General features: G+C 38.5%; 2 protein-coding genes, 2 long non-coding RNA genes and 1 pseudogene across 7 annotated transcripts; 1 reads left to right on the top strand and 4 right to left on the bottom strand.

Annotated features, from left to right (window-relative positions):
• Nucleotides 1-220,060: 220,060 nt before the first annotated feature.
• Nucleotides 220,061-221,280, bottom strand: LOC104662700. Its single transcript, XR_748027.2, has 2 exons — nt 221,052-221,280; nt 220,061-220,950 (listed from the first exon to the last, which is right to left on the bottom strand). It is a non-coding gene; the product is annotated as an uncharacterized LOC104662700 (long non-coding RNA).
• Nucleotides 221,281-223,142: 1,862 nt separating this feature from the next.
• On the bottom strand, nt 223,143-241,011 carry LOC115892339. The gene is made up of 3 exons (XR_004052229.1): nt 240,968-241,011; nt 224,968-225,012; nt 223,143-223,403 (listed from the first exon to the last, which is right to left on the bottom strand). It is a non-coding gene; the product is annotated as an uncharacterized LOC115892339 (long non-coding RNA).
• A 21,480-nt stretch (nt 241,012-262,491) lies between these two features.
• ATP8A1 (ATPase phospholipid transporting 8A1) lies at nt 262,492-530,090 on the top strand. Of its 4 annotated transcripts, none has more exons than XM_030921962.1 (36): nt 262,492-262,766; nt 299,901-300,015; nt 301,279-301,378; nt 302,353-302,451; nt 310,930-310,975; nt 326,677-326,717; nt 336,619-336,692; nt 339,181-339,250; nt 341,014-341,141; nt 345,787-345,898; nt 347,241-347,406; nt 348,819-348,946; nt 351,217-351,294; nt 352,223-352,311; nt 373,468-373,540; nt 376,827-376,932; nt 378,151-378,233; nt 380,368-380,417; nt 385,127-385,196; nt 409,776-409,860; nt 411,961-412,100; nt 427,077-427,215; nt 430,775-430,839; nt 453,975-454,147; nt 476,985-477,168; nt 477,261-477,371; nt 486,399-486,473; nt 486,578-486,700; nt 489,947-490,025; nt 495,399-495,460; nt 497,406-497,462; nt 498,370-498,477; nt 518,634-518,722; nt 519,440-519,532; nt 527,606-527,697; nt 529,269-530,090. In XM_030921962.1, the coding sequence occupies exons 1-36, from the start codon at nt 262,718-262,720 to the stop codon at nt 529,364-529,366; spliced, it is 3,450 nt and encodes a 1,149-aa protein (XP_030777822.1). In that variant the 5' UTR covers nt 262,492-262,717; the 3' UTR covers nt 529,367-530,090. The 4 variants fall into 4 exon arrangements, with proteins under 4 accessions (XP_030777822.1, XP_010362070.1, XP_030777838.1 ...); XM_010363768.2 differs by lacking the exon at nt 336,619-336,692 and adding an exon at nt 333,160-333,233; XM_030921978.1 differs by lacking the exons at nt 262,492-262,766; nt 299,901-300,015; nt 301,279-301,378; nt 336,619-336,692 and having other exon boundaries at nt 302,360-302,451.
• On the bottom strand, nt 468,185-468,826 carry LOC104662680 (annotated as a pseudogene).
• A 10,025-nt stretch (nt 530,091-540,115) lies between the features above and the next one.
• On the bottom strand, nt 540,116-545,255 carry SHISA3 (shisa family member 3). Its single transcript, XM_010363720.2, has 2 exons — nt 544,266-545,255; nt 540,116-541,591 (listed from the first exon to the last, which is right to left on the bottom strand). Exons 1-2 carry the CDS (start codon nt 544,540-544,542, stop codon nt 541,152-541,154), a joined length of 717 nt encoding a protein of 238 aa, XP_010362022.1. The 5' UTR covers nt 544,543-545,255; the 3' UTR covers nt 540,116-541,151.
• Between the last annotated feature and the right edge of the window lie 16,136 nt (nt 545,256-561,391).

Here is a 561,391-nt window from a genome sequence, read left to right as displayed (position 1 = left end):
AGGCTTGAACTTTGAAGCCAATGGTGGGCATTGAAAAGGACCTGAGCAGTGGACATATCTCTACTATTCATTGTCCAAACCAGAGGTCAGAGGTAAAATGTGGAACCAAGTTTGTAGGATAAGAGAAATCACAGTTTTCTCACAGCACTTATTTCTTCTTTCATTCACACTGCATGATCTTTCAAAAGGCAGTGAACACGCTGCATGCCTGCACAAAGCTATCTATGTTACTTCTTATTAAACCATCAATTAGATTTCATCTACATTGCATAAGATGAATATCCAACTTACATCTATCTTCATGTTCAAGTAGTTTTACATCTATCTTCATGTTCAAACTTGGTAACAAAAGTGCTATTTTTTAGCTTTTTCGTAAAGACAGAGCTTTTGCTTTGTTGCTTTCCCCCTTCTGCTAGTAGAAAACATTGTTCTCTTTGACAGAGGACAGGTTTGAGAAAGAAAACATATGCAGCAGTGAGGGAAGAATGGAAAAACCCTCCAGGCTAGCCAGATCAGCTAAAGCAATCCAAGTAATCAGCATTGATAAATATTATATCCCAATCACCCATGCATAGAGAAAGGTGCTCCTCATGCTGTGCTCAGTGTATTTTCTATCACTTTGGCAAGCATCTAAGGAACCTGTTACGATATAAGAGCATATTGAAATGTACACTATAGTGAGTGCCCCAAGCTGTCTGCACCTCCTGAGGGAGGATAAGCAGCTGACCTGCACAAAGTACTACACGTTTTTAATTTTTATGGTTTTGGTCTCATTGCGAACTTAATTTACATTTATTTTAGAAAATTCAGAAAAATAATAGCATGAAGTTGAAAACAAACTCATGAAAAATCTCACTAGAGATGTTAATAATTTTGTGTATTTTCTTCCAGTGGGTACAGCAGAGATGCTCCATGGCTCACAAAACCAGATTGTCCAGGCTCTTGCATTTAAGGGAAAAGGGAACAAGTGCCTAGCTTTTGACAATGATTGTGAGCAAAAGTGATGCATCATTTATGCACCAAGGCAGTTGAGACAGAGCCTGCCCTGTCTATGCTATTTTTCTTCCTGCCTCAACTGCTACCTGCATGACCCCAGAGCAATCTGGAAGCACTATACTGAGCTTGTCAGAGTTACAGAGAAATTAATAACCACGACCACCCTGCATTAGATGATGTCATGGGAAAAAATAAGCCTTTATTGTGTTAAGCAATGAAGATTGAAATTTAAGAGTTGTTTGTTAGAGCAGATATCATTACTGAATCTGATTAATATGCTGTCATATATAAAAGCATATTTCATTTATTTAGTATCTTGGTTTTTTTCAGTCAACCTTATAACGTGAATCATTTCCCATACCACTATTTCTGAGAAACATAAATTTAATGTGTGTATTAAGAAATCTCCTGATAACCATGTTGTATTTTACTTTATTCTTTCTGGATTGCCAGATGTTCATTATTTAAAATGTTTAGTAAAATAATGCTATAATTAATATTCTTGCTTAAAAATCAGTGTACATATATATGGTTGTTTAACATATATTTACTTGGGTAAAATTTATGAGGTAAGAATTTTTACAAATTTAAAGTTCTTGATAAAAATTGTGATTTGCTTTTAAGACAAATTGTATGAGTTACACTTCTACTAGTATGTGAATGCCTGTTTTACTGCACTTTTGCCAGTGCCAACACTGAATACAGGCATACCTCAAAGATACCGTGAGTTTAGTTCCAGACTGCTGCAATAAAGCAAATATAAACAGTCACATGAATTTTTTGTTTCCCATTGCATATAAAGTTATATTTACACTATACTATAGTCTATTAAATGTGCAGTACTGTTGTGTCTTTATAGAATGCACATATTTTTATTTAAAAATATTTTATTGCTAAAAAATGCAAACTATCTCCTTAGCCTTCAGAAAGTCATAATCTTTTTGTTTATAAGGGGTCTTCTCTCAATGTTGATGGCTGCTGATAGATCAGGGTGGTAGTTGCTGAAGGTTGGAGTGGCTGTGGCAATTTCTTAAAATAAGACAACAACAATCTTTCATAAAATATTTCTCTGTTGTATGCAACGCTGTTTGATAGCATTTGATCCATGGTAGATCTTCTTTCAAAATTGGACTTGATCCTCTTAAACCCTGCCGCCACTTTATTTACTAAGATTTTGTAATATTCTAAATTCTTTGTTTCCATTTTAACAATGTTCACAGCATCTTCACCAGGAGTAGATTTCATCTCAAGAAACCATTTGCTCATCCATAGGAAGCAACTTCTTATCCATTCAAGTATTATCATGAGATGGCATCAATTCAGTCTCATCTTCAGGCTTCACTTGTAATTCTATTTCTCTTGTATTTCCACCACATGGAAGTCACTTCCTCCACTGAAGTCTTGAACCGCTTGAGTTACCCAGAAGGGTTTAAATCGACTTCCAAACTCCTGTTAATGTTGATATTTTGTCCTCCTTCAATAAATCACAAATGTTCATAATGGCATGCAGAATAGCAAATCCTTTCCAAAAGGTTTTTAATTTACTTTGCCCAAAGCCACCAGAAGAATCACTATCTATGGTAGCTATAGCTTTACAAAATGTACTTCTACAATAATAAGACTTGAAAGCTCAAATTAGGCTGGGTGCAGCGGCTCACACTTGTAATCCCAGCATTTTGGAAGGTCAAGGCATGCAGATTGCTTGAGCTCAGCAGGAGATAGAGACCAGCCTGAGCAACATGGGGAAACCCAAAATCCCCTCTCTACAAAACAAGACCAAAACAATTAGCCAGGCATGGTGGTTTATGCCTGTAATCCCAGCTACTTGGGAACTGAGGCAGGAGGATCACTTGAGCCCAGGCAGTCAAGGCTGCAGTGAGCTAAGATCACACACTGCATTCCAGTCTACATGATAAAATGAGACCCTGTTTCCAAAAAAAAAAAAAAAAAAAAAAAAGAGGAGAAAGTTAAAATTATTTCTTGATTCATGAGCTGCAGAATAGATGTTGTGTTAGGAGGCATGCAAATATTGATACCCTTGTGTATCTCCATCAGAGATCTTGGTTGACCATGGTTAATTGTAAATGAGTAGTAATATTTTTAAAGAAATCTTTTTTTTTTTTTTTTCTGAGAAGTAGGTTCCAGCAGTGGACTTAAAATATTTAGTAAACCATGCTGTAAACAGATGTGCTGTCATCCAGGCTTTGTTGTTCCATTTATAAAGCATGGGAAGGGTAGAATTCGCGTAATTCTTAAGGGTCCTATGATTTTCCAAATAATAATTGAGCATTGGCTTCAAGTTAAAGTCATTAGATTCTAACAAGAGAGTCAGTCTGTCCTGTGAAGCTTCTCCTCCCTGGCTATGAAAGTTCTAGATGGTATTGTCTTCCAATAGATGGCTGTTTTATTCACATTGAAAATCTGTTGATCAGTATAGCCATTTTCATCAATAATCTTAATTGATCTTCGGGATAACTTGCTGCAGCTTCTACATTAGCACTTGTTGTTTCACCTTGCACTTTTATGTTATGAAGATAGCTTTTTAAGCCTACAAACTAACCCTCTGCTGGCTTCAAACTTTTCTTCTGCAGCTTCCTCACCTCTCTCAGCCTTCATAGAAATGAAGAGGGAGGGCCTTGCTCTGGATTAGGCTTTGGTTTAATGGAATGTTTTGTCTGGTTTCATCTATCCAAACCACTCAAACTTTCTTCATATCAGCAATTAGGTTGTTTTGCTTTCTTATGATTCACTATTCACTAGAGTAGCACTTTTAATTTCCTGAAGGAAATTTTCTTTTGCATTCTCAAATTGGCTGTTTGGTGCAAGACACTGCACTTTCAGCCTATCTCATCTTACATCCTGTCTTCTTCACTAAGCCTAATCATTTCTAGATTTGAATTTAAAATGAGATACATGTGACTCTTCATTTCACTTGAACAGTTAGAGGCCACTGTAGGGCTTTTAGCCTAATTTCAATATTGTTGATCTCAGAGAATAGAGAGACCTAAGGAGAGGGAAAAAGACTTGGGAATTGCTGGTCAGTGGAGCAGTCAGAACACACATAATATTTATCATTAAGTTTGCTATCATATGGCTGCACTTTGTGCTGGCCCAAAACAATAATGATATTAACATCAAAGATCACTGAACACAGATCACCATAATGTACATAATAACAATGAGGTTGGAAATATTGAAAGGATTACCAAAATGTGACACAAAGACATGAAGAGAGCACACGTTGTTGAAAAATATGGCACCAATAAACACTGAACACAGGGTTGCCACAAACCTTCAATTTTTAAAAAGTGAAATATATATGAAGCACAACAAAGCAAAGCGCACTAAAAGGAGGTATGCCCACATTACCAATTTTCAATTCTTTTTATTTTGCCGAATTGAAGAACAGTATTTCATTGATGTTATAGTTTCCCAACTTTGAACACTATTGATGACTTTCATTCTAAATATTGTTTTCATAAAGAACTCACAATGAAGAGAAAAATAGAAAAAAAGGAAAATCTCTCCCTCACAAATAAATTGGGAAGTAAAATGATAGAGAAATCTATGTAACACAGAAAGAAAGACAGAGAGAGAGAGAGAGAGAAGATAGGCTAATATTATTACTAAAGGAAGATATAACAAACATACCTAAATGACAGTGTAAGTGGCTTTATCTTAGTAATGTAAAAGAGTATATAGTCTTCTACAAAGTGTATAACAAGAGAACCTAAGTGAGGAAACACTTATTTGCACAAAAGAAAAATAAAGTAATTGTTTTTCCAAATATCCAGATCTTTCAGAATATACAGCAGTGAGTGAGAGGGACATCCTGGATATTGGTCTAACAAGGAAAAAAGTTAAAATTCTATGTTTGTCTCAATTTTTTTGTCTTAAGCCCCTATTTAATCTGCTGCAGTTCCATCTTTATAGTCTTTTGAGTTGGAAACAGTGTGTTTTATCACGAGCAAGATTTTGGAGTTAAAAACACCTAGGTTCATCTCCCAGTATACCTTAGTGAGAATGTTCTTTTTACCAGTTAAATTTTCCATTTTCCCACTAAAATAATGGATACAATAATATACCTCAGAGATTATGCTTGCAAAGTATCTGGAACATATAATCACTTAATTGTAATAACTCAATTAGCATGTACATATACTATGGCATGTACATATACTATATAATATGTGTCCTTGGGATACAAATAACTAATTTTAGCCTGACTATGGTAGGACAAAGCCTTGCCACATGATCCAAGCTCACAGTCACAGATACAAGGGAATATAGATAAACAATACAAAGAAATCAGAAAAACAATTCAAGATATGAATGAGAAATTTACTAAAATGATCAATATTTTTTTAAAGAACCATATAGAAAATCTGGAACTGAAGAATTTACTGAAGAAAAAACAAAAGTCATTTGAAATATTTCACAATAGAATAAACAAAACAGAAGGAAAGAACCTCAGAACATGAAGATGAGTCTTTTGAAATAATTCAGTCAGATGAAAGTAAAGAAAAAAGAATTCAAAAGAATAAATGATGTCTATGTGACTTATGAAACACCAAAAAGTGAGCAAATATTGGAATTTTGGTGTCCCAGACGCAAAGAAAAAAATGAAAGGGAGAGAAAACCTTCTTAACTAAATAATAGCTAAAAACTTTCGAAGTCTAGCAAAAGATTAAACATCCAAATATGAGAAGCTCAGTTATCCCCAAATAGACACAATTCAAAAAGTCTTCTCCACAGCACATTATAGTCAAACTGTGAAAGTCAAAGACAATGAGATAATTCTAAAAACAGTGAGAAAAAAGCAACTAAACACTTATAAGCAAACCTCCATCAGACTAACAGCATAAACCTTACAAGCCAGAAGAGAATAGGATGATATATCCAAAGTGCTGAAAGATAAAACACTGCCAGTCAAGGATACTATATACACACCAGAGCTATTCCTCATAACTGAAGGAGAAATAGTCTTTCCTCGAGAAGCAAAAACTGGGAATTCATTACCACTTGACCAGTCCTACAAGATAGGGAATTCATTACCAATAGACTAACCCCACAAGAACTACTTAAGGGAGTCCTACATCTGAAAGCAAAAGGATGAGATCTACTGTTATGTAAGCACACAAATGTATATAACACCCACTGGTAGAACAAACACATAACTAAAGAAGAGGAAGGTCTCAAAAGTTAACTACAGAAAACCACCAAACCACAATTATAAACAATGAGAGAAATAAAAGAACAAAAGATATATTTTTAAAAGCCTGAATCAATTAATAAAATGACAGGAATAAGTTCTTACATGTCAATAATTACCTTGAGTGTAAATGAATTAAAGTTTCGACTAAACAGATATAGATCAGCTGGATGGTTAAAACCACATGATCCTACAAGAAACTCATCTCACTTGTAAAGAAACACAGAGACTGAAAGTAAAGCAATGGAAAAACAGATGGCAAGCAAACTGAAATGAAAAGTGAACAGGAATACCTATACCTATATGAGTTAAAACAGGTTTTATGTCCAAAATTGTAAAAATAAACAAAGAAGATCATTATATAATGATAAAGAGACCAATTCAGTAAGAGGATATAACAATCCTAAACATATGCACCCAACATTGGAGCACCAAGATATATAAAGTTGATATTATTAGATATAAAGGGAAAGATAAACTCTGATACAATAGTAGCTGGGAACTTCAACACCCTACTCAGCATTAGACAGCTCATCTAGAGAGAAAATTAGCCAAGAAACATAGCATTTAAACTTCACATTAAACAAAAGAGACCTATAGGCATTTACAAAACATTTTATCCAACTGCTACAGAATACACATTTTTCTCATCAGTACATAGAACATTCTCCAGGATGCACCATGTATTTGAACATAGAACAAGTCTCAAAAAAATTTTGAAAATCAAAATCATATTGAGTATCTCAGATCATAGTGAAATAAAACTAAAAATAACAAGAGGATCTTTGGAAAGAATACAAATACATGAAAATTAACAATATGACCATTGGGTCAAGGAAGAAATTAAGACGGAAATTCGAAAATTTCTTGAAATAAATGAAAATTCAAACACAACATACCAAAACCTATGGGATAAAGCAAAAGCAGTGTTTAGAGATGAATTTATAGTAATAAATGCCTACATCAAAGTGTAAAAGTTTTCAAATGAACAATTTAACAATGAACCTCAAAGAAACAGAAAAGCAAGAACAAACTAACCCAATGTTAGTAGAGGGATAAAATTAATAAAGATCAGAGTAGAAATAAACAAAATTAAGGCTTAAAAACTACAAAGAATCAACGAAACAAAAATTAGTTTTTGGAAAAGATAAATGAAAGCTAAGCACCATGGTTCATGCCTATAATCCTAGCACTTTGGGAGGCTGAGATGAGAGGATTCTGGAGCCCAGGAATTCAAACTCAGCCTGCGAAACATAATGAGACCCTGTCTCTACAAAAAAATTTAAAAATTAGACAAGTATGGTAGCATACACCTGTAGTCCTAGCTACTCTGGGGTCTGAGGTGAGAAGACCACTTGAGCCCAGGAGTTCAAGGTTGCAATGAGCTATGATCACCACCACTGCACTCCAGCCTGGATGAGAGTAAGACCCTGTCTCAAAAAGAAACAAAAAAAGAAACAGATAAACAAAATTAATAAAGCACTAGCTAGACTAACAAAAAAAACATGAGAGAAGGCCCTAATAAACAAAATCAGAAATGATAAAGGAAACATTACAACTGGTGCCACAGAAATACAAAGATTTTCAGAAACTATTATGAACAACTATTCACTAACAAACTGGAACACCTAGAGGAAATGTGTATATCTCTGGATATACACAACCTACCAAGATTGAATCAGGAAGAAACAGCAACCCTGAACAGACCAATGGTAGGTAATGGATTGAATAAGTAATAAAAAGTCTCCCAACAAAGAAAAATCTGGGACTCACTGGCTTCACTGCCAAATTCTACAAGACTTACAAAGAAGAAACATCACTTCTCTCACACAATTTCAAAACAAAGCGAAGGGAGGAAATTATCCCTAAGTTGTTCTATGAGGCTAGCATTACCCTGATACTAAAACCAGGTAAAAATGAAACAAAAAAGAAAACTATAGGCCAATATTCCTGATGAACATAGACACTAACAAAATACTAGCAAACAAAATTTAACAACACATCAAAAAGATAATACACCACAATTATGTGGGGTTTATCCCAGGAATGCAAGGACAGTTCAATGTGCAGATCAATAAACATGACATATCACATATATAGAATGAAGAACAAGGGTCATGTTCAATAGACACAGAAAAAAAATTTAACAAAATTTAACATCCCTTCATGATTAAACTTCTCAACAATAGAGGCAAAGAAGAAACATACCTCAACATAATAAAGGTCAGATACGACAAACCCACAGGTAATATCATATTGGATGAAGAAAAGTTGAAAGTCTTTTCTCTACGATCTGGAACAAGACAAGGATGCCCATATTCAACACTCCTATTTAACATAGTTGGAAGTCCTAGCCAGAGCAATCAGGCAAAAGAAAAAAATGAAAGTCATCTAAATTAGAAAAGAGAAAGTCAAACTGTCTCCCTCTTCAAGTGACATATTCTCATATCTATAACAACCTAAAGACTCCAACAAAAACTCTTAGATCTGATAAATTCAGTAAAGTTGCAGGATACAAAATCGACATACAAAGATCAGTAGCATTTCTACACACACTAACAAACTAGCTGAAGAATAAATCAAGATAAAAATCTCATATACAATAGGTATAAAGAATATGAAATACCTAGAAATAAATTTAACCAGGAAGGTGAAAGACCTCTACAAGGAAAACTACAAAGCACTAATGAAAGAAATTGAAGAGGACACAAACAAATGGAAAGACATTCCATGTTCCTGGATCAGAAGAATTTAATATTGTTAAAATGTCCTGAAGCAATCTCCAGATCTAATGTAATCCCTATCAAAGTATCCATGTCATTTTTCACGTAAATAGAAAACATAATCCTAAAATTTGTATTAAACAAAACAAGAGCCAGAATAGCCAAAGCAATCCTGAGCAAAAAGAACAAAGCTGGAGGCATCACACTACCTGACTTCAAAATATGACAATGCTTAATAACACAAACAGAATGGTATTTGGTATAAAAACAGACACAGACCAATGGAACACAATAGAGAACCCAGAAATAAATCCACATGTTTACAGCCAACTGATTTTTGACCAGGTGCTAAGAGCATACATCAGCGAAAGGACACCCTCTTCAGTAAACGATGCTGGGAAAACTGTGTGCAGAAGAATGAAATTGGACCCCTACCCTCACCATGCATAAAAATCAATTCAATTTGGATAAAGACTTAAACGTAAAACTTGAAACTTTAAAACTACCAGAAGAAAACATAAGAAACACATTTCAGAACGTTGGTCTAAGCAAAGTTTTTGTTACTAACACCTCAAAAGCACAGGCAACAAAAGCAAAAATAGACAAATAGGACTATATTACCACAAAGTTTCTGCACAGCAAAGGAAATAATCAGCAGAGTGAAGAGACAGCCTGTTAAATTGGAGAAAATATTTGCAGACTATTTGTCAGAAAAGGGTGTAATATCCATACTAAGCATCAGAGAAATGCAAATGAAAACCATAGTAAGGGATCATCTTATCCCTGTTAGAATGGCTATTAATAAAAAGATAAAAATAACAGACGCTGGTGAGGATTCAGAAAAAAAAGAAACTTATACACTGGTGGTGGGAATGTAAATTAGTATAACCACTATAGAAAACAATATGAAGATTTCTCAAAAAACTAAAAACAGAAATACCATATGATCCAGCACTCCTGGAATTTATCCAAAGGAGAGGAAATCAGATATCAAAGGGATGCCTGCACCCCCATGTTTACTACAGCAGTATTCACAATAGCAAAGATATGAAATCAACCTAAGTGTTAATTAACAGATAACAAATGGATAAAGAAAATGTGGTATATAGACACAATGGATACTATTTGGCTATAAAAAGAATAAAACCATGTCATTTGCAGCAACATGGATGGAACTAGGGGTCATTAAGTTAAGTAAAATAAGCCAGAAACAGAAAGACAAATATCAAGTGTTCTCATTCATATTAAGAACTAAAAAAGACAATCTCATGGAGGTATAGAGTAGAATGATAGATACCAGAGGCTAGGAAGGGTGGGTGGGTGGAAGGGGGAGAGGAAAAGACATTGGTTAACAGACTCAAACGTATAGTTAGATAAAAGGAGTAAGTTCTAATGTTTGATAGACTAGGGTGATTATAGTTAACAACAATGTTATGTATATTTTGAAAGAGCTAGAAGAAAGGATTTTAAATTTCCTACCACATAAGAATAATAAATATTTGAAGTGCTGGATACCCTCAATATCTTCACTTGATCATTACACATTCCATGCATGTAACAAAATATCATATATATCCCAACATATGTACAAACATATGGATCACTAAAAAAAGAAATAAAGATAAAATAAAAATCATTACAAAAATTGTCAAGAAAATAGTGGATAAAATCAGAAATGATAAAAGAAAAGAGCATACTTTAGACTAAGTAAACACAGTAAGCCACTCAGAAGAGAAAACATTAAGCCGGAGTCTACCAAAATTATAAGAGATTGAACATGTAAAACTTTAAGAGATGGGCAGGAGTACTTGGACATAATTTCTTAGCTGCAAGAGTATATGCAAATGTTCTGAAGCAGAAAGCCAGTAGATTTGTTCAAAGAACTAAAAAAAAAAAAAAAAAAAAAAAAAAAAGTAAGTGGCTAAAGACAAGTGTGACTCTCATTCTACAAAGCTCTTCTAAGACAGGAAAACCAGAAAGATTTTTCCTTTCTGACCTAATCCTTAATTTATATAACCCCTCAAAATATAAAACAAAAAAAACTGTAAGTTATATTACCAGTACAGAAACAGTTATAGGTAGGTTTGACATCAATGGATATCTATTTATTTAAAACAGAATTTCAAAAGCTATATAGAGGGTAGGATGCTGTGTTAATCAAACTAGAACTACTTTGGAAAACACTATTAAAGATGAATTTAAAGATTACAAAGTATCTTTTCTTCCATTCTCAGTGTAAACAGTAACCTAACAGCTAGACCTAAACTTGGATATTTCTTGTTGGTGTCAATTTTCTAATTAGAATATCTAATTGTTTATTTATTTGCAGAGAAGGTATGATATCAAAATATGATTATCTCATCTCCAAAATATTGCCCCCTAGTACTATTCTGTATGTGATCATATTGCATGATAAGAACTAGTTTTAACTGTATTCCTGGCTTTGGTGTATAATTTTTTAAAACCCTTGAGTTATACTAAATATATGCAACATTCCTCCATTTGCTACTACTTTATATGTATCACATTATTTTGTTTTTTACTCTTGAAAACATTAAGAACAGATTATTGAAAGAAAGTAAAGCAGAAACTCTGCCAGTTGGCAAAGCATTTGTCTTTTCTCCAGCAACACTTGTCACTGAAGAAGCAGTAATGACTCACTCCCCAAGTGCTGTTCTCACAACTTCAGTATGGATGGGGAGAACTCATAAATTTTTATTTTCTAACTACACTGGTCATTAGAGAAGAAAAAGATTTACTAGCCATCAGTAGACTAGGGAAAATAAGCTTTTCCTGAAACTTTGTGGCTTATAGAAGATTGAACCTTTCTTAATTAACATGCATTCATACATCAAAATTCACAGCTCAATTGTTAATCTAAAGTGTAGAGAATTTCTAATCTGAAAAGAAGCTAAATACATTCAAGAAAGTATTCTTTGGAGACGGGCCCTTTGTTCATATGATAAGAAAGATGGACGAATTATTAGTTTATAGATGAGTGGTTAAGAATATGAGCATTGTGTACACACAATACAGGGTTTGAATCTTAGATCTGCCACCCTTTGAGAGATCCTGAGCAAATCGCTTAATCTCCCTAAGCCTTAGTTTCCTCACCTATGCTATAGTAGTTCCCACCGCATAGAGTTTGGAAGGATTAAATGTAATGATGTATATGAAGAGCTTAGTGTGGTGTTCAAGAGGCAATAGCTATAATTCTAATCAGTTACCTAAAGTAGCTAAATACACACACTCTTTGGAGGACAGTGAGAAGAACGAAGCTAGGTGAGCATAATTAACTTCAACAGGGAATCAAGATACACTCCTGGCCGGGCACGGTGGCTCACGCCTGTAATTCCAGCACTTTGGGTTGCCATGGCAGGTGGATCACTTGAGGCCAAGAATTCAAGACCACCTTGGACAACATGGCAAAATCCCCTTTCTACTAAAAATACAAAAATTAGGCGGCGTGGTAGTGTATGCCTGTAATCCCAGCTACTTGGGAGGCTGAGGCACAAGAATCTCTTGAACCCAGGAGGCGGAGCTTGCAGTGAGCCCAGATCGTGCCACTGCACTCCAGCCAGGGTGACAGAGCGAGCTTCTGTCTCAAAAAAAAAAAACCAAAAAAAAAAAAAAAAAAAAAAAAGATACACTCCTGTTTTTGGTCTGACTTCAGGACTTCAAGGTTTAACCAGTCTGTCATCACATATCACCTAGAGAAGAGCTCCAGCTAACCACAGCCTCGTTCACTCTGTATATCTGTGTGCTGAGTGGTTACTATACATGAAATGCTTTGCTGGGGGCTGGGAATTTCAATGCTGGATTATAGGCAGTCACTGTGGAACCTGAGTGGGCATAGACTGCCACAGAGTCCTGGGGCTGCTCCACTGTGAATTTAACATGCACATAGCAATTCTGTTAGCTAATTATCTAAATTTCCTAAAAATTAACAACCACAAATAAAGGAGGATTAATAAAGAGTCCCCTAAGCAACAGCTTCCCCAAAGATAGACTTTTACAGTTCATTTTCACCTTTCCATCTTACATTGTATCTTAGAGAGTGTTTGGCATATAAATAGTTAGAAAAATGTATTTCAATAGTTAGAAAAATGTTTTCTGAATTAAAATAAACTAAGTTAGATTTTAATGTCAGAACCACACTGACCCCACACTAAAGAGGGAGGGAAATAATCACATCCGTCTTTTTTTGTCTTGCTTCCAGTTTACTAGGTGAGAAATACCATTTATTTACGTGCCAGGCAAAATAACTGAGTCATATAACATTGGTCCCATTAAAGTCACCACCTACATTCCTTCAGAAATTTTTGAATTCTCGAAAGCAAATAGTAAACTCTGCCTATAGAATCCAAGTTTCAGAAAATCAAAGAGCAGGGAGTCAAGTGTACCTAATTCAGTGTTGAAAACTTGACTTGGCTACCTATAATTTATATTATCCAAGTGGCTTAAATATCCATCCCTCTTAGCATCAAGTAGCTAAAAGCCCAAACATAATTCTCAAGCATGAAATAATTCTCACGTATTGTGTGGCATAGATTCTTCAAACTGGAAGGAACAAAGAAATATATCTTTTATGTCCTTCTTAGACTATCACTATGTAGACATAAATATGTTTATTGTAAAAAGACCTTTAAAATAACTGCACTATTACTCCAGTATATTAGTATGCTGGTACTAGTATATGGGTTTCACATCTCTTAATTCCCAATAAAGAGATGATCAATGAATGGAATTATGTATATTTTCATACTACACATGGGAAGTTTGCCTCTCAAAATTCTGCTTGGAACCATACAAATAGTAAATACAACTGCCATGGACTATGACAAAGTTCATATATGGTGAATGAACAAGTCATTCAACAATAAGGATTAATGAATAAAGCACCAGAAATATTGAGTCAGACTCAGAGATATTTAAGATATCCTACTACATATCATGAAGACTAGGGTTCATTCTTGAGTTTCTTCCAGAATCGATACAGAAATAAGAGAACAAGGGAGTAGAGTCGCATTATTAGAAATGTCAGCCTACAAAATGAAAAGCAGCTTTCAAATCAACAGCAGATTTCAAAAGAATGTCAGTACTGAATGTGGTAGCTTGAGAGTGTAAGTCCCTAGAGTGTCAAGTCAATTTCTTTCTCTATAGTGAAAATGTGGTTGTAGAAAGTGTAAATATCCTTAAGAATTTTCACAGCTACTGAGATAAAATGGCAATACTCTCAAGGGCTGCCCTGCTGATAAGTTTTCTTAATCATAATTTTTAAATTGATGAAAAAGTAGAATGTTAAGAGAAACACACAAAGCTAACTGGAAAATACATGATAGAGAAATCCTTACCCTAAAACAAGCTTCTTGTTTTATTGCTGTGGCTGAATTTCTTTTCAAATCACTGAGAGTTTAATGTATATTTTCCCAATAAGTGCCACAAATTTAAAATTAGTAGACACTGTGCCTTTAAAGAATCACAATTATATTTCATAATTGTGTTGTTTTTCTTTTCTTGAAAGAGCATAATGCTCAAATGGCGCCCTGGGATATTCTAATTCTATTATCCTATCATCATTGCCAAGGTAGTAGGGGACTTGATTCTGACATATGAGATGAAGGTTAAAACTGGAGAGCAGAGGGAAAATAGGGACCGGCAAGCCAGAGAAAACCTGTGTTCGTTTAGAGATCAAGAGATGTCTTCCCCTTTTTGGTGGAATTGCAATTTTGAGTCTACAAATAAATGAGAAAGTTTTTCTGAGAGGATGCAAAAGAGACCAATGAGAGGTACCCAGAAGAGGCCAGTGAGAGGAAAGTTCCCCTGAAGAGAAAGCATGATGAAATATTGATTATGAGCTCTGTGCCTGGAAAAGCACATCACCCAAGAAACTACGGCTTTCAGTCAACTCTAGAAAGTTCCAATTACACACTGAAGAGAGGGCTTTTGGAGAATATTAAGATACCTTCTTCTCCCTGCAGCGCCTCTTGCAAAATAAGTTAGTACAATTTCCAAATCTTTGCATATGTAAACTTGGAATTATAAAATAATCTCACTGATTTGGTTTTTATTTTCTCTGTTTCCCAAAGTGCTGGGATCATGGGTGTGAGCTACTGTGCCTGGCCACAAATAGAACATTTTATAGTATGAATATATCAGTCACACTAGAAACTAAGTAAATTTCATTATGTTAACTGCCCACCATTAGAAAATATTCATAAAGGATATTTGAGACAATGCTTGCTGTTAAGTAGTTTATAAACTTAAATTCATTACAAAGAAGGGGAAGTGTGCACAAATTGAGCAAAAGTTCATTCCTGTTGGCTAAAAACAAGCATGAGAGGACATGAATCATTATACCTCCTCTGCCTCTTTGCTTTGCACAAATTGCAATGTACGGGTATCATTCCTATTTGTGGTAAAAGAAGTATTGGTAGACGGACTGGCAGAGGCAGTATTATTGTATTTTGTCAGGGTCAGGCGGGGAAGCAAAAAGGGCATCGATGAGTTCAGATGGTGGGGTGCAAGTCAATAATGAAGATGATATTTTGTATCTGTCTCCCTCTTGGAACCTTGGAATGGTTTAAAGCCCTAAGATTGCAGCTGGACATTTAGAGCCTCTTGGAAGTCTCTATAAACTCTTGGAATAAGCCTTGACGCTTTGGGACCCAGAGAATAAAATAAGACAAGGAGTTGAGGAGAAGACTATTGCCCCCACTTCTGTATGAAAACTCCTATATCTCTGACACTCTGGGGATTAGCAATCCCTGGGAGCATTAGAAGACAGCACCCTTGGCATGGACATTGTAGCCTTGCAAGGGGCAGAGGCAGCAGTTGACATCCATAAGTCATCTCTAGGCAGCTCCAGGTGTGTTGGGTACTGCTAAGCATGAGCCAAATGCGGAAAGCCTGCCACATGGGGCTGGGCTCAGAATATTGTGTGGTTTCCCATATAAGACTCACTGCACTCTCCCTCTCCTGAAATCATGGAGGCTTTGGAGTAGGGCAACCTGAGGCTCCTGCCATCTGTCAGTTGAAAGATCAGAGCCATTTTAATTTAGGAATCATTTGTTCCACCAGGCTATGGAATCCTGCAACATATGTTCCCCAGCACACGCATGTGAAAAGCTCAATCTAGAATGCTATTCAGGTACTTAAAGGAGAATCCTGAGGATCTTAGCACTGTTGAGTATTTATTCCCACATTTTATCAGTTCTAAAGCATGCATTTTGTCTTCACAGTTTAACATCTCTGAAACTGGTGTGCACCTGATCCTCAGATCAGTCAGTGACAGTCATGAAATAGTTGTTATTGCCTGCACATTAAAGCTTAGACTGGGTGTCACTGGCGTTGAAGAAGATTCCAGAGACAATAACAAAGCACAATTTTAAGAAATGATACATCATCAATGCCCTCGACTGCAGGAAGAACCAACAACTTTGAGGGAAATAGCACACATATCAATATCTAAGTGGAAAAGTGATTCAGAAAATTGAGACTGAATATGAATACATTTAGGAACATTGAATCAATTTACTTTATGTTTATTTGCCTTTATATATAGGCTCAAGAGTGACAAATGAGGGAAATCTATGTATAAATACATTCAGAAGAGCTTTTTTGCACATGTTTAAAATAAAAATTTCAAGTGACAATAAAATACTGCCTCATGGTTAAGTTAGTAGGGTTTTTTCTTTTCTTAGTGGTTCATTAAAAAAGGATGCATCTTTCAGCTGATGGCATCTTAGATTCACTGAAACATGGGCATATGCCACAATATTCATACACATGTAATCTTTATTTAGTGTCATGCAACATCCAGATGAACCAGAAATAAATAATTTTATTTATTTCTGCACATTCTTAGCATATCATCAGGAACATACTGGGATCCAGATGCTGGGCCATTCCTTTCTTTGTGATCTCCATAGGGTCATCTTTCTCTCCAATAAAACCAGCCTTGGGAAAGCATTCAGGATTTCCTTCTCCCTGTTACCCTCTTCCTTCTCTGCCTCACTGCCTCTCTGCCCAACTGCCAGGGCCTAAACTCCATTTTGTTGCCGCTCTGTGGACCAAAGCCACTACATCAGGCTCCACTCACCCCTATACAGGAACAGGCTCAAGTCTTGCCGATACTGACCACATCTCACAGCATAAATACAACGTTTTATTGTGGGGGAAATCCCTTCTGGCAGGGGTGAGGATGGAAAAGAACAAATAGGTGAAATCGACAAAGAACAATGCCTGTCACTTTATTTAGTCTCATAGTATTCCTGATAATAGCGAATTATGAAACACACATTTTACAGATGGGAAAACTGGTACTAAATGTTTGAGTCACATACTAACACCAACGTGGACCAACAGAATGAAGATCTCCAGGATCACATTAGCTGTGGACTTACAATGGGGGAACTAACCTTATATTTTACTTAAAATGTAGTAAGTAATACGCAGAGAGAGTGTTAATAATGACCTTTCATATATGTTTACAAATATTTGTTTACAAAGAGTTTATGAAGGTTTACTTATAGGGGAACTGATTTAAAACAAAACAGCTATGATTATTTATATTCAGATTTACTCTACCCAATTCTAATATGGATTAAAAGAAGCCTACAAAAATGCGTATGAGGTAGTTTATATAGCAACGTAAAAATAAATTATGTTATGAAACAACTTGAGGAAAGGAGACATAGGAAAAATAAAGATAGAAGATAAATATTAACATACTCATTTTCAAGACTGGTGAAAGTGAGGCACCACGAGATAAAATTAGTCCTAGTTATTATGTTACTCCTGCCAGTCTGTGTCCTATATAAATGGAGCATTTGACTTGAAGTTGAATGCCAGTAACCTTTCAAAAAGTTAGAAAATCAATCTTCATCTTTATTCTTTCACTTTTCCCTTTACAATCGCAATTAATTTCTCAACCCATTAATTTATTCAGCAGACATGTTTTAAGCACATCTTATGTACATAGCATTGCCCTTGGCCCTGCCCATATGCATATGAACAAAGTCAATTCTCGCCCACCCAACAAGTGGCCTGCTCAGCTTTTTCCTCTTCAGGTCAGCGTGCAGTTCAAATACCAACACAGAACTATTTGAACTTGAATATTTTAACCTCCAAAAGTTTGTAAGCCTACCTTGAATCATTTGTGTGCAAAATGGTGAAATTCTAAAAATAGTGTTTCTTCAGAGAAAATAATTCTCTTTGTTCCAAGTAACTACACAGCAAAAGAATGAGCTATTTCCTAGTCGATAGTCTGCTTTCAGCTCCCTTCTTAAGGAATGTAATTGTCCCTCATAAATAAATTATATTATTCTGATGCAAAGCACAGTGCATAGCAAATTATATCCTATTATCAAAAAGTAATATTTTCATGGAAGTTTATTTCATCTTTTTCAGAAATTTCTCATCCCCCATAAAAGTCTACATTTCAAACAAGTGCAGAGAGTTACATTTTAGAAAGGAATTACAATTAACACCATCATCTTGTTTGTTTCATACACTTAGGTTTTTAGAATTCCTTTTATATATATCACTTTGTATTCTATATAATAGAAAATTTTGAAGTTAAATGTTAAAGACTCTTTTAAAGAACAATTCTTAATCTAAGCATATGAATCTATTTAATTTGTGTATGATAAAGCAAATCTTTCTTCATAGAGATATCTCGTTCAACATGTCAATATTGAATTCTCCAAAGTCAATTTCTGGAAAATCATTGATTATCTAAAACTATCATCCTAGCCCTTAAAGATTTGTATCAGAGATGGCATAAGAGAAAGTATGAATAATCAATATGTACATCAAACACCTAAAAATATTGAATCACTATGGAATGGAATGGAATGTGAATATTGGCTTAAGTCCCCTAAACTGCATAAGGAAACCTGCAGGGAGGTTTAGCATACGAAAAGTAAGCATATTGCTAAAACTGAAGGATTTTATTTTTACAATTCTATTCTATTCTAAGGTAATTCTGGCTAATGAGTCTTGGCAATTATGTTTGGTCTCCCTCTGCATAAGAGACATGATATTCCTCATAGTTGTTTTTTACTTCCATTGACCAAATATATGCACAACAACATGACTGTCATAATACATAATTGCTCTGGAAGTCAAGTTTTCATTTCTTGTCAGTTCATCATTTTATTTATTGAATCATTTATCTTACTTCATTCAACATTTCATTAGTTTCTTCTAACTAAAGAGTTATACTTAGAAACGTTCCAAGATTAGTGGAAAGTGGATCCCTATTCATGTCCAAGTATCAGTGAATTATTTAATTATTAATTTGATAATTATGGTGCTTTACTGTAGTCTTATCTGTGTTCTATATTAGAAGTATGTTTTACCTAAATATAACAGAAAGGATCTCAGTAAAACAAATGATGACAGTACAATAATGAATGTCTAGCCTTAAATATAGACATTAGAATGCTGTTTTAAAACATGAAGAAATGTCCATAGTAAAATAGCTTTAAAAGTAAATTATATAAAAGGAAACTTTCTATTTTAATACAGAGAAAGCTAATTAAATACCTAAGTGTCAGAGAATGGAGAATCTTCCCAAATTACTGATGGGCATGTACACTGATGTAGACATTCTGGTTCCACGACCCAGCAATCCCACTCCTGGGTGTGTAACCCAAAGAAGTTGTCTCACAGAACCATGAGGGGACATGTATGAGGAGGATACTTGTTTCAATATTGTGTGGGTTGTGGGAACCTGGCAAACAACATATTTGTAAAATGTTTTGTAGAAATGGGACTCAATAAACTAAATGTACACAAACCCAGATAAATCCTTAATACTTAGTATTGAATAAAATGATTTCAAAATAGAATGGGTTCTATAGGTAATAACATATCATTTACATAGAATAAAAACAGATTCATGCATGAAGCAATGCCACATATTCTACAAGGGTAATGTAAGTCAAAGTATATCCAGTAGGTGTATGTAAAATAGAGGAGAGAAACAGGAGTGAGAAAAAAGAATGAAGGACAACAGGGGGATTTCCATGGACCAGAAATGATATTTTTCCATAAACAGTAAAGTACAATTAATTCACCCCACTGTGCTCAGAAAATAAATATGTGATTACCTGTGGTTGCAGTGTTATGGTTAGGTTTTACTTTTTTGTACTTTTCTGTATTTTCAAATGAGCATGTATTCTTTTTATATTTAATGAACAAAACATAGCTGTTCCTTAGGTTTTTCTAGTCACATAGGTATAATTTACATACATTAAAATTCACCCTTTTAATGCCACAGATTGATGGCTTTTAACAAATATGTACAAGATTGCTTAAATTTTTAAGTGACTTGCTTCAACCAAATTTTCTATACCCAAAGATAGTGTTCTTTCCACTCCACCAAAATACTTTGGAAGATCACTCAAAAACCTTCGTTCAGTTCTGTTTGTATTTCATAATACATCACACTCTTTTTTGCCTTGAAAAATTAATTACTATAATAAATGCCTCTGTAGAACCGCATGTGGGAGGACATCATTAGACATGTCCTTTGTTAGGTGAAACAATGGAATTGAGGGAAAATAATTTTCAGCAGTGAAAAGAGCAGAAGACCAGACAGGAAATCAGGACACACATAAGCCTGACATTTTCTTTAGTGTATTTTAATGCCTAGCCTTTTTTTCTGGATAGCATTTGACCTATCTTAAAAGTATAGGAAGCTAAGACTTACGTATTTAAAATCCTGCCATTCTAGCAGGAGTGACAATTTCCAATTCATTTATGTTTGTTTTTCTTTTCACTTGCCATGGATAGTTTTGGGGCTCCAGGGAAATTTTTGGAAAAGCTAGAAGCAGAGATAACCAACTAGACAGGCACATAAAATAAAAGTAACATTGAAGGAAAACAACAACAACAACAACAACAACAAGAAAAAAAGTAACATTGAAGGGTAAGAAAAATGAGTTGCTCAGGTCCAACTGCCAGTGCATGGTAAATCTGGACACAGGAAGATGGATATGATATGAGGTCAGCCACCCAGATGACGCATGATATTCCTACAGCTGTTAGGACATTGTCCTCAACTACACTGGCAACAGCTTGTAGTCTAGCTTAGAAATCAGATCTCCCTCACCCAAAATAAATTAATTAACATCCACTCCTTTGAATTAAAGAACTCTGTCTGCCTGCCCAGCTTCTGTCAGCGTTCTTTCTTCCTTAATGCTTGTGCCTTCTCTGAGCTTTCCAATTGCTCTCAGAGCTGCCAAGCAGGCAGTTCCTGTTCTTTAATTCAGTTCTATCATGTCAGGAGATTGCAATCAAGCCCTAATAACATTCTACAGCCTGTGGAGACATTAGCTGTCCCTAAAGCCCAGCTAACTTTTTGTTACAGGCATCTGTTCAAAATAGATCAAAGACTGCCCAGGTTCAGCCTGCACAGGACGTACACTCCAAAGAAGTGTCAAGTGAGAGGTCACAGAAACTGGGCTGTCAACTTTAAGTTTATTCCTTCATTTGGGTTTCTTATTTCTGATAGAAATTTGCAAAGATCATCAAGCGATGTTCCACAGTCTAGAAGATGACTAAGCACAGTTGAGACAAAGATCTTAAGAAGCATTTTCTACTAAGTTATCCAGGTGACATTCAACTCATTATAAAGTTATGATCATGAGATTTGGCATTCGTTTTCTGCTTTAGTTTCCAAATAGCTCTCATATGCTGTGTCTTACACATCAGGTGGTAAAAACAGAATCTGAAAAAGTCAGTTTTGCAAAATGATCACCCATAAAACTTCTTAATGAGAGAAAAAAATAATTTTCAAAGAGGTGATAATGTTGGCAGCCAAATACATTGGGGTAGGCTGTGACGATTCTTGAATGACCTCAGACACACCAGAAAAGAACAGAAGCTGAAAACAAAATCACTAGCTTCCCAATTTGGCTTAATACCAATTATAGCAAACATGTCAGTTTGCCTCCTGTACCAAGTCCCCTCCTGAGAGTATGTGCATATATCATCACCTGATACGTAGCCAGAGGTCACAGAACCTACCTCTGACCATATCCTGATCAATTCGCTTGTCTCTCCAGGGAATTTCTAACTGAGATGCAGTGATTTTCATCAGTCTTTGTGGGCAACTAGAATTCAGGGACTTTCCTGGAGTGATAATTTTCCACTATGTACATGGATAAACTGAGAAAGTTGTTTGTAAATAGAGGAAAAAGGAGATGCACACATCTAGAAGAAAAGAGAAGCAGTGTTTAAGGGGCAGTGGCAGCACAAAGAGAGATTTCTTAGTTTCTGGTCTCATTCCTATGAGTGGTTCCAGTCTCATTCTAGTAAAAGGCAGTTTCCCAGCCTATTTATCTCTAGACATCTTGGGAGACTTGGGATTTAATGAACCTTCATTGAGAAATAATGCTCAGCTTCTAGCAGACCTCTGTTTCACGTCCAGACCACAGCATTGTCCTTGCAGTTCTTCTTATCCAGACCCTCATTTGACTATTTTGTTAATTTCCCTTCTTGATTCCCAAACTCACAGTGCTTTCTTAGTGTTCACAGCTTGGATGTTAGGGTCTCATCCTCTATTCCAGATATTCCAGCACTGGGTCAGTGTTTTTTAGGATCACAGAATTTTACAGGTTCTACGAAGTTCTCTGCTTCGTGTTTCTAGCCTGAAAGCTTTCCAAAGACAGAACCAATTAATCTACTTTATACAGCATCTAGTCTATGAGGCACAGTGGAATAACGGTGAACTCAGGAGCCAACTGTCTTGCATTAAAATACTGATTCTGAGTCCAGATGTCAGAATTTGAAAAGTTTCCCCCTAAACTTCCCTTTCTTTGCCTAAAAAATATTAGGTCTAATTACAGAAAATTGTGATTGCTGTAAGTCAAAATGATGGACTCTAAGTAACTTCACACAGATCCACCTAATAGCATAGACCCATCTCACAGGTAGTAAACGCATGCCCCATGAATAACGACTATGAATCTGAAAATGTTGCTGTTTTTGTCACGTGCCACAATATCTTGTGCCCACAGGTGCTTTATGACGATGAAGAGGAGGAGGAGGAGCCAAACTGCTAGGATCCCCAGCCTTCTAACTCCAGAGTGGGTTTCTTGACAGAATATGATCTTACTGGGCTGAGCAGGGTACGTGTAGAGCAGGAGGCAACAGGAAAGCAGCCACAGAGTGCTCAATAACATGAATCATGACACCCAACAGCAGCAGGGTGAGCACCCAAAGCTGTTTGAGGGCACCTAGAATCAGAGACTCCCTTGTACAGCAATTGGAACACCCAGAAAAGAGAGGCAGCAGCTATCCCACAGCAGCCATCATGATTTGGTCAAGCCAAGTCACCAGACAGAAAGTGATTCTCAAAATAGAGCCACAATTGAGCCCAGCCTTTTTAAAAGCAGTCTCCTCATGAAGCCATCTCTTGTCGAATATAGTTTGGAAAAGGCTGCCATTTGACCAGCAAGACTTCTACTCCTACAAACAATGACCTGCATCAGTGGTCATGCTCCAACAGGGCAGTCCAGATGGTCCTCCTAAGACTCGTCCTTGAAGTGGCATTCCTAGAAAAGGCAACGCCATGGAGATAACTTCTCCTTGTTTTAACAATTATAAAATTACAAATATCCAATGCCCTAGTCCAGGCAGAACGGTTCAAGCATTCCGTCTTCCTGGACCGCTTTGCCTCAGATAAATGCACCTCCTGCTCTCTGGTGTCTCCTGGTCCCTGCTCAAAAGCCACACTCTCTGGAGGGGGACCATGCATTACAGCTTGCCCGTGGAAGTCCCAACTGATGCCTGTTATCCTAGAGATATTACTCAATAGTGCTTGCTTTCATACTCCAAGTATCCCCATTAGACAATAAATTATATCATGACTCTACATATCACTACTGCCTTCCCCTGAAAATAGATAAAATCATATTCCTCTTTCATTATTTCCCTTAACCTGACGTATTATTCTTCATATTTCACGTGTCTTTGTCTCTTATGGTCTGCATTCCCCCACTGGAATGCAAGCTGCACTAGAACAAAGACTTAAACAATTCTGATAAATGCCACATCCCAGCAGTGACTGGCACCTGGAAGATGTTCCAAAAGTGTTTGCTGAATGAATTCTAAAAATTAAGGAATTAGAAAAATTGCCTTTCAAAATATTAATATCTATTTTAATTATCCAATGAAATAATAATAAATTTAATTGACTAAGTCCATACCCAATCTTTTCTTAAAATGCTTTGATAATGCAACAAAGCACTATGTTTTCACCAATTTGTTGTCTTGATGTATTTCTGCCAACCTGCTCTGGACCCACCATCTTCCACATAATCAATAGAATGACTCATCCATGGTATTTTTAGCTGGCATATTTTCAATTGGCTTGCCTTAGTCATGCCTCGTCACAGATCAGTTCCAACAGCTCTCTACCAAGTGGTCTGTGGGTCATATAATCCTGCCCTTTGGATGACCCATCAAATTACATGTAATTAGAACAGAAAACAAGATGGAGAAAACTGCTGCTTCGATTCTTGGGATTTCCAGCTCTCGACTCCTTATGAGTCTTGGCATTATGTTCTGGCATTAGGTCCTGCCTTGTATACCCCTAGTTAATACCCCTCTTTACTTAACCTGGTTTGAATAGCTTTCTGTTGCTTACAACCAACAACCCCAACTGAGGAAAATTCACCAAAATTCACCCCTTTCTTAGTATAACACACCATTCTGGCTTAAACTCCCTGGTGCTCCCTTGTAAACAATCTCAGTTATGTCCTTTCTCTTTATTCTCAGAGTATCCACTTAAGCCCAATCTTCCTTGCAAAAGGAGAACTGCACTCAGAATTGATAGGTCTAGGTTTATTCCAAATTTCCTTACTCACTGGCTCTGGCTCCTATGTTGTTAAATGTAAAAATATAAGCCAGAGACTTGGAGTGGATGAACCAAGAGCAGCAAGCCCAACTAAAACAATTAAGTGGATTAATGACTGTTTCTTATCCAATAAATTCACCCTGCTTAATAAACTTCTAAGTGCATTTACCCATCAAAGTGTTTCCATATGGCTAGATTGTTTTTTCTCTTTTACCTTTTCATTTACCTCTTTCCCTATTTCCATTTTCTCTTTCTATTTGTGAAACATCTTGTTTCAGCTTTCTCCACTTCTGATTTTTATTCCCTGGCACCTGGTGAGCATATGAACAAGTTCCAGTTTTAGAAGATGGCACAGCTGGGCTTTTATGGAAAATGGAAAGGGACAAAACCTCCTTTTGACAATCTGCGGAGCTCATCTGGCTTTTTTGACTGTTGCTTTATGTTTCCTTTTTTTTTTTTTAGGGAACTAAATAACATTCTCATATCAACAAAGCACCAGTGGCCCTGAAAGCAATCCCTTATTGTAAAAGAAGTAAAGATAAATAGCCCAACTTGTACATTTCAATATTTTACAAATGAGTTCTCGCCTCAGAGAACTATCTCAGACCCTAGGTCTAGGTCACAGCTCAGTCAATGATTCACTGTGTATGGTAATTCAAAACTCTGAGTTTCTTCAATTGTATCAATGGTTCCTAACTGTATCACAACCAAAATCCTCTGTTACACCAAATAATTTAATATCTTTTTTTTACTATTCTAAAAAGAACTGCCTAGACACTATATTCCATCTACACAATGATAATACTTTTTTTCACAGTTTCATCTCTGTAATTCTAAAGCCCAATAAGCTCTGAAAACTGAAAACTTTTATCTAAGTTTGGTGCCAAACCTCACATGACTGCATCTCCTCAGCTGAACTGATGGGGAAAATTTATTCTATTTATCCCACCTACTCGTAAATATTTGCTACAGCAAATTCAATGTGTTTGGTTACAGAGAGCTCCCATATTCCACTGAGTGTTACATTATCTTAGGTATTGTATTAGTCCATTCTCACACTGCCAATAAAGATACTCAAGAATGGGTAACTTATAAAGGTAAGAGGTTTCATGGACACATAGCTCAGCATGGCTGGAGAGGCCTTAGGAAACTTACAATCATGGTGGAAGGGGAAACAAACAAGTCCTTCTTCACATGATGACAGGAAGAAGTGCCAAACGAAAGAGGAAAAGTCCCTTATAAAGCCATCAGACCTCATGAGAACTCACTATCACAAGAACAGCATGAAGGTAACCATCCCCATGATCAATTACCTCCCACCGGGAGGACTATGTGAGGATTATGGGAACTACAGTTTAAGATGAGATTTAAGTGAGGACACAGCCAAACCATATCACGTATATGCACTTCATTAGCTTTCTAAAAACTGAAAAAGAATGAAACCTATTTCCAGCAAAGAGATTCTGTAATGGAATCTTGGAATTATATAACCTACCTTCACACAAAAACGCAATCTAGCACTGTAAGTTTACCATAAAGAAGAAATAAATGAATACTAATTTATAAGAAGCCATATATTTTTGGCTGAATTATGACACCTCCCCCACTAAAAAATGAATAAGTTGAAGCTCTAACCCTAAGTATCCAGAGTGTGCCCACATTTGATGATAAGGTCTTTAAAGAGGTATATTAAAATAGGGGTATTTAAGGTGGGTAGCTTAACCCTAACCCAATATGATGGGTATCCTTACAAAAACCGGGATTAGGACAGAGACAGAGAGGCACCAGACACGTGCATGAACAGAGACAGCCATGTGAACACACAATGAGAGGGTGGCCATCTATAAGCCAAGGAGAGAAGCCTTAGAGGAAATCAACTCTGCAGGCACCTTGATTTTGGACTTCCAGCTTCGAAAACTGTGAGAAATATAATTTTCTGTTTCAACCATCCAGTCGGTAGTATTTTGTTATGGCAGCCCTAGCAAATAAATATATATTATATATTTCATTATGTAAGCACTTAGACTTGACTTACACTGGAAAATGTATTATAGTGAGCTGATGGCCTGCACCAGTACAAAGAACCACTCATCACCGGGTATGACAGGCAAACTGTCATGGTTTGCAAACTGGTACCCATGCAAATTAACAGGTGTGTCATGTCAACTGCTCAATTGCATGTCCAACATTGCAGTCTGCAATCAGTGACATGATTTTCCGAAATGACAAATAACTTTTGGTAAATTGCCGAACAAAACAAAATGCTATACTCTTTAATTTGCATGTTGTAAACACTTTGTATTTATATGTCAGATGGAGTTCATTTCTAGGCTAACATGAGAGTTGTACAGGTTACAGCATATCTATTTACTCTTCAGGGCTCTTCCACATCCACACATGACAGGACATCTAAAATGCCTGGATCCTACTTTACTACCTAACAATCGTAACACACCCCTCCCACAATCACCTACCCAATCTTTTCACAACCAGAAAACATGCTGACAATTTCCAGAATAACCTCCAGGGGGCAGTGCTTTCCTTACGGAGAACGGTTGAACTAATTTATCTTCTATTTCTCCCAGACCACTCCAGCCTTAGCAGAGTTTTGAAAATGGATTAAGTTGGGCCTAAACCCTAACCCAGGCCATTTGGGGTACTTTAAGATTCTCAAATACCTCCCTTCCCAGTACATCTCATCCAAACGGAAATTCTGATCTCATGTCTGTTAACAGTATCCCACCAGGGACCTGCATACTCCTCCTGCCTCTCCTCCAAGATCCTGGTTCTGTTCATTTTTGCAACTGTTCGTTGAATTCATTATATGGAGCTCATGTCATGTTAAATAGGAGGGATTCAAAACTCCATAAGCTCCTGCCCTCCAGAAACTTCTAGAATAATTTGACAGCATAACAGAGATCAATGAAGTAGAGAGGAATATGGAAGTTAGGTAGATAAGATGCCTAACAGACATAGGTGGTCAGGGAGAGAATCTGCCAAAAATTAATCACACTTACTGCTGTTATAATTCCCCTGAATGCTGAAGAAACCCTTTACTGAGGAAAAAATAAATCTAAATAGAAATGTCACTTGCACATTTAAAGAAAAATGATTTACTCCTTTTCTTAGTTTCATCATCGATGGAAAGAAAACTGGATAGTAGTCCAATCACATAAAAACATGCTTTTTCAACATCTATAAATACGGATTTATTGCATATCTGTAAATAACTATAACATATTAAATAATTCTAAGTCATTTTTATTTTTTTCCCAAGCTAAGCAATAGATTAGAAAACAACCCAAGTATTTCCTTCTCAAGAGTTAATATTCCACATATGCTGCTGGGATTTCTCACTTTCTATATAAGAAGGATATATAGCTACGACTTAGCATATGTGTATTCATAAGCATCATTTGTCCAAATAGATGTTTTTACCAATTTTATTAATTATCTATTCCGTTTACAAATAAAAAGTAGGTGGCAGGGCAAATTAAAAGCTCAGTAGTGGCAGCTCACTGTTCAATAAATAGGAGTTTTTTAAATAGAAATGTTCCTATTAATTTTTGTTGTGATTTTACAAAGAACATCGTAGCTAGAGCATGCGACTGAGAAGTTGCTTCGCATACTGGAAAGATATTAAAATATATTCCATTCTTGGAGTCTATTTAGATGGTTTAGCTGTTTACTACTTTGAATGTCAAAATATTCTTGTTCTTTACATTTATTTATTTTTTACTTATTTTATTTTTATTTTTATTTATTTATTATTATTATTATTTTGAGACAGTCTTGCTCTGTCGCCAGGCTGGAGTGCAGTGGCGCGATCTCAGCTCACTGCAAGCTCTGCCTCCCAGGTTCAAGCAATTCTCCTGGCTCAGCCTCCTGAGTAGCTGGGACTACTCCACATGCCCAGCTACCACACCCAGCTAATTTCTGTATTTTTTTAGTAGAGACAGGGTTTCGCCATGTTGGCCGGGATGGTCTCGATCTCTTGACCTCGTGATCTGCCCACCTCAGCCTCTCAAAGTGCTGGGGTTACAGGCATGAACCACTGTGCCTGGGCCCCTTTTATTTGTGAACAACATTTTTCTTAATTTTTCAGAAGTCAAATGTTATAATATTACATTTTGAAGTCTAATTGAAGATTAGAACCTGGATACCTTGTGTAAGTTGAAGTGAGGAACTCATTCCAGCCTGTATAGGTATACTTCTTACTGAATAATCTCCAGTCTGGATGCTTCATAAACAATAATAAATAACAATGATAAAAGTCACATTTTGTAATTTCCTATATACAAAAGTAATACTCCATATGCTATCTCTTTGAGTCCTAAAATCAGCCCAGGTAATATGTAACATTGTCCTCATTTTATATATAAGAAAACGGAGGTTCAGAGCCATTAATACTTTACTCAAAATCATTAAAGCAGAGCCGGGATTCAAATGGTTGAAGCTTGCATTTCAGCTTATAGACCTCATGGTGTCAGAACTGAAAGATCAACTCTTTAATGTTCCTTTCTCTCAAATGTCTGGCTGGAGTAAGGTTTTTGCTTCCATCACTAGAAAATGCCTCTTATCCTTAATGTTTCCTTTATCTATGACCAGCACCTTCCCATGACCTCTGTGCAATAAAAAGGTTTCACTCAAATATCTCTTAGGAACCTTTCGGAAGTATCACATGGAATAAAATAAAACTCCCCAGAGTGGAGAACAGCAGCACAAATTCACTTGGTGGTGGTAGACCTTTCATAAACTGGATGCCAAAATGTTGTGATATTTATGAAACCAGAAGTTAAATACTACAGAGCAATAACTACTATTTTACAATTTAGGTGGCTGGTTTCATATACCATCATCCCCAACAACCATAATTTGTTTTCCATTTCTGAAACATTTGCACCTATAAAGCCTTTTAAAAAATCACTTGGCTAAACTGATACTGTACTGGCTCAGTTGTGAGAAGGGGCTGTGGACAATGCTCATAAAATATCAGAACTAGAAAGGCACTTAGAGGTAAAATTTAGTCACATTCATTTTCAAAGGAAAAAAATCAGGGTGGTCACAAAAATAGCTAGCGACATCACCCAAACTAAGACTGGCTTTAGTGGAGACACTGTTCCATTACCACTAGTTCATGGTATCAATTCTCGATAGTGCCTATGAGATCATATTTACACTCTTAGGTTAAGTTTTAAGTTCACTCTATTGCACTACCTTGTTCATTGTTGAATATATAGTCACCTGAGGCTATCAGTATTGTTGTAGATCCTCTTTCCTATTAGTTTCTCCTGATAAATGCTGGTCACCTGTTTCTCTATTATTTTCCCCTCCATTCCACACCTGCTGGGCTCTACAGCATCTGGCTCTCCAAATTTACCTAGTCATTTGTCTTTCTTCCTTCTCCAATTACAATGCAAAGCTTTTATGTGCTTTTATTTGGCAAGACAAGAATGAAAGTAAAGCCTAATAGAGACCAAGGAAAAGGTCAAGACTGAGGAAGAATGTCATTATTCAGGCTGGCTCAAACAAGGGACCTGTCGAGGAGAGGAGAGAGGAAGGGATAAAGAGACAAAACTAGGAATGGACAGCATCAGGGTTGGAGAAAACAGACCAGGAGGAGTAATCAGTCTCCAGAAGTGTGTGACAAATTCGTCTGACATTCAATGATGCCTATATCCAATGAAGAGTGGAGCAGGTGGGCCCAGCAGCAGAAGAGTCCAGGCAGTGGTCATTTTAAATGCAAGGCTAGGGTGATGTAGGGGAGAGGACGGGGTCAGGATTCTGAATCATCATTCTTTAGTAACAGACTCCATCAGGTGCCCCAGAAAATGGGAGATTGTTTTCAGCCATAAATAGTAAGGAGAAAGCTAGCAAGTTGCAAAAGATAGGCCCAAACTAGGCATTTTCTGAGGCCCATCAGAGTACATAAGGATTCAGGACTAAGCTCCAGTACTAGCAGGGACCAATGTAATTGAGACAAGTAGAAACCCAATTGCATGGAGAGAGCCAACAATGTAGAATAAAGCTACAATTCAGTGTCTAGTGGGGGCTTGTACAATTTTATGGCTTTTAGCAGCAAAACTGTCTTGTCCTCCACTGATTGCTGCACTAGAATCTCCTACTTTAGTCTCTGCAATGCCATGTTGGCTCAGGAAATGAGTGACATCTCAATGCCCAAAGCTGAGCTAGGGAAGGCTGAGGTTGTCCCAGGCCATATGTAGCATACAAACCAATGTCAGAGGAGACAAATACATTGGTAAGAAAGAGAAACATGAGAACTGAATGAATATCACAATATTAAAATGGGAGCAGACCTGCTGCCCACAAAACAACTGGACTTTGAACTAAGGCAAAGTGTGCTTTGAGAGTTTTCTATACCCTTCTCCACAGAACAGGCACCAAAGTCTAGCTTCATGGAATCTGACCTTTGCAGGACCCAGGCAGTCCATGCTTGTAAAATATAACCCCCTGCAGTATTCAGCACACCCTGATATCCTAAGAGGAAGACTCCCATGCAGCCCACTTTGGAATGACTTCCTGCATCTATGTAAATCTAAGTCCCTCATCTTAAGCACCCTACAATGCGTGATTACTTCTGAGAGCAGCAGGCATCTTCCCACATATGCTGCAGATCACAGGCAAAGCCAACTTGTAAGTAGTGAGAACCACTTTGTGCCAGGATCATCTCACTATCCGTTCTCACATCATTCACACACAGAAAGAGATTATAACTTTCCTAAGGCAAAGACATTAAAGTAGAAACAAAATTAAAGGTGTGTTTTCAACCATCCTCCCTTTAAGAAGACAGGCACAGGAACAAAAGGCAATTTGCCATAGTAAAGAAAAATGATATCACTAAGGAATTATGTTTATTTTATAAGAACTCTAATAATGTTGAATTTCCTTTTTTTTTTTCCCTTGAGATAGAGTCGCGCTCTGTCACACAGGCTGGAGCACAGTGGCACGATCTCTGCTCACTGCAACCTCTCCCTCCGGGGTTCAAGCAATTCTCCTGCCTCAGCCTTGCAAGTAGCTGAGATTACAGGCATACGCCACCACACCTGACTAATTTTTGTATTTTTAGTAGAGATGGGATTTTGCCATATTGGCCAGGGCTGGTCTTGAACTCCTGACCTCAGGTGATCTTCCCACCTCGGCCTCCCAAAGTGCTGGGATTACAGATGTGAGCCACCGTGCCTGGGCTAAAAAGCTTTTTAAAACATTTTAACGTACAGGCAGACTCACAATCATCTGGAATCGATCCTTCAGATTTGCAATTTTAGAAATGCCATTTCATTCAATATACCTTCACTTAATTGAAATAGATATTAGTGATTCCGAAAAAACAAAAGTGCTATAGAAGAGGAAACTGAAGAGTTTTCCTCTAAACTAATTTCCTCTCTTTTCTGTCAGCCCATGAAAATACCCAAGTCTCTCCATCCTAAATTAAAAATGATGCTCCCCAGAGTTCTATCCTTGACTCTCTTCTTTTGCTTTTTACTTTATATATTTCTACATAGCAGACCACCATTCTTGGTGATGACTCCCAAATGTGTATCTTCATTTCTGATAGCTCCCAGCACATGGATCTGACTGCCTGCTAAACATTTCCATTGTATTCTCATGGGAACCTAGCACTCAACATATCCAGCATTGAATTTAATCACATTTCTTCTGGCAAAACATACTCTTAATTCTATATTTTGAATTCTCATTAATGACACCACAAACAATCTAGCAATACAAGTTAAAAACATAATAATCACTCCAAATTTCCCTCACAATCCCATTACTCATAGGCATGTCTAGTCATTTTCAGATGTTCTGATAATAAATCTATAAAGAAAATCTGTGTAGCTGCTAAAACTGAGTTTGCAAAGTTCCAGGATAAAAGATCAGTGTTCAAAATATCAACTGTATTTCTATATACTAGCAACAGTTAGAAACAGCAACTTTTTTTATAATACCATTATAATAATATAAAAATATGGACTACTTAGGAATATATTTGTTAAAGTATACACAAGACCTAATACTGAAAACTACCAAGTATTGAAGAGATAAATTAAAGAAGCCCTAAGTGAATGGAGAGATACAACATCTCTGTAGATCAGGAAACTAAATTTAGTTAAGTTGGCATTCTTCCAAAATTGATGTAAAGATTCAACACAATCAATCAAAATCCCAGCAGGTTTTTATGGAAGTTGATAAGCGATTCTAAAATTCACTTAGAAATGCAAAGGACCTAAAATAACAAAATAACTTTGAAAAGGAACACAGTTTTTTACCTTACTTCAAGATTTTTTACAAAACTACCATAACTGAGACAAAACTGTTAACTCAAGGTAGATAAATGAATCAATGGAATAGAAAAGAGAGTCTAGAAATAAATCAATCCATATATAGTAAATTGATTTTTCACAAAGCTTCATACACAATTCAGTAGAGAAAGGATAGTCTTTTTAACAGATTTTATTAGAACAATTGTATATTTATACACCAAAAAAAAAAAAATCTTCAATCCATACTTCATACCATATACAAAAGCTAACACTGGAATGGATCATATCTATAAATGTAAAATTTCAAACTATAACATTTCTAAAATAAAACTTAGGACAAAATTTCTGTGCCTTGGGTTAGGTACATATTTTTTAGATAAGATATCAAAAGCACCATTCATAAAATAATAATAAATTAGACTTCAACAAAGTGAAGAATTTCTGCTCAGCAAAAGATACTGTGAAAAGAATGAAAAGACAAAACCACACATTGGGAGGAAATATCTGGAAATTTCATACTGGATTAAGAACTTCTATCCAGAATGCATAAAGAGCTATAATAACACAAGAAGAAGATAACAACCAGTTTTCAAAATGGGTGGATGATTTGAATAGATACTTTGAAAAAGACAATTTACTGATGGTAGGCAAGCACATGAACAATACTCAACATCATCCATCATTAGGGAAATGCAAATTAAAATCATAATATGATACTACTAATCACCTCTTAGAATGTCTAAAATTAAAATCCATACCAAGTATTTGCAGGGGCATTGAGCAACTGAAAGTCTATTGATGGAAATATAAGTTGTCAGAACTACTTTGAAAAACAGTAGGACAGTTTTTTTTTCTTTTTTTGAGACGGAGTCTCGCACTGCCACCCAGATTGGAGTGCAGTGGCACGATCTCAGCTCACGACAACTCTGCCTCCTGGGTTCAAGCAATTCTCCTGACTCAGCATCCCAAGTAGCTGGGATTACAGGTGCCTGGCTAATTTTTTGTATTTTCAGTAGAGACGGGGTTTCACTCTGGTGTCCTGGCTGGTCTCAAACACCTGACCTCGTGATCCACCCTCGTTGGCCCCCCAAGGTGCTGAAATTACAGGCGTGAGCCACCGCTCCTGGCCAGGACAGTTTCTTAAATTAAATATACACATACCATGTAACCCAGTAATTCCAATACTGAATATATATTCAAAAGAAATAAAGGCATATGTTCACATAAATACTTGCACATAAATGCTTACAGCAGCTTTATTTGTTAGCCAAAAACTAGAAACAATCCAAATGTCCATCAACAGGGTATGAATATAATAATTGTGGTCTATCCTTACAGTGGAATACTATTCAGCAATAAAAAGAAATGAGCTACTGATACATGTATCGACTTCGATAAATCTCAAAATAATTATGCTGAGTACCTCATTTTTGTTTTAGCAAACACAAATGTAAACGTAACAATATTTTTTTAACAAATAACTACTCAAAATTACTATATTCTGCACACATTATACCTTGTGATTTCCTACCTTTCATCTAAAGGAATACGCCTACAGGGCAAATGAGTCTTATAGTATTATATACCGGAGGACCCCACCTGCCTCAATGTCAGCAAAATACTATCTTCAAGTCTTATTCCCAACCAGAAGACCATTCCAGTTCTCATTGTTTACCACCATTAATTTCTAATATATTAAAAACTATTGAGTTTCTTTAATAATAATATTTATGAGTGGATTAAGACATTCAAACTTCTGAATACAACCTGTGGTATGTGCTTTGGTGAGCAGAGGACTCTCGTCCTAAAATTGGACTCCACATAACTTTGCAACTTTCAAGTTTCCAAAGCTTTTCACATACATGTCCCATCGGGTCCTTGTGAAAATCTCATATGTAAGATAAGTGAAAAAGGCATTAAAACAGTTATCGGCTCAAGGTAAACATTCCACAGATGATAGCTACTACTAGCTATTTTTATACAAATACTTAAATTACACTTCAAAGGATTTTTTCAGTTCTAGTTCAAATTACCCAAGAGTTCTTGGTTTGTTTCTTAGAATTACAGCAAATAGTCCTAATATTGTTCTGTATGTAGCAATTTCCTACTTAGACATAAGCCTTTATTGACAGTACTGAAATGGTAATTTTTACCAGCATGTAAATTTTCCAAAGAAGAAAATATATAAGCATGGCTTTCTTGTGTGATAAGGAAAGTTAAAATACTTTCTTACTTCTGAAATTTCCCCTTTCTTATAGGATTAGTGAGAACCACTACTTTCTTAGAGGATTAGTGAGAACCACTACTAGTGAGAAGCAGCCTACTTTTGATATCTACTTGGAGGAAACAAATCCAATCTCACATGAAAATCTAAATGTAAAGAGTCCAGGTAATTTTCATTCTAGACACTACTTTCAAGTTGATTATATTTTTATTATGATACCACAGGGGACATTTTAGATAAGGGGTGAAGCAATATGCCCATTTATACTTTTCAAAATGACAATAACCTTCCACTTCTGATTCGTCTTCCTTTATTGCCTCAGATTCCTTCCGTGAGAATTGCCTCCAAATGCTTCATTTCTAATCAAAACTTTTCATATCACTCCTAAGAGGCTAAATATACTTTTTAATTACTCTTAAAATTGATTTATAACATTATAGAATTTCTTACAGCTGGTCCAGTCATATTGAAATTTGTGGCCAAAGTTTCTACCATCTGGAAAGGTGATGTGTAATGAATTGGTCCCTGGGTGTATGCAGAGTATACATGATGGCATTATGTTCATTCTTTTTAATTTTTACTTTATCAATTTAGTATTCTTTATATACTTTCAAAAAGTCCTATACTTGGTATTAGTTTCCTCAGACTGCCATAACAAAGTATCACAAATGTTGGCATAAACAACCAAACTCTATTGGCTCACAGTTCTGAAGGCTGGAAGTCTGAGATCGAAGCATCAGTAGGCTTGGTTCCTTCTGAAGGCTGTGAGAGAGAGCCTGTTCCATGCCTCTCCCCTAGTTTCTGGTGGTTGTTGGTCATTTTTTGTGTTCTTCGACTTGTAGATACATTACCCCAATCTCTGCCTTTATTTCAGGTAGGGTTCTCTCTGTGTGCATGTCTGTGTCCATGTTTCCTTTTTTAAATGAGGACAACAGTCATATTGGATTAGGGCCCACCCTAATGACCTCATCTTAACTAATTAAATTGACAAAGACCCTGTTTTCAAATAAGCTCACATTATTAGCTATTAGGGGTTAGGACTTCAACATATGAATTTTGGCGAGACACAATTCAACCCATAAAACAAATTCTACATAAGAAAGTCTGTAGCATACTATTAGTACATTTATGTTTGCATTCTTCATGCCTTTTTTCATATGATGAAAGCTTAAAATTTTTAAGACCATAAACAATGTGGAACAATAAAATGGAAGGGCTAAGGTTAAGTCACTTCAGTGGGGCTAATGTTCAGCTAATTCTTACAGATTATCCTGTCTGTTGAACTAGACTGTACAATCACACTGAAACAGGGACAGTCTATGTCCACCCTCCCTTTCCTAGTACATTTTGTTGTTTGCCTGCTACTTTCTAACTATAGTCATACATAGACCGTCACTGTCTCCTAATAAATTCTATAAATATAAAATATCATTTATAGCCTGCAGCTATAATACTGCATACAGTACAGTGCACATGATTTTTACCATCAAGTTTTAAACAATAACAGCTTTGTGATATTGAATTAAATGAAACTATTTAAGTTAGTTTCACAAGTATTGACAAGCAGGATAGCAAATCAGGTCCGCTTTTCTCTTAGTGCCACTTCAGTCAATTGGAGAATTAAATTTTAAAGAGCTTAATTGAAGATACTTAGGTCCAAGGGAATAGGAGGTGATTTTAGATTTTCAATATCTATCACTAGTTGGGATCGAAGTGGCTTAGTCATGCCATGAGTCACCCACCTGTCCCTAAGTCACCCTAAAGCACCTAAACACAATTGAAGTCTCCAAAAGACAATTGTCACCTAGATCAGATCTGGGGTCTACATCATTCTGACCCCAGGTCCTGCTTCCCCCTAATTTATTCAGTTCATGAATTATCTTCCTGACCCACAATAGATCTCTCTCTTTCCTGCTTCACTGGTCCTGTGAAAATCAGCCCTGTGCTTCATTCTCTAGATTGCCTCTCTCAGATTTTACACTAATTATCTTCCAGGTGCTGTAGTCTAAAAGCAAATTAAGGTAAGGTAGAGAAATACTGTGACCACTACATTCCCGACTTAAGCTATCATCGCTGGGAAGGAAGGTCATGGAATTATAAGATCTTCCTATGTCAGCATTCCAGTGTCCATTCTTCATTCCATGGATTAAGAGGCATGTTCAGTGACAGTGGAGGTTTCTCCTGAGGTAGTGGCTCCCCTAGTGAGGCAGCTGTGCATTTTCCCTCAAGACATTTCTAAAGGCCTAACTTAGACCTCTTTCTTCAATCTCTCTAGTTATTCTTTTAAATATCCAATTATTTTCTAAGCTCCTCTTTTCTTGTATTAATCCTCTTTCTGTTTAAAATACATGAAGTAATAATCATAAGTATGGCAGATTTTACTGAAAATGAGGGAGGAACAGAGTCAAAATGTGTATGGCACAGAAATGCAATTTCAAACCGAGCATTAGACATTAACTTCTATTATTCTCTTTGAAACAACCTCCTGTGGGAGTTTTTGCTGGATACAAAACCAAGCTTCATACCATCCCGCCCTTCCTTTCCAGATTGTTTCTGACTTGCTAAATTCTCCCTAATTGCAAAGAAATTCATGCTCACATTTCCCAACCCCGAACCTAGATCTCAGGTCAAGTTTGTGTATACATCCAAACTCACAAAAGTGCATAGCAGTTCAGAAGAATTCACCTAACAGGAGCCACTCTCCTTCTGTGGCAGTTTTACTTACATGTAACAACTTTTTCATCCACTAGATAATGACAGTTGATGCGGTAGCCAATGGAACAGGGCTGACATGTCACATGAAAAATTAAAGTGCAACCCAAGGGTGGTGTTATCAGGCGACATCAAAGTTTCTCCATCACATGACAAAAACACAATGTAATTTTTTAGAGTTAAGACTGTCAACAGAATGAAAAGCCTGTATCCATCAGCCTGTTTTGTCTCTTTCTCTCTCACCTCCAACACTCAGTTATGACAATCAATCCTGCCTGGGCATTTTCAATCTGCAATACACAAGTCTTTTTTTCAATCCAGTGTTATTTTTCCCATTCATTATTTAATTGTTATCTTCTCTTCTATCTATTCCTTTTTCTCCTTTTGGAATCCCTGTTATCCAGATTGTAGAACTCTTGATGCTGTCCTCCAAATCTCTTGTCTTTTTCCTCAAGATTTTATTCTCTTTGTATTTTTCTATGTTTTGAAATGTGTCTTGCACTTGACCCTCCAGGCTGCTAATTCTAATCTCTGTAGTGAATTATCTCTCCTTAATTCATCTGCTCAATTTATAAATTTAAAAATTATACTTTTAAGTTTCAGGAGTGTCTGTCAATCTGTAATAGAATCTCCCTGAGTCTTCCTTAAAAAGTATTTTCTTTCATTGTGATTATTCTAGTAGTCATCAGTCTACTGTAACAGTTTTATTACACAAGAAGCTTTCCCATGGATGGCGCTCTCTCACACTCTCTCTCTTTCTGTTTGTCTCTGTCTCCTCTCTCTTGCACTTTCTCTCTCTCTCTGTATGTCTATATATATGTGTGTGTGTGTGGTTTGTCTGTATAGATAGATATGTGTGTGTGGTGTATACATATATACACACATATATGTGTGTATTTGTATATGCATGTTTGTGTATATATATACACACACACACAGCCTATCAGGATCCAGTAAATCACAGCCTATCGGGATCCAGGAAATCACAGCCTATCGGGATCCAGTAGAGCAGTTCTTTCAAAGGGACTCCTCTTCACAGCCCATAGGCTTTGATTTCCTTTGCATACCCATCAGTCTATTCTCATACTGAGTTAATAAAGTACCTGAGAGTGATGAAAACCTGTAAGTGGTAGGAAGTACTACTGTTGACAAACAGGAATGTAAAAACTGGAGAGTCCTCAATCTCTTCAGCAAACTTCAAGAAGAACTTGATTACTGCTTTCATAGGCAGAGGGAGAAGGCTTAAAGATCAGCAAGTCCTCCTAAAATGGATGTGTGGAGAAATTCTTTGTGGGACATGACTGCCACTCTGCCCCAGAGACAGAGGGGAGAGTGTAGGGGAAGGTTATTGAAAATGAGCTGATAGTAGTGGTCAGAAAGATAGGCTTTAGTCTTTTTAAAACAAGTCATCTCAGAATTTGATTTTTTAATTAAAAAATTAATTCTTCCTCTCTTCCCTCCTATATTTCTTCCCTCCTTTGTTCACTTATTAAAAATACATTGAATACCTTTAAAAAATCGCATGTGTGGGCTGGTATGGCTTTTCCTCTTGAGGATCCACAAGTCCTAGATGTCCAATATCTCTTTAGGAATAAAAGAGTTCAAATCCTTAGCCCAGGCCAACCTCCAGGCCCAGAAGTGAGAATCATCCTAAGCTTCCAGCTTGACAGGGTCAGGGTCTTGCAGGGTCACAAACTCTTCAGTTCAAGCACCTGTCCCCCACTGGAGACGTAGTTGGTGGTTGGGTTAGTGTTTGAAGTAGATATCAGGGCAACAGGGATGTATATTCTGGCCATCATCTCGTCAGAATCCTGATAACTATGGGGTCGATGGAAGAGATAAAAACAAAAGCGAAATGCAAGAGGGATTAAAACGGCAAATGTTTATTTGTTTTATACTTTATCACTCTCCACAAAAGATTTAATATGACTTACAGCAAAATCATGCAATGAAACAGCAAAATGTAAACAGAGATCGAAAGAACAAAGCAAAACATAATTTAGAAGAAGAGATTTAGATAAGGAGTAAAAATGAAACCGGTAACTTTTATCTAGAGCTAGATCGATGGGCAAACTAGCCAGGTGGTTGCCTACAACACTTATTTCTAGTGGTTAGAAAGCATCACTGGAATAAATTTACTCATTAAGGTAGGTGGAGCCAAGTCAAAAGGCAAAATAACCCTTACTACACCACCTTACCTTTTAGGATATTTTTTCCCCTGCTTACAGGTAATTTCAATGAATTAGATATCAATAAAATCAGCTGAGATTCTAAAACTAAAAAAAGTCAGATCTAGGTCTGCTTTGGGGGAATAAACAAATTAGCTTGCTAAATTGGAAAAACTTATACTACTATTCCTTCTAAGAAGTCATCTTGTAATTCTATAATTCTATAATATCTCCACATTTAAAAATTATAAAAGAAGAGAGAAAGATAAGAACTAGAGAAAATAGAAACTAGTTTGACTAATATTTTGAATAGTATTAATGAATGAATACATAATTCTGTATCTGTTCTAACTGCTTAGAAAAAATATTTCTCCCACATCCACTATATAAAAGTTTTTAAATATACTTTTTAAATTTCAGTTTGAAAAAGCATCAAGTTATATAACCTGCCTCCTAAGTTCTAATATCTGTCTGGCCTTACATGTAACACATTCAGGAATAAGCCGGCTAAAGCAGTTCTTCTAACTCAGCTTTACCTTTTTCAGAAACCAGAATATTGACTACAATAATTAGGTCTACCTAGTTCAAATATGTAACTATGAAAATACCTAGAATTATTTTTAAAATAATATTGTTTAAAGAAAAAAATTATTTGATTGAATATTATTAATCACACATTTTAAAATAAAAAATATATACATATTACTGTACTGTAAATGTGAATAACAGATACAACTTTATATAAATAATGCTACAATTTCAATCAACACTAAAAGTTTCTTTGCAATAAAGTATTAACATTTCCTTCTAAACATGAAAACAGAAGAATAACACCTGCTACCACAAAAACACACTTAAGCCCACAAACACCATAAAACACATACAATCAAGTCTACAAAACAACATGCTACCAACATGATGACAGGATCAAAATCTTACATATAAGTACTAATTCTGAATGTAAACAGTTGAAACACACCACTTAAAAGGCATAGAGTAGCAAGCTGGATAAAAAGACAAGACCAACTTCTGCTGTCTTCAAGAGAGCCATCTCACATGTAATGACATACACAGGCTCAAGGTGAAGGGACGGAGAAAGATCTACCATGCAAACGAAAAAGAGCAAGGTTTGCTATTCTTATGCCACACACACATACACACACTCACACAAAAACAGAATTTAAACCAAAAACAATTAAGAAAGACAAAGAAGGGACTTTCATAATGATAAAGGGTTCAACTCAACAAGAAGACTTAACTATCCTAAATATATATGTACCTAATGTTGCAGTACCCAGATTCATAAAACAACTTCTTCTTGGCCGGGCGCGGTGGCTCAAGCCTGTAATCCCAGCACTTTGGGAGGCCGAGACGGGCGGATCACGAGGTCAGGAGATCGAGACCATCCTGGCTAACACGGTGAAACCCCGTCTCTACTAAAAAATACAAAAAACTAGCCGGGCGAGGTGGCAGGCGCCTGTAGTCCCAGCTACTCGGGAGGCTGAGGCAGGAGAATGGCGTAAACCCGGGAGGCGGAGCTTGCAGTGAGCTGAGATCCGGCCACTGTACTCCAGCCTGGGCGACAGAGTGAGACTCCGCCTCAAAAAAAAAAAAAAAAAAAAAAAAAACAACTTCTTCTTTTATCTTTGAAAAGACTCAGACAGCCACACCATAATAGTGAGAGATTTCAACACCTCACTGACAGTGTTAGAGATATCATTGAGGCAGAAAACTAACAAGGAAACTCTGGGCTTATACTTGACATTTGATCAGTTAGACCTAATAGACATCTCTAGAATATTCCATCCCAAAATCACATAATATACAGTTTTGTCATCTGCACACTTGGAACATATTATAAGATTGACCATATGCTCAGTCATATGGTCAATTTGGGATGCAGCTAAAGCAGAGTTAAGAGGAAAGTTTATAGTGCTTTCAAACTTCATCAAGAACTTCAAAAGATCTTGGGCCAGGTGCAGTGGCTCACGTCTGTAACCTCAGCACTTTGGGAGGCCGAGAAAGGCAGATTGCTTGAGCCCAGGAATTCAAGACCAGCCTGGACAATATAGTGAAATGCTGTCTCTACAAAAAAATGCAAAAGAATTAGCTGAGTGTGGTGGCATGTCCCTGTAGTCCCAGGTACTTAGAAGGCTAAGGCAGGAGAATCGCTTGAGCCTGGAAAGTGGAGGTTGCAGTGCACCAAGATCACACCACTGCACTCCATGCACTCCAGTCTGGGTGACAGGAGTGAAACTTTGTCTTAAAAAAACAAAATTCAGTTTGAAAAATCTCAAATTAACAATCTAACTTTATACCTAGAGGAACTAGAATAAGAAAGAACAAACGAAACTCAAAGCTAGCATGCTAAATAACTAAAATTAGAGAATAACTTAATGAAATTGAGAAACAAAAATCCATACAAAAGATCAATGAAGCTGTTAGTTTTTCTAATGAGTAAACAAGATTGATATACTGCTAGCTAGATTAAGAAAGTAGAAGAGAGGGGCGGAGCAATATGGCCAAATAGGAACAGCTCCAGTCTCCAACTCCCAGCGCGAGCGACACAGAAGACCGGTGATTTCTGCATTTTCAACTGAGGTACTGGGGTCATCTCACTAGGGAGTGCCGGACAATCAGTGCTGGTCAGTTGCTGCAACTGGACCAGCGAGAGATGAAGCAGGGCGAGGCATCGCCACACCTGGGAAGCGCAAGGGGGAAGGGAATCCCTTTTCCTAGCCAGGGGAACTGAGACACACAAAACCTAGAAAATCGGGTAACTCCCACCCCAATACTGCGCTTTAAGCAAACGGGCACACCAGGAGAATATATCCCAATCCTGGCCGGGAGGGTCCCACGCCCACGGAGCCTCCCTCATTGCTAACACAGCAGTCTGCGATCTAACCGCAAGGCAGCAGCGAGGCTGGGGGAGGGGCGCCCCCCATTGCTGAGGCTTAAGTAGGTAAACAAACCCTCTGGGAAGCTCCAACTGGGTGGAGCTCACAGCAGCTCAAGGAAACCTGCCTGTCTCTGTAGACTCCACCTCTGGGGACACGGCACAGCTAAAAAAAACAACAACAACAAAAAGGCAGCAGAACCTCTGCAGACGCAAACATCTCTGTCTGACAGCTTTGAAGAGAGCAGTGGATCTCCCAACACGGAGGTTGAGATCGAAGAACAGACACACTGCCTGCTCAAGTGCGTCCCTGACCCCTGGGTAGCCTAACTGGGAGACATCCCCCACTAGGGGCAGTCTGACACCCCACACCTCACAGGGTGGAGTACACCCCTGAGAGGAAGCTTCCAAAGTAAGAATCAGACAGGTACACTTGCTGTTCAGCAATATTCTATCTTCGGCAACCTCTGCTGCTGATACCCAGGCAAACAGGGTCTGGAGTGGACCTCAAGCAATCTCCAACAGACCTACAGCTGAGGGTCCTGACTGTTAGAAGGAAAATTAACAAACAGGAAGGACACCTATACCAAAACCCCATCAGTACATCACCATCATCAAAGACCAGAGGCAGATAAAACCACAAAGATGGGGAAAAAGCAGGGCAGAAAAGCTGGAAATTCAAAAAACAAGAGCGCATCTCCCCCTGCAAAGGAGCGCAGCCCATCGCCAGCAATGGATCAAAGCTGGTCAGAGAATGACTTTGACGAGATGAGAGAAGAAGGCTTCAGTCCATCAAACTTCTCAGAGCTAAAGGAGGAATTACGTACCCAGGGCAAAGAAACTAAAAATCTTGAAAAAAGAGTGGAAGAATTGACAGCTAGACTAATTAATGCAGAGAAGGTCATAAACGAAATGACAGAGATGAAAACCATGACATGAAAAATACGTGACAAATGTACAACCTTCAGTAACCAACTCGATCAACTGGAAGAAAGAGTATCAGCGATTGAGGATCAAATGAATGAAATGAAGCGAGAAGAGAAACCAAAAGAAAAAAGAAGAAAAAGAAATGAACAAAGCCTGCAAGACGTATGGGATTATGTAAAAAGACCAAATCTAAGTCTGATTGGGGTGCCTGAAAGTGAGGGGGAAAATGGAACTAAGTTGGAAAACACTCTTCAGGATATCATCCAGGAGAACTTCCCCAACCTAGTAGGGCAGGCCAACATTCAAATTCAGGAAATACAGAGAACGCCACAAAGATACTCCTCGAGAAGTGCAACTCCAAGACACATAATTGCCAGCTTCACCAAAGTTGAAATGAAGGAAAGAATCTTAAGGGCAGCCAGAGAGAAAGGTCGGGTTACCCACAAAGGGAAGCCCATCAGACTAACAGCAGATCTCTCAGCAGAAACTCTACAAGCCAGAAGAGAGTGGGGGCCAATATTCAACATTCTTAAAGAAAAGAATTTTCAACCCAGAATTTCATATCCAGCCAAACTAAGTTTCATAAGTGAAGGAGAAATAAAATCCTTTACAGATAAGCAAATGCTTAGAGATGTTGTCACCACCAGGCCTGCCTTACAAGAGACCCTGAAGGAAGCACTAAACATGGAAAAGAACAACCGGTACCAGCCAATGCAAAAGCATGCAAAAATGTAAAGACCATCGAGGCTAGGAAGAAACTGCATCAACTAACGAGCAAAATAACCAGTTAATATCATAATGGCTGGATCAAGGTCACACATAACAATATTATCCTTAAATGTAAATGGACTAAATGCTCCAATTAAAAGACAAAGACTGGCAAACTGGATAAAGAGTCAAGACCCATCAGTCTGCTGTATTCAGGAGACCCATCTCACATGCAGAGACATACATAGGCTCAAAATAAAGGGTTGGAGGAAGATCTACCAAGGAAATGGAGAACAAAAAAAAGCAGGGGTTGCAATCCTACTCTCTGATAAAACAGACTTTAAACCATCAAAGATCAAAAGAGACAAAGAAGGACATTACACAATGGTAAAGGGATTAATTCAACAGGAAGAGCTAACTATCCTAAATATATATGCACCCAATACAGGAACACCCAGATTCATAAAGCAAGTCCTTAGAGACTTATAAAGAGACTTAGACTCCCATACAATAATAATGGGAGACTTCAACACTCCACTGTCAACATTAGACAGATCAACGAGACAGAAAGTTAACAAGGATATCCAGGAATTGAACTCAACTCTGCACCAAGTGGACCTAACAGACATCTATAGAACTCTCCACCCCAAATCAGCAGAATATACATTCTTCTCAGCACCACATCGCACTTATTCCAAAATTGACCACATAACTGGAAGTAAAGCACTCCTCAGCAAATGTAAAAGAACAGAAATTATAACAAACTGTCTCTCAGACCACAGTGCAATCAAACTAGAACTCAGGACTAAGAAACTCAATCAAAACCGCTCAACTACATGGAAACTGAACAACCTGCTCTTGAATGACTACTGGGTACATAACGAAATGAAGGCAGAAATAAAGATGTTCTTTGAAACCAATGAGAACAAAGACACAACATACCAGAATCTCTGGGACACATTGAAAGCAGTGTGTAGAGGGAAATTTATAGCACTAAATACCCACAAGAGAAAGCAGGAAATATCTAAAATTGACACTCTAACATCACAATTAAAAGAACTAGAGAGGCAAGAGCAGACACATTCAAACACTAGCAGAAGGCAAGAAATAACTAAGATCAGAGCAGAACTGAAGGAGATAGAGACACAAAAAACCCTCCAAAAAATCAGTGAATCCAGGAGTTGGTTTTTTGAAAAAGATCAAGAAAATTGTCAGACCACTAGCAAGGCTAATAAAGAAGAAAAGAGAGAGGAATCAAATAGACACAATAAAAAATGATAAAGGGGATATCACCACCAACCCCACAGAAATACAAACTACCATCAGAGAATACTATAAACACCTCTATGCAAATCAACTGGAAATTCTAGAAGAAATGGATAATTTCCTGGACACTTACACTCTTCCAAGACTAAACCAGGAAGAAGTTGATTCCCTGAATAGACCAATAGCAGGCTCTGAAATTGAGGCAATAATTAATAGCCTACCAACCAAAAAAAGTCCAGAACCAGATGGATTCACAGCTGAATTCTACCAGAGGTACAAGAAGGAGCTGGTACCATTCCTTCTGAAATTATTCCAATCAATAGAAAAAGAAGGAATCCTCCCTAACTCATTTTATGAGGCAAACATCATCCTGATACCAAAGCCTGGCAGAGACACAACAAAAAAAGAGAATTTTAGACCAATATCCCTGATGAACATCGATGCAAAAATCCTCAATAAAATACTGGCAAACCAGATTCAGCAGCACATCAAAAAGCTTATCCACCATGATCAAGTGGGCTTCATCCCTGGGATGCAAGGCTGGTTCAACATTCGCAAATCAATAAACGTAATGCAGCATATAAACAGAACCAAAGACAAGAACCACATGATTATCTCAATAGATGCAGAAAAGGCTTTTGACAAAATTCAACAGCCCTTCATGCTAAAAACGCTCAATAAATTCAGTATGAGGGAACGTACCTCAAAATAATAAGAGCTGTTTATGACAAACCCACAGCTAATATCATACTGAATGGGCAAAAACTGGAAAAATTCCCTGTGAAAACTGGCACAAGACAGGGATGCCCTCTCTCACCACTCCTATTCAACATAGTGTTGGAAGTTCTGGCTAGGGCAATCAGGCAAGAGAAAGAAATCAAGGGTATTCAGTTAGGAAAAGAAGAAGTCAAATTGTCCCTGTTTGCAGATGACATGATTGTATATTTAGAAAACCCCATCGTCTCAGCCCAAAATCTCCTTAAGCTGATAAACAACTTCAGCAAATTCTCAGGATACAAAATTAACGTGCAAAAATCACAAGCATTCTTATGCACCAGTAACAGACAAGCAGAGAGCCAAATCAGGAATGAACTTCCATTCACAATTGCTTCAAAGAGAATAAAATACCTAGGAATCCAACTTACAAGGGATGTCAAGGACCTCTTCAAGGAGAACAAAAGCCACTGCTCAGTGAAATAAAAGAGGACACAAACAAATGGAAGAACATACCATGCTCATGGATAGGAAGAATCAATATCGTGAAAATGGCCATACTCCCCAAGGTTATTTATAGATTCAATGCCATCCCCATCAAGCTACCAATGAGTTTCTTCACAGAATTGGAAAAAACTACTTTAAAGTTCATATGGAACCGAAAAAGAGCCCGCATTGCCAAGACAATCCTAAGTCAAAAGGACAAAGCTGGAGGCTTCACGCTACCTGAGTTCAAACTATACTACAAGGCTACAGTAACCAAAACAGCATGGTACTGGTACCAAAATAGAGATATAGACCAATGGAACAGAACAGAGTCCTCAGAAACAATACCACACATCTACAGCCATTTGATCTTTGACAAACCTGAGAGAAACAAGAAATGGGGAAAGGATTCCCTATTTGTCCGGAGCCATGAGGCCCGGAATTAGCCGACCTCTGTTGCTTGATCTTCGCAAAGCGGAGACAAGATGGCACATTTCCGAGTTCTTCATTATGAACTGTTCCCGCGCGCACCTAAAGCTTTTCCCGCGCGCACCTGAAACTTTTCCCGCGTGCGCCTAAACTGTTCCTGCGCGCGCAAACCTTTCCCGCGCACGCGCAAATCTTCCCCATGTGTGCAAACTTTTTCGCACCCAGGAAGATACGCAGCCTACCGCACAGGCGCAATTCCGTGCCTGGGAAAATTACCAACCCACGGCGCATGCGCAATTGTAATTTGAGAAAACCCAGCCCCCCGTCACCGCCCTGGCCCAACCTCTTCATCTGCTAGCCTATATAAGGCATTGCACCGCCACCATTAAACGAGACTTGATCAGGCTATTTGTCTTGTCTCCATTTCTCGTGTTTTCTTGTCTCCTCCATTCCCACTCCCCCTTCCAGGGCCCGTTTGACTGTCCTGCAGGTCGGGACACGTGGCGCCCGAACAGGGACCTGGACATGGGGGAAAAAGTGAGGAAGAAGGCACTAAAGTCGGCCGAAAGTGAAAGCGGAAGAAATTCCTCCGGACGTCGCGGGAACCTGCCGCGTTGGAACCAGAGGTGAGTAATAGTGTCTGATTATGGGACAAGAATTAAGCCAGCATCAGATTTATGTAGGGCAATTAAAAGAGGCCTTCAAAACATGAGGAGTAAAGGTTAAAAGTAATGATTTATTTAAGTTTTTTGATTTTGTAAAAGATACCTGCCCTTGGTTTCTGCAAGAGGGAACCATTGACATTAAGAGATGGCGTAGAGTGGGAGACTGTTTTCAAGATTATTGTAGTACTTTTGGACCAGAAAAGGTTCCGATAACAGCCTTTTCTTATTGGAATTTAATCAGAGATATAATAGATAAAAAGGAAAAAGAAAAAGATCCTGAGGTAATGGCGGTGGTTAGTCAGACTGAGGAAATATTAAGAGGCAGCTCCCAAACCGACCTCGAAAAATCCACACCTAACAAAGAAATAAACCTTATATCGCTACAAAGTGACGAGGAAGAGGCTGGGGTCCCCTCAATAACAAATATAGAAACATCAAATAAGGAAAAGGCCAAAAAATACCCAGTTTTACCTACAACTAAGGAAAACAAAAGTAAAAATAACCTTAACTCTTCAGAAGTAGACTGGGATAATTTAGAGGAAGAGGCAGCAAAATATCATAATTCTGACTGGCCACAAACTCTTACTTATCCCCCTCCCTATATTAAGGCTTCTGCCCCCGCAGTTATGGCAGTAATAGACCCAAAAGAGGAGCTTAGAGAAAAAATTGCACAACTTGAAGAGCAAATAAAGCTCAAAGCACTACATCAGTCTTTAATCACTAGATTGCAGAAATTAAGGACAGGAAGTGAGAGCATTCAATACCCTAAAGGAATAGAGAAACACACTCACCCTCAGAGACCCGGACAGCATGTCCCAAAAGGAAGGTCACTTGGTAGTAGGGATAGGGAGTATTTCTCTCCTCAAGACGTTTTTCCAGTAACTGAAACTACAGATGTGCAGGGCCGAGCCTGAAGACACCACAATGGGTTTGAATTTACTGTAATAAAAGAACTAAAAACTGCTGTCTCGCAATACGGAGCTACTGCCCCATACACCCTGGCCATAGTCGAATCTGTGGCCGAAAATTGGCTCACTCCCATAGATTGGAATATCTTAGTTAGAGCAGTTCTTTCCGGAGGCGACCATCTGATTTGGAAGTCAGAATTTTATGAAAATTGTAGAGATACGGCCAAGAGAAACCAACAAGCCAGAAATGGTTGGGATTTTGATATGCTAACTGGCTCGGGTAACTATACAGAAACCGATGCTCAGATGCAGTACGATCCTGGACTGTTTTCTCAAATCCAAGCAGCGGCTACCAAAGCCTGGAGAAAACTTCCCGTTAAAGGGGACCCAGGAGCCTCGCTCACGGGAGTCAAACAAGGACCTGATGAGCCCTTTGCAGACTTTGTACATAGACTTTTAACCACAGCCAGCAGAATATTTGGAAATGCCGAGGCAGGGGTGGATTATGTAAAACAATTAGCTTACGAAAATGCTAACCTGGCTTGTCAGGCAGCAATCAGACCTTACAGAAAGAAAACAGACTTAACATCCACCTCTGTTCAGACATAGGACCCTCATATCAACAGGGCTTGGCTATGGCTGCTGCCTTTAGTGGACAAACTGTAAAAGACTTCCTCACTAGTAAAAATAAGAATAGCAAGCGGTGCTTCAAGTGCAGAAAAATTGGACACTTCGCTAGGGATTGTAAGGGAGAGCTAGCTAAGACCTTAGAGGCAAAAGCCCCAGGCCTCTGCCCTAGGTGTAAAAGAGGAAAACATTGGGCCAACGAATGTAAATCTAAAATTGACAATCAAGGAAATCCCCTAACGCCTCAACAGGGAAACGGGTTGAGGGGCTGGCCCCAGGCCCCGAAACAAGCTTATGGGGCGGTCAGTTTTGTACCAACCAACAACAATCCATTTCATGACTTAGTAGAGCAACCCCAGGAAGCACAGGATTGGACCGCTGTTCCACCTCCCAGACAGTATTAACCCCTGAAATGGGACCCCAAGCCTTAGGTACTGGGGTATATGGACCCCTACCCTCAAACATGTTTGGATTAATCCTAGGGAGAAGCAGCGTCACCATGAAAGGCCTACAGGTCTTTCCAGGAATAGTTGATAGTGATTATATAGGAGAAATCAAAATCATGGCCAAGGCTATTAACAACATCATTATCATTCCTCAAGGGGATAGAATAGCGCAGTTACTCCTGTTGCCATTGCTAAAAACAGCTAATAAAGTCCAATCGCCCCTAAGGGGAAAGGGAGGATTCAGATCCTCAGACATCCACTGGGTACAGTCCATTACTAATCAAAAACCCTCTCTCACCTTATGGCTAGACGGAAAGTTATTTACAGGACTGATAGACACAGGGGCTGATGTACAATTATTAAACAACAAGATTGGCCCACCAGTTGGCCCACTTCAGAGACCTTAACAAATTTACGAGGGATCGGGCAAAGTAATAACCCTAGACAAAGTTCCAAATATCTCACCTGGAGAGATCAGGAAAGTAATTCCGGTCTCATTAAGCCATTTGTTATCCCTGATTTGCCTGTTAACCTTTGGGGTAGAGATCTTCTCTCCCAAATGAGGGTCATGATGTGTAGCCCAAATGATAAGTCACTGCACAAATGTTGGCTCAGGGCTACCACCCTGGGAAAGGGTTAGGAAAAAGAGAAGATGGCATTTTACAGCCAATCCCAGTCATAGGAAAATTGGATAAAAGGGGGCTTGGAAATTTTTAACCGTGGCCATTGACATGCCTGCACCCCCAAAAAGTGCTGACCCAATCACTTGGAAGTCAGACGAACCCGTTTGGGTTGATCAATGGCCACTAACCAATGAGAAGCTTGCCGCTGCCCAACAGTTAGCGCAGGAACAATTAGAGGCAGGACACATTACCGAAAGCAACTCTCCTTGGAACACCCCCATATTTGTCATAAAAAAGAAATCCGGAAAGTGGAGACTCCTACAAGATTTAAGAGCAGTAAATGCTACTATGGTCCTTATGGGCGCCTTACAGCCAGGGCTACCTTCTCCAGTTGCAATCCCTCAAGGATACTTTAAAATTATTATAGACCTTAAGGATTGCTTTTTTACAATTCCCCTTCATCCTACTGACCAAAAACGATTCGCCTTTAGCTTACCATCTATAAATTTCAAAGAACCAATGAAGCGATACCAATGGAAAGTGTTACCTCAAGGTATGGCCAACAGTCCCGCCTTGTGTCAAAAATATGTGTCTACAGCCATACACTCAGTTAGAGAGACATGGAAACAAATATACATTATACATTACATGGATGATATCCTCATAGCAGGAAAAATGGGAGAACAAGTTTTACAGTGTTTTGCTCAACTCAAGCAAGAACTAACCACAGCGGGGTTACAAATAGCTCCAGAAAAAATACAACTACAAGACCCTTATACATATTTAGGTTTTCAAATAAATGGACCTAAAATTACCAATCAAAAAGCCGTTATCTGTAAAGATCAGTTACAAACACTTAATGATTTCCAAAAGCTCCTTGGAGACATAAATTGGCTCCGGCCATACTTAAAACTCACCACGGGAGACTTAAAACCTTTATTCGACACCCTGAGAGGTGACCCCAACCCTAAGTCCCTTAGATCGTTATCAAAAGAAGCTCTTTTATCACTTAATAAAGTAGAGGCGGCTATTGCTGAGCAATTTGTTACCAACATAGACTATTCACAGCCATTAACCTTTTTAATATTTAACACAACACTGACACCTACTGGTTTATTCTGGCAAAATAACCCTATTATGTGGGTCCACTTGCCTTCATCACCCAAAAAGTTATTACTCCCCTATTATGATGCCATAGCTGATTTAATCATCTTAGGTAGAGACAATAGCAAAAAATATTTTGGAATTGAACCTTTTACAATCATACAACCTTATTCTAAGCCACAAATCCATTGGTTGATGCAAAATACTGAAACGTGGCCAATTGCTTGCACCTCTTATGCTGGTAACTTAGATAACCATTACCCGCCAAACAAGCTTATCCAATTTTGTAAACTACATGGTTTTGTCTTCCCTCATGTCATCAGTAAAGCACCTTTAGACAATGCCTTATTAGTATTCACTGATGGGTCATCCACAGGAACTGCTGCATATACCTTTGCTGACACCACTGTTAAATTCAAAACCAGCCATACCTCGGCTCAGTTAGTAGAATTACAGGCCCTAATCGTGGTGCTGTCAGCCTTCCCTAATCAGGCTCTTAATATTTATACTGACAGTGCATACTTAGCTCACTCGATACCTTTACTCGAGACCGTAGCACAAATCAAACATGTGTCCGACACAGCCAAGTTATTTTTACTATGCCAACAGTTAATACATAATAGAACAACACCCTTTTTTCTTGGACACATTAGAGCTCATTCAGGATTACCAGGACCTCTATCCCAGGGCAACCAACTGGCTGATATGGCAACCAAGACAGTAGCCATAGCTACAAATACAAACCTAGCCCAAGCACAGGCTACTCATGCCTTATACCATCTTAATGCTCAAACTTTGAGACTGATGTTTAAAATAACTAGAGAACAAGCAAGACAAATAGTTAAACAATGTCAGACCTGTGTAACATACCTGCCAGCCCCTCACTTAGGAATTAACCCCAGAGGACTAGTTCCCAACATGATCTGGCAAATGGATGTCACTCATTATTCGGAATTCGGTAACTTAAAATACGTCCATGTATGTATAGATACATTTAGTGGATTTATACTAGCCACCTTACAAACAGGAGAAGCTACCAAACATGTCATAGCTCATTTACTACACTGTTTTTCCATAGTTGGAAAGCCTAAACAACGAAAAACAGACAATGGTCCTGGCTATACATCCAAAGCCTTTTAAGACTTTTGCCTTAAATTACAAATCTAACACATTACTGGAATACCCTATAACCCTCAAGGACAAGGAATAGTTGAAAGAGCACACCTATCCTTAAAAACCACCATTGACAAAATAAAAAAGGAAGAATGGTACCCTACTAAGGGCACCCCTAGAAATATCCTTAATCACACACTTTTTATTTTAAATTTTTTAAATTTGGACAACCTGAACAGATCAGCAGCTGATCGATTTTGGCATTCCGAGTCCAAAAAACAATTTGCCATGGTTAAGTGGAAAGACCCCTTAGACAATACATGGCATGGTCCTGACCCAGTGTTAATCTGGGGAAGAGGCTCAGTTTGTGTTTTTTCTCAAACTCATGATGCAGCCAGATGGCTACCAGAGCAACTGGTAAGACAGGTACCTAACAATAACCAAGCCAGGGAGTAATTTTCTCCCTGAGAGTACTCTTTTTCTCTATTGCAGAGATGAACTTCAACTACAAGCCCCTCTGGACCATGGTGCTGATTTGCCAAGCATTCCAGGTTTATGCCAGCTTTGGTAATCCCCATGAGGCCCGTATATATATACGACAATGATACAGTAAGCCCTGTGATTGTTTGGGGGGATATGAGACCTCCCCTCCAATTAAGTACCTCTCAACTGTGTCCTGCTCTGCTCACACAGCATACCTGTCTAGTGACTCCCTTAAGTGGAGGTGTGTGTCAACCCCAAGATTATCTAGCAGAGGAGGTACCACAACCTTCCCTTGTGACACATTTAAGGCTGCTATGCATAGTTCCTGCTACACTACTTATCTAAAATGTACCTCTGGCAATAAAACATACTATACTGCTATCTTAACAAGATCTAGAACCCCTACTATAGGGGCCAGTAGTGTCCCTACAGTTGTAGGAAATACCAATAACCTTATATCAGCTGGCTGTACTGGAATTGTAGGACAGCCTGTCTGCTGGAATATTCACCCCCCTCTTCATATCTCTGACAGAGGAGGACCACAAGACAAGGTCCGAGAAATTAGGGTATACAAAAAACTTGAAGAGTTGCAAAGGTCCCTGTACCCGGAAATTCACTACCACCCCTTGGCCTTGCACAAAGCCCAAGGGAAAGAGAAAGTTGATGCCCAGACCTTTGACCTCCTCACTGCTACTCATAACCTGCTTAACAATTCCAACTCTAGTCCAGCTAATGACTGCTGGCTGTGTCTGCAATCAGGAGATCCCGTTCCTCTTGCCACACCCAGCAATGACTTAAATTATACATCCAATACCCCTTGCACCATAATTCCTCCCCTTAAAGTACAGCCTTTAGAATTTCCTAGTTCCTCTTGCATCTACTCCCCTCCCCTTAATAACACTTATGACCTCGATGTAGGATTCAATCAATTCAATAATTGTTCCACCATAGCAAATATTTCCCAATCGTTGTGTGCCCCAAACAGCTCAGTTTTTATATGTGGCAATAATAGGGCTTATACCTATTTACCTACTAACTGGACAGGACGCTGTGTCTTAGCCACACTTTTGCCAGACATAGACATTATCCCTGGAGATGAACCTGTACCTATCCCAGCTATAGATCACTTTTTGGGAAGAAACAAAAGGACAATACAATTTATCCCCTTACTTGCATGATTAGGCATAACTACTGCCGTAACAACTGGGGCTACAGGCCTAGGGGTTTCTGTTACTCAATACACCAAATTGTCTCACCAATTGATCTCAGATATGCAGGCCATCTCAAGTACTATACAAGATTTACAAGATCAGGTAGATTCTCTGGCAGAAGTAGTGCTCCAAAATAGAAGAGGCCTAGATTTACTAACTGCAGAACAGGGAGGCATCTGCTTGGCTTTACAGCGGAAGTGCTGTTTCTATGCCAATAAATCCGGGATCGTCAGAGATAAAATCAGGCGTCTACAAGAAGACCTAGAAAAACGATGAAAAGAAATAACCGATAACCCGTTTTGGACTGGGTTCCATGGACTCCTTCCCTATCTTATGCCATTCCTGGGCCCTCTGCTTTGCCTATTGCTCTTACTCTCTGTAGGACCTTTGGTCTTCAATAAGCTCATGACATTCATTAAGCAACAGGTCGAGGCTATCCAAGCAAAGCCTATACAGGTCTATTATCATCGCCTAGAACAAGAAGATCACGGTGGTTCATATTCACACCCATTATGACCACCTTCCCTATGTGCTGAACTGGACAGCCAATGATGGGTAAGAAAGTATCATCTCTCACTAACCTAAGACAGGAGGGCCATCATAAGCTACTGCCTAATCCCATGACGGGTACCAGTGATGAGATGCATTACTCCAACCTAAGACAGGCGCAGTTCCGAGGGACAATCTTCTAGCCATAATTATATATAAAAAAGGGGGGACCTGTCCAGAGCCATGAGGCCCGGAATTAGCCGACCTCTGTTGCTTGATCTCCGCAAAGCGGAGACAAGATGGCACATTTCCGGGTTCTTCATTATAAACTGTTCCCTTGCGTGCCTAAAGCTTTTCCCGCGCGCACCTGAAACTTTTCCCTTGTGCGCCTAAACTGTTCCCGCGTGCGCAAACCTTTCCCGCGCACACGCAAATCTTCCCCATGAGGGCAAACTTTTTCGCGCCCAGGAAGATATGCAGCCTACAGCGCAGGCGCAATTCTGTGCCTGGGAAAATTACCAACCCACGGCGCATGCGCAATTGTAATTTGAGAAAACCCGGCCCCCCCCCCCCGTCACCGCCCTGGCCCAACCTCTTCCTCTGCCAGCCTACATAAGGCATTGCACCACCACCATTAAATGAGACTTGATCAGGCTATTTGTCTTGTCTCCATCTCTCGTGTTTTCTTGTCTCCTCCATTCCTACTCCCCCTTCCAGGGCCTGTTCGACTGTCCTGCAGGTAAGGACACCTATTTAATAAATGGTGCTGGGAAAATTGGCTAGCCATAAGTAGAAAGCTGAAACTAGATCCTTTCCTTACTCCTTATACGAAGATTAATTCAAGATGGATTAGAGACTTAAATGTTAGACCTAATACCATAAAAACCCTAGAAGAAAACCTAGGTACTACCATTCAGGACATAGGCATGGGCAAGGACTTCATGTTTAAAACACCAAAAGCAACGGCAGCAAAAGCCAAAATTGACAAATGGGATCTCATTAAACTAAAGAGCTTCTGCACAGCAAAAGAAACTACCATCAGAGTGAACAGGCAACCTACAGAATGGGAGAAAATTTTTGCAATCTACTCATCCGACAAAGGGCTAATATCCAGAATCGACAAAGAACTCAAACAAATATACAAGAAAAAAACAAACAACCCCATCAAAAAGTGGGCAAAGGATATGAACAGACATTTCTCTAAAGAAGACATTCATACAGCCAACAGACACATGAAAAAATGCTCATCATCACTTGCCATCAGAGAAATGCAAATCAAAACCACAATGAGATACCATCTTACACCAGTTAGAATGGCAATCATTAAAAAGTCAGGAAACAAAAGGTGTTGGAGAGGATGTGGAGAAATAGGAACACTTTTACACTGTTGGTGGGATTGTAAACTAGTTCAACCATTATGGAAAACAGTATGGCAATTCCTCAAGGATCTAGAACTAGATGTACCATATGACCCAGCCATCCCACTACTGGGTATATACCCAAAGGATTATAAATCATGCTGCTATAAAGACACATGCACACGTATGTTTATTGCCACACTATTCACAATAGCAAAGACTTGGAATCAACCCAAATGTCCATCAGTGACAGACTGGATTAAGAAAATGTGGCACATATACACCATGGAATACTATGCAGCCATAAAAAAGGATGAGTTTGCATCCTTTGTAGGGACGTGGATGCAGCTGGAAACCATCATTCTTAGCAAACTATCACAAGAACAGAAAACCAAACACCGCATGTTCTCACTCATAGGTGGGAACTGAACAATGAGATCACTTGGACTCAGGAAGGGGAACATCACACACCAGGGCCTATCATGGGGAGGGGGGAGGGGGAGGGATTGCACTGGGAGTTATACCTGATATAAATGATGAATTGATGGGTGCTGACTAGTTGATGGGTGCAGCACACCAACATGGCACAAGTATACATATGTAACAAACCTGCACGTTATGCACATGTACCCTAGAACTTAAAGTATAATAAAAATAAATAAATAAATAAATAAATAAATAAAATGCAAAAAAAAAAAAAAGAAAGTAGAAGAGAAGATCCAAATAAGTACAATCAGAAATGACAAAGATGACATTACAACATCCTACAAGTATACAGAAGACCTCCAGATTCATTCCGAGCACCTCTTTGCACATAAATTAGAAAATCTAAGGGAAACTGATAAATTTCTAGAAACACACAACCTCCCAAGATTGAACCACGAAGAAAGTAAAAACCCAAACAACCTGAAACAAATAGTGAAATTGAATCAGTAATTTAAAAAATCTACCAACCAAAACAAACAAACAAAAAAACAAAAAATCCCTAGACCAGATGGATTCAAAGCTGCATTTTACCAGATGTACAAAGAAAAACTGGTACCAATCCTACTGAAACTATTCCAAAAAATCAAGGATGAGGGGCTCCCCAGTAACTCATTCTACAAGGCTAGCATCAGCCTGATACCAAAATCTGGCAGAGGCACAAAGAAAAAAAAGAAAACTTCAGGCCAATATCCTCAAAGAATATAGACGAAAAAATCTTCAACAAAATACTAGCAAATCCGATCCAGCAGCCCATCAAAAAGTGAACAAACCATGATCAAGTATGCTTTATTCCTGGAATGCAAGGCTGGTTTAACATATGCAAATCAATAAGTGTGATTCCTCACATAAGCAGAATTAAAGGCAAAAACATACGATTGTCTCAATAGACATCAAAAAAGTTTTCAATAAAATCCCAAATCCTTTCATAATAAAAACTCTCAACAGACTAGGCACTGAAGGAACATACCTCAAAATAATAAGAGCCATCTGTGACAAACTCATAGTGAACATCGTACTGAGCAGGCAAAAGGCATTCCCCTTGAGAACTGCAACAAGACAAGGATGCCCACTCTCACCATTCTTAGCCAACATATTGCTGGAAGTCCTAACTGGAGGAATCAGGCCAGGGACAGAAATAAGAGGCATCCAGATAGGAAAATAAGGAGTCAAACTCTCTCTCCTCACAGACAATATGATTCTATACTTAGGAAACCCTAAAGATTCCACCAAAAATCTCTTGGAACTGATAAACAATTTCAGTAAAATTTCAGAATACAAAATCAATGTATGAAAATCAGTAGTATTTCTATATACCAGTAATGTTCAAACTGAGACTCAAATCAAGAGCATAATCCCATTTACAATAGCCAGCAAAAAAAAAAAATTAAATACATAGGATTACATCTAACCAACGAGGTGAAAGATCTCTACAAAGAGACCTAAAAAACACTGCAAAAGAAATCAGAGACAACACACATAAATGGAAAACACTCTATGCTCACGGAGTGTCAATAACATTAAAATGGTCATAGCACTAAAAGCATTAAATCAATAGCATTAAAATGGTCATACTGTCTAAATAAATTTACAGATTCAGTGCTATTTCTACCAAACTAAAAATATCATTTTTCACATAATTAGAAAAAAACTATTCTAAAGTGCATATACAGCTAAAAAAAAGAGCATGAATAGTCAAAGAATTCCTATGCAAAAAGAACAAAGCTGGAGGCATCACACTACTTGACTTCAAACTACACTACTATAAGGCTACTGTGATCAAAACAGCATGGCACTAATACAAAAAAAAAAAACAGACACACAGACCAATGGAATGGAACTGAGAACCCAGAAATAAAGTCACACACCTACAACCAACTAATTGTCAACAAAGTTGACAAAAATAAGCAATGAATAAAGGACTTTCTATTCAACTAATGATGGTGGGATAACTGGCTAGCCATATGCAGAAGAATGAAACCAGACCCCTACATTTCACCATCTATAAAAACTAACTCAAGATGGATTAATAACGATTTAAATGTAGGACCTCAAACTATAAAAATTCTAGAAGAACACCTAGGAAACACCCTTCTCAACACTGGTCTTGGCAAAGAATTTTTGACTGTCGCCACAAGCAATTGTAACAAAAACATTGACAAGTGAGGCCTAAATAAACTAAAGAACTTATGCACATCAAAAGAAACTATCAACAGAGTAAACAGACAACCTACAGAATGGAGAAAATATTCACAAACTATGCATCCAACAAAGGTCTAATACCTAGCATCTATAAGGAACTTACATCAATAAGGAAAAAACAAGTAACCTCATTTAAAAATGGACACAGAACATGAATAGACACTTGTCAAAAGACTTGTAAGTGGCCAACAAACATGAGAAAATGCTCAGCATCACTAATCATCAGAGAAATACAAATCAAAATTACATTGAGATACCATCTCACACCAGTCAGAATGACCATTATTAGAAGTCAAAAAATAGCAGACGCTGATAAGGCTGTGGAGAAAAGAGGATGCTTATACACTGCTGATGGGAACGTAAATTAGTTTAGCTAGCTTGGAGATTTCTCAAAAAACTTAAAACAGAGCTATCATTTGACCCAGTAATCACATTAATGGGTATATACCCAAAGGAAATAAATTGTTCTACCACAAAGGCACATGCACTGGTATATTCATCACAGCACCACTCATAATAGCAAAGATATGGAGTCAACCTAGGTGCCCATCAATGGTGTACTGGATAAAAAACATGTTGTACATACACAACATGGAATACTACACAGCCATAAAATCAAAGAATGAAACCATTTTCTTTGCAGTAACATGGGTGCAGCTGGAGGTCATTATCCCAAGCAAATTAATACAAGAACAGAAAACCAAATATCACATATTCTCACTTACAAGTAGAAGCTGAACATCGTGTTTACATGGACCCAAAGATGGAACATCAGCATCAAGCAATAGACCCTTGTAAGGAAACCTGCACATGTACCGCTGAATCTAAAATAAAAGTTGGAAGTATAAAAAATAAATGAATTACATGAAAGCAAAGGCAGATCTTGAGGAAAAAATAATAACATTCTTTACCCAGCCTGGTCAAGAAAAGAGACTCTGTTTTGGTCTAGTTTAAATTTATCTCCTTTCAAAGTCTTATATTTGAACCTCTAACACTTTTAGCATGTTATTCTGAGGCTCTGTAACACAATACAACTTTTTGTATGTCAGTCATGCTTCAACAAAGTGTAATTAAATACATACTTTTTTTTAATTGAGAAGGAAAAGAAACAAGGTTTCTTTAAATGACCAAATCTTTAATAATTGCTTTTGGTGGAAGATGACTTCCTCCATTGTTTTGTATTAAAGGTCATTCTTTCATTCAGGTTTGGCTCTCAACTCTGTCTCTTTTTACTGTTGTAAATATCGTTCTGAACCTCTGTTCTCCGCTTTGGTGTGGAGTCAAGAACTCCTATAGCAAGAAAAGACACCTTCCTATTGGTATCCAAACAGTAAACATTTAGCTAACCCCAAAGGGCACAAAACAGACTGCCATGTCACTACCTATGAAACACATTTAAATATCCCTATTTGCTAAAATATATCAGAGCTGTTAATGTTAAATAATTTAATACCCCAAATCATATGGGCTGCAGACCATAAATGTTATTTCATATTTACAGCAATAAATATTTCCTATTTTCTCACTGGCACCCTCATTTCATGGCTGTCACAATCCTGGGAAGCAGGTTAAAAAGATATAGAATTAGTTTCATCTTACAACTGAGGAAACCTGGAGTCTTAAATCTGTAAGTCATGGCAAATTCATAGTCCATAAAGTCAGACAGATCTAGGTTCTAATTGCAGGGCACTCCCTTGATGTAGGTTCTAAATCTCTATTCACCTTAGCTTCATCCAACCTCGTAAACCTGTTGTGTGGTTTAAATTAGGTAATGCATATAAAGCACTGGTATGATTCTATCATTTTACTGCTGTTTGTTCAATAAATAGCATTTTTCTCCCTTTTTCCTCCCTCAAAAAGCTGGATCTAACCACCTGACCAATAAATGCCAGAGTTCATAAGAGCACCCAACTTTTCTGAGTCCTGACCAAGTGAGAAACTTGGTCAACTCAGAGACTACATTTCCTTCTACGTTTATAATTTATGGCTTGCCCATACCATGTGAAAATTTCTCCAGCAGAGACATAGAGGCCGACCCAGGTTTTATGCAGCCTGACACAACTTAGGAGCTCCTTCTTTATGAAAAGAATACAAAATTGAGGACTCAGGATCACGTATAAAAGCACTATTTGTTTTGAATGAGAGAAGAAATCACAAAGAATTATAAATTTTAAAGAGCTGACTAAAAACTACAACATTGTTTAAAGCCAGAAAAATAATATAATAAATAACCTTTTACTATTACACATACCTCTATCATACGTTTTTTGGCTGCATACTTCATATAACAATTTTGAAACATTTTTCAAACATGGAGATTACTGGAATAATTTGGTCATTCATCTAGCATAGTTGATGATTGTTTGACTGTATTTAAGGTTGTAGTATGTGCCGTTTGGTCTAGAACTGCCAAACTGCATTAAGGTAAGAGATGTCAGATACTCTAAGGTACCATTCGATGCATTAGAATGTATAAAATAAGCAAGCTCACCAGTTTGTCATGCTGCTACAGATTTGTCTCCTATAAATACAAGAATTCTGATAAGTTCTATTTCATGTGATAACCATAAAAAAAAAAAAAAAAAGATGGAATGTTACTGACTAGAGATAACTTGGGTTTTCATTAGTCATTAATACGGACTGGATTCCCCACTTACAATTTTACACGTCTGACAATTGGGAGGATTTTTCATATAGTAGTTTCTAGCGCCACACATTTGAAGCTTTGCTTCACTTTCGCTTCTCTCATCAACATACTTCAGGAGCAAGGTTTATATCATGATACTGCACCCTTAGGTCATGATGGTGAATGAGTCACATAGTGAGCACAAAGTGCATTTTCCTGGGAGCTACATGTATACTGGGATATCTAGCAATAACTTAGGTATACTCTGAAGTGATTGCAAACCATGCAAATTATCTCATAAATCTTTTCAGCCAGATCCAAATAATGCATGCAGTGTCTCTAATACCACACACCACGACAGGAAGTATGTACAAGGAAATTTTAGAGTGGAGAGAGTAGTCCTAACTAATTGCTGTTAAAATATCTTCTAGGTTTGCTTGTTTAATATTACAAAACCTGTGACCATTAGAAGTCATTGCCAGGGTACCTCCTTCCAGGGCCTTAGATGGGATGAGTGCAAGTGAGTGGCCCTGAAGCCTCCCTCAGCTTTGTACCCTTCACAGAAAATCCACCTCAGGAAGAGACCTAACCCAAAGCGATGTCAGGGAGCCAATTTAATCAGATGCTTTCGTTTTTGCTTATAAGGGAGAAATATGTTTTAGAACTCTCAAGCAATTTAGAAGGATGAGATAGCTTCTTACAAGGACTACCTTCACCCCACTTTTAATTGACTCTTCTTTGATCAGTTCTGTTGCTTTGAAAAACTTGTAGAGTTTTTAGGCAAAGAAGAGCAAAGGATTTATAGCAAGAAAGAAAAAATATCTAATTGGTTGTTCATTCCATGACATTTTGACACTGGAGCATATTTTTGACATTTGAGCTATAACCCCAACTTTGCCCCATGTTGTATTACCATTTCAGATTCACTCTGGCACTGAAAACACCAAGCTAAAATTTAGTTTCTGGGTCCACTAGCCACAGGTTATAACTATTCTGACTTATTTTCATTCCACTGTGGATCTTTCAGCAGTCACTGAGCTAATTCAATTTTCAGGCCCATTAATCTGGAACTTCAAATCAAAGGAGAGACGGTGCATCTCCCTGATGTGTTTGCAGAGCAGCAGCAACTGTAGCAGCCCCATCTTAAAACTTCTTTTGCTGCCTACAGATCAAGGGTGTTCGGCAAACCATTTCCCAGGGCCCCTGACCTACATACAGATGGCTCCTTAAATGCCAGAGGGAAGGGAAGAGAAAGGAAGAAAAAGATGATAATACTTGTCATTTCCTCATTGTTTGCAACTAATACTAACAACACCCAGCCTTCCAACAATGCAAACTAGACGGTGCTTATTTTTGAAATCCCCATGCCTCCCACTCTCAGTCTAACTTTGGTTTGAGCTCTCAGTTTCCACCACAGCCCAGAGTTCTCTTTCCTTGGTGTCCTTTTCCTCTCCAGTAATCTGTTTTTCAGAAAGATGCCTGATTTAAAAGAAAACAAAACCAAAATGCCCACACGTAGATATCCCAGGTGCAAATGGATACGGTTTAGTGTCCCACTCACACAGTGTTGTCAAAACCGCCCACACATCAAAATCTCTCAGGGAGTTTTTAAAAAAATACCAATACCTGGGCTTCTATCCAGATTAATAAAAATGGACAGTGGAGGTAGAGCCCAAGTGTGGGGATTTTTCTAACAGCTCCCCGGGTAAATATCTTTTGTTATTTTATTTTCGTAGGGAAAATAAAGCATAAGGAAAATCTGGAACTCGCATTTGTAGAATTTCAGGCAACAGAAAGCAAGGGAGGTATTTCAGAGACCAGATGGAAGAGGGCTTTCCCAGCAGCCTTAAAATCCCTTAAGTAGTCAATTTACTTCTCCCATTCATAGTTAGAGCCTGCTCTGAAAAGGCTTCATGTATATCAACCAAATTTGAATTAAGCTGACTGAAGCGCCAATATAACAATCAGACCCACAAAATCTATAAAAAACAACTTCACATTTCAAATATGAGCTTCATCAAGTTAATTTTGTGCATATCACAAATAGTGACAGCAGATGTCATTAGAGGACAGAAATTTTCTATTTCTGTCAATGTTGTTTATTAACAAGCACTAGGTGAGCAGCCATTGTAGATAACATGTACTGGTAACATGTTAGGGATTAAGAAATAATTACAGAGATAATCCCTTCTTAACTATAAAATCCTATGATGCTGTGGTACATCTCTTCTCTAAATGATGAACACTTTAGAGAGACCTCTTACGAGTGGGCTTTCGCAGGCATCAAAGACAAATTATTCTCCCCCAGTGTTCCCTTTCTGATCTGCCTGAAATTCATATTCCTTCTATGAGTCAACGTTTAGTTTCATGGATTTGACTTAGAAAAGATGACACATTACGCTGTAGCAGCTCCTGACCCCTTAGCCTGATATTGATCACCAGATCACTTATCCACAAGGCTTAGGCCCTTGAACAGGGACATTCTGTAGGGAAAGAAGAGATTAGGAAATCCAAGCCTTGATGAGACAACGAGACCTGCAGGCCAGGAAAAATCACAGACACCCAAGAGAGAAAAGAAGAGCTGCAAGAGAATGGTCACAGAGAGTACAGGAGGTGGAGGGCAAAAGAAATGAACATCATAGTCTCTGCCTACTTCTCAGTGTTGCCTTAGAGAAGTCTAGACCTGGTGAATGGCTGGTTTGGACCCTTTGGCTTTATGGTCATCACTTTACATTGATTGTTCTCCACCAGTTTCACCCATCTCCTTGCAACCTAGCTCCCAACTTTTGTACCCACTTTGTGTGCTCCTGGTTTCTGCCTAACCCCACCTTCCACTAGCTTTCCACACCACTGACTGACCCTAGATGGAGGATAGGATGATGCTTTTTTAAAAGAAAGTTTAAAAGCAAACTATGGGTCATTGTGAAGCAGAAAGATAGTGGAGATAATAGTATTACTAAGAATTGCATGTGTACTAATGAATAGGCAATGTATAATACTTTGCTCTGTTATGCTGTAACATCAGCAGTGAGCACCAAGTGTTCCCTTTTTTTTTTTTTTTTTTTTTTAAGACAGAGTCTCGCTTTGTTGCCCAGGCTAGAGTGCAGTGGCACAATCTCGGCTCACTGCAACCTCTGCCTCCTGGGTTCAAGCAATTCTCCTGCCTCAGCCTCCTGAGTAGCTTGGACTACAGGTGCACGCCACCATGCCCAGCTAGATTTTTTTTTTTTTTTTGTATTTTTAGTAGAGACAGAGTTTCACTGTATTAGCCAGGATGGCCTCAATCTCCTGACCTTGTGATCTGCCTGCTTCGGCCTCCCAAAGTGCTAGGATTACAGGCGGGAGCCACCGCACCTGGCCAAGTGTTCCCATTTTTAAGTACATATTCCTATATTCTTCCCTTTTCTCCTCCTCTTCAATGGGATATTCTTCTCTGTCTAGAAAGAGAGTATTTAAAGCACATGTGAAAAACACATGTAACTTCCAGTCTAGATGGAAAAGATCTGGGTGGGAGCTTCTTGCTGCTTGGTGGCTGAGGCATGAGTCCAAAAGAATGCTTTTACTATTTTTATGTAGAATTTCCAAGGCTTATGTAATCTGAAAAATTATGGGACACACATATATAAGGTATTTTTATGATGTTGCTTTTACAGTCTACTTCCTTCAGGAAAAATTTGCATTTGTTAGAATAACTGCCTCCGTATCTTAAGATACATCTTAGTCTGTTCAGGCAGCTATAACAAAACAACATAAACTAAGTGACTTATAAACAGCAGAAATTTATTTATCACAGTTCTGGAGGCTGGGAAGTCCAAGATCAAGGTGCTAGCCGTGTTCACTGAGGGCTAATTTCCTGGTTCATAGATGGTGCCTTCTCCCTGTGTCCTCACATGGTAGAAAGGGGCAATAATGTCTCTGGGGTCTCTTTTATAAGGACACTAATCACATCAATTGGGTCTCTGTTCTTATGACCTAATCCTCTCCCAAAGATCCCACTCCCTAATACTATCACCTTGTGAGTTAGGATTTCAGTATATGAATTTGAAGTTGGGAAAACAAACATTTAGATTACAGCAGATGTCATTATAATTAGACATTTAGAATACCTGATTGTGAATGTCAGAAGACATATTCTCTACCCCAACCAAGAGCATTAAATCACACTTGCTTTTTGTTCACTACATGTAACTTGTATAAAATAAAGTTACTTTGAATGCACTGCAAAGTAGGCCTAGATTGGTGAAACAAGCTGAATTCAGAAGTTGCCAATCAATGGTAAATGATGTTGAAAAGGATTTTAAAATGAAGAATTGGACATATACCCTGGATATTATGAAGGCATAAATAATAACATCCCAAATGAATCAGACCCAAATTATTGACTTTAATTTTCAAATTTAATTATAAATACAAATGATTTGGCCACAATATCATTGACATTTAAGGTTCCTGTAGCTTTTTAAAAATTACTCCATAAAAATGTTAGTTTTTTTATAGGACTAGCTGGCTCAAATACAATAATAGTAATTCGATAAAAAATAGAGTAAGCTTTCAAGGGTAAAATGAGTGGTGCAAATTTTCTTTTTCAATGGTTATTTGAATTAGCTATGGAAGATATTGAAACAATAAGACTTTTTCTGCAGGCAGCAAAGATAATTGGCATATATTAAAAAATAATTCCTAGTACGTCATCTGAATAAATATAGAACAGTAAAGCCAAGTTTCAAATATTTTAGTAAGTAGTCTACTTTATAGACTTTCCCTAATTTGATTTAGACCATTAATTAAGGCCAAAGCTATTATATCATTTTGTCTAAATATAAAGAGACTCAATAAAATGTCAGCCCAAAAAGTGTCCCTACTATGATGGGATTTCACTAAGGATAAACATCTAGAATTAAGATGAGTTAGTGAAGGGATTTTCAATCAGGCATCAGATTTGCTCCAGAAACAGAGTTGAGATAAAAGCATCATCAGTGATGGGTCTATCTCATTTGTTCATTCAATGAATGTTTTTGTGTATTACTATGGGTTCAGCATTGTGCTAAGTTCAGAGGACACAGTGGTGGCTAAGACAGACTTGACAGAACTTACTCTCTAAAAAGCAGTCTTCCGTTTGATGTATCATAGCTCTGAGAGTGCAGGATCACTTTTCAATAGGTACATGGACTGGGGTGGTTTTAAGAATATCAGTTTCTAGATTTTCAACTTCCATATGTACTTCACGAAAATTGTGCTATCTGAGAACCTGACTGCGGTCCAGACATCATGCTGGCTCTCTTTCTGCAATACCTATTTCATGACCATCTCTCTCCTACCATATAAAAAAAGGCATAACTCCCTCCCATTTCAAATTGTATTATGTGCCCATGTGGCCAGACTGTGGAGAGAACTGCGGGATATAACATGTGAGGGCAGGAGCGGTCATTCACATCTCTGCTTTTTCCAGCAAACATTTAGGAACTCCCTGTTATGTGCCAGGCACTGTCCTAGGAACTAGGAAAGTACAAAACAATCAGTTGTGCTCACTTTCCTCAAAGAAAAGGCAAACTATTACAAAAGACAAATTTGTTAAAGTTATTAAAATAAAATGTGATGAAAACTAGAGTAGAAACATTATTTGAAACAATTCATGATGGCATGGGAATAACTGTTAATTGTTTGCTATATCTCCCAGGTATTAAATTTTATCAGAAATTATAATATTAATTTATATCTACTTGTGTATTTCAGTTTTAAGAAAGTAATAAAGACATTTGGACAATGGAATCATCGTCTTCCACCGTTTCGTTTACACAACTCTGAGTGGAAGGTTCCTTTAAATCAAGAAACGTATATAATAAATGTCTCCACCTTCTACTCAGTTTTACCTCTCAGGGTGACACATAAAAATACTTCACTCAGTGGATAATAAATCTCAGAGCCTTCTATAGGGTTTCCTGTTATGAATTAGCTCTACTCAGCCTTCTGAATTTGGGAAATAATGTAAACAGAATAAAATGTAAAGAAGAGAAGGTGGAAAATGTCTATTTTCCTAATACAACCGTCTTTATGGCTGCCTAGTTGCCTGGAGCCCCAAAGAGATGAACTTTTATTTATTCATTCATTCATTAAACAACTATATATTAATTGCTTACTATGTGCCGTGCACTATCCCAGGCACTGGAATTACAGAAGTAAAAGAATAAATATATAAAACCTTTGACTTCTTATAATTTTATATCCTTGTAGGGAAAGAGCAAATATTAAAAATTTAAAAACAGCATGCTAAAACCATTAAATTGATGAAATGTTGAGGTATATTAAAGAGAAATGAGTGCTATAAAGAAAGATAAAACAAGCAAAGAGAACATTGGGCTGGTAAATAGAGTTCAATGTTAACTAGCGTGGCTAGGATAGACCTTCCTGAGAAGGTGACATTGAGCAAAGACCTAAAGGAGGTGAGTAAAATAAGCCTGGAAGGCAACTGAGGAAAGAGAGAACAGCAACACCAAAACCCCTAAAGTGGAAGTATTTTTAGCACATTCAAGGAACAGCAAAGAACCAGAGATGCTAGAGGGAAGTGACCATAGAGAACATAAAAGTGCAGAAGGTCAGATAAGCTAAGCGAGGCCAGAGTGACTAGAGCCTGTGAAGACATGATAATGCTGATCCATTTTACTCTCATCAGATGGGAAGCCATTGAGACTTTAAGCAGAGAAGTCATATAATGGGATCTATGTTTTTAAAGGAATCATTTTAACTTCTCAATTAAGAATAGACTTTATGGTGTGAGAGTGGAAGAGAGGCCAATGAGAAGGTATCTTAGCCTGGTTTTCCCAAAAGCAATGCCTGAGACTGTGGCTTACCCCAGGTAGCTTGTTGTGTAAAGCACAGTAATCACAAGGAACAGAACTGGAGAGCTAAGAAGAGGGAAACAGAAAAAATAGAAAAAGCAAATTAAAAGTGTTGTATGAAGCTAGTTGCTGTGGGCAACTGGGGCTCCATACAGGTAAGCCTCTGAGGAGTTACACAGTACATGCCTGAGAATTGTCTACCCAAAGAGTATAGAGGGGAGTTTTTCTCCAGTTTTCATTCCCCACTGGTCAAGTGTTGGCTCACAGAGAGTTAATTCTCTTGAACTCCCAGTGTTGATAGCATGGCTGAGCATGTACACACAGGCATCACACTTAGTGGTAGCAAAGAAGCCTTGGTGGAAAACCAGAGATGAGTTGAGGAAGGTGCTGTCAGACTACTCTTGGAAGCATCGGTTTCTAAAGCAATGGCTGGAGTAAAGAGGTGAGATGAGAGAATAGGGGGAGGGACACAAGATATTTCCCATACTAAGAGCTTTTGCAATGATCTGCAATGATGGCTTGAACAGAAGTGGTAACAGTGGAGTTTGGTGACAAAACGTCAGGTTAGAGTAGATTTTTGAATATACGGCCAAAAAGTCAAGGTGACTGACTTGACAAAAGATGTTTAAAAGAGAAAGAGAGAGAGAGAGACAAATTTTTTGGATAATATCAAGCCTAAGCCACTAGAAAAACATAGTTTCTGTTGAGTGGAGAAAACTGCAAAAGAATGAGGTTTGGAAGAAACAATGGAATCCATCTTCATATTAAACAGACAAATGGAGATCTTGATACATAGTTCTAGAGTTAGAGTTCAGTGGCGATATCCGAGAGGGAGATATAAATGGTGGAAGTCCTAGCACATGCATAGTACTGAAAGCCAAAAAATTATGTAAGATCACAAGAGAGTGCATATAGGCAGACAGAAGTGGTTCAAAAACTGAGATCTGGAGCATTTCATCATTAGGATGTTGAGTATAAAAGAAACTAGCAAAAGAGGTTGAGAAGGAGAAACCATTGGTGTAGAAGGAAAACCAGGAGCTTATGTGCTAGAAGCTACATTGGGAAACTGTTTCAAGGAGGAATGAGTGATCAAGTCTATCAAATGCTGCTGAAAGGTCAAGAATTGACCACTGAATTTAGCAATGAGGATGTCGTCAATGACCTTGCATGAGATGTATTTTGCCAGAGTGCTTGGGTCAAAAGTCTAATTGATTTGGGTTCAAAAGGCAGAGAGAAGTAACACTTAGGAAGCATTACAGAGTCAGGATCATGAGTTTAAAATGCCATCAGTCAGCCTGGTTTTGTGCTTTTCTCCAGCAAGATCCAGGTCTCCAGGTAAGACACAGAGAAGCCAGAATTGGATTTAACCAGGGCTGTGGTTTAGCCTAACTATAAGGAAGTTGAAGAGAGAGGGAGAGAGACAAGGAAATTAGGAATGTATGGAAGAGAGTGATTTAAATAATTACCATGTACCATGTGATTAGCCTTGATACAAAGGGATATGAGGACACAAGATGGGTGAGAAACAGTGAAAAGTGTTAGTGGAGATAGCAAGATCTACCATGACTCTGCTTGACTACAAATCCAGGACCACTATTTAGAGCCTTACATACCAGAAGCATTTTTTTAAATTTTGAAGTAATTATTGAGGTCTCATATACCCTTTATCCAGCTTCCCTCAATGATGACATCTCATATAATGATAGTGGGACACCCACAAGCATTTTTAGGATTTTGAGTGTCTTGGGAATGAAGTAAACTCAATGAAACAGGCAGAGAGGCATGAAAGAAGAAATATACTTAGTTGTCTTCATAAACTTAGTCCTCTCCTTCATTTGCATCTAATGCATGGACTCTGAGCCAGATGAACAGACTGGGCCTGACACACTTAGGTTCAAATCCAAGCCCCACTTCTCATTGGCTTTGGAAGCTTGGGAAGGTTACACAGTGGAATAAGGACTAAAATTGAGGCTCACTGTCATGTGCTGTTTTTTAAATTTGTGGATCTGGTAAAACCAGGAGGTTCTCAAATGTCTAACAGTAAGATGCCTTCCCTGCCCTGCTTCTCCTCTGTTATAAATCCCCCTAGCCAAACAACACTTCTTATCAAAGGAACGAGACACAGTTTCTGCTCATCCCTGAATAGCAAGTTTCAGTTCCCGGAAAGACCTGGGAATTATTCAAATAAGCCAAATCACATCCTCCTGCGGGAAACCAGGGGGCACCCCACCCTCCTAATGCTACAAAGCCTGGTTCCCACAGCCCCTGGTTGCTCACTGTGTTCCTAAGAGCAAGCCTATGTGACCCCAAATGGCGTGCAGTGTTCTCTTCCCCTGGACTGTGAATATATGTGACTAAGAAGCTGCTGTGGAGCTCATCTGTCCACTGTCAATGTCACATGCTCAATCATCTCATAATCCTAGGGCAGGAGTCACTCCCTCACCAACAGCATGAATAGACAGTAATCAAAACATATATAAAACATATCCATCACTTGTCCCCTAATCTATAAAACAGGAACTAAAATATAACGCCATCCAAAGTCAAACAAACTATCTTGTAATGTTTCTGTCCAACAGATATTGCATCCAGCTTCCTAAAGATGGAGGCCTCAGATGCAGCGCAACAGCCACTTCTTTACAGTGACTTACCTCTCCTTTCTTGAAACTCTTACAGCAATTATGTCTACCACTCTAACAATACATACATTATATTTCATATGTTTCTAGCATTATTGCCACTCCAAAACTATAAAAGAACAAAGACTGTATCTTACACTTCTTTTCTGTGCCCCAAATATTGTATGTGATTATAGTAGATGTTGAAGAAATAAAAATAATAGCTAACATTTATTGTTTACTGACCTTCACATTAAAAGTGTTTTACTTACTTATTAATGCATAGCACACTACCCCTAACATGCTAGCTTAATGCAAAAATCATGTTATTGTATTTCATGATTGTGTGGGTTGGAAATTTCGGCAGGACTTGGCAGGGTAAAACTTCCACATGATGTTGATGAAGGTCACTGTCTTAGTCTGTTTGGGCTGCTACAACAAAATATCATAAATGAGGTAGCTTATAAACAATAGAAATTTATTTTCACAGTTCTGGAGGCTGGGAAGTTCAAGAGCAAGGCACTAGCAGATTCAGTTTCTGGTGAGAATCCACTTTCTTATCCATGGATGATGCCTTCTAGCTATGTCCTGACATGGTGGAAGAGGCAAGGCAGCTCTCTGGGGCCTCTTTTATAAGGGCACTAATCCACTAATCCCATTCATGTAGGGTCTTCCCTCATCACCTAATTATCTCCCAAGTACCTCACCTCCTAACTGCATCCCATTGGTGGTGAGGTTCTAACATATGAATTTGGGCAGAACTTAAACATTTTCACCATAGCAGTAACTGAGTGGTATTTGGCTGACAGATAGGCTGGTCTGGAGGGTCTGAGGTGGCCTCACTTGCATGTCTAGCACCTTGGTGAAGATGGTCAGAAGGCTAAGCTCATCTGAGACTGTCAACTGGAGTACCTGGTTCCCTTGGGGTCATAAGACTTATTACATTGAAGCACAGAGCTCCAAGAACAAGTCTCTCTAAGAAGGCAGTCACATGACTCCCATTACCTAGCCTCAGAAGGGACACACATCCACATTTTTGATGGGAGGTATGTCATAGAATTTGTGGCCAGATGTTAAATCTGTTTCAGATATCATCCCCATTTTAAAAGTAAATAAAAATTCAAACTTGCAGAGGGATAGAATAACTTGCCCTTTGCCATGCAGCAGGTTAACTATGTTTTCTGGAGAAGTTGTCAACCAACAACTCCAAGATAGGGAAACTTAAGGCATCTGCATTACTTGTTAAATTAAGATACTACATGTTGAAATATTTTAATGCTCTTCAAAGAACTGATAGTGTAAAGAAAGCTGACTCCTGTAGCCCATGTATTCCCTAGACAGATAATTCCACAAGTATAAGCATATAGCTTACAGTAGAGATTTATCATTTTGCCAGAGCTAGCATATGGTTGTGACACATTTATAGGTGTGATTGAAATGATTTAGAAAGATATATCTAAGTTGTGTCACACCATCAAAGATTATGAGGCAACCTAAAAGAAGACTGATTTAGAGGGAATATGGCTACTATGTCACTGGTGATTGCTTTGGGTTTGCATATATGTGCCTTGCAAAGAAAAAAACTACTGTAATCTGATTTTTCCTGAGACTGCTTAATTAACATATTGAATATTAATTTACCTAATATTTGCCCCTAATGCCAAAGACAGTGTGTGTGTGTGTGTGTGTGTGTGTGTGTGTGTGTGTGTGTGTTTCTGGTGGAAGATGAAAATAGGGGCTCTTAGAGATAACTCCGTACAAAAATGTCCCTTTCTGTGCAGAATGCAAAATTCTGGCAAGAGAAATGACCTAGAATAAAAGTAGCAACAAAACAGTGGCAAAAAAATTGCAGAAGATGGTGGCACTGGGACTTATGTTCCTGGTGAAAAATCCACTGCAGAATTGAGAGGCATAGTAATGAGCCAGCTATGAGGCAGCAGAACGTCTTGCAGGCCAAGGCCTGATTCCTAGTCAGGCAGTTGATAGCTAGTTGATATCTGAACAATTTACTAAGTGTATCTGAGTCCCAGGTTCCTTGTAAAGAGTTGCTGCAAAAATTATGGAGACTATACAGCAAATACCTAGAAATGGGCCTGGCACTTTCTAATTAATAAATGCTGCTTCATGATTATTACTCCTTCTGAAATTCTCAGTCTCCTCTGATCAACTGTAAGTTCTGTGAATGGAAGAAATACATATCCAAAAAATTCCTGCTATATGAACAGCATGTAGCACAGAGCATGGCACAAATTAAGAATCCCATAACAGCCGGGCGCGGTGGCTCAAGCCTGTAATCCCAGCACTTTGGGAGGTCGAGACGGGCGGATCACGAGGTCAGGAGATCGAGACCATCCTGGCTAACACAGTGAAACCCCGTCTCTACTAAAAAATACAAAAAAACCTAGCCGGGCAAGGTGGTGGGCGCCTGTAGTCCCAGCTACTCGGGAGCCTGAGGCAGGAGAATGGCATAAACCCGGGAGATGGAGCTTGCAGTGAGCTGAGATTCGGCCACTGCACTCCAGCCTGGGTGACAGAGTGAGACTCCGTCTCAACAAAAAAAAAAAAAAAAAAAAAGACTCCCATAACTATTTTGATACATAAAGCATACATGACTAAATAAATAAATAATTAAGACAGAAGTAGAGAATATCAAAAAATAATGGGACTAGGAAAGACTAGCATCATCCCCAAGTGAATAAAAACATGGGCTTTGAAAGAGATCTGGCTTTGAACATCAGTTATGCCTCTCAATAGCTTTGAGCTGCTGTGGGGATGACAATAGCTCCCTAATGGGTTATTGTGAATGAAGTAAGGTGTATTAGTCTGTTCTCATGCTGATAATAAAGACATACCCAAGACTGGGTAATTTATAAAGAAAAGAGGTTTAATTGACTCACAGTTTCACATGGCTGGGGAGGCCTCACAATTATGGCAGAAGGCAAATGAGGAGCAAAGTCACATTTTACATGGCTGCAGGCAACAGAGCTTGTGCAGGGGAACTCTCCTTCATAATACCATCAGATTTTGTGATATTTATTCACTATCATGAGAACATCACAGGAAAGACCCACCCACATGGTTCAATTATCTCTCATTGGGTCCCTCCCTTGATACGTGGGGATTATGGGAGCTACTATTCAAAATGAGATTTGGGTGCAGACACAGTTAAACCACATCATTCTGCCCCGACCTCTTCCAAATCTCATATCCTCACATTTCAAAACCAAGCATGACTTCCCAAGAGTCCCTTAAAGTCCCAACTGTTCCTTAGAGTCTTAACTCAAAAGTCTACAGTCTAAAGTCTCATCCTAGACAAGGCAAGTCCCTCTGCCTACCAGCCTGTAAAATCAAAAGCAAGATACTTACTTCCTAGATACAATGGGGCAGTGGATAAATATATCCATTCCAAATGGGATAAATTGGACAAAATGAAGGTGCTACGGGTCCCATGCAAGTCCAAAATCTAGTGTGGAAGTCAAATCTTAAAGCTCTGAAATGATCTCCTGTGACTCCCTATCTCACATCCAGATCATACTGATGCAAGAGGTGGGTTTTATGGTCCTGAGCAGCTCTGCCCCTGTGACTTTGCAGGGTACAGCCTCCCACCTGGCTGCTTTCACAGGCTCATGTTGAGTGTCTGTGGCTTTTCCAGGTGCATGGTGCAAGTTGTCGGTACATCTCCATTCTGGGGTCTGGAGGACAGTGGCCTTCTTCTCACAGCTCCACTAGGCAGTGCCCCATTGGGGACTCTGTGTGGTGGCTCCAATTCCACATTACCCTTCTGCACTGTCCTAGTAGAGGTTCTCCATGAGGGCTCTACCCTTGCAGAAAACTTCTGCCTGGATATCCAGGCATTTCCATATATCCTCTGCAATTTAGGCAGAGTTTCTCAAACCCCAGTTCTTGACTTCTGTGCCCCCACAGGCTCAATATCACATAGAAGCTGCCAAGGCTTGGTGCTTGCTCCCTCTAAAGCCATGGCCCAAGCTGTACTTTGGCCCCTTTTAGCCACAGCTGGAGTGACTGAGATGCAGGACACCAAGTCTCTAGGCTGCACAGAGAAGGGAGGCCTTGGCCTGGCCCATGAAACCATTTTTCCCTCCTATGCCTCTGGTCCTGTGATGGGAGGGGCTGCCAGAAAGGTCTCTGACATGCCCTGGAGACATTTTCCTTATTGTCTGGGTGATTAACTTTTGGCTCCTCATTACTTATGCAAATTTCTGCAGCTAGCTTGAATTTTTCCTCAGAAAATTGGCTTTTCTTTTCTATCACATCATCAGGCTGCAAATTTTTTGAACTTTTATGATCTGCTTCCTTTTTAAACATAAGTTCCAATTCCAAACCATATATTTGTGAATACATAAAACTGAATGCTTTTAATAGCACCCAAGTCACCTCTTGAATGCTTGGCTGCTTTGAAATTTCTTCCATCAGATGCCCGAAATAATCTCTCTCAAGTTCAAAGTTCCACGTGGGGCACACCAAAGTGGCAAGAAGCCCCATGAGGAAGGTAAGGCTTGAAAGGGGAGGTTTGATTAAATCAACACCAGTCTCTCTCTTTCTTCCTTAATAAAAACAAAATAATGCAATGCTAGATTAAAGGAATAGTGTAGGAAATCTTTGTCAATACATTTCTGAAAATGAGATCATAAATGAATAGTCATCCCTCAGTATCAGCAGGTGATTGCTTCCAGGACCCCCGTTGAATGCCAAAATCCATGAGTGCTCAATTCTCTTATATAAAATGGCATAATATTGACATATAACCTATGCATAGATATGTGTCCTATACACTTTATATTGTACTTAGATTACTTATCATTCCTAATGTAGGTTGAGCAACGCTAATCGCAAAATATTAAATCTAAAATGCTCCAAAATTCATTTTTTTAGCACTGATGACACCAAAAGTGGAAAATTCTGTGCCTAATCTCATGTGACAGGTTTCAGTCAAAACATAGGTGCACAACACTCAGTTTTTTCAGCATCCTCAAGGGAAAAAAGACTCCATCTCTTTCAACCGTGATATGTCTTTTCTATGCAAGCCCAGATTGCCCCATGCAAGTACAGCTACAAAAGGTAATAAAATGGCACGTGGACCTGACACACTAACAGCATGCTCCCCACAATTGCCCAAATAGGGCCAAAACCTATGTGCATTACTCACCATGGTTTTTGCTTATTCTCTGCTCTGTTGTGTAAAGATATTGCTGAAAATGTCAAAAAGGCCTGCAGACACCCCTATGGGTTACAGTGATTAGAGAAAAGGAAGTATTTATGTTTAGCTATAGCACAGAGAGTCAAGTTGTTGGAGAAGCTGGACAGCAGTGTAAGTGTGAAACATCCCACAGAAGAATATGTTGTTGGAATGATCACCATATTTGACCTGAAGAAGCAGAACGAGAAACTGTTGAAGTTCTATGCTAAAAGTGATGAACATAAGTTAATGAAAATACAGAAAACACTGCATACAGCTGAAAAATAACAATTCCAATCATGTATTGAAAGAGTATATCCATGAGCATCAGTGAACACGTGCCACTTATGGTATACTAATCATGAAACAAGCAAACATCTATTACAATCAACTGAAACTTTAAGGGAACTGTGAATATTCAACAGGCTGGTTACAGAAATGTAAGAAAAGACATGGCATTAATTTTTTAACAATTTTGTGGTGATAAAACTTTACTGATTATGAAGCAGTGGAGAAATTCATTGATGAGTTTGCCAAGGTCATCAGTATGAAAATCTGATGTCAGAACAAGTCTATAATGGTCACGAAACATCACCATTTTGGGATTATTGTGGCAGCCCTTACAGGATTTAAGAACAGCCAACAGACACATGAAAAAATGCTCATCATCACTCGCCATCAGAGAAATGCAAATCAAAACCACAATGAGATACCATCTCACACCAGTTAGAATGGCAATCATTAAAAAGTCAGGAAACAACAGGTGTTGGAGAGGATGTGGAGAAATAGGAACACTTTTACACTGTTGGTGGGATTGTAAACTAGTTCAACCATTGTGGAAAACAGCATGGCAATTCCTCAAGGATCTAGAACTAGATGTACCATATGACCCAGCCATCCCACTACTGGGTATATACCCAAAGGATTATAAATTATTCTACTACAAAGACACATGCACACGTATGTTTATTGCAGCACTATTCACAATAGCAAGGACTTGGAATCAACCCAAATGTCCATCTGTGACAGACTGGATTAAGAAAATGTGGCACATATACACCATGGAATACTATGCAGCCATAAAAAAGGATGAGTTTGTGTCCTTTGTAGGGACATGGATGCAGCTGGAAACCATCATTCTTAGCAAACTATCACAAGAAGAGAAAACCAAACACCGCATGTTCTCACTCATAGGTGGGAACTGAACAATGAGATCACTTGGACTCGGGAAGGGGAACATCACACACTGGGGCCTATCATGGGGAGGAGGGAAGGGGGAGGGATTGCATTGGGGAGTTATACATGATAAAAATGATGAATTGATGGGTGCTGATGAGTTGATGGGTGCAGCACACCAACATGGCACAAGTATACATATGTAACAAACCTGCACGTTATGCACATGTACCCTAGAACTTAAAGTATAATAAAAAATAAAAAATAAAAAAAAAGAATAGCAAGGATAGAATAACTGCTGGGATGTACTAATGTAACAGACATACATAAGTGTAAACTTGCTATGATAGGCAAAGCTTGTGTTCTCACCATTTTTAAGGAGTGAATTTCTTACCGTTTCACTGTTCTGCTAACAAAAAGGCATGGATAATCAGGGACATCTTTTCTGATTGGTTCCACAAACATTTTGTAACAGCAGCTCCTGCTTACTGCAGGGAAGCTAGACTGAATGACAACTGCAAAATATTGCTATTCCCTGACAACTATTCTTGTCATCCCCCAGCTGAAATTCTCCTCAAAAATAATGTTTATGCATGTACTTCATGTGCTTTCTCCCAAATCCGACTTTGTCAGTTCAGCCATGTGAATAGAGTATCCTTTGATTAGGAAGTATAAATATTAAAACTCTTTAACAGCATGCTAGCAGCAGCAAATAGAGGCATGGGTGTGGCAAGGTTTTTAAAAAGAGTTTAGTATGAAAGATGCCATACATGCTGTTGCCAATGCTAGGATCACAGTGGCTAAAGACACTTGGGTATATGCCTAGCACAACCTCTGCCCTGGGATTATGTTCAGTGATGTGATGAACAAGGTAGTGTTGTTGAAGGATTCCATGTGTCATGTGAGAAATAAAATGATGTTGGATATTCTTATATATGCAAAAATATGGAACTTAAGAGTAAGTTCGAAGCAGTAGATATTGGAGATGTTTTTAACATCGATAATGAGGCTCCAGCTAATTCATTGACCAATGGTCAAAGAGCCCAAATGGTTCTGAATTAAGGTGATCATGATTACAGTGATCATGGAGATGACGTTAAGACTGCAGAAAAAGTGCCTATAGACAACATGATAAAAATGTGTGAAAGGTTATTGAAGGACTAGAGAACTGTGTGTTTATTACAGAACAAGAAGTCTTCAGTTTATAAAATCAAAGAGAGACTTCTAAAACAAACAAATCAAAAAAAAGTCATTAATGGGAAGATGACTCAGGAGGAAAGATTTTTAAAAACCGTGAAGCAAAATGCCTCCTCATCCCTGGAGGACCCACTTCTTGATCTCTCAGCTGCTTCTGATGTTTCTTCTCACCTGAAATAAAATAAAATACTGCATATAGCAACCTTTTAACTAAAACACAGCCTTGTAGATGGAAACCAAAAGCCTGTCCTGTTTGTTGTTTCTGTTGTTTAACAACTGATATAGGTAATTTCATGATGCTACCTTGTTGCTGAGTTACCCTGAACACGGTATTTTTTCATTGTATTAATGGTATGTTTTATTTTACTGTTAAGTACTTATGCATGAATAAGTGTAAGAAAATGGTTGCATACTGGTAGTATATAAATTCAGAGTCAGGAATGATGAAAATGCCACAAGAGCACAGATTTTTCTATATGGGTGGCTGGAATAGTGATATCTTTGTTTTCTGATTGTTCAATGTACACAAACTCTTTCGTGCACAAAATTATTTAAATTATTGTATATAAAACATAAACATACAAAACATAAATACATTTTGTGTTTGGACATGGGTCCCATTCCCAAGATATCTCTATGCACACATAAATATTCCAAAATCTGAAATTTGAAACACTTCTGGTCCCACGAATTCCAGATAATGGATATTCAACCTGTACAGTGTAAATGCTATGTAAATAATTGTTTTATTGTATTTTTATTTGTATTATTTTATTGGCATATTGTTATTTTAATTGGGTTTTTAAAAATATTTTTGATCCAGTTGGTTGAATCAGTGGATGCAAAACCCACAAATAAGGAGGGTCAACTGTAGTTACAAAAGAATACAAGTGGCCAAAAAACACAGAAAACAATGCTTATCCTTACTAACAAATACATAAGAATATAACCAGCATCTACTGAGTGCTTACAATTGTCACGATAATTAATTGGGAGGCCGTTTAGACTGAGGCGACTCCAGTACCCTGGGTCCCTATGTAAGCAAACTGAGGAAAAACACACTCAAACCATGTTTTTGTATTCTCTCACTTAACAAACAACAATCACAACAGGATTTCTGTGACCAAACACATGGCTGGGGGAGGGGGGTTCAATACACACCAATTAAGCAAGCTGTCTGCAGCAGACACCAGCTGGGTGTCCTCCAATTCAATTTTGACACAATCTACTTGGAGATAGTGTCAGATCCTGCAGGTAGAGGGCTCAGTTCCACAAGAATACCCCCAACCCATCTCTTCCAATGCTAATTGCAAGTCCTAGGTTGTTTTACCTGTGCTATCAACTACAAATTGGAGTTACCATGACCTCCTCCCTAGGATTGACTAACTTGTAAGAGCAGCTCACAGAACTCAGGAAACATTTGCCAGTTTAATATAAAGGACATCGCTAACGATACAGATGAAGAGATGCATAGCACAACTGAAGGGAAAGGGGCACAGAGCTCCCATGCACTCCCCAGGAACACCACCCTCCAGGACCCCGCATGTATTCAGCTATCCAGAAGCTCTAAGAACACATTTTTTAAATGTTTTTATGGCAGTTTCATTATGGAAGCATGATTGATTACATCATTGGCAATTGGTGATTGCCTTTAGCCCCTCTTCCATCCCTAGAGGTTAGAGTGTAGGACTGGAAGTCCCAACCCTCTAATCCCACTTTGGTGCTTCAGTTGACCAGCCCCTATCTTGAAGCTATCTAGGGGCTGCCAACCATCAGTCAATCACACAAAATTTAACTCAGTTTAAATGATCTTAACTATCAGAAACTGCCAACTAACCTCTAACTAGGGATTTTCTACTGAAATAATCCTAATAAGGCTACTGCTCCACTTTAACCAATCAAATACTTTCTCTGCCTTGCTTCACATTCACTCTATAAACAGTTCCCCTTGTTCCCTTTGGCAGAGTCCCAATCTACTTCTGGTTTGGAGCTGCTCAATTTATGAATCACTGTCTCTAATATTGTAATGCACCTCAGTTCATCTTTTAGCACTATATACAAGGCCTATTCTAGGTGACTTTCATATGTGGATTCATTTAATTTCCATAATCATCCTATAATTAGATACCTCTGGACTCAAATAGAGGTAAACTAGAGACAATGCTGCAGTCTAAAACACTATGATTCAGAAGAAATGCAAATAAAGCAACATAAAATGCTAAATGTAGCCTATCAGATTAACCAGAGATTTTTGCTTATAACTTGATGTTGATTAAAATGTAGTAAGAGAGATGTGTTCCAAGATGGCTGAATAGGAACAGCTCTAGTCTACAGCTCCCAGTGTGAGTGACGCAGAAGACGGGTGATTTATGCATTTCCAACTGAGGTACCAGGTGGTTCATCTCACTGGGGCTTGTTGGACAGTGGGTGCAGCCCACGGAGTGTGAACCAAAGCAGGGCAGGGCATCACCTCACCTGGGAAGCACAAGGGGTTGGGGAATTCCCTTTCCTAGCCAAGAGGGAACTCATGACAGATGGTACCAGGAAAATGGGGACACTCCCACCCTAATACTGTGCTTTTCCAATGGTGTTAGCAAACAGCACACCAGGAGTTTATAGCCCATGCCTGGCTCAGAGGGTCCCACACCCACAGAATCTCACTCACTGCTAGTGCAGCAGTCTGAGATCAAACTGCAAGGCAGCAGCAAGGCTAGGGGAGGGGTGTTCACCATTGCTGAGGCTTGAGTAGGTAAGCAAAGTGGCCAGGAAGCTCGAACTGGGTGGAGCACAGCACAGCTCAAGGAGGCCTGCCTGCCTCTGTAGACTCCACCTCTGGAGACAGGGCATAGGTGAAAAAAGGCAGCAGAAACTTCTGCAGACTTAAATGTCTCTGGCTGACAGCTTTGAAGAGAGTAGTGTTTCTCCCAGCATGGAGTTTGAGATATGAGAACGGACAGACTGCCTCCTCAAGTGGGTCCCTGACTCCCGAGTAGCCTAACTGGGAGACACCTCCCAGTAGGGGCTGACTGACACCTCATACAGCCGGGTGCCCCTCTGAGATGAAGCTTCCAGAAGAAGGATCAGGCAGCAACATTTGCTGTTCTGCAATATTTGCTATTCTGCAGTCCCTGCTGGTGATACCCAGGTAAACACGATCTGGAGTGAACCTCCAGTAAACTCCAACAGACCTGCAGCTGAGGGTCTTGACTGTTAGAAGGAAAACTAACAAAGAGAAAGGACATCCACACCAAAACCCCATATATACATCACCATCATCAAAGACCAAAGGTAGATAAAACCACAAAGATGAGGAGAAACCAGAGCAGAAAAGCTGAAAATTCTAAAAATCAGAGCACCTCTTCTCCTCCAAAGGAACACAGCTCCTCGCCATCAATGGAAGAAAGCTGAACAGGGAATGACTTTGAAGAGTTGACAGAAGTAGGCTTCAGATGATTGATAACAAACTTCTCCAAGCTAAAGGAGGATGTTCGAACCCATCGCAAAGAAGCTAAAAACCTTGAAAAAAGATTAGACAAATGGCTAATCAGAATAAACAGTGTAGAGAAGACCTTAAATGACCCAATGGAGTTGAAAACTATGGCACGAGTACTACATGATGCATGCACAAGCTCCAGTAGCCAATTCGATCAGGTGGAAGAAAGGGGATGAGTGATGGAAAATCAAATGAGTGAAACAAAGCGAGAAGAGAAGTTTAGAGAAAAAAAAGAGTAAAAAGAAACAAACAAAGCCTCCAAGAAATATGGGACTATGTGAAAAGACCAAATCTACATCTGATTGGTGTACCTGAAAGTGACGGGGAGAATGGAACCAAGTTGGAAAATTCTCTTCAGGATATCATCCAGGAGAACTTCCCCAACCTAGCGAGGCAGGCCAACATTCAAATTCAGGAAATAAAGAGAATGCCACAAGGATATTCCTTGAGAAGAGCAACTCCAAGACACATAATAGTCAGATTCACCAAAGTAGAAATGAAGGAAAACATGTTAAGCGCAGCCAGTGAGAAAGGTCGGGTTACCCACAAAGGGAAGCTCATGAGACTAACAGCAGATCTCTTGGCAGAAACTTGACAAGCTAGAAGACAGTGGAGGCCAATATTCAACAGTCTTAAAGGAAAGAATTTTCAACCCAGATTTTCATATCCAGCCAAACTAAGCTTCATTAGTGAAGGAGAAATAAAATTCTTCACAGACAAGCAAATGCTGAGAGATTTTGTCACCACCAGGCCTGCCTTACAAGAGCTCCTGAAGGAAGCACTAAACACGGAAAGCAACAACCAGTACCAGCCACTGCAAAAACATTCCAAACTGTAAAGACCATCGATGCTAAGAAGAAACTGCATCAACTAACAAGCAAAATAACCAGCTAACATCATAATGACAGGATCAAATTCACACATAAAAATATTAACCTTAAATGTAAATGGGCTAAATGCCACAATTAAAAGACACAGACTGGCAAATGGGATAAAGAGTCAAGACCCATAGTTTGCTGTATTCAGGAGACACATCTTATGTGCAGAGGCATACATAGGCTCAAAATAAAGGGATGGAGGAAGATCTACCAAGGAAATGGAAAACAAAAAAAGGCGGGGGTTGCAATCCTAGTCTCTGATAAGACAGACATTAAACCAACAAAAATCAAAAGAGACACAGAAGGCCATTATATAATGGTAAAGGGATCAATTCAACAAGAAGAGCTAACTGTCCTAACTATATATGCACCCAATACAGGAGCACCCAGATTCATAAAGCAAGTCCTTAGAGACCTACAAAGAGACTTAGACTCCCACACAACAATAATGGGAGACTTTAACACCCCACTGTCAGCATTAGACAGATCAATGAGACAGAAAGTTAACAAGGATATCTAGGAATTGAACTCAACTCTGCACCAAGCAGAACTAATAGACATCTACAGAACTCTCCACCCCAAAATCAACAGAATATACATTTTTCTCAGCACCACATCACACTTATCCAAAAATTGACCACATAGTAGGAAGTAAAGCACTCCTCAGCAAATGTACAAGAACAGAAATTATAACAAATTGTCTCTCAGACCACAGGGCAATCAAATTAGAACTCAGCATTAAGAAAATCACTCAAAACTGCTCAACTACGTGGAAACTGAACAACCTGCTCCTGAATGACTACTGGGTACATATCAAAATGAAGGCAGAAATAAAGATGTTCTTTGAAACCAATGAGAAAAAAGACACAACATACCAAATATCCGGGACACATTTAAAGCAGTATGTAGAGGGAAATTTATAGCACTAAATGCCCACAAGAGAATGCAGGAAAGATCTAAAATTGACACCCTAACATCACAATTAAAAGAACTAGAGAAGCAAGAGCAAACACATTCAAAAGCTAACAGAAGACAAGAAATAACTAAGATCAGAGCAGAACTGAAGGAGATAGAGACACAAAAAAACCCTTCAAAACTTAATGAATCCAGGAGCTGGTTTTTTGAAAAGATCAACAAAATTGATAGACTGCTAGCAAGACTAATAAAGAAGAAAAGAGAGAAGAATCAAATAGATGCAACAAAAAATAATAAAGAGGGTATCACCACCAATCCCACAGAAATACAGACTACCATCAAAGAATACTATAAACACCTCTATGCAAATAAACTAGAAAATCTAGAAGAAATGAATAAATTCCTGGACACATACACCCTCCCAAGACTAAACCAGGAAGAAGTTGAATCCCTGAATAGACCAATAACAGGCTCTGAAATTGAGGAAATAATTTATAGCCTACCAACCGAAAAAAAGTCCAGGACCAGACAGATTCAGAGCCGAATTCTACCAGAGGTATAAAGAGGAGCCTGTACAACTCCTTCTGAAATTATTCCAATCAACAGAAAAAGAGGAAATCCTCCCTAACTCATTTTATGAGGCCAACATCATCCTGATACCAAAGCCTGGCAGAGACACAACAAAAAAAGAGAATTTTAGACCAATATCCTTGATGAACATTGGTGCAAAAATACTCAATAAAATACTGGCAAACCGAATCCAGCAGCATATCAAAAAGATTACCCACCATGATGAAGTGGGCTTCATCACTGGGATGCAAGGTTGGTTCAACATACGCAAATCAGAAACGGTAATCCATCATATAAACACAACCAAAGACAAAAACCACATGATTATCTCAATAGATGCAGAAAAGGCCTTTGACAAAATTCAACCACTCCTTCATGCTAAAAACTCTCAATAAACTAGGTATTGATGGGACGTACCTCAAAATAATAAGAGCTACTTACAACAAACCCACAGCCAATATCATACTGAATGGGCAAAAACTGGAAGCATTCCCTTTGAAAACTGGCACAAGACAGGGATGCCGTCTCTCGCCACTCCTGTTCAACACAGGGTTGGAAGTTCTGGCCAGGGCAATAAGGCAGGAGAAAGAAATAAAGGGTATTCAATCAGGAAAAGAGGAAGTCAAATTGTCCCTGTTTACAGATGACATGATTGTATATTTAGAAAACCCCATCATCTCAGCCCAAAATCTCCTTAAGCTGATAAGCAACTTCAGCAAAGTCTCAGAATACAAAATCAATGTGCAAAAATCACAAGTATTCCTATACACCAATAATAGACAGAGAGAAAATCATGAGTGAACTCCCATTCATAATTGCTTCAAAGAGAATAAAATACCTAGGAATCCAACTTACAAGGGATGTGAAGGATCTCTTCAAGGAGAACTACAAACTACTGCTCAATGAAATAAAAGAGGACACAAACAAATGGAAGAACATTCCAGGCTCATGGATAGGAAGAATCAATATTGTGAAAATGGTCATACTGCCCAAGGTAATTTATAAATTCAATGCCATCCCCATCAATCTACCAATATCTTTATTCACAGAATTGGAAAAAACTACTTTAAGGTTCATATGGAACCAAAAAACAGCCCTCATTGCCAAGACAATCCTAAACCAAAAGAACAAAGCTGGAGGCATCACGTTACCTGACTTCAAACTACACTTCAAGGCTACAGTAACCAAAAACAGCATGGTACTGGTACCAAAACAGAGATATAGACCAATGGAACAGAACAGAGTCCTCAGAAACAATACCACACATCTTCAACCCATCTGACCTTTGACAAACCTGACAAAAACAAGAAATGGGGAAAGGATTCTCTAATTAATAAATGGTGCTGGGAAAACTGGCTAGCCATATGTAGAAAGCTGAAACTGGATCTCTTCCTTACACCTTATACAAAATTTAATCCAAGATGGATTAAAGATTCAAAAGTTGACCTAAAACCATAAAAACCCTAGAAGAAAACCTAGGCAATACCATTCAGGACATAGGCATGAGCAAGGACTTCATGTCTAAAACACCAAAAGCAATGGCAACAAAAGCCAAAATTGACAAATGGGATCTAATTAAACTAAAGAGCTTCTGCACGGCAAAAGAAACCACCATCAGAGTGAACAGGCAACATACAGAATGGGAGAAAATTTTTACAATCTACCCATCTGACAAAGGGCTAATATTCAGAATCTAAAAGAACTTAAACAAATTTACAAGAAAAAATCAAACAACCCCATCAAAAAGTTGGTGAAGGATATGGACAGACACTTCACAAAAGAAGACATTTATGCAGCCAACAGACACATGAAAAAATGCTCATCATCACTCTCCATCAGAGAAATGCAAATCAAAACCACAATGAGATACCATCTCACACCAGTTAGAATGGCAATCATTAAAATGTCAGGTAACAACAAGTGCTGAAGAGGATGTGGAGAAATAGGAACGCTTTTACACTGTTGGTGGGACTGTAGACTACTTCAACCATTGTGGAAGACAGTGTGGCAATTCCTCAAGGATCTAGAACTAGAAACACCATTTGACCCAGCCATCCCATTGCTGGGTATATACCCAAAGGATTATAAATCATGCTGCTATTAAGACACATGCACAAGTATGTTTACTGTGGCACTATTCACAATAGCAAAGACCTGGAACCAACCCAAATGTCCATCAATGATAGACTGGGTTAAGAAAATGTGGCACATGTACACCATGGAATGCTATGCAGCCATAAAAAAGGATGAGTTCATGTCCTTTGTAGGGACATGGATGAAGCTGGAAACCATCTTTCTGAGAAAACTATCTCAAGGACAGAAAACCAAACACTGCATGTTCTCACTCATAAGTGGGAATTGAACAATGAGAACACTTGGACACACAGTGTGGAATATCACACACCACGGCCTGTCATGGGGTGGGGGGGAAGGGGTAACATTAGGAGATATACCTAATGTAAGTGACCAGTTAATGGGTGCAGCACACCAACATGGCACATGTATACATATGTAACAAACCTGCACGTTGTGCACATGTACCCTATAACTTAGAATATAATTTTAAAAATTAGTAATCTAAATATTCCCATAAAGTGATGTGAGAATGTACATTGGCACGTTTTTTCTATAAACTAAGTTCCTCAATAACTTCATTCCTTTAATCAATTCATTACACTTCTAGAAATCTATCCTTAAGAAAATTTTAGAAGATGAGATAAAAATTCTGTGATGGCTCTGAAGACCTTGGAGTCAGACTGCTTCAGGTTGGATCCAAGCTCTACCAATTCCCAAGTGTGTGGTCTTGGGCAAAGTAGCTAGTTTCTCTGTGCTTCAGTTTCCACAACTATAAAATAAACACCATAATAGTACCTATCGTGAAGGCCTGCTGGAAGGATTCATATGATTAAAAATGTAAAGTGGTTAAAAATGTGCCTGGCACATAGTGCTCTATAAATGTTATGTATTATGAATCAAATATTATACAGTATTACTTACAACAGGAAAAAAATGTGAAAACCTAAATGCCTAAAATTTATTAATAGTTAAATACATTGGTTCATTTTTTAATGTTATATTCTATACAATGGAATAGTACATAGCCTAAGACAGGAAGAAAAAAGCAGTAGTATGATCAAAATTGACAATGCAGTAATAAGGAAAAGTAGGAATTGTGTTAGTGGACCTTCAAATTAACTTTTTTAAAAAATATATGTGCTTACGGATTTAATAAAGCAGAGAACCTCTGAAGTACAGATGGCAGTAAAGGGCAGTGTCATTCATTGAATGTCCACTCTATAATTCGGCTTTCAGGACACATAATAAAATTTTAATGCCTTCCAGTAATATAATTAATCACTTGAATTTGACAGTATGTCAACTCTTAATCACAAGAAGGGTTGTCATTTTCTGGCTGAAATGCTTATTAAGTTGCACATTTTTCTCTACAATCTTTTGCAGAGCTATATTAATTTCAATCCAGCCACCTGTGTTTTCAAAATATTACTACAGCATTTTGTAAATATATTTTAAAAATGTATATGAAGGGAGAGAATGCAAATTTTGGAAGGCATATAAATTTGCAAAATATAGCTAGGCTGTCAGGGAAAAAAAAAAACACTGGAAACATACACAGAAAATCCATTTTGCAATCAACCTGGGTCTTATCAAGGTTCTGTTTGCTATACAAACATTGATGAAGTAGAAATCTAAGAAGTGATTGAGGTTATTCACTAAGTAGTGATCTAATGTTCTGTGGTTGAATCTGTGGAATTAGGTAGAGTCAACAGAAAAGGAACTCAACAACCCAACACACATCCCTGTTTTATCTACAGATGACGAAAAAGGAAAATGCTATTTTCACTTATTTAATGTACCAATCAATCTAACACAAAATAAATAGTTGGGCAACAGGATTCTGTTTATCTTTAGAACATTTTTAAGAGCCAAGAGGCAAAGGCATGAAAAATCTATTTATTCAGTCTTGCCCATAGAGATGAAAAGACGACACTGGAGATTCACAGAAAGCAGACTTGCAAGGGTTTAGTGAGCTGAGAGAGTGGAAGTGAATATCTCCTCACCTAAACACCTACAGCTACGAGGGAAGCTATAATGGAAGACAAAAAAGAAAGGACAATTAGCCAGTTGGCCAAGTGGTTGGTGGCAAAGTGGTCCTACATTTCCTCGATAGATTCATCCAGCATTTGGTCACCAGATCTGAGGACTAAAATAAACCTGGTTTTTTTAATATACTTTAAGTTCTGGGATACATGTGCAGAACACGCAGGTTTGTTACATAGTATACATGTGCCGTGGTGGTTTGCTTCACCCATCAACCCATCATCTATATTAGGTATTTCTCCTAATGCTATCCCTCCCCCAGCCTCCCAACCCCCAACAAGCCCCAGTGTGTGATGTTCCCCTCCCTGTGTCCATGTGTTTCCATTGTTCTTTGTTCCTGCTGGAAATGCTTGTGAAGTGTGTTTCAATAACCCTTGGTCAGAGTGTATGTTAAGTGACAATGTTCTTGCTTGGATGTACTGGAATCCAGGCTCACAGACTAACTAGGCACAAATAATATTCAAGTTGTATACGTTGCTAATGTTAAAACACATATGATACAAAGATAATAACTGCTATTAATTTAGTGTTTAATATATAGTTTATCTTGTATGTGGTGCTTTAACTACATTGTTTCACCAAATCTTCACTGAATTTTGAACCCTTAGAAGATACTATTTTCTGCACGTTCCCTTTGAGAAAAGTAAACTATGGAGAGTTTAAGTATTTGACCCAAACTACTAGGTCTGTCTTTTTCAAAAGACCCTGCTCCTAACTATTAAATGAATGCATTAAATTTTAACTAAATTGTGGTGTAAGCCTGGAAGCTACCTGGCACATTCAGATAGCATATTGGGATTTAATACTATTCCCATGAAGCTATCATTGACTTTCTTCACAGAATTAGAAAAAAACTACTTTAAGTTTCACATAGAACCAAAAAAGTGCCTGTATAGCGAAGACGATCTTAAGCAAAAAGAACAAAGCTGGAGGCATTATGTTACCTGACTTCAAAGTATACTACAAAGGTGCAGTAACCAAAACAGCATGTTACTGGTACCAAAACAGGTGTATAGACCAATGGAACAGAAAAGAGTCCTCAGAAATAACACCACACATCTACAACCATCCAATGTTTGACAAACCTGACAAAAACAAGCAATGAGGAAAGGATTCTCTATTTAACAAATGGTGTTGGGAAAACTGGCTAGCCACATGTAGAAAGCTGAAACTGGACCGCTTCCTTATGTCTTATATAAAAATTAACTCAAGATGGATTAAAGACTTAAACATAAGACCTAAAACTATAAAAATCCTAGAAGAAAACCCAGATAATACCATTCAGGACATAGGTAAGGGCAAAGATTTAAAAACTAAAACACCAAAAGCAATGGCAACAAAAGCCAAAATTGACAAATGGGATCTAATTAAACTAAAAAGCTTCTGCACAGCAAAAGACACTATCGTAAGAGTGAATAGGCAACCTACAGAACGAGAGAAAATATTTGCAATCTATCCATCTGACAAAGGTCTAATATCCAGAATCTACAAGGAGCTTAAATAAATTTGCAAGAAAAAAACAAAAAACCCCATCAAAAAGTGGGTGAAGAATATGAACAGACACTTCTCAGAACAAGACATTTATATGGCCAACAAACTCATGAAAAAAAGCTCATCATCACTGGTCACTAGAGAAATGCAAATCAAAACCACAATGAGATACCATCTCATGCCGGTTAGAATGCTTATCATTAAAAAGTCAGGAAACAACAGATGCTGGAGAGGGTGTGGAGAAAGAGGAACACTTTTACACTGTTGGTGGGATTGTAAACTAGTTCACCCATTGTGGAAGACAGTGTGGTGATTCCTCAAGGATCTAGAACCAGAAATAGCATTTGATCCAGTAATCCCATCACTGGGTATATACCTAAAGGATTACAAATGATTCTACTATAAAGACACATGCACAAGTATGTTTATTGTGGCACTATTCACAACAGCAAAGACTTGGAACCAACCCAAATACCCATCAATGATAGACTGGATAAAGCAAATATGGCACATATACACCATGGAATACTACACAGCCATAAGAAACCTGACTTTTTAGAAAACATATTTTTAAAAATAAGACTTTCTTTTATTTCTTAATATTACTAAAAAAGTTTTTTTCTTTTCATGATGGCCGGATACTAAAGAGAATAAAAATTAACTGTAATTCCCAACACAGAGAAAAAACTATTGTTCATCTTATATTTCCAGGCTTTTTCCTATGCACAAACCCATAGACAATATGCTATCTGAATGTGCTAGGTAGCTTCCAGGCTTATGCCACAATTTAGTTAAAATTTAATGCATTCATTTAATAGTTAGGAGCAGGGCTTTTGGAATAAGACAGACTTAGTAGTTTGGGCCAAAATACTTAAACTCTCCATAGTTTACCTTTCTCAATGGTAACATTCAGAAAATATTATCCTTTTAGGGTTCAAGATTCAGTGAAGATTTGGTGAAACGATGTGGTTAAAACACTGCATACAAGATAAATTATATATTAAACACTAAATTAATAGTAGTTATTATCTTTATATGATATGTGTTTTAACATTAGCAGTGTATACAACTTGAATATTACTTGTGCCAAGTTAATCTGTGAGCCTGGATTCCAGTACATCCAAGCAAGAACATTGCCACTTAACATACACTCTGACCAAGGATTACTGAAACACACTTCACAAGCATTTCCAGGACCAGCAGTTGACAAAAGAAATTCGGCCCCAAATCTGCAGCCACTATTGGGAAATAATGTAAAACCAGTGCATTGTTTTAAATAAACACATATTTATTGGCAGATGCCCTCTTTAATATGACCTACAAAATGTAGTGATAACCTTGTAGCTAGAATCCCTTGGTTTGAACTCTCACTACTAGTTATAGGTCCCTAGGCAAGGCACTTGACCATCTACAGCCTGTCCATGACAGGGTCTCTCTTGGTCACATACAGATGGCTGCAGCAATTTCAGACATCACAGGTGTATTAATATTTGGTGAAGGAGAACAGAATTTATTTCCATGAATATACATGAATATATTTTTGTTAACAAAGAAACCTTTTCCAGAAGCTCTCAGCAGATTGCCCATCAGATCCCATTGGCTATGTGATGGTTAATACTGAGTGTCAACTTGATTGGATTGAGGGATATGAAATCTTAATCCTGGCTGTCTCTGTGTGGGTGTCGCCAAAAGAGATTAACATTTGAGTCAGTGGGCTGTGGAAGGTAGATCCACCCTTAATCTGGTGGGCACATTCTAATCAGCCTCCAGCGAATATAAAGCAGGCAGAAAAAAGTGGAAAAGAGAGACAAGCCTAGCCTCCCAGCCTACATCTTTCTCCCGTGCTAGATGCTTCCTGTCCTCAAACATTGGACTCCAAACTCTTCAGTTTTAAGACTCAGACTGGCTCTTCTTGATCCTCAGCTTGCAGATAGTCTATTGTGGGAACTTGTGATCATATAAGTTAATGCTTAATAAACTCCCCTTTCTGTATGTCTATCTATCCTATTAGTTCTGTTCCTCTAAGAGAACCCTGAGTAATACAGGGAGGATTGGGTCACTTAACAATGCCTAAACTAATCACTGGCAAAATGAACAAGACGACAAAGGTGACCTAGACTCATCCTCAGCATATAGAATGGTAGAAATCTCAGACAAATTTAAAGAAGGAGAAAAGTTTGTCAAGAAAATGAAGCAAGGGAGGGGGGAAGGAGGCTAGGAGAATGGCTGCTATTGTCAAGCTACAAAATCTACCACCAAATTATTATTTCTCAGTAACAGCTACCATATCTTAAGCATATACTGTCTCAGAATGATTTACATATAAAACCTGGGGCTTGTTTTATGTGGACTGCAATTCTCATAACAATCCACTCCAGCCTGACTTTTGTCCCCATCACTTCAGTGAAGTGCTCTTATTTTGAGTCACTGTACAAATCTGAAGTCCACTTCTCTAACCTCATATTTACCTCTCAGCAGCAATAAATACAATTAACTCCTCCTTAGACATATCAACATCTTTGTGTGTTTTTCCATTTGCTAGTTACTTCCTTTCCAACTCTTCAGCTGACTCTTTCTTTCAATATGCCATCTAAATTTTGGAGTGCTTCAGGGATTATCCTGTACCCTCTCCTGTTCTCTATTCATTCTTTCTCCCTGGGTCATCTCTTCCACTCCCCTGGCTTTAAACATCAGCAAAGCTAATGATTCCCTAATTTCTGTCTCCAGTCCAGAGGCCTGCCATGAGCTCCAGCTTGCATATTCTGCTTGACATCCCGTTCATAGGCACCCATATGATAGCTCTACTTGGACCCAAAATCCTACTTAAACTTAACACGTCTAAAATGAAACTCTTGGTTTCTTTGCACCATCTGGTTTCTTCCCAAGTCTTCCCTCATTTGATTTATTTGTCTTATCAAACCAAAACCCACAATCTGTACCAGATTTCTCTCATTCCTAAATCCCTCACATTCGCTGCATCAGCAAGTCTTGTCCTTTCTACCTCCAAAATATGCCCCAAATCCAACTATTTACCTTCATCTCCATTGTTATTTCACTAGTTCCAACCACTATCATCTCTTATCTAGAATACAGTAATAGCCTCTTAGCTGTTCTTCCTATTACCATGTTTAATATTATCCACAGCCCATTTTCTACACAGCAAAGTTAGCATTTTAAAATACAAATCAAACCATGTCATTACACTTCTTCAAAATCTCCAATGATTTCCATTGCAGTCAGAGAACATCCAAATCCTTACTATGGCTGAAATGCATGGCATGGTCTAGCCCTGCCTTCCTCTAGGACCAAGTTTCTTTCTGTTCTGAAAACACTCTAAACTCCTTCCTATACCAGAGGCTTTGCATTTGCTACTCCCTCTGCTTACAATACTTTTGCTCTGATCCCTCACAAGGCTAGTGTCATTTTATCATTCAGGTCACCCTCAATGTCACATCCTCAGGGGAGCCTTCCCTAATCACCCTTCTCCTGGAATGCTGCCCTTTTCAGCCAAGGCATTATTGCTACATTATCCCGTTGCATATTTAATACTTGAGACTCTCAGAACTGGTTTATTCAATTATTTATTGTCTGTCTTCCCCAGCTAGAAGACAAACCCCTGAGGGTAGGGATTTTTCTCTATCTCATTCAACATTGCATTTCAATGTTAAAACAGTGCCTAACACAGAGTAGTTAGCTACTCAATAAACATTTCGGGAGTAAATAACTGACAATCTAGAAGATAACTATTTTTGTCCCCAAAGTACAGACATTGACATTGAGAATCGAGATGTTAAAATCATTTTTTCTCCAAGGTCACTCAGCTTGTTGCAGGCATATCTACATTTTGACACTATGGATGGCAAACTCTAAAGCCAGTGTTTATTCCACTACACCCCTGAAAATTTAAATAACTTGTTTAGAACCAACATTAACTTTATTTTCTAACTACACTATATTTTCTAATATGAGCAAAGTTTAAATATTGCTAAATTGGCAGCAATAGTTAATTACACAAGCAAATAAGGGTTAGGACCTGGAACACTGACGTTAATCAACCTGCTGAGACAAGGATCCTAGGACTTGTGACTTCAATCAAATGTTATCACTAAGTAAATAGAGATTAAATGCAATAGTATGTTAAGGATCAGAGGAGATATGTGAAAATTTACAAAAACACTGTAAAACCACTATGAAATTTAAGACACTTTTAACCAGAAGTCTCAGCTTAAACCCAAATTATAGGAATGCTTTTTTCATAAATCATATTTTGATTTTATAAAGCATATTCTTTATTACCTAATGTCTATAAGGCTTCCTTTTATTTTTTCCAAATCTGAGCGGCTAGTTACAAAAGTCTAGTCCATCACAGTACACATTGACTGAGCACATTCTCCTCAGCTGAAGGCTGTGACTGCCCAGGGACCAAAAAGCCTACTGTAACTTATGATCCTTTAAAGTCTTAAAAGGGAATATCAGTTAAACCCAATGCAAATCTGACATTCTGGAAGCTTGTTAACAGCTCGTCCAGTGCTGCCTCCAAGATCAGAAACCTCTGAGAAAACTCAAATTCATCAGTAGCTCTGACATATCAGAAGGAAGCTAATAATGTTGGGATGTACTGCTGGTCAACAGTCCTCTGGTTTCTCTTAAATCATTCAAAATATGGCACTATCAGTCACTCAGCCAGCCTTGGAGAGCCACATGATAGAACTGTCTCTGCTTGCAGCTATTGATTCAAATATGGGTTTCACGGATAAGCAAAATGTATGTTTCAATAATGTGAAGCTCTGGTTCCTAATGAAAAGAAAGCCAGCATTTCATTTGCTGCAATGCTTCACTCATTGCCCCGGGATACCTCCAAACACTTGATGTGGCAGAGCTGAATCTCTTAAACATCCAGTTTTATACACATCCTCCATCTCCTTTCATATGTCATCAGGTTTTAACTCTCACATGAAAATGCTTTCTCCTGGGACATGAAGTCGTCACACCTTTAATTGCTAGTATGCTGGTTTGCAGAGTTGTTGCTGCAGTACTAACAAACTGCCACAGGAGGGGACAAGCCTGCCTGGCTACTTGGGCCCTGTGACTGTTTCTGAGAGCAAAGCACTCTGATCAGATCATTTCCCTCAGCATTAAAAAAAAAAAAAAAAAAAAAAAAAAACTAGAAATGTAACTGCAAAGTCCAAGAGCTATGTATGTATACACATATTAATGTATATTTGCATGCAGAAGCCTTTCAGCTAAGACTTAAGAAACCCCACAGGTACATCTACTCCATTCAAATACGTCTCTCATTTTGCCTATTCTTTCTTCTCATCTAGAAATTGAAGTTGCTTCCAGGGAACTCAGAACAAAAGGACGGCCTCACCTCTGGAAGACCCTGGCTACCTTTTACACGTGAATGGAGTCAGAGATACTCGAAAGTCAGAAGAGCGAGTTTGAAAAGATAGTGGTGACCCAAGTATTTCTGTACTAAAGCATTCAACCCATGCGATCATTTGTTCACATTCACTTTGAATCACATTCTTTTCTTTCTTTTATTCTTTCATTTCTTCTTCCTCTTTTTTTTTTTTTTTTTTTTTTGGTAAACATTAAAAAGGAAGTGTCAAGCACATCTAGATAAATTGTGTGGTAGAGCGAGCTCCCATTTCTCCACTCTCAAGTCCCTGCCTCCCTCTTTATTCACTTTGACATGAGAACCTTTATTCCTGTAAAAGAGAGCCCGTTGAGGTGAAAATGATCATTTGTTTGTATGTCATCACCCTGAAAACTTAAAGAAAGGAACCAAATTATCTAAGAAGCCCTGTAAGATAAAAAGTCAATACTATAACTTTACCTGTTCAGATAAAACTCTGAACAGCTTTTTTTTTTTTTTTTTGGCTTTTCTTCAGAAGATGACCAAAGAGTATATCTTATCATAACAGATCTTGTATCTCAGAAAAGCCCCCTTAAACCACAAACACAACCTTATGCATTTACATGCACACATGTGTGTGTACACATGGACACGCACGGCACACATGCATGTGCACACACATACACACACACACAAGAGGTCCTTCAAGCAAATGATTAAAAAGAAAATTAAGGTCAAGATAGGACAAGTACTGGTTGATACTGTCTCAAATATCAGGTAATGCTTACTTATTAGAAAAGAATCATTGCCAGGATCTGAGAATAAGGCTAGCATTATAAACAAAAAGCCCAGAATAAGGTAAGCCAATGGCATTTTCTTCTATGCCAATTACTAACCAATCTCAGAGACTCTGCAAACAGCCTCTGGAAGGCTGTACTAAGTATTCATAGCTGCCCTGGCAAGAATAAGTATTCATAGCTGCTCTGCTTCTCTTTCCTGTTCTGCCCAGAACAGGAAACACATTTGCTCAGTGTCTAATCCGGCTCAAAAAATAAGCACCCTGAGTAGTTCTTTCCACTCAAAGGTCAGGCTATCTTGTCTGAGCCCAGACCTATTCCCTGTTAGTGCAGGGAATTTCCTTAGAAAAATGTAAATGAACAAACAAACAAAGAAAAATGAGTAAAAATAAAAGATGAGGGAAAATCAGTCATCACTTCAGGGCAGGTTCAAGTATAAGGAAGCATATTTCATTATGAGAGGTAACCTTCATTTAAGTTAAGCTGAATAAGGTAATAGGCAGGAGTTAATGGGTTTTAATAATTCTTTGGTAGGTTAATTGGCAAGATTCCTTTTCTCTGCTTATTTTAAGATCTTAGGCTCTGGAATAAAGTTGGCTCAACCTGGGTTCAGGAATGAGTTCCATTACAGTCTAAGCTCTGCCACTTAAACAAGTTACTCTAACCCTGTTTTCTCATCTCTCCAGTATGTACACTAACAGGATTTATTTCACAAGTTTTGGGGAGAAGATTAAGTAAGATAAACTATGTAAGAAGCCTGACATATCATAAACCCTCAGTAAATGTTAGCTATCATGATCAATATTATCATTTTCTCTGTGATAATAAAAAAAGCTTATTTCCCCTAGTAAATTACTAGCCAAAAGTGTCATACCTACCAGAGAACTTCCGTGAATCTATTATTCTCTTTCCTCTATTTTCCACTTCTCTTATTATTTACTGGATCATTTTCTAGCAACATTTAATCATGTTTTTTACTATCATGTTTTTACAAAGGCCCCCACTGATGCCACCTCTCCTTTTAGTCAATTGCTTCCTTCCTCCTCACTTGGTTGGAAAAAACTCTTGAAATAATCGTGTACACACGTGATTTTCCAACTTTCATTCTCATTCCAGCCCACCCCATTATGATTTCAGCCCCTTCTACTCCATTAAAAATCTGTACCCACCAGCTAAGTTTTACAGTTACCTCCCTTTTTGCCAATTCCAATGGATACTTTTCAATCCTCATATAACTAGAACTTTGAGTCATAGTCAATTCACTTTACTACCCTCTTCTTGAAAAGCATGCTGGGGTGTTTTTCCCTTTTCATGACGTTTTCTGCTGGTTTTGGAAATAATAGTTTTTTCTATGTTCACTCCCAAACTCTCTTCTGTTCTCATTTACATTCTCTCAATCAGTGATCACATCCAAATCCCATGGCTCTTCATATTTCCAGCCAAGATCTCTTGGTACAATAAGTAACCATCTCCTTGATATCTCTCCTTGAAGTCTTCGAGGCATCTAGATTAACTGTGTTTAAAACAAACTCTTAATATTTCTATACATGCCCCAAATATTCTCCTCAAGTCGTTGCATTTCTATAATCACATATCCATCTACTCCCTTGATCAAATGAATGTCATTCATGACACCTTCCATTTCCTTATCTTTCCACATCTAATCCGTTGTTTGTATCTGTGAATTATCCCCTTAATATGGTGGCTCTCAATTGAGGGCAATTTTACCATGCAAGAGACATTGGGCAATGTCTAGAGACATTCTAAATTTTCCCAAATTGATGGAGGGCATTGGCGGTTGGGCTGGGGAGTGCTACTGGCAGAAGAAAGGGTCAGGAATGTTGTTACACATTCTACAATGAACAGAACAAACCCCACAACAAATAATTATCTGGCCCAAAATTTTAAAAGGGCTGATATGGTTTGGCTGTGTCCCCACACAAATCTTATCTTGAATTGCAGCTCCCATAATTTCCATGTGTTGTGAGTGGCACCCAGTGGAAGATAATTAAATCATGGTGGCAGTTTCCCCCATACTGTTCCCATGGTAGTGAATAAGTCTCATGTCATCTGATAGTTTTATAAGGGGAAACTCCTTTGGCTTGGTTCTCATTCTGTCTTTTGCCTGCTGCGATGTAAGATGTGACGTTTGCCTTCTGCCATGATTGTGAGGCCTCCCCAGCCATGTGGAACTGAGTCCATTAAACCTCTTTTTCTTTGTAAATTACCCAGTCTCTGTAATAGACTATGGAATATGTCTAGTGGAATATGTCTTTATTAGCAACATGAAAACAAACTAAGACAAGGCCCAAGGTTGAAAGACTCTGCCCTAACATTTATTGTGAATTTGTCAAGTTTTCTTGGTCTCAATTGTCAGTACTCTGGTTTAGCACATGACCCTCTCTGGCTTTATTCTGTCAGTGGTGTCCTAAGTGGGCTGTCACCTCCTTCACTCTTGCTTCCTGCCGTCTCATCCTCTTTTCTGCACAACAGCCGGAGTAATCCTTGTAAAGTGTTAATTTGATCCCGTTGGAACCCTGCCACCAGTATAACATCTTTTGGCGGTTTCTCTACTGCACCTAGAATAACCCAGCTTCTAATCATTCCTAAGCCCTTGTCCTCCTATCCAACCTTGCCTCTCACATCACTCTGTCACCACTCAGTCTTCCTGAAGCAAACTGTCCTTTTTTCTCTTCCTCAGCACACCAGCCCCTTTGCTTCCTCAGGTTCTTGCCCTAGAATTCTCTTCCTCCCACTCTGTCTAATCCTTACTCAACTTTCATACCCTATAGAAACATCACTTCACATTCAGCCTCTCCTCTAAAGCTCCATGATTCTCCCCAGTAGCACTCTTTTCTTTCAATTTATGGCTCTTGGGCAATTTCTAATTATATTTTTGTATACCTATTTATTGTTTAGTACTTGTCTCCCCAAATATACTATAAGTGCTTTGAGGTCAAGGAACAGGGAAATGAAAGGAACTCTAGCAGTTCTGGGAATGTGGCACATGTGATCTGAGCAATTCAAAAAACTGAAAGGATTAAAGCAATCTTCACTTATTTCCTTCATAGCTTCGTCTGTCTCATACTATTGTGAGTTCACTGGCTTCCCTATACTCCAGCATAGAAGAGGAGCACACCCCTGTGCCTGCTGAAAGTAGAGGTTCACAAGGGGTGTACCCAACTTCATCCACATTTCCCATCTCTATTTTAAGTCACCTCGTCTTCACTCTCCTACCACAGTGATGGGCATCTTTAGAGTATTATCGCTGGTACAAGCACATAAAAACTTTTATCACTTTCCTTTTGAAATAATTTGTCATGAAATATTAAATTTTAAACTTTTCAGAAAGCACATTGTATGTGAACCTTTGTGGAGATAGTGAAGAATTCTTATAACCTTGAAGAGTTAGAATTTTTATAATAGAAAATCAAAAAGAGAACAATCAATTTTCAGGGTATTCTTTTTAAGTTCACAGAATAAACTCTTGAAGTCTTCATCAGAAGCAATAGCTTTGAAAGTCAAAGTCATTGATTTGCAAAGAGCACTTTTTTTTGAGAACAAAAAAATACATATCTTGAGCTTTAAAAGGGAAGATTCTAGTGGAAGTAGTAACTAGTGGATGGTTTATGCTATAACAATGCATGGAAAAGAGCAGGAATTCAAATTATCCAAGCCCTGGGGAGACTGAAAGAGCTCTTCCAGATGGAGATAGGACAGCAAGGTGAAATAGTACCCAATGTGAGCCTGGTAGAGGCCAGTGGGTTCTGAGACCCGACAAGCTCTGGTGAGACCACGCAGAGGCGAACAGAATTACTATTGTGATAGAACTGAACCCAAATGGCCTCTAGCACTAGAAAGCTGCTTGGGAAAAGAGACAAGTCCATAGATTTGCATGTCCAAAATGGTGGTTACTAGACACATGTAGCTATTTAAATTTTAAAAATTAAATAAAATTAAGAGTTCACTTCCTCAGTCTCACTAACTACATTTCAAAGCCTCAATAGCCACATGTGGCTAGGGGTTACTGTACTGTACTATATAGAAACACTTTCATGGTTGCACAAAGTCCTGTTGGACAGCACTGCTATGTATCTCTGGTCATGCTCAGGTGCACCCCCAAACATTCTGGAACCTGGGGCAAGAGGAGGCACATATCACATGTCTACATATTGAAAATGTATATATCACGCTACAAACTGTTAAATATAGTCATGTTTTATCTGCCTCTGTTGACAAATATGTTCTTAATTACCTGGAAGTTCAAGGACAAACAATTCTCAGGCTGCTTTGACTTTCACACTGGCTAAAATGTGATGGTATCCAGAAAACAAGTCCCTAACCCTCAAATCACAGCCCAGACCTTTCCCATCTTACTTGTACATGACACTGTAAGGGGCCTTCCACACATACATGGACAGCCCAGCCTATATGTGCAAGTTCCATCACATCCTTGCAAGCTAGGGCCTCAGAGTGCAGACACCTGCAGGGTAGTCCACCCAAAGGAGAAAGGACTCAGAAAAATATCCAACATGGATTCGGGAAATAGGATCCGGGTCATTTGGACCCCAGGATTCTAATTATTCTGTGAACTTAAAAAGAATACCCTGAAAATTGATTGTTCTCTTTTTTATTTTCTGTTATAAAAATTCTAACTCTTCAAGGTTGTAAGAATTCTTCACTATGTACACTATGTACACAGAACATAATCTAGATAGAGGAGGAAAGGATAAAAGCTCCTGGTGGCCATGTCCCCTCAAGCTCGTAGGTTCTTTGTTTAGGGGTCATATCAGAAAGGGCCAGAACAGGGCTCTCTAAAGGACTGGACTCAAGCTACTGCTCTTCTCTGGGTCTAATGGTGATGCTTGCCATATTGGATGAGGCTACTACTACAGATTTCAAATGGATACTCAATACTGCCTGATAATCCTATGATATTCTTCTAGTATATTTACTCTCTCACTTTCTAAAATGGTTATTATATGCCTCTCCTCTTTTCCAACCTCCAGTACATTTTCCCTTTCCTCATTCTCAGCTTGCCTCATAGTTCACTGAAAATGCAGAGACCACTGGAGGAAAATTCCATTAATTTTCCAACAAATCTGCCTGCTACCTGCATCTGTACCCACTCTACCTTCTTTTGTTACAGTGAACAACCTCTTCCTACCAAGGCCAAGGTCACCTCTACTAAATCCCATCCCTCTTTCCTTTTTCCTCAAAGACCCTGTTCTTATAATTACTACTTTTTCTGCTGGGTCATTCTCAATCATGCACTTTGTATCCCCTTCCTTTAAAAGTAGAAAAAAAATTAAAAGCAAAACAGACAAACAATTAAAAAATCTCTCACCTAAACGTATGTTCTCTTTATAGCAAAACCCTCACTAGATTTCTCTACAGTTGCCAACACCCCTTCTGGACTTTTCATCCTGTCCTCCACCAACTTTCATCAAGGTCAACAATATCCTCCACCTTGCCAAGTCAAATGGTTACTTCTGGGTTTTCACTTATGGGAATATGCAGGAGTATCTCTTCCCTGTCTTAGGATCTGGATCATAACACTCTTCGGGTATTCTCTTACCTCACCTTTTCAGTTCTGTCTGTAAGATTCACCTCCTCTGCTCAATCTCTAGAGGCTGGGTCCCAGGTCATCTTATCTAACTTATCTACAGCCTCTCCTTATAAATGTTAATGCATTCCAATGGATTCAAATTATACTTATATATAATTTAAATATATTACAGAGAGAGACAGTCAACTCAGTGGAGCCCACCAGATTTATGTATCCAACCGCTTATTTGACACCACCACCTAAATGTTGAGTATGTGTCTCAGAACAAAACTTTGCTTTCTTCTCAAACCTATTCTTACTCCAGTCTTTCTCACCTCGATAAATGGTGCCACCACTCACCTATCTTCTCATTCCAAAACTGATAAACCATTTTTATTTTTCTTTTCACTCATTTACCATATGCAATTTAACAGCATTCTTGTCAATTACTCCTCCAGGATATACTTCAAATGGTCCACTTTTTACCATCTCCACTACTTCCACCTTAGTACAAACCAATGTTATATTTCACCTGGGCCATTAAATAACCTTCAAGCTGATTTTTCCACTTCTACACTTGCCTCTCTACAATCTATTCTGCACACAGTGGTCAGAGTTCTTTTTTAAAAATTCAATTTGATCCTATCTTACTCTTATTAAAAGAATACTAGGGCCCTGGACTCTGCAAGTCTTCAGAGGGAAGGCATAGAGCGTGGATGGAGGGAAGGCACAGAAGCTAGGCTGAAGGGGAAGAAAACTGGGAACCCCACACAGGTTACTACACACCAGGACTCATTTTTGAACCACAACAGCTCCAGGAGAACAGGTGAGTTGAACCCGCAAGGAGAAACCTGCTCTCACCATGACCCTCTGGAACCCCAGCAGGAGGGAAGCCCTTGACCACCACAGACACTTGAGATGGCAGGGAGAACTTCTTAGACAAGTGGTGGGGCAGCACACCAGCTGATGCAGAGCCCAGAGGCAGGGTTTGATGCTGGAGCATCTTGTAGTGGAGCACTGCCAGGGCAACAAATGCCCCTAGGCTTGACTTCCTCCCATAAGAGACTTTAACCCTAGAGGAACTGTCAGACCTGGTATCTGCAGGCAGGTCTGGCACATCAGACAGAGCTGGTCAGATCTGAGCACTCCTTGGTCTATTGGCCTTTCCTGGGGCCCCAGCCTGGCCACACCTGCTTACAGGGCAGTCTTGGGTGCCCTGGGGAACCCACACCACAACTTCTGTGCCAGATGACCATGCCTGACCAGTGGAGAGCTCCAGCGAGGCAGCCCCTATGGCTACACACCAGCCCACATGTTCCTTCTCCATACTGCAGCTTCCCCCAACCCCATAGCAACTCCCAAATCACTTTGCTAGTCATTGTCTTTACAGGTGGGTTTTGCTTTACTTGACGCCCAGCACACGGAGTGCAGTATGCCCCCAGATACCCCGCAGACTGCCATTGCAGATAGTCTTGGTAAGCAGAGAGCCAGCAAGCCCCACCCCACCAGTGACCTGCCCTTGCACTAACACTGCACAGAGAACAGCGGATCTTCCCACAGCCTGAGTGGTCACAACTGCTTGCAGGGCACATAGAAGGCACTCAAACCTGCCCAGCACCCCACCCCAAGCCACCACCAAATAAATAGCCTACCAACCAAAAATACGATTCCCTGTTCAGAAAATGGGATAACTGGCTAGCCATATGCACAAGATCGAAACTGGGCCTCTTCCTTACACCATATACAAAAATTAACTCAAGATGGATTAAAGACTAAAATGTAAAACCCAAAGCTATTTAAAAAAAAAAAAAAAAAAAAAAACCTGGAAGACCACCTAGGCAGCACCATCTAGGACACAGCACAGGCAAAGATTTCATGATGAAGACACCTAAAGCAATTGCAACAAAAGCAAAACTGACAAATGAAATTGAATTAAACTAAAGAGCTTCTGCACAGCAAAAGCAACTATCATCAGAGTGAACAGACAACTTACAGAATGGGAGAAAATTTTTGCAAACTATCCATCCAACAAAGGTCTAACGACCAGCATCTATAAGGAACTTAAACAAATTCACAAGAAGAAAAGAACAAACAACCCCAATAATAAGTGGGCAGAGGACATGAGCAGACACTTTTCAAAGAAAACATACATACAGTCAACAATCATATAAAAAAAAAAAAAGCTCAATGTCACTGATCATTAGAGAAATGCAAATCAAAACCACAATGAAATACCATCTCCTACCAGTGAGAATGGCTATTATCAACAAGTCAAAAAATAACAGATGCTGGCCAGGTTGCAGAGAAAAAAAGGATGCTTATACACAGTTGCTGGGAATGTAAATTAGTTCAACCATTGTGGAAGACAATGTGGCGATTCCTCAAAGTTTTAAAGACAAACATACCATTCAACCCAGCAATCTCATTACTGGGTATATACTCAAAGGAATATAAATCATTTGTTTAAAAAGGCATGGACACATATGTTCATGGCAGCACTGTTCACAATAGCAAAGACATGGAATCAACCTAAATGCTCATCAATGATAGACTGGAAAAAGAAAATGTGGTACATATACACCATGGAATACTATGCAGTCATAAAAAAGAAAGAGATTGTGTCCTTTCCAGGGACATGGATGGAGCTGGAGGCCATTATCCTTAGCAAATTAACACAGGAACAGAAAACCAAATATGGCATGTTCTCACTTATTAGTGAGAATTAAATGATGAGAACACATGGACACATAGAGGGGGACAACACAAACTGGGACCTATTGGATGCGTAGAAGCTGGGAAAAGGGAGAGAATCAGGAAAAATAACTAATGAGTACTAGGCTTAAGACTGGAGTGATGAAATAATCTTTACAACAAACCCATGTAACACAAGTCTACCTATGTAACAAACCAGCACATGTACCCCTGAACCTAAAATAAAAGTTAAAAAACAGAATGCTAAAAAGTATCCAGCAGAAAGAGTAATAATTACAGAAGCAGGGTTTGAGAAATGAAAGTACTGGTTTGATGGTGAGAAATAGTCACATTTCACATATATATTAAAGGGATAGATGGTAGGACTGCAAATCAATTGGATGTGCTTCCCACTACCCTTAAAATAATATTCAAGTTCCTTGTCTGGGTCCACAAGCCCTGAATGAATTGCCTTCTACCTACTCTTCAATCTTATTTCATACTATTCTCCCTTTCAATCACCTTGCTTAGTCCATACTTATCTTATGTCTCTTCCTGAAAATACATGACTCTAGCACTTTGGACTTTCTCTTCCCTCCACCTGGCATACTGTGTCTCCAGATCTTTGTGTATTATTCTGGTATCAGCTTAGATGTCATCCTAACAAGGCATCCTTAACCACCCAAGCTAATGTATCTTCCCAGTCACTCTTCAGCACCTCACCCAATTTCACTATGTTTTAGAATTTGCTTCTTCACACTTTGCTCACTTTTTGTCTCCTTGTAAACAATGACGGCAGAACTTTATCTTGTTCTCTGTGGTCCCTTAAGTCTAGAAAAATCCCTAGCATGTGGCAGATGTTCGATAAACATTTGTGGAGCTATTAAACCAGTACATTTAAGATAATATCTTCATGCCACCTTTGTTAAAAAGCCATATAAAGCTGCTCTTGTTGTCATCTGGTGAGGGTATTTGCTGATGAAAACAGTCACTTAACAATGGTATCCATGTTATTCATGTAATGTTCATCTGTAACTGAGATTTTGCTCAGCCTAATCTGAACTATGTTGGGTGGACACATTCCTTTTTGCAATGATCCAGGAAAATCATAAAGCCCTCAAAATAGGAAAGGGACTCTCTGACACCCAAAGGAACGCTGATGATATGAAAGGAAAAACCCTGATATTTGTACTTGGGAGGGATTTAGGCCAAGGTGAAATGCAAATGCATTACACATCTTGCTCTACACTTTCATACACATCCCAACTAAAGGTCTAGCACCCTCAGTGACATAATGTATTGGTTTCATCTGGTAAGTGCTAGTGGCCAGATGACCAATATTTTATACATACCCATCAGGTCTAAATGAAGTATAACAGAAGGAAAGAACTTCAGAAGAATGTTTTAATTTACTTCAGTGACTGATTACAGTCTACTTATATAGCTAGTATTATAATTAATGGTAAGATACATTTGGATACATTTGAGTTGAGCTGAAGAATTTATTAAGTTTTCCTCCTATGATTGTCAATAAATTTAAAATATCAGCTTTTTTTGTTGAAATATGTTGAGAGAGTCATGAACAATTCAAAGTACATTGTGTTCTCTGTCAAGAGAAAGGACAAGTATATACTACTTCCTATAGCACAATTTCTCAAATGCCAATGTAAAAAATATCCTTTTCTTTTAAAATTTCATTTGAAGTCCGTTAATAACAAAGCCCTCAGCCAAAGTCTAACACAGTAATCGGCTGTGACTGTGTCCTTTGTCACAGCATTGGGAATATGCCAAATATGGAAAGTTCCTCTCTGAGTCTAAATGCTCCCAGAGTATGTCATCATTACTAAGCCAAATCCACACAGTACCAAGTAGAAAGCACACCATGCTTTCCTCGCTCCAGGACAGATGGCAAAATAGCATGCACTATGGGGTTCCTTGACCCAGCCCTAGAGGAGTGCAGAAGCAAGAGGGGAGTATGGATTACAGGAACTGGCACACACAAAAAACACATAGGCTCGTGAAAACCTTGAGGGACCAAAAGCATTCTTTAACGGGAGTAGGTATAAGAAGTAGATAACTAATTGCAGCCTGGGATCAACAAAAGCCAAAACTAACAGTAGGAGGATATAAAAATCTTCTAGATTGGCTCTTGCCTCTCTCCCATATTAGCCTGAGACAATCATATCCTGCCCTTTCGCTATCAAAATTGACAATGTCAGTTTAAATCACCCTGCTAAGGTGAAAAGTAATGAAAATGTGTGGCCAGGAGCGGTGGCTCATGCCTGTAATCCCAGCACTTTGGGAGGCCAAGGCGAGCAGATCACGAGGTCAGGAGATAGAGACCATCCTGGCAAAAACTGTGAAATCCCATCTCTACTAAAAATACAAAAAATTAGCTGGGCGTGGTGGCGGGTGCCTGTAGTTCCAGCTACTTGCGAGGCTGAGGCAAGAGAATGGCTTGAACCTGGGAGGCGGGGCTCACAGTGAGCCAAGGTCATGCCACTGCACTCCAACCTGAGTGACAGAGCGAGACACCGTCAAAAAAGAAAGAAGAGACAGAGAGAGAGAGAGAGAGAGAAGAAAGGAAAGGAAAGGGAAGGGAAGGGAAGGGAAGGGAAGGGAAGGGAAGGGAAGGGAAGGGAAGGGAAGGGAAGGGAAGGGAAGGGAAGGAAAAAAGAAAAGAAAAGAAAAAAAAAGAAAAGAAAAAATGTGTGAGCTACCTGGCCAAACCAGGAAACTGACTTCTCCAATCCCTTTTCCATTAAGCCCTTAAACTGGTAGTTTACAATCTAAAGATACTGCTTTATTGCAAAGCTGCTTCTCTTTATTAATTTAAAGGTAAACTCTGAATTGCTTGGTGGCATGATAGCAAATGGGAGTGATATCAGCAGTAGTTTGTTGGTATCTGGAGATCATATCTTCCCCTTTCCTTAAACTTGCTAAGATGAGCATGGATTAGGTTCTGGGCTTTGTCCCCTCCTCATATGCGTTACTTGACCCAAGGAAATATGAGTCCATGAGTCAAGAAACAAAAACAAACAGGCAAGGAAAAGCAGATACTTGAGAATTTACCATTGCTAATGAAAAACAACAAACTGAGCCAGATAAATTGTTTCTCTGAGGCAGAAATTTTGAAAAAAAAAAATTGGCCAAGAATTCAAAATAAGCCAAAGAAGATAGCGAAGATATCAGTAACATGGAACAATAAGTAGAAACTATAATGAAGAACCAAGTAGAAATAATGGACTTTAAAATATAATAGCTAAAATAAATAGCATAGTAAGTAAGTTGACTACCAGGATAAATAAGTTGAATAATGAAAGAGTGAGCTATAAAGAATAATGTGTGAACTCTCTCATAAGGCAGCAAAAAAGGATAAAAGATTATACATATGTGTGTATGCTTATGTCTGTGTGTATTATGTGTGTTTGTACGTATGTTTACAATGGTAACATATAGATAATAGAGTTTCTAGTAGTAGAGAAAAAACATATAATTATAAACATTTGAAGAAATAAAGCAAATTTGCCAGAATTAAAGAAAGAAAAGTTCTCAGATTGAAAAAGTTCATAAGCTGATAGATTATTGTTATGGACGAATATTTGTTTCCCCCCACCAAAAAAAAAAAAAAAATCACATGTTGAAATCTAATTCCCAACCCTATGGCATTAGGAGGTGGTGATATCTTTGTTATAGCACCCTGAATGGGAAAAGACAATTACCAAACAGGAGAGATAAGAAAAAACTCCCACCTAAGTACATTATAATTAAAATGAAGAATATCTAAGACATATTATGATACAATAATGAAATTTACAAAAAGAAAAAGGGGATCTCCTACAAAAGAAAATATTCAGACTGGCATCTGAGTTCTCAACCAAAATACTGAAAGCAAAAAATCAGCATACCAAAACTCTGATAAAAGAAATCAAAGATCTAAATAAATGTAGAGACATTGCATGTTCATGAATAGGAAGTCCCAATGTTGTCAAGATGCCAGTTATTCCCAATTTGATCTGTAGATTCAATGCAATCTTGATTTAAAAATACTAGCAAGTTATTTTGTGGATATTGACAAGCTGATTCTAAGGTCTATATGGAAAGGTCAAAGACCCAGAATAGCCTACACAATCTTGAAGAACAAATTTGGAGAGCAGACACTATACGAGATTTCAAGGCTTACTATTAAGCTATACTAATCAAAACAGTGTGGTATTAGCAAAAGAAAAGACAAGTAAATCAATGGAACAGGATAGCAAGCCCAGAAATAGACCCACATCAGTATAGTCAACTGACTATGCTGGCATTTGTTTAAACATTTGAAGAAACATTGTTTTGCTTATCTGTCTACAATCAGTTGGATAAAAATTATGATGGAGAAAATATACAACGGAGAATAGATATGATGCTGGAACAACTAGTGCTGTAACAACTGGACATCCACATGCAAAAAAATTTATCTAGACACAGAATTTATGGCCTTCACAAAAATTAACTCAATATAGATGAGACTTAAATGTAAAATGGTAAACTACATGATAGGGATTGGATCTGTGTCCCCACCCAAATCTTATGTGGAAACTTAATCTCCAGTGCTCGAGGTGGGGCCTGGTGGGAGGTGACTGGATCTTGGGTGTGGTCCCTCATGAATCCTTTAGCATCATCCTCTCAGTGCTGCTTTTGTAATAGTGAGTGAGTGTGCATATCTGGTTGTTTAAAAGTGTGTAGCACTTCCCCCCGTTTCTCCTGCTCCAGCCATGTAAGATGTTCCTGCTTTCCCTTCACCTTCCACTATGATTGTAAGATTCCTGAGGCCTCCCTACAATCTGATGCCTCCATGCTTCCTGTACAGCCTGCAGAACCGTAAGCCAATTAAACCTCTTTTATTATTAAATTACCCAGTCTCAGATATTTCTTTATAGCAGTGTGAGAACAGACTAATATATAAAATTGGCACCAGGAGTGGGGTACTGCTATAAAATCTATAGGAAATGAGGAAGCACCTTTGGAACTGAGTAATGAGCATAGGTTGGAACAGTTTGGAGGACTCAAAAGAAGACAGGAAAATGAGGGAAAGTTTGGAACTTCCTAGTGAATTGTTGAATGGTTATGACCAAAATGCTGATAGTGATATGGACAGTGAAGTCGAGGCTGAGGGGGTCTCAGATGGAGATTAGGAACTTATTGGGAACTGGAGCAAAGGTCACTTTTGTTATGCATAACAAAGAAGTTGACTGCATTGTGCCCCTGCCCTGATGATCTGTGGAACTTTGAACTTGAGAATGATGATTTAGGTTATCAGGTGGAATACATTTCTGTGCAGCAAAGCATTCAAAATGTGGCCTGGCTACTTCTAACAACCTATGCTCATAAGCATGAGCATAGAAATGAGTTGAAACTAGAATCTATATTTAAATGGGAAGTAGAGCATAGAAGTTTGGAAATTTTGCAGCCTAGCCATGTGAAGTGCGCTCTCAACTAAAAGGAAGGCAAATGCTGACAGCCAAGACAATGGGGGAAAGGACTCCAAGGCATTTCAGAGACCTTTGTGGCAGCCCCTCCCATCACAGGCCCAGAGGCTTAGGAGGGAAGAATGGTTTCATGGGCCAGACTCAGGGCCCTAAAGCCCTGTGCAGCCTAAGGACACTGCTCCCCATATCTCAGCCACTTCAGCTCCAGCCATGGCTCAAAGGGGCCCAGGTACAACTTGGGCTGCTGCTTCAGAGGGTGTAAGCCATAAGCCTTGGCAGCTTCCACATAGTGTGTTAAGCTTGCAGGTGTGCAGAATGCAAGAGTTGAGGGTTGGGAGATTCCACCTAGATTTCAGTGGATGTATGGAAAAGCCTGGATGTCCAAGCAGAAGCCTGCTGCAGGGGTGAAGTACTCATGAAAGCCTCTACTAGGGCAGTGCAAATGGGAGATGTGCAGTTGGAGCCCCCACACAGAGTCCCCACTGGAGCACTGCCTATTGGAGCTTTGAGAATAGGGCCACCATCCTCCAGACCTCAGAAAGGTAGATCCACCAACAGCTTGCACCCTACACATGGAAAAGCCACAGGCACTCAATATCAGCCCTTGAGAGAAGCCACTGGTCCTGAACCCTGCAAAACCACAGGGGCAGGGCTTCCCAAGGCATTGGGGGCCCACCCCTTGCATGAGAGTACTTTGGATGGGCAACATGGAGCCAAAAGAGATTTTGGAGCTTTAAGATTTAATGGCTTCCCTATTGAGTTTCAGACTTATATGGGGCATGGAGCCCCTTTCTTTTGGCCAATTTTTTTCCTTTTGAAATAGGAGTATTTACCAAATGCCTGTACCCCCATTGAATCTTGAGAGTAACTAACTTATTTTTGATTTTACAGGCTTATAGGCAGAAGGGACTTGCCTCATCTCAGATGGGACTTTGGACTTCAGACTTTTGAATTAATGCTGGAATGAGTTAAGACTTTGTGGGACTGTTGGGAAGGCATAATTGGATTTTGCAGTATAAGAAGGGCATGAGATTTGGAAGGAACCAGGGATAGAATGATATGGTTGGGATGTGTGTCCCTGCCAAAATTTCATATTGAAATGTAATTCTCAAGGCTTGAGGTGGGGCCTGGTGGGAGGTGACTGGATCATGAGGGTGGTCCTTCATGAATGGTTTAGTACCATCCTGTTGGTGCTGCTGTTATGATAGTGAGTGCTCACAAGATCTGGCTTTTTAGAAGTGTGTAGCACCTCACCCCTCTTGCTCTTTCTCCTGCTCCAGCCATGTAAGATGTGCCTGCTTCCCTTTCTCCTTCTGCCAATATTGTAAGTTTCCCGAGGCCACCCAGGAAGCTGATGTTGCCATGCTTCCTGTACAGCCTGCAGAACTATGAGCCAATTAAACCTCTTTTCTTATTAAATTGCCCAGTCTCAGGTATTTTTCTATCAGTGCAAGAACACACTAATACACTATATGACTCCTAAAAGATAAGACAGTAGAAAATCTAAATGACTTAGAGTTTGGTGATGACTTTTTATATATGATACCAAAGGCATGAGTCATGAAAAAAAGAATGGATAAGCTGAACCTCATATAAATTAACATTTTCTGCTCTGCAAAATACACCATCAAGAGAATAAAATGACAAGCCACAGAGCGTGAGGAAATATTTGAAAGACATACATGATAAAGGACTACAAAATATACAAAGAATTTTTGAAACTCAACAATAAGAAAGAAAACAACCTGAATTTTAAAATGGGCAAAAACCTCAATAGACTCACCAAACAAGATATACAGATGACAATGTCAAATAAGCATATGAAAAGATTCCCCAAATCATGCATTACCAGGGAAATGCAAATAAAACAAGATGTCACTACATGTCTATTAGAATGGCTAAGATTGGCCAAGTGTGGTGGTTCATGTCTGTCATCTCAGCACTTTGGGAGGCTGAGTGCCGGAGAGGATTGCTTGAGCCCAGGAGTTTGAGACCAGCCTGGGCAACATAGCAAGATCCTGGATCTATAAAAAAAAATAATAAATTTTTAAAAAGAAAAAAAGGAATAGCTAAGATCAAGAACATTGTCTCAGGATAAACTGCTTCAGGAAATACAAAAAAAGGGGTTGATATCTTCTGGTACTTTTACTAAGTTGAAAGAGTATCCTCAAAAATTTTTGTCCACTCAGAACCTCAGAACGTGACCTTACTTGGAAACGCTATAGAGTCTTTGAAGATGTAACTACTTAAGTTAAAATGAAACCATACTGAACTACAGTGGGCCCCTAATTTAATATGACTGTTGTCTTTATGAGAGGATACATAAAGACCCAGGCACACAGTAAAAATGGCCCTGTCTAGAGGCAGAAATTAGAGTGATGCATCTGAAACCCAAAGAATGCCAAGGATTGCCAACAACCACCAAAAACTATGAGAGATGCAAGGAAGAAGTTTTCACTTGCCTCTAGAAGGAACATGGCTCTGTTGACACCTTGATTTCAGGCTTCTAGCCCCTACACCTGTGAGATAATAAATATCTGTTTTTGATGCCACTCAGATTGTGGTAATTTGTTATTGTAGGCCTGAGAAATTAGTACTGTAATATGTACTGTTGTCCTTAAAAAAGGACAAAATCAAAATCTAGGACCAAATTTGTAAGCACTCAGCTTGTTTAAAAGTGTTTGCTTTGAATAAGTCCAAAAATGCCCAGCTCACTTTGAAGGCCAGAAAAAACAGATAACACACAAGTAAAGGATATAGCAGCCCATTTAGCTAATTGCAAAAAAATCTTATACTAATAAAAGATAGGTTTTATTATGCATCAAGCACTCATCTATGCTCTGACCATATATAATTCAAAAACAACTCTTTGACTATTATCTCCATTTAACAGATAAGAAAGTCAGGCATAGAAGGGTTATATGACTTACTCAAGGTCATAAAGCTAGCTAACTGAACCTAACAATTCGCTTTTTAAAAACTGCTTCATGCTCATATGAGGTTAATAAGAGATATGCAAAAATTGTTTTACATCATAAAATCCATGAATACCATTTTCTCATTAGTAAAGGGGAAAAGATCATGTTATTATTTAAATGATGCAAAAAAAAAAAAAAAAAGACCTTCATAAAGTTCAGGACTTTTTTTTAAGTTCAAAAATCTTAGCAAACTGAGATTAGAAGTGAAATTTTTTGCATCAGTAAACATCACATATCAAAACCTTTTAGCAAACACTACATTTAGTGCAGAAACATAGATGGCATAACCTTTAAAATATTAAAAAATACCCAGTATCACCATAACTGATTACACAGTTCTAGAAGTCTCAATAATTCTAAAAGGGAGGAAAAATCATTAAGAGGAAACAAAAAGGCCAGGCACGGTGGCTCACACCTGTAATCACAGCACTTTGGGAGGCTGAGGCAGGCAGATCACGATGTCAGGAGATTGAAACCATCCTGGCTAACAAGGTGTAACCCCGTCTCTACTAAAAATACAAAAAAATAACCTGGCATGATGGCGGGCGCCAGTAGTCCCAGCTACTCTGGAGGCTAAGGCAGGAGAATGGTGTGAACCCGGGAGGCGGAGCTTGCAGTAAGCCGAGATTGCGCCACTGCATTCCAGCTAGACTTTGTCTCAAAAAAAAAGGAAAAGAAAAATGATCATTACATGCAAATAATGATCTCCTAATAAAACCATATAATATTCACCTAATAAAGCAATTAGGAATAAGAAAGTTTAGAAATTTAGTTGGCTGTAACAACTTAAGGTATCAATAGCACAAATTTACCCCATCAGTAACTAAAAAATATGATAATAGCAAAAAGGAGAAAAAATATATAAAATATCTAGAAATTTTCTCAACCAAGAACACACAATAACTTTATAGAGAAAACATTAAAACTCTAATAAAGATATAGTAGAGGATTTATAACATTAAACAGACATTCCCATTTTCTTAGATAAGATGACATTACAAATATATTTATTTTTCCTAATTATTCTGTAAATTCAATGTAATACCAATAACATTTCCAGCTGGATTTGTTAAAGAACTAAGTAAATTTACTCAATTACTTAATAGAAGAAAACCAATCTTGAAAAAGATGAATAAGGAGGGGCAATATTAATACATACTTTAAAAGCATAATAATAATAAAATTAAGGTATTCTTATAGAAACAATCATATTGACCAATGGAACACGGTAGACAGCTCAGGGACAAACCATATACAAAACTATCACTACAAATTCATTAAGAAACAGTGAATGGGTTAGTAAAATTTGGGGGGAAAAGCAAATCCTTACTTAGCCAAAGTAGACTATTGAAAGAATACATGCCTGAAGATAAAGAATACAACTAGAATGTTGGTAAAATAAAATGCAAAGTAGTTACAGACCTTAGTGAGAGAAAGGTTGTTTAAACAAAACTTTAAAAGCACAAAAAAGGGAAAAAACAAATGGCTTCTAACAAAATGAAGAATTTCTGGTCAATGAAAAATACAATGGATAAAGTTACTGCATAGCTGACAGAAGGAAGCAGAGATTTGCAAAGTACAAAACCAACAAAGAATTAATGTTTAGAACACACAAAAACTCTTACAAATCTATAATGAAAAACAACAGCTCAAATAAAAAAAACGAGAAATATGAATATCCAATATATAGAAAAATGACAAACAGATGACAAGTCAAAACAAATAGGTACCAAAAGAAGTTCTCACAAGATCCATTATGAAATGTACAGAGTTCTTCATCACAGCCCTAGCAATGATGCAAGAGTTTCCTGTAGGCCATGTGGCCACCAGAGAAGGCATCTATGCTTGAGCAATCTTGGCAAGACCTGACCCAAAGGTTCAGTTCACCCATGACAGAATGCCACCCACAAGAAGCTGAGAAAGATGGCTTGTTTTGACTATTGCTGAGAGTGGAAGGAGAAGGGTCAGAGCTTGCACCTCACACAGCAGTGAACAGTGCAGTGACATCTCCCACAAAATCCTCCCAGAAACTCATACATGTGTCCCAAGATGAGTCAGTATTTGGTCACCAACCACAGAGAGGGCATTGATTATAAGTTACCATTAGTCAAAAAAGCAGCAAAAGAAGGGCATCACTACCAATCAACTAAAGAAAGGAATAATTATCTCTTTCCTACTCTTTCCTTCTACCCCAAAACAGTGGGGAAACAAACTTTAAAGAGCTTGCAGAAGGATGTATCTCAGAGATACACCTCACCTACTACCCTTCAAGCAATCAGACCCCAAGGTTATGTCTGTGCTACGGTGAGAGCAAAAGTTGAAGAGAGAGTCCTTATAGTGCTTTTTAGCTTGGCAGTGTTTTTTCTCTATGAACTGCAATGGAAGCATGAAGGTGGCTCACCAGATGCTGGAGGTAGGAAATAATCTAATTTTTCCTTGTTTTTATTCCACATAATTTCAAAAATTATTTAAAACAAGCAAAACATAAACTCTTAATGGTGGTTTTTCTCCCAACCAATATTTCAAATGACACTCTGACCCTGCAACCTGAAAATCAATATTCTGTGTAGAAGCTACCGGCTTCTTTCATGGGGTTTGGGGAGGTAGCCTGTTCAATATGTGTCAAATTACAGCAGCTCCATAAAAATAGAGATGAAGATATTTTTTGCCAGACCACAGCACACAAGTTTGCCTCATATCATAAATGGGCCAAAGATTTCAAAAAGGGCTAGGAAGAAGAGAAGAGTAACAAGTAAGACTATAAAGTCCTCAAATGTCTTCCACTTGCTAAGTTTTGGAGGACACAAGTTTTGGCTTCTAGAGTTTGAAATGGAAGCCAATGGTTTAAAATTTATACAGAAAAAAATGAGAGTTAAATAATAAGAGAAAACATTACAGAGTACAAGCAGTTAAGTAATTAGACAATGTTCATTTTCATCATCTATACCTATGTGCTCAAAGACAGAATGAGATGTGACCAAAAAAGGGGTAAGTCCTATTTCTTCAGAATCACCTTAATAGTTTACAAAAGCCATGAGTTACTGTGTTCAACTCTCCAAAAAATCCTTTGAACAACTAGGCTGCAACAAAATTGAGCATAATGTGTATTTTAACCCTAACTTGTTCTTGGTTACATAGACCCAGCCACGAGCTATCAAATTGCTTTGTCTAAGACCAGACATCAAAACATCGCTTTCTATTACCTTGATTGTGGGTCTGATGTTCAAGCTTTAGATGCCCTTGAGGGCTAGCTAAAACGTAATTATTGTACTGAAATCAATGCACTATCCCAATATCTTCAAATACTAAGTTTGCTGTGAAATTAGACACATACAAATGTTATAATTTGGGCCAGATGCCTTAAACGAAGTATATAGAAAAGTAGAGAAAAGATGCCCCAGGTATGGATAGTTAATAATAACCACCAGCACAGTTGCTTCTCCAATGAATAATTAAAATTTGGCAATATAACAATAAATATCATGTCAGTTCACTCCTTTTGACTTTAAGATAATCCCCATATCATGAAGGAAATTTTTCTTGTTGAAATCAAAGTTCTCAAAAGCAAGAGTGGGTATAAAATTCTATTCCACTTAGTACTACTGATGTAGTTGGTTGCCATTTTATCTATTACACTGGTTCACAGCTTTATATTAGGAAAGGAAAATAATATTTAATACATTAATTGAATTCAAGGCAAAAGGTATCTTTGATGGTCTTGAAAGTCTAAGTATAAATAAAAGTATCAAATCATGTTTCTGAATTTTTATAAAACCATAATTATACACGTATTTAATAACCCCATCAGGCAAGATGCTTTAGAAAACATTGAAGACTTAGATTATTATAATTAGCATAATAATTAGGTCATTCATCAGAAAAGCTATGAATAATGCATTCTAATTAAGTAACTGATAGAAAACTAAATCAACCATCAGGGCCAGAGCCCAGTAAGTTATGTGTTACAGTAAATTACATAAAACTAACTTCTGAGTACAACATAGTAAATTACAATGTTATTAAATATTTGTCCCAGTGCAAGAAAAATCAGCAACAATTGTATTTTGGATTTTGCATTTTTTACATTCAGTCGATTTGCCCCAGGTATATGACTCACTTTGCTGCATTACTTGAAGAACAGAAAAAAAGATTACACGTTAAAAATATGAGAAGAAAATGTGTCTCTTTTTTAGACGATAACTGTAGCCATTGTATTTTAATTCGCTTCCGGCTATGCCAGGTGACTAACTTTTGCAATTAGACAAATGAATATGTATTAAGTAAGGAAGAAATCGCTCACAGAAAGAAAACAAATCCTCCAGTCAATTAAAGCTAGTGTAAATGATTCTGAAAAGAACAAAAGATCCTGTTCCCACATCTGTTTGCCACTATGTAAAATGGATGCCAATCCTCCCAGGGAAAGCAAAGAGCCCACTTATAAAGCCTGTTGAGATCCTGGCTCTCAGAGCAATCTATTATTAAATATTCTGCTGTTGTTTCTGGTTTTGCCTGAAGGAAAACAGCTCAAGAGCTATATTTATTTTCCAGGAGAGAGATAAAGAATATTTTAAAGATTTTAATAAATGATGCATATCAGGTTTTAGGAGAAGCCTAGTAAGCAAAGTCCTACCTAAGTTAGAAAAGTATTAGTTTCAAGTTGCAATAGCCTTCAAACCAAAATGTGTTTTCATTTGTTAAATTACAATCTGTAAGATTATAGATGGTCAAGTTGACTCCGGAATTTGGGAAGACCAAATAGAGTCTTGTTTCAATGTGAGAAAAACTGAAAATAAAGCATTAGGGAACATGAAGAATGTAAATTTAACATGAGAACGTGGGGATTATTTTCTTGGGCAGGGGAGGACACATTGAATAGATAAGCATTTTGCTCCAATACAGACTGCCTGATCCATTCCCCAGTTAATCCTATGGCTAAACCCATAGCCTCAAAGATGCTACTACTGTAACACTAGATGAGCTTCAGAGTAGCAGCAGTCTCTGACCAGTAATCCAGTATTCACGGCAGCCAAGAAACACTGCAGTTGGAAATTTCCACACCACCATTCTCCAAGACAGCCAAGTCACAAGCATGGGAACAATTTCTAACTCCTTCCTCTCAACTCCCCATCTTACAGGTTCCCAGTACTGTGGATTTGATCTGCAAACACTGTCTCATGTTGGCCACAGCCATGGTCCTCATCGACACTACTTTAGTTCATGCACTAATTATTTCTACCTTGTATTGATATCACACTCTCCTATTGGCTTTTATGCCCTCCTACGTAGCCCACACCAACATAAATGTGATCACAGCAATCTATTACTAAAAATACTTCAAAATTTCTAATTTTTTTGCTTACAGTTTGGTGCCTACTAACTACTAACTTCCCCAGCACCCATCTCACCAACCTTTGCAGATCTCAAAATATGACAAGCTCAAGTCTCCAAGTCTTTGCACATGTATTCTGGGTTTGACCAAATTGAAGCATTTAGCCCTGTAGCTAGTACTTCAAGGCCAGATGACACTTAGATTATACATTAATAGTTAAATATAAGACTCAACACTATGACACCAAGTATAGTTCTGTTTAACTTTTCTCTTCATTTTCTGTTATTTACAACGCTAGCTATTAACAGCACTGAATTTTTTCCCTCTCCCTAAAGATAGAAAACTTCCTCTACCCATACCAGCCCAGAACTGCAAGATCATGTTGGATGAGAACATTTACTACTAAGGACAGAGTATAGAGGGATGGCCTGAAATCCGTAGCTAGGCCCGTCTAGACATAATTAGACTAATGAAGGAAATGCAGAAACTCCCCCAATACTTCCAATAGTTTGTATTACTTTACTCAGGAACAAAATCAAGAGTCCATAGTGACTTCCATTTCTTACATTTTTGTACCTTTTTGGGGCATTAAGGACAAATTTTTTTCTATTCTATTAATAAATACACCTATAAAAAAGGAAGCTAGATAATTTTTCAAGAAAAGGGGGAATTTCAACCAAGAACTTCAGAGACTGAATAATTCTCTTTTCTCATTAACATAGTCTGAAGTAATCTAGAGCCTATCTACTTCCCAGCAAGTGTTCAGCAACATTGACCTAGTTTGTTCAAAATGAGGCATCAGTATTAAGGACTTAGCATTAGTGTGTGTGTGTGTGTGTGTGTGTGTGTGCACGCCCGTACAATAAAGGTATTGTGATTAATCAAAAAGAGTGTCAATTAGAGATCACTAAAGTATTTATAGATAATATTATATGTGCCTTTATTGTTTTAAAATAATGTACTTGGGGGAGGGGTAATCATAAGTAAAACAAGATTGGCCAGTTTATTTTTAATATGAGTGATAGTACATGAGGGTTCATTATAAATTTGTCTCTTCCCTTGTATATATTTTAAAATTCTATCATAAAAACACTCAAGACCATGCTTCGATCTGTAAGATCCCCAATAAGCCACCCTTTACCAACAAACTGGATTTTTTTTACCTCCTTCTTTGGTGTCTTAGCTCCTTCCACACTGGGGGCTAGCTTTGCATATATGTCCTTTCATGGAAGCTCTCTAACATAACAACTCGAGCTTATTTTCACTAGGGCCTTTAGCTCACTGAATTGTATATATTTGCTTACTTGTCTCTCTCCTCTACTAGAATCTACAACAGAATCCAAGGTTTTTGACGTAGAAAACATGTCTTATTTATCTTAAGAAAGGATCTACACTTGATTTTATCTTTAGACTATGATTTTTTTGTCGGTTCTCTGAATTTGATATCTGTCCTGATAACCTTTCCTACTTTGGAAACAAGAAACTACTTTCTTTCTGCCATGTGGGGAAGCTAGGAATGAAACAGTTTTACTTCAAAACCAGCAAATCCTTAATTCTTTATATTTTATCTACATTATGCTTAATAAGGGAACTGTTTTTTTTAAATCTATTCCTAAGAAGCAAGTTGACATTTTTAATATTCTTCCTGGAAATCTCCTTAGCTAGATCATTGGATTCATTAGCAATATGGTTTGGATTTGTGTCCCCACCCAATCTCATGTCAAATTGTAATCCACAGTGTTGGAGGAGGGGCCTGGTGGGAGGTGATTGGATCGGGGGACGAATTGCCCACTTGCTATTCTCATGATAATGAGTGGGTTCTCACAAGATCTGGTTGTTTAAAAGTGCGTAGCACCTCCCCCCTTCTCTCTCTTCCTCCTACACCAGCCATGTAAGATGTGCCTGCTTCTCCTACTACCATGATTGTAAGTTTCCTGAGGCCTCCCCAGTCATGCTTCCTGTACAGCCTGAAGAACCATGAGCCAATTAAGCCTCTTTTATTTATAAATTACCCAGTCTCAGGCAGTTCTTTATAGCAGGGTGAGAACAAACTAATACAATTAGATACATTTTCTATCACTGCAGGAAACAGTGCTGCTAAATTTTCTTCTGTTATATAACAAGAGTCACTTTTCTTCCAACTTCTGATACTATTTTCATTACCTGCTTTTAATCCTTCACCAGCAGCCTACTTGGGGCCCTTTTAGCATCTATCAACATGCTCCTCATGGTGTTTAAGATTTTATTAACAGTCTCATCAGCTCTACCCACCATCGAATCCATATATTTTTGGGTTCCTTTAATAGCAGCATCCTATTTCCAAATACCGTGTTCCCAATAACATGTTCATGTTATCTACTGATTCATAACAGCTCATTCCAAAACTAGGGGCTTAAAACAACAACAACTGGTTCAATATTAGTGCTGGCTGAGGCACTGTGGGGAAGAAATGCAAAAGTGTACCCAGAATACATGCTATCGTTTTCTAGAGTGGAATGGGTGCGATGTAACTTTTCACCACATGGCTGGTTGATCACCTAGAGTAATGATATCATATTAGAGGATTGGCATTGGTTTCTGTTACTGACAGTTTGAACATTCAGCAATAAAATTTGTGTATCAGCCTTAGGGAGAGGGAGTCTATGCAGCTGGGACCATGCATAGGCTCTATCTCTGTCACCATGCTGCTCCTTTCATGAAACCATTGAGCAAGCACTGGAATAGTTAAGATCATAGGCTGGCTACAGTCTACTCACCAAGCTCTTCTGCTCATTTGGTATAGAAGCTCTTCTATAGTCACTGTTCTCTGGTAAGTATTAACATGCAATACAAAAACCCTCACACTTTGTACTCACTCAGGTAGGTCCATCCATATGCCTCTTCCCCATACTTCTTCATCCCTGACCTTCTAATCTTCCTCCTTTCATCAATCTAAGCAAAAAACTAAACTACTTGCTATTTGCTGACACTCCCCACCCTCCTAGTCATTTCTATTTGAAAGGAGACCATAATGGCACCTTATGTTTCTAGGTTTTGGCATCAACTTATACCCTATGTGTTAGGCCATTTTTGCATTGCTATAAAGAAATACTTGGGGTTGGATAATTTATAAAGAAAAGAAGTTTAATTTGGTTCACAGTTCTATGGACTGTACAGGCAAGGCACCAACATTTGCTCAGCTCCTGGTGAGATCTTAGGAAGCTTACAGTAATGGTGGAAGGCAAAGAGGACCCAGTGTATCACATGGCAGGAGCAAGAGCAAGAAAGTGGGGAGGTACCACACACCTTTAAATAACTGTATCTCACATGAACTCACAGCAAGAACTCACTAATCACTAAGGGGATGGTGCTAAGACATTCATGAGGGATCTGACACAACGAGTGCGTCTGCCCCCATGATGCAATCACCTCCCACCAGGCCCCACCTCTGACACTGGGAATCACATTTCAACTTGAGATTTGGAGGTGATGAGCATCCAAACCATATCACCCTATATTCAGTTGTTCTTGTATGTAACTCCAAATGAGGTCCTTAAAATATCTGGTTATTCCTCTTTTCCCAGTGTACATTTCCCCCAAGTAAATGATGATAAAATCCTTTGAGAAAGAACTGGGAGAATCACTACTAGACATGCTTGTCAGGGTGTTGAAAATCTTTTCATAGAGGGAAATCAGCCTCTCCATCCATTGATGAGTTCCAGATCTGAAAAAAACTCAGGTCTAGGATTCAGGGAAGGGATTATGACTTGCTACTGGAGTATTCTTCCCATCCAAGCTGGATCTCTTTGATTACATGTTAAGCAATAACTTTGTTGGCTGCCTATATATCTTTTTTTTTCTTTCAGTAATTTTTATTTACCATTCTATTTATTTGTTTGTTTTCTTTTGCCCCAGCTTTAAGGTATAATTGGCAAGTACAAATTATATAGGGAGGCCAAATTGGCTGACTAGAAGCAGCTAGAGAGAGCTGCTGTCATGAGAAAAGAAAAGAGTGGTGACTAAAAACTAGCTCTTCAACTGGAACATCCACGTGGACACATTAAGATTCATCAATGAAAAAAGGAGACCCATGGAAAACAGAGAAGAGCAAAAGAGGACAACTGCCCACCCAGGAGTGGTATGGAGCCAAAGGAGGCTCTCTACCGTGGGGAAATGGTGACTGACTGAGAGTATCTGGGGACCCATACTTTTACCACAGACCTTTGCATCCGTGGGCTCAGGAGATCCCCCATGCATCCCTTAACTGGGACCTTCAGGCTGACACAAAGAGCTCTGTGGAATCTGGGCAGAGCTGCCACTCAGGCACATGGCAGAATCTCAGAAGTCTTGGATGCCTGGGCACCCCAGCACCAGCAGCTGTAGCTCCAGCAATAGGGGAGGCCAGGCTCTCTTGCACAGCACCCCCCAGGAAAGGTGTCAAATTCAAAGGGGCTGAGCAGGGATGTGCTGTAGGCCTTGCATCCACTGCACCTTGCAGGACACAGGCCACTCCAACCCCACCTAAGTTCTCCACCAGGAGCAGCTCAGCACTTCCCTGGGATGGAGCTCCCAGAGGGAGAGGCGTACCACCATTTCTGCCGCTCTGCAGCCCTCACTCCTGTTGCCCTCATACTCTAGAGGGAGTGAGGTGGTCGGGGACTGGTGCAGACCCCTGGCGCAGAGCAACAGCCTTATGGAAAAGCAGCCACACTGTTTTCCACATGGGTCCCAACCCTGCTACTCATCACTGGCCAATGCCTCTCGAACTGGGTCCCTAGAATAGCTATACTGCCCCCACCTGAACACTTCAGTCCTTTCTCTGAGGAATAAATCCCTTAGGCAAACCACAGCCCCGCTGCCATTGCTGCTGCAGTGATACCACTCTTACTTCCTTCAGGCTGGGGAAGAAATAAAGGGCCTGGTTGCTATGCTGGTGCCTCCAGCATGCTTCAGCCACCATACAGAGAAGAGCTCAGTCTCTCTTCCCTGTGAGACCCACCCCCAACTCTTCACCAGGCAGGTCCCCAAGCTCTGGACCACAGAACAGCTGCCCTACCCCCAGCTGAGCATTCCTACTGCTAGTGGCTCTGTGTTTGCTGAGGAGGGGCTCCCAGAGGCAACTGACAGCCCCTCTGCCACTGCCATGGCAGCAATTCTGCTGCTGGTGTCCTCAGACTGAAAAAACAAAGAGCCTGAAGGCTGTACTCATGCTTCCAACCTGCCACAGTCACCATATGGAAAGGAGCCCAGTATCCCCTCCCTGTAAGCCCTCAACTCCCCACTCTTCATCAAGTGGAGCCTCCAGCTTCGACCAGCAGCACATCTGCCCCACCTCCTGGCTGAACATTCCCAGTAGCTGTGGCTGTGTTATTCGCTGAGGTGGAGCTCCCAGGTGAAACTGAAAGCCCTCTGCCACTGCTACTGCAGTAGTACTGTCCTTGCTGCTCTTGGACCGGGAGCAGGAAAGGAACAAAGGTACCACTCCTAGATGGGCAATTGTCCTGTTTCGCTCTTCTCTGTTCTCCTGAGTGCTTTAATTACACCTCCAGCAAGCTGCAGTTGCCTTGAGGAAAGAGGCCAGTCTGTCTCCCAACAAAACTCCAGCCCAGCTTTGTTCCACAAAGTAGCCATTCCACCCCAGGCCAATTGCACCGATTGACAGAGGCTCTGCATTTCTCTGGAGTGGAGCCCCAAGAGACCAGTGAAAGGTCCTCTGCCATAGCCACTGCCAAAGTCCCTTCTGTTGCTGCCTCCAAGCTAGGGAAGGAACATAAATCCTGAGCTCGTCCCAGGACTGCAGTATGCAGCAGCTAAAGAGTGCCAAACCAAGATCTCCAGCCAGCCCTCAAGTGGAAAAGGAGCCCACACTTTCAGGACACTGAGTGACACGGTAGCTGCAATTGTGAGGAAACACAGAGGAGTTACAGCTGAGCAAGAGCCTACCTACATGCCATTACCTTAAGTGCCATCGACTGGATCAAAGCCCAAACTTCAGCACCAAAAATACTTTGCTAATATACACCTCTGTGAAACCAAGGACAAGTACTCAGTTACAAATGAAGACCCTGGACAAAGCCTCGACCCTCTGAAAATATCCAGAAAAGAAGTCAGCTGACTGTACCCAAATTTGCCTCAGTTAAAGGAACATCAGCCCACACAGATGAGAAAGAATCAATGCGAGAACTCTAGCAACTCAAAAAGTCAGAGTGTCTTCTTTCCTTCAAAGAACTGCACTAGTTCCCTAGCAAGGGTTCTTCACCGGCTGAAATGACAGAAACAGAATTCAGAATATGAATAGTAACGAAGATGATTGAGATTCAGGGGAGAGTCAAAATCGAATGCAAGGAATCTAAGGATTACAATAAGGTGATACAGGAGCTTATAGGCTAAACAGCCATTGTAAGGAAGAACCAACTGATCTTAAAGAGCTCAAACACACACTACAAGAATTTCATAATTCAGGGGCGGAGCAAGATGGCCGAATAGGAACAACTCCAGTCTCCAACTCCCAGCGCGAGCGACACAGAAGACCGGTGATTTCTGCATTTTCAACTGAGGTACTGGGGTCATCTCACTAGGGAGTGACGGACAATCGGTGCTGGTCAGCTGCTGCAGCCTGACCAGCGAGAGCTGAAGCAGGGCGAGGCATCGCCTCACCTGGAAGCGCAAGGGGGAAGGGGATCCGCTTTCCTAGCCAGGGGAACTGAGACACACAATACCTGGAAAATCGGGTAACTCCCACCCCAATACTGCGCTGTAAGCATACAGGCATTCCAGGAGAATATATCCCACACCTGGCCGGGAGGGTCCCACGCCCACGAAGCCTCCCTCACTGCTAACACAGCAGTCTGCCGCGATCTATCCGCAAGGCAGCAGCGAGGCTGGGGGAGGGGCGCCCGCCATTGCTGAGGCTTAAGTAGGTAAACAAAGCCGCTGGGAAGCTCGAACTGGGTGGAGCTCACAGCAGCTCAAGGAAGCCTGCCTGTCTCTGTAGTCTCCACCTCTGGGGACAGCGCACAGCTGAAGACCAACAGGGGAAGTAGCGGGAGCCGGTGCAGACGCGAACGACTCTGTCTGACAGCTATGGGGAGAGCCGCGGATCTCCCAACGCGGAGGTTGAGATCTGAGAACGGACAGACTGCCTGCTCAGGTGTGTCCCTGACCCCTGAGTAGCCTAGCTGGGAGAAATCCCCCACTAGGGGCAGTCTGACACCCCACACCTCACAGGGTGGAGTACACCCCTGAGAGGACACTTCCAAAGGAAGAATCAGACAGGTACACTCGCTGTTCAGCAATATTCTATCTTCGGCAACCTCTGCTGCTGATACCCAGGCAAACAGGGTCTGGAGTGGACCTCAAGCAATCTCCAACAGACCAACAGAGAGTCCTTCTGACTGTCAGAAGGAAAACTATCAAACAGGAAGGACACCTATACCAAAACCCCATCAGTTCGTCACCACCATCAAAGACCAGAGACAGATAAAACCACAAAGATGGGGAAGAAGCAGGGCAGAAAAGCTGGAAATTCAAAAAATAAGAGCGCATCTCCCCCTGCAAAGGAGCGCAGCCCATCACCAGCAACGGATCAAAGCTGGTCAGAGAATGACTTGGACGAGAGGAGAGAAGAAGGCTTCAGTCCATCAAACTTATCAGAGCTAAAGGAGGAATTACGTACCCAGCGCAAAGAAACTAAAAATCTTGAAAAAAGAGTGGAAGAATTGACAGCTAGACTCATTAATGCAGAGAAGATCATAAACGAAATGACAGAGATGAAAACCATGACACGAGAAATACGTGACAAATGCACAAGCTTCAGTAACCGACTCGATCAACTGGAAGAAAGAGTATCAGCGATTGAAGATCAAATGAATGAAATGAAGCGAGAAGAGAAACCAAAAGAAAAAAGAAGAAAAAGAAATGAGCAAAGCCTGCAAGAAGTATGGGATTACGTAAAAAGACCAAATCTACGTCTGATTGGGGTGCCTGAAAGTGAGGGGGAAAATGGAACCAAGTTGGAAAACACTCTTCAGGATATCATCCAGGAGAACTTCCCCAACCTAGTAGGGCAGGCCAACATTCAAATTCAGGAAATACAGAGAACGCCACAAAGATACTCCTCGAGAAGAGCAACTCCAAGACACATAATTGCCAGATTCACCAAAGTTGAAATGAAGGAAAAAATCTTAAGGGCAGCCAGAGAGAAAGGTCGGGTCACCCACAAAGGGAAGCCCATCAGACTAACAGCAGATCTCTCGGCAGAAACTCTACAAGCCAGAAGAGAGTGGGGGCCAATATTCAACGTTCTTAAAGAAAAGAATTTTCAACCCAGAATTTCATATCCAGCCAAACTAAGTTTCATAAGTGAAGGAGAAATAAAATCCTTTACAGATAAGCAAATGCTTAGAGATTTTGTCACCACCAGGCCTGCCTTACAAGAGACCCTGAAGGAAGCCCTAAACATGGAAAGGAACAACCGGTACCAGCCATCGCAAAAACTTGGCAAAATGTAAAGACCATCGAGGCTAGGAAGAAACTGCATCAACTAACGAGCAAAATAACCAGTTAATATCATAATGGCAGGATCAAGTTCACACATAACAATATTAACCTTAAATGTTAATGGACTAAATGCTCCAATTAAAAGACACAGACTGGCAAACTGGATAAAGAGTCAAGACCCATCAGTCTGCTGTATTCAGGAGACCCATCTCACATGCAGAGACATACATAGGCTCAAAATAAAGGGATGGAGGAAGATCTACCAAGCAAATGGAGAACAAAAAAAAGCAGGGGTTGCAATCCTAGTCTCTGATAAAACAGACTTTAAACCATCAAAGATCAAAAGAGACAAAGAAGGCCATTACATAATGGTAAAGGGATCAATTCAACAGGAAGAGCTAACTCTCCTAAATATATATGCACCCAATACAGGAGCACCCAGATTCATAAAGCAAGTCCTTAGAGACTTACAAAGAGACTTAGACTCCCATACAATAATAATGGGGGACTTCAACACTCCGCTGTCAACATTAGACAGATCAACGAGACAGAAAGTTAACAAGGATATCCAGGAATTGAACTCATCTCTGCACCAAGCGGACCTAATAGACATCTATAGAACTCTCCACCCCAAATCAACAGAATATACATTCTTCTCAGCACCACATCGCACTTATTCCAAAATTGACCACATAATTGGAAGTAAAGCACTCCTCAGCAAATGTACAAGAACAGAAATTATAACAAACTGTCTCTCAGACCACAGTGCAATCAAACTAGAACTCAGGACTAAGAAACTCAATCAAAACCGCTCAACTACATGGAAACTGAACAACCTGCTCCTGAATGACTACTGGGTACATAACGAAATGAAAGCGGAAATAAAGATGTTCTTTGAAACCAATGAGAACAAAGATACAACATACCAGAATCTCTGGGACACATTTAAAGCAGTGTGTAGAGGGAAATTTATAGCACTAAATGCCCACAAGAGAAAGCAGGAAAGATCTAAAATTGACACTCTAACATCACAATTAAAAGAACTAGAGAGGCAAGAGCAATCACATTCAAAAGCTAGCAGAAGGCAAGAAATAACTAAGATCAGAGCAGAACTGAAGGAGATAGAGACACAAAAAACCCTCCAAAAAATCAATGAATCCAGGAGTTGGTTTTTTGAAAAGATCAACAAAATTGACAGACCGCTAGCAAGGCTAATAAAGAAAAAAAGAGAGAGGAATCAAATAGATGCAATAAAAAATGATAAAGGGGATATCACCACTGACCCCACAGAAATACAAACTACCATCAGAGAATACTATAAACGCCTCTACGCAAATCAACTAGAAAATCTAGAAGAAATGGATAATTTCCTGGACACTTACACTCTCCCAAGGCTAAACCAGGAAGAAGTTGAATCCCTGAATAGACCAATAGCAGGCTCTGAAATTGAGGCAACAATTAATAGCCTACCCACCAAAAAAAGTCCAGGACCAGATGGATTCACAGCTGAATTCTACCAGAGGTACAAGGAGGAGCTGGTACCATTCCTTCTGAAACTATTCCAATCAATAGAAAAAGAGGGAATCCTCCCTAACTCATTTTATGAGGCCAACATCATCCTGATACCAAAGCCTGGCAGAGACACAACAAAAAAAGAGAATTTTAGACCAATATCCCTGATGAACATTGATGCAAAAATCCTCAATAAAATACTGGCAAACCGGATTCAGCAGCACATCAAAAAGCTTATCCACCATGATCAAGTGGGCTTCATCCCTGGGATGCAAGGCTGGTTCAACATTCGCAAATCAATAAACGTAATCCAGCATATAAACAGAACCAAAGACAAGAACCACATGATTGTCTCAATAGATGCAGAAAAGGCTTTTGACAAAATTCAACAGCCCTTCATGCTAAAAACGCTCAATAAATTCGGTATTGATGGAACGTACCTCAAAATAATAAGAGCTATTTATGACAAACCCACAGCTAATATCATACTGAATGGGCAAAAACTGGAAAAATTCCCTTTGAAAACTGGCACAAGACAGGGATGCCCTCTCTCACCACTCCTATTCAACATAGTGTTGGAAGTTCTGGCTAGGGCAATCAGGCAAGAGAAAGAAATCAAGGGTATCCAGTTAGGAAAAGAAGAAGTCAAATTGTCCCTGTTTGCAGATGACATGATTGTATATTTAGAAAACCCCATCGTCTCAGCCCAAAATCTCCTTAAGCTGATAAGCAACTCCAGCAAAGTCTCAGGATACAAAATTAATGTGCAAAAATCACAAGCATTCTTATACACCAGCAACAGACAAGCAGAGAGCCAAATCAGGAATGAACTTCCATTCACAATTGCTTCAAAGAGAATAAAATACCTAGGAATCCAGCTTACAAGGGATGTAAAGGACCTCTTCAAGGAGAACTACAAACCACTGCTCAGTGAAATAAAAGAGGACACAAACAAATGGAAGAACATACCATGCTCATGGATAGGAAGAATCAATATCGTGAAAATGGCCATACTCCCCAAGGTTATTTATAGATTCAATGCCATCCCCATCAAGCTACCAATGAGTTTCTTCACAGAATTGGAAAAAACTGCTTTAAAGTTCATATGGAACCAAAAAAGAGCCCGCATTGCCAAGACAATCCTAAGTCAAAAGGACAAAGCTGGAGGCGTCACGCTACCTGACTTCAAACTATACTACAAGGCTACAGTAACCAAAACAGCATGGTACTGGTACCAAAACAGAGCTATAGACCAATGGAACAGAACAGAGTCCTCAGAAATAATACCGCACATCTACAGCCATCTGATCTTTGACAAACCTGAGAGAAACAAGAAATGGGGAAAGGATTCCCTATTTAATAAATGGTGCTGGGAAAATTGGCTAGCCATAAGTAGAAAGCTGAAACTGGATCCTTTCCTTACCCCTTATACGAAGATTAATTCAAGATGGATTAGAGACTTAAATGTTAGACCTAATACCATCAAAACCCTAGAAGAAAATCTAGGTAGTACCATTCAGGACATAGGCATGGGCAAGGACTTCATGTCTAAAACACCAAAAGCAACGGCAGCAAAAGCCATAATTGACAAATGGGATCTAATTAAACTAAAGAGCTTTTGCACAGCAAAAGAAACTACCATCAGAGTGAACAGGCAACCTACAGAATGGGAGAAAATTTTTGCAACCTACTCATCTGACAAAGGGCTAATATCCAGAATCTACAAAGAACTCAAACAAATATACGAGAAAAAAACAAACAACCCCATCAAAAAGTGGGGAAAGGATATGAACAGACATTTCTCAAAAGAAGATATTCATACAGCCAACAGACACATGAAAAAATGCTCATCATCACTGGCCATCAGAGAAATGCAAATCAAAACCACAATGAGATACCATCTCACACCAGTTAGAATGGCAATCATTAAGAAGTCAGGAAACAACAGGTGTTGGAGAGGATGTGGAGAAATAGGAACACTTTTACACTGTTGGTGGGATTGTAAACTAGTTCAACCATTATGGAAAAGAGTATGGCAATTCCTCAAGGATCTAGAACTAGATGTACCATATGACCCAGCCATCCCACTACTGGGTATATACCCAAAGGATTATAAATTAGTCTACTACAAAGACACATGTACACGTATGTTTATTGCGGCACTATTCACAATAGCAAAGACTTGGAATCAACCCAAATGTCCATCTGTGACAGACTGGATTAAGAAAATGTGGCACATATACACCATGGAATACTATGCAGCCATAAAAAAGGATGAGTTTGCGTCCTTTGTAGGGACATGGATGCAGCTGGAAACCATCATTCTTAGCAAACTATCACAAGAAGAGAAAACCAAACACCGCATGTTCTCACTCATAGGTGGGAACTGAACAATGAGATCACTTGGACTCGGGAAGGGGAACATCACACACTGGGGTCTATCATGGGGAGGGGGGAGGGGGTAGGGGGGAGGAGGGAGGGATTGCATTGGGGAGTTATACATGATATAAATGATGAATTGATGGGTGCTGACGAGTTGATGGGTGCAGCACACCAACATGGCATAAGTATACATATGTAACAAACCTGCACGTTATGCACATGTACCCTAGAACTTAAAGTATAATAAAAAAAAAAAAAAAAAAAAAAAAAAAAAAAAAAAAAAAGAATTTCATAATTCAATCACAAGTGTTAACAGCAGAATAGACCAAGCTGAGGAAAGAATCTCAAAGCTTGAAGACTGGTTCTCTGAACTAAGTCAGAAAAAAATCAGGAAAAAAGAATAAAAAAGAATGAACACAACCTCCAAGAAATGGAAGATTATGTAAAGAGACAAAATCTATGATTCATTGGCATCCCTGTGTGTATTAGGCTCTTCTTGCATTGCTACAAAGAAATAATTGAGACCACATAATTTATAAAGAAAAGAGGTTTAATTGGCTCATGGTTCTGCAGGCTGTACAGGAAGCACAGTGTTAACATTGCTTGGCTTCTGGGGAGGCCTCAGGGAGCTTTTACTCATGCAGGAAGGCAAACTGGGAGTTTGCACATGGAAAAACTGGGAGCTTCACATAGCAAAAGCAGGAACAAGAGAAAGAGTGGAGACAGAGGAGGTGCCACACACTCTTAAATGACCAGATCTCACAAGAATTCACTATTATGAAGACAGCAACATGCCACAAAGGATACACTCCAATGATCCAAACACCTTTCACCAGCCCCTATCTCCAGTAGTGGTTATTACAATTCAACATGAGATTTGGGCAGGAACAAATATCCGAACTATATCAAAGGAGGAGAAAGCAAGTAACTTGGAAAATATATTTCAGGATATTAACCTTGAAAATTTCCCCAACCTCACCACAAAGGCCAACATTCAAATGCAGAAAATGCTGAGAAGCCCTGTGAGATACTACACAAAAGACCATCTCCAAGACACATAGTAATCAGATTCTCCAAGGTAGAAATGGAGCAAAATAAAATATTAAAGGTAGCTAGAGAAAAGGGGCAGGTCACCTACAATGGGGACCCGATCAGGCTAACTGCAGACCTTTAAGCAGAAATCCTCCAAGCCAGAAGAGATTGTGGGTCTATATTCAGCATTCTTAAATGAAGGAATTTCCAACCAAGAATTTCACATCCGGTGAAACTAAGCCTCATAAGCAAAGGAGAAATAAGATTATTTCCAGACAAGGAAATGCTAAGAGAACTTGTTACCACCAGACATGCCTTAAAAGAGGTCCTGAAATGAGTGCTACCTATGGAAAGCAAAGACCATTACCAGACACTACAAAACCACACGTAAGTAAATAGACCAGTGACATTATAAAGCAACCACTCAAACAAGTCTGCATAATAACCAGCTAACAAAACAATGATAGAATTAAATCTACACATATTAATATTAAACTTGAATGTAAGTGGACTAAATGTCCCAATTAAAAAGCACAGAGTGGCAAGCTGGATAAAGAAGAGTGGTATGCTGTCTTCTGGAGACCCATCTGACATGTAGAGACACCCAAAGACTCAAAATAAAGGGGTGGAGAAAAATCTACCAAGCAAATGGAAAACAGGAAACAAAAACAGGAGTTGCAATCCTAATTTCAGAGAAAACAGTCTTTAAACCGGCAAAGATTAAAAAAGACAAAGATGGGCATTACATAATGGTAAAGGGTTCAACTGAAAAAGAAGACCTAACTATCATATATATATATATATATATATATGCACTCAACACAAGAGCACCCAAATTCATAAGGCAAGTTCTTATAGACCTAGAAAGAAACTTAGATTTCTACACAATAATACTGGGAGATTTCAAAACTCCACTGACAGTAATAGACAGACCATTGAGTCAGAAAACTAACAAAGATATTCAGGATGTGAACTCAACACTTGACCAAATGAAACTAATAGACATCTACTGAACTCCACCCCAAAACAACAGATTATATATCCTTCTCATCTGCACATGGCACATACTTAAAAAGTGGCCACACATCAGACATAAAAAAAAACCCTCAGCAAAATCAAAGAAAACTGAAATCATACCAAACATACTCTTGGACCACAGGGCAATAAAAATAGAAATCAATACTGGAAAATTGCTGAAAACTATACAACTACATGAAAATTAACCTGCTCCTGATGACCTTTGGGTAAACAATGAAATTAAGGCAGAAATCAAGAAATTCTTTGAAACTAATGAGAACAAAGATGCAAGACACAGCTAAAGTAGGGTTAAGAAAGTTTATATCGGCCGGGCGCGGTGGCTCAAGCCTGTAATCCCAGCACTTTGGGAGGCCGAGACGGGCAGATCACGAGGTCAGGAGATCGAGACCATCCTGGCTAACACGGTGAAACCCCGTCTCTACTAAAAAATACAAAAAACTAGCCGGGCGAGGTGGCAGGCGCCTGTAGTCCCAGCTACTCGGGAGGCTGAGGCAGGAGAATGGCGTGAACCCGGGAGGCGGAGCTTGCAGTGAGCTGAGATCCGGCCACTGCACTCCAGCCTGGGCGACAGAGCGAGACTCCGTCTCAAAAAAAAAAAAAAAAAAAAGAAAGTTTATATCACTAAATATCCACATCAAAATATCAGAAAGGTCTAAAATGGACAACCTAACATCACATCTACAGGAACTAGAGAAACAAGAGCAAACCAAGCTGAAAGCTAGCCAAAGACAAGAAATAAACAAAATCAGATGAAGTGAAGAAAATTGAGATATGAAAAACCATACAAAAGATCAACAAAACTGGGAGTTCATTTTTTGAAATAAATAAGACAGACTGCAAGCTAGACTAACCAAGAAAACAACAGAGAAGATCCAAATAAACACAATCAGAAATGACAAAGGGGACATTACCACCAACCCCACAGAAGTATTAAAAACCATCAGGGACTACTATGAATACCTCTATGCACATAAACTGGAAAACACAGAAATGAATACATTCTTGGAATCACCATCTTCAAAATGAATACACTCAGGCTACACTCCCACCAGGGCATGAGGATCGCTAAACCCCCACATTCCTGTCAATGTTGCCATTATCCAACTGGCTGGAGGAAACAATTACAAGAGAGATGTCTGATCTATTTCATATCTTCTGATTACCAATTATTTTGAATAGACATTGTGACACATGATTGTTACCTTTCTCAGTTTTTCTTCTCTAACTTGTGTTTTCATATCCTTGGTACATTTTCCAAATTTCAGTTAAAATGGCACTCCCAACTCAACTTTCTCTTAACTAGATTCCAAAACTGTCCATGCCCACTCTAATACCATGAGAAAAAAGGGACGTGCAATGAAGAGGAAGTCAGAGTGGCAAGAGCTAGTGTCTTAATGAAGCAAAATTATCTTACTCTTGAAATTTTTACAAAAACACGTAACAATATGAATATCTTAGGAGAGTCCCCACCCAGTGTAAGTAAATAATGAAGGCTAAGTTTTGTTACCTCCACTGTTAACTCATGGTAGCAGGTATGTATAGTTCTAACCTGAGTTTGCTATTTGATTCCCCTGACCTATTGGTCAGTGTGGCACACTTGTGCCACTCTGGTTTCTTACTATGTCTTCATAGTTGCTTGAAATTTATCAAAAAACATTTATTAATATATTTTAAAATGTCAAAACATCACCGAGAATTTTAGAATCTTCAATAACATGTTGTATCTCCAATTCATTTTTTTATTATTTTTTATTATTATTATTCTTTAAGTTTTAGCGTACTGTGCACAACGTGAAGGTTTATTATATATGTACACTTGTACCATGTTGGTGTGCTGCACCCATCAACTCATCAGCACCCATCAACTTGTCATTTACATCAGGTATAACTCCCAATGCCATCCCTTCCCCCTCCCCCTCCCCATAATAGGCCCCGGTGTGTGATGTTCCCCTTCCCAAGTCCAAGTGATCTCATTGTTCAATTCTCACCTATGAGTGAGAACATGCAGTGTTTGGTTTTCTGTTCTTGCTATAGTTTGCTGAGAATGATGGTTTCCAGCTGCATTCATGTCCCTACAAAGGACACAAACTCATCCTTTTTTCTGGCTGCATAGTATTCCATCGTGTATATGTGCCACCTTTTCTTAATCCAGTCTGTCACTGATGGACATTTGGGTTGATTCCAAGACTTTGCTATTGTGAATAGTGCTGCAATAAACATACGTGTGCATGTGTCTTTATAGCAGCATGATTTATAATCCTTTGGGTATATACCCAGTAATGAGATGGCTGGGTCATATGGTATTTCTAGTGCTAGGTCCTTCAGGAATCGCCATACTGTTTTCCATAATGGTTGAGCTAGTTTACAATCCCACCAATAGTGTAAAAGTGCTCTTATTTCTCCACATCCTCTTCAACAACTGTTGTTTCCTGACTTTTTAATGGTTGCCATTCTAACTGGTGTGAGATGGTATCTCATTGTTTTGATTTGCATTTCTCTGATGGCCAGTGATGACGAGCATTTTTTCGTGTGTCTGTTGGCTGCATAAATGTCTTCTTTTGAGAAATGTCTGTTCATATCCTTTGCCCACTTTTTGATGGGGTTGTTTGTTTTTTTCTTGTAAATTTGTTTGAGTTCTTTGTAGGTTCTGGATATTACCCCTTTGTCAGATGAGTAGATTGCAAAAATTTTCTCCCATTCTGTAGGTTGCCTGTTCACTCTGATGGTAGTTTCTTTTGCTGTGCAGAAGCTCTTTAGTTTAATTAGATCCCATTTGTCAATTTTGGCTTTTGTTGCCGTTGCTTTTGGTGTTTTAGACATGTAGTCCTTGCCCACACCTATGTCCTGAATGGTATTGCCTAGGTTTTCTTCTAGGGTTTTTATGGTATTAGGTCTAACATTTAAGTCTCTAATCCATCTTGAATTAATTTTCGTATAAGGAGTAAGGAAAGGATCCAGTTCCAGCTTTCTACTTATGGCTAGCCAGTTTTCCCAGCACCATTTATTAAATAGAGAATCCTTTCCCCATTTCTTGTTTTTGTCAGGTTTGTCAAAGATCAGATGGTTGTAGATGTGTGGTATTATTTCTGAGGGCTCTGTTCTGTTCCATTGGTCTATCTCTCTGTTTTGGTACCAGTACCATGCTGTTTTGGTTACTGTAGCCTTGTAGTATAGTTTGAAGTCAGGTAGCATGATGCCTCCAGCTTTGTTCTTTTCACTTAGGATTGTCTTGGCAATGCAGGCTCTTTTTTGGTTCCATATGAACTTTAAAGTAGTTTTTTCCAATTCTGTAAAGAAAGTCATTGGTAGCTTGATGGGGATGGCATTGAATCTATAAACAACCTTGGGCAGTATGACCATTTTCACAATATTGATTCTTCCTATCCATGAGCATGGTATGTTCTTCCATTTGTTTGTGTCCTCTTTTATTTCACTGAGCAGTGGTTTGTAGTTCTCCTTGAAGAGGTCCTTTACATCCCATGTCAGTTGGATTCCTAGGTATTTTATTCTCTTTGAAGCAATTGTGAATGGGAGTTCACTCATGGTTTGGCTCTCTGTTTGTCTGTTACTGCTATATAAGAATGCTTGTGATTTTTGCAGTTAATTTTGTAATCTGAGACTTTGTTGAAGTTGCTTATCAGCTTAAGGAGATTGTGGACTGAGACGATGGGGTTTTCTAAATATACAATCATGTCATCTGCAAACAGTGACAATTTGACTTCTTCTTTTCCTAACTGAATACCCTTGATTTCTTTCTCTTGCCTGATTGCCCTAGCCAGAACTTCCAACACTATGTTGAATAGGAGTGGTGAGAGATGGCATCCCTGTCTTGTGCCAGTTTTCAAAGAGAATTTTTCCAGTTTTTGCCCATTCAGTATGATATTGGCTGTGGATGTGTCATAAATAGCTCTTATTATTTTGAGATACGTTCCATCAATACCGAATTTATTGAGAGTTTTTAGCATGAAGGGCTGTGGAATTTTGTCAAAGGCCTTTTCTGCATCTATTGAGATAATCATGTGGTTTTTGTCTTTGGTCCTGTTTATAGGCTGGATTACATTTATTGATTTGTGTATGTTGAACCAGCCTTGCATCCCTGGGATGAAGCCCACTTGATCATGGTGGATAAGTTTTTTGATGTGCTGCTGGATTCAGTTTGCCAGTATTTTATTGAGGATTTTTGCATCAATGTTCATCAGGGATATTGGTCTAAAATTCTCTTTTTTTGTAGTGTGTCTGCCAGGCTTTGGTATCTGGATGATGTTGGCCTCATAAAATGAGTTAGAGAGGATTCCCTCTTTTTCTATTGATTGGAATAGTTTCAGAAGGAAGGGTACCAGCTCCTCCTTATACCTCCGGTAGAATTTGGCTGTAAATCTGTCTGGTCCTGGACTTTCTTTGGTTGGTAGGCTATTAATCATTGCCTCAATTTCAGAGCCTGTTGTTTGTATATTCAGGGATTCAACTTCTTCCTGGTTTAGTCTTGGGAGAGTGTAAGTGTCCAGGAAATTATCCATTTCTTCTAGGTTCTCTAGTTTATTTGCATAGAGATGTTTATAGTATTCTCTGATGGTAGTTTGTATTTCTGTGGGGTCGGTGGTGATATCCCTTTTATCATTTTTTATTACGTCTATTTGATTCTTCTCTCTTTTCTTCTTTATTAGCCTTGCTAGCAGTCTGTCAATTTTGTTGATCTTTCAAAAAACCAGCTCCTGGATTCATTGAGTTTTTGGAGGGTTTTTGTCTCTATCTCCTTCAGTTCTGCTCTGATCTTAGTTATTTCTTGCCTTCTGCTAGCTTTTGAATGTGTTTGCTCTTGCTTCTCTAGTTCTTTTAATTGTGATGTTAGAGTGTCAATTTTAGATCTTTCCAGATTTCTCTTGTGGGCATTTAGTGCTATAAATTTCCCTCTACACACGGCTTTAAATGTGTCCCAGAGATTCTGGTGTGTTGTATCTTTGTTCTCATTGGTGTCAAAGAACATCTTTATTTCTGCCTTCATTTTGTTATGTACCCAGTAGTCATTCAGGAGCAGGTTGTTCAGTTTCCATGGAGTTGAGTGGTTTTGATTGAGTGTCTTTGTCCTGAGTTCTAGTTTGATTGCACTTTGGTCTGAGAGACAGTTTGTTATAATTTCTGTTCTTTTACATTTGCTGAGGAGTGCTTTACTTCCTACTATGTGGTCAATTTTGGAATAAGTGCAACGTGGTGCTGAGAAGAATGTATATTCTGTTGATTTGGGGTGGAGAGTTCTGTAGATGTCTGTTAGGTCTGCTTGGTGCAGATGTTCTCTTATTTTTTTGAATTTCCAGCTTTTCTGCCCTGCTTTTCCCCATCTTTGTGGTTTTATCTCCCTTTGGTCTTTGATGATGGTGACGTACTGATGAGGTTTTGGTGTGTGTGTCCTTTCTGTTTGTTAGTTTTCCTTCTAACAGTCAGGACCCTCAGCTGTAGGTCTGTTGGAGATTCCTTGAGGTCCACTCCAAACCCTGTTTGCCTGGGTATCAGCAGCGGAGGCTGCAGAAGATAGAATATTGCTGAACAGCGAGTGTTCCTGTCTGATTGTTGCTCTGGAAGCTTCATCTTAGGGGTGTACCCTGCCGTGCGAGGTGCGGGGTGTCGGTCTGCACCTCGTGGGGGATGTCTCCCAGTTAGGCTACTCAAGGGTCGGGGACCCACTTGAGCAGGCAGTCTGTCTGTTCTCAGATCTCAACCTCCATGTTGCGAGATCCACTGCTCTCTTCAGAGCTGTCAGACAGGTCATTTACATCTGCCGAGGTTTCTGCTTCTTTTTTTAGCTATGCCCTGTCCCCAGAGTTGGAGTCTACAGAGACATGCAGGCCTCTTTGGGCTGCTGTGGGCTCCACCCAGTTCGAGCTTCCCAGCGGCTTTGTTTACCTACTTAAGCCTCAGCAATGGCGGGCGCCCCTCCCCCAGCGTCGCTGCTGCCTTGCAGTTAGATCTCAGACTGCTGTGCTACCAATGAGGTAGGCTCCGTGTGCGTGGGACCCTCCCAGGTGTGAGATATAATCTCCTGATGTGCCATTTGCTAAGACCCTTGGTAAAGCTCAGTATTAGGGTGGGAGTTACCCGATTTTCCAGGTGTTATGTGTCTCAGTTTCCCTTGGCTAGGAAAAGGGATTCCCTTCCCCCTTGTGCTTCCCAGGTGAGGTGATGCCTTGCCGTGCTTCAGCTGTCACTGGTGGGTCTGCACCAGCTGACCAGCACTGATTGTTTGGCACTCCCTAGTGAGATGAACCCGGTACCTCAGTTGAAAATGCAGAAATCACCTGTCTTCTGTGTCACTCAAGCTGGGAGCTGGAGACTGGAGCTATTCCTATTCGGCCATCTTGCTCTGCCCTCCAATTCAAATTTTATACACCACCCCCTTGCTTTGCTCAACAGAGAATGAATTATCTGAACAACAGGGGACCAACTCTACAAGACACTACTTATCTCTATGCTCCCAAGGGCATTAATCTCTATAGTTTTCAGTATTTTATGAAGGGTAGAATCTACCAAATAAGAAATTGCAAAGAAAAACTCAGTTTGTGCATTATTTGTTTAGTATATAATTCTTGAGTTCTCACTATGTTTTTAAGTGTTTTGAATTCAACAGAAGGGAAAACACCATATATTATCCCCATGGAGTTTGATTTTTAGTGTAAATAATTTCCTTAGCCAAAAAAAAGTAGAGGATATATGGGGGATACACAAGTATTTTATTTCTTCCTCTTATGTGAAATAATTAATAATAATATACCTTTCTTTGATATCTGTGCTGTAAATTTTCTAGACGTTGCAATGCATCAGTTGTAGTTTCTGCAAAAGCAAAGCTTAATCTTTATTCCTTTTCCATAGGTCAGCTCAGCACTCTACACCATTACAGTCATGTACATCTATGTCAAAATGATTCACGCAAACTGTTAAGTGCTACTTCTAATGCCTACCAAGAAAATGCAGTGTTGATGTGGATACTATCTTATTGAATAACAGGTTTTTTTCCCAGTGCATTTATGGCTCCCTCACTATGCTGTGAAGTGGTGTAACTTCATAAGCCGTTTCCCTATTGAGGAACATAAACCGATCCTAATGAAAAAGAGAAAATACTTTTACAATAAGGTTGAAACATTCATGCAATTTTCTTTTAAGCCAATGAAATTTTTTTCTAACGTACAATTTATGGTGTCACATACCTATAAATAATTTAAGTATGATGAGTTTGGTAAATATTTTCCAGAGACTTTCACACTGGGGCTCTAGCTTTTCTCTTCGACCTCATCATATGCCTCTCTTACATTATAATTTGCATCTTGGCAAAGTTTCCAGAACAGACCATGCTGTTTCACACCATCAGCATTTATATTTTCACTATAACTTCAACTTAGAATGTTTGCAGCATTCACTTATTTACTTAACTCCCCTGCTCATTCAAAACAAAATCTAAGATTCACCTCCCGAGTGAGGCTTTCTTTACTCCCATCCAATCATACAATGCCCATCTCCTAAGACCCACAGAACTCTGAGTATCCCTCTATCAAAACTCTTAAATTATTTTCTTGACATGCTCTGTTTAGTGACTTTCTAGCCCAGCAGCCCACACATTCCTGGAAGACACGGACTGTGTCATATTCATTTTTGTATGCCCAGCTCCTACCACAGTGCTTGACACAAAGCATGCAATCAATAAATATTGAACAGAACTCAAGTCAACTAAAATAACTCCTCGGAACAGAAGTTTGAGTTCACGCAATCACAATCACCACCAGAATGAACCCTGTGGATAAACAAAATAGCCAGCACCCTACACAAGCAATTCAAGAAACAGAGAAAGAAATAGAATCACTGACACACTTCTATTGTTAAAGTATTGTTCCATTCATATACCATATACCAACTGAAACACATTTATTAACCTATTTTTTGTGATATTATACTGCATGGCCTGGCAAAGTGTCTTTTAAATTCGGCTTTTGGGGGTTGGGGTGGGGATTATTCTGTGTTTTTTGTGTGTGTGTATTGCCATGGTTTGAATGTGTCCCCCCCAGATTTCAGGGGTCGAAACTTAACGGTCAATGTGATAGATTTAAGAAATGGGGTGTTTAAGAGGTAATTAGTTGATAAGGGCTCTTCCCTTCGTGAATGATATTAAGGCCCTCGCAAAAGAGGCTTCATGCTGCATCTGTTTCTCTTGCCCTTCTGTTCTCTGCCACATGAGGACCCAGTGTTCCTTCCTCTTGGAAGATGCAGATATCCCAACCTGCTGGCACCTTGATCTTGAACTTCTCTACCTCCAGAACTGTGAAAAATAAATTTATGTTCTTTATAAATTATCCAGTCTCAGGTATTTTGCATTTTGTGGTAGCAGCACAAATGAACTAAGACATGTATATATTTTATAATGTGATTCTTTTGCGTAAATAAAGCATGCGCAGAAAATGTGACAGATGAAACAGATAAAAGTGAATGAATTTATTGAGACTGAAATGGGGCAGTGAGGGAAATTCAGCTGTGGCTTAGAAGCCTATTGCTCTTTGAAGCTCATGATAATCATAAAGAACATGAACTTAACAAACAATGACTCTTCCTCCAGCACTCCTAACTAGATGATCACTTATTTCGATTTTCTTTTGGCTGTCCCTTTTTTTGAGTTGTGCAAGTGGATTCTGAAATTGCCAACTTCATATGTCTTCAAAAGTTTCATTGCTTCTAGGATTGGGATGTTACTAGGGAATGTTGAGGAGGTAAAGAAATGGCAGTGAAGATGATTTCATAAATAATAATTATTTACCTCACATACTTTATTATCTTCATTACTATTTAATATGCATTGTTTCAAAATTGCTGAAGAGCAATGTTGCTCAATTTTAAATGTGCACACAAAGCACCTAGAGAGCTTATTAAAATGCATATACTGTTACAGTAAGTCTGGAGCAGGGTCTGCCATTCTACAGTTCTGACAAGCTCCGTGGTGATGTCTCTGCTGTTGGTCCACAGATTCCACTTTGAAGTGCACTTAAAGGATGCAAAAAGTGGAGAAGATATTGTCTCTAGCTCTCATGGAGTCCATAGTCTCACAGGAGGCACTGCCTTAAATGTTAAGAATTCACATATAAGGCAGCAAAGAGTGAGTACAGAGGAGAATGCAAAGGAACCAGGCAGCCTAGATGTCTTAAAAGAAAATTAGTAACGTGGACAGTTTTCAAAATCTCACTTCAGATTCTTTAAAGAATAAACATAAAAAATCAGGAGGATCAACAAGAAATCAGTCAATTCTCCCAGCCTTCTGGTCCCTTTCTTGCTAAAAACACAGTTGGATATTGCTGACTTTCTTTACTACAAGAACAATTCTGCTTTCTTGTTCCAGAGAAGTCAGTAAAGGAAGATGGATCGCAGAGGTGGGAAGCTGGAGAATGCTCACTGGAGAATGCTGTCTTTTGGATCCTGAAAACAGCTTCCTAGACTGGGTAAATATTCACCAAGACAAAGATGCCATGCTGCAAGATAGTAAAACTCAGGACAGAAAGCATACTTGTTATTAAACAGTGTGTCCCACCCTTATGCATGGATGTCCAGGTGTGAAACTAAAAATGAATCCAGACCTGCCCACACACAGAGCAGCGGATTGCTTTAAAAAATTCTATGGTACATGACAGACTGCTTTTCTGTACTCTCACATTTTGTTAATAGGCAACAATATCAAAACTATACTTTTAAAGCACAGTTTTATCAGCTTGGATATCTTTGCACTAAAACCTCAAGGTCACAGAATTGTACTGCAACATTGACACCATCCTGTGAGTGTTCATCAGGACATCCACTTCCAGTCAATATCTACAAGAGCTGGATTAACCTTCACCAAGCAATGAGCAAAAGATCCTATTGCTGTAAGAGCTCTATCTGAATATTATCTGGTTCTGACTATTGCTCAATGCTGTGTCACAGCGTTGCTTTTTGTTTTTTCTCCAAAAAACAAATATTTTTCATATTTGATATTTCAGTGACATGAGGCCTCCACAGAAGAAAGTACATGGGATTTCAGAGAACACTAGGCTTTAGGTTTTGGGCAACTCCTTCTAAGTCCATGTTTCTCATCCATAAATCAAGGATAATAATCTATTATAGTTATCTAACAGGATATTGTGAGAAATTAATAAACAAATGTCTAAGGACTGTAGAAACTATAAAATAATAATCATGATAGCCTATATGTATGGTATGATTACTATGAGCCTCAGATTGTCCATATATTATTTCATTTAATACAATAATCCAAGAAAGTAGAAATTGTTATTGTTGCCATTTTATAGATAAGAAGACTGAGGCTTAGAAAGGTTACATAACTTGCCAATCATCATGCTGCTAGTAAGTAGCCATGCATAATGTATATTTGTTGCTCTTTGGCCCCCAATATCCATTATCCCTTTCTTGCAGCACTCCAATTTCCTCTTGGGGAATCATATCTGACTCATTTAGAATATTTTAATAGGTGGCAAATTGATAACTTTCATTACAGGAATTGAAGGAGAGGATCCTCTTTCCACTAGACTGGTACTAGTTGGGGAACAATATTTAGTCAAATATTCTTTTCTGGTACTTTAACCCTTGAGGAAATGGTACAAGGCTTTTTTTTAAAAACGGTGATATTCCATTTCTTCAGAAGCAGCACCCACATCTGACTTTTCCTATCTTGAGAAATTTTCTTTAGTTCTTATTTTCTTGACTCACGCAAAACTATTGGTTTCTGCCAATTTCAAGAAGCGGTTCTCCAATCTTCAAGTTTGTTGTATCTTAAAACTTTGCCAGTAAGTTTCCTTTTTGCTTAAGTTGGGCAATATTTGTTTCTCTGCAATCAAAGAAAGCTAACTGATATACCAAGCCAGGATCTCAACACAGGACAGCCCAAAATCCAAAGCCCATGCATTGGCCCATAAATTACACCGTTCATTAAGAGATCATACATTTCAAGTATTAAAATATACAGTGCTTCTCTTCTCTAACCTACAGTTATGTTAATCCATGATCTTTTGACTTCTAAAAAATGTGAAAATTATTGCTCAGGCAATAATTTAGAAATTCTTGTAAGTGTCATGGATTTAAGATGAAATAATTGAGTCATTGGGGATATTGAATTATAGAGCTGATAGAAACCTATGAGGTCATTTTTACCTAACTTTGTATAAATAAAAACATCATAATAATTTAATGAGAATATCATCTTGTAGACTTTAACATTCCTCTTTCATTTGGCATAAGAAGCAACAGCAACACTGCCTAGAGGCAATGCACTGTAAATAAGTTCCACCCAATATAAATTGTAAACAAAGGCTACAGAGACAAAATTTGTCTTTCTGAGCTTTGTCTGTTTCAAATTTAAGAAATATCCACGCTCTACTAAGTCCAGTGGCTCGCGAATTAGTCTAAGTGATCATCATGGACATCAAACAATGAGAAGTTTTCTAAAACAAAAAGGGTTAAGCAGTTTAAAAGGAACGTATATCCACTGAGATGCTTGGGGAAGGACTTTCTTCCATCCCCTTGATACTTCTTTGTTTATTCTAGATGAAAAAGAGAAGTAACAAACTGTTCTGGGTACTTAGATTCACAGTTTTCTGAAGAAGAGATTGCAAAAATGAGCACGTTTTACATGGAAGAAATGGAGGGAAGCCGTAGCAATGCGCTGGTGAATTTGTTTGCAGCAATTACCTTTTACCTCAAGCTATGGACAGTTTTTCATGAAAGAGACAAAATGGAATACAAATGCATCACATTGGAATGTATATGTGAGAGTAAATGATAGAGGGTTTTCAAAATACCCTGCTATATGCAAAAAAGCACTCACAATTGTAAAAGAGCATTCTCTCCTACTTCAGCACTAAAAGATTCCTTCATTCCACAGGTATTTTTTTTTTAGGACTTTGAGAGACTATGGTAAACATTGTGCTAAAATCAAGAACTCTTTCTGAAGTTCTAAGATGAAGGACAATTTTATAAAATATTTTAAGGTCCTTTTAGTAATGCTAGTAACCCAGTCCTGTTGAATATGCTCAAGTGAAAACCGTAGAACACTGAATTTCATCATATATAAGATGCTCTAAGAAGGTAGGCTTTATAAATTTAAGTTCTAGCAAAGTAAAAAAATAATAATAATTTGGTCAAATAATTTTGTGTCTATTTTTATTAAATTGTGACTGTTTGGAATCATATAAGTGTTATAAATTACTTGGTCTAATACAACGAATTCCATCCAAACAGAAGTTTTGAATAAATACATGATAAAAAAATCAGAAGAATAAAAATATTGCCATAGAATCTCCTCAGTAATCTCAGATGCAATTAGTTGATGGATATGGAGCATTATTAGACAAATTTTTATTCAGTTCTTTGAAGATATTCAGAGTGAAGTTTAGAAGTGTGAGTATACATGGGGGATAGGATCCTTCTACAGATAGGATCCTTCTATTGTATATGTGTGAGTGTGTGTGTATGTGTATAAAATGAAATTTGATAAAATATTATTTTTCTCCAAAGAAATTAACTTGAATACAGTACCATTTATCTTACAAGAAAATAAAGTTCCATTTTCTTTTTAACATCCGATATAGTTTGATTCTGTGTCCCCACCCAAATCTCATCTCAAATTGTAATCCTCATGTGTCAAGGGAGGGACCTGGTGGGAGGTAATTGGATCATGGGGGCAGCTTTCCCCCTTGCTGTTCTCCTGATAGTGAGTGAGCTCTCATGAGATCTGGTTGTTTGATAAGTGTCTGGCCCTTCCACTCCCACCTCTTTCTCCTGCTGCCATGTAAGACTGTGCCTTGCTTCCCCTTCACCTTCAACCATGATTGTAAGTTTCCTGAGGCCTCCTCAGCCATGTGGAACTATGAGTCAATTAAACCTCTTTTGTTTATAAATTACTGAATCTCAAGTAGTATATTTATAGCAGTGTGAAAATGAATTAATACAGCATCATTATAAATTACGGCTTCTTTTGACCTCTGCTGTTTTAATATTTGCAATTTTAGTTTTATTTTTGATGCTCAAATGGTCACATTTTGGCAGTGGTAGCTCTTTCTAAGTTGGCTGTTGAATTCTGTCAATACAATATCACAGCATTTCAAAGCATACTTGTTTTTTGGCAACAAAAGTTTCTAGTATAATCTTGAAATATTTCCTCCCAAGGCATAGAATAAACTCTTCCTAAAAGCATTAATATTTTAAGTTGAGTTTTATAATTCCTGTATAATCTACCTATACTTGAAATTTTAAATCCTCAAAAAACTATAATTGAACCACTTTTATAATCTGACAAACCAAATAATTTTTTACTATTTTTATTAAATTGATATAACCACTTGATTTTTAAAATCTGCTCATAAAAAATTAAGTATAAAAATAGCACTAGTATTTGGGACTTGTAATATTTTTATTCTGCAACGATTTCACGTCCATTTATCTCCATCACTCAAGTCTCATTTCAGCCAAATATTTCTATATTTTCAGAAAGTTTCATAATTATTCTGATTTTTATGCTTTTTTAAATTTCAGTAGGTTTGGGGGAAATAGGTAGTATTCAGGTACATGGATAAGTTCTTTAGTGATGATTTCTGAGATTTTGGTGCATGTGTCACCTGAACAGTGTAAACTCTACCCAAAGTGTAATCTTTTATCCCTCACCCACCTTCCACACTTTCCCCACCCCGAGTTCCTAAAGTACATTGTATCATTCTTATGCCTTCGCATCCTCATAGCTTAGCTCCCACTTGTAAGTGAGAATATACAATGTTTGGTTTTCCATTCCTGAGTTACTTCACTTACAATACTGGCCTCCAATTCCATCTAGGTTGGTATGCATGCCATTATTTCATTCCTTTTTATGACTGAGTGGTATTCCATGGTGTGTGTGTGTGTGTGTGTGTGTGTATCACATTTTATTTATCCATTCATTAATTGATGGGCATTTGGGCTGGTTCCATATTTTTGCAGTTGCAAATTGTGAGCTATAAACATGTGTGTGCAAGTATCTTTTTTGTATAATGACTTATTTTCCTCTGGGTAAATACCCAGTAGTGAAATTGCTGGATAAAATGTTAGATCTACTTTTACTTCTTTAAGAAATCTCCGTACTGTTTTCTATAGTTATTGTACTAGTTAACGTTCCCACCAGCAAGGTAAAAGTGTTCCCTTTTCACCATATCCACACAAACATCTATTATTTTTTGATTTTTTGATTATGACAATTCTTGCAGGTGGTATCATATTGTGATTTTTTTTATTTGCATTTCCCTGATAATTAGTGATGCTGAGCATCTTTTCATATTTATTGGTCATTTGTATATCTTCTTTTAAGAATTATCTATTCATGTCCTTAGCCCACATTTTGATGTGATTTTTTATTTTCTCATTGCTGGTTTGTTTGAGTTCCTTGTAGATTCTGGATATTAGTCCTTTGTCAGATGCATACTTTGTGAAGATTTTTCTCCCACCCTGTGGGTTATCTCTTTACTCTGCTGATTATTTCTTTTGCTGTGAAGAGCTTTTTATTTTAATTAAGTCCGATCTATTTATCTTTGTTTTTGTTGCATTTGCTTTTGGGTTCTTGGTCAAGAAGACTTTGCCTAAGCCAGTGTCTGGAAGGGTTTTTCCAGTGTTATCTTCTAGAATTTTTACGGTTTCGGGTCTTAGATTTAAGTCTTTGATCCATCTTGAGTTGATTTTTGTATAGAGTGAGAGATGAAGATCCAGTTTCATTCTTCTACATGTGGCTTGCCAATTATCCCAGCACCATTTGTTGAACAGCGTGTCCTTTCCCCACTTTATGTTTTCGTTTGCTTGGTCAAAGTTCAGTTGACCATAAGTATTTGGCATTATTTCTGGGTTCTTTATTCTGTTCCATTGGTCTATATGCCTATTTTATTTATTTATTTATTTATTTATTTATTTATTTATTTATTTATTTATTTAATTGAGATGGAGCCTCGCTCTGTCACCCAGGCTGGAGTGCAGTGGTGCAATCTTGGCTCACTGCAAGCTCCACCTCCCGGGTTCGTGCCATTCTCCTGCCTCAGCCTCCCAAGTAGCTGGGACTACAGGCGCCCACCACCACACCCAGCTAATTTTTTTGTGTGTATTTTTAGTAGAGACAGGGTTTCGCCATGTTAGCCAAGATGGTCTCGATCTCCTGACCTCATGATCCACCCACCTCAACCTCCCAAAGTGCTGGGATTACAGGCATAAGCCACCGTGCCCAGCCTCTATATGCCTACTTTTATATCGGCACCATCCTGTTTTGGTGATTATGGCCTTATAGTGTAGTTTGAAGTCAGATGGTGTGGTGTCTCCAGATTTGTTCTTTTAGCTTAGTCTTGCTTTGGCTATGTGGGCTCTTCTTTGGTTCTATATGAATTTTAGGTTTGTTTTCTCTAGTTTTGTGAAGAATGATGCTGGTATTTTGATGGGAATTGCATGGAATTTGTAGAGTGCTTTTGGCAGTATGGTTATTTTCACAATATTGATTCCACCCATCCAAGAGCATGGGATGTGTTTCCGTTTGTTTCTGTCATTATTTCTTTCAGCAGTGTTTTGTAGCTTTCCTTGTAGAGGTCTTTTACCTCCTTGATTAGGTATATTCCTACATTTTTTGTTTGTTTGTTTGTTTGTGTGTTTGTGTGTTTGTTGCAGCTATTGTAAACAGGGTTCAGTTCTTGATTTGATTCTCAGCTTAGTCACTGTTGGCTTAGAGCACTGCTACTGGTTTGTGTACATTGATTTTGTATCCTGTAACTTTACTGAATTCGTTTATCAGTTCTAGGAGATTTGGGGATGACTCTTTAGGGTTTTCTAATTGTACGATCATATCATCAGCAAACAGCAACAGCTAGACTTCCTCTTTACTAATCTGGATGCCCTTTATTTCTTTCTCTTATCTGATTGCTCTGGCTAGGACTTCCAGTACTATATTGAATAGAAGTGGTGAGAGTGGGCCTCTTTGTCTTGTTCAAGTGCTCATGGAGAATACTTTCAACTTTTCCCTGTTCAGTATAATATTGGCTGTGGGTTTTTCATAGATGGCTTTTGTTACCCTAAGAAATGCCCCTTCTATGCCAATTTTGCTGAGGATTTAATCACAAAGGGATGCTGAGTTTTGTCAAATGCTTTTTCTGTGTCTGTTGAGATGATCATGTGATTTTTGTTTTTAATTCTGTCTATGTGGTGTGTCACATTTATTGACTTGCATAGGTTAAAGCATCCCTGCATCTCTGGTATGAAACTAACTTGATCATGGTGGATTATCTTTTTGAAATGCTGTTAAATTCAGTTGTCTAGTATTTGTTGAAGATTTTTGCATCTAAGTTCATCAGGTTTATTGGTCTATAGGTTTTCTTTTTTTGTTATGTCCTTCCCTGTTTGGGATATTAGGGAGGTTTCCCTCTTTTTTTTTTTTTTTTTTTTTTTTTGAGACGGAGTCTCCCTCTGTCACCCAGGCTGGAATGCAGTGGCCAGATCTCAGCTCACTGCAAGCTCCGCCTCCCAGGTTTGCACCATTCTCCTGCCTCAGCCTCCTGAGTAGCTGGGACTACAGGCGCCCGCCACCTCGCCCGGCTAGTTTTCTGTATTTTTTAGTAGAGACGGGGTTTCACCAGGTTAGCCAGGATGGCCTCCCTCTTTCTTTATCTTCTGAAATAGTGTCAATAGGATTGGTATCAATTCTTCTTTGAATGTCTCATAGAATTCAGCTGTGAATCAGTCTGATCTGGGACTTCTTTTTGTTTGAAGTCTTTTTATGACGATTTCAATCTCACTGCTTGTTATGGATTTGTTCAAAGTTTCTGTTTCTTCCTGGTTTAATCTAGGTGGATTGTATATTTCCAGGAATTTATCCATCTCTTCTTGGTTTTCTAGTTTGTGCACATACAGGTGTCTATAGTAGCCTTGAATAATCTTTTGTATTTTTGTGGTATCAGTTGTAAAACGTCTCATTTCATTTCTTTTTTTTTTTTTTTTTTTTTTTTTGAGGCGGAGTCTCGCTCTGTCGCCCGGACTGGAGTGCAGTGGCCCGATCTCAGCTCACTGCAAGCTCCGCCTCCCGGGTTTGCGCCATTCTCCCACCTCAGCCTCCCGAGTAGCTGGGACTACAGGCGCCCGCCACCTCGCCCAGCTAGTTTTTGTATTTTTAGTAGAGACGGGGTTTCACTGCGTTAGCCAGGATGATCTCGATCTCCTGACCTCGTGATCCGCCCGTCTCGGCCTCCCAAAGTGCTGGGATTACAGGCTTGAGCCACCGCGCCCGGCCTCATTTCATTTCTAATTGAGCTTATTGGTATCTTCTCTCTTCTTTACTTAATCTCATTAATGGTCTACCCATTTTGTTCATCTTTTCAAATAACCAGTTTTTTTTTTTCATTTATCTTTTATTTTTTGTTTGTTTGTTTGTTTTAGTTTCATGTAGTTCTGCTCTGATCTTGGTTATTTCCTTTCTTCTGCTGGGTTTGGGTTTGGTTTGTTCTTGTTTCTCTAGTTCTTTGAGGTGTGACCTCAGATTATCTATTTGTGCTTTTTCAGACCTGTTGACACAGGCATTTAATGCTATGAACTTTCCTTTTAGCACTGCCTTTGCTGTATCCCATAGGTTTGATAGGTTGTGTGACTATTACCATTCAGTTCAAAGAATTTTTTAATTTCCATCTTGATTTTATTGTTGACTCAATGATCATTCAGGAGCAGGTTATTCAATTTCCATGTATTTGCATGGTTTTGAGGGTTCCTTTTGGAGTTGATTTCTAATTTTATTCCACTGTGGTTTGAAAGAGTATATGATATAATTTTGGTTTGGTTACATTTATTAAGACTGGTTTTGTGGCCTACCATATGGTCTACCTTGGAGAATGTTCCATGTGCTGATGAATAGAATGTTATATTCTGCAGATGGTGGGTAAAATGTTCTGTAAATAACTGTTAAGTCTATTTGTTCTAGGGTATAATTTAAGTACATTTGTTTGTTGACTTTCTGTCTTGACACATCCAGTGCTGCAGTGGAGTATTGAAATTCCCCACTATTATTGTGTTGCTGTCTATCTAATGTCTTAAGTCTAGTAGTAATTGTGTTATAAATTTAGGAACCCCAGTGTTAGGTTCATATATATTTAGGATTGTGATATTTTCCTGTTAGACTAGTCCCTTTATCATTATATAATGTCCCTCTTTGTCTTTTTTAACTGTTGCTTCTTTAAATTCTGTTTTGGTATAAGAATAGCTACTCCTCCTCACTGTTGGTGTCCAATTGCATGGAATATCTTTTTACATTCCCTTGTCTTAAGTTTTTTTTTTTTTTTTTTTTTTTTTTTGAGACGGAGTCTCGCTCTGTCGCCCAGGCTGGAGTGCAGTGGCCGGATCTCAGCTCACTGCAAGCTCCGCCTCCCGGGTTCCCGCCATTCTCCTGCCTCAGCCTCCCGAGTAGCTGGGACTACAGGCGCCGCCATCTCGCCCGGCTAATTTTTTGTATTTTTTAAGTGGAGACGGGGTTTCACTGTGTTAGCCAGGATGGTCTCGACCTCCTGACCTTGTGATCCGCCCGCCTCGGCCTCCCAAAGTGCTGGGATTACAGGCTTGAGCCACTGCGCCCGGCCCCTTGTCTTAAGTTTATGTGAGTTCTTCTGTGTTAGGTGGGTCTCCTGAAGACAGCAGATACTTGGTTGGTGAATTCTTATACATTCTACCATTCTGTATCTTTTAAGGAGCATTTGGGCCATTTACATTTAATGTTAGTATTGAGATGTGAAGTACAGTTCTATTCATTTTGCTAGTTGTTGCCTGAATACCTTGCTTTTTCTTTCATTGTGTTGTTGTTTTATAGGTCCTGTGACATTTATGACTTAAGGAGGTTCTATTTTGGTGTATTTTGAGGATTTGTTTCAAGATTTATAGCTCCTTTTACCAGCTCTTGTAGTACTGGCTTGGTAATGGCAAATTCTCTCAGCATTTGTTTGTCTTTGAAAGACCATAGCTTTCCTTCATTTATGAAGCTTAGTTTCACTGGAAACAAAACTCTTGGCTGATAATTGTCTTGTTTAAGGAGGCTAAATCTAGGACCCCAATCTCTTCTAGAATATAGGGTTACTGCTGAGAAATCTGCTGTTAATCTGATAGGTTTTCCTTTAGAGGTTACCTGATGCTTTTGCCTCACAGCTCTTAAGATTTTTTTCCTTTGTCTTGGCTGTAGGTAACATGATGACTATGTGCCTAGGTGATGATCATTTTGCAAAGAATTTTCCAAGTGTTCTTTGAGCTTCTTATATTTGGATGTCTAGGTCTCTAGCAAAGCCAGGGAAGTTTTCCTCAATTATTCCTTCAAATATGTTTTCCAAACTTTTAGATTTCTCTTCTTCTTTAAGAACACCAGTTATTCTTAGGTTTGGTCGTTTAACATAATCCCAAACTTCTTGGAGGCTTTGTGTATTTCTTTAATTCTTTTTTCTCTGTCTTTGTCAGATTGGGTTAATTTAAAAGCCTTGTTTCTGAGCTCTGAAGTTCTTTCTTCTACTTGTTCGATTCTGTTGTTGAGACTTTCCGTTTCTCTCTATGTAGCCTTCATTTCCAAAAGTTGTGATTGTTTTTTATTTATGCCATCTATTTATCTGGAGATTTTTCCATTCATATCATGTATCATTTTTTTTCTTTAAGATGGACTTCACCTTTCTCTAGTGCCTCCTTGAGTAGCTTCATAAGCAACCTTCCAGATTCTTTTTCTGGCAATTCAGAGATTCTGTCTTAGTTTGGATCCATTGCAGGTTAGCTAGTATGATCTTTTGGGGGATGTTAAAGAACCTTGTTTTATCATATTACCAGAATTGTTTTTCTATTTCCTTCTCATTTGAATAGACTATGTCAGAGGGAAGATCTGAGGCTCAAGGGCTGCTGTTCAGATTCTTTTGTTCCACAGGGTGCTCCCTTGATGTGATGCTCTCCCCACTCCCCTAGGGCTGCCTGAGAGCCAAACTGCAGTGATTATTATTTCTCTTCTGGGGAGCTACCAGGCTCCAGGCTGGTGCTGGGGAATGTCTGCAAAGAGTCCTGTGATGTGATCCATCTTCAGGTCTCTCCATCATGGATACCAGCACCTGCTCTGGTGAAGGTAGCAGGGGAGTGAGGTGGACTCTCTGAGGGTCCTTGGTTGTAGTTTTGTTAAGTGTGCTAGTTTTGTGTTGGTTGGCCTGCAGCCAGGAGTTGGCGCTTTCAAAAGAGCATCAGCTGCGGTAGTATAGGGAGGATACAAGCTTGCCCTAGGTTCACCTGGATAAATATTTCTGTTTCTCATGTGGTGGGCAGGGCCATGGAGCTCCCAGAGATTATGTTCTTTGTCTTCAGCTACCAGGGCAGGTAGAGAAAGACCATTAGGTAGGGACAGGGTTAGGTGTGTCTGAGCTCAGACTCTCGTTGGGCAGGACTTGCTGCAGACATTGTGGGGCTTGCGGATGTGGTTCTCCATCCAATTGAGTTATGTTCTCAAGGGGATTATGGCTGCCTCTGCTGTGTAGTACAGGTGGCCAGGGAAGTGGGGGAAAGCTCGCAGTGACAGGCCTTACCCAGCTTCCACACAGCAGAAAGGTAAGTCTCACTCCCCATCAATAGCACCTAGTTTATTTCTAGGCAGCCAACCAGCAGGACTGAGAACTTGCCACAGGGAAGCCATTTATGACTTTTTCTTTCAGAGGCCTTTGGGGAGGGCTGCCAGGAGAATTGGGGAAAGATCACAGGAAGAAGGAAACTTCTAGCTTAACTTTGTCACAATTTCCACTAAACGAGCAAAGTTTCCTGTACAGAATCCAGGCGAATGGCAAACAGGGATTGCAGAAATGAGGAAGCCTGAAGCCTGAAAACCCTACCTGTTTTCTCAGCAGGGGAGGCTTGTAGCCTGGGGCAAGTTCTCAGTCCTGCTGGTTGGCTTCCTTTATATGCTTCCCTGGGGACCAAAAGTGCCCATGGGGGTCTTCCCACTGCTTCCTCAACCCTTATATTTAGCCTAGCTCTCTAAATTTGTCTCAAATCCAGGTAAGGTTAAATCCTTCTCCTGTGATCTGGACCTTCAGATTCCCTATTGAGGATGTGTTTTCGGGGACAAACGTTCCCCCTTACACATGTAGGGCACTCACAGTTTTTCGGCTGCCTCAGAGCCCATGGCAGCAAGTCATTTCCTTTAAAGGGTCTGTAGATTCTTTTGGCTTCCCTGGTATGTTTCTGTGGTAGTTCTTGGAGCACGAGTTCATGATGTGAATCTCCACATGCTGCTCTGTCCATCCCAGTGGGAGCAGCAAGTTAGTTCTGCCTCCTATCCTCCATTTGTTCTCTGCAGGTGCCCTAGGCCTATATCTCTAAGAGTTGCTATTGTCTTTAGTAAGTTTTATGATTACTTTTCATTTAACCTTGGGATTAAAAGTTTAAAGCCAATTGGCAAATTCTAAGAAATATGCTGTATCCCTCTATACACAGAGACAAAAATGTAAATCTTTGATAGTTCATTTTTCTAATTCAAATAAGAGTCATATCTATAAGACATATAATAAGACAAACTAAACTGGAAAACACTTTTCTGTTTTTGCTTGTAAAGAAACCAAGACTCTAGTGTATGGATAATTCATCGTGGAAGTTCAGTATCTAAACCCTCACAGAAAAAGCATCTTTAGGCCAGGCATGGTGGCTCGTGCCTGTAATCCCAACACTTTGGGAGGCTGAGGCAGGTGGATCACCTGAGGTCAGGAGTTTGAGACCAGCCTGGCCAACATGGTGGAACCTTATCTCCTCTATTAAAAATACGAAAAAAAAAAATAGCTAGGCATGGTGGCAGGCGCCTGTAATCCCAGCTACTCGGGAGGCTGAGGCAGGAGAATTGGTTGAACCAAGGAGGCAGAGGTTGCAGTGAGCCGAGATCACGCCACACTCCAGCCCGGGCAATAGAGCAAGACACAGTCTCAAAAAAGAAAAAAAGAAAAAGAAAAAGCATCTTTAAATCCCTTTGATGATATTTACAAAGGCAAATGGTACCCTCTCGAGCAAAACTAATTAAAACTGACACTCTGAACTTTGTGACTGATCAAATTGGAAGAAGCGCCCCTGAGGATAAAATAGAAATATTCAATTAAAGTTTCCTGATTGTTACAGAAAGTGATACTGATTATCATGCTGCTGAATCTCAAATTAATTAGGCAAGGTAATTCTCTGAAATTTAAAATTGCCTTTATTAAGTGATTTATTGCAACTATCTTGAACCCCTCAGTCATTTTTAACACATGACTTTTCAATAGTAATTGAGAAATGTGTTTCTTTTCCTGGCTGAAACCTATTTAAGAAGTTTGAGGACAATAACTTCAGATGCATGCAATAATTATAATCTATGTTTGGCTTTGCCAAAACCGAGCTACATTTAGAATCCAAATTCTTCACCAAACCATTAAATTACTTAAAGTTTAAATACCAAAAGTGACTTTGTCTAAACCTGAAATAATAAATAATTTGTCCCAAATAGTGTCATTAGGTCCCACATTCATGACCACGGGAAAGCAAAGTGGTGAGATTGAACATACATTAAATGCTAGGCTTTCCTGAATCAGTTTCTATACTAGTATTATCATTCAATGTATAATTAGATATTTTGTTAGAGTCACTTTTGTGATTTTTGTTTTTCCTACAACAATGCAGAAATAGAAATTTGGTTGTGTTGCATGTGCTAATTCTGATTGTTGGTAATGGGTAACTCTAATACTGTGTTGAGGAGTATTCTGAGGAAGAGTCTGTTGCTCAGCTGTAAGGAGTGCAGCCCAATATTAGCTAATAGTGGACGACTGAATAAATATTTTTGGCCACCCTGACTCCAAAGCACTGAAAAGGATTCCTTAGGACATTACTTCTACCTTTAAAAAAGTGAAATAATTTCCTCTTCTGCTTTTGAAATGACTTGAAACATGTGAAACACTTTGGTTTCTATAAATACCTTTAAAACTAAATTTCTATAATATCTAACCACATGCAATTTAATTTTATTGGAAAAATGTGTTATTGATGCCTACTATGAGCCCAGATGCTTGGAACTGGAAGTAAAACAGTGAATAAAACAGACACAATGGGCCGAGCACGGTGGCTCATGCCTGTAATCCCAGCACTTTGGGGAGCCAAGGCAGGTGGATAATGTGAGGTCCGGAGTTGGAGACTAGCCTGGCCAATGTGGTGAAATCTTGTCTCTACTAAAAATACAAAAATTATCCAGGTATGGTGATGGGCACCTGTAATCCCAGCTACTCGGGAGGCTGAGGCAGGAGAATCATTTGAACCTGGGAGGCAGAGGTTGCAGTGAGTCGAGATCGCACCACTGCACTCCAGTCTGGGCAACAAGAGCAAAACTCCATCTCTAAAACAAAACAAAAAAATAGACACAATCTTGCCCTCATAGAGTTCTAAACTAGCAGGAAGGTAATAATTTTGGTAATGATAATCTAAATGAACAGTTGTATCATGCCTTATAACGTACTTTTTAGTGTTAAAGCTTCCTAAAATTCCTGGGAAATATTCATTTTGTCCATGATGTATTTTTAATACATTGTAAGATTTGGTTTGCTAATACTAAATTTTCACCTCTTTCTCATGGCCAAAAATACTATAGTGGCTGATTTTTAAAGTCTTTCTTCTTAAATCTTTATTCACAAGCCATGTATTTCTTTTTGAAGGTTCCTTTGAACTCTTTCTGGGGTGTCTAAATATCTTTTAAATTTTGAAACCCAGAGCTTAATATTAGGCTCTAGAACTACCTGACCAATGGTGTGTGAGATGAAGGAACAATCTTACGAACCCAAACACCTAATATGTTGTCTTTCTTTCATACTGTTTTAGAAGTGCCAAATTTGGAGACTGTGTAAAGGGGAGAGTAGAGGCAAATCTGTATTTCCTACTATATTAGTTATAAAGAAGTTTAGCTGCAAGTAAAAATATATTATTATCAGTAGCTTAAATAAAGTTTCTTTTTCACAGAAGCAGAAGTTCAAAGGAAGGTGGTAACTGGCATTCACTTACTCACTGATGTCACTGGAAACTCAGGAACTTTTGTCTTCTTGCCCCTGTGCCTTTGCCACATAGACCTTCTTTTCCTCATCATCGCCTCGTGATTCCGCAGTGCAAGGATAAAAGAAAGAGACTGGAGCAAAGTGAAGAATGAGGCAGAAGGGGCAGCCGGCTGTGCTTGTCCTTCCTCATCACAAAAACCGTGGCTTTCTGGGAAGCCTCACTCAACTGAGTCATACTTACATCTCAATGGATGGTACCATGTTATGTAGGGAGAAGGCTCCATATATGGGCATTCAGTGGGCAAACTGCTATGTTTGCCACACTCACATTTTTCAAGTCACAGTCTCACCTGCAGTTACCCTTTAAGAAAGAGGACAACAGCCATTTTTCCCTTGGGCACCGTGTTTCAGTGATCTTGTGACAGACAGAAGAAAGATTTCCTGCCATGTAAAATTTCACTGGGTTTTAATGGTTTTAGGTCTAACAGTTAAGTCTCTAATCCATCTTGAATTAATTTTTGTATAAGGTGTAAGGAAGGGATCCAGTTTCAGCTTTCTACTTATGGCTAGCCAGTTTTCTCAGCAGCATTTATTAAATAGGGAATCCTTTCCCCATTTCTTGTTTTTGTCAGGTTTGTCAAAGATCAGATGGTTGTAGATGTGTAGTATTATTTCTGAGGGCTCTGTTCTGTTCCATTGGTTTATATATCTGTTTTAGTACCAGTACCATGCTGTTTTGGTTACTGTAGACTTGTAGTATAGTTTGAAGTCAGGTAGCATGATGCCTCCAGCTTTGTTCTTTTGGCTTAGGATTGTCTTGGCAATGTGGGCTCTTTTTTGGTTCCATATGAACTTAAAGTAGTTTTTTCCAATTCTGTGAAGAAACTCATTGGTAGCTTAATGGGGATGGCATTGAATCTATAAATTACCTTGGACAGTATGACCATTTTCACAGTATTGATTCTTCCTATCCATGAGCATGGAATGTTCTTCCATTTGTCTGTGTCCTCTTTTTTTTTTTTTTTTTTTTTTTGAGACGGAGTTTCGCTCTGTCGCCCAGGCTGGAGTGCAGTGGCCAGATCTCAGCTCACTGCAAGCTCCGCCTCCCGGGTTTACGCCATTCTCCTGCCTCAGCCTCCTGAGTAGCTGGGACTACAGGCGCCCACCACCTCGCCCGGCTAGTTTTTTGTGTTTTTTAGTAGAGACGGGGTTTCACCGTGTTATCCAGGATGGTCTCGATCTCCTGACCTTGTGATCCGCCCGTCTCGGCCTCCCAAAGTGCTGGGATTACAGGCTTGAGCCACCGCGCCCAGCCCTGTGTCCTCTTTTATTTCATTGAGCAGTGGTTTGTAGTTCACCTTGAAGAGGTCCTTCACATCCCTTGTAAGTTGGATGCCTAGGTGTTCCATTGTCTTTGAAACAATTGTGAATGGGAGTTCACTCATGATTTGGCTCTCTGTTTGTCTGTTATTGGTGTATAAGAATGCTTGTGATTTTTGCACATTGATTTTGCATCCTGAGACTTTGCTAAAGTTGCTTATCAGCTTAAGGAGATTTTGGGCTGAGACGACGGGGTTTTCTAAATATACAATCATGTCACCTGTAAACAGGGACAATTTGACTTCCTCTTTTCCTAATTAAATAACCTTTATTTCTTTCTCTTGCCTGACTTCCCTGGCCAGAACTTCTAATACTATGTTGAATAGAAGTGGTGAGAGAGGGCATTCCTGTCTTGTGCCAGTTTTCAAGGGGAATGCTTCCAGTTTTTGCCCATTCAGTATGATATTGGCTGTGGGTTCGTCATAAATAGCTCTTGCTATTTTGAGATATGTTCCATCAATACCAAATTTATTGAGAGTGTTTAGTATGAAGGGCTGTTGAATTTTGTCAAAGGCCTTTTCTTCATCTGTTGAGATAATCATGTGGTTTTTGTCTTTGGTTCTGTTTAAATGCTGGATTATGTTTATTGATTTTCATATGTTGACCCAGTCTTGCATCCCAGAGATGAAGCCCAGTCGATCATGGTGGATAAGCTTTTTGATATGCTGCTGGATTCAGTTTGCCAGTATTTTATTGAGGATTCTTGCATTGATGTTCATCAGGGATATTGGTCTAAAATTCTCTTTTTTTGTTGTTGTGTCTGCCAGGCTTTGGTATCAGGATGATGTTGGCCTCATAAAATGACTTTGGGAGGATTCCCGCTTTTTCTATTGATTGGAATAAACCTAGGCAATACTATTCAGGACATAGGCATGGGCAAGGACTTCATGTCTAAAACACCAAAAGCAATGGCAACAAAAGCCAAAATTGACAAATGGAATGTAATTAAACTAAAGAGCTTCTGTACAGCAAAAGAAACTACCATCAGAGTGAACAGGCAGCCTTCAAAATGGGAGAAAATTTTTGCAATCTACTCATCTGACAAAGGGCTAATATCCAGAACCTACAAAGAAGTCAAACAAATTTACAAGAAAAAAACAAACAACCCCATCAAAAAATGGGCAAAGGATATGAACAGACATTTCTCAAAAGAAGACATTTATGCAGCCAAAAGACACATGAAAAAATGCTCATCATCACTAGCCATCAGAGAAATGCAAATCAAAATCACAATGGGATACCATCTCACACCAGTTAGAATGGCAACCATTAAAAAGTCAGGAAACAACAAGTGCTGGAGAGGATGTGGAGAAATAGGAACGCTTTTACACTGTTGGTGGGACTGTAAACTACTTCAACCATTGTGGAAGACAGTGTGACGATTCCTCAAGGATCTAGAACTAGAAATACCATATGACCCAGCCATCCCATTACTGGTTATATACCCAAAGGATTATAAATCATGCTGCTATAAAGACACAAGCATGCATATGTTTATTGTGGCACTATTCACAATATCAAAGAGTTGGAACCAACCCAAATGTCCATCAATGACAGACTGGATTAAGAAAATGTGGCACATATACACCATAGAATACTATGTAGCCATAAAAAAGGATGAGTTCATGTCCTTTTTAGGGACATGGATGGAGCTGGAAACCATCATTCTCAGCAAACTCTTGCAAGAACAGAAAACCAAACACCGCCTGTTCTCACTCATAGGTAGGAATTGATCAATGAGAACACTTGGACACAGGAAGGGGAACATCACACACTGGGGCCTGTTGTGGAGCTGGGGGAAGGGGGAGGGATAGCACTAGGAGATATACCTAATGTAAATGATGAGTTAATGGGTGCAGCACCCCAGCATGGCACATGTATAAATATGTAACAAACCTGCATGTTGTGCACATGTACCCTAGAACATAAAGTATAATAAAAAACAAAAATAAAATAAAGAAAATTTCACTGGGGTGCTGGCAAATACACGTAGTAGACTTGCTATTGTACTCATTCATTTGAAGTCTATGGTAACCAAATCAATAGCAGATCTTTGAAATTTAAAAATGCAAATACAATACATGAAACGTTTTCAAATCCTGGCCGTTCTTATCAGTTTAGAATTTAAAATACTGAGCTGTTTGTTCCAAGTGAATTTGATTCCTCATGAATTTAATTTGTCATTTCAGTCCAGAACAGTAACGAAATAGAAGTATTTTCCTTATGTATACTCAGTGAATACAACTGAATATGAATACTATCACTTTCCTTTATGAAGGCTTGGGAAAACACAGAAAGTTTGTTAGACAAATTATGTATTTTCTTTTCAAATTCTTTGGACAATGAAGTATAGTTCACATTTAGGATTCCTAATGATTTAGTTTTATTATATATATGTAATTATATATAATATATATTATATATTTATAATTATATATAATACATATTATATATTATGTATATATAAGCTGAAGTTTAAGTGATTTATTATTTTATTATATATATTATAATATATATAATATATATTTATATATATATATAATTTTATTATTTTTGTTACCTCTGCTTCCCCTTTAGTTGATAATCTTGTATTCTGTAGAGAACATAGAAAAGGGTTTCTGGATATTTATAAACTTATAGCACAGCATGTATTTTAGTAGCATTTATTGTGTTTTCTTAATTACATATATAAAATCATATATATGTTACATAAGTATATATATTTATAAGTACATATGTAAGTATATGTAATATATCTTATATGATGGTATATTAAATTAAGTTTATATAATATACTTTCATAAGTATATATTAAATTAAGTATATACATATGTATACACAACATATATATATGTTGTATATGAATTCCCAGGATAAAAAATATTAGTCTAAAACGATATCTACCAAATCTACCAAACTATGAACAGTAGTGTCTTCTGGATAATGGAGTTAAAAGTATTTTATGTGTGAACGTGGGTGGGCATTCATGTGCACTGGGCACTTTAGTGTAGTTGTATGCTGAGTTTTATCAAAAGTCTTATTACATCATCTTAGAAATGTTTGCATGTCAGTCTCTTTCTTCAGCTGTGAGCTTTGCAAGACTTCAAGGATCTTGTCTTGTATTTCCATATTCTTACTTTCTAGAGTAGTGCCTGGAAATCTGGAGGTGCTTATTGTCTACAGAATGAATTAATGAAAAGCTGGGTTCAATTTTGGACTTCCTCATTCAGTTCACTGTCCATACATCCTTTCAAATACTCTAACCAGGATCTGACAATCTATGTTATTGTGGTTGTATCAATACATTAGAGGTGTTGATTTATTTTTGAAAAAATAAAATAATAAATCACTTAAACTTCAGATGCCCTGGAGAATCTGAGAATAACATGACTTCACATTCCTAACACAGCCTTAAGTATCATGATTGTGAATTAGAAAAAGTGGATACAGAATGCTGACCTATCACTACTGAGGAATGCTTCAAAGTGGGGGTGTCAGATGCCGTTGTTAACTGGGATCATCATTGGTTATTTTGATTTCCTTTTCAGGAGAAAAGTGGAATGTGATCAACATTTCTTACAATGATGTGAAAGCAAAAGAACTACCTACTTTAAAAATATAAAACATTCAAGTTGAATTTTATTTACAAGTTAACAAATTAGCCTTTTGTTCCTTCCCGAATGTTAGCCAAAGAGATAAAATTCCTGAGTAAAAAACAAAGGATTTTATTTTGCACAGTGCAGCCTGCAGTAGGAGCATCTGCAGATTCGCAGTGATTCCTCTTGCCCCAAATCCCATGGGGGAGACACTGAGGAGTTCAGATGGATGCTACACAAGCAGAGTATCTGCACCCCTGCTGAGGAACACTGAGACTGGAGAATCCAGCACTTTCACAGAAAGGAGGAAGCAGACTTGTTCTCTGACTGGAGTTAAGAGAAGATGCTACGTCATCTTTCAAGATTACCAACTGCATAAACAACCCTGAAAAATGGCCCCAGTAAAGTGCAGCCAGTTTTTACAATCTTGGCACAGCCAGAAAGAGGTACAGGGCAGCAAGGGGCCTGCAAGTAATAGCTTTAATTTCTTCGAATTAAAACTATTGTTATGTAAACTCAGTTTATCAACTACAATTTGCAAATATATTTTTATTATTTTTGTTACCTCTGCTTCCCCTTTAGTTGATAATATTGTATTCTGTAGAGAACATAGTGCAAGCCTATTTCAATGAAGCTCAGTATTTGGGTCTCACTGGGCCTTTATACCCCCTTCTATGGCTGGAACAAAGAGTTGGTGAATTAAATAGCAAGAAATGTGATGGTAGCAGAAGGCAGGCTTGGAAGATGAAGGAGCATGATATGGACTTTGGACTTATCCAAAGGAAATAGGAGGTATTTAAGGGTTAAAAGTAAGTGAGATTGTTAAAATCGCACTTTAGATAAATGGCATAGAACAGGCAAAACAGAAGTAGGGAGGGTAACTAGGGGCAGGTTGAATGTTTGCAGCCTAACCCAAAAGGTAGGAGTTAGGGTGCAGACAAGAATAGATCTGAGAAATAGTTAAAAGGTAGAATTGTCCCAATTAGAGTCTAACTGAATATATAGGCTAAGGTAGAAAATCCAAGAAAAGTGTCCAGGTTTCTGGTTTAAGTAACCTAGTGCTGGTGGCACTATTCAATAATTTAGGAAGCACAGAAGAGGCAGCAAATGTAAGAATGTTTAGTTCTTTTGTGGCTATTTGGAGTCTGAGATATGTTGGGACATCCAAGATGTCTGATAGCAGTTGGATGTGCAGATCTGGTGCTCTGTAGATAAAGCTAGGCCTGTACCAGACAGCTAAATTAAATGGTAATTGAAGTTGTGAAAAAGAACAGAATCATGTGTGAAGTATATGGAGAATAAGAAGGAAAAAACACTACTACTTTACCCTTTGTTATTAAAAATTATCTGGTGAAGCTGGGCATTGTGTTGCACATCTGTAATCCTAGCTTCTGGAGGCTGAGGTCATATAATCATTCGAAACCAGGAGTTTGGGACTACCCTAGGCAACACAGCAAGATCCTGTCTCAGCATATATTGTATGATGCTGAGGTTTGGGGTACAGATGATCTCATTACCCAGGTACTGAGTATAGTGCCCAATAGTTCGTTTTTCAACCCTTGCCCCCTCTCTCGCTCTCACCTCTAGTAATCTGCAGTTTCTATTGTTGCCAACTTTTTGTCCATGAGTACCCAGTGTTTAGGTCCCACTTATAAGTGAGAACATGCAGTATTTGGTTTTCTGTTCCTATGTTAGTTCATTTAGGATAATGGCCCCCAGCTTAATCCATGTGGCTGCAAAATACATAATCTCATTCTTTTTGATGGTTGCATAATATTCTATGATGTATATGAACCACATTTTCTTTATCCAGTCCACTGTTGATGGGCACATAGATTGGTTCCATGTCTTTGCTATTGTAAATTGTGCTGCAGTGAACATGCAAGTGCATGTATCTTTTGGTAGAATGATTTCTTCCCTTTTTTTAATGTGACAGGGTCTTGCTCTGTCACCAGGCTGGAGTGCAACGGCATGATCTCAGCTCACTGCAACCTCAACCTCCTGGGTTCAAGCGATCCTCCCACCTCAGCCTCCTGAGTAACTGGCACTACAGGTGCATGCCATCATGCCCAGCTAAGTTTTGAATTTTTTGTAGAGATGGGGTTTCCTCATGTTGCCCAGGTGTCTCCAACTACTAGCTCAAGCAATCCACCTGCCTCAGCCTCCCAACATGCTAAAATTACAGGCATGAATGACTGCGCTCAGTCTGATTTGTTTTCTTTTGTATATATACCCAGTAATTATTACCATTACTGTGTCAAATGGTATTTCCAATTTAAGTTCTTTGAGAAATCTCCAAACTGCTTTCCACAGTAGCTGAATTAATTTACATTCCCACCAACAGTATATCAGCGTGTTCTTTTCTGCACAGCCTCTCCAGGAACTATTGTTTTTGACCTTTTAGTAACAGCCATTCTGACTAATGTGAGACAGTATCTCATTGTGGTTTTGATTTGCATTTCTCTAATGATTAGTAATGTTGTTGCTTTTCCATGAAGAAGTCTGGTAGACATCACGTTAACCAAATGAGCAAAGTTAACATCACTAGTCAGAAAATCTATGGATGTTATGGATGTTATATAAATTCTGATGTGATACACTACTTCTCTGGTGTTTTTTCCAAAAAGGCATACTTCAGTCTAATCCTAGAAAACTTCAAATAAGTGCAGATTGTGGGACATTCTACAAAATGACTGACCAGTACACTTCAAAAGTGTCAAGATCTTGAAAGACAAGGAAGGACTGAGGACCCATCACCAACTGGAGGAGACTAAGAATTTATGACAATTAATTCAGTGTAGAATCCTGGATTAGATTCTAGAAGAAGAGGACACATTAGTGAGAAAACTAGCGAACCCGAATAAGGTCTGTAGTTAATAGTATTGTATCAATGCCAACTTCCTGGTGTCAAGTATTGTACTATGGTGACGGAAGATGTTAATATTAGGAGAGACTGAGAGAGGGGTATACAATAACTCTATTTCTGCAACGTTTACATCAAGTCTAAGTTATATCAAAATATAAAGTTAAAAGAAATTGTGGAATTCCAACTAATAAAATCCATGGGCTATTTTTCCTCCTCACTTTCTCACTTTACTCCAAGCAGGAGAAAATAAAAGATCAAACTGGAAAAAAAGAAAAGAAGGAAAAGAAGGCTCAGGCAAAAATCTTGAGGCATGACCACTCTTATTATTATTATTATTATTTTTTTTTTTTTTTTTTTTTTTTTTTTTTTTTTTTTGAGACCGAGTCCGCTCTGTCACCCAGGCTGGCATGCTGGCAGGCAGTAGCGGGATCTCGGCTCACCGCAACCTTCGCCTCCTGGGCTCGAGCGATTCTCCTCCCTCAGCCTCCCAAATAGCTGGGATTACAGGCATGTGCCACCACGCCCAGTTAATTTTGTATTTTTAGTAGAGACAGGGTTTCTCCACGTTGATCAGGCTGGTCTCAAACTCCTGACCTCAGGTGATCCGCCTGCCTCGGTCTCCCAAAGTGCTGGGATTACAGGCGTGAGCCACCATGCCTGGCCAAGTACAACCACCCTTAAAAGCAACAAAAAGGCTTAAAATTTCAACCAGAAAGAAAAAAGAGACTAGACACGGTGGCTCATGCCTGTAATCCCAGCACTTTGGGAGGCTAAGTTGGGTGGATCACCTGAGGTTAGGAGTTCGAGACCAGCCTGGCCAAAATGGTGAAATCCTGTCTGTACTAAAAATACAAAAAAAATTAGCCAGGTTTGGTGGCATATTCCTGTAATCCCAGTTACTCAGGAGGCTGAGGCAGGAGAATTGCTTGAACCGGGAGGTGATGATGTCAGTGAGCCGAGATTGCACTACTATATGCCAGCCTGGGTGACAGAGCAGGACTCTGTCTCAAAAAAAAAAAAAAAGAAAAAGAAAAGAAAATGAAATCAATAATGCAAGATTCTACGAAAAATAAATAAATAAATATATATATAACGAAAAGAGACAGCATAGTCAAACAGAATGATGAAATTGAACAGCTTTAGAACTTAATATGTTTATTAAATTGAATAAGAGGTCGTTAACTGCCTTGACATGAGGAGTTTCATTAGAATCATGGAGGAAGAAATCAAGTCAGTAGAAGGAGAAGTAAATATGAAATGAAGAAACGAACAATTCATGTGTATGACAGCAACTCTTGCAAGAAGCATAAAGTATAGGTGGAAATGCAGGAGGCTTTGGGTTTTTTGTTTGTTGGTTGGTTGGTTAGTTGCTTTTCTAATGATAGAGATTTGAGGATGCTCAAATGCATAAGCGAAGGAACCAATAGATAAGGAAAGATTGAAGCTGTGGGGATAAGACAGGAAAGATATTCAAAAGAGGTGCTAAAGCGGAATTTTCATAGAGGTAAAATCTGGATTCTAATGCAGATATAAAGTAAACATGTATTAAAGGCATCATTTAATTCATTGATTAATGAGGTAACCAGGAAAATGTTAAGACCTACTCAAAGTGATTTGAATAGCTGATGTATTATAAGAAATTTAACAAAGGAATGTGAGGATAAGATTGTTACATTGTGAAATTTATTAATAGCCTAAAAAACCTGGAAGCTTTGGAGTTATCTTTTTATGAAAGAGAAAACTTGGACAGAAATTATTTGTAACATTATAGAGCAAGAATACATAAATTAGCATGTAACTTCACTAAGCATGTCTACTCCATAATAAACCGTGAGGTGAACAAAGTACATCCCCTTGGATAATCCTTGGGTAGACCAATAAAGCAAACACCTATAAGACAATGAAAGATCACGTTGTTCTTCCTTTGTCCTTATTTCCAAGTTTGTAATAATTTTTTTGACAGAGAATAGTTCTTAAGTAAGTAGGAAGGAAGTGTATCAGTCAGGGTCTTGTCAAGTAGCAGCAACTCAAAAAAAAAGCAGGGAAACAAAGTGAGTTAATAAATGATCCATTGACAAAATTATGGATAGAATAAGGGAAAGAAACCGAAGACAGTGATGCACTCCTGGTATCAGCAACAGGTTCCTCAGCTATGCCTGATAAGAAACGAAACATGGCCAGGCACTGTGACTCATGCTTGTAATTCTAGCACTTTGGGAAGCCAAAGCAGGTGGACCACTTGAGGTCAGGAGTTCAAGACCAGCCTGACCAATATGGTGAAACCCCATCTCTACTAAAAATACAAAAATTGGCTGGGCGTGATGGCACGTGCCTGTAATCCCAGCTATTTGGCTGACAGAGGCAGGAGAATCGCTTGAAACCAAGAGGTGGAGGTTGCAGTGAGCCGAGATCACAGGCCACTGCTCTCCAGCCTGGGCAACAGAGCAAGACTCTGCCAAAAAAAAAGAAAAAGAAAGAGATGGTTACCAAAGACTTTGAGAAATGTATGTTATGTATGTAGCTATAGGAGCCAACTTCCCAGTGTAAGTGCTGTGGCCTTTGATGCAGGAACACAGTGATGCCAACTCTGCAGCTTGGAAAAGAGGAATAAATATCGCGGCCTCACCATTCTCTTAATCTCTAATCAAATGTTGGTGACTTCCATTGACCACGTCCAACCAAATGCCAGCGGCGAGGTAGCATTTATACAGGTCATATAGATCAGTCTCCTGGGACAAGAGCAGGAGAAAATGGTGGAAAGTGGACACCAAGGGTCAGATAGAGAATATCCATCCCAAAAAGAGACTTAGAGGATAGGTACTAAGATAAGCTTTAGAAAGGAGAGATGATTTTCAGTTATCACAGGAAGAGAGAAGGGTGAATGGGTATAGTTATACCCCATTCACTGTTTTTGCCAGGTTTGTTGAAGATCAGGTGATTGTAGATGTGTGGTCTTACTTCTGAGACCTCTATTCTCTTCCATTGAACAGATGGGACATTTATGTGTTGGAAGAAATTAAGAGGCTCTCTAGTTAATGAATTACATTTTCTTTATTATCATTAAAGTTATTCTGAGAATGAGTATATCATTGGCAGAAATGAGTTTAGTCAGGTTGGAGTTTGAAGAAAAAAAGAAAAGTTTGGAATGGTTACTGTAGAAAAGTGTTAGAAGGAACTGACTAGATAAATCAGAGTAAGATTTCTTGACGGGGTGTGGGGATAGTTACACCTATTCTCAACAAATGTATGGCAGAACCCATTTTCAAGGTCATTTGATTTTTCTCCAGAATTATTCAGTAAAATGGGTACTCTTTTCCCAACTTACCCATGTTTCTTCCCAATGAGAGTGGCTGTATACTTAACAAAACCTATCTATTTAGGAAGTCACTTCTTAAAAATTGACCTCTCCCAAAAGCTCCTTAAGCTAATAAGCAACTTCAGCAAAGTCTCAGGATACAAAATCAATGTGCAAAAATCACAAGCATTCTTATACACCAACAATAGACAAGCAGAGAGCCAAATCATGAATGAACTTCCATTTACAATTGCTACAAAGAGAATAAAATACCTAGGAATACACCTAACAAGGGATATGAAGGACTCTTCAAGAAGAACTGCAAACCACTGTTCAAGGAAATAAGAGAGGACACAAACAAATGGAAAAACATTTCATCCTTGTGGATAGAAAGAATCAATATCATGAAAATGGCCACATTGTCCAAAGTAATTTATAGATTCAGTGCTATTCCCAAAAAATTACCATTGACATTCTTCGCAGAATTAGAAAAACCTACTTTAAAATTCATATGAAACAAAAAAAAAGAGCCCATATAGCCAAGACAATCCTAAACAAAAATAACAAAGCTGGAGGCATCATGCTACCTGGCTTCAAACTATACTACAAGGCTACAGTAACCAAAGCAGCATGATACTGGTACCAAAACAGACACATATACCAAAGGAACAGAATAGAGATCTCAGAAATAAGACCACACATCTACAATCATCTGATTTTCAACAAATCTGGCAAAAACAAGCAATAAGGAAAGCATTCCCTATTTAATAAATGATACTGAGAAAACTGGCTAGCCATATGCAGAAAACTGAAACTGGACATTTTCTATAAACCTTATACAAAAGTTAACTCAAGATGGATTAAAGAGTTAAATGCAAAACCCAAAACCATAAAAATCCTAGAAGAAAATCTAGGCAATAACATTCAGGACATAGGCATGGACAAAGATGTTATGATGACATCACCAAAAGCAATTAAAACAAAAACAAAAATTAACAAATGCAATCTAATTAAACTAAATAGCTTCTGCACAACAAAGAAATTATTATCAGGGTGAACAGGCAACCTACAGAATGGGAGAAAATTTTTGCGATCTACCCATCTGACAAAGGTCTAATATCCAGAATTTACAAGGAACTTAACAAATTTACAAGAAAAAAACAACCCCACCAAAAAATGGGCAAAGGACATGAACAGACACTTCTCAAAGGAAGACATTTATGCAGCCAACAAACATATGAAAAAAAGTTCAACATCACTGATCATTAGAGAAATGCAAATCAAAGCCACAATGAGATACCATCTCACACCAGTTAGAATGGTGATTACTAAGAAGTCAAGAAACAACAGATGCTGGCGAGGCTATGGAGAAATAGGAACACTTTTACATTGTTGGTGGGAATGTAAATTAGTTCAACCGTTGTGGAAGACAGTGTGACAATTCTTCAAGGATCTAGAACTACAAATACTATTTGACCCAGCAATCCCATTACTGGGTATACACCCAAAGGAATACAAATCATTATATTATAAAGATACATACATACATATGTTTATTGCAGCACTTTTCACAATAGTAAACATATGGAATCAACTCAAATGCCCATCAGTGATAGACTGGATAAAGAAAAATGTGGTACATATACACCATGGAATACTATGCAGCCATAAAAAGGAATAAAATCTTGTCCTTTGCAGGGACATGGATGAAGCTGGAAGCCATGATTGATTGCTACTATACTAAAAGGATACTCTTGATAAATTCTAATATTCACAGATGTGGTATCTCAAAGCATTCTGTTACAAATGAATGCATTTTAATATTGTTTCTCAGGAAAAGAAACAGATAATAGTTATGATTGGAATGCATCAGTTTTGCAGGATACCATGATCAAGCTATTTCAAGTCAATGTGCAACCAATACATTGCATCTTTGGTATACGTATTTGTATTATTTTTAATAAATTAACCAAATCACCAAAACTTCTCAGTGTATCAAATGTTGTTATCAGTTCTGAGAAAAGGAAATATGATATACAGCAGTATTCCCTGATGGTAAGTTCTTGGGATTATTTGTAAAATAGCAACTGGATTAAGATACATGAATTAACAAAATTTATTTCTCTTATTGCTTTGTAGTTTCAGACATTACCTCCTTTATAAGGATTTTTAGTTGACCTCCAGAATATTTGGTAGAATGATGGAAAAGGAAAGGTGACAATTATTTCCAAGGAGATGTTGGTGTGTGTGATGATTAATACTGAGTGTCAACTTGATTGAAGGATGCAAATTATTGATCCTGGGTGTATCTGTGATGGTGTTGCCAATGGAGATTAACATTTGAGTCAGTGGTCTGAGAAAGGCAGACCCACCCTTAAGCTGGGTGGGTACAATGTAATCAGCTGCCGATGAGGCTAGAATATAAGCAGGCAGAAAAATGTAAAAAGAAAGGCTGGCCTAGCCTCCCAGCCTACATCTCTCTCCTATGCTGGATACTTCCTGCCCTTGAACATCAGACTCCAAGTTCCTCAGTTTTGTAACTCGGACTGGTTTTCCCTGCTCCTCAGCCTGCAGATGGCCTATTGTGAGACCCTGTGATCATGTGAGTTAATATTAATAAACTCCCCTTTATATATTACATTAGCTCTGTCTCTCTAGAGAACCGTAATACAATGTGCAAAGTACATTCAAATAAACTGGACAGCAATGTAGGGTGATTTTTGTGTGTGTGTCAAAGTATAATCATATAGCTCCATAAGGCACAGGATTTGGGCTTCTGGAACTAGCTGCTACCACCACTTTCAGATCTCTTTGGCAATTATTATGCACCACTGTAAGATCTTTAACAATAGCATCTTTAAAGAGCAATTACTTCCTACTTGGATCCTTTAAATTTTCCATACCTAAATAAATATCGCTTTTTTTAATTCATCTCAACAAATTCTTATTGAAATACCAATAAGAATTTGTTGAGATAAACTGGGAAAACAATTTGTTGAAATATTGTTGTGAGCAAAGAATCTCTGAACTCACTGAGGCTATATCTGAGTCTCATTAAAGGTCATTCTCACTTTCTACCATGTATTTCACTGATTTGTACACATATCCTTTCTCCTCTACCAGAATATGAATTCCTTATGTGTAGGTTCTTTCTTATTTACCATTGTGTATCTTGCGGGAAAAGCACAGAATTGGCACTCATAAGTATTTGATAACTATTGGATGAATGGATAGATACATAAACACAAAAGAAAATCAAAGGGTCTATTAATCAGCCAATATTTAAAGAGCTTTCATCTATTTACTAACTGAAAGCTAGAATTAAAATGTGCTATTGCTAATTGTGTTTTCAGAAATATCAACTGAAAACATATCTATATTGTATCCTTCTATACCTATGGCATAAATCAATAAGACATCTGAAATGATTTCTTCAAACTTACAAACATAGAGCATAAACTCTAGTTCTGTTTTACAAATGAAGTTACAGCAAGATTTAATTGGCTTTAAAAAGCCTTTACATGAATTCTCACAGCAACATTATCCACAATATCTAAAAAGAGGAAAAAACCCAGATACCTACTGCGTGATAAATGGATACATAAAATATCATATATCCATATGATGAAATATTATTTGGCAATAAAAAGGAATAAAGTACTAATACATGCTACAACATGGATTAATCTTAAAACATTATATTAAGTGAAAGCAGCAGTCATAAAAGTCCACATAATACATGGCTCCATTTACAAAAAAATGTTCAGAATGGACAAATCTTTGGAAAGAGTAAGTAGCTTAGTGGCTGCCAGGGGTTGGAAGAGTAAAGAATTAGGGAATGAATGACTGCTAATGGGTATGTGGTTTCTTTTCGGGGTGATGAAACACTCTAAATTAGATTGTGTTAATTTTTGTTCAGTTCTGTGAATATAACAGAAAGCATTGAATTGTACACTTTAAGCTGGTGAATGTTATAGAATGTGAGCTATATTTCAATAAAGATGTTTTTAAAAGTAAAGATTAAGTGGCTTGTTCACAATTCCATCAATTGTTGGTGAAGCCAAAACTGGAATCTATATTTTCCCAACTATCATAATGCTTTTATCTTGCTTTGCTATTGTTTTGTGTGTAACAAAGCTGGCTCTTTAAGCTTTTGTTTTCTGAAAATCTTCACTTCTGTTTTGTCATTTGTGCATTTATTTCCAGTCCTCTTTCTTTCCTCCCACTCGTTAACCTCCTTAACAGTATTCATGCTCTCTTCGTCCAGCTATTAAATGGCCTCCATTTTAATAATTGCCACTCTGCTTTATTTTTTATTTAGCTGAATTACAGGCTGACTTCTGATACTATTGATCTATTTTGTCGACCCAAGGGACATATCAGACTAAGTATGTGAAACTTGGTGGGGAAGACATTGAGGAAGAGGATGACTTTAGCAGTTTGTGAGCAGCAGGTGGGAAACCACTGAACAAAAGAATGATTCTATTGCCAGAGTCTTGTTACATTCATAGAAATGAGAGAACGGCAAGGGTTGCTTAACCTGATACTCCCACCCAGGAGATTGGCTTACAGACAGTGTGTGAGAAATGTCATTTTCCAGATGACTTCCTCTCCTGTTACAAAGTCAGGCTATAGCTCTCTGCAAAGTGCTGGATCTTCTCCATGTTTGGGTGTTTGAGACACTTATCTTTCACTACTGGGCTGGATTTTTCCACTCATCTTTTTTTAATTTTAAGTGTTCTGCTGTAGAAGGATTAATTAGTCTCCATTGAACTTCATGTTTTTTAAAAAAAATATAGCCATTGTGGTATCCACAGCTGGGAGAGATAGAAGTCATAAGGTAAATAGCAGTTCACATTATTTTAAAAAATTCATAAGGCAATATATTTTCTCTCTCTGTGGGACAGGACTGAATAAACCTACTCAAATTATAGAAATAAAAATAGATATCTCCTTGCCCACTATTGACACTCTCTAAGAATATGATTAAGTGTTATTAGCAGATGACTTTTTCCTTTTCCCAAATGAAGATGTCAAATGTCTTATACTTGTTCAATTTGTAAATTGGATAGATTTTTTCCACTGTTGAAGACATTCTCTGGAATTTTAAGCAGATTATATTCACTTGCTATCCATGGTGTTTCATTTTCTATTAATCCCAAGTTATTTGGGTAAATTATGAAATTTTTGTGAGAAGAATATGTTAACATTGGTAAGTTCATGTCATTCAACCTAATATGTAGTAATAAATATATAGTAGGACTTGCTCAAATCCACTGGGTGGGGACAGAGAGTTGTCATGAGAAGGAAAGGTTACGTTATGGAGAGTCAAGGGGGAAAAGGGAGAAGTGAGGTTGCCCTGGGTACAGATATAGCAGAAGTAAACTTCAAGGTGGAGCCTTTATGTAACTCTGTTACATTTCATATAGTTAAACGAGAAGAATTATATGTAGTAGACAATGTTAATTGCCTACATAACAGCTATTCTCTCCCTTCCTTCTGGCTAACACAAGCTCAATTATGTTTGGGTTGATAATATGCCCAATCCCAAGGACTGAATTATGATTAGTCTTACCAACCATGATTTAATGTTCCCTTTTGCTTCCCTTCTACTTGGGATGATGTTGAGTCATAGTGATGCTCAGAACATCAACAACCATCTTGCCACCATGATGCAATAAAGGAGGACAAAAATTAAATATGCCGAGGCCCATGAAAGTGCAAAGAAATAGGGTCCTTGATGACATTACTAAGCTGGTGAACTAACTTACTGCTTCCTCCAGACTCTTTGTAATATAAGAGAATTGTCTCAAAAGCTTAGTTGGGTGTTTATTAACTGCAGATCTACACATTCTCACTAATATAGCGCCAATGTATTTTCATGCCATCAAGAACATATATGATGTCACCAATTACATATAAGAAAATATAAGCCTTTGATCAGGCTTAGACAGTAAAAGCCTTTCAACAAACTTACCCAATATGAGGAGGTAAGGGAGTTTCTTTCTCATAAACACCGTTTGGACAGGACAGCACAACGGAGTGTGGAAGGCACAGTTGCGGATAAGCACCAGATACTGCTTTGGGTCCCCTCTGAGTCTTTAGGTAGAATTCACAGCAAGGACCATCCTTTAGGAAAATACTGGATTATTATTAAGATTTTTAGGACTCTTATCAAGAAGAGAGGCTATTGGATCAACTGCTCTCACTTGATAATCTTTTTAAATAAATAAATGTGTGTGCGTGTGTGTGTCTCTGTGTGTGTGTGTGTGTGGTTATTTCTGCACATAGCATAAGACACATGCTTTAGTACCTAAAAGAAAGGGGCATATTCACAAACAAATCTTGGTCTAGGGTTGTGTAGCCATGGTAAATAGTAGGCATCCTCTTCCCTCTGCTCAACCCCTATTCATACCCTCAGCCAAACACTTTCATTCAATAATGAAATTAAATAATATAAAGATGTGTGAATACACCAATACTGTTTTATATGCTTCAATTCCCTACTATAAAATAAATACAATGACTATGGGTTTCCACCATTTTGGGTTAACATTTTGGTCTGCAGGACTCTTGGGAGCAGAAATGTAGTCTAATAGAAGCTTTAACTCTATAATATAAGGTTTATAGTCATTTATGTGGCTAAGAGTTATTGGACACCTAAGTGTATCAAGGATTGTATTAAGCACTGAAACACAGAGGTGCAAGGTGTGATTCCCAACAGCAGTTTCCACAGATGAGAAGGAAACCTAGTTATGTACCTCAAAAATTGCATCACCTTGTGTTTGGTTACTATGACAGAGGTTTGGGACAGAGAAGAGAGATGCAAGACTCAGACTGGGGTGTATGGGAAGGCTTGGGATGGAAGAATATGTTAACTGAATCTTGAATAACTAATTGGAATTTTCTAAATGAGGAGAGAAGGATATTTACCAGCAGGCGGAACTGAATGTCCAAAGATCCCAGGGCAATATAGATGCAAGTAGTTAATAACAGCAGGCATGAGGGATCCATGTGAAGGTCAAGTAATAGATGGGAAGGGAGGGACATTTGGGCTGCACTAAAATGCTTAACCCCAAAGGTTATGGGGGATCTTGAAGGATTTCAGGCAGTAAAGTAAAAGAAGTTTCTGACAGCTTAGGGTAAGACAAATTGGAATGGCAAGAGTCTGGAGATAGAAAGAAAACAATTGCAACAACAACAAAAAAAAAAAACTATAATGATAGTGGCAATGGGCATGAATCAAGAAATGTCAAGAGATAGAACTGAAGGATTTAGCAATCAATTGAATATAAGGGTACCACCACCTAAGAGGGCTTTGAGGATGACTCAGATCTTCCGACGACTGACTGGAATGAATGATTATGACATCCTTTAGGATAGGGAATAAAAAGGAAGTAGGGTTTTATGTGTAGAGGGAGGAGGAAATAAGAAATACACTTTTTACAGTGTTGAATTTGAGGTGTTCATGGTTTATTCAAGTAAAGTTGTCCAATGGATGAGAGGTTCCTAAGCTTTAAGTGTTCACATGCCAGCATAATTCATATAAATTTGAGAAATCAATTAAAGACTGCCAACTTTTATTTTGCTAAGTCAAGATACATCAAAACAAAACCCTGTCATCTACTAATAACAACATTTCATTTTTATAAAAGGGTAGTTCAATATGAAAAATTAAAAAGTGAGTCAATATAAAAGGCAATTTATTAAATTAATTAAATTTGCCTTTATTTTAAAAATCAACCAAGAGTCCTTATCGTTTTCAATTCCTCTTGTACCAGTATAATGCCAATCACTGACTTACAGCAAGCTACAAATTGGCATTTGGAAACCACTAAAATAGACTATTGCATATTGAGATTTGGAGCCCAATTGAAAAGATTTAGCTAAAGATACAGAGTCATAAGCACACAGTTTGAAGTCGAAAAAAGTGAATAATCTTTAGTACTGTTTATTCAGCATCTTCTATGTGCCAAGCACTATAATAAGGGCTTTATATAATATCTCATTTTAACATCCCAGCAATTCTGGGAGGTGAAAGAAGGTGGCTTATTTTTATAGACAAGAAAATGAGACTAGAAATATTAAATTTTCCAAGATCACTGGAGGTATTAAGTTTTCCAAGATTACAAAGCAGAAAGTGACAGAGCTAATATTCAAGGTTTCCCTAACTTGAAATTCTGTACTTTTAATTGTGACGCTACATTGCCACCCTTGAAAGAATACATCACATGAGAAAAAGAATCAAAGACAGAGCCTTTGAAATACTGACACTTAAGAAGATGTTCCTGACAGCCCAGAAGATGAAAATGAACTGTGCCATGTAGGCAAAGGAGAGAAGAATTTCTAAAAGAAATATATTATCAAAACCGCAAAATGTCACAGAGAAGATGTGGGTATGTATACAAATCTAGGCTGAAAAATTTGTAAACGGCATCTACTTCTGAATAAAGTCCAGCAATAGTGCTCAGCAGTCCTACTGACTCTTTCACATGTTCAGCAGTCACTCAGTTACTAGGCTTATGACTTTACTCTGGAACCCAAGTTTCTAACTTCTTTTTCAACTCTAGAACAAATCTGCATCTCCTTTCAGTTATGCACGAATTGTAAGAGGCTTAAACATGGCATACCTGAGAAGCTGGGTAAAAATAACATTTGACTCTTGATCTTGATATTAAAATAAATCTTTCAGGATCAAATCAAATGATATTCCAATTTATACAAATCATATTCCAATTTATACAATAACATCTATGTTGCAGGCCAAGTAGCTCTAACACTAGGAAAACATGGGCTCAGCTCTTCTCTACATAGGGTACAGAACAAATACATTATCTTTTAACTGTGGTTCTCCAGGGCTTTAAGATTGAAAGTGTATAATCCAGGTGACCACAATAAAATTATGAAAAAGCATTCCTGTCACTATTAAGAAATGGTTATTAAAATTCATTATTCATTTTCCATAGGTCTAATCGTTTTCAAAATTCATCTTCTATCAAAGGAAGCTTCTATTATTTTGACAAACCATGGTGAATAGCACTTAAATTATCACTGAATTATATCACAAAGTTTTGGTACAGAAAATTATAGTGCCCTACATATTCAAATAATGATTTTGTTCGTATTACCCACCCTATTTTTTAAGGCCCTCCAAGGTTTGGCTCTAACCTGCTTTCTAACTTATCACTGACTACCCATCTACATGGCCCTCACAAATCTATAAAACTGCTCAGAACACTTTTCTGACAAATCCCTTATTTCTATACATTTCCTTCTTCACTGCAAGATAGTAATTTCATCATTAGGCTCTGAAGGAAACAGGCTGGATTCAAGTTCCTCAGCATCATTATGAAACATAGCCCAAATATCAGTATCAATTTGACCATAAATATGTCATTATATACCTTTAAATATAAAGGTCATTTTTTCAAACAAAGCTGTCCGGAGCCATGAGGCCCGGAATTAGCCGACCTCTGTTGCTTGATCTCCGCAAAGCAGAGACAAGACAGCACATTTCCGGGTTCTTTATTGCGGACCCTTCCCGCGCGTGCCTAAACTGTTCCCGCGCGCGCCCAAAGCTTTTCCCGCACCAGCCTAAGTTTTTCCCGCGCGCGCCTAAACTGTTCCTGCGCGCGCCAACCTTTCCCGCGCGCGCGCAAACATTTTCCCGCCCAGGAAGATATGCAGCCTAGGGCGCAGGCGCGATCCCGCGCCCGGGAAAAGTACAAACCCACGGCGCATGCGCGATTGTAATTTGAGTAAGCCCAGCCTCCTGTCACCGCCCTGGCCCAACCTCTTCCTCTGCCAGCCTATATAAGGCATTGCACTGCCACCATTAAACGAGACTTGATCAGGCTATTTGTCTTGTCTCCATTTCTCGTGTTTTCTTGTCTCCTCCATTCCCACTCCCCCTTCCAGGGCCCGTTCAACTGTCCTGCAGGTCGGGACACATAGCTATGATTTCATTTATTATCACATCTAAATATTAAAAATAATTCTCAAATTGGAAGTCAGTGTTTCAATGTTGTCATCTTACACATTTTATTTAAAGTCTTTCATTTGAATCAGAATCCAAATAAGAATCATACATTGCATTTGATTATTTTTACTAAGTCTCTCAATATTTTTTCATGCTTGCTTTTCTCCCTTTGCAATTTTTTGGTTCTTAAAAAATCAGATCATTTGTCCTGTAAGGTTCCCTACACTCTAAACTTTAATAACCACTTCCTCATGGTGTCTTTTAACAAGTTCTTCCATCCCCTGTATTTCCTGTAACCTGGTAGTTAAATCTAGGAGATTGATCTAATTCAAAATAAAATGTTGGCAAGAACACTTCAGAGGTGGTGGTATATACTTCTACTAGGAAATATATAACATCTGGTGGTTTCTCTTTTTATGTTGGTAACGACTATGAATGATCATTTCCTAGATCAACTACATCATTAAGGATTTAAAATTAACATTGTGTCCTATTTCTTCTTTATTCATTATCTGTAATACTGTTATGGAGTAAAACTTACCCTCATTAACTATTTGACTTCCCTGAGGTATAGTTTACACAGAAAAAAATAAGCAAAATGCTTGATTCTTTCAATAGGAAGGGAATTTTTAAAGATGATTCCTTAGGAAAGAGCTCTGCTAATGTGTTGCCACTAATGGGGAGATTTGCGGTGCCCATTCTTACCTGAAAACTAGTTAGAGGAGCCTCGGTGAGACTACTTGGTGAACTTAACATGTGAACACACAGTATAAAAAACCCAGTAGACTGGAATGTGGCTCCTACCTGACAAATTAAATGAGCTACAGGCAGGGTGGTTAGCTGTTGATGAATGAGCCCAAGGATTGTGAGGTCTGCCTCCATCCCAGAGTTTATTAGGTCAAAGGGGATGTGAAGGATTCCAGTGAATCAGATATGGGTCATGCATGAAACAGAGAGACTAGCAAGGTTCATATTATGTTCTATCCAACAGAACCCATTGGATAGGCAATGGGACTTACATATAAGACCCATATGGGACCCATATAAGTTTCACACAGCAGTAACTGAGGAGGGAGTAAGTAAAGAGCTAGGGGAGAATATATAACTTACATCAAGAAAACTACAGTTGAGAAGTTTCTAAATATGGGAGGTGGTGTCTGAATACCTCATTAGAGAACATTTCATCTTTAAACACCTACTGGAACCAGAAAGTGCAAAGCCGTATTAAGTCACTTTAAAAACTTACTTCATCTAATGCTTAAACACAAAGGGAGTTTATTGGAAGAATTTAACAAGTATAATTGAAGAAAGAATTAGGCAATTAACCCGAAGGAATAACAAAAATGCAGCCAAACCTTAGATGTGATAGGAAGCACAGGCTGAAATGCCATAGAACTGCTTACTTGCGTTTGCTTACTGTTAAATGTTTCATTCTCAGCCATTTTTCTTGGGACTGTTTCTTTACTTCTTCTCTTCAGTCCATTGATTGCTTGATTTTAGGTGCCAAGAGTTATAAAGGTTTACCCATCACACCTTCATCCCTCTGGAGAGAGCGTGCCATCTCTCTCTTTGCCCCAAGCCCCCAAGTTCCAGGGATGGAACTCATTATTGTAGCATGGCACCTTCAGAGTTCAGAGCATCCTGTTGAATGAGGAGAGGGACACTGACAGACACAACTCATTAGAAGACACAACTAATTCCATAGATGCCTACTGCAGTATCCCACCACAAGCATTGTGAGTACCAGTTCTGCCACTTAATACCTACGAGACTAAGGATAAATAACTCACACTCTCTGATACTGAACTTCCAGATAGGTAAAATACAGGCAACCTTGTTTCTATTTTTATCTGAGGTTTCTGTGATAAACCATGGAGTGAAGATTCTAACAACCTGTTGTAAACTGAAAGCAAGATAAATATGAGACGGTGGATCATGGTAATGACTATATAATACCCTACAATAACAAAATATAATATCTTTCTCTGTATACTTATGGGCCATGCAAATTGTTCCATATAGTTTGCCATGAGAGTGTTTCTTGTCAGATATTACTCTGTCTCATATGTAAAATATCTTTTCTGTTTTTCCAGTCATGCAGTTAATGTTATGATGATAAGAGGTGTAGTCTAATTAGGGATTACAAACTGATGGAACACAGATGTGCTTTGTCTTTAATATCCCTAACCATTACTCTCTCCCCAGATCACAGAATCAAACCACTCCTTATTAATTCACCCGTCTCCTCATACATGCCTGGCTAATTTGAAAACTGTTTAAATGCTGGAGGGTGTAATTTGGGCTATAGGCCAAAGTGTATACCAAAGTGTTCATGCGTGTCTGGGAAGTAGGATCTTTTTCCTAATAAAATAGCGGGATCTGTTTCCAAAACTTTTACATTTTTTTTAAAGCAAACATTAAAAGTTATAGGGATTTATTGTTTAGGAAATGAAAGAGTAAATTTGTCCAGGCAACTAAAGGTCTGTAGCTTGGCTTAAAATCATCTTTGTATTGATTTCCCTGGTTCTGCTGTAGGCCATTTGCAGGACTGCAGCTAAAACCCATCCTCTCCTGTGACCATTTTCTGCCTAGTCATTTTGTATTTAAAAATGCTGCTTTTTTAAATGGACTTCTGGGGATGGAAGATCAACTTCAATAAAATTATAGTAAATTAAATTAAGGAACTAAGCCATTAATAAATTCTAAACTTGTCCTAGTTTCCTAGAACATATTATATTAGCATAGCCTCTCAAGATTTTAACATATTTCTGTGTATATTAATTAATTCATTTAATAATTAAATGTTTAAATTTATCAAATGCTTTTGCTGCATCAGTTGAAATAGTCATATTTTTTGCCTATTAATATAGTGAATGCTATTGTTATATTTTCTCTGTGTTGAGACTTTAGTACTTCCTGGAATAAACTTGATTTGAACAATGAATTATTATTTAATAGCCAAATTTTTGATTAGCTAATATTTCATTTAAAATATTGGAATGTACATTCACAGGTGAAATTGGCTTATAATTTTATTTTTTATTTTAATAATTTATTAAAATTATTTTAAGTTTATTTATCTCATATAAGAATCAAGATTGCACTAATCTCATTAAATAAGCCAGTAGCTCTTCTACTTTTCTAAAAAGTAAACTGTAAGATTAATTTTTCTCTAAAAATTTTCTGCGAAACAGACTAAGGGTTTTAAAGTTTTGGTGGCAGAAAGGTCTTTTGTAGTCATTTTGTCAGCACTACTGTTTACTGACCTGTTCAAATTTCCTACTTTGAGCAGGTTATATTTTTCCAAATATGTCATGTCTTCTCATGTACTATCAACTATATTCTTATACAGTTGCCCATAATAATGTTTTTATTTAAAATAGGTATATCTGTAGTTATTTTTCCTTTACACTGTGTGCTTATTTTTCTATCATTTTTCTTTTTTCTTGCTCAGGCTTGCTGCAGACTTTTAAAAAACAATTTTAACTTGTATTTAAGATTAATAGGATACAAACACAGGTTTGTTACATGGGCATATTGTGGGATGCTAAGCTTTGGGGTTTAATTGATCACATCACCCAGGTAGCAAGCAGAGTATCCAATAGCTAATTTTTCAACACTTGCGCCTTCCTCCTTACCCCCACCAGTAGTTCCTAGTGTCTATCATTCTCATCTTTACGTCCATGAGTACTCAATGCTTAGCTCTCACTTACAAGTGAGAACATGTCGTATTTGGTTTTCTGTTCCTGCATTAATTCACTTAGAATAATGGCGTCCAGCTCCATCCATGTTGCTGCAAAGAACATGATTTTATTCTTTTTTGTGGCTGTGTAGTATTCCACAGTACATATGTACCACATTTTCTTTATCCCATCCACCATTGATGGACATCTAGGTTGATTTTATGTCTTTGCTATTGTGAATAGTGCTGCAACGAATACCTGTATACATGTCTTTATCATAGAATGATTTATATTCCTTTGGGTGTATACCCAATAATGGAATTGCTAAGTTGAATGGTAGTTCAGATTTAAGTTCTCCAAGAAATCACCAAACTGCTTTCCACAATGCACCAGCAGGGTATAAGTGTTCCCTTTTCTCTGCAACCTTCCCAGCATCTGTCATTTTTTGACTTTTTAATAATGGCCTTTCTGACTGGTAATTATGGTAACTCATTATGGTTTTGATTTGCATTTCTCTGATGATTAATGAGGTTGAGCATTTTTTCATGCTTGTTGCCCACATATATCTTCTTTGAGAAGTGTCTGTTCATGTCCTTTGCCCACCTTTAATGGGGTTTTTTGTTGTTGTTAAGTTTCTTATAGATTCTGGATATTAGAGCTTTGTTGTATACATAGTTTGCAAATATTTTCTCTCATTCTGTAGATTATCTATTTATTCTGTTGATAGTCTATTTTGCTTTGCAGAAGCTATTTAGTCTAAATAGGTCACTTGTCAATTTTTTGTTTTGTTCCAATTGCTTTTGAGGACTTAGTCAGAAATTCTTTCCCAAAGTTGATGTCCAAAATGGTGTTTCCTAGGTTTTCCTCTAGAATTCTTATAGTCTGAGATCTTACATTTGAATCTTTAATCCATTTTGAGAAAATTTTTGTATTTATGTAGTAAAATGTAGGAGTACAGTTTCATTCTTCTGCATGTGGCAAGACAGTTATTCCAGCACTATTTATTAAATAGGGAGTTCTTTCACCACTGCTTATTTTTGTCAACTTTGTCAAAGATCAGATGGCGGTATGTGAGTTGATTTCTGGGTTTGCCAATATGTTCCATTGGTCTATGTATCTGATTTTGTACCAGTATCAAGCTGTTTTGGTTACTGCAGCCTTACAGTATAGTTTGAAGTCAGAGGGTGTGATGTCTCCAGCTTTGTTCTTTTTGCTTAGGATTGCTTTGGTTCTTTGGGCTCTTTTTGTTTTTTGAGTTTCGTATTAATTTTAGAATAGTTTTTTTTCTGATTTTGTGAAATATTATATTAGTAGTTTGATAGGAACCACACTGAATCTGTAAATTGCTTCAGGCAGTGTGGCTATTTTACTGTTATGTATTCCTCCGATCCATGATATTGGAATGTTTTTCCATTTGTCTGTGTCACCTATTATTTCTTTCAGCAGTGTTTTATAGTTATCCTTGTAGAGATCTTTCACCTCCTTCATTAGATATATTACTAGGTATTGTGGTGTGTGTGTGTGTGTGTGTCCATTAGAAATGGTATTGCATTCTTTATTTGGCTCTCAGCTTGAATGTTATTTGTGCATGGTAATGCAACTGATTTTTGGACATTGATTTTGTATCCTGGATTGAAGTCATTTATCAGTTCCAGGAGCCTCTGGTGGAGTCTTTAGGGTTTTCTAGATGTAGAATCATATTGTCTGTGAAGAGAAGTAGTTTGACTTCTTCTTTTTCTATTTAGATGCATTTTATTTCTTTCTCTTGCCTAATTGCTATGGCTAGGACTTCTAGTATGATGTTGAGTAAGAACGGGCATCGTTGTTCCAATTCTCAAGAGGAATGCTTCCAGTTTTTGCCTGTTCAGTATAATATAGGCTGTGGGTTTGTCATAGATGACTCCTATTATTTTGAGGTATGTTCCTTCAATGCCTAGTTTGTTGAGTGTTTTATCATAAAGGGACATTGGATTTTATCAAAAGTTTTGTCTTGTCTACTGAGATAATCATGTGATTTTTATCTTTAATTCTGTTTAGGTGGCAAAGCAATTTTATTGATTTGCATATGTTGAACCAAGCTTGCATTCCAGGAATGAAGCCTACTTGCTCATGGTGAATTAACTTTTTGATATGCTACTAGATTCAATTTGCTCATATTTTGTTGAGGATTTTTGCATCAATATTCATCAGGGATATTGGCCTGTATTTTCCTTTTTTCACTGTGTATTTGACAGATTTTGGTATCAGGGTGATGCTGCCTTCATACAGTAAATTAGAGAGGTGTCCCTTCTCAATTTGTGGTAAAGTTTCAGTAGAATTGGTACTAGCTCGTCTTTATATGTTGGTAGAATTTGGCTGTAAATCCATCTGGTCTGGGGCTTTTTGTGGTTGGTAGGTTTTCTATTACTGATTCAATTTCAGAACTCATTGTTGATCTGTTCAGCTCTTCAATGTCTTCCTGATTCAATCTTGGAAGGTTGTGTGTTTCCAAGAATTTATCCATGTCTTCTATACTTTCTAGTTTATGTGCATAGAAGTGTTCACAAGAGACTCTGAGAAATTTTGTATTCCTGTGGGATTGGTTGCAATATCATCTTTGCATTTCTAATTGGGCTTATTTGGATCCTCTTTCTTTGTTAATCTAGCTAGCAGTCTATTGATCTTATCAGTCCTTTCAAAGGACCAACTTTTGATTTTGTTGATTTCTGGTATAAATTTTTGGGTCTCAATTTTTTCAATTCTGTTCTGATTTTACTTATCTATTTTTTTCTGCTAGCTTTAGGGTTACTTTGTTCTTGGGTTTCTTTCTTTTTTTTTTTTTTTTTTTTTTTTTTTTTTTTGGTTCCTCAAGGTGTAATGTTAGATTATTAATCTGAGATCTTTCTGACTTTTTGAGGTAGGTGTTTAGTGCTATAAACTTACTCTTAACACTGCTTTTGCTGCATCCCAGAGATTTTGGTATGTTGTGTCTCCATTTTCATTTATTTCAAGGAATTTTTTGATTCTGCCTTAATTTTACTGTTTACCCAAAAGTCATTCAGGAGCAAGCTGGTAATTTCCATGTAAATGTGTGGTTTTAAGAGATCTTCTTGGTATTGATATATGTCTTTATTCCACTGTAGTCTGAGGGTGTGGTTGGTAAGATATTGATTTTTTTTTTAATTTATTGAAACTTACTTTATGGCCAAGCTTACTTTATGGTCAATGTTGGAGTATGTTCTGTGTACAGATAAGAAGAATGTATATTCTGTGGTTGATGGGTGGAGTATCATGTAGATGTCTATTAGAGCCTATTAGGTCCAATTGGTCAAGGCTTGAATTTAAGTCTAGAATTCCTTTGTTAGTCTTCTACCTCAGTGATCTATCTAATGCCATCAGTGGGGTGTTGAAGTCCCCCAGTACTAGTCTAAAAGTACTTGTTTCATGAATCTCCATACTCCAATGTTGGGTGTGTATATATTTAGGATAGTTAAGTCTTTTGGTTGAACTGAATCCTTAATTATTATGTAATGCTTCTCTTTGTCCTTTTTTACTGTTGTTGACTTAATGTCTGTTTTATCTTATGTAAGAATAGTGACCTCTACTCTTTTTTGTTTTCCATTTGCATGACAGATCTTTCTCCAACCCTTTACTTTGGGCCTTTGGGTGTCATTACATGTGAGATACGTCTCTTAAAGACAACAGACAGATGGGTCCTGTTTCTTAATCCTACTTGCCACTCTGTGTCTTTTAAATGAGGCATTTAGGCTGTTTACATTCAAAGTTAGTATTAATATGTAAGGTTTTCATCCTTTTCTGAAACTGTTAGCTGGTTACTTTGTAGTTTCTAATGTGTGGTTGCTTTATAGAGTCTACTGTGTGCTATGTACTTAAATCATTTTTATGGTACCAGGTATTTTTCTTTTGATTCCATATTTAGAACACCCTTAAGAATCTTTTATAAGACTAGTCTAGTAACTAGTAAGGTAACAAATTATCTTAGTGCTTGCTCATCTGGAAAAGATTTCATTTCTCCTTTACTTACGAAGCTTAGTTTGGCAGGATATGAAATGCTTGGTTGGAATGTCTTTTCTTTAAGAATGCAGAAAATAGGGCCCCAATCTCTCCTGGCTTACAAGGTTTCTGTTGAGAAGTCGGTTGTTAGCCTGATGGGCTTCCCTTTGTGCATGATCTGACCTTCTTTTCTAGGAGTTTTTAAGATTTTTTTTTTAAAGCATTGACTTTAGACAATCTAGTGACAATATGCTTTGGTGATGTTAATTTTGCATGGTATCTCACAAGCGTTCTCTGGATTTCTGGTATCTGGATGCCTACTTCCCCAAAAATATTAGGGAAATTGATCTGAATAATTCCCTTAAATGTTTTCCATTCCTTCTCTCTTGGGAATCCAAATAATTCATAGTTTGGTCACTTTACATAATCCCCTATTTCTCAAAGGCTTTATTTCTTAAATTCTTTTTTCTTTATTTTTGTCTGACTGTGTTAGTTTGAAAGACCGGTTTTCAAGCTCTGAAATTCTTTCTTCTGCTCAATTTAATCTATGATAAAGCTTTCCATTGTATTTTGAAATTCCTTAAGTGAGGTTTTCAATTCCATTAGCTCTGATTGATTTCTTTTTAAGATGTTTATCTCTTCCTTCATTTCCCGGATTTCTTCAGAAGCTTCTTTGTGTTGATTTTCAACCCTGTCTCAGATCTTGTTGAGTTTCCTTGCCATCTATGCTTTAAATTCTTTCTATGTCATTTCTGAGTTTCCATTTTTGTTAGGAACTATTTCTAGAGACTAATGTGACCCTTTGGTGGTGTTACTACATTCAGAATTTTTGTAGTCCCAAAATTCTTGTTCTGGTTCCTTCTCATCCAAAGACACTGGCACTTCTGATTTTTGTAATTATTTTTATGCAGGTAGGATTTGTTTTCTTTTTTCCCCTATAATATTACTGCAGGTTTTTTTCTTTTCTTTGCCCCACTCCCTAGGAGGTGTGACTTTAGAGAAGGCTGGGTAGGGTTTTTGGGCTTTGCTTTTACAGGCCTTTGCAGTTCTATCAGTAGGTTTTATATTGGGCTGAGTGGTTTGACCTGCAATCCAATAGATAGATGGCACTTACGGGTAAAAGCCAGCTGCAGCCAATGCAAATGAGTATATACTTGATTCTTGTTTACTTGGAGAAGCTTTCTGTTGCCTCAGGCAGTGGTGTGATCTGTGGAATGCACAGTGGCCTGAATTCCCTGCTCAGCCCCATGACTGTGGGGAGCAACATGGACAGGAACAGATCAGGCAGGCCTACCTACAGGTCCCCTGATAGCAGGCATAAACGCGAGTGCCAAAGGAAAATCCAGTGCACTGGGATCTCCGCACAGGAAGGGTGGGGTTGCTCAGGCTGCTGGCCCAGGCAAGTGAGTGCTCTGTCTGGAGTTCTGCTTGCGGGTGGAGTAGAGGGGGCCCTGCTGCACAATGAGCTCAGAGGAGCAGGCTGGGGCATGCAACAATGACACATGTAGACCAGTTCCAGGTTGCCAAGCTGGCCTTGGCTACAAATGTCATCACCCAAGAGAAACCATAGCTATAGCAACTGTCCTCCTGACCCACACCTGAGACGGGGAAAACAACAAATTGAGCACCTACTGCTGAGGTACTTTGCACAATTCTGGCTGTGGAAGCCCGTACCCTGCTTCAGAACAAGAGCTCCAATCTCTGGTCCGAGACTAAAATGCCTGCATGGCCACACTGCCAGGTCACCAAAGAATGATTCACTCTGTATGTGCCCTGAATAAAAATGGTGCCCTGCTTTAATCCATGTCTGGGAAAATCTCTGCACCTTTTACCAGTGTCTTTCCCTCTCAATATCTTCCAGCCTCTTGCCAAGTTAGCTCCAGAGCTTGGGAGAAATAGTGTTCTCCTCTGGCCTGGGTTGATTGGATCCCCAGTGGAAAGATGAGTCACAGAGGGAGTCTCTGTGCCTCTCTCATGTACTGGAGCTTCATTCATTTTTGTCAGCCAGATGTTGTCACAGGGCCTGTTTACCCATGTTCTCCTTGGAATCTGGGGTGTCCTTCATGATTCCAATGGACTTCCATTTTCCCTATTAAATTAAAGCTCACAGAGTTGACCTTTTTGCACTATCTTGCTATTTTCAAGTGGCTGAGGCATGCTAAATGCTTCTAATCCATCATCTTGGGGGAAAAACCTAGATATTTTTAGTTTTGTTGATGTTTTTATGCTTTTTGTTCTTTATTGTATTAACTTTTTATTGTTATTAATTCCTCCTTTCTTGTTTCTTTCAATTGATTTCTTTGGATTTTCTCTGTTGCATTTTAAACTTTTTGGATTGAATGTTTAGCTTATTCATTTTCAAACTCTCTGTGTCCTGGTAATTTTATTTGACATTTCTATCACAGGACTATTTCAGCCATGTCTTTCAAATGGTGGCATGTGAGTCTTTACTGTTGTTTCAGTCCTCAAATTTCATAATTCTTTTTATGATCTCTTTAACCCAAGAACTAATTATTAACATAAAGCCTGGCATTTGGGTTTACATATGCAAACTATATTTCTTTTCTTTCTTCTATAGATTCTTCATGGACATTGAAGGAAGAAATTGATAATCCATGCGAGTTTTTTTATTTTGTCAGCTTTCTTTTCTACTATGTCTGACAAATAATTCTGGTCATCTCTCTGTGAATATAGGGTGGTGGTTTAAGTGAGTGTATAAAACAACATTGGAAAAAACACAGGATTTTGTGTGGGTATGCAAAGTACCTCACTCCAGAATAAACATGCCTCATGTAATTTAAATATACCCAAATAGCTAGATACCCTGATTTTATAACCAGTTTCATTTGAAATAAGTTTCTTTGTGACAAACAATTGGGTTTTTATGACGCTAATGATCTTCAGTTTGTCACTGGACTCATGCTATTGGTTGTCTTACTTGATGTCTTTATGATGAGACATTTTGTGGACAAATTTCTTACAAATGTGCAAAGCCAGAGCCCAGCCCACTCATCTCCTACACTTGTGCATGTTATTTGAAAATGCCTTTTCCATACAACTCCTTTGTTTATATGCTTTGAATAATGTTATATCCAAACTACTTTTAGGATGTCAACCTACCCATATGAAGCAGTAAAAATGAAAATTTCTCCATGAAAGAAGAGTTCTGAGAGGAAAAACAATATGAATTGATGTCTATCAAGTTTTTCTTCATACAATTTAACCTTGTATAGTTAGTGACTCCTCTACAATTAAAAGGGAATTGTTAGGAATCACTTTGCTTTGCTTTAAATGAATGATTTATAATTTGATAAAGTATTGCTATGGCCCTATGAGATTAAGAAACATAATTATAAACACTCTTATTCATAAGTCAAAATAATTAGACTCCCAAGAGTTAATAATAGAAAGACAACGAGCCAAACAATACATACACATGAACTAGAACTATTGGAATAAATGGGTCAAATTTAAAAGAAGCAAAAATCCTCAAAGAAATAAGGGAGAAAATATATATATATAAATCATCTAAGATTTCCTTCATGTTCTCCCTCCTGTCACCACCAAACATAACTCATGCTGTATGTATTTGCTGTATCCATGCTGGCTCAGCATTCTTACTGATGCATTTTATAGCAGGGATATAGGTTTTTTTTTTTTTTAACCTCTGCATATAATAACCAGATCCCAGAAATGCCAATTATACAAAAACAAAGCATATCATTCCTCAATAGAAAGTCCATAGAAAGAAAGTGGCCAAGGATTCTGGGGTCAGTTTCCCTATTTTCTTTAGGCTTTCTCCAGATACATGCTGTCTTTTCTGTGTGTCGAATGATGAGCAATACTGAGCATACTCTGAGCATTTTATAAGCATGGAGCTGTTCATTCTTTCCAAATAAAAGGCCATGTACTCTGTGCCTCATTAAAGAGGCAGCTTAGAAACAGCATAGACTAGGAGTCAGGAAACCTGGTTCTAAAAATTCCAGGTTTTCTGTGATCAAGCCATCATGCCAAGGCTCTAGATCGAATTACCAGTTTTCAGAGGGAGGGAGGAAAACAGATACATGTTAAATGATGCCACAGAAAGCACTTAGAAAAATCTTGAATTCAGAAAACTCTACAAGATAAATGGGTTGGCTTCTTCACCAAATAAATTGTAAAGAGAAAAAAAGAGACAAAGAGAATCTACTGATTAAGAGAGACTTAACAGACACATGAGAAGCAAATGTATGTGAGAAACTTGCTTGGAAATTGATTCAAACAAATCAAAATTTAAAAATCATTTTCAGGCTAGGTGTGATGGCTCACACCTGTAATCCCAGCACTTTGGATTATCTGAGGTCAGGAGTTCAAGACTAGTCTGGCCAACATGGAGAAACCCCATCTCTACTAAAAATACAAAAATTTGCCAGGTGTGGTGGCAGGCACCTGTAATGCCAGCTACTCAGGAGGCTGAGGCAGGAGAATGGCTTGAACCTGGAAGGCAGAGGCTGCATGAACCAAGATTGGGCCACTGCACTCCAGCCTGGACAACTAAGCGAGACTCTGTCTCAAAAAAAAAAAAAAAAAAAAATCATTTTCAAGACAATCAGGGGAACTCAAACACTGCCTGGGGACATTTGTTGACCATTACAGAATTATCCTTAACTTTGTAGTTGTGATAATGGAATTGTGGTTATGTTGTTAAGCACTTCATTATCTTTTAGAGATACAAATTGAATTAGTAATGAATGCAGTGATGTTATGCGTGGATTCTCCTCAAAATTGCTAGAAGGTGTGGGTGGGAGGAGTTGTATGCAGGAAGAAGTGGGCAGGGGCAGTCATGAAACAAAACAAGAGTGGCTATGACTTGATGATTGTTACAGAGAGGTAAGGGATCAATGGGGAGAGAGGAGGGAGGTTGATGGCACTATTATTTTCTACTTTCCTATGTATTTGAAAATTACTATATTAAAAAGGTTTTTTTTAAGTGGTAAGGGTCTGTTTAAACATGTTTCATTTGTAACCACACAACATCTTTAAATATCTTTCATTTTGGTAATTTCTCAAACTGCAAAGTTCTTCCATCCAAAGCAGGAAACAAAAAACATGTGAGTGTGGGCCAGGCGCAGTGGCTCACACTTATAATCCCAGCACTTTGGGAGGCAAAGTAGGGGGATCATGAGGTCAAGAGATCGAGACCAACCTGACCAACATGGAGAAACCCTGTCTCTACGAAAAATACAAAATTAGCCAGGCGTGATGGCATATGCCTGTAATCCCAGTTACTCGGGAGGCTGAGGCAGGAGAATCGCTTGAACCAGGGAGTCGGAGGTTGCAGTGAGCCAAGATCATGCCACTGTACTATAGCCTGGCAACAGAGTGAGACTCTGTCTCAAAAAAAAAAAACAAAGTGTGTGAGTGTGTGTGTCTGTGTGGTGCCTTCTCACACACCCTTGCAGCTATGTTTCTCATATGTGGTCCAGATCTGATTAATGCAGGGAGTAGTAGGCTACACGGTTGACAGAGCATAGTCCAGAGAGGAAACGGTAATAGTGATCTCATTAAACCAGTCTTTCAATACAGGTGGGCATTTTTTCCTGGCTGCATAGCTTCAAGTCTGGCTCTCTGAGCCCCACAGAGATTTTCTATACTCGTTAAATATCTTTTAATAAACGTATTAAATTATTCAGTGTCAATTCTGTTATTTGAAACTAAGAAGTGTGATTTACGTAGTGCCCTCGAGACACAACTCTTGTGAGAGATCAGAAAAACTGATAGTATCAGAAAATTCTCCCTTAGAAAATGATCTTTTGACTGATTTTTGAAAGGGTCCATAGAATCTTAAAAAAATACCTGGGTGAGAAGTGAGAAATGGAGAGGGTACCTTGCAGGGGATACAGTATAAATAAAAGCGAGAAGCAGAAGTTACAGACATGGATCTAAAAGGAATTCAGCTTGACCATACGATAAGCAGAATGAAGATCAGCAGGGGAAACTACTATAGGAAAAGTATGATGGAGACAGTTCATGGTAGTTTAGACTAACATAAATCTGCTTAAAATAATAGACTCATTGAGCTCTTACTATGTAACATGCTGATTATGTGACTCATCTCTTCCTATATTCATAATAATTCTATGAATGGCTATTATCATTTTTGTTGCTATTGAAAACTGAGGCTCTGAAAGATTAAACAACTTTCCCAAACTTATACTACTGATAAATAAGAAAATCAAAATTTGAAGCTTTGTTAGTCTCCAGAGTTCAACATTTTCCCCTCTGCCCTATACTGCCTAAGGATTTTGAACCTCATTTTAGGGACAATAAGGGATCACAAAATATTTTCAAGCAAGTAAATTATCTTATCTGTGCTTCCAGAATTTTAAATAGACAGCAAGATACAAGACTGATTTCTTGAATAAATCTTACTCCTCCTTATATCTGAAGCCACAATATAGTTCTTATTGAACTAAATCTTATCAGTTTCTAGAATTATATGGAATATCATATTCCATATATTGTACAATACTTGGGATAACAAGAGATTTAGAATAGCAATTGAATGTGGGGAATAAAACGACAGCTTTGGAATTTTTAGTATATATATTTTCTTTAATAAATTTTGGTAACAATTTATTTCCTTGCGATGCAGTTGTCAATCATCAAGAACTATAAACATGATGAGACAAGGATAGATTTGAAGGTTGTTTCGTTAGTTAAATAAAGGGGTATCATTCAGTCTGTAACTGTAGTTTTTATATAATCATTCTCCTTTGGTTCCTCCCTAGTTACACATTTAATTGTTTAAGATATTTTTATATTTTTTTATGGGTTTTTAATTCTAATATCATTCAAATACATCCTGACCACCAGAGGACAAGTCTTCACAGCCGAAGGCCTGAACTGTTGTACAGCCTTTTTTGGCTCTTACTGTCCAGACATTTCCTCTTCCAGTCTATTCCGCGACGATCTTTCAAGCTATCTCTTTCTGTCCTGATGATTACAGAATTGTCCTTCTCCTAATATGGAGAGCTCTTCATAAAAAATCTGGCTCTCTCAACCAATTCAACCTACTCCTTTTCATTATCACCAAACGTATAAGGATTTTCAAAGCCTGCTTTTTCTCTGGGCCCTTTCTCTTCCTCTTCTTTACCTTCTTGTAGCCCAAGCCCCACTTCTCCACTGACTCTTTTCAGACCACCCTGATTCATGACAACTCCCTCTTCTAAGATCTACTTCCACAGTTTTTACGTAACAGTAAGTTAAAACATGGCTCCCTACCAAATGTTTATCTTTCCATAGGTTTCCTTTTAAGGCCCCAGATAAAACCCCAGAGGACAGAAACCTGGTGTGTCTTTTATTATGCCCTGCTCCTTCTCCAAGCATCTTACACAATAGGTTGAACATAGTAGAAAATATACAACAAATATTTAATTAGTATACGATGTTTTAAGAAATAGTAGGAACACAAAAATGAATATTCTTTCAATCTTTGATTTAAATATACATAAATATCCCTGATTTTTAAAATGTTATAGGATATTTTATGTATAGCATGGAAGTCCTCTCCTAGTAAACACACTCACTGAACTAAAATAAGAAAATTATAAGCACAGTACATAAAGTATAGAGTAAATGGATAATCTTTATAAAATCTTGAGCATTTCATGCTCCCTGTGGAGTGAATTGATAGTCACTACCACAAACATACTTAACACTATCACAAGTTCTAACAAGAGCTCAGGAGTCAAAAATGACAAAGCATGGAAATTTATCACTTTTTAATATTGAGGCAGGAAAACTGCACCCCTGCACGCCAGCCTGGGCAACAGAGCAAGACTTCATCTCCAAAAAAAACATGTGGCAATGAGAGAAATATCTGTTGATTTCCATTGTGGACAGAACATTTTCAGGGATACCAAAAGTCTTTTACTTTGTACATATTTCTATTTTGTATCAAAGTATAATTGGAAGTGTGGACTTCATCTTTTAAATAGTTAATAAGATCTTAGGAACTCTGGTAAGATCCGTGCTCACTAACAATAACCCTTAAAAAAAGTGTTCTCAGGCTACTTTTGAAAACTGGTTTGTGTCATACCATTTGTTCTTCAAGCTCCCTGGACCCTTGACCATGCATGTCGCAAATACACTTCAGGTACAAATTATTTGCACTGTTAAACTTTAGAGTTCATGAAAACATCCAGGCTGATGAAAAAAAATGAAATATCAGATTTCCAGTAAGAAAGATGAAGGTAAATTACCAACCAACATTTCTAAATTTAGAAAATTAAATAATATAGATTTACTTACCAGGGACTTCAAAGCATCTAGGCTTCATAAACACATCCTAAAAAATAAATAATACCAGAACATTTTGGAACAAGTTGTATATAGAAGAAAACAATGTCTCTTTAAACACTCAACCTAAAGAATTTTTAGTAGCACCCAGGCCTCCTAGGCACATACATCACATTCAGCTTCAATCTCTTAAAACCCATAGCAGTAAGAAAGTGGTTGTATAATCAGATAATGTCCCAGGCAAAATAAAGATAAAATCTCAGCCGGGCGCCATGGCTCACGCCTGTAATCCCAGCACTTTAGGAGACCGAGGCGGGCGGATCACGAGGTCAGGAGATCGAGACCATCCTGGCTAACACGGTGAAACCCCGACTCTACTAAAACTACAAAAAAATTAGCCGGGCGTGGCGGCATGCACATGTAGTCCCAGCTGCTGGGGAGGCTGAGGCAGGAGAATGGGGTGAACCTGGGAGGCGGAGCTAGCAGTGAGCCGAGATCGCGCCACTGCACCTCAGCCTGGGCGACAGAGCAAGACTCTGTCTCAAAAAAAAATAAAATAAATAAAATAAAATTAAAAAAAAAATCCCAGTCATTCCACCACGCCAGATGAATCTATCCTGTCTTCATTACATGATAGGAAATGGAATAGTTTGTGATATGGTTTGGCTGTGTGTCCCCAACCAACTGTAATCTTGTATTATAATCCCCATATGTCAAGGGAGGGACCTGTAATCCTCACGTGTTGAGGAAGGGAAGTAATTGAATTATGGGGGCGGTTTCCCCTGTGCTGTTCTCGTGATAGTGAGTGAGTTCTCACAAGATCTGATGGTTTTATGAGGGGCTCTTCCCCCTTTTCACGCACTTCTCTCTGCCTTGTGAGGAAGGACATGTGTGCTTCCTCTTCTGCCATGATTGTAAGTTTCCTGAGGCCTCCCTATCCATGCAGAACTGTGAGTCAATTAAACCTCCTTTATTTATAAATTACCCAGTGTCAGGTATTTCTTTATAGTGGTATGAAAATGGACTAATGCAGTTGGTGAGGGCCACTATAACAGATTACCACAAACTCAGAGGTTTGAACAACAGAAATGTGTTGTCTCCCAGATCTGGAGGCCAGAAGCCAGACACCAAGGTGTCAGCAGAGTTGGTTCCCCCTATAGGCTATGAGGAAGAATCTGTTCTGTGCTTCTCTTTTGGCTTCTGGTAGTTTTCTAGAAGTATATGACATTCCTTGGCTTGTAGAAGCATCAACCTGGTCTCTGCCTCTCTTTACATGGCCTTCTCCCTCTGTTCATGTCTATGTTCAAATTTTTCTTGCTATAAGGACACCAGTAATATTGGAATAGGGCCCATCCTACTTCAGTATAATGTCATCTTAAGTAATTACATCTGCAATAGCTCTATTTTCAAATAAGTTCACGTACTGTGGTGTGGTAGATAGGGACATCAATATATGAATTTGGAGAGTAAACAACACAATGCATAACAGGAATTAAGATAATTTGTTCATGTGGTACACAAAATTAATCATCCAGAACATACATAGGACAAAAAAATGAAATTAGAGGGAAGACTTCTACATATAAAAGTTGTATAGATTTCTTACATTTCAGTAATTTATTCATACATGCATTTTAGAAAACCTATTGAATAATATCAGCAATGTAAAGGCACAATGGGGGATAAATGCTTGTTCAACATTTATTTGGCAGCAGTAGAAATTAACTGATGTCCATCAATGGACGAATGGATGAAAACTATATGGTTTATATACACAATGGAATACTATTTAGCCTTTTTAAAAAAGAAGAAAATTCTGTCATTTGCAACAATATGGATGAATCGAGAGGACATTTCACTAAGTAAAATAAGCTAAGCACCTGAAATACAAATACCACATGATTTCATTTATATGTGGAATCTAGAAACATCAAATTCATGGAAGTAGAGAGTAGAATGGTAGTTACCAGGGGTCAAAGGTGGACAGGAAAAGGGGAGATGTTTACAATCTCCCCTGAAAGTGCACAAAGTTTCCATTAGGAGGAATAAGTTCTGGTCATCTACTATATAACATGGTGACTATTGTTAATAATAATATTTTATATTTCAAAATTGGTTTTTAAAAAGTGGATTTTAAATGTTCTCACCACAAAAACTAAGTATGTGAGGTGATAAATATATTAATTAACCTAATTTTGCCATTCCACAATATATTCATGTATCAAAACATCACATCGTACCCAAAAAATATATACCATTATTATGTCAATTAAAAATAAAATACAATTTTTTAAAAGAAAGTAACTGATGTTCCACTAATAAAATTGTGTACTTTCTTCATTTCAAAATCACACATTAAATCTAAAATAACATTTGCTTTTATTTGGAAAATGTCTGTTCACAAGTTTTTTATCATTTGTGATTGAATTATGCTAGTAATTAATACTCATAATGGAACCAAGTTGGTTATAAGACTATAGTAATAGATAATTGTCCAACATGTATGTGAAAGTCCTTTTTCTCTTGGCCATGATGTTGGCAAAATAGTTCCAACTTTTTCTGTAGTTCTTAATATTTCCTCAGTTTTCTTTTGCAATTTTCAAACTAAAAGTCTTAGGAGGTATACTTAAAGTTCAAAATTTACATAATAAAATAAATTGCTCATTCTCATTAAATACAACTGCATCATTACAGAAATTCAGCTGTGACTGATGACTTCAGGGAACTATTGCTGGCTGGTTTCAGAGCAGGCAGCACAGCCCAATGTACACATATATCCTAAGCATATTACATGGAGATAAAAGGATACCTCAGAGGAACCTGTTAAACTGTCTGTTTGTTGTCCCTGTATGGTCAGAGACAGAAAGCAGGAACAGTATGCATTTTTCTGGTTGTGTAAGGGATTATTCATGGAACTATGAGTTAATCAACACCGTATTTCCTGTTCGTTGCAGTGAGACTTCAGTAGCCGCTTATGAATTGGAGCCCCAGTAAGGTCTTTGATCTGATCCTTAATCTGCTTTGCAAATTAGCAGAGGGAATGGCCAGATAAATCAGGGAATCTCAAAGTCGGAAACTACCTTGTAGTTGGAGGAAATACCAGAATGCCATTATTGTTTGTCTTTCCCCAGCCATATACACCAGGAAAATGAACTGTATAAAATTGTCGTGCATAAAGACTGGGCGAGGTGGCTCAGCCCTGTAATACCAGCACTTTGGGAGGCTTAGGCAGGCAGATCACCCGAGATCAGGAGTTGGAGACCAGCCAGGCCAACATGGCAAAACTCCATCCACTAAAAATATAAAAAATAGCCTGGCATGGTGGTACATGCCTGTGTTCACAGCTACTCTGGAGGCTGAGGCACAAGAATCACTTGAACCTTGAAGGCGGAGGTTATAGGGAGCTAAGATCGTGCCACTGCACACCAGACTAGGCAACAGAGCAAGACTTCTCAAAAAAAAATAAGTAAACAAAATAAAATTGTGGTATGCAGACTCTGGAATAGGTACCTGGGTCTGTGTCCCACCTCTGGCCTTTATTAACTATGTGACTTTGAGCAAATCCTTTGACTTTTCTGTGTCTCACTTGCCTCTTTTGCAATATGGTAATAACAATAATACTGACTTCATTAAATTTTGTGCAAATTAAATATGTTAATACCTGTACAATATTTAGACCAATTCCTGGTACATACAAAGCATGAATGTCTCCTACTATTAAAAGTATACAACTGAACTATGTTTTATGATGTTAAGTGTTGATTTCAACCTTAAACAAGTATTTCTTAGTTGGCTGGGGTGAAAAATGAGGCGACTGAGCCCATATTCTACCCAATAAGGCTCCTATAATGAGAAACACTCATCTCTCCAGGGTAGCTCAACCCACAGCAAGGTGCTCTCTGGCCATACTGGCCCTATCAGACATGTTGTGAGAAGCAGTTTGCTAAACAGAAGAGAATCACAAGTATCCTAGTGCAAACTCAGCTTAGCAAGCCAGCCTCCTATTTTACCTCTATTATTAGCATGCATAGACTTCTGCCAGATAGTTGAGACTGTGGGTCCCAACATCTACTAGGGACTTTCCCTTTATCCCTTCTGGATCAAGGAAAGATGACAGCCATCGTATTGTTTTGTCATAGCTGTTTAACCTGAAAGCGTGTGTATATGGGTTTCTTGGTGTTAGGCGCAACCAAAAATTACAAAAATCTGAAACACATCTATAACCAAGTCTGAAATCTAAGAGCGCCCATCCATCCAATGATACACCTTAAAATGGTCACCTAGTTCAGTCACACAACAGAAGCTTATATCAGTAACCATAAAACAGGCAAATAATTTTTTAAAAATTTTAATAAAAGGCCACAAATTAGAAATTTCACAAGAAGAACCAAAGTATGGTGTCCAGAGTTGCTTCCTTCCGATAGGTTTGTAGTCTCGCTGACTTCAAGAATGGAGCTGCACGGTGAGTGTTACAGATTTTAAAGATGACACGGACCTAAGGAGTGAGCACTAACAAGGTTTATTGTGAAGACTGAAAGAACAAAGCTTCCACAGTGTGGAAGGGAACCGAGCAAGATTGGAACAGAGTAAGAAGAAACTGTGGGACTGTAAATAATGGAGCTCTTGACTTTCAAGGGGACAAGCAGCAGTTCAACAGTAACCGTGAAGAGCTAAGCCCAGAGGCACTCTTCAAATGTCCTGAGTTCCTTAAAATAGGGAGGATTTTTTTTTTTAATAACTGAAAGTAGTTGTTTTCACAAACTCTGTTTGATGAGGCCCAAACCAATCAAAACTGATTTAAAATAACAAATAAATGGGATGTTTTTTCACAACTGAGGGCAATGAAGCATATTCATAACCTTGCTCTATTTGACTTCTCTTATTTTCTTGAAGTAGATTATCTTTCTTCCTGAATAAAAAATGTTTTCAATTTCTATGGTATACTCTGTGATGTAAAGATGGTAAAGGAATAGCCTCATAGCCAAATTAGATGACAAGATTGCTGGGTATGATATTATGCTAAAGATTCTGTTACTGAAAGATAAATTAGAAGCAATGATCAATTCCATGGAGGGAAAGCGGCATGAATGAAATTTACGTGAATCTCCAAATTTCTTTCCCTTGGGTCATCCTATATATCTTTACGGTTTGTTCCTTGTTTGATTGCCCCAAGTCAATTTTACCATTCAGGAATTGTCAGGTTCTTTAGTATAAGAAGATTTTTGTGGTCAGTAGTGGGTGAGAGATACCTAATTACTTCAACTTTTTCATTGAGTGGCTTTGACTATGAAAGCAAGCCTTAACCTAAATACCCCAAATGTTTAAATAGTTATTATCAAACAGGCACAAAAACAGTCATACACCTGTTTGTGTGATGCCAAGGAAAGTGCCACTCTCTGCTCCCAGGTAGATTGATTCATGCCTTGCATGAAAGCTTCATTCTGATCCAAATATGATAATATTCGAAAAGCAGAACCAGCCAGCCTGGAAATGGAGTGAGGCAACTGAATCTTCCATGAATCAGAGGAATTCAGGGTAGGCAAGGGGCCAGAATCTAGACCCCCACTATTGAGGTGTTACATCATATAATTAGTGCAAGAGTAATGGGGCCCATGCAAATGTATAACCTGCCATGTATGTCGAACATCACATTCATCACGATAAAATTATTTCTATCATCCTTATGTCAATTGACAAATTATCCAGTATAAATTTTGATAATGATGCTTAAAATGCTAAGTAACTCTACCTCAGATGGTTGTTGATTCTTCTTAGGGCATTTCAGATGTAATATAATCATTCCTAAGGTATAGATCAGAGTTTATTTGTACATGCACACAGATAACAGTATTTACACTGAGGTAATTGTAAATAAATTAAGACAACAAAATATTAGGGTGCTATTTTCTGTGTATTCTTTACCAATAATTGTTCATCTACATGAAATGGTTTAGCTATTACTAGGATAATTAAATATCTATCTCAAAGATGAGAGAACTGATGTACTATTTAGAAATCTACTAAATAGTTTGGTAACCTTGAGAAAGCTGTTTAACCTTTCTAAGCCTCAGATTTTTCATCTGAATAATATAGTTACTATGATAAACACATATGATAATGGATGCAAAGTTCTTTTCCCAGTGCCAGGCATTCAATCAATTCTAGTTATAACATTCCAAATGAAATATTAATGAATTAAAGACATTTTAAGCCTCAATTTAATATCTGATATTACTATGTCTAGGCAGTAATAGAATTTTTCTATTAGGTAAAAGTTTGGAGGTCATCTAAGACCAATTACTCTAAGAAACTGAAGTTTAAAGAAGTTTTTGACTTGCCAGAGATAGCATAGAAAATCTTATTACAGCTAAACCCTGACAAGAGTGTAATATTGACCAATAAAACAGAACTAGCATACTTATTAATTAAATTCTTTTCATGGTAGAGTTAGCATAACTATACTTAATGTACTCATCTCAAGAATGTTCCACCCCAGATATCTGTGTTCCTTAGCAGCCATCTGAAGACTCCTATTATGTCAGGTTTTTCAGTTCTCCAAGGCTCATTTCACTATCCTGCTTCCTTAAGGTGGTAAATGATATTATTCCAGAGGGCTGCCTGAAGACCCTATCTCTAGTGTAGTCTACCACTTTCAGGCCTGGCCCAATCCTAGGTTTAGTTCCATACTGATTCACCAGTTGGTAAGAAATCAGAGTGTTTCTAACCCTGGGAACAAGACGAGGTAAAATGAAATAGAGAAGGCAATGAAGAAGCCCAAAGTCAAAGGCTCAATTCCAACTCATGGTCCAAGGCTCAATTTATGAAGAATATGTGCAATAATGCCAGTCAACATTGTGAATTTTAGAGAATATGCTGTGTAATTTTTGGTCTTTCTACAATTTTTAGCATGAGCAATGCATTAAAAGGATATTAAAGTATCAATAATTTTTCCCATTTCTATATCTCTAACATCCAAACACTTTTTCCATAAAGTCTTAGATTTGAAATGACTATTAGAGGTTCTAATTAGGTCTCCCAAATAACATCTTCCTTTATCACACTCCCCTCGGGGGACAGTCAAGTACATCGTCTGACAAATCCAGTTATTAGAAAGTTCTTTGTTGCATTCAACTGAAATATTTATTTCTGTAACTTTTATGTAATAGTGAGAAAGTCAATCCTAAAACCACAGCCGCTCAAAGTTGGCAAGAATCTCAAAATCATTCCGCTCTCTGGAATATCCCCAAACAAATAAACCCCCCTTTCCATTTCAGAGCCCACATTAGTTCACTTTTGCTGCATGATAAATCATCCCCAAACAATAATTGTTATTTTATTATAAATTATTTTATTATTTTATTTTATTTATTTTAATATTTTATTATTTATTATTTATTACAAATAATATAAATATTATTATAAACAATTCATTATTTTCCATGATTTCATGGGTCAGTCAGGTGATTCCTCCAGTCTGGCCAGCTTGACTATGGCTGGATGGTTTAGAATGGCTAATTCACATGTCTGGCAATTGTCAGGCTGGTGTTTCTAGGGGTGGCCTCAGCTGGGACAGTTTGGCTTTGCTCCACAAGGTCTCTCATCCTCCAGTAAGTCAGACTGGACTTCTACTTACAGTGGTCCCAAGGTTGCAAAAATAGCACTTTACAAGTCTCTGATGTACTATTTGCTAATATTCTTTTTGCCAAAGAAAACCACATGATGTACTGGGTCAGATAGTGCCTCCCACCCCAGTCCCCCAACTGCCAATTCACATCCTTCCTAGAACCTCAGAATGTGACCTTGTTTGGAAATTGATTCTTACAGATATAATTAGTTAACTTGAAGTGAAGCCATTCTGGAGTAAGGTGGTTCTTTAATCCAGTATGACTGGGTGTCCTTATGAGGAGAGAATAGACACAGAAACACACAGGGGGAATGCCACTTGATTAGTGGGACAGAGATTGGAAAGAGATGTCTATAAGCCAAGGAACCACAGGGACTGTAGGTCACAGCAGAACCTAAGATAAGGGTGTGGAACAGATTTTCCCCTAGTTACTTCAAAGAAAGCATGAGCTTGCCAATATCTTGATTTCAGACTTCTAGTTTCAAAAACCATGAGAAAATAAACTTCTGTTGTTTTAAGCCCACTAGTGTGTGGTAGTTTATTATGGCAGCCCTAGGAAACTAATATACATGGCCAAATGGAAAGTCAATGGATGGATGGGAACAACTGAAATGTCACATTGCAAAGTAACCTGCACCCAAGGATGGCAAGAATTTGTGGATGCTTTCAACCTATCAGAGAGCCCTTCAAGTATATTACATATCATAATATTTTTTCTTGATCGTCTTTTCCAGGATAACCCCTCCCAGTTCCCGTAACAAGGTTTCAAAACCCCTTGCATAGAGAGAGGCTGATGTCATGGTATTGCAGATATCTTCATCTCTCTTAAAAGGTAGGCCCATGATTTTACCACACACGACAGATGTTTTCTCTTTAGTAGTACTATTGAGCTCTGTTTTAATTAGACTGTGTTTGGCTACAAGTAAAAGAAATCTAACAGGGGCTTAAAGTGTAAGACTATTTATTGCTGTGCTTCACAAGAAGTCTGGAGATAACCAGCTCCAGGTTTGGCAACTCCACAATGTCAGAAGTTGTGTTGAAATTTCTGAAATTCTTTTAGTGTGGTTGCAAGAGGTCTGCCTTACCTCTGAATATTATATCTTCATGTGGCCATGTCCAAATGGGGGCAAAGGGCGGGACAGAGCAGTGAGAGAAAAATTTCATAACTTCCCTTCCTGATGACATAACAAAGGCAACAGCTTCCCCGAGGTCTCTCAGAAAATGTCTTACAGTTTCTTTGGCCAGAACTGAGCTCAATAGAGGCTTTAAAAGCAAGTCTGCTTTGTCAGCTCTATTGCGGGTACCAGCAAGGGAGAAAATGTTTTGGAATGGCTATTGGGCATAGCTCCTGGGCCACCAACCAAGAGTGTCAGATACATCTTTCCAGAAACACATGACATTTTGAGGCAAAATCCCTTTTACGTAAGGAATTTTTAGAGATGACAGAATTTTTAACCAACTCTTTAAATTAACAAGTAATGTACTCCTTATAGTAACTAAGCATGTGGGCTCTGAAATTGGACTGTCTGGGTTCAAATCTCAGTTTATAATTTACCAGATGAGTGACTGTGGGCAAATTACTTCACTTCTCTGTGTCTCAGATTCTACATCTTAAAAGTAAAGATAATAATAGTACCCACTCAAAGTGTTGTGAAGATTAAATTCATAGAACTTATCATAATGTCTGGTGCATAGTAAATATTCAACAAATATTATTTATTATTATTGTTCCAGTGCCCACTCCCACTACAAGATAAGGAAAGGAACAGAGATGTTAGTGTATATATATTTACACAAAGAAAACTGGAAGAACACATAAGAAACTGGTGGGGGAGAACAGAGACTTTCTCATATTTGAATTATATCAATATATATACAATTGGGTCAGGAAACATTTAAAGTTTCCATTCTATATCTAAGTCAACTTGGTTCAAGATTTTACAAAATTTAAGCAGAAATATTTGCCAAAATGTTAACAGTAGTTATCTTTGAGTGATTGAATTCAGATTGTTTATTTACATCCTTTTACTTTTCTGAAACTCTCCTGCAGCAGGCAAGACAATGCCCCGGAAGATGCCTGTGTCCTAATCTCTGGAATCTGTGAATATGTTAAGTTACATGGCAAAGGGGAATTCAGGTCATGGACAGAATAAAGGTTGCCAATAATTGCCCTTAAAATAGGGAGATTATCCTAGATTATCGAGAGGATCCAATATAATCACAACAGTTCTAAGATGTGTAAGAGGGAGGCACAGGAATCGGTGTCAGAGCGATGCCATGTGGTGAAGACTCAACTGGTCACTGCTGGTTGGGGAAGATGGAAAGACACAATAAGCCAATGAATGCAGGCAGCCTCCAGAGGCTGGAAAAGGCAAGAAGACGGATTCTCCCCTAGAGCTTCCAGGAGGGAACATAGCTCCGCAGACTCCTAGATTTCAGTCCAGAGACACTCATTTTGGACCACTTATCTCCAGAATTGTGAGATCATAAATTAGTGTTGCTTTCAGACACGAAGTTTAAGGTAATTTGCCACAGCAGTAATAGAAAACTAATACAAACCACCCCCCACCCACACACACATATTGAGTAATCAGCATATATTAACAACTAGAAAAACATAAGACTTTTTAACATCTTATATATACATACAAACTTGAAGTGTGACCACGGGAATACATTACATTTACTTGAAGAAATACATATGTATATGAGATGATATATATTCAGCATTAGCTTGTAATTATTCAGAGACTTAGCCCCAAGGTATCCTGGCAATCTTCAAAAGGCAAAAAGAGGGTAAGTGTGGGTTCCCAAAATCCTGGTGTTGATTTTTTTCATTCTACGCCTTCCCTAGTTTTTCAACAACTGCCCCACAGGTAGCAAGCATCCCAGCCTTTAGCCTGAATGTAGGCCTAGGCCTGTATATAACTAGCCATCTGCAAAAGTGCCAACTTTCCAAGAAATAAGAAAATAAAACTGTAAAAAGGAAAGACATGTATAAACACAACATTGTTGAAGAGCAAGAAATGTTCTGAGACACCAGTCAGAAATCCGTTTCTAATGTGATGTACCTTGTTTTCCAGAGAACAGAAAATTGCCTGTTATAAATGCATTGTCATGATGACAGTGGAAAAAAGAACAAAAATTGCACCAGATTTCTTTGTATTTTATTATATCCTTGAAACCTAGAGACCTAAGGAAGCTTTACATTTTAGTAGCTTCATTTTTTTATAGATGAAAAATAATAGCAGTTGGAAGATCTTCTTTTAAAAATAGAAGCTAAGTAGTCCTTATAAGAAAATTGTTAAACTTTTTCTCAAATTGTTTCCTTCCTGATTATTAAGATAATACATGCTCATTTCAGGAAATTTTAAAAATATAAAAAAGTATATAAAAAATTTTTCTTATTCAGAGAAAAATATTGCTAAAATCTGTCATATCTTTCCATTTTATATTTTTCATAGTAAAATTAAAACATATAGCATATATAATATTTTATTTTGATACTTTCTGTTAGTATTAAAACAATAGCCTTCTTTTGAAGTATAAAATTATATAGCCATAATTTTTATATTGCATAATTTTTATATTTGCATCCATTGTGAGGATATACTAAAATGTATCCACACTTTTCTAAGTATTGAATAATAGGATTGCTTCAAACTGTTCATTATGTATGATGATAAATCATACATAAATAATGCTGCGAGTATATAAAGATTTCTCTACATTCAGAATTATCTCTTGAAGCTTAGGCTTCACCACTATGCAATGTATCCATTCGACAAAACTGCAGTTGTAGCCCCTGAATCTGTCAAAATAAAAATAAATAAACAAATAATAAAAGAATTATTTCTCTGGGATCAATGCTTAGAAGAGGACTAGCCTAGTTGAAATTTATAAATATTTTCAAGAACTTAATACATATTACCATAATTCTTCATAAGGGGGTATATATCTATCTTCAAGCAATACTTGAGACCATCTATATCCTCAACTCTCTCAAGCACTGGGTATTATTACTTTTAAATCTTTGTAAATTTGATAAACAGAAAATAATATTTCTTTATATTTATTATTTTTTAATTAGGTTGAACACTTGATTCACTCTCTATGTATATGTCTTCTTTTGTAAACTTTCTAGTCACATTCTTTGTCAATTTGTTTCTTAGGGTTAATTTATTAGAGTTTATAAAGGAAGGCAGAGAGATACTGAAAGCATGACAAGAGCAATCGTTTATTACGTGGGGTTAGTTTGAAATCAGGCACATCCAGGAAACATCTTCCCTGACAAGCAAGATGTAGCCCTTCCAAACATCACCCCAAAACTCAATGCTTACATCTATTTTTAAAATGTCTAGTGAATGGCAAGAAATAAGTCACTTGTCAGCACTTTTCTAAAATAGTCTTACTATCAGGAGCAAGTTCAGAGGAAGTCCAGACATAGCTTCCCTAGGAAATCTCTAATAGAAGGAAATGAAGGTAGGCAGAGCAGAGCGAAGAACATGCTATAGGAACGAGAAGGTTCCCAGTCTATTAGATGTTCATGGAGATACTTCTGCAATCTACTCATCTGACAAAGGGCTAATATCCAGAATCTACAAAGAACTCAAATTTACAAGAAAATAACAAATAACCACATCAAAATTGGGCAAAGGATATGAACAGACACTTCTCAAAAGAAGACATTTATGCAGCCAACAGACACATGAAAAAATGCTCATCATCACTGGCCATCAGAGAAATGCAAATCAAAACCACAATGAGATACCACCTCACACCAGTTAGAATGGCAATCATTAAAAAGTCAGGAAACAACAGATGCTGGAGAGGATGTGGAGAAATAGGAACGCTTTTACACTGTTGGTGGGACTGTAAACTAGTTCAACCATTGTGGAAAACAGTGTGACGATTCCTCAAGGATCTAGAACTAGAAATACCATTTGACCCAGCCATCCCATTACTGGGTATATACCCAAAGGATTATAAGTCATGCTGCTATAAAGACACATGCACACGTATGTTTATTGTGGCACTATTCACAATAGCAAAGATTTGGAACCAACCCAAATGTCCATCAATAATAGACTGGATTAAGAAAATGTGGCATATATACACCATGAAATACTCTGCAGCCATATAAAAGGATGAGTTTGCGTCCTTTGTAGGGACATGGATGAAGCTGTAAACCATCATTCTCAGCAAACTATCACAAGAACAAAAAACCAAACCCTGCATGTTCTCACTCATAGGTGGGAATTGAACAATGAAAACACTTGGACACAGGAAGGGGAACATCACACACCAGGGCCTGTCGTGGGGTGGGGGGAGGAGAAAGGGATAGTATTAGGAGATATACCTAATGTAAATGATGAGTTAATGGGTGCAGTGCACCAACATGGCACATGTATACATATGTAACAAACCTGCACTTTGTGTACATGTACCCTAGAACTTAAAGTATAATAAAAAAAAAAAAGAGAGAGCATCCCTTATTATATGGTTTGCCTGTGTGTCCCCACCCAGATCTTATCTCAAATTGTTATCCCCACATGTCAAGGGAGGTACCTGGTGGGAGGTGATTGGATGATGGGGGCAGTTTACTCCTTGCTGTTCTCATGATAGTGAGTTCTCATGAGATCTGATGGTGTTATAAGTAGCAGTTTGCTCTGTGCTCTCTCTCTCTCCTGTAGCCATGTAAGACATGCCTTGCTTCCCCTTCAGCTTCTGCCATGATTGTAGATTTCCTGAGGCCTCTTCACCCATGTGAAACTGTGAGTCAATTACACCTCTTTTGTTTGTAAATTACCTTGTCTCAGGTAGTATCTGTGAAAATGGACTAATATACCTTATTTGGCAAGATACTTTATATCTACATACTATATACCTGTATGATATCTACTCCCTGAAACATCTGTTTGCCCAGTTAAAATCATATAAGTGCAGCAAAATACTACTCCTTTCATAGAACCCTGTATTTAAAAGTAAAAAGTTATGTATTACTCTTTAGAAGACTGCAAGACAGAGACCATGCATGCCATTTAGAATTACTTTGATTTCAACTAACACAGAACCAAACTAAAAATGGCAAAAAGGGTAGTAAGTTAAACTCTTCCAGTTGTGTTGGCCCACTGAACTGGCCACCCTGGAAGAGTCAGTTCTGGTCACCCAGAAGAGTCTAACCTGCTACCCTTATGCAGTAAGTCACTTGTCAGCACTTTCATAAAACAGTCTTACTGTTTATGTGACCTGTTCAGTGGGCCTACATGACTGGATTCCAGCTGGCGTCTCTGTGATTTTTGAAGCTGTCATATTAGGATTTTCAAATAGCTTCCATAACTGCAAATACCATATCCTCAAACAACAATGTCCACTAAGACATTTTATCCATTTTACCAAGGAAAAAAACATTCAGAAGCCTACAAGATAATTCACTTCACAATGAATGGGTAAACATTGCTTACAAACCCCACTCTAAACCAAAGCTAAGGAGACCAGGATTACTATAATTATCTTAGACCAATCAAGATTTGTCCCTGTGCTGGGACTTGTTGCTCCCCAATGTCTAGACAAAATCTAATTAGTGATAGTAAGAAAAAAGCAGAGAAATAGCTGGCATGTTAGCACCCAATTGTGTCTACCACATTGTGTCTTTTCTATTTATATTCCCCCAGAACCTAGAGAAGTATACTTTACATAGTATGCACAAAGCAAATATTTGTAGCCTAAGTTAATACACAAAAATAAATGTTTGGAATAGCTTTGTAAAATATCACTGGTGCATTACTTTTACCAACATTACTCAAGAACTATGAAATATTATTCCATTTTGTAGAATACTAAAAGGTAAAGCTCAACAAAATAAATGTATAATTATTTCCATGAACAAAGAAATATCCTGAATTTGACAGCATCAGAATCTTTGAAATTAAAAAAAAAAAAATCAGTAAACAAAAGTAGATGGTACTGGTTTGACAGATTTGGCAGATTTGGGGAAATTAAGTTGGGTGAAACATAAGGGAAATATTAATAATTGTGCCACACTACCTTTGCTGATCACTTTTAAACTGACATCAACATTGATGCTGTTTTCTATTTTATTTTAATATAATTAAGCTACATAGATAGCACTTAATTCATGAAGTAAAGAATATTAGATTCGCTACCTATAGGTTCCCCTGTCTATGCTCCCATAGTACTATGGTCGTAATTATGTTGGTTCCTTCATCACATTATTTCTTCTATAAATTGGACTTCCTGCCTCCAACTTAAGGGGACAGAAAGATCATATTCAGCTCTGTGTTTCCAGTAGCACGCAGTAGATGCTCTGTAAAGTATTTGCTCAAGACTTAGCCACCAATGTTCACTACATACCCTGTTATGATTCACAATATGTGTGTCCCAGTCATTAAATAACTAGCTGCTCTAAGCCCCCACCCTTCTGTATATCTTGCTTTGCCATGCAGGGGTTGGGACTCAGCAGCTTGCTCCTGCCAAAAGGGACAGGCTACAAGGCTGAAGGAGGAAAGAGAGGCTTGCTCTTTGCTGTCTGCATCCTGTTTGGTAAGCATCACTCCAGCAATTTTTCTTCACCCCAAGGGCAACAGTTTTTTCCTGTAGTAGCAACTAAATCCAGTCGGCAGTTTTTCAGTATGTGAAGAACCAGCCTCATCAAGTCCCATCCATCCCTAGGGACCCCAGCACCAGCTGGGCCAGCACCCGCTCCACAGTCTGTCAGTCCATTCTGGCTATTATAACAAATCATCATAGACTGAGTGGCTCATAAACAACAGAAATCTATTTCTCAGTTCAAGAGGCTGGGAAGTCCAAGGTCAAGGAACTGGCAGATTCAATGTCTGGTGAGGGCCCACTTCCTGGCTCATAGAGAGCCATCTTTTCACTGTAACCTCACATGGTGGCAGAAAGGGCAAAGAAAACTCTCTGGGCTCTTTGTTATAATGGCACTAATCCCATTCATGAGGGCTTTACTCTCAGGACCTAATCACCTCCCAAAATCCCCACCTCCGAAAACCTTTACGCTGGGGATTTGTTTCCAGCATGTGAATTTCGGGAGGACACAAATATTCAGTGTATAGCAAGGCCACTCCTGTGAGCTCAGAGACATCAGAACCAACTGAGAAGAACCCCTCCTCAGAGGTCTGAGTTTCAGCTCCTCAGGGTGTGTCTTCTAGAACTCTAAATTATTTCAGTAATTCCAGCCTCTTCCTTATCTTCCCTGAGCCCTAACTTCTTCTTGCAATTACTGCCTCAAGGATACCTTAGATTGCCTTTTGACCTTTTCAGTTATGTAGTTAATAACTTTATACTTAGTTAACTTTTATATTAAATTCTCTCTGTTCAAATCACTTGGTCCCTGACTGATACAAATTACAAGTTCCCTATTGTGGGAAGTCAAGGACCCTGAATGGAGGGACTGGCTGAAGCCATGGTGGAAAAACATAAATTGTGAAGATTTCATGGGCATTTATTAGTTCCCCAAATTAATACTTTTATAATTCCTTATGCCTGTCTTTACTGCAATCTCTGAACATAAATTGTGAAGATTTCATGGGCACTTGTCACTTCCCCAATCAATACTCTTGTGATTTCCTATGCCTGTCTTTACTTTAATCTCTTAATCCCGTCATCTTCGTAAGCTGAGGATGAATGTTGCCTCAGGACGCTGTGATGATTGCATTAACTGCACAAATTGTTTAAACAATATGAAATCTGAGCACCTTGAAAAAAGAATGGGATAACAGTGGTGTTCAGGGAATAAGGGAGATAACCATTAGGTCTGGCTGCCTGAAAGCCGGGTGAAACAGAGCCATATTTCTCTTCTTTCAAAAGCAAATAGGAGAAATATCGCTGAATTCTTTTTCTCAGCAAGGAATATCCCTGAGAAAGGGAATGCGTTCCCAAGGGGTGGTCTCTAAAATGGCCGCTTTGGGAACGTCTGTCTTTTATGGTTGTAGATAAGGGATGAAATAAGCCCTGGTCTCCCATAGCACTCCCGGGCTTATTAGGACGAGGAAATTCCCGCCTAATAAATTTTGGTCAGACCAGTTGTCTGCTCTCAAATGCTGTCTCCTGATAAGATGTTATCAATGACAGTGTGTGCCCAAAACTTCATTAGCAATCTTAATTTCACCCCGGTTCTGTGATCTCGCCCTGCCTCCATTTGCCTTGTGATATTTTATTACCTCATGAAGCATGTGATCTCTGTGACCCACACCCTATTCACACACTCCCTCCCCTTTTAAAAATCACTAATAAAATCTTACTGGTTTTGCAGCTGGGGGGGGCATCATGGAACCTGCTGACATGTGATGTCTCCCCTGAACACCCAGCTTTAAAATTTCTCTCTTTTGTACTCTTTCCCTTTATTTCTCAGACCAGCTGATACTTAGGGAAATAGAAAATAATCCACAAAGAATTATCAGGGACAGGTTCCCCCAATATCTCCCTCAATTTACTAATCCATGGCATGACTCATATACACCAGGTAACCTAATGAATTGGTGCAGCATGCTAGGCAAATACCGTTTGATAGTTCAGTGACTCTGGAGCTTAGTGGTGCTTGGGGAAGGAGTGGAGAAAGACCACTGATAGGAGCTCTCCACCTTTTCACCATTACCATCAACTGGCCCACATTTGCATTCACAAAGCAGAATCCTTACGGTTACAGGACTCTTTCCTGAGAAGGTGACTTCACAATCATCTATTATTACTTGAGCACCTTTCCCAACCTAGGTGCTTCATTAAGGCACCCCTTTCATCAAAATACAATACTCCCACAAGGAATTCCAATAATCACATCTCTCTCTTGCTATAGTTCCAGTGATGTTTCACCATCCCTTAGAGCCTGGCACCTTGGGCAGCTGTTTGGCTTCTCTGTTCTCTTGATGCAGCTCTGCAGATAAGCACATGAGATATTGTTCTGCATTAAGTAGGAACTCAATGTTTTATATTTCTGAGATTGTTGTCTAAAAATTAACTTCTAGAAACAACAGGCATTAGCTGAGTGTGGTGGCATGAGCCTGTAATCCCAGCTACTTGGGAGAGTGACACAGGAGGATTGCTTGTATCATGAGAAAAAGGGCTTTGTCTCAGACTCCAAGAGCCAGTTCTTGGCTCTCACGTGAGAAAGAATTCAGGGCGAGTTGCAGAGTAGAGAAAATTTAAGATAGTCTTTCACACACTGCTCAATTACAGAGTCAGGCATCCTCAAAAAGCAAGAGGAGGAAAACACCCATTTCAAATACAATGTCTTTTTATATAGATTTTAAGGACAGTATACTTTATCACAAAAGCTTGTGATGCAGTTGTGACAGGCTATCAGTATTGATGCTTTTCTATGTTACTATCCTTAAACTAAGAATACTCCTTGTTCTTAAAGTACTGGGACATTTCTATAAGTTCTGGATCTTTATTTATTTAGTTAACATCATTAACTCATTCCCTCAACTATAAACATCTTGTGATCAAGAGTGTTCAACACCCTAGGAATGTAACCCAGCAGGTTTGGCTTCATCCAGCCTTTATTCACTCTGGTTAGGATGTCTTTGACACTTAAACCCAGGACTTCAAGGTTACAGTGAGCTATGATCACACCACTGCACTCCAGCCTGGGCAACAGAGCATAGACCATATCTCGAGAATAAATAAATAAATAAATAAATAAATAAATAAATAAATAAATAAGCAAATAAAAACAACAGCATACTGAATCATAACAGCTAATCCCAAGGACTAGTCATTGTTCTAAGCAAAAAGCATGGGTTATTTCACACTAAATAAGGAAGGTATCACTATTATCTCAACTTTCTGTGTAAGAGGTTACATAAGTAGCTCATTTTACTTTAGACCAAGATCTCATTTTCAGGCAGGAAAACAGGGTCTGGAGGCAAGGAACATGAGGCCCATTCACACTTCAGCTATGACAGGAAATATCCTCTCCATAGTAAATGACGTTGTCACTTTACTTTATCCTCCTCATTTACATAGGGCATATCCCAAGTAACCAATGGAATCCTCTAGAGGGTATTTAAACTCCCAAAAATTCTGTAATGGGGCTCTTGAGCCCGTACGTTGGGCCCACTGCCACACTGTGGAGTGTACTTTCATTCTCAATAAATCCCTGCTTTGGCTCTTCATGCTTTGTTTGTGCATTTAGTCCAATTCTTTGTTCAAGATGCCAAGAACCTGGATACCTTCTACCGGTAACAATTTCAGGTCATCTGACTCTTTACCTCTCTACTAGAGACTCATTCTCATTTTAGACCTTGACAGCAAGCAGCTCTGGCCCACTGGTTCATAATTCTCTGAAGAACAAATCCAACCCAGTGCTTCCATTTCTTTAATTGTTTTGGTTGACAACATGGAAGAATGACCTATGAGCACTAAATAAGCCTAAAAAAAAATGCTTTTAAGAAAACTTTGTTAAGCAATGGTATAATAGTGGACTTTTAAGCTAGATCCATACAATTTGGCTTTAACCAACTAACTTCTTGGAGAGTTTGTCACAGTTTAAGACATAGTGGCTTCTTAAGAAGAACAAGGCACAGGATTAGACAAAACACATAACTCTACAAAGCAATATCACAAAATTAAGTGCATTAAATTTAACGATGAAGACCTCCCTGAGGGCTACAGTACTCTGGGAAGACTTCATATAGGAACCAAAACTAGAAGGTGCCCATTATCTGATGTATAGGAGTTGAATAGGTAGAGTGTCTATATTGTTTGACTTGTATCAAGTTGAATTCCAAGTATAGAATTTTACTTGAGTCTATCTTTAAAAGGACAACAAAAAATAGAAAATTTAGGCAATAATCTGATACTATCAGGAAACAGTCTGGAAACCTATAATCTTAGAACTATTGCAGAGTATGTTGACCAGAATTTTTAGAATGGACCAAATTGTATATTGATTTTCAACTTTCCTCAATTTGCTTCCATAAACCTATATCTCTAAGCAATGCTAAAATTGTACTATCTGAAAAGATATTTTGATCTACACAGTGCAAAGTGTTCAAAAGCAGAGTAGTGTGAAATAGAAGATGTGTGTATGTACACACATATGCACACACGTGCACATGCACCCACACACCCACAGGCCGTGGCCCTGTTTGCCTGGAGATCTATCACTCACCCTCTCCCTTTCTGCTTTGTATAGCAGCGGTGCTGGCCCTGCAGGCTATTTTCCAGGATTTCCTATTAGTTGGCTGTCATCTAAAGTGAGCCAGTGGGAGGCACTGGAGAGAGATTGGAGGGCTGGAGGAAGGAGAAGCCAGGGTATTTCTCCTCGTGCCTCAGGAAGTGTTCAAGTAGCTGGAGCTTCTGCTGCACAGGCCCACCATGGTTCCAGCTCCTGCTGGGTGACTCCAGCCCTTGGGCTCTAGTAGTACCATCTTCTCCCTTTGTTTAAGGAGGGCATCCCCAATGGAACTTCTTTGTTTCAGGAGGGTATCAACAATTGAATTTCTTAGCTCCTACATGATCTGAGGAGCCAAATAAAACGCCCTCTGTTAAAAACTCTAAAATTAGTTTCTGTGTTAATGGCTAAAAAATGGTACAGAGGGGAAGGCTTTTCCTTTGCTTCTATTCCTTACCTTGTGGAAAGAGCTCCATTATGAAATAATCCTGGCTCTTCTCTGTCCTGTCTCCACTTACCCACTTACAGAGCAGTAAGTTAACTTGGTTGATAAGTATGGAGGAGTAGCCAGGCATGCAGAGCCCAGCCTCCTCCTTTCCCTTTCTTTTGGAAGTCAGTCTACTTTCAGTCAATGTGTGCTGTGCTCTGCTCTTGGCCATATGGAAAGAGTCTGGCCCTCCAGAGGATGCTCGTAGGTTTCCAGGGTCAGTATGTCTGCCTAATTTTAAATTTCTGGATTAAGAAGCCTATTTGCATACAGACACAAGCATGTTGTGCTTTATCAGCATTGTCAGTAATAAAGGAAATATTTTTATTCCCCCATCTGTATCACTCTTGTTTCTTATATCTTAGTTCATTCAGAATTCAAACAGGGAAAAAGTTCTTCATTAGAACCCCTCAGAAACCCACCATATCTAATATTTAAATATATAATATCTTAATTAATCCTATTCCTAAATTATTAGATCAGTTAGAAACAATAGCTCACCTTAGAGATTACAATGTGCCAGGAATTATTCTAAGTGCCTTAAATATAACTCATTAAATCTTCAAAACAATGCAATATGTATTATTAAAATTCCTGTTTTACAGGCAATAAAACTGAAGATGTTCTATAATTTTCCCAAAGTCACACAGATAATAAGTGATAGAATCTGTAATCAAGCTCCAATAGTTGGGCTATAGGATCTGTACTCTGAAGCACCATGCTATGCCGCCTAAATTTAGGTTTTTAATAGATGATTCGGTACTTCATCTAATGCAATTTAATTTCCAGTCTTAGGTAACATTGTTTTCAAATACCTCTTATAATCCAGCATATAGTCTCAGTCACTTCAACTATGATTTAGAAATCTACATTATTTTCCTCTCAAACAGAATCCATTCCCACTAAAGACACTAATAAGCAATGTAGATTTTACCAAACATTTCATATAATAAATGAAAACAGAGATTTGTATCAAGTACCTGAGGGGAAACTACAGTGTTTTATGTGATTGATGCATTTCTGAGAACACCAATCATTCTACTCAGGAAACTGGAAAGATCATTATCCCATAGAAATAAATGTAAAGGTATATTATAATATTCTAAACTTTCTATTACAAAAAAAGTTAGTAATATTTTTATGTCATACTATTCCAAATTTGAAAGTTCAACTTTGCATAAAATAAATAAAGTATATAAATATTCCCCCTGGTTTTCACAATGAGGAAGGAACGTTCTTTTCCATCCTTCTGTCATAGAGCAAGCTAACTCTTGCCTCCAGCTTCCTAAAATCTTAGTACTCAACTGCCCACACACAAAATTTTGTCCTTTATTTCACTCAGCAAATTAGTCCTACTTCTTTCCCCATTCCAGCTTATCTACACATGAGGTTAAACAAAGATCTCCCCACCCACAGGAGCCCACTCTTCTTAGAAAAGGGAAGGAAGTGCATAGAAGTATATAGATTAATACAGTGTTGTATGGGAGCCAGTTTATCCCAGCTTGAAGAAGCCAACTGCTAAATTTTCAGGAATTTTACAAGTGGTTCTTAAACATGGCCATTATTAAAAACTGAATTATGGCTGGGAGTAGTGGTTCATGCCTATAATCTCAGCACTTTGGGAGACAGAGGCAGGAGGATCACCTGAGGTCAGGAGTTCGAGACCAGCCTGGCCAACATGGCCAAACGCTGTCTCTACTGAAAATACAAAAATTAGCCAGGCCTGGTGGTGTGCACCTGTAATCCCAGCTAGTTGGGAGGCTGAGACAGAAGAATCACTTGAACCCAGGAGGCGGAGGTTGCAGTGAGCCAGGATGGCACCACTGCACTCCACTCAAAGATTATCAATACTCAAAACTGATTGCTTTCTAGTTATTTTACTATTTACTTTTATCTGTGCCCTGGGACTTAAGTCTTTCGTATCTATGTAACACTTATGTGGTGAAAATACCATATAAAGTATTCTGCAGCGCATCACTTCCCAACTCTGTGTTCAGTGTTGACATACTGGTAGCTTGAAATGAACCACGATGGAAGAAACTATGCTACAGAAATTGACAACGTTTATAATTAGAGCTTTTTTCCGTCTAGAAATCCTGTGGTTAAACACTTACTAGCAAGCCACTAGATACTTGGTTTGATAGAGATGGATACATAAATTCATATACATACATACATATAAATGTACATACATAGCATTGTAGATAGATCAACACTGGCTTCCTACAGAAATAGCTCTGTATGTCCTTTAATAAAAATTCTTGCAAATTTCAGTGAAACCACTGCATATTATATTTCCCACTGGAATATAGAGCACGTGGCTTCACAGAGGGTATGAAAAGTCAAACTCAAACAATACACTGAATCTCCTTTCATGTAAACAGCCAACAATAGAGAAAAGAAACTAACAATACAGACCATGTATAGCAGGCACAAAAGGCTCTTTGACGAACTAGGAGGAAAATGCTGAACCAGCCCAAGTTCCCTGGAGCAGATTTATGTATTCTAAATTATAGGTGGTCAGCATAAACATTCTCCAATAGTAGGGCACACTTAGAAACCTCCTCTCTAAACAAGAAAAATGATATTTTAAGTTGCAGGGAATGGTAATCAATTTCTACACAAGAGAGCAAGACCAAGCAAATTTGAAAAACTTGCAACTAGAGAACTGGGGGCTGACTTTATGAAGAAATTTTCTACACTCCAACCTAAGTAGGCAAAATACCTTTCTCAAAAATGTAATGACACTGTATATCTAAGAAGTTTATTATATTGCTGATGATAATATACAGTAGTAACTGCAAATTGAGACCCCAAAGAGCAGAGACAGCCCTGCTTCATGTTTTATTTGAAGTGGCTCCTACCTGCTACAGGCATGTTTGTAAATGGAAAATACGTTTTTATACAAAACGTTTAAATGTTACATGTTTTATGACGGTAGTTATAAACATTAAAATAAACATGGGATAGAAACAATTCAATTCAAATATTTACAATGTTCAAATCACCGTTCTCATCACCAGAGAGATATAAAGATTATTCCCCACATTGCAGACATTCACAGGGTCACTGGGGAGACAACTAAGTGTAACCTGGAAAACCTGCTTAACCAGCTTGGAGTACCAATATGGTCACACTTTTAACAATTGAATTACCCCATTTCTGAGTTATCTAAGCTCTTTCTGCAACAGGAGTCTTGGGAAGAGAGGCTTTTATTCAGTTCATGGAGACTGTTTGTAGTTCACAAGACAAAATTAGAGAGTTTGATCAGGGCACTGTGAACTTTTATTTATAATTTTCATTACTTTTGTTGCTACCACCTGGTGTCACTATCGAAAATGCGTCCTTGCTTTTGGTTGCTAAGTCATCCTTGCTGAGTCAGGTTCTTGAAGAGGCTGCAGTGATAATTCGTGCTTGGGCTCCCAAAGTCTCATCTCCTTTAGTCTGCACTCACAAACCCACCACGACAGGATGTCAGATCAGAGAAGTTTCTAGCCCACACTCAAGCTCTGTCACAAACAATTGACCTCCACAAATAGGGACTGTGGTAATGAGTCTGGATCGTTTTAGTCAGGTCTTCCCTTATCAAAGCGAGCTCCCCTTCCATCCTTCACAGTTTTTGTGACTGGGAACCACAGCAGGACCTTCTCGACCTATCAGAAAATTCTACCTTTAAATCTCTTAAAGAAAGGGATGGCATCTCCACATATCTCCTCAAGATATTCCTTGGCCTCTCTGCAAACATAGCTACCTCTTCACCAAGGATTAGTTCTGAATGTTGAGGGTTACTAGAGGGACAGGGGTTACATATGCTTCACACTGCAAGAGCAAATTCACCTTGCAGTTGTACAACTAAGAGAAAATATTTAGGTTATTCCTCAGAATTTTAAAAAATAAAAAAATCTGCAAAAAAGGTAATATTCTGCTTCTACAAAGATTGATGGCCACTTTAGTCCTCTTAAAAAGTACTGTCTCACCAGATACACTGCAACTTAAATAATTTAGAAGGTAATCTGGGCTATGATAAATGTGTGCACAAATTCAATAGGAGCATAGAGCACCCGGCAATTAAGTTTGACTGAATGGATAAAGGGAGCTTTCAAGAGCCAAAGATATTTGATCTGGGACTTAAAGTGTGGGTTATGTAAACAGAGAGGGAAAGGTGTTTATGGGCAAAACAGCTCAAGGGAAAGGATGTGTAAATATTCCAAAGTAAAGGTGAGCCATTTACCTGGGTGACAGAACACAGGCTTCATGGGCAGCCAGGAATGAAGAGTGGGGAAAAGAAAGTTTACTGTAGACCTACCTTGTGGTCAGCTTTGAATATCATGTTAATGACTCTATTCCAAAGATGATGGGAAGCCACCCAAGGATTAAGAGCAGAAGAAGTAATGTATTTGAATCTGTAATTTAGGGAGATAACTGATACCTATGCAGAGGATGGACAGGTGAGAGGCTGGAGCTGTTCTCAGCATCCAGGGTAGAGAAGGTGCAACCCTGAGAGTAGAGGCAGTGGCAACAAACAGAGAAAACTGATTCTGGGCCGGTCACGGTAGCTCACGCCTGTAATCCCAGCACTTTGAGAGGTCGAGGCGGGCAGATCACATGAGGTCAGGAGTTTGAGGCCAGCCTGGCCAACATGGTGAAACCCCTTCTCTACTAAAAAATACAAAAAATAGCCGGGTGTGATGGCAGCCACATGTAACCCCAGCTACTCGGGAGGCTAAGGCAGGAGAATCACTTGAATCCAGGAGGTGGAGGTTGCAGTGAGCCGAAATCGTGCCACTGCACTCCAGCCTGGGTGATAACAGTGAAACTCTGTCTTCAAAAAAAAAAAAAAAAAAAAAAAAAAAAAAAAACTGATTCTGGTAACATTGCAGGACGGATTAGCAAACACTGAGGAATAGCAGAAGAAATGCAGAAGGAAAGTGATGCTGAGGTTTGTAGCTAGGGAGACTGGATGAAAGCTACACCATTAACAGTATTGGGTAACATTACAGGAGGAGAGTTGTAATGAGGCTACAAAATAATGGGTTTCTTTTAGACATACTGAGTTTGAAGTGCTTACAGGACCTTCATGTGGAGAAGCATTTTCTAAATTCACTTTTAAAAAAAGAGAGAAATGCTTTTATCTCTAGGTAATAAGTGGTAATAACTGTGCCCGGAGGCTATCCAAATACTTTTCAACAAAATTTCTCATCACAAGCAAATATTCTGCTACAAAAACATTTCTGGCACCAATGAAACAGGGTAAGTTAAAAATATATATATTATTTTTGTTTGTGTAATTATATAATGAATAAGACACTACAAATCAATGCAAAAGAAAAAGATTATTTAATAAATAACAGAGATTTAGAGTGGGTATTTAGAAAATAATTATGGATTTAGAGCCTTTCCTCATACCATATACCTAATTAAGTTAAACAAAAAATAAAGTAGAAGAAAATGAAGGCAGTTATTGATCCAATCTCTGGATCTCAGGATGGAAAACATTTTGTACACTTAAAAGCAATGAGAAAAACATCCCAATGTTTATGATTAGTAAATTTGACAACATAAGCATTTTATATATCTCTTTTAATAAACATTGACTGAATATAAAAGACTTTAAAAAGTAGCTTTGAAATTTGTTAGTCACAAATATGACAGAAAAAAAAGTATTGTTTATATATAAATATCTAGTATTATTCTTTAAGAAAATCAATAAGAAACAAAACAAAATGGAAAAACCTAGCCTCTATAGTATCTAGAGCAAACTATTAAAAGGTTATTGCGGAGACGGCTAATTGTGTCCCAATATTCATCCTCTCCTACTTCTTTGGTAATGGAACCACTAATTTCTAGCTGGGCATATGGTTGTCCAAAATAAAATTTACATTTTAGTCTTCCTTATAGCGATACATGGCCATATGACTAAATTCTGGCCAGTCGGATCTAAGTAGAAGTACCAGCTCCAGGAAGTGTTCCCCCTTAAAGGAAAGGTCAGACCCTTCCTCCTTCCTGCTGGGAGTGCAGATATGAGATGTCCATCTGGAGCAGCTATCTTGGAGTTTGAGTTGGAAGCCATGTTAGGGTGGCAAAAAGACCTGGTAGGATGAACCTGAGTCCCTCCCGATTGTGGTGTCTCTTTACTAAACTGCCTATTTCTGCCTCCTGTTAATTGACAGAGAAATAAATGTCTGTCTTCTCTAAGCCACTACTGCTTTGGGGCTGTCACTTGCCCTCAGGTGCTAAATGTTACAAATATCAAAATCTTACTGTTCTATGTTCCCAAAATTATCAGAAAGGAATATAGGCAGTATAATATCTACTACTATGAAAAAATAAGTACATAATGAAAGGAATTCACTCACAATGGGAAACAGTATGACAGGTCAGCAACATTCCCAATATCTCAAAAATCTCGCTTTGTTGTTTATCTCCTCTCGTATTTCACCAAATTGTAAATCCTGTGATTTATGATTTATGAAAGCTCCTCAGTTGTACCCTCTCTGCTGACCCTGTAATAAAGCAATGAAATCGCCACTTTGTTATTTTATAGTGGGCATTGGAGAATTAACAGCCTCCAATGTTATAACAGTAAAGTCGTAAATATAGCTACCTTCAAAAATCCGTTGTAAACCTTCACGGTGGCATCAAGAATCTAGCAATTGGCCAAGATTTAAAAGTATTGAATATTTCTTCGTAACCAGAAAAAACATACCCCAACTGGAGGTGTGAGAAAAGAAGGAGCTTGTCTCCTTCTCTTTGAGTTCCAGTGAGAAATTTGCTTGATTATAAACCAATTTGAAAAAGGTTACTCTTAGTTACCCCAACACACTTGCCTCAGGTATATGATCACACTGAAAACTACAAACCAGGGTAGAATGTAGGCAGTATCTCCAGGGTAGCAAGTTAAGAGTCAACACGATGCAAGCAATCATCTGGCCTATCTGGCATGGTAAGGAGGCCTTTGGAGGTGGAGGGGCAGTGGATTGGGGAGGGAGTGGAACAGACACAGCTATTGAAAATTACAAAGGTGTCCGGGCACAGCGGTGCATGCCTGTAATCCCAGCACTTTGGGAGACTGAGGTGGGCAGATCACATGCGGTCGGGAGTTTGAGGCCAGCCTGACCAACATCGTGAAACACCATCTCTACTGAAGAAAAAGAAAAAAAAAATTAGCCAGGTGTGGTGGCGTATGCCTGTAATCCCAGCTACTCAGGAGGCTGAGGCAGGAGAGTTGCCCGAACCTGGGAAGCAGAGGTTGTGGTGAGCTGAGATTGTGCCACTGTACTCCAGCCTGAACAAGAACAAAACTCCGCCTCAAAAAGAAAAGAAAGAGAAGAGAAAAGTACAAAGATTTGCAGAGATTGTGGGAACTTGGTTAGCTATAAATGATCTATACCTGGAAATATTGTTGCTCACATGTATACAAGGAAAAAGGTAGCTCAACAGGCATATCTCAAAAAAAACTGAATGACTATTTTCAAAGAATCACCATTATTTCCCAGTTTTCCCCTTCAGGGATGTAAACACAATTAACATCAGTGCAGTATTTGTTAGAGGTTGCTATCATTGGCAATCATTCTGACCAGAACAGTAACTGTAATAAAAACCAATGTAAAATTGCTTAATTAATGCTTAAATTGCTTAATTAATTAATATCTTGGGGACATTGTATTCCCCAGATATACACACTTTAATGGAATAATAGGTGAAAAGTTGAAGAAATAAATTTCTGGGAGCTTTCTTTGAAGTAACAGAAGATTTGTTAAGAAATTTTCCAAAAGTACTTCTAATATTTTAATATTGAAGTCTGATAAAGAAACAGACTAAACTGTTGCTTTGCCTTGCTTTCTTTCAAAGAGAGTAACAGTGAAAATCAGCTATATTAGGAAAGATCAGATAGCCAGCAACAGAAAGAGAAAAAGAAAATAGCAATAAACACTTCTTTAAGATTTATTACTGTTGTTCCTTTTTCGGTTCCTTAACTTTTTTGGTAAATATTTTCTTTCAAAAGCCATTGATTATTTTAAGCTGTCCTAATGTGATTACAGAGAGTAAAAATAAAGAATAAAAAATTCTTAGGTAGTTAAAAACTTACCATAAAGGATATTTTAAGTGCCTTTATTTTGAAATTCCAGTATCATAGGAAGTAAAACTCAAAGTAGAAATCCCCCAAACTAAGATTCCATTAATAATGTGTCACTCAATTTGAATACTAGAAATATTTCTTTAAACATAAGTACTGTTTTTCACTGGAAAAAGCTTTATAAGACCAGTTTCCTCTTCTGGAGGGACCAGGGAAAAGTGATTATCAATAATCACTTCCTGTCTTTTTTTTTTTCTTTTCTTTTTTTTTTTTTTTTTTTGATGGTGTCTCACTCTGTCACCCAGGCTGGAGTGCAATGGTTCAATCTCGGCTCACTGCAACTTCAGCCTCCCAGGTTCAAGAGATTCTCCTGCTTCAGGCTCCCAAGTAGCTGGGATTACAGGTATGTGTCACCAAGCCCAGCCAATTTTTGTATTTTTAGTACAGACAGGGTTTCACCATGTTGACCAGGCTGCTCTTGAACTCCCTGACCTCAGGTGATCCACTTGCCTCAGCCTCCCAAAGTGCTGGGATTACAGATGTGAGCCACTGCGCCCTGCCAGTACCTGTCATTTTAATGGAGGAGTATAGCCTTCATCTGCCACTCACCATCTCTGTTCCTGAGTCATGTGGGAATAACACTTAATGGAGAATATCTCCAAATTGCATCGATGTTGTAAATTTGGCTAGGGTTAACAGCCCATTTGTGTTCTTTGCATAAATTATAGAAAGGCCCTCTGGGCGGAAGCCTCTTGGTCCTCTTGAAGCATCTGCTCACAGTGCATGGCTTGGCAATCCGTTTGGCCCCATTTTTTTCTTGGCTAGGAGCCAGTGTGCAGGGTACATCTGTCCAGTAGTTCACGGTGACACTGTTTGCACCTGAAAGATCAAGATGGTTTGCCTCAAATTCTGAAAAATTCAAACTCTGAAAAATTTTCTCCACCTAAGTGAGCTGCATGGGACAGTGTACCCCCCAGATATACACTCTTTAATGGAAGAATGATGAAAAATTTGAAGAAATAAATTATTAGGAGCTTAATTTAAAGTAACAGATTTGTTCTGAAGTTTTGCAGATACACTTCTAATATCCAAACCACTAACTCAACCACAGATTTGGGCTTTTTCTGGGTCTTCCCAGCACTAAGAAGCCACAACTTTCAAGAAAACCAGAAGGGCACAGCTGGAAAATTGTTACACTCAGCCTGTCTAATTTCTCTTAATTTCTACTTTATAAATAATCCTAAATTACTTTTCCCAGTTTTTCTTGGTTTCCTACACATGCTTTTTAAATATATATATTATTAATTCACAAGAGCAAGTCTAAATGATCATGAAGTGACTTTTTCTTATAATTTTTAAATGGCATTTTTATAAAAATAGTAATTTACTACTTTTAATCCCAATTCATCCACTGTATCACAAAATTTACTTTCTCACAATTCATTGTGTTTATACTTTCTGCATACTCTAAAAGTTGCTTCCAATTGTTGTGATTTGTTTTCTCACTTTTATTCAAGAAAGAACACAGATCATTTGCACCTTAGTTATTTATTTTCCCTGTAGCAATATTAAAACCTGGTGGTGACTCATATTATCACATAAAATGCATTCATGCACCGCAAAACAACATTTCAAAGATGGACCACGTGGGTTATAATGGAACTGAGAATTTCCTATCGCCTAGTGACATTGCAGCCATTGCTAACATTGTAGCACAACACATGATTCTTGTGTGATGCTGGTGTAAACAAATCTACTGCACAGCTAGTTGTATAAAAGTCTAGCACATACAATTATTATTACATAGTAATTATTATTACATAATGTAATAAATTATGTACATGATAATGATAATAACTATGTTACTGGTTCCTATATCTTCATTGTTGGAGCACATTCCTTCTATATATAGTTGTATAAAGTTAACTGTAAACAGCCTTCAGGAGGTTTTCCAGAAGAAGGCATTGTTATTGAAGATGACTGCTCCATGTGGTTATAACTGCTGGAGACTTTCCAGTGTGACAGGATATGGAGGTGGAAGACATTGATACTGAGGATCCTGACCCTGTGTAGGTTTAAACTAATGTGTGTGCTTGTGTCTTAGTTTTTAACAAAAACACTTTAAAAAGTAAAAATTAGAAATTTTAAAAGTAGAAAAAAGCTTGTGGAATAAGGATACAAAGAAAAAATATTTTTATACAGCTGTACAATGTGTTTGTGTTTTAAGCTAAGTGTCACTGTAAAAGAGTGAGAAAGATTTTAAAATTAAAAAGTTTATATAGAAAAAGTTTACAGTAAGCCAAGGCTAATTTATTATTGAAGAAAGAAAAATATTTTTAATAAATTAAGTGTAGTCTAAGTATACAGTGTTTATAAAGTCTACAGCAGTGTACAGTGAAGCCGTAGAGCTTCACATTTACTCACCTCTCACTCTCTGACTTACCCAAAGCAGCTTCCAGTCATGCAAGCTCCATTCACGGTGAGTGCCCTATAGAGGCATACCATGTTTTATTTTTATACTGTATTTTTTTACGGTATCTTTTCTATGTTAGACGTGTTTAGATACACAAATACTTACAATTATGTGACAATTGCCCACAATATTCAGTACAGTAACATGCTGCGCAGGTTTGTAACCTAGGAGCAAGAGGCCATACTATCAATATAGCCTATCTGTAGAATACGAGATACCACCTAGGTCTGTGGAAGTATATTCTCTTATGTTGGCACAATGATGACATGGCCTACTGATGCATTTCTCAGGATATGCTCCCATCATTAAGTGACACATGACTGTATAAAGATTTTTTCTCATAAAAGTTAAATGTATGTGTATATATATATATATATATATATAAAGCATATTGATATAATATATGCCATACTCACTTGTATATATATAATACTTCTGAAAGATGACTAAAATCACAGAAATGTAGAAATCCACCAGACATCAAGTCTGTGACCCAAATTCTAAGCAGATCTTTTAAAAGTAGGCTACTATTACAAGAATTTGAAAAAATTCAAACATAAAAGATTGTCTCTGGCCATTTTTTCCTATATGCCACCCAAAAATACTTCAAAGAAGCTGGGCACGATGGCTCACACCTGTAATCCCAGCACTCTGAGAGGCCAAGGAAAGCGGATCATCTGAGGTGAGGAGTTTGAGACCAGCCTGACCAATATGTTGAAACCCCATCTCTACTAAAAATACAAAAATAAGCTGGGCATGGTGGTGGGTGCCTGTAATCCCAGCTATTTGGGAGGCTGAGGCAGGAGAATTGTTTGAACCTGGGAGGCAGAGGTTGTAGTGAGCAGAGATCGCGCCATTGCAGTCCAATCCAGGTGACAGAGCAAGACTCTGTCTTAATAATAATTGGGGAAACTTGAATATGCACTGTATATTTGATTGTATTGTTGAATCAACGTTAAACTTGTTGGGCATACTAATAATATTGTGATTATGTAAGTGAAAGCTCTTGTTATTAGAGACATATACTGAGTTATTTAGAAATGAACTGTTATAATATCCGCAGCTTACTTTCAAATAGTTCAGGAAAATGTGCATGGGGAATATATAAACATACACCTGTCTATACACAGAGAGAAATAAAGTAAAAGTGACAAAATGGTATTTGGAAACTAGGTTAAAAATGTAATGGTGTTTATTAGACTATTCTTTCAATTTTTGTAGCTTTGAATTTTTTTTCAAAATAAATTATGGAAGAAAAAGAACTGAAGGGAAATAGAAGGGAAATGGTTGATCAGAAAGATTTTCCAGATCATTCCATGCTGAAGATGGTTCCTGAAGGAGTTATGAACATGCCACCCCAAGATATGCTGCTCTGGCATATTGACTTATCGGGAGAACCCGCTCGCGATGTTTAACATGGGTTCTTTTCTATTTCCCAAGTGTCTCGGCTGGGTTGAGAAATAAAGGGAAAGAGCACAAGAGAGAGAAATTTAAAGCTGGGTGTCCGGGGGAGACATCACATGTCGGCAGGATCCGTGATGTTCCCCGAGCCGTAAAACCAGCAAGTTTTTATTAGCGATTTTCAAAAGGGGAGGGAGTGCACGAATAGGGTGGGGGTCACAGAGATCACACACCTCACAAGGTAGTAAAATATCGCAAAGCAAATGGAGGCAGGACAAGACCACAGGACCACCGGATGAGGAGAAATTAAAATTGCTAATGAAGTTTGGGGCATGCATTGTCATTGATAACATCTTATCAGGAAACAGGGTTTGAGAGCAGGTAACCTGTCTGACCACAATTTATTAGGTGGGAATTTTTGTCCACCTGATAAGCCTGGGAGCACTATAGGAGACCAGGGCTTATTTCATCCCATCAGCTTCAACCATAAAAAATGGGACGCTTTAAAAGGGGCCGTCTATAGGCCTACCTTCAGGGCGCATTCTCTTTCTCAGGGATGTTCCTTTGGAGAACTAATAAATGTCCATGAAATCCTCACAATTTACGTTCTTCTGCCGCGGCTTCAGCCGGTCCCTCCGTTCGGGGTCCCTGACTTCCCGCAACATTGACTATTTTCAACCAAAGGTACTTTAAAAAAAAAAAAACAGTAGATGGAAGAAGATCACTCTGACCTTCATTTTACTTTTTAAAAGCAGGAATTAAAATTCCCATGTGAGAAATGTTCTCCCTATACCAGAAGGAAAGCATTATTCTTATCAAGGATGGGAAGTTGAGACTCAGGGATATCTTTACAAACGAACTTGGTTAAATTAACCCTTACCTTCCTAGTCACTTCTCTACCCAGTTAACTACCCTAGCCCAAGCCCCTCTGCCATACCACATCCCACAATTTGCTATCCTTTGTCCAATTCAGTATGTAAGTGATAGACTTTAACTGCTTCTCTGAGTCTTCACTTCTTTATGAGAGCTCCTGTACCACCTAAAACTTGTGTTAGATAAATTTGTATGCTTTTTTCCTGTTAATCTGTCTTGTGTCAATTTAATCTTCCAGCCCAACTGGGACCCTAAGAGGATGGAAGTGGAGTTATTGCCTCCCCTTTCGCATATTATATCATTTCAGTGCTAGATGAAAAGCAAAATAAACATATATTATCAAATATATGATATGACATAATTATCTCTAGAGAAAATGTTCAAATGGATTACATAATTAAATGCAGTTGATAGTTAAAATCATCTGGAAGTAGCACGGTATATAGATTCTGGAGCCTTATAATGATGAATTTTAATCTCAACTTTGCCAGTTACTAGCTGTGTGATCTTGAACATAATACTTTTCATTAATTTGACATTTCTTGGATTTCTCTTCTGTAAAACAAAGATGATCATACTTAGCTCATATAGCTGCTCTGACAATTAAATGGTGTAATGCTGCAGATCAGTGCTTCTCAAACTTTTGTTGCACCACAGTCTCCTGGAAGACTCGTCCCCACCCCCAGAGTTTCTAATTCAGTAGGTTTGGTGTGGGGCCTGAGAATGCATTTTCAAGTTGATCCAGTTGATTCTCATCCTGTTGGTCTGGAGATTACACTTTTTATATTATTGCTATAAATATTCAGATCAAAAATGTGCATACTCTGACAGTGGCAATACAAAAATAAAGCTGGCTCACTACCTTTCAGAGTGACATTTATTAGCTTGAGTATACCCTTTCACCATTATACTGTTACTTGAACATGTTTTTCTTTGGCTGGAAGATCCTCACCATTCTCATCTCTGCCCTGAGACTGAACACAAATAAATCTCTCATCAGCCAGGAACTGAATACAACACGGAAGCTTCGTTGACTTGGCTCCACTGCTGTCTCTTTTTTGGAGTAGTTGTCAAATATTTCTACAATATATGTAAAATAAACTCGGACTGAGAAAGAGAAGTAATTCCACAGAACATAAAATCCCTGTTAATGGTGCATATAAATACCACTCCAGTGGGTAAGTGAAGTCTGTGTCTTATGACTCACTTAACAGCCCAGGTTGATGAATTTCCTCTCTAGGTTCCAATCCCATGAGAGCACCTGGCAGTGTATTCAGAAGTGAATGAGCTCTGTGATCAGTCTGTTACATCAATGCCTGTTGTAGGAGGTTCAGAGTGAATTATGCTCTGTGGTACCTCCATGAGCATCTAGCATAAATCATAGAGGTTTCTTCTCTGATTCCTAATTTTCATCTATGTTCGCAGCTAGACAAAAAGTACAGCCCTGAACCTCAGCCTGGGGACCCTTCTAGCCCTACTCCCAGGGCATGGCCTTGGGGATGGTCAGAGGAATCAAATTCCTTAGTCTTGGACAATGTGAACCAGAAAGCTCTTTACCTTAAACCCCATGTGCCCCAGCTTGGACCCCTCTTCTCATGCCACCCTACAGAGCACTTTCCATCTTGTTCTGCACTCTGACTTGGATTTTGGGACATCAACCCTTCCTGGATGTTTATCAGAAGAATAGCGTACCAGATTGTAAACAGCATGGGCTCTGGACACCCAAAGACAAGTTAGAATGGATTGGAGGTCCTTGACCAAATTACACAAGGTTAGTATTAACATTACTGAGGTCAAGCCTCAGTTTGCTAATCTGTACAGTGTAAATAGCATAATTTGATTCATAACATTAAATAATATAATGCATATGAAAGCACTGAGCTCAATGTCTATAGTAGGCATGACATATGTTATATTTTGTAAAATTCTTAGTAATGGGCAAAGATAATAATGACAACTGACAGAGAGAGGTTGAGGAAAAGAAAACATGCCCATTGGTGAAGTTAAATCATTAGCTATTTTCTGGCCAGCTTCTGGTCTGCTTTCATTCCTCTACCTCAAACTCTTACCATGCCTCATAGCCCAGTCAGACTTTACAAAGGAAATAAAAACCCCTTTCAACGGCTGTCCTAAATCCTAGGACCTATTAATGAGCATTCCATTCTTCCCATGGTAGAAAAGACTTTTATTAAAATGTAACGGGGACAATTACTATGCCTTATGGGATTTTGTAATTGTAGAGTTGTTCCTGATTTCTGCAGGGCCATGAGTCTGGAGGTTGGAAACATTGCCTCTAATAAGGCTAGACCACACAGTACTCTATCTTCCAATCTCATGAGATGGGATCCTTAATGGGAGATAGTATGCAGCAGATGAAAGAGCAAAGGGTCAGATGTTAGGCCAGGTGGATTTCACCATGCTCTCTCATCAATAACTAGTAATAATTGTGTGGCCTTGGACATTATTTGGGGGGGTCTTCACTTTCCTCATGTGTAAAATATATACCCTGTAGGCTCTCTTTTATCTTTCAGAAATTATGGTTGTCTCTGTTTTAACTTTGGCCCTGGCTTAGCCTTCCAACCTGGAAGAAGAATCATGATTGACACTGATTTGTCAAGTTTACAGTTCAATTCATGAAAGTCCTGACATGCACCAAGAAGCTGGCATCAAGTCTCAGGTCATCATTATGATGAACTATCTTAAATAGAGAACAGAAGAAAATAATGCTGTATTGAGGTGAGTGAGTTTTATGGAAATTTAGTCAAAAATATCAACAATATACATTTACTGTATTGACATTTCTGTAGCTCCATTTTTTACCTTAAAGAATAAAAACAAAAGCTTTTAAACTTTAAAAAAGCTACAATCAAGTAGCTTTTGCATGGCGTGATTTGATTCTTAAAGAATGTATGTAGAGTTGTGAACACCAAGGTCATAGCGGTGTTTACTACTCAATGATAGTTATAAATTTCTAAGTTTCCTTTATTTTCTTTGATTATTAATATTTTCTAGTTTTCTAACATGTGCACATATTGCTTTTGTAATAATAAAACACTGTATTCTGAATCCAACTTCACTCACTCTCTGGCAGTCTTTTACAGTTTCTCTGTCTGGAAAATAATTCAGAATACTACTCCTCAAATATTTTTATGGATAAAAAAGAAGAAAAACAAATTATAGTTCCCTTCTTCCAAGCCAAAGACATTTTTCCATTAAATTCTGTCTCCATCTTTTAAAACTCCCTTATTGATTTGCTCTTAGGTTACTATTCTTGTTTGTGACTGTTTCTCATCAAGAAGCAGTATGTGCTCAACCTGCCATAAAACAGGGTGGTAGGTTTCAGAGCTCAGATTCGCCTGCTTTTCCTGAAATCAGTTATGAAGGTTTTACACAGAGTTCTTCTTAACAGCCTGAGGGAGAGCAGAATTGAGAGCATGAATTCAAATCCTATTCTAGATTGAATCATGACTCTGCTATTTGCAAAGCTGTACAACCTTGAGCCCTTTATGTGATCTATGTGATCTCTCATATCTTCAGTTTTCCAATCTGTAAAGTGAGTGTAAAAATACCCACCTTAAAATGTTGTCAGGACTAAATGAGACCTTATTTGTAAAGAGGCAGAGCTCAATGCCTGGAAATTAATCATTGCTTATTGGAACATTTGATGGCTTGATAAATGTAGCTACAATTAATTCTTTAAAAAAATTAAGCCTATTCTCAAATAACTTCAGAAAACTAGTCAACTTACTACAAAATCTCATCTCATCCTCATTAGCTTTCCTTATTTCTGAGAAAAATAAATATACTTGAAAAATATTTTAGGAAATCTTTCTGCTTTGACTTTATTATATCAAAACTCTACCTAAACAATTTCTCAATTTGAAAATCCTTTAAATGCTCAAATGAGCAAATTATTATTTTTCAAAGGCAGAATTAGTATCTAATCAATCTAACTATATGAACACAGAAATTTTATGAGCTGGAGGGAAATTAAGAAGTAGCCATATTAACAAGACATGGTGGTGCACGCCTGTAATCCCCGTTTCTCGGGAGGCTAAGGCATAAGAATTGCTTGAACCAAGAGGTGGAGATTCCAGTGAACTGAAATTATGTTGCTGCACTCCAGAAGAAGACTCTCTCTCAAAGAATTAAAAAAAAGAAGTAGCCATGACTTTTCTATAAAGATAGCTGATTATTAATAAAAATCCATGTTTTCATATTCAAGAAAACTATTTTTGAAGTTTCAAACACTAAAACAAAAAGAAATATTATTCTATTTAGTATTGAAAAGGAACAATATAGGGTCTGTTAGTTTATAAGCATAATCTTCCTTAATTTTCAAACTCTACTGATGGCAACTGAATAGGGAGTTCACTATTAAATGAGAGTGAAGGAATATTGACAGGATCATCCCCATTTTCCCTAATATTTTGTTTATTTACTTATTAATTTGTTGTTCTCAGAGAAAATGATTCTCGTGGTGAATCTTGTCAGTAATAGATTAACTCTGCTATATGAATGGGAAAAGCACTTTAGCCCATCTTTTAATGTGGTTTATAATAACAACTACTTCATAGAGACATTGTGAGAATTAGATGAGAAAATATATAAATCATTGAGTAGAACCTGAATATAATGTTCTTATATAATATTATCATTATTTGTATTACTGCAGAAATAGGAGTGTTAAAGAAGTTAACTGCTCAGGTTTTTTTTTTCTTAAAGAAGACTGTATCAGAATAGATTAAGTTCGCATGAGAATATCTCCTTTAAAAGTTCACTCACTGATAAATTAATTCCTTTAGCTACTCCATGCCCCGCTTAGGAGAAAGCCTCTTCAGTTCCCCTACTTCAATTTTGCCCACTAAGGGAATTACATTCACTTGGTTGAATGCAGCCTTTCACTGAGTGAACACTTAGAAATTTTTTTCTTTTTCATGATGAAACCATTTAAACACATAAAAGAATACAGAATATAATGTGAAAGACACTTGTAGGTATAACATTGTTAAAATGCTAAGATTAAACCCATGTTAATATTTGGCTTTCTTTGCTTTAATTCGCTCACTTTGTCTTCTTAAAAATGAAATGTCACAGGTACATTATATCTTCAACCTACCATCATCCTTCCCAGAGGTAATCACTATTCTAAAGCTGGTGTGCATTAATTTCATGGACGGTTTTGTACATTTGTTATGTACATAGCATCCACAAATAAAACTATGTTTAACATTTAAATGAATGTATTATACTTTAAGTATCCTTTGCAACCTTTTAAAAAACTCAGCATTGCATTTTTTAATCACATTTATTCGTGTAGATCTGGATCATTCATTATAAAATTTGCATAGTAATTGTCTGAATAAACCATGATTTATATATTTATTCATTGTTAAGTGGATTGTTTCCCTTGTTACAAACTTGCTCAAAGAATTTCTTTGTGCAAAAATACCTTGTTTTTTCTAGGGTAGAGAAATCCAAGAGTGAGATGGTAAGGCGTGTACATCTTTTAATTTGCAAGGTACTCCCAAATTGCTCTACAAAATGGTGAAACTAATTCACACTCCAATGAACATGTATATGGTTTCATCTTCTCCCATAGCCTCACTAATGCTTGGTGTCATTATATACACTGAATTTTTCCAACTTGTTATTAATATATATTTCTCACATCTTCCTGAATTATCTGCCAATTCACTTATTTCCAGGAATCTCATATCATTTTCTGGAAAAACCTCTTTGTAAATATCAGGAGAAAGAGCATATGAACACATAATCTAAGAAATCAGTAATTCATGAAGGATGTTTTCTTCTTTTCCTTTCTTTTTTTCTTTTTTTTATTTGAGACAGAGTTTCACTCTGTCACCAGGCTGGAGTACAGTGGTGTGATCTCGGCTCACTGCAATCTTCGCTCCCGGGTTCAAGCAATTCTCCTGCCTCAGCCTCCTGAGTAGCTGGGACTACAGGCGCATGCCACCAAGCCCAGCTAATTTGTTTTTTCTTTTTTTGTATTTTAGTACAGATGGGGTTTCACCATGTTGGCCAAGATGGCTTCGATCTCCTGACCTCGTGATCTGCCCCCCTTGCCTCCCAAAGTGCTGGGATTACAGGCGTGAGCCACTGTGCCCCACCAGGATGTTTTCTTAAATAAAAAGACAAAATAAAAGAACAAAGGGGATGAATCCACATGTGGAAGCATATATATGAATTTAAAATCATGTCCTTATGAGATAATCCAAGGCAAACCAAATTAAAGAAATCTTAAAATTCAACTCCTGCTCTAAAGTTTTTGGTTAACTGGATTGTACTCATTCCTTAATAAATCAGAAATGCTGGAATTCTCTCTGTATCTTTAAGATGTAGAAGAGAAATGTATAAAGACCTCATGGAAATTAATAAATATTGCCTGTTGGGATCTCATTTTCATATTCCACTTATCTAGCAAAACAAGACTGGTTCAATAATTTATACATGGTTTGAGGATAAATTAATGAGCTCTGGGTATGAAGTTGCTTATATGTAAAGTGAAATGAACCCAACTCTTTCATATTACAAATGTGTTTGTTACTGAGTTTTAACAAAAATGAAAACTACAGTGCTCCTATGAATGTAAATGCCAATATTATTTCACACGAGGGAATATTAAGCACAATAATAAGCTATTTCACATTCTTGCCTACCAATATTATACTCATCTTCAGATATAATAATAAGGAATAGCATAACTCTGATAAACATAACTCTTAAGATTTAAAATTTATGTTTTTGTTCTTCTGTCATTTTTGTTATTCTATTCTTGGTTATATTCTGTACCATTGTAAATTGACAATATACAGTTGTGTAAACTGTGTCTTTGTTTGGTCTAATCATTGGTATGTATTCTAGGTAACCTTACAACAAAATACATGGAAACTTCTAGAATTCATGTCTATACAGACACATAGAAAAATAAAACTGATGCTTGTTACTGACATATATCTCTTTTTTCCAATTTAAAAAAGTTCATTTTAATGAATATCATAATGGTCTTTCTGTGCATAATTTTTACATACATGGATGCATTTTTAAAAACAAAACAAAATGGTGTTGCCTCTACATGCTGTTGTTATAATTCACTTTTTTCACTCAGTAGCAAAGTGTACTGATACATATTCTAAGGCAGCCATGAAGCTGCTTTGATCTTGATCTTAATAAGACTATTAAAATAATTTCCCAGAGATCTATTACTTTCATATTGGATAGAAGTACATTGCAAGTCCTTTAATTTTCGTAGTTTGTTTCAAAGGGAAGGTAGAGGAAAGGCTGCTTTGATTTAAGGCCCTTTTTAGTTGACAACCCTTGATCACTTGGTGTTTAATAGTCAATGATTCAACTAAAGCTATATTTGTAAATGCAATAATATATGAAGAAATGATTTCTTAAAGCCCAAGCGTGCATAGCATTAATAAAGCAACACAGTGGTATTAGTTATTCATTTTGAAAACAATATTGCAATTACATGTCTTCTAATGAAAAACATTCACAGGCAAAATGGTTATAAGTTTGTCTAAAGTGAAATTGTATAACTAGTAAAAGAAAATAGAACCAACTCCACAGATTATATTCCTAGGTGAATGCAGTTCACATAAGAATTAAACAGGATATAGCAGAAGACAAGAAATAATCAAAATCAGAGCTAAACTGAAGGATATCAGGACACACACACAAATCAAAAATCGAAAAGATCAATGAATCCAGGAGTTGGTTTTTTAATAAGATAGGCTGCTAGCTAGATTAATAGAAGAAAGGAGAGAAGATCCAAATAAACACAATCAGAAACAACAAAGGGGATGTTACCACTGACGCCACAGAAATAAAAATAACTATCAGATGCTACTACAAAAACCTCTATAAGCACAAACTAGAAAACCTAGAAGAGATGGATAGATTGCTGGACACATACACCCTCCCAAGACTGAACCAAGAGGAAATTGATTCCCTGAACAGATCAATAACCATCTCTGGAAGTTGAATTAGTAATAAATAGTCTACCAACCAAAAAAATGTCCAGGACCATGTGAATTTACAGCTGAAATCTACCAGATGTACAAAGAAGAGTCGGTACCATTTCTACTGAAACTATTCCAAAAAATTGAGAGGAAGCATTCCTTCCTAACTCATTCTATGAGCTCAGCATCATCCTGATACTAAAACTTGGCAGGGACAAAAGAAAAAAAGATTTCAGGCCAATATCCTTAATGAACATTGATGCAAAAATCTTCAACAGAATACTTGCAAACTGAATCCAGCAGCACATCAAAAAGCTAACCCACCATGATTGAGCAGGCTTTATCCCTTGGGGACAAGGTTGGTTCAAAATATGCACATCAATAAATGTGATTAATCATATAAACAGAACTAAACAAAAATAACATGATCATCTCAATAGATGCAGAAAGGCTTTCAATAATATTCAACATCTCCTCATGTTCAATTCCCTCAATAAACTAGGTATTGAAGGAATATACCTCAAAATAATAAGAGCCATATATGACAGACCCACAGGCAACAACATACTGAATGAGAAAAAGCTGGAAGTATTGCCCTTGAAAACTGACACAAGACAAGGATGCCCTCTCTCACCACTCCTATTCAACAGAGTAATTGGAAGTCCTGGCCAGAGCAATAAGCCAAAAGAAAGAAATAAAGGGCATCCATATAGGAAGATCAGAAGTCAAACTATCCCTGTTCGCAGAGGACATGTTTCTATATCTAAGGGATAAGAACTAAAGGATAAGAAAGTGATTTTTGGAATGGATAAAACATACCTAAATCCCATGGGTACATTCTAGTGGGAAAGGACATCTCCTATAATAAATATGCCAATGCAGATCTTTAAGTAATTTCTATAAACTGCTACCAGGAACCACTAAGAATTGGACAACTTAATCTCTTTTTAAAGCAAAAAGTGACTATTGTTAATTCTACCTTGAGTGATAGCTAGGCTCAGCATGCCTACCTTCTCAAGTTGATCTTTCAAAAATAAATATACATTGTTTATTACAGTCTGTCTCATAATTTTGCTCAGCTAGGCCTACCTTAGTTATTCATGAATAGAACCTAGTTCTATTCATTTGTAAATATTTTTAAAATACTCTTCTAATCATAAAACACCAGGGACCTTCTTTGTGTTCTTCTGAGCCCAGCCCTTACAGCTCTGAGGTGACCAGGCTCTTCAGTCATCCTTACAAACCACTGAAGGTGGGAATAAATCTGAGGGCAGAGATAAAAATTATCAGCAAACTCTGCAAAACTTAATTAAGAGCCACCTCACATCTTCACCTTAAAAACAAACAATGGCTAGGATATCACATCATTTAACTTTCTTCTCATTTCTAGGTGGCCTCTCATTTTTCAGATATTTGTATTAAGGTATCTGGCCTAGAATGAAGTTATTCTCCAACAGGTAAGGTTATTCAAAAGGTAAAATGAAAATAAGTCTTCTGCAAGGACTGTTTTGTGACATATCTTTAATGATTATTTTTAAAAATAAAATACCTTTTCTAACTCTAACTTTATTTCTGTTCGGCTGGGGTTCATCATCCTGCACCATTCTATAAAGTTACATAACATTCATTGGTAAATTTAACTAACTTGCCCAAATAAAAATTAGTTTGGGTTTCCATATGTCAAATTACCAGAATATCCAGTATGTTACTAAGGAACTTTCTCTACTAAGTGGTGTAAGAACCCATGAAGGTGACTCAGGTCAAAAAAGCCAGTGGTATTTCAGCACTAGACACTGTCAGTTGCTATGCCAACAGCCATTATCCATTTCCCCACTTCTTCCTTCTCACAGAACCTTGATTTTATTAATTGCCCTCCAAGTAGCTGTTCGGTTGGTGCAAAAGTAATTGAGGTCTTTGCAATTAAAAAAAAAAAAAAAAGGCAAAAACAAACCACCTTTGAAAAAATCATAACTGAGGAAATTATGTCAGTGAGAGAGATCAGACCTAACCGACCCCATCTTCCTTCAAACCTCTAAACCATCTTTGCTCATTCCTGGGTGTAGGCTGAACTAGCCATGGGAAGGAGTTTAGCTTATAGTTTAAACTCTGAAACAAAATGGATAATAGCCATTTCCTGAAAAACTCCTTCTTGCCTGGGGACCAGTCTGCCTTTGTAGGATTAACAAATTAGCTACAAGATTAGGTATCATGGTTTAGGGGCCATGCAGCCTCTGACCAAAAGAGTCTGAACCTCCCCAAATTGTTCCTGAGAATAAAATCACTATTGTAAAACCTAAGATCAGTGCTTGAGATATTTTGCAGACCCTGCAGCAGATGACACCACTCAGACTGATCATCTGGCTCAACCAGATATGTGATCCCATCCCAAAGTCAGCAAGAAGAACTCACTTCGACCCCCTATGATTTTATCTTCAACCTGACCAATCAGCACTCCCCACTTTCCGAGCCCATACCCACCAAATTATCCCTAAAAACTCTAATCCCCAAATGCTCGGATAGACTGATTTGAGTAATAATAAAACTCCAGTCTCCCGCATAGCTGGCTTTGAGTGAATTATATTCTTTCACCACTGTAATTCCCTTGTCTTGATAAATCGGCTCTGTCTAGGCAGTGGTCAAGGTGATCCCATTGGGCAGTTACAAAACTACAATTACTTTTGCACCAACCTAATATTTCCTTCTAGGAAGACAGGACCCATCTTCATCCCCAGCAATGACTCCTGATTGGCCAGAGCCAGCCATGGTTATTTATCTCCCTTGGCAAGCATTTAGTTTGGTGTGGGCACTGACCAAATTCTGTCTGATGAGACATAAGAAGTAGGCTGAGGGACTTCGAAACCATTTTTCTTCTCTTAAAAAAGACCAGGACAGAAACATTTCTTTATTTTCCCTCTCTCTTGACATTAGTATGAAAGGATGTGATGACTGAAGCTGCTACAAGCATCAAGCAACTATGAGGTAGAAAAATGGCAAGACCCTCAATTTCTGATGACTTTGTTGAACCACTGAATTAACCGCTTCTGGAATAGTCCTACCTTCCAGGATTCTGATTGTATGAGGGAATCAACCAAGGAATGTATTCTGTTAGAAGTAATAGAAAATCCAACTTGCAGAGGTTTAAACAAAGAATTTTTTATATTTCTCTTGCAACTCAAAGCCCAAAGACAGGTACAGAGTGGGCCTGGAAGATGACTGCCATTGGATAAGGTAGAAGGTGCCTATGTAAAACTATCTAGCAATATTGAAAGAAAATATAAGTTTAGAACAGGAAACTAAATGTGAGGGAATGAGAATTAACTAGACCCTAAAGGTTGGTCTACAGTGATGACTTGGGCTGTGTTTAAGGTTGTGTTTATTTCCATTTACTAGTGAACAGCCAAGAAAGCAATGCAAAAGATCAACCTGCAATCAAAGAAACAAGTGAGTCAATATAGCTCCCCATGACAGCCCAGTTTCTCACAAAAGTGTACTCAAAGTTATCTGTAATTTAGTAGAGTGGGGAATTGATCACATCAGAAGAGGCCAGAATCATGAGCTTCCTGACTCATATACTGTTAATCTAAGAAGCAGCAGCTCAGGAATCAAGGATCTACTCTGTTACCAGAAAAGAAAAGAGACCTACCTCTCCTCAAAATCTTTCTAGACCTAATTCTGTGAACACTTCATGGCTTATACAGGATTTTAGAACTATATTGACAAAAGACAAGACCAGATTTGAATAAATAGATAGAAAACAAGAAAGCAGACACACAGCACCAGGCCCTTGGAACTATATTCCTGAGTTGAGGAAACTAAAAAGCCAAGTCAGAGTGGTCTGCTAGATTTTCCTATGATCTATTGTAGAATAATCTTTGATGGTGATAAAAGAAAAACTTCAGCTGAATTAAATTTGTAAGAGTTTAATTGAGCAATGAATGATTTGTGAATTGGGCAGCCCCCAGAACCACAGCAGATTCACAGAGACTCCAGGGGTACCTCGTGGTCAGAATAAATTTACAGACAAAAAAAGTATAGTGACATACAGGAATCAGAAGTGAGGTACAGAAACAGTGAGATTGCTTACGGCTCGACTTTTGCCTTTTTTGAACGTAGTTTGAACGTTCAGCCTCTGTGAGTGGTTGAAGTATGGCTGCTGGGATTGGCCAACACTCAACCATCATTACAAATGCATACTATTAAATTAGATTTTCAATTTCGTCTGACTATTAAGCTAGGTTACAGTTCATCCACAAGGACTCAAATATAGACGTACAGAGTCCTTCTCAGGCCATATTTAGTTTGCTTTAACAATCCCCCCTTTTAGTCATTTTCTCAATTTTTTGAGAGATTGACCAAAACCTTAGTCATTGATGTTACTATCACTTTTGTAAATGTACTTATATGATTTTGAAGCCCACTGAAAAACAGTAGAACAGTGGGTTTTGCAAGGAGGCACTAAGGACTGAATAGAGGGTACTTCCTTATGCTGGAACATCCTGTTTTCAGGAGGAAACAAAACCTGATCTGTTCTATGACCTATGTTTTCTTAAAGCCTTAGTTTGATTATGTCACATTTAGTATGAGTGACTCCATTTTAGTTTGGTTTGGTTTGGTTTGTTGGGGCCTAGTGCATGAGCTCAGTCCAAAATAATGGCCTCCATAATCTTATTTTAAAAAAATTCTGCTTTTTGGCCAGGTTTCACTTTATCAAGAGTGTAACCAATACTTAGGGCCCTTAGCACCACTCTCAGTTACCATCATTTTGGGTTTTTGGTCTCAGCATGTCATTCATAGTTTACAGTGTCTTCATGGTTGCACATTTCTTTCAACTTTTGTCATTCCAGTTGAAGAGAGATCATTTAATGTTCTAGAGATGGCTGCCTGCAAACATTTAAAACCTCTGAGAGAATACAGTGCACCAGGGAGAATATTATTATGACTATTGGGAGGATAATACCAAGAGTTTGGAGTATGGTCCCTTACCCAAGGTCCCCATACACCAAACCATGTAAAATTAAATACATTTAATAATGAGCTGAATGAAGAGTCTACTCACTTGACTAAGTGGTCTTTTCATTAATACCCTACAACTGAATTTTAATAATCTACATTGGATGTATTTCTCCATAGGCCACAAGTGTCAGCAGCTGCACAGGTACTTTTCTGTTTAGCTACTTCTATTAACTTAGCATAACTTCCACAAGAGAATTTGAAGTCTGTGTGTAACGATAGCTTTTAAAGTAGAATTTGCTGTAGAGCCTATTATGAGGGTGACAATTCTAATTATTGTCTTTTATTCTGAACTATGGAAAAAGGACCCAGAAAAATGTTGTCCTGCTAGAAGAGTGAAGGCCTCCTGGCAATAGTCTCTTTAATCCATAAAGAGGAGTTTTGAGTGATGATGAGGCAACATATGTACCACCAAAGTTTCTCACCTACATTTTGCCTCCATCTTTTATGTATTAAAGTATAAGGTTATTCATGTATAAGGCTGGCTGCAAAATCCTTCACAAATAAAACTATACCCTATAAGTGCACACAATAGACCCCTTTTCATTCCTATTATTTATAGAAGCAAAAACAAGGAAAAAATATTTAAAGATAAGAGTCTTGTGATAGTAGAAGTCATGATCTATAATCTTGGGAAAAACTGTTTGAATCAAGGATGCCGTCTTCTTCTGGGGAGAAACTTTCCTTGTTAGTTTTACCTTAAAGGTTCCAATGGGTGTACAGTTCCAGGAATGTGGAGGGACCCTTCTCAGTTGTGAGATTATGAACCCAAGGCTCAAGGCTCCAAAGTTTTGCTGAAGTATGGATGGGAAGGACAGTCTTTCTCTAATGTTCTCAGAAGATCCAGTCTTAGGGCTCTAGATTGTGAAGGGATTGTCCTCAGTGAAACACAAAAAGCTCTCTTTACCTGGTGAAAATACACTGTAGTATAATAATCCACTGTTATAACACCAGCCCTCTTGCATGGGAAAGTTTTTATGCTACCAGAAAACATGCATTGAGAATGACAATTGAATGAAATCCCTTTATAAATGTTTAAATGACCCATCAGGTAGCCAAACGTACATGAAGCTTTGATTGTCTTCCCAGGAAAATGGAACCAAAACATTGGTTTTAAACTACTCCCACAATTTATAAGTCACCACATCAATATATTCAATTTGGATTGTTTTATATTTTCCATGCTGAGTCATGAAATGCAGAAACCTTAATAACAAAAGCTTTAAGACTCAGGAAGGACAATACGGCCATCCTGGTTCTTCATGAGTCCTTGCTTAACACTGGAATTATGTCCTCTTGAATACTAGTTGTTTCTAAGATTTAGGTGCATAGCACTGACAACTTATGTGTTATCAGAGGTAATTCGACTTAGACCATGGAGTTCATTCAAACTGTACATTTAAACAATTTTAGTATTGGCTGATTTAGCATGATGATCTAGAGCTTGATTTTGAACGGTTTGTTAAATATTAAAGGTTTGAAACATCAGATATTACAAAATAGAATCTTAGGTTACCATAAATCATCCATTTAGCCAAAATGATAACTCAAAAATTTTTTAAAGGAAAAAACATTATTCTTATACAGAGTAGACTCAGCTTTCTAAAATAAGACCCAGCGGAGACAGCATAAAGCCAACTGACTCTGTCTCCTTTCTTTCCCTTCCTCTCTTTTTCTTTTGTAGTTTACTTAAAAGGTAAACAAAAATCCTTCATTATCCTTTAATATTACATAAAAATCCTTTTTAAAACAGAAAACCAAATTGTATGTCTCCATTAGCATATTTTTAATGTTAAAGCTAGTTTTAAGTAACATTTTACAAATCTATTCAGTTTTAATTAGTTTGACCATAAGGTAAGATTTTTATAAACCTTTTATAACCCTTTATAATTTTTTTTTCTCAGAGCAGAACAATGGTCTAAGAAAACTCTGCTGCACAGAGAGAGAGAAGCCCCAAATCTGAGTGGTAAGAAATTATTATCTTTTTGCCAGGATGCCAGGCTTCTGGTTTCCCTTTCCCTGAGCGGCCCTAGTGATTCAGCTTCTCGCAACATAGCTTTGGGGGCCAAGCTGCATCACAAAGGAAAATTATCTTTTTTCATTCTGGCCAGAGTAAAATATGGTGACAAAACATAGACATTAGCCGCTCTGCTTAGCACCCAATATCAAATTGGCAAGGCTCCAACTTGTCTCTGTTTGGGCCCCACCATCGTTAATCCAACCTCCGACCAGGAGTTTCAACATGTGGTCTCTGGGCAAGATGGTTGCCCTGAGTAATAGAAAAGATAAGGGAAAGGTGAGAGAGAAAAGCATTGCCCGTGGCAGGGTCAGGAAGGCAAAATGATCAGGGAGGCCAGAGAAAAACCCACCCATTGCAGCCACACTGAAAAGTTCAGGTGGCTGCTTCTCAGTAGATAGGGGATCTTTTCCAGCAGTCTCATCAGCTCTCAAGTTTCCCCTTTTAGGGGGGAAAAAGCTCCCCATGTCCCATGATCCTGTACATGCCTAATCCTGTCACCTACAGTCACCAGCAAAGAGTGCAAGGCAGATTATTCCAAAGACAATAGCAGTTGACTTCCTGTAGTGCCAAACTCGTTCTTAGCCGAAAGGGACTTTACCAAGAGCCTTCATTTTTAAATGTACTTCAATGCATTGTTCATTCGGAACGTTCCACTGTAAGTTATCTTTAGTAAGATTTTGTCATTTCTGTAAGACTTCACTGCCTCCCAGGCCTAAAGTATAAGCCAGGAGGAACTCAGTTTTCAAGAAATTAAGGATCCCATTTTTACCTAAAATATTGGCTTTACTCTCAGGTTCTCTTGATTAACTTAGCCAATGATTTTTTCCTACGTAAGTGCACAAGAAAAATTAAACAAAGGGGTGGAACACAAAAATCCCTGTGAATTTTTAAAAGTCAAAGTTTATAACCCCTGCAATATTACAACTTACTACCAATTCTTTTCTGACCAAGCCAGAAGTAAGAGGCCTCTAACTAGATCCAAGCCAGTTAATTCTTGGATCAAATCTGTTCCCAGACCCAGTCCAGTTTCTGTCACGACTCCAAACCCAGTTTAGATCAGAAATTTGCTCAAAGAAACTCAGAGAGCTCAAAACACAAATCCGTGGAGCTCTGAAATCTGAGAGTGAGCTTACCCATGATCCCCAGTGGCTCTGAGAGATCAATGGACACAAGTGGGTCCTGCAGGTACCTTGCGTGTTCACTTAGCACTGCTGGGGCATACTAGAAGCTCCACTTCAGATCCTGCTTCTGACACCATCTGATAAAAGAAAAACTTCAGTTGAATTAAATTTAAAGAATTTAATTGAACAGTAAAAGATTCGCAAATTGGGCAGCCCCCAGAATCACAGCAGATTCACAGAGACTCCAGGAGTGCCTCATAGTCAGAACAAATTTATGAACAAAAAAAGGAAAAGTGGCTTACAGGAATAGGAAGTGAAGTACAGAAATGGTGAAATTGGTTACAGCTTGATGTTTGCCTTACTTGAACGCAGTTTGAACATTCAGCCTCTATGAGTAGTTGAAGTATGGCTGCTGGGATTGGCCAACACTCAGCCACTGTTACAGGTGCATACGATTAAGTTAGAGTTTCAATTTTGTCTGACTATTAAACTAGGTTACAGTTCATTCACAAAGATTCAAATATAGAATCACAGAGTCCTTCTCAGGCCATATTTAGTTTACTTTAACAATGGGCATAAAGTCCTCAACATTGGGAAGGGGAAAAAATGGCATATGATAGATATTTACATTCATGAATCTTAGTCACTCAATACTTTTCTATATTAAAATTAAAAAAAGCAATATTTAAGAAGAGAAGTCAAGGTCCTTGTGGCGTTTATGAGCCAAGTGCACCAGGGAACTAATTAGTGATTGAAAGGAGTCTCTTAAACAAACAGCAACTGCTGTCATAAAATCCACAAATAACACAGGAGGTGGGTTATAGAGAGTTTTTAAATGGCTAAATGTGCATAGAATACTGTTTAAAAGCAAAAGAATACATTGATAGCTTCAAGCAGCAACTGATAGTAAAGAGAAAATAAAAAATAATTGGTATTAAATATTGTCTGGAGTCATTTAGTGAAAACATTGGTTCTCAAGGTGTGGTTCCTGTGGACCAGCAGCATTAGCATCATCTAGCAACTTAGAATGCAAATTCTCAGCCTCCACCCCAAAACTACTGAATCCGAGCCTCTGGGGTGGAAGTCAGAAATCTGTGTTCTAACAAGCCCTCCTGGTGATCCTGTGGGATACTCAAGTTTGAGAACCACTGTTGTGGAGATGAGGAGTCCTGACCACAAGGCAGTGTGGTAAGGTGTCCAAAAGTACCAGCGTTGAAGTAAGACAACCCTGAGTTTGTATCTCACATCTGGTTCTAGCTGTGTGAAGTTGGGCAAGTACTTACACCTTCTAAGTCTATTTATTAGTGTGCCTATCCTAGAGGTTTTTTTGCAGGGATTAACCAAGAACATTCATGAAACCATATTAGCTACTGTTTCATCATCAGCGTCATCTTAGGACTCTCTGAAGGCATGACTATATTCTTTCCCTGAGTATGAAGGCACTGCGTAGTCAATGTTCAATATATTCTATAAAAGATAACAAGAAGATGGGTACCATTTCATGGTAAGATTTGCATATGAATGGATAAATTAATAATAATAACAACTTCTATATGCTTACTATATATTTGACGTCGTTTTAAATGTTTACATATATTAACTCACCATAACCCTGTAAGATAAGGTCTATTATTATCTCTACTTCATGGATGAGGAAATTGAGGCACAAGGAGCTAAGTACCTGAAGTTACAAAGGTAGAAAGTGATTAAATACAGTCAATTTGCCTCAAAGTCTGTGTGCTTAACCATTGTGCTACATCATTTCTCAAAGTTAAAAACAAGTTTTGACATTTAAGGCATGGATTTCAATTGTCTAGAAAAATACACTCACATGGAATATCTCATTCTCCAAGAAATCAGCAAAAAAATGAAACATTTTATTCTTGTTTCTACTATGTGCCCTCTCAGCATCTCTTCCATATGCATTAAATGCATCCAACTGATTCCAAAGAAAAGGTGGTAGCCTGAAAAGCAGGATGACTATTCCCTCTAAAATAGAAGAAGTAATAGAGCTAGGGAGAGCCAGTGAGAAATCCACAGGATGGGAACATACATTGAGTTGCCCAACTTTTCATTTTCTCAGTGCAATGGCATTCCAGGATAACAGAACAAACTATTACCCTCTGGCAGCAGCAGTATCTCTGCTATGTCTGAGTCAGATGCTCAGACAGTTGAATGTACTATGGGGAAATAAGAACGGAGCTCAAGCCGGGCAGCCTGCCTTGCTTTGAGTGGCACTCTGTGTGCCTGAGCAAACTGCCTGGATACCTATGACTGGATGAGAGGAAGCACTTTCCTTGACTTTGCTTGATAGATTTTACTGGCATTTGTCAGGGCTTTAAAAACTTCTCAGTGTTTGAAACAAGAGAGTTTAGACTCCAAGACTACAAAAAAGGAGGCAGCTTTTAGATAGAAAGCTGCAAGACAGATCAATTTTACCCTTAACTCATTCAATCTTCAGTTTTTGAATGCCTGCCATGTTCTTTCAGCTTCTTCAAGGTGACCAATCCAAACAATTCACTCACTGTTTCAACACTCTCAATTGCCAGTATTTTAAAGACATACAGTGTTGTGATAAGAAAAAAAAAGAAAAACTCCCTCTGTACTTCCCAATGCCAGAAAACAATCTAAAATGAAATTGAGAGAATGTGAGATTAGCTTTTCCTCTTATTATTTAAGATGAAATGTTCATTGGACCGGGTTTTTGGCAGAATGGAAATTTCAATGTGTGCTTACTCCTCTTGTTAGCTCTTACTGAAAATGCCATCTCATTTCTCACACACACTCCCTGAACATCTTAGCTAATATGTCTGGGAAAAGGCATTCAAAAGGAAATATCTATGTTTTACTCTATAAATTTTTCCACTATCTACTCTGTAAAGAAAAACTAGAAGCAATAAGATTTCCTGTAGGTCAGAGTAAAATGCTTCCTTTCACCATTGCTATACATTTACACCAATCATAAGAGTTTTTCTCAATGAGAAAATTTTATCCAGCTTTGATACCCAACATTGTGCAAAGAATCACTAAAAGTTAAAGTACCTTAAGCTTCTCCTGGATGTGTAACAATATGAAAGAACTAATATTAGTTTTTAAGTGTGATAATACTGGTTTTGTTATTTATCTGATCTCATGCAGGAACTAAGCTTCCCACATAACAGAAGAAGAGGTGTATATAAGGTCTACAGAACAAATTGCCTCAATGTCTTTTGTAACAAAGGTATGAGGTAAACTATGCCTTTGTATAGTTTATAAACCTTTTGTGAGTGTAATGAATTTAAAGGGAATATCTTCTTATTTTCCACCTTATAGAATTTCTTTTGGTAACCCCCAAAACTCTCAGTGAAGAATATTTCATGTAGTTTTTATGGTTGTGTTCTAGGTTGAAGAGATGAGGGAGCAATGGGAGCTGTGGCTTCCTCCCTCTGCCATCAACACTCTGCTAGTATGGGCAGTTGCCAGTGTGGACAGGGTTGCAGGCTTGGGCCAAGAAAGATGTAAGGGTAGGTACCTGCAGCAGAGCTGAGAATAACCAAGTAGACAAGTAAGACACCTTTGGGGGAAAGAAAAATTAAAAAGTAAAAGAAACAACAACAAAATTTTCATTCCAAATATACAGAGTGAAATTACAATGTAAGATCGATTAATAGTGTAAAACTAATCTTCCCAGATAACACTAATTACCAAAGGATAAATAGTAACCTTACAGTGGACAAACCTGGCAGTCCCATCTTAATTAACCCAAGTGATCAAAGTTAACATCAACAGGAACGGGGTATTCACATCATAGTGATCAAAGTTATCATCAACAGGAACGGGGTATTCACATCATAGTGATCAAAGTTAACATCAACAGAAACAGGGTATTCACATCATGTGCCTTCTGGTAGGATGCCCTGACAGCAACGTGACATGACTTCCTGCCAAAGCCACAAGGTGACATCAGACAACTCCATACTGAGGGGTAGTCTACAAAACAAATGGCCTGTACTATTCAAAAAAGTCAATATCATGAAATTCAAAGGAAGACTGTTCCAAGTGAAAGAAATTAAAAGGACATGACAACTGAATGCAACACATGATCTAGAGAACATTATTGGAACAAAATATAAAATCTGAAGAAGGTCTGTAAGTGAGATACTAGTATTGTTTTAATATTAAATTCCTGATTTTAATCAGTGTGTTGTGGTTATGTAAGAGAATGTGCTTGCCTTAGGAAAACAAACTCTGAAACATTTAGGAGTAACAGGATTCATGTCAGCAACTTTCTCCCAAACAGTTCCAAAAAAACAATACAGAGAAAGAAGAATAAAGCAAAAACTGTAGAGTAAGAATGTTCTTTGTTGGATCCTAGCAACTTTTCTGTAATCTGAAATTATGTCAAAATTTTTAAAATTGAAATGCAGAACTTTAGGATAAATATGATGTCACCACAGTTCAAGGAAAAAGGGAAAAAAATAGTTCACTCTCTTACAGAGAGTCTCCTTGAGGGCACGTGCCAGTCTCTAGACTTGCTTCCCTGTCATACTGCTCATTCATCTTTTCCCCACGAATGTTCTTACAGCTTCTCACTGCCAACCCCTTTTCCACTCCAGAAAACCCTTACCATCTTGAGACCAGTGCAATACACTGAACTCAATAAGCTAGTGCTCAAACACTGGGTAATTCTGACCGGAATGAAATAAACAGAGGGAGGGGGCTAGAGTGGATGAGGGTGGCATATTAAGAACATGCCTGAGATGAGGTCCTTCCATTGGTGTGACATGCCTCCCCATCCTTCCTGCTCAGTTAGAAAATAATTATTGTATCAAACTGGCATATCTATTTTCTTGACACACACATGCAAAAGAACAAGAAATGATTTTTCAGAAACTACAGAATAGGTTCATACTGAAGAGGAGATTGTTCTATACAAATTGAATGATCTTCACACACTCCCTTTTCCAGTCAGGAGACAGCACTTTTTGTTATGAATATTCATTCCAACTACTACTCTCATACTCATCCTCTAGTTTCCAAACACAGGGAAAGGCTTATTGGTGGGTAAGACAAATCTATCTCTTCAAGAAACAGAGCTGTCAGTCCTTGCTTAGCAAATTCTGGCCACCAAAAGACCCAGGGAAGCTCTGAAATTACAGATTTTCTATACCTTAGTCTAGATAAATATTTTAGGTTGGGTGTTCCCACAGGAATGCAGCAGGAGAGGATATCATCCTTCATCCATAATAACTGCCGGGGATGTTGGGAATGGGCAGATATGGAGTGAGGGTTTGGGGCTGCCAAGTTCCAACTTTCCTCTGGTATCTTTGTTCAGTATGGTCTCCTCTTCCTGGAATCCATCCCCAACCTTAGAGTCTACTGTCTATTCTCCCTTCCTAATACCTTTCCATTTTGCAGTTTGTTTCGACCCAGTTGCTGTTACCCTCATTCAGGCTGTAAGCTTAGCCCTTAACCTAAAAGGTACCAGTTAGAGGAAGCACTGGGAGGTAAACAAAATCCAACTCAATGTCATTAAAAGAACCATACCTGCCAGTCCTAAAAAGAAAAAATGTGAAAATAGTTTAGAGTGGAGTGACACAGTTATAGACTAGTTGAAATCAACAAATGGACCAAATGTGGTAGAGAAAAGTATTAGGTAATGATGACTTGAATCTGGAGAACTCAGGCACATTGACAAACAAAGATGTCACAAAATTTTCAAGGATATCTGTGATGCTAGAGCTCAAACGTCTCAGATGACATATCTGGTCAATGTTCAACCTCAGCCAGCTAAAAGTATAACCTCCGAAAGTGCTTAGCATGCTAACCCTGAAATTGTTTGGATAGCATAATTGTTTCCAAGAGAATCAATAGCTGTAAACCTGTAGAATTGCATATATAGGATTAAGTGAATCAAACTTATAGTACTAATATTTTTAGTAAGGGTTAGAAATAGTCACTATATTTAGGAGAATTTGACCTGCTACTAAAATCATCTGTGTAATTCCAAATTAAAGTGATGAGACTAATTGACAAAGATTCTATGTCAAAATTAATCAGTATTAGAGACTTTTAAAAAGTCTAAGACATATCTTCCTTAATTTAAATTTATCCTATTATGATAGTTATTGAAGTACCAAGAAGGCTTTTTCAGATGACTAAAGAACTTAAATATGAAAAGGAAATGTATCAACTTCATCAGTATAGTTTAAGATGTTTAAGGGGGTTTAAGCTTATAAATGGAATCAAACATTAATTGAACACCGCTTTAAAAGTAATTTTTAAAATTTGCGAGATGTCTAAGTAGAATAAAATATTTCTAGTTATTTTACTAGATGTCTAAGTAGAATAAAATAATTAAGTTAAATCTACTTAGATGTCTAAGTATACTAAAATAAGTTAAATTTCAAAGCTTACAGAAGAGCTATGTTTGTTACATAAAAATTTAATAAATTGAATATTAAATTTTTTAAATGAAGTTTGATTTGGATAATCCTTTTGGGACCCCAAAACTACACATAAGAACAGAAAACTTCCGTTGACAAGATGGCCACAGTCGCGTCCTAACTGGGATCTCCTTCTGTGTTTTCCCTCACGGTTTAGTTTGCACATAGCTAAGAGATGATGTTCCCAAAATGCTGTTATGGAACCTGTCTCTTCAAAAATCAATAAAATTTTTACTTTTCCCTTTTTTGTGTGTAAACAAGGGAAAAACTAAAAGAAATCTGTGTTTTACTTCATCCATTGTTTTGTTAATATCTTATTCACCTCCAAGATTGCATTTATTTTTATCCAGAAAGTCACCTTAATAAGTTACTACCTCACAAAATCAATTTCAGCCTCTATTCTCTATTGTACTCAGTTTAATACTATTTTGGTTCACATTTAACAAGTTCTTTGCTCAGTGTCAGCAATTTAAAACCCTGTTTCATGTAACCTGTTTCTCGGATGATGCAAACTCTGTTTTTTTCTTACATTTAAAAACACAATTTGGACAAAATGTATTATTATGTCCATGGAAAGCTCCAGAATTTTCATAATGCACCCTTGAGAAAGGTTTCTGAGATTTATTGAAAAGTTTGGCAGAGAATGCTGGCTGCCTACCTGCTAATCCATCTCTCCTTCTCTTAAGTATCAGAATCCCAAATTTTTATCTAGTTACATTACTGGCTGAATAAATAACTAATTTCCCATCCTCCCTATCTGCTACACATGGCCAGGTGATGGGCCAATAAGAGCTGAACATAACTTTTATCTGAGACTTCAGAAGTAGATGCTGAAAGAGTCTGACTCGGTGTGCTAGGACTAAGAGGTGACCTTGAGGATGGAAGCTGTGTGTTAGCATTGCAGAGTACAAATAGAAGTCTCTGGTTCTCTGAAGGCAGTACAGAGATATCTTCAGACTTTTTTCTATATGAGAGACAAATAAACCTCTACCTTGTTTAAATCACTGCTACTTTGGGATTTTCCATTATGTGCAGTTGAATATTTGGGGATACAATCAATATATACAGTTGCAGACTCCCTTTCCCAGAGTACGATATACAGTTATGATTTTATATTTATTTATTTATTTACATAATGACCCAAAGAGACACATTGTTTTAAATATTACTAACGAGCATTTTTACAGCAAGTTTCTTGAAACCAGTAAATAGAATCCTCCATCACAGTTAAATATCTAACATTGATGCCTTTTGTCATACAAATGATAGATTACATAAACTTACATTATTAGACTTTACCAAGAAAGGCATGATTGAAGAAAATGCCTCTAGTAACTATAATCATTAACTTTATGTCACTCACACAGTAGGAAAAAAATGTTGGATGTACTAAATCAAAATAATAACAGCAGGCTGGGCACGGTGGCTCAGGCCTGTAATCCTAGCACTTTGGAAGGCCGAGAAGGTCAAATGACTTGAGCTCAGGAGTTTGAAACAAGCCTGGGCAAATGTTGACACCCCGTCCCTACTAAAAATGCAAAAATTAGCCAGGTGTGGTAGCAGACGCCTGTAATCCCAGCTACTCAGCAGGCTGAGGCACGAGAATCGCTTGAACCAGGGAGTCAAAGATTGCAGTGAGCTGAGCTCGCACCACTTCACTCCAGCCCAGACAACAGAATGAGACTATCAATACATAAACAAATAAATGCCACTAAAATTTGTATTATACATTGCAATAAAATATCTCAGTACTTCTCACAATAATCCTATGAAATAGGCGTTATAATTGTCCCCATTTGACAGATGAGGAATCTGAGGCACAGAAAAGTTGAAGCATCTGGTAAGTGGTATAAACTGGATCAGAGGCTAGCAGTTTGACTGCAGAGCCTGCATGTTGCCCCACTGAGCTAATCTGAGGTTCAGAAAGGTCTTCAAATGACATTCCCATGATTAAACCACTCGAAAGTTCCAGAACAGAGATCCAAACCCACATCTTCTGATTTCACTTCTTTTCATTAAGTCAGGTACTCTCCCCTCCTCAAATGTCAGAATTTCTGACTCAGTAGGAAATTAACCCAACATCTAAAAAGTTCAAGTATATCTATATCTATATTTATACCTGTAACTAGAGAGGGAAGATTATCTGTTTTTTCTACAGATAGACTATTGTCCTTTATTGTCCATAGTCCCAGAAGTATTACTATAAATGCCTCATATTATATTCAGACTTAACTTTTTAAAATCACCATTTCCTCTGTTAATTGAACAGACCTTTATCATCTCCAGCCTGATTTCTCTACCTCTAATCCATGCTTCACATTATATGATCACCATAAAAACCTTTTCAAAGCACAAGGTTAACGTGTGTCCCAGAGTCTCCCTACAATGACTACCTTTCGTTCTGTGCATTCATTCCTGGCACCTTTGCTGGTTTGCATAGGTCTTCATAATCTGGCTCCCATGTACCTATTCAAACTTTTTATTAATATTATTTCCCAACCTACAGGTCTCCCTTTGCCTTCTGCACTGTCAGTTTTAGATCAAGAACAAACCAGAGGGAGCCAAAAGGGGCCAGGACTAGGTGCAAAATTAAACCAGTGGGCATGGGAAACTGATTGGCTACACAAAGCAACAGAATACAGCTGCTTCAATTAGAGAATACATGGCTGCTGAAGCTGAGGAGGCAAATTGGAATCAGAATACCATGGATTCAGGAAGAAGAGAGAAGAGGTTCCAATTTAATAGGCTAAGGTCAGTGTTCAGGTGTTCAGACCAAACGTAAAACAGACAGGAGGATACAGGCAGGGAAAAAAAGCTGCCATTTGCAGTCTGGCATAGACAAGGAGATCTATACAAGAGGTGTAGACTCTTGCGTCCACACTTAGCACGAGTTCACCTGTGCTCATACCTTCAATGTCTCCAACTTACACAAACCTCCATTTGCTTCCTCTATATCTTTTCCTTAAAGTGTCTGCCCCTGACCCCAGCTTCTATCCTCTGGGACAAATACCTAAATGTAATCCTGAATTAAGTATTGATTCTCTTTCTCCATTTGGTGGATTTCCTCACAGTTCAAAGTTGGCAAGAAGCTACAGTGATAAACGATCCCTCTTTACAGCAGATGTTGTTTCTGAGATTTTTGGGGTCAGAGGGAAAAAAAAGTTGTGATTTTCCAGTAAATCTACTAAACACTAAAGTGAATTATGAACTGCTGAACAGGAGCTATATCATCTAAGAGGCTCAAACACAATTGGCAAATATTTTATATTTGAAAGCTATAGTTTATTTCAATTCATCAGACAATGATCTTACTTAAGCCTGGCATTCTTTCTAAATTAAAAGTCATGGAATTATGGAATTACAAAATTGTACTTGATAATCATCTTTATTTCATTTACTATGCTTGCTTTTTTTTCTTTTTCTTTTCCTTTTTTTTTTTTTTTTTTTTTTTTTACACGGAGTCTCACTCTGTCACCAGGCTGGAGTGCAATGGCGCAATCTTGGCTCACTGCAACCTCTGCCTCCCAGGTTCAAGCAATTCTCCTGCCTCAACCTCCCTAGTAGCTGGGACTGTAGGCACACGCTACCACACCTAGTTAATTTTCATATTTTTAGTAGAGATGGGGTTTCACCATGTTGGTCAGGATGGTCTTGATCTCCTGACCTCGTCATCTGCCTGCCTCAGCCTCCAAAAGTGCTGGGATTACAGGCATGAGCCACTGCGCCTGGCCTATGCTTGATTTTTAATAAAAATTCTGGACTTTCCCCCCTCAATATTTTTTACCTCATTATTGTGACTTTGTCTCCTTGAAATAACACCTAATGTAACATGGTGAGAAAAAAAAGCAAGATTTTCTTGGGAGGTTTTTTTCCTTTCCTTTTTCTTTTTCAGTATTGACTTTCTGGTCAACATCAAGAAAATAAATTATATAATAATATTTTTCTCCACTGGTTATCCTTTTCATACATCAAACATCATACTATACTGTTTTCAAAATAAAAGGCATAACATGCAGTAGAAACAAAATGTTTGGTGTAAATGTTTAGATACATTGCAAAAGCCTTATGAGCAACATTAAAGGGTTTCTGATATAGGTGTGGAGGCCTAGAAATATTTGGGGATACAATCAATATATACAGATATAGACTAGCTTGCCCAGAGTACAATATACAGCTGTAATTTTATATTTATTTACATATTTACATAATAATTTGATTAGTATTGGTCTTCCTGATGCAACATAAGTTTTATAAGGGTCTGGATCCTGTCTGTTTCAGCTGACCACTCAATTTCCAATATCCTGCTCATTATCTAAAACATGGTGGACACTCAATAAATTGTGCTGAATGCTGATGAAAAATCTTATCTAGTGACAGATAAGAACCATTCCATGGGTCAAGAGGAAACTTTTGGAAGGAATGGGTATGTTTCTTATCGCGAATGTAGTGATGGCTTCACAGTTATATACATATATCAAAACTTAAATTCTGTAGGTTAGACACATGAAGTTTATTGCATATCAATTCCACCTCAATAAAGCTGCTTTTTAAAACGTCTGAATGCATGGCAATATTATGTTGATTGTCTTATACACAAGTTCAGAGAATATTTCCACATCTTGGCTCTGATATGCAGGAAACTTTTAAAGTAAAAAAAAAAAATCATTTAATTAATCTCCTTTCATCTGTTTGAAATAACGCTATTGAATGTAAGATCCAACACTAGATATTATGATACAGTGGATTGTTTCCCTTTGAATGTGCATTTACTTTTTGAATAAAATACTCAATAAGTGTTTTTCTCCAAAAGATTGTGTGTCAATTGAACTTGATTTTAAATATTCTGGAGATACTTATTCTTTAAAAATGTGTTTCAAGAGTTCTTTCATATAATACAAAACTGCATTTTATTTTTATTTTATTTTATTTTTTTTGAGACGGAGTCTCACTGGTCGCCCAGGCTGGAGTGCAGTGGCACAATCTCGGATCATTGCAAGCTCCGCCTCCTGAGTTCACGTCATTCTCCTGCCTCAGCCTCCGGAGTAGCTGGGACTATAGGCGCCTGTCACCGCGCCTGGCTAATTTTTTTGTATTTTTAGTAGAGACGGAGTTTCACCATGTTAGCCAGGATGGTCTCCATCTTCTGACCTCGTGATCCGCCCGCCTTTGGGATCCGGCCTCCCAAAGTGCTGGAATTACAAGCGTGAGCCACCGCGCCTGGCCTTACAAAACTGCATTTTAAAACTCTAGTTTCATTTAAACAGGAGCAGAATATTTTCAATTATATGGAAGAAAACATTGTACTTTTTGGTTGGAAATACCCAGTATATGAAGAAATTAATAACATTAAAGACACTATAACTTTGTATTAAGACCTTGCTAAGGTGCTTGGAAAGAGAGTAGTACTACTGGTATGAGAAATGAATCATAATTGTGAGGGAAAAATATTGATTTTATCATTATGAGTAAGAATAAGTGACTAAATTATTCAATGACAGCAAATTTAGAACGTTGGTTGAAATTGGTTTATCTTTAAAATTTGATCACTTAATTTTGACATTAATTTTTGTGGTACAAGGTTTTGCTCATATCAAATATTCCAAAGCAAATATGTTCTAAATTATTTCACGCAAATAATTCTCACAAAATAATATACCCAATATGAAGGACATAACTTATTATGTCTTTGGATGAAACACTACCTATCCTTCTACTCATTTCCAGTTTCCAATCTGAGGGATTCAGTTCATTTACATTCATTCATTCAACAACTGTGTATGAATCCTGGACTGTATGACAGACACTGTTGTTAAGGTTGAACAAATTGCAATTAGCAAGACAAACACAGCAAGAACTATTTATCATAAACAGGTAAACAAACAAGAAAACTCCACATAGTGATAAGTACTATGAGAAAAATAGAATAAGGCAATGTGGCAGTGTCTAGCATTGGGGATAGTGGGACAATATTAGCTGGAGTAGGCTGGAATCATCTGAGCCCTGTGAACAAATGAGGGGCTAGAGAAGATGAGTCTGAGAAGCAGGCAAGGGCAGGATCATAAAGATTTGGTTTTCTTCCTGAGTGCCATGAGAAGCTACCAAAGAGTCTTAAGAAATAACATGAACTACTTTGTGTTTTAAAGCAATAATAATAATGGTGACTCCTGTGAGATGAATGGAAGACAGGCATAGAAGCAGGGAAACCCGTTAGAAAGCTACGGCAGGCAAGCGATTATGGTGACTTGTACACGGGTAGTAGAGGTAGAGATAAAGCTATGTGCATAGAATGAAGATACACTCTGGGAACATAGCCTAAACACCTCACTCGTGTATTGGATGGTTGTGCATATAAGGATGGTGACACAAAGAAAGCAATCAAAATGAGGAAGGCTGGGGCAAAGAAAGTCCCTTACAAGTCTAACAGAATGATACTTTAACCATACACTATGCATTGAATTAATATATAACACCCATGATTATAGATACTAAAGCCTAATCTTCACTTGGAATAACCAGGTAGCTTTGCTATTACATAGAATTTTACATCTCAACCTAAATTTTAAACTAAAAGATGTAATTATGTAAAACTTAAGATTAATTTACCCGTTTCTTTCGTGCTTCTGCAGAAGAATTGGAAGTATAGTGACCAGCACTGCTTAGTGTATGTATTGTATGGTTGTGTGGTAATCCACTTTCCATGCCTTAATCTCAATCACAAGCAGGGTTCTCAGCCATGTCTACAACAATCCCCACGACATGAGTTTCCAAAGCACTTCCAGCTGCATTGTGAGTTAATAAATTAGTGAGCAAGCTTCTCTCACCTACCTGTTTCTCCCAAAGGGAACCAATTCATAATTGTGGGGGTCCCAGACAATGACAAACTCAGGTAATATCAAGTAATTAATAAGTGCACGTCCTCCCAAGACAGGAATATCCTCTGATATCTCTTTTTTATTTTCTGGACTTGGTCATTTTGTGGCTGATGCCTTTGGAGATTTAATTTAAAAAAGAATTTAACAGCTTTATTAAGATATAATTCACATAACATACAATTCACCTGAATATAATCCCTTAGTATATTCAAAGAATTGTGCATGTATATCACATGGAAGATGGGTATCACAATTTTTTTTATTACCCTAAAAAGAAACTCTGCATCAGATTTCATCTCCCAATGCTCCCATTCCACCCCTCCCCCATCCCTCAGCAACCATTAATCTTTCTGTTAATGTAGATTTGCCTATTCTGGATGTGTCATATAATTGGAATCATACAATATGTGAGCCTTTGTAACTGGTTCTTTCACTTAGCATAATGTTTTCAAAGTCATCCATGTTATAGCATGTGTTATTTTATTACTTTTTACTGTATAATATACCATTGTATGAACATACCACATTTTATTTATCTATCAGTTGATGGACGTTTGCATTATTTCCCCTTTCTGGCTACTACGAATAATGTAACGTTTGTGTATATATTTCTGTGTGGACATCTACTTTTCTCTTAGGTGTATACCTAAGAGTGTAATTGCTAGACCATATGGTAACTCCATGTTTAACGTTTAATGAATTGCCAGACTATTTTCTAAAGCAGCTTCACCATTTACATTCCACCAGCAGCATGTGAGTGCTACAACTTCTCTACACCCTCTCTAACACATAATTATCTGTCTTTTTGATCATAGCCATTCTACTGAGCATGAAGTGGCATCTCAGGTTTTTGATTTGCACTTCCCTATGGCTAATGACATTGAGCATCTTTTTATGAGTTTATAGGCCATTTGCATATCTGCTTTGAAGAAATAACTATTCAGATCCTTTGCTCATTGCTCATTTTTAAATTGGGTTGTCTTTTTATTAGCGAATCATAATAGTTCTTTTTTTTTTTTTTTTTTTTTTGAGATGGGTTCCTGCTTTGTCTCCCAAGCTGGGGTGCAGTGGTGTAATCACGGCTTGGCTCGCTGCAGCCTCAACCACCCCAGCTCAGTGATTCTCCCACCTCAGCCTCCAAATAGCTGGGACCGTAAGCATGCACCATCACACCTGGCTAATTTTTTTTTTTTTTTTTTTTTTTTTTTTTGAGGCGGAGTCTCGCTCTGTCACCCGGACTGGAGTGCAGTGGCCAGATCTCAGCTCACTGCAAGCTCCGCCTCCCGAGTTTACGCCATTCTCCTGCCTCAGCCTCCCGAGTAGCTGGGACTACAGGCGCCCGCCACTTCGCCCGGCTAGTTTTTGTATTTTTAGTAGAGACGGGGTTTCACCGTGTTAGCCAGGATGGTCTCGATCTCCTGACCTCGTGATCCGCCCGTCTCGGCCTCCCAAAGTGCTGGGATTACAGGCTTGAGCCACCGCGTCCGGCCCTGGCTAATTTTTTAATCATTTGTAGAGACAAGGTCTTAACATGGCCCAGGCTGGTTTAGAACTTTTGGGATTAAATGATCCTCCTTACTTGGCCTCTCAAATTGCTGGGATTACAAGCAAGAGCGAGGGCACCCAGCCTCATAATCGTTTTTTATATAATCTAGATACAAGTCACTAATCAGCTATATGGTTTACAAAAGTTTTCTCCCATTCTGTGTGTTCTTTTACAATTTCTTAATGATGTATTTGGAAGCACAAAAGTTTGAGTTTTGGGGTTTTTTTTTTTTTTTTTTTTTTTTTTTTTGAGACGGAGTCTTGCTCGGTGTCCCAGGCTGGAGTGCAGTGGCATGATTTTGGCTCACTTCAACCTCTGCTTCCTGGGTTCAAGCGATTCTCCTGCCTCAGCCTCCCAGGTAGCTGGGATTACAGGCACCCACCACCACGCCCAGCTAATATTTGTATTTTTAGTAGAGACGGGGTTTCACCATGTTGGCCAGGTTGGTCTCGAACTCCTGACCTCAAGTGATCTGCCCGCCTGGGCCTCCAAAGTGCTGGGATTACAGGCAAGAGCCACCATGCCCAGCCAAAAGTTTTTATTTTGATGACGTGCAATTTATCTATGTTTTCTTTGGTTGTTTGTGCTTTTGATGCCATGAGCCACCGCGTCCAGCCAAAAGTTTTTAATTTTGATGATGTGCAATTTATCTATTTTTTGTTTTGTTGTTTGTGCTTTTGATGCCATATGTAAGAAACTATTATCTAAGTTAATAAATATTTACTATTTTTCTCTGAAGAGTTTTATAGTTAATTTAACTTTTACTTTTTGGGTGTTTGATCCATTTTGAGTTAGTTTTTGTGTATGGTACAAGGCAGGGGTCCAACTTTTTCTTTGGCATGTGGATATCCAGTTGCCCCAACATCCTTTGTTGAAAAGACTATTCTTTCTATTTAATTTTCTTAGCATGAAAACTTGATTTCCAATCTGTTTGGTTCTAGTAGTGACATCCTCTTAGTTCTTTTATTGTACTGTATTTTTTTCCTTTGTAATTTCAACTATCATTTACCTGACTCTGGGTACCTGACAGTCACCTCTGATTTGACTGAAGTTTAAACCTAACTCTTTAGGCCATTGAAGTTCCATTGATGTCCACACCCTGCTATGACAGAACAGAGTAGATGTATTTACACATACTTTTATTTTCTCTAATTACTTAATAAAACAGCCATCCTAATTCAAAGAGAAAGCTAAGGACATGTTTTCCCATTTAGTCCTACATGGCACAGTTACTGGGAATGTAATGAATATCTGCCACACAATGTTCATTATATCAGAACATAATTTACTTAGTAAAGTTGAGGAAAATTTGTGGCAAAATTCAAGGGAAAATGTCAAAAAAAAAAAAAAAAGCTTAAAAGTGGGCATATTGGAATTCCTAACACCATTCATTTAGAAGGCTCATTAGGAAACAAAAATATCCTAAGATGACATTTCAGACTCTCCCAAATCTGGCACCTTTAGTCTCCATACATGGATTCCCAATGAAAAACCTTCATTGTAGTCAAGTCAGTCTCTTTGTTCCTGCCAAATATATATGCTCCTCTATCACTCCAATGACCTTAAACATTCATTAAACAATGACTACCAAGCATTCCCACTAGAAAGAGGTCTCCTTTTTATATCTATAGAATTAACTCCTACTTTAAGATCTAGCTCAACAATGTTGATCACCCCAGCTCTTAGAAACTTAACTTCTCTCAAAGTCCATAGTTGTTGCTTGTCTATTTGGCACGACATATTAGCCATCTTGTTGCTACTGCTGGTTAGCTTTCATTAAGTGCCTCTATAACCTAGTTCTCTGGCTCACCACCTCACACACGTTATGTATTCAACGTATATTTTGTGGAGGATAAAACCCGGTTCTTAGAGAAGATGTCCTTAAATAACCCTCTTCCTTCTAAGTCTATCAGCAGTATAGTCATATGACCTGAAAGTTTTTAAATGATCTTGCTGACATCTTAATTCTACTACAGATTCTGTGACAAAGTCATGTGGCTGGAACCAGAGTTCCCTGCCAGGGGCTGGCACATTGCACTTCTCACACAATAGAAGGTGAGAAGATCTAAGAGCCTTAAAATCAAGCAGATGCAGATTAGTGCAATCCTCAAGTTCAATCAAGTTCTGAGCCAATAAAAACGTGTGATTTCTAGCAATCAGGAATGAGTGGTTTTTAAGAAATAAGGTAGTTGGGATACGCTTGCCATTATGGATAAAGTGATAACATCTGGGAAAGGACACACGGTAATCTGTAGACTATGTCATGCAATATTCTTCTCTGTATAAATGACTTGTTTCCTGTATGAATGTTTTCAACTTTTCTGATGAGTCAATGGGACACACATGTAAAAAATGGATTGCTCTGTAGAAAACAGAGGTAACTTCTGGAACTTCCTTCAGTTATTATTTGTAAATAAGCAGAATTGAACCTCAACTCCTTCTGAGGACTAATTAGGAATTACAAATAAATCAACTATCGTCATGCTGCTGCGCACTGATTTTTAATAAGAACTGGTTATGGCTTCATATAGAACTACACCTAACATGTTAATCAGAAAAGCACTGCATTTCCTCCAGTTTCTGTTCGCTTCTAAAGCTGATTATTATTTTTACTATTTTCCTTGCTATATTAGCCCTTTAATTTGTTTCAGACTTATGTTCGTTAAGCCAGAGAAAGCCTGCTTTATACAAGGAGACCCTGGGCCTTGGAAGAAATAAAAATGGCCAGTGATGACAGTCCAGAAAAAGCTGTGTTCATTTTTTACGTTTAGAAGACCATACTTCTAAATCATGACTATCACTGAAACAGAGATACATTCATTTATTGTTGAGTCCTGCTTTACCCTGAGATGTTCCATGAACACTGAGAATGCATTTCCTTTGTTCTAATTCCAGTCTCTGAATCAGAGCCAACTAGAGTGGGCTCTTCATAAATATGCATTGAATGCCTGACTGAGTATTAATGTAGGGCAGGGCTCTGATTAGCAAGTGCTACCTGCAGGGAGCAGAAAAAATACCACAAATGGAGGTAGGACGCTATTAGCAGATTTTATTTCATTTTTTCCTGAGGCTTGGAAATAATCACTTCTCTCTCAGGTCAAACTTCTCCAGCTCTCTCGCTTCAGGAGGTGAAAAGATCTCAAATAAAAGGCCTCTATATGAGGATCTCTTTCGCTGGTTGCTGGAGGAAGAGCATGAAATGAGGGAAGAAGCAAATTGCTTCTAATTTATTGTTTCTGGTTTATTGCTTTCCTGCCAGAAACAGCACAAAACCTTACATCTTAACTTGAAGGTGAAATACTTGTTTTGACAACTTGTTAGCATAGATCTCGGTATACAAAATAAAAGGTAATGAGGCTATGACAGTCTGAAGGACATCGGCAAATTAAAATTTAACTTATTTATGGATTTTATACAAAGATTCCTCTCCCCTTTGCAGATAAAACGACTGCATCCAACTTTATGCAGATTTAACTAAAAGAAAAAAAAGTCTTTTGTGAACCACCTGGGCCAATACTTAGTTGGCTTAACTGCAATTTCAGTGCCTTGTCAGGCTGCAGAGCCTGAACTAGGGAGATGCACCGGGCCCACTTGCAGGCGGGCCCCAGATGCACCCAAGACCCACGGACCATGGGCACCCGGGGCCTCCCGACCTCGCAGCCTGTTGCTAGTGGGTGAGGCAGGAGGACAAGTGCGACTCAGGCCACGAGTCAGGCTGGGCGTGCAGAGAGGTTAGAATTACACCCCGACGGTGAACAGTCGTTCCTTTACCCTGCTCTGGCTAAGAGCTAAACCTTGTAGTCCCAGACCCTTTCGCTTTCCTGCTCAGACCCAACAGCACTTTCCGGACGACGGGCGGCTCCACTGCGATCAAAAGCCAGGGGGTAGCGGGAGGGAATTCGTGAGAATGCAGCAGACGGAGCATTCTTTCCTTTCTGAGCAAGACGTGAGAGAGTCCAAGTAGCTTGGAGGAGGGACCGGGTCAACTAACTCTGCAGGGCGGAGCGAAAACGCTGGAGGACTAAAGAGCTTAAGAGCTGATCCCCCCCTTTGAGTCGTGATACGGTCCGAAGCGGGGAGGGGCGGGGCGAAGGAGGCTCCCCCTGGCTCTCCCCGCCCCTCACCCGCCTTCCTAGCAGAGCGGCCGCGGGTGGGGGAGCGCTCGCCCCGCAGGCCCCACCCCCGGCGCCGGCGTCCGAGCTCCGCCCCTCGCCGAGCCGCCCCTCCGCGGCTGCAGCGAGAGCTAGCCTACCTCTGCGGACGCCGCCACCGCCGCCTTTCTCCTCTTGTCGGCGGGCGGGGGCCGCGCCCGGCGGCGGCTCTGCCCTAGGTGGGTGGCGCTGCCCAGGCTGCAGCTGAGCGCCCTGCGCGGCGCAGCCGGGTCTCCAGCGTGTACCGCGAGGTGACAGGTGCAGAGTCCGGGCTGAGGACCCACCTGCAGCCGCAGTCGCCGCCGCCGCCGCGATGCCCACCATGCGGAGGACCGTGTCGGAGATCCGCTCCCGCGCCGAGGGTGAGGGGCCGCTGAGGCTCGGGGCTAACCCGGGTCGGGCGGCGAGTGTGCGTGTGAGTGTGTGTGTTTATCTTGGAAGAGACCGCATCCCACCTCTTCCCCGTCGGCAGTCCGACTGTCGCGCCCAGCCCCTAGTGGACCCTTCCCCCCGCGCTGCCCCCAGTGCACTCGTAGACCCTTTCCAGGCTCCAGTACCTTCGAATGGGTGTTCTCGGCGGGAGCCCCGAGGCGTGTTTAGCACCGCAGTCACTGAGAGCACTCGCCCTGCCCACCTCCCTCCCCACCAGCTCGATTTCCACTCAGCTTCTCCATCCTATGTGAGCAGATCCCCAGCCCTCTGCCTCTGTCTCCAGCGCCCACCGTTTTGCAACCCCCTATCTGAGCTCCCAGCGAAGCGAGTTTGCTTTTCCCGGGCTGCAGAATCCTTTGATCCGTAGTCCCTTGCCTCTCGGAGCGCGTGGAGCCTGCATAGGGGCCGGGTGCCGAGTGGGTCCCCTGCATTACAGCTTCTGCAATTCTGCCTCCCGCAGCGGAGTCCCACCAGCTCGCGTTTGAGGTTTCGTTTTTGTTTCCCTTTTGCCCGAAACCCTCACTTCCACCAGCTGACCTGACTTTTTAGCCAGGTGGAAGCTGTTTTCTTTGCTCCACCTGGGGCCAGCTCTTGAATGGCCACAGTTGTCAACACTGAGCAACAGATGCTCCGGGGTAGAAGCAAGTAAGCTTTCCCAGGGCCCAGACTCTTCATCGTATCCGAGGAGCCATCAACATCCTGCCTGCCATGTGGCAGGCACTCTGTAAATATTATTTGATTTTGCTCGCGTCAAAGCCAAGACCATAAATATCCCAAGGTTTGTTTGTCTTCTCCCATAAACCTGTACTTGAATCCTGCAGAGGGTGAAATAACATGTTTTTCAGAAATCTATCTTGCCGTCATCACTGATTCCCGCTCTTCCTCCCCACCTCCATCTTTTAATGTAAGACGGTGGTAAAGTGGTTTTAGAAAAAAAAAAAAGATATATAAGTTAGGAGAATTGGATTTCAGGGGTGGAGACAGGTCATTTTTTCTCCTTAGGGTCTCCCTGAAAAATAGGGTCCCTGAAATTTTCTGATTGCAGTATTTCGGAAGTATTAAATGAAACTGCTGTGGGGAGAAGGCCACACAAGAGTCAAAACTGGCCTATGTACTACATAGGAATTTGGTACACACTGTCTTTTGTAATACGCCAAAAAATATATAGGGCATTATAGTTTTACATACACAGTTGAATACATTATAATATTTTTAAAATGCACACTAAAAATTCATTTTTTTTACATTTCTGAGTGAAATTAGTCATAGAGGTATGAAAATATAACGGTAATAGTTGGTGGTGTTCTTTTAAATAACAGTAATTGATGGGTCATATATTGTGGGAAATAGGGGGAAGAGAAAAAATCTGAGAGCACTGCAAAACCTGTGGCATGTGAGGGGATTACAGGGCTGCAGTACTGTTCTTGATTGACTTGTGTATTTTTCAAAGTACTTTTACAATGATTACCTTATGGAACCTTACAACACTCCTGGAGGTTGGTGAAGGTGGAGTGCCATCTGATAGTTGAGGAAACTGTGGCCCATTATGGTTTAGTAATTTGCTCAAGGTCAAGTAACTAGTTCAGTGACACATTTGGATTAAGAACTCTGGGAAAACAAGAACTGCTGCTTGTTTAATCTTCGTATTCTGTGTGCGGCCAGCACAGTGTCAGGGCCATAGTGGTGCTTGGTGAATAACTCTTTCCCCTGATATTGGTTGATTCCAGTTATTATAGCTTCAGCATTGTGCTTGGGACGGTGGTGAAGACAAATGATGATTCTGTGGGGCTGGCGTTGTAGCTCATTGCCTGCTCTGCCCACACTTTTCTTTCCTAAGAAATATAGTCCTACCTTTCCTAAGGAATATTCTCCTTTGAGAGAGGCCCATGCTGCCTAGATGGCCTTGTTCTGAACTGCAGCCTTTTTGGCCTCAGCTGATTGGACTATGGTTGGCTCCTGACCCAGGGGCAACCAATTCTTATGTGACTCAGACACTTGTAACCTTGTGGTTTGGCTCAAAAAGAGTCTCTGTGTTAATCATCTCTCTCTTGGAAACCTTAAAGTTAGAGATTTAGAGTCAAAGCAGAAGGGAACAGAGGTAAATAGGCTGGTAGGGGAGAGAATGGATGGCCATAATAGGTCATGGGAATGCTGCTGATAGAAGAAAGCAGAAACTGGGTGAGTAGAGAGATAGCAAAGAGAACGGAATTGATGGGCAGACACAGATCCTGAGAGAGGGTGGCCAGACCTTAAAGCCTGCCCTCCCCGAATTTTATAGCCCTAGTTCCCAAGTAGCATTAAAATAAGCTCTTTTTCCCCCACCTTGAAATGACTTGAATGGGTTTCTGTTCCCTGCATCCAGATTGGCCAGATGTATGACTGTCATGCCTGTAAGTTGTTTACAACCAAACTGAGGAGAAAGGACTTAAAAGGGAATAAATAGTCTAAGGGGATGTTGTTAATGGAACATTGTGCATGCCGTGGGGGGACGCAGGACCTGTGGATGATTAGGAATTTAGTACATACTTGTTCCTGAACATGAGGCCTGCCGAGTGAACATTTCATTGAGGTGTGATTTGAGATGAGCCCTCAAACAGTGCTTCTCAAACTCAAAGGTTCATAGGAATCACCTGAGGATCTTGTTAAATGCAGAGTCTGATTCAGGAAGTCTGGAGTCGGGCCAGAGTTACTACATTTCTGACAAGCTCACAGGTAATGCTGAAGGATGCTGGCCTGCAGATCACAGTCTAAGCAGCAGGATCCTAAAGGATACTGACATCTATTTCTATAGTTAGGAGAGTGTTGAAGACAGTCCTGATATGAACAAATGGAGAAAGTGAACACGGCTTATATCAGAGTTCTTAAGGAAATTGGCCGAGAGCATAGGGAAACTTGGAAGGAGTAGGCTGTAAGTTTGGATAGGTAGACTACTGCCAGATTACAGAGCATTTTAAATGCCAAGGTGAGTCATTTGGACACAGGACCAAATATATGAACAGGATCGTAGAGTTCATTGAATCTAATTTCTTATTTAAGTGTAACTCCAATATATAATATCTAACAGGGCCAGTTGGGTGCCACATCGTTATAAGGGAGGGACATCCTGAAAATAGTAACTTAGTAAGTCTGGAAGTGTGTTGGCTGGTTTGGAGGAAAGGGTATTGTAGATAGACTGTTGCAAAACAGTCTTAAAATGACAAAAGTCAGAATTAGTATTGGAGTGGAACAGTGAGAATGGGAAGGGAGGAATCAGATTTCTGACTGAATCATTAGCTAATTCAGCAGTTGTCTACTGAATTTCAACTACTGTTACAGGCAGGCACTTGGGATACTTCAGTTAACAGAAGAGGAAAAGTGTGGCCCCTGGAGGTGCTTACTTTCTAGTGAGGCAGGAGACAAAACACATACAAAATACGCTAATTATAGAGTTTGTTGTGTGGTAAATGCTATGAGGAAAATGAAGAGAAAGTGAAATGTTTAAGGTGGGTGGACGGATTGCAATTTTAAGCAGATTAGTTAGGCTAGTCCTCATTGAAAAGTTGGCATGAAGGAAATAAGAAAGTTGGCCTGGTAGGGATCTGGGGGAAGGGTGTTCCAGCCAGAGCAAATGCCCCAAGGCAGGAGAGAATCTGGAATTAGGAGTAGTGAGAGGAAGAATAGTAGGAAATGAGGTCACAAAGGTCATTATATTAGTCTGGTCTTAGGCTGCTAATAAAAACATACCCAAGACTGGGTAATTTATAAAGAAAAAAAGGTTTAATGGACTCAGAGTTTCACATGGCTGGGGAGGCCTCACAGTCATGGCAGAAGGTGAAGGAGGAGCAAAGGCAAGAGAGCATGTGCAGGGGAACTGCCTTTTATAAAACCATCAGATCTCATGAGACTTACTATCATGAGAACAACACAGGAAAGACCTGCCCCCATAATTCAGTTGCCTCCCACCAGGTCTCTTCCACAACACTTGGGGATTATGGGAACTACAATTTAAGATGAGATTTGGGTGGGGACACAGACAAATTATATCAATCATATTATAGGACTTTGCTATTTAGTGAATATTTAGTAAACATAGGGCAGGAGAGAGAAAGACTTTTTTTTAAAAGGCAATTCTGAAGCAATAATTTAGAATTCTAATGTTAATAAGTTACCATGGATCTTACTGGGAATAGCATATTGATATTTCATTGGTAATAACATATTGGTAATGTGTTCATAAATTAGCAGGGATCATATTGGGCTGGCTCATGAAGATTTAGTTGAGTAAATCTGTGGTGGGCCTGGGGATTCACCTTGTTAATGAGCCTCCCAAGATATCCTGGTGCTGGTGAAACACATTTTGAAGAAATTCCCATTACAGTCTTGAACTTGATTGGTTGAGAAAATCTATTAAGCAATAAGGAAATTGGGAAGAAGGATTAATAAAATAAGAGATTATACTAATTCAAATTTTGAGGTAACTGGGACATCTAGATGGACATGTTTCAAAGGTAGTTGGAAATTTTGAGATGAGATGTGGGAAACCTCAAACTTGGGAATCTTGAGTTGAGAAACAATAGTTGAAATCTGATAGTGGAAAAATTTGCCAGAAGGCAAGAGTAGGTAAAGCAGAAGACTAAGAATTTTAGGTCTCTTTATTTAGCTGTCCCAGATAAATCAAATGGGTGTTTGAACTTAGCATTTGTAATCTGGAAACAGACTGAAATAATGGTAGCTTACACTAAATAGTTTTTCTCACTCCTGTAAAACTAGTATGGAGGTAGACGGTCAGGGTTGGCTGTGCTTGCTACACAAAGTCATAAGGGATGTTGACTCCTTGTGCCTTTCTGCTTCACCGTCCTGAGAGTTTGACTTCCATAAAGTCACAGCATGGTTGCTGGGGTGCCAGCCATCATGTACAATAGTTTTAGCCAGGAGAAAATGGAAGGGTGAAAGACAAACAGGTTTTCCAGAAAGCGCCACACAAAAGCTAATGCTTATTTTACATTGGTTTCCATTTGCAGGGCAAGCTGGGAAATGGAAATTTCCAGGTGGACACATTACCCAGTGCTGTGTTACAAAAGGAAAAGGGTGTATGGTTATTGGGCAGTGTATTAGTCCATTTGCACACTGCCAATAAAGACAATACCCAAGACTGGGCAATTTACAAAAGAAAGAGGTTTAATGGATTTACAGTTTCACATGTCTGGGAGGCCTCACAATCATGGCAGAAGGCAAGGAGGAGCAAGTCATATCTTACATGGATGGCAGCAGGCAAAGAGAGAGAGCTTGTGTAGGGAAATTCTCATTTTTAAAACCATCAAATCTCATGAGACTTATTCACTATCTCAAGAACAGCATGGGAAAGACCAACCCCCATGATTCAATTACCTCTCACCAGGTTCCTCCCATGACACATGAGAATTGTGGGAGTTACAATTCAACATGAGATTGGGTGGGGACACAGCCAAACCATATTCCACCAACTGGCCTGTGCCAAATCTCATGTCCTCACATTTCAAGACCAATCATCCTTCCCAACAGTCCCCCAAAGTCTTAACTCATTTCAGCATTAACTCAAAAGTTCACAGTCCAAAATCTCATCTGAGACAAGGCAAGTCCCTTCTGCCTATGAGCCTGTAAAATCAGACTCAGGTTAGTTAATTCCTAGATACAGTGAGGGTACAGGCATTGGGTAAACACAGCCATTCCAAATGGGAGAAATTGGCCAAAAGGAAGGGGCTACAGGCACCATGCAAGTCCAAAATCCAGCAGGGCCATCAAATCTTAAGGGTCCAAAATGATCTCCTTTGACTCCATGTCTCACATCCAGGTCATGCCAGTGCAAGAGGGGGGTTCCCATGGTCTCAGGCAGCTCCGCCCCTGTGGCTTTGCATGGTACAGTCCCCCTCCTGGCTGCTTTCACAGACTGGCATTGAGTGTGGCTTTTCCAGATGCACGGTGCAAGTTGGTGGTGGATCTACCATTCTGGGATCTAGAGGACGGTGGCCCTCTTCTCACAGCTCTACTAGGCAGTGCCTAAGTAGGGACTCTGTGTGGGGGCTCTGACCCCACATTTCCTTTCCATACTGCCTTAGCAGAGGTTCTCCATGAGGGCCCTGCCCCTGCAGCAAACTGCTGTCCAGGCATCCAGGCGTTTCCATGCATCTTCTGAAATCTAGGCAGAGGTTCCTAAACCTCAGTTCTTGACTTCTGTGCACCTGCAGGCTCCACACCACGTGGAAGCAGCCAAGGCTTGGGGCTTGCACTCTTTGAAGCAACAGTCTGAGCTGTACCTTGGCCCCTTTTAGTCACAGCTAGAGTGGCTGGGACAAGGGACACCAAGTCCCTAGACTGCACATAGCAGAGGGGCCCTGGGCCCAGCCCATGAAACCGTATTTTCCTCTTAAACTTCTAGGCCTGTGATGGAAGGAGCTGCCATGAAGTCTCTGATATGCCCTGGAGACATTTTCCCCATTGTCTTGGTGATTAACATTCAGCTCCTCTTACTTATGCACATTTCTACAGCGGGCTTGAATTTCTCCTCACAGAATGGAATTTTCTTTTATATCGCATTGTTAGGCTGCAAATTTTCCAAAATTTTATGCTCTGCTTCCCTTTTAAAACTGAATGCCTTTGACAGCACCTAAGTCATCTCTTGAATGTTTTGCTGCTTAGAAATTTCTTCTACCAGATACCCTAAACTATCCCTCTCAAGTTCAAAGTTCCACAAATCTCTTGGGTGGGGAGAAAATGTTGCCAGTCTCTGCTAAAACATAACAAGAGTCACCTTTGCTGCAGTTTGCAACAAATTCCTCATCTCCATCTGAGACTACCTCAGCTTGGATTTCATTGTCCGTATCATTATCAGCATTTTGGTCAAAGCCATTCAACAAGTCTCTAGGGAGTTCCACACTTAAAGGCGTACCCGAGACTGGGCAGTTTACAAAAGAAAGAGGTTTAATGGACTTACATGGCTGGGGAGGTCTCATAATCATGGCAGAAGGCAAGGAGGAGTAAGTCAGATCTTACATGGATGGCAGCAGGCAGAGAGAGCTTGTGCAGGGGAACTTCCATTTATGAAACTATCAGATCTTGTGAGACTTATTCACTATCACGAGAACAACATGGGAAAGACCTGTCCCCATGATTCAATTTCCTCCTACTGGGTTCCTCCATGACATGTGAGATTTGTGGGATCTACAATTCAAGAGATTTGGGTGGGGACACAGCCAAACTATATCAGGCAGGCAACAGAATCAGTCACAGTGAAGTTCTCAGATTACCAAAGGCTCTTGCTTGGATAAAATAGAAACTGCTCTGGAGCTCCTACTTTACATATAATAAGGATTAAATTGTTCAAAACTAAAGAAGTGCACACACAGAAAAACTTCACATACCTATCCAGTGGTTTGCGTTTTCTTCTGTTGAATACTATAATGCTAAAATATAACGACATTTATTTTATTATGTAAAATATGTGCTAAGCGATGTGTCCAGAAGTTGTTTTAGGAATTGTTTTTCTAAATGGCAACTCTAAAATGTTTTAACTATGTAGAATACTATGTTTTATTTACATAAAAGGTAACAAAAGGAATAAAAAGCAATTTTTATAAATTTTATAAATAAAATAATTTATAAATTTTATAAATAAAATAAAAATCTTAGGAGGCTATTCTAGGTAAAAGATGACTAAGGTTTTTGTTGCTTTAAAAATCACTTATTATGCACCAGCTTTGTGCCAGCTAAATGGGTGGTGGGACAAAAGGATGTGGTGGATGAAGGAAGTCCCAAAGGAAACATGGAGATGAGTTCAGATATACCTTATACCTGAAGTAGCACTGTGTGAGAAGGTGTGTATGAGTATAGCGATACAGCATGTCATCAATATTTGAAAGTCTCAAAACAGGTGTCATTTTACTTAGTGTAATTTTGGAGATATAAGTGTATTAGATCTAATTATTTTAGGTTTTGTATCTTCAGTGCAGAATTCATGTTTTTTTTTTTTTTTTTTTTTTTTTTTTCTGTCAGTTCAAAAACAGAGTTGAAGCATGTACCTATGTTACAGCTATGGGAACGTTTGTGTGGGTCAGACAATGCTTTTGAAGTTAATGAAATGTTTGCTGTGTGGATCTCTATTCACATGGTTTCATTAGAATGTCAGTGACGTGAAGGCCACCGCTTTCCCCTTCGTTCTTTACCTCTATAGTGAAAGGAACCCAGACCTTCCAATGGTTGTATTCTCCAGGTAGTAAGCTCCCTAAGGGCAGGGGTTTTTGTCTGGTTTGTCCACTGATATATTGCTCCCCATGAGGACATTGCCTGGCACATAGTAGGAGCACAAGCATTGGTCAAATGAATGAATCTATGCCCTAAAGATGAAAATGCCTTATAATCCAATTTGTAAAATACTCTGAACTAAATCTAGATGTGCTTGGTACCCTCCTACTGAAACCTTAGCACCACTAAAGGAGCGTTTTTGTGAGATTTGTTCATTGTCGTACCCTCTACACCTAGTTTTGTCTGCCACATAGCCACCACTCTGTATTTGCTACATGAATGGATTACTCTGAGCTTTGTTTTTAATGGAAGAGCTTAACTTTAGTCTTGATAGAAGTACTACCTGCTCACTGGGAAAAACTCATGCTTCAAAAAGTCTTGCAGGAGAGAGTAAAATTCATCTCAAACTATGCCATCCAAATCACATTGTGATTATAAAATTTTATATACTTCATATAAATTTATATATTTACAATGTTAGAATTTTAGTATACATCCTTTCTGTTTTCCGGAAAATATATATTTGTTAGGAAGAATGAGGTAATCTGCATTATTTTTAGTAATTTTTATGGATATCTGTGGCAATATAGATTTGTGTAAATTTTGTCTGTTGCTAGTTTTATCCTTTATGCCTGGAATAGTGCTTGACACTTGGTAGCAGCTCAGTAAATCTTTGTTGAATGAACAGATCAATTTTATTAATTTTATAACAGCTTAGCATTTTTATGTTAGTACAGAATAACTTACTAAAGAACCCTATGGGTGGGCATTTAGGTCATTTCAGTTTTTTTAAACTCTTGAACAAGCATCTTTATATCTTTTTGTACACCTTTCTGATGGTTTTTTCAAAGTCCCTAGACGTAGAATTTCTGGGTAAAAAATATATATCTTTCTATGACTTTTGATACATATTTGAAAATTGCTAGAAAGATTATACTGGTTTACACTCCTACTGAAAGTGAATGAGAGTGCCTGTTTATCCCTTTTGCAGCATTGCATAGCATTTTTCTTCATCCTTATGAATATAGAATGTAAAAAGTAAGTCTTTAAGTTTACATTGCTTTATTAAGTTGAACATATTTTGGTAAATGTAGTGATTTTTTTCTGAATTGTTTATAAAGTTTTGTATTGAAGTTTAAGAACTTATATGTTAAAGATATTACCTTTTTCCTCATTCATAGTTTGTCTTAACTTTGTAGTGCTTTAGCAGTATGTAAGTTAATTTTTATGAAGTGTAATCTTTGTTTTTTTAAATTTCTGCTTTACTGTCATATTTTTCATTTCAAGATAATTTTTCAATTATGTTTTTCTTTTAGTACTTTTGGGTTTCATTTTAACAGTTATATTAGTAATTCCTGTGGTATTTACTTTGTGGTGAAATGTGAGTCCTGGATCTAATTTTTTCCTCAAATTATTTACCTGACATAATAACCACGTATTTAATAATCCTTTCCTCCCACACTGATTTGAGGTGCTTCCTTATGTATATATTTGAGTTGTTTTCTGGAGTCAGTCTCTCTTTCCCTTCCCTCCCACCTCTCTTTATTTTGGTCCCTTTTAGCTCCTGGTATCAAATTCCTTTATTGCAACATAATAAAAAATATTATCTTAGCTGTCCCATTTTCTTTGCTCTTTTCTCTAGGTTTTTCTGGGTTTTTTTTGTTTGTTTGTTTTTGTTTTTCCCCCCATAGGTGTATTTTTCTATCTGAATTTATGAGTACATCATTGAATCAAGTTAAAAAATGTTGGAATACTTATTGGAATTGCATTGTTTATAAATTTATATTAAGAGAATTGGCATGTTTCTTATATTGAGTCATGTATGTTTAGTTTCCCTCTTCAATTATTGCTACTTTGATATTGTTTTTCAGTTACTTTTTGTCTCTGTAGGTTTTAAAATTATATTGTATACCTTAAAGCAAAGTATCTTAAAATGAGGTTTTAAATTAATAAGATTTGACCAGGTATATGTTGGTTTTACTACTTTTTGAGAAAGAATGGTTCATTTTTATCTGCTGATGTGTTGTGGACTCTGCTTCCAACTTACTACTTTTATGGTTTCATATAGTGGCTCTGACATGATAGCTGAGATAATACTCTTTTTTCTCCTTTTTGCTAGGAATAAGGTGAAATTTAGACCAGCTAGATTTAACTAATAGTTCCATGGAATCTACTTACTGTATCAAATCGGCATTTATATCTGAGATCAGCACTAAAAAAAAAAACATGATCCACAATCAACCAGCTACATTTAAAATGTAAAAAGAAATAAGTTAAATGAATTTTAATACTATATATTTAATGTTAAATAATATAAGTAATAGTGTATTTAATATATAAATACTAATATGTATTGTAAATATGAATTTTCTTGGGCTCAATATATCCAAAATATTATTTCAATATTGTTATAAAAATTTACAAGTGATAATTTACATTTTATGTGCTACGTTTTCGAAATCTGGTGGGCATTTTATATGCATCTCAATTTGGACTATTTCATGTGCTCAGTAGCTACATGTGACTAGTGGCCACTGTATTGAACAGCATAGTTGTAAATTATACCTCTAGCGTATGCTTATTTTGTTAGGATTTACTAGAATTTTTCAGAATACAAAATTTTGTAATGGAAACTCATAGCTCAAAGTAAGCTTATTAGAAATACATACATAGATCTCGAGATTTAAGTCTTCAGCTCCCTTCCTAACAACAGAAGGCAGTCATGTGTGTATAAAACCTCACACATTATATTGGTGCTTAGATAATACTGCCTTTGACTTGGTCCTTGTGGCAATTTAGAGATTTTATGTAAGTACATTGTGGCATCTTTTGTAGCCTGTTTTGTTTCCATTTTTTAAATATCTTATAAAACATATTTGATAAAACACCCTGCCATGTCTTCCTATTCATTTTTATTTAAATGCTAGCATGAGATGTGAAGTAGGTAAAGCTCTAAGTAGTATTCTTTTATGTACAGTATCACCATCACTTGTTCTAAAGGGACAACTATATAGAACTTGGCTTCATGGATTAATTAGACCTCTAATTGACTTGGCAAAGAGAGGTGTCTGTTTTTAAATTGAGCCTCTGTTCATTGTTTTGTGTGAACTCTCTTTGAAGGAGATGACTGATCTTGATCCATCTGGGGCTGTGCTTAATAATATCAGATTAATTTGAGTGACAGCTCAGAATGTCACTAAGAAGGCCAAAGTCAGCCTGGGTTCTGGACCAGAATACCACTTTAGTGGGCCAGACCTGTTGAGAGTACAAGATTGACCTTTGTGAGTGAAGCAAGCAAACAGTGGTATGCATGCAGGAGTGAGTCAAAGAGATGGTTTGTTCTGATGTCAGCCTAGACCAGTTCAGCTTCTGTAATTGACCTAGGTCCCTGTGGATAATTCTGGTCCCGAAATAAAGCTAACGTTGTATAAAACAAATCTTCCAGCTTCTACAGATCATCTTTTTCCCTTGTCCCTTCCTTAACCCCACATAGATTTAGTCCCAAAAATCTTTACCATCGACATTTGAAGAGCTCTGATTTAGCACTATAAAGATGAGGCATGCACACCCTGTCACCACTTCCCTGACCCTGAGTGCCTGTTCCAGCAGCTTATAGAGCTCCAGGATGGGGGCCCTGCCTTGCTCTTGGTAGGAGGAGATACTGGTTCCCAACCCTAGCTTGGACTCCAGTGCTCAGCATTTGTGATCAGTTTTGATGCCAGACCAGGTCTGCCAAGGTTTCTGAGTATCATTTGCTTGCACTTTACCCACGATTGCTTTTGACCAACTCACCTGAACCCACATTGTTGCCCCATGCAGGAGATCTTCGGTTCTGAGTGTAGTTGTTGCCCATTTCCATTTTTCCTGGATCTCTTGCTCTGCCACTGTATTGTCATCCCAGTGGCTGTGACTAGTTGGCCCTTTCCAGTTCCCTTCTAGTCTGTCTCACTCTACTTTTTTTTTTTTTTTCTAACCTAGGCCATGTTCTGTCTCTGACCAAAGAAATGAAATGGGTTTAAGTTTTACCCAATCCTGGTGGCTGCTCTATATGTTAAGTTTAAGTTGGGTTCAGTCTACCGTCTATGCCAGAATGGCTGTGATAAATATTCTCAGTGGACTTAAGTCAGCTTTCCTAACTTGATTTTCATTGTTGTGGGTAAATGTTAGAGAAATGACATGAGGAGGAATGCCTCTGCTATCTTTAATGAAAAGTGTGTCTAATGTGGATAGGGCAGTGGGAGACTTGTGAAATGTGGGTTGTTTTTATAGCCACATCGTGTGATGCTCAACCCTGACTTCATAATTAGGGAGCTTCTAAACAATACAGATTCCTAAACCCATCCCAGAATGGTGGAATCAGTTGGTCTGGTCTATAGGGATAGGAACTAAGCATTAATATTTTATCTCCTAGGTAATTCTAATGTGCAGTGGTGTTGAAAACAGTGGTGTAGAACCTTGAATTTACTTGCTGGCAGAGAGGATAGAAATAAATTGTATACAACCATATAGGTTGTGAGCCAAGAAACCAAGAGCATTAGGTAGCTGGGTGATAAACAATTCACCAAAAATATTTATCAAAAAAACCCCAATATTTTTGGTAAATTGTATGTCATCCAATTAGCTAATAGGACTGATTATACTCCTAATTTCCCCTCTCAGAAATGATCAAGGTCATACATTAATACTATTTATTAGGTTTTGAAGACTTTCTTTAAAATTCTGAATTGAACATTCAATTCAGTGCAACTAAGTGAAGAGTACAACACATTTAGTTTATTTTTAGCTGGTGTTATATCTACTCTGGGAGCTTGTTCAATATGAGCTTTTCTGCAGTGTCATTACTAGTTTTTTGCTAACCTGCTTGCTTTTAGTATGTTGTAGTAATTAGTTGCTTTATTCAGCCTATATTTGTAGCCCAAATATTTAGTCATTTGCAGCTGAAAAAATAGCATAATGACTGGGTAAAAGTCTTTGAAATTTCTGTGGCAACTTTTTTTTTTTCAAGAAGTATGTTTTCATTAGTCTAGATTTATTGATTTATCCCATTATGACATGAGATAATCTTTTATAGGTTAATGTACAAAATGTGAAAACTCCCAATTTACCTGCCTTCCCTAGTTGCTGAGATGAGGCCAATTTTCAAGACTCCTTATTTGGCCAGTGTGTTTCTCGGTGGCCACTCTGATGGGCGCTGGGTTCTGGCTTTAGGATGCTGCCGGTGGCCCCTGCTGGGTGGGAGGATTATCACGTGAAGCTCTGGGGATGAGAAAAACACCATAGTACTGTAGATCAAGTGCATTGTGTCCAGTATTTGTGATTGCTGTTTATTTTATAGTTCTCTTCTGTCCTTATTTGTCTCTGCATCTAGAGTTTCCTTTTATTAGGTGATAATGTGATTTGTACTTTGCAGATGGAAATTCTTTTCAAAAGCCAGAATTTGATCTTGTAGAGGAGGGAAAGTTCTGAATTTGTTGGCTCAATTTAACCCCAGATGGCGACTGATTTCTATCTTTTTGTTTAAAGTTCAGTAAAAGAATCATTACATGAGTTGGCCTTTTGTTGACTTCCAAGTGAATACAATTAGCAAAAGAAAAAAAAAAACCTCTTAATTTCCCCAGGTACCAAATTGAATTCCCCCTTGAACTTATTAAGTGAATTTCCCTGTGGAATTTATCCTTGTGATTGGTGAACCACTCTCCTATATATTTTCATTTTAACTAAGCCTAATACGAAGGCCTTCAGTCTGAACTTAGTAGATTTCTTTGTAGAAGGTCAGACATTTTTCCATATGTTCAGCCAAAATTGGCCTTTTAAATAATTCATTGAAGCAAATAAATCACCATTGTTACTGTTTGTTTCATGTGTTTTTGGTCTGCTCAGTACCAGATGACTTCACATGGTAGCCACCTAACAAGTAGGGCATATTTTTTTTTTTGTGGCATGACTACACTGGAAGCTATCTTTAACATCCTAAGCTAATGCCCTATAAATAATTGACTGGCAAGAAAGTGAAACGAGGTACTGGGACTTCCTATAGGCCTGGTGTGGTATGTGTGTTCTGGCCCTTCAAAGCCACGTGGCATTGAGCATGTCACTTAACCTCTGTTAGACTCCTGTTTCTCTTTGATAAAGTGGTAATACCTACCAGCGAGTCATCTGCCTGTTGTATAGTGAGGAGACCACGCCTGGGTACACATTGGAATCTCCCAAGGAGTTTTCAACATGCTGACCCCTGGTCCTACCCCAGGGATTCTGATTTCATCTTGGGGGTAAGGGTTGAAACAAGGAGAAATGATAGTGGCTTCAACTACTAAGCATCAGTGGACATGAGGGGCAGGGGTCAAGATTCAGAATATAGCTAGAAGATAGATCCAGCAGATTTGTTGATGGATAGGATATGGAATTTTAAGAAAAAGGAGTCAAAAATGACTAAAGTTTTGGGCCCCGAGCCTAAAACAATGGTGCCATTTACCGAAATAGAAAACACTGGGATGAAGGAATGAAAACCAGCTTGCATCTTAGAAAGGAGTGAGAAAAGTCCCATGTGCCAAAAATACATATGTTTGTAGACATTTATTTTATTCTCTTAGAGTATTGCATTCATCCTAAAATCTGGATTTCAGAATTTCCGTCTTCTGTTTCCCCCATCTTCTTTTCTCTGAATATTCTTTAGAGTTTCAGTAAATGTACCTGTTAGTGTAATACATGTTCCCCATCGCTATGAATTTTAGGTATCTGAGAACTGTATGGATTTATTCTGTTTGGGATCGATAATTACGTTGCCAGGACTTTTTGCTGCCCAATCAGAGTTGATGAGAGCAGTCTTTCATGTCATCACTGTGTTCTTTTGGCTCTTGAGGTGCTCCAAACTGCAGGGACATTTTCCAGACTGGATATATTAAATGAAAACACTTACTATAAAGTAGGTGCTAAGCAAATGTTCCTTGAATCTGCATCTGGTGAGTGACTGGGATAAGATCAACCTGTTCAGATTTTGGAAACTGAGCTTTTAAAAATGCTGAAGTGGTTTTGAAGTCTCGTGGAGTTTTCTTATATTCATCTGTATGCCCGTCATACCTTGCATGGCAGTGGTCAGATGGTATATCAGCAGGTCTAGAGAGCTAATTTCATGATTCTAATTAGTAGTAGTAGCATCTCGAGGTACAAATGTTGCATTAGAAGGTACTTTCTGCATGGGGTGATTTTTTTATGGCTTTAGAAGGTTTTGAAGCATTTGTTTCATCCACCCTCGCATCGTTTTTGTTCTACCTGTGGATTGAGTAGGGCGTGCGGCAATCTCACACATGTGTAGGTGTCATTGCTTTAATGTCACTGAGCATTGGGCTGGGTCTTTTAAATCTTTGCAGCCCACCAGCTGTCATTCACACATCCTTGCTTAATCTGTTTAGTGGAGGTTTCTGTCTTCTTCTTTAGCTACATCCTGACAAACTGAAGGATGCCGACCATTCCTTACTTTGTTTTGTGAAAATGACTGTTGGCTCATTGAGCCAGTCTCATCTGACTAGTCTTGGTGGGTTCTTCAGTACTGCCCACAGTGCTTGTCGTAGATGAGCCATCCCAGAGCCACACCCATTCTCAGAGTCTGAGTTAGTGCATGCTGGAGTTCTTGGATGCTCTTTTGTGGGTTTCCTCTTTTTCTAGCTTTGTTTGATGAACTTGTTGGTATTTTGCAAGACTGGTTGTGGCACCGTGTTATCAGCAGGCAGATGAGAGTGTCACACTTTCCTTACCCTGGGTAGTGTCTGGTTCTGTAGGATAAAACACTTGTTCTTGTTTGTGGACAGTGTATGTTGCTGTGTGTGCTGTACTGATGTCCCTAACAAAGTTGTAATGGGCAGGAAGACTTTAGTTTCTTCACTGGATGATTTTGATGATTGAGACTTTGTTTAAAAAAAAAAATGGTGAGCTGTTTTTCCTCTCTTGCAAAGTCACAATGGAGGTAAGAAGCAGGTGCCAGTTAAACTCCACTGACTCATTCTGAGATTAATGTAGCAGCATAATGATGTTATTTGGGTGTTTCTGCATCTTGTAATAAAACGAGGACTAGTCTGTTGGAACCAATCATATATCTACATGTTTGTATGTTATAAAATGCGTAAATAGCTCTAAAAATGAAAGTTGTAATGATTCAGATAACTTTCATCATTGTTCATTCATTTTTTCTCCAGTGCCTTTTAAGGCCTAGCTCATTCAGAGCTATAATTCAGTTCTATCTTCCTATGAACACACTGCTACTGAAATCAATGGGGTTAACTATCCTACAAGCATTTATAGTAACTAATTTAATAATACTCTTTTCCATGTACAGAATGATGAAAACTTGCACCCTACACTATATCAGTGGTTCTCTCGATAAGCTTATAGTTGTCTTTAAAATAAACAAATAAATGAAAGGATAGAATCCTTGGATTCTAGAGTTGGAAGGGAACTTAGTAGTCATTTAATGCAACACAGTAGCTGATACAGCTTGAATACTTCACAGTGAAGGGAACACACCCCCTTTTATGACAGCCCATTCCATTCTGAGACACCTCAAATTCTTAGCAAGTTTTTTCTTGATAAGAAAGCAGTAAAAGCAGTAAAAACATTTATACACTACACGCCTCGCTGGGTCAGGTGTCTCCCATATTGTATTTACACAGTTGATTATTTAGGCCTTTAGTATAGAACCTTCAACTTATTCAGCCTGTCAAAATCTTCTTGAATTCTGATTTTTTTTCATGTCATCTGTACTTTGATTAATCATGTCATGTGTCCTTATCCTGTCATTGGAATCCAGGCAGTCTGGACCCAAAGCCCTTACTAAGTTAGGCATTTACTCTAAGGGATCCTCTTGTATCACAGCTGAGGTTCATTGAACTGGGTCTTTGGGATCTCTCACTCTGCCCAGCATTGCCTTTTTTTTTTGTCTCTGTATGTCTGCTCCTTCACTTCCTAACTTTGGCGTACATGTGGCTTCAGAAAGCCATAATGCTCCCTCCAGCCCAACTGTCCATGATGTTACTTGCTTGGTGCTGAGTTGGCTGACCACAAATCCGCATTCTCTAAAAGGGAGCTGGCTGGGCTGGCTGGTCAGGTGTTCCATGTTGACCCTGACACCTAGGGCTCAGGTACTAGGCCAGGAAATGGAAGGAGAGACAGAGTCCAAGGGTGACCCAAGGGAGGCTCTTTCAGAAGGGCTCATAGGCAGGGATGACCAAAGAATGGCTTTAGTACGTAAGACCCCTCCATGTATGTTTGTCAACTATGTAGTTGTGAATCCATATTGTTTCATAATCATGGAATCATGTGTCTTCATTTATAACAATAGGGCCTACCCAAAAGCCTTCTTGAAATCCAGATGTTAAGGGTTCTATTTTTGAAAAGAAAGAAAAGAGATTTGGTCCTCACCAGTCACCACCTCCCTTTTAAGCAGTCTGTTAATCAGCTGCACTTAATGTTTGACTAGCATTGGCCTCAAACTCATTGGCCAATAACATTATTCAGATTTATCCAGTGTAAAGGACCTTTTTTAGAGGGAACATTTCGTTTCGGTCTTTGAGAATATATCCTTTGTATGAGAAACACTGCTTTCAAAATAATTAAGGTCAGTTCCATGTTTAACTGAATTCTCAGAAACGTTCTTTTAACTTCTGAATTTTCAGATCTTTCCCAAAAATCCTTTAGAAGCAGTGGATCCCATTTTGTAAATATGTGAACTTTGAAAGCACATCTGTAGACTCCCATTTTAAAAAACAGTGGTTTATGATCTTCATGATCTATTTACCTTTTAGAACACTGGGAGAGTGCAGGTGGCCCTCCTTATCCCTGAGTTTCATATCCATGGGTTCAGCCAATCATGGATCAAAGTATTCAGAAAAAAAAAAAAACAAATTCCACAGTTTCAAAAAACAAAACTTGAATTTGCCAGACACCAAGTACTATGTTGAATCCATGCAAATGATGTGTGGTATTATAAGTAATCGAGAGATGATTTTAAAAATACAAGAGAATGTGTGTAGGTTATTTGAAATACAACACCACTTTATGTAAGGTAATTGAGCATCTGCAGATTTTGTAAGGGGTCTTGGAACCAATCCCCCATGCATACTGAACAATAACTAAATTGTCTTCATCTTTTAGTTCCTCTCTTATTCACCATAGTTCATCTCTGATTAGTAACAGTTCACTTAACTATTTTGAAGGTTCTCACAGTTCTGTAGTTTAGAAAATAATTATATATATATATATACCTACATATATGTATTTGCTCTAAGTTAGGAATTCATTTAGAGCAGTTAGGTGCTGATTTTTCTTTTTTTTTCTCTTAAGATAATCCCCTACCTTGTCTTTTGGTTTAGTTCTTCCAACTAATGTTCATTCTGACCTTTCCAGTCTTAAGATGATTATCCTTGATAGACAATTGAAGCAAAGTAGAAGTTGGAGCTGAGAAGTTCTGCCTTTTATTATCTGTTAACAACATTGCACCTAGGCAGCAGGCTTATCTCATCAATTATTTGTGTTCCAAATGAAAGGGGGAAAATTGAGTGGTCTCTAACATTTTTTACAATACCTTTCCTCCAGTCTCAGATGTCTGTGCATCTGTTAATATTCACTGTTGAACATGTGAACCTATTTTCAACCTTTCCTGTGCTCTATTTTTAATCTTGTGCTTGTTCAAGTACTTCCTGTGAAGCAGCAGTGGTCTCTAAATACAACTCCTTCACCCCTCCCTGACCACCTCCCCCACTTGTCAGGGCCTTCCACAATTACTCAGCTTGTGGCTTTGGACAACTGTTGGGGCTTCTGCACTTTGTGGGTCTTGATAATAAATTGCAGTGTGTCCTCCTGAAATCCGGAATACAGATCTGACATGGCCTGGTATTCCCCTCTTTGACAGTCAAAAACTCTTTGATACAGTTATTTTTTTAAGAGTGTCATTACTACTTTAACACTTTTGCTTGGATTAGAATCCAGTCCGTAGTATCAGTCTGCCTTGTTTCCTGTGGATTTTTGGAGATGAACTTAATGCCACTGTAAGTCAGTGGTGCTTTAAGCTAATTGAGACTGCTAGGAGATGCTTGGTAGATGTCTGGTGGTTGCAACCCCTCATTTCTGGTGCAGTCTGCTTCTGTGTCAATTTGTAAACACCTATGTTGGCAAATATACTACTTAATTCTTCTATCAGATGAAGTTATCTATGGGTTATTCCCAAGGAGATGTCATTAAATTCTTTCTGTCTTTCATTGTTCTGGTTCCTTTTCCAGTTAAGCATGAAATGGCATCAGTAAATGTTTTATTATTTCCAAGCAATTCAGCATGCCGAAGATGATGATTATTTTAGGTTAATATCCAAGGCTGGCTGCCAACAAGATTGAGTGCTTACTATGTGTGAGGCCCAACTCTAGGCATCCTATAGATTTCCATGTAATACTGCTTAAGGATATCCTTTCTTCTGAATGTCAGGAATACTCTTTAGAATCCACCACTTAGAATTTGTAGTGCTACTTCAGGGGCTTGTCACAATTTAGCATGAGTTCAAGAAATGTTAAGCCATTACTTTTTTCCTTTTTTAGACAGTAACTGCTGTGGTGTGTTTTACACTTGTTTATTTTTAAATCAATTCCCGCAAAGGCACTTAAACATGTCACTTACCATGTCTACTAATGACAGGTCCTGATGAGAAAATATATTAGTGGTTGTTAGGATAGAGACAAGACTATAAAGTTCTGGGAATTTTGGGATGCCTTATATTGGAATAGAAAATTTAGTAAACATTTAGTGCACAGAAGGGACTTCCCTGAAGGGTCATTCATGTTACTTCCTCATATTAGAGCTGCGTACCTAATAGATACTTACCCGTACCCTTGTGCCTGTCCCATCCCCTTTACCTAAGCATTTTTTACCTATAGCATCTATTATTATTGAGCTAAGCATATAGCTGAAAAGATTAGTGTCAGACATATAATGGTCTTTTACATGGAGAATATGTTCGAAACTTTTGTAGGTATCACTTCAAAGAAGAATGGCCAACGAGAGTATTTTGATGCTTAAGTAGCATCCAACAAGGCTGTGAAGGGGTAGGGAAAGGTCTTGACTGGAAATACTGTTGAGTAATGGATCAGCAAAGGATAGAGTTAAAGGGAGAGGTGAGGTCAAATTTAATTGTTGAATGAATGCATGAATCTATCTATCAGTGTCAGAGCTTTAGATATGAGTTGAACTTTATCAATTTGGAAATGTTGTCTTGGCTTTGGTGCTCACCGACTCTTTAACCTTGAGTAAGTCTCCATATGACAAGTGACATTTCCTAATCTTCATTTTTAGAATTCTTTTTAAAAGTGAACCCTTTTGTATAATGCAAAACTATCAATTGTTGAAGGAGATAACCATGTTTTACATGATCGGGGGTATATAACATTTTGTTATAACTCAGATGGACTTGGAGGTAATGAGCTAGCATCACAGTTGCATGAACAAGACGGTGATGGAGAGGGAGGTAGGGATGTGGAAAACATTTTGGCTATTATGCAAGTTCCTTAGAGTTGCAATCTACAGTTGTCCCAGAACATGCTGGACTCAGAGCTTGTGTAGGGCAGCTGTTAACATCAGAAGAGATCTGATCCAGCAAGTAAGGCCTGTTGGGAAAGTTTCCAGGTCCTACTTATTCTTAAGCAGGAAAATTGCACTGTGGTTCCAGGTCATCATTCCATGCCGATCAGAAAAGCCAGCTAGTGGTTGAGGTACAGGGAACAGGGCTTAGCTTCTTGAAGAAGGCTAGCCAGTCTGGGTAGGGCATCAGTGCCCACCTACATTAGATGGGTGTTGGGACAGTATTTGGCTTCCAGCAGAGGACTAAAATGATTCTGCCAAGATTCCATAGTATAGAGGCTGAGCATATTCTTTAAGCAGGTAGGTGGAGTAGTTCCTGGAATCACATGAAAAGCTTAGAGAAAGGTCAAGGAGGAGGTAAGGCAGCTTGACTAATACCACAGATTCATTCCTGTTTGTGTTCAGCTTTTTCATCTCTCCAGATGGCAGATTGACTGATTGGCTTAGCATGGGCCATGTGCTGACTTTTAAGTCAATGAGGAGCATGGAGCCTTGATGGAGCAGTCCCCTAAGACTCTGCGGGAGGGGGAGTTCTCCAAAGGAAAGCAATGGGCTTTTTGCAGGAGAAGCAGATGCCCAGCTGGAAAGAGCAGATTGTCCACTGCACAGAGCCTGCATTAACACTCGGTACAGGGATGGTGTATTAATGCAACTGAAAATTTCATTTTTCCTCTGATTACTGTGGTCATGATCTAGAAATTTGAGAGGTATTGCTAAATAGTTTCCACTTTAGTTTCCATGCTTTTAAGGGTGTTTGATTTCTTCAGTGCCATATTTGAAAATGTAATTTGTAAGTCTTTACCTTTCAAGCACTCAGTTTATTGTTTCCAGAGTGGTGGTTCCTTCTTTTCATGAGCTTTCTTCCCTCGTCTCTGAACAGCTGCTGTCACGCTTGCAATCGAACATTTGAAGTGACCGTTCTGCTCCAACAATGCAGAACATAGGATTTCAGACCTTCTTTGTCACTGCAGTAATTGCTTCTGCATTTATAATTAAATGAACTATCTGACTAAGATACCACTAAAAACAAAATAAATACAAACATCTAAATTATTCAGCCAAGAATTGTTTTGATCCAGCTTAAGAAGCTTGTGTGTGTGTGTGTGTGTGTGTGTGTGTGTCTATCTATGCATTAAGCCCATTGCTTTCCTTTGGAGAATTCCCCCTTCCCCTATAGTCTTAGGGGACTGCTCCATCAAGTTACCATGCCCCTCTTTGACTTAAAAGTCAGCACATGGCCCATGCTAAGCCAATCACAGTCAATTTGCCATCTGGAGAGATGAAAAGGCTGAACACAGACAGGACTGAATCTATGGTATCTTGAATTGATTGTCCATTAGTAAAGCTGCCTTAGATCTACCTCAGCCTTTCTGTAAGCTCTTCATGTGCTTCCAGGAGCTGCTGCAACTGCTTAAGAAGCTTATACACACACACACAGACACATATATATATTCTTAAGCTTCTGTATCAAAACAATATATACAAATATGTGTGTGTATATATATTCAGGACTTTCAATGATTAACTAACTTTAATCACACCTAAGTTCTGCAGTTGTACCTGTAAAGTCTCTGTCTAGTTTCCCTGTTAATATTCTTTTATTAGATTCTTTGACTGTTGCAAGCATGACTGCTTGTTTAATGACCTCAACCTAAGTCAAGAAACGAGCAGCTAATATGGTCCCTTTAATGCCTAATCTTGGAAACCATTGAGTGAAAGGTTATATAATTGGACTCTCCTAAATATGTTTAGGAAATAATATAATAGATATTCTGATTCCAATTACAGACTTACTTATAATTGCAATAAAGTTGAGTCTGCAAAAAACTTAATGGTTCTATAACCGTATTACCAGGCAACAGAATGATTTTGTATCTTGTTCTTGTCTCCCTCCTACCTACCACCCCTGCATTTCTGTTGCATAACCCCATACAGATGACAATTTTGTAAAAAAAAAAAAAAAAAAAAAATTTACCAAATTGTATGGCAAAATTTATTTTGCTGTCTATATTGATTTACACTGGTCACAACTATAAATATTATCCAAAATAAGTAAATGTTAATACCTACATTAGAGTCTTTTAGACTTTTGTTTTTCCCGTATCAAGTATTTTGAAGGGGAGAATAATCTGTGGGGAGGATAGGGTAACAGGAACTGTTTGAATGACAAGTATTGTGCTACATTGCAAACATAATGTCATCCTCACATTAACCATATTTTATGGGTGAGGAAGCTGAGACTCAGAAGATAAAGTAATTTGCCCATGTAGAAGTGTTATAATCTGAATTTGAACATACATCTGACTACATAGCCTATTTATTTTCTCCCACAGTCTGCCCTTCTGATTTCATAATAAAAATAATAGCTAGAATTTTTGCATATGCATGAGGAGCCAGGCACTTTACACATGCATTATCTCAGGTAATCCCCAGAAACTCCTGTAAGAGGGTAGGCAGCTAAAGGTTAATTATCTTGTCTGAAGTAACCAGAGCTCATAATTGCTAGACCGAAACAGTCCCTCTCATTCTTAGGCATGATTCTTTAATGCCCTCCTTGATTATATTCTGTATTTTAAACATTATTGATTACCATGTAATAATGAGAAAAAGGCTGCATGATATTTAAGGATTAGAGTTGTTTGACTGTAAAGAGAATTCTGTTCATTAAGTGGTTATTTGTTGTATTTACAATCCTATATTAAAAGTAATGGGCAAAATTAATTTGAACCATATATTTAACCCAACACATCCGAAATATTGTAAATTTAGCATGTGATCAAAATAAAACATTATGGGTCAGATTTTTGAAAATCCTACGTTTCTTTCCTGTCTTGGGCTTTTGTGTGGAGTAGCATCAGGTGGTAGTACTATGGGGCATCATACAATCATGAAGAGGTTCTATGGCTCATGCCAGCTCTGCCTCCAGAGTATAATGTATGCGTCCACTTCCTTTCATCTCTGTCACCACAGTCTAACCCAGGACTCATCATCTTTTACCTGGATTATCACAATGTCCTCAAAATGGTCTTTCTACTTAAACCCGTCAGTGAATTCCTACTGCATAAATAATATAAATTCAAGCTGTTTATTGTTTCTCCCAGTCTGGCTCTGCTTTTTGTTTTATGCTCTGTTTACTCTTAGTGGCCCTCATGTTCCTGGAAATGCCAAGCTCATTCTCCCCTCCAGGGCTTTTCCTGCTGTTCCCCCTTTTGGGTTGACACTGTCCCTTATCTTCCTTTATGTGTCATCAAGGTCTCAATTCAGCATCTCCTTGAGATGTCTTCTCTGACCTCTCAGTGTAAAATAGCAGCAGCTGTAGTAGCATCACTAGCAGTGACAACAACAACAATGAAAATAGCTCACACTCATCACTAAACTCTTACTACGTGCCAGGCATTGTTCTTTATATTTACTCGCTGAGTCCTTACAACCACCCTTTGAGGTAAGGTACTGTTATTATTTCTATTATACACATAATGAAACTTAAGCACAGAGAATTATGTCAGTTGTTCTACAATCACTTGTTTATTTTCTTCCTCTTACCATGATCTGTAATTATCCTACTCTTCTCTAGAAAATAAGTTCCTGAGAAAGAGGACCTTATCTTATTTCCTGCTGTTTCTATAGCATTTTTTAAATGCCCAAAACATAGTAGATTCTTAAGTATGTTGAATGAATGAATAAACAAATGAATGAACAACAGGTCTTATTAGATCATGATATTTCAGATGAAAAATGGAATATTTCAGAAAGATACCTCTCATATGAGCAGGTCAGAAGCCTTTCACTTACACTATTGAGCATCTTCCTCTGTTACATTGTACTGTGTGCATGTAAGCATGTGATGATGAATCTGGGCAGATGAAGAAAGGAAGACTCTATGCTGTCATACTCGGCAACCCAGTAGTCACTGATCAGTAGGTACCACATAGTTGTTGGCAACTGATTATAGTCACTGCTTAGCTTTTCAAATATGGAAGTTGAGTTACCGTCACAGAGCACCATTTCACTTCGTGACTGAGTTTTGGCTGCAGATTAAGGAAGGCAATTGTTGCTGTGAAACATCTCAAGGCTCAAGAAGGGAAATTTTTTTACTTTGTTTTTCAGAATTTCCCTGCTCTTCTGAACACAACTATTGATTTTTTTTTCTGCCTGCTGCTCAGCAGATATTAATTTCAGAGAATTTTAGAGCTGAGAGTGAATGTCAGATTATTAGCCTAGCCTGGCTTCCCCATTTTACAAAGGAAGAGAATCACCCCCAGGGATGAAGTGGTTTGTGCAGGGTCACGTGGGTAATTGGTAGAAGAACCTGAGCTCACCTCACAGCCCCTAAGTGGGTTAAGTGATGAAACACTGTTTGGGGAAGATGAGCACTTGCTCACTTCAGAGTCATAATTAGGATAGTGACCCACCAGCATCCTGTGTTTTCTTGATAAATAAAATTATTGCTGGAAGCTAAAATGATCACAGGAGGATGTTGCTTGTATATTTTTATTTGGTAATACAAAGTAATCTTATTAGCATATTCAGTAGTTAAAAGTTATATGTGACTATTCCCTATACTGAAATTCTTGGTCCTTCAGAAGTTTAGAAATAGCATTTGGCCATTTTATAACCAAGAATGCAAAATTTGGCCTCTTAGAGTTTCCGGTTTAACATATGCATAGCAAATACTGGATAATTTTTTTATTGCTTGAGATAAACCACAATTCAGAAAACAAAATTGCTTTTCTGCTGGCAGGGGGAATAGGAATCAAGCAGAATATTACAAACACTATATATGGAATTTTCAATATAGCTGGGATTCTGAATGACTGAATCATAATTTGCATTTGGCATGAATAAGGAAAAGTCTTTTCCTTGCTCATTTCGATAAAAGCTACACCAGAATCATTTTTCTGGGAGACTGGTTTGATTATTTTTAAGAGGTTTCAGACCTTGGAGAACCCAATGTTGAAAGAAGCTAAGATTTCCCAGAAGCCACTATACAAATGTGCTTTCATACATAGAAAAGGATCTTTGCTCAGTTCCATCCCTCAAAGTGATAGGTGTATGAATTTGCCTGCCAGTTTGCTCTGTGAAACTTGATTTAAGAAGACTAATAATGCTATTAGTGGATGTCAAATGTCTGACTGAGCACCAAGGACATTAGGGTGAATGCCTGAGTTAGTCTCCTGGAGATTCCGAGATGTGAGGAATGAGCATGTATCTGGTGTTACTATCATCATTTACTTTGTGTGTCTGTACTTCTGGGCCATTTTGAGATGTCTCCAATAACTTGGAAATTTGGGAACTGAGTATACCTTCTCATTTCTTTCTAAGACTAACATTTGCAGAGCAAAGTCACCTGTAACGGGGCTAGATTGGTTCCTAGGCCTGCAGGATTTGATAATCCCAATGGAAGATTAAATATCAGTTTGTGGGGGCGCGTCCAAGATGGCCGAATAGGGACAGCTCCAGCCTCCAGCACCCAGCATGAGCGACACAGAAGACAGGTGATTTCTGCATTTTCAACTGAGGTACTGGGTTCATCTCACTGGGGCGTGTTGGACAGTTGGCGCTGGTCCACAGGTGCGGCCCGAACAACGAGAGCTGAAGCAGGGCGAGGCATCGCCTCACTTGGGAAGCGCAAGGGGGAAGGGAATTCCTTTTCCTAGCCAAAGGAAATTGAGACACACAACACCTGGAAAATTGGGTAACTCCCACCCTAATACTGCTCTTTACCAAGGATCTTAGCAAATGGCACACCAGGAGATTATATCCCACACCTGGCCCAGAGGGTCCCATGCCCACGGAGCCTCTCATTGCTAGCACAGCAGTCTGAGATCTAACTGCAAGGCAGCAGTGAGTCTGGGGGAGGGGCGCCCGCCATTGCTGAGGCTTAAGTAGGTAAACAAAGCCACAGGGAAGCTCGAATTGGGTGAAGCCCACCACAGCTCAAGCAGGCCTGCCTGCCTCTGTGGACTCCACCTCTGGGAATAGTGCATAGCTAAAAAAAAAAAATAGCAGAAACCTTGGCAGAGGTAAATGCCCCTGTCTGACAGCTTTGAAGAGAGCAGTGGATTTCCCAGCACAGAGGTTGAGATCTGAGAACGGACAGACTGCATTCTCAGGTGGGTCCCTGACCCCTGAGTAGCCTAACTGGAAGACATCCCCTACTAGGTGCAGACCGACACCTCACACAGTGGGGTACACCCCTGAGACAAAGCTTCCAGAGCAAGAATCAGACAGCCACACACTCTGTTCAGCAATATTCTATCTTCTGCAGCCTCCACTGCTGATACCCAGGCAAACAGGGTCTGGAGTGGACCTCAAGCCAACTCCAGCAGACCTACAGCTGAGGGTCCTGGCTGTTAGAAGGAAAACTAACAAACAGAAAGGACACACACACCAAAACCCCATTAGTACATCACCATCATCAAAGACCAAAGGCAGATAAAACCACAAAGATGGGGAAAAAGCAGTGCAGAAAAGCTGGAAATTCAAAGAATCAGAGTGCATCTCCCCATGCAAAGGAATGCAGCTCATCACCAGCAACGGAACAAAGCTGGATGGAGAATGACTTCGACGAGTTGAGAGAAGAAGGCTTCAGTCGATCAAACTTCTCAGAGCTAAAGGAGGAACTATGTAGCCAGCGCAAAGAAACTAAAAACCTTGAAAAAAGAATGGATGAATGGATAACTAGAATAATCAATGCAGAGAAGACCTTAAAAAAACTGATACAGATGAAAACCATAACATGAGAACTACGTGACAAATGCACAAGCTTCAGTAACTGACTCGATCAACTGGAAGAAAGAGTATCAGCGATTGTAGATCAAATGAATGAAATGAAACAATAAGGAAGTGTAGAGAAAAAAGAGTAAAAAGAAATGATCAAAGCCTCCAAGAAATATGGGATTATGTGAAAAGACCAAATCTATGTCTAATTGGTGTGCCTGAAAGTGACAGGGAAAATGGAACCAAGTTGGAAAACAGTCTGCAGGATATCGTTCAGGAGAACTTCCCCAACCTAGTAAGGCAGGCCAACATTCAAATTCAGGAAATACAGAAAACACCACAAAGGTACTCCTCAAGAAGAGCAATTCCAAGACACATAATTGTCAGATTCACTGAAGTTGAAATGAAGGAAAAATGTTAAGGGCAGCAAGAGAGAAAGGTCGGGTTACACACAAAGGGAAGCCCATGAGACTAACAGGGAATCTGTCGGCAGAAACTCTACAATCCAGAAGAGAGTGGGGGCCAATATTCAACATTCTTAAAGAAAAGAATTTTCAACCCAGAATTTCATATCCAGCCAAACTAAGTTTCGTAAGTGAAGGAGAAATAAAATCCTTTACAGACAAGCAAATTCTTAGAGATTTTGTCACCACCAGGCCTGCCCTACAAGAGATCCTGAAGGAAGCACTAAACATGGAAAGAACAACCAGTACCAGCCGTTGCAAAAACATGCCAAAATGTAAAGTCCATCGATGCTAGAAAGAAACTGCATCAACTAGCGAGCAAAATAACCAGCTAATATCATAATGACAGGATCAAATTCACACATAACAATATAAACCTTAAATGTAAATGGACTAAATGGTCCAATTAAAAGACACAGACTGGCAAATTGGATAAAGAGTCAAGACCCATCAGTTTTCTGTATTCAGGAGACCCATCTCACATGCAGAGACACACATAGGCTCAAAATAAAGGGATGAAGGAAGCTCTGCCAGGCAAATGGAAACAAAAAAAAGCAGGGGTTGAAATCCTAGTCTCTGATACAACAGACTTTAAACTATCAAAGATCAAAAGAGCCCAAGAAGGCCATTGCATAATGGTAAAGGGATCAATTCATCAGGAAGAGTTAACTATCCTAAATACATATGTACCCAATAGAGGAGCACCCAGATTCATAAAGCAAGTCCTTAGAGACTTACAAAGAGACTTAGACCCCCATACAATAATAATGGGAGACTTTAACAGCCCACTGTCAACATTAGACAGATCAACGAGACAGAAAGTTAACAAGGATATCTAGGAATTGAACTCATCTCTGCAGCAAGCAGACCTAATAGACATCTACAGAACTCTCTACCCCAAATCAACAGAATATACATTCTTCTCAGCACCACATCGCACTTATTCCAAAATGGACTACATAGTTGGAAGTAAAGCACTCCTCAGCAAATGTAAAAGAACAGAAATTATAACAAACTGTCTCTCAGACCACAGTGCAATCAAACTAGAACTCAGGACTGAGAAACTCAATCAAGAATGCTCAACTACATGGAAACTGAACAACCTGCTCCTGAATGACTACTGGGTACATAACGAAATGAAGGCAGAAATAAAGATGTTCTTTGACACCAATGAGAACAAAGATACAATATACCAGAATCTCTGGGACACATTTAAAGCAGTGTGTAGAGGGAAGTTTATAGCACTAAATGCCCGCAAGAGAAAGCAGGAAAGATCTAAAATTGACACTCTAACATCACAATTAAAAGAACTAGAGAAGCAAGAGCAAACACATTCAAAAGCTAGCAGAAGGCAAGAAATAACTAAGATCAGAGCAGAACTGAAGGAGATAGAGACACAAAAAACCCTCCAAAAAATCAATGAATCCAGGAGCTGGTTTTTTGAAAGATCAACAAAATTGATATACCACTAGCAAGACTAATAAAGAAGAAAAGAGAGAAGAATCAAATAGGTTCAATGAAAAATGATAAAGGGGATATCACCACCAACCCCACAGAAATACAAACTACCATCAGAGAATACTATAAACATCTCTATGCAAATAAACTAGAGAACCTAGAAGAAATGGATAATTTCCTGGACACTTACACTCTCCCAAGACTAAACCAGGAAGAAGTTGAATCCCTGAATACCAATAGCAGGCTCTGAAATAGAGGCAATAATTAATAGCCTACCAACCAAAAAAAGTCCAGGACCAGATGGATTCACAGCCAAATTCTACCAGAGGTACAAGGAGGAGCTGGTACCATTCCTTCTGAAACTATTCCAATCAATAGAAAAAGAGGGAATCCTCCCTAACTCATTTTATGAGGCCAACATCATCCTGATACCAAAGCTTGACAGAGATACAACAAAAAAAGAGAATTTTAGACCAATATTTCTGATGAACGTTGATGCAAAAATCCTCAATAAAATACTAGCAAACCGAGTCCAGCAGCACATCAAAAAGCTTATCCACCATGATCAAGTGGGCTTCATCCCTGGGATGCAAGGCTGGTTCAACATATGCAAATCAATAAACGTAATCCAGCATATAAACAGAACCAAAGACAAAAGCCACGTGATTATCTGAATAGATGCAGAAAAGGCCTTTGACAAAATTCAACAGCCCTTCATGCTAAAAACTCTCAATAAATTCGGTATCGATGGAACGTATATCTCAAAATAATAAGAGCTATTTATGCCAAACCCACAGCCAATATCATACTGAATGGACAAAAACTGGAAGCATTCCCTTTGAAAACTGGCACAAGACAGGGATGCCCTCTCTCACCACTCCTATTCAACACAGTGTTGGAAGTTCTGGCTAGGGCAATCAGGCAAGAGAAAGAAATAAAGGGTATTCAGTTAGGAAAAGAAGAAGTCAAATTGTCCCTATTTGCAGATGACATGATTGTATATTTAGAAAACCCCATTGTCTCAGCCCAAGATCTCCTTAAGCTGATAAGCAACTTCAGCAAATTCTCAGGATACAAAATCAACGTGCAAAAATCACTAGCATTCTTATACAGCAGTAACAGACAAACAGAGAGCCAAATCATGAATGAACTCCCGTTTACAATAGCTTCAAAGAGAATAAAATACCTAGGAATCCAACTTACAAGGGATGTAAAGGACCTCTTCAAGGAGAACTGCAGCCACTGATCAGTGAAATAGAAGAGGATACAAACAAATGGAAGAACATACCATGCTCATGGATAGGAAGAATCAATATTGTGAAAATGGTCATACTGCCCAAGGTAATTTATAGATTCAATGCCATCCCCATCAAGCTACCAATGACTTTCTTCACAGAATTGGAAAAAAACTGCTTTAAAGTTCATATGGAACCAAAAAAGACCCTGCATTGCCAAGACAATCCTAAGCCAAAAGAACAAAGCTGGAGGCATCACGCTACCTGACTTCAAACTATACTATAAGGCTACAGTAACCAAAACAGCATGGTACTCGTACCCCAAAACAGAGAGATAGACCAATGGAACAGAACAGAGTCCTCAGAAATAATACCACACATCTACAGCCGTCTGATCTTTGACAAACCTGACAAAAACAAGAAATGGGGAAAGGATTCCCTATTTAATAAATGATGCTGGGAAAATTGGCTAGCCATAAGTAGAAAGCTGAAACTGAATCCTTTCCTTACTCCTTATACAAAAATTAATTCAAGATGGATTAGAGACTTTAATGTTAGACCTAATACCATAAAAACCCTAGAAGAAAACCTAGGTAATACCATTCAGGACATAGGCATGGGCAAGGACTTCATGTCTAAAACACCAAAAGCAACAGCAACAAAAGCCAAAATTGACAAATGAGATCTAATTAAACTAAAGAGCTTCTGCACAGCAAAAGAAACTACCATCAGAGTGAACAGGCAACCTGCAGAATTGGGAGAAAATTTTTGCAATCTACTCATCTGACAAAGGGCTAATATCCAGAACCTATAAAGAACTCAATAAAATTTTCAAGAAAAAAACAAACAACCCCATCAAAAAGTGGGCAAAGGATATGAACAGACACTTCTCAAAAGAAAACATTCATATAGCCAACAGACACATGAAAAAATGCTGATCATCACTGGCCATCAGAGAAATGCAAATCAAAACCACAGTGAGATACCATCTCACACCAGTTAGAATGGCAATCATTAAAAAATCAGGAAACAACAGGTGCTGGAGAGGATGTGGACAAATAGGAACACTTTTACACTGTTGGTGGGACTGTAAACTAGTTCAACCATTGTGGAAAACAGTGTGGCGATTCTGCAAGGATCTAGAAGTAGAAATAGCATTTGACCCAGCCATCCCATTACTGGGGATATACCCAAAGGATTATAAGTCATGCTGCTATAAAGACACATGCACACGTATGTTTATTGCAGCACTATTCCCAGTAGCAAAGACTTGGAGTCAACCCAAATGTCCATCAATGACAGACTGGATTAAGAAAATGTGGCATATATACACCATGGAATACTATGCCGCCATAAAAAAGGATGAGTTCATGTCCTTTTTAGGGACATGGATGCAGCTAGAAACCATCGTTCTCAGCAAACTATCACAGGAACAGAAAACCAAACACTGCATGTTCTCACTCATAGGTGAGAATTGAACAATGAGATCACTTGGACACAGGAAGAGGAACATCACACACCAGGTCCTATTGTGGGGAGGGGTGGGGGAGGGATAGCATTAGGAGATATACCTAATGTAAATGACGAGTTAATGGGTGCAGCACACCAGCATGGCACATGTATACATATGTAACAAACCTGCACGTTGTGCACAGTACCCTAGAACTTAAAGTATAATAAAAATAAATACATAAATACTAATTTGTATTCGAAGATGGAAATGGGGCTAGAGATGGTCAAGGAAGGGGTAAGTCATGGGGTTAAACATTATCAGCACTATTCTCAGTCCTGCGGAGGGGAATAGAAGCATTAGCCAACAGACTTGACGTATCATGGCCTCATTGCCAAGATATTGCAACAAACTTTTAAGAGGTTGGTCCTACAGATGCATCTACCCCTTTAGCAGGATTGGTTGCATCAGGCTGTACTTCTCCAAAGCTATGAGAGTCTTAGTTCATCTAACCACTGGTGGATGGGTTGCTTTGGTCATTTAACTTTCTACATAGGCCAATCTGGGAGAGTTGAATTGATTATGGAACTTCAGTTACTCTAGTTCATATGGCAATTACTTCTCATCATAAATTTACTAATTGTTGTTTGGACATCAGTCCTACAGGGTTGGACAATATATGTCTACTTGAAAGAGATCTGTTTCTAGTATATTGCTAATCTGGTTTTGCTCACTTGTTAATTCATCAGGCTTTGAGGGCTTACTATGAACAGAGGTATAATAGGTAACTTACCATGTAACAAGGGAAGCAGGTGAATTGTCAATTACACCACAAGGTAAAGAATTACCACCCCACAGTATTCTTCAACCTCTAACCCAGAAGCTGCCTGCCATTTTTATGGGGCTCAGCCTATGACTGTATCATTATCCACCCTGTTAACTCTTTAAGTGTAATAGACTTTTACAATATATATTACATTTATTGTAATACAAATTACATGTATTGTAATCTGTTACAATATTAGGTGTTTTAAGTACATTGCATATGTATTCCTTCATTTACTATCAACTATTCCAGGAGATGAACATATAATATTTCTCTTTGAAAGATGAGGAAACTGAAGCCTAGTGAAAGTAAGTAACTACCTAAAGTCATGTTTTATTCTTGGCTTTGCCATTTACCAAATACTGTTCATTCGACTATACTTAATACGGGGTTTGAACCCATTACATGGTGGGCTTCAGAGTTCAGTCTGAACCTAGAGAAGATGGGTGGGTCACTGAGTGGATCTCAGAAGCAGTCAGTCGGATGTCTTGCAGTCCATTTCCATTAAATATGCGAGTATCATATGTGCTCTGTGCAAGATTGTGCTAGGAAAAGCTAAGAGAGATATCAAAGAGCATGAGTAAGATGCGTTTCTTTCTCTCAGTATATTTCACCTTTAGCATGACTTACGGACAAAGAAGGCTTCTGAAGGCCTGCCCTATGGGGAAGACTCAGTGAGAAGTGTTACTAGATCCAGAACGGCACTCCCCTTCCTCCTGCTTTCTGTGAGGGGATGATATAAAAGCATCACAGTTTTTAGTAGTCCTTAGGAGTTCAGACAGGTGGATTAAAAGCTACTAGTAAATTTTAATGACTTATGTGAACGAACCCTCCAAATTATTAAACAAATCGCAAGGGACATGGGTTCCTTCCTTAAAACGAAGAATAGAACCGTGTATAGGAAGGAATGCTATCCTAGTTTGACCCTCTTTGGGGCAGGGTGGTAAAGGATTCTCCTATTTTGATTGCCTTTGTCACCACTCTAATAGCTTAGCTTAGGCATTGCCCAGGTGTGCACATGTAGCTCTTTATGTGGTTATTATAGCTGATGAAGGTGGTGATATGCAAAGGAAATAAAAAAAAAAGAAATCATAAAATAGAATTATCTGGTGCATATTGAATAACTGTCAATTTTGAATGTAGCGAATGTGTTTTCACCTCTAACCCAGAACTGTGAGATCAAAATTGCTACTTACCTTCCTCAAAGTGTTGGTTCATTAATCAAATAGAAGAGCCTGTTTCTCTTCTACATGGAAAGAGTCTGGACTGACAGGTTACTTATGTTAAGTCCAGACCTAACTTGCCCATTTCTGCAATGTAAGATGATTTCATTGAAGAGTTTAATTATAGTAGTTGCAAACTCTCACTTCCAAATTAGCAAAAATGCTAGTCTTTTTCCCAGGTACCTTCATCAGAATATTCCTGAGGATCTCTGAGGTCAAGTGTGTTCACTGAGCTATTTCTGAGAACCTCTGAGATTGCTGTGCCTGTTTACTGCTAGCTTGCTGTCACCTGCTAGGAGTAAACATAGAATTGGATACATCGTAGAAGGTGATACCTGCAACCTCTGACCTTCAGAGTGGGCTTCAGGTGCCTGTTGGCTCTCCAATTCACTGCTGAGGAGACAGAGGAGAGGTGACTACCAGCTTACTGGCTGAGAGTCTCACTCCCTGCTTTCAGTGCAGATCTCCCTTCCTCAGTATCACACCTGCTCAGGGCACACCAGAGCCAAGCATTCTGCAGACATTCAGCTTCATGTACAATATCTTACCAAAGCTTTTCTGTAGTGCCTGGGTAAAGAAAGCCTATGTTATCTGTGACAGCCTGTGCTCAGAGCCATCCAGTCTCTTCGATGGTCCTACCCCTGGCAACAGGTTACAGTTTAGATTTTTCCCCTCATTTTGGTGAGTTTTCTCTTTAAAGATCCCTTATTATCTGATGTAGGTTGGGCCCCTACTAAATCCATTAGGATAGTTTTAATTACTCTGATTCCCACTAAGGGATGGGGTTAATTCCAATCCCTTTAGTTCAAGGAAAATCCTTTGCCCCACAGAAATTCTTGAATACAAATTAATATCTGAGGGAGAAATGCAGTATCCAACTGCTTTCAGTGCATAGCAGTATCCAGTGCTCTCCCAGCAGCATTTGAGACCCCAATGTAGGTATGTCTAGAGGGAGTGACACCCAGCTCCTCAGCTAAGGACATCCCAGGGCCAGGCCCTCAAAAGTCCCATTGCATAAATACAACACTCAAAAGTCCAGTATATAAAGTAAATACAACACAACCTGAGAGCATCAGCTCAGAGTGGAGTGGAGAGCTGGTTTTTGAGGCGCGCTCTCTCTCATCCAGAGACTGGGAACAGCACACTCTGGTCTTCATGCTACCAGGAAGGAAGACCTAATAAAGGACTCAATTTTTTTAAAGATTGATCTCCCTCTATTTGATAATCCATGTGTGAAATTTCAGTTATACAAAACTGGAGGGTAACGTGTGTGTTTAGAACATGGTGTAGGGAAACACTGTGAGCAAAGCTGTCGACTGGGTCTGAAACCCTAAAATGGGTGTGACAGTACCTACCAGAGCATGTGACCTCCAGAGTGATAAGGATATAATGTGCCTCTCACCCTGCGCCCCTGCTACTTGGAAAGCTTTCAGTGGCTGGCTGCCAAGCAGAGCGCAGGGTCCTCGGGGACCTGGCCTGTGTGCTTCCTCAGCGTGGTTTCTAGTCGGCCGTCTGTCTGTGCTCCAGCAGCACTGCCCTGTTGGCTCTCCCCTGCACACATGACACTGTTTCTCACACCCCAGTCCCTGTGCTCATGCTTCTCACCTTTGTAGAACACCTCAGTGATTTTCTGGTTTCAAACTGTAACAAACCCCACAGGCCAGCTTTTCATGTAGTTTGTTACCAGCACTTGGCCAACAGTTGTTTTTTTAATCAGTGGGTGGAGCAGCTTTTCTTGCCCTCAAAAAACAGTTAACCACTCCTTTTTCATTGGGTATATGTATTTGGCAGACATTGGGTACCTGCTGTTTGTTGGCACTGGTGTTGGAAAGATGAATAACACACCTTCTGTGGCCCTAGGGAGTTCCCATTCTGGTAGGGGGAACCTGACTCAGACAGCAACAAAACCTGCTGGTAAGTGTTTTGCTGAAGAGTGGGGAGGTTCAGAGGGTTGTGGAAACACAAAGACGTTTCCCTAACTTGAACGTCATAGAACACTTCAGAAGAAACCACATGTCAGCAGGTCTTATAGGAGGAGTTGGCGTTGGCTAGGCAGCAGAGAGAAGAAAAATGGGTTTTGGAGATACAGTACTGTTGTCACCCCTTTGATTTTCACTAGAAGGTACAAAAAGCTGTTTAAAATACTATCTGTTCATATACTGTTCTAGAACTTGTGTGTATTTTTTGAAGTGTCAGCATTGCAACAAAGTACGTGGTTGAATCTGGCATATTGTTTCAATGATTATGAGATGACTTGAAGTGCTCTTGAGAAATTTAAAATTCATTTGCGAACATGAATTCTAACTGGAGAAACAAATAGGTGATGATAGTGAGTTGGATCACTGTTGCAGTTCCCTATTTAAACCTTACTATTTATCTTGTCTTCTGTCTTCATCTGGGAAAAAACCCAGAAAAGTATTAAATGCGTATGCCTGTATTTTTGACTATATTTTAAATTACCTTTATCTTGTTAGTTTAACTAAAACTGTAATTTAAACCAGTTTAAAAATAATTTTTACTTCTGGGCATCTTTTTATATAATGGAAGGAAATAAGTTGAACACTTATGGGGGAAAGGTAAAGTTGATGTTATGTCTTGTTTTTGATATGGCTCAGTTTTTACATGACTATTAAATGCTGCCCTTTAAATCTAGTAGAAATGTTAAATGTGAGGATGTTACTTTTTATTATAAAAGAAACAGCAGTAAGGGGAAGCATGTAGCTTTTAACAGATTTCATATTCTAGACTAGTTATGAAATGTGTTTTTGGTCTGGACAATAAAACATTTCTTGTCCAATAAGAAGATGATCTCTTTCTAAGGTTATGAGAAGACAGATGATGTTTCAGAGAAGACCTCACTGGCTGACCAGGAGGAAGTGAGGACTATTTTCATCAACCAGCCCCAGCTGACAAAATTCTGCAATAACCATGTCAGGTAGGAACTTCCAAAGAATGCCATGAGACCAGCCAGCAGAGCAGAGCTGGTTAGGTCAAAATGAAAATGCTTGCAAAGAAATTTCAGTGCAGTCAGTTAATATTTGAGAGCTCCCTGGTGGCAGTGTGAATAGGCTGTTTCTCCATCTTCTATCCAATAGAGAAATATTAATAAGAATCTGGAAATAGCAAGGAGCAGAAAGAATAAGCACCTATCCTCTTCCAGTTCTACATAGATGGTCTGAATAATGGAAGCTGCTTATGTGTAAATGCCTGTGTCCTAAACCTGTTAATAGAGCGATGCATTACTGGTTTTGGATAACAAGTTTTAACATTTTAGAAGAGGTCTTTGCAATTCTGCACCAAGAATTCCTTCTGGTTATATAGTCTTTAAATATTGGTTTTTAATAGTTGTGAAGTTTAGTATGGTGGGGAGGAACGGAGGGCTGTGCGAATTACTTCACTGCACTGTTGTGTTTTTATTCCAACAATAGTGTAAAAAGTATCTGTAAGCCCTGGCCACTTAAGCGGCTTCTGGGACCACATAAACACCTTCAGTGCCAGCAAAGTGTTTCCCCAGTGGCAGAGTTACTAGATTTGAGAAGTGCTCACTTAATATGTACAACTTCAAATTCTAGAGGAACACCTCTCAATTTGGGTAGTGTGGCATGTGTCTGCTTTAATCTCCTTTCTATTTGATAAACAAGAGGAAGATCTGGATGTTTCTAAGAGCTAAGTGGTGATATCTTACTGATGTGGGCATATCTGGTGTGTTTAATGTGGATTTCCAGCCAAGTTCCTGGAGTGGCAGTGAAGAAAATTAAAGCAGAACCCCAGAAATCTCCCTGAAATTATCCAGGAAAGGCATCTCTGTTTACAGTCAATTTGCTGATTTTGGGGGATTTTTTTTGCAAGATTTTGTTTTCTAGTCACATGTTGTACTCTGTCTTATGGAGGACTGGAGCCCTTTAACTCCAAAGTTGCTCTTCTTTGTAAGCTACTTCTAGTAATGTTAAGCAGGATAACTGGCCAAAGAGGACAAAAGATTATGCAAAAAATAAAACCTGTGGTATTCACTGTTTACTATTTATTTAACCTTTTCACTCTCTTTCATTTAGGTTAATAACCCTTTGCAATATTCTCCCAGTTTGAAACAGCGGCAAATGTTCCTTATCTAACTTTTTATATGGTAGTAACAGAACTTTGTAAGTATGGGTGCTAATTATGGAGAAGTTTTATACTGCTTTTCATTTTTGTTTTCTAGCACTGCAAAATACAACATAATCACATTCCTTCCAAGATTTCTCTACTCTCAGTTCAGAAGAGCTGCTAATTCGTTTTTTCTCTTTATTGCACTGCTTCAGGTAAAGTCATATCATAAAACCTTGTCAAATGTTCAGGTACTAATAAATGTTAAGCCCGTGACCAATCCCCTGAGGTTTATCTAAATGCCGAGAGATAAGCTGGTTTTGGTGGACATTTCTGGCTCCTGCTGCAAGCAGTGCTGGAATTCACTACCTTTTCCAGCTTTTTGCTTCATTTTTATCAGCTTATTTTGGATGTTCTATAAATTTGATGTGGCTTCAAGGACTGTTCATTTTGGGTGGTAAAGGGGATGGTACGTTTTCTTAAAATATTAATTTTCGTAGTAAAACTGTCAACTCTGAACCTTAGAATGCAAGAATTTAAATCTTGTGCTTCTCTTTGTATGTAAATTAGTTGTAGTCAGAAAAAGTTCTAGTTTATTAAAAGTAGCTTATTTAACATATGCTTAAATTTGAAAAAATATTTTCATTGACCTTGAAAATAAAGAATTTTTAAAACACCACAAAACACAAGGAAAAAAATTTAAAACTTACTAGTCTACCACCAGAGACAACTACTCTTAAATTGTGGGTATATATCCTTCTGGTCTTTCTTTTTTCCTTCCAACCATTGTTTATTGATTTAGTTTACAAAAAGGGGATCATAGAATACCTATTGTTTTGTAACCTGCCGTATTCATATAACAATGTGTGGATATTTTCCCAGTTATTCATTGTGTTTCTAAAATGTCATTTTAATAGTTATATTTTAGTGGATAGATATACTGTAACTTATGTAACCAATTTTCCAATGGAGGTGGTGGTCCTGTATACAACTGCTTACCATGAAACTAATTAACATGCTTTTCCAGTACTTATTAGATACGAACAAATTACCTCACCCAGCATTAGTCCGCCAAGATACTAAAATCAGTGAGGCATATTTTAGAAGGCACTAAGACTGTTTTCTTGAATCTATTATAAATTTTCTAGTTCTCATTGGATTTCTCTTATTTTTTTTTTTTTCCAAATAGCAAATACCTGATGTGTCACCAACAGGTCGTTACACAACACTGGTTCCTCTCTTATTTATTTTAGCTGTGGCAGCTATCAAAGAGATAATAGAAGATATTGTAAGTATTCTATTTTTTTCATAAATATATATGACTTTGTTATTTATATATGTTTTAAATGCTAGTTTTTCCTTAAATTATTTAATTCTTGGCATGGGCTGTTTAAAATATCCATTCAACTTCAAATGTCTAGAATATGTTCCTACCCCTGAAGTTAATTTTTGTTTTCTATAATACTGCTAAATGTTTGTTACAGTGTTCTATTGCATTTATAGTCTAGAATATGTTCCTACCCCTGAAGTTAATTTTTGTTTTCTATAATATTGCTAAATGTTTGTTACAGTGTTCTATTGCATTTATAGTTTAGCAAATAAAAGAAATTAATTTACTATAATAATTGACTTGAGGAGAAAAGTACATTTGAACATTATTTTCAATTAAATGAAAAAACCTCCAAATTAAGTGATTTTTTTGATATTTTCTATTTTTTAATTTAAATAATTTTAATAAATTTCACTTTATTAAATGCCTTTGATTCCTTCTCACTTTAGTAGTTCTAAGCTTCTTTTTCCTTTATCTCATTTTTTAAAAGAAAGTAACCAAATTTGCTGTTTTTATTCTGTAGTAATAAGAGAAAGGAGAAGTCACTTTCTCCTTTATAAAACTAACTCTCCCAGATAAATTCAGGCCTTTTTTCTGTTTTATCTGTTTTAACTGTCTTACTTGAGGAGACCAATGTTTTGTTTTGGTTTGATTTTTTCCTATTCTTTTAAAATACTTCATATATATATACACACCTATATATATATATAGAGAGAGAGACTTTTAAGTTCAGGGATACATGTGCAGGGTTGTTACATGGGTAAATGTGTGTCATGGGGTTTTATTGTACTGATTATTTCATCACCCAGGCATTCAGCTGAGTATCTATTAGTTACTTTTAGTTATTTTTCCTGATCCTCTCCCTCCTGCCACCTTCCACCCTCCAGTGGGCCTCAGTGTGTGGTGTTCACCTCTGTGTCCATGTGTTCTCGTCATTTACTCCCACTTACAAGTGAGAACACACGGTATTTGGTTTTCTGTTCCTGTGTTAGTTTGCTAAGGATAATGGCCTCCATCCAGCTCCATTCATATCCCTGCAAAGGACATGATCTCGTTCTTTTTTATGGCTGCATAGTATTCTATGGTGTATATGTACCACATTTTCCTATCCAGTCTGTCATTGATGGGCATTTAGGTTGATTCATGTCTTTGCTTTTGTGAATAGGGCTGAAATGAACATACACATTCATGTGTCTTTATAATAGAATGGTTTATATTCCTTTGGGTTTGTACCCAGTAATAGGATTGCTGGGTCAAATGGTATTTCTGTCTTTAGGTCTTTGAGGAATCACCACACTGTCTTCCACAATGACTGAACTAATTTTCACTCTCATCAACTGTGTATAAATGTTCCTTTTTCTCCACAACCTTGCCAGCATCTGTTATTTTTTGACTTTTTAATAAATGCCATTCTGACTGGTATGAGATGGCATCTCATTGTGGTTTTGATTTGCATTCCTCTAATAATCAGTGATGTCGAGCTTTTTTTGTGTTTGTTGGTCACATGTATGTCTTCTTTTGAGAAGTGTCCGTTCATGTCCTTTGCCTGCTTTTTTTTTTTTCTTTTTTCTTTTTTTTTTTTTTGAGACAGAGTTTCGCTCTTATTGCCCAAGCTGGAGTGCAACGGTGCAATCTGGGCTCACTGCACCCTCCACCTCCCAGGTTCAAGTGACTCTCCTGCCTCAGCCTCCCAAGTGGCTGGAATTACAGGCATGCACCACCACCACACCCAGCTAATTTTGTGTTTTTAGTACTGACAGGGTTTCTTCATGTTGGTCAGGCTGGTCTCGAACTCCCGATCTCAGGCAATCCACCCGCCTCAGCCTCCTAAAGTGCTGGGATTATAGGTGTGAGCCACTGCACCCGGCCCTTTTCCTACTTTTTAATGGGTTGTTTTCTTCTTGTAAATTTAAGTTCCTTATAGATGCCAGATATTAGACCTTTGTCAGATGCATAGTTTGCAAGTGTTTTCCCCCATTCTGTAAGTTGTCTGTTTACTCTGTTGTGTTTCTTTTTTCTTTTTTTTTTTGCTGTGCAAGAGTTCTTTAATCAGATCCAATGTGCCAATTTTTGCTTTTGTTGCAATTGCTTCTGGCATCTTTGTCGTGAAATCTTTGCCCATGCCTATGTCCTGAGTGGTAGTACCTAGGTTTTCTTCTGGGGTTTTTATAGTTTGGGGTTTTATATTTAAGTCTTTTTTTGTTTGTTTGTTTTTTGTTTTGTTTTTGAGCTGCATTCTGAGTAGCTGGGATTACAGGTTCCCACCACCATTCACAGCTTTTTTTTTTTTTTTTTTTTGTATTTTTAGTAGAGACAGGGTTTTGACATGTTGACCAAGCTGGTCTTGAAGTTCTGACCTCAGGTGATCCACCCACCTTGGCCTCCCAAAATGCTGAGATTACAGGCATGAGCCACCATGACCAGCCTTCATTTAAGTCTTTAATCCATCTTGAGATGAGTTTTGTATATGGTGTAAGGAAAGGGCCTAGTTTCAGTCTTCTACATATGGCTAACCAGTTCTTCCAGCATCATTTATCAAATAGGGACTCCTTTCCCCATTGCTTGTTTTTGTCAGCTTTGTCAACAATCAGGTGGTTGTAGGTATGCAGTCTTATTTCTGGGTTCTCTGTTCTGTTCCATTGATCCATGTGTGTTCTTCTATTAGTACCATGCTGTTTTGGTTAATATAGCCCTGTAATATAGTTTGAAGTTGGGTAGCATGATTGATACCTCCAGCTTTGTTCTTTTTGCTTAGAATTGCCTTGGCTATTTGGGCTCTCTTTTTGGTTCCATATGAATTTTTAAATAGTTAAATTTTAAACTATTTAAATGGGAATAGCATTGAATCTGTAAATTGCTTTGAGCTGTATGGCTATTTTTACAATATTGATTCTTCTATCCAGGAGCATGGAATGTTTTTTGTTTTGTCATCTCTGACTTCATTGAGCAGTGGTTTGTAGTTTTCCTTGTAGAGATCTTTCACCTCCCTAGTTAGCTGTATTCCTGGGTATTTTATTCTAAAATAGTTATTTGCCAGTCTGAGATGACAATCTGTTAAGCCTTAGGAAAGTAAGATGGTAAAGCAAGGAGATGCTGAGAAATTGTTTAGAATGCTCCAGTTTAAAGTTATACAAACATTAACATTTTTTCTATAGAGGATCAAATTGGGATCTTATTAAGACGGCATGTGCCATATTAGGAATGGATCAATTGAAGATTTAGATCATCAGTTTCAAAAGCATCCAAGTATTTAAGAGTACAAACAGGTGTTGTACTTGTGTGTGCATGTGTGTGAAACAGCATAGTCCCCTTGATTGGAAATGACACACTTGATGGAGACACTAGCTGAGAAGCGTAAGAGATTCCTACCTGTATTGCTCCACACTGACTTGCCAACTTTTAAATTGTGATAGGACTTGGCAGTCCATGGGGATTGGTCTTTACTACACTTTTGTCACTTTCTTTGCCTTATGGACTTCCCTTTTCTTTGTTTAGCCTAATTTTCGTTGAGTAACTTTAGTTTTCTAGGCATCCTGCTAGTGTTTTGCAAATGTTTTTCTCATTTAACTTTTTCAGTAACTTTGAAAGCTGGATGTTAACCCAGTTTAAAGGTAAGGAAGCTGAGGCTTAGAGAGGTCACGTAACTTGTCCAAGAAAGTGATAGAATCAGAATTCCGTCCTATCCAGTGCTCTTGGCTCTGCATGATTGTGAAGAGTCACCAACAGTAATATTAACAACATTTATTGTGCTTCTAGGTTGTACTTACTCTATGTCCTTTACATTTACTGAATCTTATAACAACCCTTGAAGATGTTATTGATCTCATCCCTATTTTACAGATAAGAGGAGGCAGAAGGGGTACGGTAACTTGTCCAATGTCACAACTGGGGCTGTCAGGATTCAAAAAAGGCATTTTGGCTCCAGACTCCTGACATATAATCACTACTCAAAACTGCCTTCCTGTCTGTTTTGTTTTGTTTTGTTCCCTGGCAAAGCTATAATCTCTCTAGCTATGGTTTCTAGTACTCCATCTTTGAAAGTACATGGCAAATAAAATTGTATTCAAGAAGTTTTGTTTTTGTTTTTGTTTTTAACAGAACTCTTTTTGGCATAATATAATAATTGGGTACTATTAGAAAGCTGCTAATCGTGCAGTCCTAAAGAATGTAATAATAGTATTGGGATACAATAGTATCATATGGAGTAGTTTTCCAGTGAAATCACTGTTAGGAAATTGGCTAGAAATTGTAAGAGTAGCTTAACAAGAAGTTTGTGTAAAACTGTAAAGTGATAGAAAGTTTGAAAGAATACTCTCTAAAATGAGGGACAAATCAAATAACAATTTAGAGAGTTGGACAAAGAGCTATCTTTATCAGTGAGAATAATGAACACATTTATTCATTCGTCCATTCAGCAAGAACATTTGAAGAACTCTTGAACTACCAGGCATTCATTAGGATATGTATGAGGATGTGTTAAACTTTGCTGTGCTGGTAATCATGTCTCATATGTCAGTGGCTTAATACATTAAGTTTATTTTTCAGTTACTGAAAGACACATGATGGAGGGCATCAGGGAATAACTTGAATCAAGATTCTGCTTTGTGGAATATTGGTGGTTATTGTAGCAAGGGTGGGGAGAGAGGATGGAATCTCACTTCTTCTATGTTTTGGCCCAGAAAGGGAGCACACATCTCTTTATAGCTCAGTATTAGAACTAGTGACATGACAAAGAGAAGGTGTTATCTCAGGGTCCATGGAAGTGGAGAGCTGGATATTGGTGAAGACTGGTCATGGCTGCCACTAATACATCAGTGAATAAAGTAGTGATTGCAATCTAGTAAACTTTCCTACATTCTATTAGATAATGTTTTTAAATCTATATATAGAGATTTAAAATTTAAAAGATAGATAGATAGATAGATAGATAGATAGATAGATAGATAGATAGAAAGAAATATAATAAGAATTGCCTACAGGGAAGATACTGAAGATTTATCCACTCCAGTTCATTTTAACTCTTGATGCTTTAGACAACATAGTATCATTTTCTATTTTTATGTGTTAATAGCAATACACATACTTGAAAATACTCTAAAATTGATGGAGAACTCTTTCCTAAAAAGCTGTATTATCCTAAATGCTAGTTCCTATGATAAAGATCAAATTTGTTAAATTGATATTTACCACTAAAAATGTTCCCTCTTTGCTATAAACTTGTTAATTTAAGTACTAGTACACTCCATTCGTTATAAAACAGTTATTCAAAGTCTACAGTGTGTAAGAACCAAATACTGAGACTATGTTAGTGAGTAAAAGTAGCCGTGATGGAGCTTGTATCCAGTAGAAGAGATCGACATTAATCAAGTAATCACACTGGTGAGAATTGCTTAAACCCTGGAGGCAGAGATTGCAATGATCCAAGATCCCACCACTGCACTCCAGCCTGGGCGACAGAGCAAGACTCCATCTTAAAAAAAAAAAAAAATCATACTAGATTATTAATGAGAATTAAATGATGCACGTGAAGTCCTTAGAATAGTGCCTGGTATATAGTCAGTGATGAACAGATGTTAACTGTATTATTATCTAGAGATCCTTTTGGCTAAACAGTGGAAAATGGATTACAAGGAAAACAGCATTTGTGCGGACAAGAATTCTCCAGTTGTTAGTGTAAAAAATATATATAAGATATATTAGACTCAGCATGTATGGTAGACATGGTGAAAAGAAAGAAAATGAATTTACTACATTTTTAAGTATAAAACTGACAAGACTTAACCACTCTCTAACATGCTACATACCCTATTCTATCCACAACCACTGGAATGTAAGCTTCATGCAAGGAAGGGGTTTTGTCTCGGCAGCAGTAACAGGGCCTGGCACATAGTCAGTGTTTAGTAGATATTTATTGAGTGAAAGAATGGCTTGGATAGGAATGAGAGGAAAATGAAGGTATAAGAATGAAGTTCCTGGTTTGAGTAAATGAATGGCATGTGTTGCCATGTCTGAGCCAAGTACCAGGTCTTAGAGATTAAGGTCACAGGTTGCCTTGTGGACAGTTTGAGATGCCTTTGAGATTGCCAGAGAGATGTTAAAGAGATATATATCGTGGAGCTCAGATGAGAGTTTTGACTGCTATGTATTTATTTACTGGTTATAATTGAAACTGCAGGTATGAAAGAGTTGTAAGAAGAGAATGTGGAGTGAGAAGCAAGGAGGGCCAGGGAGTAAGCCTTGAGCAATACCATTGCTGAATAGCAAGTAGGAAAAGGAGACAAGAAGGGGTCAAGGTGCAGATTGTAAACCTGGCAATGATGTAATAAGAAATACCTAGGGAGGGAAGAGTTTCCAGAAGGAAGGAGTGGTCAGCATTGTATACTGTGTATTCTGAAGTTCATAATACTGTTTATACAATACAGTTTATTGGTGTGCTGTCAATCTAATACTGATGATATCAAATAATTCATTAGCCTTCAGTCATAGTAAATGAATTCTGATTATGACATAGTTGAGGTATTTGAACTCAGAGAATAGCTTAATTTTTTATGAATTATTAGTTTTAGAAGGAATAATCTCATCAAGACACAAGTTAGATGCTTTCTTCTTGTAGTCTTGGGATTAAAATCTGCCTATTGAGGTAGATCCTTAGTATATTGAACACACTTGTTTCATGACAAGTAACCTAATTTATTCTGTGATGGGAAGACAGAGGAAAGAGATGCTCTTGTGCAAGAATTCTCTGTAGATGGAAAGTGATGTTTAAGATCGCCTTGGGTTTCACTAAGATTAAATTTCCTCTTTGAAGTGCAATGTTTCATTAATTAGCTTTTATTTGTCTCCTTTAGTTGGAAATCTAACCATTGTCTCATATTTTGGAAACATCTGTGCCTCTTTTAAATATCTAAATTTACCTTGGACTGTTATTTTTGATCAAAATTTATTTTGAATCACTTTCTAATTTTCTTATAATCTCTACTAACAAGCAAAAAGAGTATTTTCAAAGTTCTATAACTAGAAAATCTCTACTGGTGCTACATATTTAACAGAACTTTAAACATTTAAGAATCTTTTTTGGCAAACTGTGCTTGCTTTTGGAAGCAATAATATGCCTATTAAAAGTCTACATTAATACACTTTTATTAGTGAGTATTTTATACTGAAAAGGAGTTCTAATTGTGTTCCTGCGTGTCTATGTGGGAAGAATCACTCTCAATAATTCTTTCGCAGAGGCATTTTGAATGTTTTGTTTGTATTTTGTGCAGTTCAGTAGCTGATTGTTTCCACGAACTGGGTGTACACTGCCAGCTCTTATCTGTTCCTCTTGGGTGTTGTCATATCCTGGAGGAGTGCTAATCCACACCTCTAGATTTTTCTCTTGCAGTGTTTTCATATGTGCACAGTGATTCTGAAGACTGTATTTTTTCTCAAATGGAGAAATTAGGAATTCATTTGTTTTACATTTGTTCCAACCCATATTATAGTCAGGTATGCACAACTAAATTCAACTTCAGGCTTTACATGACAGGATCTTTGAGCAAACATAGTTACACTAAGCACTCTTCTGCAGTGTTAACAGAGTTTGATGAGTTATACTCGATGCTGTAAGTTTAGATGAAAACCTCTAGGTGAACCGGAGAGAAAATAAGCTTCCCTGGCCACTCAGATTCTCACCTTTCCTCTGACCTTCTGTTTCTTTTTCTTACCCACTGCTGTAAAACCTTGGCTTATGCAACTCTTCAAACTTACCTAGACTTAGACTAACTCACTTGCTTATTGTGTAATTTTGTAGGTGCTCTTGGGAGGAAGGAAAATATGATGAGATTATGTAATTCAACGGCTTTCAGTTGCAAGTAGTGAGAGGAGGAAATGCAGGAGAGCAGTGAACAGGAGTGTCTATATGTCAATGGTAGACGTCGTTGGTTCAAGTCATTGGCAAACATCAGCACATCATTAAATTATAGAGGATGTGCTCAGCTTAATTTGGTGATGAATTTCATAAGAAGCTGAAAATATTTCAATACCATTATTAAACGGTAGTTATTATAGATAATTCTCTCAGGCAATCTCCTTTTTAAAGTGAGTTATTAAAGCAAAATACTAAATCAACCTTTCATACTTTTCTAGGACATTAAAATTGTAATCCTACCTATGTGCTGAGGTAAGATCCTCGTGAGGACCACAAACTTGTGCTCTCAGAAGAGGGGCACTGTATGGAGATACTGGGAATTGTTCTTTCAGTTTTAAAATTCCTAGGTATCCTCTAATTCTTCCCATCACCATTCCCCCAGCAATGCATACTTTAACATTGACATGAATGAGAAAGGATAGAAACCTTGAGAAACATAAGCTAAATCTTTTTTGGTATGAGTGTTCTCTTGTTTTAGTAATCTCATTCACATTTTCATAGTTGTTCTTTTTGCTTTTAAACCTTAGAAACGACATAAAGCCGATAATGCAGTGAACAAGAAACAAACGCAAGGTAGGAATTTTACATTTTTTTTCTCATATTTGTCAAACCCACTTGTGGTATATACAAACACTTTAATTACATATAATTCAGTTGCAAATACTGTGCATCTCAAGTTTTTGTTTCGAGGTAGATTGATTTTTGCTTTGTGGCATTTGTTAGGATGACACTTAAACTCACTTTAGAGTGATTTATGGTGATAACACTTTTGAAAGCCAACATTTTAAATATATTTAAGTGTGTCATAGCAATATTCTCTCAAATATAGTCCATAAAAGTCTGCAGTTGTTTTGACAGTGTTTAATATTATAAAGTGTCTTTATTTTGCTTGTAATCTACAGATGTTATTCTAGAAAAGATGTATAGAAAATAAGCTGATGTGATGTCACTTGAGTGAAAAGCATTTTAGAAACACTCTGAGTTATACATGCAGATGACAGACACTCCAGAAATAAAACAAATACAACCAGGCCTGCTTCTTACAGTGCATGGCATTTTGGCACAGCTCTTTTTGGATGGGGCTCATTTTGATACAGCCAAAAGCAAAATGATCTTTAATACAAGCAAATGGGCTGTCATGTTCTAAGATTTTGTTTTTAAATGCCCAGGAATGTGAGAAACAGACATCTTAGCTCATCTCTGAATGAGTTTGCCCCATCTGAGAATCTCATCTCTGAAGTTCTTTGATGAGGTGAGGATCAGTGATGTCTGCCAACATTATCTGATATTTAGGAAGACTATTTTTATACTGCTAATATTTCTATGGAGTCCTGTCAAAATTCCCTGCTTCTTTTTCAACACCTCCCACAATAGGCATTATATGCCGATTTTTAATACACTTAAGGACGATATATTTACTAATTAACCTAATAAATTTGCAAAATATTTACTGCGATTATTTTATTATGGAACATACAAGAAAGTATAAGATGGGAACTTCAGCTTACAACTTATGAAGAGCTTATAACATATTTGTTGAACTAGGTCCGTGTAAAAACATGTAAAAGTGCAAAGAGATGATCTGTGTGGAAGATGAAGGATTTGGACTACATGATCTCAATTCTCTTCAGAGTTTTGTGGCAAATCGTGGTTTCTATGTCAAGTGCTATAAAAATTGGTAAGGAGAGAAAATTGTGGTGTATCATGAGCTAGACCTTGAATGTTAGGAGGACATTGGATGAACAGAGAGGAATGGAGAAGATATTCTTATGTGTGGGTTGAGTGGGAAAGGAGGAGGAGGGGTTTTTCTGGAAAATAAGAAGACTGTAGGACTGCTTTGCTAAATCATTATTAGACTGCCAGATGCAGAAAGGAGATTTGCATCAGAGAGAAACAAAATCATGATTTAAAAGGTAGGCTGAGGTTGAATTGTATAGGATCTTGAATGCTAAGCCAAGGGGATTTCAACATTTCTTGTGGTTACTGAGTCACTGTTGAAGGTTTATGAGCCAAAATGAGACAGGCCGAGCATGTGGGTTAAAGATGTGAGGCAGAATGAACTGGAGTAAGGGACTGTTAGAAGCCTGGGACAGAGCTACTCCAGGAGTTTAGTTGTGAAGGGACAAACAGGAATTGAAAGGGAAAAATTCCAGATGTTTCAAGCCTGGTATTTTTGGCAATATGCAGTTTTTGCTTTTGTTGCCATATTGCTCAGAAAATTTAGTAACAGCTTTTGAAACAGAAGTACATAAATGCTTTTCCAACGCATAATGTATCTTGTAGCAGAGGGCTTCTATGTTCAGTGACTGGCAGTTACTGATTTTCAAGCCTTGGCTCAAGAAGTCAGCATAGTACAGTGGAGGTGTGGTCATCATAGCTATGATGATTTTGGGCTACCACACGGGTGCTCCACCCTTCTGGGTATTTGCCAACCTCCAAAAAAAAATTCCTTTTGTCTACCATTCAGATAAAATTGTATTTCTTGACTATCCATCTTGGTTCATGAGTCCCCTTCATTGATTAACAGGATTGGCCCTATGGCTAAATACAAGAATAGGCAAGTGAGAGGAAAAGCTTCTATAATAAATGTATATAACACGCAATTCAAAAATAAAATATTAGGACTTAGCTATAAAAGCCATTTTAGTCAATAGAATACACTCCGTATCTGTAGGTTTCTCATCCTAAGATTCAACCAATTGACGATCAAAAATAGAAAAAAATGAAAAACAAAAAAACCAACGAGGCCGGGCGCGCTGGGTCATGCCTGTAATCCCAGCACTTTGGGAGCAGAGGTGGGTGGATCACCAGAGGTCAGGGGTTCGAGACCAGCCTGGCCAACATGGCAAAACCCCATCTCTACTAAAAGTACAAAAATTAGCTGGGTGTAGTGGCAGGCACCTGTAATCCCAGCTACTTGGGAGGCTGAGGTAGGAGAATTGCTTGAACCTAGGAGGCGGAGGTTACAGTGAGCCGAGACTGTGCGCCCGCACTCCAGCCTAGGTGAGAGAGAGAGACTCGATCTTAAAAAACAAACAAACAAACAAAAACTGCAATGATAAAAAAATACAAATTTAAAAATATAGTATAACAACTATTTACATAGCTATTTACATATTTACTATTTATGTTGTGTTAGGTTTTATAAGTAATCTAGAGATGATTTAAAGTATATGAAAAGATATGCATAGGTTATATGAAAAAATACTACACCAGTTTAATTAAGGGACTTGAGCATCCGTGGATTTTCGTATCTATGGGAGGTCCTGGAACTAATCCCTCATGGATATTGAAGGAGGACTGTACTTTCCTTCAGACTGTATTTTAAAGTCCTGTATCCAAGAAATTATGGCTTTTATGTTGGTAGTTGAATTTGTTTCCTAAGAGAATGGTATATTTTTGTTTTCCCCTTTGCTGCCTTTGAGTATTGGTCTTCTTGGTTTGGCAGTTGATAGGAGATAACAAAAATGTTCAAGTAGGATACTGTTTGCTGTCAGATAATTCAGATTGCTTAGCATGAAAGCCATCTGTTATTAGACCAGGATGAAATTCAATTTGCTTTTCTGAATTGAGGCAGAAGTGGGTGTATAGGAGCGGGGAGGGAGGAGTATTGGGAGGAGTATTTTTGACAGGTAATTAATTTTTGACGGACATCTAAAGCATCCAACTCAAATTTTCATTTTGTCAATGTTTATCAAGTCCACATAATGTGTAAGAGACATTTTTCCCTCAGTCAAATGTTAACCCTTTTATATTCACAGAGAAATGAATATTTTCTCTCCTTATGTGAGGCATCAGAGGGTAACACTCTCATTCCTTAGCAACTTCGGAAATATAAACTTGTCATTTTATTTCCAACATTTTCAACCATTTAACTGAAAACTGGTGCTTATTGGATGCCCTGTTTTCTCTGATAAATTAACTCAATCAGGGATTGAATTATGGAGCTGAGACCTAACTCAGAACCTCACGGTTGTTTTGGAAACAAGGTTTTGGAAACAAGGCTTGCCCCAGAGATATATAAGCTGGTTTGGTTGATCATTCAGTGACCCGACAAGTGTACAATTGTGTATTGTTTTCCAAGAACCTAGTTGCAGAGGGAGGACAGAGTAGATTGACGCTCAGAAGTCCAGGGATGTGAGTGAGTCTTGATGAGTTTTATGGTCCACTCTGCCCAGAGCATGGTGGCTGCTTCTCTTTGCTCCAGGATTTTTGTTGTGTGATGGTTTGTGCATACTAGATAGGAACACTACAGAATGAAGGTCCGATTCTTACTCAGCTTTGTGTTCCCAGTAGCTCCCAGACCAGGGGCCTGTCTTAGCAGGTACTCTCTATGTGCATGGTAAATGAACAAGTAAATGAACCACTCTCTGGATAAATACTTGAGTCTACATAATAAAGGAAGAAGAAAGACTGGAAATCAAAAGAGGCCTTCCTGAAAATTCATTATCTGGAGTGCAAATCAGATGAAAAGCAGTATTTTCATCACACTGTCCCAGACTTCCATAGTCACTGATAAAATAATATGGCAGAAGTTCTTGCCACTTTTTTATCTTCTCTGTCAAAGTCATTAGATTATTTAACCCTTGCTTCACCTTCTGTGAACACAATACTTTGTCTGCTGATCCCTTCCACTACTCAAAGCACTGCCCTGTTGAGAATGCCCTCATTTTCCTTGTATCTAACCTTACTTTCATTTCCTCTGATCTCTTCCCTCGATATTTGAACTCAGATTTTGGCACAGCCTCCTCCATGTGTCTACACACACGTGAGAGACCATCTCTCATTGTTTTCTCTGAGATGAGTTATTCTGCCAAATATATCTCTGCAGAAATTTATAAATTACAAATTTATCATTGTTACTCTAATATGTACATTGAAGCCAATCTCCATATGAATTTATTGTGGTGATTGAGCTAGTTTTTATTTTAACTGATAAAAATATGCTGTCATTTCTTATGAAACGCCATGATGGCGAGTTTGCCAATATTTCAAGTGGAATGACAGCTTCATCTAAAATCACAGCATGGAGGCCTAGGAAAGGATTGAGTTCAGGTGCAAACTAAGGTATTTGGGAAAATTTGTAAATGCTTCCTAATGACTAAATTTGCTTTTTTAAAACCCAGGTGTATTCCCTGGAGTATGGTCTGTATACATTCTGCATATGAGAATGTGTGGAAGATAGAGTTGCAATACTTGGCAGCCCATTGATTAAGTGGTTTGATGCTATAGTTGAATGAAGGCTACATTGTTTAATATTGTGCCTTATTTTATTATGATACTAAGCATTAGATTAGAATAAGTAACAAAGCAGTTTTGTTCTAATTATTTAGAAAAGGTCACATGAAATTCTTTTAAACTAGGCACATAGCTAAAAATAATAAATCGACTCATATTCACCTATATCTTCCTTCCCCAGAGCTACATCAGTCAGCCTTTTCTGAATGGAGTTGAGTGAGTGATGGCTGAGAGCCACTAACAAGACTACTTCCCTGCAGGGCACGTAGTTGCTCATCTCCCACTGGAAACCATTTCACCTTTAAAGTCCTTTGTGAAAAAGGTGTTGAGTTGATGTGGATTGAATGTGTTTCAGGTTGTTAAGCATTAAATGACCTACTAACAAGGCAGAGTTCATCTGGTTCAATTCATTTGAGTGCTGTTCAAAGGGATGTATTATGCTAAGGGACTTAAAATAGCAACACATTTCTTGCCTGCCAAAAAAGAGAGTGTTGCTCCCTTTTTGTCTCTCTGGAGGTACCCCCACATCTGATCCGTTCAGTAGACCTGAACATACCCCCTGCCACATGTATGTTGGCTTACCTATAAATGGTTTTTAGAAAGTAGTGTTTCAATGATCCTAGGGACTTAAAATTAAGCATATTATGGCCTAAGTAATTTCAGACATCTATAAGATTTTTAATATTTTCAGATTATCACAAAGATCTGAGTTTTATGCAAATACTAAGATCTAACCATTGAACTGGGTAGATGTCTTCAGCAGTAGCTATGGATGGAGAGGAGATATTTGTGGGGAAAGACAGCTCCAGATTGTCTTTCGTTTTTTTGTTTTTAGAAGTTGCACACAAAGGAGCGAAACCCATTGAGGTAATGTGGGAAGATGGTTAAAGTGAGAGGACTGATTTTATGGTTGGCTTTATGACTTTGCTCTGCACTTTATTCCTGTATGGGCATACTCCACTCACACTGTCCTTTATTTTTAAATTTCAACCAGGTAGTCTGCTTTCATGGGAATTTTTCTCTCTCCTGTTTTTGCCAAACCCAAATAAGTTGTATTAACATATTTTCTGGGGAAAATGGGTGTGATTCAAAGTTAGAACATTTGTTATTTTAATTCAGAAAGTCTTTATTGAACATCTTTCTCATGTAGGACCCTGTGTAGAAAATGCAGAGAGAAACAAATCATGCTCGCCCTACAGGAAATTATAATCTTGTAGGGAAGATAAGATGCAGACTGATAGAATTCAAGGTTAAAAAAAAAAAAAAAAAAAAAAAAAAAACACCAAATGAGAGATGTAGGGATTCCAAAATGCCGTTTGAGGGGTTCGTGAAATTAAGAATGGAACTTTGGTAAGCAGGTATCAGGGTAGTAACTGTGAGTGATGCAGGGTGAAAGGACTAATATGAGCATTACTGTGGAAGTGGGAAGACATGAGATGTACTCTGGAAATAGCAATAGTCTGTTTTGGCCAGGGCATAGAATCCATGTCATGAAACAATGAAGTGCAGGGACAGGGAGGCAAGTAAGAGTCATTTTTCTGAGTCTTTTGAAAACCAGGGTGAGGAACTTGGATGGAATTCTGAAAAGTATGGATAGGCTTCCACTTGTACTTTTGAAAGAATTTGATGGCTCTATGGAAAGGTGGCAGGGAGAGGCACAGAGAGATTGATTTTCTTATTAAGGAGAGGGGACAGACTGTGTCAATTAGAAGACAAAGGAGAGCACACAGTGGATAGATTCAACTGGACCTGGCAATGGAGAGAAACCCAGTCAAATACCAAGTGCTGCCAAATCTAAAGACCAGGACTGAGACACCTACTAAATCCAGCATTTAAAAGAAGTTGCCATTGTTCATTTTTCTTAACTAGAGAGTAGTTGTGGAGCTCTGAAAACTGAAGCCAGATCACAAGGAGTTGTGGAATGACTGATGGGTGAGGCAGTGGAGGGAGATTTTTCTTTCAAGGAATTTCTCAGTTAAGCAGAGGAAAAAGTAAGGGACTCATGACTGTGGGCAGGAATAAGGGAAAGCATTTTGAGAACAGGGTATTGCTGGTCTTTGTGCTCCGATCACATTGTGCCACTTATATTGATTTTTAATAAGCCATTCGTTCTCAGATTTGTGTGTCAGAATCCCCTGGAGCTTTTGTTAAAACACAGAATGCTGGAACTCACACCTAGAGTTTCTGTAGGCCTGGAGTGGAGCCCCAGAGTTTCATTTTTAAACTCTCAGTGACACTGCTGGTGAGGGGGTCATACTTTTAGGACAGCTCATTTAAAGGTTGTATAAATGAGGTGATAGAAGTAGTATCAACCAATTGGACATCAATATATGTATTATTATATGTATTACATGGTTGAAAGAGGAATCCAGGAAGTTTCCTTTGTCTTTTGTGTCAGTGGACACTAATGGTTCAGCCAAGCACCCGGTGGTTTAATGTAACCTTTATAGACAAGTTTATACAAGAGACCCTTCCTGTGCCGTGTCAGTTTGTGCCACACTGAGGCTTTTGACTTAAAGTTGTCTTTGGAAGTAAGAGTCTATATAGTGAATAAAATAATGTTTTAATGTTGGCATATTGGCTTTCGTTCTTTGCCCCAGTCAAAGCCATAGTCTCAGCTGTACTCCAGTCCTTGATGACCTAAAATTCCTCTTAAATGCTGACTCAGAGAAAGGAAGGTGGAGCACACTACATTTTCTGTGGTTTTACTTTTCCTCTATGGCAACAGTAGTGTCCGTTGTCTTTTTGGATGACTTGCCTCTTCTTACCCACTTAAGAAATGATAGGCCGGGAGTGGTGGCTCACACCTGTAATCCCAGCACTTTGGAAGGCCAAGGTGGGTGGATGACGAGGTCAGGAGATCAAGACCAGCCTGACCAACATGATGAAACCCCATCTCTACTAAAAATACAAAAATTAGCCAGGTGTGGTGGCGCACACCTGTAATCCCAGCTACTCAGGAGGCTGAGGCAGGAGAATTGCTTGAGGAGGTGGAGGTTACAGTGAGCTGAGATTGTGCCACTGCACTACAACCTGGGCGACAAAGCGAGACTCCATCTCCAAAAAAAAAAAAAAAAAAGATATTATTTCCCAAGTAGGACCCCCAGTGACACTTTCGGCAGTGGCCCCAGCAGTAGACCATTCTGATTGGGGTGGTGGGTGGGTGGCATGCTTCTCTCAGAGAAGCTGGTGTTAGAGTGTAAGTTAGCACCTGCACCTGTGCAATATTTGATAGAGTCCTGAGAAACCGGCCACTTCCTCCAGGGCGTTTGATTGAGGAATTCCGAATGTACTTTAACAGAATGCTTTCATTTCAAAAAAGAAACCTATTACAACAAAGCTGTTACCTTGTATCCTGCTAAATGAAAACAAGTTACATTTGAGGTAATTGTTTAGTCTGAACTCTCCCATGGCGGGACTGTCAGACTAATTAGGCTGTTTGAAAACTATAGCAGGTGTGTGGTTGGAACCGGAAAGATGCAGTGGAGGAGTTTTGCATTTTTTTTTTTTTTTTTTTTTATTATACTTTAAGTTCTAGGGTACATGTGCATAACGTGCAGGTTTGTTACATATGTATACTTATGCCATGTTGGTGTGCTGCACCCATCAACTCGTCAGCACCCATCAATTCATCATTTGAGTTTTGCATTTAAAACAATGAGCTGTCAAGGCACCACCGGCCATTCTGACAATCCTGCCGTAACTTATTCCTACTCCCCTTCACCAGGCTTCTTTAATCATCTCTGCTAGGCTCACCTTCTTAACGCTTTCCATATATTGGAGGAATGTCATCTTCCTAAATGAAGGTTATTTGGAAGAACACAGTCACCTCCTTGTTGAAATCTAATCCGGTTATATTGTGACTGGTTTCTTGAACACATTCTAAATGTACAAAATTTTGGCCTTGGCTGTGTATTGTGAGGTTTACCTAATTCTCTACTGAAATGAATACATTAAAAAAAAAAAAAAAAAAAAAAAAAAACTCTGGAATCAGAATAGCAGCTCTGTTACTTTTGCCCAACAACCCTAAATGCTCATCACAGGCCCGGCATTGTTTGCTTTCTCTAAACTTAGGTTAGTGCCGGGTCAGGGGAGGTCGGTGATTTAAAAATAGCTAGATTGCTAATTCAGTCACCGGCATAAAACATGTAGTGGTGTTTATTTTCATTGTTCCAAGGACTGGGTGTTTAAGAACCATTTCTAAAAGATAACAATGAATTATAGGATTGACTTGTTTCCTTGGCCAGTGTTCAAGTCTTGGTTTGTACGGAAACTTTTTTTTATGTTGTGAGCTGACTTTTAACTTCAACAGAGTATACTCATCTATATTCCAAGATGAGGCTAGCCTCAAGTTTGTGTATTTCCTTTCTTCATTTCTGTGTTCTGGTTTTGTATTTCAAGAACAAAACAAATGGGGGGTGGGGTAGAAGTATGCTCTCATTTCTAAGGAGCCTACAGCACTGCAGATGCAGCAGGCCCATGCAGCAAATGTTGAGCAGCAAGGTTCTGTAATACTTTCAAAGAAGCGTTACTCTATTTAGTTAGGATTCCAACTCAGCATAGGGATGTAAAGGTAGTTTATACTTTGATTAATGCAGACCACTACAGCCTTCAGAATAAATATCAAATACTCATCAGATTGACAAAATTCATGGAATTGTTAAGTTTGTGCTTGTCTCAGTTTATAGTCAGTGGAAATTTATACATTGCTGGTAAAAGTGTGGAGTGCTGTAGATTCTTGGGTATCTGGTTGTATCTGATGAAACTGCAAACTCAAATGTCCTGGAGTTAGCAATGTTCTTTGGGGCATTCTATCTTACAGGATATAACCATGTGAATATATTTCATTGCTTGGTAGTAGAAAAAAAATAGAAGTGAGAATTTGCTCCGGGGGAGAATAGTTGAATGCTTTATGATGCAGCTGTTGTGGAAAATTGAGTTGTCGCACACAGGGCAAGGACAGCTCTGTGCCTACCCCTAGGACACCTGGAAGTGTGATGCTGAACACTGCCTAAGACAAGGGCGAGACGGACTAGCTAGTGATTTATAGTATGCTGTCTAAGATTTGAAACTCCCTTGTAGCCACCCCAGACTAACTTCTCTACTTAGTTTAAGCATATACAGAGATTGATGGCTTAACTAGTTTTACTGGCTGCACAGTTTGCCTTGGCTAGTCAACTAGAGGGTGGAAAAGACGCCACTGGAAACTTGCCTGGACTTTCCTGAAATTCAGATTTCACATACATACCATGGAGCTTCGAAATTCATGTTGAGGATGAAAGAGAAGGGCTCCTGGGGAGCTGTACCTATCAGTCTCTCAGGCCTCTGATGCTTTTGTGGGCTTTCATTTTCCTGCTGTACCATATCCTTTGCCTTGAGTAAAGTCTTTTGTGAATACATCCTGTGAAGTCTTATGAGTTCGCTTAATTATCCAACCCGTTGTAATTGACACATCTATGCCACGGAGTATTTTCCAAAAAAGAATTAAATATCTCTGCTTTTCATTAAAGTATTTATGGCATGTTGAGTGGAAAACCAAGTGGCAGAGAAATTTTAAAAGGGAAAGAAAAAGCAGGAATGTCCATGTTTGTCTAGAGGAAGGTGTGCAAGGATTCATCAGTTAGCACTCCTTCTGTGAGAAAGTGGCCTTGAGAAGAGGAATGTCAGCTTTTACCCTGTATACATACCTGTCTTGCTGGAAACATGTATTGATTTTGTCATTTGGTAGAAAATATTGAATATATATTTAAAAGTTTCTTAGATGTGTACATTTGGGCAGTATGCCACATTTTTCTAAGTATTTCTCCAATAATGAATTGAGAGGGAACATTTGGGTGGAGAGGAGAATGCACTGCTTGACTGGAGGCAAAGATTCGCAAAAGGTCAGTTGGAGAAAGGAGGTAAATAAGTTTAAACCTGGAGAGAAAATTAATCGGAGCAAGGTTGAGGGAAAATGAGCACATACAGAAGATGGAGGCGTCAAGCAGATTTGGAGCAGGACGGCAGAAGTGCAGCCGTTTTGGAGGCGGTTTTCCACGTGAGTGCCACTGGCTTCCACTATCCGTTATTGAGTGAAGACTCTGGCATAATCTGTTGGATATGAGAAGCCTGTTGTGACACTTCCTATGTGTTAAGTGGAACCCAACAAAGTGGATCAAGGCTATTTTTACGTGTGAACTAACAAACATCTGCAAAGTCGCAGCATATTGAGGAGGGCTAGATTAAATTACAGAGCTGGAAGGGGTGGCCCTGAGCTGATACCAGAGAACAGTTTGTGTTACTGCCTCTGAAGGTTACATAACCATTTCTAACTGCTTGCACTGAAAATCAGTTTAGTCACTTATAAAACTGAGATGTCTATTTTAAACAAATGTTAAAATAGTTCATTGGCATCTTTTTATATAGCTATTTTTTTAATTCAGTTATAGTTCACATACCATATAATTCACCATGTTGAAGGATACAGTTCAGTGGTGTTTAGTGCATTCACAAGGTTATGCATCGATCACCGCAACCTTAATTCTAGAACATTTTCGTCAATCCAAAAAGAAACCCTATATATGTAAGCAGTCTTTCTTTCTTCCTTGAGTCCGTTGCAATCACTAACCTACCTTTCGCTCTGCGAATTTGTCTGTTCTTGGCATCTTCTGTACATGGGATCATACAGTACGTGGCCCTTTGTGTCTGAGTTCTTTCACTTAGCATATCTCCAAGATTCAGTCACGTCATTGTATCTGTACTTAAATTCTTTTTATGGCAGAATAACATTCCATTTAATGGCTATACCACATTTTGTTTATTGATTCATCAGTTGATAGACATTTGGGTTGCTTCTACTCTTTGGCTATTATGAATAATGTTTCAGTGAACATTCATATACAAGTTTTGTGTGAACATATGTTTTCCATTCACTTGGGTATATACCTAGTAGTAGAATTTCTGGGTCTGTAGTAACTGTGCTTAACTTTTTGAGGAACTGCCAAAGTATTTTCCTATATAACTATTTATTAGATGTCATCTGTATGTTATTTTTAACATGAGCCCTACTAGGTAGTGGAGTTGTATCTTTAGTAAATTTATAACTGTTACAGTGGTCTCATATGATCCTATAACAGGTAAGAATATTAGTGGATCCAGCATGCCACCCAGCTAGTGCTTACTGAGCACCTTTATGTCGGTGTGTGCTGTGTGATAACACCGGAACGGTAACAGTGAGTATAACAGAGAAGGTTTCTCTTGTCATGGATCTTACAATCTAGGGGAAGAGACAGCCCTTAAATAATCCTATTTAATTAAGTATACAGTAAAACTGTGACGCTGTGATAAGTGCTCTAAAGGAAAAGTGCACGGAGCTCATTTAGATTTGGGGGTGAGGAGGAAGGACTGGGTGTCAACACAATGTCCCCTGAAAAAGTGCTGTTAAAGCTGAGATCTACAAGGTGTATGTACAAGTTAACTAGGTAGGGATGGAGGGAAAGAGAATTCTTGGCATGGAAACATGTGCAAAGGATTTGAGATAGCAGAGAGCATGGTGAGCTCACTACAGAGGGCATAAAAGGAGAGTGTGTTGGGAGTGGCAGGAAGTAATGATGGGAAAAAGGCAAGAGCTGCTTCATGAAAGGCCTTGTAGATGTTTGGATTTATTTTTTGAGCCTAGGGAAGCCAATTGAAGAGTTCTGAGCAAGGGTTGACCCAAGTTTGTGTATATGGACTGATACATAATAATGTGTAATTATTACATTTATGTAAAATCATCATAGATAATACTTATAGCTACATTGTAGAAACTGAATTTGAAAGCGATTAAGAATGAATGCAGGAAACTAGCCTGAGGCTAATACAGACATCCAGTTGGGAGGGGGTGGTTCCTGGAACTAGGGGTGCTGACACTGATGATGGTAGAGAAGATTTTAAAATATTGGCAGATTTTGAGATGCTTGAGGCACAAAATCAACAGGATGTTTTTAGTAGTAAAAATTATTCCAGATGTTCAAAGGCATTTTTCTGTAAGAGTTTTAAAAAGGGTTAAACAGGGAGGCATATGAGCATAATAAAACTGCCAAAAAATCATAATGCAGCATTATTAACAAAGAGAAATTAAGTTGCTTCAAAAGCATTGCTACAGAAACAACAAAACAAAGGTTAAAAAAAACTATACCCAAACTAATAAGTGAATGTAACAAAATTACAGGATGATAAGATCATTGTACAAAAATTTAATGCATTTCTAAATACTGCCAACAACTGGAAAATAGAATAAAAAGTAATCCTCATGATATTAAGGGAAAAAAATCAAGAATTAAATCTAGTGAAAGACCCATTCACAGAAAACTATAAAACATATCTAAGAAAAATTAAGATGTGAATAAATAGAGAAAGATAGCTTGTCCATGAATTGGAAGACTTGAGACCCAAATCAAATTCCAGGAAGATAGTGTGTTCTCCAGAGTTTATTCATCCTGTCTAATCTGAAGTCTTATTCGTCATGTCAAATATCTTGATTTTAGAAATATTGGACACTGATAGTTTTTTTAAAAACTAAGTATTACAGCTGGGAGAATTACTGAGATAGGATCAGAAGGAAGTAAATGGCAATAAAGAGCTCTAGACCCTATTGACCAGTTTTTTTCTAAATTTATGCAAACTTATAGCCCAGTCATTCTGTCAGTTGATCTTGGGTGTAGTTGATTGGAACAGGACTTTACCATCTCTTTTTGTTACCATCTCTCTCATTATATTGTAGCCACTGGGTTACATGATTAAAGGGGAGTGTGCTCTTATTTACTTATTTATTATTTATTTATTTATTTATTTATTTATTTATTTTGAGACAGAGTCTCACCCTGTCGCCCAGGCTGGAGTGAAGTGGCGTGATCTTGGCTCACTGCAACCTCCCCCTCCCAGGTTCAAGTCATTCTCCTGCCTCAACCTCCTGAGTAGCTGGGACTACAGGTGTGCACCACCATGCCTGGCTAATTTTTTTGGTATTTTTTAGTAGAGACAGGTTTCACCATGTTGGTCAGGCTGGTCTCGAACGCTTGACCTCAGGTGATCCGCTCACCTCGGCCTCCCAAAGTGCTGGGATTACAGGCGTGCGCTACCGCGCCCGGCCCTCATTTATTCTTTATGCTTGGTTACAACTGATTTTTAGGGACATACTGTTGGACTCTGGCAGAGACAGCACCTCTTGCTTTTCTACCAGAGGTTTTTTTGACTCCGAGTCAGAAGCTCCAAACCCCTACTGCTCCATGATCAACGTCAAGCAGGGGATTTACTCCTGGGATCAGTTTGGGTGAGCTCTGCAGGCATTAGAGTTTTGTTTTGGGATAGTGATCAATTTAAGGTGCCTGTGCTTTAGATCCTTGGTCCATACCTGTTTAAGTACTGTAAAAATCAGCACTTTAACTTATACAGTTAAGATATTATACTGGAAATACTTTATTTTAGCTCTTTAGCTTGAAATTATTTTTTTAAAATTAACAAAATTGATTCACCAAAATGCACTGTGAGGTATTCATTCATTTGTTTTATAAGCATCTGAATATCCTATATACCAAAAGTGCTGCAAGTACAAGAAATAAAAAATGGTTAAGACACAATGCATATGTTCAGGGAATTTAGAGACATAAAAAGATAATATTTTAATTTAAATAATTTATCTTGTGACACTGATTTCAAAACATTTTTGTTTGTAATTAATATTAAATTTGCTATTTAACATTTTGGATATTATTGTGATACTTTTAGAGGGTTCAGCCTTCATCTATCCCAACATCAAAAGAAACTGAATCAAATGTTTTTGTACCTATGCATTATTCATTTTGCAAATATTTACTGAGTAACTACTGTGTGCCAGGTACTGTGCTGTTTCCAGGGAATGTAATATTAAAACAAATATTAAATGCTTTTCCCTCATAGAATTTACATCTGGATAATTTGTTGATGGGCCTTGACATATTTCTCTCCATAAGTACTAAGTGCTGTGCTTGCTACCTCACATACTCTCTTATCCTGTTTTATTTTTATTTTTATTTTTTGGTGTTTATTAGCATACTCAGTGTTATAGATAACATCGCAGGAAAAAAAGTATACTGGGTAACCCTACTGATGTGAAGCAGTAGCAAAACCCTACCCCCCATCATAATTTAATTCTTTTGCTTTTTTTTTTCTTTCCAGAAAACCAAATATAGAAAATTTGGATTTTTAGGGCCAGGCACGGTGGCTCACTCCTGTAATCCAAGCACTTTGGGAGGCTAAGGCAGGCAGATCACTTGAGGTCAGGAGTTTAAGATCGGCCTGGCCAACATGATGAAATGCTGTCTCTACTAAAAATACAAAAATTAGCCATGTATGGTGGCGCACGCCTGTAGTCCCAGCTACCTGGGAGGCTGAGGCAGGAGAATGGCTTAAACCCGGGAAGTGGAGGTTGCAGTGAGCCAAGACTGCGCCATTGCACTCCAGCCTGGGTGACAGGGCGAAACTCCGTCTCAAAAAAAAAAAAAAAAGAAAAGGAAAAAAAAGAAAAGAAAAAAATTGGGTTGTTTTTTGTTTTTGCTTTTTGCATTACTGTAAACCTAAAGGTGCAAATTATTTCTATGTTGGCTTTCTGTGTTAAATTTTTGCTGAACTATTAGAAATCTATTACTCTGTGCTTGTGATTCTTCTTTTTAAACATTGCTACTCTTGTAGCATCTGAAATGTTTTTAAGCTTGTCACTTCCTTTTTCACATCATTTTTGTGGCTTTCTCCTCCAGCTGAGCCCCATAGTTCCTCTGTGTGCTAAAGAAAGCCCTTAGTAACACCAATGAGATTGCTCTCTGTTATAGATATGTTATTGTAGGATCTAAAATACGTTGGTTGTTTCTAATTCTTTGTGTAATTTTACATATTCTTGCTATCATAATTCGATTTGTAGCCTATAAAAATTGCTACTAGATATTTTGACTGAAGCTATTTGTTTAAAATGATTATTCCATCAGAAACGGCCTTTTCATAGTAAAAAACTTTCTTTAAAATGTCACCTTTTCTCTTTCCAGTTTTGAGAAATGGTGCTTGGGAAATTGTCCACTGGGAAAAGGTATGCATTGATTTTTCTTTTGTTGCAGGAGAGGAAATGCATAGCGGTGTACTCTAGTAGATATAATATTTTGTATAATATAAGCAAATGTCAAGAATTTTACTAATATAAAAGCTTTTTAGTAATATAAACATGCATGGAGTCTTCAGTCACATTCATTTAGTATTTCTGCTATATTATAGAAAGACTTACTTTGAAGAATAATATCTAGAACTTTTTGTTTTCTTCATAGTATATTTTGAGTACTGTTTTCATAGATTTTATTTAACCATGACCTGTTTTGTGTTGTAATTTTTTGCTTTAATCATCTACTGTCCAAGTAAAAATAAGAATTTGAGTTCTGATATTTTACTTCTGCATATTTTACTTCAAATTCATATAGTGAGACTAATTACATTTGCTTACCACTGATTCCTTTAAAACAAAAATCTTACAAATTAAACAGTGTTTTCTAATGAAATCAGTTGTATAACATCAAAGGTTAATTTGTTTATAGGACCTCTAACATGGCAGTTAGTAGGTTAAGTCATAATTTAACAAATGTTATTCAGGTGTTTATTCTTTTCAGACTTCCCTTTCAAAAGGTAAGCAATTATTATTAGTTCTCCCTTAGTTCTGGAAGAAGATTTAAAATCTAGTCATCCACAAATGAATAGCTTTGGTAACTTGGTAAAAGACTTGGAGGCTGCGCTGCCCTTCTTAGGCCACTTTATTTCCTGGGATTGCCAGGACATTAGAGGTGTATCTCACAGGACAATATCTTGCTAGGACAATCGAAGTGTAACCAGTAGTTTATTTGCACTTCAGTACTTCCCAGCTGGTTGAAGTCCATGCCCTTGATTCTACCTTGTCATGATCATCTTTTATTTCTGCAGGGGATACCTTGTACCCCCCAATCAAAAATTAATTAAATTTCCGTTGATTTTCCATCAGTGGCTAGAATAGAGACTGACATCTCCCCTTTCATATAGTTGAAAATTGACCCCTCTTTTTTCTTTGGTTTTCGACATGAGAGCAACAAACAGGAAAATACCTTGGTGTGCTTTATTTATTTCTGTGACAGGAATCTCTTTTTCAGAATAACAAAATAAACAAAAATGCTAAAAGCAATTTCAAAATAAATTTCTTTTCTACTCTTTTCTGGCACCTGTGAATTTAAACATTTTAGAAAGAAGACAGATAGGATATAATCAGGTAGGATATAATCAAGTATAATAAGTTTAATTTTATTATAAATATTATTTTACCTAGGGTTGTTAGTGTAGTTAACGTAAATATGCATGCTAGTAAATAACCTAGGCTGCTTGCTCAGAAAATAGAAAGTCGGGAAATAATAATGTACTACTTCACTCTAAACCTTTAAAATGTCTTATTTTCCTAATAAACAAGCTTTATTTCAAGATTATGCTAACCTACCTGGATTATTGTGACTCTTACTCTTCCTATTTTTGACAGACAAATCACCAGCCAGGATTACCCATAATAATAGCATTTTCAGTCATCTCACGGGTCAATGGCACACCTAACCTGGGCATCCCATTTTGAGATAGAGAAGGACAGAGTTTAAAGTGTTGCCAAAGTCATCCAGCCCCAAAGAGCTGAAGTTATTTAATAATTAGAATTATAGAACTAATTAGAATCACTAAAAGTTGGTTCAGTGATGAAATCATGAAAATATTAAAAAATTAACATCACTCTTAAGTTGGCAGCATCAAGTTTGAAAATAAAGTGAGGAAGAGGTCTCATTCCCAGTGGCCTTATGGGATGCCTGCAAGTAAGTTTAACATATGTGTATGACTAAAGAAAGCATCCAAACTTTGATATTCAAGATTCATACAAATTTACAAATATGTCATATTCCCAGAAAAAAGTGAAATATCACTTGTTCCAAATTATGAAGTAATATAATCCCAGGGAAATTATTATATTTTCCTCAAGAATTGACTAAATTTTTCATCTGATTTGCCGAAATAAACAGTGAAGAAAGTAGAATATATGTTGGAAAAATGAGCAGTGTGCTAAGATTAACTACAGGTGAAATAGAAAGCAAAAGTTATTAAAATACTGTGGATTGTTTGCAAAAATAGACATTGATGAGTAGAATAACATGGAGCAGATTTAAATAGTATAGAATAAAATATAGTGCCCTGAAATAAAGCCTGTTTAATATTTGAAAAAGGCAAAAATTATTTTTTAAAGAATTATGTTGTCACAGATTAGCAATTTTAAGAAATAGTATTTGAATATTTAGTTTGTAACTAAGTCACAACCTATGCTAAAATAAATTTCAACTGACTAAAAGAGTTAAATGTTAAAACATTGTTTTTAGAAAACATACAAATAGAATAAAGGCTTTAATATTTGAAGAGGAGCAATATCTCAATCTATAGAATTAGGTTATATAAATTTTAAAACTAATACACAACAAAAACTGCCACAAATAAGTAGGCAGGCTATGTGAAATATTTGCACCAAATAGGACAAATGATTAAGATCACTGTTATATAAAAAAAGAAAACTTGACAGTAAACCAGAAATATGATAATCAGATTCAGTATAATATTCAACCTAATAAAAGTTGCAAATTTAAACCATATTGAAGTTTCATTTGCTACCTATTCAATAAATAAAAAGAAACTTGTATTTCAGATTTTTTATTTTTATGAAATATTTTATTTACATCCTATTGTGAACGAGCAGTTTGGCTATTTATATTGAGAACTGTAAAAAGGGGATTCTGGAAATTTATCCCAAGAAAAGAATCATAAAGTTGGAGAATATCTCCACTTGTATAAAAATGTTTATTGTAGCATTATTTACTTACAATAGCAAAAAACTACAATATATGGAAATACAACAATAGGGAAGGTTTTATAAATTATGGCATACTCATATTTTGTGACAAGTAAAATCTGTAATGTCACATGGTATAGCAACACAGAAAAAATTATACTATTCATTTGACAAGTATTTATTGAGTGCATATGCCAAGCAGTGAGCTTAAAGCATCAAGCAAGACAAATCAGGGTTCCTGTATCATAAGATATAATCATAGGTGAAAAAAAATAGTACTATGTACCCTGAAATACTGGCTTTGTAAATTGTTCGTTGAACAAGTGAACAGGCACAAAAGCAGCCTTACTTGTTGGGATAACAAGATTGTGAGGTGAGTCTTTTCTTTGGCTTATATGATACTTTGTGCAATTAAAAATAAAATCAATAAACCAGAACCAAGAGTGTCATCTACATGCCAAGGCAATATGATAGACCTTAGTGTAAATGGGCTTTACTTCAGGGCTCTTTCTCTGCCTTTCTAAATGTGTGGCTGCTGTGGTTGCTCTTCAACGGCCCTCAAAGGACCTACAAATTTGCCTAGCATACATCTAATCATTCACAGCTGGGCAGACTTCAGCTCTGAGGTGTTAATGGTTTCTCTCTCCAGTTACTGCCCTGAAACCTTTTCCCTGTTGCAAAAGGTTAGCTTGCAGATCCATAGTTTTAAAAGTAAGTATTGTAATCACAAAGCCCTACATGTAGGAAACTACATTGTGACTCCTGAACTGTAAGCTGCTGGTTTCATTGCTCTCACCACAGATTATTTCTGTACAATGAGGTGCAGCTAACACTGTTCACAGGTTTTTGAGATGTACACAGGTGGAGAATTTAGCGGAAGAATCTTGGAATCAACATATTCTTCTGACTTATTAGGGTAGCATGACATGGTGGGCTGAATGCATGTGTAAAAGTTACTCTGTAAAGCCACTTTAATGCATGAAGCCTCCACCACAATATGTATGTATTTTTTCTTTTTTCTTTCTTTTTTTTTTTTTTTCTGAGACAGAGTCTCACTCTGTTGCCCAGACTGGAGTGCAGTGGCGTGATCTCGACTCACTGCAACCTCTGCCTCCTGGGTTCAAATGATTCTCCTGCCTCAGCCTCCTGAGTAGCTGGGATTACAGGCACCCGCCACCATGCACAGCTAATTTTTGTATTTTTGGTAGAGACGGGGTTTCACCATGTTGGCCAGGCTGGTCTTGAACTCCTGACCTCGGGTGATCCACCCGCCTTGGCCTCCCAAAGTACTGGGATTACAGGTGTGAGCCACCACGCCCAGCCAATAGTTGGATTTTTAAATAAGGCTGTTGCAGTCTTACTATTTTACATAATCCTCAATGTTGTTAATATCAGTGACTTCAGAAGGCTGTAGGTAGTGGACTGAAAGCCCTAAATATTTCCTTAACTTTGGCATTTTGGGGACTAAAACTGCTTTATCATGACATTCCTCCGATTGGAATATATATGATCAAAGCATTTTTGTCATCTTGACTTTTTCTTCTCTTGGTTCGTCTTGTGCACACACTAGACTGGAAGGGGAATGCTGTATTGGGAGCTCAGAACCCAAAAGGAAAGACAGGTGTTTGGATGTCTTTTGAGAAATTGATCTTAAACATAGGCATCCTAAGGAGTTAAGTTCCCTGCTTTCCTTACAGTAAAGAACTTTAGCATTCATTGATTTAGCATGCTTTAGTAAGAACTTCAGCATTTAGTAAGCCCATGGTTTTCCCAGGCCACTGGGGTACCATATAAATTGTTACTATTTTATTGAGTTTAATAACCACAAGCCCTTCTTTTGTCTTGCAATGAGTAAAGATGTTGGAAAGCAGCACAATCAATAAGGGATTTAAATCTGACTGTTAGACTCTAACATGATAGTGTAGAGGGTATGATTCTGATTTTGTGAAGCACATAGTTGAATTTAAGAGGAAACATTAACACACAGGAGGTGATTAAAGAACAATTAAATGGTAACCTGGATGCATTCTAAGTGTCATGATTACAGAGAATTTACATTTTATTATCTTTCTGTCAGTGAGTAATCACAGTATTATCACAGCACATTATTTTAAGGACCAGTTCATTTATATTGGACTTTTTAATTTTTCATCTTTGCCCTTTTTTGAGGTAGGGGGTGTTTGATTCCGAGATCCCTGGTAATTTGCCAGTTTCAGCTAGTCCGAATTTCAGATTTCACCTGAATTATTTTTTGAATCAAGAGACCCAGAACTTCCGTACTTGGACACTAAACATACATGTCATAAATGAAAGGACAATACCCCTGCCCCAACCTTTCCTAACCTCTTCTTTTGGTAAATAATAGACCACAGTGGGCTGCCTCTGCAGTAATTTCTTATTATGATTCCCACAAAGGACACTATTCTGTTCTTACCCTCAGTAGTGTTATTTTAGAGTTCAAGGAAAAGTAGGGAGGGGGAAGAACAAACAGGCTTTAATTTAAAAAGTCTTTTTTTCATCTATTACGTATTGAAATTCATATTTAAGCTCATTTGTCTACTAAGAGATCAATTTTTTTTTTTTTTTTTTTTTTTGAGACGAAGTCTTGCCCTGTTGGCCAGGCCGGAGTGCAGTGGCGCAATCTGGGCTCCGCCTCCTGGGTTCACGCCATTCTCCTGCCTCAGCCTCCCCAGTAGCTGGGACTACAGGTGCCCACCACCATGCCCGGCTAATTTTTTGTATTTTTAGTAGAGGCGGGCTTTCACTGTGTTAGTCAGGATGGTCTTGATTTCCTGACCTTGTGATCCGCCCGCCTCGGCCTTCCAAAGTGCTGCAATTACAGGCGTGAGCCACCGCGCCCAGCCAGGAAGTCAGCTTTCGTGATGTAAGGGGAGCGGCTAACAGTGTAACTTGGTCAGCTCAGTTAAGCCAAGTTGTTGCTTAGTTATTGTATTGTTTGCCAAAAGCTATGTGACACATCTGTCACTTAAATTATTACTAACAGTTTTTGAACATAGTATGTCTTTGTCTTTATGCCGGGCTCAGAAAAATGCTAAGAGGTAGTAAAATGAAGAGATTAACTTTTAATTTAAAATGCATTGATAGTTTCACAAAATTATGCAAAATCAGGATTTGCAGACAGTCAGACGTGGATTTGAGTCTAAGCTCTTCAACTCCCCATCATCTTAAGCAAAAATCTCAGAATCTCAGACTCATTTTCTTTCTCTCCAGAGGATGAGTTATAAGCAATACTAGTTTCACAAGCATTATTGTGAGGAGCAGTTATATATAATAGCGTCTCCAGTTACAGTGGGATTTCCTTAAATAGGATAAAGATTTATATTGGTAAATTCCTCCTTTATGTTTTTATGTTAAAGAGAGGATATGAGAAGTTGAGATGTCAATTAAGTGGATAGAATAGATTGATTTTATCAAGATAAGTTATATATCCAATATATAATGTCCAATTTTTAAAGGATTCCTCCATCCCTGGTCTCACTCCTAGATAATTTTCTTCCATTTTGTGAAGATAAGAGGTTCTTGTTTGCCAATAACTATTTTTACTGTATTCTGTGCTTTTTACAATGGGTTGTATATTTGTAACTATCTTTCAATGCAGATAATTAACCAATTCCCAGTTTTCTTTCAGGTAAATGTTGGAGATATAGTTGTAATAAAAGGCAAAGAGTATATACCTGCTGACACTGTACTTCTCTCATCAAGGTAGAGATGCCTACTGATGCTCAAACAGTGTAGAGGATGGTTTCTCTACCCTGCATTGACCTTGTGATTTCTCCAAGGAAATAAGGAATAAACGAAGAATTAAAAACCTCTCTAATAATTTTTATTTAAACATTTAAAAAATTGATTGGACTTAAAGGGCTCTTTCATGTTTGCCATATAGAATAAGTGATAGGTACTATACTTTATCATTCAAATATAATTAAGAGTCTACTCTCCCTCTGAATCTATCCAGATCCTTTTGTGGGGATCATAATTCTTTTAAGATTTCCTGTCATTTATTTTATATAATACATGGATTGAGTTCTATTGATTTTTTTATCTTTCAATCCTTGTTCATCATAAATCCCTGCAAAGTTTCTTGATTATTGTGATGGAATGGTACTAAAAAATGGATGAATGATTCTTTTTGCCATCATGCCTTTTGAAATGCCATACTCTTCCAACAGAAAAGTACTTTGCTCTTTCTTTTAAGTTCTTTCAGTTACTTAATTTAAATAATTTTCATTTTACTCATATTTTAGTCATGAATTAGTATTCAGTATGAATTAGTATTCATATGGCACTGTTACCCTTTAAAGAATGTGACTTTCAAATGGTTTTAGGTTTAAAAACTATAAACTAGTCCTATTTTAAATTAAGAAAAATTGTTTTTAATATTTTAGAGGTTGTTTATCATCATTTCCTTGGACAGTTTTATTTGTAAATCCACATATGAATATGGATGGTGTCCTTTTTTCAAAATCTATTTAATCAGGTCATCATTTAAAGTGATTCAATTCATGACAAGTTAGTGAAACTTAGCTGAACAAGTAAAAGTAATCTAGATATTTATAGAAGTAAGTCTACAACCAATTAAAGTAACTGCATGTAGTTATATTTCTGTATCTTTTTGTGCCATGTACCTATAGGTTTTTGTTTTCAGAAAAATTGATGTAGATGTTTTCAAATCACCCTTTCTGTTCTTAGTTTCCTTTGCTTATAACTTTATCAGGATAAATCTCTAAAACTGAGTGAAGCTAACCATCCATTCTTGGCATCTTGAGAATTAGCTTGAGGGAGAGCTTATTGTCATTGTCTCAGGTTCTAAGTAGTATCTAGAGAGAGCTCTCCTTAGGGAGTGAAAAGCCGGGATTCTTACTCTGAGTTGGTGATTTTGAACCAACTGCTTAATCTCTCATGCCTTGGTTTCACATCTTTTATATAAAGATGGCTTAAATGATCAAATTCTAATATTCCCCAATTCTTTTTGTTTACATTGATAAGCTTTAAGAGTACCCTACAGAGTGGTGTCCATTCAGTTTTACTAAGTAAAAATGTGATGAATGTATTGCACAGTGGGCCACCTGAATGTTTTACAGTTGTGTGCTGCATAACAGCATTTCGGTCAGTTACAAAACACATACACAACGGTGGTCCCATAAGATTATAATGGAGCAGAAAAACTCCTATTGCACAAATACTCACTATTGTGTCACTGTTTCTTTACACTATTCCGTACAGTAACATGCTGTACAGGTTTGTAGCCTAGGAGCAATCTGCTACACCATATGGCCTATAGACTATACATCTAGGTTTGTATAGGTACCCTCTATGATGCTCGCACAGTGACAAAAATGCCTAACAATCCTTTCCTCAGAAGCTGCACCTGTCATTGTCACGTGACTGTATAAGCAAGTTCAAAATGATAGTAACAGCTTCTAACAATTTGGGAAAGTATTGTTTTCCCGATTAAACTCTTAGAGACAAAATTATAGAATGAATCATATACACTGAACCATTAAATACAATTTTTATTTTTGATGCTCAAAAATGTGAAGATAATCGACTATACTGCCCTGAATTTATACTTAATTTTAAGTTGGAAATTTCCAAAATCTTTACTGTCTGACTCTATCCAATTTCAGAAACTCCCCAGCAAGCTACCTGTATTTCTTAAACTTTAGACCATTTTTACAGAACTTATTTTATAAACATTAAAAACACTTACTGGTGGTTATGAATATCAGTTTATCAAAACAGTTTCTGTGTCTTAATATGGTCTCCACAGTGATTAACTTCCTCCAAGATTATATTTTTAAAAGATTATCTGATTCGTTGCTTTTTGTTATTGAGTGGAATTCAAAATAAAGGCTGTGCTGTTAGACATTTCAATCCAAGTAGCAGAATACCACCTTTCAGGATTTTTTTTCCCTCAAAGAATTTTAGCATTACTTAACTCCTTTGAATCTACGTTAACCTCACGAAAGAGGTAGTAGTGTTTAATCATTTAACAGAAAGAGAAATTTTGACTTTAGGTAATGACTAAGTCAGGGTTGGAATACTCCTAATCTATCTTTACACTGTCCACTGTCAAAAGAAGTACATGATGATTTTCACCTGCAAGTGAGCAACCACTTAGCAGTAAGAGTAAACAACTGTTAATAATATTTTAATTTTCAATTTCTTTAAATTTTAATTACTGAGAGTGCATCTTCTGTGAGGTAGTTTGAAATTAAAGCATGAATATGGTTGAAAATTACTGTGTTTCATAGGCTTTCATTTTGAAATGAAACCGATTTTAGCATTTAATAAATAACGAATACATTTATGTGTTAAAGTATAAAGTAGGGTAAAATAACTCAAGCTGTTAATTCAAGTCCATATTCTTGGCATGTCTATTTCATACCCTCTCTGAAAAAACTTCTCTGAATTCAAAGGCTTACCCTTCCAAAACAATGCATTAATTGCTAAGTAACTCAAAAGGCTGCAGTTATGCCTTCTGACTTCCTAAGGCCTGTGTCTTTGCAGCTTGGCATTAAAGTTAATAAGATATTTATTCAATTAACTTTGAAAATATTTTGGAGTCAGAACGTTTTTAATAGTTGTTTTTTTTTTAAGTGGGGCAGGAACTAGTATACTTTTTTTTCAAAACCCTATCACAACCCTAAAAAATAATTTTCATCATTATTTCTTTCCTTCTTTGGTAATGGCTAAGTCAGGGTTGGAATACTGTGGACATACAGTAGATGGCATGAGGTTGAGAAATTTGAGAAAGAAAAATCTAGAATATAATGTAGTTCTCTATAAAATATGCTTTAATTTTATAAGCTTATGAGTAAACTTTTAAAAATTAAGTTTTTATACTAAAAATTTTAATTGGGCTTGAAAGCAAATAAATAACCCTCAAATACTAAATGTTTTCTTATGCTTCAGACCTGATCAAAATAAGTTTTGAAAAAAATGGCATTAAATGTTTTTATTAACATGTATTATTTTCTATAATAATTTCGAACTTTCTGTCTCTTTTGTCCATTTGTTTGTTTGTTTTTTTCTCTGTTCATTTTTTTTTTTTGCCATTTTACTTATTTTATACTGGGACATGTAGGTGGCAGTAGGGGAGATAGTGAAAGTGACCAATGGGGAACATCTCCCAGCAGATCTCATCAGTCTGTCCTCAAGGTTAGAACCACTGAGTCATATAGGATGCGTGTATGTGGGTCCTCACCGTAAACCAGAGAACAGTTGCACCCAAATGTGGTTGAATTCTGTGTCTCTTCCTTTAAAACACAAACTTTTTATACTGCTTGGTGATGGACATTTCACAGATGTTTTAAAGGGATTTTGGAATACTGTGTTGAGTGATGCTTGTCCTTCAGCTGGGCAGATTGAACTCCTGTTATCAATAGGAGTCTAAGAGGCATGACAATGAAAGTAGATTTTAATCTCCTATGTACCATTAATATATATTCATATTTAATAACATGCCTAAGTACTAAGGCTTAATTTATTATCTCTCCAGAATATTATTTTGAACAATGTTAAGCTTTTCATGAAACAGTCATTGAAAATTGATTAGATTATAAATATGTCTTATTCTTGTATTTTAAATTTTTCTGTAAGTTCTGTAAAATCCTTCCAGCGATTATGACTATAATTTGGGCTCATAGGGTTTATAGAGGACCCCCTGCACAAAGCTGGATGTTGCACATTTTGTACCGCATGCTTTGCGATCAACTTTTATCCCACTTGTATCTACTGACAAAGTGCACGTTCCTGTGATCAATTTCAGCTGTCTACTAGTGTCTGTATTGTGATATGCATCTTGTTTCATTTTTCACTTACTAATCAGAAAGCCTGCTTTGCCTCTCTTGACTAGTTTGTGTTTTAGATGTCATCATAATTTGCTGAAATATTTATGATCTAGCATGATTCCTTATCTGAGACTTCTTGCTGCCTTTTCACAGCACTATTAAGAATTGCTTCAGTAACTGCTGTCTTAAGTGATTGTTGAGAATGTTCTCAATTTCGATGCATATTTTATTAGCCCAGCTTCAAATAGAACTTAGCTATTTGAACTTCCTAACTTCCTAGCCATTTAAAGACCTACCTAGATAAGTTACTTTATGGACAAAAAAAAGTAGAATTAGAATGTTATTCTAATTGTCAGAATATGGAATCAACATTGTCATTTAGTATTTTCTTTGTCATCATGCTTCTATATTATCGGAAGATGTGTTTTATAAATTCATAAACTATGTTTCAAATGTATACATAAGTAAATTACAAATTTGGAGCAATTTCCAGAGCCAAATTGCTATTGTGACAGTGATTTAAAAACTAAAATTTTGAATAAGGGATAGAGTGAAAATATAAATATTGAAGGACTTAATTTTCAGAAAAAGTAGCAGCTTTTATGAAAGAAAGCTCATAGAGTAAATTGAAGAACTTGCAGAGCTACTTTAAAATGAATCAGTAAAATATTTTTGATTAATGTCTGTGTGTTTAAGCAATTTTCACAAATCTTCGGGCCAAAGAATTAAGCTACATGCCCATTTCTAAAACTTGGAATAGTCTGTTTTGCACATGTACAGGTTGGAAGTTGATTAGAAAATTCCAGGTGTTTGTAATTTGTAAATTTTTTTCTTTCTAGCTGAGTACACATGCTTATAAGAGATTACATTTATAATACTTATGTGATATTAGTAAATTAGGCCTGTTATATAACCAGGCATTAATGAGATTAACTTTAGAATGCTTTTCTTTAGAATTGAGGATCAGACTGTACCATTGGGCTACAAACTCACATGTCTGTAGTTGCTGGGCAGGTCAAATCAGCATGTGAAAAGGAAAGATAAGACAGTCTGGGCTGTGGTGGTATGATAAAACTGGAAACATGGACCCCTAATGCCAACCACCACACACCAGATTTTACTAAGACACACTGGTAGGGAACCCATGAAGTATATCTTCTAGGTTCAGGTCAAGGAGCAATATGGCCTGGCTGACTGATTTTAGTTTTAGTTTTTACCGCTGTGAGAATCTCTTAAGCAACTTTAATAGGAGAGCAGGAGTGGAAAACAGAGGGAGAAAGCTATATATCCACTTTCACTGTAAAATTTGTTCATACTACTTTTTTTTAAATAACCTTAACATTTAAATATTATGGTTTATATGATCCTATTCATCATAGCTAAAGGGTAGTAAACGCAGGTTTGTAGAACTAGCAATCTGGAATTTTCTCATCAACCACTTTCTTAACCAATTTACATGTGTGCCATGAGCATGAAATCTCATGTGGTGTTTTTGAGCTAAAGATAAATCCAGACACAAAACTGCTTTACGTTTCAGATACAGTCTGTGTTGTGTCTATGTGGATGAACAATTTAAATATGTGCAAATCTATTCATTTGCATTATCTTGAAGACCATTACCAATTGTTGTCAGGAAATTGCTTTTGGTCCTTCTGGCTGAAAAGCTAATCCATGAGTTGTCATGCATGGGTTCTGCCTCACAGCATCTTGCTGTTAGAATGAAAATCATCAAGAAGCTAGGTAACTATTACTTTGTCTAGAATGAAAGGCTTCAGTGAGTCTAAGCATTTAAATAAATTGTTGTTATGCTTTTCTTCCCCGACTAAATCTTTGTGCTTCTCAACTCCAAACTACAGTGAGCCCCAGGCCATGTGCTACATTGAAACATCCAACTTAGATGGTGAAACAAACTTGAAAATTAGGCAGGTAAGATCTAACACAAGTATATAGAATCACTGCTCTTTTATTACATGGAATTAAGGCTTCTTTCTTTGTGTTATTGTCTTGAAGTAATCTGTCCTATTGCAAATATGTTCCCATGGAACCACAACGAAGATGTTTTATAAACTGACATTGTTAAGTATTATGGAAGACTCCTATGTATTTGTCTGGGTAAATGTGGTCTGTCTTATAGATACTATTTATAATATTTTTAATTATGTAATAGCTAACACTCAGATAATAGTAGTTCTAAGGCTTTGATATGTTTTAACTTTTTCCTATTCACCTGGTTCAAATTATAATTTGACTTCACCATGTTAAAAAGCTGTACAAGGCTGGGCACAGTGGCTCACATATGTAATCACAGTTTGGGAGGCTGAGGCAGGCAGATCACGAGGTCAGGAGTTTGAGACCAGCCTGACCAATATGGTGAAACCCTGTCTCTAATAAAAATACAAAAAGTAGCCAGACATGGTGGCACACACCTGTAATCCCAGCTACTCAGGAGGCTGAGCCAGGAGAATTGCTTGAACCCGAGAGGCAGAGGTTGTAGTGAGCCGAGATCATGCCACCGCACTCCAGCCTGGGCAACAAAGTGAGACTCCGTCTCAAAAAAAAAAAAAAAAAAAAGAACAAAAAAAGGTGTACAAGAAGCTCCCATAACACAAGTTTACCTACATAAGCTCCATTGTATACCCCTGAACCTAAAATAAAAGTTTTTTAAAAAGTCATACTTTCTATTGCCGTTCAAAAACTCATCTTGGGGAATAGTTTACATTTCTATATTTACTTTTCATATCATCTCAAACAAAAACAACTGTGAAGTTTTTAAAGTTTTAAGAGGGACTCTAAAAATATATGCCCTTGGTTTCTAGATGAAAGATGAAAATGACATTTGGGAGGGTCGGGATGTGTTGGAACTAGATCATCACAGAGGGCCTGGACCCAGACTGCCACTGTGTGAGGGCCCTACTCAGTGGCAGCTGCTTCTGGTGGGCCAGAGGGAAACCCTGTTTTGGAGTTTCCTTTCTCAGTGGAATAAAAAGAAACAAAGCTATGTTCTTTGAACACAAATTCCATCTATTTTTCATCTTTTTTAGTTTCTGAAGACAGACTGTATAGTGCTAAATATTACTTTTATTTTCAGAAACAAATGGTGCTTTGGGGACTCACTTCAAATTATCTTTGCAGACTAGCTTATAGTCTCTTAAACATATTTAAGAACTCTCATAAAGGTGCCCTATTCTTTTTTTTTTTTGAGGCGGAGTCTCGCTCTGTCGCCCAGGCTGGAGTGCAGTGGCCGGATCTCAGCTCACTGCAAGCTCCGCCTCCCAGGTTTATGCCATTCTCCTGCCTCAGCCTCCCGAGTAGCTGGGACTACAGGTGCCCGCCACCTCGCCCGGCTAGTTTTTTGTATTTTTTAGTAGAGACGGGGTTTCACCGTGTTAGTCAGGATGGTCTCGATCTCCTGACCTCGTGATCCGCCCGTCTCGGCCTCCCAAAGTGCTGGGATTACAGGCTTGAGCCACCGCGCCCGGCCAAGGTGCCCTATTCTTGTGCTTAAAACCTGTGCTCAAGTCAGGGAGGAAGGTATCTCTTAATTATGATTTGACAGAGTAAGGGAGAATTGCTTATAAAAATAATGAGATCCCTTAGATCTCAAGACTTGGATGAATTCAAAATTCCTCCTCTTTTCCCAGATACAACTTATTTAATATACTTTTTACTTATTTAAAAATTCCAAACAGGGCTTACCAGCAACTTCAGATATCAAAGACATTGACAGTTTGATGAGGATTTCTGGCAGAATAGAGTGTGAAAGTCCAAACAGACATCTCTACGATTTTGTTGGAAACATAAGGCTTGATGGACATGGGTATGTAAAATCAGTCTTCTTAAAAACACAGAATCCATTGTGTCATAGTTTATTGCTGTGTCATCCAAGTCTGGATACATATTATTTTCTTCTGTGCTAAGTTTGAGTACTCAAAACCCTTTTTAAAGCATTTATATTCTACCCTGAGTCTTTCTGTGAAGATGTTGAATCTTATCCATTCATGTAGTGTAGCTGATGACTTCCCAGAGTTCCTGCCAATCTGGCAGGAGGATATTTTCAGAGATATTCCAAGCTTCTGGGACATTGTTTCGTGGGTAAACAATGGGAGTAAGAATTACCTGTGGCTTATTCTTTGGCCAAAATACTCATGTTATAGGCTTAACTATTCAATCTGCATGGCCTGGGTCCTTTCCTGTGATCTTGAGATGCTTCAAGGAGCTCAGACTCTACCTTCAGAGGGTCTTTTGTACTGGATAATTTATTGTCTCCTCCATGAAATTTCAAATGCTCTTTCTAGCCTGTGTTATTAATTATAGTCATCTCATCTCTTTTTGTTACCTGCTTCCTGCCTCTCTTGTTTCTTCTCTTCTACCCCTTTCCTCATTCATTCAACCAGTACATATTAAGCACCTAGTCAGCCAAGCCAGTTACAGGTGTTAAGGGGGCAACAGTGAACAAAGCAAATAAATATTCCTGGCCTTAAGCCTTAGTCTGTTCAGGCTGTTGTAACAAAATATCTTAGACTGAGTAATTTATGAATGACAGTAATTTATTGCTCACAGTTCTGGAAACTGGGAAGTCCAAAATCAAGGTACTAGAAGATTCAGTGTCTGCTGGGGGCCTGTTTCTCATAGGTGTCACCCAGTATGTGTCTTCACATGGCGGAGGCCCTCAGACCTCTTTTATAAGGGCATGAATTCCATTCCCAAAGGCCCCACCTTCTGATACCACCACTTTGGGAATTCTGTTTCAACATATGAATTTTGAGGAGACACAAACTTCATTCAGACCACAGCACCTTGTGAGCTTACTTTCTTGCAGTAAGGTAATGGCAAACATACTAACAATAAGATGAGAAATAAGAAAATTTTATACTATGTTAGAAGGTGATAAATACTTTGGGAAAAAAATTAGCACAGCGTAAGGAAGATTGGGTGTCTTTGGAAGGGAAGAACTTTTTGTCAGGGTGGTCACAGTTAGCCTCATTGAAAAGGTAACGTTTGAGCAGTGATTGGGAAGTGAGGAAGTTTGCCTTTTGACTATCTGGAGGGAGATGATTCCAGATGGAAGGAGTAGTCAGTGTAAATTATTAGTTCTATCATTACATGACCTTCAAGTGGAAAAATGCCTGGAATAATTGTGGATTGTTAGGGCGGTGTGGTTGCAGTGCTGTGATCCATAAAGAGAGTAATAGAAGAAGGGCCTAAAGAAAATAGAGGGCCAGATCCTATGGGCTTTGTAGGCCATTGTGACAATGTTACTCTGAGTGAAATGGGAATTCGTTGGAGGATTTTGAGGAAGAGAGATCAGCAGTTCAGTTTTGGAATTTATAAGTTTGTCTGGTCCAAACAGAGATGTCCAGGAGGCTGTTGAATATATATGTGAAGTTTGGGACAGAAGTCTGGGTTCATGAGATATATTTGGAAGTAGATGGCATAGATATTTAAAGCTACGAGGATGGAAGAAATGACTGAGAATGGAAAAGTATAGACAGAAAACCAAAGAGACCTAAGAACTATCCTAAGACTCTCCAACGTTATGTTGGGAAAAGCAAGGGCACTAGTGAAAGAGATGGAGACCAAGTTTATAGGATGGTAACCGAGGGAGTGAAGAAACCATACCAAGGCAGAGGGACCAAAACTGAGTCTGATATTGCTGATGGTCAAGTACAATGAGACTGACCACTAACATAATTACATTTAGAAAGTGGAGATCATTGAAACTGATTAGAACAGGTGTCTGATGATAGTAAGTTTGAGAAAATGGAAGAAGAGGAGTTGAAAATAGCAAGTATAGACTTCTTTTTCAATGAGTTTTGTTGCAAAGAGAGCAAAGAAATGAGGCAGAAAAGGTGAAGTCTTTCGTGCTTCCCTTCTCCCCTCTTTTCTCCTCCATTCCCTTCTTTCCCTACTTCCTCTACTTTATGGTATACCTTATCTCCCAGGCATTTGTAGTGGCTAAATATTGGCTAAATATACTAGTTCAACTCACCAGCCTGAGAGAATGTTTTTGGTGTTTTCATTATTTTGTAATTGCATGATTAGAGTGTTTGAATTCTAAAGGACATTTGAAGTATACCCTGAACTGTCATCTTCATTCAGATCCTCCAAAAGCTTTCCTGTAATCCTTGAAGTAATTACATGTTGTTTTAAAATTTGCACAGTGATCGTTCCGTGAACATATGGTGAAAGACTAATGATAGATTTGGCCATTTATGCCAGTATTATTTCTATAGTCTGACATTCTTAACTGGCCAGCTTCCATGTCTTAACAGTTTTCTGTCAAATTGATGCTGAGCAAATCTATGCCATGAAGGAGAAACTTTGTATGATGGTGCCAAGATTCAGGGTACAAAGGGAATTTATATAATATGCTGTATTTCATATGAAAGGTAGAAACAGATTTTCAAGACCTTTGTATCTGTAGCACATTTGGGGTTTACAATGATTGCCCAAAGCTCTTGGAGACCCTTTGGAATGAGTATACTTTGTTTCCTTTAAGGATGAGGGTCATAGTCTAATGCCAGAAGCCTTGGAACACCAGCTGTGATGAAAACTAACTAATTCTTCTTGAGTCCTTGTAATTGAAAAGTGGTATGTTTTGCCTTTGAAGAGTTTGTATCTAATTCCAGTCAATCCACACCACCAGTGCTGAGGTGACAGTTGCCATATTATACCCCATTGGCTGGGTAAGGAACAGTTGTCTCATTTGTGTCCCAGAGCATAGTCCAGCTTCCCAAGAAGTTATTGGAAACCCACTTTAGGCCCAAGGCCCCTTTCAACTCTGAAATGCACCCCTACTCTTGAGATATACACTGAAGGGGTTTCCTTCCAGGTATGTCCTAAAGGCATGCTATTGTACATAACGAATGAGAGTTGCAGTTGCATTGTTCTTTCTCTAAATTGGAATATAGTATTTCCTAAGGATTCACTCAAGTACTGTTGTTACCTACCCATCTGGATTGATTTAGCTGTGTCAGTAGAATTTGTGTAGTTCCTGAATGTCCGAGGCCCAAGCTGCTACTAGCCTTCCAAGCCTACTGGGCCAGAGCAGCTCACCAGAAATGAAGACCTCAGCCTCGCTTTGCCTCCACTTACAGAGAAGTTCTGTGTTGTCTGTAGACTTTTCTTGTGGAATTGTTTCCTTCTTTTTCCAGAATTTTAAAATATATTTTCTTTATATTTGACCTTTTTTCTCTTATTAAAATGAAGACTTGGTAATAGTAATCCATGACCCATTAAAATTTATGTATTACATTTTCCTCAAGAACTCCAGTATATCTGTGGTGACTTTGTTCCTTCTTATGTCCCTGTGTGAGTTATATCACCCAATAACCTACCATAGTGGGTAGCCTTGTGAAAAATCCACAAAAATACCACCTTGGACCTTATTCATGAAAAATGTGGTTTAAATGATAGGGAATGAACAGCTCCAAAATGCTTACTGTTCTTTGAAATTTATTCACAATTCTTAGGGAACCAATCTTCAAATACTATAAAAATGAATGTTCTAGAGGTTTTAAGTACAGGGACTTGTCTGTAGGGGGTCAGGGCTGGCAATGCAAATAAGTGGTGAGAGCTGTGTATTTATCTTAGGAATTTTTTTGGCCCTTTATTATGCACAAAGCTGTTTTTAATTCGGGTGGGATGTGGGGGGCGGGGGGGGGGGAGAGAGAGAGAGAGAGTGAGTGTGTGTGTGTGTGCGCGCGTATGTGTGTGTGTGGTGAGGCTGAGGTGGGCAGACAAATTCCTTAGCCCCATCACTTCCTAACACTTTTAGAAACCTAAATGGACTTACTAATTTAGGAAAAGTTATAAATAGGTGTGTAAATTAGCCTCTGAATTCCAAAACATTACCTGCTGTTTTGGTTAATGTATTAGTTTGCTCAGGCTGCATAACAAAACACCATAGACTTGGTGGCTTTAATGATGGAAATTTATTTTTCTCACTTTTCTGAAGGCTAAACATCTGAGATCAGAGTACCTGCATGATTGGGTTCTGGTGAGGGTCATCTTCCTGGCTGGCAAAAGGCCCCTTCTTGCTGTGTCCTCACAAGGACAAAAGCAAACTCCTCGAGTGTCTTTTTATGAGGGCATTAATCTCTTCATGAGGACCCAACCCTCATGACCTCTTCTATATCACATTACCTTCTGAAGGGTCATTTCCAGATACCATTATATTGGGGGTAAGAACTTCAACATGTGAATAGTGGAGGGACACAGTGTAGTCCATAGCAGATAGTGAAGTTACAGAAAATGACTGGCTTGGTGTTAAGGAAAAACAACTTAAATACTTGTGTTGTTGCTGTTTAAGAAAATTATTTGTATTGGAGGGAAATTACTTTCTAAAAATTAAATATGAGAAGGGTTATTTTAATAATGGGAACATTTGTAACTATGTGGTGACTAGAGTGCTTAAGCATTTTAGAAAATATTGTTTCTAATGTCAACATAATCCATCCTAGCACTGTTCCACTGGGAGCAGATCAGATTCTTCTTCGAGGAGCTCAGTTGAGAAATACACAGTGGGTTCATGGAATAGTTGTCTACACTGGACATGACACCAAGCTGATGCAGGTGGGATTTATCTCTTTGAAACCTTTTGGACCTAAGGCTTTTGTGAGTGTGTGATTTGTAGATCTCAGTGCAGTGGTCCCAAACATAGGAGACCATCTGTCACAGATTCCTGATCCAACCCTATACGTTCAGAATCTGGTACTCCTGTGAGTGGGACCTTGAAATTACCTCCCTATAAGAACAGCTCACTGCACACAGGAATACTGGAAGGTTCACTAGAGATTATGCATGAACTCTCAAGAATTTTGTGTATGGGTCTATGGCAGCATTTACTAACTATTAGAGTGATTATTACAGTTTGTCTATGTCAGGATAAGTGATCTGCATTAAAATATGTGTCTTGTAATTTTAATGTAATAGTCATATTTTTAATTTTCTATCTTTTTAAAAAATTTTTTAGAAATTTGAATCAAATGACTGTTTTTCATAGCATTTATACGCAAGGCTGTTTTTGCCATCAGCTTTAATTCTTGCATTGATCTTCACACGTGCCTACAGTTGCTCCGTCTCTATGTTATACCATCAATATTAAATAGATGGGTGTGGAAAATAGTTTTAAGAAACTAAATGAAAATCTGCTCTCAGAGCTAATGCCTTTGTACCTTGTACAGGCATGAAGGTATTATCAATAGGCAAGCAAGATTGCTGTTAGTGATTCCGCCCCTAGCCATTTTATAAATTCTATAAATCTTCATTTTATATTGATTATGACATTTAATTTTCTGTCTGGTGGATTTTTTGGTTAGCACAGGTCTACATAACCATTTGAATCATCAAATACAACTGAGGAAACTTGCCTCTGTTATTATTTATAGCCAGGTCTACTTATATTGCTGCTGCATTCAGTAAAACAATTGCTAAATGCCACCAGAAATTTGAAAGCCGGAGATACTTTAAATGTTGCCTTCATATGTTGAAATTTCCAGGTGCCTATTTGGGGGTGGGGGCATGGGCTGCCTTGTCTGCCTCTCTTCCTGAGTGGAAACACTAACTAAATGTTTCTAGACTACCCTCTTTGCTTACATAGTCAAGTAATGCATTATTCATCCTACCTGCCACAATGCAAAAGCTGTTTTTGCAAAAGGAATGTAATTTCCTTCTCCTCTTCTTTCTTATAGTTTACTTCCTAGAAAAAGTCCTGGGTGGTGTAGTGGCCTTGAAAAAAAGAGGTGGTTAAGCATTGACACCTTATTGCATTTGTCATGGGTTTCGCATAATTTTCAAGTATCCACCCACAACTAGATACCGAGTTGTGACTTTGTCATCCTCAACAGAATACTAAGTATACATTGCTAAATCATTGGTGTACATTTTTTATTACTCATCTTGTTTCTTTTTACAGAATTCAACAAGTCCACCACTTAAGCTCTCAAATGTGGAACGGATTACAAATGTACAAATTTTGATTTTATTTTGTATCTTAATTGCCATGTCTCTTGTCTGTTCTGTGGGCTCAGCCATTTGGAATCGAAGGCATTCTGGAAAAGACTGGTATCTCAATCTAAACTGTAAGCAATCAAGTGCTTACTGCACTTTTTTAGATTAAAACATGTATTTGTTTCACAATTGATCTTGATTTACTTTATGGAATTTCCTATTGTTTCTAAAAAGAAGACCTTGTTGCCAAGATATCTGGACGTTTGATCTTTGTTTTTCAATGAGATTTCTAACAAGTGTAAGTAAAATTTGGGAATCCTAAAATTTCAGAATCCTTAAAAACATAATGAGAACTCTATAGTGGTATGAAACGTTCACTGAGTATAGTCATTTATGATATACATCAATGAAAACTATTCCTTAAAAATATTTTTAACATAGATGGTTAAGTGTATGGTAAAGAAACTAGATTGACCATGTGTGGATATAATAAAACATAATATATTTAAATATATAGTATATATTTATAAATATATAAAATATTTTAAATATATTTAAATATAATATAAATATTTAAATTTTAAAAATTTAAATAAAAGCACCAAAAAGTTGTTTATATGGTTTAAAAATGTTTAAACCAAATGTACTTTCATTTGAACTCAGTAATGTGGTAAGTCCCATATTAAATGTTATCTTAGAGAAAGTGCTAGTAAATAGTTTGCTTTTAGAACATTTATCCTTTTATTATTGTGGTATTAATGTACAACTCCTGGATATTTCTGTGAAATGAGTTTACATTTTTATTTCATGAGTACTTAGCCAATAAAGATTTAACTTCCAAAAGTGTGAAAGCAAATTCTAGTAAAGTCATATAGCAAAAACTGGTACTTTAAAAGTTTTTTTTATTACATTGATTTATCTTTGCTGCAGTTACAAGTCATTTTTATAGTTGCTGATTTATTATTTCAATATCAGAGCTGCTACTACCATCAGTCTGTTTCTTTGTATACTTTACAATTATATCTGGTATAGCTGTTTTATTTTCATTATTGAGGAAGAAGAGTAAAATGTACCTAGGAGAATAATTTACCTAGGACTGAATAGTACTCATATAGTTTGGATTGTTTTTGCTGCTGCTGTCTTGATTGTTTGCTCTTAAAGCATGCCTTAAGTTGGAAATACTTTTAAGAATTTATATAAAAGTGACTCTACCCAGTGGAGATTTTATATTTATAAACCCTCAGTGCTCTCTCTAATATCTCTAAACTTTGTGTTTGGAAGAGGATTTGCAATATTTGACAGTCCTTTCACTGTCTTAGTACTTTTATGCCACTCTTACCTGGATTAACAATATATTGAACACAAATAATGCAATTCTGTCTTGAAGGATGTACTTGAGAATTAGGATAGATTATCAGCAAAGTGTTCCTCCCAAATTATCAAATAAGCTACGTAATATGGAAAACTTGTATTATGCTAATTTGGGGTCAGTGCAAATAAAATATAAAACTGTAAATGACATTCTTCCTGCCTCTCCCAACAGATGGTGGCGCTAATAATTTTGGACTGAATTTCTTGACCTTCATCATCCTTTTCAACAATCTCATTCCTATCAGCTTGTTGGTTACACTAGAAGTTGTGAAATTTACCCAGGCATACTTCATAAATTGGGTAAATATGAATTATGATTGTCATCACCCTACAAAATAATTTTGTCCTTAGGATGTTTTGATATCTCAGGAGAAAAAAGGTTTTAATTATATCTACCATTTCTTGACTACAGCATCAGATTTTTGAACCTAATTTGTTGCAGAGTTCCTCATCTCAGAATCATGCAAGTTTACATACCAGACATTGTGGGGAAAATGGGTCTCTAGTTCAGGAAACCTATTTTAGAATACATAGTGGTCATGGGAGATAGAGAACGATGAGTTTGGAGTTAAATATGTGAATTGTCATTCTAGTATTATAATTTACTAGGTGTATCAACTTTCTCAAGTCACTTCTTTTGAAACTTATTTTCTTGAACACAGACATAGGGGTAATATGCCTTACCTACATCTCACAGTGGTTTTATGGACTAAGGAATCTCTTGACATAGCAAAGAGCCTCATAAATAATCAAGCACTATACAAATAATACTGTAATTGTTACTGATATCAACCAGATTAGTATATTATACCATGTTATTTTCCGCACTGTAAACAATTTTAGCTTCACTCAAATTTTTATTGATAATTGTCTTCTTGGATATTGTTAAATATTGGAAAAATGTTGGACATCTATTTTCTAAATATTTTTAAATGTGGTCTTACAGTTTTATCGAAGTTAAAATTAATGCATTTATATAAATTAAATCTGTGGGCCTAATCTGCCAGAAAATTTAATTTTTCTTTTATTTTGAGAAACTTTGTGTTATTTTTGATGTTCCTTTCTTTTTCAATCATTGCAAAGTCTTTCAATATAAACAAATTAGAATTTTTAATAAATAACTGATAACTTTTGTAACTGCTTAGTATCTTCTTGTAGCGAATGTTCTACCTAAACTATCAATCTCTTAATTCATTGGTAAGAAGTCAGTGTAATTTAGAAATATAAAATGAGCTGCAGGTGTGGCTCTCTTCATGCAGGAGATATATGGCTAAAAAATTGTATAATAGGATATGTACAAATATAAGTAAGACTTACTGAAGTTTCTTATAGCAATAATAGGGTAACTCATTGTGAGGATCACATAAGTAAGCTAGGTAATCACTTTATTGTTTCCATTTTCAAAAATAATATTTTTCAAACAATTATATAATTTTAATGTTGGATTAACCCAGCAGGCTTATGCTTTCAACCACCTTTCTAATATACAGAGATTTTATAACATCTGACAGAATGCTGACTTTCCAGCCTTCTTTTACAAGACAACTTTCTTGTGTGAAAATGAGATTATAACTGTCTTCCTTTGATTCTGGTTCTTCCCAATGGGTCTGTTATGAAAGTGCTGAATCTTGTTTCTGAATGATAGTCTTGCAAAATAGCTGAACTCAGCTATCATGCCAGTTTATCCTATCTTTTCCTTTCTAATTAAACATTCCCCATTGTCTTCTGTTGTCCTTCAGTTCATATGACTTCCAGATTAATCTCTATTCTGATCACTTTCTCTTCTGTACGAAGGCCCAGTTGGTTAATATCTCTCTTAAAACATGGCACATAAAACTCAATAGCCTATTTCAGAAGTGATGTTCATCTGTTCAGAATACAGAGATGGGAGAGACGGGCTTTGAATTTTGGCCTTTTAATTTGATGTGAAAATTTGTGAACTACAGCCCTGACTTGTTAATAAAATAGCCTACTATAGAAGATATTTATTTTGTAGGATAATATAGTCAAGTCTCATGATTACTGGGCAAAAGGCAAGTATAAATAAGTACAAAAACTATACATTTTTATGTTTTGAGAAGTGCATTTTGTTTTTCCTTCTTGACCCAGAAAGCACAACCAGATAGAATCTCTTGGGTACTTTTTCCAGGGGTTTGAAGACCTAATTATTTGAGCAGTGTTTAGTTGCTGAGTTCTAGCTCACATTACTAAATACTTGCCTTGTGTCAGACACAGTAGGAAGCACTTTGTGTGGTGTCTTTTAATCCTTATGATAGTTCATTTATACAGAAAATGGTGGAATGATAGTAAACCTAGATTGCATGATTCATAGACAGGCTCTAACTACCATACTGTTCTGCCCTTACTGTGGAATATGATAGTCTATATTAAATACTTTTCAGAAAAATTGAATTAAATGGTATAGGGATGACAAGAAATTAGTGCTTAAATATAGTTCATCAAACAGTGACTTATTGAAGTATGAATATACCAATTGTTTTCTTTTAAAATTTCACCCAATTACTTATTACCAGTTGTATTCAATGATTTACTTAATTTTTTTTTTAAAGGATCTTGACATGCACTATGAACCCACAGACACTGCTGCCATGGCTCGAACATCTAATCTGAATGAGGAACTTGGCCAGGTAAACTCAATTTATTGTTGATTATGTGTTGAATTAAAAAGTCAGATTTGGTGTGGTATCTGCCATGTATGATAACTTCAGATGAATGGGCAGCTTTTAATTTTCCACTATTCAAATAATACATTTGTTAGAGCATGATGAATAATTCTCATTTTTAGTAAATCAATTTTTAAAAACACTGTCTAAAGCAGATTTTACTCTCAAGGTAAAACACTCCAACAGCTTAGAGATGTCCCTCGGTATATAGTCTAGCTAGTCTGCAACATATTGGCTCTTTTCAAGTTATGAACGTAGTTTTAGAATTTTTCATACCTTTCAAGCAGGAAGGGAGGAGAAGCTCATCAACGAAGCTATGTGAGTCTAGTCAATAGGAATGTTAGATTTATAATTCATACTATATTCACATATATGTATATTTGTAATCCATTTACATATTCTAGCTAAAAAAGGTTTTTCTTTTTTTGTATCGTTGCCATATTCCAACTTACACTTTACAAATAGCCTATAGTCCAGAATTATTCTTGTTGCTTACCAATTCAGATGTTGCATGAAGTTAGTTGTGCAAGCTGTTATAACTTCTACAGTTGACTGTTGCATTGAGAAATGCTGATAGATGTTTCAGTGCCCTATAAATGTTAAGTAGTGGTAGTGGCACTTTCTAGTGGAAATTCAGATCATACTGAGGCATGTGTCTATATAATTTAGTTGTCTAGTATGGTGATAGTGTTTAGTATTCATATGTGAAAAGATTCATTTGTAAAATACTTTTTAAAAAGCTGAATATATTTCTTGATGAATGTGCAGAAAGTAATCCCTTAGTAATATTCATTGTGCCCCTGCAATGTTAATAAAAAGCATGAGAATTTTTTTTCTCTATAAAAGACTGGCATATTTTGAAATATTAATGAGAAATTTTAAACTTTTTTAGGTTAAATACATATTTTCTGACAAAACTGGTACTCTAACATGCAATGTAATGCAATTTAAGAAGTGCACCATAGCGGGAGTTGCTTATGGGTGAGTTTTTCCCTTTAATTAGGACATGAAATATATGTTTAATTAGTGCTAACAGTTTGGTATATTTGGGAGTTCTTATTAGGGGAGGGTGTGGGTTTTTTCTTTTTAGTCTAAAAAGCAGCTGTTATAATTTTAGGACACATATATATTTTGCATTTGTAGTTTGGCATTGTTTTCATTTGGGATGACATGAGGTGGGTGCTCTGCCCAATGGTATCTTCAGTGTTTAGTGTTGCTGAAAGTCTCTCTCTTGCCCTGGCAATAAGGAACAAACATATTTCCCTTGACACTACTGTAAATCAGAGTATAGCTTGGATCTGGTAAGGACAGGTAATCAGACTTTGGGCAGTTTTCAAGTTAAAATAGTGACAGTTACCCTTTTTGGTACTTTTTTTTTTCTTCTATCATCTCCCCTTTTTGCAGTCATAGAGCAATCTAGAATTCTGATGATGGAAAGGAGGTAGAGACGTGAAACTCTTGAATCTGGAGGATAATTAATATAATCAGAAACTTTTATCAAGCTGTTAATATTCTTTAGAATATGCTTGTTGAGCACCCATTTAATGTATTTCTTATTTCCAGGTATGCTTACAAGCTGTTCCATAGCCTTCTCTTTAAAATATTTTATAGTGTAATGTGAGAAAATTAATTTCTACATTTCCTAGAAAAGACATCAAAAGGTGAAACACTCTCCTGGTTGGTTGACATTGGCCTGTTGTCAAACTTGCCAATTATCCTTATCTACCTACAAGTGAGACTAGTAAATATCAATCTCCTACTCATACAAGCATGGACACTTCTTCTAGGTTTTCTGGCTTGCACCCACTCTTCCCCCACTCACTCTGAGCAGTAAGCCAGTGACAAAGAGTGTTACATTTTGAAAATGCCTTAGTTAAAATTATAAATAAGTAACTATTTCATGAAACATCCCAAAAGTGTGTGGTTATTCCTAGATATCCTTGTTCTTTGGGTTATGAGAGCTTGACTAAAAATGACTAAACTCTATGTATAAATGAGGTTAAAAAGACAGTTGATTGAGTGGCTTTTTCACACTGTAAAGACAGGCTGTTGATTTAAGAAGCATGCTTACTGTTTACTGGGCTGGATGCTGTTTTTCATCTTTATCTGAAGACGTCCTCATTTCCTTAGATGAAAGAGGCTCGCCTGGCTCTTCCACCCTCCCCCCAACAAATTGCTACTGAAGCAGGACAGTTGCAGCCACACTTTTTGACATCTTGTACTTATATATTCGACCCACAATCATCCCAGTAGAGAACATGAAAGTCTTGCAATTCTAGAGTTTGTCACGTTGTCAGATTTATGGTGACTTTTTACACCAATTATGTATTCATTTATAACTAGTATTTCCATAGTGACATCTTGAATAATTGGCGTTGTTTTTTACTTTGTATGATTTTTAATTCAGTAAGCAGGTTCATCAAATTAGTAATCATTGATTGTGAAATTATCAGAACAGAAAGCTAAAATCAGATCTAGCCTCTCTTTTCTTCTGCATTTTATCAGGTTTTCTCTTATTCTTGGAAGAGGTACTTAAACGCTCCTAGGCAGTAGCTCTAAAGAGCAGTGCTATTCTGTGTCTGTTTCAATGATGTCATCATTAACAACTGTTATAGTATAGGATGGGTCTGAGCTTAGTATTGTCATTCAGATTAAATTGCCAGTGAAGTGAATTTCCTCTTGAGGAAATATTTCTTAATACTGAGATGCAGTCATAAGCCATGAGTTCTGGCTTTGTCTAGAATTTACCATGTAATCCTAGAAAATTTATTTTCAGATATTTCCTACTCTTTAAGATGTGGATAGTGAAACCAAACCATTTATAAGCTCCTTTTCCAGATATGAAATCTAACATAATGTTTAGAAATAAAAAACAAAAGTTTCTGTTTGCAAATTTTAACTGCATAAACCGAAATCTGTTTCCTCTTTGGTTATGGTATCATATTTTCAAGAATACCAGAAGCCATGTAGAGTAAAGCTAGTTCAACTGCTGCCGATGATCGTGTTTGTGTATGTGCTTTTAGGCATCCTTAACCTTGAGTTTTTATCAGTGTCCCCTCCCAAACACATCCTGGTGGGTTATTAGATTGTTAGCATTGTAGAGAGTTGTTGATGTCTGAAGGTTTTGGAGAAACCATGACTTCTGACTTGACCACATGTTTACAGCAGAGAACATAACACTGTTACTTAATTACAGCCAGTCTCCATGGTTAGATATGAAGGAGTGAGAGAAATTACTGTCAAGCACTTTTCCATGTGGATTTCCTCTGGGCACTCTTGGCTTATGGGAATCTAGACAGGGGAAATCACCTGGTTTGCTATCCCATTTTCCCCAGAGCAGCATTTAACAATTACTTGATGTGGCAACTATTATGTATGAGAACTTCTAATCACAGTGGAAGAAACCAAGGTGTTAATCCCCCCAGGAAGATGGCAAAACCAGAGAGTAACACAAAATTTCATATCCTGACAAAAGCATTTGGAGTTACAAGTGCAGAGCTGATTTTGCCTCAATGTTGCCAAAACATCAGGTACAGCTCAGTTTCACCCCAGATAGGGTTCAAGTGAGTTCTGTTGTGTCTTATCAGTTAGAAAAATAAGGCTTGAAGTTTTCTGATAGTATAATTCCTAGCTAGTTCTGTGTATTCCATACATTTGTAAGAAAATCATAATTAACACTTAAAACAGTACATCAGAATTTAATTTTAATAAATTTTCTTTCATTTCCCTGAACCTTTGCCCCAAATTGGATTCATGATAGGCAATAAAATAAAAAAGATTTGTACATAGTTGCCGATGATGATTATCTTGTAGAAATCAACTTTTAGTTAGGAATGCACTATGTGCTTAAAATTATTAGATTATTTCATTAGATCTTTTAATGGGACAATTACAGTAAAATGTAAGTGAATTGTGATATTTGTAAATTTAATTTATGATAAACTAGATATTTTACTGTAAATATTAGTTATTAAAGTATCATTTCAGCTAATTGCTTCCTATAGGGAATAAGTCAGTTTTATAATAATTACTTGAATACCCGGAATAGGTAAGCAGTTTCTCTGTTCAGTGGCTACAAATCTCAATAGAGTAAAGATTCTGGGATACAGCCCTAAGTGCCATCTTTGTAAAAAAAAATTTAGACCTTACTTTTAGAATAAGTTGGATGAGGCTTAACAACGTACACTCTCTAAAAAGAAATTCTGTTAAGCAAACTGAATAATGCCTTGTGTGTGTGGACAAGGCATTTAATTCATATTAACATCATTTGCATTTTCCCTTTAAATGAAAAATAAGTTTTTAAAAGCAATCTGTATACTATGTGAATAACTTTACTTGACAGTATTTGGTTTAGCTATATATTTGCCGAAAGGATTGGCTACTTCTTTAACCCCGAGAAGAGATTCACCATGGAAATTTCACAATTATCATAATACCCCCAAGATCTTGTTACAACCATGTTTATCTTACTGCTTACCATGACTTGTGATGAATGCTAGTCAACCCCATTCATTTATTTACTGCATATCTGAAGTGTTGATGCATGTGACACTTTGACAAATAATGGAGGTAAAATAGGCGAAAGTTCACATGATTTCCTCCTGCCTAAAGTGTATAGTCTAATTGGTAGTTAGTGGATGCTAATTAAGTAATCGTATAGACAAATATAAAGTCCTAATACAATATAGAAGTCTATGTGAGGCTATGATGGGTGGTTTGATCTAAACAGGGAAGGCAGGGAAATATGCCCTAAGAAAGTGATTCTGGAGTTGAGATCTAACAATGAATTTGATGCCGGGCGCGGTGGCTCAACCCTGTAATCCCAGCACTTTGGGAGGCCGAGACGGGCGGATCACGAGGTCAGGAGATCGAGACCATCCTGGCTAACACGGTGAAACCCCGTCTCCACTAAAAAAAATACAAAAAACTAGCCGGGCGATGTGGCAGGCGCCTGTAGTCCCAGCTACTCGGGAGGCTGAGCCAGGAGAATGGCGTGAACCTGGGAGGCGGAGCTTGCAGTGAGCTGAGATCCGGCCACTGCATTCCAGCCCGGGCGACAGAGAGAGACTCCGTCTCCAAAAAAAAACGAATGAATTTGATTAAGTGAGGAACTTACCAGGTAGATATTGCAGCACAGGCACATGCAAAGGCAAAAAGCCAGATACCACGTAGACACCAGAGCTTCTGGAGCGGCAATCAGAGGGAAACTTGCATATAGGATCAGTGGCAGATGTGCCGGCCACCTACTGCTCACTGGGCTCTAGGTAGTCCTCAGAATTCTTCCAGGGCTGCGCCAGAGTTGGGGAGAGGGTCTCTGACACTTGCGCTCTGGAGCTTTTAAGCTGCATGACTTGGGAAATTTTATCCCGTGCCCTGGTATGAGATCGGGGCTAGTGCAGCTTGGCAGGACCATGCTCAGTGTTGCTTGGGTAGTACCAGGCCCTTCCCTGGCACAGCCCATGGGCTAGGGTCCAAGCCTTGAGGTTGATCAGAAGTGATTGCTTTAAACATGGAGTTGCAGCCAGTTTCCACAGAGCTTTGCAGCATGCCAACTCCTTTTCTTGGAGTCCAGCCTGCAAAGGGCTTGATTAGCCCTTCTTTGTTAACAGGCACAAAAGCCCTTTGGTAGGAGAGAGAATAGTGAGTTAAAAGGGACCACCTCCATTGTGATAGGAGTGATATAGTGGATACTGCACTGGAAGCAAATTAATGTTTTGGTAGTGGAAGAGGTGCCCTGGAATGACGAAGTCCCTGCCTTGGCTGGGTTGATGAAAGGTTGAACTTTTAGGGAGAGAAAGGATCCCATGAGTTTTTAACAAAGTTTATTGTATATTTGTCAAAAATAACAGTGACTTTTCATTTGTACTGAACTCTGTATTTTAAAACTATATATCTAGTAAATTTACAGGAAAAGTATCGAATGATTATATTACGAAAGAAATGGAAAATAAGAAAATCTGGTCTGTCATGTATTATGGGCCCCTTCCAGTTGAATACATGACTGGCTGAAATGAAATACATCTATCAGACTTTCCTAGTGTTCAGATGAGCAAATTGATGAAATTAAAGAAGATACTGATGAATATGTTTTCTGTTTGAGATAAAGAGTGTTTTAATGAGTGAATTATAGTTTAAGTGAAAATTTTTGAATATCATTTAATCTCTTAAACTAAGATTCCATTTAATTATAGAAACGCAGGTAACTTTTACTTTAATGTGCCTTTTGAAGTAACCATCATCTCATGGTAGCCAAAGTTACTTCTAAAATGTATTTAACAAATTTTATTAGTGTGATAGTTTGTTACAAGATATTAGCATGTTTGTTACCGTAAAATGTTTTATTGTGATTATATAACACATGATTAATTTTCCATTGGCTTTAGCATGTATTTAAACTGCTAAGTTCAAATAATTCCTACTGAATTATGAATTTTGTGGATAAAATAAGTAAATGTTGTAGTGAAGAGGCAAATTGGCTATACAGTTACAGGATAACTTTGTAAACCTGCTTGGCTACCGTGAATCATTATGTTCTATTTACTGTACTAACTGCCGTTCTTTCAGATTCAGCTAAAAGCTCGTTTTGTTAACTTTTCAGTGATCCATCTTTTTATACTTCCCTTCTTCGTGGTTTTATGTTTCCAGCCTTTCTGTGATTATTTTTCCTCTCTTTCTGCCTCTCTTCTTGCTTTCTGAAGCCATGTCCCTGAACCTGAGGATTATGGCTGCTCTCCTGATGAATGGTAAGCTCTATGGAACTTTCCGCTTCATTGATCCCTTTAAAAGGTTTGCATTTTATTGTTTTGTGAGACACATTTCACTATCTTTTGTTTTTATATATATATATGTATGTGTGTATATATATATATAGTATATTGCTGAGCCGGTAGGATAACAATGCTGTAAAGTAGATGTTTCTTGAAATCTATTGAATATTCCTGATTTTTGATTGAGAAACTTTAGTTATTTTAGAAACATGTAGTTTATAGATTAGGTTTGCCAGAGTTTTACATTATTTATCTATAATAAAGTCTAATGATCAATTCCAGAGTGTGGGCTTTGGACTACCTCAGGTTTCAGCTACAGCTCCTGAAGCCCTCTGAGGTTTTTCTAGCTCAGTACTGCCACCTTCTGCCACTACTTATGTACTTTACAGAGCTACTAAAAGACGCTACTGAAACATGCCCAAGCAGTGGAAATTTCCTTCTATGTTTCTTACGATTATTCTAATAAGTCTGTATGCAGGCTATAAAGTGAACATTTTAAAAATTTACACCAAATGTTAGAAAACTATGCTACCAAGCACTTTAATGTGTTTAATTTTGGCATCATTAAAGACAGCGTGTTACAAGTTTAACTTCACTACTTTATGAGTTTTTGTTGGTTTTAACCTTAAAATTCCTCCCCTTTGTGAATTTATATTTTCATCTTGGAGAGTCCAAATTTATTTTGATACTTCTATAATTCATCATGAGTTGGTGGGCAAATGAAATTTCAGGAAATAGTTTATTTTAATGTTGGTAACTTTAGAAACATTGAGAATTTATAGGTCATTACATTTTTATTTTTCATATTACTCATGTATTTGATGATGAAGCCACATTTTCAATATACTTTGAAGTCGAATAACATCATTTAAATATTTTTCAACAGGGAATTTATTTCAGTGAAGTGAAGCTTTGGTAAAAATTTTCAGTAAATCTCACAACACCTAGGGTTAATGACAGGCAGCTGTTTGGTTCTTGTGACAACTGATGAGACACCACACACCCATTGCTTGGAGTGTCATACATTTTGACACCTACATACAAGTAATTTTTAACATTTTTTTAACTTTGTTTTTATTATTTTACTTTAAGTTCTAGGGTGCATGTGCACAACGTACAGGTTTGTTACAAATGTGTACATGTGCCATGTTGGTGTGCTGCACCCATCAACTCGTCAGCACCCATCAACTCGTCATTTACATCAGGTATAACTCCCAATGCCATCCCTCCCCCCTTCCCCCACCCCACAATAGGCCCCGGTGTGTGATGTTCTGCTTCCCGTGTCCAGGTGATCTCATTGTTCAATTCCCACCTATGAGTGAGAACATGCGGTGTTTGGTTTTCCGTTCTTGCGATAGTTTGCTAAGAATGATGGTTTCCAGCTGCATCCATGTCCCTACAAAGGACACAAACTCATCCTTTTTTATGGCTGCATAGTATTCCATGGTGTATATGTGCCACATTTTCTTAATCCAGTCTGTCACTGATGGACATTTCGGTTGATTCCAAGTCTTTACTATTGTGAATAGTGCCGCAATAAACATACGTGTTCATGTGTCTTAATAGCAGCATGATTTATAATCCTTTGGGTATATCCCAGTAATGGGATGGCTGGTCATATGGTATTTCTAGTTCTAGATCCTTGAGGAATCGCCATACTGTTTTCCATAATGGTTGAACTAGTTTACAATCCCACCAACAGTGTAAAAGTGTTCCTGTTTCTCCACATCCTCTCCAGCACCTGTTGTTTCCTGACTTTTTAATGATTGCCATTCTAACTGGTGTGAGATGGTATCTCATTGTGGTTTTGATTTGCATTTCTCTGATGGCCAGTGATGGCGAGCATTTTTTCATGTGTCTGTTGGCTGTATGGATGTCTTCTTTTGAGAAATGTCTGTTCATATCCTTTGCCCACTTTTTGATGGAGTTGTTTTTTTCTTGTAAATTTGTTTGAGTTCTTTGTAGGTTCTGGATATTAGCCCTTTGTCAGTTGAGTAGATTGCAAAAATTTTCTCCCATTCTGTAGGTTGCCTGTTCATTCTGATGGTAGTTTCTTTTGCTGTGCAGAAGCTCTTTAGTTTAATTAGATCCCATTTGCCAATTTTGGCTGTTGTTGCCATTGCTTTTGGTGTTTTAGACATGAAGTCCTTGCCCATGCCTATGTCCTGAATGGTATTACCTAGGTTTTCTTCTAGGGTTTTTATGGTATTAGGTCTAACATTTAAGTCTCTAATCCATCTTGAATTAGTTTTCGTATAAGGAGTAAGGAAAGGATCCAGTTTCAGCTTTCTACTTACGGCTAGCCAATTTTCCCAGCACCATTTATTCAATAGGGAATCCTTTCCCCATTTCTTGTTTTTGTCAGGTTTGTCAAAGATCAGATGGCTATAGATTTATGGTATTATTTCTGAGGGCTCCGTTCTGTTCCATTGGTCTATATCTCTGTTTTGGTACCAGTACCATGCTGTTTTGGTTACTGTAGCCATGTAGTACAGTTTGAAGTCAGGTAGCGTGATGCCTCCAACTTTGTTATTTTGACTTAGGATTATCTTGGCAATGCGGGCTCTTTTTTGGTTCCATATGAACTTTAAAGTAGTTTTTTCCAATTCTGTGAAGGAAGTCATTGGTAGCTTAATGGGGATGGCATTGAATCTATAAATTACCTTGGGCAGTATGACCATTTTCACAATATTGATTCTTCCTATCCATGAGCATGGTATGTTCTTCCATTTGTTTGTATCCTCTTCTATTTCACTGAGCAGTGGTTTGTAGTTCTCCTTGAAGAGGTCCTTTACATCCCTTGTAAGTTGGATTCCTAGGTATTTTATTCTCTTTGAAGCTATTGTGAATGGGAGTTCATTCATAATTTTTAACATTTTTAAATGTACCAAAGCATCTTACTATTAGTGGATAATTCAAGTTTAATATTGTACATATTCCCTCTTATTTAATCCTTTGAGAAGTAGTTAAAATTTTGACTATATCTGCTTTTCTGTAACATTAACATAATTCTGTTAATTTTAAATATTGTTCATTAGTGTAGAAGTGATATACGTATCCTCTAAAATAACTCAATTATTCCTAATAAGAAATTGCCTTCTCCATATTTTTCTTAATATTGGAAGGAAATGTTAAGAATTGGTATTTGTTCACTCAGGTCATTCAAAATATTCTACTTTCTTTTTTTTTTTTTTTTTTTTTTTTTGAGACAGAGTCTCACTCTGTTGCCCAGGCTGGAGTGCAGTGGCTGGATCTCAGCTCACTGCAAGCTCCGCCTCCCGTGTTCACGCCATTCTCCTGCCTCAGCCTCCCCAGTAGCTGGGACTACAGGCGCCCGCCACCGCGCCCAGCTAATTTTTTGTATTTTTAGTAGAGACAGGGTTTCACTGTGGTCTTGATCTCCTGACCTTGTGATCCGCCTGCCTCAGCCTCCCAAAGTGCTGGGATTACAGGCGTGAGCCACCGTGCTCGGCCAAAATATTCTACTTTCGATAAAGGTTGTTTCATAACTTTTATTGGTACTGGAAAGAGAGGATGTCATTTTATCTAGTTTAGTAAGTTCTTTTTGTAAAACACCCTTTTGGAAAATTTGATATTCTAAACTAGGTAACTCCAAATAGGAAGTGTCAGCTTTGTCATAAGTTACTTGTACATTTCCACTTATAATTACATATAAACTTAGATAGTAATGATTTTAAAAAATAACAATAGGAAAGCCTTTCACTACCATTACAGTAAAGTGAGTTGTTTGTTTATTTGTTGAGATGGAGTCTCACTCTGTCACCCAGGCTGGAGTGCAGTGGTGCAATCTCGACTCACTGCAACCTCCACCTCCCGGGTTAAAGTGATTCTCCTGCCTCAGCCTCCCGAGTAGCTGGGACTACAGGCACGCACCACCACACCTGGCTAATTTTTTGTGTTTTTAGCAGAGATGGGGTTTTACTATGTTGGCCAGGCTAGTCTTAAACTCCTGACCCCAGGTGATCCGCCTGCCTCAGCTTCCCAAAGTGCTGGGATTACAAGTGTCAGCCACCATGCCCAGCCTCAAGCTTTATTTTAAATATATACTTGGATTCTCCATCTATAAAATAATTAATTACCTGTAGGCCTGCAAAAATGAAAGAACAAATGTTTCCTGAGCTGCCACTGTGTCCAGGGTTATGTGGAGTGATCAAAGATGTGGGCTTTGGATACTAAGCAACCAAGTTCAGATTTTCATTCTTCTGGTGCTGTTGAGCAAGTTACTTAACTCTCTGCCTGCATGTCCTCATCTGGAAGAATGTAGATTATAATAAGTAGTTGCATCATCAGGAGGTTTTGAAGATTAGATGAGCTCTGTTTGTATAGCGCTTTGAATAGTGTCAGCACATAGTAAGCCCACACTGAGTGTTAATTCTGGTGCTCTCACTTACTCCTCATGACATATTTGACATGGCCATTTTAAAGATGGTGAAATTCAGGCTAAGAAGCTAATAAGCAGTTTGCCCAAAATTATAAAACGAGTAGATGTGAGAGTTGAAACCTACATCAGCCAAGTTATAAAACAGTACTGGTTACATTACATCCTATGGACTTTAAAGAACTTTAAAGACTATCTGCTTTTTAGATCACAAGATAGCCTTGCAATTTCAGTCATTTTATCTTGATATTTCTGTTTTTCATTTAATATTTTTCAACCTAGAATTTCTTCCAGTAGATTTCTTGTGGTGTTAGGCAAGAGCGGATGAAGCAGGTAAAATTTAACACATTTGAGTAGAGTTAGCTGAAGGCATACAACTTTGCACAACTTTTAGCATTTGCTCAACCTCATCCACTTGGTTTCACATTGCCAGTGAGACCAAGATCAAAAGTGTGATCCCAGCTGAATCCTGTACTCCAGGCATCTGACTGCATCTTCATGCTGATCTTCAGGAGTAAGGAGTGTAGATGACTCTATAAATCCAAAATCTGAAAGGGCATTCCAGTATGGCTGTTTGGCAGCTTCAGTTTCATGTAAAGTTCATTAAATTCCATGTATAAAACCCATGAGCTTATATGTACTTTACTGCCCTACTTGAACCAGTATTCACAAAAATGCCAAGAAAACATAATTACCTCTTACATATATGTAGATTACATATTTACATTTAGTTGAGTTTGAAGGCAACCTATAATATATTAAGTCTTTCCACATATTCTGTTAACGTTAAAGATAATCACATGATGGTTGTAGCTCTACTCACTTAGGTATATTAATATAAATAGTATATAGAGATAAAACTGTTTCCCAACCAGTAGCTACCAACTGCAAATTAACCTGGTTTTCTCATCATTGCCAAGAACCATCAGCTGGCATATAACCTTTTTATGCCAGATTAATTCCTTTTTATTTAAGGAATTAATTAACCAGATTAATTCCTTTTTATTAAAAATCGACTTCTCTAGATTGATAGTGTCAGTATTTTGGATTGGAAGGGAAAAATCTATTTATTCTTAACATCAATGTAGCCCTAAGATATGCTCATTTTCTAAAACTGTGTATTTCTATAATTATTTTTTCTCATTTTCTGTCTTCTGTTGTGGAAAATTTTAAGCATGAACAAAAGCAGACAGATGTAGTGATCCACCTGCTTCAGTAATATGCACTTAAGACTAGTCATTTATGCCTTTCCCCCACTATCATTTTGAAGCAAATCCAAAATAACATATGATTTGTTTTTTCTCAACTGTTTAATATAGTTTCTCATTATTCTTGTTGATAATTGTTTAAGTAAATGCTAATGAGGGTGATTCCCCAGAGGATCACCTTAAAGTGTTCTGTGCTTAGTCATTTCATTGTGGATTTTAGTATTATCACAATATCAGTGGGTAGTACTACACTGTATTTTCTATCCTCTGGTCTTACTTATTTTCTCATTTCATTGTGGTCTATAATTATGTATGAAGTGAGTGGTATTCATTTATTCTGCTGCAAAAGCTAGGCTCAATGAAACATCCTTCCAGGTGTGACTGTATAACAAAGAGATCTAACACATCCAAATTAATGTTAGGCTTCAAAGCAGTCACCTTGGCAGGTTATTTGTTATTCCAGTAATGCAGCCAGTTCACAGAATGTTTTTAAAATTCCTGTTTTGTAATTGCCTTTAGAAATATGTTGAGTCACATAGTGTATTAGTGCATTTTCAAGCTACTGATAAAGATATACCCAAGACTGGACAATTAACAAAAGAAAGAGGTTTAATTGAACTTACAGTTCCATGTGGCTGGGGAAGCCGCACAATCATGGCAGAAGGCAAAGAGGAGTAAGTCACGTCTTACATGGATAGCAGCACGCAAAGAGAGAGCTTGTGCGGGAAAACTCCCCCTTATAGTAACCATAAGATCTCGTGAGACTTAACTCACTGTCATGAGAACAGCACAGGAAAGACCTGTCCACAGGTCTCCCACCAGGTGCCTCCTATAACACGTGAGAATTCAAGATGAGATTTGGGTGGGGACACAGCCCACCATTTGGGTGGGGACACAGCCCAACCATATCATTCCGCCCCTGGCCTCTCCCGAATCTTATGTCCTCACATTTCAAAACCAATCATGCCTTCCTAACAGTCCCACAAAGTCTTAACTCATTTCAGCATTAACTCAGAAGTCCACAGTCCAAAGTCTCATCCAAGACAAGGCAAGTCCCTTCTGCCTATGAGCCTGTAAAATCAAAAGCAAGTGACTTACTTCCTAGATATAATGGAGGTATAGGCATTGGGTAAATACAGCCATTCCAAATGGGAGACATTGGCCAAAACAAAGGGGCTACAGGCCCCATGCAAGTCTGAAATTCAGCATGGCTGTCAAATCTTAAAGGTCCAAAATCATCTCCTTTGACTCCATGTCTCACATCCAGGTCACACTGATGCAAGAGGTGGGTTCCCATTGTCTTGGGCAGCTCCACTCCTGTAGCTCTACAAGGGTTTCACAGGCTGACATTGAGTGTTTGCAGCTTTTCCAGGTGTGTGGTGCAAGCTGTCAGTGGATCTAGCATTCTGGGGTCTGGAGGACAATGGCCCCCTTCTCAGCTCCACTAGGTGGTGCCCCAGTAGGGAGTCTGTGTGGGGGCTCTGACCCCACATTTTCTTTCTGCACTGCCCTAGCAGAGGTTCTCCATGAGGGCCCTACCCCATAGCAAACTTTTGCCTGGGCATCCAGGCGTTTTCATACATCTTCTGAAGTCTAGGCAGAGGTTCCCAAACTTCAATTTTTTTTTTTTTTTTTTTTTCCTCCTCCCAGACAGAGTTCTACTCTGTTGTCCAGGCTGGAGTACAGTAGTGCAATCTTGGCTTACTGCAAACTTTTCCTTCTTGGGTCAAGTGATTCTCCTGCCTTGGCCTCCCGAGTAGCTGGGATTACAGACATGTGCCACCATGTCCACCTAATTTTAAGTATTTTTAGTAGAGGCAGGGTTTCCCCAGTTGGCCAGGCTGGTCTCGAAATCCTGATCCCCGGTGATCAACCTGCCTCAGCTTCCCGAAGTGCTAGGATTACAGATGTGAGCCACCACGCCGGCCCAAACTTCAGTTCTTGACTTCTGTGTACTCACAGGCTCAACACTGCGTGGAAGCTGCCAAGACTTGGAGCTTTCATCCTCTGAAGCAACAGCCCAAGCTGTACCTTGGTCCCTTTTAGTTATGGCTGGAGTGGCTGTGACACAGGGCACCAAGTCCTAGACTGCACACAGCATGGGGACCCTGGCCCTGGCCCATGAAACCATTTTCTCCTAGGCCCCTGGGCCTGTGGTGGGAGGGGCTGCTGTGAAGACTTCTGACATGCCCCGGAGACATTTTTCCCATTATCTTAGCGATTAGTATTTGGCTCCTCCTTGCTTATGCAAATTTCTGCAGTCAGCTTCAAATTCTCCTCAGAAAATAGGTTTTTCTTTTATATCACATTGTCAGACTGCAAATTTTCTGAACTTTTATTCTCTGCTTCCCTTATAAAACTAAATGCCTCTAACAGCACCCAAGTCATCTCTCAAATGCTTTGCTGCTTAGAATTTTCTTCCACCAGATACCCTAAATCATCTCTCTCAAGTTCACAGTTCCACAAATCTCTAGGGCAGGGGCAAAATGCTGCCAGTCTCTTTGTTAAACATAACAAGAATCACCTTTGCTCCAGTTCCCAACCTGTTCCTCATCTCCATCTGAGACCACCTCAGCCTGGACCTTATTGTTCATATCGCTATCGGGCTTTGGTCAAAGCCCTTCAACAAGTCTCTAGGAAGTTCCAAACTTTCCCACATTTTCCTGTCTTCTTCTGAGCCCTCCAAACTGTTTCAACCTCTGCCTATTATGCAGTTCCAAAGTTGCTTCCACATTTTCAGGTATCTTTTCAGCAATGCCCCACTCTACTGGTACCAATTTAATGTATTAGTCTGTTTTCACACTGCTGATAAAGACGTACCTGATACTGGGCAATTTACAGAAGAAAGAGGTTTATTGGACTTACAATTCCACATGGCTGGGGAAGCCTCACAATCATGGCAGAAAGCAAGGAAGAGCAAGTCATGTCTTACGTGGATGCCAGCAGGCAAAGAGAGCTTGTGCAGGAAATCTCCCGTTGTAATAACCATCAGATCTCTTGAGACTTATTCACTATCATGCTAACAGCACAGGAAAGACCTGCCCCCATGATTCAATTACCTCTCATCAGGTCCCTCCCACAGCATGTGGGAATTCAAGATGAGATTTGGGTGGAAACACAACCAAACCATATTGCATAGAAAACCAAGCCTCATTACTTTGGTCAAAACCAGTATCTAACAAAAATATTATTATTGAATTCAATCACTCGCTCATATTTTTGGACTTTACTTTGAATAACAAATTTATTTATAAAAATTAAATCTCCCTACAATGAATTTTGATTTGCAGCCAACTGTGCCATTGAAAAGCAGGAGGTACAGAACTTCCCCCCAAAACAATGCTTTATTGGCCGGGTCCCAAGGCCAGAGGTCCCAGAGACAGCAGCAGCAGCAGCAGCAGTGGGTCCTCCAGGAGAACCTCCAAGGTGACACAGGGTGCCCACTGCAGACAGGTTATACTCCATGGTGCCTCTTCCCTGACAACCACCTCCACTTCACACCAGCCACAGCAAGGAGCTTTGACACCAGCATGGATCTCTGCCTGCCGCTGATGGCCATGGCTGTCGAATAGGTGGTGTTCCATCAGTTCTTTATACCAAGTCCTTTATGAAGCATTCCACAGAACATGTGTCAATGGCGTGTGTTCACCTGGCCTTCAATATAGAAGAGACTCCAAGACAAATAGGAGATATCATCAGCATGTTTCATCACCTCTGACCTCTGAGAGAGGAAAAAAGAAATCTGAGCCTCTACTATTGTATCAAAATTATGTTAACTTAAAGAATCAGATTATAAAAGCAGAAAGATGAGGGCCCCGAGAGCCAGACTTTTGTCATGATACCTACCATTAGATCATCATTATAATACCTTCAGGTGTTAGAGTGTTAGTGCAACTAACACCTGGCCCATACCTCATGGAATTGCACAGGAGGGCCCAGGAAAGCCTCATGAATGTCTTACCAAACAGAGAGAGAGATGGAGGTGGTGCAGGAGCTAGGAGCAGTTTTTAGGTCCCTATTTAGATCCACTCCTTCCAAGAGGAGGAAGAGCCACAGAGCTCAGGTCCCTGCAGGTCCAAGTTGAAGATCCAGGGACTTCCTGTTGAGAGAGCTGGTGGTGCTCCCTGCAAAGGCTCCCTGTGTCCAAGGACTACAAGCCCCCTGCAAAAGTCTCGCAAGTCTTAGAGACAGACCTCATCCAATTCATGAAGCCACTCATTGGAGTGGGCAGGTAATTCTGAAAATACAAGAAGAAAAGTTGTAACTATAGAGATCAGTGTCAAGGTGGTTGAGGTTGTGAGTGGGCCATCACTGTGAGTGGGACTACTTGGGGAACAGCAAACATCAAAGGGTAAGCCAGGGGCCCCAGAGTCACTGGCTGACTTCAGGCCTTTGCCCAGAGGGATGTCTGGAGGGCTGCCTACCCTTTGAGCCATTGGCATGTACACCTCAGTGTGAGTGGCCCCGCATTGCAGCTCTTTCTGGAAGTGATTATTGACCCTGGACCTTGTGATGAATTTTGAAATGGAATTGAGGAGACCGTAAGTACTCTTCAGGCTGGCCCAGGGCCCAGTGCACACCTGTCCCAATGCGGACAGGTGTCCTGTCCTGAGCAGCAGCCCTGCACGCGCTGGATAAAAAGCAAGTGCACTTGTCCCCATTGATGTGGCTTGGTGCTAACAAGCTGTCTCTTCACTCCCAAATCAATACTCAGTTACATTAGACCAATGAAATGGCTATATTAGCTTGAATTTACATACATATTTTGCAGTGCCTCACACTATGAGAAAATGATCTTAATAGCCCCATTATCTATCCGTGTTGTAAATAAACATGTTTAAAATAAGTTAAAGCTACATATGAAAACTCAGAACTTGAATTTTCTACTTAAAACTTGTTAAATGTGAAAAAATATTAGGTTGGTGCAAAAGTAATTGCGGTTTTTGCATTTTTTTTTTATGGCAAAAATCTCAAATTACTTTTGCACCAATCTAATATTTAGATCTGTGTTGAAAATCATATACTTTTCTCTGTGCACCCCTAATTGCAGGCTCCCAGCTCCTAAATAAAGAAGTTCCCTGTATGTACATGTTATGTAGTTAAACAATTCTGTCTACTCAGGACATTTGGAATGTTAAAGAACGTGTAGTTTGTCATTCTGTTTGCGTAAGTGTTCAAATGTGTACACAACCGTGAGTTCCCATTCTAGTGGTATGTCTGAGCTGCCCTCCCTGTTCCTTACTCATTAAAGTGATGAATTTTGTAAAAGCAAAACAAAAACCCAAACAACAAAACAGTGTTATTTTAAAGTTATACTGCTTTTTTCGTGTGTGCATGAGTGTAATATGTATATGTGTATAATGTACATTTATGGTAAGGTGTTTATATATTTCACATGACTAATGGGTTTTGTACTTGTTTTAAATTTGATTTTTTTTTAAGTTCACAAGGCATTAACATGTTACAAATTCAAAGGGTGTAAAAGAAAAGGTTTTGATCCCCTCCCTGTGATGGAGCCCTCCGTTTCCCCTACCAAAGACAGCCTGTGCAACCAATTTCAAGTGTATCCTTACAGATCTCGCCTATGAATATTCATGCATTTATTTTTTCTCTTATTTTTACAGAAAGTAAAGCATACTGTACACACTGCTTTGTACCAGCTTTTCATTTGACAGTGTATCTTTGAGATTTTTTCATATTCCATAAAAAGCTTCCTTTGTTTGTAAATGCACCACAGTATTTTTAAGCAGCACTACTGATGAACCTTTGGATTTCCTAACTCTTTGCTATTAAAAATGTACTGTAGGGGTTGGGCCCAGTAGCTCATACCTGTAATCACAGCACTTGGGAGGCCGAGGTGGGTAAATCACCTGAGGTCAGGAGTTCGAGACAAGCATGGCCAACATGGTAAAACCTTGTCTCTACTAAAAATACAAAAATTAGCCAAGCGTGGTGACACATGCCTGTAATCCCAGCTACTTGGGAGGCTGAGGCAGGAGAATCGCTTGAATCCAGGAGGTAGAGGTTGCAGTGAGCTGAGATTATGTCACTGCACTCCAAGTGAGCCAAGATTGTGCCATTGCACTCCAGCCTGGACAACAGAGTGAGACCCTGTCTCAAAAATAAAATCAAAACAAAAGTACTGCAAAGTATAAATTTGTACATACAGTATTTTGTACCAGTTAAACAATATAAATTCCTAGAAGTGGAATTACTGGATCAAAGTATTTTAAATTTTAAATTTTGCCCAATTGCTTTTCTTTTAGAATTTGTACCAGTTTATGTTCTCACCAATGATATTTACTTTACTATTTTTCCCACAATTGCAACAGCACAAAGTTGTCAAGTTTTATTTTTGCCACAATGATACATTTAAATTTCACTTCTCTCATTATGAGGTAAAGTTGAATGTATCTATAAAGCCATTTACATTTCCTTCCTTGTGAACTGTGTGTTTATATCCTTTGCTCGTTGTTGTACTGCCTTGCTGATCTTTTTGTAAATTGATCTCTGGGAATTCTTTTTATTCCCTAGAAATTAACCTTTATAAGTTGGAAATATTTTTTCCCAGTTTGTCATTTAGATTTTGACTTTTCTTGCAGAAGTTGGTTTTGTTTTAAGAGATGGTCTCCCTTTGTCACCCAGGCAGGAGTGCGGTGGTACCATCATAGCTCACTGCAGCTTCAAATCCAGAGCTCAAGGGATCCTCCCCATTCTGCCTCCCAAGTAGCTGGGATTGCAGGTGCACACCACCAGACTTGGCTAATTTTTTAATTTTTTGCAGAGGCGGATCTTGCTCTGTTGCCCAGACTGGTTTCAAACTCCTGGCCTCAAGCAGTCTTCCTGCCTCAGCCTCCAAAAGTGCTGAGATTACAGGTGTCAGCTACTGCACCCGGCCTGTTGCCATAGTTTTTGCTGTGCAGAAATATTTAGATTTATGTAGTCAGATTTGTGTATTATGTTTTCTGAATTAAGCTTTTTCCATTCATAAGTTTTTTAAAAAATATATTTCACATATCTTTAGTACATTTATGAACTCATTGATCCATCTGGAGTTTATTTTGGTTTACAAGGTGAAAAGTGTGGATTCAGCTCTTTTCTTCCTTTTCTCTGGTGGCTCTCCTGTTGACATGAATTTTGAATTAAAAAAAAGTCTTTAGTACATACTGTCATATGCAAGAACAGCTAATACTGATTAAGCCATATATTCTTTGAATCTTTTTTTATTGCTATAGAGATTCCTCATTTTTGTATGATCAGAAAATGAGTAGTTACAATGTATCATAACTTTTAAGTCAGCCCAAAGAAGCTGCAAATTATATAACATTGTGGGTTCCCTGCTGTGTTCTCCTTACCTTAACTGTGATACTCCCTGCCTTATTGCTTCTTGCAAAATACCGTGATGTCATTGTCTCCTTGGAAGCAAAGTGCCACTTGAAAATTGCTAGGCAAAAATGTAACCAAATGTTGATGTTGGCTTGCATTTTTATTTGTGAAAGTTTATGAATCGTATAGATTGTCAACTAACAGTCCTATTATTTTTACTTTTAATGTGATGGTTCTTATTTTTAACTGATATAAGCTTGCAAATTTTTTCTGTTCATTTTTACTAAAAGTAAATATTTTGTACAATTTTGGAGAGGAGTGATGGAAGCTCCATGCCCGAGTCATCCAACCCAGGCTGTCTGATTAGAGGATGAGTTGTTTATGCTTTTTGTTTCTAGTTTTTTTGTTTTTGTTTTTGAGACGTAGTCTTGCTGTATCACCCAGGCTGGAATGGAGTGCAGTGGTGCAGTTTCGGCTCACCAAAACCTCCACCTCCCAGGTTCAAGCAATTCTCATACCTCAGCCTCCCGAGTAGCTGGGACCACACCCGACTAATTTTTATATTTTTAGTAGAGATGAGGTTTCCTCATGTTAGCCAGGCTGGTCTCGAACTCCTGACCTCAGGTGATCTGTCCACCTCAGCCTCCCAAAGTGCTGGGATTATAGGCATGAGCTACTGCGCCCAGCCTGTTTTGGGTTTTTTTAATTATCTTGGGAAGGAAGTCACTTTCTAAATGAAGAGTTCTTTTTTAGCATTATTCTTGACAGAACCTTCATTAGTGAATGGAAAATGGGGTATGTCCATGTAAGTTTTTCAATTGCATATCTAGAGCTACTCATTTATAAATATGTTTGAAAATTAAGTCAATTATAGTAACTGATTTATAACATGAAAGAATTGGTGAGATTAATAAGGTGTATCTTCAGATTTAAACAGCTTTTAGTCTGGAATTCTTTGGAAAGAAAATAGACTTCTTGCGAGATGTTACTGTGCGTATTCCTTGACATTTCAGTTTAACAAGTAGAAAAGTGCAGCTGCACACCATTTATGAATATATTTTAATAGGAAAATTTCATAAAGCCTCAAGTAATGAACTCTTTTTTAATAAATGGTAAATTTGGAGGAGAGATATATGCTATCTTTTTGTCTACACATTGATAAGTCATTTAAAAGTTCTCAGTTTTTTTCTTCCATCTTTAAACCTAGAGAAATAATAATAATGATAGTGATGATGAGGTGTTCACTTTGGCCCCCAAGGATATTTTGATCATTCTAAACTACTACCTGCTAATAAAGATGTATTTTTCTTATGATTTGGAGACTTAATAGACCAAATTACTACATGTAAATATGTGTTCCATTATAAACATTCTAACTTCCTCCTTCAGTTTACTGGAGAAATGTGTTTGATTGAAGACACTATATATGTTCTATTCTTTCAAATTCTATTTTCTTCAATGAGTTTTCCTTCCTGTCCAGCTGCTGTCTTTACAATATGACAGTCTTGATATCTGACATGTTGACATTGATAATACTCTTTGTAACCTGTAAATGTTGTGATTAAAAGCTTTCTGGATTATAATTGTTTAGTATTGGCCACATTTTTTTCCCTTACTGAAATCTGAAATTTTCTTCTGTGCACTAAAGCTCAAATGTATATATTTTTACTAAACTTTGCAAACTGTACCCTTTTGACATTCCCACTTGTGTTCCTTGTTTTTCCTTTGAATCTCAGTATTTGTGTATTAAATTGTATGGCCATGAGATTAATGATAGTTAGTTTGCAGAGATAATTGACTCCATTTGTATCATAGGAAGTACATAATACATTTGCTCATATGAAGATAGCCACAACACAAAAATTCCATACTTTCATTATTTGTTCTTACATTTGCAGAACAAATGTAATATGTTCATAAATATTTGCTCAGATATGAATGATAAATGTTGATATACTCTGTAAATGGTTTATTCATGTTCTTATTTCATATGATTTTCATCAGTACATATAAAAGATTTTAAAGATTTCTCATGACTAAAATAGAAGACTATTTTGTATAATAGCTTTCGTTAATTCTTAGAATCCTAAAAATTGAAAATATTATGGAAATGGAAGAAATTCAATTCCAGGTGTTTTAATAGTTTTATTTTTTATATTTTTTAAAATTTCATGTGGCTGCAATATAATTTAACTCCAGAAAAAATGAACTATAAAATACTATTTTTCATTACATTGCAAACATCTTTCACATTTTAGAATGCTTGAATGTATTTTATGATGCAGTCATGAAATCTGTGATGTTATTTAGAAATGCAGGCCAAATTAATTTATTAAGGGTTTGGAGACATAACACTTTACTTATAAAGTACGTTAACAAATAGATCAGTGGGCTTGTATAAATGAACTGGGTTTACTCTATTTTTTACCCCCTTCAGGCAGAACTCACAGTTTGGAGACGAAAAAACATTTAGTGATTCATCATTGCTGGAAAATCTCCAAAATAATCATGTAAGTTACATAAAACCATTATCTTTTTGTTAATGAATAAAACTAATGAATGTTTCTCTGAATTATCTTCTATGTTTATATATTTCTCTTTTTTTTACTTTCATGATTATTTATTTATTTATTTATTTATTTATTTAGAAACAGAGTCTCACTCTTGCCAAGGCTGGAGTGCAGTGGCATGATCTTGGCTCACTGCAACCTCTGCCTCCCAGAATCAAGCCATTTTCCTGTATCAGCCTCCCAAGTAGCTGGGATTACAGGCACCCGCCACCATGCCTGGCTAATTTTTGTATTTTAGTAGAGACAGGGTTTTGCCATGTTGGCCAGGCTGGTCTTAAACTCCTGACCTCAGGTGTTCCACCCACCTCAGCCTCCCAAAATGCTGGGATTATAGGCATGAGCCACCATGCCTGGCCTCATGATCATTTTTAATAATTATCAAAATCTATGCCAATTCCTTTTTACTTGGCCAACATTAATTCATGGTTGTTATTAATTTGGTTTTAATATTATCATTCATCAATATTCTGTCTTTTCAAATTGTTTCATTTTAAATGATTATAGAACCCTCTGTGATACAATTCAATATTAACAATTTTAGAATATCTATAGAAGTAAGTTATCTGCTTAGTACCATAGGCCGGTGCTAAATCTACAGTAGAAACTCCAGCTTCTGCCACCCAATGTGAAAATCCTGCTTATGAAGTTACTGACTGTATTAGGGTTCTCTAGGGGCCAGAACTAATATGATATATATAATATAGGATATATATATAACTAATAGGATATATATATATATATATGAGTTTATTAAGTCATATTAATGTACACAATCACAAGGTCCCAAAATAGGCCATCTGCACACTGAGGAGCAAGGAAGCCAGTCCAAGTCCCAAAGCTGAAGAACTTGAGTTTGATGTTTGAGGGCAGGAAGCATCCAGCACGGGAGAGATGTAGTCTGGGAGGCTAAGCCAGTCTAGCCTTTTCACAGTTTTCTGCCTACTTTATATTCTGGCCATGCTGGCAGCTGATTAGATGGTCTGCCTTCCCCATCCCACTTACTCAAATGTTAATCTCCTTTGGCAACACGCTCACAGACACCCCCCCCAGATCAATACTTTGCATCCTTCAATCCAATCAAGTTGACACTCAGTATTAACCATCACATTGACACTCAGGTTTCATAAGATCAAGTTAGAGAGTCTTCTGGAGTTAAACCCCAGAGCTTTTTCTCATAACCACTTCAAGCCCAGTATGTCAAAACTTGAACTCATAATTGTTACCCCAAAACATGCATCTTCTCTAGCACAGGTGGGCTTGACACTTTTGCCCGAGTGGGGCCCTATCAGTATGTTGATATGGGTATTTTTGTATCTCTGTTTTCTACGCGAGCCTTTGACAAAATATTAACTTCAAGATCTACAAAACCTAGACCTAGACCACCTATTCCCTCTTGAAATCTCAGCTTTCAGTAAATTGTACCATCACCTATCTTGTGACTCTTCCTAGGAATTAGAGGATTGTCTTTGATGCCTTCTTTTCTCTCCATGTCTGGACCTCTGAGTCACCAAGCAGTTGTCAGTACTGATTGCTAGAATGTATCTTGGGTGTCAGCTGCAGCTAATCCTCATTTTCACCCCCCAGTCCAGACTGCCAGTACCCACTCTGTGGATTACCGTGGTAGCCTCCTGGCCACTGTCCTGGGTTCCATTTTTACTCCTCTCCAGTTATTGTTGCATGTGACAGCTAAAAAATGCAAATGGAAATCAAGTCCCCTCACTGTCCTGTTTAAGCCTATTCTCTGCCTTTTCTCTTCACTCATAAAGTAACATGTTCTGGCCCCTTCCTAAGCTGTCACCCTCATTTTGAGCTCCTTTTCTTTCTCTTCATCACACTGATTGCCTTTTATTTTCTAAAACGCATCATTTTTTCCTTCTTTATGACCTTTCCTGCTTGATGGAAAGCACTTTGGTCAATTCTTCATGAGGCTAAAACTTCATCAGCTCAAATATTACATTATCTTGAGAATAACCACAGACTCTCTCAAGTCACATTACATGATATTTGCATATTTCCTTATTTACAGTGCTTGTCACACTATAAGTAAACAATACGTGTATATTTATTTGTGTTTGGTTTTCCCCACAACACCAAGCTTCACATGGCAGGGACCATGTCTGTTTAGTCCACTGTTCTAGCCTGAACACAGTTTTTTCAAATAATGTTCTGATATATCTTCCTAGTCACTTCACATTATTATTATTTTTTTGTTCAAGAGCATAGAGAAATGTTTTTCCTTTATTAAATTGAATGACATTTCTCTTTATTGAGAGCCAGACAGGAATATATTTAATTTAAAATATCTGGCTTCTCTCCTATGAACCCTAAGCTCTGTGCAGAACGGATACACCCTTCTGTCTTCTCAGGCTGTAAGAGTCCACTAGACATAGGAGTTGCTCATAATTTTTCATTCATTAAAATATGAATAAAGTTACCATTTTTGGAGAGGAAAGACAAAGCATTATAGAAAAATCCTCAGTCATTATCACCCCAATGCGAAGTATCACGCCAGTGCAGTAAGATTGTATGCCTAAAATTTAAATCTGATCAGGAATTACAGATAGGTAAATGAACATTTTCAAATTTTTTTCCTGTCCTCCAAGGACAAGATTCAGCTTCATCTGCCTTTCTCACTATACTGTTTCTCTTTGACAACACCAAGTTGTCTTGTATAAATGTTTAGAAAATGAATGAAAGAGTAGAAAAATAATTTGAATTAGAAAGCACATTTTCTTTATAATTGATGTTGGCTTCTTAGTTGGCTGTAATCCCACACCCCCATGTGTAACAGCTATGTTTTTATGGGTTTTTGTTTGTTTCGTTGGGTTTGTTTTGTTTTGTTTTGAGACAGAGTCTCACTCTGTTTCCCAGGCTAGAGTACAATGGTGCAATCTCAGCTCACTGCAACCTCTGCCTCCTGGATTCAAGCAATTCTCCTGACTCAGCTTCCCGAGTAGCTGGCATTACAGGTGCCTGCCACCATGCCTGGCTAATTTTTGTATTTTCAGTAGAGTAGGGGTTTCACCAGGCTGGTCTCAAACTCCTGACCTCAGGCGATCCACCCGCCTCAGCCTCCCAGAGTGCTGGGATTACAGCACTGGGATTACAGGTGTGAGCTACCACATCCGGCCAACAGCTATGTTCTTAATAGACATGAAGTAATATTACTATCAGTGTCAAAATGTTCACATGAGAAGGGCTTAAATTATGTGTTTATTTTTCACAGCCGACTGCACCTATAATATGTGAATTTCTTACAATGATGGCAGTCTGTCACACAGCAGTGCCAGAGCGAGAAGGTGATAAGATTATTTATCAAGCAGCATCTCCAGGTACAAATGAAGAAATTGTAAAGTATTTTTTTGTGGAAAATTGTTCTGAATGTAAAAGTCAGTTTAATTTTAAAAAGCCAAATTGAGTGTTTTTTTAGATAAAAATTTTTATTTACCAATTAGAAAAACCTTGGCTTTCAAGGTTAAATATATATGTGATATTTTAAAATGTGTAACTTTGTATATGTAATTTTTGGTATATGACATAAGTTACATGAAAATTTGAATAACATAATTCTCATAAGTGAAAAATGTACTTTTTTACCTACGCATAATAATTTTTCCCTTTATAAATACCTAAGAACTCTTAGTCAAGCTGGTTTTGCACGGGTACAAATAGGAAAAGGAAAATGTGTTTGCCTAAATATAATAAGCATATATAACTTTAGAACACCAATTTTGATTTCCTCTTTTGTTAATGATAATAATGAAGTTTGTGTATTTATTTGGGTGAGGAAAGTTTTACACATTTGAAGGGATTCCATAAAATATTATTAGTGCAGTTATCAATATTAAGTACTTAGGCTTAATTTTGGATCTATTTTCAATGTAAAATTGGGCAGATAGTCAGTTTGATGAGAACTTTGTTAGAAGTGTTTTAAACTGTATTCTAAACCAGCATCTGTGACTTACAGGATATACTAAATTCCTTAAAAGCGTAAGAATTGTTATATCTCATTATTAGGATAGAAACTGTGTGATGTTTTCTTATGCCATACCCTACTCTAGCAATAAAAAGGTTTTATTTAACATGATGAAATTCATAGACATTAAAATCATTATTAGTTCATTTAAAGCTGTTTAAATTGAATCCTCAATGAGCAATATTAGTTTCTCTAGACTCAACAATTTAGGAGGAAAAGGATAAAAGTTCAGGAGGCAGTTTTCTCTGATTCCTTTTGAGAAAGTTTTCTGGCAAATATACTGGATAAAGAGGTACATTTAAATTAAGCTTCTTAGGAATTTATGACTAACAGTGAGACTTGACATTTTGGAAATGTAACTCTGAGTTCTATATGTGTCTCCAACACTTAAGATTATTCTCTTCATTTATTTGGAATTGTCATGTAATTTTAAAATAATTAGATTAATAACAGGAGCCAGAATAAAAAGAACTTTAATTAAACAGAAAATTATATTACCTTAATGTACTTCTCTTGTACTAAGAATATTTTTTTTTCAATCATGTATTTGCTTTTACCTCTTTTTCTAAAACAGATGAGGGAGCATTGGTCAGAGCAGCCAAGCAATTGAATTTTGTTTTCACTGGAAGAACACCCGACTCGGTGATTATAGATTCAGTAAGTTAGTTGTTTTTAAGGTTCTTTTTAATGCAAGTAATACATTTGCATAGCTTCAAAGATAAAGTAATACCAAAAAGCTTATAATAAAATAGAAGTTCCCCACTCCAGAAGCAACCACTGGGTGTTCTTTTAGCTATTTCTTTAGGCATTTATACAATCTCGTATTTTCAAAAAAAAAAAAAAAAAAATGGTGATTATTAATACATGTTTTGACTCTTCAATTTTAATGTATCTTCTGATTCTGTTACATGAGGGTGTATCTCTTGAATCATCATCCTTTTTGTTTATCCTTCCTCATATTCCAAAATTATTATGATTTTATTCCAATTAGTTAAATACTGAGGCCCAATTTTTAAAGTGGGCAAAAGACTTGAGCAGACATTTCACAAAAGAAGCTATATGGATGACCAATAAGCATGTGAGAAAACATTGTTAGTCATTAGGGAGATACAATTAAGACCACAATGAGATAGCACTACATACCTACCCAAGTGATTTTCCCACCTCAGCCTCCCAAAGCACTGGAATTATAGGCATGAACCACTGCACCTGACCACTTTTTCTCTTATTTTCTAAAGACTAAAATTTAAAAATGGATAGCACCAAATATTAATGAGTATGTAGAACAAGTGGAGCAATCATATACTGCTAGCAGATGCATAAAGCGGTACAGTCCCTTTGGAAAATCTTAGAGTTGTCTAATTGAGGTAAACTTACACCTGAGCCAGCAATTGTGCTCACAGTTATACAGCGGAAATGGAAGTTTCTGTTTCTAAAGAGACTTGTAACAAAATGCTCATAGCAGCTTTATTCAGAGTAGCCAAAAACTAGAAATCAAACCAAATGCCCATCAATAGAAGAATGGATAAACAAATTGTGATATAGTCTTGATGGAACATCTAAACAATAAAAAGGAATGAGTTATTGATTCATCAACAGCATGGATGAAAAATGAATCAAAACAACCAAAAACATTATGCCGAGCAAAAAAAAAAAAAGCCAGACACAAAGGAGTGCATCCTTTTTAATTTCATTTTTATGCAGCTCAAGATGCAGGAAAAAGTGATTTATGGTGATAGAATGCAGAACAGCGTTTGCCTCAGGGCAGGGAGGAGATTGATTGAAACAGGGCACAATGGAATTTATAGGGTGGTGGGAATGTTTTGTATCTTGATTGGGGTGCTAATTACCAAACTATACAATTTTCATTTGACTCTATCTTAAAGGTCTATGCATTTTATTATATATAAATTATGTCTCATTTAAAAAATTTTTATTTAGTTTCTGTGTAGTATTGCCTTCTCTTTTACCTGTACGGTATTCATAGCTGAACATTGTTGTATTTGATAATTTTTTTTGTTTTTTAAATTTTGTGTTTTCCAACACCAATTTTTTTTTTTAGAGATGGCATCTTGCTCTGTCACCCAGGCTGGAGTACAGTGGTGCAATCATAGCTAACCGTAGCCTTGAACGCCTGGACACAAGTGACCCTCCTGCCTCAGCCTCTAAAATAGCTGGGATTATAGTAGGCATGTGCCACCACACCTGATTTTTTTTTTAAATTTATTTTTTAATAGAGATGGGGTCTTGCTGTATTGCCACAGCTGGTCTTAACTCCTGAGCTCAGTTGATTCTCCCACCTCAGCCTCCCAAAGCACTGGGATTACAGGCACGGCCACTGGACCTGGGCACTTTTTCCATCATTTTCTAAAGATAAATCTCTTACCCGTTTGTTCCATTGCTTCCCTGTTTTATTCTTATTATCTATATTAATTGTTCCCATACTTTCTAGTATACTTTTCTCAATACAATCACACCATATAACCTGTTCATTGGCAGTTCTTTCCTTTCCACATCCCTTTTGAAGCCCTCCGTTCTCTTGTCTGGGCAGGTTATATTCTAAGAACTCTTCAGCGACACTTTGAATTCCTTTTGGTTTTCTCCTGTTTTGGATTTTCTGTTTCCTGTAACTCAGTTAATGTAAAAGTTAGTAAGCTCCCTTCCATATTTCAGTAGGGAAAATGTGTTCATGTTGGCATTTTTTGCAGTAAAACTTTATAACTAGGATTTATTTCCAAGAAGCTTAAGACATTTCCAACTGTATTTAATTATATATTCCTTTACTTCTTAGCTGGGGCAGGAAGAAAGATATGAATTGCTCAATGTCTTGGAGTTTACCAGGTAAAACATCTGCTCAGTTATTTGTATGGATAAGACAAATTTATATCCATTTTTATTTTTTCCCTTTCAAATAACTAGAAAGTGTGCTTTGTTTTTATTTGACTAAATTTGTTTAGACAAAATATTAAATCAAAATCTTTAGTACATTTTTGATTCTCATTATCTGTAGATAAATCACAAACCACTTTCTTCAGAGTATTGCAATGCATGACTACTGGTAGCAGTTTTAAAGTGTTTTTGAAAGTTGGTCTCATGGAGGTAGAGAGTAGAATGATAGATACCAGGTGATGGGAAGGATGTGTGGGTGGGGGGGAAGGGATAAAGAGAGGTTGGTTAATGGATATGAACGTACAGTTATGTTGAAGAAGTAAATTCTGATGTTCGATAATAAAATAGGATAACTATAGTTAACAACAATGTTTTGTGTATTTCAAAATAGCTAGAAGAGAGGACTTAAAATGTTCCCAGACATACAAGTAATAAATACTCAAGATCATGCATATTCCAAACACCCTGATGTGATCATTATAAATTCTGTGCATCTAACAGAATATCACATATACCCCATAAATATGTACAAATACTATGTATCAATTTTCAAATTTAGAAAAAGAAATATTTTTGGAATATAACTGCCTGATTCACAAGCCCAGGGTATATGGCCAGGCGTCTTGTGGCTGCTGATCTGGAAACACAGTTATGTTTAGAGGCATCAGATTTATGTGGGGTAGAGATGAGTCAGGGTCAGGAAGCCAGCATTCTAATTATATGCTCATTATATCTAATTGTCTTCAGGATTTGGGAAACCATATTCGTGTCTCTGTTAAGTATAAGACCAGTTACCATATATTAAGAAAGAATAGAAAGCAAAGTGATTGTCCTACTTATTTTATTTCTTAAGGTCAAATAATAGATCCCTTCGGTTATAATCAGTGATAAATCTATGAGTGTTCAGCCTTTTACTCCCACATGACGATGTAACCTGCTTACCTGCATTCTTGAGGCAGAGAGGCCCTTGCTGCAGGGTCTTTAAAGACTACATCACCATTCACAGGACACTTCACAGAATTAAGGCCATGAGGAAGCAATGCTGTTGTTCAAGGAAATAAGTGTCCATCATTTTTCTTGAACTTTCTTCTGCATAAGGCAAACTTGTACATTGCTTAGGAAAGGCATTTCTCTTTCTATGCAAATTTTGGTTGCTTCTTGATTGGGAGTGACCACATGCCAGTGGTTAATAACAAAAATAATGGGGTCTGTCTGATTTATTATTTAAAGTTTTTTTAACTTATATGCTCTGAAAAGTCCAAAGAAGATGAATACATTGAATAAACCGAATGGAGTATTTTCAAAGTGCACCCCTCATCTCTTTCTTTTCATGTCAAAGTGATTGTTTTTCCCAAGCTTATTTGTATTGTATCTGTAGACTGTCATTAAGTAGTCTGTTAATTGCCATTTAGATACGTTTTTTAAACCACACTTAGCACTATGCTAGGTGATGAGTGCCATGAAGAAAAAAATAAAGCAGGGTTGGGAGTTTCCGTTCTTTCAGGATTCACTGATGAAGGTGGGTTTAAGAATTAACATGAGAAAAGTGAATATGATGCTGTTAAAATAGTCCCTATGAAAGACATTTGTGGTTTAGACTAGGATGATGGTAGTGAACATACAAAGAAGTTAATAGAATTCATGTACTTTGTAGAGGAATATCTGAGGGACTTTGTGAGGGATTGGCAGTGGAAGGCGAAAAGAGGAAGGCGTTAGGTTCTCTGGCATGAACAACTGGGTAGATAGAGGTACCATTTACACAGATGGCAGAAGTGGGAATAGCAATAGATGTGGAGGTTGAAATGTTTAAAGTTTTAGGTTTTAGATGCCTGTGAGACATACAAACGGAGGTGTCAGGTAAGCAGTTGAATATAAGGGCCTGAAACAAGTCTGTGGCTGAAATAGCAATTTGGCAGTCAGTGGTTGGTAAATGGTATTTGAAGTCATAAAACTGAATGGGATCTCCTGAAGAGAAGATATAAAATGAGGGGAAAATGGAAGGCTGATGATTAAGCCATGAGGGTAAGGGTTGATTAGAAAAAGAGGAATCAGCAAAAGAGATGACCTTGTTGTTAAAGATGTAGAGGACAGCGAGAGGGTCATAGCACAGAGCCAGGAGAACAGGGTTCAAGGAGAGAGTGGTCATCTGTGTCGGAGACTGCTGCAAGGTTAGGTAAGAAGTTTGAGAAGTATTTGTTGGATGTAGCTATTCATTGGAATGGTGAGAGAAGAAAAAGGAGAAGACTAGGAATGAAGCGGGTAGATGAGTGAAGACACTGTATGTAGTGATGGTTTAGAGAAGGTGAAATGTGAAAGAGTTGAAAAGGGATGTGGCTTAATGGAGGGGTTGTTGCATTGGGTGAGTTTTGTAGGGGAGAGAACAGAGTGTGCTTAAATGCTTATGAACAGGATCCTTACAAAAGGAGAAGAGGCAGATTCAGGGGAGAAAAGCATAACCTTTGGACCAAGGTTACCGAGAAAGTGAGAGGAGGTTCACAGACATGTGGAAGGAAGGCCTCTGATAGGAGGAAAATGTTTCTTCCATCATTTCAGGAAAAAAGATGGAGGGGATGGTGCACACATGGATATGCACATTTTAATGGCAGAAAGAAAAGGGATTTCTTCCCACCCCCAAAACAGAGACAGAGTGTTACTCTGTTGCCCAGGCTATAGTGCAGTGGTGCAGTATCAACTCACTGCAACCTCCGCCTCCCAGATTCAAGCTATTCTCGTGCCTCAGCCTCTTAAGTAGCTGGGATCACAGGTGCACATCACCACGCCTGGCTAATTTGTATTTCTAGTAGAGATAGGGCTTCACCATGTTGGCCAGGCTGGTCTCGAACTCCTGACCTCAAGTGATCCCCCTGTCTCAGCCTCCCAAAGAGCTGGGATTATAGGTGTGAACCACCATACCCAGCCAAAAAGGGATTTCTTATCTGAAGTTTTCATCAAGGTGATTTTTTTCAAGGTTTTGGGGTGAGGAGGGAGCATGAGAGACTTGGAGAATGGAGACGGTATGCTGTAGCCCTGCACAGGGCGAGAGAGCAAGCTTGTTGGAATGTGATGGGTTACTGGGCAGTAAGGAGCACCCAGTTGGTGTTGTATATCATGTATTTGCTAATCCCTATGGCCGGGTAACTTTCCTTCGGCAACTTCTACTTACTTTGATGTACCACAAAAGAGAGTTCTCATTCACCCAGTATTTGGAGGTTTCACCAGGAAAAGAGAAGAGCAAGAAGTTAAGTTTGGGACCACGTTATCAAAGCTGGAGTAAAAGAGGCATGAATCAGGAAGGGCTAATGTAGAATGTATAAGTGTCATTACAAAGGAAGGCCCAATTAAATGTATTCCTGATGTACAGGGATAGAGATTGGGGTAGTAATACCAGGAGCATTATGGATGAAGAAAGAGGGAACTTAAATATTTCTTTTTTCTTTTTTTTTTTTTTTTTGAGACAGTCTCACTGTGTCACCCAGGCTGGAGTGCAGTGGCACGATCTCGGCTCACTGCAACCTCCACCTCCCAGGTTCAAGTGATTCTCCTGCCTCAGCCTCCTGAGTAGCTGGGATTACAGGCACACGACACCATGCCTGGCTAATTTTTGTATTTTTCATAGAGACAGGGTGTCACCATGTTGGTCAGGCTGGACTCCAACTCCTGACCTCGTGATCCGCCTGCCTCAGCCTCCCAAAGTGCTGGAATTACAGGCGTGAGCCACCATGCCCAGCTGGGAACTTAAATATTTCTGAATACCTCTGAAAGAAACTCCTGACTGTACACTATGATACCATAACTGACTGCTGCTGTATATTGAATTCATCTCAGTTTTTTAGCAGGTAAAACAAATAGATACATTTGAGTAGTCCTTTTCTGCCCTCAGTTCTGAGGGAGGATGCTTATACACTCATGGTCCAAATGAGTCCTATCCTTTGTAATGCTGTCCCAGTTTCTTCCATTCACTGTTATTTGCTCTCTCTTTTTACTAATGCATTGAAAGATGTACATTTGACAGACAGTTCTTTTTAAACGATGTCACCAACACAGTATTAAAATGTTTGTGCTCATTAGCTTAATTTTGCTGCATAAAACAGGTTTTTAACATGACGCCAGTGGTTTGCTAGTCATCATTGAAGAACAATAGTTGTGAATGCTTACGTTGTTTTTTAAAGTACTAGTATTTGCCTTCATGTGTGATGGGGTGTCACTGATTATCATTTCTATTTTTAATAAAAATTGATTTGTATTGATATTTCTATTTTTAATAAAAACTATAACATAATTTATCCTTTAAGAAACCAACTTAAATATTTTTCACATCCGAAAACCTTGAACTAGGACTTTACTCTGGTGGGTATGAGCTCTTGCAGGTTTCTTAGGAACTGTTTTGTCAACTATTCCACTAGAACAGTAGATGGTACCCTGGTGCCTTAAAAAGCATAATGTCTCAAAAAGCATAAAAAATGCCTTCAAAAGCGTAAAGCACCTTTTACAGGTGCCCAACTGTTCACCCAGGGGATAGTTTGTATATGTGGAAGGTTAGGCCTCATGATTTTGTCAGATTTATTTTTGTTACTGTGAATATTAAATATGTGAGGCATGACAAACATATAGATGCATATCCTTGGTACTATGACACATTATGCAAAACCTCTTTCTTTCAGTGCTAGAAAAAGAATGTCAGTGATTGTTCGCACTCCATCTGGGAAGTTACGACTCTACTGCAAAGGAGCTGTAAGTTTTTATTTTTATTTTTTACAGTTTTGATTTATGATGGTTTATAATGTACGTGTTAGGCATTCTATGGAAATGTAACACAGATGTTTAACATAAAGTTGCTGACATACACTTTTGTTGGTGTTTTATAGTAATAGTGTTCAGCCTCTTCTGGTGAAATGTGGAATTCCTTCTGGGTAAATTTGGTGCTTTGAAAAAGTTTGGCCTAGGTTATTTTTATAATTCAATTTTTGATACATAATTTTTGAAGTTTATACTATATAAACTGAAGACAGTTAAATACAGAAAATATTTAAAAATTGTATTAGAATGTGATTCTAGTTTGAATCTAATTTTTTAAAGAACATAGAAATGGGAGAAAATTAGATCACAGTTACTACGATAATTATGTGATTAGTTTGTCTTACATTGTTTTAATTATAACAATTTCTGACTTGACTTTGGTATACTGGCAGCTTATGTTGACAGAAATAGTAATATGTTATTCTAACTGAATTTTTCAAGTTAAATATATTTATACTCATGGTAAAATGAGAAATCTGACCAGGGCCCTTTTTTTTATTGAGATGAGTCAGTGTTTTCCTTCTGAACTGTTCTTTCCAGTTACCTAGTTTATAAACTTCCCAACTTGAAACATTCCTATTTTAAATAGAATGAACAACCTTGCTTTATCGCATAGAAACTTGGAAACTGAACTTAAGCTCAAGCCTATTATTTAAATTCATTTTGAGAATGTTAAATGCCTTGGTTTAAAGACAATGAGCAGTTTTTGAATACCTTGATTTTAAAACATTTTGGTAGAATTATTTCATCATGTCCCATGAATTTAGTTTTAGCATTCCTTTGATTTTGTGTTCTCATCGATTCAAACACCTAACATTTATTCATTGTATGCATTCTACCGTCACAGTTTGAATTGGATTTTGGAGATAGGAAGATAAGACCTAACGTTTGTCAGGAGCTTAGACTAGTTAGAGAAATATTAAATAAAAAGAAGATTAGGATACAATTTTAAAGTGTACTGTAAAGGTGTTCCACATTCCAAGAGTAATATTCGTGATAAGGGAATAAAGAGAGCCTTTAACACATACACACCATGGAATATGATGCAGCCATAAAAAAGGATGAGTTCGTGTCCTTTGCAGGGACATGGATGAAGCTGGAAACCATCATTCTCAGCAAAATATCACAAGGACAGAAAACCAAACACCACATGTTCTCACTCATAAGTGGGAGTTGAACAATGAGGACACATGGATGCAGGAAGAGGAACATCACACACTGGGACCTGTTGTGGGGTAGGAGGCTGGGGGAGGGATAGCATTAGGAGAAATATCTAATGTAAATGATAAGTTGATGGGAGCAGCAAACCAACATGGCACATGTATACCTATGTAACAGACCTGCATGTTGTACACATGTACCCTAGAACTTAAAGTATAATAACAAAATAAATATTTTTTTTTAAAAAAGAGACCTTTAAGACCTTCCACTTTAAATGGTTGATAAATGTCCAGTTTACAAAACCCAAATCACATCCTTTCTTGTATAGTTCAGAATCATCTTCTACCTAGAAACTTGTTTGAGGAGTTAAAGCTTTGAATAAAAAATAAAAATATTGGACTTCCATTTTTAATAATCATAGAATTAGCTTGCATATATTTTTGCTGTTCTGAAAAAAAATTTTTAATGTATTTTATATAGACTTTATTTTTATAGCAGTTTTAAGTTCCCAGCAAAATTCAGCAGAAGATAGAGTTCACGTTTGTGCCCTGCCATCACACACATACGTAGCCTCCCCATTATCAACATCCCCTACCAGAGTAGTACATTTGTAACAATCCATGATCTACACTGACGCATCATTATCACCCAAACCCTAGACTGTACATGAGGGTTCACTGTTGGTATTTTAAATTCTATAGGTTTGGATAAATGTGTAGTGACATGTATCTACCATTATGGTATCATATACAGTATTTTCATTGCCCTACAAATCCCCTGTGCCCCACCTAGACATTTATCTCTTCCCCCAAGGCCCTGGCAACCACTGTTCCTTTTACTGTCCCCACTGTTCCTTTTACTGCCTTTTCCAGAATGTCACATAGTTAGAATGATATGGTATATAGCCTTTCTGGAATGGCCTCTTTCACTTAGTAATATTCATTTAAGGTTCCTCCATGTCTTTTCACAGCTTGAGAGCTCCTTTCTTTTCAGCAGTGAATAATCCATTGTCTGGATGTGCCACAGTTGATCCATTCACCTGTTGAAGGACGTCTTGGTCTCTTTCCAATTTTGGCAATTATATGAATAAAGCTACTACTGTAAACATGCATGTGCATGTTTTTGTGTAAACATAGGTTTTCATCTCATTTGGGTAAATACCAAGGAGAATAATTGCAAGATCTTACAGTAAGAGTATGTTTCATTTTGTAAGAAACGGACAAACTGTCTTCCAAGTGGCTATACCATTTTGCATTCCCATTAGCAGTTAATGAGAGCTTTTGTTGCTCCACATCTTCACCCAGATTTGATGTTGTCAGTGTTCTGGATTTGGGCTATTCTAATAGATGTGTATTTTATTGTTGGCTTAATTTCCAATTCCCTGATATATGATGTTGAACATTTTTTCATATGCTTATTTAACATCTATATGTCTTCTGTGATGAGGTGTCTTCAGATCTTTTGCCCATTGTTAAATTGGTTCTTCATTTTCTTGTAGTTACTTTTTTATTCCTTAATTTTCTTTATTCATTTATTTATTAAATTTTAGAGACAGGGTCTCACTCTGTCCACCCAGGCTGGAGGGCAGTGACGTGATCATAGCGCATTATAACCTATAACCTCAGATTCCTGGGCTCAAGTGATCCTCCTGTCTCAGTCTTGTTTTTATTACTTGTACAAATTTATGGGGTACATGAGAAATTGTTACATGTATATAATGCAGAGTGATCAAGCCAGGATACTTAGAGTGTCCGTCAGCTTAGTACAATACATTTTTTGTGGAGTATAGTCACCCTACTCTGCTATCAAACATTGAATTGATTCCTTCTATCACACAGTATGTTTGTACTCTATAACCCCGTCCTCTTTATCCTCCCTCCTTCCTTCCTCCTCCCTGTGTCTCACCCTTCCCTGTTGGTGTTTGTACTCTCTACCTCTATGTGATCATATTATTTTAGTTATCACATGTAAGTGAGAATGTGCAGTGTTTGTCATTTTGTGCCTGGCATATTTCACTTGATAATGACCTCCAGTTTCATCTATGATGCTGCAAATGGCATGATGTCATTATTCTTCATGGCTGAATAGTATACCATTGTGTGTATATACACTTTTTTTTTTAACTATTGGTCTGTTGATGGACACAAGTTAATTCCGTATCTTTGCCAACGTGAATAGTGCTGCAGTAAACATGTGAGTGCAGATATCCCTTTGATCATTGATTTTTTTTTCCTTTGGGTACATACCCAGTAGTGGGATTGCTGGATTGAATGGTAATTCTAGTTTTTTTGAGAACTCCTTATGCTGTTTTCCATAGTGGCTGTACTAGTTTACATTCCCACCAACAGTATGTAAGAGGTCCTTTCTCTCCACATCCTCGCCTATATCAGTTATTTGTTGTCATTTTGACAATAGCCATTCTGACTGGGGTAAGATACATCTCATTGTGGTTTTGATTTGCCTCTGATTACTACTGATGTTGAGCATATTTTCATATACTTGTTGACCATTTGTATGTCTTCTTTTGAGAACTGCTTACTCATGTCCTTTGCCCACTTTCTAAGGGAATTACTTATTTCCTGTTGTTTCAGTTTCTTGTATGTTCTGGCTATTAGTCCTTTTTAGGGTGAATAGTTTGCAGATATACTTTCTTCTGTTCAACAGATTCTCTTCACTCTGTTGTTTCTTTTGCTGTGCTTTTTAGTTTAATATAGTCCCATTTGTGAATTTTTGTTTTTGTTGCCTGTGTTTTCAAGATCTTGGTCATACATTTTTTGCCTAAACCAATGCCCAGGATAGTTTTCCCTAGGTTTTCTTCTAGTATTTTTATAAGTTTGAGTCTTATGTTTGTTTTTAATCCATTTTGATTTTTTGAGTTTTTGTATATGGCAAGAGATAAGGGTTCAGTTTCATTCTTATTTAGGATGGGTTTTAGATTTCCCAGCACCATTTATTACAGAAGAAGCATGACCTTTCTCCAGTGTAGGTTCTTGTCAGCTTTGTCAAAGATCAGTTGGTTATAAATATGTGACTTTATTTCTGGGTTTCCTATTCTGTTCCGTTGGTTTATGTGTCTATTTTTATGCCAATACCATGTTGTTTTGGTTACTGTAGCCTTGTAATAAATTTTGAATGTGGGTAATGTGATGCCCCCAGCTTTGTCCTTTTTGCTCAGGATTATTTTAGCTTTTTGGGCTCTTTTGGTTCCATATGAATTTTAGGATTATTTTTTTCTAACTGTAAAGAATGACATTGGTATTTTGTTTTTGGGGGTGTGGGATATTTTATTTTACTTTTTAGTACATGAATACATTCTTCAGTGGTGATTTCAGAGATTTCCATGCAGCCATTACCCAAGCAGTGTACATGATACCCAATATGTGGTGTTTTATCCCTCACTCACATCCTCATAGCTTAGCAGTCACATATGAGAACACATGATATTTGGTTTCCCATTTCTGAGTTACTTCACTTAGAATAATCATCTCCAGTTCCATCCAGGTTGCTCCAAGTGCCATTATTTCACTCTTTTTTATGGCTGAGTAGTATTCTGTGGTATATACATACACCACATTTTCTTTATCTACTTGTTGATTTATGGGTATCTGGGCTGGCTCCATATTTTTGCAGTTGCAAATTGTGCTGCTATAAAAGTGTGTGCAAGTATCTTTTTCGTATAATGAATTATTTTCCTCTGGGTAGATACCCAGGAGTGGGATTGCTGGATCAAATGATAGATCTACTTTTACTTCTTTTAAGTAATCTTCACACTGTTTTCCATAGTGGTTGTACTAGTTTACATTCCCACGAGCAGTGTAAAAGTGTTCCCTTTTCACCACATCCTTACCAATGTCTGTTATTTTTTGAGTTTTTGATTATGGCCATTCTTGCGGGAGTAAGGTGGTATCACATTGTGGTTTTGATTTGCATTTCCCTGGTAATTAGTGGTGTTGAGCACTTTTTCATGTTTGTTGGCCATTTGTGTATCCTCTTTTGAGGATTGTCTGTTCATGTCCTTAGCCCACTTTTTCATGGGGTTGTTTATTTTCCTCTTGCTGATTTGTTTGAGTTCGTTGTAGATTCTGGATATTAGTCCTTCATCAGATGCATACTTTGAAGATTTTCTCCCACTCTGTGTGGGTTCTCTGTTTACTGTCCTGATTATACGTTTTGCTGTGCAGAAGCTTTTTAGTTTAATGAAGTCCCATCTATTTATCTTTGTCTTTGTTGCATTTGCTTTTGGGTTCTTGGTCATGAAGTGTTTGCCTAAGCCAGTGTCCAGAATGGTTTTTCCAATATTATCTTCTAGAGGTTTTATGGTTTCAGGTCTTAGATTTAAGTCTTTGATCCATCTTGAATTGATTTTTGTATAAGATGACAGATGAGGATCCAGTTTTATTCTTCTACATGTGACTTGCCAACTATCGCAGCACCATTTGTTGAACAGTGTCCTTTCCCCACTTTCTATTTTTGTTTGCTTTGCTGAAGATCAGTTGGCCATAAGTATTTGACTTTATTACTGGGCTCTTCATTCTCTTCCATTGGTCTATATGCCTATTTTTATACCACTACCATGCCGTTTTGAGGACCATGGCCTTATATAATATTATAGTTTGAGGTCAGGTTATGTGATGCTTCCAGATTTGTTGTTTTTGCTTAGTCTTGCTTTGGCTTTGCAGGCTTTTTTGGGTTCCATACAAAATTTAGGATTATTTTTTCTAATTGTGAAGAATGGTGGTGATATTTTTATGGGAATTGCGTTGAATTAGTAGATTGCTTTTAGCAGTAGGTCCTTTTTACAACATTGATTGTACCCATCCATGAGCATGGGATGTGTTTCCATTTGTTTGTGTTGTCTATGATTTTTCAGCAGTGTTTTGTAGTTTTCCTTGTAGAGGTCTTTCACCTCCTTGGTCAGGTATATTCCTAAGTATTTTAATTTTTTTGCAGCTCTTGTAAAAGGTGTTGGGTTCTTGATTTGATTCTCAGCTTAGTCACTGTTGGTGTATAGCAGAGCTACTGATTTGTGTGCATTACTTTTGTATCCTGAAACTTTGCTGAATTCATTTACCAGTTCTAGGAGCTTTTTGAAGGAGTTTTTAGGTATATGATCATGTCATCTGCAAACAGTGACAGTTTGACTTCCCCTTGGCCAATTTGGATTCCCTTTATTTCTTTCTCTTATCTGATTGCTCTGATTAGAACTTCTGTATTACGTTGAATAAAAATGGTGAAAGTGGGCATCTTTGTCTTCTTCCAGTTCCCGGGGGAATATTTTCAACTTTTTGCCGTTCAGCATAATGTTGAGTGTGGGTTTGTCATAGATGGCTTTTATTACCTTAAGGTATGTCTCTTCTATGTCGATATTGTTGAGGGTTTTAATCATAAAGCAATGCTGGGTTTTGTCAAATGCATTTTCTGCATCTGTTGAGATGATCATGTGGGTTTTTTTTTTTTTAATTCTGTTTATGCGGTGTATCACATTTATTGACTTGCAGATGTTAAACCATCTCTGCATCCCTGGTTATGAAACCCACTTGATGCTGGTGGATTATCTTTTTGATATGCTGCTGGATTCAGTTAGCAAGTTGTGTTGAGGATTTTTTGTGTGTATGTTCATCAGGGATATTGGTCTGTAGTTTCTTTTTGTTATATCCTTTCCTGGTTTTGGTATTAGGGTGATACTGGCTTCATAGAATGACTTTGAAAGGATTCCCTCTTTCTCTATCTTTGGAATAGTGTCAATAGGATTGGTACCAATTCTTCTTTGAATGGCTGATAGAATTCAGCTGGGAATTCGTCTGGTCCTGGATCTTTTTTGTTGGTAACTTTTTAATTACCATTTCAATCTTGCTGCTGATCTGTTCAGAGATTCTATATCTTCCTGGTTTAATCTAGGAGACTTGTATATTTCCAGGAATTTACCCATCTCCTCTGGGTTTTTTAGTTTATGCACATGTAAGTGTTCACAGTACCTTGAATGATCTTTTGTACTTTGGTCGTGTTGGTTATATTATATCTCCTGTTTTGTTTCTAATTGAGCTTATTTGGAGCTTCTCTCTTATTTTCTTGGTTAATCTCACTAATGGTTTATCAATTTTATTTCTTTTCAAAGAATCAACTTTTTAATTTATACTTCGTATTTTTTTGTTGTTGTTTCTATTTCATTTAGTTCTGCTCTGATCTTGGTAATTTATTCTGCTGGGTTTGGGGTTGGTTTGTTCTTGTTCCCCTGGTTCCTTGACGTGTGACCTTAGATTGTCTATTTGTGCTCTTTCTGACTTTTTGATGTAGACATTTAGTACTATGAACCTTCCCCTTAGCACCGCTTGTGCTGTATCCCAGAGGTTTTGATAGTTTGTGTCACTGTTGCTCAGTTCAAATAATTTTTTAATTTCCATCTTGATTTCATTGTTGACCCAATGATCATTCAGGAGCAGGTTATTTAATTTTCGTGTATTTGCATAGTTTTGAAGTTTCCTTTTGGAGTTGATTTCCAATTGGATTCCACTGTGGTCTAAGATAGTACTTGCTATAATTTTGAATTTCTTAAATTTGTTGAGACTTGTTTTGCAGCCTATCATATGGTCTATCTTGGAGAATGTTCCATGTGCTGATGAATAGAATGTATATTCAGTTGGGTACAATGTTCTGTAAATATCTGTTAAGTCCATTTGTTCTAGAGTATAATTTACATTGTTTCTTTGTTGACTTTCTGTCTTGACCTGTCTAGTGCTGTCATTGGGGTATTTGAAGTCCCCCACTATTATTGTGCTGCTATCTCCTTTCATAAGTCTAGTACTAATTGTTTTATAAATGTGGGAGCTCTTGTGTTAAGTGCATATATATTTAGGATTGTAATATTTCCTGTTGAACTAGTCCTTTTATTATATAATGTCCCTCTTTGTCTTTTACTGCTGTTGCTTTATGTTTGTTTTGTCTAGTATAAGAATAGCTACTCCTGCTTGCTTTTGGTGTCCATTTGCATAGAATATCTTTTTCCACCCCTTTACCTTAAGTTTTATGAGCCCTAATATGTCAGATAAGTCTCTCAAAGACAGCAGATACTTGGTTGGTGAATTCTTTTTTTTTTTTTTTTTTTTTTTTTTTGAGAAGGAGTCTTGCTCTGTCGCCCAGGCTGGAGTGCAGTGGCGTGATCTCGGCTCACTGCAAGCTCCGCCTCCCAGGTCCACGCCATTCTCCTGGCTCAGCCTCTGGAGTAGCTGGGACTACAGGCGCCCGCCACCACGCCCGGCTAATTTTTTGTATTTTTTTAGTGGAGACGGGGTTTCACCGTGTTAGCCAGGATGGTCTCGATCTCCTGACCTCGTGATCTGCCCGTCTCGACCTCCCAAAGTGCTGGGATTACAGGCTTGAGCCACCGCGGCCAGCCTTGGTTGGTGAATTCTTATCCATTCTGCCATTCTGTATCTCTTAAGTGGAGCATTTAGGCCATTTACATTCAATGTTAGTATTGACATGTGAGATTCTATTCTATTCATCATACTATTTGTTGCCTGAATACTTTTTTTTTTCATCATGTTATTATTTTACAGGTCCTCTGAGATTTATGCTTTAAGTTCTATTTTGGTGTATTTCAAGGATTTGTTTCAAGATTTAGAGCTGCTTTTAGCAGTTCTTGTAGTGCTGGCTTGGTAGTGGCAAATTCTCTGAGCATTTGTTTTCTGGAAAAAACGGTATCTTTCCTTCATTTATGAAGCTTAGTTTCACTGGATACAAAATTCTTGGCTGATAATTGTTTTGCTTGAGGCTTAAGGTAGGACCTCAGTCCCTTCTAACTTATAGGGTTTCTGCTGAGAAATCTGCTGTTAATCTGATAGGTTTTCATTTATAGGTTACCTGATGTTTTTGCCTTGTAGCTCTTAAGATTTTTTTCTTCATCTTGACTTTAGATAATCTGATGACTGTGTGCTGAGGTGATGATCTTTTTGTGATGTATTTCTCAGGTGTTCTTTGAGCTTCTTGTATTTGGATGTCTAGATCGCTAGCAAGGCCAGGGAAGTTTTCCTCGATTATTCATTCAAATATGTTTTCCAAACTTTTAGATTTCTCTTCCTTAGAAACACCAGTTATTCTTAGGTTTGGTCGTTTAACACAATCCCAAACTTCTTGGAGGCTTTGTTCATTTTTTTTTTAATTCTTTTTTCTTCATCTTTGTCAGATTGGGGTAATTTAAAAGCCTCGTCTTTGAGCGCTGAAGTTCTTTCTTCTACTTGTTCAAATCTGTTGTTGAGACTTTCCATTTCTCTAAGTGTGGCCTTCATTTCCAGAAGTTGTTATTGTTTTTTATTTATGCCATCTGTTTCACTGGAGATTTTTCCATTCATATCCTATATCATATTTTGGATTTATTTAAGTTAGACTTCACCTTTCTCTGGTGCCTCATTGATTAGCTTAATAATTGACCTTCTGAATTCTGTTTTGGCAATTCAGGGATTTCGTCTTGAATTGGATCCATTGTGGTGACTTAGCATGATCTTTTGGGGTATTAAAAAACCTTGTTTTGTCATGTTACCAGAAATGTTTTTCTGTTTCCTTCTCATTTGGATAGACTATGGCAGAGGGAAGAGCTGGGGCTCAAGGGCAAATGTTTAGATTCTTTCAGCCCATGGAGTACTCCCTTGGTTTGGTGTTCTCCCCCTTCCTCTAGGGATGGGGCTTACTGAGAGCCAAACTGCAGTGATTGTTATTTCTCTTCTTTATCTAGCCACCCAGCAGAGATATCAGGCTCTGGACTGGTCCTGGGAAGTGTCTGCACAGAGTCCTGTGATATGATCCATTTTCAGGTCTCTCAGCTGTGGATACCAGCACCTGCTTTGGTGGAGGTAGCAGGGGAGTGAAGTGGACTCGGAGAGGGTCCTTGGTTGTATTTTTGTTAAGTGAACTGGTTTTGTTTTGGTTGGCCTCTAGCCAGGAGGTGGCACTTTCAAGAACTCATCAACTGCAGTAGTATAGGGAGGATGCAAGCTTGCCCTAGGGTCAGGCAGTAGGTGAAGCGATAGAGCTCTCAAGAGATGTCCTTTGTCTTCAGCTATCAGTGTGGGTAAACAAAAACTATCAGGCAGGGGCAGAGTCAGGCATGTCTGAGCTGAGACTCTCCTTGGGTGGGACTTGCTGAGGCTGCTGTGGGGGATGGGGGTGCGGTTCCTAGGCCAATGGAGTAATGTTCCCAGGGGGAATATGGCTGCCTCTGCTGCATCACACACATCACCAGGGAAGTGAGGGAAAGCTGGCAGCCATAGGCCTTGACCCAGCACCCATGCAGCCTACAGCCCAAAAGGCTGGTCTCACTCCCACTGTGCACCCCCAATAGCACCAAGTTTATTTCCAAGCAGCCGGTGAGCAAGGCTGAGAACTTGCCCCAGCTACAAGCTTCCTAGCTGAGAAAGCAAACTGTGACTCACAGTTCCTCAGCTGTCCCATGAAACCCACAGTGGCAGTCTACCTCCTTCAAAAAGTGTGGATTCTCTCAGCTTTCCTGGTATGTTCATGTGGTAGTTCTTGGAGCAAAAGTTCATGTCACGCACGTCCGTGTGAAGAGAGTCCACCAAACAGGCTTTGTATGAGCAACAGACTGTTTATTTCACCTGGGTGCAGGTGGGCTGAGTCCAAAAAAGGAGTCAGCAAAGGGTGGTGGGATTATCATTAGTTGTTATAGGTTTGGGATAGGCATACAAAGTACATTCTTAAGGGTGGGGGAGAATATTACAAAGTACCTTCTTAAGGGCGGGGGAGAGTATATCGTATCAGTTAGGGTGGGGCAGGAACAAATCACAATGGTGGGATGTCATCAGTGAAGGCTATTTTCACTTCTTTTGTGGATCTTCAGTTGCTTCAGGCCATCGGGATGTACACGTGCAGATCACAGGGGATATGATGGCTTAGCTTGGGCTCAGAGGCCTGACATTCCTGTCTTCTTATATTAATAAGAAAAACAAAACAAAATAGTGGTGAAGTGTTGGGGCGGCGAAAATTTTTGGGGGTGATATGGAGAGATAATAGGTGATGTTTCTCAGGGCTGCTTCAAGTGGGATTAGGAGCAGCATGGGAACCTACAATGGGAGAGATTAAACTGAAGAAAGATTTTGACGTAAGGGGTGATATTGTGGGGTTGTTAGAAGGAGCATTTGTCGTTTGGAATTATTGGTGATGACCTGGATGCAGTTTTGTATGAATTGAGAAACTAAACAGAAGACAGAAGGTCCAAATGAAAGAAGGAGAGACACAAGGTCCAAATAAAAGAAGGAGAAAAATACGTATTAAAGGAGTAAGAATTGAGAGTACCCAGGACATCCAATTAGTGTCCAAGGGGGTTCAACATAATTATTTGCTTGGTTGGCGAGATTTTGGGCTCTATCCTTGAGTTTTTTATGTTGTCATATACCAGGCCATATTGATTTAGGTAAAAACAGCATTCTTCATTTAAAAATATACAGATTCCTCCTTTTCAGCAGTGAGTAAATTGAGACCTCAGCGATTTTGGAGGAAAGAGAAATGCAAAGCCAGCAATTGTTTGTTAAAGAAAGATTAGAAACGGCTGGAGAGAGTGAGTGAGTGAGATAGTGTGGTGGAGATAGCTGGGGAGAGGTATAGGGAGGCTTAAGAACGGGAACGAGAATAAGAGTGAATATAAAAGTAAAGAATAGAACTTCATCAGGGTGAAAGTATTGGAGTGTACCCTAGCAAAGATCATCTGTCCACTCCAAGAGGGAGTCAAGAGTGGTGGATTGGGGATCGAGTTTCACAATGGAAAGGAAATGAGAGGTTTTAAGAGGTGGACTAACAGCTTGTAACCTACATGGAAGAGGTTATGAAATGATGACAGAATAGAATGGGCCTGTGAGGCTGGAAGATTTTTTTTTTTTTTTTCTTTTTTTGGTCTAAGAACCATATGCCTTGAGTGGACAGGGATTGATAGGTGGAAACTTCAGTGGGAGAGTAAATAGGAGTGACCAATGAGAAGGAGAAAAACTGGCCACAAGGGACAGAAGTTGGAACGCTAGCTGCTTCTTTAGCTACCTTATCAGCATAAGTGCCCTCAGCGATGGGATCTGATGCCTTTTGATGGCCCTTGCAGTGAATGACTCCAGCGTCCTTTGGAAGTAAAGCGGCTTCAAGAAGAGTTTTTGTTAAAGAGGTGTTAATGATGGAGGACCCTTACATAGTGAGGAAATTTCTTTCTGCCCATATAACAGCATGGTGGTGCAGGATATGGAAGGCATATTTAGATGCAGTGTAAATATTGATGTGTATTCCCTTTACAAGAGTGAGGGCCAGAGTTAAGGCAATGAGTTTGGCTTGCTGAGAGATAATAGGGGGGGAGCAGACCAGCAGCCTCAGTGATAGATGTGGAAGATACTGTAGCATAGCCTGCCTTTGCTGTTGAGTGGAAATTAGGCCTGGTGGAACTGCCATCAATAAACCAAGTGTGATCAGGGTGAGGAACATGAAAGAAGGAAATATGGGGAAATGGCATGAATGTCGGGTGGATCAGAGAGAGAACAGTCATGGGCGTCAGGTGTGGTGTCTGGAATAATGTGGGAGGCCAGATTGAAGTCTGGGCCAGGAACAATGGTAACTGTGGGAAACTCAACAAAGAGTGAGTACAGCTAAAGGAACAGGGGAGCAGAAGGTATACATGTCAGGTGTAAGGAAGAAAATAGATTTTGGAAGTTATGAGAACTGTAGAGAGTGATTTGAGCATAGTTTGTGATTTTGAGGGCTTCTAAAAGTATTAGGGCAGTGGTGGCCGCCACATGGAGACATAATGGCCAGCCTAAAACAGTAAGGTCAAGTTGTTTGGACAAAAAGGCTACAGGGCACAGTCCTGGTCCTTGTGTAACAATTCCAGCTGCACAGCCCTGCACTTCAGCTGTGTGTAATGAAAAGGGTTGGGATGAGTCAGGGAGAGCTAGTGTGGGAGCAGTCTCTAAAGCTGCCTTCAAGGAACGGAAAGTGGAGTGGGGAAAGGATTTATGATCTATGGGGTCCTAGGTTTCCTTTTGTGAGTTTATATAATGCTTTTGTTAGGATGGCAAAACCAGGTATCCAACCATGAAAGGAAAGGAGTTGTTGTTTTGTAGAAGGGGTTGGAGTTTGAGAGTTCAGTCAGACATGATTGGCAGGGAGAGCACATGTGTTTTTGTGAAAAATTATGCTGAAGTAGGTAATGGATGGAGAAGAAATTTGAGCTTTGGAAGGGGATACCCAATATCCCTTGGAGAATAAATGTTGAAGGAGCAGGAGGGTGTCTTGTTGAGAAGATTCAGAGGAGGAGCTACAAAGCAGAAGGTCATCAATATATTGAATAAGGTGAGAAGCGGAGGGGAGGAAATAAAGTAAATCTTACGAAAGAGCTTGGCTGAAGTAATGAGGGCTGTCTCTGAAGCCTTGCGGCAGTACAGTTCAGGTAAGCTGCTGGGACTGATGGGTGTCAGGGTCAGTCCAGGTAAAAACAAAGAGAGGCTGGGATGAGGGGTGTAGGGGAACAGTGAAAAACGCATCTTTAAGATCAAGAATGGAATAGTGTGTGGTGGAGGAAGGTATTGAGAACAAAAGAGTGTATGGGTTGGGCACCACAGGGTGGATAGGCAAAACAATTTGGTTGATAAGGCACAGATCCTGAACTAACCTGTAAGACTTGTCCGGTTTTTGAATAAAGTGGGAGAATTGTGAGGAGAGTTTATAGGTTTTAGAAGCCTATGCTGTAGCAGGCAAGTGATAACAGGCTTTAATCCCCTTAAAGCTGTTGTGGAATGGGATACTGGCATTGAGCAGAACAAGGGTGATTAGGTTTTAATGGGATAGTAATGGGCATGTGATCGATTGCCAGGGAGGAAGTGAAGGTGTACCATACTTGTGGGTTAAGGTGGGGGGATACAAGAGGAAGATGCGAGGGAGGCTTTGGGTTGGGAAGAAGGGTGGCAATGAGATGTGGCTGTAGTCCACGAATAATCAGGGAAGCCGATAATTTGGTTAAAATGTCTCAGCCTAATAAGGGAACTGGGCAGGTGGGAATAACTAAAAAAAGAGTGCATAAAAGAATGTTGTCCTAGTTGGCACCAGAGTGGGGGAGTTTTAAGGGGTTTTGAAGCTTGGTCGTCAATACCCACAACAGTTATGGGGGCAAGAGAAACAAGCCCTTGAAGGTAATGTGGAGTGGGTAGCCCTCGTATCACTTAAACAGGGGATGGACTTACCCTCCACTTTAAGAGTTACCCAAAGCTCAGCGTCCGTGATGGTCCAGGAGGCTTCCAAAGCGATCAGGCAGCATCAGTCTTCAACTGCTAAGCCAAGGAGATCTGGGAAGGAGTCAGCCAAGGAACGTTGGGTTTGGGCTCCAGGGGCTTTAGGAGCGGCGGCAATGTGAGTCAGACAGTCCAGCCTCCAGTGGGGGCCCGCACAGACAGGGCACGGCTTAGGAGGAATCCCAGGCTGCGGGCATTCTGAGACCCAGTGGCCAGGCTTTTGGCATTTGCAGCAAGGTGCATGAGGATGTTTTGAAGGAGCCCTGGCTTGGATGTTCTGAAGTTTTTGTATGCTGGAGACATAGTTGTGGGTTGTCTTACAGCAGAGGCAAGTAGCTGTAACTCAGAAGTACGTTGCTGTCTGGCTACCTCCTCTCTATTGTACACCTTGAAGGTGAGGTTGATTAATTCCTATTGTGGAGTTTGAGGACTGGATTCCAATTTTTGAAGCTTTTTTCTAATGTCAGGAGCTGACTGTGTGATAAAATGCATATTAAGAATAAGGTGGCCTTCTGGCCCCTCTGGGTCTAGGGTGGTAAAGCATCTAAGGGTTGTTGCCAAATGTGCCATGAACTGGGCTGGGTTTTTATATTTGATTAAAAAGAGCCTAAATGCTAACTGATTTGGGAGAGGTGAGATAAAGAAAAAAGGAGCATCAACCTTGACTATGCCTTTAGCTCCTGTCACCTCTTTAAGAGGAAATTGTTGGGCAGGTTGGGGAGGGCTAGTCACAGAATGAAACTGTAAGCCAGACCGGGTGTGAGGAGGGGAGGTGATAGAAAGATTATAGGGTAGGGGAGCAGAGGCTGATGAAGAATTGGGACCTGGCTCGGCCTGGCAAGGAGCAGGCTAGGGAGAAGGGGAGAGGTCAGATGAGTCCGTAGAAAAGAAGGATTCAAAGGACTCAGAGCTTGGGGTGGAGACTGAAGGAACAGACAGGAGAGAAAGAAGAAAGATTTGGGATGAGTCGCATTGGGAGGAGAGACTAGGGAGGGACCAATGTGTAGCAGAATGCCTGGACGTCAGGTACCTCAGACCAGTTGCCCACTTTTTGACAAAAATTATCTAGATCTTGTAGGATAGACAAATCAAAAGTGCCATTCTCTGGCCTATTGGAACTACTGTCAAGTTTGTATTGGGGCCAAGCAGTATTGCAGAAGAAAATTAGGCAGTTAAGTTTTAGGTCAGGTGTGAGTTGATAAGGCTTTAAGTTATTGAGAACACAGCCTAAGGAACAAGAAGGGGGAATGGAGGGTGGAAGGTTGCCCATAGTGAAGGAGGTAAGCTTAAAGAGAAAGGTAGAGACACAGAGAAGGCAGGTGGGGAGCAGCCAAAGCAGGCATCCCCACAGTTGACTTGCCACCAAGGGAATGTGGGTGAATGACCAAGGCAGACATCCCTGCAGTGATCAGACACCAATGTAATGTGGGTGAAAAATCAGGCAGGTGTCCCCACAGTGATTAAACACCAAGGGAAGGCTGTCTTCCCGAGTCCGTGACCGGCACCAGAGTTTTGGGTCCATGGATAAAATGTGTCTTCTTTGTCTCTGCTAGAGAGGAAAAAGAACTGGAATTGGAAGGACAGGGAGATTGAAGGGTAGCGAGAGAGACGGGAGAAGAGCGAAAAGACCGCTTACGTGATTTGAAATTGGTGAGATGTTCCTTGGGCTGGTTGGTCTGTGGACCCAAGGTCATAGGAGGATCTCCTCATGGAGTGAGAGCAAGGACAGGGGACCGGTCTCCCAAAGGAGTCCTCATGTCCCGGATCTTTGGCACCAAATGTCACAGGCATATGTGTGAAGAGAGTGCACCAAACAGGCTTTGTGTGAGCAACAAGGCTATTTATTTCACCTGGATGCAGGCGGGCTGAGTCCAAAAAAGGAGTCAGCAGCGGGTGGTGGGATTATCATTAGTTCTTATAGGTTTGGGATAGGTGTACAAAGTACATTCTTAAGGGCGGGGGAGAATATTAGGAAGTACCTTCTTAAGGGTGGGGCAGAATGTATCTCAGTTAGGGTGGGGCAGGAATAAATCACAATGGTAGAATGTCATCAGTTAAGGCTATTTTCACTTCTTTTGTGAATCTTCAGTTGCTTCAGGCCATCAGGATGTATACGTGCAGGTCACAGGGGGTATGATGGCTTAGCTTGGGCTCAGAGGCCTGACAGTTCACAATATGAGTCTCCACGCTGCTTCAGCCATCTGAGTGGGAGTTGCAAGTTAGTCCTGCTTCCTATCTGCTGTTTTCAGCCTTGGTATTTTGATAGGGATTGCATTGAATCTATAGATTGCTTTGGGCAATATGCTCATTTTAGTGATATTATTCCAGTCCAGTGGGGCATGGGATGTTTTCCATTTTTGTGTGTGTCACCTTCAATTTCTTTTCTTTTCTTTTTTTTTTTTTTTTTTTTTGAGATGGAGTTTGTCGCCCAGTCTGGAGTGCAGTGGCGTGATCTCAGCTCACGACAACCTTCACCTTCACCTTCTGAGTTCAAGTGATTCTTCTGCCTCAGCCTCCTGAGTAGCTAGGATTACAGTCACCTGCCATCATGCCCAGCTAATATTTTGTATTTTTTGTAGAGACAGGGTCTCACCATGTTGGCCAGGCTGGTCTTGAACTTCCGACCTCAGGTGATCAGCCCGCCTCGGCCTCCCAATGTGCTGGGATTATAGGCGTGAGTCATCACACCTGGCCTTCAATTTCTTATACCAGTGTTTTGTTTTTCTTGTAGAGATCTTTCACCTCCTTGGTTAAATTTATTCCTATGTATTTGTGTGTGTGTGTGTGTGTGTGTGTGTGTATTTTTTTGAGACAAGGTCTCACTCTGCTGCCCAGACTGGAGTGCAGTGATAGGATCATGGCTCACTGCAGCCTTGACTTCCTGTGTTCATATGATCCTCCCACCTCATACTCCCGAGTAACTGGGACTACAAGCATGCATGACTACACCTGACTAACTTTTTTGTATTTTTTGTAGAGGTGGGGTTTTACCTTGTTGCTCAGGCAGGTCTTGAATGCCCACCTCAGCCTCCCAGAGTGCTAAGATTACAGGTCTGAGCCACCGCACCTGGCCCAGGTGTTTTATGACTGTTGTAAATGGGATTGGCTTCTTTCTTTCTCATCTAGATATTATTGGTATAGAGAAGTGCTACTGATTTTTGTACATTGATTTGGTATCCTGCAACTTTACTGAATTGTTTATCAAAATCTAAGTTTTTTGGTAGAGTCTTCAGGTTTTTGCAGATATAAGATCATCAGCAAAGAGGAACAATTTGACTTCCTCTTTTCCAATTTGTATTCCCTTTATTTCTTCCTCTTGCTGATTACTCTGGCCTCGACTTCCAGTACTGTTTTGAATAGCTGTGATGAAAGAGGGCTTCCTTATCTTGTTCCAGTTCTTCGAGGAAAGCTTTCAGCTTTTCCCCATTCAGTACGATGTTAGCTGGGGAATTGGTGAGGAAATACTCATGACAGTTACAGTCCTTGTTTCTGCAGCTGGTCATGTAGTCATAACTGGTATTGATGACTGCCTTCTTCTGCTACCCATTCTGTATTCCCTTTGCCTTCAGCAAACACCTCAGCAAGTTGTGGGTTTTTTCCTGGTGGAGTGACATAAACCTTCATTCCTAAAGGATCTGGACCATTTGTAGTCCTGCCTGCATTGGGCTGTTGTAGTTTCCCATTGATCCCATTAATCACAGGGTGCGGCAATACTAAGAGACACCCTAATGAATCTCCTGTATTCCATGCATACTCTTCCCTACTTCTGTTATGGAGCAGTAGACTGATTTCATCTTGGTAGTCTGGGTCAGTCACCCCAGCCAACACTGTAACTCCCTTCTCAGCCTGTTGACTTAAAGGTAGGAGGAGCCCAAAGTGTCCAGGTGGTAATCTTAACTTCCAGTTTAATTGAATCATTGTTGTGTCTCCTGATAACAGTGTTTCTCCCTCTGGAACTAAGACCTCTGGGCCAGCAGAACATAGTGTCGCAGGAAAAGGAAGCAAATATGTAGCTAGTGGATCACTAGGGGTGATGGTGAGTGGTACCACTTCCACCCCTTGATTCTTGGACCCCTGACTCCTGACTATGGGAGAAACAGTACCATATATTGGATGCTGATTCAGAGCATACACGGCCTTCTGGAGAACTTTGCTCCAGCCCTGCAAAATGTTGTCACCTAGTTGGCATTGTAATTGTGACTCAAAAGGCCATTCCACCATTCTATCAGTCCAGCTACTTCAGGATGATGGAAACATGGTAAGACCAGTGAGTTCCATGAGCATGAGCCCACTGCCACACTTCTGTAGCTGTAAAGTGAGTGCCTTGGTCAGAGGCAGTGCTGTGTGGAATACTGTGACGGTGGATGCATGAGCCCACTGCCACACTTCTTTAGCTATAAGGTGAGTGCCTTGGTCAGAGACAGTACTTTGTGGAAGACCGTGAGTCCACAGATGGTAGTCTTGGCAGAAGCACTGCTTGCAGGATAGGCAAACCCATATCAAGAGTAAATGTCTATTCCAGTGAGGACAAACCTCTGCCCTTTCCATGATGCAACAACCCATATCAAGAGTAAATGTCTATTCCAGTGAAGACAAACCTCTGCCCTTTCCATGATGCAACAATCTACCACCAGGTGGCTGGCTGATCACCCCAAAGAATGATGCCATATCAAGGGCTCAGTGTTGGTCTCTGCGGCTGGCAAATTGGGCTCAGCAGTGGCCGTAGTTAGGTCAGCCTTGGTGAGTAGAAGTTCATGTTGCTGAGCCCATGCATAACCTCCACCCCTGCCACCATGGCCACTTTGTTCATGGGCCCACTGGGTGATGACAGGGGTGGCTGGGGAAAGAGGCCGAGTGGTGTCCACAGAACAGTTCATCCTATTCACTTGATTCTTAAAATCTTCCTCTGCTGAGGTCACCTACTGGTGGTGAGCACTCACATGGGATACAAATGTCTTTCACAGCTTTTGACCACTCAGAGAGGTCCATCTGCGTACTTCTTCCCCAGATTTCTTTGTAACCAATTTTCCAGTCATGCTTCTTCCACATCCCTGACCATCCAGCCAAACCATTGGCTACAGCCCATGAATCAGTATATAATCGCACATCTGGTCATTTTTCCTTCCATGCAAAGTGCACAACCAGGTGCACTGCTTGAAGTGCTGCCCACTGGGAAGATTTCCCTTCACCGCTGTCCTTCAGGGATGTTCTAGAAAGGGACTGTCATGCTGCAGCTGTCCAATTTTGGGTAGTGCCTGCATATTGTACAGAACCGTCTGTGAACCAGGCCCTAGTCTTCTCTTCCTCTGTCAACTGATCATAGGGGAAACTCCCCCTGAGGCCATTGCTGCAGGCTGGGGGAGAGAAGACAGAGTGGGAGGAGTGGAGACCATGGACATTTGAGCCACTTCCTCACGTAACTTGTGCATTCAGGACCTGATCAAGCCGCATCACATATATACCACTTCAATTTGATGATGCAATGCTGCTGTGCACGGCCCACTTCATGGCTAGATGGGTCAGAAAGCACCCAGTTCATGATAGGCAGTTCAGATCGCACCATGACTTGATGACCCATGGTCAAATGTTCAGTTTCCACCAAAGCCCAGTAACAAGACCCAAGAGCTGTCTTTCAAAAGGAGAGTAGTTACCTGCAGATTATGGCAGGGCCTTGCTCCAAAATCCGAGATACCTCCGCTGTGATTCACCTATGGGGGCCTACCAAAGGCTCCAAACAGCATCCTTATCTGCCACTGACACCTCAAACACCATTGGATCTGCTGGATCATATGGGCCAAGTGGCAGAGCAGCTCATAGAGGACCTGTCTCCTGTTCTGGACCCCACTCAAAACTGGCAGCCTTTTGGGTCACTTGATAAATGGGCCAAAGTAACACACCCAAATAAGGACTGTGATGCCTCTAAAATCCAAATAAGCCGAGTAGGCACTGTGCCTTTCATTGTAGGAGGGGCCAAATGCAACAACTTATCCTTCACCTTAGAAGGAATATCTCAACAATCCCCACACCATTGGACCCCTAGAAATTTTACTGAGGTAGAGGGTCCCTTAATTTTAGTCAGGTTTATTTCCCATCCTCTGGCATGCAAATGTCTCACCAGTAAGTCCAGTGTGTTTGCTACATCCTGCTCACTGGATGCAATCAGTATGTCATCAGTGTGATGGACCAGTGTGATATCTTGCAGAAATGAAAAGCAATCAAGGGCTTTCTGAATAAGATCATGACACAAAACCAGAGGGTTGATATACTCCTGAGTTAGAACAGTAAAGGTATATTGAAGGCAAATTGCTTGGTGGGCCTTATGGGCAGGAGTGAAGAAAAAGGAATTTGCCAAGTCAGTGGCTGCATACCAGGTGCAAGGAGATGTGTTAATTTGCTCGAGCAATGAAACCACATCTGGTACAGCAGCTGCAGTTGAAGTCACCACTTGGTTAAGCTCATGGTAATCCACGGATCATTCCCCAAAGATCCATCTGTCTTCTGCACAGGCCAAATGGGAGAGTTGAATGGGGGTGGTGGGAATCACCACCCATTCGTCTTTCAAGTCCTTGATGGTGGCACTAATCTCTGCAGTCCCTCCAGGGATATGATACCATTTTTGATTTACCATTTTTCTAGGTAGAGGCAGCTCTAATGGCTTCCATTTGGCCTTTCCCACCATAATAGCATTCACTCTACCAGTCAGGGAGCCAGTGTGGGGATTCTGCTAGCTGCCAAGTATGTCTATGCCAATTATGAATTCTGGCACCAGGGAAATGACCACAGGATAAGCCTGGAGACCCACTGGACTCACTCTAAGTCAGAGCTGAGCTAAAACTTCATTAATTACCTGACCTCCGTAAGCCCCTACTTTTAACTGGAGGACCACAGTGACATTTTGGGTCCCCTGGAATCATTATCAGCTCAGAGCCAGTGTCCAGTAGTCCCCAAAATGTCTGATCATTTCCCTTTCCCCAATGCACAGTTACTCTGGTAAAAGGCCGGAGGTCTCTTTGGGGAAGGATGGGAGAAAGATTAACAGCATAAATTGTCAGTACTACAGTGGGGTCCTTTTTCAAGGGTACCCAGCCTCCCCTTCATTCAGGGGGTTCTGGGTCTGTAAACTGGCTCAAGTTTGGAAATTGATTGAGAGGCTGTGATTCTCGGTTTTTGTAATTCAAATTAGTCTTTTATCCATTTGACCTAGAAGTTTTCTGCTTATATAAATTGGAAAACTCAGGCAATTCTTTTTTAGTGTAGCGCATCTACTCATGAGTCACACTCTCATCCTCACCTCCAGGGGCCCGCTGGGACTTTAGTCTAGTTATAGTCTAGAAGCAAACAGGGGTGTTGGGGGTGGCTCCTGAAGAGAATCAACATCATCTTGCCTGGCAACTGCCTCAGGGGAGGACATCATTGTTACCGCAGGCAGCACAGGGTTTATCTCCTCAGACAGAGGTGGAAAGGCTGATGGCAGCATAGTTCAGAGAGGGGATGTTGCCACTCCTGGGGATGGGGAAGCTGTTACTTCTGGCAAAAAAAGGTTCATCAGAGTTTACAAATTCAGTGTCCGCAGCTTCATCAGGGTCCTCTCACATGTCCCTGCAGGATCCCATTCTTTTCCAATCAATGCCCTCACTTTAACAGTAGACACCTGTAGAGGCTGTTCATGCATCTTTCGTTGCAGGTCAGCCACTCGCATAATAACAGCTTGTGTCTATTTTTCCACAACTTCAGTTCTTTCACTGCAGGAGGTAAGACTCTCACTCAGGGCAATCTTAGCAGATTTGAGACTCAGTATCTGCTTCTGAAGCCAGGAGATAGAATCCCTGAGTTCATCATTTTCTTTCATTACTTTGTCCACTGAAATTAGGAGCAACCAACCAGCTTCATTATGTTCCTTGGTTCTCCACACATGGCCAAAGGTATTATGTATAGAGTCACTAAACTCATTGCCTCTCATGAACGAAGAATCAGGAATGTCAAATGCCTTTATTTTACATAACTCTCCAAACAGTTTACACCAAAGACTATCAGTGTTCTGCATACTACTAGAAGTAAGAGTCCTTAGCATTTTGGGTTCTAATCATATTAAGCAGCCAGAAACCCCGAAACCAATGAAAGAACTCCATCTTAATATTCTGTTCCTCTAGAACCACTCTTGGTACCAAAATCTGTATTAGGCTTCTCTAGAGGTACAGAACTAATAGAATAAATGCATATATATAAAGGGGAGTTTATTAAGCATTAACTCACACAATCACAAGGTCCCACAATAGGCCGTGGGACCTGCAGGCTGAGGAGCAAGGAGAGCCTGTCCGAGTTCCAAAACTGAAGAACTTGGAGTCCGATGTTCCAGGGCAGGAAACATCCAGCACAGGAGAGAGATGTAGGCTGGGAGGCTAGGCCAGTCTTGCCATTTCATGTTTTTCTGCCTGCTTTATATTCGCTGGCAGGTGACTAGATTGTGCCCACCCAGATTAAGGGTGGGTCTGCTTTCCCGAGCCCACTGACTCAAATGTTAATTTCCTTTGGTAACACCCTCACAGACACACCACATCCTTCAGTCCAATCAAGATGACACTCAGTATTAACCATCACAATGTTTATTCATTTTTCAAGTGTAGGCATGGCCAGCCGATTGCGATTGTCGTTTTAGAAACGTACTATACATTTAATGCAGAAGGCCACGTCTTTCTTCTGCTTTTTCTCAACACTATAAAGAACGTATAAAATTATTTTTTCCCATTCTAAACGTCAACTTCTTCCACTAGAACGTTTGGATACACTACATAATTTAATCCTTTTAACTATATTACTTATCACTTTTGTTTTCATGATTTTAATGTTTTCAAATATTAGTTTTCGAGTGGACTGTATTAACATCATTGAAAATATTATTTTAAAATTCTTAAAAGAAGAATTTATAAATTATTCTTCTCATTCTCAGAAAGGAGCCATGAGGGGAAGCTATCATTTCCTTGTGCTTTACCGCCTTTCCCATTCCATCACTGAAAAAATGAAAAGAAATTCATAATTGCAGCTTGGAATACTCCATCTGTTCTGAGGTCACTAAGTTCTGTTTCTCTCAAGGGTTCTAAATCATACTCCATTAGTCTGCTTCCAAATAGCCCTGAGACTGGAGACCCCAAAATGGGTAATACCACTGAGAGAGTAATTGCAGATAAATGATTTATTTTTTCCTGGTCTAATAAAACCATGAAGGTTGAATACGAAAATTCTTAAAGCACTAAACCAAAGCTGCATAATAACTAAAGGAATAATAGGCAATTTATAAAACAGCAAAAACTAGAGAAGCATAAGTGGTACATGAAGTTAAAGCTGAAAAGAACTTGAAACATAATCCGGTAACCAAATTTTACAGATTAAGTAAATTGAGTCTTAAAGCTAAAGTGATGCAATCAGAAATATATGGCTATTTAAGGCATTTCGAGATTTGTCCAAGGTTCTCCCGACAATACCCACTGGCCCTTTCAGTGGATTTAGTCCTGTATTTCTTAAAGTTTGTTCTTCTGTGAGCACTGGTCTCATAAACATGCTCTAAACCCTGAAAAGTTCTGTGGTTCAACGAGTTTGGGGCACATATCATGTAGCCCCTTCAAGATCCACTGTGCACACTGGCATTTTAAAGTCCCCAAGGATTGTTACAGCAAGACAAGCTCTGTTGCTTTGCTCAGTCCAGTGTTTCCCAAACTTACTTGAGTTCTGGACTGTTCTTCCTTGCAGCACCTATGAACACCTATGAAGGTGTTCTGGAAAACCTTCTAGGTTGGGGTAGATCTTGCAGCATGTGGAAGGTAAGTGAAGTGTAGAATATGAGATATGAACATGGGAATAACTACAATTTTATTCAGAAAGGAAAGATGAAGATGCAAGACTAGAGACTTATTACTTAATGTCACTAGGGAAATAGTATTATTAGACAAAAATATCTTGTTCTTTAAAATGAATGCTAAAAGAGATTGGTGGTTGTTACACTGATTTCCTTCTACTGTTGTTACCAACATCAACTTTATTAAACTCAGAATGCTTAATGAAGTCATTTTACCCTCTGTTTGTTTTCCAGGACACTGTAATTTATGATCGACTGGCAGAGACATCAAAATACAAAGAAATTACCCTAAAACATTTAGAGCAGTTTGCTACAGAAGGTAAGTATAATTCGGCAATAAAGCATGATTAAAAGGAAATCATATATTTCAACTCAAGACTTTCTATTAAAAACTTATGTAGCTATTAAAATTGTTATTCAGTGTATTGCAACTCAAGGCTTTTTTAGAGAGCCCCTACCACAAGCCAGGCTCTGTGTGAAGCCTGAGAATCCAAAATAAGATAATCAAGCTTTGCCCTGCCTCTCTGTCCTCCTGAAATATATTATGTGCAAGGCAACGCAGTACCTAGTCTAGAGAGAGGATCTAGGTTAGATGAAAGGCAGCAAGGATTGTTAAACATGAGAGTCAGTTACTACAAGAATTTGTAGAGTCTTATCTCATACTTGACAATGGTAGTTATAGCTGAATCTAAATCTCCAGTCTCAATTTTCACTCCTATCTGTTTCAGCTGAAACTATTGCCAGTGGCACCAAACTGACCTGATCAAATACTTTTTTTCTGTTAATTCAGGCAGAGAAAAGATAGGAATGCTTTTTAAAACACTAGGCAAAAACAAACAAAAAGATGGCTTTTGAAAAACCTCTGTATGGTTCTTCAAAATGTAAAAGCATGGAAACATATATATTCATAGAATTCAGATTCCTTAAGGCCCAGCCTCAGACCTTGGCAGGTACAACCAACCCAGCATACAACACAGATTCTTTTTGTTTTGGAGGAGAACTGAGGGCATCTTTCTCCTCTCTGGATGTGATGTTAAAGATACTCCACTCTTAGATTTTAATGGTTTGGACCACACCTCCACCCTATTCTTTCTGGCCCTGGGCTGGATGACACTTCTCCCCATGACTACCCTCCAGTAAGTTTTCCAGCCAAGTTTCCAAGAGAGAAAAACATGTCCTAAGATGGCCCCATGATTTGAGTTCCACTCTCAGTGATCTGGCAATAGACCACCCTTTCTTGGAAGGTAGAGTTCTCTGGGAACTTTGTATGTTCCTTGCTTCTTTCTTCTGACGTGTTCCCTTAGACACGTTTTGTCTTGAGATCACTAAGCCTAGCATCTGGTCCTAGTCATTCTAACAATTAAATGACCTGGAGTGAGGGCAGTGTCTTCTTGCGAACCTAAATAACTGCTTCCTTGCGTAGCTGACGAGTGCTTTGGCTTCTCCTTTCTTCCAATCCATCTACATTTTTCTGGCTGAGAGAGATGTGAGTTATGAAATTGGCAGGCACCAGGCACAGGGGCGGGTCACTTTAAATATCAGCTTTGATTGTTTTCCCGGGATGTATCTGCTGGCAGTTCTTTTTTGCCACTATCCCTCAACTACACTTAGACTTTTAAACTACAGATTTATGGTGACAAAGAATAGTAATAAATGCAGTCATATATCCTAGTAAGAGGAAGGTGGCTTTCCCAGTAGACCCCACCGGGGTCTCTCTTCCTTCGTAAACATCTGTGAGGCCACTATAAGAAGTCAGCCACTATGCTTGGTACTGAGTTACTCTGAAGAACTCTGGGTCCCTGCTTTCCAAGTGCTTTAATAGAGGAGACACACAAGAAAAACTCTAAAACATTGTCACTCATGCCATAAGAGTGTTTCTGCCTTTGGCATCTGGGTGAGAGGAGGGTACATCAAAGAGATGATTTGCAGATCTGAGTCTTAAACTACTTGCAAGGCAGACAATGGGCAGTCATTGGGAAAGCAGAATGGAGAAAAAGTTACCAGCATGTGCAAAGACCCCTGTGTGTGGGAAGTGAATTGCAGGGAATGAGAGTGAAGGCACCTGATGAAACATATATAAAGCGTACTTTGGGGCTTAAATTTTGTCCTGGGGAAAAATTGGAAGATTCAAAGCAAAAGAATTGCTTGATAAGATTAGGATTTTAGAAATGCCACACTAGGCATGGAAGATGGATTAAAGGGTTGGGTATTAGAAGCAGGGTACCAATTTTAAAGACCAGGGGAACATTAATCTACAGTTTATACTAAGTTTTTGTCATAATTTAATTGGACTTCAGCATATTGTTTGTATGGAATCACTTTTTTCAAAATGAGACTTTGTGAAATAAAAACAGAAACCTCAGACTTCTGAACAAAATTTTCTTTGATGTGTTGGGGTGATGTATGCTACCTTTTTCAGGGTTAAGAACTTTATGTTTTGCTGTGGCTGAGATTTCAGAGAGTGACTTTCAGGAGTGGCGAGCAGTCTATCAGCGAGCATCTACATCCGTGCAGAACAGGCTGCTCAAACTCGAAGAGAGCTACGAGTTGATTGAAAAGGTACATGGATGATTCTGTTGATCGTACAGGGGGTTTGGTTTCCAGAGAGTTTCGATCTTTATTCAAGGAACCAATGGAATAAAAGTCAAAATATATTTTGACATACCATTCACTACTGAATACCGTCTCATCATCTAAGCATTAACAAATCTTAATATGCGTTAAAATGTTGCTGAGAAGTCTTTGGGGTTAGATATTATTTTGTATAGATCTTCACCCTTTTCACAATTTTGGATCAAGGTTTGGCCAGTCTAGCAATCTCCTTGCCAACATATTTCAGTTTCTGGATCTCTGAGGATATGGAACGTGCCCCCACATACACTCACACATTACGTACATGACATGTGTACTTTGAGTTAATAATATAATATGCAATACAATGTAAAATAGTACTGTAATCACACAGCTTGCATAGCTGATAATAATATATAAGAGAGTAATCCAGTGCTTACACTTGCCCAGTCATTGTGACAAACATACGCCTGTATTATTTCTGTGACAGCCGTAAATGTTCTCATTTTACGGATAAGGAAACCAAGGCTATTAAGCCAGAAAGTGATGGATACATTTTGATTGATACTGTATAAATAGCAAGAATCTTGCTTCCTTAATTAGGAAAACATTTTTGTGTAGCACTTGCTGTCTGCCAGGTGCTGTTCATAGCACTTTCATCTATTAATCTAGTCAGTCCTCACAACATCCCTTTCAGATGCTAATTATTCCTATCTTATAGATGAAGAATCCAAGGTAACAGAGAGATTAAGTAATTTGGCTGAGAGTACACAGCTCCTAATAGGGGGAGCCAGAATCCTCACTCTTCCTCCAATATTCATCCTCTGAATCACTCAAGTGTCTTCATTCTAACCTCTAGCTTGCCACTAGATAACTCTTCAATAGCACTCATGTTTGTGTTGCATAGAATCAAACTAGCCTGTCTGCTGCAGTTTACTTGATCTTTTCTCCAGGTAAGTAAAGACTGATAACTTTGTTCTTCTTTCCTCTCTCTCAAACTGTGTACTTCCTTGTGCCTCTGTCTTGAGAAGTGGCTAGTGTTACCAGTACCTCCCTGGACTATTTTCCCCCTCTGCTCCTCACCTCCCCTCCCTTTATGTAGTATGGGGATACCATGTTCTAGCTGCAGATGGTTTTCTTTTTTCCACAAGGTCGCCATATGCAACTGGAGATATTGGTCTCCTGTCTCCTCAACAGATTATCACTTTTTATGGAAGGTGATTGTTTCCCATATAGCCTTTATATTTTGTAAGGGGAAGATCCCTAAATATAAATATAAGCTCACATATATCATACCTGTATATATAGAGATAGATATGTAGATATATCTAGATATCTCCTCCTTATATTTGAACTTTTTATTCTGCTTATTTATAAGAAGACATGCAATAGCATGTGTGGTGTCTTCCAGGATGATACTCGCACCCTAAATTTTATAGGTATACACACACCAGGGGGCTTGTTATCAATTGACTTATTTCAATGTGTCTCTCGCCTATCTTCCCCACTCCTTCCCTACCCACTCCTTCCCTCCCCCGTCCCTCCCTCCACCTTCTCTCTCTCCACTTCCTAACATATTTATATATGATCGTGTCTTTGGGGTATTTATGTAGTGAAATAAAATAATCTGAAGCCATAATCATAATCTCTTTTAATCTGCCTAGCTAAAGTCATATATCTTAAAGCATTAGTGCTATTGATTTTTAATCTTTGCTTCCCTTACTTTTTTAAGAATTTAAAAAAAAAATCCAGTTGGAAATGATTTTTTTCCTGTCTCTGAATGTAAGTAAGGCAGCCTTGCCTCCCATCCTCATGAGACAGAATTAGTATGTAATAAGTCAGAATAAAAAATATATATTTGAAAATGGATTCTAAACATATTACGTTGTTTCCACTTGAAGCACAACTTCAGTTCTAGAGTTGAATGTTTAATGCACCTAATATCCTTACTCTCTGGATGTCCTAGAGTTTTTTATAGATTAAATATTCTAGGTTTAACAGTTACGTTTCTTGTTCTTTTAATAACTGATTAAAAGCCTTGCAACCTCCAGCTTTTAACTGAAATAGATGTTCAACGTTTTCCCAGCAGATGGCGATCATGAGCTACATTAAAAATTTAAGTTGACAGGCAATCCATTAAAAGTGGGGGGGGGGTGTATACACATATACGCACACATCTATATATGTGTCTATATGCATCTATATAAACTATAGTTTACAGATGATAGAAACCTCCTTTATGGCTGCTTTTTACCTAAAATACATGAAAACGGGAATTTATAAGTAATTTGTCTTTACTTCATAGTAAGCCATGCCTCTATTGTTGAAAATCTAAGATCCAGAAAGATTAAGAGATTGGGTCATTTACTCGGCCAACCTGCTCCAAATGAAGACTAATTCTGTGTCCATCTCTACTCCTGAAACCGGAGCTTCATTTGGTGATCCATTTAAATAACTTTCATCAAGCAGTTCATGTTTACATGCTCATGCACAGGCAAATGAGGCCGTGGCCCTCTGGGTACCACAGTCTGAGCAAATTCCCCAAATGAAGAAATCTGGAGGAACCCAGAAAGGTGACCCACAAATTTGATCCAAAGGAAGCTTTTGGAGAGGTGGTAACTTTTGAAATGGGCCTCCAAGGATTATTTTACCAGTTAGAGGAGAGCAGACATCTTTTTAGGGAAAAAGAATAGACAAAATAGACCAGATGTGATGGCTCACACCTGTAATCCCAGTATTCTGGGAGGCCAAGGTGGGAGGATCATTGAGCCCAGGAGTTTAAGACCAGCCTGGGCAAACATAGGGGGAGACGCTCTCTCTACAAATAATTTTTAAAAATTAGCTGGATGTGGTAGCATGCACCTGTGGTCCCAGCTACTCAGGAGGCTGAGGCAGGGAGAATTGCCTGAGCCCGGGAGGCTAAGGCTGCAGTGAGCTGTGAAAGTACCACTGCACTCCAGCCTTGGTGACAGAGTGAGACCTTGTCTCAAGGTTAAAAAAAAGTAATAATAAAATTAAAAAAAAAAAAAAAAAAGATAAAATAACACAGGGATCTTTGTGACCAAGCTGTTTTTCTGAAGTGTTTCCATTAACTGCAATCATAGGAGGGCTGTAGGATTTTTAATATAGAGAGCCAGAGTTATATCACTTCTTTTTTGGTCTCAGATTCTATTCTTTGTTAAAATCAGCTGGGATGAGTGTTCAGAAGTTGTGATTTACTGCCATTAAAACCACCTAGTGAGGCAAGTTTCAGCATGTCAGACCACAGATTCTTCCAGCATGTTACCCTGGCTTTAAATTGAGCAAATACAGTCCTAGGGTTCATCCATTGTCTTCTTCCTTATCTACTTTAACTGAGACATGCCGTTTATGTAACTTATTTTTTATGTGATTGGAATCCATGTTTATGTAGACCATAATATTGGTCTTAGCATGTCATTATTGGACTTAGCATATCAGACAGTGAATTTTTAAACTGTGAGGGTCGTTTTCACTTTTTTTTTTTTTTTTAGAACAGAATTTTCCAAACAAACTGCCTAAATCATAATATATATAATTGACGAAAGCAGGGCTGCTTTGGCTGGAATGGAAGAGTAGAGAGGAGATCCAAACTGGCTTTCCCCTCGGCCTCTACCTTGCCCTCATGGGTGCTCCAGGCGGGGCTTGTTGTGACTCTGAGGATCCACTAAGCACAGTTTGAAAACCATATATTACATTTGTATGTGGACTTTTTAGAAAACGAATTCCAGAAAAGATGAGAACATCATTGTGCCCATATGCAAGCTGTTTCTGAACATATTTGAATTGATATGTCATTGCCACATTAATGGTAGTATTACATTCACAACATTCAAAATATAAAAGATTTGTAAAATTTTTCCTAAAATAATATTTTAGTACAAAATAAGAGGAAATGTTACAATAGGATTAAGGTTGTACTTTTAAACCCTGCTGTCTCCCTCTTGTCCCTCCGACGTTTGTTCAAACTGGTAATTCAGTTTTTAAGATTAAGTTAAATCCTTATTCCTTTGGGTACTGTAACTCGTAGCATAAGCTGAAAAAAATATCCAAAGAGACCGAAAATATACAAGAAGGCATTTGTCCTTTGGTTGTGATGCTTAGTTACTCAGGTATGTTACTACCCAGCATAATGAGTGCTAGAATGTGCTGCCTTCACTCTCAGGGCACACTACGGGAAGGAGGATATGGAAAGTTTGAAAAAGACCACTGGGTATTGTTATCCCTATTGACAGTCATCCTGAGATGAGAGGATTTGGGACTTTTAAATCTATCTATAAAATATAATTATCAGCTCTGTTCCAAAACTGTACTGTTTGAGATCCAGTACTTGCATTCATATGGTAAGCTTTTCAGGATATTTCTGAAAATTGTAATGCTGAGAGTTGTTTCACCCATCAGTTGCCGACACAGCTTTTTCCTTTGTTTTTTCTTTTGCTGTTACTAAATAAATCAAGAGGTGACACTGATTACTAGGAAGGCCTAACTTGTTCAGGAATAAGAAAGCTCACATGGTTAAAATGCAAATGGGACTATCATATTGGATACTTCAGTTGTCTGGACCCACTTTGCTAAGGAGAATTGCAGGTTCATAGTGGGTATCGTGGACAGTAACACCTCTTAGTCTCTTTTTGTCACCACTTAGGAGAATTTACAGTAGTCTCATTCTTTCAGACAACAAACTTGAACTGTTTTATCTCACCCTCATTCTTTTGAAAGGTAGTCAACATATTTGGACTCATAATTTTAGATTGGGAAACCACTTACAGTGTCAGCCTATATTTTTTAAATCAGATTTTTTTTTTTTTTTTTTTTGAAATGGAGTCTCGCTCTGTCTCCAGGCTAGTATGTAGTGTCGGCTCACTGCAACCTCTGCCTCCTGAATTCAAGCGATTCTCCTGTCTCAGCCTCCTGAGTAGCTGGGACTACAGGCTCCCGCCACTACGCCTAGCCAAATTTTTGTATTTTTAGTAGAGATGGGGTTTCACCATGTTGGCCAGGATGGTCTTGATCTCCTGACCTTGTGATCCACCCACCTCAGCCTTCCAAAGTGCTGGGATTACAGGGCTAAGCCACCATCCCTGGTCTAAATCAGATTTTTAAAATTAAAATTTTGTATTTTCTCAAGAAGAATTGTAAATAACAGAATAATTATGAAGTTTTATGTTTCATTGGCAGGGGTTTCTCTGATTATTTCTCACGTTTGATCTGTCACTTTAATATATCAGGAGCCAGGGTGATATCACTTCTTTCTGGTCTGAGCTTCTATTCTTTATTAAAATTTATTTACTTTTATTCTAACTTATTTCTAAGACATTATAAATTATGTTTTGTCTCATATTCATACTATGCTACTAGATTCCTTTGAAAATTAGTAGTACAGAAGTCTGATCTTTCTTCCTTATTTTATAATTAAACCATTGTTTGAAATATGAAGGTGTGCCTTCGTGGAATACATGATTTTTTGAAAATGTTTAATATTTATCTGCTTCAACAGAAAAATGCAATTATGTCTTTAGTACTGCATAGATTACCTACTAATAAATTCTGTGTTTCTGAAAGCAAATCATTTATCTTGAGCATTACAGAAAACAGTGTAAGCTATATAATACCTGCCTAGATTCATCACTGATTAAAGCAGATTTCCCTGGTGATAAGATTTTGCTTTTTCTCTTATTACGATGCATGGATTTGGAAACTTTTTAAATGGAACTTATCCAATGCTTTCATCTGTTCAAGTTCTTCTGAAATAGGTTATGGGTTAGAGGATCATTTCTGAGCTTAAGAGTAAACTCAGAACACTGTAATTCTGTTGTCAAGCCTTTTTTGATCAGGTAGCAGTGTTGTGTTTTATGTGCATTTTGTAGTTTGTGATTGATGTATGTCATCCACTAGATGGAAGTTTCACGAAAGCAGGGACTGTGTTTATCATATTTATCACTGTGTCTCCAGCGCTTGACTGACTAGCCTATGTTAACCACTCAATAAATATTTGATGACTAAATGAATTATTCATTTAAATAATTAATTCAGAAGTTGGAGCTTAATAAGTGCTTGCTTAATGAAAGCCTGCCCCCATTAACAAATCTAGTTCATGCTTTCCACGCATTGAAGGCACTGGTATCAAATGTGCTATCACTAAGGATTAATTTAGGGGTATGTTAGAAAAGAAGCCAAGACTTTTACAGAAGGCATTCTTTAGAAATTTAGACTCGTTCATTTATAAAACCTGTCTTCAAAGTTGCTTAATATATAAATGTGAGAAAATCATGGGTTGGAAAGATTCAGCAACAAATATCTGAGCACCACTGCGTGGCAGGCTCTGTTCTAGGCTCTGGGGCTCAGCAGGGAGAGGATAGAAGAATTTCTGCCTTTTGTTTCAGTGTTGGGAGATAGGTAGTGAATGTGTAAACTAAAACAACATCGTTCCAGACAGGCTTTAGTGCCTTGGGCACTGAGATAAGGCACTAAGATAGGAACAGTGAGGTAGTGATCCTTTTTTACATTATTTCCTTTACCACTGCTCAAAACGTGGTTGGCATTTGGGGGATGGTTAAAGAGTCCCTTAATGTGGCATAATATAGATCAACCATTACATTCAGTGTGACTAAACAACAATTTAGCGCCCTTTGCAACATATGGCAACAAATGGTTTAGAGGATTCCTAGAGAAATATAAAACTTAATGGAAAACAGGACTTTTCTTGAGCATTCATGACTGCGAAGTTCACAGTAACTTCTGTATTAGAATGGAATGCTTTTTCAGATAAAACTACCACATCTATTCTTAGTAGCTGCACATATCACTTTCATTTGTGCTGAAAGCGAAATGAAAATTTACGTGATGTACAGGTGATTTCATGGTTTAAAATTCCAGTAGTTTCCTGTTCTATTTGCTTAAGAACATTTGTAGTTAGCTCATTTAATAAGACCTGCCACTTTCTGAGCATTTACTAAGCTCCACATCTTCTACTCTTCACCCTGATTATTTAGTGGGAGGGCCTCTAAAATGATACACAACATGATCCACTGGGGTGAGCAAGAAAATGTTAGAACTTCTGTTTGTTTTGTCTCATCTTTTTTAGTTTTTGCATTTTATAATATGCATAATTTATTAATTTTAATGTTTTACAAAAATATAACTGTCATAAGTATGTATTCAACATTTTTTTCTAATATACTCAAAAATGTTTGTGATAACTGATGTAATTTCATCTGCAGAACATCCTTATTAAAGTATGTTATTAGGCTTATCTTGCTGTTGTGAAAGTTGATTCTTTGGTAAGTTAAGTTACTTACTTGCTGAGGGACCCATATCCAGTGGTTGGCAGAGCAGGGATGCAAATCCCAGTTCTGTCTTAATTCCAGATCCCATGTTAATAATCTGTAAGTTATGTTGCCAACTTGCTTTCGAAGAAAGTAAGAATGTGTACAAAATATTGGAGACTTGAAAAATAAAATGAAATCAATTGTGCAGTTGCATAATCACTAGATCAGCACTCAGGATGGGAAATGGGAGTCACTGGCCTGTTTGGGACTCGATGACTTAGTGAGGCAGCCTCTATGTACTCTATATGCTGTATTCCATTTTCCTTGAAAATAAGATGGAAATATGTTTTTCATGATTTTCCCTCAACTGGCCATTAGAATCTTCTTATTTAAAGTACTTAAGATTTCCTTAGATCTCTAATCACATGCTCCTCCTTTCTGGTATGATAGGTTCCTTCTTATGAATGCTTCGTGGTAGATTTTCCACCCTGGGTATTGCTGTCTTCTCACTCAGATAAGATGGATATGTTGTTTTTGCAAGTTACACCCAGTCACCTCTCATATCCTGATTCCTGTCAGCTGGGTGTGTGAATTCTGGCCTTATAACTAAGCCCTTGGCTTTGTGAGTTCAAATGTGATTTCTAAGGTTTGAAAAGCACCAAGTTAAAATCTATTTCTTGGCCTTAGAAAAATTAACCAGTTGAATGATTTCTCCAGAAGCAGGCAAATGAGCCATTCCAATGGTTTAGTGACTTAATGCTGTCAGTCTTGTTTTTTGTTTTTTTTTTTTTTTTGAGGCGGAGTCTCGCTCTGTCGCCCGGACTGGAGTGCAGTGGCCGGATCTCAGCTCACTGCAAGCTCCGCCTCTCGGGTTTACGCCATTCTCCTGCCTCAGCCTCCCGAGTAGCTGGGACTACAGGAGCCCGCCACCTCGCCCGGCTAGTTTTTGTATTTTTAGTAGAGACGGGGTTTCACTGTGTTAGCCAGGATGGTCTCGATCTCCTGACCTTGTGATCCGCCCGTCTCGGCCTCCCAAAGTGCTGGGATTACAGGCTTGAGCCACCGCGCCCGGCCAATGCTGTCAGTCTTAGTACTGTAGACCAGATTAAAGGGAAAGGAAAGAAGGCGTTAGGTCTCTTTAAAACAAGGATGATACCCAGTGGAATGCAGAACACAGGGGAGCCCAGCAGCCTCTGAGAACCAGTGTTATAGAATGGCTCTGAGAATCCCACAGCACATCCTAATTCCAGAGTTAACGTATTTTAAACCTCAAGAGAATGGTGACTGCAGTGGCCTCTTAATTTATCATGCAGGCTTCTTTTGTCCTAATCCAACCCCAGACAGCTGCTAGTGACCTTTCTGAAATGTAAATCTGATCCTGTCTCTCCTTTTCTAAAATTTGCCAGGGGTCCCTTGCCTTTGGGGTTGTCAGCATCACACACAGACCTTTCCATTTCCATTCCCTGCTGGCTTTTCCAGCCTCATCTTCCTCACTGCCATACCTCACTTCGTCTATCATTTCCATACTGACTAAATGGCAACTTCTCAAAGATTACATGTCTTTTCATACATCTGTCTTTGTACGTGTGATTTCTTCTCGTTTGGAATTGCCTCCCTTATCCTTCCCCACCTCTCCCCATTTCTTGGCTAAACCTTAATTCGTTGTTTAGGATTTAAAGTCAAGTGTCAGCTCATGGATAGATTTTTTTTTTGAGCCATCCAGACTAAGATAATACCTCATTCCTGTGTTTATCTTTGTACTCACACAAAAGTACATATATAGCGTATAACATACAATATGTATAACATTTTTTAAGATAGGGTGTAACATATAATGTGATTCTTTCAGGGGAGCACTGTTTCTCTCCGATGATAATCCTGTATTATAGTTTATTGTAGTTTGAAACTGCAAGGAAAAGAAAGAGAATTGGTACCTGAGGGTCTAAGGCCAGGCTAAGGGAAAATGGTAGGAGTTGGACATGGGGATGTCTGTAGTGATCAGAGAAGCTGGACCCAGGTGCAAAGATAGGACGCTCACAAGCATTCTACATCAGGAGTTGCAAACTCCAGCCCAAGGGCTAAATCCACCCACTGCCTATTTGTAAATAAAGCTTTATTGGAACACAGCTACATCTATTTGTTTACATGTTGTCTTTAACTGTTTTCATGCTACCACAGCAGAATTCAGTAGTTGCAACAGAGAATATATGGGCCTCAAACTCTTAAAATATTCACCATCTGTCCTTTTGCAGAGAAAGCTTGTCAGCCCTGCTGTAGATCAGCAATTCTCATAGTTAGGTTCTCAGACCAGCAGCTTTGCAACCACTGCATGTTTCCAGGCTTCACCATAGGCCTATTCAAGTGAGGAATTCTGGACGTAGGGCCCAGCAATCTGTGTTAATAAGCTCTTCGGGTGATTCTGAAAATTAAAGTTTGAAAAGCACCATCTAGATTTCTGGCCCAGTGGCTAATTACTTGGGACTTAATGACAACCAGGCAGTCAGGGTTTAGGAGAAACACCAGTAAGGCAAGGAGGTACAATTAGAAAACGAGGCAGCCAGGAAGCCAAGGAGAGTTTCTAACGAAGCTTTCTGAAATAAAAATTTCATGCAGGAAGGAACTCACTATTGTATCCCCGGCACACGTACCTGCCCAGAAGTACCTGCTTAGGGTATATTTGTGAATGAATGCAGGCATGCGTGTGTGCTTGCAAAGGAGCTAATCCCGAAATAGGACCCTGAGGCCTGCAGGTAGGAATAGGGAAATAGGTACACCTGACAGGGGTGCCTCAGGACTGAGGCTGAAACCCACCATAGAAATGAAGTATTATTGAAGACCAAGAACAGACACAAAAGTTTAAAAACCTGATGATTTGAACAAAATTCTAATTTTCATCTGATCTCAGTTTTACATCCCATTTGCTTCCTTGGGTATGCATTAGTTTTTAGTGTTTTGTCCTTACGGTGGTAGCTCAGCTGTGCCTCTAGTTGACCTTAGACAATTTACTCCATCTCCACAAAGCTATTAACTGAATTAATAAGTGTAAAGCACTTAGCCGTGCCTGGTACAATTTTTCTATTCATGAAATGCTGGTTTCCTCTTCAACATCTTCCTAGTCATAATCTTGTTTCATATGGAAATAAATCTTACTAGTATTTATGCACATTTACTCCAATGGTACAATTTTGTTTAATAATATTACTTTGTCTTTAAGGACATTGCTACCAAATAGCCCATGTTGTAATCTGAAGCCTGGGTTGATAAGAGTTTGATTATTATACTTTTCTCATTTAGGAGCACATCACAAACTTTTAAAAAATATGACATCATCTAAGCACTGACATAATGTTTGCTAATATGGGAATAGGTCACTTTGAGGTTCCATTATTTCGCAAAATATATAGGTATTGGGGAAAAACCATAATTTCTAAAACTATCATAATACATTTTACCAGTCTCTACCTGAAGCTTTCTGTCCTCACTTAGAGTAGAAATGTTACATTTATGTGCCTTTTTAAAAATTCTGCATACATTAGGAACATCTGAAAGAGAAAATAAGATTACTGGAGGCTTTACTAGGTGAATAAACATTATTTTATGATTTTTTCAGTGATAACTAAATCTATATTATATCAAAGAGTCATCAACCTTGAGCCTTTATAACATTTAGCATGGTGACATTTAGAAAGTAAAATTAGTGTTTGGGGTTTTTTTTAATTCCATAAATGCCATGGGAATTTTATCGCATTTCAACACTTGCTGAATATGTAATTCCCCTAGTGCCCATTAGTGGCCATCTGTGTAAGGTAATACATATTTGGGATGAAATTGATTACGGCCTAAACACTCTTGTGTTATGATCAGGAAAAGCACGCAAAGTTCAAATCTTTTTTTCTAATGATCATTATATAGCTAACAGTATTAATTTACAAAAGCAGAACAGCCTATCACTCAAGATTCTAATCTCATCATAAATGATACCAGGGCAAAAGGAAAGGAGTCTGCAGAGCCTTCTGCTGAAATTAACCAGTGCTGTTCTCAAGGAGCTCTTAGGATAAAGGGAAAATTAATACGCTTTTGGAGTACAGTGTTTCCTTCATAGGCATCAAAGTAGCACCATTACAATTTTGCTGAATATTCAGAAATGTTTTATTCTTCTTCTTAAGGATTTGTGTTAAAACCACCAAAACACTCCATGTTAACCTACTTGTGTGACTTTTCTCAGCATACCTTGCTGGCCCTACATCTTTGATCCTTTATGTTATTTGTGCCTGCTTTGAAAATGTTTCTCTTTTACCTGTGCAAAACTAGATGCCTTCTTTCTTTCAAATGATTTCAATGTGATCTCTCCAGTGAAGTCATTTTATTTTTATAGGTATGTGAGTGGTAGTGTATATTATATTGGTATACTTTCTGAGCTCATTTTCCCCCTTAGACACAGAAAATATATAAAATATTTGTTTATATATTTCTAATGAATGTGGTCATATCTTGGCTCCCACATTATCTAGTTACCCCAGTGTTTTGGGAAACATATTGCAAAAAAAATTTTTGCAGGAAATTTTGAGGGCTTGTATTACTAAACTGTCCCCATGATCACTAAAAAAAAACCTTATCATGTCTTGGGTAAAATACTTAAAATTTGAACACAACTATATCCTGATCTTCATTGGGATGTGAGCCAGAATGATTTAACTGCAAATGCCCTAAAAGTAGCAGAAGATTTGAAAGAATCATTGTGTAAACATTTAAATTCAATAATTACGATGCTGGCATCATTGATGCTGAATTTTTCTTCATTTCCTTTCTTGAACTTCTTGATGATAATTATTCATCAGGTTATGGTAGATTTCAAGTCTGCTTCCCATTAAAGGAAATAAAATAATACTATCTTCTTGAAGGAAATTTGCCTTCCTGTATCATATATTATATACTAAGAAGTCATGCATCAAGTGTGTCTAATAACTATCCATATTATTTGGAATATATTGAAAATAAAATGATCTAGATTGCAGCAGTATTTTTATAATTTCTGGATTTTGCTCTTGTCATTAGCTCACTTAGCAAACATACTAAATGCTGACATTCAATGCTGTGGAGTCATTAAGATGAGCAAGACATGGTCCCTACTTTTGAGCAAACATACCTTACTCTTGCATTTACACTTCTCTTAATGTAAGGTATATAAAGATGAGCAAAGTTCTGTAGGAGAACAGCAGAGGGGAAATTTTGTTTTAAGAAATAAAGGAAAGCTTAAAAGAAACAATAACTTTTGAGTTTGGTTTTGTAGGAGGAACCAAGTTTCACTAGGCAAGGCAATGGGGGACGTGTGTGTATCTACTTAGATATACATACTTATGTATACACAGACAAGCACTATGCATATGCATGCCCATCCTGTATGGCCACTATAGCAGGGACTGTTGCCTGGGCAATTTAGCACTCATTCCCATCCCCCTTCTTCCTCAACAGCTCTACTATGGAGCCTGGAAAAGTTAAATAGAAATAGTTAGGGTTAGCCTTGTAAAACTATCTGGCCAACTAGTATTTGGAAATATGCTGAGGGCTTTTCAAAAACACTTTGCTTTTCATATAAGAGATAGATACAGTTGGTATTTTTGTCTTCTATATGGCCTTTATAATTATACCTTGGGACATTGGGAGAGGTCAGGAGAATTAGTTGACATATGGTCGAGCTACAAATTTAATGTCCACAACTGCACACTTCAGTACTACTTAAGTGAGGAAAGTTAATTTATTTAAGCCATTGTTAGATTTTTCTATTACTTGCAGCCAAAAGCATTCCAAACTAATGCAGGTATAAATTACATGCATGCATACACACACACTTTCTCTCTCACTTGTATATTTATATATATAGTTAACTTATTTTTCTTGCCTAACCAAAGCTTGAGACTAATTTTAGACTTCAATTTTGGTGAAAAATAAGGAAAAGTAGAAAATGGCTTTCTTTGTTATCACCACTTCTGGCAGTATCCTCAATACTTACTTTCCCTTGCATTCATTCTGCCCTCAGCTATATTTTAAATGGAAAAAAATGAAGGCAAGAGAGGAGAAAATGAGAAGAAAGATAATTGCTGACGAGGATCACGCTGGAGATTGAAACAGGGCAAGACTGAGAATCAGTTGGTTGCGGCCTGCCAAGCACTGTTAGGAAGGGTACCCCACTAGCAACAGTGCCTAGGCACGTGATGGAAATAAAATTTTATATCTTAATCCATCACTGCATTCTTATGTGTATTTAGGACCAAGAACAGCATTACCTATGTCCACTTGGCAAACCAGGTTTCCCTCACAGCCAAGACATTGTTCTCTCCCCCTTACCACCTCCGTTTAAGAAGATGGAAGTAGAAACCATTCTTTCTCATGAGAAATTAAAACAGCTTTTGGCTGGGCGTGGTGGCTCATGCCTTTAATCCCAATACTTTGGGAGGCCAAGGTGGGCAGATCACTTGAGGCCAGCAGTTTGAGACCAGCCTGGCTAACATGATGAAACCCCGTCTCATATAAAAATTAGCCCAGTGTGGTGGCACACACCTATAATCCAAACTACTCTGGAGGCTGAAGCAGAAGAATCACTTGAACCCGGGAAGTGGAGGTTGTGGTGAGCCAAGATGGCACCACTGTACTTTAGTCTGAGCAACAGAGCAAGACTCCATCTCAAAATAAATAATAAAAATAACAGCTTTCCCCAGAGCCCATTGGTTGTGTTTGTTCTTATAGCAAAGACATGATATCTAATGAGCAAGAGATATTTGAGTCCGATCTTCTGCTACACAAATGTGGAACTATGTGAAAAACATCCAACTTGTTCTTCCTTGTAGAGACTAATATCACTTTGTTGTTCTTTTCCTCATGGTTTCTAATTGTTGTGTATACATTTTCTGACACTGCATCAAACTGCAATTTAATAGTATTAACAGGTAACCTTACTCTTTTTCAAACAGGTCAACAAGATTGCGTCTTCACTGTGGTGGTCTCCCATAGGGGTGTGTGTGTGTTAGAATGCCTATCCTTTTTAACTGACTTTTTTTTTTTTTTTTTTTTTTTTTTGAGACAGAGTCTCGCTCTGTCGCCCGGGCTGGAGTACAGTGGCACAATCTCGGCTCACCTGCAATCTCTGCCTCCCAGGTTCAAGAGGTTCTCCTGCCTCAGCCTCCCGAGTAGCTGGGACTACAGGCACATGCCACCATGCCCAGCTACTTTCTTGTATTTTTAGTAGAGATGGGGTTTCAGCATATTAGCCAGGTTGGTCTCGAGCTCCTGACCTCAAGTGATCCACTCGCCTTGGCCTCCCGAAGTGCTGGGATTACAGGCGTGAGCCACCGTGCCCAGGCTGGTTTTAACTGATTTTGGATTTTACTCCCCTTCTATGCAAGTTTATTTTAGAATCTGTTCCTTACCTTAGGGGTTACGTTAGACAGCTTCAGGGAGCCTCAGTCTAATGCCTAAAGACTGGATGAAAGTCAAGGATATTTCCGAGAGAAAACTCAATGGGATAGTTGGAATTTGCACCAAAGTCCGTGAATTATCATTTAGTCTCTGATTTTAAAACATATACACACTTCAATTTTTTGTTTTTGAAGAATGTGAGTGGATTTTTTTTTTTTTTTTTTTTTTTTTTTTTTTTTTGATTTCTACCACTAATTTTTTTCAGAATCTTCAACTACTTGGAGCAACAGCCATTGAGGATAAATTACAAGATCAAGTGCCTGAAACCATAGAAACGCTAATGAAAGCAGACATCAAAATCTGGATCCTTACAGGGGACAAGCAAGAAACTGCCATTAACATTGGTAATTCACCTAGTTCAAGTTTTACGTGTTGGTGCTTTTTAATAAGTTGATATATTTTAGAAGATGGATTTGAGACATTTCAAGATTCAAAAGATTTGATATGTCAAGATTGGAATATTCCAATCTTTTTTCACCTTTGCATCTCTGCCTCCCACACATTCCATCCATAAGTGGCACATGTGGATAACATTTCTGCAGTTGTCTGGAAATTGGGCTTATGGAATATTTATGTATTGACACTTGATATTGTGACCAAAAGTTATTTTAAGATAATAGGAAAGAAGAAGATTGCCAGTTTGTATTCGTACTATGTTAATCCCATTTTTTGGAAAGACTTTATAGTAGCTCAGGGTGCCATGAGAAAATACCACACACCAAGTGGTTCAGGCAACAGAAATTTATTTTCACACAGTTCTGGAAGCTTCAGATCTGGAAGTTCAAGATCAAGGTGCCTGCAGGGTTGTTTTCTGGTAAGGCCTCTCTGCCTGACTGTCGTCACGTGGCTCCTCTTCTGTATACTACTCCTTATGTCTCTTCCTCCTGAGACACCAGTCCTATTGCATTAGAGCACTGTCTTAGTCCATTCTGTCTGCCATAACAAAATACCATGAGCTGGGTGGCTTATGAACAACAAATTTATATCTCATCGTTCTGAAGGCTGAGAAGCCCAAGGTTAAGGCACCAGCATATTTGGTGTCTGATGACTGCTGGCCTTCTGGTTCATAGATAGCACCTTCTTAACTGTGTTCTCACATGGCAGAAGGGGCAAGGCAGCCCTCTGAGGCCTCTTTTATAAGGGCACTAATCCTATTCATGAGCTCTCTGCTTTCATGACCTAATCATCTCCCAGAGACCCCACTTCCTACTGTCACCATACTAGTGATTGGGTTTCAGCATATGAATTTGGGGGAGCACAAACATTCAGACCATAGCAGGCCTCACCCTTATGGTCTCATTGAACCCTAATTACCTCCTTAAAGACTATGTCCAAATATAGTGTCACTGGTGGTTAGGAGTTCAGCATAGGAATTGAGATGAGTGGTGGTGGGGAGAACAATTGAGTCCCTAACAGAGGTCTTACGCAGGGAAAGTTATTTGGGATTAGAAGCCTGTAGTACCAGCAATATGCCAAAAAAGAAAAAAAAAATGTTTTTTCCCCAAATTTAGTAAAAGTAGGTAGCTTGAGCACTATAAACCCTGACATAGATTTAGCCTCTTGATATTAATCATATATATTACATAAAAAATTCCACCCAAGTTGAAGGAAGTATTTTAGGGGAGTTCACAGCATGAAACCACATTTTTAGAATGTCATTTTAAAATATTCTGTATTTTTAAAAATTTTAGCTAGTATTTATTTTAGAAGTATTAGCAGTCAGCCTAACATATCCTGTAAATATAAAACTCTACTTCAAATTTATAGCAAATTGATGTTATTAATAGAAAATTCATTTGTTCTTTAAAAAACTAGAACTTTACAAACCACACAAGTTGTTAATTTTGATTGTAAAAATTATTGCTGTTATTAGAAAATGGAAAGAAGATGTATGAGAAGGAAAATAATGGTGAAATGCAGAATGTATTAAAATTGGGAGACCTAAAAACACAAATATGGTAAGACAGACTACAGATAGAAAATATATGACAATAAAGGGCGGTAATGTGGAAAATAGGCAGTCAAGGGTACCAGTAGTTCAGGATATGTTCACTATTGTAGATGTTCATATGAAAAAAGAATATGGTAGTGGTTTCTGGCAACATTTAACATTCAGAATCTTGAGCCATGATTGGTTCCTAGAAAAAGGTAGGGAAGATTCACCCATTCAGCATAATTGTGGTATCTACAGTGCCAGGTACCAGTTAAGTGCAAGGAGGAGAGCAGGAAACAAAATAACCCAAAAAAATCTCTGCCCTTGTGGAGTTCAGATACTAGTCAGAGAAACACAGCAATAAAGTAAATTAGAAAAGTACATAGTATAATAGATATTAGTGATCGCTATAAAGAAAACTGAAATGGGAGGGAAACACAGGGCATTGCACAGAGGGATTTGGTTTTAAATAGTGAAGTCAGGAAGAACTTATTGAGATGGTGACATCTGAGGAAAGACCTAAAAGAGGAGAGGGAGCTTGTTGCGTGATGATTAGAGAAAAGCTGTCTTCTGTTACAGAAACAGCACAAAAGCAAAAGGAAGAATAGTAGTAGAAGAGATCTTCAGCATAGCAGTGTCCAGGGTGGATGGGGCCTCCCAGGCCACTGTCAGGACTCTGCATTTACTCCAAGTAAACAGGGAAATCACTTGATGGTTCTCAGCAGAGGAAAGACATGCTCTGACTTTCCTGTAAAAACAGTCACTCTGGCAGCTAGGCTGAAAATGGACTCAGAGGGAAGCAAGTGTAGAAGCTGGTAGACCAGGAAATAAGCTATTACATTAATCCAGGGGAAATATAATGGAGGCTTGGACCAAGGTGGTAACAAGGGAAAGGGTAAGAAGTGTTTGGGTTCTTGATGTGTTTTAATGGTAAGAAGTGGTTGGGTTCTTAATATGTTTTAAAGGTAGAGACAACAAGATTGATAGATGTAGAGTATGAGAGAAAGAAATAGATCAGGTTCCTTCAAGGTTTTTGGCCTTAGCATCTGAAGGATGGAGTTACCATTAACCCAAATGATGAAAACTGAAGGGAAAGTAGGTTTTCTTGATGGAGGTTGGAGGAGTGTGGTCAGGAGCCTGGTTTTTGAGTAGGCTGACTTTGAGATGATGGAAATGCCTACTTCCTACCTAAGTGTCTGCAGTTAAGTAAGCACTTGCATATGAGAGTGTGGAGTTCAGGAAGGAGGGCTGAGTGGAACTTAGGAGTTTCAGAATGGTCGACATTTGGATGATATATGAAATCATGAGATGGAATGAGATCACAAAGGCCATGTGAGTATAGATGGAATTATTTTAAATAGCATGGTATTTTTAAAATGTGACATCAGCAGAGTTGCCTCTTCTTCAGACACAGCTGTAGCGAACAGGTACAGAGTAGGCCAAGTTGGATTTAACAAAGGGGGGATTTTTGCCCTGCAGTAAGTATAACAAAGCAAGAGAAGGCAGGAAAGTAGAGGATGTACTGATTCTCCCAGGAAAGGAGACGGTGATGGGATCAGCGGATCCAAGAGGCAGCCACCTGCACCTTCCCTAGGTGTCTAGAGAAGGGTTCTGTTATTCTATTTTCTAGAAACAATCATTGGCCTATCTTTTGCTCTTCATGTTGGTCATCATGAAGGGTATTACAAATCCATTTGTCAGTTTTCAGGACATCAAGAATACTTACCACCATCTCTTTCCAGATGTCTTTGTAGCCTTAACAGGCCAGATGTATTTGTTGCATATCCCTTCTATGGCAAGCAAGAGCATTTCATTTTTAACTTCCTACAAACCTGGAAAACAACTGGTTGCCCTCAGTCCTTGTAAAATCATCTTTAGGTATTTTCATAGTACATATCATTGTTTTAACATCTTTACCTATTATCTGGAGAAATTAGTTATCAATTAATATACTCTATGTTTGGATACAGGACACTCCTGCAAACTGTTGAAGAAGAACATGGGAATGATTGTTATAAATGAAGGCTCTCTTGATGTAAGTAAAATCATGTATTTTTAAAACTCCTTTAAAAATGTATTCATGTTATTTTATTTTATATTCAGATAGCTGTGGAAATATTTTATCTTCCTGAGGTTCAAAGGTACCTTATCACTGTAGTTCTGTTTTAATGTAATGTACTCTGTTTTGAATCACATTGATGTAAATTGATTCAAGCTTTACATCTGTGACAGCTAAAAGAAATTGCAAAATGATTTGCGTAATATTGTGAGACAGAAAAGTTGTTTTACAAAAGCATTATGTCAAGAGGTTGCTAAGTGACTGCAACTTGCTCATATCCAAGTATTCTGTATATTAAACATTTTATATCTGCTTTAACTTCCAGTGTTAATATATATTTTACCTCTTTTTTAAAAAATGTGGAAGCTATTGAACAACACAAAACAACCATTCCTAGTAAGACAGACTTTCTTTAATGTCCTAACTTCTGGAATGAAATATAAATTCCTAGGATGTCTTTTTTCATGGCTGTGATCACTTGATGTCATATTGGGGAAATGAGGAAAGATTTGTTAGGAATACAGTGTAAAATAGTTAGCAAAATAATATGTAGGTCAAATGACCTGTTAATAGTTTAAAGTAAAGGAGACTATTTGTAATTTTAGGTGGAAGACAGAGCAGTAGAGGTGATTATACAATTTCTTAAAATAGTCATTATGATGCAAAGAACAGAGAAAACCTTGGTAATTAGGGTTGTTGGTGAAGCTGAGAGGCCACATGCATGGAAGGGATGGTGAAGCAGTGACTGAAGAAGGGATGGTGTTGATGCCTTTGTCAGTAACATGGGTTACAGGTGGTGCACAGTTTTTCTTATACCTGAAAGAAATTAGAGACAGGCCCTGTGATGTGGAAGCAAAAGCAGGGCAAGCCACGCTTCCTTTGATATGGTATCCTTTCTGTCTGGCTTTGGGCATTGACCTTCCGTAGCATATGGTAGCCTTGCTTCTTTTGTCTTATTCTTGCCATCATCTTTCTCCAATTCTTGGATAAGCATGTTCTTTAAATGTTTTAAGTATCAAGCAGTGTGAATAGTAATCTTAAGAAAAATTAGAGAAGTGAAATACCAAAAATATTCGTTGTATTGTACCAGTGTGTTGTTAAGACAGTGGCATTTATTTTCATTTTGAGGTTTCTAAGATGGTAACTCAAAATTAATAAACACTTCAAAGATCCTTGGACTACCTGTTTCTACCAGAGCAAACATTGATAGGAGTTTCAAGTTGAATACTAAATTTCAATAAAAGCAAGAACTATGTCTGTCTTTTCTGGTTTATCATTCTTTTTCAGTGCCCTGCAAATGGCCTAGCACATAGTAAGTACACTATAAATAGTTGAGAAATGAGTCACTGAGTAATTTTTAATTAAGGGCTTCTTTAAAAAAAAAAAAAGTATATCAGTTTTAAATTTGGTTATCATTGATCATATCTGATATTTTTTAAGTAAAGTGGCTAAAAATCTCCTTAGCAGTTCAAATAGCAGTTTAAAGATCACAGGCAAACACTGTGGCTGAATGGATTAACACTAATTTGTCCAGCTCCAGACTGCCAGGCATTCTAACACTGCTGTCTGGGGAAGGCTTTTCTCCCAGGGAGTTAAGTGGTGACTTTACAAATCTGACTGTTTAGGGTCAGACCTGCTGCGGTGCACTCATTTGTTTCTCAGCAGGAAAGGAAACATCACTTTGCATAGCTCCTTCCGATCTTGTGTCATAAAACCCATGGCTGAGATTTCAGGCAAATCATTAGATGTGCTAGAGTGCCTGTAGGTAAATCATTATTTTTTCATTGATATGGAAAAGAAAAGCATCCAATCTGTGTTCAAATTGTACTGATCAGTAATGAATAGAATTATTTTATTAGCACAAAGAATAATTAGCATTTAAGTAATGAACTTAGGAATATAATGTCTTAGGAAATGTGAATGTGTGTTTTGTCAAGTGACAATTTTAATGAGTGTACTCAAATCATTCTGTGAAATAGCACAGGGTGAAGAGCACAGTCCCAGTGTGACTGTGTCCCAATCTGACTGTGGGACCTTCAGCAAATTAAAATCAGCTTCTCTGAGCCACTTTTGCTGCCTAGAAAGTAAGGAGAATGTAACCTTTGGCATAGGATTAGCATAGTTAGCACAGTACATGGCACATGTGAAAAAATGAGATGTTATAAAATTTTGTAGAAAAAATATAACTTCAATAGCTTATAAGTTGTTTTGCATAGTGATCATTTTTGTTACTAAAAAATACTATTTCCCTCTATCTTTTACTTTTTTCGCTAAGGTGGCAAGTTACAACTGTAGGTTCTCTTTCACATGACTGATACATATTGAGCATTTTTCTATTCAGATTTTCTACTAAAATATTATTCCTAAAGCTGATAAAATTCAGAAGCTGAATCTCTTTTTCTTGCGTTGAACTTTTATAATGTATCATATTCGGAGCTCTTAAAATTTCAGATAGAAAACCCTTTCTCCTAGTGATCATGATGATGGAAATCTTTGTCTTCCATAATCTAGATCACCACCAAAGAAATTCCACTGGGCTTTCTAATTTTTTCTTTTTGAGTTTCACTATGAGCATCCTTCTTAAAAAAAAAAGAAAAAAGCTCTTCAGCATTTTTAAAAACATTTAAATAAATACATAAGACCAAACTACAGTTGAAAATACAATCATAATGGAAGTCTCGCTCTACAGACCTGATAGGGAAACCTGACAGGTCTTTCTGCCTTGGTTCATTCTTGACTCTTTTCATAGTAAGAGCAGCGGCCCCAGCTAGAATGTTGTCCAAGAGCAAAGCCAGGTGTTGTCACCCAGTTACCCACCAGGTTCTTGTAAAATTGCCAGGATCAGCAAAAGAGTTGGGCAGAAAGCTTGATTTTTTTTTTTAGAAAAAAATTTCATGGATAAATGTAATTAAGAATCATCTAAAGTTGACCAAAACCTATTAGGTATTTGTAATAAATTTTTTTTTAATTTGAATAACTTTCTGTAGTACTACTTTGAACTACTTTATTAGTATTTGATTGTGTTCTCATATTGAGATTTTTTTTTTTTTTGAGACCGAGTCTTGCTCTGTCACCCAGGCTGGAGTACAGTAGCAACCTCCGCCTTCTGGGTTCAAGGGATTCTCCTGACTCAGCCTCCCAAGTAACTGGGATCACAGGCATTCGCCACGACACCCAGCTAATTTTTGTATTTTTAGTAGAGATGGGGTTTCACCATGTTGGCCAGGCTGATCTTGAACTCCTGACCTCAACTGATCCGCCCACATTGGGCTCCCAAAGTGTTGGGATTACAGGCGTGAGCCACCGTGCCCGCCTGAGACATTTCTTTAAGCATCTGCAAAGGCAGAATTTCAAAATACTGACTTGAAAGGGGAATATTTTACTTCTCTACCTCCACAGCAATGCCCACGAAATGTCCCACAGACTTCTAATTAATGATAAACCCTTATACCTAGTGATAGTTTTGCATCTCTTTTATATTTTTTATTTTGTTGTAAAGTAAATTTTTAAAGTCTGTCTGTTAAATCCGGAAACATCTAGAATATGAGCTAAGCACTAGAGAATCTCATACTGTGGTCCATCTTTGGCTCCCAATTTCTAATTAAATTCTTTCAAAACGCACTGAAACAGTTGTGGAAGGATTGGGTTTCTGCGATATTATTTATATCCTCCATGGCACATCAACTCCAAATCTCTGGAAATACTTTCAGGCAACTTAACATATTATGTTTTTGTATAGGTTTGGTCTAAGTTTCCTCTTATGGGAGAAAAATTTTGAAGACATGTTTCATTGAGATAGCTCAGGATTTCACCACAATTTCATCTAAATCCAGAGTGGGTGGGAGGGACCATCACTTTTTAAGCCATTAACTGTGTGATTTAAACAGGTTTCTTAGGAGTGTCAAAATTGACTGTGTTGAGTCTCTCGTGATATACCCTTAACCTTGATCTCTCCTCCTTCTGGCATCTCTTTTATATGAGGAGTTGTGGGATCTGTCCCCAGAGGTGCAGCTACATCTCAAATCCATTTTTTCTATTTTTCATCCCCCTTTCTGTACTGCCAGGCTTTCCTAGAAAACAGAAAAGGCATAGAAAGGGAAAATATACACTATACATTTATTCAATCAACAGGCATGATGTTTGGAAACATAAATTTCCTACCCTCAAAAGCTTCCAGTCAGTGTTCCCAAGCTTAACTTCTGAGAAGCCCTGCCACTTCTCCTTCTGATCATCCTGGCAGTTTTTCTAGATTGTCTCTGCTGTTGTTGATGTTCACCTTCAGCCTGATTGGGAGCCACTACCTAATGTATGGGAAGTCATGTTTGGATCCTGCAGGAAAATGCAGCTTTCTGTGTATTTTGTAACAGGTATTGGCTTGAGGACTTTACAGGGAGAATCACATTTATACCTGAAACTATTAATTTATATGTTATAGGCAGATACTATTATGCCCATTTTATGGATAAAGAATCTAGAAAGGATAACTGGACTGAGCACAGGTAGCTCGGTGGCACTCGGGGATATATCTAAGGCATTTGATTCCAAAGTGCGGGAAGCAAATAGGTTTTTCTAGCCTTCATCTACTACATTTGTAAAACAAGAGTAATGAAAATGTCCATCTCATTTAGGGGTGGGATTGTAAGGATTAAACACAACAATACCCGTTAAGTACTTAGAAACAATTCTGGACATCATCATCATTTTTTTTTTTAGTATTATTATTTCTAGAGGAGAGTTCTTCACAGCTAGCTGCTGTAACAGATAACTTTGAACAGCCATTCTGCTCTTAGATTACTTAAAGTTCTCTGCTTGAGAATATGACCCCAAACCAGCTGTAGGTTTGATTATGGATACCAGTGTTTCACTTCACTTATATATTTTACAGAAAATGAATTGTTAGCCACATTGGATATTAAGTTAACAAGCGTTAGAATATATATTTTTCAACGCTGTGGTAAAAGAAAACCCTTCATGGAATTGCTAATTTTTTTCTAGCTGAATTTGACATTCTAACACCATGTAAGTTTTTACTATAACTTATAGGACATTCAGGACATAAAGGCTGAAGTTGTCATCTGTACCCTTTTAAGCTCAACTTACATGTATTATGCAGACAGACCTCACTGTTTTGGGAACAGGCCACTGTTGAATGGCTTCTGAAAGAAATCCAGAATAAGCAAGTTATTGACTCTACTCCAGAAAAGAAGGGAAAAAAGAGAATTTGGGCTACTTCAGGTTTTGTTTTGATATGTCCCATGAGTCTCATACAATGTGTTTTGTATTGCTTTGAAAATAGTTTAGGCAAGTTTTAAACCACAATGAGTTTTCCTCCACTGCCAGCATTGGTGCTTCAGTACTGTGAATTTTCTTTTACCATTAGCAAAGCTGTTTCAGCTTTTTGGCTTGAAATTTTAAGATCAAAGTTTAACTTTGAAGGTGTTAATGTACCCCTATCAGAAGCAAAGATACTTTTTTATAATGTCCTAATTCAAAAAGATTGTTCAAATATTGTGTGGCGCACTGCTTACTCTAAGTAGCTCTCAGTAAAGAAAGCCAACTTTGTTACATTTGAAATAAATGGGTTAGTAAAAACTGTAAACATTACCAAAAAATGAAAATAACATATGAACAAATAATCTGTTCTCTTTTTCCTGGATTTAGACAATGTCTGCTGCAAGCCAAAGTATGTAGTTGAAAAACTTCCATCAAACCCATTGTTTGGGCTCATAGAATTAAATGTGTCCCTTTTTTTTAAACAGAATTCAGCGAGGCTGGCTTGTGCTGAGAACCTTAAGTGAGGTTGTTCACAAATTTATAGTGTGTCTGTTTTGAGAACTTCTTCCTCCCCTCAACCCTGAATATTCTTTACCTCATTTTTGGCTAAATGTCTGAACTCTTCCAAGAGCTCCCTGAGACCTAGAATTACAGATAAATGCTTTCTAAGTAGTCTGCCCCCTTTCCATTCTCCCCCACAAGTTTGTTGACATTTCTGAGGGGAGTACGCCATGCCTTGTGCCCTCTTTGCATCTCTGCCACCCACACCTTCTGATGAGTCAGCACACCCATAAAATGACAGTTTTTAGGAAACCTACTGTGTGCCAGTATACCTGGTGTATCGGCATACGTAAACTGTGCTCCTGTAGGGCTGGTGGTGTTTGTCTCAATTCCAGATAGAGACTTTGAGTTCCCATGGCTAGCAAGTGCTGGAATCTTACATGTAAACCTTGATTGCTTGAAGTTCCAAAGTGTGTTTTGTTTGATTTTGGTTTTAAATAACCATACCTTCTCCAGTGGCAGCAGTGACTCATTTGCAGAAACAAATATTCTAGCAGCTATCTCCCAAACATATTAACTTGTTTCATTTTCATTATCCACCCAACCCTTATCCCCCTTTCCCATTTTCCCACCTCCTTTACCACTCACCACCAGGACAACAGAACCCCTGAAAGAGGGAGGCTCTTCTGGAATATGGCAATGCCCAAATCTTGTGATAATGGAATTCTGAAAAGACCTCATATTTAATTTCGCTAATACAACTGTACATAAGATATTATTGACTCTTTGTGTGTATATATGTACGTATATGTGTGTGGGGGGGTATATGTGCATATATATGGTGTGTGGGTATATGTGCATATATATGTATGTGTATATATGTGCATATATATGTGTGGGGGTATATATATGTGTGCATATGTGTGTGTGTATATATGTCTATATAAAATAATGGAAATTGTGTGCCTTTGGGATTTGCACTGTGGAAATACGGCAGATAATGATTCTTCCGTTTTCTTACATTAATTAATTTAAATCATTTAGAAAATGGACCCAACATTAGCTGTCTCTGTGGTTCTGGGTAACAATTTCTCACAGGCCCTAGTTGTTACCTTCTCCAAACCATTGATTTGTAATTTGCTTATTTTGAGAAAGCCGGTTATATATTCTGAGCAGCCTCTTCCTGGCTGAATTGAAGGCAGTGAGAGAGACTGGATGTCTGTCGACCCAGTTCCTCCCAGCATGCTTCCTTCTGCATTCACTGCTGCCACTGGAGAATAGTTAATAACGAAGTCAAAATAAGTGTTTAGGAGGCTTTCAGTGGTGATTTAAAATAATAACCATGGGGGCTTTGGTAAAAGCCTTTATCTGTAAAACTCTTTAAATTATATAATTATATCCCTTATCCCACTCTTCCTTCCTTTCCCTGGATTTGTCTGTCTTTGCTACATGTCCCCACCCCCTGCTAAAACACAGACTGCACACAGATTCAGCACTTTGCTGCCTCTCTCTGCATTGTACCCTAAGTGAGACTAGATGCCTCGCAAGCAGTTATTTGCCTAATGGAACCTATCATAATCTCAAATCTCAAACCTCTGTTGAGGGACCAAGAGCAATTTACCCAGCACTACAACTTCCTCTTCTTACCTGCCTCCATTTTGTGACCCTTGACCTTTTTCAGATGGCATGGCCCTTCTGGGAGATTGGACCACTTCCTCAATTACAGTATTTCATATCTACCCCTGTCCTGGGAAACCTATATTTGTGTATCAGCAAAGCATGGAATTTTTTTCTCTTTTCCTCTCCCCATTATCTTTAGCAATATATATTGATTAAATGCGTTCGTTTGGCCGCCTTCCACTAAGTTGTTTGGAGGACCTCTTTGACCATGTGTTTTTAATGACTTCACCTGTCTGCCTTACCCATTTTGGAAAAATTACTTTATATTGGTTTGATTCTATACACATATGTTTTTCAACATTATGTTCTAGTACAGGCTAGGAGTTTGGAAACACCAAAGCTTTTTGATCAAAAACTACATTTAAAAAAACCCTAATAAATATAATTTTTTAAAATAAGTTTTAATTTTATAATGTGTTGGGGGTTGTAGGGGAACTATGTCAAAGAGAGCTAGTGATCCTGACTGGGATGAATACTAAATGGGCCAGTTGTACATAAATGTAGTTTCTCCCTACTCTCTGGCATATGTTCTTTTACTACCGCCTGCAGTAGCTGGAGTATTGATATATGTGTTGCGTAGGAGTATATGGAATGCCCAGTGTTCCACTGAATCAATAACACATTGTAGAAAAGCAAGTAATACCCAATGGTTTATCCATGTGTTATTATGGGAGCCATAACTCACTCTTTAAGAACGTGCTAACATTGTCCATACTTGATATGGTCATAATGTATTATTAAGAATGTTCCTAGAATGTTCCGTTAATTCATAGTTTTAAAGTGTGAACACTTGGAGAGTGTAAGAGTAGAGACAGAATGAAACATTATTTGACCATAAATTTGTAAATACCTCATGTCTTAAATGATGATGAGGTAGGGCCACAAACCGCCAAAACAGCTAATAAAATATGTGTTAGTTTAAGATTATTATGTATATCCTCTTATTTGACATTTTAAATTAATCTATAGTAGATTTTAAAAGGTAGATCCTTAGCAAACTAAAGTAAGATGCTGGTGGTGGTTTTGTTTTTTACTCCCAGTAAACGTTTATTTCTCTGCTTTAAAAACAAAACCTAAGAATTAACTTGATGGTGTTATGTCTGAAGAACATGTCAGCAAAACAAGCCCTGGGTGTCATCTTTATAATTAATTATTTTAAACCAAATACATACATTGATGTGGTCACCTATGCAGAACTAGACAGATAATAAAAGAGAAATGCCCATCAGTTTATAGCTTTCCAGTTATTTTCAGTTAAGAATTATATCAGGTTGGAGACATTAAGAGATAAAGAAAATCAGTGGTTAGTCATATAAATATTTATCCTCCTATCATGTACCAAGAACTATATGTCACATGAGACTAGATAATGCCATCTTTCCCAGATTTGAGAAGACATGTTTCCAGAAGTAGCTGATAGTACTGAATGTTGGCAGTGAAAAGGTAAATTGAAATAAAATTGCCATTGGGAGATTTCATAAGAAAACTTAAAATTATCCCAGCAATATGAGATGGAGTCTCACTCTGTGGCCCAGGCTGGAGTGCAGTGGTACGATCTCGGCTCACTGCAACCTTCGCCTCTCAGGTTTAAGCGATTCTCCTGCCTCAGCCTCCCAAGTAGCTGGGATTACAGGTGCCTGTCACACCCAGTTAATTTTTGTGTTTTTAGTAGAGACAGAGTTTCATCATGTTGGCCAGGCTGGTATCGAACTCCTGACCTCAGGTGATCCACCCGCCTTGGCCTCCCAAAGTGCTGGAATTACAGACATGAGTCACCAAGCCTGGCCTCTGGTTTTTTTTTTTTTTTTGGAGCGGGGGGCGGGCGGTGGCGTGATCTCGGCTTACTGCAACGTCTGCTTCCTGGGTTCAAGAAATTCTCCTGCCTCACCTTCCTGAGTAGCTGGGATTACAGACATGTGCCATCACACCCGGCTAATTTTTTTGTTTTAATAGAGATGGGGTTTCACCATGTTGGCCAGGCTGGTCTCAAACTCCTGACCTCAAGTGATCTGCCTTCCTTAGCCTCCCAAAGTGTTGGGATTACAGGTGGGAGCCACCGCACCTGACCCTTTTCGTGTTAGTACCTCTGTTAGACCTGATACCAGAGGAACAGCAGAACTAGCCTTTCCTGGATGTCACTTCATGCCAGGCACTGGACAGGGTACTTTATTCACAAATAAAGGAGTTAGCACATCTTATCACTATAATCACTCTACAAAATAGATAGTAATCCAATCTTATAAATGAGAAAAATGTGATTCAGAGAAGTTAAGTCACCTGCCTGAGGAAAGACAGCCAGTATGCGGCAGAGCAAGGATTCGGAGGAAGCCTTTCCGATACCACACAGTTGCCTTCTAGAGTCAGTCAAACCAAAAAAATTACATAAAATCGTGAAGAGGTACATTGAAATACATACATACCTCTGGCGAAGAGTTTATGATAGGCCATGAAATGAATTTACCCATAATACTTTTTGATATGTGTGGTATAATCCTTTCTAGAACTCTGAGCCCACGTAGCTACCCAAGATCCAAAAGGGTTTTGGAGTTCTTGCTGTCTTAAGTGGTTGAAATATTTCTTATTTTTTGTTTAACTTTCATCATTCATTAGGGAATTTTTTCAAAGTAACATTTAATTTTCCCTTTTCCAAGAAGGTGAAAAATGTTTGATTAGCTTATCTTTATCATACTCAACATCCACCAGAAGTTGAGGAAAACCTGGAGTTCTGAGCCATAGGGTATGTTTCAACTTCTGGAACCTAGTTCTTTACAGCGTGACGTCATTTTATTTCAAATGTTACCAGTGTCCAGAACCATTGTATGCACTCTCCGGGCCAGCCTGGACTTTCTCACATCTCACTTTTTCATGGCTGCACGTTTGTACGATATCTGCAGACCACTGCTTTCTCTACACTTTGGTAATTTGCATGTGTCTGCTGACCAGCTATGAAGAGTTGTGTCACAGTGGCTCTACCTCCAGACAGTTACCTTGTTTCAGTAGAGTCACCATCTTTGTTCAGCAAGATTACTGCAGGTGTTATAACATTCTGTTGCATTTTTTCCTCTCTAAGGAAGGGAAGTGAAAACAGAAACTTGTGTTGCTGATATTATAAAGGGAAGCGCAGGCTTCCTGACCTTACGTTCATCCTGACAAAGGTGAAAGGTGTATATCTTCCAAAAGTGATTTGTTGTTAGTTCCGATCATATGCTCATTTGCTTAACTGGTGGTAAACTCATGAAGAAAAACAACAAATCCAAGAATAACAAAATTGTCTTAGTTCATTCAGGCTAACAAAAGCACCATAGACTGTGGGGCTTAAACACCAAGTGTGTTTCCCACATTTCTGGAGATCAGGGAATTCAAGATCAAGGTGGCAGCAGATTTGGTGTCTCTTGAGAGCCTTCTTCCTGGTTCATAGATAGTGTCTTCTTGTGTCTTTACATGATGGAAGAAGGGAGCTCTCCAGAAATGCTTTAAGGACCCTAATCCCATTCATGAGGTCTCCACCCTCATGGCCTAATCACCTCCCAAAGATCCTACCTCCTAATGCCATCAAAACAGGAGTTAGGATTTCAACATAAAAATTTTGGTGAGATATAGACCCTCATTCCGTAATAGAAATACATTATTAAATGATATGTCTGAAACTCAAAGTATAATGCAGAATTTTGACATTTTTTTTTCCTTTCTGGGAATAGAATCCTTCTTGTAACATAAGTTTATCATTTGACCTGCACACATTTAACAGATTCCTAGAATAAGTGTAGATGCTGGAAACTTGTTTGTATTTGGACCTAAATGCCAAAGTATACTTTAAATAAGTATAAACAGGCTTTTTTCCTTTAACTTTTTTGTTTGGGGTTAGCCTTGCTGATAGACCCTCTGGGACATATATGAGAGATCACTTGTTAGTTACTGAAGCCACAAATAAGTAATTACAGCCTCAGAGCAAGATCTGGAAGCCACTCCCATTAGCTGCTTCATGTTGGACTATTTACCCATAATCTTCACCTCGTCTCTGCTCTCTGAACCCCTGGCTAACCAGTCATCGACTCAAAAGGTAGAGGCTTTGCTTTTCCTTTCCTTAGGGATGTTTCCACATTCTCTACTAGGGTGTTCCCTGGATTTGTTCCTAAGTAATACTGTCTTTCCTGTAAACTTCTGAAAGGAATCGGGGGAGAAAAGGCTAGAAAACTGAAAAGGACCATTTTTATGCAGGTGCTTTCTGAAGCATTACTTTTGGGGCCATCAAAAACACAGTTCTTAGGTGGCCTCATATGTTCTTTGCATATCTGGCCTGTGGGTTCTTTAGCCTGTTCCAAGCAGAGTTTTGCCAAAATGAAAATGACAACTTGCATACTATGATGCTTTCCAAACAAATCAGGGATTTATTTCACCATAAAACTGTGTCAGATTTCATTGTCTAGTGCACCCTCTGGGATTTTTATCAAGGGTTTCCTCAATATAGATCATGAACAAGTAATGAAAAAGATTGCCATAAAGCTGCTAGTCTCTGATTTCTTAAAGATTGCTGTTACATTATTTTATTGGAGTGTATTATATGAACATATTACCTGTTTGGCCAGGTTATACCTTAATGATTCAATGTGAGGAGTTCTACTTGGCCTCATTATCTGCCAAGCATGTTTCTTTATTTTTATTTCCCAGGCATGTTTCTTTTTTTTTTTTAATATATATATACTTTATGTTCTAGGGTACATGTGCACAACGTGCAGGTTTGTTACATATGTATACATGTGCCATATCAGTGTGCTGCACCCATTAACTCATCATTTACGTTAGGTGTATCTCCTAAAGCTATCCCTCCCCCCTTCTCCCACCCCACAACAGGTCCCAGTGTGTGATGTTCCCCTTCCTGTGTCCAATTGATGTCATTGTTCAGTTCCCACCTATGAGTGAGAACATGTGGTGTTTGGTTTGCTGTTCTTGCGATAGTTTGCTGAGAATGATGGTTTCCAGCTGCATCCATGTCCCTACAAAGGACATTAACTCATCCTTTTTTATGGCTGCATAGTATTCCATGGTATATATGTGCCACATTTTCTTAATCCAGTCTGTCATTGATGGACATTTGGGTTGGTTCCAAGTCTTTGCTGTTGTGAATAGTGCCACAATAAACATATGTGTGCATGCGTCTTTATGGCATGCACGTCTTTATAGCATGATTTATAATCCTTTGGGTATATACCCAGTAATGGGATGGCTGGGTCAAATGGTATTTCTAGTTCTAAATCCTTGAGGAATCGCCACAGTGTCTTCCACAATGGTTGAACTAGTTTACAGTCCCACCAGCAGTGTAAGTGTTCCTATTTCTCCACATCCTCTCCAGCACCTGTTGTTTCCTGACTTTTTAATGCTTGCCATTCTAACTGGTGTGAGATGCTATCTCATTGTAGTTTTGATTTGCATTTCTCTGATGGCAAGTGATGAGCATTTTTTCATGTGTCTGTTGGCTGCATAAATGTTTTCTTTTGAGAAGAGTCTGTTCATATCCTTTGCCCACTTTTTGATGGGGTTGTTTTTCTCTTGTAAATTTGAGTTCTTTGTAGGTTCTGGATATTAGCCCTTTGTCAGATGAGTAGATTCCAAAAATTTTCTCCCATTCTGCAGGTTGCCTGTTCACTCTGATGGTAGTTTCTTTTGCTGTGCAGAAGCTCTTTAGTTTAATTAGATCCCATTTGTCAATTTTGGCTTTTGTTGCCATTGCTTTTGGTGTTTTAGACATGAAGTCGTTGCCGATGCCTATGTCCTGAATGGTATTGCCTAGGTTTTCTTCTAGGGTTTTTATGGTTTTAGGTCTCATATTTAAGTCTCTAATCCATCTTGAATTAATTTTTATATGAGGAGTAAGGAAGGGATCCAGTTTCAGCTTTCTACTTATGGCTAGCCAGTTTTCCCAGCACCATTTATTAAATAGAGAATCCTTTCCCCATTTCTTGTGTTTGTCAGGTTTGTCAAAGATCGGATGGCTGTAGATGTGTGGTATTATTTCTGAGGGCTCTGTTCTGTTCCATTGGTCTGTACCCCTGTTTCGGTACCAGTACTATGCTGTTTTTGTTACTGTAGCCTTGTAGTATAGTTTGAAGTCAGGTAGCTTGATGCCTCCAGCTTTGTTCTTTTGGCTTAGGATTGACTTGGCAATGTGGACTCTTTATTGGTTCCATATGAACGTTAAAGTAGTTTTTTCCAATTCTGTGAAGGAAGTCATTGGTAGCTTAATGGGGATGGCATTGAATCTATAAATTACCTTGGGCAGTATGGCCATTTTCACGATATTGATTCCTCCTATCCATGAGCATGGTGTGTTCTTCCATTCGTTTGTGTCCCCTTTTATTTCATTGAGCAGTGGTTTGTAGTTCTCCTTGAAGAGGTCCTTCACATCACTGTGTATTGGATTCCTAGGTATTTTATTCTCTTTGAAGCTATTGTGAATGGGAGTTCATTAGTGATTTGGCTCCTCTGTCTGTTATTGATGTATAAGAATGCTTGCGATTTTTGCACATTGATTTTGTATCCTGAGATTTTGCTGAAGTTGCTTATCAGCTTAAGGAGATTTTGGGCTGAGATGATGGGGTTTTCTAAATATACAATCATGTCATCTGCAAACAGGGACAATTTGACTTCTTCTTTTCCTAACTGAATACCCTTGATTTCTTTCTCTTGCCTGATTGCCCTAGCCAGAACTTCCAACACTATATTGAATAGAAGTGCTGAGCGAGGGCATCCCTGTCTTGTGCCACTTTTCAAGGGGAATGCTTCCAGTTTTTGCCCATTCAGTATGATATTGGCTGTGGATTTGCCAGAAATAGCTCTGATTATTTTGAGATACATTCTATCAATACCGAATTTATTGAGAGTTTTTAGCATGAAGGGCTGTTGAATTTTGTCAAAGGCTTTTTCTGCATCTATTGAGATAATCATGTGGTTTTTGTCTTTGGTTCTGTTTATATGCTGGATTACGTTTATTGATTTGCATATGTTGAACCAGCCTTGCATCCCAGGGATGAAGCCCACTTGATCTTGGTGGATAAGCTTCTTGATGTGCTGCTGGATTCAGTTTGCCAGTATTTTATTGAGGATTTTTGCATTGATGTTCATCAGGAATATTGGTCTAAAATTCTCTTTTTTTGTTGTCTTTCTGCCAGACTTTGGTATCAGGATGATGTTGGCCTCATAAAATGAGTTAGGGAGGATTCCCTCTTTTTCTGTTGATTGGAGTGGTTTCAGAAGGAATCATACCAGCTCCTCTTTGTACCTCTGGTAGAATTCGGCTGTGAATCCGTCTGGTCCTGGACTTTTTTTGGTGGGTAGGCTATTAATTATTGCCTCAGTTTCAGAGCCTGCTATTGGTCTATGCAGGGATTCACCTTCTTCCTGGTTTAGTCTTGGGAGAGTGTAAGTGTCCAGGAATTTATCCATTTCTTCTAGGTTTTCTAGTTTATTTGCATAGAGGTGTTAATAGTATTCTCTGGTGGTAGTTTGTGTTTCTGTGGGGTTGGTGGTGATATCCCCTTTATCATTTTTTATTGCATCTATTTGTTTCTTCTCTCTTTTCTTCTTTGTCTTGCTAGCGGTCTATCAGTTTTGTTGATCTTTTCAAAAAACCAGCTCCTGGATTCATTGATTTTTTGGAGGGTTTTTTGTGTCTCTATCTCCTTCAGTTCTGCTCTGATCTTAGTTATTTCTTGCCTTCTGCTAGCTTTTGAATGTGTTTGCTCTTGCTTCTCTAGTTCTTTTAATTGTGATGTTAGAGTGTCAATTTTAGATCTTTCCTGCTTTCTCTTGTGAGCATTTAGTGCTATAAATTTCCCTCTACACACTGCTTTAAATGTGTCCCTAGAGATTCTGATATGTAGTGTCTTTGTTCTCATTGGTTTCAAAGAGCATCTTTATTTCTGCCTTCATTTCATTATGTACCCAGTAGTCATTCAAGAGCAGGTTGTTCAGTTTCCATGTAGTTAGCAGTTTTGTTTGAGTTTCTTAATCCTGAGTTCTAGTTTGATTGCACTGTGGTCTGAGAGACAGTTTGTTATAATTTCTATTCTTTTGCTTTTGCTGAGGAGTGCTTTACGTCCAACTATGTGGTCAGTTTTTGAGTAAATGTGATGTGGTGCTGAGAAGAATGTATATTCTGTTGATTTGGAGAGTTCTGTAGATGTCTATTAGATCTGCTTGGTGCAGAGTTGAGTTCAATTCCTCGATGTCCTTGTTAATTTTCTGTCTCGTAGATCTGTCTATTGTTGACAGTGGGGGTGTTAAAGTCTCCCATTATTATTGTGTGGGAGTCTAAGTGTCTTTGTAAGTCTCTAAGGACTTGCTTTGTGAATCTGGGTGCTCCTGTATTGGGTGCATATATATTTAGGATAGTTAGCTCTTCTTGTTGAATTGATCCCTTTACCATTATGTAATGGCCTTCTTTGTCTCTTTTCATCTTTGTTGGTTTAAAGTCTGTTTTATCAGAGACTAGGATTGCAATCCCTGCCTTTTTTTGTTTTCCGTTTGCTTGGTAGATCTTCCTCCATCCCTTTATTTTGAGCCTATGTGTGTCTCTGCATGTGAGATGGGTCTCCTGAATACAGCAAACTGATGGGTCTTAACTCTTTATCCAATTTGCCAGTCCGTGTCTTTTAATTGGAGCATTTAGCCCATTTACATTTAAGGTTAATATTGTTATGTGTGAACTTGATCCTGTCATTATGATGTTAGCCGGTTATTTTGCTTGTTAGTTGGTGCAGTTTCTTCCTAGCAGTGATGGTCTTTACATTTTTGCATGTTTTTGCAATGGCTGGTACCGGTTGTTCCTTTCCATGTTTAGTGCTTCCTTCGGGAGCTCTTGTAGGGCAGGCCTGGTGGTGACAAAATCTCTAAGCATTTGCTTGTCTGTAAAGGATTTTATTTTTCCTTCACTTATGAAACTTAGTTTGGCTGGATATGAAATTCTGGGTTGAAAATTATTTTCTTTAAGAATGTTGGATATTGGCCCCCACTCTCTTCTGGCTTGTAGAGTTTCTGCCAAGAGATCAGCTATTAGTCTGATCGGCTTCCCTTTGTGGGTAACCCGACCTTTCTCTCTGGCTGCCCTTAACATTTTTTCCTTCATTTCAGCTTTGGTGAATCTGATAATTATGTGTCTTGGAGTTGCTCTTCTTGAGGAGTATCTTTGTGTATTCTCTGTATTTCCTGAATTTGAATGTTGGCCTGCCTTGCTAGGTTAGGGAAGTTCTCCTGGATAATATCCTGCAGAGTGTTTTCCAGCTTGGTTCCATTCTCCTCGTCACTTTCAGGTACACCAATCAGACATAGATTTGGTCTTTTCACATAATCCCATATTTCTTGGAGGCTTTGTTCATATCTTTTTACTATTTTTTCTCTAAACTTCTCCTCTTGCTTCATTTCATTCATTTGATCTTCAATCACTAATGCTCTTTCTTCCAGTTGATCAAGTCGGTTACTGAAGCTTGTGCATTTGTCATGTAGTTCTTGTGTCATGGTTTTCATCTCTATCGGGTTGTTTATGGACTTCTCTGCATTGGTTATTCTAGTTATCCATTCATCAAATCTTTTTTCAAGGTTTTTAGTTTCTTTGCACTGGCTTCGTAGTTCCTCCTTTAGCTCTGAGAAGTTTGATCGACTGAAACCTTCTTCTCTCAGCTCATCAAAGTCATTCTCTGTTCAGCTTTGTCCCATTGCTGGTGAGGAGCTGCGTTCCTTTGGAGGGGTAGAAGCGCTCTGATTTTTTGAATTTTCAACTTTTCTGCACTGGTTTTTCCCCATCTTTGTGGTTTTGTCTGCCTTTGGTCTTTGATGATGGTGACATACAGATGGGATTGTGGTGTGGATGTCGTTTCTGTTTGTTAGTTTTCCTTCTGACAGTCAGGACCCTCAGCTGCAGGTCTATTGGAGTTTGCTTGAGGTCCACTCCAGAACCCTGTTTGCTTAGGTATCAGCAGCAGATGCTCAGTTGGAACTGCAGAAATCACCTGTTTTCTGTGTTGCTCATTCTGGGAGCTGGAGGCTGGAGCTGTTCTTATTCAACCATCTTTCCCAAGCATGTTTCTTATAAACCAAATAAATATTATCTCTCCTTGGCCCACTGTTTTACAAGTAAGGTTGATGACTAAGTAGCTGATCTAAATATACACTGTATTACATTCATTAGACAATTTAAAATATTTGAGGCTGAAATAGATGCTAGATCATAACTACCTCTTTTTCATTTTCTCTATGAGATAAGCACATTAGCATTTTCTTTATTATGAATCAGCGTATTTAAGATTATACAGGAGTTTTACAGGCAGCAGAAAACAATCCTTAAAATGGTCACACAAGAAAACCACTCTAACTTCCTATAAGATATTCTCTAGTCATTAATAATTTGATTATTCTGTTATTACCTGTTCATCAAAGACCTCTGTTCCAAAGGGGTTATAGAGATATAAATAGATCAGCTACTCAACATCATGCTACCTTGTGTGAGTATACTGCAAATGAAGTATTTCAGGGATCCAAAAGATGGAGGTATTGATGTCACCTAGAAGACTCAGGGAAAGTAGGATCAAGGGAATGTGTCTTGGTTTATTTGTTCATTATTTTTAGAATAAGAAAATTGTGACCTTTTAAGTAGGCTTAAAGAAAAAAGAAATAGTGCCAATGGGGAGAATGAAGATGCAAAGAGAAGTGAAAGAAACAAAGGTGAGAAGGCAGGTGTTCCCCCAGCTCAAGAATAGAGGGGATTAGGTAAAGGGAAGTTTTGAGGTTAAGGAAGGAAAGTTGAGGGAATTCTTTCTGCTATAAATGTATAAATGTTATCAGTAAAACAGGCCGATGTTTGCTGAAGTGACAGGGGCCAAATGTGGATTCTTGAGGAGAGAAGAAAAGGTCTGGAGTAGCCTCTGGGAAACATGGAATCCACTAGGCATGGATAAAAGTGTAGACCAGCAGTGATGAGCAGCCACATAAGAAGAGGGAGCTGGAGTAGATCCTGCCCTCGCAGTGAGGTGGCTTTTTCCTTTCTGTGTTAACAAGACAGAACTGAGAAGTTGTGTTGGGTGTGGCCTAAATGGTGAATTTGCAAGGCAAGAAAGCATGGTAGGAGGTTCAGGCTAAGGGCTTCCAGTGAACACTGGGCTCTGTGTGGTGCTGTGGGTATGGGAAGAGCAGAGCAGAATGGTTGTCCAGAATGACCACACAGGGTGCAGGTCAAGGAAGGGGCACAAGAATCTCACTTTCCACTGTGATCCCTCCCTTGCCTGGCTGAGTGTCTGAACCCCAACCTTTCCTCTTGCCTGTCCATCTCCCCAAATTGCCTTTACCTTACAATGTGTCTGATGCTCCTGGACTTTCAGCCCACAAGTGAAAATATGCAGAACAAGGAAATAGAGATCTTTTATTTCATTGAGGCTGTGGTCTTTGATCCTTTTTCTGATTTAGCTTCTCATTACTATATTTTCACTTTCACAAGTCACTAAGTTTCAATATTTAAAAATTTCCCCCTTCAGTAGCCAAAAAAAACAAAACAACAGCTAATATAGTAATAAATTTATCCTTAGCTACAGGAGATAAGCTTCAATGCAATGCAGCCATAAAGTATGGCTCCTGGACTTAGGGGAGAAGTAATAAACTTTCATAAATAAAAGAATTTGAAAATACTCCCAGCAGTAAATAAGGATAAAATATAACTTGTAACTGGCAGCACACAGCTAACAACAGAGCTTACAAAAGAAAACTATAAACTAAAATGAGAAAATGTTTGCAGCTTTTTTTGTTATTGTTACCTTGCACCCTAGGTGGGCTGACGAGTGAACTCACAGTGAGAAGTTTTTGACTCACCTTCTGAAATGTTATTTCTATCACATCTCTTGACACCTTCTGATTTGCCAGAGATGTGTGATAGTCACCAGCAAAACCTAGGGGTACTGATGTCATGAATTTAGATAATTTTCAACAAATTTTAAGGTGTTAGAGAATGCCTTAGAAAGGAGGGAGAGTGGGGACCGCGGGACTGCATACCCCACGTTGGTTCATGAAGGTGTTTCACAGTTCTGGGATTTACTTGACTTTCAGTCTTATTTTGTAGCTGAGCTTTCAAGAAATTTGAAGTCCTCCTGAGGTCCATCTCAGGTTTCATTTCAGGTTTTCAGCTCAGAAATCACTTGGGCAATAGCTTAAAAGAAAATACAGAGGCATTTTAGTGAGCAATGCCTTTGTTTGAAAGTCTGTTATAGTAATGGATTATTTGTTCCCTAGAAAATTAGGGAGCAAAGAGAAGACCTCTCTCTGTGTGTGTCTCTCTCTCACTTTCTTTCTCTCATCAGAAAAAAGGGAAATGGAGCATTGCCAACAGGATGAAATCAGAATTTATCAGTGGTCTCATTCAATAAATATGTATTTCCTGAGCATCTGTAATTGAAGATACTGCCTTTGTTGCTGGGAAACAGGTTAAACGCGGTCTTTCCTTTCAAGAAACTCTGAGGGTTTTGCTGCAGTAGAATGAGTTACACTTGGTAGCAAGGACAGAACCCGGGAGGGCTTGCAGGGTAAGCTTGCTTTTTGAAGGCAGCGGATGATCCTCTGGAAAGGAGGACATTCCAGGGAGAGGGAAACAAAAGGAACCAAGATTGTGAAGGGCACTGGGAAGGAAAGTTAGGCTCAGAATGTAGAAAGCCTTACATGCCATTTTTAGAAGTCTGGACTTTATTGTGTCAGCTGTAGAAAGCCCTGGAAAATTTTTAAAGCAAGAAGAGACAAGATGTGTGTTTTAAATGTGTTGTATAAAGAGAAATCTCTGTTGGCGGTAAAGACAAGATGAGAGACAGATGATGAGGGCTTGAGGGAAGCAACAGAGGGACTGGTGTGGGCATTCCATTTCTAACTTGCGGTGCCTGGTACTGTATGAAGTTTGGTTTGTTGTTTTGTTTTGTTTTGTTTTGTTTTGCTGGATTGTATAGAGAAAGACAGGCTACCACTGAAATTTAATTCTCACTTTGATGTCACTACTGCGGAATGGAGATAACAGTAGTGCCTCCTGCTTAGGGTGGTAGCAAGTGTTAACTTAAATGTTGCATCTCTATGTGTGGCCCTCAGAACTAGGCCTAGTGTGTAGTATGTGCTAAATATTTTTTATCAGTTCACTGACTTATTTATTCATTTACTCTATATGAATTTGCTGTTAAGATAATCCAGGGGAAATCTGTTATAGATTGCCATTAGTAAATTTTGCTTGTGGAATTATTACCAGCATTTTTCACTTCTTCAAGTCCTCTTGGGCCAAAAATTTCCAGCAGGAAACAGGAGGGTGAGGCTTGTAAATTAAAACAGCTACTCTCCCCCCACCCCTGATGTAAAGTGTGAACAGAGAATTTTGCAAAGAATGCTGTTATATAGTGGTCCTTTGTGTCACTGTGTGTAATGGGGAACAGGGCAACTGCTAAGTGAGGCTTCAGCATTAGGAAAGTTGGGCAGTCTTTCCTTATAGTACAACTTGGTTCTGTTATTTTGGTAAAAGGATTCTGATATTCCAGAATATAGTGTGAACCATATTTGCATACAAATGTAAAAACACCTTCAAAAATCCCCAACATAAAAATTTAATTACCTATGCCTTTGCTTCTCTGTGAAATAACTATAAAATGACTATATATATAAAACAACATGCTTAAATTGGAACAATAATTGTAAATCCCATGAATATAATAAAAATTGTTATATAAAGGTACTGTGTTTTTATTGTAGGTATATTTTATTATATAAATATATATTTGTATTTATTTTATAAATAACTGTAGGCTTAATACTCAGAACAGAAATCTGATAGGAGGGGAATTACTCATTATATTTCCTTGTGCCAGGCCAGTGTTGTGTTTCTTCACCATGGTAGGGTTCTTGTGAAATAGGAAATTGGCTCCATTAGGTTATAGGAAGAATCTATAGGATGTGGGGAGAAAAACTAAATATATTGAAACTTTATCCCTTTGAAGAGCTGGGAAAGCAGTTCTTGACAAAGGGAGAGAAATACATCCCTTCTGTATAGTTGAGGTGAACAAAGCTGTCCTTGACACTAAAGGCTTTTATTGTCCCTGAAAGTGAACTCTTCATTGATAGAAGGGGTTCCTTTATTTGATCCATCAAGATTACCAAGTCACAGGTCACCATCCCCAACTAAAATACAACATCATGAAATCATGATTAAAGTTACAAAAGCCAGTTCATAAAAGTGGCAAGAGTTTACAGATTCTATATTTCCTCCTCTTAGTTACTAGGAGTTAAATTCAATAGCATTGAGGATTTTTGAAAGACTGCCCATAAATTATTTAAATTACAGTTTGCTTAATGAAGTGATACATTCTGAGAAACATGACATTAGGCAATTTTGTCATTGTGTGAACATCATAGAAGGTACTTGCACAGACCTCGATGGCATTGCCCATTTCAGACTCAGGCTACACGAGATAGCCTATTACTCCTAGGCTACAAACCTGTACAGCCTGTTATTGTACTGAATACTGTAGGCAACTGTAACACAATGGTATTTGTATATCTAAACATAGAAAAGGCACAGTAAAAATAGGGTCTCACAGTCTCGTGGGACCACCATGGGATCTGCAGTCTGTTGACCAAAGCATAGTTGTGTGATGCATATATTCCCCAACTTTTTCCCTTGATTCATGGAGAAGCAACTTTGACTAGCTCATAAATTAACACAATTTTTTAACGAAATAATTTACTGAAAATATGTTTGCAGTATTGTGATTGCAAGGTCGTGTAAAAAGTACAGGTTCCTCTTCAAAGACTTTCCTCCCCGTCTAATTAGGAAGAAATAGTAACTTCTGTTAAAAGCAAAATTTATTCAAAGACCTAGGCTAACATTCTTAAATATCTGCTAGCCGTAATAAAGAAATCATGTACTTTATGTTCCTAGCTCGCACAGTTTAGCCTAAATATTTGCCCTGGCATGCTTATACTGGTCCAAGCAAGCATTAGGTCATAGCCTGTTCCTCTTCCTTATTTAAAAGTGTTTTTACCTTTCTCAGCATTCCACAAGTTACTTTCTCCTTCCTTTGTTCTCCTTTACCTTTGCCTCTTTTAAAAGGTTCTAAGTTGCTAGCCAGTCGGGACAAATACTGAATGTGAGGTCATTCCAGCCAAGGGAAACCGGACATAGCAGTAGGGTGAACGCGTCAGGTTATACACGACCCTGTCTCCTTTGTTCAGTGTACTCTTGTGGCAAAACTGCTGGCGAGTGTTTACTTTCTGCAAAAAGTCAAAATGACCTTACTAAATAAATTTATGTTCAAGTGCTGTTTCTTTATGGCACCGGGGAACAAGCATTTCAAACAGTTGTGGTTAGAATAATGAGCAAAGACTACAGAATCACCTGAGGAACAGGGGACTTACAGTCTAGTCCCAACTGTGCTAGGAACAGATGTGTGACTTCAAGTAACTCACTTTTTCTGATAACAGTTGTCCAGGCTTCTGAGGGGCTAGTGAGAATCAAATGACTGGAAGTATATGAAAGCAATTTGAAACATAAAAAGCACTGAAAATAACTAAATGTAGTTGCCAGATATCCTTAAGGCATCATAGTAGAACAAATGGGAGTAAATGTTGATGGCATTTTTGCTTGTTTAATATTCCAGGGAACAAGGGAAACTCTCAGCCGTCACTGTACTACCCTCGGTGATGCTCTCCGGAAAGAGAATGATTTTGCTCTTATAATTGATGGGAAAACCCTCAAATATGCCTTAACCTTTGGAGTACGACAGTATTTCCTGGACTTAGCTTTGTCATGCAAAGCTGTCATTTGCTGTCGGTAAGTTCTCCTTAACATTGTCAAATTTTGGTAAGGAGTGACTTCATCCTAAGTTCTTGATTTATAAACGTCAATGAAAGTAATCCAGAATTTGTAAAAGTTAGGTTACCTACTAACGTCTTCACTCAAGACCCGAGGTTCACAAACTGGGATGGAATTTGTTAGTTTTAAAAAGTGAGTCCTAACAATCATTAACAAGTATTGTTCCTCATTTGAATCTACAGGTTTCTTACGATTATCTTTGTTTAAAATTCATTATCTACCTGCATTTCCACCTGGGTCGTTTCTTTAAAGGTCGTGTTTTCTGTATTTAAATCTTTGATCCAGCTGCTAAGACTTATTTTGGGGGAATAGCATGATGAAAGGTACAAACTGAATCATTTTCCAAATAGCTGGGCATTTTCCTGAGAGGTATTTATTGGCTATACATTCCTTTGCCTTCTAATTTATAAAATTGCCTGTATCCTAAATTAAAATCTCATTTGAGTTATCAAGGCCTAATTCATAGAACTGCATTTTTGTAAACGACATAGCTCCAGTCCTTCCTGAGTTTTTCGTCAAGGAATCTTCCCCATATTTATGTATAAATGGTTTAAAATCTGCCTTCCTAAGACCTAAAGTAGGTTCATGAATATGATAAATATGCCCAGGCTCCTCTTTTCTGATCACCATGAAAACTGAGGATTTCTCCTTTGTCATTCACTGTTGAATCTTAGGAGTTGATCAGTCTAGATCCAGGGTAGCAATTTCTCAAATTGCCTTCTCTTCCTGGGAGATAAAATATTAGCAGGGATTCTGAAAGATTTCTCAGAATCTGTGCTTTTGGTATTATCTTTAAAACTATTCTACGTGCTTTTATCGTTTTCTTTAAAAAGACATTTACTAATAAAGTTATGCTTTTTGTACCTTTTTTGTCTGGGTTTATTCACTTAAATATTTTGTATATGATATTATGAATTAGCCATACCTTATAGACATTTCCTAAGTTTCAGCTGAGATATACTTTCTGAAATATAATTTAAACTATTCTCAATATCCTTTATAAGCATCATGTTAGCCTATAAAATTATACCATATTCAGAGAATTAAGAGTTGCTTATCTTTCCCAGGAGTCTAATTATTTTAGTCATATAATTTCTTTTCTTTTCTGTGGTATGTATTAACAAATAATATTGCTATAAAGTTCTTGGACAATATAGTATACAGATGTTTAATATTAGTCATCAGGCTCTTTGTTTCATCATAAAGAGATTGGAAATTGTTTCGACTCATTTTTACTTTGATATTCTCATGCTATTTAAAACTTACTTTTACAGTGATTTTGCTTGATTCCTTGCAAATATCTTGACTAAGTGTGACTAACGTTCAACTTTGACACTTTTCATCAGAATAATGTTGTGCCAGATTTGGTCACTTAATCACTCTCACTAATGGGATCATAAGGATCAACAAAAGATTGCTCAAAAGCACAAAAGTGTTATGATTGCTGGCTCCTAGTTGGAAACATGAAACAGAATACAGAAGTATTTAGATAAGATGGCCAGTTCCCTAGAGTCATCTGTTATGTGCCTACTTTCTGTGTGCTGGGCACAGTGCAACACATAAAAGATGAGTAACACTTGATACCTGCTCTCCTTCATGTATCTTTCTTTTTAAGTCAAATCACAATTTGGTTTGAAAGATGTGGGAGGCCAATTTTCATATTGCAGTAATTGCAGCGGGGCCTCATTCTTAAACCATTGCTTAACACAGTACCTCCCACCATTCCTCAAGAAGTCGAACCACAAAATTAAACAATAGCAGAGGGAAAGAAAAACTAGAAAGCAGAGTCAAGGGAGAAAAAATATGTTCTGTGCTTGTGGAATTCCCTCCCAGAATCCTTGTTCTGGATGTTCACAAGTCACATGGACCTCTGGGCTTCTCCAGGCCCCAGACCCCTGGGAGGGAATCACACCCTGCCATGCACGTGCGACTCAGCTCTGAAACCGAGCTTATAAAGATGTGTGTGGCCCCTTCCTCCCTCGGTTCTGTTTTAGGCATATTTCAAGACCATGAGGTCCCTATGCAGACACTGAGTTTTATTTCTAAGTTTTAAGGATTTTTTTTTTTTTTTTTCTTAAGTCACATATCTTTCCTCAGCTTTTTTCTTCTAATTACCTTCATACTCTCTCTTTTCCCATAAGAACTGTAGTTCAGCTTCCGGCATGTTTGAGAATTGTTCTAAGCCCATAATTACATCAGTGCCACTGCCAGATTTATGTCTGTGCACCTACTTGGCCTGGTGCCTCTTGGCATTTAAACTATTGGCACAGATCATCTTCTTGTCATTTTGCTTACTGACCTCAAAGTATAATTTCCATGATAATGCTTCTATCCCTGGATAGGAATAGGTGGGCCATTCTGCCTATCATTCTTTCCAATTAAACCCAAGTGTCACTGCTCGTTTCTCGAATGATTACAATCTCCTGGCCTCAGGAAATTCTCTATTTTACTCCATTAGAAGATAGACGCTCCAGATAAATACTGATTATTATTTCAAAATACAGTTCGGTACTGTTTCCCAAACTCATTTATGCTCATGCTGGCTTTATGGGCTTTTCTCTTAAATTTAAACTATTTTCCAATCTACTGCTTGTCATTCCACACACATGCAGATAATTCAGAATCTGATCTTCCTCTGCAGTCTTCTCTTTAGCCCTAGGTAGAGTGGAAGTAGAAGGGAAAGCCTTCCTATAACAGGTAATGAGAGTCTCTGTATTAATTCCATCGTCAGGATTGCGTCAGCCACTTTCTTCCCTGATACTATCAGCACAGGCGGCAGAATGAGGCAGTTTTTAGTGTTTGCTTCATTGACACAGTTATAAAGATGAGTGTTGTCCCTCCAGAGTCTTCAGCTGAATTGAAAGAAACAGTTGTTCCCAGGCTGCAGACATTATGTCTCTCTCTTACCACTGTTTGCTGAAGGAAATTTTCAGAGACAGAACTAATCCCCCCACCTCAAATTTATTCAGGGCTCTGGAGTCCTGGTGGTTTTGGTTTCCAAAGTATAGGTTGAATGTTATGCCTCAAATATTTTTCTTAAGAATATAAAACCCAAGAAGTAGAATGAAATCTGTTCTTATCAGTCTAACAAGCACTGTATTTTCTTTTCTTTCTGTTTTTTTTGTTTTTGTTTTTTGTTTTTTGTTTTTGTTTTTGGAGACAGTCTCACTCTGTCACCCAGGGTGGAGAGTGCAGTGGCGCAATCTCAGCTCACTGCAACCCCCGCCTCCCAGGTTCAAGCAATTCTCATGCCTCAGCCTCCCAAGTAGCTGGGATTACAGGTGTGTACCACCATGCCCAGCTAATTTTGTATATTTTTAGTAGAGCCAGGCTTTGGTCACGTTGCTCAGGCTGGTCTCGAACTCCTGAGTTCAGGCAGTCCACACACTCGGCCTCCCAAAGTGCTGGGATGACAGACATGAGCCACTGCGCCTGACCAAGTACTGTTCTTTCATAGATACGGTGCAGCTTTTGTTTTTAACATTGTGAGTATTTACCTGTGTAACTTGAATAGTTTGATAGGAATCAGACATCTAATTTATAGTTTCTGATACATTTTCCCACTTATAAACTGCTCCTTTGTGGTTCTTCTTCCCCTGTACTCCCTCACTCAAGCTCACTGATTCTCATGATTTGGTGTGATCACAGATAATTTTGGAGAATAAATGAAAGTTATAGACAATTCCCTCCAGAAGAAGCACACATGCACACAAACATGTAAAATTGCATGAAGCCCTTCAGGGGTTTTACAGACTCACTGAAACTCCTTGGAGAGGTAGACGTAGGGAGAAAAGCTTGTTCTAAGACTCATGGAGATTTATGGATACAACTGAAATCAAGGGCTATCCTGGGGAGTAACTGTACTAAATAAGTAATTCTTAGTCTCAGGGACCAGTGCTTTATGCCCTCTGGTCTTACAGCCTGTATAATTGGCATTAAAGCATTTTATCTAGAGATTCACAGAATGCTTGTTCTAGCTCTACTGCTTTGGCAGTTTGGATATCTGATGGAATCTCTCTGGCCTTGGTTTTGTGACCTATAAAATGAAGAGATTGGAATATCAGTGATTCCAATCTTCCGGGGACCCTGGATGTAGAAAGCAAATAAAAGTGGACCAGCTTTGTCATAGTAGGGTGGGAAATACACACAAGCCCCCTTCCTGAGTTATCTTGTCCCAGCTGGAAAGCTGCTGGCCAAGGGACCTCTCATAGCCCTTTTAGGTTTTGGATGAACCTTCCTTCTGTTGGCCACTCTGCTTGGAATAGTCTTTCTACTGCTGGGATCAGCTTAATTTGGGGAAGCATCTGTTCTACCTCTTTTGATATTCCCTCCAGAAGAGAGTGGGAATGTTGCAGTGAAGTATTACTGTGTGTCAAATAGCATGTGGTTTCTGAGGTCCTCATCAGTTCACATAACCCAGCCTTTCAAAGAATCTTACATTTTTTCTGTAGTTGTCAGTTTAGTTTAAACATATTTTGAAACTTATGTTCTGTGACAGTTGGTTGAAAATTGGCTTAGAGCCTCCAGCTTTTAGACTGTCTAGTAATCATCGTTCTTCTACATAATTTATGTACTCATGTCTTCTGAAAAGCAAAAGTTAAATTGAAGTAAGCATTTTTTCCTACTTGCAACATCTCTAATCAAAGTTTAACCCCCTTTTAGGCCATTTTCCCCATAGTGTATAAAAAACACTTGACTTCAGTGAGTGTTGTCGTTTGGGAGTGGCATTCCAGGCAAAACCTTTCACCTTACTCCTATCAAGGGGTCCTGCAAGAAGTCTAAAGGGACACTGAGTATTTGCTGTCATAGCATGAGTGCATTAAATAAAGGCAGATCTACTTCTTAAATCTTTGGAGATTGTCTTTAGCTTTAAGAATTTCTCTAAATATATGTTCTACTTAAAAAGTAGTCATAAAGTACAAATGAAGCTAATAAATGCTCAACAGACATTCCTTTAAAGAAAAAAATTTGTGAACACCATTGGATGCCAAGCAGATGTTTGGCTTTGAAAAGACTTACAAACTGTTAATGAATGTCAACCCTATATTTGCTTCCAAGAAAATATGAATAAATGTTGGAAATATTGAGAGAATATTTCTTTCATACGTGTACAGCTAAAAGAGGACACACTGAATAAATTTTATAACTTCATAAAATGCCAATAGTTTGCTTTAACATAATAATCGTCTGCTCAGCCCTGCCCATCTCCTTTGCTATTCCACCTTGACTGAGTAGTGTTAAAGGCACTGCAGTGGCTATATTATAGCCTGTTAGCCAATTATGATGACCACCACCAGAGAAGTCGATATTTGACAATAAAATGTCTAAAAATATATAAGAAATCTAAATGCTACAGAAGCCTACTGTAATTCAACATTTTAAAGTTTTAGGTGTGACTCCTTTTAGGTAAACCACTATCACCATTGCCCCCATCACCAGTACACACACACACACACACACACACACACACACACACACAATCAGAACTGCAGATTATGTAATTCTGATGAGATAGGTAACCTGTAATGGAAAGTACATAGAGTATAAATGCACAGCTTGGGATTTTTGCAAAGTGCACACACTCCTGTGACAAGCACCCAAACAGGACCAGCCCCCAAGAAGCCCCTTATGCTCCCTTTAGTTGAGGCGCCTCCCAAAGATAACTGTTACCTTGATTTCCATCACCATCCCTCTTGCTCATTTTACTATTTTTCTGTTTTGTTTCATACTAACTTTGAATAAGCAAATATACCTTCCACAACCACATCCAAATTCTTGATGATTATTTTCTGTTCCGTAAATTTTAAATGCAGTGCTCTGTAGCTTTCTACTGAAGGCCTCCCGAAAGCTTTACAAAACCAGTACATCAGCACTCTCCTCTATTCTTCAGTCAAATACATATCTACCTAATAGATTGCGTACAGTTCTCCGACAGTTCTGATTTGCTAAGGACATGACGTGTGGAACCTATGGCATTTCTCTGACCTGTCAGCCTACAGACCTCATTGTGTGGGAAAGGGAAGCAGAGTTAGCTTGTTGTAACTGGTTCTCCCGGAACCCATGATGGTTTCCAGTGATTACCTCCTTTTCAGTAAACCTTTGTGAGCCATTTTGACTTAGGACAAGTTAAAGAAGGGCCTGGTGTTTTGAGCAGGGTGGGGCATATGTTTTCTGTAAAGGGACAGATAGTAAGTATCTTTAGGCTTTGCCATATAGCTTTCTCTCTTACAGCTACTCAACTCTGCAGTTGTAGCATGAAAGCAGCTCTAGATGATATGTGAATGAATGGATGCGGGCTTGTTCCAATAAGACTATAAGTACAAAAACCGCTGTTGCCTAAATTTAGCCCTGGGGCCATAATAAAGTGTCTGTAGCTCGTGAATGAACATGGAGGGAGGTAGTTAAAACAGAACTTTCCTGCAATACTGATGGAATTCTCGCTAAGGTCTCCTAGTCTCTCCAAGGAGAGTAATTTCTAGACTGTTCCTTTCTTTTCTCAAAAACTGAAACATTTCCTCATCTCTCCTCACTGGCAGGTGTCCCTTTCTCCACAATTCCTTGAAAAAAAACGGACATTCTTTTTATGGTGCCAGCTGCACAATCTGGTGGTTCCATTAAACTTATCCATGCCATTGTAACCAAGAAAATCCCTAAAAATAAGGACATGATTTTGTTTTACAATAAGGTCTCAATACATATTTACATATAGCAGCAAGAGAGAAGGGAAAAACCCAGGGCCATAAATATCTGACCCTGCTCTGTCGCTGCAGTGCCTTCCCTCTGTTCTAGGGAAAGCACCAGCAAGGTGCTAGAGGACATGCCAGCAAAAGAACGAGAAGATGTGCAAGCAAGCCATCTCCCTAGAATCTTGAAGTAAAGCAAATTGCTCTTTGATTTTTATGTGCTTTTTGTGTATTCCCCTTATCCCCAGTCCCATTCTATTTACTTCACCTTAGAAAAAATATTCTCGAGTCTTTCATATGTTCGCATCTATTTGCTGTACTTTAGTTCTATATATGTGATTCTGTGAAAAATATCTATTACATGTGTATTGAATTGAAGAAAAGGTTTGTGTTTATAATGATACTCCAGTAAAAAAAAAATTTGAGATGGAGTCTCTGTCACCCAGGCTGCACTGCAGTGGTGCGATCTTGGCTCACTGCAACCTCTACCTACTCCACCCCCCAGCCCCAGACTTAAGTGATCCTCCTATCTCAGCCTCCCAAGTAGCTGGGACCACAGATGTTTGCCACCACACCCAGCTAAGTTTTTGTATTTTCAGTAGAGACGGGGTTTTATCATGTTGCCCAGGCTGGTCTCGCACTCCTGAGCTCAAGGGATCCACCTGCCTCAGCCTCCCAAAGGGCTGGGATTACAGGTATGAGCCGCCCGCCCAGAAATTTTTTTACCTTTATTTGTTTTTGAGACATATCCATGTCACCATATGTAGAACAAATTTATTTTTTGTTTGTTTTTGTTTTTGAGAAGATAGAATCTTGCTCTTTTGCCCAGGCTGGAGTGCAGCCTCATCTTAGCTCACTGCAGCTTCGACCTCCAAGGCTCAAGCTGTCATCCCACATCAGCCTCCTGAGTAGCTGGGATAACAGGCCTGCGCCTCTACTCCCAGCTAATTTTTAAACTTTTTTTTTTTTTAGAGACAGAGTCTGCCTTTGTTGCCCAGGCTGGTCTCAAACTCCTGGGCTCAAGCGATCCTCCCACCTAGACCTCCCAAAGTACTGTGATTACAGGCATGAGCCACTGTGCCTAGCCAAGTTTGTTTATTCTTATCACTGCTTGTTATTACACTAATGCATATACATCATTTTATTTATCTCTTCTCATAGGGATACCACAGAGTTTTCCTCCGAATCTTTACTACCATGAGAAGTACTGCAATGTATATCCTCTCTGTGCCCCCCAGGCAGGAGTTTTTTTTAGGAGATATTTATATATGGTGGGGTGGGGGGGTATGGGAATGCTTGGCTGTGGGGTATATGTATATTTCTTTCCCATCAGAATTGCCACATAGTTCCAAAACAGCTGTACTAGTATGCCAACCCAGATCCATGGAACAGAGTTGCTGATTCCCTGCCTTAATAACAATACATAGTATTACTGAATTTATAACTTGGCCAATTTGATGGTTGTGAAATGACACCTTGTTGTTTTGATTTTCATTTCTCTGATTAATAGAGAGATTGAGCTTCTCACAGGAGTATTTACCTTTCTCAGTTTCTGCTTTTGAAATTTATTCATTCACTTACTCATTCAGCAAGTGTTTTTTGAGTGCTCATTGTGTGCCAGTAACCTTAATAAGTACTAGAAATAGAGTGGTGAACAATGGGAAAAAAATAATCCCAGCCTTCACATCATAACTGTTGTTCAATAACATAAGTATACACACTAATATTCAAAAGACAATAATTGCTGTGTGTGTGTTTGTGTATATATGAATGGTAATAATTGATGTATATCAAATAGACATATATAAAATTAGTGGTAATACTTGCTATGAAGAAAAGCAGTACATTGAAGAGGGGAAAGGGATGCTGAAATTTCAGTTGGGTTTCTTCTCTTTTTTCCTGCTTGTGTTTGAGAACTCTGTGTATTCTGGACATTGATTTTTTTGTTGTTGATTATTGATGTGGCAAGTGTCTTCTAGGTTGGCTCCCTTCTTAATTTTGCCTGTGATACCCTTCCTTAAACAGAAATCATTGGCTTTGACATAGTCACACTACATTAATTTTTTCCTTTTATGGTTTGCACTTTTTGGATATAAAGGACTTTCCACTCCTGCATTTTCTTCTGTTAACTTTTTTTGTTTGTTTGTTTTTTAATCTCACTCTGTGGCCCAGGCTGGAGTGCAATGGCACAATCTCAGCTGACTGCAACCTCTGCCTCCAGGATTCAAGTGATTCTCCTGCCTTAGCCTCCTGAGTAGCTAGGATTACAGGCATCCACCACCACGCACTGGCTAATTTTTATATTTTTAGTAGAGATGGGGTTTCACCATATTGGCCAGGCTGGTCTCAAACTCCTGACCTCAAGAGATCCACCTGCCTCAGCCTCAGCCTCAGCCTCCCAAAGTGCTGGGAATACAGGCGTGACCCACTGCACCCCACCTCTTCTGTTAACTTTACAGCTTTAGTTTTTTCATGTAGGTCTTTTACACATATGGAGTTTATTTTCGTATATGCTATGAAGGAGGGGTGATCCTTTGTTATTCATTTCTGCATCATGAGCAAATTCTTTCAATAGCATTTACTAAACAATCCACTCTTTTTCCCTCTGCTAGTGTTGCCCTGTGCTGTAGTGCTCAGGAACTGAGGCCAGACTTTCCAGAGCCTGGACTCTACCTCTTAGTAGCTGGACAACAGATCACTTCTCCCGTTTTAGTTTTTTAATCTTTTTTTTAGAGATGGAGTCTTGCTCTGTCACCCAGGCAGGAGTGCAATGGTGTGATCTCAGCTCACTGCAACCTCCGCCTCCTGAGTTCAAGTGATCCGCCTGCCTCAGCCTCCCGAGTAGCTGGGATTACAGGCACCCACCACCACGCCCAACTAATTTTTCTATTTTTAGTAGAGATCTGTATTTTACCAGGTTGGTCAGGTTGGTCTCAAACTCCTGACCTCAGGTGATCCACCCACCTCGGCCTCCCAGAGTGCTGGGATTATAGGCATAAGCCACCCCGCCCGGCCCTGGTTTTTTGATCTTTAAAATAGAGATAGAAATTGTTCTTCTCATAGGGTTACGAAGAATAAATGAGCTAATACATGGCACCTATTATTAAAATGTTTGTTGCTCTATAAATGATATCTAATTTTCTCTTGTATAGCCTAATTGAACATTTCACGTGAAATGTATATTTTGTCTGACAGTATATATTATATACTGTCATATATAAAGATTCCCCTCTGATATTTAACTTGCTAACCTGGCTTTCCTTTGTTTCATTATGTCTTGTCTTTTGCTTTTTCTCCAAATGGTTATGTTCAATCCTTCTGTATAATATAGTGATTAACAATGCTGTGTCTGTCCAGCCTGAGCAACAAAGTAAGACCTTGAGTCTCCATAAAAATTAAAAATTAGCCAGGTGTGGTGGCATACACCTGTGGTCCTGAGACAGGAGGATCACTTGAGCTGCGGAGGTCAAGGCTACAATGAGCCAAGCTAGCACCACTGCAGTCCAGCCTGGCGACAGAGTGAGACCCTGTTCCAAAAAATAAAAGAATGCTGTGTCTGAATCCACACTGCTTGGGATTGAATCCTAGCTTCACCACTTGCCATTTTACCTTAAACCTTAATAAATATTGTTTATCTGTGCCTTGGTTTCCTCGTTTTTAAAATGGTGACAGTAGTAACTTATGGGGTTGTTCTGAGAATTCAATGTGTTAGGTGCAAATAAACATTATATTAACTGTTATAATTATTGCTATATTGGACCTCATTTCTTCCCATTTGGACCTCATTTCTTCCCATTTATTTTGGTGTCTATTATAATTTTGTTTCATTTTTTTTTCCCTCCCCCTGACTTTCACTCTCTAGATCAGATTTTCCTATGCCGGTTTGAAACTATATTTTATTCTATTTCTTGTGTTTTGGTAACTCTATTTGTGCCAATTTTTCCCCTTAAGTGTCCATATGTTTTAGTGTGTCTTCCTTTCCTGCCCCCACCTCTCCAGTAAAGAGACAGGAACTGTAGATAGTGATTTTGTGTGTGTATCCAGGGTCAGTCTGATCTTATATTTTTGTAAGCTCCTTTTTCTCTCCAAAAGCTTCTAGAAATTTTTCTTATTCTTTAACTATAATGTGTCTAGGTATAGGTGTCATTTTCTTATCTATGTTTTTGGCCCTGTGTGAGCCCTTTCAATCTAAAGATATATGTCTTTCTTCTGGAAAATTATTTGTCATTACTTTTTATATTTTCCTTCGTATTCTTTTCTTGGACTCTCATTTGTATACATGTAGTCCCCTCTGTTCCTCTTTTCCCCTTTTTCCACAATCTTTCCTTTAATTGGCTGATGTCTTGGACAAATTTTTGATTTGAACTTTCAGGCTGCATCATCTTTATTTTAGCAGTTACATTTTCATATTACTGTTTTCAGTTAGTTCATCATAACTGCTTTTCCTGGTTTCATGTTTCTCTCTAAGGTTGGTTATTATACTTTTTTAAAATTCTTATATCTGTTTTTACTAGGTCCTGTAAGTTGTATTTCTTTTTCGCTCATGATTCTCTCCTGTCTTAAAAGCTTCCCTAAAGGACCCTTTTCCCTATTGTTTCTAACAGGCATTAATATCCCTTTGGAAGAACATCAAAAGCTAAGTCCTAATTAAGTAAATTTGGAGGCAGGGCCCAATCTCATTTTATTAAATTCCTGTTTCCCCCTAGTTCCATTACCTGAGCACTCCTCTTGTTAGAGGCAGCTGCCCTCTGATGGCATTCCCTGTGTGAGGTGGTATTCGGGGGTCTGTCAGCACAGCCATATTATTGGTACCTGTCCCTGCCTGGCTCTGCGCCTTCAAGTTGACCAGAAAGATCTGGCTTTCCTGTTCCGAGGCATGGGTAGGAATTCTTTCTACAGTTTTAGCTTTAGGGCACTGAGGATGTACTCCTGGAATTGGAGTGTTTTGTTTTTTAAGCATGTTATTTTGGGTTTGTTTTCATAAGCTCCAAACCTAAGCCACACTCGACAGTTGCAATGAGAGAGGCTCCATCCAGCCCAGTCTCACCCCCCTCATGCTGGTCAGCTCAAACAGGGTGCTATGGGCAGAGAACAGTGCCGCCAGAAAGCTTCTCATCTGCGTGTTCTTCCATTATCCCTCGCACACCGCTCTTTTCCTCCATGCTGCTCAGCTTCTCCCAAGTATTCACCACTTCCTATCGCCGCAAAGGTTTCTCTTGGATTTTTAGTTGATAATTATGACCCTGAAATTTACTGGCCTCCTGTTTTAACTCCTGACATCTTCAGAGTTGCATTTTAGTTTCTGTCAATAGTCTGTGCTACCAATTGTTCCATCTTCCACTAGGTATTTTTAAGGTGAGAGAAGGTTCCTTGGAGAAACTTACCTACATAGCACAGAAAGGTCATGAGGCAGAGAAGAGCAAGCTGATTTTCTTCCAACCTAAACCTTCCAATCTGGGCCGTGCATGATGGCTCACACCTGTAATCCTAGCACTTTGGGAGGCTGAGGTGGAAGGATTGCTTGAGGCCAGGAGTTCGAGACCAGCCTGGGCAACATAATGAGACTCCATCTCTACAAAAGAAACAGAAGATTATCCAGGCATGGTGGTGTACATTTTTAGTCCCAGCTACTCAGGAGGCTGAGGTAGAGGATCACTGGAGCCCAAGAGGTTGAGGCTACAGTGAGCCAAGATTGTGCCACTGCATTCCAGCCTGGGCAAGAGAGCAAGACCTCATCTCAAAAAATTAATTTATCAGTTTAAATTAAAAAAAAAATTTTGTCCCTTCCTTCCCTCCCCAGAGTCACAGGAAAAGAGATCACAGGGCGTGTGTGCTCCAGTCACACACTGGGAATGGGAAGAGAATGGAGGCCACTCTGAGAGCAAGGTCACAACAGGGTAGAGCTGAAAGGAGAAGCACTCTATGCCTTCTTGAATAGAAGTGCTTCCCAGTTGAGAGCACACCAGTCCCATTGGCAAGACTCCCTAAACAGGTGGCATGGCCTTGTTCCATACAGGAAAAATTTCTATCTCTTCAGAGCAGGTGTACAGAGAGGGACTACTATCATATAGGCTAACAATATTTAACTCCCAGGATAGTAGCTCAATAAAAGTCCTTAATAACTCTTGGGGGCAGAAGAAAGGTCCTGAGATCTGCTTTCTTCTCCTTCTGTTCTTCCCCAGAGATTTAATCACATACTAAAGGATCACGAAATACTTGAATGAATGACACCTGAAGGCACATTCCCAACTCGGCAGTCTTTTCCAAGTCCAGTTCCAACTTTTCAGTCAGCCTACTTAAATGAGTCCACTAGGGTATCCCACTACTGTCTAAACTTCTGAGTATCTAGAACTTCCCTGATACTTTTCCGCTGTCAATATTCTTCTTGCCTTTTCCATTTATGTTTAGACCCTCGTTCTCCCAGTCACCCAAATTTGAAACCTCAGAGTCATTTTTGAAGCCACTTTTATTTGGAGCCCTCTGAGTTTTTATTTTCATTTTCATTGTCCTTTCCCTAGATCATATTCAGATATATATAAAACATACTTTGGGCAATCCAAATTAACGTTTTTAGGAACAGCCTCAACCATGCTCTTTTTTTATATCAAAAACTGTTAACATCTCCTGTTGCTTAGAGCTGACTGCGACATTACAAGTTTGTTACTGTGGCATGTAGAGGCATGCTGTCACCTGGCCCTAATTCATTCTGAATATACCCAATTCTGAATATACCTAATTCATTCTTCTTTCCCATGAAGAGGTGAATGTTTCCTTCTCTACCTAATAACTTTTTTCCTGTCTTCCCTACACATGGAAGAGAGCCTGGAGAATCCAATGTCCATAGTTCCCTTTATACTCTAGGTATGAACCTTATTAAACAGATTTTGCTTCTTAACAGTGAATAGTCAAAAATGAATGAGAATGGCAATGTTACTTTCTCTTTCTTTTTCTTTTTTCTTTTTTTTTTTTTTTTTTTTTTTTTCTTTTCTGAGATAGAGTCTTGTACTGTCACCTGAGCTGGAGTGCGATGGTGCGATGTCGGCTCACTGCAACCTCCATCTCCCTGGTTCACGCAGTTCTCCTGGCTTAGCCTCCTGAGTAGCTGGGATTATAGGTGCACATCACCACACCCAGCTAATTTTTTTTTGGATTTTTAGTAGAGACCAGTATGTTGGCCAGACTGGTCTTGAACTCCAGACCTCATGATCTGCCCACCTCAGCTTCCCAAAGTGCTGGGATTACAGACATGAGCCGCTGCGCCCAGCCAAATGTGTCTTTCTTGTAACATTTCCATTTATTTAGTTCCACTACCTTTTTTTTTTTTTTTTTTTTTTTAACTGTGAATATACTTTAGCCAGTTTTGTTTACAATTGAAACTCTGGGAATTCAAAATTAACATCCTTGTCTGTGAGCTTCTTATAGACACCAGAAAACATTTCAGCCTTGCATTCCATGTTGTTCTCTTATGCTTTGTCCAAATGAACCTTTATGAAACTTTTTTAAATTTAATTAAACTGCCATCCAGTTTCACACAGATTCTCTTGCCCACAATTTCACTTGGGAAGATCAAGTCCTCAAAAATTGTGTCATATACAGCTCCTGGGATGCTTTTGCTTATTTTTTGTGTGGCTTTTTCAAGTTGGCTTAGGCAGAATTCTCCTCTGAGCAATAAAGACAGCATGCTTCCCACTGAACTTTTTCTCCAGTTCACGTACTAGCCGGAGTTGGATTTTCTGGAAAGATTTCAGTTGAGGAACAGGAACAAAGATTATGATCGCTTTCAGGCCACCACCAACTTAGGCTCCTTGGCTGCTGTAATACTCAGCTTCCTGAGCTGAGCCTTGAGGTCCGAGTTTATCTCCAGCTCCAGAAGAGCCTGGAAGATGCCAGACTCTTCTAACTCATTTGGTTTCTTGCTGTTGGGCTTCACAGTCTTGGTGTTTGAACTGAACATGGCCTTCTCCTTGCTAAGCACCAGCTTAGGAAGAGCCTGCTACCATTTTTAAATCTGCTATGTGCTGAGTACAGTGCTAGGTTCAACATAACTAGAAGATATTTTCTGAAGAGAAAATGAACAGCAGTATTGTAGATAAACTAAGCTTTCTGGTGTGAATACCATAATAAATATCTATACTAGGCGGAGTTTCCTTTTTAGTGCCTTTCATAGGTCTATTTGCTAATTAGTGCACACGTGCACATATATTTATAATCAAATACCATCAATAGAAATGGTCCCTATTTAAACTACTTATCTGAATCATTGAAGCAGACGGCAGTACGTTTACCTATAACCACATAAATTGCACAAAAGAGAAGTTTTATATCTAAAATGCATTGCAGAAAGGAAATCTTTTAAATTTGCTTTCCTTTTTTGTCCTATGGAAAGGCTATCTGTATTTTATTTCTGTAGACTCAGTCCCTATATTGTAAGGTCTCCTGAATGCCCACAACTGCACAATACATCAACAGATGTTGGTTTTGGAGGCTAGGAGAGCTCTCACTCATCAGTCATTTGAATAGCGCAATTTCTAACCAAAAGTGGTTGAATGTTTCATTATGTACCGTATTGCTAAGTATCATTTTTAACACTTGCCATGTAAGCTGCTGTTTTCATTCCAGTAACAAGTTGATGGTGAATTAACAATATTTTGTAGTTTTTGTATATCAGGTTTTTTTTCTTTTGCTCTATCTTAATTTCTTCTCAATGTAAAATTTTATAAATGAACCTGCCAAATTTTACTTCAGAAGGATTCAAGTAAGATCTTCTAGTTTACGTTGTTCTCTCCTTTTGTAATTTCTTTAAATAGTCAACAAAATATGAGTCAGTAGGAAATACACTGATATTCACAGGAGAAATCTTAGGAAGTTTGTTGCAAAGAAAAGCAGAGCAGATCCCCTCACTAATGATTCTGACCTCTAAACAGGCACCTGGAACAGACCTCAAATTTAAAGTTTGAGGAAGTTAAAGAAATTTAGTAAATACTGGGCTTGGTCACTATATAAAACATTTCAGGAGAACTAGAAAATACTATATTCCTTCATAGTCTTCCTAAAAAGTTTTCTAGATTTACCTTCTAAAGGCAACTTTATAGTAATTTTTAAGTTTCCAGTATAAGTCTTTGAGATCATATTGTGTTAGTATAATTTTGTGTATATGTAAGAATTTTTTAGGTTATTAATCCCAAAACACAATCCAGTAGGATAAATTATTGTATTCTTTTTGGCTACCTATAAGCAATTCTTAAATTATCCTTTATTATACATCTATCTATCTATCTATCTATCTATCTATATATATATATACACATATAATCTTCATATTTCATTTAGAAAGGTGATTCATTTAGCTAATCCCATCAAAAGAGTGCAAAACAAGCTTCATATAAGATGGACCACCTATATATTTCTTAGCTTAAGTGGTAAACATTTCCAGTGCTCTGGTCTAATGTTCACAGGGCAGTGAGAGTTACTGCATAGCAAATAAGAAAAATAATGAATAACATGTGCAGAAACTACAGCCAAAATAATATCTGAAAAGCATATTACACTTAGTGCACGTCTAGGTTGTATCACAAAGGACCACCCTCTGTTTGTGGAGCCACAAGGAAGAGAAAGGGACGTTTACAGTACACATTTGATACGTAGTCTTTTTCCATGGAGTCTCTTCTACCCAAGAAGAAAAAGCAGCAGTGGAACAGAAGAGAACTGTGAATAATTTAAATCCTGGATACAGACCCACAGATGGTTAAAAAAAAAACAATCTCAGGAAAGAAAACAGTGCCTTTATGATGTTTCAGAATTATACGTTGAGTCACTATTGGCATTTGTTTAGGTTTTAGATATTCTCAGCCGTGGATATGTGATTTTTTGATAGACATAGGAAGAATTAACTTGTTGTGTGGTAAGGTAGTTCTAGACTCATATGGAAATTGTATGGATCTAGAAGCAAGTGTACCAACATCAAGAAAGTAAATAAACTCTGAGTAGAGTAATCTTTTAAGAGGTGGAGACACAGCAGTAGAAAAAAATATATTCTGGAGAATTTTGAATGTGAAGTTAAAATTTATTATGTGCTATTTCTATTACCTGAGTGAATTCTCCTCTCCTTTCCAGTGCCAAGTCAAACTCTAACTTATCAAGGGAGGCCTCTTAAAGCTCATGTTGATTTCTGAAATTATCAAAGAGGGGCAATCATATCAGAAAGCTTTATGGTACACTCATTTTTAATGTCTTATAATTTTCTTTTGCTGTATTGTAACCCCCTTGTAGCAAGGAACAATTTTTTAAATGGATGCTGTAAAAATAGTGGATCTTTTTTGCTGACTTCAGCTTGACAAACCTGAATTCCTTTCAGCCACATTCCTTCCTTACAGCCTTCTGCCAGGTACTCACAGCACGCTATGCTCACACCCAGAGGCTCTTAGGTGTGTACATGCTCTTTGGCTTCCATGAATTGACTTGGTGCTTTGTAAGTGGGGCTTGTTCCCTAGTATGCTTATTCCTGTTGTACTTCTTGAAATAATCATTTAATTAAATATCTCATAACTCATCCAAATAATCGAGTAAAAGTTATTGCTGGTAAATCCAGTTATAATGCTCTGGAAAGACTTTTTGAGTTGCTAAAACATTGCTGTCGAATTTTGGAGTAAGCTAACTATAAACTGGGGTAAAAGGAAACGGTACATTCTGGTCTCCATTTTAGTGAAGCAAACCATCGACTATGCCTGAGTGAGATTTCTGCTACAAAAACATGCAGAGTTTCAAACAGCAGACCGCTATGCAAAGTAAGGTTCTTTGCCCTGCATCACAATTTGTACATTTATACTTTGAGTTAAATACGTTAAGAATGTGTATTTTATTTTTTATGAATCTCCACTTAAATCCAATATCTTTGTTTAGCAACCAATTGATATTTCAGATTCATCAGAAAAGAAGGCTTTCATTATGTCTCTTGTTTTAATTTTTTATTTCCATAGGTTTTGGGAGAACAGGTAGTATTTGGTTACATGAATAAGTTCTTCAGTGGTGATTTGGAGATTTTGTGCACCTATCACCCAAACAGTATACACTGTACCCAATTTGTTGTCCCCCTCCCACCCTTTCCCCTGAGTCCCCAAAGTCCATTGTATCATTCTTATGCCTTTTCATCCTCACAGCTTAACTCCCACATATGAGTGAGAACATACAATGTTTATCCATTCCTGAGTTACTTCACTTAAAATAATAGTCTTCAGTTCCATCCAGGTTGCTGTGAATGCCATTCATTCATTCTGTTTATGGTTGAGTAGGATTCCATCTCATTCGTATATGTGTGTATCTGTATATATATACACACACATATATATATTTACATCTGTTTACATATATGAATATATTTCATATATGAACATATATTTACATGTATATTTGCATATATTTACATATACATATGTGCATATATACATATATATACACACATATCACCGTTTCTTTATCCACTTGTTGATTGATGGGCATTTGGGCTGGTTCCATAGTTTTGCAATTGCAAATTGTGCTGCTATAAACATGCATGTCCCAGTATCTTTTTTGTGTAATGACTTCTTTTCCTCTGGGTAGATACCCTATAGTGGGATTGCTGGATCAAATGGTAGTTCTACTTTTAGTTCTTTAAGGAATCTCCACACTGTTTTCTATAGTGGTTGTACTAGTTTACATTCCCACCAGCAGTGTAGAAGTGTTCCCTGATCACTACATCCACACCAACATCTATTCTTTTTTGATTTTTTTTATTATGGCCATTCTTGCAGGAGTAAGGTGGTATTGCATTGTGGTTTTGATTTGCATTTCTAAAGAGCTTCTGCACAGCAAAAAGACCAGTCAGCAGAGTAAACAGACAACTCAGAGTGGAAGAAAATCTTCACAATCTATATATCCAACAAAGAACAAATATCCAGAGTCTACAAGGAACTCAAACAAATTAGCAAGAGAGAAAACAATCCCATCAAAAGATGGGCTAAGGACATGAATAGACAATTCTCAAGATATGCAGATGGCCAACAAACATATGAATGCTTGACATCACTAATGGTCAGGGAAATCCATTATGTCTTCAATCTTATTCCAAGACGGTCATCCACTTTTTTTTTTTTTTTTTTTTTTTTTTTTTTTTTGAGATGGAGTCCCACTCTGTTGCCCAGACTGGAGTGCGGTAGCACCATCTCAGCTCACTGTAACCTCTGCCTCCCGGGTTCAAGTGATTCTCCTGCCTCAGCCTCCCAAGTAGCTGGGACTACAGGCGTGCGCCCCTGTGCCCAGCTAATTTTTTGTATTTTTATTTGAGACTGGATTTTACTGCGTTGCCCAGGCTGGTCTCGATCTCCTGACCTCGTGATCCGCCCACCTCAGCCTCCCAAAGTGCTGGAATTACAGGTGTGAGCCACCAAGCCCAGCCAGCCATTCACTGTTAAAGCTTGGTAATGGAAGCAGATGCTCTGGCTAGTAGCAGCTGCAGTGTACTTTTGATCTCTCACTATATCGTTAATCTTTTTTCTTAAATGGGCATTGTTGCTAATGGCAGTCCTACTCTTTGTTTTTAACACCTAGTTTAACCATACAGAATTGAATGAAAATCCTCAGCCAATTTTAATTTGGGTGTTGAAAATTACAGTATCAAGCAGAAAAAGCAGTGTTTGATTGTGATCACCATGAAGAAAACTAAATTTAGCTGTGCAAAAGCTCTTTAGTTTAATTAGATCCCATTTGTCAATTTTTGCTTTTGCTGCCGTTGCTTTTGGTGTTTTAGACATGAAGTCCTTGCCCATGCCTATGTCCTGAATGGTACTACCTAGATTTTCTTCTAGGGTTTTTATGGTATTAGGTCTAACATTTAAGTCTCTAATCCATCTTGAATTAATCTTTGTATAAGGGGTAAGGAAAGGATCCAGTTTCAGCTTTCTACTTAGGGCTAGCCAATTTTCCCAGCACCATTTATTAAATAGGGAATCCTTTCCCCATTTCTTGTTTCTCTCAGGTTTGTCAAAGATCAGATGGCTGTAGATGTGCGGTATTATTTCTGAGGACTCTGTTCTGTTCCATTGGTCTATATCTCTGTTTTGGTACCAGTACCATGCTGTTTTGGTTACTGTAGCCTTGTAGTATAGTTTGAAGTCAGGTAGCGTGACGCCTCCAGCTTTGTCCTTTTGACTTAGGATTGTCTTGGCAATGCGGGCTCCTTTTTGGTTCCATATGAACTTTAAAGCAGTTTTTTCCAATTCTGTGAAGAAACTCATTGGTAGCTTGATGGGGATGGCATTGAATCTATAAATAACCTTGGGCAGTATGGCCATTTTCACGATATTGATTCTTCCTATCCATGAGCATGGTATGTTCTTCCATTTGTTAGTGTTCTCTTTTATTTCACTGAGCAGTAGTTTGTAGTTCTCCTTGAAGAGGTCCTTGACATCCCTTGTAAGCTGGATTCCTAGGTATTTTATTCTCTTTGAAGCAATTGTGAATGGAAGTTCATTCCTGATTTGGCTCTCTGCTTGTCTGTTACTGGTGTATAAGAATGCTTGTGATTTTTGCACATTAATTTTGTATCCTGAGACTTTGCTGAAGTTGCTTATCAGCTTAAGGAGATTTTGGGCTGAGACAATGGGGTTTTCTAAATATACAATCATGTCATCTGCAAACAGGGACAATTTGACTTCTTCTTTTCCTAACTGGATACCCTTGATTTCTTTCTCTTGCCTGATTGCCCTAGCCAGAACTTCCAACACTATGTTGAATAGGAGTGGTGAGAGAGGGCATCCCTGTCTTGTGCCAGATGACCCAGCCATCCCACTACTGGGTATATACCCAAAGGATTATAAACTATTCTACTACAAGGACACATGCACACGTATGTTTATTGCGGCACTATTCACAATAGCAAAGACTTGGAATCAACCCAAATGTCCATCTGTGACAGACTGGATTAAGAAAATGTGGCACATATACACCATGGAATACTATGCAGCCATAAAAAAGGATGAATTTGCGTCCTTTGTAGGGACATGGATGCAGCTGGAAACCATCATTCTTAGCAAACTATCACAAGAAGAGAAAACCAAACACCGCATGTTCTCACTCATAGGTGGGAACTGAACAATGAGATCACTTGGACTCGGGAAGGGGAACATCACACACTGGGGCCTATCATGGGGAGGGGGGAGGAGGGAGGGATTGCATTGGGGAGTTATACATGATATAAATGATGAATTGATGGGTGCTGACGAGTTGATGGGTGCAGCACACCAACATGGCATAAGTATACATATGTAACAAACCTGCACGTTATGCACATGTACCCTAGAACTTAAAGTATAATAATAAAAAAAAAAGAAAACTAAATTTAGTCTAACTCTTCTGATGCTTTTTTAAAATCACTAATATCAGCTCACCTTGCAGAGATTTCTCCTTAATCACAGGTTTAGTTTATGGAAAAAGTACCACTGTTTCCTAGTTCCATTGAACCCTTGGTGTGACTTCATAATGTATTCATACTGTTAGACTATTAAAGGGAATTTGATAAAGCTTTCAAATACTTCTCTCTATTCATGCCCATTTCCCATTCTAGATCGCTTATTGGTGAGCATTCCTTTTTGACATTTACTAAATGTCAATGATAGTCCATGTTTAAACATTGGCCTAGAGCCAGTGGACTTACCAGTGTATATTAACCTGGTAAGAAAAATTACATAAAATGTGAAAATGAAATGAAAATTGCTTTGAAGAAAAATGAAGCTAACAGTGAAATAGCCTGCTAATGGCTCAGCAGGCATTCATTTCCTTGCTGAGTTCACAGTTGTGTCATTTTGTACTATTGCCAGATTGTGGAAAAATTAAAAATAGTTTTTTCATATAGCAACCATTTATTGAGTATCTATTTTGGATCAGGCTAGATCAATTAACTCTACAAGCAACTCACAGTCTAATGCAATGATTCTCAGACTTGAAATAAAAACCAGAGCTACTCTGGCTGAAGCAGTTCATAGGGGCAGTGGGGCTCCTGAGGGCACGTATCTGTGCAGAGTATCTACCACGAAAAATTCTTCCTATGGAATGATCAGGAAAACGGACAAAGATGTATCGATTGTCTCAAAGTAATGATCTTCATTTTTAAATAGAATAGTAAATGATTTTTCAGATGTTTTAGCAGGTATTTATTATTAGACATCTATGCCACATAACCTTGATAAATAATGTAGCTCTGAGATGTTTTTCTTGTATCAACATTATGTACATTAGTTATCTCTTACTGTCTAATTATTAGCTTAACAGTTTGTTAGACCAGTTTATTGTATAGTTTTCCTGTTTTTCTCTATAGTTTCCAATACAGCGTATACAGTGTATTATGCTGATGCATTCTGTCGTTGAACCCTTCTGCCCTTGTCCTAATGTTTATTTCTTAAATGGCTTTAAAAAGTCTTTGAAAAGTAATTCCAAATCTAATACCAAATATGATTTTAATAGAGATACTGGTGTCTTCTGTTCCCAGTCCGCATTTGTATAAGAGGTTGCTTGATTTCTACTTGACTGTTAGTGGCTTTGGAAGAAAATGAAGCCCATGAACCATAATCAGATATTTGGCATTTACCATGGTGTCTGAGAATTAATTTAAGTAGAGTTTTAAGCATATAGTCCATTATGTAAGATCAGATTGCAGAAGCTCAAAACTTTTCATTTCCAGCTACTGTATAGGATTTAGTCAGTGTTTGACAGCATTTATGACATTGTTTTTAATTTGCAAGTGAAGAATTAGAAAATCTAATGTTTGTTAGGAAGTAAAGGCATTTCTGAACTCAAATGTTATTTCTTTAACATATTAATGCAAGCATTCTGGCAGGCTAATGCCTAACAAAGCATTCTCTCTTCTAGCTGTCACCTAGGGGTTTATTTATTTGTCTTAATTTTTCTTAATACGGTAACCAGGTTAACAGATGAGTAAACATTTGCAAACCTAAAACTTTTTCATAAGGTTTCTTCAGAGAACTATTCATTTAGGTCTTTTGCATCTTTTATCCTTCAACACAGTGGCCTTTCAAAATTCCTTTTTTCAGAAAACAGTAATTGATAATATGTTTCAATTTAAGGGTTTCTCCTCTTCAAAAATCTGAAGTTGTTGAGATGGTGAAGAAACAAGTCAAAGTCATAACGCTTGCAATCGGTGATGGAGCAAATGACGTCAGCATGATACAGACAGCACACGTTGGTGTTGGTATCAGTGGCAATGAAGGCCTGCAGGCAGCTAATTCCTCTGATTACTCCATAGCTCAGGTAAAGCGTCATTTCTGCAAAACACATCATTCCTCTCAGTCAACTGATGCTTTGAAAAGGAAAACACTAATTTTTTCCCACTCTCGTTTTAGTTCAAATATTTGAAGAATTTACTGATGATTCATGGTGCCTGGAACTATAACAGAGTCTCCAAGTGCATCTTATACTGCTTCTACAAGAATATAGTGCTCTATATTATCGAGGTAATAGCAGGTTAAATTTTAAATCCTTGTCATTTGCATACATATTTAAAGAAATTTCCTCTTTGAAGACATTTTCTCATTGTTTTAATTAATATTTTGTTTGCCAACTTTTTATAAATTCTAAATGTATTAAAACAAAAAGGTGGACTGTAATCCCAGCACTCTGGGAAGCCAAGATACGTGGATCACTTGATAGGAATTCAAGACCAGCCTAGTCAACATGGTAAAACCTCGTCTCTACTAAAAATACAAAAGTTAGCCAGGCATGGTAACAGGCACCTGTAATTCCAGCTACTCGGGAGGCTAAGGCAGGAGAATCACTTAAACCCAGGAGGCGGAGGTTGTGGTGAGCTGAGATTGTGCCACTCTACTGTAGCCTGGACAACAGAGTGAGACTCCACTTCAAAAAAAAAAAAAAAAGTTTGTCAGCCATGGAGAATTATGTTTAAATTCTAGCTAAAAATGTTATGTTGCTTTGATAAGAAGTGTTGAATTAGAGTTGCTAATGAGATAATAATGTATTTAATTTTAAAACTACATTATTACTAATGCATAAATTAGTCTGTAAACTTGACTGCATTTTTAATAAAACTCAAAAACATACAGAAGAAAGCAATACACCATGGAGGGATAATACACATGTAGAAAACCTATTTTTAAAAAAAGGTGAGGGAATGGGAAACATTGAACTAAGCTAGCACTTCTAATTCTGAGGGGAGACAAAGTAGTGCAATCAGGAAAAATATGCAGGTAGCTTTGCTAGTATTGTTGCCTCATTGTTCCTATTATGTTTCAAAACTTAGATCTTTGTTATATACAAGGATCCCTCTCTATCCAGATCTGTTTTTATTTCTGTGTTTGGTGAGTAGCAAGAGTTCAGATGATGAGAAATTTGTCTAAAAATTATCAGAATCTTTAGTTTCTGTGTCGGGATAGCAAGGGATTTGTATAATCCGTTTTATGTGTCAAACATAACATAATTTTAAAAATGAAAACCCGAGTCAGGAATACCACTTAAAAGGATGCATTTGTTCTGTGAACAATTTGTAGCACCTACAGAGCCCGGGCACCAGGCTTAGTCCAACAACTACAAAGTAAATCAAGTGTGGTTCCTGTCCTCCAGGAGCTTGCTGTATTACTCTGTTCTCACACTGCTGATAAAGACATACCCAAGACTGAGCAATTTACAAAAGGAAGAGGTTTAATGGACTTACAGTTCCACATAGCTGGGGAAGCCTCACAATCATGACTGAAGGCAAGGAGGAGCAAGTCGCATCTTACATGGATGGCAGGAGGCAAAGAGACAGAGCTTGTGCAGGGGAACTCCTCTTTATAAAACCATCAGATCTCGTGAGACTTATTCACTGTCACTAGAACATCATAGGAAAGACTTGCCCCCATGATTCAATTACCTCCCACTGGGTCCCTCCCACAACACATGGGAATTCCAGATGAGATTTGAGCCAAACCATACCATTCTGCCCCTGGCCCCTCCCAAATCTCATGTCCTCACATTTCCAAACCAATCATTCCTTCCCAACAATACCCTAAAGTCTCAACTCATTTCAGCACTAGTTTAGAAGTCCACAGTCCAAAGTCTCATCCGAAACGATGCAAGTCCCTTCTGCCTATGAGCCTGCAAAATCAAAAGCAAATTAGTTAGTTCCTAGATACAATGGGTGTACAGGCAATGGGTAAATATAGCCACTCCAAGTGAGAGAAATTGGTCAAAATAAAGGGGCCAAAGGCCCCAGGCAAGTCCGAAATCCAGCAGGGCAGTAAAACCTTAAAGCTCCAAAATGATCTCCTTTGACTCTGTGTCTCACATCCAGGTCAAGCCAATGCAAGAGGTGGGTTTCCATGGTCTTGGGCCACTCCGCCCTGTAGCTTTACAGGATACAGCCTCCCTCCCAGCTGCCTTCACAGGCTGGTGTCAGGTGCACAATGCAGTCAGTGGATCTACCATTCTGGTGTCTGGAGGACAATGGCCCTCTTAGCTCCACTAGGTGGTGCCCCAGTGGGAACTCTGTGTGGGGGCTCTGACCCCACATTTTCCTTTTCCTTCTCCACTGCCCTAACAGTAGTTCTCCATAAGAGCCCAGTCCCTGCAGCAAACTTATGTCTGGGCATCCAGGCATTTCCATACATCTTCAGAAATCTAGGCAGAGGTTCCCAAACCCCAATTCTTGAATTCTGTGCACTCACAGGCTGAACACCACCTGGAAGCTGCCAAGGCTTGGGGCTTGCACCCTGTGAAGCCACTGCCTGAGCTCTGTGTTGGCCCCTTTCAGCCATGTCTGGAGTGACTGGGATGCAGAGCACCAAGTCTCTTGGCTGCACACAGCACAAGTACCCTGGGCCTGGCCCAGAAAACCACTTTTTCCTCCTAGGCCTCTGGGCCTGTGATGGAAGGTGCTGCCATGAAAACTGCCATGAAAACCCTGGAGACATTTTCCCCATTGTCTTGAGGATTAACATTTGGCTCCTCGTTATTTATGCAAATTTCTGCAGCCAGCTTCCATTTCTCCTCAGAAAATGAGATTTTTCTTTTCCATTGCATTGTCAGGCTGCAAATTTTTTTTAACGTTTATGCTCTGCTTCTCTTTCACAACTGAATGCCTTTAACAGCACCCAAGTCACCTCTTGAATGCTTTGCTGCTTAGAAACTTCTTCCACCAGATACTCTAAATCGTCTCTCTCAAGTTCAAAGTTCCACAGATCTCTAGGGAAGGGGCAAAATGCTGCCATTCTCTTTGCTAAAACATAACAAGAGTTGCCTTTGCTCCAGTTCCCAGCAAGTTCCTCATCTCCATCTGAAACCACCTCAGCCTGGATTTTATTGTCCATAGCATTATCAGCATTTTGGTCAAAGCCATTCAACAAGTCTCTAGGGAGTTCCAAACTTGGACACATTTTCTTGTCTTTTTCTAAGCCCTCCAAACTGTTCCAACCTCTCCCTGTTACCCATTTCCAAACTCACCTCCACGTTTTTGGGTATCTTTTCAGCAGCACCCCACTCTACTGCTACTAATTTATTGTATTAGTCTATTCTCACGCTGCTGATGAAGACATACCCAAGACTGGGCAATTTACAAAAGAAAGAGGTTTAATGGACTTACAGTTCCACATAGCTGGGAAGGCCTCACAATCATGACAGAAAGCAAGGAGGAGCAAGTCACATCTTACATGGGTGGCAGCAGGCAAAGCAAGAGAACTTGTGCAGGGGAACTCCCGTTTTTAAAACCATCAGATCTTGTGAGACTTATTCGCTATCACAAGAACAGCATTGGAAAGACTTGCCCCCATGATTCAATTACCTCCCACTGGTCCCTCCCACAGCACATGGGAATTCAAGATGAGATTTGGCTGGGGACACAGCCAAACCGTATCACTTGCCGACAGAAATACAATGCAATCGACATTAGCAAAAAGCAAAAAAAAAAAAAAAAAATGCCAGAATGTTTTATCTAGCTCAATGTATTCAAAAGATTATCATTGTCACCTGTAATCACTGTAAAAAAGAAAAAAAAAAATCTGGAGTATATTTTACATTTATACCACATCTCAATTTGGACTAATCACATCTAAGTGTTCAAGAGCATGTGTGGCTAGTGGCTACCATGCTGGGCAGCACAGCAATGGTAGATAAATAAGTGAACTGAATGATTAATCAAGGCATAATAAATATGTTATTTGCCTTTTTTTTAAAGTGGCCTTTTTATTGTCAGAAGCTATATTTATAATAATTATAGGTGTTATCAGTTTCATGTTCCTGTTGGAGCTCTGCAGATCATGACAATGGCCTTCCCATTGTTAAGAAACCTCCATCTCCCACTCCTATCAAGGACCCACCACGCCCTCATAAATCTGCCGAGGGTTCCCTTACAAATAGATGTTTATTCCTGCCACTTTACCATTTTATCTGTTGACTGTTTCTACACATCTGTCAAAAAAGATACAGCCAGGCCGGGTGCGGTGGCTCACGCCTGTAATCCCAACACTTTGGGAGGCCGAGGCGGGTGGATCACAAGGTCAAGAGTTCAAGACCAGCCTGGCCAACATGGTGAAACCCCGTCCCTACTAAAAATACAAAAAATTAGCCGGATGTGGTGGCAGTCGCCTGTAATCCCAGGTACTCAGGAGGCTGAGGCAGGAGACGTGTTTGAACCTGGGAGGCAGAGGTTGCAGTGAGCCAAGACCACACCACCACACTCCAACCTGGGCAACAGAGCAAGACTCTGTCTCAAAAAAAAAAAAAAAAAAAAAAAAAAAATCCAGCCATCTACTGTATGGAAATCATATTCTATCCTTTACTCTGAGAAGTAACAGTATAAACAAAGTCAGTATGTTGACACTTTCATTGGGGGTTGGTGTATATTTGCTTCACCTGTTCTTTGTGCCTCTGTCAGAATGCTTATCTCCTTGTTAAATGTTGACTGAGCATAGTTCTTATGAGTCAGGCTAGTAAAATTGAAACTTAGTTTTGAAATGTACAGTCAGTTTTGTGTAATGGTCACTAAAAAGGTTACAACCTATTAGATAAAATAACTTAATACGTGGAAATATAAACAAGGTACTTAAATGAACTTACTTGTTCATTACTGCTAGATTTGGTCTGGAATAGTCTGTATTTTGAAGCAAAATGCACTTCTAAAATAGTTTATGAGATCCAAAAAAAATTCTTTGTTGTTTATATAAATGTGTAGTTCTTTTCTAAAGTTAATTATTTTTCTATTCTCAATCCCTTCTATATATCTAGCTTTTCTATTTATATGTTCTTCTCATTCCAGAACACTGACATTCAAACAAATATCAATTTATACAGTTTATTTACATAGATTTATCAAGATACCAGGAATTTAAAGCCACTGCCAGCAATAAATCTGCTTATAAAAAGATAATTTTATAAAATAAGAATGCTCAACTTGTCGCTTTTTAAATCTAAATTGACAACAATGAAGTAGACAAAATTTATGTACTAATGAGAAAATAAAAACATTAAACTCAAATGAAAACAATCTTCATGCCCTGTTTCACACCCAGAATTATGTGGTTTGTGGTTGATTAACCCTAAACTTCACTTGCCTTTGATTTTAAAACCTCTTCATGAGATATTTGACACTGATCAAATTCTTTACACATTGAAAAGGAAGTGAGTTCTAAACTTTACTTGAAATCTCATTTTTATTTTTCTCAACAGTTTGTGGAAATGTGTTTTGAATATAATTCAACTGTCTTGGAAATGACCTTTTAAATCAATTCCCAGATACCCAACTTTTGCCAGCTAAAACAAGTTCTGCAGATGTTAATGGCTCATGTCAATACTGTGAATGAATAGACAGAAAACACATCATTGAATGTCTCTAGTGAGGACAACTGCCAGTCTCGAATCTCTCCTTTCAGTTTTTTGTGCTGATCAGGCGTGGGAGCAGAGGACTCATTGACTATTTGTAAGCTGCTGTTTAATATGCAGAAATGCTCCATCGGGAAAATGAATGTGAAGCTTTAGCTGCCACGCCTCTACTGGGAGGTGGAATTTAGAAAATAATGCCAGGAGAAGCAGGTCTAAAATTTCTTTGCTAATAAAGGAACAGTCTTGAACACTATGCGTTTTATGGATTTAAAACTACAAACACTGCTTTTCTCATTGCTATATTGCCTAGGAATGTCACTATCTAAATATTCCATTGCTGAAAATTACAGCCAGACGAATACAGATTTGTCAGATGGTTGTATAAAGGCTCTTTCTTACAGGAGCTGCCCAGGGGCAGCTCTAGATGTTTGTTTAAATTATTGGCTCTTTTTAAAGAGAGATTTTTTTATTTCTCTGATATGTCTGACTCCTTCCTCGTAAAATAAGACCTCTTCTTTCAAATGATTGGCCACATCCAAGTTTTCTGGGAAGATCTCAAAACCAAGTTGTGTTTCTAATTTCCAGAAGCTTTGATAAAAGTCAATAAGGTGATACTGTCCCAGCAAGTGGTGCTGGGAGTTGAATTCCCTGTGAATTTAAATAACCTAAACACCTCCCCAGAGGGAGTGGTATTTTCTTTCTGAATCCATGGCTCTGGTTGAATCAGAGGAGGTGCTTTTATGTATTTAGGATAATTTAAGTGTTGTTTTATTTTGCATGGAATATGTTCCTAATATTAACTGCAATCTCAGCCTAACTTGAAATCAGCCTGTTGGTAGACTTTCACTGTTAAAGACCTTCTCTTTCTCCTTTAAGATATGTAAACTTGAATGTCAAAATATTGGTGTGAAAATGTAAGGTACCCTATTTAAAGTTTCTGTTCTTTTTTTTTTTTTTTTTTTTTTTTGAGACTGAGTTTCGCTCTGTCGCCCAGGCTGGAGTGCAGTGGCCGGATCTCAGCTCACTGCAAGCTCCGCCTCCCGGGTTTACGCCATTCTCCTGCCTCAGCCTCCCAAGTAGCTGGGACTACAGGCGCCCGCCAACTCGCCGGCTAGTTTTTTTGTATTTTTTAGTAGAGACGGGGTTTCGCCGTGTTAGCTAGGTTGGTCTGGATCTCCTGACCTCGCGATCCACCTGTCTCAGCCTCCCAAAGTGCTGGGATTACAGGCTTGAGCCACCGCGCCCGGCCAAAGTTTCTGCTTCTTACCTAGTCATTTGTTCTTCTTTAAAAATAAATTTAAATATTAACTCTTAAAAATCCAGGAAGTACATTTCTAAAAACATGTTCACCTACCTTTCAGTAGGAAAAATAAAATGATAAAAATGTGTTGATAGCTTTCAACTTAAAAACTGCCATAAAGCATAAAGCAGTTCATGCATTTTAAAATACACTTTGGAAACAAACATGTTTACTTGCAAATTATTTCAAATTTGAAACTTGTAAATAATGATTTGAGGGAGGATTTTAAATTTCAAGCTCGTAGTAGCCTTTGAATCAGCACCAAATATTAGGTACAAAGAAGCTAGGGGACCATTCATATTTACTAATGTTTGCCCACACACAAACTTACTAACATAAACTTCTCAATGTACAGTATTGATGATTGCAAATGCATTTAGAACTACAACCTTTGAGCCAAATCATGTCCGTTAGACGAATTTAGTATGCAGAGCACTTCGGCTTTCTTCAGACCAACAGAGGTTAGACTGTGTCTTCATAGATTAGAGAGGCTATAATTGAAAGTTTGTTTTGAAATTCCTTATATTTCCATCATACCTTAAGAAATCTGAAAGAGCTTTTTAGAATGAATTACTACAGTAGATCACAGTTGTCTTCATGGAAAATAGCCCCATCACTCTGAGTATCCCAAATAGGTATTTACATAATCCACATCTCAGGCCAAATGTGAAAACACAATAGAGAGCATTAATGTCTGTTTTGTCAATTTGTGTATACTCGCCAGGAAAGAAGAAACTTCACTTCATGTGAAGATGCTCAGTTCTTTTAAAGTTTGCATGCATCAAATGATCTGGCTGTTTGTTTAGGGCAAATTATCAAAAATTTTCCATAAATACATGTAGCAAAGCAAGTAAGAATTTCAGATTTGACTCTAATTTCTCTGCTTTTGTTTTATTGTTGTAGTTAATATGTGTTACAGCTCTAACACAATTTGGACTTATTTTTAATGTGCTGTTGCTACTTTGTTTTCTTTTCCATCTTATAAAGCAGACATTAGTTTTTATACATGCTCAATCATTCCTTTCCACTATAAAAAGGAAGATCAGTGTGGGTACAGAACCTGTTCATAGGGAGGCCAGCCTGGGTACATATTGATAAATGGTGAATTTGTAGCAATTCATGCTTCCATAATGAGGTTAAATGAAACGTGAAGTGTAGCAAATTCCCTGCAACTCTGATTCAAAAATTCACTTGAGCCGCATGTCAAGACTGCTGTCCTCTAACAGTTTTGTCCTTATCGTTGTTGTTAGGTTTTGTTTTTGTATTTGTGCTTATGTAATCTCATTGCTGGGCCAGGCTTTGTACTCTCCCAGATCCATTTGATTTTTAGTTATACTTCAGGTCTACTTTTTAAAAACAATAATGTAGGTACTATTGTTTACTAATAGTCACTTTAATTTTTCTTATGTTTTAAACATGCTGGAGAAACTTTTGTCCGTATTGTCCCTTAATTTTGTTTCCAAAGTTAAGATTTCTGGTTTAAAGAGAATTGTAAAATATGTAAGAACATCATGCTCTAGTCAAGATAAGGTTTTATCAATGAATAAAATTTAAGTAAAATATTTTAATATATAAACTCAAATTTAACATTCCAGCAGCAGTGGTTATCAAGAACTGTTAAGAAAACTCATGTACTTTGACCTATTCCACCTTGAGAATTCACCCTAAGGGAAAAGAGATATGTATGGTTTCAGTTTAGAGTTATTTATAATAGCAAACAACTGGAAGCCACCTAAATGTCCAAAATAGTTACATCTGCACTGTAGAGGTTATACATCCATTAGCATCATTTTAAAGGACATGTGACAACTTAAGAAAATGCATATTACATAATATTAAGGGGGAGGAGAAGAGTATGACACTCGCTGTATGCAGGTTTCCAGTAAAGTAAATTCGTGAATTTAAGTAAACTATACAACCAGTGCAGATGAAAATAGTGATTGTATTATTGCAGGAAACTATTTCATAAATAAACAAGTGTTACTTTTATAATTTTAAAAAACAATCTTTAAATAACTGCATCCTGATATTTTTAAGGGAATTGACGCTGAAAAATTTAATGAGATATACATATATTCTCTAAAAGTACTGTTAAGAAAAACAAGATTGTTTCTCATTTTTAAATCGTGATTTCCTGTTCATATATTTATTTTTTGATTCAGCAAGCAGGACCAATTCTGACATAAATAACAAATACCCTATGAAAGCATCTCTTTGAATCAGAAAGTAAACCAAAGAAATGTCATTTTCAAAAGAGTCATGAGTATAATATGTTAATGCTCCTATTATGCAGCAGTTGAGTATACAACAGATTCTAAGCAATGCATTTATGTTTTTGTATTCTAATTTTGGGGGTTTTGGGTTTTTTTCCTAGATCTGGTTTGCCTTTGTTAATGGCTTTTCTGGACAGATCCTCTTTGAAAGATGGTGTATAGGTCTTTATAACGTGGTAAGTTTAGGACATTTGATAAGTCCTGTTTCATTGAATACTTGGAGATAAAGGTTCACCCTGCATTTGGCTGCTTGACATGATGACCAGTTTGTGTGCTTTAGATGTTTACAGCAATGCCTCCTTTAACTCTTGGAATATTTGAGAGATCGTGCAGAAAAGAAAATATGTTGAAGTACCCTGAATTATACAAAACATCTCAGAATGCCCTGGACTTCAACACCAAGGTAGGACGCAGTGCCCTGGCTGGGACATGTTTGGTGGGTCTGTTTTTACCGCCCTCATTACATGAGGTATGTGGTTTTCCAAGGCCAAGGATACACTAGCCTGAGACAACTCCAGGGTACTGACTATGGCAAGTCATATTTCTTAAGGTTCTGATACAGGCAGAGAAGGTTTTTTTGTTGGTTGGTTGAGTTTGGGGTTTTTTGTGCGTTTTACAGTTAAAATGTAACCAAATACACTTGGGTTTGCAAGGCAGCAGTAAAGCTGGCCTGACGTATAAAAATCATTGTCCTTTTGGTTCTCCCGCCTTCTGTTTTTGCAGTGTTGTGGTGACATGCTCACTCCTCACAGGGGCTAGTCATCTAGGACTGGTAAGGACTGGCTTTATGTGTATAAAGGAGTGAGAAGTATTTTATTGTTCCTTAACTGATTTTCCATTTTGTGAAATATCTTTGTCCTCATTAGAATTTTGGATCGATTGTGTCAGGCATTAAAATTACAGTCTCTGGGAAATAGTACTCAGTATTTCCAAGCCATAAAATTAAAAATACAAGATAAAATATCCAACAGTTTATCTAAAATCACATTCTGGGTGTAATCCAATAGCATTTATCCTAGCCACAAAAAAAAAAAAAAAAAAAAAAAAAAATCATTTTCTGTGTAGTTTACTTTCCTGCAAGTATATATTCTAAAGTGTTTCCATTGGTAACAATTTCTTGTTTAATGTGAGTGTGGAGGAAAAAATTTAATATTACAACAATCAAAGTAGGTGTCATTTTGAAACTAACATTTGTATATTTTATTGGTGTTATGAAAGCAACAAATAAAATACACCTTCACAGAATTGTTTCTGTTTAATATAGTGCATGTTTATTAACATGTTACTGATAATTAGATATAATCTTAACTCAGTGTCTTGAATTTAGTACAGTTAATGTAGGATATTTTAAATATTTAGGAATTCATAAAGCTTTTCAATGGCATTTTCTATATGCCGGGAGAATAAGTGAAACAGGTGTTTTGGTGCCTTTAACCTCACAGCATAAATGATAGCACTAGGTTTATGGACAAGACGTTATTCTTTTTCTGAGATGTGATCTTCATGAACACACTGTGCCTATGTATCCAGCTGTGCACATGCATACAACTTGATGGCACTGTTTTAAATAAATGAATTTGGCTAGCTCAGAACAGACAGACTGAAGGATTATTTAACTTATGCCATTGGTTCCAAAAAGTATTTTTAGTGGGCTCTCTTAAAACTAATACTATTTATAATATGCAGTATCTCTGCTTTCATTTTTAAATGTTTAACTTTTTGATTTTTAAATTTATTTGTGATACCCAGTTTGTATTAAATTTCATCACATTGCTGTAATGTTTTTCATTACTTGTGGTGGGCATTCACAAATGATGGCAAGCCACAATCAGACTATGGCCTCTGTTCCCCTGAAAAAGTGATCTGAGAGCTAGGGAAGTTCCAGGCCTACTAGTATATTAACAATAATTCTCACCAACCAACCTCAGCCACAGGCCTAGCCACAGCCCACTAGAGCGTGGGCTCCATAGTACTGTCTCTGAAGTTAGCCTCCAACCACAAACTTGGCCGTGCCATTCTTGCTTCAAAACATAAATTGATCTTCACAGAACTACCCAAAATCATTCCTGCAAAGGCACATTCTTCTGTACATGGCAACTTGGACACATTTTGGTGGCCAGGAAAAGGGTATAGCGGGTAGTATATTGTTTTAATGTGGGGGCATCATTCCTTGTATCTTTTATTGTTGAAAAAAGTTTTTCATTATCTGTAGAGCCCAGGCATTCAGACAAGTCATCAGATCAACCCGAAAGGGTTATACAATTTCTATACCCATTTGAGTATTTATAGTTTATATACATGAGTTGCCAACCCTGTTTTACAGGGTTTATGGATTTTTCTAGTGATTTCAGTGAAAAGTCTTTGATTCAATCTAATATAAGTGTTTGAAAATTCAGGGACAAATGGCTACAAAATGCATAGTTGTATACACAGCAGTTGCTGGGGGTTCCAAGTGTGGGAGCATTGTTGCCCTGAATGATGATGCTTACGTTTGTTATGGTAAAAAGGGTCGGAGGTTCTGAGGTCGTGACAGGGGTTAAAGGATTAGCATGTGACAATAAGTATCAGTCAGGAAAATGGAAAAGTAGAACTAATTTTTCTTGCACCCACCTGTGCTTTCTGTCAAATAAAAACTTGTGCTAATGACATAGTGAGGAGAAGAGACAAAGGTTAATGAGTAACACAAGTTCAAATGTGTAATGTATTGGAGCGTAAATTGGATCATACAATCCAGTGTGGCTGGGAGAACTAACAAAAGAGATTGAGCTCACAGTGGAAAATTTTGGGAGGCAGGCAACTTAATTTCTGTTGTTTGAACAGCTTAAAACTATTAATACATGCCAATTTTATTTAGCATAAGTTTTGTTTGCAAGAAGCACTTTTAAATGACAAAACTACAACTGTTCAGAGGGGCCATAGAACTCTAAACAGTTTTTCTATAACTTAATCTTTCACATCCATGTTACAAAGAAAGTACCCGTGATGCTTGCTCTCTTGTTCTTAAAATAAAATATATATAAAAAGTGATAACTATTATATGATGTTATAATTATACAAAACTTGGTATTAACAGGTGTTAAATTGTGAAAGCCTTTAGTAAAGCCATAGTCACAGTGCTTTATTTGTATGATTATATAATTTAAATGTTATACTGGCTATAACAAGTATATATCTTGATACCCTGCAGAGTATACTATAGAGTATCTTTCTATCTCTTGATAAGAGAAAGCATTACATCTTTAGCATTGGAAAGTTTATAGTTGTACATGGGGAAAAGAAAGGGATTTCACCAAATTATAATCTTTTAAAAGTCTATTCTTCTGGAATTATGAAATAGTCGCACTTAAGGAATTTCAGAATCTGCATTTTTTTATTTTAAATTTTATTTTCTTTTTCAGGCAGAGATTTAAATTTCTTTTTTGAGAAGGAGAAAAAAATTCAAGTGAAGCTGAATTTTGAGAAACATAAAAATAAATAAATGACCCATGAAAGTCTAAGAGGCAGAAAGTGTCTGTCAGTTCTATCAATTCACAGTGGTGGCCCGACAGAAACACGTTTTGTGAATCTAGCTCATAGATAAAAAGAAAGGTCAGAGTTCACGGAGCTAGTTTATCGCAAATGGTTCTCATGGATTTTTGTTTTCCCTCAGGTTTTCTGGGTTCATTGTTTAAATGGCCTCTTCCACTCAGTTATTCTGTTTTGGTTTCCACTAAAAGCTCTTCAGTATGGTAAGTAGAAGGGATATGAATGCAAAGAGGTGACTTTTTACTTTTTTAGAAAAATAACTCATTGTCAATGTATGTTAAAAAGTATAGCAGTTTCATTGTATGATATTTCTCTTAACCTAAAATGCATGCATCCAAAAATTGTACACACTTTGAAGATTTTTATTATTCCTTTGGGAGCAAAGTGATTTAATATATGCAAAGCCTTTCTTCTTCTCATGTTTTCCAAAGTTGCAGAGAGTCAAATTTTAGGGCTTTTTTTCCCCTCTGTTGATGTATAGTTTGAGGACAATAAGTGCTAATATTTTATGTAGCCTATTTATTATACCTGTGAGGCTTGTATCAAGCCCTTTATACTGAAACTAATCAGACATGCTGGTATTTTCAAGTATACTTGAGCCAGTGTTTTGGATGAGGTTTTTAATATGTTTTTATGTTCGTCTTGGAGTATTAGCTCTGCTTATTTTGAGGGGAGTGATTTTATTCTCTCGGTTTGGAGAGAGAGGATCATGGTGCATTTCCTATACACATAAAAGTGATTAAATAGCTACTTTAGAAAAGAGATCCCTGTGATTCTTAAGCTGGTGCTGCTCTGTCTTGGAGCCGACTTTGCCTTGAGATCTGGGGAAGACACCAACCATTCAGTGTGCCTGCTTCAATACTACGGTAATCAAAAACACAACACACAGTATACCCAAGGAATTGTCAGTCCTTTATAAATACAGGCCATACCTACTGTCTGTCAGTTAATGGTTGCCAACAGAAGAGAGTGCTGCCTGCTGCTGCCCACTGTTGATCTCCTCTCCATAGGTAGCCAGAGTGATCCCTGCAAAACATGAATCGGGCCAGGTGCCTCCCTCCTCAGAAGTACATCAAGATTTAGCATACTTAGAACAAAATCCTCCACCTCCAAATTGTTCCCCATTCTTAACAGATATTCGAATTGACTCTGTCCCCGCCCATGCCTCAGGTCTGTGCTCAAGAAGCCTTCCCAGATCATCCTGTCCAAAAGAGCAACCACCACCTGCCCCCACTGCTCCTAGGCTCTATTCCCTTGTCAGTCTGTATGTCTTCATGGTACTTGTCAATCAAGTTTTGATATGTTTGTTTCTTTTATATGGTCTTTCTCCTCTTTTAGAATTGAAATTTCAGAAGGGCAGGTAATTAGCAGTTTCATTGCATTCACAGTGCTTAGAACAGTGCGTAGCTTGTAGTAGGCACTCAGCAAATTGTGAATGAATTACCAAGAGCATGTGGCATAAGCAAGGTGAGTATTGCAAAGAAGCCAGTGGTTTCATATTCTAGCTAAGATTTTAATATCCTTTATTGATTGCTCAGTAAATTACAACAGTAAATGCTTTTCAGTGTCTAGGCCATGGAATGAGCATGGTAAGAATATTTAATTAAGGTGTAGAATATTGACCCAGGAAGCCAGGAAAATTACAGTGAGTTAGTTTGCTTGCTTGTTTGTTTGGCTTTGACATATAATTCACATACCATAAAATTTATCTCCTTTAAAGTGTACAATTCAGTGGTTTTTTAGTATATTCACAGAATTATGCAGATGTCACCACTATCTAATGCCAGACATTCGTATCATCCAGTAGTATCATCAAAACCCCATATCCATTGGCAATCACTCCCTGTTTCTCCACACCTTCCTTACCAGACCCTGGCAACTACTTATATATTTATATTTATTTTGTCTCTGTGGATTTACCTATTCTAGACATTTTATATAAATGGAATCATTATGGGACCATGGTTCATCCATGTTGCAACTGGAATCAGTACTTCCTTTTTATGGCTGAATAATATTCCATGGTATAGATATACCACATTTTTTAATCTATTCATCAGTTGATGGACCTTCAGATTGTTTCCACCTTTTGGAGCAACAGGATATGGAGGTCCAGGGTACAATTCAAGACACCCTGACCTCAGACAAGCTCTCCAAGTAAAATTTATTTTCAAAACGCAAAATCGATACAGGTTTGACAGACAAGGCATGCCCATCTATGAAACTGCTATTTCAACCTTCTAAATTAGAAGAAAAGAAATTGAATATCAAAAGTCACTTAAACCAGATAGCATCTGAAACACCTTAGCAATGACAGGATTTGAAAGGAATTCCCAAGTGACTTCATCTTCCAGAGAAGCAGTTCCTAGATCCATCATTATGTTTCTCTGGAAAGCCACACAGCTATCCAGCTTCAGTCAAGGCAGTTCACGGGAGTGCTGCTTATAGAGACCAAAACTAGCCAAGCCTAGGGAACACTTGCTTTCTCTTTTTAAGGGGTGAATCGACATCTAGCATAAACTACTTTATGGTTTTTATGTTGAGGGGTTTGTAGTTGTTGTTTTGTCTTGTTTTCATTTTTAAATAAGGAGTATTTTTAGGGAGGGAGGATTCTTTTGTTTTTTGGTTTCTGAAAGGATGGGGATACTGAAGAACTTCACACATGCTATGTAATATGTAGCTACATATTCATTTATTCCTTTGCCTAGCAGTTCTGAAAGAGTAGTCTGTAGACCCTGGGAATATCCAAGACCTTTTGTCATCCACAAACAGTGGTACCACTGTGCTGTTCTTCACGGTCATGCACTAGGTTTCATTTAAGAATGCGCATGAAGACACCATAAAACTAATGCTTTTTTTAAAACTTGAACCATCTTAATAATATTTTGTATTTGACAAAATGGGAAGTATTAACATACATATAAAGCACTTCTGCATACCAAAGTGCAGTGATTGTCTCAAGGAATGGTGCCTTCTGGATTGAACCAGAGGCTGCAGAATCATGCATGGGTAAAAGATCCATTCAAAGTGCAAAGTAGGCTGGGCACAGTGGCTCACGCCTGTAATCCCAGCACTTTGGAAGCCCAAGGCAGGTGGATCACATGAGGTCAGGAGTTCAAGACCAGCCTGGCCAACATGGCGAAACTCCGTCTCTACTAAGAATACAAAAATTAGCCAAGTGTGGTAGTGCACGCCTGTAGTCCCAGCTACTCAGGAGGCTGAGGCAGGAAAATCGCTTGAACCCAGGAGGTAGAGGTTGCAGTGAGCCGAGATTGTGCCACTGCACTCCAGCCTGGGCGACAGAGCAAGACTGTCTCAAAAAAAAAAAAAAAAAAAAAAAAAAAAGGTAAAGTACAAAGTAGACTGATGGATTTTAATGCAATAAAGTACGGAAAGTTCGTTGATACAGTTTCAGATTGATATAGTTTCAAATTCCACACTGGTAACCAACCTTTAAGAAACTGCCTCTCCCACTTTGAGAAACTACTTGTTGGCCAGGCACAGTAGGTCACGCCTGTAATCCCAGCACTTTGGGAGTCTGAGGCGGGTGGATCACTTGAGGTCAGGAGTTCGAGACCAGCCTGGCCAATATGGTGAAACCCTGTCTCTACTAAAAATACAAAAATTAGCTGGGCATGGTGATGTGCGCCTGTAACCCCAGCTACTTGAGAGGCTGAGGCAGGAGAATTGCTTGAACCCGGGGCGCAGAGGTTACAGTGAGTTGAGGTCACATCACTGCACTCCAGCCTGGATGACAGAGTGAGACTCCATCTCAAAAAAAAAGAAAAGAAAGAGGGAGGGAGGGAGGCTACTTGTTGAGTCTTGATGTAGTATCAAAGACTATCTATCCACAAGTATTGGAAAAGATTACTAAAATACTCTTCCCCTTTGTAACTCCATATCACTGTGCAGCTGGATTTCCCTTTTATATTTCACCCAAAACAACATGAGAATCCAGCTGCTTTCTGTTAAGCCAGAAATAAGAGATTGTGAAAACCCAAACAATACCAGTTTTCTCAATTATTTGTTTGTTTGCTTTGGAAAATAGTTACGTTTCAGAAAACCTGTCATTTATATTGCCATGTATTAGGTTTTATTTTTATGATCAATGAATACATAATTTTAAATTTTCTGTTTCAATTTCTAATTTGGTAAATATTGATAGACATAAACCACACAAAAACTTTTTGAGACCCTCAATAATTTTTTAGTGTAAAGGGATCCATAGACCAGGAAGTATGAGAATGAGTGATTTACCCAAATTATTCAAATGCTAAACATGCCTTGCACCTGATACTGCTTGGTGCTTTACATACAGAACTTCATTGTCACTTCAAAACCCCTTCAGGGTAAATAGCTTCACTCTTTTTAGCTAAACCGAATTCCGAGTTCCGTAGGGATTGATTGTAAATAACCCAAAATGACACAACTGTTAATAGTAATAGAACTACGCTTCAGTGTCTCCAAAGCTCGCTAGTACCACTCTCTGTGTTTCATCCCGTACTTTATTCAAATATATTTTGCCCGTATATATTTGACTCTGAATAAACGTTGACTATGTGCATACATCATTGTATTACACATATCATGGATTTTAAATTTTTCAGTGGTATCAATGATTTAATTATTCAGCTTTTTCTTATTTTCACTTGATTTTATCAGTACTAGAAATTTTTGTGCATCAGCCACCACTTCCTTCATCTAAAGCCACATTTGAAGGCAGCCAGGTACGGTGGCTCACTCTTGTAATCCCAGCACTTTGGGAGGCCAAAGCCAGCAAACCACTTGAGGCCAGGAGTTCGAGACCAGCCTGGTCAACATGGTGAAACCCCATCTCTACTAAAAATACAAAAATTAGCTGGGCATGGGGGTGCACACCTATAATCTCAGCTATACCAGAGGCTGAGGCACGATAATTACTTGAACCTGGGAGCAGAGGTTGCAGTGAGCCGAGATCACACCACTGCACTCCAACCTGGGTGACAGAGTAAGACTGTCTAAAAAAAATAAATAAATAGAAATAAAGCCACGTTTGTTAGTCATTACTAGAATAACAAAATACTTCAAAATATGCCCCTGCACTCAGCCAGACTCTCAAAGAGCCACATGCCTGAAACCACACTGCTGCTCCTTGGCCCTCTGTGAGTTGCTTTTCTGAATCCCTTGTGGCCCAATGCCAACAACTTTATTGAGAGATAGCAAGAAGATTCCCTATGACTCTCATCCGTATTGGTAGCAGAGTTCTTTATTACAATCCAGAATGCCCTTTCCTGCTTTGTTTGAACAATTTGATTTTTTTTTTTTTTTAATCTTGTGGACTCTGAAAATTCATTAACAAGTCAGGTTTCCATCTTCAATGTTGGCTTTTGTGGCCTATCTTTACAGCAGCTTTGTTAACATTCTTTCTTAGAGTGTTTGGGTTTTTTGTTTGTTTTTTATTAACCTCATTTCTGGCTCCATTGTGTGTCCCTTGATTTCCCTTCCTTCGTTCAAACTTTCTGAATACATTTATCTTTGAAAAGATTCTGAAAGAATCTCATTTTCCTTTCTAATAGGCCTCTCTCCTTTTCGTACAGGTACTGCATTTGGAAATGGGAAAACCTCGGATTATCTGCTGCTGGGAAACTTTGTGTACACTGTGAGTGCAGGATGTTGGTCTCTTTTGCATATAAAATCAAAGCCTTTCATCTGCGCTGATTTCATTTTTAAATTTAAAAGTAATACGTGTGTTTCTGGATTTAAGGGTTGTTTATAGTTCCCTTTAAAAATTAAATAAGACTCAGGACTTGTAACAGGATCTTATTTCATTTTTATCAAATAATAAAATAAAATAACTGAATGATAGGAAATCAATACCATTAAGTAGCAGAAGGATTGAGGTTTTGACAAATCTGGGGGGTCTCCTTTCTCTTGGCATCAACCCACTGAAGTAGTAAAAGACAAGCAAAAATACATTTGCAGGGGCTGGTGGCTCCTTCTCATACAACATGAATGCGAAAGCAGAGCAGTGGATAGAAATAAATAAGAGTGTATGTCATGGATGTCTCCTGGGGACACTTTACAGTATCCAGGTCTCAGGAGAGTAGTTTTCTTAAATTTATTTCAAACTGTATCCCTTTTTTTTTTTTTTTTTTTTGAGAGGGCGTATTGCTCTTGTTGTCCAGGCTGGAGTGCAGTGGCACGACCTCGGCTCAGTGCAGCCTCTGCCTCCCAGGTTCACGTGATTCTCCTGCCTCAGCCTCCTGAGTGGCTGGGATTACAGGCGCGTGCCATCGCGCCCAGCTGATTTTTGTATTTTTAGTAGAGACAAGGTTTCACCATGTTGGCCAGGCTGGTCTCAAACTCCTGACCTCAGGTGATCCACCCACCTCAGCCTCCCAAAGTGCTGGGATTACAGGCATGAGCCACCACACCTGGCCTATATCTCTTCTTTTAAAATTTTTGGATCACATAAATTAGTTTTTGCATTTAGTAAGTCTTATTTTAACAAATAACCTAAATCACCATTAGCTATCCTGCTGAGAAAGCTCAACTGTTCTTACTGTAACCTGACTTTACAACGCCCCTGGGAAGTGTCTTACCACATGCTGTGTGCAAACCCTTAATGTGCCCTCAAGTAGAACTGGGCACTTCAAGCAGTTATTGATCAAGTGCTAGCAAACATCACTTCCATCACCACAGCTGTCAAAGGTGCCTAGAGTTTCCTCAACTACTAGCAATATTTAAGATTGTATTATTATAAATAAATAATATTCCATGTTAATCACTGTTCTGAGTATTTTAGAGTTTTACTCTCAAAAAAAGAAAAAAAAAAATCTCTGTAAGATTGGTAAGCTTTATCAGTCCCAGTTTACAGGTATAGGAGTTGAGACACAGAGAGGTGAAGTAACTTGCTTTGTTCATTAACCACAATAGCCAAGTGATAAGGTCTTGGGCACAGATAGTCAGACTCCACGGCAAGTACACTTCATAATTATGTTATACTGTGGAAAACACAGAGCAATCAATCCAACCCCAGTTTCCTTTTTCAGAATGACTAGCATAAGCCCCAGTGATGGGTGCGTATATCATTGAGAAATGTCTCATATCCTACTCAGCAAGGTTTTAAGTAAAGTTCCAGAGTAAGCATTTAGATTTCTAAATGTATGATTATTTTATTCGTTAAAATTTGTCTTTAAAATTCAGAAAGTTGGACTTTTAGTATGAAAGGGGATTTAAAATAAAGGTAAAGTAAGCTTGAAAACTCAAATTAACCCAGGCATGTGCTATTGCTGTTCATGAATTGTACAAAAAGCAGGAAACACATACAGAGGAGCTCGTGGATGGAGGGTCAGGCTGCGCAGGTGAGGGAGAGGCAAGGAAGCCAGAAGTGCAGTGCTGCCCTAGGCACCTCTGACCTATCACAGTCCCATCGGCTGCCCAGCTAATTCACCTGTCTCTTTGCTGGTTGGATGTACAAAGCAAGCAGCAGTCTCCTAGTCCCATACTTAGATTCAGAGATATCTGTTCTTTATAAATCTTTCAGTCATTTGATGAACTTTCATGTTTATGAGATAAAATAACATTTTTCCCTTCTGTTTTAGTTTGTGGTGATAACTGTGTGTTTGAAAGCTGGATTGGAGACATCATATTGGACATGGGTAAGAAAATATCTAACCACAACCGAGAAATGTCACATTTACTTGTGCATTAGCTCCAGTCTTGGTGGTGGTCTTCGCTCTAACTTGATATGTCCCAGGTTGATACGTCCTAGTCCACAGGTTTTCAGTTGTGGGGTATCAGGGGTCAGGAAAGGAGAACTGGAGGTTTTAGTTGGGAAATACTGAGTTAAACTTAAACAAGTGCATTACCACAAGACTTCTCAGAGCCTTTAAAGTATTGTCATATATTATGAGTATCCCAGGAAGTTGTGAGACTTTAAACTTACAGACTACAAATCTTTTCTTAGAGGTGTCACTGGACTGGTGTTCTGTAGAAAACCCATTGGAAAGTGATTCTGAAGACTGAAAATATTAATGACAGATTTGTCCTCAGACATTGATAAATACCCAGTCTTGTTCCATTTTAGATAACGTTAGTTTTGCAGTATACCCCCATCCAGTAGAGACCCCAGAAACAAAAAGAAATTAAAGTTTCATGTCCCTGGGAAAGAATGCCACAAGGCATTTGGATTTAACAGTCATCAGCATACATAATAATATTCTCATAAGGGTCTGACATCTTTCGGTGAGAGCATGCAGACCAAGAGTAAGGCAGACTTCCAAATGTTCAGGGATAAAAAAGGTAAGAGTAAGAGGAGAAAACTACCAAAAAAGCTAGAGGAGGAGCAGTTCTAAATTCCAGTACCACAAACATTGCAACTGTTGTAGAAGAGATTAGCACTTAAAGATCCAATTTAAAAACACACACAATTAGGTAGAAACTCCTACAGATAATATTTTTATGGATATAATAAAAAGTTAATAAAGAAATTTGAGAGAGTTTCATTAGTATTTGTGTACTCGGTCTACATAAAACTTTTTTGACTCAGATTTCCTTGCTCTACAGTTCAGCCACATAGCGATATGGGGGAGCATCGCACTCTGGGTGGTGTTTTTTGGAATCTACTCATCTCTGTGGCCTGCCATTCCAATGGCCCCTGATATGTCAGGAGAGGTAATGTGTGCTAATAACTCATGATCCAACAAAACCTTAAAAACTGGTATTTTTTTAGCGAACCTTAATCATTTAGCATAATTTTCCATCTTGTTAGTTTATATTAAAATAGTATTTGACCGTTTAAAAGCTGTTTTTAAACTCCACAGTTTTGAGTGATTAATCTTGAGAGAATATTTTGAACTTGAGCATTTTACTTAAATCTGACTTATCCTTTCATAAACATAGCCAGGACAATAAAATACGGTTGTCGGGAGCTTGAATCTCTTTAAGGATATCCATATAGAAGATGCCATTTTAAAATTACACCATAAAGCCACAAATACATTTTGATTAAAGATTTGGGGAAATGGTGAGTTTCTGTCTTGGGACAGTCTATCATTTCTTCTGTTATCTCTTATTCTAGGGAAAAGTCTGCTGTCACTAGATTAAATGCACTTTTTGAGTTGTCCTAATGACATCAGTTTGGTTTTCATTTTGAAAGAATTAGGGCATCTGACATTTCAGCCTTATCATAGTCCATTTTCAATTCTGTCTTTCAGTTTCTTGTTACACGGGTAGGAATTGAGTTATTAGGTGTTCATGGGGGAGTGTCAAAAGATCTCCTTTCCTTCTGAAGAGATTCCAGCAGTAGGAGGGTTTATGATTTCAATTGCAGGAAATTTGACATAAAATGTATAAAAGAAAATGTGGAAAACATTTTGGGATTTCCTGTGACCTCACAGTAACTTGCAAATCAAGGTAATGTGAGCTCCATGACAGTACATTGTTTTACCGCAGTCACAGGAACCCTTTCCCGTGGTTTTCATGTATTTGTTGCCTCTAAGTACTGCCTGAGTACCTTTCACTTTTGACAGTCTGGTTTATAGATCATTTTCATGAAATTTTATCTGACAGCATCCTGCTTTTTATAAATTAGCAGAATGCAGACACATTTTTAAAATTTTGTGGTTAAATTTATTAGAGAGAGGCATTATATACTCTTACAGCAAAACCAGACGTATCAAGGAGTATGTACTTCCTTCGACAAAAAGTGAAGGCTTCTTTTGAAACATATATTGTAAAAACTAAAAATTTTACAGCATGTATTCTAAGCAGAACAGGGAGAAAGCTGTGAGCGGGTCTCCTCTTTACCTTGGTTTCCGAGTCCTTTTCCTGAAATAAAGCAGTATAACTGAAGGAAAAAAAAGTATGGGCCTGTGTGTGTATCTGATGATGACATTTGGAAAATTTAATTCTATTCTTTGTTTTTATTTGATGTGCTCTGTCTCATTGGACCTGCTTTTCCCTTAGGTCGATTTTAACCTGATATCTTTTTCATTAGACTTAAGTCTTTGCCTTTCTTTATCTCATTTCTTAATGTTTATTTTATTTTCAAAATGAATAACAAAAGATTTGAGATCCAGATGGTTTAAGCAAGTATGGCCAATAGGTTTGATGACAAGAACTGAGGTTTTGACCACCTACTTCTAGGACAAGTGTGAAGTTTAACTGGCTTTTTGCCAACCAAATATAATTCTACCCTTGCCTGTAGAATTCCCAGAATTACCCAAACACAAAACTTAATATCGTCTCTTGAGACTCATGGTGATGCTGTGTTTAATTCAAAGTGAAATGAATGTCAGTACTCCATCACATTTCTGTTCACTTCATATACAGAGGGAAGTGCTAACAGAGGTTCTTTTCTTGTTGTTTTATTACTACTGCTACTCTGAATATAGTGTTTAAATAGCTGGTGCTCCACTGAAAATATGAAAATGGATTAATTCAGCTGTAGGGTAGGCTTGACTAGCATGTCCAAAATGTAAGTCTGTTTTCTTTATTCAAGCAAAGGAAGAATACTTTAAATTTATGTAGCACTTTAGCACTCCCAAAGCATTTTGGTGTGGGTATGGATGTGGGTGTGGTGGGATGTGGGTGTGTGGGTGTGTGTGTAAATGAGCCTCACAGTAATGCCAATATAAGGATATAGTGAGAATACCACTCAGATTCTCCAGGGTAAATCATCTCCGTTTACTGTTTCTTGAGCATTAGGCTAATAAGTCCCCAAAAAATGTCATAGCTGTATTCAATTTTTAAAGTTTTTATTATAGATGTAGAGTCACTAGATATGTTAGATTACAACTCAGTTAATTTCAACGAGAATGACTACTCTTAGGTCTATATTTTTCTAATCTTAAAATTCTTAAGAATATAGCCAAATGTATATATACATACATATATAAATGTGAAAAATTCATGTATGTGCCAATATTTATATCTGTAGGTATATGCATAATTGGCCAACTATCTTAAAGCTTATTCAACTGTTAACTTTCATAGCAATATAGTATTGTAATATATTGTACATTACATATATTATCTATTGCATATAGTAATATATTATTGTAAGGAATGCCAGCATAAGTTAAATGTTAGCATCTGCTGCCTTGACATGTTTTATGATATCCACGTAATGAAACACGGCCCAGAGCAGCCCCCAGAACTTGAGGCCATTCTGCAGGAGTCCTGATGCAGGGTGTAGGTAATTTCTGTCACCACCACTAACAGGGTCATAAGTATCTAATCCAAAGACCATATCCCCAGGATCCCAGTCCTTTCCTGTGTTGATTTGGCAGCAATTCATTCCACACTAAATAATTAACTAATTATGTACATAAGTGTGTTTTGGTTGCCCAAAAGCTTAATAAGGGTCTCCAGGATGGTACCTTGTAGAGGTGGAGCAGACAGAGAATAGCAGCCCTGTGCTGGTTCAGGAGGTATTTTGGAGAGTGAGATACTGTGTGGTTCTAAAGGGGCATTGACTGAATAGAGGAGCTCTATAAAAAGGCAACCAAGATCTGGGAAGAATAACACCAATAATACCTCATGAATATTGAACGCTTACTTTATCCCAGGTAGTTCTGTAAGGACTATATATATAAATATATGTATTTTTTTTTCAATCAACCAATCCAACAGCTATTGAGATTCTTCTGTGTGTTTGACACTACTCTAGGAACTGTGGATTCAGTCCTGAATGAAACAGACAGAAACCCATGCCCTCCCATAGCTCACTTTGCTAGTGCAAGGGGGCAAACCATAAATACAATGAGTAATGAAGTATGTGCATATTTAAGTGTCTAGAGAAAAGTACAGCAGGCAAGGGGAACCAAGAGCCATATTTTCAGTTGTGTTTCCCATAGAGCCTTGTGGCATTTACTCATGGTCAGATTTTAAAACAAAACAAAACAAAACAAAACAAAACCCTGGAGGAGCTTGAGAGGGAAATGTCATGACCTGATTTATATTTTTGCAGTAGGACTCTGACTGTTGTATTGCAAGCTGCTTAGGAGGCTATTCCAATAAAGCAGGAGAGAGATCATGGTGTGTGGGGCAGGAGGGCAGCAGTGGTAAGAAGTGGTTGAATTCTGAATACTGTTTGAGGGGAAAGCCAATAGGATTGATGGACAGGTTGGACGTGAGGAGAGAGGAGAATTCAGGGCAGACTCCGTTGTGTTTGCCATGAACATCAGGAGAGAGTGCTTATCGGTAACTCACATGATCCTCACACCAAATGGGTTACCATAATCACCACTTTACAGATGTGGAAATTGAGGCACAGAGAAGTTAGGAACCTTAACTGACATCACTATCTGACTCATAGAGGCAGAGATAAGGTTTCAACTTCGATGTCTGATCCCCAGGTCTGCTACCTTAAACGTTGCCCTGTGCTCCTTCTCTGATAATAGTTGCTAAGAGGAATGTGTGGTGTTTCATCTGGAAATTAGAAGTCTGAAGGGACCCTCAGTCCTCGCAGGTATTTCAGGGATTTGTAAAGGAAAGGAAATCTCTGTATTCTGTTTTCCTGGCAGCACTACCTCCTTCATGTTTCTTCTCTCTGCCTTTTCCTCTCTATAGACATTGCAGCGGTCTTGTTCTTCCTTAGTCCTTCTTCCACATCGGTGCCACAGTAACCCTTTCAGAATGCTTCAACTCGTTCTCGAGCGACCACTGTGTCTTCGTTTCTTTCCTCATTCACTCAGACCTAATGGTGTGGGGCCCCTAGTGCCCCATAAATGAGTGTTAAGTGATTGGCAAATAACATTTTTTGCTTGCTTCTGTGTTTTAGACAAACAAATGAGAAACAGTGAAATAGAGGTTATAGAGAAGCAGCTTTCAGTTCACGTAAGTGCATCTCTCCAACTTCTTGTGATTTCCAACACATGAAGATTTTCAGCAACAGAACAGGATGCTGGTCTCATTTAATTAATCCTTCCCAGGCCAGGCAGATGAGCTCTCAGCCACTGTGATACTTAAGCAGCACTACATTCTATGCCTCTGAGCTTGTCTTCCAACTCCTAAGAGAGTCTCTTGTATGCCTCTCTTTACTGCGTCCACTTCAAAGAACTATCTTAAAAGGGCACCGATATTTTGCTCTAGTTAACAGGATCTCGGAGTGCAAATTATACAAATTCAGCACCTTACAGGTAGAGAGGTCTCATGCTTCTATATTCAGCTTCATGCAGATTCACACACAAATTAGGACTTTATAGTCATTTCCAACTTACATTCTTGGGTCATCTTTGCAGCAAAGGCAGAGCCATTTCTCTCTATGTGTTGAAAGAAAATCCTTGCTCCCTAAGTTGGGGAGGGAAGGGAACCAACATTTATTGTGTACCTACTAAGTTCTCCAGGCACTATGTTTAATGCCATATATTCCTTATTTTCACTAAACTCATGTTCCAAATCTGTGTAGTAAGCAAAGAAATAGCCGGTGACCAAGAGAATTTAACCCAGGCCATTCTTTTCAATCCCATTGGTTTCTGCTAACATTCTGAGGAATTCAGTACCTTCTTTTTGGGGCACGTTGCTGTTCCTTACTCTCAGGTGATAACTCTTTTTGTCTTGTAGCCGTCCTCCTTGCATTCAATCCATCTGCCATTTCCCCACTTTTCCCAGGGTCCTGAACAATTTCTATAAGCAAGCCAGATATGAAAGTGCTCCTGTCTCTTTAAAAAAGTGCCCAGAGTTATAATTTCCCCTTCTCAACACCCACCTGACTCCCTCAACCCTATTTAGAGAAATTCCATCTCACTTCATGTCCTTGCCTTTTGCCTCTTCTTAACAGCAATATTAGCATAAATAATATCCATTTTGTTTAAAAAAAATTTTTTTAACTATTAAATAGAAAACTCAGTAATCCTACATCAGCAGAAAATGAATGGTTGCCACTCAGCTATAATAGGGCCCCATTGATGAAGGGCCAGTCACTGTTAGAGGCACTTTTCATGTGGTCACTCATTTAATGTTCACAGCCACACTGTGAGGTAAATTCTTTTAGACATTTCACAGATGCAAAATGGCTAACTCACTCTCTGAAGGTCAAACAGCTCCAGAGTGTCTGAACTGCAGTGTGAACCCAGCCTGATTCTGTCCCCTGATGCACCATGCCCACTCCTGTCTGTTCCTTTTCCATTTCTTCTCTCATCTTTTCTTTCCCCTTCCCTGTGACTTTTCTCCCAGACTTATCAACTATAATTTAATGCCCTTCTAACATCAGTGCCACCCATCGAAGTACTTAGTTCCATCTGTTTGATGAACTGACCAGTCGTCATGTGCATATAATATTTCCATCTTCAGCTGTCCTTAGCTGCCTTTGTCTCTGCCCAGGGGTTCTTTTCAGAGCATCAGATAGCTTTTCCCCTTTTGCTTCCGCTCATTCTGCATGCCTGAAGTGACCGGAAAGCTATTCCTCAAATATCTCAGAGTTTAGTGCAGACTTCAGTTACTGTAGACCCAGCCAAGAGCTGGTTGTTCTCAGTTGGTGGGCAGGGTGTTCCCATTTGGAAAACATTCCTTCCTAGAGTTTTGCACTTTGTTTCCACTACAATAATTCTACATCTCTACCCATGATAATGATTCAAATGATAATGATTAACAAGTGTCCCACAGCCATAAATTATTGAAATATTTAACTGTTCAAAAGGAATTATATCGGGGGTTAGGGGCAGTGGGGGTAAGGTAGACATTAGAAAATGCAACAATAAGAAATCATTTAGGAAAGGAAAAAGAAACTAGTGTGACGAACTTGGCTGTGACTTTAAATATGTCGCTGTCTTCCTCTCCTCTCACAAATATGGTTGTGATTTAAGAGGAGAACTTTTTTTCAGACCTGACTTGTATTTTTTCACACCAGTACAACAATTTATGGGGCAAGGTAGGCCCTGGGGAAAAGTGCTATGTTATATAAACATATGCTGGCCTGCTTTTCCGACTGGTCTAAATGATGTTACTGGGTATTTTTTGAATTTCTAGGAGAAAATAGTTTAGCCAATGATTAATAAACCAGATTAAAAAATAAAAAACAAGCTACAGCAAGGATCATTTCATATCAGGATTAATAACAGAAGCTTAGTATCAGCAAAACTTTTAAATTTATTGTGGCATTGCAGACAGGCACTGTAAAGTCCTCCCAAGCACCATCTGTTTCTGCTCTCCCTGGCCTAAGGGATCTATAAAACTACTGAAGGAAATTGAAGTTAAGGAACGAGCATGTGTTTTACAGAATTTCAGATCTCTTGATTGAGGTTTGTAAAGGCTTTCTGAAAAACAATAAAAATCTTTGTTGAGCCCTTTGGTGTCACCCCGGTAGGAAAGGTATTAATAAACTACATTAGTGATATGATTTTCCTAAATTGTGCTGTTGCCTGTTTTATCCAACATAATAAATTACTTTTCATATGAGGAATTTCCTGGTTAAAATAGTCTTTATTCATCTATCAGCTTTTAATTACCTCCATAGCATGCGATAATTTATTGGTCTTAAGACCAAGCCTTGTAGATGAGGTGGGGCAGTGTTATGATATGATGGAGTTTCATCCGAGATTACTGTGTTTAGCCAAGTAGTCTGGAGGGAACAACTGTACAAAATTCTGTCAGATGTTCTTCAATGAGCCAATGACTGTGAGTCCATCCAGTAAAACCTGCCATTGGTCACGGTCCTCATGCCCCCAACAGTAAACGAAAGAGGCAGACCTTCATAGTTCTACAGGCAGCTGGCCAGGAGCTACTTCTAAGCCCATTTTGTAAAGAGAAGTATATATGGAAATGCTGAGAGGAAAAGGGAGACATGGGTATGACGAACGTAATCATGAATCAGGACATCTGGACATCTGCATACACTTTACAGTGAGAGCTCTCCTTAGAGCCATTACGAGAACAGGCATTGTGTTTTGTAACCACAGTACCTTTGCCTGCAATATACAGCAGGTGTAGATTGAGCGTCTCCTGTGTGCCAGGGCCTGTGTTAGGCACTGGAGGATGCAAAGATGAATGGAATTGGCCTTGTCCTTAAGGATCCCTTTGTTTAATGGTGGGGCATTGATGTCATAAGCGAGAGAGAGGCTGTAGTGTACCTGTATGCTACAGTGATGAGCAAGGTGTGAAAGCTGAACGAAGCCTGCTCCTGGTATGGTACAGCTTTAACTATTCAGCCCTAGAGGCCATTCACTGTCGCATTCATTCATTCCACAAATATGTGTTGAGGAATTAATTGGTGCCAGACACTGTTCCTCGATACCACGTTAATTGGGCAGGATCCCCATTGCCTAATTGAGGGGGCCAGGGAATGGGAAGGAGAAACAGGCACTAAACCAGTTAACAAATGACTAAATGAAGAATAAGTAAAGATAATTTGACAAAGTGATAAGTGATGGGAGGAACACAGAGCATATATGATAAGGGACAGGATTATAATGGGTGTTCCAGAAAGGTCTTTCTGAAGTTGGGACAGTTAAGCTGAAACTCACATGATGCAGGAATACCTGTCATATGAAGAAGATCATTTCACAGTTAAGGAACAGTAGGTGCCCATTCTCCAAGGCAGCAACGGGATTTTCCATTCAAAGACAAGGTCCGTGACTGCATCAGAGAGAGCTGGAGAGAGCACTATGAGGTGGGGTCAGCGCGGTGGGCAGAAGGCAGACTGCCTCTCTGCCCTACAGGCCCAGCATTCTGGTTTGGGAACCACCACAGCTTTTGTTTGAATGACAGGCCAGAAATACTCATGAAAGAAAGTGTTTCAATAAAGCTCATAACTGGACATAGTTCTTTTTTTTTTTTTTTTTTTTTTTTTTTTGTTCTTGCACTTGTCCCCCAGGCTAGAGTGCAGGGGCGCGATCTTGGCTCACTGCAACCTCCGCTTCCTGGGTTCCAGTGATTCTCCTGCCTCGGCCTCCTGAGTAGCTGGGATTATAGGCACCTGCCACCACACCCGGCTAATTTTGGTATTTTTAGTAGAGATAGGTTTTTGCCATGTTGGCCAGGCTGGTCTCGAGCTCCTGACCTCAGGTGATCTGCCCGCCTCAGCCTCCCAAAGTGCTGGGATTACAGGTGTGAGCCACCGCGCCTGGCCAACTGGACATAATTCTTGCATTCCATCTATGGTAAGGTAAAGGGATCATCGATGAGTGGTGTCAAGCTGCTTTGTTCAAAGTTATCACTTAAGCTCCCTAGCATGCATCATCCAAAGCAAGTTACTTTATGGCATATTTTTCAATGTTTATAAAAGTAACTGTGGATTAAACAAGATAGAAATGTATTTCTCTTCCATGTAATAGAAGTCATGTGGGAGACAGGCAGTCCAGGACTAGTATGGAATCTGCACAGTCATCAGAGACTAGGTTCCCTTTAACTTACTGCACTGCCAACCTTAGTGTACTTCCTCATAGTCTAGAATGGCTGCCTGAGCTCTAGCCATTTTACCAACCTTCCAGCTAGCAAGAGAGGGAAGGATTTGCCCTTTCTATTTGAGGCTCCTTCTTAGATATTACCAATACATTTCTACTTAGATCTCGTTGTCCAAAAGCTAATCATATAGCCAAAGTAGCTGCAACAAGAGAGTCAGAGGGATGTAACCGTTGAGCTGGAGGAAAAGGTGACCAGCCAAGGACAAAAGTAATTGCATCTAAAGAAGATAGAGAAAGGAGATAGATTGGATAGAATGAAGGGCAACTAAAAGTCTCAGCCGTGGAAGTCAGGTTTTCTATGTAAGCCATGTAACAGCTGTTTTTCTTTAGCTAAGTGCTTTTTGAAGTTTTGAGGTTTTTAAAAATCGTTTTCTACAGTCTTGAAATGCAGGTTATTTTGTTTTACAGACTGACTGACTTGTAATCAAACAACTGATGCTTTATGAGAGGGCTTTTCAAACATTTTCTTAAAAAGCTAAAATGCAGACCCATCACAAAATTATAAAAACCTGTAAAAATAATGTAACAAGTAAATATATTAAACATTGAGATAACATACCCTGTCTCATACAACTTTTTTTTTTTTTTTTTTGAGACGGAGTCTAGCTCTGTCGCCCAGGCTGGAGTGCAGTGGCGCGATCTCGGCTCACTGCAAGCTCCGCCTCCCGGGTTTACGCCATTCTCCTGCCTCAGCCTCCCGAGTAGCTGGGACTACAGGCGCCCGCCATCTCGCCCGGCTAGTTTTTTGTATTTTTTTTAGTAGAGACGGGGTTTCACCGTGTAGACCAGGATGGTCTCGATCTCCTGACCTCGTGATCCACCCGTCTCGGCCTCCCAAAGTGCTGGGATTACAGGCTTGAGCCACCGCGTCATACAACTTAATAACATCATAGCATTTTAAAATTTTGTTTCTCATAATGAAAAAAATTTTTTTTACTAATACTGTCCTCATTTTTCTGTTACTTTTAAGTTTTTAAATAGGACAATAATGAAGATTAAAATAAAACAAATTATGTTTTTAATTATCTTCACTATTCTGGGAACTATATTTCTAGAAAATAGTTTCAGAACTGCACATTTTCTAGTGCTCTTGATGCCTTTTTAGAAAGATTCTTTTCTTTTGCATGTTTAGTTCTCATTGTGAATTGATATATACTCAAATTTTTTTTTTTTTTTTTTTTTTTTTGGCAAGACTTAACTTCTAATTGTTCCAGGTCCCAACTAGCTCTTCCTCCTTTCCCTCTAAACACCTTTTTTCATCTTTTTTTCTTTTATGATTACTCTCTTGCCAGAAAACAGAGATACAAAGGTTGTTTCTTGTATCATATGGCTAGATTGAATATTGATTCTGAGCCCCATGAGATGATCACCCCTTTTTCAGCTCCTCATCACCCCAGAGAAATGTCCAAGGGAAAGAAGCACATAAATGCTGTGAGCTGGTATCTAATTTGCATATTTTCTAAGATCTGTGTCTGCGTGTTTGTTTGTTTGGGATAACCAAAGCCAAGAATTTTCTTTGTCTCTGAGTAATCAAAAGCTGCTGAGAATAATTGTAAACATATTGGGGTTTATCTGAAACACCCTTCTATTTAGTTATTTTCTGGGTGTTCTGCCCTGTCTAGTTTCATGGAGAAAGTAATCATCCCATGTAAGAGCCCAATTCAGTTCAATTAAACTGAGATTTATGGAGTGCCTATCTGTCAGGGCCTATACTGGGTTCAGTGGATCAAAAGTTTCAAAAAGAGGCCATTCTGAGGAGTTAGTTTGTCATGGAGTAGTCCCACAGACAATTAGGATGTAAGATGCTAGCTGTTATGATCACAATGCACAGGGACTAACAGAGAAGAGAGCGCTGGACCCCCAAGCTGTTGTTTGGAAAAGTGTCTTGGTACTACTGTTCCCAAAGCTGTCCAGGAAGGTGGGTGTGAAAAGAGTTTTCCAGGTAGAGAACAGCCCAAGCAAGGAGCAAGTTTGGTGTTACCAAGGCAGAAAATGGTTGGAGCTATAACCAGAAAGTTGAGCAAAGCCAGGTCATGAAAAGTTAACCTGAATGTCATTAACATCATTACTGTAAGTCATGGCAGACAGCTTGTCATTACAGAATATACAGTATTCCAGAGAGTACCAGAAGCCATAGAATAAAGGTTTGAGGCAGAGGAAGTGATAAATGCTATTGATAAATTAGGAAGTCATGAGGATAATTATATTTTGACATGAATATATATCATATAATTGAAATTTGCAAGAGTTGTTTTCAACTAAAATGAAAGATAGTAAAGTTAGTTCTTAAAGATAAGGCCCAGAACAGAGAATTTGGCATTTGCACTCCTTTGTCTTTAGGCTTTCTCAGAGGGAAGTATTGAGCCAGACTACCCAAGATGTGCAGCTACTGAAGGATTCAGTGGCACTTCACCTCTTCATGCCAAGGTTCATATGAGCTTAGAATTTGTCTCTGGTTAAAGTGCAAGGTAGCAAATTCACCACTTACTGCTAACCCAGGGATACTTGTGTACTACCCAGTTCAACCCCACACCCAACTACCATAATGAATTCAGACTGGAAGGCTCAGGCTTCTGAGAAAGAGTCCAACAACTTTATGACCTCTGCAGTGTCCCACCGTGGTATTTCACCAGCCTGGAACACAAAGACACTTTCAGAAGTGTTTGCAAGTTCAAATTCTAATGACACTTTTCAGTGTCTGAAAGCAGAGTTGATTTTGGTGAGTCTATGTGAGGTTCCCATACATCAGTGGTAGCATTGCCAACAGAGGACTCCAGCATTCTACTGATAGATTTCTACCTTGCCATAAAAATATAGATATTGATATTGTGGATTTTAGCTTTCAAGATACTCTAGAGTATCTTTGCCATAAAAATATAGATGTTAAAGTTGTGGATTTCTCCAGTTTTCGGGGTATCCTAGAGTAAGTCTGGGGTCTCAGGTTTCATGAATAAGATCTTCCAGTCCACTGAGATTGGGTGGCTGAGAAAAGGAACTGGAGGAGAAAAGAGTCTATTATGGGTAACTGAGATTAGATGAGATGGGGCTGAAATGGGAATACAGCAACACAGAATGCACCTTTTCCGAAGAGATACCTCGCTAATAGAGCATAGACAAAGCATTGTGGTATAGCAAGGAGGAAAGAGCCACAGTGTGGTTGGAAAGATCAAGAAAACTTGTATGAAAAGAAACAGTACTTGCAAACTCGAAGCTAAGCATTGAAGATTTTTATTGATGATGACTTCACGAAGAAGATGCTTCCTGAGAAGACCAAAAGGGTTAACTGAGATATAGGAGGAGACAAGAGAAATTAAATGACCTCAGACCATGGCAGATAGGTTTTAAAAAGAGAAATGTGGGAGGTGTATATGTTTCGGGGAATCATGGTACAAATCATCTCTGAAGAGTTATACTACCAGGATGTTTCAGAGGAGTCGGAGCCAGAAAGAACCACTGACTTCTTGGATTTGACAAACTCCTCAGAAATACATGATGGATATGCCACTTTTGGAGTTTTCTCTAACTCGTTAACTCCCTTGGAAATGGCCTAAATCTTTAAAGATAAAATAGCCTTTTTACACAAAGGAAAATGAAAGGTTCCATTCACAGCAACAACAAGAAGAAGAAGAAACCTTAGCCAGTTATGTGAATGGTTAGTAGAAAGAAAACTAGAAATTTGACAAAAATGAGAGAAATATTTTAAAAGTTGAATAAATAAACATACCATGCTCTGAATAGAAGGATCATTAAATTGTCAGTTCTTCCCAATTTGTGAGCCATTTGGGGGAACAACAACAAAAAAAAAATACACCTTCTCCTCTTGATTGTAATCTAGCCTAGAAAAATAATTCTAAATGCAGAGAAAGAGATTAGAGTCTGAAAATAGAGGCATTATTATACTATTTTGAGTGCTTCTCATATCAGTGAAAATTAAAGTTTTTTCCTCTTTAAATTTTATAATAAAAATTTTTCAATAACTTAGTAATATATTAAATCAATAACATATTGCAACCAATATATGTCAAAGCACTATTCTAGTTTCTGGGAATACATCCATGAAAGAAAATCTCTGCCTTTGGGAGGTTATAACCTAGAGAAGAAAAACATACAAACATAAGTCTATTATACAGCAGGCTGAGCTGTGTTAAATGCTCTGGAGGACTTGAGTGCAGGGGAGAGGATGGGGTGGGGTGCTGTTTTCAATGGGGTAATCACACAAGGCCTCACTGTACCTGGAGTGTTGTGACCAGGACCTGTGGCTATCTGGAAGAAAATTCCAAATGGAAATAGACAAATGCTGAGAGCCTGAAGACTGCAGAGTGGTGGAAGCTGAATGAGGGAGGGAGTGACTAGTAAAAGCACTATTATTCCTAACAAACTAATGCAGGAACAGAAAATTAAATACCACATGTTCTCACTTGTAAGCGGGAGCTAAATGTTGACACACAGACACATAGAGGGGAGCAACACACACTGGGACTGGGGCCCACCGGAGGATGGAGGGTGGGAGAAGGGAGAGGATCAGGGAAAATAACTAAGCTCAATACCTGGGTGAGGAAATAATCTGTACATCAAACCTCCATGACTCAAGTTTACCTATGTAACCTGCACATGCACTCCTAAACTTAGAAGTTGGGGGGAAAAAGGCCCTAGCGAGCTGGCCTTAAGAGATAGGGCTGGGGCAGAACACCCAGGGCCATGAGGCAATTGTAAAGACTCTCAATTTTTCTCCAAGTCTCTGGAGGGTTGAGCCAGGGAGTCAAAAGGACTACTCTGGGAGCTCTGTTGAGAATAGTATGTACGGGGAATAGGGAGGAGGCCAGGGGACCCCTAGCAGGCTGTTGTAGCACTCCAGACAGAAGATGATGGGGGCCTAGGCAACCATGGAAGGGTGTGTAGTGGGTAGATTCTGGATTTGGGGTGGGGAGAGGATTTGCTCTAAGAATTTTTTTTTTGCTTTAAATGTTTTTGTTATGGCAGAACATAATATAATATTTATCATTTTAAGTGTAAATTCAGTGGCATTAAGTGTATTCACATTGTTGTGCAACCGTCACCACTGTCCATCTCTAGAACTTTTTCATCTTTCTCTACTGAAACCTCATACTTGTTAAACAATCCCCGTTCTCCTTTTCCCCTAACCCCTAGCAGCCACCATTGGGCTTGCTGTTTCTGAATTTGACTATTCCGGGCAATGCATCTAAGTAGAATCACACATTGGTCCTTTTATGTCTGATTTTTTTTATTTGGCAAAATGTCTTCAGGGTTCATCCATGTTGTAAATTGGGCCAGAATTTCATGTCTTTGAAAGCTGAATAATACTCCATTGTATGGATATGCCACATTTTCCTCATCCACTCATCTGTTAATGTTGTTTCCACCCTTTGACTATAGCGAATAGTGCTGCTCATGAACGTTAGTGTGTGGATTTTTTTAAGTCAAGCCAATAAGATTTGCCAGTAAATAGAATGTTCAGTTTGAAAGAAAAGGGGAAACAAAGATGACTTGAGTATTGTGGCCAGAGCAGCCAGAAGGATACACTTTGTATTTGTCTAGAGGAGGAAGACTAGGATTTTCTATTCTACTTCTTTTTCTTTAACTTAGCAAAGTGTTCATACTGTGTAGTTAATTAAAATCTTTGTTAATGCTGGTACTTCCTTCTCTTCCTGCCTATTCTACAGCTCTTCCTTACCTCCCCACAACCGCAAAAAAAAAAAAAAAAAAAAAAAAAATCATACAGAAAACACTTTTATTTCCAGGTATCATACCTTTCTTGGATTCTTTGAAATACTTCTGATGATTCAGACTGGGGGGTGGGGATAGTTGAACATATTCAGCTTTTAATGCACATCCCTCAACCTTTAACAGAAAAGGCAACCTACATTGGAAAAGGATAGTCATGGAGTTGAATCAACTCCTCTCCCGAAAATACGTAATTATCTGGCAATAGAATAACTTCATGCCAGAACACAAGAAAACCAAGTAAACCATAACCACCACATCTCAAGAACAGGGTCCCCAGGCTCTGTTGTTTTTCACAGTTTCTGCAACACTAGATTGTGAGAACATATTTATCCAGCAATTATTTATTGAACATCTGCTTGGTGGTTAAGCACTTGGATCATGAGAATTAAGAGAACATATAGTCTAACAAGAAGATGAATGAGCAACTAGAAAATGGGTGACAGGTGCCAACACAACGAAAGCCCAAGTAGTGTCCTCTAACTGAGTCTAAGAAAGGAAAATTGAAGGACGAGTAGGCATCACAAGTGCAAAGGCCCGAGGACAAGAGTGAGCATGGGCGCCTTCCAGGGACTGAAACACATTACGTGTAGCAAGAGATGGGGCTGGCTTGAGAGGTGATATTGGGAAAGTAATCAGAAGTCAGATAGGAGAGGTCTTGAAATTGTATTAAAGATTTTGTATTCTATTCTGAGGACATTCTGAAGCCACGGAAAGGGTTTAATCCAGCAGCTGCTAATATCGAATTTGCCTTTTGGAAATATCTCTGGCTGTAGTGTGAACAGCTAGAAGCAGAGTATTTCTGAAGTCAGTACAGCTAGGAGGACAGGCAAATTTTTTGGACTGGGATAAGCATGGCAAAGTTGACCAGAGATGGATGAATCTGAAGATGCTAAAGCACAACAGAACCCAGTGAAATATTGGACGTAGGGTAAAAAAGCCAATTCAGGAATAGGGGCCAGGTTTCTCTCTTGGGCTGCCAGGGATGACACCACTCCCTGAATAGCTTGTACCAAGGAAGAGCAAGCAGCCTTTGGAGGGAAGACAGTGTGTGTTCAGTGTGGGATGTGTGAGGTTTGAGGTGCCTGTGTGACCCACAAGTTAGGAGCTCAATAGTCTAGCCTGTGCTTCAAGTTCAGGTGAGAAATCTAAGCCACAGGTGATTAGTGGCTGATTTCCATATGGATGATGATACAAACTGCAAACCCTTCCAAGGAGGGTGTTTGTATGCTAACAGAAGGCTCCTGGGAGAATACCAGGGTAGTTTACCTTTCCCTCCAGGATTCTTCTAAACTATCAGTCTTGTGATAATTATAATCTGTGAACAGCATCTTCACAGCTTGGATAACATTCTGACCGAGGGATGCACATTTGCCTAATGAGCCACATAGTGCCCTGTTAGCTTTAACTAGTATTTTGTTATTTAAAACAACCCACGACGAATATTTGCATTCCCCAAAATTAGTTGTGTGCATGTTTGTAAGAAGGACGTGGAGGAAGGTGTTCCATAATCAATCAATACCTTTAGGAAACCTTGGTTTTAAAAACTATTCAGTAGGGCGCTTTACTCTGACTTCTTGAAGCCTTACACTGCTCTGCGCTGTGACTTTCCAAGAGGATGCTGCTGTGGTTTCTTTTCGCCTTTATTAAACCCCTGGCAATGGGCCCTTGTGGGGGATGCTTTCAGGACTAGCAACCACAGGACAGTTTCATGAGATACTGATAAGCAAAAGCTGGACTTCATTTTAACACGTAGTTCAGAAATTGAATTATTGAATTAAAAGGAATAAATGTTTGTGGTGTTGGTGCACATTGCCAAATACCTTTTCCAAAGGCTAGTTCATTGCTGGTGGGAATATAAATTGCTACAAATACCTGTTCCACCATACACCACTCACTCCACCAAACTGATGGTGAATTTTTAAAATCTGATCTAATTTGTCAGTGTTTCTCTAGGACTGCAGAGTGACTCGACGCTTTTCCATGTCATTGATTACTTGCTGCTGCTTTTATGAAGACCTTTCCAGGTCTATTGCCTATCTCTTAAGATTGAAGCTATTCTTATGAAGATAAATGGGCTATTTTTCTGATCAGATATTAACCTAGAATTTCATGTATTTGTAGTAGTCATTCTCTCAGTTTTTTATTGTTTACTTTTTTAGCTATGTTTGTTTGAACATGTGGAAGTTCTGCGTTTTCGTAAATCAGTTCTTTAAAGCATCCTTTCATAGTTTTTTTCACTGTTCTTAAGCTCTGAAAGCCTTTTATATAAAGCTTTGTCCAGACGCTTAATAAATAGTCACTTCTTGGTTTTTTTGTTGTTGTTGTTTCCAACATTAACACAACCACTCTGGAAGTTATTCGTTTCTCTTGCTGCAGTCCCCTCCAAAAAAATGTTTTGAAGCACTATTTTCTGGATAATTTTCCCTTCCAAAATTAATATACTATGCCGGCGTAGTCAATAATTTTTATGACAAAAATATTTTTCTCCATTTCCTAAATTGGCAAATTGAGATGAATGGCACTTTATTAGGGATCTCTTACTTTGGCCTATGTTTCATCATTGCATTTTAAAATAGCAGATAAGACAAGCATATGTTGTAATACTATTGAGATGAAAATCATAAAATTTATAAATTGATTTACAGTTAATTTGATATTGTCATAAACATTTTCTTCCATGAAGCTCATGGGACAGATCACTGGAAAAAAACAAGAGACTAGAGCATTTAAAGAAACCAGACAATTGAAATGAAGAAAGTTTGTTAATAATCAATGTTATGCAGGCAGTTTACAAACATTATTGAGTTTAATTCCTACAATCTACTGTACAGCTGAGGAAACTGAGACTGAGAAGTTTCTTCTCGCGTGTCTAATTAGCCGGGAATGACTGTGCCAGGACCACTTCCAGGCCTGTCACCTAACCTGCTCCAACTGGGGTCCATGGAGACAGTCTTAGAGTTCGGCAGAGGGCCTTCTGTTTTAGGTGTCTATGCATTTCCATGAGTAAGAGTCGCAGCATGCCACTCTGATATTAATAGTGTAAACACATAGAGGTAGACTGAAGAACCATACCGTTAGTTTGTAGGCAGGTGGCACACTTGAATTCTCTCTCCTATGAGACTGAACTTGGGCACATTGAAGGTGAAGAAGGGTTTCTGTCTTATATGGGAACGTAGGTGCTAACAGATCATGCCATTGTGGGTCAGAAGATAAACCCGTCTTATCCGTCATGCCCCTTGGCTTGGCCAAATGCACATAAACTGGTATTTTCTCAAACGTTTGTTCTCTGAAAGTTCACATAGAAATTTCAGAACAAGTTCTCTTCTGCAAGTTGCGTTTTCAGGCAGTGTTGGTTTATTTTTGAAGCCCCAGTGGTTCGATTTTGAGCCCGCATCACTCTGCAGAGACAAGCAGTTGCTTGTTCGCCACACAGGGCCTGTGCCCTCCTATTACCAGCTTTGCAGCTTCCTCAGCTGATCCCTTCTCAAGGCCCCCGGGAGCCACTTTTGTGGCAGATTCCATTTGGTTTCACAGCGCCTCGAGAAGGGGCAGCGGGGGCCACTTGGCCTGGTGCACCAGTCTCCCACATTAGGAGCAATTTGCAAACCGCTCTCGGGGGGAGCCGGAGCTCGGCCGGAACAGGCTGCTGCTGTTACCACCATTGTCTCAGGATCCCTTCGCCTTTTCCCAGCTGACCTGCCTGCGAGTGGGGAAATGTGAAAAGTTAGAGACAAAACTGGTTTCTTCAGAGTGAGGGGGAGCTTTCTTATACAGAAAGGAAGGAAATACCTCTGTGGGATTTTATTTTTCCCCCCTCTTCATCCAAAAAATACAAAGAGACTCTCTGTCTTTAATGCGAATGTCGGCTTTAAATCTTTTAGGTTTGGATTAACTCTGCAAAAGAAAAAAAAATCTGACAGGCTTTCAGATATGACGCAGAAAAACTTTTTTCCCCTCAATTCATGTTGTTCATTTGTAAAGCCAAGGGCTGGTGGACTGAATGGTGGGGCGCCAGTCACTCCTCCGTTCATCGTTAGCATCACAATGGTCAGAATTAGCAGCCTTGAATCTCCACCACTTTTGCGTTTTCCATCGGTGGACATTTAATACAAGGTGGTGAAGGCAAGAGTAAATCCTCCTCTTGCCCCCCGCCCCCCACCAAATTAAAATATATTAAAATCAAGCCAAGTAAATGTGGTATTTTCAGTTACATGCCTTGGAATTCTTACCTTGCCTTTCCCCCCAGAAGGGGAAAGAAACTGGTTTTTTACAGTTGTTACCTTACTAGAAAGCTTCTTTCAATCTAAAGAAAATCCACTGACTTGATAGACATTTCCTATTACACAGTTATTGTTGGTTTTCACCATTGAGGATGTCAGCAAACATGTCAAAGATCATGTTTTGCTTATTAAATAAAGTGACTTTTATGTGAATATTTTTCATCTTGTTGGTGTCTCAAATAATGGTGCTATTTCATTGAATCTATGTGGCAAAACTTATTTTCTGGAATTTTTTGTAATAGCATGTTTTTATTTTAAAAGTATTCAGAGCTGTTCACTTCTACATAGCGAAAAATCTTAGCTTCCCTGAACCTACGGTCTGTATCGATACGCTCATGTCAATGCAGAAAAAATTTAAACAGCGGTTCCTAGTCCTTAATCGAGAGTCAAAATGAATAGGTAATCTGAAATATAATTTAAAATTAGAAATCTTTATGTTTGATAAGGGCTAATTGATTAGGACTATTTATGTGTAATTGTGAAATTGCCTAGAATAATTAAACTCTAGGTTATTTTTAATTCCTGAACCATACCTTAATTTTTTTTTAAATTTTGCGTGATTTTTAGTAGAATCTAAATGTGCATGTGTTGGCTGGCTACTTTTTAGTGGAATTAGAACGATACCTTTATGGATTTAAATAGGTACTGAAAATTTCCTCTTGATAAAAAGATTAAAAGAAGTGAAACCAAACTGTTTCTTTTGCTTTTATTGTATAATACTATTCCTTTTAAGTTCTGTGTAATCTAATTATATTACAGATATTTTTTATTATAATGGCGAGTAAATAATAGAATTTATTACTTTTTAAATTACAGAATCATTTTTTTTTTTGCAACTCAAAAGGCTCCAATACAGCAATTTGGTATTTATTACAAAGAAATTATTAAAGTTATTTTTAATACACTTTTATTTGGCTTTTACATACAAGATATTTGGTTTGACTTTAGCAATAACAGGTATGCACCAATACTTGTTATATAAATTGTTGAACAAAAATTAAGGTTATTACTACCTAATGTTAGCCAAAAATACTCAAATTGTTGTTTTTGTAGGTATCTTAATTTGATTATACTGTAGTCATGATTTATCTGGATGATTTTTTAATATCCTATAATTTTACAAAAGTAATTTTCATTTGCCAGAAATAATAAATTTAGTTTCTAATTATGATTTATTTTACACCATATATTATTATAAGAGAGTTTAATCCAGAGTGTATTTTAAATGTGTTCAAAGATTTATTTTGATATTCTAAGTTAATTTCGTAAGTTCGAATTCAGAGTTGTTTACTCTCTTACAGAATGATATTCTTAAAATTGTTTTACTTAAAATTACATAAAAACTAAACAGGAATCATGTATTTTGGTTTTAAAGTAATGTTTTTTCTGATGATTTGCACAGGCAGCCATGTTGTTCAGTTCTGGAGTCTTTTGGATGGGCTTGTTATTCATCCCTGTGGCATCTCTGCTCCTTGATGTGGTGTACAAGGTGTAAGTATATACTCGGTTACATATGGAGAAATATAGATGCATATTCATCCTCAGATTTCTCTCTTCGTAACATCAACTCAAGCATGTAGAGCTTGCAGGAAAGGGACTGGTAATATTGCTTAATTTTAAATAAGAAAGGGGTGATTCAGGAACTAGAAAACTAGTTAAAAGATGAAATGAGTAGTAAAGCGGGTAGTTTCAGTTAACAGAGAAAAGTAAATGGCACTGGAGAAATTTACATCAGGAAGTACGTTTTTTAGAAACAGCCCCAAAACTCATATAAAAGTAGAAGAAAAATTGTACTATTTCCAAACACACTTTTTATTATAAAAAGAAATGTTTTGCTTGCCTGATTCCAAACATACATAAAATATAAAATGAAAGAAAAGAAAACCTTACTAATTTTTTTCGAGGGTTACAAATTTTTAAATCTTATCTCTTCTCACAAAAACGGTAGCATTTAATTTAATTGCATGATATTTATTTAAATAACTATGGGAGTTTCAGTATTGTAAACCTAAACCATCATTTATTTTAAAACTATAATTTCATATTAATTTTCAAAAGTATGGTAATTTTTAAGATTCTGTTGAAAAACTGCTTGTACTCTTGTTACTGTTGTACTTTATCAATAGCATGATAATAAACCAGACATCTAGTTTTGTAAGGTCTCCACAGGAGTATTTCCATGCAAATCCCTTTTTTTTCTTTTTGCAGTATCAAGAGGACTGCTTTTAAAACATTAGTCGATGAAGTTCAGGAGCTGGAGGCAAAATCTCAAGACCCAGGAGCAGTTGTACTTGGAAAAAGGTAAAATACACAGTGAATATATTCTTTTCCAAATGAACTTTAAATTTATCTTGTACAAGTGGTTGCAAATAAGTGATAAGACTTGTACTTATCAACATCAAGCTGGCAGTGTCATTAACAGGTTTGGGAATCAGAGACATGTCGGTTTAAATCAAATCTGTCGCTTTCTAAACTGTGTGCCCTTGGCCACGTTGCTTAATCCTACTGAGCCTCAATTTCCTCATCAATAAAATGGGGACGATAATACCTACCTCATGGTTAATTGTAAGAGTTGAATAAAGTATTATGAAGAACTTAGCATAGTGTGAAGTCTTTAATGAGCATTAAATAAATGGTAGTTACAAACATTATTGTATTATCAAACTGCAAGAGAAGAAAAAGACTTTTAACTTGAAATAGTATCCATAATAAAATAGTATGTAATCGGCCAGGTGCGGTGGCTCACACCTGTAATTCCAGCACTTTGGGAGGCCGAGGCAGGCAGATCACAAGTTCAGGAGTTCGAGATCAGCCTGACCAACACTGTGAAACCCCATCTCTACTAAAAATACAAAAATTGGCCAGGCATGATGATGGGCGCTTGTAATCCCAGCTACTAAGGAGGCTGAGGCAAGAGAATAGCTTGAATGCAGGAAGTGGAGGTTGTAGTGAGCCAAGATCAAGCCACTGCACTCCAGCCTGGGCAATAGAGTGAGACTCCATCTCAAAAAAAAAAAAAAAAGTATGTAATCAAAATCACAGTTTGATATAAGGCAAATTACCTTATATAATTGCATTTGTGGTTCAGTAGTTACTAGGAACTGACCTAGATGTGTATCATACATGAAGTGAATTATGTATCCCAAGTTCTCTTCCTTACCACCAACCCCTCCAAAATAATCAAAGTTAGAAAGCTAATCAAATCCACTAAATTCACAAAGCATCATAAGAAAGAAATTAAAATTAGTTGCAGTCTATAATAAAAGACAATTATGAAGATAGTAGCAGGAATTTATTTTTTCTTCATTTTTATCATACTAAAGTAAGCTGAAGTTTTGGCTAAACTGTAGGAAATATTTTACCCTAGTATATGTTACCTTAATCACGATTCACTGTTGATATTCATTTTGACACAATGGAGTAGGTGTCAGAACTCAGTGAGACCTTGACTTCCAGCTCTCTTGCTCTCATACTGAAGGAACACATCACACACCAGTGTGTGCCACTTTTTTTGAAAATAATAGCACGGAGCTTTGTTGAGCACTCACTACGTGCCAGGTACTTCCCTTGCATTTTACGTGTACTATCTCACTGAATCCCAGTAACAACCCTATACAGATCCATCATCTCCATTTTTTTCCAGGTGAGGAAACTGGGGCTTCGAGAGGTGAAGTTCCCAAAATTATTAGTAACATATCTGGGCCTGGAGTCCATGCCAACTGATCCCAGATCTCCTGTTCTGAACCATTCACAATTCTGCCTCCTTTTGCTACTTGTTCAAAAATATAATAGAGCTGCAAAAACAGACTACTACTAACTTGACGAAGTACTTAACCTCTGACTCAGCATCCCAATGTACAGGATGGGAATGATAATACCTACTTTCAGGGTTGTGTCCTCCTCCCTCCACCTTTTTCTTCATCTAAAAATTGGCATCACAGGATTCCTCATAGGAAATTACCTATTCCATTACCTGGCAGTTGGTCAGTAAATTCAGCTAGTAAATTAATTATGTCAGTTCTCTTTCTCCAGCAATAAAAAGAATACAGTAAGAGTTCTAGCTCATGAAATTGTGAATAAAACAATTTATTCATAATTATTGGGGAAAGGCCACTGTTAATACTGTTACTATCCTTAGTAGTACATTTCCAGATTCGTAAGTGTGTTAATAAAATCACATTAAGCCCTTCCACGTGATACTTAGTTTGCCTTTTTGTTGTCTACCAGTGACCTCTATTCATAAATCAGGCCAATGTAATGACCCCCAGGTCCTAAACATTCAGTGAGTCTGTAATATATGTAGCTCCTTCCATTAAATAAAATGAGCCGAGAGCCCAAAAAGGAAAGAAGTGAATTCCAGCATAAATGACCACCAACTTCTCCATAGGACATGCATCAGATAAATTCCCTGCTGCTGCCTGGCTCATTTGCCTAAAATAGCTCTATAGCTTTTTCTAAGAACTCAGGAATGTGTTAGCTATCAGCTGAATACCACAGACAAAAACCCTGGACCAGCATGTACTCCATGTTGCCATTTCTGCCCACTGCTGATCAGAAGGTTAATGATGAGTGTAACCATAGTGGCTTCCTGCTAGATGGCAGATGCCCAGAGGAGGGAGGCAAGGGAAAAATCTGTGAAAGGAGAAAAATAGCAACTGGATGGAAACATCTTCATGCTTAAAGTAATGGCACCCTAAGGTTAAAGAATCATTGGATTGATTTTACCCCCTGGATTATTTTAGGAATCTAAGAGAATGAGATTGATTTCAGATTTCAAAAAAAGTTCGCAAATTTTTTTTTTTTTTTTTTTTTTTTGAGACAGTCTCGCACTGTCACCAGGCCTGGGGTGCAATGGCACGATCTCAACTCACTGCAACCTCCACCTCCCAGGTTCACACAATTCTCCTGCTTCAACCTCCCGAGTAGCTGGGATTACAGGCACACACCATCACACCTAGCTAACTTTTTGTATTTTTAGTAGAGACGGGGTTTCACTATGTTGGCCAAACTGATCTCGAACTCCTGACCTCATGATCCACCCGCCTCGGCCTCCCAAAGTGCTGGGATTACAGGCATGGGCCACTGCACACAGCCAAAAGTTAGCAAATTTTATATCTACATTATCAAAAGGGAAGAAACTGTGATTCTTGTGAATTCTAATGATACCAGACTTTCTTTGGTTCCGAAACGCCATGTTATTTTATATCTCCCAGTCTTCGCATTTGCTCTTCCCCTGTTTGGGAGCCAGTACCCCTCTTACAGACTAGGCACTCCAATTTTCAGCTTTCCAAACCCAATGTAGAAGTGGTTTTTTCAACTGTGCACATACACAATATATAATTCCTAGTCTACTGTCTCTGTACTTTTATACTCTGTTTATACTCTGTGTAAACTTCTGTTGGTACACTGATCGCATTGCATTATAAAAATTTACTCTATGTATGTTTTTTCCCCTACTAGATTGAGCTTCTAGAGAGGCCCATGTCTTAGCCATAGCTGCAACCCAACACCTGGTACAGCACCAGGAACTTAGTAGCACTCAATAAATACTTGTTGAGTGAATGAACAGAATAGTTAAGAGAATAAACTAAAGAATGGACGAAAAAAAGAGTGGACAAAAGGATTGCTGAGTAGGAGAAAGAATTGTTGAATTGATAGTTGACCTGTGGGCTGTGAAACAGAAATCTGATTCATAAAAACATAGAATTGTATAATTTGTACTTCCTAGACTAGGTAATATCCAAAGCAACCATCTTTACTTTTTTTCATACAATGATGCAGTTCTTAAGAAAGATCTTGTGAGTTGATCATCCCCAATTGTTTTAATCTTCACTACGTATGACTATTAAACTCAAGTCATGTATAAAATGCAAATGTCAGAAAAACAATAAATTGTAAGCACTTAAGGAAGATTAATATTTACGATAATTTCTCATCTTCATTTTCAAAAATAAAACATCTTGGTTAAAACAGCCATTTTTAGTAGAAATAGTATGCCACCTACCATATTACCCTGCAAATTAGATTCATTTTATTACATTTTAGGGGAAAAATATGTTTAATCAATCTAAGTATGTTCTAAATATGCATGCTTTTGAGCCATGGGTTATGGTAGAAATAAATGTAAGTCTACAATGGTGAGAGAATAACCTAAACCTTACTCCTGAAGGTTTAAAATAACCCAAACCTTGCTGCCTCGTGACCTCTACCAAAGTCCATGTAAGGAGCTGAGTTCTTAAGAACTAAAGAAAAACTGTCCACTGGAGAAAAATAAAATGGAAATTGTACTTTAAAAAAATAAAATAACCCAAATCTTAGTCCTGAACATTTAAACCTTATCCAAAAGTTTACAGTAAGAAATTATGGACACTGTGGGCTCATTGGAGGCAGGACAGTTATTTTTGGATATCATTGGAGTATGTGTGAAGCAATGCATTTTATAGACAGGCAAATATAATAATGAGACTCATAATTCTTTTGTATTTCTTACTGTAGACATTAGCCAGCATATCATCATTGGCCATTACTAAATAGAATTTTAGCCTAGGATCTTCAGGTCAGTCCTCACTGATTTGCCTGGCACTACCATTTGGCCATTGTTTACAGCTTTTGCATGCAGGGACAGTAGGGAATATGAGATGTCAGAGAACTCAGTGGTGTAGATGGTGACAGTGCTCCCTCTAACCTTTCTGATGTATTGTTCATCTTAATGAAAAGCAGTTTTAATATTGCTCCAGAACTAGTAGAAAGGAAATTTTATTTCTCAGTGTTCACACTAGATTTTATATCAGTGTGACTTAAATACTTTGGTGGGGATTGAGGACACAGGGATCTGTCAAATGTTTCCTTCAGCGTTCTCTCATCACCATGGTAATGGTTCTGTCCAACATTCGGAAAGAAAAGTGACAGAACATTGAAATGTCTTCAGCTCCAGGGCAGAGGTTAGGCCTGTTATATTCATTGTTTGTTTCCCCACCACCACAGCTACCCTAGTGTAGGGCAGCTATCACATGCTATACATTAAACATTCCATGAATGAATACTTACTTTTTGGAGATTTATTTTAATGAGTCAACCTAAATAGCTTACCAACCCAATATATAGACAAATGCAAATTTATTCCTCTTCAAGTTTCCCACTGAAAATTCCTTAGGACAACACATTCCAGAACTGTAAATTGATTTTTTTACCAACACCGACATTTTTTAGTATTTGTAAGTGAAATATATATATATAATATATATATATTTTTTGAGACGGAGTCTCGCTCTATCACCCAGGCTGGAGTGCAGTAGCGCGATCTCAGCTCACTGCAAGTTCTGCCTTCCGGGTCCATGCCATTCTCCTGCCTCAGCCTCCCGAGTAGCTGGTACTACAGGCACCCACCACCATGCCCAGCTAATTTTTTGTATTTTTTTTTTTTTTTTTTTTTTTTTTTTTAGTAGAGATGGGGTTTCACGATGTTAGCCAAGATGGTCTCGATCTCCTGTGAAATATTATTTTAAACATGTTATCTTTACATTCACTGCCACCAATTATTTAAATTGCAACATTTTAGTGGGTTTGGAAATAAGGTAACAATATTTGGTAGTACTTGTATGATTGCATTAAACAAACTCAAAATTTACATAGTTCAGTATGTAAATGAAAGACTATACAAGACTGCGTAAAACTGTTAGTCAAGAGTTGTGAAGAAAATGTAGTTTTAGTGAGAAGGTATCTTTAGTGTTTTTTTTGTTTGTTTGTTTTTTTGTCTTTTCACACTGTGTTAAGCTGTTCCACTAAAACTGAACTTTTAATAGATCTATTAGCATAAGCATATTTTATAATGTGCCTTAGTGGTAATATCAGTACCTATAAACATTGATGGCCCAGAATTGCATAAACATTGAAATGAGTAGTTCCCCAAAGGTGTAAGATAAGACTAGAGAAATACAACTCATCATCACTTATTTATTTAGCAACCTCCTGTGAATGGCATTTATATTCTGAAGGAGGGACTCTGCTCTACAGGACTAAAGCAAGAAGTTCAAAGTAGCTAACGAAAAACAAAACAACAAAAATCTAGTCATTTTCTTAGTAAACAGGGAGAATGAGAACATTATAAATTAAAACTCATGTGCAGCAACAGACATCTCACCTTGCACTTACATTGACTAGAAACCAAGGCATCAAAAATACTCCTTACCAAGTACCTTTTGTTTGGTGATGATCTCTGTTCCAGTTGATGTTTTATAATAAATTCTCAGGATCTTGGGGGTAAAGGTGGGAGGACCCAGCATTTGTTGAGTGCTTCCTAAGTGTCAGTCATTGTGCTGACAGCTCCCTGCATCCTCACAGTCTGCCTGAGAGAAGTACTGCCCTCCTGTTACGTAGGAGATGACTGAGAAAGGCTTGCCGGTGGTGACAGAGCTAATAAGCAGCCGACCCAAAATTAAACCAAAGCACTACTCCAGAGCCCATGCTCCTTCCTGAGTAATGTGCTTCTTTCTTAAGAGACTTTCTTACTGCTTTGTCTTAATGCTGTACGTTAACTTGATATAGAAGAAGATCTAAGTGAAAGCCTTTATATGAACTTGTACAAAACGGAATTATGTTACCTTATGTGTTTCAGTTGCTATAATATGAAAGATTAAATTCTCATGTCTGCCTTCTTACCATTTTAATATTGTAATATTAAAGTATTATACATTTAGGAAGGCCAGCCTGAAACCTGGAAAATGTCTTTTGGGAAGAAGATGCTGCATAATGATACGTAGCCATCCTCTAGTCTCCCGTGGTCACTTCAGTTTGAAACACCAAAGACTTTCCAGCACCCCATCCACAAGGCTCTGCTAAGGAAATCAGACCACCTGCTGCTAAAGCTGCGACTTCCTCAAAGCAGTTACATATTTTAGTGTCCCTTAGGGTCCATAGGTCTGTAATGCTAGATCATTTAAAGAGTAGAGTAAGAAAGCAACTCTGTAAAAATGGCCCTTTCTCATTTCTCATATCTGTTTATTTCACTGACAGAGCCAAGTTTTACAACTATTTGCAGAACTGCTGGAGTTTTAGATTAATTAGTTTTCTTGCCTTCATGTAGCTCATTTCCAATGACAATAAAATATGTCTGATAATACCAACTAACCTCTCTAGACTTTAAAATATATCTGTGGAAGATTACTACAAATGTCAACATTTCTAAATATTTTTTCTTCAGTTTTTGCCTAAATATTTGCATAACTCATTTACACAATGAGTTCATTTTGCAGAGGATCCTTTTTTTGTATATGATATTGTTTCATTTCAGGGTCTCAGAAAAATTGGCAAAATACAGAGCTAACATAACACAGCAATTTAACTAAAGCTTTTATAGTGGGAAAAACACAACATGGAAATTTTTCAGCTGAATCAGTTCCACTTATTAAAATTGCATAAACATTTGCTGCAACACATATGGATTATTTGTTTCTCATGCCTATTATGTTCTTTAATATCAAAACAAAATTTTAGAAATCAAACAATGAAGAAATGGCATGATTTGGAAGATTGATGATGTCTTTAAGTACATTTCAGAATTATTACTCAACTTCATATATTCAACAAATGTATTTCAGTTTATACTGTGTGAAACACTTTTATGTGAAGTTGGGGGAGAAGGTGCCTTATTTTTTACAATGTGCTTTTAGAAGTTACATAATTAATTATCTGGATTTGTATCTGAGGAGACAACTATTCTAAATACTCATTGAAAAATACTTTCCTTGTCATTTCACCTATCATAATCATTTTTTCTGAAAATAGTTTATTTTAAAATAAAATTAAGGAACACATGTCATACCATATTAGTGGTAGTAAAATTTTTCTAGTTAAAACGTCTATGAAATGTCTTCTTTGTATAATGTTAGTTAATATTTACTTTAGTTAATATTTTTCAAAAGTATTTTGCACTAAAATGTGCCAAATATGAAAAAATAGTAATAATTAATTTTTTTCATTCTAAAAATGCCATGCTTAGAATATATGTAGTAAGTTTTTAGAAATGAATAACACTACTGATGTTTTGTATTTTTTGTTTTAATTGTGTTGTACTGGCTCTGTGTTGCCATTTGACTTAAATATAACTGAGTAGGGGGTGGTGAGGAGATCTTACTTTTTACTGAGAGAAGGATTATTGGGGACAAAACTCCTCAGGGAGAAAATGGCCTCAAAAGTCTGTCTAAATACTTGAAATCTCATTTGCTATCTGAGAAAATAGTGTAAAAAGAATCACTAGGCTACGGATTTCTCAAGCCATCTTTTGTTTAAGTCTAACTCTCTTTGGTGGTCCTGTGGGCACACTGGGGTCTCTGCCGAGTTGATAATTCATTTCACATGTTTGCACCTGCTCTGCAGCCTGACCGAGAGGGCGCAACTGCTCAAGAACGTCTTTAAGAAGAACCACGTGAACTTGTACCGCTCTGAATCCTTGCAACAAAACCTGCTCCGTGAGTATTTGAGTTTCTTATTTTTAAAGAAATTCTCTGCCATTACTGTATCATAGCATTTATACAATATCCTAACTTTAGGGATATTTATTTAAAACTAACGTCTAAAACAAGTTTTGCATATTTGCAACCTGTAAATAACAGAAAATCCATTGGTCAGAACCATTTCACTTTTAACAGAAGAGATAGTTAATTTTAAAATCTTGTTGTTTCAGTTTAAGAAAAACAGTATTTCTACATTCCTTGCTTCCTCAAATCTTTTTCTTTAAAGCCAGTAAATCTTAATTCTTAAAAGCTGCCCCTGTCTTGTTATCTTTTCTACTTGAATAACTTTGCAAGAGCCTTTCAGCTTTCATGCAACACAAGGAAACATATATTTTACCCTAAGAAATATTTATGAATATTTAGAGTTGTAAGAAATTATTAGATATTGTGCCCTCTTAACATTTCAAGATCTAAAAACGAATATAAAATGTAAACCCTGGTAGTAAACGTATTTGTGTGAGTAATATATCTTTTGTTTCATGTTGTTTCCACATATAATTTATTTTCACTTACATATACTCATGTCTAATGCTTTTGCTCTTTATACTTCAAGAGGCCTCTTCTAAAGATGTGATCCCTTTGGGGGCCATTCCTTATCCCCATGCCGTGTTGGAGCGTGAGTGAGTTTATTTGTGATGCTTAGGGCCAAGGGTAATGTCCTCTGAAGGAAGGAGACCACTTGCCACCATTAGCAGCTATTTGTGTTTATCGCCTTCTCCTCACCTTTTGGAGTACAAGGTGATGTTTTGATGTACAATTGGCCCTTTCTAGCTGTGGGTTCCACATCTGTGGATTCAACCCACTGTGAGTCAAATATATTCAAGGGGGAAAAAAATTCACAAAATTCCTAAAAGCAAAACTTGACCTTGCCATGGAACAAATACCACATTGAATCCACTAAAATGAACTGATGTGGGGGCATTGTATTAGGTATTATAAGTAATCTAGAAATGATTTTAAGTCTACAAGAGGATGTGTGTAGGTTATATGCAAATAATGTGCCATTTTATATAAAGGATTTAAGCATCTGTGGATTTTGATATTCAAGGGGAATCCCTGAAGCCATTCCCACAGATACCAAGGGACTGTACATGGTGGGACAGTTGAATCAATTACGTTATTCACCACCTCACCTACATATCACTTTTCCTTTCCTCTCATCCACCTGACCTATATGGAAATATGTGAGCCCACTTAACTCCCTCACCCCCTCCAGAATTGGGGAAGCAACAATTAGAAGAGTTGGAGTTGACTTACGGGACAGAAGATTTAGGGGATTTGAGGGCGCCTACTCAGTCTTCTGGGGAGAATTCCTAGAATCTAAACTGGCAAGCTATGATCATCCCACTCTTTATTTTGAAGTTAAGTCTGCGTCTTTTCTAGGCATTAAAAATCAGTGTCTCCATGCTTTTGAAGATGGGAAGACTGCATTCGTTCCCCAAGCTAGAAAATGAATACCCAAAAGTCAGAATAACAGTGGTTTCCAGTGCCTTTGTGAAAATTTCTGTTTTATCATTAACCTACAGATGGGTATGCGTTCTCTCAAGATGAAAATGGAATCGTTTCACAGTCTGAAGTGATTAGAGCATATGATACCACAAAACAGAGGCCCGATGAATGGTGATGGGGAGAGCCTGAAAGGCAGGCTCTGTTCTCTCTCTAAGGAGACCTACCAGGTTGTCACCGCAGTCTGCTAACCAATTCCAGTCTGGTCCATGGAGAGGAAAGGTGGATCTGAGCTCATCTCGCTGATGGACATTCAGATTCATGTATATTATAGACATAAGCACTGTGCAACTGTACTGTAACACCATCTCTTTTGGATTTTTTAAAGTATTTGCTAAGTCTTTGTAAATGGAAATTGAAAATGACCTGGTATCTTGCCAGAGTGCTTTTCTTAAACGGAGAATAAGTCAATATTCTTATGCCATGACTCTGGGGCTGTAACGGACTATCAATTTATTGGCTGTACCACAAGGTAACCAACCATTAAAAACTCTAAATGGTATTTAGCTAAAGGGACTCTTGATATCCAGACTTAGATTTCAGGATATGCTGAAACAAACCAGCATTCTTAAGAAACTGACTCACCTTCCTGAGCAAAATTTCTAAACAAGGCATTAACAAGCTTTTGTGTCAAAAATTGTCTTGATAAATGTTTGCCAAAGAGGTTCAGTAACTGTTTTCCTAGTTCAGTAGTCATATGTCCAGAAATGTAAGAGAAAGTTTACTTCCAGTTCTGCTGTAAGATCTGCATGTCTGACTTTTCAAATGTAAAAGTGATTTACAAAAATGAGTATTTCAAGGCGTTTGCTACTAAAATCTGTGATGTTGCACCTTTGGCCTTACAAATGCTTCTTTGTTGTTTGTCGTGTTTATTTGTTAGAGGACACACGTGCTAATATGATTGTTGTTATGACACTGATTTTTCAAATTGTATGTATGTTTCAGTTGTTTCTGATGAAGTTTCTTCATCATTTAGATTTTTCTAAAAATCTGGCTAATGCAGTAGATTGAGTGGTGTCATTTTTTTTTTTTTTTTTTTTTTTTTTGAGACGGAGTCTCGCTCTGTCGCCCAGGCTGGAGTGCAGTGGCCGGATCTCAGCTCACTGTAAGCTCCGCCTCCTGGGTTCACGCCATTCTCCTGCCTCAGCCTCCCGAGTAGCTGGGACTACAGGCGCCTGCCAGGTCGCCCGGCTAGCTTTTTTTTGTATTTTTAGTAGAGACGGGGTTTCACCATGTTAGCCAGGATGGTCTTGATCTCCTGACCTCGTGATCCGCCCGTCTCGGCCTCCCAAAGTGCTGGGATTACAGGCTTGAGCCACCGCGCCCGGCCGAGTGGTGTCATTTTATCTTAAAGTTTTTCCTCTTAAGAAACATATGCTACATATATATTTACGTGGGATTTCCAAAGCTTCTGTTGCAATATTTGGAATAACATGCCAGATAAATGCATGGTCTTTTGTCCTGTGTTCCAGTTCCCACTAGAAACGCCTGCTGTCTTATGTAGCACACCCGGTGTCATGATGACTGCCCTTATACTGAAGACTGAAAATTATTTCACAGTTCACTCATCAAATAGTTCCCAAAATTCATCACATGATGCTTATTGGGACAAATAAGTAGTACATTTTCCCCATTTAAAAAATGCCAATTTTACTCAAGCCCGTAACTTTATAGTCAAAGGACACTTTCATCATGAGTAGATTTTGTTAGTATGTTTTAAAATGTATGTTCAGTTCAATTGTTTTCAGCATTTACAAGACATCTGAAAATGGCTATTTTGCTACCAACAGTAAATGAAGGGGCTGTTTAAAAACCACAACCAGTTTTCTACACTATTTTTTAAATAATACTTTTCATTTTAAAAAAGGGAATTCATTTTCAGATACACTTCAGAGATCGAAGCAAACTATTTGCCTTTTACTGAAAAGCCTGCTTGCCTTTACATGGACTTACCAGCAAAATAGATAGAACTTTCTCTTTTAAAAAAGCCAACTAGAATTGAGAAGAGGTGATTTTTTTTCAGATAGCTTCTTGAGTTTAATATTTTCACATTCTTTTCACCCTTTTTCTCAATCTAGATTTAAAATTAAGATGTATCATTTCCTTGTCTGTATTTGTAGCTACTTAGTTACCAGTATGCCTCTCCATTTTCTACAAATAAGAGGTTATAACACGTATACATAATTCTAACCTTAAGGGAACACACGTTTACATACTTTACTTCCCAAGCCCTTCCTGTTTGGGGTACAGTTTAAGGGAGTCATGAATCAACATATCTAGCAAGACCACAGGTATAAGAGTCTAAGATCGTCTTCAAAATTCTGAAGTCCCAGTCTTTACCTGTGCAATGAGTGAATATTCAGAGCAGCTTTTCCTGGGCTTCCCAGTGGTGATAGCTGAGGTCAAACCACAAGAAATGAGAAAGCAAGAATGAAGTGCACCCCTCCAGAGAAACACTTTATAACAGTTACAGAGAAGAACTGCTTCTATTTGCCCTCACTTCATCAGTGGCACCCTTTTGCAGAATTTTAATATAAAAACATTATGAATATAATAGAACTGGATTTTCTGAGTTAAAATTGTAAGTTTTAATCTTGAAACATGGATTGTTTCTGTGGAGCTCTTAAATATGAGAAGAATACTTATGGTTGATAATGTGTAACATGATCTGAAATGTGACTAATTTGAGCCTGTTTGTCCCGTGGTCCTATTTTTGAATTATTGACATTGTCAGTCTCTTTGCTTCCTGGGTGAGACTTGGGATTTGAGGGACAGGGAGTGACCTTCTTGGTAAAACTTAAAATATAACATTTCAATTGCATTGACTTTGCAGTGTTAAATAGGAGAAAATAGTCTGATTTTTTTAAACCTTTCATAATTGGAAAAAAGTCACATGGTTTTACCAGGATTGAAATAAACAGTCGAAGTGACTTTTAACATGTGTTTTTTGAAATAAAGGGCATGTACTCTTCAATTAAAAAGTTCCTTATAGGGACTCTGGCAAATGCTAACACAGTTGCTTTACAATGTTTACAATTCAGAAAATACAACTTAGAAAATCCTCATTCATTTAGCATTGAAAAGCTGGAAGTTGCTTCTTTAATATTGAATAGTACACAGTGGTATTGAGCATGGACTTTCTAAATGTTTTATATATACATATAAAAATATATTGGTGTCTCACACCCGGAAAGATGTTATATTGTAGAAATTATTAGCAGGAAAACAGTGTCTCTCAGGAACGTTGTAAATTTTAAATGATATATGTACTTTCCGTCCTCCCACCTCCACTCTATGCTCTAATGTAAGACTGCTTCAGCAGTGTTGCTAAGTTAATGGAAAACTTTTTCTAGTCAAGTCAAGTGAATGTGTCTTCTGCTAAATAATGTTAGCCGTTTACATGAATTGTATGGTCATTAAATGGAATCAATGATTCCTCTTTAATTTCCAGAGGGGAAATGAATTATGGAAATCAATCAGCATTCTGATCATTAATTTTTATACTTTAATTTTGCCATTCAGCATTCTAAATGTCCAAAGTGCAAGTCACATGATAATTTGTTTTGCATTGCGTGCACTATACAACACTTAAAACTTGTCATTTAAAACGTTTTTTCAGGAGATGAATGCTAGTCAGAAATTAATAGATTGTATTATTCATAGTTTTAAAATTATGACAATGTCATAATTATTACAAAGCTAAATAATCATGTTTATTTTTGTGCAGTTGCCCTTTGATAGTTCCTGGTTTTAAAACCTGTTAAGTGTATAATCTTTTAAATAGTCATCTACAGAATTTATGGAGAAAATGCCCAGTCCATTCACATCACATGGACCAGGAATTCTTTTTGTAAATGACTTAAGGTAACACCATGCAGTTCAGTGCCTAATAAATGCTTTTTAATGATGAACATTTCTATAATGACTCGTAAGATACCATAGTCCGATTTTTCTCACATTAAAATAACTGAAGTCACTTGTGTAACGTACTTATACTTTGCTGCATTTTAATTATCCTTCAACAGCTATTAAAGTGGAATGTAAGTTTAGTTTTGAAGGAAGGGAAATAAATGTTTTCCATATTTTGTCTTGATTTACTTTCTGTATGAGAACAGCTGTGTTTTTGATAGGTTTATGGTTTGCATGAATTCATATTTAAAGTGATCCAGGCCAATGCATGGCTATTGCTGTAAATCTTGATGTTTATTTCTGCCTTGTAAAGTTCTATCATGGCCTACCTAGAATTTAATATTCAGTAGACAAATTAATTGGTCCTCTGCACAACTTTTTTAATAAGTAGATTATTTTACAAAGAAATTTGAACAAATTTAATTGAATCTTTTGTTTAGCTTGCCTCTAAGAACTTTTCTTAATAAAGCTCCCAAAACTTCTCAGCAAATAAATCTCCCCTAAGTAGGAAAACTAGATTTCATATTTGCTTACTTTGAATTAACAGCAACTTTCCACAACTAAATCTGTTCTTGCAAAGATGTGAGCAGAATAGTTAAAAATAATATTTTTATGTTTCATGGTTCTAAATGGAAGCCATAAATGCAGTAAATACTATCTGTTGTTTAACTACTTCAATCGTCATTTTTTACATCTTCAAGTTTATTAGGTTAAAAAAAAAAATAGGGCAGCCTTGGAAGGCAGCTACTACAGAAAACTGCAGTTTTGTGTTAAAGATAAAGTAGTATTTTCAGCTCCCTGAAAAACCATTCCTGCTGAAACTGCTGTAGAAATTGTGAAGCTGCATGAGTGGAGAGTATTGAATCTGTGGTTATAGTAGTTTTCTCAGGTTTGTTTATCTTGATGTTTGATGCACTGTGTTTTATAGTTATTAAAGTCGAGTAATATTATTTCTATGCAGTGTTATGTGTCATTGGCCTTTTGTGAATGTGCATGTTTTAAACTGCAAATTTTCAACATTTTGTCCTCTAACTGTTATTAAAAATGAAATAAACTTTACCATTACTTAAAATTGTTGAAGCTTTGATTGCTAGTTCTAGAAACTGTGTTGCTTTCTAAAACCTTCAAATCCAACAGTAGCTAGTCTGAGAAGGTGTATCCCAGTGATTTATAAAATATCCCTTCATTTTAATCCAGCTAAATCAGACATGAAATGGAGTGCATTAACTCTAGTTTGGTAAGATGGGTAGTTTTTATAATTAAATAACAATTTCTTAATAAAGTTATTTTGTCACTTTTTAATGAAAGTATTTTGTCACTTCAGTACGAAAAGCCTCCCGGGATTGTCCCTGTTACATGTTTAAATCAGCTTGCAAGTAAACAACTAATTCATGGTTTCAACCATGAATTATGTTGGATGGATTTGTTTTCTAAACCAACTAAACTTTTAAGTTAATGGGAAAGTGGTCAAGTTTAGCCAATAACATTTGAAGGCAGTAACCAGAAAATAACAAAATTGAGCACATGAGACAGAAGTATCGACAGCATCAGAAACGAGAACAATCACTTCAGCAAAAATTAGTGTCCTTTGGTAAAAGAGAAACAACTGAAAATACAATTAGGTAAATTACTAGAATAGGATTAGTTCTCAAAGAGGCACTGGAGAGGCAGTTTGAGGAGCATCTGATTTTATTAGACTGAGGCCGTGCGTGCTTAGCTGCCTGGAGCCCCATGTCCTCTCCCACAATCTTCCCAGGGACGACAGTTGGGTGGGGACCTCCATTCAAAACCACAGCAAAACAGTTCATGGATATGTTACCTCTGAATTCTATCAAATAATTTTCACATTCAACTCCATTCTCCTTAAAATAAGCACGTGCTTCCACTGACCTGTAATTTAAGATGCCTTCTAATACTACCATAATCTAAAAGCAAACTGGAAATACATTTCCATAAATTCAATGTGTCATCTCCATTTAAATTTTGTTTTTGTATGCGTAGGGCATCTCTAACCTAAAGCTTTCATTTCAGTAACACAGAACTACCTCACTTTAATGAAGAAAGGTCTTCCTAACCTAGATAATTTCATGAATAGGCTAATAAAATTTGTTGGAAAATATGAAACACCTCTTGCCATTTTATTACTTTCAAGTACATGAAACTAGCAATGTAAATAAGGATTTCCTGTCAGAATAATTTCATTAACTATTTAATTGCAATTTTAAAATAGTCATGTACATACAAAAATATGTTAACAGCTTGTTCCCTTAATAGTTTAACATGCCTATGAATTATTAGTTTTCCTGAACACATAATAAATGTTTTGGATTATGCAAAGGTAAAATCCCAACCCAGTGAAATTTGTCAAATTCCTGGTTGTGACTGTATCTACTTTCAGGAAGTTTTTTGGTTATCTCATTTTAGAGAGAAAATTTCCTATCGAGTCAAGTCAATCTGGTAAATTCACCATGAGAAGTAGCTAATAACAAAAATGAAACAGGTGGGGAAAATAAGGAATTATCCATTTGGACAAGTGTACAATCTGTTCACTTTGGAACATAACCATTTTAAAGCAAATTTACTATGTCAAATGTGCTTTTTTTTGGTTAGAAAAGCACACTTATTTTAGAATAGATTTGTCTCCAAGGAACCGTTATGTTTTTGTTTCTGAGACGTAGTCTCACTGTGACACACAGGCTGAAGTGCAATGGCACAATCTTGGTTCACTGCAACCTCCGCTTCCCAGGTTGAAGCGATTCCCCTGCCTCAGCCTCCCAAGTAGCTGGGATTACAGGCGGCTGCCACCACACCTGGCTACAAATGTGCTCTCTAAAGCAGATGATGAAAGAAATGTACAGACCATGAGTACCCAACAGGATGAGAGGATGCCCGACTCCAGACAATAGCAGGAAGTTGACCAAGTACCAAAGGGGCCCATGAATCAAGGACTTACTCGATCAAACTGGAGGACCATTTTCTCTGTTCCCTACCCCTAATCAAAAGTGATGTCTGCCCTCCCACAGTACTTAGCCTTTCATTTTTATTCTGAAGTATTTCATCTGCTTTCTGTTATTTATCCTTACTACACAGCTTTCTGCCCACTAGAATGCAAGTGACAAGAGACAGTGTCTGTAACTTCTTCTCAAGGCAACCATAAGAAAAAGGTAGTACTAATGTCTCTATTTTACAAATGAGAAAACTGAGACACAGTGAACTGAAGTGGCCCAAAGTCACTCCACTTTTAAGTGACACACCCAGAAAACCCAAGCATTACAGCTTCAAAATCCATGCTCAATCACCTTCTGGAATCCCATTTCTCATGTGTAAAGGGAGAAATGTTTATCATCTAGTGTTTTTATTCATGCTTCATTTTATTTCACATTCTCATAATGCAGCATAAGCTCTTCTTGACTATTACAATCCCCTGATATCAATAGGATATGTACAATATGATACAATTGATCACTTTTTCCCCAATAGATTTACTGAAAAGTACATTGGATATTTTTGTTTTACTGACAAAATTAGACCTCCTAGGGCTAATGTCACACACAACATAGAATTTCAAAGTAGACCTCCTGGTTCAAATCTGTCCCCTATGGTATCGTTTGTCCTTGTGCACAATGTTTAACCTTCTCGCCTTGATTTCTTCATCTGCATGATAGGCATGATGCTAATCCCCTCTTCAGGGTTGTGAAGATTCAGTGATACAATTCGTAAAGCACTTGGGACACATGGTGCTTAATAAATGTTATCCATGATTGGCATAACAACCTTTCAAAATGCAGAACTTCTATTTTTCACAATAATCATGGTATGAGGATGTTAGATTCAAATTCTTTCTGAAAGTAACAAAAACAGACAAGTTTCCCCTGTATTTGGTGGTTTAGCAGATTGTGAGGAACAGCTCCTTGGAAATTCCAAGTGATTTTATTTGACCTTGGCAGCCTAATCTTTCTAAAATGAAGATAATGATCCCATTCCCCTCCCCTGTGAAATCCTTCCAGACTCCCTTTTGCATTTGACATCTGTTCAAATGCCGTGGTGTTCAAGATCTCTAATCTGTACCTGCTTCTCTCTCCAGCCTCATTCTTCTTCTTGTTTTGTTTGTTTGTTTCTGGTTTTGAGACGGAGTCTTGCTCTGTTGCCAGGCTGGAGTGCAGTGGTGCAATCTTAGCTCACTGCAACCTCTGCCTCCTGGATTCAAGCAATTCTCCTGCCTCAGCCTCCTGAGTAGCTGGGACTACAGGTGCCCACCACCACACCTGGCTAATTTTTGGTATTTTAGTAGAGACAGGGTTTCACCATGTTGACCAGGATGGTCTCGATCTCCTGACCTCGTGATCCACCCACCCTGGCCTCCCAAAGTGCTGGGATTACAGGCATGAGCACCCAGTCTTCTTCTGGGTTCTTAAATGTTCCTTGTTCTTTCAGGCTCATGGGTGGGTGCTTCTGTGTCTGTCTATGAATTCTTTACTCTGCCTGATATATTTTTCCCTTATTTCCAGCCCCCCTCTCTTCCTCTGCCCTGTCTTCTTCATTCAAATCCTATGTGTCTCTCAAGGCTCAGGTCCAATGTCAACATCTCCAGGATGAACAGTGTCCTTTGTAAGTGCTGCCAGGGTATCCTGCACTCCCTTGTAATCGCGGTTACCACAGAGAGCAGAAAAAGATATGGTGCTTCTTTTATAAAGCATCTATGACATTTTATCACAAGTATTTGTCTTTGTCATCATGCTGGAGCCTGTAATAGGTAGTGGCTCCTTGAGTTGGAAGTGCATTTTAATGATCTTTTATTCTTCTCACCCAGCACCTAACCCATAAGTGGTGTTCAGCAAAGAATTGTTGAATGGGACAATATCTAGAAATCTGCCACAGGATAGGCTTTTTACCTAACATTGTGAATAATCATATCAGCTATATAGCTTCCAGGGAGAAGGTCAAAGGCATTTACTGCATATCACCAATTACTTGGGGATATGATTTGATCTAGTATCACCAAATGCCATATTGCAATGAGGTACACAATATCTCTCTAATTTTAAACAATTTATGGCCAGTTAAATTGACTGGGGCATCCTGATCAGGAAGGGAAATTTGCAGATGTGAACTCTATGAATTCCTTAGCGTTAACTTGTCTAATGGACATAAACTGTTCTCCAAAGGGATGACAAATAAAAGTACAGCTACTAGAGAAATCTGACAACTAGATGGTATTCAGTGGGGACAGTTCCACCCTCTAGGGCACATGGTGGAATTGCATGGGAGAATCTTCAGCATCAGAGTGTTGGGGCGGAGGTGGATGTGCTACTGGCACTCACTGAGGGGGACTCAGTTGTAACAAAGATCCTACAATGCATGGAGCAGCCCGCACAACAAAGACTTGATGTCCGTCGACATGACTTTGGAACGTCCACCATTCCTACTGGTGAAAAAAAAAATGTAATCCCATTTTACCTATATTTTTTGCACTGCCCTAGTATACATTGAACTCTTCAGATATACAGCCACTGTGCAAATCAAAGGATGATCAAACTTTGCTGGGAAAAATCACATTAATGGCATCTGTGCAATTGTGTTTATCTGAGTTGCCAGAATGACCAACTGCATCCATCTGGATCTGAAGCTGTCACATCATGGTAATTTTGAGTAAGGGGTTAGCATCTGTGTCTTTTTTAAGTCTGCCCAAGCCTTTACATTTAGAAATAAGTTACTTCCCTTTCTTTCTTCTATTTACCACTGGGGCATTCTATTGATTTTAAAAAACCATGTGTGTAGTGAGTTATCTATAAATTTCATTTTAGGACTGATAAAGGGATGTCACAAAATATTTGTTCTAAGGAGAGCTCATTTTGGGGTCCAACGGGGCCCCAAATCACTGCGTTTGAAGCTTAGGCTTATTCTCTTAAAATCTCCGATGAATTTTGTACACAGAACAATCAAAATCTCAAAGCAGGTGTTCCCTTGCTGTTTGGATCTATCTGTTTATGCATATCAACTCCAGTACAGACTAGCTGCAGGGCCTTGGGCAAGTTACTTCATTCCTTTGTGCCTCAGCTTTCAAATCTTTAAAATAGGAATTGTAATACTTTTCTGTTGGGGTTGTTGAGAGCATAAAACAAGTTAATACGTGTTAATACTTAATGCTTGGCTCATAAGAAGAGCTTTAATAAGGTTACCTTAAAACCATTAAAAGGACCAATATACCACAAACATAAATAAAACTAGTCTAATAGTGTAGGATTGCACCCAAGAACATGTGTATAAATGTTCATCCTTTTACATGCAGCTCTTTCTTTCCTTGATTATTTTGAACAATTTGGGAAACCTGAAAGACAGCTTTTAGATACAGGATAAAGCAGGAGACTAGAAGTCAGAGCCCCTCTGCCTTTAGACTGAGCAGATGCATAATGTCTTTGAACTTGTTTCCTTAACTAGAAAACGAAGAGACAAGGCCAAACAACTCTTTTAGGACAGAATTCTGCCTCTAACTAGTTGTGTTTGAAAATTGAGAGTGACATATGATAGTATGAATTCCTATAAATCTGGGCTTTCAAATCACACCTGCAAGGACCAGGTAGGTAACATAGCAGAAATAGATGGGCCAGGTGGGGAGACCAGGCAAGAGGCTGGCAAATGGCAGGTATCCTGTCTGAAGAGGATTGACCTGACCCCAAGGCAGTGCAGAACCTCTGGTGCCACGTCCTGTATGTCACGAGAAGCCAGAAATCCATATTCTTATGAGAAACGTCCCAATGATGAATTCTCCACAGGCCAAATAACCCATCGGAGGGCTGGAGACTGAGACTGCCATAAAAATTCACTTCCTTTGCTGCTTTCACGAGCCCTGATATGGAATTTTTTTATTTAAAATATGAAGTATGTGTTAAAGACATTTCATTTCATTGAATAGCAAAAACATTGCTAAAGAGATAAAACGAATCATTTAAAATTTCAATAGAGTTCATGAAAACATAAAGTATTTTATTTATTCTAATCCAACAAGATATATGCCCAAATATATAGTCATCAGACATAAAATCCAGTGGCACTGGAGATATATATAATATTAGATGATTATACCAATAGCTAGACTTTGAACTCCACAGTTATTAACATAAAAATTACAGTATGACTACTAAATAATTAGTACAGTCAATGTGGTAAATACATTAAATTACAAATATTTACATTTGTACATAGCTCATCTTACAAATAAATGTTTTAAGCCCCAACTGTCCAACTTTCACGGAAACACTAAATGTTGCTGAACAAAATGTCTGCAATAAATACTCCCTCCAGTGGGTGGGGGAAATGATTTTACATAGACTCTGTGTTACAATGAATGTCTGAGTACATATTTAAAACTTTAAACTCCTCATGTAGTTATTGAAACCTTGTATTCTGGAAAAAACCTCATATTTTAAACAAAATCTAGTTATTTATTTAAAAAGTAAATGTTCTCATTATGCTAATATTATTCATGGTTAGGTTACTCCCGAAGTCATAAACAGATTGTTCACTGCCCCTTAAGTTTACCTAATAGTTAATTTTTTAAGTGAACCTTCGATAATTATAATTAGGTATTTTTCTTTGCTTATTTATGAATGTATTTCTATCATAACTCAATGAACAACTTATATGAAAAAGAAACACGTGGCCCTTTTCTAAGCAGCATAGCTGAATGTCCAGTAAAACATTTTCAGCCAATTTGCAACTTTAAAGTCAAACTGCTGCATATTTTGAATAAAAGTAGCATAAATTGAAATGTAATGATCACATGTTTGCAAAACCAGAAAACAGTTCTCTGGTTTAGCCATTCTGTGACTGGAGCCAGGAACTCTCAAATTAGAAGGTGCTGTGTTTTCCTAGCATGCTCCTCCATGACACTGATCAGTTACAAGAGAAATTTTCTCAGAATTGCATGTGGCAATGGCAGCAGGGCTCCACCTGTCTGCCATTTGACTGACTTGTGGATTCATGGCCTGGGCGTGTCAACTGGAACTGAAGTCTGGACAGTTCTTCCCAGGCAGGGGGGGCTCCTGCTGGAGGGGGTAAGCGAAATACTGGGGTGACACCAGGAAACCAGATGGCTGAGCCAGGTGGATTGAGTGACTCGTGGTGTATGGCGGGGGCGGCGAGGGCACCAGGCAGCTCGGCTCAGCCCTGGCAAAGGAGAACCTGCGGATGGAGCCGCCTGTCGAGCTGGAGCTCGTGGCTGTGCTGGACTGCCGGGAGGGTGCCCTGGGGCTGGTGGAGGTCAGGATCATGGGTAGGGTCTCTGTCTGATAGCTGCGGAGTGAGAAGCGGATTGGCTGCTGCGAGGGCTCCTTGGGTCTCAAACAGGTGCAACAATAAATAGCCACTACAGAGCCCAGGATGATGAACGCAATGAAGATGGAGCCGACGATGAGAAAGGGGACGTAGACAGGCTCTAAAAGGCAAAAACAGACATAAACAGATGCTCGGATGAGGATCTCCCAGACTCTGAGCTCCGCTTGGGCAGCTGAGGGTTGAGAGGTGGCAGACTCAGTATTTTCACTGTTGTCAGCTCAGTTTTTCAGAGCTTGTTAATGGTAACCTGCAACATGCAATGCAAACCGTGATGATGTAATATTCTCGCTACTCCTAGCAGGGAGGAAGCAACAGATACCGTAACCTCTGTTAGCAATTAACCATCATATTGCACATCTGGAAGTCAGAAAAAAAATGGAATCTGTTCTCCTGTTCAGGCACTGGAGGGAAAGGGTGAATTTTAGGGGTTACAATAATTCTGGGTTTAAATGCAGGTTTTAGTAGTTGGATCACAGTGAGGCAATAAGAGATTTGACCCCTCTCTTAGGCTGGCAATCCATCTCCCATCCAAGAATCTCCAGTCTAAGCAAATAGAGCCAGGCCTATCAAATGAGATTCCCCTCTACACACAGACCCAGGATTCTGTGAGACTCCAGAAAGAACAGTATAAAGAAATTCACAGAGGGCTCAATCTACTGTGTCTCCTACCATACCACAAATTGCCAGCTCTGGCTTCTTCTTTCCAGGAAAGATTTGGAATACCCACTCCAGCTTCCATGCCTCTCAATTCCCATCCAAGTCTGAGAAGTCAGACTGAACTTTAGATAGCTCACGAGGCAATTCTTGGTGTCCACGGCCCAGACTTTCTATAAAAGCATCCCTCAAACAGAGCAAACTCCAATTTCCTTCTCCCTCTACAAGGCAGACATAAAATTTCCAAGCCCAGAGGCATCCCCTAGGGCAATTCTCCAGGTATGTCCCTTGATAGAGCCGTGGTAGGACACAGTCTCCAGCTTACAGGTAGAAGAAAGAAAACCTGCATTGATTAAGTCCCTACTGTGTGCCTGGCTCTTTCTTATTCATTATCTGATTAAAGTCTCATGGAGACCCTGTGAGATTGACATGATAAGCTCCATTTTCCAGATGTGGAAATAGATCAGACAAGTTTGTGCCTTCCCATAGACAGAGCCAGTGAAGACAGGTAACTATCAACTATTTGTGGGCTCCTAGGCATAAGCTCTTCTGTGTCCCTCCCATCCTCCCCTGTTTACTAGCACCATTGTGCAAGAAAAGGCAAAGTGAGTAACTACCATTTACTTAGCCCTGGCTTCAGCATTCATACACTCTCAGGTCACCAAACACTTAACTCCTTTGAGAGCAATATGCCCACTTTAGAAATGAGAAGAGGTATCCAGAGCAGTTAACTAACTTGCCTCAGTTACAAGGCCGGCAGGTGATAGAGCCAAGGTCCATCAGGGTTTGCCTGATCCCAGACTCAAGGAGTGTGGAGACTGCCTCTCCCTTTTGCTGTCCTCTGGTAACCGAGCCGAATAGGGAGCGCAGAGGGAGCCCCTGCTGCAGACTGGGCAATTGCCCTTACTCCCAGAGAGCAGCTGGGTCCCCCAGGGTGAGTGAGTGAAGCCGTGGGGAAGAGTCTGTATTTTTCTCACAGGCCAGAACGGCCTAGATTTCCCTACTTTCCACTGAGCATCTTTTCTCCAGAAACTACTTCCCAAATCCTCTAGCTTGGAAATGTTGACCCCCAACATTCACCCTCTAGTGGAGCACTAATGGAGGGCAGACTCCCCTGTCCTCTAGGTTATCAGTTTGCGGGGAGGGGTCGTTGGGGAACCTTTAATGATCTCTCCAGCCTCTCCTCCCTTTCCCGGCTACCTTCTCTTGCCGGCTCCAGACCTGGGCTCTCTGGAATCCTGGGGTGTCACCCGCTCTCATCTCCGCCCGCTTCTCCGGTTTCCCCCGCCATAAAACCCTCGCCTCAAGCTCTAAAGCGTTTCCCTGATGTTCCGATTCAGGTGGAAGACTTTTTTTCAAGGTGTAAATTTTCTTTGCTGGGGTCGTGATTTATTCCGCTCTGAAGTGAGCGGAAATTTGACCCGTGTTTTCCTACGTGAGAATAGGGGGCGGGGAAGCACCTTCGACCCTTGTTTCTAAATCTCCACCTCGAAGACCTGGGCATTTCTGAAAGGCGTGACAATAGGGGTTGGGCCGGAGAGGGTAATTCGATTCAGAGAATTGAAAGGAAGTCTGCAGAACGGGGCCGCGGCTTAGAAACGCTATCATAGGACAAAAAAAAAAGTGACTGTAGTTTCTTAGCCCTGAAGGCCTGCAACTGAGCGCGCGACAAGAGTCGCGATTCCCTGCATTCGGCACTTCCCGAAGCTCCCGAAGTGACAAGGGTGCGCAATGGGACACCCTCGCCCCCCCCCCCCCCACCAAAACCCAAGTCTACCCTGGCTTAACCCGCACGGCCCTTCTCCCGGGAGCTCCAGCTGTCTTCCCCCGGGCCACCAGGCACAAGCCCCGCGCTCCTCACTGTTCCTGGCAAACTTTCCCTTGGGCCGACCCGCAGAGACCGCAAGTGGCGGGAAGCGGGACTGCAAATAAATAAAGGACCATGATCTGAAACACGACCACCCGCTCATCCCTTGATTCCCTCAACCCGGCCGCGTCCCCTTGGCGCACAGACCGGGGAAGGCGCACAGACCTTCCTGGGTCTGTGCGTCCTCCCGCGCACACGTGCAGCCGCCGCCGTTAGGCGGGCGGGGATCTGTCCCCAAGGGCCCCGCACTTACGCGCGGTGATGCCTGGGTGCTCCAGCTCGCCGCGGTCGTTGGTGCAACCGCCTTGCTCCAGCCGGGCGTCGGCCGCCGCGCAACAGTAGCGGAGCGCGCAGGAGCCGCAGCAGATGGTAGCGTCTAGCGTGTCGAAGTCCTCTGGGCACTGGAAGCCCTCGTGGTAGTTGCCCTGCACGTCCACCCAGCCGTGGCAGTACTCTCCGGACTGCTGGGCGCCCGCCGGGCCCCAGCGCAGCCAGCCGAGGAGAAGGCAAAGCGCCAGCAGTGCCCCCATCGCCACTGGGCTCCCTGGGCGGCCCGGAGCAGGACGCAGCTGGAAAGCGAAGGGCTGAGCCCGGGATCAGGGCGCACAGCGATTCCGCCTCCCCAGGGACACGTCGCAAGCGGCTGGCCCCAGCGGCCGAAGCCAGTCCTGCGTGGGATAGCAGGGAACGGGGAGGCGACAGGGGCTGCACTACGAGTTCCGCAGGCCGGGAGTCAGCATGGTGCGCGGGGCGAGTTGGCTAGGGCCCGCGGGAGGCGCCGGCAGAGGCAGTTGCTGGGGCTGTCGCTGCCGCCCTTTGCCCGGCTCATAGCGCTCCCCGCGCGAGGGGCGCGCCAACCCCCCGGCCACCTCCCTCCCCATTCCTCAAGGGAGCCATCGCGCCCGGGGCTGCCAACTCCAGCGCTGCAGAGTCCCAACTTGTGGCGATCGCCGGGTCCCGAGAGGAGCCGGAAGAAAAGAATTTGTTCCCCACGTGCGAGTACCCCGGACAGGCGGCCGCTCAGCCCCCGCCCCTATCTGTCACAGGAGCAGGAGTCAGCTCCGCCGCGGCCAAGTACAAACGGCAGCGGGATTGCTGACAGCTCTGCCCGCAAGGCGTCCTTTAAAAAGGAAGAGGGAGGAGGAGACAACCAGGGTTAAGAAAGAGTCCGCCTTCCCGGGTAGCGCCGCTGGAGCTAATCACAGCGGGTGCGGCGCGGGCCGAGGGTCCTCTGCGCTTTCTGGTTCGCGCTCCATCCTCCGCCTCTCCCCCGCCACCCCCGCCCATGCCGCTCCCCCAGGACTTGACTCTCAACCTGAAGATATCAGACCCTCCCCTCCCCCGCCGCACACCCCAACTCTCTCACAGCCCGGAAATGTCTGCAGAGTGACGTTGAGGGCTGCCGAATTCCCGCGTTTATCCACGCACGTGGGCGCCGCGAGTGGAGACGCTGGATTTACTGTTCAATGGAGTTAATGCACGAATGCGGTGCAGTCATTGAAGTTTGTCGAATCATCTGTGCCCTGTCGCACAGACTCAGACTCGTTCCTGGGATACCGCTTCTATAGGTTCAGGACCGAGAACATGGTTTTTAGGTGTCGCCAACATGTGCACTGAGCTTTCCACCTACGTTTCCACTTTTTCTGGAACGACACGTTTTCACAAGTACACACACACTCGCACTTTTTCCGCCGTGTGAAGGATTGCCGGTCACCTCTGCCAGCCAAGTCCAGCTCGCAAAACCTCAAAGAGCAAGACTTCTCCGTTCACGCCCGCAAAGGAAATAAAGGAGCAAAATTAATGATAATTGAGCAGAACTGAACTTCCGTTCAGGGAAAGAAACACATTTATTTAAATGATGTGTCCCCTGTGGGCTATTTTCAGGGGCACTGCTCCGTTAGCGGCGTAAGTGCCTTATGGAACTGGTGTTATGTGAAACCTGGGTCAAACGCAAGCGTTTATTTTGACTACATCCGGAACTTCCAATCATCTATTGGTTTGTGTGACTATGTTTGGCGTATCTCGGCTTATTTGTCAAACACGCTGCATACCCGTGTTCCTGAGTTAGATGTCGGCAAGTTGAGTGAAACAAAAGGAACAAAGTGTTCTCAGCTCCAGTGACACAAGGTGCGCGGTCAAACGCATTAATCTCGTTCGCAGCTTCCTGATGAACCGAGCCGATTCTAGAGAAACTTTAAAAAAAAAAATCTCCTATTAAAACGACTTTTTTTTTTTTTGATCTAAGTTAAAGTATACTCCAATTAAATAATTACTTTTGATTTCTAATTTTAGGTATTGGGATTAGCATTTAGTTATGAAGCTGTTGAAAATACATGTCCAACATTTCACACGTTAAGTGGGACTGTGTAAATATTTAACTTTATTGCTCTTTTGAAATTACATACTTCTTAGGACAATACAAAGCTATTAAGTAAAAACAAATTAAGTTGGAGCTTTCAATGACAATGAAACAGTTTTTTTCTTGGTTTCGTTAAATAGTTTAAGCATATGGGAAATTGTTTTGCAGAAATTTCTTAGATATTGGGTGTTGTATTTACAAAAAAAAGTTCTTGTCAGGCTTAACCTTTTTTTAAAATCTAGTTTTTTTTTAGGAGTGTTGTTTCAATTGTGTATATATCCTGAGCAATTACGGGAAAATGTCACTTAGAAACACAGCAAAAATGAGACATAATGACTATAATAAGATGATAAAAATTATGACATGTTTACTGCTAATAACTTTCCCAGAACCACACCTTTTAATATTAGTTTTTGTTAAAATTTAGAGGAATTTCATTACGTCATAACTGCATAAAGTTCTGCAGCAGCAGCAACCTTTGCTAGTCCCCCAAGGGTCAAGTTTCTCTCATTATCCAGCTGTTCTTTGATAGCATTAATATTTTAAGGAGTGATTTGTTGGCACTTACCTCCTATTAATTACATTCTCCGTGCCACAGTGGGATTCTTTTCCTTAAGACACCAGCTATAATTAATTCCCTCATTCAAAGCTCCTGTCTACTTGACTTATTTAGAGGGCATTTTACCCAAATTTAGTTGGATGATATTTACTAATGGAAAGTAACCAAACCTCCAAATTACTTGATCCTTCATAGATCTGACTTGTGTGAACAGTAAACAACTGTGCACCATGCTTCAGATCTAGGTCCTGGTCCTAAGCGCCTTTAAAACCGTTACAACAATCAGCTCCAGGAGTTTGCCTGGGCGAGGGGTTGTGGGGAGGCAGTGATATGTTTGGTTTCTTGTCATAGAAGATCTCTGCAAACTTTCCATTGTCAAATTTTAACTTCAAAACTTATGCCCTGAGAATCCTCTTCACCAACAGAAAGAGAATATTTGCCTCTTTTTAGATGTATAAACATCCAAAGTTTCTGTTATTCTGTTACTAGTTTAATAGTAAAGGAAGATGAAAAAGTTCTCATAGACACCCCTGAAAGACTCTAGGGGGAAGACATAGGGATAGAAAATGAAGTCCACAATATCTGGGGTATTATGAAGAGGTTTTGGAAATTCTTTATTGTTTCTTATCTCAGTAACACAAATTCCATATTTTGATCAAGAACATAATCATAAGAGATCATTTCCCCAGCCTACATTCTCTTGTGGCCCTGCCTCAAGGAAACTCTGTAGGAAGTGAGTTAAATGACATGATGTCTGGAATATGCTTTAATAAACACCAGCAAGAAAGAAAGAAAGAGAGAAGAGAAAGGGAGAAAGAAAGGAAAAGAAAAGAGGGAGGGTAGGAGGAAAAAGAAAAGATAGATGAGCAATAGAGATGAGAAGATGGGCTAGGCGGAACTGAAACACAACTGGCGACATGTTGATAACTAGTTGGCTGAAGGGAACTTATAAAATCGAAATGCAATTCTTTTTTTTCTTCCTCTTTTTTTTTTTTTTTTGAGACAGAATCTCGCTCTGTCGCCCAGGCTGGAGTGCACTGCAACCTCCACTTCCCAGGTTCAAGCAATTCTCCTGCCTCAGCCTCCTGAGTAACTGGGACTACAGGCACCCACCACCATACCCAGCTAATTTTTGTATTTTTAGTAGAGACGGGGTTTCACCATGTTGACCAGGCTGGTCTTGAACTCCTGACCCCAGGTGATCCGCCCCCCTCGGCCTCCCAAAATGCTGGGATTACATGCGTGAGCCACTGCACCTGGTCAGTGCACTTAATATTCTTAGGAAATATTTGCTGACCATATTTTTAAACTTTATTCTGGCCAGACATGGTGGCTTATGCCTACAATCCCAGCACTTTGGGAGGGTGAGGAGGGAGGATCGCTTCAGCTCAGGAGTTCAAGACCAGCCTGGGCAACATGGTGAGACCCTATCTCTACAAATAAAAATATAATTATCTGGGCATGGTGGCACATGTCTGTAGGCCCAGCTACTCAGGCAGCTGAGGTGGGAGGCTCACTTGAGCCCAAGAAGTGGCAGCTGCAGTGAGCAGCGGTGGCACCACTACACTCCAGCTTGGATCAACAGTGAGGAGGTGTCTCAAAAAAAAAATTGTTCTGTTGACTTATCTTTTTTATGCTCTTTGGAGCAGAGTGAATGATTTGAGAAAACCAAAAGCAGGGGAGTGAAGGGCCACATGGATCAGAAAGGTATGGGGACTAAAATATACTGAGGAAAAACGAGGGAGGCTAAAGGAATGCAGAAAACAAAAGCAAAAACAAAAAAGGACAATTCACGGGATTATGGAATTCTCCTCCAGCTTATTTGCATTGGCCTCAGAAACAAAATGAAAACCAAGAGTTCCTCAACCCTCCCTCAAGTTCGCTTGTGGAGTGACTTGTTATCACTTTCCTTTAATTCTGAAAAAAAAACTTTAATTTTCCTTTAATTACCTTGTCCATGACTTCATGGAATTCTCTTCCTTGGATCACTTGTAAATCTTACTCCAGGCTCCTCTCAATCTGAGTTACTAGAAAGGTGTTTTCTCTGAAATTTGTTGTGGTGCATGTTTATCCTAGAGAATAGCAAGGTGCCCAGAAGGACACTTTCAGACCTGGGCAACCCAGCCCCAGGCCAGGCCCCTCTTCCTGCCCTGTGTTTCAGGCAGCCTCAGTCTCTTCATTTACCAAGAGGGGATTAAGCTAGGGCCCTTTCAGCAGTGTTTCTCCAAAGGCCATGAAATACCTGGGAATCTTGTTAAAATGCAGACCTGGCCGGGCACAGTGGCTCACATCTGTAATCCCAGCGCTTTGGGAGGCCGAGGCAGGCGGATCGCTTGAGGTCAGGAGTTCGAGACCAGCCTGGCCAACACGGTGAAACCTCGTCTCTATTAAAATTACAAAAATTAACTGGGCGTGGTGGCGGGCGCCTGTAACCCCAGCTAGTCGGGAGGCTGAGGCAGGAAAATTGCTCGAACCCGGGAGGCAGAGGTTGCAGTGAGCCAAGATCACGCCACTGCACTCCAGCCTAGGTGACAGAGATAGAGTCCATCTCAAAAAAAAAAAAAAAAAAAAAAAAAAAAAAAAAAAAAAGCAGACCTGACTCACAAAGTCTGCAGTGCGGCCTGTGATTCTGCATTTCTAATGAGTTTCCAGGTGATGCTGAGTGGCCGCATTGAGGACAATACTCTGAGACCCTCTGGCCTTCCTCTGCCCTGTCTGCAGCCGAAAGAGTGAATAGACCCAGAGGGTGGTGCCCACCCAAAGCCCATTCCCTCCCTTTTTGTACCACTCTCTGGGTCCTGGATCCCAGCACTCCCTACTTAAAGAGGCCAAAAGTTGTTTCTAGGCTGCACAGAAGCCTCTTCCTGATTTTAAGAGGTTCTAGCGGGAGGTGTTTCAAAATTTGTTCACACAGGCTGGGATGCCCAGACACATATATGAGAGGCCCCTTGCAGTGCAAGAGGAAGTCAGGTATGGGAAGAAAGAGGAAGTCAGAGGAACAGACTCAGGCTGGTGGCTTTCATGTCTTTTCCTGCCCTGGCTTGAAAATGTGAGAATGGGCCTGTTGTCCAGTATGTCGTAGAGACTCTGTAAATGGTGGTAGAGGGTATAAGAGATTGATTGAATAAACAACAAAAGGAATGTTTTTCCTTAGCAATTCCATAGTATTAAACCACACACGTTACAATTTTGTGTTAGGGCATCTGTCTTCCCCATTTGTCTGACCTCCTTTTTCTTTATTGGATCCTAGGACCTAGCACATAGCGGGTGCTTAGTAAATGTTGAATAAATAACTGGCTGAAACAATGCGTGGCTACTCGAGAACTTGTTGCAACTGAGTGACATCCGTTTCACGACTATACAGAATTGCAGCAGAGGAGAGCAGGATGAATTCCCAGGCAGGGGGTATTACAGAGTCATTTCCTGGTGATTTAATCATAACTGTAGTGCATCAAGAACTGTCCAGTGTGTCAGCACTGCCACAATAGGGCAGTCATCGGCCAGTACAGGAAAGTGTGCCTCTTACTAATCACATGGCCTTGAGCAAGGTCATTTCAGGGTACTACACTTCAGCTTTTGTGTCTCTAAAATGAGGGGTGTGGGAAGGAGTAATCCTTACCTTGAAAGATTATTATAAGGATTCAAAATAAAACATGTAGCAGGGATGCAAAATAAAACATGGAGTGTGGCACAGAGTTGGCACTTCATAACCAGTAGGTATTAGTATTATTACCCACCGCCAGCTGATTGGAATCTGTAATCAAATAATCATGGAAGGTTTCCTGCTAACCAGAGTAGGCCTGTTCCCGGATTAAATTGAATAGATTATTTACAGTTCCCCTTCATTTATTCCCTTCTTCATTAAATGTGCCCATTCATAACCACTGGCAAGTGAATGTTGATTATTCATTTTTACAGTTGTTCTCCTGAGACATGCCCAAAGCTAGGAGAAGAGGAGGATAAGAGTGGGTGTCAGATGACCACAGTGTAAGGAGAGGCCTTACTGGACAGACCTTATTTCAGCTGGATTTCTACAAGGTGTAGCCCCAAGCACAGGTGGGCATTTAATAAGTATCCGATTAGTCTGTGATTCCATATTATGTCAGTAGAGACGTAATTTATTAACATGGGCTCCTGGCATCCTTCCAGTGCATGTATAATAGAATGACATTTTTCATACAGAAATATAAATTAAATTAATTGGCATCCATATTTAATTGAAACTCCCTTGACAGTAGATGGATTCTCCCCTAACACCACCCCTTTCTCAGCAAGGGGCATTTCCTTCTGAGTGCTTGTAGACCGAAGAGAGGCCAGCCCCCATTCCTGGGGCTCCCCGAGGAGCTGGCTTTCAGCAGGGTTTAGAGCAGTACGAAAAGTGAACCGACCCTGGAAAAAATGGTAAGTTGCTGCTCAGCGGCCATGTGTGCTTTTGGTGGGGGAAATATTTTATGGAGAAGAAAGAAAACACAGAGGGTTCTTGTCTTGTTTCTGTCTTCTTACTTCCCTTTTCACCTTTACCAGCCATAAGAGAATGTTTTGAGAATTTTTAAGTCACCTTTAAAGTTTGTAAATCATGTGGAAATGATTTACAATTTTGCAGCTTTTTTTTTTTTTTTTGAAAGCTGTTACATAATTGCTTGCCAAAGGTATCTTTTATTTTAATTTTTCTCCTTCTCAAGTAGTCTGGGTTTGGTTAGCTCTGTTGGTAACTTAAAGGGCCAGTAAGACAAAAGTCTTGATTTCCACTCCTGTGGGTCACTAGGTTTCTTCTGTATCGGGAGTATAGAATGCACACTTGACTCTGGCTTGCAAACACCTGCTGTGAGTTATTCAAGGACATCAGCCAGAAAAGTTGGATGTAACAGATACAATCAGATATGCAGTGTGGCAAATGAAGTCAACGTGATGCCCTCCCACAGCAAATGGGTCAATAGTGCTATCTTCGCAAATGATGATTCAAAACGCCTACCACCTGGCATGCCCTTCATCCTATCATCAGAATTGTACTTTGAGGATTCGTTCTGCTTCATATGTCCACCTTCTGATTCTGTTCAACCACTCATTCTGTAATCACCCTCATTTTGTACTTCTTTAATGTACATTTTGTCATCAAAGACAGAAGGAAAACTTGTTCTTAACATCTTTCTTGGTTTCTCTACTTGAATTGGAATTGAAGTAGCAACCATAGTTGTAGCTATCTGCAATGCTATTCCAGTTCAGCATGTCAAAGACTGAGATTCAGTAACTCTTTTTTTTTTTTAAGACAGAGCTTTGCTCTGTCACCCAGGCTGGAGTGCAATGGTGTGATCTCGGCTCACTGCAACCTCTGCCTCCCGGGTTCAAGCGATTCTCTTGCCTCAGCCTCCCAAGTAGCTGGGATTACAGGAATGCACCATCATGCCTAGCTAATCTTTGTATTTTTTAGTAGAGACAGGTTTTTTCCATGTTGGTCAGGCTGGTCTCGAACTCCCGACCTCAGGTGATCTACCCACCTCAGCCTCCCAAAGTGCTGGGATTACAGGCGTGAGCCACTGCACCCTGCCAAGATTGAGTAATTCTTTAGTTTATATGCTACACCCCTCCCCTCGTCCTAAAAAGGGTCTCACTCCGTCACCCAGGCTGGAGTGCAATGGTGCCATCTTGGCTCACTGCAACCTCAACCTCCTGGGCTCAAGCAATCCTCCCACCTCAGCCTACCAAGTAGCTGCGACTACAGGCATGCAACACCAAGCCCAGCTAACTTTTTCCATTTTTGGTGGTGACAGGGTTCTACCACATTTCCCAGGCTGGTCTCAAACTCCTGAGTTCAAATGATCTGCCTGCCTTGGCCTTCCAAAGTCCTGAGATTACAGGTGTGAGCCACTGTGCTTGGTCTACTGTCTGGTTCTAAATTTAGGTTACTTTACCGATAAGAGAATTATTTATATCCCCCATACAGGACCTATCTTTCCAATCTATCTTGCCTGATTTTTCTCCTGGTCTGAGCATAATTCCTCTGCCTTATTCTCATAAAGTACCCCACTTTCTCCCATTCTGTGTTGGCTTAGAGGGACTGTCAATCAGTGCTTCAGTCCTGGCCAAGGGTTGGGCCTGAGATCTTGCTGAAGCAATCAGAATTCCTTATCTCTCTGGGCCTATCTGTCCACGAGATGTGTTAAGTGGACAGTGGGGTTGAGTGGGGCTTCTCCTCCTTCCACATTGTGAACTGTGTGCTTGGGGGAGTCAAAGACATGCTCCCTGCCTTGTAGACTAGGCCTAAGTGAGAATAAGGCCAACTCAGAGGCAAGAGAAGCAAAAGAGAGAAACCTAAAATGTTGGACCCGGTTGCACTTGCAGGTAGCACTGTGCTGCTCATCCCTGTGACATGAGACAATACACTGCCTTTCAGCTTAATTCAGTCTGGATTGGGATTTTGGGGGTTTTTTTTTTTTGCTTGTTTGTTTGTTTGTTGGTTGGTTTTTTGAGACAGGGTTACCCAAGCTAGAGTGCAATTTTGCGATCATGGCTCACTGCAGCTTCTACCTCCCAGGCTCAAGTGATTCTCCCATCTCAGCCTCCGAAGCAGTTGAAACCACAGGCACATGCCACCACATCTAGCTAATTTTTAAATTTTTTGTAGAGACACGATCTCGCTATGTTGCCCAGGCTTCTCTCAAACTCCTGGGGTCAAGCAATCCTCTCACCTTGGCTTCGCAAAGTGCTGGAATTACAGGTGTGAGCCACTGCGACTGGCCTTGGATTGGGTTTTGGTCACATATAACTGCAGGCATCTTGACTGCTAAGATAAATATTATGGAGAGAGCTTTAATAAATGGCTGCTGCCTGTAGTTATTGGGACAGTGACGCTATGAAAACAGAAGGATGTGAAAGCACAGCATCCCGAACTGTATCACGAAGGGACAGAGATGTTCCATCCACTTCATTTGGCCTTTGGGGCGGTGTGTTTCAGGCTGTAGGTCACAACACATCAGATGGGTCATGAAATCAATTTAATGGGACATAAATGGCATTTTTTCAAACCTAGAAGACTAGAAAATAGAAAGCACATCACAAACAAATTAAAGGTAGATTTGATTTCATGATGTTTTATTTCAGGCATATGTGTATGAACATTTGTTCTTGGTAGTGATATAAAATATGTTATTTACTGAGGGACATGATCAAAACATTTGAAAGTCACTGCTTAGAACAAAACTGCATGACAAATTTGAATAGAGTAGAAGCATCAAAAAATCTAGCATATTACTACTGACAGGTTCTTTAGAAAAAAAATTTTTTCTGCTACTGATATTTTGTCCCTTCTTGCTAGGCATTCAAGTATACGAGAGACGGTTGGGACACATGCTTGGAATTAAAATAGTTAATTAAAAGTCTATCAGGCTGGGCACAGTGGCTCATGCCTGTAATCCCAGCACTTTGGGAGGCCAAGGAGGGTATATCACAATGTCAAGCGATTGAGACCATCCTGGCCAACATGGTGAAACCCTGTCTCTACTAAAAATACAAAAATCAGCTGGGCGAGGTGGTGCACACCTGTAGTCCCAGCTACTCGGGAGACGGAGGCAGGAGAATCGCTTGAACTCTGGAGGCAGAGAGTGCAGTGAGCTGAGCTTGCACCACTGCACTCCAGCCTGGCGATAGAGCGAGACTCCATCAAAAAAAAAAAAAAAAAAAAAAAAAGGTTTATCAGACTCTTCCAGTTTAAGAGTGCTTCTCTGGATTATTTATTCAGTTAGTTTGAAGCTCATCTCTTTATGAGGACTGTTTTGCTCCCTGGTCTTCACTCCTGAGTGTAAGAGGTAGGGGAGAGAAGTAGCTTACCTCACCCTGAGAAGGCAAGGGAGTCTGACTGCCCTCGCTGTTCTCTGGATCTCACTGTTGCCCGTGTAGGAGCGCTAGTCTGACCCGGTTTCTGAGAGGAATCCACTGAAGAAGTCTGTGGCTGGCAAGCATTTGGTTTATTTCTAGGTCTGGAAAGGGCCCATGACCCTCCCTTCCCAGCCTGCCCCTACTCTGGCTTTCATGGGTGCTGTGGATATCGCTATCCTCCCTGCATCCCTGTCTAGCTTGTAATGAGCAGTTGACCCCTGGTCATTGACCACAGGGTAAATCACCTTCACCATGTGATATGGTTTGGCTGTGTCCCCACCCAAATCCCATCTTGAATTGTAACTCCCACAATTCGCACGTGTTGTAGGGGGAACCCGGGGGGAGGTAATTGAATCATGGGGGGGATCTTTCTCATGCTATTCTCATGATAGTGAATAAGTCTCAAGAGATCTGATGGTTTTATAAAGGGGAGTTCCCCTGCACAAGCTCTTTACTCTTGTCTGCTGCCAAGTGAGATATGCCTTTCACCTTCTGCCATGATTGTGAGGCCTCCCCAGCCACATGGAACTGTGAGTCCATTAAACCTATTTTTCTTCCCATTCTCAGGCATGTCTTTATCAGCAGCATGAAAATGTACTAATACACCAGGGCAAAGCCACCAGCCAGCACATCAGCTATCTTCTATGCTTCCCCATACAGCTTCAGGAACCCTTCAAATCCCTCCACAATCCACATAAACCTAGACGGGTTCCAAAGTGCTAGCTCAATCTCTTTATCTGGTTGGCCACCTCTCACTGCCATTTTAACTGGTTTCCCCACTTCGCAGCAAGCAGGGCCACACATCATGGCTGACTCCCTCAAGAGCCCAAATTGAGAAAGAGGCAAACTCCACTCTGTTTGTGACCTTACCATGAAGTTTCTGCTACCCTTCCGTCTCACATGGACTTGGAAAGAAGTAACCAGAATACACTTGTCTCGCCAATTGCTTCTTAACTTTGTACCCCTTCTTTTACCACATACTCCACTGGGGCCAGCAGGGACAGGCTTTCCCTTTCTTCCCATGGATCAGGAACTTCCCTGACATCATTTACTGAGTTCTTACTGAGTTCTTATGACTCTTTTTTTTTGGACATGGAGTCTCCACAGCTCAGGCTGGAGTGCAGTCGCACGATCTCAGCTCACTGCAACCTCTGCTTCCCTGGTTCAAGTGATTCTTCTGCCCCAGCCTCCCGAGTAGCTGGGACTACAGATGCATGCCACCACACCTGGCTAATTTTGTACTTTTAATAGAAACAGGTTTTCACCATGTTGGCCAAGCTGGTCTCAAACTCCTGACCTCAAGTGATCTGCCCACCTCAACCTCCCAAAGTGCTGGGATTACAGGCATGCTACCTATGACTTTTAATAAACCAAAGTCAAACAGGCATAGCTCTTAATACATAAAGGAAAGCTTAAGGAATTGAGAAAATCTTCAACAGTCTCAAGACCATTGTCTCCCTATGAACTTAAAAAAGAAATTCCAAATTGGTAGCCGAAACGTGAGCATTGACCTTTTCTTCCTCTTTCTTTCCTGTTTTAACAAATTCTAAACATCTGGAGGCAAGTGGATGCCCTTGATTAAATAGGGGGAAGGTTATGAAAATTGTATTGTTAACATTTTTGACATAATTTAATAAACATTATCCTTTCACAGGAATAATTTATGTTAATAATTATCATCACATGTGATGGTCAGATTGAAATACGCTTAGGTATTGTAAATACTTAGTGCCTGTATACATAAACACACACATGCACAAATATACTTGGTATTTCTACCATGAGATGTGAAGACAGTTGTTCACCATTATTTATAAGAGTGGATGAGCCTGTATAAGCATAGAAATAGCCCTACTTCTCAGTCCAAAAAAGGAATTTCTAAGCAGAAAACAAAGAAAATTTATTCTTCTAGACCAGTAGTCAGCAAATGTTTTCTGTAAAAAGCCGAAGAGCAAATATTTTAGGCCTTGCTAGCCATATGGTCTCTGTCACAATCACTCAGCTCTGAGGTTATGGTATGAAAGCAGCCATGGATGATACATAAGTGAATAGACATAGCTGTGTTCCAATAAAACTTTATTTATGGATACTGAAACTTGAATTTCGTGTAATTTTCACTTGTCACAATTTTTTTTTTTTTTTTTTTTTTTTTTTGAGACATAGTCTCGCTTTGTCACCCAGGCTAGAGTGCAGTGGCGCAAGCTGGGCTCACTGCAAGCTCGGCTCACTGCAACCTCCGCCTCCTGGGCTCAAGCAGTTCTCCTGCCTTAGCCTCCCAGGTAGCTGGAACTACAGGTGCCCGCCACCATGCCCAGCTGACTTTTTGTATTTTTAGTAGATACAGAGTTTCACCACATTGGCCAGGCTGGTCTCGAATTCCTGACCTCAAGTGATCCACTCGCCTCAGCCTCCCAAATTGCTGGGATTACAGGCATGAGCCACCACACCCAGCCACAAAACATTATTCTTATTTTAAGCTTTTTTCAACCACTTAAAAACATAAAAATCATTCATAACTTGTGGGCAATGTGAAACAGGTAGCAGGCTGGGTTTGGCCCAGAAGCCAGAGTTTTCAGACTCCTGTCCTAGATCCCGTTTAAAAATTTAGGTATTTTCATTTATCTGTCCTTCTTGCTTATTTATGATGCAAGTTAATGTAGCAATGGCAACAACCAAGGCCAGTTCTAACATACTAACTCCGCCACCACACTCAGCTTGCTAGCACTTAGAGGAGAAATGGCATCATACATCTGAGTTAAACAATGAATATGTGATCTGGGCATTTTGAGTGAGATCCTTCCAGATTTGCAACTTCCAGATTTGCAAATTCAACTGACCCAAAGAAATTGGTGAAGACAAGGACCATGGTTCTTTATGCGCCCTCCCCAGTCCCCTGAGTTCTTTTTCTGGTTGAACACTGTATGAACACAGAGACCAGATTACAGACTCTGAATAAGAGTCTGAATAAGAGGAGAAGTTGGTGTGTGATGGACCTGCTCTAGCCACCATCTTTGCGGACCTGGGTAGTATTGCTGCCAAAACAATACCCTGCAACAAGTCACTGGAATTAATGTCTTGTGCTTTTGGCAAATCCATAAGAAGAAAAGTGAACCCATGAGTGACATGGAGGGAATAATTCAATTACCAAGATCAAGGTCTGATTCCTTAGCATCCAGGCCAAAAAAGGATACATCATGAGTCATCCAGAAAAATTTGCATTATAATCCATATATGATCTGTCTAAGAATTAAAAAAAAAAAAAAATAGGTTGGGTGCAGTGGCTTATGCCTGTAATCCCAGCATTTTGGGAGGTTGAGGCAAGAGAATTGCTTGAGCCCAGGAGTTCAAGACCAGCCTAGGCCATATAGCAGGACCCTGTCTCTACAAAAATAAAAATTAAAAAAAAACCAACTGGGTGTGGTGATGTGTGCCTGTAGTCCCAGCTACTTGGGAGGCTGAGGGAGTAAGGTTGAAGCTGCAGTGAGCTATGATTCCGTCACTGCACTCCAGCCTAGGTGATAGAGCCAGACCCTGTCTCAAAAAAGAAAAAGAAAGAAAAAAGAAAGAAGGGAAGGGAAGGGAAGGGGAGGGGAGGGGAGGGGAGGGGAAAGGGAAGAGAGAAGAGGGAAGAGGGAAGGGAAGAGGTAAGGGAGTGGAAGAGAAAGGAAGGGAAGAGGGAAGGGAAGGGAAGAGGGAAGGGAAGGGAAGGGGGAAGGGAAGGGAAGGGGGAAGGAAAGAGAAAGAAAGAAGGGAAAGGAAGGGAAGGGAGAGGGGGTAGGAGAGGAGGGAAGGAAAGGGAAGGAGGAAGGAAAGAGAAAGAAAGAAGGGAAAAGAAGGGAAGGGAGGGGAGGAGAGGGAAGGGAAAGGAAAGGAAGGGAAGGGAAGGGAAGGGAAGGGAAGGGAAGGGAAGGGAAGGGAAGGGAAGGGAAGGGAAGGGAAGGCAAGGAAGGCAAGGCAAGGTAAGGCAAGGCAAGGCAAAAGAGAGAGAAAAGAAAAGAGGCCGGGCACCGTGGTTCACACCTGTAATCCCAGCACTTTGGGAGGCCGAGGCGGGCAGATCACAAGGTCAGGAGTTCGAGACCAACCTGGCCAATGTGGTGAAACCCCCGTCTCTACTGAGGATGCAAAAAATTAGCCGGGTGTGGTGGTGCGTGCCTGTAATCCCAGTCACTCAGGAACCTGAGGCAGGAGAATCGCTTGAATCTGGGAGGCAGAGATTGCATTGAACTGAGATCGTGCCGTTGCACTCCAGCCTGGCGGCAAGGTGAGACTCCATCTCAAAAAAAGAAAAGAAAAAAAAATAAATGTATGATACAGTTAGAAAATATTCCAATCCAGCCGGGCGCGGTGGCTCAAGCCTGTAATCCCAGCACTTTGGGAGGCCGAGACGGGCGGATCACGAGGTCAGCAGATCGAGACCATCCTGGCTAACACGGTGAAACCCCGTCTCTACTAAAAAATACAAAACAAAAAACTAGCCGGGCGAGGTGGCGGGCGCCTGTAGTCCCAGCTACTTGGGAGGCTGAGGCGGGAGAATGGCGTAAACCCGGGAGGCGGAGCTTGCAGTGAGCTGCGATCCGGCCACTGCACTCCAGCCTGGGTGACAGAGCGAGACTCCGTCTCAAAAAAAAAAAAAAAAAAAAAAAAAAAGAAAATATTCCAATCCAAATAAAGTATATAAAATAGTTTGCTATTTTATATCAGCTATCTGGAGCCTTCAGTTATCCACAACTCATTCCCACCAGGTCTTGGGTAGCCCTGGTTTACTGTAAAATTGCCTTCCATAGGATTTGTCACAGTCGCTCAGGATGTTGAACTTGCAAGAGTCATTTATGGCAGTCTACATGAGGTTAGATACAACTAATTTTTATATAACACTAATTTTATTACCCAAAGAAAATTCTAACTAAGTAAACCAATGTGTGTAACATAATTTCTCAGCAGAATTACACTGGGCATCAGCCTCCTAGCCATCATTCATTTTCACATTACATAATTTAACTGAATGAAAATATTTTAACATTTTGATGGTATGGCTAGACCTCAGAGGTTTCATTATAAGAAATAAAAATAACTTATTCATACAAGAAACACTGTTTTTAGAAGAACTTCATATAAAATGGCGATAATTAGTGAACATTGGTGTTTTTGATTCATTAACAGTAACCTTGTGATCGCTTTTTAAATTTGCATGTAGCCAAGTTGTTTCTATGGTTTAAAAAAAAATTATTTCCCTCCAAATAGAGGTCACAAAATTGCAGTTAATTTTGTATTACACTCTTTGGCGTGGAAGTTTTCTAAATCTTTTTTGTTTCTTTTAATTATTTGAGACAAAGTCTCCCTCTGTCACTTAGGCTGGAATGCAGTGGCACAATCTCTGCTTGCTGCAAACTCTGCCTCCCGGGTTCAAGTGATTATCCTGCCTCAGCCTCCTGAGTAGCTGGGGTTACAGGCGCCCACCACCTCATCCAGTTAATTTTTTTCTTTTTTTTTTAATAGGAGTTTTCACCATTTGGCTAAGCTGGTCTTGAACTGCAAACCTCAAGTGATCCCCCCTCCTCAGCCTCCCAAAGTGCTGGGATTACAGGTGTGAGCCACCCCTTCAGCCCTCTAAATCATTTTTAAGTTCCTGCTTTGTGTTAGATACTGTAGTAAGTGTTTGCTATGTGTTACCTTGTTTAATTGTTACCATCAACCCTATGAGAAGACTTAGAATATAAGTAACTAGCCCAAGGTCATAAAGCCAAATCTACTGATTCTGTGCTCTTGTTCTCATGACTCCAGAGTCCAAATCCATCCCCTGAGTTGTCTGTTCACTGTGAGACCACTGCACGATAACAACAGTGGGAAATATCTAAGAAATTGGTTGTTTTATTTATGTGATACAAAAATTCAAGTTGATAGATTTTGTTTTTACTCAATTGACCAAACATCCTTATTAAATCTAATTAAGTTTTAAGTTTAATATATTGATTACCTTCTACTTTGGAGAGCCCAGGAGCCCACAGTTTTTAACTTACTTGACAGATTTGCAGTAAGCAAAAGAATTAGGCATCTCAAACAGCCCCTTCACACTGAACATTACATACACCTTACCCTGGCTGACAGTCTAAAATGTGTAAGTGTTGGAGAAAGTGTTATTCCACAGTTTCATTTTTTTAATTAAAAAGCTCAGACTTCCAGGATCACAATTTAATTAAGCTTTCATCCTTGGATAGTTCTTCCTGCAATTAGAATTTTTTTCAGTAATAGATTGGTTATAGAGTTTATTAAAATTGGCTTTGGGGATTTCTTCTTTCATTCCCTCTTGTGTAATATTCAGCTTTCACAAATGTTGTGAGTTGAAAAAGAATTGGCCTTCAAAGCAGAGTCATTACTTAGGAGGAAGAATAGACAGATTTTTAAACAAAGGGATCTGATAACTTACAGATAATGAGAAGTCATTTTTCCCTGAAAGAGGGCAGAGAACATTCTGGAAAGGCCATGAGGTTAGTAATGCTGGGTCAATGGGGTGTAAGAGACACATGATGTTACCAAAATGGCAGGGTTTCTGTCTAGGCCCTGTCACTCACCACACAAAGCCAATCCC

Source organism: Rhinopithecus roxellana, chromosome 2, assembly GCF_007565055.1.
Source record: "Rhinopithecus roxellana isolate Shanxi Qingling chromosome 2, ASM756505v1, whole genome shotgun sequence".
NCBI classification, from domain to species: domain Eukaryota; kingdom Metazoa; phylum Chordata; class Mammalia; order Primates; family Cercopithecidae; genus Rhinopithecus; species Rhinopithecus roxellana.
Note: the sequence above shows the minus strand (reverse complement) of the source record. Positions and strands in the feature narration are given on the sequence as shown.

Excerpts from the sequence above, each read along its gene's own strand:
- ATP8A1 (XM_030921962.1), top strand. The coding sequence starts at position 262,718 with ATGCCCACCATGCGGAGGACCGTGTCGGAGATCCGCTCCCGCGCCGAG. Across the intron at positions 345,899-347,240 it reads ATGACACCAAGCTGATGCAG|AATTCAACAAGTCCACCACT; the intron begins GTGGGATTTATC and ends TTCTTTTTACAG. Across the intron at positions 497,463-498,369 it reads AGACATCATATTGGACATGG|TTCAGCCACATAGCGATATG; the intron begins GTAAGAAAATAT and ends CTTGCTCTACAG.
- SHISA3 (XM_010363720.2), bottom strand. The coding sequence starts at position 544,542 with ATGGGGGCACTGCTGGCGCTTTGCCTTCTCCTCGGCTGGCTGCGCTGG. Across the intron at positions 541,592-544,265 it reads GCACCCAGGCATCACCGCGC|AGCCTGTCTACGTCCCCTTT; the intron begins GTAAGTGCGGGG and ends TTTGCCTTTTAG.